This window comes from Acinonyx jubatus, chromosome C1 (assembly GCF_027475565.1).
Source record: "Acinonyx jubatus isolate Ajub_Pintada_27869175 chromosome C1, VMU_Ajub_asm_v1.0, whole genome shotgun sequence".
NCBI classification, from domain to species: domain Eukaryota; kingdom Metazoa; phylum Chordata; class Mammalia; order Carnivora; family Felidae; genus Acinonyx; species Acinonyx jubatus.
Window position 1 is genome coordinate 29,766,129 of NC_069381.1, and position 573,483 is coordinate 30,339,611.

The 573,483-nt window shown below is 44.8% G+C and overlaps 9 protein-coding genes, 1 long non-coding RNA gene and 2 other non-coding genes across 67 annotated transcripts; 5 read left to right on the plus strand and 7 right to left on the minus strand.

Moving 5' to 3' along the window:
* The first annotated feature begins 6,094 nt into the window (after positions 1–6,094).
* On the plus strand, positions 6,095–17,037 carry AKIRIN1 (akirin 1). Its single transcript, XM_027059601.2, has 5 exons — positions 6,095–6,446; positions 10,989–11,129; positions 13,440–13,574; positions 14,782–14,853; positions 15,512–17,037. Exons 1-5 carry the CDS (start codon positions 6,227–6,229, stop codon positions 15,520–15,522), a joined length of 579 nt encoding a protein of 192 aa, XP_026915402.1. The 5' UTR covers positions 6,095–6,226; the 3' UTR covers positions 15,523–17,037.
* A 2,332-nt stretch (positions 17,038–19,369) lies between these two features.
* Positions 19,370–27,766, minus strand: LOC106973276 (uncharacterized). The gene is made up of 4 exons (XR_001429968.3): positions 27,647–27,766; positions 24,193–24,255; positions 23,652–23,825; positions 19,370–19,838 (listed from the first exon to the last, which is right to left on the minus strand). It is a non-coding gene; the product is annotated as an uncharacterized LOC106973276 (long non-coding RNA).
* Positions 27,767–27,833: 67 nt separating this feature from the next.
* On the plus strand, positions 27,834–33,533 carry NDUFS5 (NADH:ubiquinone oxidoreductase subunit S5). The gene is made up of 3 exons (XM_015070335.3): positions 27,834–27,976; positions 29,482–29,699; positions 33,310–33,533. The coding sequence occupies exons 2-3, from the start codon at positions 29,484–29,486 to the stop codon at positions 33,412–33,414; spliced, it is 321 nt and encodes a 106-aa protein (XP_014925821.1). The 5' UTR covers positions 27,834–27,976; positions 29,482–29,483; the 3' UTR covers positions 33,415–33,533.
* Positions 33,534–68,121: 34,588 nt separating this feature from the next.
* MACF1 (microtubule actin crosslinking factor 1) lies at positions 68,122–396,604 on the plus strand. Of its 30 annotated transcripts, XM_027059599.2 has the most exons (102): positions 68,122–68,217; positions 68,955–69,201; positions 193,646–193,707; positions 206,100–206,189; positions 208,776–208,871; positions 210,881–210,958; positions 214,527–214,619; positions 237,414–237,580; positions 238,374–238,486; positions 238,587–238,693; positions 239,108–239,227; positions 239,381–239,476; positions 240,127–240,254; positions 240,343–240,436; positions 240,601–240,755; positions 241,540–241,816; positions 242,781–242,909; positions 244,162–244,239; positions 244,858–245,019; positions 247,119–247,223; positions 248,381–248,476; positions 250,190–250,315; positions 252,835–252,987; positions 254,288–254,442; positions 255,826–255,952; positions 256,490–256,673; positions 257,095–257,264; positions 261,249–261,427; positions 262,076–262,214; positions 262,738–262,931; positions 263,995–264,157; positions 265,039–265,122; positions 267,712–267,819; positions 268,013–268,111; positions 269,950–270,102; positions 270,408–270,496; positions 272,586–272,721; positions 276,459–281,906; positions 282,755–282,904; positions 284,433–284,648; positions 284,736–284,885; positions 286,851–287,084; positions 289,313–289,462; positions 290,503–290,736; positions 292,311–292,514; positions 294,642–295,160; positions 295,959–296,135; positions 296,401–296,524; positions 297,336–297,544; positions 297,923–298,240; positions 300,844–301,010; positions 302,306–302,462; positions 304,676–304,793; positions 307,906–307,968; positions 308,617–308,858; positions 309,680–309,809; positions 310,506–310,705; positions 314,852–315,347; positions 316,029–317,500; positions 344,510–344,671; positions 344,867–345,037; positions 345,671–345,837; positions 349,780–349,939; positions 350,300–350,626; positions 351,594–351,678; positions 352,189–352,430; positions 353,135–353,341; positions 354,873–354,992; positions 355,426–355,533; positions 356,427–356,645; positions 357,614–357,817; positions 359,541–359,772; positions 360,393–360,619; positions 361,972–362,094; positions 362,187–362,288; positions 362,904–363,005; positions 363,098–363,271; positions 363,363–363,518; positions 363,663–363,860; positions 364,458–364,586; positions 365,265–365,438; positions 367,772–367,927; positions 368,032–368,238; positions 368,362–368,481; positions 369,134–369,303; positions 370,363–370,522; positions 371,330–371,524; positions 371,861–371,989; positions 373,117–373,260; positions 373,741–373,929; positions 374,653–374,773; positions 375,465–375,628; positions 377,020–377,182; positions 378,442–378,596; positions 379,470–379,544; positions 380,675–380,692; positions 383,684–383,801; positions 384,592–384,660; positions 390,851–391,062; positions 391,587–391,697; positions 394,162–394,291; positions 395,137–396,604. In XM_027059599.2, exons 2-102 carry the CDS (start codon positions 68,982–68,984, stop codon positions 395,391–395,393), a joined length of 22,755 nt encoding a protein of 7,584 aa, XP_026915400.2. In that variant the 5' UTR covers positions 68,122–68,217; positions 68,955–68,981; the 3' UTR covers positions 395,394–396,604. The 30 variants fall into 30 exon arrangements, with proteins under 30 accessions (XP_026915400.2, XP_053067832.1, XP_026915391.2 ...); XM_053211857.1 differs by lacking the exon at positions 208,776–208,871; XM_053211918.1 differs by lacking the exon at positions 384,592–384,660 and having other exon boundaries at positions 68,123–68,217.
* LOC113599634 (U6 spliceosomal RNA) lies at positions 133,910–134,013 on the minus strand. Its single transcript, XR_003420553.1, has one exon. It is a non-coding gene; the product is annotated as a U6 spliceosomal RNA (small nuclear RNA).
* Positions 396,605–400,838: 4,234 nt separating the features above from the next.
* On the plus strand, positions 400,839–432,266 carry BMP8A (bone morphogenetic protein 8a). 2 transcript variants are annotated; one of them, XM_053212044.1, is made up of 7 exons: positions 400,839–401,172; positions 413,080–413,269; positions 413,693–413,841; positions 420,167–420,361; positions 421,123–421,202; positions 421,767–421,877; positions 428,954–432,266. In XM_053212044.1, the coding sequence occupies exons 1-7, from the start codon at positions 400,839–400,841 to the stop codon at positions 429,101–429,103; spliced, it is 1,209 nt and encodes a 402-aa protein (XP_053068019.1). In that variant the 3' UTR covers positions 429,104–432,266. The 2 variants fall into 2 exon arrangements, with proteins under 2 accessions (XP_053068019.1, XP_053068016.1); XM_053212041.1 differs by lacking the exon at positions 428,954–432,266 and having other exon boundaries at positions 421,767–425,492.
* On the plus strand, positions 415,964–418,667 carry LOC128313424 (succinyl-CoA:3-ketoacid coenzyme A transferase 2, mitochondrial-like). The gene is given in 4 exon segments (XM_053212040.1): positions 415,964–416,930; positions 416,933–417,050; positions 417,052–417,512; positions 417,515–418,667. Coding segments are annotated over 4 exon segments (1,551 nt in total). The 5' UTR covers positions 415,964–416,326; the 3' UTR covers positions 417,883–418,667.
* PABPC4 (poly(A) binding protein cytoplasmic 4) lies at positions 419,356–468,857 on the minus strand. 24 transcript variants are annotated; one of them, XM_053211980.1, is made up of 22 exons: positions 468,124–468,843; positions 465,163–465,356; positions 464,285–464,400; positions 462,900–463,039; positions 462,456–462,550; positions 461,651–461,788; positions 460,960–461,055; positions 458,719–458,991; positions 458,298–458,385; positions 458,034–458,153; positions 457,444–457,530; positions 457,222–457,349; positions 455,753–455,846; positions 455,506–455,636; positions 455,183–455,285; positions 451,135–454,181; positions 445,364–445,468; positions 442,843–442,966; positions 433,948–434,485; positions 431,807–431,977; positions 428,928–429,055; positions 419,356–419,885 (listed from the first exon to the last, which is right to left on the minus strand). In XM_053211980.1, exons 1-15 carry the CDS (start codon positions 468,314–468,316, stop codon positions 455,196–455,198), a joined length of 1,983 nt encoding a protein of 660 aa, XP_053067955.1. In that variant the 5' UTR covers positions 468,317–468,843; the 3' UTR covers positions 419,356–419,885; positions 428,928–429,055; positions 431,807–431,977; positions 433,948–434,485; positions 442,843–442,966; positions 445,364–445,468; positions 451,135–454,181; positions 455,183–455,195. The 24 variants fall into 24 exon arrangements, with proteins under 24 accessions (XP_053067955.1, XP_053067945.1, XP_053067926.1 ...); XM_053211970.1 differs by lacking the exon at positions 419,356–419,885 and having other exon boundaries at positions 426,567–429,055; positions 451,135–451,291; positions 451,996–454,181; XM_053211951.1 differs by lacking the exon at positions 419,356–419,885 and having other exon boundaries at positions 426,567–429,055; positions 451,135–451,291; positions 451,395–454,181.
* On the minus strand, positions 460,565–460,699 carry LOC113599691 (small nucleolar RNA SNORA55). The gene has a single exon (XR_003420604.1). It is a non-coding gene; the product is annotated as a small nucleolar RNA SNORA55 (small nucleolar RNA).
* Positions 468,858–500,198: 31,341 nt separating the features above from the next.
* On the minus strand, positions 500,199–515,813 carry HEYL (hes related family bHLH transcription factor with YRPW motif like). Its single transcript, XM_027059566.2, has 5 exons — positions 515,658–515,813; positions 508,664–508,730; positions 507,566–507,649; positions 506,290–506,371; positions 500,199–503,207 (listed from the first exon to the last, which is right to left on the minus strand). Exons 1-5 carry the CDS (start codon positions 515,735–515,737, stop codon positions 502,534–502,536), a joined length of 987 nt encoding a protein of 328 aa, XP_026915367.1. The 5' UTR covers positions 515,738–515,813; the 3' UTR covers positions 500,199–502,533.
* An 11,952-nt stretch (positions 515,814–527,765) lies between these two features.
* Positions 527,766–547,821, minus strand: NT5C1A (5'-nucleotidase, cytosolic IA). Of its 3 annotated transcripts, none has more exons than XR_003420258.2 (7): positions 547,609–547,821; positions 540,735–540,902; positions 540,145–540,274; positions 538,828–538,950; positions 536,739–536,923; positions 534,440–535,222; positions 527,766–530,543 (listed from the first exon to the last, which is right to left on the minus strand). XR_003420258.2 is itself a non-coding variant. In XM_015087461.3 (6 exons), the coding sequence occupies exons 1-6, from the start codon at positions 547,732–547,734 to the stop codon at positions 534,857–534,859; spliced, it is 1,098 nt and encodes a 365-aa protein (XP_014942947.2). In that variant the 5' UTR covers positions 547,735–547,821; the 3' UTR covers positions 532,843–534,856. The 3 variants fall into 3 exon arrangements, 1 of the variants encoding a protein (XP_014942947.2); XR_008294136.1 differs by having other exon boundaries at positions 533,203–535,222; XM_015087461.3 differs by lacking the exon at positions 527,766–530,543 and having other exon boundaries at positions 532,843–535,222.
* A 5,052-nt stretch (positions 547,822–552,873) lies between these two features.
* On the minus strand, positions 552,874–565,324 carry HPCAL4 (hippocalcin like 4). The gene is made up of 4 exons (XM_015087465.3): positions 564,848–565,324; positions 558,743–558,912; positions 558,262–558,477; positions 552,874–556,953 (listed from the first exon to the last, which is right to left on the minus strand). Exons 1-4 carry the CDS (start codon positions 565,005–565,007, stop codon positions 556,756–556,758), a joined length of 744 nt encoding a protein of 247 aa, XP_014942951.3. The 5' UTR covers positions 565,008–565,324; the 3' UTR covers positions 552,874–556,755.
* Between the last annotated feature and the right edge of the window lie 8,159 nt (positions 565,325–573,483).

A 573,483-nucleotide genomic window follows, 5' to 3' on the forward strand; every position in this document is an offset into this window, starting at 1 on the left:
TTTGAGTTCTCCCATAATTTTCCATTTTATTTGTGATTTTCTTTCCCTATGCTTATATTACCCATATATTTTTCTAATATATAAAAATACCGACTATTTGCCTTACAGAGATACTTTCTTGCCCCTTCGTTTCCTTCCCTTCTCCCCAAAAGATAAGATCTTTTAGAATACTTTTATTTCCCCATTCTCCACTCACATGAAAACTTTAGATGGATTTTACCACTTCTTTCCTGACTCCCACTCCAATTCCTAGGTCTTGCTCAGATAATTTGGTATTTTTTTTTCAGGCTATTATTAGAATTTCCTGGGGTGCCTGGCTGACCCAGTTGGTAGAGCATGTGACTCAATCTCAGGGTTGTGAGTTCGAGTCTCATAGTGGGTGTAGAGATTACTTAACAATTAAAAAAAAAAGAGTGATAGGCATTGAGGAGGGCACTTGTAGGGATGAGCACTGGGTGTTGTATGTAACCGATGAACCACAGGAATCTACCCCAAAATCCAAGAGCACACTTTACACACTGTATGTTTGCCAATTTAACAATAAATTATATTTTATAATTTTTAATAAAAAAAGCAGTTCACTCTGCAGTATGTTTCTTCAATCTTAATAATGTTTTTAGCCTTTATATTACACAGTTCCTGATAGTTTATTAATAGCCAGTGGATATATATTATATATTTCCAGGTAGTCTATTAGTATCCAATGGATCACCAATGGATACTGTTAGACGAGGGAGTTCATGGCACACAAAACATGGCTAAGAGGAGCTCAGTCAGCAAAGCATGTGACTCTTGATCACAGGGGTTGTAAGTTTGAGCCCCACAATGGGCATAGAAATTACTTAAAAATAAAATCTTGGGGTGCCTGTGTAGCTCAATCAGTTAAGCATGTGACTTGGGCTCAGGTCATGATCTCATGGTGAGTGTGAGCCCCTGAGTCAGGTTCTCTGCTGTCATTGCAGAGCCTGATTCCAATCCTCTGTCTCCCTCTCTCTGCCCCTCCCCCTCACTCATGTATGTGTGTGTGTGTGTGTGTGTGTGTGTGCGCTCTCTCTCAAAAAATAAATAAACATTAAAAAATAAATAAATAGGGTGCCTGGGTGGCTCAGTCAGTTGACTGCCTGGCTCTTGATTTCAGCCAGGTCATGATCTCACGGTTGGTAGGTTCAAGCCCCGTATGAGTCTCTGCCCTTACAATGCAGAGCCTACTTGGAATTCTCTCTCTCTCTCTTTGCTCCTCCCCTTCTTTGTCTCTCTCAAAATAAATAAACTTTATTTTAAAAAGTAAATAAATTTTTTCCATGTATTTATTTATTTATTTTGAGAGACAGTGTGTGTGTGCAAGCACATGTGCAATGAGGGAGGGAGAGGGGCAGAGAGAGAAAGCAAGAGAGAGAATCCCAAGTTGAGCATGGAGCCTGATCTCATGATATCATGACTGTGAGATCATGACTTGAGCTGAAATCAAGACCCAGTCACTCAACCAACTGAGACATCCAGGCACCCCTAAAAATAAAATCTTTTTTAAAAATGGCCAAGAAAAAAAAATGGCCAAGAATTCCTACCCTAGAGAATCCCAGCTGCCCTTGTAACTTCAATTATCATTTTGACACTAATGACTCTAATTTTTCTCTGGCCCAGACTTCTGAATCCCAGACCCACAGATTTATACACACACTCTCCACTTGAGAATCACACGTGATGCTTTAAAGGAAACTCTAACTCAACATATCCCAAACTACACATTTCTTCCCCTATACTTACCTGATAAAAACTGTCTCAGAAAACGGCACTGGGAAAACTAGAAGCTTAGTAGTCATACCTGAGTCCTCATCTCGGTCACCTCTGTGCCTAATCCTCACCAAGATCTGTTCATTTTACCGTTATTTTTATTATTTTTATTTTTCTAAGTTTATTTATTTATTTTGAAAGAGAGAGCACAAGCAGGGGAGGAAGAGAGAGAGGGAGAGAGAGAGAGAATCCCAAGCATGCCCCACTCTGTCAGCACAGAGCCTGAGGCAGGGCTAGATTCCAGACTGTGAGATCCTGACTTGAGCTGAAATCAAGAGTCGGTCACTTAACTGACTGAGCCACCCAGGTACCCTTATTTTTAATATTTTTTTAAAGTTCATTTGTTTTTCTTAGGGATCTCTGCACCCAACATAGGATTTGAACTCATGACCCTAAGATCAAGAGTTGCATACTCTTCTGACCTAGCCAGCGAGGCATCCTTATTTTATTTTTCTTAAGTAGGCTCTGTGCCTGATATGGGGCTTGAACTCAGGACCCTGAGATCAAGAGTCTCCTGCTCTACCTACTGAACCAGCCAGGTGCCCTTGTTCATTTTATCTTCTGAACTTTGCTCAAATCAGTCCACTTCTCTCCATAGTTTGGAGATCATTGGTGACTTTACCTGTTTTAGTGGAATGGGAGGGGCAGAAATCAGACTGATGTGGGTTGGTGCTTGGTGGGTAGGAAACATGTAAAAGAAGACAGCAAATATAGACAACTCTTGAAAACTTTAGGCAAAGAATTCTGGAAGATTTTGGAAGATGGTATCCTTCTTTCCTTTCACTCCCATCCCCAACTTTAGTCCAGCCATGCTCCTGGGTCAGACAATTACTGGCACCAGTAAACAGAGCCCAAAACCTATTACTGAGCGTTCACAGGGTGAATTAGCAAAGAAATACCCGCAGGTGGGGATATGAAAGAATTTGCCGGGACGTAAAAGATTCCTTGTAATATTATAAATTTTTTTTTAACATTTATTTATTTTTGAGACAGAGAGAGACAGAGCATGAACGGCGGAGGGGCAGAGAGAGAGGGAGACACAGATCGGAAGCAGGCTCCAGGCTCTGAGCCATCAGCCCAGAGCCCGACGCGGGGCTCGAACTCGCGGACCGCGAGATCGTGACCTGAGCCGAAGTCGGATGCTCAACCGACTGAGCCACCCAGGCGCCCCTCCTTGTAATATTATAAAACTAATACTGCAAGGCATGAAAATGGACAGATAAAATAACCGTTTTACTGATTTCCATCCACCCCTGCTCTCCTTCAACCGGTTCTCAATACAGCTGCTAGGAATCTTTTCAAATGTAAATCTGATCATACTTAAACTCTTTTGTTCCCACCACAACCCCTGAAGTGGCTTCTCACTGCTCTTAAGATAAAGGTTAAAACATCTCTGGGCCGCCAATGGGGCATTAAATGATCAGGCTCCTGTCTTCCTCATCAGTTTTTTATTCCCTGACTCTCTGCATTCATGCTCTGTACCACAGCCACTTGAGTCTTCTTTTGGTTCTTCAAATACATCATGGTCTTTTTTATAACAAGATATTGGATATGCTGTTCCTTCAGCTTTGGATGTTCCCAACCTGTCTTTGCTTAGTTGATTAGCTCAAATATCCCTTCTTCAGGGAAGTCTTCATTAGTCTCCAAGATTGGTTAAGATGTCCGATGTACTCTCTCATGATATTCTCTCCTTTTCCTTCATAATCCTTGTCACACTTTGTGATTATATATTTGTTGTTGTGATGATTTGAGTAATGTCTGCCATCTCCAACAGGCTGGAAGCCCTAGGAACCGTGTCTCTTTTCATATCATAGAAGCCTCCACCATGATAGCATAGTGCTGGTAATTAGTAATGTGTGTGTATGTGTGTGTATGTGTATGACTGGTCAAGTGACTGGATATGCAAAGCAATGTAGACCTGGACTGTGGTGACCTCATGAGACAGCACACTGGGTGGCCGTCAGAGTACCCCATCTGCTTCCCTCAAGGATATCTCTCTGTTTGGGCCACTGTCAACTGCAACTTATAATAGATATACCACCTACTTGTTTGGTTTCTGAATCATCTGAATCCACCCTCATTCAGCAATGTGGACTATCAACTTTCAGGGACAGACAGAACAACCCTGAAATAATTACCATTTATTCATTCGACCAATATTTATTCTGTGCCTACCCCTACTGTATTTAAACACTGTGCTGGGGTGGGGAAACACAGATGAATGAGGCCTGCTTATTATTCTCAAGGAATTTATAGTTTTGATGCACAAATATGTAAACAAATTATAACTTCCTGTTTTAAAACACTAATCTTACAAGGCACGCTCAAAGCTTTAAAGGATCACAGAGAAGAGACTGATTATCAAAGCATTCAGCAAAACCCTAGCTAGAAAAAGTGCTGTTAATGATGACTCAGGGGACACACTTTTTAAACATTCTAAGCTCTAACTTTGGACCAGTTTAGACCACAGAAAACAATTTACTAGGACACATTAGACAAGCCCCTTAAAAAATAACCATCACTAGGTTGCTTTTATGTCCTTGGCTTTTATTTGGCATAACAAGAAATGTCTGTTTGAATCTTGCTTTTGCATTTATTGTTCAAATTTTGATTACTTTATTATATCATTCACTGGTTCCCAATAAGGTCGAATGAGCAACTACCTTCAGAATTAGAATTTTTAGGGGTGTCTGGGTGGCTGTTGTTTGAACGTCTAGCTCTGGATCTCAGCTCAGATCTTGATCTCAGGGTGGTGAGCTTGAGCCCCGCAAGGGGCTTCACACTGGAGGTGAAGTTGACTTTAAAAAAAAAAAAAAAGAATATTTAGCTATGGCAAAAAAATCTATGGTCTGTCTTCTCTGATGCACTAATTCCTTTTAGATGCCATGTACTATGTTTTCATTTTTGCCCTGGCAGGCAGAAAGCTCAGAACTAAGTTTCACATTCAGTCACAGACATGTTTAACTTCAGGCTGATTGCGATCTCTTTTTAGTTTGGCCCTAATGTTTTATTTCTAGTTTTCTAGCCTATGGTAAACCTTCCTTATGTCTTTAGAAAAAGAGATGGGATAAAATATAACATCTGTTATGCTCAGTCATCTTAGAATTATTTCTGCTATTTGTGAAAGATAAATTAAACAAAAAAACACTTAGCCTATGTTTGGATCTTGAGAAAAGCAACAGAATAAGGACAAAGAATGGGACTGAGGTAGCATGCCCATATTTTCCAACTCAAATCTTGGGGCACATTGATCTGGCATCTGGCTGGCCTGTTAGAAAAGAGTATCTGAAACTTGGGACCGTTTTCTGGAAAACCCCAGGCTATGTTGAAGCAGACAGATCCCAGGAGGTATGGCCATTATTTAATGTATATGAATATTTATAGGAAGGTTTTAACCTTTTTTGGATCAGAGCTTCTTTGGTGAACAGTTGAAAGCATTTGACCTGCTTCCCAGTAATACATAAGCATATTCAGTTTCTGAAAGCGAAACCCTCTTGTTGTCTATGTGCCTTTCCAGAATTTATCAAAAGCACTTTACAGCTGCCACTGCTGTAAAGAATTCTCATGGCCCTGAGGAAGCACTGAGCTACCAGGTCAGATGCGGAGAGACTGGCAAATGAGTAACCAGCTTAAATTCTTAATACTCTGACACCATTCTAGGATGATTTAAGCCAATGGGTTTTGTTTGTTTTTAACTATTTTGAGTAGCAGACCCCTTTGATGAGCTGAAGATACGGGTCACGTATTCCAAAACACACACACACAATTTTGTACACAATCTCATGGGATTGGTGGACTTCCTAACGTCCATCCTCAGGTCTCAAGTCATGCTTAAATGAAGACTTCCTGGACTCGGGAACGCCCTTGAAGACCTTTCAGAAGGCCCCTCTCTTCCATTATGGGGACCAGAGCGGCCTAGATAGGTTTAAGTAGAAGGACGTTTACTGGACTCGGAGACACCCGACCCCCGCGCCCTCTCACCGGCCACTCCGAGCTCTCCCCTCCCCCACGCCACTGCCGCGCAGGTGCGAAGAGCTAAGGGGCCACCCCGGCGCGACGGCTCGAGGAACTGTGGGGGGACGCCGGGTGGGGGTGGGGGATGATGGGACCCCGCGAGGGGCGGAGGCGGGGGCGGGGGCCTTCCCGAGGTTGCTTGGCGACCCGGCTCTCCGCCCAGACTGTTCCATTTCCTCAGCGGGAGGCGCCGGGGGCCGGAACGTGGCTGACGGGCCTCCCAGAGCGGACCTCTTCCGGCTTTTCCCCCTCTGCCGGGCGGTGGCCAGGGCCCGTGACGTCACAGGAGGCGGGGCCAGCGCCGCTGCCGGGTGCTGAAGGCGCCATTGGAGCCGGCTTGGCTTGCGAGCTCCGCTGAGGAGCCGGAGGTTGGCCTGCAGTTGCCTCCGCGTCCGCTCCTGGTCCCTGGCCCCTCGGCGGCATGGCGTGCGGGGCGACGTTGAAGCGGCCCATGGAGTTCGAGGCGGCGCTGCTGAGCCCTGGTTCCCCGAAGCGGAGGCGCTGCGCCCCTCTGCCCGGCCCCACTCCGGGCCTCAGGCCCCCGGACGCCGAGCCGCCGCCGCTGCTCCAGACGCAGACCCCACCGCCGACTTTGCAGCAGCCCGCCCCGCCCGGGAGCGAGCGGCGCCTTCCAACACCGGGTAACCTGCGCTGCGGGCTTGGCAGGAAGCCAGGCCCAGGCATTTTTGGGGGGGGGGGGCCGGCTCTGGGCGCTGGGCTCATTCACCCACAGACCCCCTCTTTGCCCTCGGAAACGGGAACTGGGGTGCGCTGGGCCTTGTCGCTTCCGGGGATGGGAGACATCCGGGAGGGGTGGTGGGGCCACAGTGTCCGTTTTCGGTTTTCCTGGGGCTGGAGAGACTAAAGGGGTGGGCAGAGGAAGATGGGGATATCCCTGGCCGCTCTGGGCCCTTCCCGTGCGCGAAGCCCCTCCTGCCTTCGCTGCCCGGGCCTGCACAGAGCCGCCCAGCAGATCCAGTGGGCCATGGAAAATGGGATTCTCCTCACGAAGCCGGCCTTGAGGGTGGGGGTTGGGGGCGGGTTCCTGGGAAGGGGCCTGAGTGCGTGCTGTTCACTGTACTGTAGCTTGGAGGGAGACCTGATTTCCTGAAGTCTTTAGGGACCGGAGGCTGTCGCAGAAGTCATGGAATCCGATTTGAACCTATTTCTAAGGGACTGGCCGTGTTTTTTCTAATTGTATGGCTATTGCCTTGTACCATATATGGCTTGAAATCGGCAGGTCGTTAACTAGAATTTGTTTGAGAATCCTTAAACATACAGAGATTCCAGAAGCAGAAATTCAACTATCCGTAACAGAGGCTCTCTTTCAGTCAGGATTCCACATTGGCCAGGGAAAGGGAAGAGCTAGTGTGACTGTAAAGTTAGGACAACCCCTCTCCTCCCCTGCCCCCCCCCCCCCATTGTGCAGGAATAGAGGGGAAAGTGCATCAGAATTAATATGTAGCAGTTTTAAAGGGCTCCCGGAGATGGGGGAGGGTCCTCAGAACTGGACTTGAGCAAAGTTATTTCTTTGTGTGTGTTTTTCTATTCCTCAAGCATGAGCAAAACCTTAGGACCGCCTTAATATCATTCTTTCCTTACCCCTTTTCAGTTACCGATGCCTTTGGGCTTTATTTCCTTTTTCCTCTGCATCTCCATAATGCAGATTTCAGGCCCTCATCCTCTCACAAGATTCCTGCAGTTGCCAGGCAAGCTCTCCTAGACACTGCATCTCTCTCACGTTCACCTTTCTTTATCCCGGCATTCAAAGGATTTATCAGCTATGTCTTACCTAGACTTCAACACATTTTTTTTTTTCCAAACTATGCTTTTGCTCTGTTTTAAGTCTTCCATCCATTACCTGACTATCCTTGCCCCACAAGGAACTCTGTTACACTTTAAATTCCCTGATCACTTACTATTTGGAAAGCCCTATGTACTGAAGGAGATAATGTTTGCAAAAGTTTTTTTGTGAAGAGTCCTTCAAAATCAGGGGACAAAAATGCCCACTTGAAGTGATATTTTTTGTTCTGCTGTTCCTACAGACACCAAGAATAGTCTGGATTTCTCTTCTGCAAAATAGAATTAATTTTTGGATCTCTCTTCTGCAAAATAGAATTAATACTTGCCCTGTCCTCATGGATTTTATGCAAATATCTTATTTCTTCTAATACTACCCTTTAGACTAATTCTCCTGTAGTTCACATTACAGCAACTGTTTAGTAAATGATTATGGAATGCCTTTGGAAGCTTCAGTGTTGCAGAGTGCAGTAATGGGAGTCCATTTTTATCTTAAATTTTAGTTTTTGCATAGATCATGCAAACTACCTTCTTGGCAATTTATATTAAAATATCTTAAAATATTTATTTGCAAAGATTGATCAGTTAAATTCCTTAATGCTCATTGGAGTATGGTTCTGTCATGAAAGAAAGTATGAATGATTGATTATATGATGCTTTGCTTAAGTGAAGGATGCCTTCTGCACTGAAAAGGAAGAATGGGGGGAGGAAATTTTAAGTATTTATTTATTTTGAGAGAGAGAGAGAGAGAGAGAGAGAGAGAGAGACAGCAAGTGAGGGAGGGGCAGAGAGAGAGAGGGAGAGAGAATCCCAAGCAGGCTCCTCACTGTCAGCATGAAGCCTGATGTGGGGCTTGAACTCAAGAACTGTGAGATCATGACCTGAGCCAAAACCAAGAGTTGGACCCTTAACTGACTGAGCCACCCAGGCACTCCTGCTTCACTTTAAAGAAAAGATAAGTGTCATAGCACTTTTTGTGGAAAAGGCACATAAAATTCTTTTATTGCTTAAATGAGCTAGGTGGATACCAGACATAGGAGGGTGTTGCTAACCTGTAAACATGGAGTGAGTCTAGGTGCAGAGCAATTAATTGATCAAGACTTGAGAGTTAGAGAGTAAATATCCAGATTGAGGTAGCATTTTAGCTGGGTCTTTTTTTTTTAATGTTTATTCATTTTTGAGAGAGAGACCGAGCATGAGCGGGGGAGGAACAGAGAGAGGGACACAGAATCCGAAGCAGGCAGGCTCCAGGCTCTGAGCTCTCAGCACAGAGCCCAATGGGGACTTGAACCTGCAAGCCTTAAGATCATGACCTGAGCTGAGGTTGGATGCTCAACCGACTGAGCCACCCAGGCGCCCCTCAGCTGGGTCTTGAATAATGTTGGGAAAAGAAAGATACCCACATTTCAAACAAAGGGAAACTGAGCAAAGGCCAGAAAACGTACAAATTAAGGATAATGTAATGCAACTGGGTTATAGTGGGAGATGGAACTGGAAACATAACTTGGGGCCAAGTCTGGGAAGGCATGGAATTCCATGATAAGAGTTTGGATTTTGGTCTGTAGCAGCTAGGAATCACTGTAGAATTTTGAGGATGGGCTTAGTCTGATATAACCTGGAAGCATAACCTCAAATAATAATAGGAGGCAAGAATTAAAGTTAACTATCCACTGTTTTGTTTTGTTTTTTTTTAATGTTTATGTATTTTGAGAGAGAGAGAGAGAGAGAGAGAGAGAGAGAGAGAATCCCAAGCAGGCCCTGTGCTGTCAACACAGCCCGCTGCAGGCTCGATCTCATGAACTGTGACATCATGACCTGAGCCAAAATCAGCAGTCTGATGCTTAACTGACTAAGCCACCCAGATGTCCCTAAAGTTAACCATCTGCTGTTAAAAAGAAGTTTGCATTTTCTTTTTTTTTTAAGTGGCCTTCTTGGAGAGAAAATCACATCTACTTCCTTATTTTTCTTCTCTGCATGCCATGTTTCAATTCTTGGATATGCTAGTCCTTTAACCAGCCTAAAAGTTGTATCTTTCCATTTCTTCACTTCGCCATACAGGAGGCACTTAGAGGTTTATCAAAGACCTTCTGTTCTCATGAGCATTGTCCTCATACTTGTCCTTTCTTGTTTCAAGTCTTCACAGTTCCTTACATCCTTGTATTGAATCTGGCAAGTATATGCTGGAGAATAATACGTTCTAAAGATGAAGTGAAATCTTAATAAATTCAGGGGACTTAAAATATGAACTTCATAGCATTTTTAAAGGAAAGTTTTGCTAATCCTACATTGTGTGTTTAGGCTGAGGGTTAGTGAATTTAGCCGCATGTAGAGCTACTTTAAGTTTGTGTCAATTCCTGGGCTGTATGTACTGTCACTTGTTATTAGAAGATTATTAAAATCTTTGATTTTGATTTTCAAAACTTTATCAGGTAGGCATTTAACATTTATATTGAAGAACTAGGCTAAAGATCCTGAATGACTTTTCCAAGGTCATAGTCACATAGCTAGGAAGAAGCAAAATGGCATTATTAACACTTAATCTCATTTAAAAAATAAAATTATAGCAGAGTATACATTAGAATAACATGAGTAGGGTGGCGATATGATTTTCTGGGTTTTGTGTTTGATAAAGAGGCTTTATTATCTGGAAAGTGGATACATATTCTACCACAAAAACGAAAAACTTGAAAACCACCTCCTTCCAGACTCTTTGTTGTCTCTAGGAATGTACTTGAAAGTGAATTTGTGTGTCCTGGATTCCCTTCAATAGCATTAGCAAATTTGGTTCAGGACTGCTTTGACTCAGAACAGTAATCTGAATCCTATCAAATATTGCCTCCTAGGATCAGAAAGTTCTTTTCTAAGCCCTGATCATCAATTCCAAGCAGTACATCTCAGGTCTTCCCATGGTCTGTGTCTGGGATTTCTGGTGTCCTCTCACCCAAAGATCTTGAGTCCCAATTGGGGCAAGAGTTTCATTTTTAGAAGGCCTGTGTAAGAGAATCCCCCTAATATGCTAGTTTGTAAAATTGTGCAGCTTAATGGAGATGAAAAGTAGCTCCTTGTTAGGTGAAGGATGAGTTTTTTTTTATTTTGCTGTAAGTTGTACTCGTTAATCCTAAAGCAAACAGCAGATCTGGTCTTCACTGTCACAGGAAGACAAGCAAAGGGAACTATCTGGGAGCCTTATGCTAAAATAGCTGCTCTTCTGTGTATTGTTAAAATAGCAGTAAGAGGGCATACTGTGGGAGTTCTAGGAGGAGTACTTTATTCAGTATCGACATTTTTCTTGCTAATATTAATAACATGGGGGAAGAGACAAGAAGTTTGAAGAAATGGCACAATAAAGTGAATGCTCAAAAAGTGTGTTTCTTTTTTCTTAGAACAAATTTTTCAGAACATAAAACAAGAATATAGTCGTTATCAGAGGTGGAGACAATTAGAAGTTGTTCTTAATCAGAGTGAAGCTTGTACTTCGGAAAGTCAGCCTCATTCTACAGCACTCACAGCACCTAGTTCTCCAGGTAAGCGAGTATTAATGTGGACAGACCATTTAAGAGTTTGTAAATGGGAAAAAAAAACGGTAAATGCTACTTCAAATGATGGTTTCCTAATCCAGAATTGATTTCATCTAAAGCAATAAAATTGGTACAGTGTATGCACTATATTACTACTTATAAATAGTTTTGAAACCATAGAGTCATGAAATTGGAAAAAAACCTTAGGTTGATTTGATTTGGCTTCTTTCATCCACCCAGTGCAGAAGTACCCTCTGTAACTGCAGTGTCTAATATCATAGTCATTACATTAGCCACATGTGGCTGTTTTAGATTTTAGTTAATTAAAATTTAATAAAATTTTATCATGTAGTTTCTTGGATGCAGTAGCCACATTTCAAGTGCCGAGTAGCCACGTGTAGTTCTAGTATTAGCACAACTATGGGACATTTCCATCACTGCACAAGTTTGTGTGACAGCACTGCCCTATAACATTGACAGGTGGTCAGAGAGGATGTGCTCAAAAATAGAATCTCAGGGTTGGAGAATCTTCATGGTCACATAGTTCAACCATCAGTCTTGCCTGCCATATCCCTGCAAATAGTTAACAGGCTAGTGTTCAAACATCTCCATTGGTGGTAAACTCTGTCCTATTAACAGTAAAGGAGTTTTTCCTCACAAAGTATTCTACTTTTTAATAGTTCTGAGAGTTAAAGATTACCTTTATTAAAAATCGTCTCCTTACAGAACACAAATTGTGTTGACCAGGACCTAGGGAGAGAGAGGAATAAGAGGGGAAAAGCTTAATAGGTAAGGGGTGTTTCTTTCGTGTGGTGGAAATAGTTTGAAACTAGATAAATGTCCCAAAATTGTTACTAAATGACACTGAATTGTTCACTTTAAAATGGTACATTTTATGTGAATTTCACCTCAAATAATTTTTGTCTTATAACCCAAAGGTTCTCAGAACACCCTTTTAAATTGCTCTTGTACATTCATGAGTGGCAGAATTTTCTTTTTCTTTTTTTTAATGTGTAATTATTTTTGAGAGAGACAGAGAGGGTGCAAGCCGGGGAGGGGCAGAGAGAGAGGGAGACACAGAATCTGAAGTAGGCTCAGGCTCTGAGCTGTCAGCACAGAACCTGACGTGGGGCTCAAACCCACAAACCCCAAGATCATGACTTGAACCAAAGTTGGACGTTCAATGGACTGAGCTACCCAGGTGCCCCATGAGTGGTAGACCTTTCAGTGGTAATAGTTAGCAGGTCTGTCTTTAATTTTCTTTTGAGATTTTAGTAATAGAATTTTGAAGTAATAGAATATGTTATGGGTGCAGAAAAACAATACAGTGATGCCTGGGTAGAACTTTTGGTCAGGTTTCATTTGTAGAGAAGAAATTTTGGTTTTGGTTTAAGTAAAAACGACTTGTTTCAGAGTGTTAAATGGCTCATAGATTAAGTGGGCTGAAGAAACTGATTCTAGGCAAAACTCATAACTGGGCTACCAAAGGAGCTGCTGTTTTTCCCAGGATCAGGAACCCAATTTCCATGTTTTCTAGCATTCCAGTGGATGTTTTGGTTTCTAACTCCATCTTAAGAACATTTCACTCTTCTCTTCCTAGATTCAAAAGGGATCAAGGATGAGATATATAGTGCTTAACTGTCTCCTTCATTCATACGTCAGTGATTTTGCTAACATTTTTTCATAGTGGGCAAGTCACTTGGTCTCCTAAGCATCAGACTCCTAGCCATTTCTTTTCAGAGTCACCTGTAGAACTTAAAAGGTAGCCAGGCCCTAACCCAGAATTAAATCAGAACGTGTATCTTTTTGTAAATTCTATAGGTAATTATGATGCACTGCCTCACTTAAACAGAGGTCTAGATAATCTCCAAGGGTTTGGGTAGCTCTGTGAATCTGCTTTCTCTAATCCAGAGTAGAGGCTTTATATCAACTTTTCGTTCTTGTTCTTTACCAAGTGAGCATTGAATATGGGCTTACATTGTTCCTCCTGCTTCTCAATTTACCTTTGGCCTTACTTTGTAAAACTAATGGCAGAAGTTCAGAGAATTTTATGAAAATATTCCATGTAGAGTTGTGAAAAATAACGTTTTTCTAAACAGTTTTTGTACCTTAGGACTGTTTGCATAAAGTTATTCATTCTGAGCCTTAGAACTAGAGTGTACTGTTGAGACTGGATTTGTCTTGGGGCACCCAGCTGGTCAGTCGGTAGAGCATGCAACTTTTATTCTCGGGGTTGAGTTTGAGCTTCACATTGGGTGTAGAGATTACTTAAAATCTTACAAAAAAGAAACAAAACTAGGTTTGTCTTTTGGCCAGGTACCTCCTGGATGAAGAAGGACCAGCCCACTTTTACCCTCCGACAAGTTGGAATAATATGTGAGCGTCTCTTAAAAGACTACGAAGATAAAATTCGGGAGGAGTATGAGCAAATCCTCAATACCAAACTAGCAGGTAGGCTGAGGTAGCGGCTATGCCATTGTTAATAGGGTTCAGTAAATAAGGTTTAGTTAAATGGTAACTTAGAAAAAGAGCTGGACCTCATGTTAGAAGGTTTAATGAGTTGTGAATATTGTTACTCTCTGGTGATTCTAAACATTTCATTTATACTTTTATGGAAAGGCTTTTCATTTATATTTCTGAAATGAGATAAACTAAGCTTTTCTTTTGAAAATTTTCCATGTAAATAAAGGTGTTAAGTAGATTATTTGGGTTAACCTCCTTACAGGTGGTTGGGAGGAGTGGAGTATAGTCCGTATATTCAGACTTCTGGTGGGAGTCACTTGGTGGATGTGGGAAGTCAGACATCCTGTGATTCCGAGGTACATTAGAGTGAAGTTTGGAAAGCACAGCTCAGGTTAGAACAAAGGAGTTGATAGTGATGTCAACAAGTAGAGCCTTTTGTGAAAGGAAGATCTGAATCAGGAATACAAAGTAATACCCATGTAGTGAAAGGGGACAATGTTGTGATCAGAGAGGTTTTAGGCAACAACTTCTTCCTGTAACAGTATTATTTCCTAATCTGGTGACCTATATCCTACATGGTTCCTCAGAATGTTAGAAACTCTGCCTTATATTGAGAACTGTTAAACCAACTGTTGGTTTAACAACAAAGTTAAATGGGTTTCTTTATAGTTGAACTTCTTTGATCCTTTAATATACTAATAATGTATATTAGAAGCAGCTCCAATATATCATTTCCCTTCTGCCCTCACCCCCAAATCGTTCAGTTGACTCTGAGTCACTTCTCTGTTCATGGAGTTCCCCTTTATTTTTTTTAATTAAATTAATTAATTTTTAAAAGTTTATTTTATATTTTTGAGAGAGCACATGCATAAGCAGCAGAGGAGCAGAGAGAATCCCAAGCAGTCTCCATGCGGTCAGTGTGGAGCCTGACATGGGACTCTATCTCACAAACTGAGATCATGACCTGAGTTGAAATCAAGAGTCAGACTATTATAGATGATTAGTGACCAAATGTAGGAGCCAGAGATTTGGCTCTGGGATCTAAGAGGAAGTAACACACCTCAGTGGCTGTTACAAAGGAGAGTCTGAGAGTAGATAACTTAAACTGGGAAGCTAGCTGTGATCCTGACATTTGATTCTTGAAAAACCAGGGGAGAATTTATTGTTACAGTATATACTGTCTTTCCCCTTACAGAACAATATGAATCTTTTGTGAAATTCACACATGATCAGATTATGCGACGATATGGGACAAGGCCAACAAGCTGTAAGTATTGTCAAGTTTTTCTTTGAATTTTCCAAGACTTCCAGGAGCAAGATCTTGATACTGAATACCTTGTCTCCTGAGAGCAAAACCCCTGTGAAGCTAAATATTAACTAACATTAAAACAGAAAATGTCTAGCACTGTGTAAAGCCCTTTAAATCCTCATGGAGTTTATTTAATATACAGTAAGGGAGGAACTGTCATTAGCCCCATTTTATAGGTAAGGATAACACTTAAAGAGGTTAAATAATTTGTTCAAGCTCATAAAGCTAGTAGTTCAGCCAGGATTGAAACCTAGGTAGTCTCACTGCAATGCCAATCTGTGTGTTACCTGGCTTTTCCTGCAGAAAGATAGTTTGAATTGTTAATTTATGGAAGTTAGTTCCTTAAGGTAGCTTATCAAGTGTGTGGTCAGAATTTCTTAATTCTAGACATCTTGGAACTACTGGTTACTCAAAGCATAAAGTAATAAATAGCTGTATATCTAAACTGAAGCTGAGTCAGGTTTCTTAAATTCTGGAAAACTTAGGACCTTTTAAGTGTTGACTTGTGTCTTCGTGCCGTTTATCACATTTCCCATTGGTTAATATTTTAAAAAGCATGACACTATGTTTTTAGTTTTCTTAAATAAACTCTTTTGTTTTTATTCCTAATTTATAGATGTGTCCTGAAGCTTTCTTGCATATCTGGGTACCAGGTTTGACCTCAAGAGATGGCTGCTGTACACTTTTTGCAACTGGTTTGGTATCACATTTCAGCTCCAACTTTGCATCCTGAGAACACTTAAACGTTTCTGCAGGTCCATTTTATACAACTTGAAAGACCTTAAAACTTTCTGGTTGCCACAAGCATATCTTTCTTTTCTGCTCATCCAATAAACAGCTGTGCCCTACTGTGATAGATTTTCCAAACAAAAATACCTGGAGCAGCAGTTTAGCAAAATATGCCCTCACTGGCACTCAGCAAATGGAGATTCCCCAAGCACAGTTCTGTAAGAAGTGTGTGTGTGAGTGTGTGTGTGAGTGTGTGTGTGTGTGTGTGTGTATTTTAAGTTATTATTTGTATTGTGCAAATTTTTTTGATCTTGGGGATTCTGGCTGTGAATTTGATGCACGACAATTATGGTTAAAAACATTTGCTTGGTCTACAGAAGATCATTAATGTTTTGTGACCATATAAGTTGTAATGGTGGATTGTTTTATGTGTAGGTATTATTGTTAAATACAGGGACTGTTTCCAGGCACAGAATATGAATCATAAGTTAGGATGGACATTAGATGTGATTATGATGACATAGCAAAGGTCTGTGGTCCTAGGTCTACAAATGCGTGGTGAGGAATTAGGACAAACTGGAGACGGGCCGTTTGACATGTGGACTCTGCCCAGCCGTGTTGAAAAATATTGACTCCAAGCCTTAAAATACCCACATGGAGTCTGTGCTCACCTCATTCACACAGACAGCTCCCTGGACACTGAACCTCTAAAAAGAAAAAGTCTCCCCTGGAGCAGGAGCATCAGGGTTTTCTTGGGAGCACGACACAGGTGAGCACGGGGCTGGGCCAGCCCCTGGTGGCACTGCTACTTGGGAGGAGCCGCTTTGCCTTTGAATCGGTTATTACAAACAGAATTAGGATCCTTTGGTCAGGTTCCCCCAAATTCTTTTTAGGAGGTGACCACGTTCAACTGCTTGAGCTTTGTTTTGGCAACCCCCTGCCCAAAGTTGCTTACAGACTGTTCTTCACCTTGTTCCGAGACCGAGGAACAGAAAGTAGCCTCTGTTTTGAGGAGGTGGAAGTTAAGTATACATTTATTTTTTACTGTGACTTGTTCAGGACCACATTTTACAAAATGCCTTGTTTCCTTTATCATTGTTTCTGGAAAGGAGAGTTCTATTAAAATTGTTTTAGTTTGAATATAGAATAGTTTTATTAATTAGGGCTTATTTTGAAAAATTCTGAGTTTAATTCAAATGTACGCCAGTACCTTCCAAAGTAAGGTAATATTCAGAGACAGTCGTTCTGATCAGATGGCTTAGAGAAATTCTGGAATATTCATATTCGAAGATTCCTTATTAATGAATGTCTTTGACTTAAATCTAACCAAAAACTGCAACATTATTCTTTGTACATTTTCATTATATAGTGTTAACAAGCTTAGTTGCAAACAAATAAAATACTTAAGCTATTTGTTTACCTTGCCTTCTTAATACTGTGATAATGTTTATTAATTCAAGTAATTTATGGGAGGCTGCTATAACCATTTCCCCAGTAAAACATTACATTTAAGATTTATAGACTTTTTAAAAAGCCCATTAGTGATCTTTTAATAATTAAAGCACTATTTTACTTCATATTTGAAGGGTAGTTTGTTTCATCTCTTCTTTTTCCAGGGTAGTTACTTGTTCCTGGAAGAGGAACATAGCAGTGGCTGTCATGGGAGTGGCCTTACAGTGGGATAGTCACACCAAAACAAGGGTAGGGCAGCCTTGGGAGCCATGAAAAGTCCTGAAAGGAGGACAGGAATAGGGAATACTGCTGCACTGAAGTATTGTTACAGAATCAGTGTAATCAGTGACATGCTTGCTCGCTCACTGTTGCAAGTGTCAGCCCCGTTCCCACTAAATACTTCTGGCTGGGAGGTAGGGTAAGTTTCTATAAGGAAACTGATAGACACTCTCACTGCACCCAGTGTTGTTAGGCTGTTACAGTATGGTTGCCCTTTGGGGCCATAGGGTAAGACCACCATGGCTGGGTTTTAGAATCTCCTCAAAAGGGACTAGACATGTTTGTTTAGTGTTTTATCCAGAGAAGAGACAGTTCCTAGGACAGAAAATGAGGACCTATAATGTAGGCCTTAGAGTAGCAAAAGGAGTTTTTCTCCAGAGCTTGATTTCTAGAGCTTATTAAACATGGGCGTTGCCAGGTAGGGAAGCGTCTTTGTCCCATGGAGGTAGGTCAATGTCCAGGGAAGAAGTTGATCTACCGAGATCTATAACAATCGGCCAAGACCTGTGGTCTCAGAACAGCCATATCTACTGAGCTAGTTAAAATTTTTGGTTTTAATTCCATTTGTTACCTTCTTTTGGTAAAATCTTAAGCTGAAGGGGAATGAAAGGAGTAAGTGTTCATGCTTAGGTCAGAGGAGTACAGGGGAGATGAAGGTTCTTGAGATGGAGATGACTGTTAAGAGCTCCCCAAGGAGAACAACATCAGGGAGTATAAGAATTTGGGCCAGCCTCTCAAACGTGGTGAATCTTCTCTGCCCGCCAGGGAGGATTGGTTGGCTTGTGTAGTAGTTAAAGAATGGCCTTTGGATGTGTGTAGCCCTAGAGTTTTAGTTTGTTATGTCAGCCTTGCCAAGCTACTGAACTTTGTGAGCCATAGTTTTCTTGTCTGCAAAATGAGGGTTAATTGTATGTACATCGTTGGGTTTTGTTTTCAAATGCGAGATTAAATTAAATAGCCCATGTGAAGAAAGTAGCCACAGCCTGGGACACAAAATATGCATTTGAAACTGTTAATAGCAGGTTTCTTTACAGTGGTCTTCATCAGATCTGAAGGCCAAACCTTCCTTTCTGCAGCAGCAATTCTCAACTTCCCAGTATGAATAAATAGCCCTTTGTTAACCTCAAAATATCACATTCTCTAATTAGAATTTGTACTTTTAAGTGTTTGACTAAGAAAACAATAAAAGATGAATGACAAATGAATTCAGTAATGCCTTGCGGTGAATCTGTATTTTGTTATTCACTATAGCAGGGGTCAGCAAACTAAGGCCTGTTTTTGTGAATAAAGTTTTACTGAAATACTGCCACACCTATTTGTTTGCATCTGTGGCTGCTTTTCACAGTTTGCAACTCCAGAAACAGTATGGGCCACAGAGTTGAAAATACTTTCTCTGGCTCTTCACAAAAAAGTTTGTGGGCCCTTGCAACTATAGCACTGATACACATTTGAAAAGCTCACAAACAAGGCAAACTTGGTGCATCATGGATTGGTGGACCAGTACCTTAATTTGTTACCTCTAGGGGAGTTACACCTCAGGTTGTGGCATGATTTTTAAAAAAAAAAAGTCTCTGCTTACAAATGATTGCTAAAGTGAATATCTTAACAGAAAAAGCTAATGAAGTTTTCAAAGCAAGGATTCTCAAAGATGGGGACAGGGAACATGCTATTGGGTGTGGATGCTTAGGATGACTTTTATTTTTAGCATAGTTAATTTTGAAATTGAGATACAAATGTGGGTGTAGGAATTTTATGTTTATCAGAAGATAGCATAGGTTTAAAAATTGTTAAGTGTTGTTCTTAAGGAACAGTGACTTGATTGCTGCCCTAGTGATTATTTCCTTGAAAATGGCTTCAGAGAATGCTATAGTCTACAGGTACAGTTAAACTGGACCTTGAATAATGTTGACACCTTCAGGAAGAAAGCACGTTTACTTAGGGAAAAATCTCCAGCTACTCACCCCAAATGATACTTTCAAATAATTAGCACTTCATTGTAGGGAGGATTGGAAAATTACCTAAATTTGTCTAAAATTTAAGTACCTGAAGTCTTAATGGTCTCTTGTTTTTACTGATTGTTGCTCATAGTGTCTTGTCTCTACATGTGCCAGGTTATCTATGAGCTGAATACTATATTTGAACAATTAATTATAGGAATAAACAGGATAAGGATGAGGCATCTACCTCTAGAAGGATTTCTGGTTGCCTTTACCTGGGAATATTACCAAACCTTAATTCATACTGAAAGCTGGAGGTTCCCTAGATCATCCAGATGGCACACAACCAGGTCTCAAGTCAGTGTGAAGACCGATTTACTTTTGTTTCATCTGTATCTTAAAAGTGTAATACTTTGAAATCCCAGTCTGTGATGGGGGTTCCCACCTTTAGCTGGTCTTAGGTTTTGATTTTTGTCCCCTTCAGTCCATGAGGCTTCTGCAAGTACAATGCAGGTATCCAGGGGCGTCTTCCAGATTGTCAGATGCCTTAATAGAAAGCACAGTTTTGAGTTGTAAGCTTTCTGGGTTTTCAGGTTTTGGCTCAGTAATTCTTTATTACCTAGTTAGCCTTTTTTATGCTTTTAAGAAAATAATTTTTATATTTCAATTGCTTTTTAGTTGGTCTTAGCAACAGGCTAATCCAAACTTCCTGATGCTCAATTTCTGGAAGTGCAAGTTCCTGTGTTTTTTGTCTCCTCAGAGCTTTGGTGAAGGTGCTTAATGTAGCTTGGTACCCAACATGCCTTCATGTTAATGGAAGATAAGTAGGGAAAGACATGTTTATACTGGCTTTGAGTGTTTTTCCAATCCTTCGGCAAGCATTACTGTTGTCTTCTAAGTTCTTTATTTGTGAAGGGCAGATATTTGAGTTTTTAAAGACCGACAGGTTTTGTAAGTAGCCCTAGTCGGTCTTATATCCACAATACCTGGTATGGAATTAATATACATAAATGACTTAGGCATTCGGATCTTGACCTCCCAGAGTCAGAGTCTAGCAAGGAATGTAAGACAAGGTAAAAGTTGCTAAGTGTTGTGTGAATGGTACAGATGGTGGACTAAGGAAAGGAAGAGATGGTTCTAAGTAATAGGGATCAGAGAAGTTTTCATTTGGGGAGGTAGAGCTGGAGCAAGTTTTCAAAGGATGAATAAAGCTCAGGCAAAAATAGGAATTGGGGGCTTGAAATGAGCAAAGGCTGGGTGGTGGGAACTCATGGTGGTATGCAGTGAGGACATTCTTGTTTAGTCGAAGTAGAAAACTTGTGGATCCCAGGAAGAGAGCTTGAAGCTAGGTAGTAGGGGCTAGATAATGAAGGGTTTTGACTAGTAGGCATTTAGCCGTTAATCTGTGGGAATCTGGAGAGTTTGGAGGAAACTAATTCAGGAGTAAATATAAGACAGAAGGGCAAATACCAAACTAGAGAACAGGTTGACCAGTTAAAGAGTCTTTTTTTGGTCTAGAGATAACAAAGGCCTATACATTGATTGGGAAGGATGATTAAACATGGCTCTGGTTTTGCCTGGCTAAGAAGAGCATGGTCCTGGGGTGCCTGGGTGGCTTGGTTGGTTAAGCATTTTATTTCGGCTCAGGTCGTGATCAATCTCATGATTCATGAGTTTGAGCCCCACATTGAGGTCTGCACTGACAGTGCAGAGCCTGCTTGGGATTCTCTCTCTGCCCCTCTCATGCTTGCATGCCTGTTCTCTCCCTCTCCCTCCCACTCACTCTCTCTCTCTCTCTCTCTCTCTCTCTCTCTCTCTCTCTGTCAAAATGAATATATAAACTTAAAAAGAAGAGCATGATCCTTATGAAGGATCTGTCTAGTCTCATTTTCCCTCTTCACAGAGACAGACTTTGAAAAGATCCTTTTTCTTTTGGTTTGGCTTGTCTTTGCCCCTCGCTTAGCTAATCCAGCCCAGTTCCATAACTGCTGCTGTGGGTGTTTTTTTATTTGCATAGATTCTCTTAAATCTATCTCGTAAAAGCACTTTACATGGATTATTGAGAAATTTTCCTGAAAATGTCCCCTGCACCAACTCAGTCGTCATTTTTAATGGTGCTCCCATTCCATTGCCTGGAATTAAAGCCCTTCTTACTTGACAATTACCCACTCAAGTGGCAGTTGTCTTTCTGCCCCCTTCTTCAAGGCAGAGTTACCTGTTCATTTGATAAATGTCAATCGAGCACCTACTATTTGGCAAGTACTGTTCTGGGCACCAGGAATATACCACTGAGCTGGACTTGTGCTTATATTCTTATGAGGTAAAACAGGCAAACTAGTAAAACAAGTTAATCCAAGATTTAAAAGTGTTTAGGGGTGCCTGGGTGGCTCAGTTGGTTAAGTGGTCAACTCTTGATTTCAGCTCAGGTCATGATCTCAGTTTGTGGGTTTGAGCCCCGCATTGGGCTCTGTGCTCACAGCACATAGCCTGCTTCGGATTCTCTGTCTTCCTGGCTCTACCCCTTCCCACCCCTCTCTCTCAAAAATAAATAAATGTTTAAAAAAATAATAAAATAATAAAGTGTTCAAAGAAATAAAACGGTAATGTGAGTAACTAGGTGCCTAAGTTGGATTGTAAGGAAGTTCTAAGGAGGTGTACTCTTACATAGTACTTCATTTCAGCACTTCATTTTATGCCTTTATAAAGCTGTATAATGCATTTATGTGTCTACATGACTCTTTCACTATATTGAGCAGTTATCAGCACCTTGAGCTCCTCTCTCTGTTCGTGGCTTTTTTCTTTAAGATTTATTTTTTATTTTTAAGTTATCTCCACACCCAGCGTGGGTGTTGGATTCACAACCCTGAGAGTAAGAGCCAGCCAGGTGCTTTATTCTTGGCTCTTAAATGATGAGTGACTAAATGATGTGGCTACTCCTTCCCTTTTCCAGTCAATCAGTACACTACCTGAAACTCTTGACTCTCAGATCAAGTAACTTTAAGCCTTTGGTAGGTTCTGTCTCTGCAGCCAGGATTACGAGAGATGTAGTCCTTACCCTAGAAAAGCTCACAGTCTATGGGAAGAAATGTGACAAAACTTGCTTTCTTAAGTGTCTGTGCATCTGGACAGAGAGATCAGGGTGTTTCCTGGGGAAGACTACTCAGCTGCCCTGGCAGGTTCCCTCCAGGTAGTTTACCCTGATCTGTACTCAGGAAGGTTGACTCACTAATAAATCTGTATTGGTCTATAAAACCAGACTCCAGTGTGTTCATTTATTTTTAAGTCTGCTCTGTGTCCTATGTGGGGCTTGAAGTTATGACCCTCAGAACAAGAGTCTCCTGTTCTACCGAATGAGCCAGCAACGCACCCCTCCAGTGTGTTAACTTATGATGATAAATACGTCAGGTACAGTAGACTACTGCCATTGGCCTTAACAGTGTGGTTTCTTCATGCAATCATACCGCTTGGGAAACCTAAAGTCAAGGGGCAGCTTTACGTGTCCGAATGAGGGGAGTTAATTCTACTGATGGAATGTTTGCCAATATTAAGTTACACCTATCACCATGAACCTGGCACAGCCATCCCACTTAAAGTTATGCTTCATTAGTTCCTGGTCCTGTTGCATATTCAATTTGGTATCTTCTCCACCCTCAGTCCACACATTCATTTTTAGTTCTAAATGATGCCTCTGGTTTCCAGTATATTCCAAGCCATCCTACGCTTTATTTTTTGTAGTAATCGCTACACCCAAGGTTGGACTTGAACTCACAATGCCCAGATCGAGTCACATGCTCCACCCACTAAGCCAGCAAGCCTCTGTGTATTGGCGCTTTTGTATCTATCACATAGTTGGGGGCTTCAGGGTGAGAGTGGGGGAAAGTTTCCCAACCGTCTTCCCCAACTGTAGCAGTAGTATCAGATACAGGCCTGAAGTTCCCAATGTAGTTCCCAATGTTCGAAGAGTAGTGTTAAAGCTTTTCTCGGATTATGACTAAGGGGTGATACCGGGGGCTTAGATTAGGTCATCAGGCCATTCTCATGCGATGAAATTGGGAGCAAGGCTCTACTAGGTCAGAACAAATAGCCGTGATCGCCCCGGCGAACGCCTAGTCGTATTTCACTGGGTCTCTGCGCCTCGGCTTCCGGAACACCAAATGGAAGAACTGGACTGCTCAGGCTTCTGCACATAAAGTTCTTTGACGTCGTCCTAAAATCACATTTCCCCGAAACAGAATCCGCAGAGCAAGTTAAAGGGAAGGAAAACCGAGCACCTAACAGAAGCGACCACGGACCCCTACAGAGAAAACTACGTCACTTACAACGTAAAGCGAAAGAATCCTGGCGGGCGCGCGTACTCACCATAGCAACGGCGCGGGCTCAGTTCTGGCGTGGGATTTCTGGGAGTTGTAGTTTTTCAATGTATGCCGTGTATACAGGAAGACCTGTCACAGGCACCCTTGCGCGTGCGGTGCTGTTACAGAGACATATGCGTGGTCCAGTGCAGGGGGCCGGCGTATAAACAGTCAACAGTATCTGCAATGGAAGTCTACAGGGCTAGCGGGACTTCAAGAAAGTCCTAGTAAATGCCTGAGGAATTCGGGAAGCTTTCACTAGAAAACGCTGGAGGGGCGCATGGGTGGCCGGCTTCAGCTCAAGTCATGATCTCATGGTTCCTAAGTTCGAGACCCACACATCGGGCTCTGTGCTGACATTTCAGAGCCTGGAGCCTGCTTCAGATTCTGTGTCTCCCTCCCTCTCTCTCTCTCTCTCTCTCTCTGCCCCTCTCCCGCCTGCACTCTCCCACTCTCTCTCTCTCTTAAAAAAAAAAAGAAAAAAAATACACTTAAAAAAGAAAAAAAGAAAATGTTCGCTAAATGGTCTGGGCAGATTAGGCATTCACCTGGGAGGCAGTGGGTAGGTGGCAGCGAGCTGGTGGAATTGTTCCAGGCAGAAGAAACTGCTCCTACAAGGTTTGGAAGAAAGAGCAATTGTAGATGGCTGAGAATACAAGGAGGTTGAAAAGCAATTGTATCTGAGGATTTAGAAATGGGAAGAAATCATCGAGGGATCTGGAATGCCAAACCCAGTAATTTGAACATTTTCTTGAATACAATTACACCTCACACACAACCCAAGCAGTATGAATGTCCCCGTACTTCGCGTTCTCCCTTGTTTTGTCCATCTTTATCACTTGCTACATCATTCTGTGTCTTAGTCCCAAGAACTCAATAAGGCCCACAGTATATGATATGAGCTCAGGAAGTATCTTTGAATGATTGGTTTTGAGTTTTAGAAAAGCAACTGGCAGCAATAAGGAGAGTGGGTAAGAAGGGAGAAAGGCTGGATGTAAAAAACCATCAGAGTTCCAAGTAAATTTTTTTCCCCCACCTTCAAATTTCCCTCTATCCATGGGTTGAAATCTGGCACATCAAGCCATTTCCAATGTGGGTCTCGTTTGGCCCCAGCACTTAAAAAAATTAGTTGCCCTGCAGTTTAAAAGTGGTCGGTTTCAGTGCGCCTGGGTGGCTCAGTCGGTTAAGCGTCTAACTCTTGATTTCCACTTAGGTCGTGAATTCACAATTTGTGGGATTGAGCCCCGAGACAGGCTTTGCGCTGGCAGTGGGGAGCCTGCTTGCAATTCTCTCTCCCTCTCTCTTTGCCCCTCCCCTGCTAGCACATGAGCACTTTCTCTCTCTCTCAGAATAAATAAACATTTAAAAATAAATAAAAGTGGTAGGTTTCCAGGGCACCTGGGTGGCTCAGTTAGTTAAATGTCCAAAGCTTGATTTCGGCTCAGGTCATGACCTCACAGTTCATGAGTTTGAGCCCGGCAGTGGGCTCCATGCTGACAGTACAGAGCCTGCTTTGGATTCTCTCTCTCCCTCTCTGTCTTCCCATCCCCACTCTCTTTCTCTCTCTCAAAATACATAAACTTAACAAAGCGGTAGCTTTCACATTTAAACAATAAAAGATTTCTGGCTTCTCTTGAAAAAGTTGAAGATTTGACAATTTGGAGCCCTGATATTTTCAACAGCTATAGGACGGAGCAGAGTAGCTGCAGCTGCCTTCAGACAGGACAGACCCTCTCCAGTTCGTCACATTCCACACCACTATTTCCATCAGTCAAACTGAAGCCAAATACCAGCTGCCATTTTCTATGGTGCTTCTGTTTTTATTTCCTTATAGTGCACTTTTGTTTGGCCTTGGAGGTATCTGAGTGACGCATCTTTGTACTAATCCTGCCTGGTATCCGAGGAGTGATACAATGAAATTAGTATTTTAGAAACATTCAGTGCAAAACAGATTGAAGTGAGGAGCTGCAAGGCAGAGAGGAAGAAATAAATTGGCAACCTGTTGAAGGAGTATTTGAATTAACGGCCAGTAATTAATGAAAGATTGGATGAAAGTTGAGGCAAAGGCAAAATACAACTTCAGAGTTTCCTGTCTGAATGACCAGGAAGATGCCACCAATATAAACAAGAAAGTGGAAGAAGTGGAAAGTGGGGTGGCTATCAGTAGCATCTTGCTATCTCCACTATTTTCTGGGCAAGGGCCACGAATGATTAATTCCATAATCTTCCAGTATTCTGCTGGACATGCGTTGGGTGCTCAGGAGATTCCAGTTGAATTGAAACTCTGATCTCAGTTGGGGGGGATATATGTATCTGATGGGCTAGGGGGAGCAGAGGGAGAATTGGAATGCTTGAAAGAAACCAATTAAGTTGTGAGACGTTAGGAATTTTCTTTAGAGTGGGTACTCCTGGGCCTTGGAGGCAGTTCACCTGTTTTGGGGAAAAACTTATGCCAAAATCCTGAAGCAGAGCAAGAATTTGGTATGTAGAAATGGAGACAGGGTGGGAATAGTGTCATTCCAGGGGAAAGGGGGGAAAAATCAGAGACTGGGTGGCAGAACTTTTCCAAGAATACAATGGAACAGCAAGCTCTTGGGTGGGGGATTAAGCAGAGGATTTTGGACAATGAGGCTGGGAAGGGTGGAAGGTTTGACTTCTTTAAATGTTTTTGAAAGCACATCACTTAAAATGAGAATAAATATTCAGCCCAAACCTCAAACACTTATTTTTTAAGTTACTTATATGTACAACTGCAGTAATGTTATGTACTTTATAAAGATTAACATAAAAAATAGAAATTAAAGGGGCATCTGGCTGTCTTAGTTGATGGAGCATTGGGACTCTTGATCTCAGAGTCATGACTCCCACTTCAGGCATGGAGTTTATGTAATAAGTATATTAAAAAATAGAAATTAAAATGATTAGATTAAAAAAGTATTTGAGTATTTTCTTCCCTCCCACCTGGTGTATCATATCACACACACCACTTCCAAGGCCCTGCTGTAATCAGAGAGCCACTGGATGTTCTGAAACACAGGAGGGGCACGGTCTCTTTCACTTTCTTGAATCTGCAAACTTTATTTATTTTTAATTTTTTAAAAAAATTTTTAACGTTTATTCATTTTTGAGAGACAGAGGGAGACAGAGCATGAGCGGGGAAGGGGCAAAGAAAGGGAGACACAGAATCTGAAGCAGGCTCCAGGCTCTGAGCTATCAGCACAGAGCCCAACACCGGGCTGGAACTCACGAACTGAGAGATCATGACCTGAGCTGAAGTCGGACGCTCTACTGACTGAGCCACCAGGCACCCCGAATCTGCAAACTTTAGAAACTGAGATATTAAGGAACTGTGATTTTAAATAAAAACTAAAAACAAAATAATAAAGAACTGTGATTACCTTGGAGAACTTTCCATGTGCCTGGAACCGCCTCATTGTTTTACACTTAACTCATTTAATCCCCAAAGGAACCCTAGGCTGTAGGTACTTTTATCTTTTAAGATGATATTTTTATTTATTTTTTAAGGGCTGACCTTTAATGTTTATTTGTTTATTTGAGACAGAGAGAGACAAAGTGTAAGTGGGGAGCGGCAGAAAGAGAGAGAGAGAGAGAGAGAGAGAGATTGGGAGAGAGAGAGAGAGAGAGAGAGAGAGAGAGAGAGAGAGAGAGAGAGAGAGAGAGAATCCGAAGCAGGCTTCAGGCTCTGAGCTGTCAGGACAGACGCAGGACTGGAACTCGTTAACTGTAAGATCATGACCTGAGACGCTGTCTTTTGCTTTACCGACTGAGAACCAGGCTCCCCAAGGTATTTTTATCTTAAGATAAGAAAACTGAGGCACTGCAAGGTTAAGGCACTTTCTTAGAGTCGCACCGAAATGGTGAAGCTAGAATTTGAATCCACCCAGCGTTAATCCACAGCGCAAGGCCTTAACTACTACCGGCGGGGATGGGGGTGGGGAAGGCATGCTTTTTCTCTACTGTGGCCTTGGTCAAGTCCCTCACCAATCCGAGCTGTCGTGAGGGTGTTAGTCACAGGGCTGAGCAGGCAGCAGGAACACACTAACCGCTAGGCAGTGTCTAAAGCGGTCATCTAGAGAGGGTCACTTTATGCCTGGTCCGTATCATCAGAGGCTGAGGCCCATGACCGCGCAGGCGCAGACCCAGGGGCTTGGTTTCTATGGTTTCCGGGCGCAACTGCAGAGAGCAGGTCGGGCCTCGCAGTCGCGCTGCAAGAGTCGCACTGCGGGCGTCCTTTGCGGCAGGCCTCTGCGTCGCTCTCAGATCATCCCGTAGCGGCGGTCAGCGAGGAGACAAGGGCATCGCAGCGGGGCGGTAGGTGCTGCGTTTGTCCGCGGGTAGTTTAGGCAAAGAGATTTATTCCGAGATTTCTTAAACGAATTTCCTCTTGCTTTCCTGGGTGTGTGTTGTCCCAGGCCCGAACTCTGAACGTGTTTTCTGCGTTCCCAGGCCCCTACACCCACAGGCAGGCTCACCGAAGTCTGTAGACCGCGTTTCTCTCGGATTTCTGCCGGACTAATGCTTTGGCCTTCTGTCTCTTAACCCCAAGTCCACCCACCTTACCCTGGTTTTCAAGGCCCTGAGTGATAACGGCCGCGCCACCCTCCAGCGCCTTTTCGTTCTTCGTCCCGACATGCGCTCTGAGCTCCGCGCTTCAGCCACTCCTGGGTGCTCGGTGTCCCCCAGGGCATACCCAACACCTCCGGCTGTAACTCGTGCTGTGCCTTACTGGAATACTCTGTCCACTGACCTTCACTTGGCAAAACTCAACCCATCTTAAAGGCATTTTCCAGTCTCCTAGGCAGAGTTGGTGCTTCCTCCTTCCAGCTCTTACCCTCTTGTTCTTTGGGTTCCCAGTTCCTTCCGTGTCTCCAATCTAGTGCTTACGTTGCAGCTGCTGCTTTACCCCCATTCCACTATCTGGAACGGTACTGGATAGAATGAAAGAATGGATAGAAAACATAAAATCGAAATTCACCTGTAAATCTTTATTGGCATTTTTTGTGCTTCCTTCCAATCTTTTGCAGTTTTTCTTTGATACCGTAGACCCTTTATCATTTAACATTAAAATATATGTTCTGTGTATATTATCTGTTTTTCCTGTTGTCTGTCATATTCTAATAAGCGGGTACTTACTAGATTTAATTATCCATTTCCCTGTTGCACACTTAAGGTGTTTGAATTTCATTTTTTTTTCAACAGTTACTGAGCCCCTGCTTGATCCCTGCCCTCACAGCACTCATTTTGCAATATGGGAGACATTCAAGTTAATAATCCATTACAGGGGCATGAAAAGTAAAGTACTCTTACGGAAAGTTGAGATGCTGTGTGAACACAGATGAGGGACACCAGATTCAGGATGACGTCACAGAATTGTCATCTCAGTTGCTACAGATAGAAAAATGTAAAAAAAAAAAAAATGTTTTTGTGCTTGGGCTTTTTTGTTCTTTTTCAGCTAATTTCTTCAGACCTGTCTTAAAGAATTGGGATTCTTGAGTCAAAACATAAACACTCTTTTTGATTAAAATGACCTTATCAAAATAAAATGACCTTATCAATACAGAGTTGATTTTTATGCATTGCTTTTTAGTTCTAGTGGTTTTTTTCCCCTGAGTTTTATGAAAACAAAAATATTGCTTATCTACTAAAAACTGGAAGAACCTGTCAAATGAAAAAAATTAATGAGATTATGTTGGGAGAATAGTGTAACATAGCTTTCTAAAGGGATATTTGTCATAATTAACTATCTCATTTTTCTTAGAAATTTCTCATTTGATTGCACTTTTATGGCATTCTTTCTTTTTTATCTTCCATTTCAGCCATGCCTTTCTTTGATGTGCAGAAAAGGCTGGGCCTTAACTTAGATCAGTGGATGACAATCCAAAGTGCTGAGCAGCCTCACAAGATTCCAGGTCGATGCCATGCTTTTGAAAAAGAATGGATAGAATGTGCGCATGGAATCGGTGGTATCCGTGCAGAGAAAGAGTGCAAGATAGAATATGATGATTTCGTAGAATGTCTGCTTCGGCAGAAAACGGTGAGGAGTGGTGGAGACGGGATGTGAATTATTTCTTTGTTTCTTGGGGCTACCTTTAAGTGTGTTTAATTGGTCGTTGGCAATGGCTTGACCAATGTGAATTGGCAAAACTTTTGTGGTGAAAACACTTTCTCTATGTAGGTACCATGTCAAGGAAGTTAATTGCCTTCCGATCTGAGGAGGGTGTCTCTTGTTCCTCAGTGTTCTTCCTCGTCTTCTGACATATTTTCCTTAGCATTGTACCCTCCTGTAGCCACCAGGGTAGAAATCGCACGTGTGTACGTATTCCCATTTTTGCAGTAGGTTATAAAGCAAAGTTATCAACCAGCCTTGGTTGTTTGTCCGTGAACATCTCTGGATGAAAATGTTTCAAATGCATTGAACCCTCATTGGAGAAGAAGGTAAAACCCTACAGGTCTGTTACACTGAATGTGATATAAGAATCTCTGGATTAATTTCTACTCTGGGCAAGATGGACGTGTTAATGAGATTGCTTTAGGTGAGTCTGACCAAAGAGGCAGGGGGAAAGGATGTTGACAGCATGATGTCTACCTCCTCAAGAGTTGCATGAGCTCCATCACATATAGGCCTCTATTCTCCCTTAGAGAAGAAATCTTTGGGTATGGCCTGTTATTTTGCCTATTTCTGTGCTCCAGATAAAACAAATAGAGACGTTTTTATGACTCCCAACTCCTTGGAGTTCAGGAAGGCGGTTTAGATTTTTAGTTAAAGTCTGTATCAAAAAAATTTTAATTTCCTATCTTCTAACATTTGCTATTCCAAACTTGGAAGGAATTAGAGGGTATCAGGTATTTTGTATTGCTCACTGTGGGGATATCGATGATTAAATGAGTAATATTGTAATATTACTGAGGGACAGTGAGTGGGTCGTGGTTAGCCACCTACCAGCTGTTTAGTTCACAATATGTCTTAACTTCTCTTCTTGTGGGCCCCAGTTATTCATTGCTCAGATTAAGACTACTCTACATGTAAGTTTACACCAAAAGAAGGCAGTGTGGTGAGGTGGAAGAAAATTGGATTGAGAGTTAGGAGAACTGGGTTGTTTTTGTTTTTGTTTTTTAAATTTCTTTTTTCTTTTTTTAATGTTTATCTATTTTGAGAGAGAGAGAGGGGGAGAGCGAGAATCCCAACCAGCAAGGAGATAACAGCATGGAGCTTGCTGTGGGGCTCGATCTCACAAACTGTGAGATCATGACCTGAGCCAAAATCAGTTCAGATGCTTAACCAACTGAGCCACCCAGGAGCCCTTGAGAGCTGGGTTTTGATACTGGTTCTGCCATCACTAGTTTTGTGACTTTGGGCAAGTCACTTCCCTTTTTGGTCTTGGTTTCCTTTTCTGGAGATATTAAAGAGTTGCTCTCAGGTCACTTACTCATCCTGTGAATTTGTAAATAGATCCATTACTATTTTAGATGTCACCCTAAATGACTAGATGCTTAGCCCTAAGTGAAGATGCTAATGAATCAGGGAATTAGAATCAAGCACTGTTCTAAGTTCTTAGCGGATTTATTTCACACAATAATCCTGTGAGATACATTACTATAATTTTTCCACTATACAATTAAAAACTTGGGGCAAGACCAAAAAATCAAGGCCATTGCCTAAGGTCATATAGCTGGTAAGTGGTGGAACTGGGATTTGAACCTGGCAATGCTGGCTCCAGAGCCTGTGCTTGCATCCACAACACTAAGTTGTTATACTCAGAGAAAGGTTGGACATTAGTTGTTGTAATAGCTCAATCATGACTAGTCCTCTGTTGAGAGGTTCTTTAATACAGAAGTGTTAAGAATACAGTCTTTTGGGGCGCCTGGGTGGCTCAGTCAGTTAAACGTCTTGACTTCAGCTCAGGTCATGATCTCACAGTTCGTGGGTTCGAGCACCACGTCGGGCTCTGTGCTGACAGCTCAGAGCCTGGAGCCTGTTTCAGATTCTGTGTCTCCCTCTCCCTCTGCCCCTCCCCTGTTCACGCTCTGTCTCTGTCTCAAGAATAAATAAACATTAAAAAAAAAAAAAAGAATACAGTCTTTTAACTATACCGGAATTAAAAAACGAATGCAATCTTTTTAAAATGCTAATTTTTTTGTTTTTAAATTTATTTCTGTTTCTTTATTTGTTATTACTTTTTCATTTACATCCAAGTTAGTTAGCATACAGTGCAATATGATTTCACAAGTAGAATCCAGTGATTCATCCCCTACATGTAACACCCAGTGCTCATCCCAACAAATATCCTCCTTAATGCCCCTTCCCCATTTAGCCCATCCCCCCCCACCCACAGCCCTTCCAGCAACTTTCAGTTTGTTCTCTGTATTTAAGAGTCTCATGTTTTGTCCCCCCAAAATGCTAATGTTTATGTCAGTATTTAGGACACCTAGAGTTATTTCTGCTGAAGTTAAAGCCTGACTGATTCTTTAAGGTTAATGGAGTCTTTAACTGAATATACTAATTTTTCATACCTTTGTGAAAACTTACCAAAAAATTATTTATTGAAGCACTATTGTAGGTGCTAGGAATATACGATAAGCAAAACAGCAAAAAGTTCCTGCTCTAAAGGAGCTTATATGGGGTGTCAGAAAATTAACAAACAAGTTAAAAAAACAAAACAAAACAATAGTGTCAGGTGTTGATCAGTACAGTGGGGAAGATAAAGGTAGAAAGAAAGAAAACACTGTGGGACCTAAGTGGATGCTCTTTTAAAGAGGGTGGGCACAGAAGACCTCAATGATACGAGACCTTTGAGACTTCAAGAAAGTGAGCCATGTGGATGTGAGGGAAGAATATTCCGATTAGAGGAAAGAGCAAGTGCAAAGGTCCCTGAGCTGGAGCAGCGAGAGTGAGGGAAAGCATTAAGACATAAGGTCAGAGGTAGGCCTAGTAAGGCATTATAAGGAAAGATTCAGCTGTTTTCTCAGTAAGATGAGAAGCCATTGGGTTTTGAGCAGGGGAGTAATGCAGTCAGGATCAGTGAGTGTATTTTCTGTGTCAAAGAATCCATGTGAATTACAGCCTTTATACAGTCTTGAATAGCATGGCTTTCTTTGGTTAGGAAGCAACCAGTGTCCTACCTGAAAGGAAGAGGCAGAACTCAGGGCTTGGTAGTGACTATTAGGGGAGAACATATCAGATCTTTATTTCGGTGTGGTAACGAGAAACCTCGTATCGGCTATTTCTGCTTCATTCACACCCAGTGAACAGTCACCAGCAGCAGTACCAATTTCACATAGGTCAGGAGTGTATCAGCTGTGAGCTGATCTCATCTTTCAATATTTTAAGGATTTAAGTATGCACAAATATGCCTCTTAAATTTGTGATCTGTGTTTTATTATTGTTTTTGTAAATACCTGTATTCCTGTATACAACAGGAACATTTTAATTATTTTTAAAGGAGATATTACTATTCACACCAGAAATTTGGTTAAAGCTTGGGAAGTGATTTCAAGTTATTTCTTTAAAGAAGGGTTTCATCTCCAAGGCTAAGATGAAAAGCTTCCATGTTTTAAAAATGAAACCAATTTTCAGTCTCTTTCTCTAGCCCTCAACTTTATGGCTCGTATTTCCCCCTAGTTTAAATACTTCTTTCCTTTGACAGATGAAACGTCTGAGTGACATCAGGAGGCAGCGGGATAAACTGATAAAGGAAGGGAAGTACACACCCCCGCCTCACCACTTGGGCAAGGAGGACCCTAGGCCCTGAGCAGAGCTGCTGCTGATGGCTGCAGGCTGATTTTCATGTTTTTTCTTCTCCGCCGGAAAGTCCATTTGCTGAAAACTTCTTTGTGAAAGTGTCTAAAAATAAAGGATTGCTCTATCCTATTTATTCTATTTTCTCTTGGATCATACTTGTCTATAATGAAATTGCAACCTATTTTTTAAGTTAGGAAAAATGCCTCTAGCTATGCCTTAAAAATTAGCATCTAGGTAGTAATAAGCAGCATTTAATGATGCTTACTACATATAAGCTACTTTAAATATGTTAACTGGTTTAAGAAGTTGCAGTATTCTTTACTGCTTTTGTTCTGGTTTATCTTCCACACAACACAGACTGGGGCTGGGAGGGGGAGGCAGTAGAGAGAGTGGTTGTGTTTACTCTCAGGCCTGTGAAATCTAACTTAAAGGCTAAGAAAATGAGAACTTCAGATAATTTTGAAGAAGCAATACCATTGTTTCAATTTACTATCTTACATCACTGGTATATTAGTACTTAAACATTTTTTTTAATGTCTATTTATTTTTGAGAGAGAGAGCATGAGTGGGGGAGGAGCAGAGAGAGAGGGAGACACAGAATCCAAAGCAGGCTCCAGGCTCCCAGCTGTCAGCACAGGGCCCAGTGCAGGGCTGGAATTCACGAACTGTGAGATCATGACCTGAGCCGAAGTCAGATGCTTAACCTACTGAGCCACCCCGGCACCCCTGGTATATTAGTACTTCTAATTGACATGTTTAGAAATGGCTTTTAAGAGAAAAATTCTGGGGTGTCTGGGTGGCTCAGTTGATTAAGCATTCAACTTCAGCTTAGGTCATGATCTCACCATTTGTGAGTTTGAGCTCCACATCGGGCTCTCTTGTCAGCACAGAGCCTGCTTCGGATCTGCTGTCCCTCTCTCTCTGCACCTCCCCAACTCACACCGTTTCTCTCTGTCTCAATAAACGTTTAAAATAAATAAACATTTAAAAAAACAAAAATCAGGTGCACCTGGGTGGCTCAGTTGGCTGAGCGTCTGATTCTTGATTTTGGCTCGGTCACAATCTCATGATTTGTGAGATTGAGCCCTGTGTTAGGCTCTGTGCTGACAACACAGAGTCTGCTTGGGATTCTCTCTTTGCCTCTCTCCTGCTCTTCCCCTGCTTGGGCTCGTGCATGCTTTTTCTCTCTCCCTCTAAATAAATAAACATTTTTAAAAGAAAAATCCAGATGTAGAAGGGAGGTATGAACCGAAAAAATTAATGTAGATGTCCTTTAGAATTTTTTCTAACTTTTTGTTAGAATTTTCTAACAAAATTTTCCAACTTTCTGTGTGTGTGTGGTAAAATACCATCTTAACCACTTTTAAGTACACAGTTCATTGATGTTGGTTTCACGTTGTACAAGCCATGACCACCATCCGTCCTGCAAAACTGAAGCTCTATGTCCATTAAACAGTAATTCCCTACTCCTTCCCCCAAGCCCTTGGCAACCACTGTTCTACTTTCCGTCTCTATGGTTGGGTTATTCTGCTTCATATAAGTGGAATCATATAGTATTCGTCTTTTTATGATTGGTTTATTTCACTTAGCATACCATTCTCAAGGTTCACCCATGTAGCATATTGAAGAATTTCTTTCTTTTTAAGGCTGAATAATATTCCACTGTGTCTGTACCACCTTTTGCTTATCTGTCAGTGGGCACATCAGTTGCTTCCATCTTTTAGCTTTTGTGAATAATACTGTTATGAATATGGGTGTACAGATGTCTCTTTAAGACCCTGTTTTCATTTTTTTTAAAATATATTCCCAGAGGGGCGCCTGGGTGGCTCAGTCAGTTAAGTGTCCGACTTCGGCTCAGGTCATGATCTCACGGTCTGTGAGTTCGAGCCTCGCGTCAGGCTCTGTGCTGACAGCTCAGAGCCTGGAGCCTGTTTCAGATTCTGTGTCTCCCTCTCTCTCTGCCCCTCCTCTGTTCACACTCTGTCTCTCTCTGTCTCAAAAATAAATGTTAAAAAAAAAATAATTAAAATAAAATATATTCCCAGAAGTGGAATTGCCAGATTATAAGGTAATCCTGTTTCTAATAGTTTGAGGCTGCCATACAATTTTGCATAGCAGCTGCACCATTTTTACATTCCCACGAACAGTGCACAATGGTTCCAGTCTCTTCGTATCCTTTTTTGTTGTTAGTAGCTATCTAATAGATATGAGGTAGTATCTCACTGTAGTTTTGATTTGCATTTCTGTGTGATTAGTGATGTTGCATCTTTTCACATGCTTATTGGCCATTTTTGCATCTTTGGATAAATGTCTATTCAAGTCCTTTGCCCATTTTTTGAGTTATCTTTTGCTGAGTTTTAGGAGTTCTCTGTATATTTGGGATACTGATTCCTTACTGGATACATGATTTCCAGATATCATTTTGTAGGTTGCCTTTTTATTCTGCTGATTTGCACCAAATTTTAAATTTTTCATGATGTCTAATTTATTTTTTGTTTGTTGCCTTTGATGTCCTATCCAGGTAATCATTTTAGATCCACTGTTGTGAAGCTTTCCCCCTATGTTTTCTTGTATTTTCTTTTAAAAATTGTATTTTATTTTTTAAAGATTTTACTTTTTATTTTTTAATCTCTACACCCCCAATGTGGGGCTCAGACTCACAACTCTGAGATCAAGAGTTGCACTCTCCACCGACTGAGCTGGCCCATAAAGATTTTACTTTATTTTATTTTTAAGTTTATTTATTTCTGAGAGAGAGAGAAACAGAGAGCGCACAAGCAGGGGAGGGGGAGAGAAAGGGAAAGAGAGAGAATCCCAAGCAGGCCCATGTTGTCAGCACAGAGTCCAATGCAGGGCTTGATCCCATGACCCTGGGATCATGATCTGAGCTGAAATCAAGAGTCAGACGCTCCACCAACAGAGCCACCCAGGTCCCCCAAAGATTTTTGAGTAAACACTACACTCAACGTGGGGCTTGAACTTAAAATCCTGAGATCAAGAGTCACATGCTCTACAACTGAGCCATCCAGGTATTCCCCCCCACCCACCATATTTTCTTTTAAATTTTATAGTTTTTAAGTCTTAACCTTTAGGTCATGGATCCTTTTTGAGTTAATTTTTGTAGATGGTGTTACGTAAGGGTCCAATTTCATTGTTTGCATGTGGATATCCAGATTTTCCAGCATCATTTGTTGGAGACTCTTCCTTAGTGAATGGTCTTGACACCCTTGTCAGAAGTCATTTGGTTGTATGTGCAAGGGTTTATTTCTGGATTCTGTTCAATTCTGCCCGTATGTCTGCCTTTATATGCCACTACCACACTGTTTTGATTGCTGCAGCTTTGTAGTAAGTTTTAAAACCAGGAAGTGGGAGTCTTGTAGCTTTTATTCTTGTTTTTCAGGATTGTTTTGGCTATTCAGGACCCCTTGAGATTCTGTATGAATTTTAGGATGAGTTTTTCTATTTCTGCAGAAAAACTGGGGTTTTTATCATGATTGCATTAAATCTATAGCTTGCTTTGGGTAATATTTTCAACAATAAATCTTTCAATCCATGAACATAGGATGTCTTTTTGTATTTATGTCTTTAATTTCTCTCAGCAGTGTTTTATAATTTTCACTGTACAAGTCTTTCACCTCCTTGGCTAAGTTAATTCCTAAGTTTGGTGGTTTTGTTTTTTGTTTTTTAACAAATGCAGCTGTCAAGTTTTCAATTTTTAAAAAAAGTTTGTTTGTTTGTAATTTCTATACCCAATGTGGGGCTTGAACTTACAACCTAGAGATAGAGCTGCATGGTCTACCAACTGAGCCAGCTGGGTGCCCAAAGGATGTTTTTTTTGTTTGTTTGTTTGTTTGTTTGTTTTAATATTACTTTAAGTGGAATTGGTTTGTTAATCTCCTTTTTGTATAGTTCATTATTAATCTTATAGCATTTTGAGTTAAAAAATATCAGTTGTAGGGCTTGAATATAAGGTTCTCCTCAAAAGAGAAAGTAGATTGCATTCTAGTCCCAAAATTGGGAAAAAAGGATTTGGCATTTGAGCAAGGTCCTGCTTATTCTTTGTGTTACAGGGCAGATCTTTATCCAAGCAGCATTTTCTTAAACTAATCACCAGTCAGTCACAATGGAGAAACAAGCTGGAGTCCTTCCAGCAAGATCCCATGCCGTGTTCTGTGTCAGGTTGTTTTTCTGTGCTCCGTGCACACAAGCTTTTCTGAGTTTTTAAAGTCCAAAATGGGATTCAGTGCATACATGTTTTTGGAAAGTCAGGCAAATTGGAAGTGCCAGAGAGGAAAGCAGAATATTAAGGCTTAAAGTAAGTACCTCCCTTTCATTTAAAGATCTCTTATTCTGAGCTCTTGGTTGTTGTATGAAAGGAAACCAAATTCCAGTAGATTGTGTTTGCCTAAAGGTAAAAAATGAGTTGTAGAGAACACTGCATTGTGTTTGCTGGAAAGCATTGCCTTGATATCTTTATAGAATATCAGAAGCCTTCATTTAGGTGATATGATACCCATAAATAGCCCTGGCACAAAGCAACCTTGCCTTTTGCCTTTATATTTGGTCAATTTTGTCCCTATATTGCTTTTTTGAGAAAAAAAAAATGAACTGTTAAAAGGAAGGAATCAGCTGCAAGACACCCCTCCTGTAAGCAGTTTGAATAAGAACAAATAGGACTGTATCTTTTTGGCCAACTAGGTTGGTGCAGAACTGGGTTTGGGAGGCAGGAGGGACAAAGCTGTGAGGTTCTTTGTAACTGATGATTAAACACTCAGAGAGCAAGTTACTTGCTCCTTCAAAACAGCATTATTTGTTGTGCTTGCCTCTTCCTTCCCTACACTCTGCTAGGCAAGACTCCTTAACTCCTTTGGCCTGTGCTCTTTAACCCTGACTGCTTCAACACAACACACAAGGGAAACCACTGAGTGCTTTGGCAACTCATTTAATGTAATGTAATGTAATGTAATGTAATGTAATGTAATTTTTTTGAATAGGTAATTGATGTGGTTTAAAATTCAAAAGATAGAAAAGATATGTAATGAAAAATCTCTCCCAGTCATATAGTAGTAATCCTACCAGAGGCAACCAGTATTTTGAGTATCCTAGAAATACTCTGTGCCTATACATACATAACACACATTTTCTTTGCCCTTTTTTAAACAAAAATGGTAGCTAATTATGTACATGATTTCTGCATTTTGCTTTCTTCCCTTACTGTATTTTCAAGAATGTTCCAAATCATGAACATGACCCAGTTGGAGCCAATGATTGAGACTTGCTTGGAATATTAGAAGAGAGGAATGATGTTTCCTCTGATTTAATGTGGAGGAGGTTTAAGTTTATAGGTGCGGTAGACATGTTTTATTCATTTGATTAAGCAACTGTGCTACTAAGAGGAGAAATATAAAGGTATATTTTCAATAGATGAAGAGGAACAGCCAACTTGAGAGAGAAAAACTGCTGTCTGGTAACATGAGCTTCTTCCTCAAGTCCTTTATAAAACTAGCCCTGTCCTGGGCGCCTGGGGGGACTCTGTTAAGCGTCCGACTTTGGCTCAGGTCATGATCCCACGATTTGTGAGCCTGAGCTCCACATCGGGCTCACTGCTGTCAGCACAGGACCTGTTTTGTAGTCTCTGTCCCCCTCTCTCCCTGCCCCCCCCCCCCACCCCGACTCTCACGTGCTCTCTCACTCAAAAATAAACATTAAACCCCGAAAACCTAGCCCTGTCCCTGGACTTGAAAGTTGTATGAGTAAATTTCTTTTTCCTTAAGCCAATGCCAGTTGGATTTTTGTCACTTGTAACAAAGAAAGCCCACTGAATAGCAAATACATCAAAGTTGCCTCATTTTACATCTTAGGAAACAGGCTTAGAAGAGTGAAGTAACTTCATTGGTATCAAACATCTAAGTATTAGAAGCAGGATTTGAATCTAAATCTAGACTTTCACTTTTTTTTTTTTTAAACATTTATTTATTATTGAGAGACAGACACAGAGCATGAGCAGAGGAGGGGCCAAGAGATGGAGAGACACAGAATCTGAAGCAGGCTCCAGGCTCTGAGCTGTCGGCACAGAGCCTGATGCAGGGCTTGAACTCACAAACCATGAGATCATGACCTGAGCCGAAGTCGGATGCTTGACCAACTGAGCCACCTGGGCACCCCTAGACTTTCATTTCTGACTGTATAGATGACTTTGAGAGACTGTTGCTAATGTGATAAGAAAAACCTGGACAAAAGAATTCATAGTTTTCCATGGGACTGATAGAAAATGGCATATGTAAGGAAGCATTGAATTGAACTCCAGAAAAAATATATAGGTAACAAATCTGATCAGCTTCCAGTCTGGGGGGGTGGGCTCCTGGTGTGGGTATGGGTAGGCCTGCCATAGAGAGGGAGACATTGCAGGGTTGAGGGGAAATCAAGTGGGTCTAAGATGACTGTTTGGAATGGGAAGACATTTTGGAATCTGGAAGAACTTCAAACGCAACAAATTGCCTGGTTCAACAATTCTGCCTGCCCCCATATTTTGCTGAGGAGACAGCGTTGAGAAGAGGCTGATAAGCATAAATAATGTAGCTGTGCACATTCTTGGGGTGATTACATTCTGGGACCCTGTCAGTTGACTCCAAAGGTGAACCAAGAATGTCTAGAAGTGCATCCAAATCAAATTCTTCCCAGCTCAAATTCTGACAAGATCGGATAGACAACACCTAGGAAGGTTGGGAGGTGGGTGAATCACAGGTGAAATCAATTTAATTAAAGCCATAACACACCCCCAACCCTACTCTAAGACGAATCTGAATGATAACCCCTCTAATGGTTAGAGGAAAGGGTTTCTTAAAAAATTGTTTTAGTTTATTTGTTTTGAGAGAGGCGTGCATGCGCACAAGTGGGGGAGGGGCAGAGAGAAGAGGAGACAGAATTCCAAGCTGGCTCAGCTCACAGCCCAGTTGGGGGGCTTGAGCCCACGAATGGAGAGATCATGATGTGAGCCAAGATCAAGTGTACTTGCTTAACCGACTGCACCACCCAGGCTCTCGGAGAAAAGGGTTTCTAAAAAACAAGTATTATACTTTATTCTTATGCTTTATTTCTTTTTTTATGGTTTCTTATTATACTTTATTCTTCTGTTCTTTTATATACAGTATCTGATATATAGTAAAGAAGTGAGAAAATGTGACCCATACTCAAGGAGAAAAAGTCACCAGAACTATTATAAATAAATATAAACATGAAAATGACAGAACTGAAAAATAGAATGTCTGAAATAAATGCATTGAATGGACTTAACAGGTTGGATGCTGTAAAAAAATCAGTGGATGTGAAAACAGATCAGTAAAAACTAAGGCAGAGAGAGAAAAAAGATTAGAGAAAAAAGGAGTATCAGTTACCCATGGAATAATATAAAGCAGTCTTCATATAATTGGAGTTTCAAAAAGACAGGAGAGAATATCACAATATGAAAACAATCTGAAAATGCAATTTAAGAGAATAATTCCATTTACAATAGCATTGAAAAGAATAACACTTAGAAATAAGTTTAACAAAAGAAGTGTAAAATTTATACTCTTAAAACTTCAAAACATTGGTCTGGGGTGCCTGGGTGGCTCAGTCAGTTGAGCATCCAACTCGATTTCTGCTCAGATCATGATCTCATGGTTTGTGAGATTAACCATTAACCCCTTTTAACCCCTCATTGGTCTCTGTGTTAACAGTGCAGAGTCTGCTTGGGATTCTTTCTCCTCTCTCTGTCCCTCCCTTACTCATGCTAGCTCGCTCTCTTTCTCTCTGTCTCAAAATAAACTTGAAAAAAAAACCCCACAAAACTTCAAAAGATTGGTATAAGAAATTAAAGAAAATCTATAAAATGGAAAGACATCATGTTCACGGTATCAGAAGATACCGTTTTGAGGATTGCAATACTTTCCAGATTCATCTACACGTTCAACATAATCCCTGTCAGAATTCCAGCTAGCTTCTTTGTAGAAATTGACAAGCTGATTCTTTTTTATTTTTATTTTTATTTTTATTTATTTTTGGAAGACAGATGCAAGCAGGGGAGGGGCAGGGAGAGAGGGAGACACAGAATCTGAAGCAGGCTCCAGGCTCCGAACTGTCAGCACAGAGACCAACGCGGGGCTCGAACTCTTGGAGCATGAGATCATGACCTGAGTAGAAGTCGATGCTTAACCGCCTGAGCCACCCAGGTGCCCCAAAATCAGCACTCCTGAGAGAATAATAACAGAAGCCAGAGTCTATACTACTTTTATCACTCACAATTTTCAACATATGGTAGACATGTATACATACTGTAAACAAGAAATGTGAACCATAGTAAAGGGAAAAAGTAGTCAACAGAAACAGACCTCAAGATGATTCAGAAGTTCAGTTAACAGACAAGGACCTAACAGCATCCATTAAAAATATATTCATGAACTTAAAAAGATCAGCATAATGCATGAAAAGATAGGAAATCTTAGAAGAGAAATGAAAACATGAAAAACAAAGCAAATGAAATTTTAGAATTGAAAACTACCGTATCTAAAATTAAAAATTCACTAGATGGGCTTAACAAATTGGAGACAGCAAAAGAAAGGTTCAGTGGCATTGAAGATAGATCAAAGAAAAATAGCAAAAAAGCCAATAAAAGGAATCTTAAAAGCAGATCACATGAAAGAAGTCAGGCACAAGAAAGTATATATACTGTATGATTCCATTCATAGGAATTTCAAGAACAGGTAAAATAATACCTGGCAATAGAAAATAAAACAGTAATTGCCTAAGAGGGGCAGTTGGATGGGGATCGAACGGGGGAGGACATGAGAGCTTTCACGGGTAGTGGAAATGTTCAATATCTTGATCACAGTGGTGATTACCTGGATGTACACGATTGTCAGAACTCATGAAACCATACACTTAAGAGCTGTGTATTTCACGTATGTGCAGGATTAACCTAAAAGAAGGCAAGAAAAAAGGAACAGGAACAAAAGAACCGGGTGAAATAAACAGGAAACAAATAGCAGAGTGGGGATGCTTAAACCTAACCAGATTAATATATGAGTAAATGTAAAAGGTAGCTTTTCTACTTAATGTCTCTGAAAACTACAAAATGATGAGAAAAATCAGACAACTGCGGTAGGCTGCTTCTAAGACTCCCAGTGGTCCCCATCCCCTGATACTCCTGTCCTATGTAATCCCCTTGTCGTGGTGTGTCAGGCTGCCTTAAGTGACTTGCTTCTAACATACAGAATACGGCAAAAGTGACAGGATGTCACTTCTGAGATTAGGATGCAAAAGACTTACTTCCATCTTGCTGCCTCACTCATTCTCCTCACTTGCTCACTCTGAAGAAGCAAGGTGCCTTGGACTGTGAGCCCTACCCCCACCACCCAGCAGCAGCAAGGTAACCCTCATCTGTGCAGAGGAGGATTTGGGAGATGAGGAAACTGATGAAAGAGGTTCTTTCTTTCTTTATTTTAATTTTTTTGAGAGAGAGACAGAGCATGAGCTGGGGAGGGGCAGAGAGAGAGGGAGACACAGAATCTGAAGAAGGCTCCAGGCTCTGGGCTGTTAGCATAGAGACCAACACGGGGCTCAAACTCATGGACCACGAAATCATGACCTGAGCTAAAGTCGGAGGCTTAACTGACTGAGCCACCCAGGTGCCACTGAAAGAGGTTCTTTAAAACCTGTACGTGAAATCCTAGGCAGACCCCAGAAAGGCCCACAGGATAAAATTAGTAGAATTCATATGGCAGATATTTAGGCACTGAATTACAGTGAGGAATACCATGCAGGTTTTCAGATTGGTCTCTGGTCACACATAAACGAAGCAGACCAGAATATAACTGCAAGCACTCTGAAAACTAAATTGTCTTTGGAATGACAGCCCTCAAAATGAAGCCAGGACCTGGGCACTAAGCTAAATAGTGTGACTGCCAGCTAAAATAGATTGAAGTAGAATCAAGAGTCTCATAACATAATATGCAAAATGTCCAGGTTTCAATAGAAAATCACTCATCATGCCAAGAACTAGGAACTTGAATGAGAAAGCATAATCAACAGATGCCAACACAAAGATAATTCAGATGTTGGAATTATCTAAATAAAGATTTTAAAGCAGTCATCATAAAAATACTTTAGTGAGCAATTACAAACTCTTGAAACAAACATCTCAGCAAGTAGAAAAATATATGAAAGAACCAATCTGAAATTATTGAGCTGAAAAATAGAGTAACCAAAATCAAAAACTCACCGGATTGGCTCAGTATCCAAATGAAAATGACAGAAAAAAGAATCCATGAACTTGAATATAGACCAACAGTGTAGTTCTAGAAGAAAATGTAAGAGAACATATATGTGATCTTAGGTTGGTAAAGATTCTTACAAAGAACACAGAAGTCACTAACCATTAAGAAGAAGTGATAAATTGGATTTCATTACATTAAAACTTCTCATCAAAAGACAGTACTAAAAAATGAATAGGCAGGAGTGCCTGGGTGGCTCAGTTGGTTGTGTCCAACTGTTGATTTCAGCTCAGATCATGATCCCAAGGTCGTGGGATTGAGCCCCGCATCAGGCTTTGCACGGAGTGTGGAGTCTGCTTAAGATTCTGTCTCTTCCTCTGCCCCTCTCCCCGACTCATGGTCTCTCTCTACAAAAAGAAAAAAAAAAGAAAAAGAAGAATAAGGAGGAGGAGGAGAGGAAGAAGAAGAGGAAGAAGGGAGGGGCAGTGAGAGAGGGAGACAGAGAATCTGAAGCAGGCTCAGCACATCAATGTAAAGTCTGGCATGTGGCTTGAACCCACAAACCATGAGATTATGACCTGAGCTGAAGTCAGGCACTTACCAACTTAGCCACCCAGGTGCCCCAACCCAGTCTTTTTTTTAATGGTAAAAGACTTGAATATATATTTTCACAAAGGAAGATACACAAATGGCCAATAAGCACATAAAAGATGCTCAAAAAAAAAAAAAAAAAAAAAAGTGCTAGGGGCACCTGGCCGGGTCAGTCAGTAGAGTGTGCAATTCTTGATCTCAAGGTTGTGAGTTTGAGCCCTATGTTGGGTGTAGAGATTACTTGAGAATGAAATCTTTTTTAAAAAAGTGCTCAATAGTATTAGTAATCAGGAAAATGCAGATTTGAATGATAATGAGGTACCACTTCATACCCACTAGGATGGCCAAAAATTTTTTAAAACTAAGAATACCAAATGTTGGTGAGAATGTGGAGCATCTGGAACTCTCTTACATTACTGATGGGAGTATAAAATGGTATTGCTTAGAAAATTATTTTCCAATTTCTTTTTTTTTTAATTTTTTAATGTTTATTTATCTTAGAGAGAGAGAGAGAGAGAGAGAGAGAGAGAGAGAGAATGAGTGGGGGAGGGGCAGAGAGAGAGGGAGACATGGAATCTGAAGCAGGCTCCAGGCTCTGAGCTGTCAGCACAGAGCCCGACGTGGGGCTCCAACCTATGAGCCTCAAGATCATGACCTGAGCTGAAGTTGGATGCTTAACCGACTGAGCCACCCAAGCAACCCGTTCCACATTTTGATGATGGTGGTGGTTATGTAGTGTTTACATTTGTCAAAACTCCTAGAACTATATACTTTAAAACGCGTGCATTTCATTTGTAAATTTAACTAACCCTGTTTTGAAAAAAATCTGGTTTATTTAACTCCAGAGCTCAAACTCTTGAAAGATACTGAAACCACACCCATCTATCTGTATCCTCTGGTTAGAGCATTATGACTTATCAATGGAAATAAAAAGTAAATTCCTTGGAGGGGCTTACCATTTAACCATAATTCAATGCACAATAAGATAAAATACAACTGGAGGGAAATTTTTAAAGAGTGAGGAGGAGCTGGTTTCTGAATTACCCTCTACTGAGTTTTATCACCTAAGGAGGTCACTTAAGTCTATTTGAATCACCATTTCCTGAAATGAAGGCTTTGGATTAGCTCATTTCTAAGTTTTCTTGCAGCACTCGAGTTCATTGATCGATGAACTTCCAGCTCAGCTAGTGCAGGTTGCATCAGGGCCTTGAAAGGTGGGGCAGGATTTCCACCAGCAAACTTGTGAGCATGGATGGCCATTCAGGGCAGAGGATCACATGGGTGGTTGGAAAACATAGCTCTGCTCACGGAATTGCTCGAGCCAGTGTCCCATCTTCAGAGTGAAGGTTAGGGATTGTTGGGGAGTGCTGGGGAGAAAACCTAAAAAGGGAGGTGAGGCCAGACTGGGGCAGTGACTGCCAGACTAGGAATCTTACCAAGAGCACCGGATTGCAGAAGCGTCTAGGAAGAGGGGGCAGCAGGAGGAAAGCAATGGAGTCCTTCCCTACATGCATGTCCCTTTTCTTGATGTTTACATGCAATAAAAAAGGTCCCAGATTTGAAAGATGTTGCAGTCTTACTCAACGTCACTGCTGTATTCACCTAAATGTTAACTCTCGGTCATGTGAAAGAGAACACAAGAATCAAGGTTTCAAAAGGAATTTAGAATAGCATTTCCTCCGTGTGTGCTGTGGAACAGTACTTTTATGAGATCTCAGTATGTATTTTGGGGGGAGTTGTTAAAAGGTCAAATACAATTCAGTAAAGCCGAGTAAGTCAAGTTGTCATTTTTAACTGTAGAACTTAGAACTTTTACTGTGCTAATAGAGTTTGTGAATCTCCAAGAAAAGGGTAGAATTGGGGCACTTGGGTGGCTCAGTCGGTTAGGCATCCGACTTCGGCTCAGGTCATGATCTCACAGTTTGTGGGTTCGAGCCCTGCATTGGGCTCTGTGCTGGCAGCTCGGAGCCTGGAGCCTGCTTCGGATTCTGTGTCTCCCTCTCTCTCTGCTCTTCCCCCACTCATGCTGTCTCTCTCTGTCTCTCAAAAATAAAAGAAAAACATTTAAAAAAAAAGGGGGGTAGACTATACAGTGTTACCCAACTGTATTTGGTGCAAGAACCTAATTTTGAAGAAGCGTCCCATGGGCCTGGTGTTCTACATTACCCAATTTGGAAAATGAAGGATTAGAAACTTCTTATTCACAGGGATGGAGGAAAAACAGATACTCTGTTGGGCCTTGTGGAAGAGTCAAAGGTGATAGATCATGGTCCCTACCCTCATGGAGCTCACAGTTCAGTGAGAGACAAGTATGGACACAAATAATTAGTTCATAGTAGAAAGTACTCAGTTTCATGAGGGATGTTCAAGTCCTGTGTGAGCCCAGGAAAGGGAGACAGCCTTGTTGGTATGAGAATGGATATTAGGGGCCAGGGGAGCAGAGATGGGCTGGAGGCTTTGTGGCTCTCATGTTGACCCCTAAAGGACTGATAGGGTTTGGACATGGAGATTTGCCAGAAGTTCTGGGCAGAGGGTACTTGAGCAAAAGCCTGGAGGCGTTTGAGAGCAACTGTGCTCAGAATCACTGGTTCAAGCAATGGTTTTCAAGCAGAAGGAGAAAAGGGATTATTAGCAGCCCCCTCAGTTCCTCTTCAACCAGAGGTCCTCATTGTGAAATGGTTTTGTGTACCATTCTGGTACAATCAGAGAATGCTCAATACCATGGGGCTCAGGTGCAACTGGGTGGCTCAGTCAGTTAAGCATCTGACTCTTGATTTTGGCTTAGGTCATAATCTCACAGTTCATGAGTTTGAGCCCTGTGTCAGGCTCTGTCTCCCCTTCGTTCTGTCTCCCCTTCTCTCTGTCCCTCTCCTGCTCACTCTCTATCTCTCTCTCTCTCTCAAAATAAATAAACATTAAAAAAAAAAAACCCAACAACAACAAAACCATGGGGCCAAGGGGGAGCAAAGAGAGAGACCTGACTGAAAAGGATGAGATGAGCCATGAACATCGGGACAAGAGTTTACTGACAGCACTGGGGAACCCCTATAGGTTTAGGAACAAAGGAGTAATGTGATCAAAGCTTTGGAAAATCGATCAGGTGGTCTCTGAGAGGGATGGGTGGAGACTGCAAGAAAGGCTAGATCTGTGTTTTTAGGAGGCATGTGTTGGTTCACCATCTCTGGCTTCGAGGAAGCAAGGAGAGTAGTGGAGACTAATGCAGGGGCACAGACTTGGCCTAGGGTAGTGGTGGCAGTGGAGCAGAGGAGGGGATGGAAGGGAGGCACGGTTGGAGGTAAAGTCCCTGGACTGCCAAGAGGGCGGCCCTGAGGTCCCTGCCTGGAGTCAGTCAAAATGGCGTCCTCTCTCTTGCCCCACTACCCAGTCTAGGCACCTGGAGGACTCACTCGATTCCAGTAACCATTCAGAGTGAGAGTGGCACCTGTCATTGGCAGACCACAGAGATATGAGCATAAATGGCCCAGGCCAGGATTACTTAGTACTGATTTGCATATAATTTAGAGGCACTTACCTGCCTGCCAGTCCTGGCTGGAGACCAAAGCAACCCTGGACCACCTGGACTTCTTCTTCTTCTCCTCTTCCTCATACCGATTACTACCACATTATATATGGCCAGCCCTCTTGAAGGGTCTCTTTGAGTTGAGTTTTCTCCTAGTTTGACATCAGTGCTTTTGTTTCCTTATGGCACAGAGGGCCAGGCACAGGGCCCTGGCCAAGGAGAATGATGAGGTCCCTGGCCAAAACACCCTCAAGATGCATTGAGCTGGGGCCCTTGTTGACAACCCGAATTGTTTTGTGTTTGATTTCCCAGAGACAGCACATAAGGGCAGCAGGGTTCCTCAGGCAGCTCCTGCCCTCTTGTCACTTGTTGGGCTTTGCTTTATCCAAACAGAGCAAAGAGGTTGCTCAGCATTTCTCAGCTCTGGCCAGAAGCAATGGTGGCTGTTGCTGTACACAGAACCAGAGGTGAGGCGCTGGGGACGGGGAGGGGTGAGGATTCAGGCAACAGGAAGGAGATCGGTGGCTTCCTCTTGGTATTTCCCTCTTAGGAAGAAGCCAGAGTGCAGTGGATCAAAGAGACTAGGCCACTCATGAGGCCTCATGTCTCTGAAAGGAGTCAGTGAACCCAACAGTTTGAAAATATCTGCCTTGAGGGGCCAGCCCCTGGCTGGCTCAGTTGGTAGAACGTGTGATCTTGATCTCGAGGTTGTGAGTTCAAACTCCACATTGGGCAGAGAGCTTACTCAAAAAATTAACTAATTAAGAAAGAAAGAAAGAAAGATAGATAGATAGATAGATAGATAGATAGATAGATAGATAGATAGATAAAAGAAAATATCTGCCTTGAGTGTGGTTCTGCAGCCCCACCGGTGCTGGTAAGTTTGGGCACTGAAATGGCATACCTGACCAGGCTAACGGAATCACTTGTTTGAATCCGTGAGGAGAGATGGGCCATTTTTAGGCCTTTCCTTGGGCCCTCACAAAAACTCCCACATTGCCTGGATCGTCTGTCTGGTGGGAGCTTCCAACACAACATTCTTTGCTGTTTTAGATCACAAAGCTGCCTCCCCTCGGGGCTTCGCTTTGCAGTCACCAAGAATCCAAGGCTTTTGCTGACTTAGGTGTTTCTGTGGGCCAACCGGCTCTGTCTGTAGTGCTTCCACAAGAATGGGCTGGGAGCTTAGCTCAGGGTCACTTCATGCTTAGGGGTTCTCAAAAGGAGGAATGAGCTAGCTGTTTCCTGAGAGAATTTATCTTTTTATTTATTTTATTGTTTTATCTTTTACTGTAACTGCTGAGAACAATCTGTGCTGAAGCAGAGTTTTGTGCTGGGAGAGAGAGAGAACATTTTCTCAATGATGTAGCAGAATCCTTTAAGGATCCTGCCAGTGGCTCCTTTTCTGGCGTGACATCCAGGCTTTGTTGTGGCCAACACTTCCTGAAGATCAAACACAAGTTGTTTTTTTCTTTTTTAAATGTTTATTTAGTTTTGAGCGAGAGAGCGGGGGAGGGGCAGAGAGAGAGAGGGGGACAGAGGATCCAAAACAGGCTCTGCGATGACAGCAGAGTGTACCGTGTGGGGCTCGAAGTCACAAACCGTGAGATCGAGACCTGAACCAAAGTCAGACGTTTAACCTACTGAGCCACCGGGGTACCCCCCCAACACAAGTTCTTATACAGAGGTGGCAAGTTCAGACTCCTACAGTAACGTAAGAACTAGCGATACAAGCCTTTTGTACGTCTAAGTCTATATTCATTCACTGGGCAAGGGCAGGGCTTATGGTAAACTCATCATCACCCATTCACAGCGGCACAGCCAATTGTTTATTTTTTATGTTTATTTATTTTTGAGAGAGAGAGACACAGAGCACAAGCTAGGAGAGACAGAGAGAGAGGGAGACACAGAATCCGAAGCAGGCTCCAGGCTCCAGGCTCCAAGCTGTCAGCACAGAGCCCGTCACGGGGCTTGAACTCACGAACTGCGACATCGTGACCTGAGCCAAAGTCAGAGGCTTAACCGACTGAGCCACCCAGACGCCCCAATGGCACAGCCAATTGTTACCAAGCAAAAGTGCAGGCCAGGATGACTTTTCTTCCAATGGTTCATGGGAAACCAGAAGTCTACATTTTTATGAGACGTGTGATTTTTAAAGGTTGGCCTTAATTTTTTTTTAAAGGATGTAGAGCAACTTCCACTTCCGGAAGTATGGACCAGACATATTTTTCCCTGTTCCTCCTGCTAAGTATAGCTGAAAAACCCTGGATTAAGTTAAGGGTCTTGAGATAAAATCAGCCTGGATTATCTAAATGGGCCCTAAATCCAACGACAGGTGTCCTTGTAAGAGATAGAAGACTCAGTTATACTGGAGAAGGGCCATCTTAAGATAGAGACGGAGACTGGGGTGATTCAGCCACAAGCCAAGGAATGGGGGAAGCCAAAAGAAGCTGGAAGAGGCAAGGGAGGAGCCTCCTTTCAAGTCTTTGGAGGGAGCGCGGCCCTGGTGACACCTGGATTGAGGACTCCCGGCCTCTAGATACGAGAGAATAAATTTCTGTTGTTGTAAGCCACCAAGTTTGTGCCAATTTGTGATGGCAGCTCTGGGAAACACATACAGCTTGGAATACTACGCATCACTGACAAGGACCAAACTTGATACAGCAACAACTTAGATGGATCTCAAGGGCTGACGGAAAAAAGCCATCTCAAAAGGTCACACACTGTATAATTCCATTTATATAACATTCCCAAAAAGACAGAATTGTAGAGGTGGAAAAGAGGTTACTAGTTAGTTGCCAGAGGATAGGGATGGCGGGAACGTGATTATAATGGGGCAGCGCTAGGGAGATCCCCGTGATGATGGAACAGATCTGTATCTTGACTGCAGGGTTGGTTATATGAGTCTAAAAGTGATAAAATGACACAGAGCTATTTATTCACATTAACTATTTATTCACATTGTACAAGTGTACATTTCCTGCTCTTGATATGTACTATACTATAATTATGGAAGACGTAACCGCTGAGGGAAGACGATTAAAGGGTACATGGGATTCTGTACTATCTTTGCAACTTTCTGTGACTCTATAATTATTTCAAGACAAAAGATTTTTTAAAAGTTAAATAGCAGGACGCCTGGGTTGTTCAGTCAGTTAAGTGTCCGACTTTGGTTCAGGTCATGATCCTGTGGTTTGTGGATTCGAGCCCTGCATTGGGCTCGTGCCTGTCAGTGCAGAGCCTACTTCGGATCCTCTGCCCTGCCCCTGTGCTCGTGCACACATACTCTCTCTCTCTCAAATAAATACATAACTAAATAAACATTTTAAAAAGTTAAATAGCATGTGGGGACTTTTGGGGGTGATCAGCATGTTCTATAGGCTTTGTGGTTACATAAGTGAATACAGTTCTTAAAACTTAACTAACCATTCTTTTAAAATGGGTGCGCGTTATTGCATGTAAACTCTACCTCAGTAAAGTATTTTAAGTTAAACAACAACAACGCCAAAAGAATATGGAGTAAACAAAATATACCAGCTTTCAGCCTGAGTTTTTCTAGGCCAAACACTGGAATATTTTATCTTTTTGCCACCCAGTGCCTTCCGAATCAACATATATTACCGAGTACTTGAATGCTAGGTTCCATTGCCTCCCCAGCTTCTGACAGGAAATAGAGATAGGGAAATGTCTACCAAATGAAGGTGTGTAGAAGACCGTTGGAGAGGAGATAGAGACTCTGGCCTCCAGCCTGATGGAATAATTTAGATCGTCTCTTGCTTACATATCTGGAGCCATTGTCTCTCCTAATAGTCCAAGGAGCAGGCACAGAGAGCTGACCAAGCCTAAGTTATAGTCTCTCCACCTGGACAGTAATGCTTCGGCCCAAGAGAAGAAAAGTCTGGACCAGGGCCGATTACTCATTGTATCATGTAGATTGCTATTTCTCTTTCTATACCCTGTTTCTCTGTGAGACTGTGAGTTTGGAAGGCAGAGACCTTTCTGTGTTATTCTAACCCTCTCATTGCTTACATTGAATTCAGCAGCCACTCAAGAATCCTTCACCATGATGAACTGTAATACCATTTGTTCAGGGAAATACCCAGCTGTTCATGATATGAAGGGGAACAGACTCGAGAGTGGACCTCTTTTATGTGCCGAAGACAGCAGGTAAAATACATGGAAGCCTTTCCTATCCCAGACCAACCTTCTTAGCTTCAGATCAGTTTATCATTGGAAGCATCCAAAGACCACTTCTAGGAATGAGACCTAAAGAAATAATAGCACGTGTATGTAAAAATGCACGTAGAAAAACATTTGTTGCAGCATTGCTGGGATTTAACAAATTGAAAATCATCAAAATGTCTAAGGAAATTGTTAAGTGGATTATCACATACCCCAAAGGTCATATGAAGTAGCCATAAAGAAATAAGAAGCAGACCTTGTAGAAGTTCTACGTTAACAAAAAATGCAAGGCATCTAAAATCAAATAAAAAAAATGTAACTGGCAAAAGATAAGAAAGAAAATGCAGGTTTCATAATTCAGGTATGTTACACACATATATGTATGTATACACATACATGTTTTTTTAGGTGAAATTATATAAATATGTATGAATTTAAGGAAAAGTCTGGAAGATACATAGTAACCAACACTATTTACTTTTGGGATCTAGGATTAGAGGCAAATTTTTACTTCTTTAGAGAATTTTTTTAAATTTATTTTTATTTTTTATTTTAGAGAGAGAGTGCATGTGAGCAGGGGGAGGGGCAGAGGGAGAGAGAGAATCCCAAGCAGGCTGCACGCTCAGCACAGAGCCTGATGCCGGGCTCCATCTCACGACCCTGGGATCATGACCTGAGCCCAAATCAAGAGTCGGATGCTCAACCCACTGAGCCACCCAGGCACCCCAAGAGTTTTTTTTAAGTAGGAGGAGTTTTTTTAAAGTAAGCTCTATGCCCAACATGAGGCTTGAACTCATGACCCCAAGATCAAGAGTCACATGCTCTACTGACTGAGCCAGCCAAGCACCTGAGTAGGAGGATTCTTTTTAAAAAAACTTCTTAAATCCATGAAAAGATGCTCACACTCATAAGAAGAGTGCTGTGAACTAAAACTGGACTGGCATTTCATTTTTCACCTGTCAGACTATCAAGGATAAAACATTTTGGTGATATTGTTTTGGCCAGAATATTGTAAGCACATCTTCTCACACGCTTCAGAAGGGAGTTTTCAGTTACAACCTTAATGGTGGGCAATTTGACAGTTATCTATGAAAATTATAAGTGCATATACCTTTTGACTCAGGGATTTCACTTCTTGAAATTTATATTTCAGATATGATGTATCTGTGAGAATCAACATTTGTACACAGTTATTCCTGGCAGCATTTTTGTAATAGCAAAAGATTCTAAATCACCTGAAAGTCCCTCATTAGGATACTAGTGAAATTATGATACATCCATATAATGAAATTATACACAGTAATTTATAAAGAATAAAGCAGCTGTTTGTTTTTCTCTGAATTGCTTACTGTGGCAAAGAAATGCAGTGTCTTGATTGGTTTAGGCTTAGTTTACAAGATCTCTTCAAGTGGTTTAGGAAAGAAGCCCCGATGGGGCGCCTGGGTGGCTCAGTCAGTTAAGCGGCCAACTTCGGCTCAGGTCATGATCTCGCAGTCCGTGAGTTCGAGCCCCGCATTGGGCTCTGTGCTGACAGCCCGGAGCCTGGAGCCTGTTTTGGATTCTGTGTCTCCCTCTCTCTCTCTGACCCTCCCCCCTTCATGCTCTGTCTCTCTCTGTCTCAAAAATAAATAAACGTTAAAAAAATTAAAAAAAAAAAAAAAGAAAGAAAGAAAGAAGCCCTGAACTTGAATCCTGGACTTTTGTCTTTCTCCTGTAATCAAGCTGTACCTTAGCCAGTTCTGGGCATTTGTTCCCTGCTTTGTATTCTTGCCTGATTTCATCTCTGGTTGGGTTTTGACCAGCCCTCTCAGAGGCTAGAGTTCATTCAGGCATCCATTTGTTCAATAAATATTTATTGCATCCTATTTTATGTCAGATGCTATTCTGGGGACAGGGGTATAGCAGTGATCAAAGAGACACAAGTCCTTGCTGGCACAGAACTTACCTTCTCTAGCTGTCCCCACAGCTGAGCCCCACATTCTGCTGCTTATGCCCATAGCCCACTGCCCAAATGAGAAAAGACCTCCAGGACAGCAGCTCTTTCTGACACCTAAAAGACAGTGTGGCATCATAGAACGAGGCCAGTTTGTAGAGTGTACAGACTGGGGGCAAATCGTCCCTCTGGCGCTTACTGGCCGTAAGACTTGCCCAAGACGTTTATCCATTCTGAGCCCTAATTTCCTCACCTGTACAATGAGATTCTGACAGCACATACCTTTGTGAAGCAAATAGAACCGTGCTTAAACAGGGAAGGTTCCGCATATGGTAGATGTTTGAGTTTTGGATGTCAGAACCAGGAGACTCGCTGGGGCGCCTGGCTGACTCAGTTGGAAGAGCCTGCGACTCTTGATCTCGGGGTTGTGAGTTCGAGCCCCACGTTGGGTGTAGAGATTACTTAAATAGATAAATATTAAAAAAAAAAAAAAAGGAGACTCATGCAAAGGTCTTGCTTGGAGGGTAGAACTGGGATCATAGAATGGAAGGATAAAGAAGAAGGCTCTAAGCAGCAGTCCCTAACCAGGGCACAGGAGCTCAGAGTGAAAGTGGCAGATGGTCAGCAGCAGCCCTGCCAGGATCATCTCTGGTCTGGGGGGGCGCTGAGAGTGACTAGCAGAGAGTGGGCTTCGGGACCGAGGCAGCACGCAGGTCCCAGGAATCCAGATGGCAAAGGGTCAAGGGCTGTGGAAGGCGGGAACAGAGGCAGCTGAGCCTGGTGCCACCAAGTCCCCAGGCCTACCTACATCACCACCTAGCTTTCCTCCACTCCACAGCCAGTGCCTGCCATGTCTTCAGGAGCCCCACACCATCTGGAACCCATTCTTCCCAGCCTCTCCCTCTCTACTCCTGCTTTCAGATCAGTTTGCAATCATGTCCAAATCTTTCTCTGCTCAAAAACAAACAAGCGAACAGACTCCACATCCTTCCAGTTCCCACCCTATCATTTCTCCTTCCCTTCACTGCCAAACCTCTCCATCTCCTTCTCAACTCCCTCCAGCCAGGCTTCTACCCGCAAAAGTCTGCTGAGCCTGTTTACATCCAATCACCAATAACAAGAAAAGACGTGCTATGCATCCCGGTGCGAGCACTCTTTGTCTCTGGGCCTCTGGTCTGCAAATGTGAAATTGGGAGAGAGATAGCTGGCTTCCCCCTGCAGCATTAGAGGGATCCAGGGCCCCCGCACTGCCTCTCCTATAATTAGAAACAGTATAATGATAAGGAACATGTGCACTGCATTTCATGTCACAAAGGACTTGCCATGTTCCCTGCTCAGAGCGCCTCAGTGCTTTCCTGATCACACTTAGAACAATTCCAGACTGCTTAATCCAAGGCTAACCCCCCCGCCCCCCCCCCACCACCCCCCCCCACCGCCCTGCCCCAGCTCCTGCCCCAGCTCCTGCCCCAGCTCCTGCCCTTCTCTCCAACCAGCCTCATCCCGTGTTCCGCCCACTCACCCCTCGCTCCTTCCCATGCCTGCTGGCTCTGCTCAAACACAGCGAAACTTATTCTTGCCTCAGCACTCTCGCACTTACTGTTTCCTTTGCTTGAAACGTTCTGCCTCTGCATTGCCCAATTTGGAAACTACCAGCCACATGTGGCTACTCCAAATTGAGATGTGCTGTGAGTGTAAAATGCACATGGGAGTTTTGAGGACCTAGTTCACCAAAAAGATGTTGAAATACTGGGGCACCTGAGTGGCTCAGTTGGTTAAGCGTCTGGCTCAGGTCATGATCTCACGATTTGTGAGTTCAAGCCCCAGGTCAGGCTTTGCACTGACAGAGTGGAGCCTGCTTGGGATTCTCTCTCTCTCTCTCTCTCTCTGAGCCTCCCCTGCTCACACTCTCTCTCAAAATAATAAATAAACTTAAAAGATATTGAACTATCTAATCAATTTTTTATGCTAATTACATTTTGAAATGATAATATTTTGGATATGTTAGATGTACAGGGTTGTTGTGAGGACTGACTATGTCACTGTTTGTAATATATTATTCAAATTAATTTCACCTGTTTCTCTCTACTTAAATAGACTTTATTTCATTTTATTTTTAAATGTTTATTTATTTTTGAGAGAGAGAGAGACAGAGTTCGAGCAGAGAGGGGCAGAGAGAGAGGAAGACACAGAATCTGAAGCAGGCTCCAGGCTCCGAGCTGTCAGCACAGAGCCCGATGCGGGGCTCGAACTCACAAACCACGGGATCATGACCTGAGCTGAAGTCGGACGTTTAACCAATTGAGCCACTCAGGCACCCCAGTAGACTTTATTTTTTAGGGAAAATTTTGGGTCACAGACAAACTGAAAGGCAAGTACAGAGAGTTTTCATATACCTCCTGCCCCATAAACACACAACCTCCCCAGCCACCATCACTTTGCACCACAGTGGTATCTCTGTTGCCATCAATAGACTTCCAAAAGTACATCATTATCATCTGAAGTCCACAGTTTATATTAAGGTTCACTTTTAGCATTGTACATTCGATGGGTTTTGACAAATGCATAATGACATTTATTCACCATTCAAAACACTGCCCTAAAAATGCTCTGTGCTCTGCCTATCCATCCCTCCCTCCCCCATACCCTCTGGCAACCAGTGATCTTTGCCTTTTTTACTTTTCTTTCTTTTTAATTTTTTAAATGTTTATTTCTTTTTGAGAGAGAGAGAGAGACAGAGTGTGAGCAGGAGAGGGGCAGACAGAGGGAGACACAGAATCCGAAGCAGGCTCCGGGCTCTCAGGTGTCAGCACAGAGCCTGATGTTGGGCTCAAACTCACGAACCGTGAGATCATGACCTGAGCTGAAACCAAGAGTTGGATGCTTAACCAACTGAACCACCCATGCGCCCCACCTTTTTTACTTTTCTTAATGTGGCTTCTGGAAAATTTAACATTACACCTTTGACTTGTATCCCATTTTGGTTGGAGAGTACCACTCTGGATGTTCAAAGGCCTGCCTCCCTTCCTCCCTCCAGGTCTCTGCTCCAAGATCACCTCCTCAAGTGAGGCTTTTCCTGACCACCCTGCCCTATCTAAAATAGCAGCTCCCATGTTCCTATGCTCTTTTCTACCTTATTCTTCTTCCTGGCGCTTATTAATAACTGTAGCACACTGAAATCTGGTTCTTTGTGTAATGTCTGTCTCCCCTACTAGCATTTAAGTTTTGTGGGCACAGATACCTCCTCTGTCTTATCACTGTGTCCCCAGCTCTAATAACAGTTGGCTCCCAATAACTACTTACTTACTTAATTAATTAAAGTATTGCTAAAGCCAAAAGTGTCTTGAGCCAACTAACTGAAATGACAATGATGACAATAAAAAGAAGAGTGAAAGCCTAAGTGTCTCCTGGCGACTCTCTTGAGAGTAAGGAATCTTTTTTTTTTTTCCCCAAGATGAAGGGGGTTTTGTTTTGTTTTTGTTTTTTATTTTTTTTAATGTTTTATTTATTTTTGAGAGGGAGAGAGAGACAGCATGAGCGGGGGAGGGGCAGAGAGAGAGGGAGACACAGAATCCGAAGCAGGCTCCAGGCTCTGAGCTGTCAACACAGAGCCTGACGCGAGCTTGAACCCGCGAGCCACGAAATCATGACCTGAGGTGAAGTACGATGCTTAACCAACTAAGTCACCCAGGCACCCCTATTTTTTTTTAACATTTATTCATTTTTGAGAGCACGAGAAAGGGAGGGGCAGAGAGAGAGGGAGACACAGAATCCGAAGCAGGCTCCAGGCTCTGAGCTGTCAGCACAGGGCCCGACGTGGGGCTCGAACTCACTAACCGCGAGATCATGACCTGAGCCGAAGTTGGTGGCTTAACCGACTGAGCCACCAGGTGCCCCACTCCTATTTTTTTTTAAGTTTATTTATTTATTTTGAGAGAGAGAGAGAGAGAGAGAGAGAGAAAATGAGCAAGTGGGGGAGGGGAAGAGAGAGATAGAATCCCAAGTAGGCTCTGCACTGTTAGCACAGAGCCCATCATAGGGCTCAAACCCACAAGCCCATGAGATCATGACCTGAACTGAAATCAAGAGTCAGATGCTTAACTGACTGAGCCACCGAGGCACCCCTGGTTTTATTTTCTTAGATAGAGAGAGAGAGAGAGAGAGAGAGAGAGGGAGAAAATCTTAAGTAGGCTCCAGGCTCAGTGCAGAGCCCAACTCAGGGCTTGATCTCACAACCCTGAGATCATGACCTGAGCTGAAATCAAGAGATGGACGCTCAAACAACTGAGCCACCCAGGTGCCCCAGGAGTAAGGAATCTTCTTCACCAATCTTCTTCGTGTCTCTCTGGCCTGAAGTGGCCACAGGGCCATGCCAAAACCAGGCCCTGTGGCCAGAGGAAAAGCGTATCACCGACTGCCTTAGGCACCATCATTTTCATCCCTTTCCGTGCTCAACTTTTCAGCCACTTCCTTCTGACTGAAAGCATCTGCCCTCATTGTCCCATGGCAGTTTTCTCCTACCCCTTAGGGTCCAGTGTTGATACAGCTCAGGGCTCTGTCTTCCTCTCTCCTCACCCGTCACACTTGCCGTAGGTGAGCTCAATGTGGATGCTCAACTTTCTGCCTTTATCCTTATGCAGACAACTCCCCCTCCCCCAGTCTAGTTCTGGCCTTGACCTTTTTTTCCTGAGCTCCAGACCTGGATATCTCCACTGGGCAGCCCGAGGGTACTTCAAAGCTAGCATGTCTAAAAATGAACACAATATCTTTCTCCCCAGACCTGTTCCTCCTTCTGTACAACCTTAGAAAATGACACTATTAATCTGCCGGAGTCAGAAATCTGAAAGTTATGCTTGGCACCTCTTTTCCATCACCCTCCACATCTAGTTCATCCTTAAGTCCTATTAATGCCTCTTTTTAAAAAGTAAACTCTACCACAAGGTGGGGCTCAAACTCACATTCTCCACTGACTGAGCAAGCCAGGGGCTCCTATTGATGCCTTCTAAAGGTTTTTGATTCTTGGGACGCCTGGGTGGCTCAGTTGGTTGTTTGAGCATCCAAATTTGGCTCAGGTCATAATCTCACTGTTCGTGGGTTCGGGCCCCGCGTCGGGCTCTGTGCTGACAGCTCAGAGCCTAGAGCCTGCTTCGGATTCTGTGTCTCCCTCTCCCTCTCTACTTCTCCTTCACTCATGCTCTGTCTCTCAAAAATAAATAAATGTTAAAAATTTTTAAAAATAAAAATAAAGGTTTTTGATTCTATATAATTCTCCCCATCTTCAGTAATATCATTCTTGTCCAGTCTTGTCAGGACAAGTTTAAACTGGCAAGTTTTAATTGGCATCTGTCAGTGGCTTTCTCACACTCAATTTAGCCTCCTCATAGTCTATTCTCACAGCACCCAGAGTGATTTTTTTCCCATAATGCCTCTTGGATTAAGCCCCTTCCCTGTTTGAAACATTGGTATGACTATCAACAAAAAGACCAGAGATAACAGGGGTGCCTGGATGGCTTGGTCGGTTAAGCGTCCAACACGTGATTTCAGCTCAGGTCATGATCTCACTGTGTTCTGAGTTTGAGCCCTGCATCGGGCTCTGTGCCAAAAGCTCAGAGCCTGCTTGGGATTCTCCCTCTCCCTCTCCCTCTCCCTCTCCCTCTGCACCTCCCCCGCCCACACTGTCTCTGTCTCTCTCAAAAATAAATAAACATAAAAAATTTATTAAAAATAAAAGACCAGAGATAACAAATGTTGTGCTTCAGATTCTGTGTGTCTCTCTCTGCTCCTCCCCTGCTGGCACTCTGTCTGTCTGTCTCTCTCAAAAATAAATAAACATTAAAAAAAATTTTTTTTTAAAGTGGGGGGCGGGCGGTGCCTGCGTGGCTCAGTTGGTTAAGTGTCCGACTTCGGCTCAGGTCATGATCTCATGGTTCATGAATTTGAGCCCCGCATCAGGCTCTGTGTTGACAGTTTGGAGCCTGGAGCCTGCTTCAGATTCTGTGTCTCCCTCTCTCTCTGACCCTCCCCTGCTCTCACTCTGTCTCTCAAAAATAAGTAAATGTTAAAAAAAAAATGTTGGTGTGGAGCTGGAGTAAAGGGAACCCTTGTGCACTGTTGGTGATGATATAAATTGGTGGAGCCACTGTGGAAAAAATATATAGGTTTCTCAAAAAATTAAAAATAGAACTACCGTATGATCCAGCAATTCCACTTCTGGGTATATAGCCAACAGAAATGGAAACAGGATCCTGAAAAGATGTCTGTGCCCCCATGTTCACTGCACTTTATTCACAACAACCGAGATATAGAAACAACCTAAGTGCCCATCAACAGATGAGTGGTTAAAGAAGATGTGCTGTATATGTATAACAGAATATTACTCAGCCATGAGAAAGAAGGAAATCCTGCCATTTGGACAACATGGATGCACCTTGAAGGCATTATGTTAAGTGAAATAAGCCAGACAGAGAAAGACCAAGACTTACACTTACATGTGGCATTAAAAAAACAAACAAACAAACAAACAATTATAGAAACAGAGAGTAGAAAAGTGGTTGCCAGGGGGGTGGGGGAAATAAGGATGGGTTGGTAAAAGGTACAAACTTTCAGCTACAAAATGAATAAGGTCTGAAAATCTAATGTAAAATATGGTGACTATAGTTGATAAACTGTTTCGTATAATTGAAATTTGCTAAGAGAATAGAACCTAAATGTTCTCACTCCCCCAAATATTGTGTGTGTGCGTGTACGTGTGTGAGGTGATGGATGTGTTAATTCACTAGATGTAGGGAATGCTTTCACAGTGAATGTATACCAAATCATCATGATGTACACTTTAAATATCTCACAATGTCATTTGCCAGTTTTACCTCAATAAAGCTGAAAAAACAACAAATAAAAAGCAAAACAACCAACCAACCCTCGGTGGCTTCACATGGAACTTGGGAGAGAATCTAAAACCCAACATTCTCTGTAATTTCTCCCGACTGCTTTTTCAAGCCTCATTCTGGACAGCCGGCCCCCTATGCCAATCCATGCCAATGATTCTGAGCTTCTTTCAATTTCTTGAGCATTAGACACTCTCTCTCAATTTCAGGTCGTTGTACATACTGATCTCTCTGCTGGTAAGTCTCTTCCTCTGCTGTTCTCACTGCATTCATTCATTCATTCATTCACTCATCCAAGCTTTCATCCATTCAACAAATGTCTACCGCAAGCATACCGTGTGCCAGACCCTGTAGGGATACGGCCGCGAACTGCACAGTGTCCTCATCCTGGTGGGGGAGACGGCACACAGGCAAACAAAGAAGCCAGATAATGACAAATGAGAAATGTCACACAGAAAATAAAAACATTTAAAGGAGGTGGTTACTCTATATCATATTTACACTCTCTCCTATTGCTCACAGTGATAAGATAAACTTCCTTATTCAGATTAAAAAAAAATAAAGGAGGTGGTTACTTTACTTTTTAATTTTTAAAACGCTTTTTCAAAAACTTTCTGTATGACATTTTAACATGTTTCGTTTAGTTATTCTCGAGAGAGAGAGGGAGAGAGACAGAATACCAGTGGGGGAAGGGGCAGAGAGAGAGAGGGAGGCACAGAATCCGAAGCAGGCTCCAGGCTCTGAGCTGTCAGCACAGAGCCCGATGCAGGGCACAAACCCACGAGGGGTGAGATCATAACCTGAGCCAGGGTCAGATGCTCAACTGACTGAGCCACCCAGGTGCCCCATGAAGGTGATTACTTTAGATGGGTGGCCACAAAAGGCTTTTTTTAGAGGGTGAATTTTTTTTTAACTTTATTTATTTATTTATTTATTTATTTATTTAGGTAATCTCTACACCCAGTGTGGGGCTCGAACTCATGACCCCAGGATCAAGAGTCCCATGCTCTTCTGACTGAGTCAGTCAGGCACCCCTAGAGGGTGAATTTTAAGCTGAGTCCTGGATAATGAAAAGGGCACCAATTATGCAACATTTTAGAGAAGAGAATTCCAGGCGGCCAAGACAGCGTTGCAAGGCCCTAAGATGGGAATGAGACTAGCTTGTTAGAAGTACAGAAAGAGGATCTGATGTGTTGGAATCCAGTGAACAAGGGGTCTTGAGGCTAGGTCTAAGCAAAGACCGGATCATTATGGACCATTATAAGGAGTTTATATTTTATTCTAAGTGCAAGTTGGAACTGTGTGGGAGGTGACAACCTGATCTATGTTTAAAAAGGCTCACTCTTGGCTGCTTCATGGACCGGAGTGAGTGGGAACAAGAGTAGAAACAGAGAGACCATTCAGAAGGCTAGTGCAGTTGTCCAGTGCAGTGACGGACTAAGGTGACAATAGAAGGACGGAAGTGGATGAATGCAGGATACATTATGGAGGCAGTTTGTCAGCCCTTGCTAATGTAGAAGAGAATGAAAGAAAGAAAAATCAAGAGTAACTACTCGATCTTTGACTTGAGTAAGTGCGTAGGTAGTGGAGCCATTTTTCTGAGATGGCAGAGATGGGGTTTTGTGGGTGGTAGGGGCAGATATCAAGGACTGACTCTAGGTGGGACATGTTGAGTTTGAGATGCCTATCAGATATCCTGGTGGGGATGGGGATGTCAAGGAGGCAGTTGGATGTGAGTCTGGAGCTGGGATGAGGTACAGATGGGATACAAATCTGGACGTCATCAGTGTATGGATGTGAGGAATCACTCAGTGAAAGGTGGGAGGAAAATGTTCTAGGCAGAGCTTAGAAATCTTCAAAGTCCCTCCTTGTATGGGGATCCTGTGCTATTTCCTCCAGATAGCATTACTTCGCAGGGCTCCAGCCTCTACTTATGCTCATGTTTTACTTCCACCTTCCATCGGATGTCTGCCTGATTCGAAAGGGCCCAAAGGAATAGGTTGGGATAGAGGATAATAGTGGAAAGAAAAGCCAGTATGGAAGAGTAAAGCTTTTTCCATGTAGACAGATGACCAGAGGAATTTCCACTTAAGCAAATACCTAGAAAGACAAGGATGAAAATCCTGGTAAAATTACCTGACCTCAAGCTTCTGGGACATGTTCCCGTTCTGTGTGCCCTCCCAGGGTGCCCTGTGCCTCCCCCATCTCCGCACCATCGGCTGAAGTATAATTGCCCTCGTCTATCTCCCCACCTAGAGTGTGAGCAGCTTGAGAATGGGGGTCCATGCCTGTGTGCTTTGGTTTGGAACCAGCAGCACAGCACAAAGCTGGGTGCTTGGTGCTGAGTGCATGCTTAATTAGTGTTTGCTGAATGGATGGATTTGAGAGTGAGTGTCATTTTCCTGATGTGGCTGGAAACCTGGGGGCCCAAGCCACAGTCGGGGGGCCTAGTTCAGGGCTCCAAATAGTCCTTGGTAAGAAGTTGTTTTGATGCCCCTTCACGGAGAGAACCCTGCTCAGGTGTTTGGGGTGTGAGTTTCCTTAGTTTCAAGGCCAGTAACTTCTGGAGGGAATTAGCAGAGGCCTTCAATTGGTGAAATGGGGGGACATTGGAGGGGAACACTTCTCAGGCCCAGAGAACATTGTAAAAGGGCATAATTTTTAAGTGCCTGCTCCCTCTACTATCCTGCATACCCTCAAGGACAAAGACCTGGTCACAGTCACTTGTGTTCCCGACAGAGCACAGATCTGTCCCCGGCACATAGTATTCCTCAATAAAAGATTGCTGAAATGAATTGAAGCCCAGTAGCCCAAGGTTACTGGACAGCTGCCAGCTGCAAAAACCTTGGCAGATCTTACCAGCGGCTCAATCCCAGGGCAGCACTCCTGGAGCTAGAGCCTGGGGGAGATATCACCGAATGTCCTAGGTCCTAAGACCGGAAGCCTCTGGAAGCTCCACCTTCTCACAGCCCACAGCATGAATAATTCAGGACCGGACTGGTGGTCAGATTTGGGAAGGACAATGAGGTTGAGAAGAGGCAAACCTTTCGATGCTCTCAAGTCAGAGAGGCTGGGACCGCAGGCTTCCTAGGTGATTAGACAGCCCTGCCTCATGAACTCTCCCCTGCTGGTCCTGTCTATAGAGCCCTGGGCCACCAGTCCCAGCCTCCGCGGACACTCAGTATCATACCCAGCCTCCCTGCACCCTTGCCACGCTTTCAGTTTGCCCTCCCCTTGGCACCCATGTTCCTCTCTCACTGAGAAGACTATTTGTGTTTCTGCTTCTGCTTCACGGTTTCTCACCCATCCCCACAGGAACTTTAGAAACGGGCTGCAGAATTCTCCTGGGCTGAGGCCTCTGCAGGCTTCTGTGGAGAGATGTCCCACACAGGGGCCTGCACTACTGGCCCAGCTACACTTTAGGTTACACTTGTGGACCCCTGACCTTTCTCTGGAAGTCTAAAAGTACCTGTGATCCAAGGTAAAGAATGCTTGGCTGAATCAAAGACTGGTTCTTTGTCTTAGCTTCAGACAGTAGAGAGCAAAGGCTACAGCATGAGGTTTAGAGAGAGGCCTGGGCTCTAACCCGAGCCCCAACACTAGTTTGCTTTGTGGGCATCAGCAAGTCCTTTAATCTCTCAAAGTCTCTGTTTCCTTATTTGTAAAATGAGAATAATAAAATTACCTACTGCACGGGGTTCTGGGGAGGATTTAACAGGACAATATACATAAAATTCCCTGGGGGCATTGCCTAGTGAAATTTAGCAGAAATTTAGTAATGGTAGTTCCTTTCCTTTATTTAACATGGCAGAATGCATGCAGACAGAAATTTAGAAGGTTTCAGTGGGTGGAAATCCCCCCTTCCCCTCCCTACTGTTCCTTTCTGGGATCAGAGCTTCATTACCTTTTGCTGGGACTATTGCAATAGTCTTCTAGCATAACCATCCACACCCATCTTGTGCCTGTCCCTGGGTTACTTTCAGTCTTCTGCTTTCCACCTCCCTTGGCTGCTCATAACCATAGAATTTAGACCAAATTTCTTAGCTGGAATTTCAAGGGCCTCTGTAAGTTGGTCCCACCCACATCTTCCTAATCTTTACAGTGAAAAAGAACCCAGAACATGAATTCTAGTCCTGGATTGGCTACTTTCTTTCTAGATGACTGAGTAAATTATCTAGTCTCAGTTTCTACATCCAGAAATTGAAGATCATAGTGCTGCCTCAAGGGATGCGCTGTGATTTATATCCTCTATCTTTACTGCTAAGCCCAGTGGAGTCAATGGGCAGGGACCAGATGCAGCTTGCTCATCACTGTATTCTTAGCACTGAGCCTAGGGCCTGACACATGGTAGACGTTCAGTATCTATATCTATATCTGTTGAAAGAATGAACAGGATTGTGAGGATTAGATATGGCATGACCCAGGAAAAGCACCTTGCGTGGTCCCCCAGGAGGCACACCCAAATAGTAGCTGTTGCTATGCAGGTTACTAGTGGAGTGACTTTAGGCAAATACCCTCCCTTCTCTGAACATGTTCACTTATCTGTACTATGAAAGCACTGAAGGCATTCCTGGCTCTTATTTTCTGAAATACTAGGCGGAGCATGCAGAAGCAGCTCAATAAACGTTTTCTCAGTGGGTGAAGCCTCTTCTAAGGCTCTAAATGGTGCTGTCTAAACAAGAGTCTGTCTGAGTTGCCTCCTGGGGCCTGGTTCCCCTCTGCCCTTTACCCCGTGGGGAAGATGGGGCCTCCTTCTGGTCCCTCCTACATTCGGAGCCAGAAGCCCAGCGGGGATGTGGACTGGCTGGGCGCTCTCCGGAAGCGGGAGCAGAAGCCCCAGGAGCAGGGAAAGAATGTAGGTTTAGGGGAAGCGGGCAAAGTGGGACAGGCCGGGGAATGGGCCATTCAAGAACCGGGTTCGGCTGAGAGGCAGCCAGGCAGCCAGGGAGGGACAGCGACTCGGGGACCGGCGGTGAGGAGCTTCAAAGGGGCGGGAGCGTGAACCAGGCCAGGGTCAGCGAGCGGCCGCGGGGATGGGGCGGAGAGGGCGCGGGAGCACTGGGCGGGGAATGTGGGGGTGTGAGTTGGCCCGGGGACCCGGCGGCCGCACGGGAGGAGTTGCGGGGGGGGGGGGGGGAGGAACACAGAGAGAGGCCCGGGGACCGCAAGAGGACTCGGGGGGCAGTGCGGAGGGGGCGCCGGGCTGCGGCCGGGCAGGGGCGCGCGGGGAGCACGGCAGCGGCAGCGGGTGGGGTGCAGGGCGGGGGGAGCGCGCATCGGGGGGCGGGGGGCGGTGTCGGCGCCGGGGGTGGGGGAGCGGGTTGGGCGGCTGCGCCGGCTCCGCTTCAGCCGCTGCCGCTAGGGCGCGGGGGGCGGGGGGCTCGGCGCCGCGAGCTCGGCCATTGTGGGAGCCGCTCCCCTCGGCTCCGCGGCGCTCCCCTCCGTTGCGCTCCAGCCCCGGACGCGCCCCGCCGCCGCCGCCGCCGCCTTTGCTGCCGCCGCCGGCCGGTCTCCCCTGCTCGGACTCCCAGGGTAAGGCGCTGGGCGCGGGGCTGGCTACAGGCTCCCTGCCTGTCCGCGGGGTGCGCGGCGGCGGCGGCGGGGCGCGGTGCTGGATGCGCCGGGCGGCCGCGCCCGAGTTCGGGCGGCCGGCGGCAGCGGGAAGGCGGGTTGACAGGCGTGGGCATCGCGGCCGCCGGGGCCTCGCACCTGCAGCCCCAGCGGTCGGGGCGGGGGAGCGCCGAGCGCGCGGAGCGGGGGTCTCTCCGCGTCGGGCGCTGCCCCGGCCAGAGGGAGGCGTGTTCTCCGGGAAGATGGGACGCCGAACCCTCCCCTGCGGACGAGAGAGCTGCGGGAGCGGCCAGGGCCGGGCGGGGAGGACGCTTCCCAGCCTCAGGTCTCCACCACTGGCCCCGGCGCCCGCTCGGCCTTCGGTCGCGCGTCCGCATGGCGCGGCCCCGCTCTTTGTCAGCCGCGCGCGGCGGGCACGCGGACCCACCCGCGGCGCCCCGGGCTCCCGGGCGCGCCCCTCCCCCACCGCGGGGAAGGGGTGGAGGTAGGGTGGGGAGAGGGGCGGGGGGGGGGGGCCGCAGCGGGCGAGCGCCAGGCAGGTGAGGTTCCCGTCGCGCACCTGGCCTACGGCCTTCCGAGTGGTTTGGGGGCGTGGGCGCGCGCTCCTGTGAATCGAGGGTTGATGGAGTGACTCAGGTGACCGAGGGGGGAGGCGAGAGCCCCGAAGTCAAACAGGTGTTTGGGAGGGTCGGCAGACTGACCGGGGTGGAGGCGACGAGGGAAGGTCTCCCCGGGAGGGGTCTGGGACCAGCCTGCCTTTGTAGTAAATGGGCGTCTTGGGGAGGAATGGGCGGTTCTGGGATGAAGCAGGTGGCCTGAGAGGAGGGGCGTTTTCTTGGCCCCTGCCGACGCTAGGGAAGGAAGCGCGGCCTGAATTTCCCCCGAGGCGGGGGCAGTAGCTTCAGCCCCCGACCTGGCTGTAAGAGGTAGGAGGCGGGCACCAGAAGTAATTGCGGGGAGGGGGTAGGTGCTGGATAAAAGGCAAAGCTGTGCCAGGACCTGGGTCCTTTCCTTTCTGCCTTCTGTGGCTGGATTCCTTCTTGATGTTCCATGGGAAGAGGGCCCAAATGCTGCTGGCACAGGAGGTGCCCTGGCAGGGCTGTTCCGTCCGCCCGAGGTTGCTTAGAGGCCTTCAGCCCCGTTTAATGTTTCTTTTGTTATCTCTTCACATTCTGTGCTTATGGTGGGGAACCCCGGGAGCCTGTCTCTGCCCCTTGCTGCCTCCATGCTGAGGTTCCCAGAATCCGGGAGGAGCTGTGCCCAGAGACCCATGGTGTCTGGCCATTTAGGCCACCTCACGGTCTCCAGACAGCCCTCATAAAGGAAAGGTGACAGTCTCCTGCCCTCCCTGGACCCTAGAGCCAAAGAGAGAGCTGGTTATCGGGCTGCATTTGGTCCTGCAGGGAGGTGATAGCTGAAGGCATGCACCATCCAGGCTCTGATGAGGCTGTTGGGGGTAGTGGTCCATGGGTAGCAGATGGTTCTGGGAAGTGAGCTTGGCCTTGCTGAGGGTCGGCTGCCCAGTCTGGCTGGTGGAGCCCAGCTGGCCCCAGGGTGGTTATGTTTCCGTTCAGATCTCTCCACTAGCTAAACTGACCAGAAAAACTGACTTTCTGTGTCACCTCCCCCACCCCCATGCTGTGCCTCTTATTTCCACAACAGCCCTTGGAAAAAGCAAACAAACATTTTATCTAATGCCTCTTATGTGCCATGTGTGGTGCCAGCCAGTTTTATATTTGCATTTCACTATGTTCTTAAGACATCCTCTCAGGTGAAATAATTACCCCATTTTGCAGATGAGGCAGCCGAGTCCCAGAGAGGTGAAGTGACTTGCCCCAGACCACACCAGTTGTAAAGTGGCCAAGCCAGAGTTTATCCCCAGGTCTGTCTTACTTCAAGTTCCGTACTTTTTCTATTAGATGTGCCAGAGATAGAATGGGAGAAATTCCTGCCTATTCTAGCTCATGCTTTGTTTCATGCCTGCTAGTGAGAGCGTGCCTTCGCTTTTTTAAAATACTTCCCATCTGCTGCCCCATTTTTATCCTTATAACATTCCTGTGAGGTAGGTCGAACAGGAATACAGTAATAGATACCGTTCATTAAGTGTTTATTGGACACCATGCACTGTTCAGTGCTTTACCTCCTTTGTGCCTTGCAAACAACCCTATGAGGTTTAGGTGCTATCGTCACCCCCATTTTATAGATTAGGATGCTGAGGCTCAAAGAGGTTAAATGGCTTCCCCAGGGTAGAACTTAAATCCATGTCTCTGGATCTATGGGTCTTATAAGCTCCAAATGTACCGAGTAACAATAATAGAGGTTACTAGGAATGGGAGCTAACTTTTACGGAGTATTTTCAGATCTGTGAACATCTTCAGGTATATTATGTCAGGGGATTTCTCTAAAGTCTTGTGAATTAGTTTTGCCATGGTTTAGCATCATCCCATTTTCCAGATGAAGCAACTGAGGTTCAGGGGGTAAAGAGGTCAGGTCAGGGGCAGAACTGGGACTAGACCCTCTGCTTCCCAAGTGTCAGTGTACCTTATGTGACCCGTTCCCGTTCCGTCTGTTCACTTGCGCTCCTCTCTCCTACAGATCATCTCTCCCTGGGCTCCCAGGCCCAACCCCCCTGCTGCAGCCCCTGCCTGGGCAATGTCTTCCTCAGATGAAGAAACGCTCAGTGAGCGGTCCTGCCGGAGTGAGCGGTCTTGCCGGAGTGAGCGGTCTTACAGGAGTGAGAGGTCAGGGAGCCTGTCTCCATGTCCCCCAGGGGACACCTTACCCTGGAACCTGCCACTGCATGAGCAGAAAAAGCGGAAGAGCCAGGACTCGGTGCTGGACCCTGCGGAGCGGGCCGTGGTCAGAGTTGCTGGTAAGAGAGGCCCGAGTGAGTGGGTGGCAGGATGCAAGGCAAGAGTGGGCCGCTGGCTGGGGGCGAGTGGTGGAGGGGTCCTCCTCAGGGTACTCTGACAAGCCAGCTGGAGTCCGCTTCGGCATTCCTGTTGTTGGAAAGATGATGGCATAACCTTAAAGAAAAACTTGACAGGGTAGAATCTGCCACTGCTCCTCCCTGCGTGCTAACAGGAGACCTGTTTCCATTTTTGCATCTTCTCTGCCTCTGTCCCCGTGCAGTTGCCTTCATAGCTAGCTTACGTACCATTCTGGATCTGGACTTGTTTCACTTACTCTTCTATCCAAACGATTTTCCATATTACACTTTAGGCTTTACAGTTACCATTTTTAAAGGCTGCGTAACATTTCATGATTTAAAAAATCCTACTCACTTTCTACTTTTTCACCATAACAGACAATGCTGCAGAGAACATCTTTATGAATAATAACACTTGACTTCTGTTGAGTTATTTCCTTGGGCTGAGTCTTTGGAGAGGGCAGTTTCACTCACAATGCTTTCTGAAAATGTGGTACCCACTTAGCCTTCCTGCTGGGCAAGGGCTGGGGCCACCTGCCATAGGAGATGTCCGCTTCTCCTTTGCCAAGTAGCCGAGCATGCAGGGCAGTGGTTACGAGGACAGGCTTCGAAGTCAGAGGGATAAGGTGCCGGACGGGTGGCCCTGCTACCGGCCAGCTGTGTGGCTCTAGGCAAGTCTCTTGTCCTGTCTGAGCCTCCCTTTCCTCGGCTTAAGAATGCTTCCCGTACAGAGCTGCCTTGAGGATGAGATGAGATGATGTATGTAAAGCTCTTAGCATGGGTTTCTGGCTCAGGAAAGGGGAGGGTTGCAGAGTGCTCCCTCTGCTGCTTCCTGCGAGGGCATCCAGTGCTGCCCCCGTGGGTTGTGCTCCACGTTTCCACAGGCAGCGGGGCCAGAGTGCAGATGGAAAGCTAGACAAAGCAGTGCTGGCAGCTAGTTCAGTGACATCACCCAGCTTCATTCCATCACCTAGGCCTGTCCTGCTCCCTCTTTTGTATCTCTAAAGTAGTGCCCCCTGCCCGCCCCTGCTGTGTCACCTTGCACCTGGACCTTCCAACCTCCAAGTCACAGTTCTCCTCCTCCAGTCCCGCTCCTCCTCCATGTGACTAACAAGAGTATTTTGTTCTAACATGAGAACCTGATCCTGTTACTCAGCTGCTTATAAGCCTTCTTTGGTTCTTCATTGCCTGTGGAATAGAGGCCCCTCAAAGTCAGGACCCTCTTGAGCTTCACCTTTTGCCATCTCTGCTTCTAAGCACTTGCCACATTGAGCTGCACCTTGACCCCGAGAGGTGTGCATCTTGCAGGATCAGACCTCCATGCTTTAGCTTTCTTCTCTGCAAGGCACTGGGAACCACCTCCCCCTCTTATAAGTGCCGCCTCCTCTGTCCCCAATACCCCCCAGAGGTATCCAGAGCTCCCTCCTCCGCTCTGGTATTCATACTTTTCCCTCCCCTGTGTTCCCTTGTACAGTATGGCAATTATCCCCTTTCGGGGGAACCCGCCACTCCCTCAGGACCGTTAGCAATGCTGGACCGTGTCTTGCTCATGTTTTTGCCCCCAGCTGCTTGCATGGGGCCTTGTTCCTGTTTGGAGATCAACCAGCATTGAATGATTGAATGCAAGGAGCATTTCGAGGAGAATATGTGACAGATTGTGATCCAGGAACAGGCAGTGGGATGTAATGGAAAGCTAGACAGGGAGAGGGTTATGTGGGCTCAAATAATGAGGGAAGGGTTTTAGCAGAGGGTGGACTTGCAAGGAGGAGACCTGGCTGGAGAGTTTGCACTCCTTCTGTGGGCAACAGAAAACCCTTGGAGAAAGGTCTTTGGTCCTTCTCAAGACCTTTGGGCCTGTGGCATCAGCCAGTCCACAGAGTTTCACAGCTGTCTCTAGGATGCAGGAGGGGCTTTACTTGTCTCCAGCCTTGAGAGGCCCCAGCTGAGGGTCCTCGGGATCCACAAAGCTCTCTCCTTCTCCTGAAGGCAGCCTCCTTCTCCTTCCTTATGCCCTCTAGCCCCATCCTCCACCACACATACATACTTATAGGCCCTTTTGTGATGATTTCCCTTTCCGGTCTGCTCCTTGCTCCGAGGGGCCTCACCGGATGGTTTGTCTGCTGTTTAACATCCCAAGTCTGGAATAAAAGTAGAGTGGACTTGAGGGGGCTTAAGGCCCAGGCAGAGTCCCTGAGGATGCTGCTGGGTCAGATGAGCAGAGGGGTGGCGGGCGCTGTGCTGTGTCTCCGGCATCCATGCTGATCTTCTATTCAACCTGATCCTGCCAAATGACTGTCTTGAGGAGGGGGCTGGGCCGGTGAGGCTGAAAATGTGGAGACTGTCATGGTTAAAAATAACTCGTGCGCTGCAGTTGGGCGTGTTTCGCTAGCAGCAGAGAAGAGGCGGGACAGCTGCTTCAGGGCCCGGCTGAAATCTTGCTGTGATTTCGGAACATGGTGGGGACTCTACCAGGGTAATTTAGAAGGCAGCCTGACTTCTGCGGGGATTGCTTCCTGTGAGGTGCAGGAAGGGCATGTCTGGGAGACCTGGGTGCTCTGAGGCTCTCTGAAGTTAGAACTTTCATCCTGGGAGGAAATGAAGTCAGTCTTGCCCTGGAAGCCAGCTGTGGCCTGTGCAATTTTCTCCTCCCCACGGGGTCTGGGTGTGAAGCCAAGTGGGTGTGTCTGCATCAGTCTCACCACATGCAGAGACCTCCCCCTTCCCGTTGCCCATTCTGTGTCCTGTGCTTGGGAGGCCTGATGGGGGAACCTCTGCTGATCACACATGGCACACTGGAGAGGCATGTCAGAGCTGAGACACCTGCTGACCTCAGTCTAAAGTCAAAACAGGTTCTAAGGGCTCCACGAGTACTGTAACCCAATTTTTCCCATCCTCGTCTTTTCCCTTCAGCGTGTCTCTCTCTTCTTTGCCAGCCCTATTCCCAACTCCTTAACCCTAGCCACATTGCAACAGAACAATAGTCCATTAACAAGAAAGCCTTGTTTCTGTTGATCAGTGTTTTGGTTTACATAGAGATTTCACAATAACTGTGTGTTAGGTAGGACACGTGTTAGGATCTGAGGCCCAGAGGATTTACATGCCTTGCCTGTAGTCACACACCAGTAACTACAGATCCTCCAACTCCAGGTGCATTGCTATTTCCATTTCCTTAGGCAATGTGGGGCAACCAGGCCAGGCTGAATCTTCTGCAGGTGACAATCTAAAAACCTGAGTTGGTCTCAGATTCACCCGAGAGTCCTTCTGGTCACTTCTGGGAGAGGTCTCAAGATCCTGGCCTGTAGAAAAAGGCAGAGACAGAGATCTTGGAAACTTTGCCTCTTTGAAGCCCCCTGGCTCTCTATTGTCAGTGAACAGGAATAGTGATACCCTTACTTATTGGTGGGGGGCAACAAGGAATGGGGGTGCTGTGGAAGGCACACCAGCAAAGGAGCACAACACCACAGGAGGGGAAAGAAGGCTGTATCTCTTGGGGCTCTGGGGAGCCTGGGGGAGGTGGTGGGGGGTGGGGGAAAGCCGGGTACAGGACAGTGTCACAAGCTGTACACTGTACAACTCTAGGGGGCGCCATTCATACTTTCTGTCATTGTGGATTTGTAGATTTATTATGACAAGTTTCCTGCAGATGGCAGTAAAATGTCTGAAAGAAGGGCTCCTGTTTGGGCTAGGGGCTAGGCTGGGTCCAGGAGGAATTCACCATCCACTATCCTTCTAATATCACATCTTCAGGACCCTCCTTGTTCTTGGTAGCGATATCCAAAGATGGCTGAAGATGTGGTCCCCTCTTCATGGAGCTCACTCTAGTTGAGAGGAGGGCAGGGGGAAAAGAAATTACATTCTTGTGTGCATTGTGAAAGAGGGGAGCGCAGGGACTCAGGGCTAAGGATTGGCCTCCCAGTTAACCAGTAGAAAGCATCCGTAGGATTTGTTCTTGGGGGCCTCTCAGCAGGTGCTGGTGAAATCACATCCCCAACTTCTGCTGCAGTGTGGCCTCCTCCAGGAAGCCTTCCCTGATCCCTGCAGCAAGACAGCAATTGTATTTCTGCCCAGCCCTGGTTTCAGTTGGCCTTGTATTAAAGTTCATTGTTTCTGGGTACGTTTCCCCCACCAGATCTGAGCTCAATGTGTCAGGAGTCCCATCATACCCTTCCTGGTGTTGCCCCAGGATCTCATTCTGAGAGTAAGGGCTTTAGAATCTAGAGGCCCCAGTGAGGGCTGCGCTTGCATGCCGGTGTTTGCCCTGCTTTCAGAGCCTAAGCTCAGCTGCTGGAGTCCCTCAAGGGCTTACTTCTGGGGAGACAGCCTTTGAAAGCACATGCGTGGTCAGAGGAAGGAGCCTGCTTCTCTGTGCCCATGCGTCTCTCCTCCAGGATGGAAGCTCTGCGAAGGGGCCTCTCTGCTTGTTCATTCATTCGTTCATTCAATAAAAAAAAAAAAAAATGGATTGGGGTCCCTGGGTGGCTCAGTCAGTTGAGGGTCCAACTTCAGCTCAAGTCATGATCTCACAGTTCATGGGTTTGAGCCCCACATCCAGCTCACTGCTGTCAGCACAGAGCCCACTTTGGATCCTCTCTCTCCCTCTCTCTCTGCCCCTCCCTTGCTCGCTCTCTCTCTCACAAATAAACATCAAAAAATAAATACAATAAATAAATAAGTTTTAAAAATGGATTTAATCCCGGCTGGGTGCCAGGCACCATGGAGACAAGTGGATCTGGAATCAGAAGACTTGAGCAAATGACTTCACTTCTTAGAGCCTCAGTTTTCTTATCTATAAAAGGGTGATGATGACATATGCTTTGAGTGATCATTGAATGAGAGTCGAACGTGTTAGACGAACACGGGTTAACATGCCTGTTACTGCACTTAGCGTGTCATTGTTGTAATTTCTCTGGGCCAACTAGGAGAGGCAGTGGAGTCTCCAGGAAGGCCTGTTTTCCCAGGTGAGCAAGGAAGGGGCTCCAGGCCTCTAAGTTCCGTCCCTTTCTTTTGTTCACACTAGGGCTTTGTCCGAGAGCAGACGGGAGTGTCTTTTCTCTGGCCAACCCATGTTGGGAAGAAGGGAACACAAGGGTGGGAAAGGGTGCCCTAAAAATGATTCCATTGAGAACCCTTATACCAGAGCCACCAACTGCGCTGGCCCCAGGCTTTTCAAACTTTGCCCCCCAGGAGGCTCCTCCCCCTTTCTAGCGTTTCTACTTCTTCCTGGCAGTATCCTCCGAGCCCCATCCCCTTCTGGAGCTTGGCTTCAGTAACGGGAGAGATGAGCCTGAGAGTCCCCTGAAAGTGGGGCAGAATGAATTGTAGCTACACACCACCAGCTCAGCACCAGCTCTCTGAAAGTAAATCTGGGTCACATTAGCTGCAGGGATGGAAAGTGACCACGTGGGCAGAATTCTGTGCAGGCAGCAGAAAAGACAGCCAACCCATCTTTCCTATGAGGCTCAGGGTCTTTGTGGGACCCCAGCTGGTGAGGGAAGGTGGTTGCCACATCGCAAGGTGTCGGCTTTGTGCCGTTGGTTTCCCAGCGTGCTTTTCTAGCGACTTCCCAGGTGACACGGAGACAGGTTTGGAATGGCAGTCTGACTCACGCCTTTCTGTTCAGGAGCAGCCAAGGACGGAGGGTAGGAATGTGGAGGAAGGACTGGTTAATTTGGGGGCTGCGGAAGGCTGTCATTTCTCTGTCCCACGGGGTTAGAGACGAGACGCCACCAGAGGAGCTGACTGTGCAGCGGAATCTAGGGCTGCACTGTCTTTTGTCCCAGCGGCCTTCCCCCTGGGAGGAGGACTCTGAGCCTATCTGAGTGTGAGTATTAATAACCCACCATCACCAAGTAGTGCGATCCTGAGCCTGGCCAGTTGCTGCGGCTGGGACCTGCCGTGATTTGGCCCCAGCCTGCCTGTTGCCACCTGTCAGGTAGAAGTGGGCCAGCTTCCTGGCTCTGCCTTGGCGCTCCTGCAGGAGCAGAACCAGCGCTCCTGGCTGGAATCTCTGCCCGAACTTACGATGCTGCTGCAGAGAAGGTCTGGAAGCCCCTGTAACTTGAAAACTCAGTGTGGGTGGAAGTTTCCTCCCTCAACTGTGTCCCACCCCTAGCCCAGAAGCTACCAGGCTTTTAGCCTTGTGGTCCAGGGAAAGGTTCTGTCTGGAGCCTGGGTGGGTGTGTCTCCCAGCATGCCTTTCCCTCCTCATTCTCTACTTACTCATTTCCTCCTGTGCTCACTCTTCCATTCATTCGCTCAAGGGCATGGCTTTGGGAGTCAGCTGGAGTCCCAGTTCCAATTCCATCACTTGCCAGTTGGGTGAGCCTGGGAAATTACTAACCTCACTGAGCCTCACCTTCTCACAGTTAAAATGGGGGAGCAGGAGTGCCACTACAGAGTCTCGCGGGATGGATTAAATGAGGTTGTGGGGAGTGAGGTGCTTGGCCTAATGCCTGCTATGTAATCAGCACTGGACACACAGTAACTGTTCTCACTGATATCATTCATTCACTTGTACACCAGTTCACTAATTCATGAATGCATCCATTCATTCCTTTGCTGATTCATCGATCATGCACTTATTCATTTACCAAATATTTCTAGAGCCACTTTGTGCTAGGCGCCGAATGGGTTTCGGAACCCCACTCCCTCCCGTGCAGGCAGCTAGGATGCAGCCTGAGCTGTGCGCGTTGCAAGCCCGGAGTTCCGAGAAGTTCTGAAAGGGAAGGCCTTTCTCCTGCTTCTGCCCCCACTGCTAGCTTAGCGCTGTGATAGCATTTGATCTGGGACTTGGAAAAGGAATAGGACTTTGCCAGGACAACCTGAAGAGAAAGGGCATGCCCCTGTTGCTGGTTTCTATTCTTGCTCTCCTTTCTTTGGCCTCAGTAGAAAGAAATGAGAGGAAATGAAGAGAGAACCAGCCGGTAGGAGTTAGGAATTAAAGCATTCAGAGGGTGGTGTGGGGATTTGAACTCGACTCTGTCCAGGAGCTCCTGAGAGCTGATGCCAGCTGGGATCCCCTAGTAAGTAATAGTTGGAGAAGCTGCTATGTAGTGAGTCCTAGATGTGTGTCAGGCATTTCATGTTACCATTCAGTCCTCACAGAGCCCTGGGAACTAGTTGCTATTCTCCCTGTGTTACCAAAGAGAGAAGGTAAGGAACTTCAGCGCTGCTGAATGTGTATGGCGCCCCCTGGAACACAACACGTGCAATGTGGCCTTTGGAATTGTTCACTGCTTCCTTCAGGTTGGCCTAACTCCAACCACCTGCATTCTTCAGAACATTTCAAACACTTACTAAAGTTGTGAGAATAGTCAAATGAACCCCCATCACCCAGATTCAAGAATTAGCAATTCAGGGCCAGTCTTATTTCACTCACACACCCCATTTTGGCCTCCCCAGTTACAGAGATGGAAGTTCCAGTAATAATGTCCTCTTGCCACCTCACTTTTTTTTTATTAAAAAATTTTTTAAAAACATATTTATTTATTTTTGAGAGAGGGAGAGACAGAGCATGAGTGGGGGAGGGGCAGAGAGAGGAGACACAGAATCCGAAGTGGGCTCCAGGCTCCAAGCCATTAGCGCAGAGTCTGATATGGGGCTGGAACCCGTGAACCGCGAGATGATGACCTGAGCTGAAGTTGGACGCTCAACCAACTGAGCCACCCAGGCACCCCGCCACCTCACTTTTAAGCTATTATATTGCTCTTCCCCCAGCAGTAAGTATGTTGGTTTATCTGCTCAGTAGTCCAATCTGAGCTGGAACCAGTCCTACTCCACACATTTCCCAGAGGCATCGTGCGGGATTGTGACTTCCAAATGCCAAGGCCCTAGGGGGTGGTGTGTCCCTTCCAGTGTTGCTTACCTGATCCTCTGGTCCTTCCAGCTTGAGGTTTGTGCCCTGCTTCCAGAACATGAAGAACTAGGCTAAAGCATGCCTGTGTTCTCTGTTTGGAAATTTGATTTCTGAGGATGGTGTCTGTTTTGCCTAAAACACTTCAAACCTTTGGAGCCTGGATTTGAATCAAGACCCTCCCAGTGTAATTGAGAAAGTACCCTGAAAATGGATTTCAAGGATTCGGTCTTAAGAGACTGAACTTGGGATGCAATAGGATTGAAGTCTTTAAAATCATAGAGGGAAGGAATTTTGGTCTTATGAGAGGGGCACGTGCCCCAGGCCTGCCCCGACGCTGGTGAGCTGTCCCATGTGAGCAGCCACCACTCTCTAGGGCTTCTGTGGGATTTGTGCTCAATTTCCAGGCTGCCCGTCACAGCCCCTTTAGAGGTTTCTGTTCTGAGGTAGCATTGGATGGGGAGATGTTGTTTCCACTGGAGGGGTTAGCCACACTGCCTAATTTGGGGAACCTCCCAATTCCCCCAAAGAGTGCAGACTGCCTACAGCCCTGTTTGGTAGGAACCTCAGGATGAACAGGAAGGGAGGTGGGGTGTGGTTGATCGAGTGGGGCTCACATTAGGCTGTTCCTTTAAGAGAGAAAATAAAATGATTATATTCACAGAAAGCCTGGGAAATAGCAGAGGGGCCAGGAGCTTTTCTAGCTGCTATTGGTATATTCTGAATGCAAGGTTTGTGCTTAGTGTCTTATGTGCTTTATTTGACCTTATCCTTAAAAGAACTTTAGGAGGCAGATGGGCCATAGTAGATGGAATAGAAACCCAGAGAGTTCGGTAACTTGTTCAAGGTCTCCCAGCCAGTAAGGGGCCACGCCGGGAACGGCACTAGCTCTGCCTAGGGCAACCCACTGCCTCCCCCATTACAAGGAACAGTAGTTTAATAATAGCTAACATCTGCGCAGCACTTCAAGGTTCACAGAGTGCCTTAACTCCCATTATCTCCACTGTGCCTCAGGAAGCCCCGGGCGGGAGAGGCATTCCACGCCCCTTTGGGACAGCTGCCTATCAGGGGTCCAGCTTCTGCTCATTTCCCCCAGTAAGGATTGGAGATTCTTTGGCATTAGCTCTGACAAGCCAAGGGAGAAGGCCTAGGGAGAGGCTGAGGTGGAGAGACTTGGCCAGTTGCTATGGTAACCCAGATGGCTGAGTAACCATTTTGAGGGTTGCCATGGTGACGGGCCGCCTGTGGCAGGGATCTTGTCTTCCTGGGTGGCTGGCACCATCCAGACCTCTTAAATGAGTGATGTTACACTTTCTGAACAGAAGAGGGCAGCATGATGGTGGGCAAAGGCTTCCTACCACAGAGGGGACTGGGAAACTGGAGGCAAAGCTTAGTTAAGTGTTTCCAGGGGCTGGGTGGAAAGGGAGTTTGGGCTCCTGTTTGTAAGGCTGGTGGGATGGGTCTGGAGGCAGCTCTCCTGAGACTAGAACTGGATGATTTTCTTCCAAGATCTTGCCAAAGGATAGGGCTTAGGGCAGCCCCTTCAGTGTCTCGCTCCAGCTACTATTGGGGAATGTAAGAGGTACAGGAGACAGCTTACCCCTGCGAGGAAGAACAGAGCTCTTGCACATACTACTAGCAAAAAATTTATTTATAAAGCATCAATTAACACATGTAAATTAATGCAGCATGAGCCAAGCTGAAGAAGTGCTGGGAGTAAACCTTCTAGATGTTGGAGGAGGAACACTAGCAGAAGGAGAAATAATTTTCCACTTTCCTCTTTCTTCTCTGCACCCGAAACCATTGGCCACCGAGTGGACACTGAATTGGATTCTTAACTGTCTTGAATCACAGATCAAGCCCATACCCTCCACCCCCATATGTCCTCAGTTGAGGCATCCATGCCTTCAGCAAATACTTATTGAACATCTACTAGGTACAAAGCATTGTGTTGGGTCCTATGATGAGGGAAGATGAAATAGATGTTTCCGCCTCAACGAACTTCTTTCTGAACCAGGACGTTTAAAGGAGGCAGTGATGCATGCAGACACCCACAGTACATGTGGCTGGAGCCCCAGAAATGAGAGAAAGAAAATGTGGCTGGGGTTTTTGAGAACAGCCTCTTCTACCTGGGTTGATTAAAAGTAACTTCATGTCGTTTCGGGTGAGCTTTCAAGATGGGTAGGATTTCATTAGGTGAAATTGGGAAGTGGAGGACATTCCAGGCAAAGGCTCAGAGTTTGATTCTAGGGGAACATGCTGCACACGAGGGTATCATCGGAGATCAGCTGATAAAGGAAAGATGTCAAAATATGGAGGACTTTGAACGCCAGGCAAAAAGTAAGGGATACTGTGAGAGACAGGCATATTCTCTTCTTAAATACTCTAGCCTTCTAGCTCATCAGAAGCCACAGGCAGCTGAGTATTTTAGGGTCATCTGGTTCACTCATTCATCCATTTAATCAAAATTTTAAACAAATATTTAATGAGTGCCCTGCACGTGCCAGGTCATTTGCTAGATGCAGGTCCTGTGGTGAACACAACCGACAACAGTCCCAGTCCTCAGGGAGCTAATGGTTTAATAAGGATGAAAGACAAGGAACTGATAGCTTCAAGTGTGATGCATATTACCAAAGGGGAGAAGAGGGGGAGGGAGGATCTACTAATCCGGGGGATCAAGGCAGGCTTCTCTGCAGGAGTTTCAGCAGAGGTGTGAGTAGGAGTGAGCCAGACCAAAAGAGGAGAGCAGTGAAGGGTCACAGCCCAGGAGGAGAGCAGGTGGAAGGCCCTGGGGCAAGAGAGCACATCTTTGAGAAGCTGAAAGAAATTGATAGTGGCTGGACCTTAGGGAGAGGGGCACGTGATGAGGCTTAAGTGGCAGAGGACACGGAGGAAAATAGGGCTTTATTTGCCTGTATTACCCTTTCCCCCCACTAGATGGCCTTCTGAGTACATCTTGCTGCCTTTGGCTTCCTTATTGCAGCCTCCTTAGAAATGCAACAGCCGTCTGGCCATCAGGAGCAAAGGAAAATCATAGACCAAAAGGAGAAAGCCTCAGAGCTGTCCTGATTGTGTGGTCTGGCCATAAATTTAGACAATTGCTTGGAAAAAACCAGAAACCTCCCCTTCATAGGCTTCCTTCTTCGCAACCCCCCCCCCCCACCCTCCAGCAGCTGCTTTGTTCCTCTATCCTTATAAAATTTTCTCAGTATAAAACAGAAACATCAGCCAAACATGTGGACTTCCCCTTTTCCATTCATTAGAAGAATTCATTACTTCAAAATCTCCTGGGAGCATTTAAATGCAAATCTTGTCAAGAAAGCTACTTGAGTCTGAGAAGCCCTCAGACGCAACCCAAACCAGAACTTTCTTCCTTGATTACCATGTTTCTTAATAGGAATCTCAACCTCTTGCCCTCGCCCCCACCCCCACCCCCCCCCGCAAGTCCCCCAGGACTTCAACAAAGTCTGATTCCCAGAACAGACTCTCTTTCCCTTCTTGCCCTTGTCTTTCTGCACTTTTGGCAAGCCTCAGTCACAATTCTTGAGGAACCTGCTTACAAAGTGGCACACGTAGCAGTCCTAGGAGGGGATTGAGGGACTTTTCTGTTTACTGTAATGAAAATGAGGCAGATGTCTGGGGGTGAGGGTGGAGGTGTGTGTATGTGTATTTGTGTCTGGGCCTTCTTAGCCCTACTGGAATAAAATAGTATAGGAAATGCAGATGACTCAGCACTGATACAGTCAAGGTCCCCAGAGTTAGCATTTCTGTATTCTCTGCTCTTTATGAAAAATGTGCTTATGCCATCAGTCCCAACTCCTTCACCCTGCATTTTCCACTGAGCCTTAAAAAAAAAAAAACAACCAAAAAAAACCCTCAACCTTATTCTCCTTCTCTTCTAAATTGAGCTCATTAAGCAGCTGACACCAAAACGTGGACTAGCTTTTTTTAAGCACAAAGGATTAAACTGGAAGGAAATGAGCCTTTGTTCAACAATCCTCCCTGTCTGCCCTCTTTGGGCTCTTCCCTGTATAATTTCCAGTCCTAGAACTTGGACAGGCCAGCAGAACTTGATGGATGGAGAAAGATATGATTAATGACTTGCTCACCCGATTTCTGATCATGGTATGATGTGGAAACAACCAGTGTGCACCTAATGGTGAAAAGCATCATTTCTTCTTCTTAATGTGCTGAGCACTGGCCAAATACTTGGCACTACTCATAGCCTACAAAGAGGCAGGCCTCACCCCAGGGGGAAGAAGCTCCCTTTTAAAAATCTTGAGCATGGGAACTGAGATGGAAACCCAAGTCCTAGTTTTGCCTGTTCAATGTCCCATGAATTCTTTTTTTCTTTTAACCTGCTAATATGCTGCTTTGTGAGAACCGCCAGCTTAACTTTTTACCCACAACCACTGCCCCACCCCCCTGAAAAAAATCAAGTTAACAGACTTGATGAGGCTGGGGAGGATAATGGCTGGATGAGGGGAGATGGGGGCAGAAAGATCCCCTGCATTTACCTGAGTTCCTCATTCACAGCTATTGGCCCCCAGTGCAGTCTGTGAATACTGGGAGTGAAGGATACACAGATGAATGGACTGGCAGATGATACTGGGAACTCTCTTCTCAAAACGGTCCCCACTAAATCCCTACCTATATCTACTAGTTTCCTGTCATCACTTTTCTTTCTCCTGACAGATTACTGGGCTTCCCTTTTCTTCTTCCCTGACCAGTTAGGCTCCAGGATCCCTTTCTTTGTTCCATAACCATCCCCACATTTCTCCCTTTCGATCTGGAAGTCTCTCTGTTCTGATGGCTGTCACAGCGCAATAATCCTGTTGGGTCTTTTCCCTCTGTAGATCCACCCCACCGTGAGGTCAGAATCCCGTGTTCATTCCTCCCCCGTTGTCATTTCTCAGCTTCTGGCTCATCCTTGGCCTGGTTTACTTCATCGTGCTTGGCGTGCCCTCTCCGTTTCAAGTTCAGTCTCTTCTGTTTCTGGAAAACCCTTTGTTTCTGGGATTCCGTGTGGCCTCAGTGTTCCCTTCGGCCTCACGCTGCAGCCCCGTCCGGGTCCTGCCCCTGTCCTCATGCTGACCGTGTCTAGCCCCGGATCTATCTAGGTCTTTCGCTCTCTGCCTTCCCCTCAGTTCTCTAGGCCCGTCTCCAGCAGCTGCACAGGCCCAGCTCGGTCTCCTCCAGCCAGGGGGCTCCCTCCTTTGTCCCAGCGGCGGGTGTAGGTCAGCGCCGAACGGGGTGCCCGCCCGCCCTGTGGCGTCGGCCCGGGGTCTCGCGGCCGCGGCGGCCCTCCCGGCCCTTCATTCGGACGCGCGTGGGGCCTCCGGCCCCGTGGCCCCCGCTGCCCCCGGCCCCGCCGGCGGTGGTCCCCTGCCGCCCGCGACCCGCGTGGGCAGCCGGGGGGCCGGGCAGCGTCGGGCCGCTGAGGCGGCGGGAGAGGGGCGGGAACGGGCCGGGCCTGGCGCTCCTGACAGGAGGAGCCGCCGCCGCCGCGCCGGGGCGGGCTGAGGGAGGAGCGGAGCGAGGGGTGGGGAGGCGGAAACGCGAGCCGGGACCGGCGGAGCGCGAGCGGCCGGGTGCGGGCGGGCTGAAGAGCCGAGCGCGACTGCCAGGCCGGGCGAGGCGGGCGAAGAGCGGAGAGCGGACTGCCGGGGCGCCGCCGCCGCCGCCTCCCGCGAGTCGCACAAAGGGCCGAGGCTGGGGCCGCCGCCGCCGCCGCCTCAGCGCGCGGGCCTGGAACCGGCGCCCGCCGGGGCCCGCGGAGAGCGGCGCGGGCGGCCATGGCCGGCTACGTGCCGGGTCAGCAGCCGGCCAACCGCAGCCAGGAGAAGGAGTTCGTGCAGGCGTACGAGGATGTGCTGGAACGCTACAAAGGTGCGGCGGGCGGCGCGGCGGGGCCCCGGGGCTCGTCGGGGGTCGGGGACTCGCGTGGGGGGTGGCGGGTGGGCCGGGGCCCGGGCGGGGTCGCGCCCACCCCGGCGTCGGGGCCGGCCCCGGACCTGCTCATTCTCGGGCCGGCTTATTTGCGGAGTTGAGATAAGCCTGCGGGAGACGGCCCTTTTCCCAGCACGGGTTATATTAGCCGCCCTATTATCTGGAGGGAGGCGAGCCGGGGCGCTGCCTGCGGAGCCCCGGCGCGGTGGGGAGTTTCAGGGGAGGAGGAGGAGTCGGGCGCGAGGAGCCTCCCCGTCCGCTCCCCGTGCGGGGCTCCCGTCGCCGAGGCTCCGCCGGCCGCGAGCCCGCCCGGGGGCCCTCGCCCCCCTTTGTCTCCCTCAGTCTCCGCTCCGTCGCGTGGCGGCCGGGGTCGGTGAATGTGCACTTTTGGGGAGAGGCCTCCTCCCCGTCCAGCCCCGGGGGCTTCGAGCCGGTGGAGGCGGGGGTCTGCCGCGGCTCCCCCCCCCCCCCCTCCCCAACGGCTTGCGGTGGCCTCGGATTGCAGCCCGGAGGCGCTCTGGCTGAGCAGTCCCGCACACCAGTGCCTCCTGCAAGGTCTGGGTGTCCGCGAGAAAGTTTTGACAGACGGAGGGGCTGCGGACTGCGGCTCCCCAACTTGTCCCCGGCCGCCCGGGGGTGCCCTTCGCGCGCGAGGCAGGGGTGGGAGGCCTCGGGAGCTGAGGGCCCAACTCCGATCTTTAACATCCCAGGCCGGCGCTTTGTGTGGCAGCTGTGCTTTCACAGACTGGGAGATTTCCCCCAGAAACTCCAGAGGCAGCACTTTCTCCTGCTTTATTCAGCGGGGCCCTTGTGACCGGGCCTCTAGTTTCTTTTCTTCGGAAGGAGAGGGAACTTCAGCTCCTATGACTGAATCCAGCATACTTGTTTACGACACCTACCCAGTGAAGGGAAACTAATGCAGAAGCTGTAAAACGCTCCCTCTTTTTCTTCCCTTGTGGCATTAGAGTTCTGCTGGAGAATGCACCAGAAAAGAGAGGCAGAGAGAGACAGAAATGAAATGAAATGCTAAAAGGGACCTGCTGAGGAGGTCTGCTTGTTCCCTTCTGCATCAGCTCCTGTAAGCTGTCCAGGTTTCCCTGCCTGCAGCAAGTTTTCTGTCAGCCCCCTGTGGTCTTTCTTTTTAAGAAATGTGGTTCATTTCAGAGCACAAAGAGGTTAGATTGTGCTGCTGAACTTCATTGAAAAACTGCTGCTAAGTGAATGGTTCCATTAAATTTCCTTTGCAGGCTTTTGGGCAACCCGGCATTCTTTTTAGGTGGAGGATACTCTGGGCCTGTCTTGGGCTGTGACAGCTTTAAAAACTGGCAGGATTATAACTCGAATAAGTGAAGAAATCTCAGCACCTCACTGGATCGTGTTACTGGTGGCCTCCAGCTGAAAGGAAGTTGGATTCCTAGGAAATGAAACTAGGAAAGAAGGGGGAAGTAGGGCTGGTTCCAGGAGGGGCCTCTTGTGCTCAGTCCTTTTAACTGGCTCACTTAGTTTGCCTTTCCTCTGAAGGATTTTGGTCAGGTGTATAGGAATTTGATCCTTTGCAGGCACAGATCTCTTTCTTGAGGGGAAGAATGAGTCGAAAATGGTTGGCCATAATAAATTAACTCGAGCTGTTTGAGTTGTTGTGCAGGCTGCTCTAGGATAGGTGCAGAATTTCTCTTCCCCCCCACTGCACCATTCTCACTGGGAAGTCTGGGTGGATTAGCATCCGGGCCTTTGTTACTTCGCTGTATGGAATTCTTGCATTTTCCAGATTTAGAAATCCCCTTACTGCCTTGATAGAACTCTTTACCTAAGCTGGAAACAGTGACTAGGAGTATAGTTTGGGAGAACAAAGACAGGAATTAGTTTTGGAGAGACTTGGGGAAATAGATATTGATGATGTTGGGGTTCTAGACTCTTATTGGTTGGCCACTAGATTAGTCGGAGCTCTCTCTCTGCTGCTGTTAATTGTAGTCACTTCATTCTACAAATGAAACAGGATTTTGGTATTCAGAAGGAGAACTAAAGTTTTCAGCTGCATAAACTGTCCCTGGAAAGGGCAAAGGCTAGAAGGGAAGTGATGCATTTGTATTGTGAAGGGAATAGAGCAGTATGTATTGCAGCTGCATTAGGAATGGTTGTCAGGCATGGATTTTCCATAATTATGCCTGGCAACCATTTCCCTGTATGTTGGTAGTGAGCATGATTTTGGCAGGATTAGATGATTCAGCATGGACATAAACACTCTCTCTCATTTCCTAAGTATCCCAAAGGCTCTTTCAGAGCCTGACTGTCCAGCAAACAGGAGATATGAGATAATAACTCTCAATCCTGACATTTCAGAGTGGGTAGCAACCCACAAAGTCAGGGTATCGTTCTTCATTCTTTCAATCCTTCAACAATTAATAAAATATCTGTTACAAGTAACCCAGTGTTAGGCACTGGAGGTGTCAGAATAATGAATAAGATCTGGTTCCTGCCCTTGGTTATTCACATCTAGCAAAGGAAAAGACATATGCAAACAACCAATTATGATTCTATAAGTAGTAGAACAGAGATATGTATAATGCACTGTGGAAGCAAGAGGAGGGATGAATATTTCCACTTGGGTTCATTGGGAGATTTGACAAAGGAGGTGACACTTGAGTGGGCCTTTAGGGATAAATGGGATTTAGTTAGATGGGGGAGGATGGGGAGGGGAGAAGGCAGGAATAAATATCACATGCAAAGGCTTGAAGGTACAAAGAGAATGGAGGGGTTTGAGGAATGGAATGTGACTAGTTGGGTATGACTCGAATTTTGGAAGCAGATGATACTGTAAAGGACTCAGAGTCAACTTATAAAGATTCTTTTATGGCTTTATTTCATGGGCAGCGGGGGAGTCAGTCATCGAAAGTTTTAAAAAAAGCGACAAGTATGCCAATTTTATTAATTCATAGTGGAGGACATACCAATCCAGTGATTGGAACACTTACATTGCAGTCTGAAGCACCCTTTTCCTTATACCATAGTGCTTATGAAGCTAATCAGATGGTTGCTTGGTACACATGGAAACAAAGGAAAGAGACATGTATTGTTTTGAGGAATATTTCATCCAGATGATTTGGGCCAGTCACAAAGTTTTCCTCTCAGTAGATTGAGGTTGTTGTGAGCACCAAAGGAAACTAAGAATAGTCAGAGAGGGAGGAGAACCAGGATCTGACTCTTCCTGGGATAGGGACAAACTCTACGGAAGTAGCCAGCCACATATGGGCATAGTTTTAGGTTTTAGAGAAGAGGTTTAGAAACAAATACAATCAGGTTTCTGGTGGTTGGTTAAGCAGGAAGGTAATATGTAAGTTGGTTTGCGCAGAATTACACTTTTGTGTTTTCACAAAGCCTTAAAGAGTCTTTACATGCCAGGCGCGGCAAAGAATAAAAGAGAATATTCACATTTCAACTTTGGTGACGTGGACTCTCTGGTACTTAAAAACGTCAGAGTTCTCACTAGGTGCCATGGGTTTTAAGAAGCTAGTTAGGACTGATTTTTGTTTACTTGTATCCCAAAAAAGAACTTACAGAACTCACTGTACAGAGAGGAGTGAAGGGTCTGTGTGTTATTTAACGTTCAAAACTAGCAAGGCAGCACAATATAGTAGAAAGAGATAAGGCTTTGAATTTCTTTAGCCTTGTGCTCCAGTCTGGTCCTGTATGACCTTGGAAAAGTTACTTAACCTGTAATCTGTGGGTTTCTCACCGTGAAAATGGGAATGATAATACTAACTCCTTGGGATTCATGAGAATATAAATGAGCTATTGGCATGTATGAGGCCATTCATATTTAGAAAAACTTCCATGGAGATAATACTTTACTTTTTACAACCTAGTTTCATATTTCTTATCTTATTTGATCTTTATAATATTTTGTAAGGAAGGTATTATACACATGGATAAATTTAGGCATAGAGACTTAAATTACTGTCCAAGAGCCAGGATCCAAGACTTCTAGATGAAGGTTTCATATTGTATCGCAGAAGGAAGTTTTAAAATCAGAGCAGTGACTTGGGTTAAGTGAGATCATTGTGAAGATACTTTACTTATTTAAAGTTTACTTATTTATTTTGAGAGAGAGAGAGAGAGAGCGCGCGCATGTGCGCGAAAGTGCAGGGGAAGGACAGAGAGAGAGGAGAGAGAATCCCAAGTAGGCTCCGTGAGATCATGACCTGAGATGAGACCAGGTACCTTTGTGAAAATACTTTATTAATATCATTGTTGTTAGTTTTTAGCCTCTGAGGGGTAGCCCTTAAATGGCATGTATTTCCAGATCTCTCAACTGTGGAGAATTTCTTTTCCTTTTATTATGGGAGAGGTTTCATGGTATGTAAATTACTTTGACATTGAGAAAAAAAAATTTTTTAAGTAATTTCTATGCCCAATGTGGGGCTCGAACTCAGGACCCCGAGATCAAGAGTGGTGTGTTCCATGGACTGAGTCAGCCAGGCACTCCCACTTTGAAATTTTTATATAAAAACAATGTAATGCAAAGTGATAAAGTTTTGTTAACACATTGGTTGGAAAATATATTCTGAGGCTTTAGTATTGTTTAACTAAATGACTCTGAAGCAACCTCTTGGTTAAATGTAAACTCAGGTTTTAAGTTCCTTTTTAGAACATAGCCCTTGAATTGGAGTGGATAGCTTCTAGACAGAACAATAGAATAATTGCTACTTCTGGACATGGACACTGTTAAGTCAGAAAGTGAGTCAAGTCTGTCTGCTGGGAAATCACAAACTTTGGCCACATTCATGCTGTTGAAATCATAAAACGTGTGCATGTGCTAACAGTGCTTACAGGAGCTACTGCCTTCGTCTTGGGTTGGGCTTGCTTGGCAAGTGACATAATACACGCCAGGGAAATGCATCTGCTGAGGCCTTATTATTCTGGTATTTTTCAGTGCCAATTTCAGGTTTTAGAGATGATGGTAGAAAGAAAGCTGTTCAGAGTGTACATTCCAAGATCAAAGTTCACAAGTAAATAATTATGGGTTGCAAAATGAATTTGTAGCATTTTTTTCAGTGGTCTTGAAAACACCCAGGCTCTCCTTTTACTAAATAAGGTTGGCCCTTTCAGCCTCTGGTAATTATAAGTTGAGCCATGTTGTGATGAGGTTGTGTGGTGTGCTAAAGCTTCTGCTTTTGTTCTTCATGATTTTGATTGGAGTGTGAGCCTCAGTTGTCTTGCTTCTACCCCGGGGTGTTTGCTCATCTCTGGCCTGGAGGAGCCCTTTCAGGTCTGTTAGCTTGGTGTGTAACATCTGAGAATGGTTATTTCAACTTTCATTTGGTTACTTTTAATAAAATACTGTTTTTAATTCCAGAACTTCTCAATTCCTGGAATAAATTACAATGAATCTCTGATTCTTTGTCTCCAGCTTTCAGGGCTTTCCATAATTTGACTTACTCTGCATACCTAATTGTATTGACTATTGTCCAGCACAGCTCTCTGCTCCTTGTGGGTAGGTCTCAGTATTCATTCCCCCTAGATTCTCATATCTGTCCCTGTGCCGTTCTGTCCTCTCTTCCTGGAAGGCCCATTACCTTTATCTTTGATTATTCAAATCTTACCTGTTTTGTTTTGTTTTTAAATTAAAGCTAAGCATGGGACCTGTGTGCTCCATGCAGCTTTTTCCCCTCACTTTTTCAGAAATTCATCTCTCCTTCCTTGATCTTACAATGTCTACCTTACAGTCTCTTAACCTCTATTCTGTTTTGTATTATTTTTGCATTGCCTCATGTCTGTTAGAATCGTTTCCCAATGAAATTTTATGCTCTTTCAGCGTAGGGACTTTTTATAACTTCTTTTGTAAGTGGTTGATTGGCAGGGAGTTTCTCTCAAGAGAGAAGGGGCAATCATATGAGTACTTTCAAGTCATATTTTAAAATAATTTTCTTTTCAAATTATAAAAGTAATATGTATATTTAATGTAGAACATTGTAAAAAATACAGGAAAGTATACAGTTATAAATAATACACCTTCCTTATTTGTGTGTGTGTGTGTGTGTGTGTGTGTGTGTGTGTGTGTGTGTGTGTAGGGGGAGAATGGAGAGGGAGGCTGACCAACAGATAGATGTGCTCTGGCCAGAGGGAATGCAGTGCTCAAGGACAGGCCATCTGGGATCTGATACCCTCAGCTTGCTGTGGCTCCATAAATTTGTGTGGCAGTGTAAGTCTATTCTTATGGGGCACAAGCATTTATTTTTCTTTCTCTGTTCAAAATTTGCTTTCTTCTGCATAACCATGTGTCAGTCATCAAGGAGGTGCCAGTGATCAGGGATGATTTGCCTATGACGAGTTAATTAATTGGTCAGTCAGTATCTTTCTTTTGGGCAAGGACCTTGCCAGCTGTACTACTTACTGGATTCCCTCTTACCACAGCAAATTTCTATTGTGAATTTTGTTCAGAAAGGTAAACACAATTCCTTTGTGTTGATGAAAAGAATGAACTTGCTTAAAGGGTCTTTTGGAGCTCAGATGGTTTCAACCCTCAGTTGCATTTTGGATTGAAACATAAAGGAAGGGATTTTTTTTTTTTTTTTTTTTGGCTGTACTTTTTAGTTTGTGAACAATAGTAAATAAGCTCACATTGTACCTACTCGTACCTATAAGCAGATACTGTGTTGGGGAAAGTGGTAGTGGGGAGATGAGGGGCCACTGAGAAACATTAAAAGAATGATATGAGTGTGCCTGGGTGGCTCAGTCAGTTGAGCACCCAACTCTTAGTTTTGGTTCAGGTCATGATCCCAGGGTAATGAGATCGAGCTCCGTGTTGGGCTCTCCGCTGAGTGTGGAGCCTGCTTAGGATTCTTTCTCCCTCTCCCTTTCTTCCCCCGCTTGTGAGCATGCGAGTAGAACACTGTCAAATAAAAATCAATGAATGAATGAATGAATGTATGAATGATATGGAGATTAGGGGTAGAGGGAGAGAAGGTCCTGAATGTTAAGATGAGGAACCATTATGAAATGGATAGGATTAACGTAGCAGTTGTGTAAATGATGGATGAGAGTGGAACTTTATTCTCGAGGAGGTCACTCTTGTAACTGTGTCATGAGGTTAGATTAAGGGATGTTAAAGAGGAGAGGTGTATATTTGAGAGACATTTTGGGCAGGTACAGGGACTTAAGTTTAGATCCTAACATTGATAACTCTTTTTCTAGAAGATTTTGCCTGGAGAAAAAAAATTAACTACCCCTTATGCCAGGGTTATTCCAAAATAAAGGCCTCTTTTATCTTGTATAAAAATCTTTTGAAGATTTTACTCCATTTTGAACTTGTTAGATAGGGCTGTGCATTTGAACCTGTGACTCACAGTTGTGTTGCTGAGTCTTCTTATTTAAATTCACAATGCTGAGTGCCCCAGAATGCCACTTCTACCCATTCTCTGGACAACCTTCATTGTATGCTTCCAGGAATACCGGCCAAGAATTGCACAAGAAATCCTCTTAAATCTCTTCTAAAATCTTCAGTTATATCTTGAACTGCTAATCTCCTAGGGTGTCAGGGGGCTTGTTTGGAGGATCCATTCATTCATTTAATTAATAAACATTTATGGAATATCTACTCCGAACCAGGTAGTAGGCGAAGTGTTGAAGAAACAAAAATATTGTCCTTGCATCTCTGTGGTCTTACAGTCAAATGGGGAAAACCTTTTGGTAAACTGACAGTTACAGTCCATTTCAGGGAGTGCTATCAGGTAGATGCTGGTGTGAGGGAAGTGGAGGGATGTAGCCACTCTGGCCAGGGTGGGAGAGGGCCAGCCAGGGAAAGCATCCAAGAGGAAATGCCTGAGCTGTCACCTAAAAGATTCTGGACTTGGGGCCAGAAGTTCCGGTAAAGGGCATTCTGGGCAGCACGAACAAAAGTGAGTGGATGAAAGAGCTTGAGGAGAGGCAATATGGGGTATTAGTAAGGTCTGGGTGTAGGATGTGAGGGAAGGAGAAATGGGAGGAGGTGGGAAAGGTGGGAGGGCTTGAAGTGTTGAGGGGCTTTGTCATACTGTATACAGTTTGGGCTTTATCCTGCGGGCTTTTGGGAGCCATTGAAGGATTTGGGGGCAAGGAAGACTATGATTGGATTTACATTTTAGAAATATTTCCCCTCTGGCAGCAGTGTGAAGGAGGACTGCAAAGGGGCAGGGCTAGTTACAGACCAGTTAGGAGGCTGTCATAATAATTTAGGCAGGAAGTGATTAGAGTTTAAGGTTGTGGAAGTAGTAATGTACCCAAGCAGACAAGTCAAGAAATGGGATTAAGGGGTAAAATCCATGGGTTTTGATGACTAACTGAATGTGGTATATGAGGGGAAAGGGAAGCACCTAGGATGACTTGGCAGGTTTCTGTGTTGAGGTTCTGTATGGGTGGGTGGGATCATCAACTAAAAAAGGGAGTATAAGAGGAAAAAGCTTATTTGCGGTGACTTGGCGACAGTGTTGGTGCAGGGGAAGATATGGAGTTAGTTTCTGTGTGTTGATGTCGAGGTGGTCTTTGGGATGCTGGGCAGAGGTGTCCTGCAGGTAAGGGGTGTAGCGCTCACGCATAGATGTGTGATGAGTCAGTCATCAGCAATAGATGAGTCAGTCATCAGCTTATGGAATCCCAGGAATGGACAAGGAGATTGCTGGGAGAGTGTGTACTGTGAGAAGAGGTTTGAGGCAAAAACTCTGGGAAACTGCAAGGGGGGGAGGGGTGGTTTGGGAGCAGAAGAGGAGGATCCCCTGAAGGAAACTGGCCTCCAAAAGAGAGTGCCCAGAGATGCAGGAGGAAGAGAAATGAATTCCAGAAACAGTCTGTGTTGCACAGTGTCAGATTATGAAGAAGTCAAGCAAGATAAGGACTTTTGGCTCTAGAATATAAAGGTCACCTTTACTGGAGCATTTCCAGTGGGGTTGTGGAAAGTGCAATCCCGAAAGCAAGCAGTGGGTTGGGAAGCAAATGAGGAGTGCAGACATGGAGTCCATGAGCCTTGAAACCTGGACATTGAAGAAACAGGAGGAAGGCATTCTAATTTTTTTTTTTTTTTTAGTTTATTTGTCTTTGACAGAGAGAGAGAGCATGAGCAAGGGAGGGACAGAAAGAGAGGGAGACACAGAATCGGAAACAGGCTCTGAGCTGTCAGCACAGAGCCAGACACGGGGCTCGAACTCTCGGACAGTGAGATCATGACTGAGCCAAAGTCGGACGCTCAACTGACTGAGCCACCTGGGCACCCCCATGGAGGAGGGCATTCTAAAGAGGGGGATGTCGGGGGTGGGCAGAGGAGGGAGTTTTGTTTGTTTATCGTGACACAGGAGAGATGCAAACATGTTTAAGTGCTGTTTGGAAAAAATCAGTAGAGAAAGAGTTTGGTAAAATTCGAAGAACAGAGAATAATCCATGGGAGGGTGGGTTCAAGAGTAAAAAGAGGAATCTGTCTGCTGAAAAAGATTATAGAGGGAAGAAGGCAAGAATACAGGTGGTTAGCTACAGGTGTAGGAACTGGAGGGAATTTTCTCTGATGGAGAAAATTTCTCTTATTCTCTCTTTGAAGTAAGGGATGGAGTGATCTGCTCAGAGGAGGGGCTGTGTGTTTGTGTGTGCATGTGTGTTTGTGTTTGTGTATGTGTGTGTACACACTTGCATGTGCACGTTCCTTCCCTCTAGCTGCAGGTGCTCTCAGTAACCTGAGTGTAGATGCCGAGAAGGCAGGCAGGAGGATTGGTCCAGGATCAGTTTTCCAGCATAGGAGTGATGGAAGAACAAGTGGTCCTTGTAGAATAAGGGGTCCTTCCAAAAAATGTAACTGCTTGATTATTCATTGTTTGTATTGCTGTCTGGCTGGCTTGTGTTTTGTTCCCCTAGCAAAATGATAAGCTTTTTCAGGGCAGGAATCAAATATGTAACTTTTGCATTCCTTTCTATCATTTAGTAAAGTATAGGCCAGAAATTGATTCATATATATATATATATACATGTATAAAATATGTATGTGTATGTGTGTGTGTGTGTGTGTGTATACACACACACACACACACGAGTTGACTTAATCTCACTTTAGTGGTCAGGGGCATTTTGATTCTTAACACAGAGGCTTCTCTTACCTTTGGTCTTTAATCCTCATCTTACTATCTGGTATGGAGAGAGCGGGGTTCATTGGTTAGAGAGGGAATTCCATGCTTAGCTGCGACATAAATCTCACAGGCTAGCTTCACTTATTCTCCCAGGGTAGTTGAGTTTAGAAACGTTTGTGCTTTCCATGAAGGCTGCAGGATTAGTATTCCCTAGTCTATTTAGACCAGGCTTGTGAAGACCAGGGTTCTTTGTAAGGCTAGACAGAGTGCCTATTGTCTCCACAACATGCAACCTCCTCCTTGTTTATTTTGGCAGGCAGGCAGCGAACGTGATGGATTTGTTCTCATGACTCAGAGTCCTCCCTGCCTTACCTTAACAGGTTCCTTATAATCACTACCTTTCAGATGGTGATAGTGTCCTTCAGCATTTATCTGACCTTTATGTCTAAAAAGAGTATTGGTTACCCTTTCCTTTGTCCTCGACTTGCTTGGTTTCTTCACCTTTAGTCTAGAGTGGAGGATATTTCCTAATGTATTAGGTCCAGCTCAGAATTGGCATTATGTGCATCCTTGGGCTGTTAATTGGCCTACTCCCCACAGTGTGCTTGTTTTCTGCTCCTTGTTTTGTAAATTTGGACTCTGTTTCAGATGAATTTGACATGAGTCACTCCAGGGAGTGGAAGGTGTGTCTCCACTAATTCGGAGAATCTTTGATCTTGTTTCAGTCCCTGGTTTGGCTTATCAGGTACAGTTTCTCTCTATGTCCCGCTAGAGGTGTGTATATCTGCTTGTGTCCCTTGCCTCTGGTTTCACTAGTGCAGTGAATGGTCCACTTCGGGGGATGCATGCCACTTTGCATGTATGGATTCTTTCTACTGTCCTTGTCATTGCTGGCAGCAGAAGTGCCTCTAAGAGCCTCTTTGAATGTAGCAGAGTATCTAACACTGAATAGAGTTCATAAACCCTCTGTCTGCCCTGTAGGACTTTACAGTACAGTAAACATTACAAATGACAAAAGACAATAAGGAATGTGTAAGCAGTTGAATAAATAATGGAAGGTCATTCCTCATTTAGCTACCATTTTCACAGTAGAACATATCCCAGAAAGAGACCTAGTCCTAAGGGAAGGGAGACCAACAGAGACAAAATCATCTTCTGTTCCAACTTGGATGGCAGGCGAGCTGCCCTCCATGGCTCCTTGATGCCGGGAAGTTTCTCAGTAATGTCCTGTCTTGTCTCATGCAGGACCTTATTGCTGTGTTACCTTTCTTTGTGGCTGGGATGGGATCCTGACAGGGTCTCACTCTCCAGTGACCTGTAGCTGAAGTGGTAGGCAGGGAGAATATGCAGAAGACTTGTGTTCTCTGGTGCATTTATCTTTGTAACATTAGGAAGACCTACTGCAAACGCTCCAGCCCTCGCAAACACCACAAATGAGCCATAAGCCCTGGGGTCAGGGTTGGGTTCGAAAGAAGCTGGTTTGGGCTGGTCTGGGACACCTCAGAGGTGTAAGTATGTAGGACCCATCCCAGCCTCTGTTGGTTAGTTTCCCAAATGGAAAACAGGGACCAGAGTAGTTTAGGTGCTTTGAGGTCCTCACATCTTTCAAAGGACTTGTTCATTGTTTGTATTATTGTTACTGTTAACAAGTATGAAAACAGTATTCATGTAATACTGCCTTTTTAAGGAAGAATGGGGAACTGTCAGGGGCTGGAATTTCCCTCTACTGTCACTGTGAGAGAGAGGGAACATTAGATTCTCATCTCTTAGTCCTCTTCTTTCTGATCATCCTGTGGGTGGCTCCTGGAAAGGGGTGAGGCAGCTGAGGCCCTGGCAAGAATATGTTGTTGAGAAGGGATAAGAGGCAGTATCTAACATAGCTGTAGCACAGGTGGTATGTTAGCAAGAGAAGATAGATGTGGGGGCAGGATTCAGGGGGCTGGTAAAGGCAGGAAATATTTGCTGTCATCATTAGTTGCTTCCCTTTGCCTTTGCCTACATATGTTGTCTCACAGCAGAGCCAGAACCCCTGTGTTCTTTTGCTGTTCCTCCTTCTCCTTTTCTTGATTATATCTCATTTTCTGACTTATAAAGATGTGTAATACCCTTAATAGACTTGTAGTGATGTGGAAAGTTAAATAAAAAAGTTCCAGAGATTGAAAAGCTAAGTGGTGATTTGATTACAGTCTTTAAGTGTAACAAGTGTTTTTCTTACAATTCATCATAAACCAAAACTGCCTGGGAGCATTTGTTACTGTGTGTTTTGTTACTTAACTTTTTGTGTGTCTTTGTCTGAACTTCCCAACCTCATTGTGATCTTGTTGAAGGTGTAGGTTATAACGAATGAGATGCGTATGATGCACTTCATGAATTGAACCACTTTGCAAATGGTGGTGGTGGTTATATTTTCTTTGTATTTCTGGCAACTTCAGGCACCCTCATGATGGGTTTTTGCATGTGGTTGTCCCACAGACAGCTGACACTTGCTGTATCCAAAATGGGTGCCATCATCTCCATTCCTTCTTCCAGACCTGCTTCTCCTCCCGTGTTCCCCATCTCCATGACTGCTTTCCCCATCCATCCGATTGTTAAAGCCAGAAACCGGGGCTTCGTGTGTTCCTCTCCCTCATGCTGCCCAGGCAGCGAGTCTTTTATCAAGTCCTGTTGGTTCCATCTCCATCTCTCTTCGTCTGTCACCTCCTCCAGCCTCATCACTAGTACACGAGCCCAGGGCCTTACTACTGTTGTGATTCCTTTTGACAACTTAACCCTTTTGTCCCCGTTGGTCTTTCTTTCACACTCCTACCTGGAAAAAAAATCTTCAGAAGTACTAAACTAATCATGTCTCATGGTATAAGAGAAGATAGGTGTGGGGGCTGTATTAAGGGAGATGATAAAGACAAAATATTTATTGCTATCATGAACTGCTTCCCTTTGCCTACATATTTTGTCTAAGAGCAGACTTGGAACTCCTCCATTTATTTGTCTTCTTCCTTCCCCTTTTCTTGCGTACGTCTCATATTCTGGTTTATAAAGAGAGATGCTGCTTGTAACCCCGCGGTGTTCCCATTGCCTGTACAGTAAAGAGCAAACATGCAACAAAAAGTTTAATCCCTGCCTGCTTCTTGCATTTTTCACCTTGTCAGGAAGAAGCTATGTCCAGTTGCCTTACCATGCCAGGCTGGAGAATGTCTCTTTGTGCCAATGTTGTTTCCCCTGCCTGGAATTTTTCTTTTACCTGTTAACCTCACCTGCCAGCAAATTCCAGTTTACCCTTAAACACAATTCAGACATTGTTACTTTTGGGAAGCCTTTCCTTACCCTTTCTTCCCACATGGTTAATCTCTTTCCTCCCTGCTACAGTCTTCTGATATGCATATCACAGTGGATTGTGGTTTGGTTGGTTTTATGATTATCTCCTCTACACACTTTAAGTTTTGTTCCCGAGCCTTAGCACAGTGCCTAGCACATATAGGTGCTGGAGAAGTATTTGGTGAGCGAAGATTGTGCACCCAGATTTGTTACAAATGTTCACCGCATGAAATCAGTCTACATAATACATAAGAGGATATGGCATTAAATACTAGTAGAAGACATTTCAGCGATTCCTGTTATTGGGGTAATAGCATTAGTTTGTTAGAATGGTGTGCCATTTTTGCTCTTGAAGAATTTCAAGAAATAATGCAGTCTCATAGATGGTTTAATTCTTCATTTGCTAAAGATAGGAAACTGACCCAGATGTTCTTCGGAGGATCCTTTTAGATCCCTGGCTCTTGAATCTGAATGTATGGCTAGCTTTCATCTAGGAGTCAGTATGAGATGTTTCTGTGCTAAGTGCTTTGTGTATACTAAATATATAATCTATCCTTTTCAAGGGCCAAAGGCCAGTGTGTTACGGCAGATGGAGAATTCCACTGTGCAGACTATAATGTAGTTTTCTCATATGATCTTCTAAGTCCTATCTCATGAACTTTTAGAACTATATATGCCCTTAACCCCCCTTTCCCTTTTGGAATGTTATAGTTCTACTTCACCTTACTCCCGGAACTCCATATTCTACTTTGTTTATTGTCTCTCTACTAGAATGCAGCGTCATTGAGAGCAGAGATTTTTGTTGTTGTTGTTTGTTTATTAACTCTGGTATTCCTAGCACTAAGAAGAGCATCCGACATATAGTAGATACTCAATAAATAATTGTTGAGTGAATGAACTACAAATGATCGGTTCAGCTCACTCTTCTTATTCCTTGTAAGCGAATGAAGTGAGGCATGGAAAGGGGCAATAACTGGCTCAAGGTCACATAACTAGTTAGTGCGAAAGCCAGATCTCCTCACCAGGTGAATGGTGTTTTTTCCATGAAATCATACTTAATTGTAGTTGCATGTGATACTGATGTGCAGTATGGTCATAACTGTAACTGTGAGCAGAGTACGGGAGAGCAAACTAATATGGACTGAGCCCTTACTAAATGCCAGGTGCCTTATCTCATGTAATCATCACAAATAGCATCCTATGGCAGTCCAGTGACATGGGTAGATTTCACAGATGAGGAAACTGAGGCTTAAGGAACCTTAAATAACTTCCCTGAGGATCACACAGCTCATAAGTGGCTGAATTGGGTTTTGAACTCAGGCCTGATAAACCCCACTTGGCAATAGGCCTTTTTAACCTTAAGGGGCTGTATAATATTTTGAATTTGTGGTCTGAATTGCTTTAAGATTTGCAAGTCAGACTACTTTTGAACCGGTCTGATTTGAATGGCTCAAGTAGAATTGCAGAAATTGTTTACCTTAAGACAACCCCATCTAACAGTGGGGTTGTGGGAATAGGGAGGAGTCTGTAGGGCTCTTGAGTACAAAAAAGATAACAAAACAACCCAATTCTGTGCTGTGGGTAGTGCTATATACCCCCACTCAGTTATATCACATATAGTTCAAGTTCAGACTTCCTTTTTAACCCAGGTATCCAGGACCACTATAGGAAGATGATTTTGTCACAATCTTGTGCAGTACAGCTGCTTCTGAGTGTGTTCGGTAGTGCTCTTATGCCCCCAGAGCACAAAGACAATGCCTAAAATGTAGGACAGGTAGAGCAGGAGAGGAGTGAACCCAGTTGAAACTAGCTGTCTGTGGTAAGTAGGCAGACCATAATTACCTGTGTTGCTCAGAGACCTGAGCTGATAATGGGGATGGGGAGAGGTCACACCCATTCTTTGGAGAAATGATGGGAGTAAATAACTCTTAGTTTCCAATTTATCCCAGAATCATTTGCTCACCATTCAGAGTCACGGTGGTGATGTGGACTTTTGAGTTGGCACCTTGTCACCCCAATCATCCAAGCATAAGGTTAACTTTTTTTTTTTTTTTTTCATTAGAGAGGTCCCCTTGGAAACCAGCCATTCATTTTCATCTCCCTGTTAGCTTCCTCTCAGGTAGCTTTGTGTAGCCTGCCTTAGAAAGGAGAGTAGGGACAGAACCAGGAGGCGAGAGGAAATTGATAGCAAGGTGGTAGAGAAACAAAGGATTAGTAGATTCCTCTGTCCTTTGGGAGTTTGGCCCTTTCAGGAGCTGATTGCTGAGATGGGAGTAGAGACCTGGGAGGAGGAGAGGTGGTAACGGGAAACAGAATAGTGTGGCACTCCATGGTCCTGGGAGGACCAGCAGCATCTGCAGCATCTGGGGGCTTGTTAAAAATGCACAACGTTAGGCTCCGCCCCAGATGGCTGAGTCAGTTTTCATTTTTGCAAGATTCCCAGATGATTCTGTGCACATGAAAGTTTGAGAAGCGCCAAGTTGGTGATTAAGTGGTTCAGTGCAAGGGACTTTGGAGTCAGACAGACCTCGGATTGGAACCTGGTTTGACTATTTACTAGCTGTGTGACCTTGTGTAAATTATTTAACCTCTCTGTGCTTTGGTTTCTCATCTGCAGAATAGGGGAACTCTCTAACTTGTAGGGCTGTTGGGGAGAGCAAATGAAATACTAGTGCATTTTTCAATTGATGATAGCTTAGATTTAATGAAATTTAGTAATGTCTGTAACATACCAGATACTGAGCCTGGCACAAAGTAAATAATAAGTGTTATTACTAATAAGTTAGTCAAATTTATAGGAATAAAGAGCCTTTCTCTCTCTCTTTTCTCTCAGTACATTTGTCTGCAATTTTATAAAAGTGTAGTCAGCATGTATATATTCTTTGGTGTTTTGCTTAGCATTATTTAATAATAGCAATTGCAACAGTGGTAGTTAACACATATAGTGCTTAATGTGCCAGGCACTATTTTAAATACTTTATATATAAATTCATTCAGTCCTTAGAGTAACCATGTAAGAGATGTATTATTATCTCTATTTTCAGATGAAGAAATAGAACAGAGAGGTTGACTTGCCCAAGGTCACACAGCCAGTAAATTGCAGAGCTAAGATTTGAATTGAGGTGGTCTGATTCTAGCATCCATGCTCTCTATTTTCATGTCCTGCCATTGTTCTCAAATTTATGTGGTGTAATGGAAATCAGAAGACTTGGGCTGGACACCTGACTGCCACTAGCTTATTTGTACCTTGGTCACGTCATTTTACTTCTCTCAGCCACTTTCTGTACTGTAAAAATGGGAGAGTTAGACATGATTTATAAGGTCTCTTCATTGATTCATTCAACACATAGTGATTAAAATAGAAATTTTGGTAGAAAATCGTATCTAGGGAATTGGTTCAAAAGTACTTGTTCAAGCAGGTTGGTGTAGTTAAGAACAAGGGATTTGAATCTAGGCTCCGACACTTCCTGGCTTTATGGTGCTTGGCAACTTAACCTTTCAAACACTGATTTCTTCGTTAGTAATGGGGAGAATAGTTCATACCTTGCAGGGATGTTGTTAAGTTTGAATAAGATGATGTGGGTTGGCACCTAGCATATGTGAGGCATATGGTGGATCATCAACATACGTGAATTCTCTTTCCTTCTTTCTGTTCATCCAGGGATGGTTAGGAAAGCAGACATACCAGATTCAGAGTTAGAATCTGTCTTGGTCCTAATGTGTTTTTTCCATAATGGTATTCTCACTGTTAGGAGATGAGAAATAGTAGAGAAAGAGGTGTACATATAGCCAGGTCTTGTCATTTAAAAATAACCCACCTTTTGATTTTAAATTAAAATTCATTTAAAAATATATAGTCTAGGGGCACTGGGTGGCTCAGTCGGTTGAGCATCCGACTTCGGCTCAGGTCATGATCTCACGGTTCGTGAGTTCGAGCCCTGCATCTGGCTCTGTGTTGACAGCTCGTAGCCTGGAGCCTGCTTTGGATTCTGTGTCTCCCTCTCTCTCTGCCCCTCCCTCGCTTGTACTTGGTCTCTCTCTATCTCTCTCAAAAATAAACATTAAAAATTTTTTTGAAATAAAAAATAAAAATAGGTAGTTTATAATAGGATAATCAAAAAAAAAACATGACATATAATTTTCCTGGGGTTGCCATAACAAAGTACCAAAACCAGGGGGCTTAAACAGTAGAAATGTAATGTCTTACAGTTCTGGAGGCCAGAAGCCTGAAATCAGGGTGTTAGGAGGATTCATTCCTTCTGAGGGCAGTGAGGAAGAGTCTGTTCCAGGCCTCTCTCCTAGCTTCTGGTAGCCTCAGAAGCTCTTTAGCTTGTAGCTGGTGATCTCTGTCTCTCGGCTTTCACATCATTTCTGTGTCTCTGTGTCCAAATTTTCCCTTTTTATACGAATCCAGCCTGATATTGGGTTAGAGTCTATCCTGATGACCTCACCTTAGCTGGATCAATTTTAAAGGCCTTGTTCCCAGATGAAGTCACATTCACAGGTCCTAGGGGTTAGGACTTTAACATCTTTTGGGGGACACAATTCAACCTATAAAAACAGAAGTTCAGTTACTTTCTTACCTGAAGAGAGGAGTATACATGAAATTAGCTTTTGCTGGTCTCTTAAGACTTATTACCAGGATTTTCTCAGTAGGGACACAGGAAGAGTTCAGGTTTAATCCTGGTCTTGCTAATTCTGCTCTTTGGTTTTGGCTACATATAGGAAAGAGCTGAGATGGACCTGGTTTTGTAGCTTCCATGGGTGATGTTTCACTTTTATGGGCCGAATGGATATTACTGTTATTAGTAGTAATAATAATAAAGTCCCATTAGTTGAGTTTTTACTGTGTGCCAGGGACTATGTTAAGCACTTTATATACATTATACCATTTAATTTGCAGAATGGCCCCATGAAGTTGATATTATCATCACTTCTTTTACAGAGGGGAAAATTGGGGCTCAGCTGGTGAAATAACTTGCCCAAGGTCACAACTAGGAAATGGTAGAGCAGGCATTTAAATCTAGCTCTGTGAGACTGCAGAGCTCCAGCTCTTAACCATGATCTTAAACTTTGCCTTCACTTCCTTGAATACAACTGTCTGGCCCCAGTCTCTTTTTCTCTAAAAACTCCTGGTTCTGGAAGCATGCTGACTGAAGGGGTCAGGGAGGTGACCTTTACTTGCATTCTTGTGAGCTCTTATTATTTGTGAGTGGGAAAGGGAGTGTGACTTCAGCTGACACTTTTTACCTAGTGGTTTAAGACTTGTCAAGGGGCTCTAGTCAGGTGTGGGACATTACGAGTTCCTTTAAAATAAAAATACTGTCCTAGAACCAAAGAGGAAAAAACATAGTTCGATTATGTTTGTCTAATTCTATTGTTACTACACACATGCTCATTGTAATAAATTTAAGCAGTACAAAAAAAGAGTAAAAGTTCTCTTTTCTAGTATTTCTATTTCTCTACTTTGTCCAACTGGTCAGGGTAACCAGTGTTGAAGGTTTAGTCTGTATTCTTCCAGCTTTTCCCTTGCTAGTCTTATTTTGGAACTGCCCCCTTCCCTCCTTTACTCCTTCCTATTGGTCACGTCTCCTCTTGTCCCATAGCCTTACCTCTTATTTATTTTTGTTGCCATATATCCAGCTTACTTTTGGGTGCCCATTGGTACTTAGGATTTATGCGTTTGCCAGAGCCACCCTCTTTCCTGAAGAGTCTTTCCCCATCTCTCCTAGTGAAATCCTACTTATTTGTGGAGCTCGGTTCAAGTCCTCCTTTTCCCTTTAATCCTTTGTAGACCATACTAACCTGTGATCACTCATTTTGCTTCTGAACTCATAGAGTTAACTTAGAAACTTAGACTACTCATTTGCCCTTTGACCATGTAATCTATCGTCACTGGTATTTTATTATTTGCATTTTAACTTCCCACATATTTGCCCAATTAGATGTGCTCCTGGGGCTCACAGATTATGATTTATTCTTCTCTCTATTCCTTATTTTGCCTAGCACAGTGCCCTAATGTTAGCAAGTATTCACTAAATGTTGATGTGGTGAGATCTTAATATTTAACATCCATTTAAAGATCAGGTGCTCAGAGCTGGAAGGCTGAGGAACACTTAACTGATGACATCATCTTGCCTGCCTGTCAGGATGGGGTGTGTGCCACTGAGAGGAGTATCGGCAGATGAAATACTTGTGCAACAGGTTCTATTTCCTCCTCTGGTGAATGGGATTAACACTTCACATTGGGGAAAAGAGATAGTAAGTGTAGGAGGAGGGCTGACAAGGGAATGGAAGGGAGGATGCTACATTGTTAGATATAGGGATATGGCTTTATTAAAAATATAAATAAAAGGATGGTGTAATGCAGAGAGAAGCTTCTTGGAACCAGTAGGCTGATTAGACAAACAAGCTTCTCTGGTGCAAACCAGTTATTAATTGCCATTTATTTTCTTTGCAATAAAACTGTACCACCCAGCAACTTTCTCATTAGGGTGAGCCTGGAATAAGGGCTTAGTTTAGGATTTTGAAATCTAAGAGAGATGCAGGATAGTTACCAGGTTAAAGGATGGGAATATTCCTTTCTCTTGTTTGTCTTATCAGCCCTATACCTTATGGGTTGCCAAGATCCCTCTGCATTTGCTAGTAGGGGTTGCTACTGGAGTGATGTAAAACCTCTTATTTCCACACCTGCTACTTCCTTTAGCCTTATCTTGCTTTACTGATGCCCTTCTACCACATACACTAGATTTGTCATCTTTCCCATCTGTGAGGCCAAGGTGTGCAGTGGACCACCCTTCATTAGCTGTCCAGATCTTGATTGTAATCTGCCTTTCTATGCTCCACTCCTCTGCCTTCCCCAAATAGTAGGAAAGTGGAGAAAAGGAAATGGAATGTGATTGTGTTAAGTCCTCTGTGGCCTAGAGGGCAGAATGTTTTGATTGCTTGATTTAGGGGTCTTGGGGTCTCCTAATATGAAGATCTACTCTTTTGTTGATGGAAGGGCATCACTCCATTCTTCATTCTTTTGCTCTGAGTCATATGGACCCAAAGAAAGATTTGTACTGGGGAGTTGGTACTTGTCCCTGAAAGGGAAAAGACCACTCTTTGACTTGATTTTTTTTTTCTGTTATAGGATATCTCATTATCCTAAGATCAGAATTAATGGTGTTTTGAACAGAGTATGAATATATGAATATATCATTATAATACATTTATAATGATTGGGCTTTGGGTTTTTTTTAAATTTTTTTTTTAACATTTATTTATTTTTGAGACAGAGAGAGACAGAGAATGAACAGGGGAGGGGCAGAGAGAGAGGGAGACACAGAATCTGAAACAGGCTCCAGGCTCTGAGCTGTCAGCACAGAGCCCGACGCGGGGCTTGAACTCACCGACTGTGAGATCATGACCTGAGCTGAAGTTGGACGCTTAACCAACCAAGCCACCCAGGCGCCCCTGGGCTTTGGGTTTTAAAAACACTCTTTTTAGGGGTGCTTGGGTGGCTCAGTCGGTTAAATGTCCATCTCTTGATTTTGGCTCAGGTCAAGATCTCAGCATTCGTGAGTATGGAGCCTGCTTGGGATTCTCTCTCTTCCTCTTGCTCTGCCTCTCCCTCACTCTCGCGCCATCTCTCTCTCTCTCAAAATAAATAAACTTAAAAAAAAAAAAAAGAAAACATTAAAAATCCCCCACCCTTTTTTAAGTACATTGTTTTAGGTTAGGTGCCTCCCTGCTCTCTTTGGGATTATTTAGCTGCGGACTAATCTGGAGGGAGTAACAGTGCCAAATGACTTTTTGTAGATCATTAAACATTGTGATGTTACTGAGACTATCTTGGTCGGGAGAGTTTTGGTCCACAGGAATAAGGTGATGTCTACTTCTTTCTCTCCTTTCAGATAAATCCTTCTACGTGTCCCACTCTCTGGCTCTGGGAGGGATGATGGGGTGGTGGGGGGGGATTTAGTACATTCATCACATTGTTCAGGTCCTTTCCTGGGTGCGGTCCTGCAGAGCTTCCTCCAAGGGCTGACTCAAGAGTTCTCTTCCATTGTGGTGGTGTTCTTGTTTTTACACGTTGTACCAATTTACAGCCTTGGCATTTTGGGCAGCATCATTTGGAGGTGTTAAGTTGAGAATGAAGAAAGTAGAAATATTTTCAGAAGTTTCTTGAGAGAAAGGTTCCTTTCACTGGCACTAAATCTCTGTAGATGCTATGGCTCAAGGGCTAAAGAATTGTAAGCATATGCTCTTCTTTTTTGTTGTCCCCAGTTCCTCTGAATAACAGTTACTTGTTTGTCTTTCTGTCCTCCATGAAACTGAGCATCTTGAGAGCTGGGATGGAGTCTTACTCATCTTTATGTCCCTGATGTTTAACAGTGCCCAACTCAAAGCGCTTATAAATGTATGTTGAGTTGAATGAATAGTCGAAGGAAGCTTTAAAGGCATTGACTGCAGACAGATGCATGCCTAGCATGTTGAGTCTGGAGACATTAGTATAGAGTGGAGATGGATAAAGAGAAGAATTTTTGTGGATAGGACACAGGGAATTTTCATTCTTAGGCAAGAATTTCTGGAGAAATACTTGTCTTGTAGTTTTCCTTCATGTGGGAAATCATTTAGAAGTTATGAATGTTAGTAACATCTGACTAGCTAATGACCTTGGGCAAGACTTCTTCTAGTCACTGTGACCTTTGTAAGTAGGGACTAAAGACACCTACCTGCCTGTGCCTCCCAAATGGAGGGATTCAGCAAAGGGAGGGGCTCAGGATTAGATTGGGAGTGGGGAAAGAAAGCTTTGAGCCCCTGCTAGCCAGGCACTGTAGAAATATAAAGCTGTTATTATGATGATCACTGTTGGCGAACAAGAAAGTCTCAACCTCTTGTGTGCTGTGTAACCCACACCCAGCCAACAACCTCAGATTGGGTGGCTGTAGACTTGAATATTGGGATCACTCACGGCTGTTGCCAAATGCACCTTGTGGTTTCTCTGAGTCCTGTGCAAACATTGCTTTTTGGCTCTTTTCCTTCTGTCCAACAGCAAAGAATAGGAAGTTTGTGGAGATGTGCTTTTTGGTTGGCATTTGAGCATGGGATGCCTTTATTTTTCCCTTTTAACTACTAAATATCCTAACTAGTAAAGAGCTATAACAAGATGGGCCAGGTTTGGACATTCTTACCTAGGGAGTGACTGAAGCCTGAGGGGAACTAGGCTTTGCACAACCCTGTGCCTTGAGAAGGGAGCAGTTGTTTCCCTGAGAAAGGCTTGGATCCTGATCAGCTGATTTCCTGTCTCTACTGGGATGTGATTCCTCCCCTTTCCTTCTGGAAGAAGTGGATATTTTCTCATTTCCTGTTTGATAGCATATTTTCTGAGTACCAGGAGACACTTGCTGACTATAAATCAGTTGGGATGTGGGCTGGGAGGGCGGCTGCTTTTGTTTTCAGCAGAGTGGCTTTTGTTTGAGGAATTCAAAGCCTATACATGAAGCCAAGCATCCTCGTCCCCCTGGCAGAGACATAGGACCTAAAGGGTTTGTTTTGAATCCCTTTCCTACCTGACCTGTGGTGATAGAGTCCCATCTCCCACTTGGATAAGAAGACCTTGGTCCCTCATGGGGACCTAGCTGTGGATCCCACTCTCACCACATCCTCTGCTCAGCCCTTTCGGTGCCTGAATCTGCTGGGGAGGCACTGTTGTCTCTGGTGGAAGTGACCCCACCCTTGGAATGGAACCTGGCAGGATGCCCCTTTGAGCCCTGACAGACACAGCCTGGACGGGAATCTGGCTCTCCAGATTTCCTGTCATCCGTCCTTAGGAGCAGACCCTGTAGCTTCCTCTCTGCTGGGTGGGAGCTGGTGGTTCCGGAGCAGTGCCACCTGTGGACCCACACAGCAGCTTCTGTGTTCCTAACCAAGAGCTGCCTGCCCAATCCTGACTGGCCTGTTCCCGATCCATCTGGAGTGAGAGCAGAGGACTAGAAGAGAGGACTGGGGAGGAAGGGATCACGATCCACTTTGCTTGTAGCAGAGCTCTGCTTAGTGTTTGGGGAGCTGGAGTTTAATTTCGCAGCATACTAATTCTTAGATTTTTTTCCTTTTTGGACCTTGGAGAAGTCCTTAAAAATTCTTACAAAATAAGACATTGCTTGGTAGGTTATGAGAAAAGTCACTTTTAGGTTCTGTGGTAACACAACTTTTTCTAGTCTGCCAGGGTTTTACATGGCTGGGTAATTGGTACGTTTAAAGTTCTTGGAGATCATCAGAGAAAGAACAGTCTTATAAATAGAATCAGTGAGCCTGTGCCTAACTTTTAACAGTAAATTTGTCCTTTTGTTGCTGACTGTGTGCCCTTTCTCCTTGCTCAAGGGATTTTCTGGTTTGGGGCTGTTTTACAGTATCAGATAAATTTCCCCTGTAGGGCAGAAAGCAGTATCTTGCAGTGGAAAGGATATAGGCATTGGAATCATGGTTCTGCTACTTACTACCTCTGTGACTTTGGACAGTCACTTAGCCTCTCTGAGCTGTGCGTGCTTTTTCTACTTCCTCAGTAGCAAATGTTGGTGATAGTAACTATCTTGCAGGATTTTTGTAAAGGTTAAATGAATGCATGTAAAGCTTGTTGCTTGGTACATAGTGGGTATGTAATTGGAGTCTTTATTAGAAAGAGTCATAATAGCAATATGATTTTAAAAATTGTGGTAAAATATACATAACAAAATTTACCACTTTAATCATTTTTTCCCCTACTTTAACAATTTTTAAGTGTACAATTCAGTGCCATTAAGTACATTTACACTGTTGTGCAGCCATTACTACCATCCATCTCCAGAACTTTATCTTCCAAACTTAAATTCCATACCCATTAAACAATAACTCCTCATTCCCACCCAGTGCCCCCAGCCCCTGGCCACCACAATTCTACTTTCTGTCTCTATGAATTTGACTACTCTAGGTACTTCCTTTTTTTTTTAATTAAAAAAAATTTTTTTAATGTTTATTTATTCTTGAGAGAGAGAGAGACAGAGCCTGAGCGGGGGAGGGGCAGAGAGAGAGGGAGACACAGAATCCGAAGCAGGCTCCAGGCTCTGAGCTGTCAGCACAGAGCCCAGTGTGGGGCTTGAACTCACAGACTGTGAGATCATGACCTGAGCTGAAGTCGGATGCTTAACCGACTGAGCCACCCAGGCGCCCCTTGGTGCTTCCTATAAATGGAATCATTTAATATTTATTCCTCTTGAAACTGACTTCTTTGTATAATGCCTTCAAGGTTCATCTGTATTGTAGTATGTGTCAGAATTTTATTCCTTTTTAAGGCTGAATAATCTTTTGTATGTGTATACCACATTTTGTTCATTCATTCATTCATTCATTGACGGACATTTGGGTTGCTAACAATGTGATTATTATTTTTCATATTAATATTGTTGGATTGATTCCCTACAGTTAGAGATCCCTAAGCTGAGATGAAGAGGATGAAGTGAAGAGAGATATCACTGTTTTTGTGTTAATTTCATTTCTCTGGGTTTTGGTTCTGGGACCTATTTTTGGTAGGAGTCTGGTGGATGATGGTACCCATTTTGATAGTAGCCTGACATATGATGGATCCATTGGAGCCCACACAGAGGGTCCAGGCATGGCAGAGCTCTAGGGGGAAAATTGCTTCCTAATCTAATTTTTCCAAGGATAGACTGCTTTGTAGTGCCTGTGGCTTACCAGCTTTGCCTACCTTCCTCTCTCCTCTGCTCTTACTATGAATGGGATTCTTGCTGTTACAACATATCTAGGTTCTCTTTTTTTTTTTAATAAGATTTTATTTTTAAGTAATCTTTACACCCAATGTGGGGCTTGAACTTACAACCCCAAGATCAAGAGTCCCATGCTCTATGGACAGATCCAGCCAGGCACCCCTAGACTCTTAGTTTGTTTTATTTAAAAATTTTTTTAATGTTTATTTTTGAGAGACAGAGACAGAGCATATTTAATTCTATGTTAAGTTAATAAATATTACATTTAGTCTTATTCAGTTATGATTGCCTAAGTATGTATGACTAAAGAATTATGTTTATGCTTTGTGAAGGCCACTACAGGAGAGGATCTAAAAATGAAAATAAAAAAATAATCTATTTTAGAGAAACATAGCTTAAATACAAAGGACAGTAGGGGGCACTTGTATGACAGTGGAGTAAAGATATGCACAAGAGTGTTCAGTTTGATTTTTGAACTTTAACGTGTTGGGAAGTTAATATTTTTTTCCTTATGTTTTCTTTATGAAAACTGGCAGTTGGATTTGAAATATAAAAATATTTGGCATAATCAACAAGTTTATTTACTCTGTCAACTAAAAATGGACTTTCTTTAAATTTTTAAAATTTATTTTCTTACTTTCAGTTACTCTTTGACAAGATACTAGGTTAAACATTATTTCATTTAATGATTTCAACATATAAAGCTTTAAAAATTTGTCTGAAACAATCTATTGGAAGCCTCAATTTCTGTATCGGCAAATTCTTACTACTATAGATTATGTGATACCTGTCACTCAAGGATCTTGATCAAATAATTTGTTGTACAAAATCAATGAGTGAAAACAAAACCAAAACAAAATGAATGTACTTTATATTGTGTGTCAGTAGAGGTACCAACAAACACTTGAGAAATGGCTAAAGGGTTGAACCCTTTGCTCTTCATTTTGTAGCTGGTGTTAGATGAACATAGCTTTCTCTTATTTGAATAATGATGTCGAAAGGTCCTAAAGGCCAAAACAATTAGTTGTGAGCAGTCCTTCTCCTGAATTCCCTATGAGCAGCTTTGATGGGGAATAACAGTATCATTTTCAGACTGGCCCGTGCACAAACTACATAATTAGAGGTATTCCATTTTCCACACATACGATATAGCTGGCTCTTAATCAACCCTTGAAAATGGAGCAAAGAGCGTGCTGAATACTTCAGACTCACAGATAAATCCTAAAACTAATTTTAACCAACTGTTCTATCATTACTCCTACTTGAGTTACCAAAAATGTTTGTAGGGGAGAAAATGAACAGATTTTTTCCCTTTTGTTTATCCTTTACCTACCTTTTAAATGTTATCACCCATTACTCTTTACTCTTTATTCCAGCAGAATGAACTAGTACCCTGTGTCTTCCTGCTTCTGTGCTTTGCTCAGGCTGTTTCCTCTGCCTGGATTTTCTTTCCATTTCTACATCTGATTTGTCCCTCCACATCCATCTCAAATATCACTTTTTTTGGTGCAGCATTTCCTAATCCCTTCAGCTGGAAATCATATCATCTTTCTGAATTTATATAATATTATTGAAAGAAATTCACTTAAAAGTAATAGTAATAATAGCTGACAGCTTACATTCATATAGCCTTTTACAAAATGCTTTTCACATATATTAGCTCTTTTGAGCTTCCCGTATAGTTTGTCCCTTCTGCTTTACGTAAAAGCTGAGGAAACTGAGGCTCAAGGAGGTTAAATGACTTGCCTGAGGTCACATGCAGCTGGAACTAAATATAAATCTTATGACCTCAAACCCCATGTTCTTTCTACCAAACAATGCTATCTTATGATTCTTATGTCTTGCTACTGTATGCTGTAGTTACTTGTGAAAATATCTTATCTGGTGCACTATTTTGTGCTGTCCTTGTTCTCTGTGACCTTTATATCTCATAGCACAGAGTATTGTGCCCAGTAAGGCATCAGTAAACATTTGAAAGGCTGGTGAGGAGTCAGGGAGATGTTGGTGAATGCATTTACATAGCACAGTGCCCAGCACATAGATGCCTAATACATATTTGTTGGGTTTAATTGTAAAATGGATCAAAGACCATGTTAATAAGGGCCTATATGGCATTCACTTTATAAATGCTTTGCCTGATATTAACTCATTTAATCCTTTCAACAACTAAATGAGGTAGGTACTGTTTTTATTTCCATTTTATACTTGATGAAACTGAGGAACAGGAAGGCTAAGTGACTTGCCCAAGGCCACACAGGTGGTAGGGAACGGAGTTGGGGTTCATAGTGACAGGCGGTTGGCACTGGAATCCGCATGCACTCCTAACCATTATGCCATAATCAGTTGTTCTGAATATTTTTACACTATTAAGTTCCTCCTGGACTCCTGTCTGTCTTGGGTGTGGCTCAAATAAAGAAAAACAGAAGCAGCGAAGCTTGTGAATGTACTGCAGAGAAGTGGTTCACATCAGAATCACCTGGAGGGCTTGTTAAAACAGAGACTGCTGCGCCCCACCCCCCAGTTTCTGATTCAGTAAGTCTGGGGTAGGGCTTGAGAGTTTGTCATTTCTAACACGTTCCCAGGAGATGCTGCTGCTGGTCTGGGACCACTTGTGTAGAGTATAACAGTTAAGAGCATCGACTGGAGCTAAGCTGCCAGGATTTGAATCTCAGCTCTGCCATTTACCGTGAGCCTGGGCAAGTTTGTAAGCCTGTCTGTGCTTCAGTCCTCATCCGTAAGGTGGCTATGTTGATAGTACCTACATCATAGGATTCTTATGGAGATTGAATGAAATAATACATGTAAAGTGTTTAGAATGGTTATTGGCTTACAGTAAACATGCATTGTTAACTATAATAATGGTGATAAGACATGATTTTATAGTCTAGTAACAAAGACTAGACTTACATTGAATAAATAATAAAAATAGTGTGAGATCAGGTTATTAGTTCACGTGGTTCCGACTCTAAAGTACCTTAGAGGTGAAGTGTGCATATGTTGTGGCGCAGGAGAAGCAGTGGGGGATCAGAAGGAGGAGAGGTACGTGGGACTTGAAGATAATAGAAAGTTGTATAGTCAGAATTTTGAAAAATTGGCATTATCAATGGTTTGGGTTTTACAGCCAGAGAATTGGAGGGATTGACAGGGTGAGAGAGAGAGAGAGAGAGAGAGAGGTAGAGAAAGAGAGAGATGTCTGCACTTTGTTTGCCAAGGAGATAACCAACTCCTTTTCTCATTCGTCTGTCTTAGAGTTGGTAGCTGGTCTGACGGTGAAGTTCCTGGCAGTTTGCTCTTTGTGGGGAACAGTGACCAAGGAAGTGGTTTGCTATTGGCTTCTGAGACTGGGCTCTGCAGCCTTGATCCTCCACAGCTGATTCACATACTTTTGATTCTTGCTGAGAAAGGCAGTTGTTGGGTTTGGAAGTTTTCAGATTCCAGAGCCAGCTGGACAGCTGACCCTTGGGTAGCTATTTCCCAGACTGCCAGCCCTCTGTCGCCTCATTTCCCTGGGCCCCTTCTTTTTGACTTTGAAGCAATATCCTATATTTAGTAAACTAGCCAGTTAGAGGTTGGAGGAGGTTGGAGGGGGATGTCTCTCTCCCACTTTAGAATTCTGGGTGGATGGAGTATTTGGACCCAGGAACAAGCCGTGTCCTGTTAAAAAACTTTAACCCCTTCTTCATCATCAGCCATGTTCATAGGTCAACTTACAGAGCTAAGAATGTACCTCTAGCTCATGGGCAAGGAGCAGTGTTTATTTTTGGGTGTCCTGAAGAAAATATTTGGGAAAGGAGTGGGGAGACGTTCAGACAGCTCCATTTATGGTTGAGCAATGCTTGGTATTCTACAGAAGAGACCATATGGACAGTGAGGAAGAGTTTAGCATTCTGATTGTTCACCTCTTGCCCCCTCCATTCAGGGATGGTTAGGGACACCTCATTAGCCATCAGAGTGGGACAAGTATTTCTTGGACTCACATGAACCTCACGCCCCCCCATCCTGGGCATCTTCTGCTCTCCCAGTCTGCTGAATCACACTACCTAGGAATGGCAGTAGCCAGGTTGCCTCCTGGAGCACCTGGAGCACTCTTGGCATTAATACATTGTTGACTGGTCTTAGTCTCCTAGACACGGCTTGGGCCTCTCCAGGCCTGCTGGAATGATAGGCTGGGTCTTAACCCCCCCTCCAGCTTGTTCCACAAGGCACTGACCTACTTTTCAGAGACAATTAAGTGTTTGTGAGCAAAAGAAGGCGGTGACCCAAGTGAAGGTGAACCAGAGCTGCATTAAACAAACATTTGGAGTCATTTTTTTTGTCTCACACAGCAGGGTCCATCTCGAGTTCAAATGGAATGGCTGACCAGGCTGATGTGGAGGCCAAATTCCAGATGCTTATCCGGATAGACATCCTTGAAATCTCAATCCTTCCGTCAGTGTACTTTAATATAAGAAATTACCTTTTGTGATCATTGAACCCTTTGTTTTTGGGTGAGAGGAGAAGGTTTGGAAGGAAGCTGGGGCTCTTAGAGCGAATTACCGTTATAAGCCCACAGCCCGTTTTGGTGGCAATGTCGTGGCTCACACACTGAGAGGATTTTGTCTTTCTTTTTGTAGAGGCTGGGATAATAGGCTGTGTGGGCACCTAGATCTTTAGGGAATGAGCAAGTAGCTTGTTTAGGCTTTCCTGTCCTTGGAAGACAAGCATTAGATTCAGGCTTTACAGTGAAAGGATGTGAACTCACTTTCCTACCTCAGTCTTAGATGTCACCTATCTTTTAGCAAACCCCATTCCTGCCTCCCTGTTGAATGTGATTATGTTTGATTTGTTATGCTTACTGTTGTCCTTTAGCAGTGGGGGAAGGGTCCGAGGCCCTGAGAAGGGCCCATGACTCCTGTCCTACATCAGCTGACTCCAGGACCCTGAGGGAATTGCTAAACTAGCAATTGGGCAGTTTCTTAAACTTTTACTTTCAACAACTCCACACACATGACAACTGCTATAATCTCCCAGTCAATAAGCAGAAGTTACTGATAATGCACCCAGATATCCAGGTCAATCTCAAAGTTCAGGAAGGAAGAAGGGTGGGAGGACTCAATCCTGCCATTCTCTCATTGGAACTCCTGACAGCCTTTGAAGTGAAAGCCCTGTCTGGAGAACTAGGTTACATATCAGAGCACGGCTCAGAAGTCAGCATGGCATCAATTTGGATTGTGTAAATGGCTGTTTCTAGGGGAAGAGTATCTGAGATGATGTGAAATTGCACCCCCCCCCCCCCCCGAAAATCCCAGAGTCTGGTCACAAGCTTCATTCTTCTGCTTCTATTCCTTTATGCCTACGGAACCTGGTCTCTCTGCCTGTTTTCCAGTCTTTCAGCCTCTGAATGGTGCCTTTGCCTTCCCCACCTGTAGCCTATATGACAACACCTGTCCTGGCATCTCCAAGTCTCTTTTTGCCACACTTTACTTTCCTTTCCTCGAAGCTGGACCCAGGTTCGTTTTCTCTACCCAGCTACCGAGTTCTGCTGCATAGCATTGTGCTGACGGATTTCTTTACAGATTTATGAGCTCCAGCCACAGCTTGACTCTGAACACTGCCCTGAAGTCTTTCTCTTCTCTCCTGGTTGACTCCCGCTCCCTTTCCCTAACAGCATCCATTCCAAACTTTCTCCTCTCCTCAGACTTGCTGCTCCCCACCCTACCTTGTAACTCTCAACAAGTCAAGTAGTCTTGCACTTCCCGTGGCTCTGCCTCTCAGTGCACCTGTCATTTTCCAGTCCTCATTGCATTCTCCCTGTGTCATAGGCAGGCTTCTGGGCATGTACATGGCTTGTATTCTTGTCTTTCCCCACCTAGTGACTCCTTGTAAATATGTTCAGGTTTCCTCCATTCTAGGACAGAAATTCTTTTAAAATTCTTTTAAACTGGTCTCTTCTTTCTGCCTTTTTTTTTTAAACCACTAGTCATCTTGACCCCCGTAGCTGGGCTTGACCACCATCCCAACTGAAGTCTCCATCACTCATGGTGATCTACTTGCAGAGTTCCAGAGTCTCCTTCACTTCTCATGCCCTTTGACCTTGTCATAACATTTGATCCCCTATGGCCCTCTTTCTTCCGTGTCCCTCTGTGCACTCTCCCTGGATGAGTTTAGTGACTCTGGTGATTTCATTTATCAACATTGTCTGTATGATGATGACTCTCAGTATCTCTAAGGGCTTTTCTCCGGGGTCCAGAGTTGTATTTACAAATAACTACTGCCCTTTTCTACTTCAGATTTTGCAGATATTCTAATTGACATATGCAAAACCAAGGTCATCATCATCCCTCTTCTTTCCCCTGCCCAACCACACCTGCCTCTCTTCTTGTGTACCCTGTCTCCGACACCAGTATCACTCTGCACCTGTTTGCCCGAGCTAAGAAATTTGGGTTTGTTTTTTGTCTTCTTCATTCTCCATGTCTGATTAGACGCTACATTCTGTTTGTTCTAGTTCAGAAACATCTCAACATCCATCCTTTCCCATCCATCCATCCTGGTTGGATCCACTGCCCTATTTTAGATCCTTATCATCTTTGGCATATTGCCAGTGACTTTTGTAGGGTCCAAAGTCATTGCATACTTACAAAAAATTTTTTTAGATACATTTTGCAGAACTACTCTCCATGAAAGTTGTAACGTGTGGTTGAGTCTTACACTTTATCTCTTGTTAAGAACTCCAGTGCTCATTGCTTTCTGTTCCTTCACAGGGTGAAGTTCAGACTTCTTAGAATGGATATGATTCTCAGTTTCATCCCTTGTTTATACAGTTTCCTGTGCCTTGGATGTTCTTTCTGCTCCATCTGCCTCACAAACTCTTGTTCATACTGTAATCTTTCATTCCAGCTCAAAAGTAACTAACTTTTTGTGGTGTTTCAGCTTCTTTCCCCCTACCTCAACCAGGAAAAATTGAACTTATCTTCTCATCTGAGTTCTCATGGTACTTTTTACATCCCTTTGTAATAGTACTTATTTTATATTATCTGTTTAATCGTCTGGCTCCTTTACACCATGAGTTTAATGAGGGTAGACTTATGCCTTCTTCATCCTTGTTTCTTTGGTGCCATATACTTGATGGAATTTGGGTTGTATACAAAGTTTCTGCTGTCTCCACGTTTGCAAAGTCTAAAAGAGCTATGCTATATTGGATATTAGTTGTGATAGAATCTCCTCTCCTCTTTTTATTTCATAAAGTATCTGTGTTTACTGTATGAAAATTATGAAGTAATGAAAACTAGAAAATTAAAGTTGCCTAGGGGTGCCTGGCTGGCTCAGTTGATAGAGCATGAGAGTCTTGATCTTAGGGTTGTAAGTTCCAGCCCCACGTTGGGTATAGAGATTACTTAGAAATAGGGGCACCTGCGTGGCTCACTTGGTTAAACATCTGACTCTTGGTTCTGGCGCAGGCCGTGATTTCACAGTTCCTGAGATCGAGACCTGCGTCAGGCTCTGCGCTGACAATGCAGAGCCTCATTGGGATTCTCTCTCTCTCTCTTTCTCTCTGTCCCTAGCCCCACTCACGTATTCTCTCTCTCTCTCTCAAAATAAATAAACATTAAAAAAAAGATTACTTTAAAATCTTAAAAATTAAAGTCACCTGAAATCTCATCACTTGGATAACCACTGTAAATGTTTTGCCATATTTTCTTTCAGATGTTTTTTTATAAATATATATATGTAACTATATATATATATAAATATATTTAAGAATATATATATAATATATAAAAAATATATATATAAAATATATATATATATGTAACTAGTTTTCTTTACTCTGTGGTGAATATCAGTGTCAAAAAATATGTATCTATATAATAATTTGTATTGTTAATATTCCATTGCATGGGTGTACTGCCCTTGAGCCGATACCCTATTGTTGGACTTTTAGGTACTTCTGCATTTGATGTTTTAAACAATGAGATGAATATACTTGTATATATATTTTTTCTTTGCACACTTAGCCACATTTCTTTTGTATAAATTCCTAAAAGTGAAATTGCAGAATCAAAATTCATTGCATGCTTTACAACATTTTAGATATATTTTTGCTGAACTACTCTCTGCCAAAGTTGTACCATGTAGTTGAGTTTTTATACTTCATTGAGATTTTTTTTCCTGTGGTAGGTTTTGCGTTGCTGTTGGAGATTTTATGTATTGGAATGATTTAATTAAGGCGGTGTTTTATGAAGACTGATGTGCCACGTGCAACATGGATTGGAATGAGAAGGAGAGAAATCTGTTTTTTGGAGACCATTTTAGCAATTCAGGTGTGAGGTAATGAAGATTAGACAGGAGAGGACAGCTGTTGGATAAAGGAGAAGATGATGAAAGGCGGTGGGAAGAACTGACAGGACTGGATGGTGGGTTGAGTAAAGTGTGCCATTACTCAAAGTGGGAAATTAAAAGGAGGTATCAATTTGGGGAGGGAAGCTGTGGGTCCACTTTTAATAACCTGAGTTCTAGTTTCTGTGGCATGCTCAGGTGGAAATGCCCCGTAGGCGGTTGGCACTGTCCCGCAGCAGTCAGAAGAGAGGCAGGGCTCAGTCATCTCAGCCTGTTTAAAGTCCTACACAATAAATAGCCTTTCCAGCATCCTCTCCAGGTGCCTCCTCAGATCTAAGCCAGACAAGACTGTCTTCTTGGAGAGCCTTCACTTGCTGTGTCTGCCGTGTGGCACTCACCCATTGGTCACAGCCCACCTCAGAGCCTTCCAGGAAACCTTCTTTGATCACCCCCACTGGGTATTAGTTCCTAATTTATTAAATGCTAGTGGTCATTTTTTTTCTGTATCTTTCATATTGTACTTTAGTATCTCGTTTGTACATACGCATTATTTTCTTCTACAATATTGGAAGCTTCTCGAGGTTGACAACTAACTTGAGTTGAGTATCATAAACTCCATTTAATCTCCCACATTGCCAGCACATCAGGGTCCAAAAATATTTGGTGATTTGTGGAGTAAATGGAACCAGCTTTAATGTAATATTATTAATAAGTTGGATTGTTATCATTCTACACCTAACACCTAGTAAAGTGCTAACACTATTTATGGACATTCTTCTACTTATTTTTCTTAAATATGCAGATATATTATGGGAGGTGAAGTGGAAAACAAAAGATGTTAAGTGTTTCCCCTTTCAGAGCCATGTTCTTTGTTTCCTCCAAGATTCTTAAGTGCAGTATATATCCCCTGCCCTTTAGTTTTCAACCCCCTCCACTGTCCTGAAATTGCTGTTGCCAAGGTCATTAATCACTTCCTAATTGCCAAATCCAATGGGAATTTTTCAGCCTTAATCTTACATGACCTTTTTTGTGTACTTGAGACTATGAAATGCTCTGTTCTCCTTCCTGTGGCATCTGGGTGGCTCAGTTGGTTAAGTGTCCCACTTTGGCTCTGGTCATGATCTCGTTTGTGGGTTTGAGCCTGGCATCAGGCTCTGTGCCAACAGTGCAGAGCCTGCTTGGGATTCTCTCTCTCTCTGCCCCTCCCTGATTCATGCTTTCTCTCTCTCTCAAAATAAATAAATAAACTTCAAAAGAAAAGTTTTTCCTTCCCTAACTTTTTGTGACTTTATCCTCTCCTGATTTTCTTCCTTCGTTTACAAGTTTATTTTCCTTTAAATAAAGATGCTTTCTAGGATTTTGTCTTTGGCCCTCCACATAGTTTTCTTGAGTGATCTTATACTCATATTTTCTTTTTTTTTAATTTTTAAAAAAATGTTTATTTCTGAGAGAGAGAGAGAGAGCGAGCATGAGCAGGGGAGGGGCAGAGAGAGATGGAGACACAGAATCCAAAGCAGGCTCTAGGCTCTGAGCTTTCAGCACAGAGCCCGACGTGGGGCTTGAATTCAACGAGCTGTGAGATCATGACCTGAGCCAAAGACGGGCGCTTAACCCACTGAGCCACCCAGGTGCCCCTTATGCTCCTTTTTCAACTGCTGGGTCAGCTCTCTCTCCTGATCTGCATGCACGTATCTCTGAGTGTTGGAGGACTTCTTTTACATATCTTATAGGTGCCTTTTACTCAGCATGTTCCACAATGAATTGTTCATCCTCACCCCGGCAAATCTGCTTTTTTCTCTCCCATTCCCAGTCACACAGGTGAGATATTTGGGAATCATTTGAGAATCTTCCCTCACTTGGTGTGTCCACCCAACACTACTCTAGCTCAAACAAAACAGTAATCACATGCTGTATAATTCTACTTGAGACCTCACACTCCTTCCTTTCTTCCCACTCCCAGGACTGTTTTCTTTGTTATGAGTCTGTTATTTCTCACTGTGTAACTGTGATAGTGTCCTAACTGGTTTCTTTCCCTTCTGTCTTGCTTCCCTCATTTTCACAGCTGCTAGAGTATGCTTTATGAGCTTAAAATCTAATGATTAAAAAAAAATAGTCACTCGGCTTCCTATTGCCTTTAGGATGAAATGTGTTTTGTTTTTAGCATGGCATGCAAAGCTTTCATGTCCTGCCATTATTCTTCCAGGGGAAAGAGTACCCTACACTCTAGCTATGTCAAACTATTTTAAGTTCCTTAAATGCATTGTGCTCTCTCATGTTTCTGCTTTGCTTTTTCTGTCTACAGCACTCCTGTCCCCATCAATCCGGTTCTGTCTGGCCCCAAAGTTCCAGTTGCAGCAGCATCTCTTTTGGGAAGCCTTCCCTAGGCTTCCATGTGCTTCTTTGCGTCCATGTACCTTTACCAGCATCAGCCGCACTGTATTGCATCTTGGTGCACTTGCTTGTCTCACTCACTAGATCATAAGATGCTTGAGCGGCGGCCCTGAACTCTTCAACTTCACCCTCAGGGGTGTACCGATTTGGCCAGGGCAGGCTTGTTGGCTGTATGAATGATGGAGTGAGTAGGTATGTGGTCAGTGGCGGTGCCGGGATCAGGATTTAGAATCTCGAATTCTTGGCTTTCATTTATTTTTTGACTAGGTAATATGTTCACATAATTGACTGTTCAGAAGGTCCAAAAAGATGAAAGTACAGTGAAAAATCTTTCACTCCAGCCATCCTTTCCCCTTCCCTGAAGACAATATTGTCAGCTTTTTGTGCCTTCCAGAGATGATGTGTGCACTTATTTATTTAAGAAAGTAATTCAGCAAATATTTGTTGAGCCCCTATTACATGCCAGGTACCATGCTAGGCTCTGGGGATAAACAGTGAAGAAAGTAGATAAAAATCCCTGACTTTCTGCAATCTAAATTCTATATATTTTTCTTCCCTCCTTTTTAAACAAACATAAATGAGAGGCTAACGTACACCCTGTTTGACTTTTCTTTGTTTTACTTATTAGATCTTGAAAATTAATCCATTTCAGCACATAAAGACCTTCTCTTTTTCCCTCTTGCTTATTATTCCATTATATGGATGGAATTGCTGAGCCTGCCTCAGATTCTGTCTCTGTCCCTCCCCTGCTCATGCTCTGTCTGTCTCTCTTTCAAATATAAAATAAAACATTCATTTGGCCAGTTACCTACTGATGGACACTCTTTTGTTATAAAATTCTGTAATGAAAAAGCTGTTGTACACTTATCATTTTGCAAATGTATATCTATAGGAAAAATTCTTAGGTGTGGAATTGCTGGGCCAAATAGTATACATACTTATAAATTTGATGGATGGTTTGATCCATGACTTTAATTTTTATTATGAATATTTCAAGCATGTAGATGAGTATAGATAACACTATAGCAGATGTTTATGTACCCACTACTCATTAGTTGTTGGCACCCCTATTGAGGTTTTACCTATTAAGTACTTTTAGCACCTCCTTAACATTGTGATGTTTTCCCACTGGATATTATCCTATTTAAAAACATTTTTTTAAATGTTTATTTATTTTGGGGCTCCTCGGTGGCACAGTCGGTTGAGCTTCCGACTTCGGCTCAGGTCATAATCTCACTGCTCGTGGTTTTGCCCCCTGTGTCGGGCTCTGTGCTGACAGCTCAGAGCCTGGAGTCTGCCTCAGATTCTGTCTCCATCCCTCTGCCCCTCCCCTGCTCTTGCTCTGTCTCTCTTTCAAATATAAAATAAAACATTAAAAGATTTTTAAAAAAATGTTTATTTTTGAGAGAGACAGTGCAAGCGGGGGAGGGGCAGAGAGAATGGCAGATGTAGAATCCAATGCAGGCTCCAGGCTCGGAGCTGTCAGCACAGAGCCTGACAGTGGGTCTCAAACCCAGGAACCAGGAGATCATGACCTGCGCTGAAGTTGGCTGCTTAACTGACTGAGCCACCCAGGCGCCCCACACTGAATATTAGACTCAAGGTAATAAGTTTCTTAAGAACTCTTACCCTGCCATCCTGGAGTCAGCACTGTACAGTCTGTCTTGGGCTTTTTTTTTTTTTTTTTAATAACCTCATTTTTAGGAAAAGGCAGCTTCAAAGGAAAATTCCATTATGCTATTTTTAGTGTCTACAATCTGAGTTTTCAATAATGTTTATTTTCCCTCCTTCCTCTACTCAAAAGCAACATAGGAATGCTCTGGGAAGTTGGTGGCCTGTCGTCTTGGAGACTTGTTTTATTTGCTGGTGGAAGTGCTCAGGTGAATTGAGCCAGCAAGCACTTTTTCCCCACAGGTTTGTCAGAATAACTAAATACGGTGTTCCTCAGCAGGCGCCTATCTTTGTGTCCTCTGGATCCTGATGGATTTGATGAGAGAAGCTGTTCCTGGAGGAAGGGGATACTGTTGGTCTCTATTACACCTGAATGCCTGTGGCTGTGTCAGGAGACTTTTGTTGAAATAAAAGTCCTTCTCTCCTATCTCTCTGCTGGAGATCCATAACCTTGTTCCAGTAGTAGGTGACTCTTACCTCTGACCTTTTTCTTAGGTCCCCCCAGTGAGGCTTTTAGGTTACTTTATGATGTTATAAATGTAGAAGGGAATTTTGGTCTCAGGTAGAGCTAGAATCCAAGGTCATGGAAGACACAGATTTACCTTAAGAGCAGGTATTTTTGCCTTCCCTCCCAATTGGTCAGTGCCTTTCACCTTGTCTGGTCTTGTAATATTACATAACCACTGTAGGGAGAAGAGGACTCATAGGATTCACCCATTTTTCCGTGAACCACACGGCCAAAAAGAAAAGGATCAAGGAGAGAGAACTGATTTGAGGGTGTGTGGCCTAAAGCACAAGGCCTTTTTAAGCTCATTGTCAGACCCCAAATCATAAGTCTGGTCCACACAAAGTACCTCCCCAAGCCTGGGGTAAGCACAGAGTGGGCAGAGTTTCTTGGACCTTTGCTGTCAGACCCACACTTAGTTCCCTTTAAAGCCTCCCTTGGTCTTGCCATTTCAGTTCTCTCCTTCTAAGCATGAGGTCTGACTTCTTTTGTCTTCTGTTCCTCAGCCCTGCAGAGGCGGCCCTGGCCCTGGGGACAACTCTTTCTTCAGATGGTAAACTCATTTTCTCTCTAGCAGTCCAGAGGGACGAGGTGTAATTCAGTCCCTTTCTCCTTCAGACACTGCTGCCAGGGGGAGACAATGAAGAAAGTGATCTTTGTTGCTCCCTGAATAGGACCATGAACCTGGCACCTGCTTTTGTTACTGACTTCTTAAGTCACTGGAGACATTTTTGCTGTCTTCCTGGGCCAGCAGCTGCTTTGGAGTAACAGGAGCAACTGGCCTCAAAGAAAATGGATAGATATGTTTATATGAAGAGAGTTACCTTTCATGTTCCTAAACCTCTTGTCTTTAGGGCTGGTCTAGAGAATGAGCAGTTGGAAGTCAGCTGTGCCTTCAGTTGGACCACCTATGACCCTCATCTTCTGTGAATCTGAGCAGACAGATTGATTCCTTTTTTGTCCTGCTCTCCATCTCATTAGACTTTTGAGTTTTGCGTTCCCGGCACCTATAGTGCCTGCTGCGTGGTGAGTACACAACAAATGTACACAGAATGAATGGCTGGGTGAATTCCTTAAACTGGCTGCTTAGGTTTTGCTTCCCTGACCCTGACATGAGGGGGCCTTGTGGAAGAAGGACCTCTGTTTTTAGAAGAAAGATTGCTTCAAAGGGATTTTGAAAGTTATTGATTTGTAGAGGAGTTTTGGGGGACTGTGTGAACTCCAAGATAGGACTTTCTCTCTCTTCATCGGCCTAGAACTTTCTCCTCAGTTGTAAGGAGACTGCTGGAAGACTTGTCCTGCTGGTTCAGGATTTGTATCCTGGACCTGACTCAGGCCTTCACTCCACCCACCTAAGTTCTGGTGTCCCTGAGCCCACTCAAGGGCAGGGCAGGTGTTCCTTTTTAACTGCCATCCTGTCACTATAGAGCCAGAAGCTCTAAGGACCACATCTCCTGCTCTGTCCTCTGCACTTCTCGATCTGCCTTCATTCAGTCAAGTTCCACTTAGTTCTGAGGTGTCTGTGCCTTTGTAAGGGCTGTTGGAGACAGCAGGGCTGTTTTTCTCCCTGTCAGCAGCTGGCCAGAGAGGCCCTATTTGACTGCCAGATCCTGAGCCTTTTACCTTGTCCATCTTGGTCTGGAACCTAGGGCAGAATTTCTCTTGCCACCTGAGGTAACACCTCACTATTCGCCGTGTGGGACCTATGAGGATAAAAGATGAACAGCCACAAAGAGCATGTAGAGGTTTTGGACTGTGGTGCTTTGAAATGCTTTGATTCTGAGGAACGGTCTCTGATCTGCAAGAAGAATACAACTGGAGTCCAGGCTGCCCCCCACCCCCCCCTTCCCCAAAGCCTCAGATTGGAACCATCACTCACTTTATAATTCCAAACATCCTTGTTTTTGTTTAATTTTTATCTGATAAAATGTTATTAAACAATTTCAATGGTGAAACATACAGAGGAAATGACAAACCAGCATGTGTTGTCTTTTAAATGCACTTAGTTCGAGTAGCTATTTTAAAAGTCAGTTTTTCCTGCTGTTAGATTCCTGTCGTCTGGACTGCTTTGCTCCTTCAGGTGGGAGGAGTCTCTGAGTGGGATTTTATAGTGGTGTTAAAGCAAGAGGACCCAGTTCTGCTCGGGCTAATTGATCATTCCTTTACATTCTTATATTCACCTGCACTACGTTAATTGCTTTCAGATCATGACACAGAACAGGTCTTAGAGATCAGTTCAGAGGTTCTTTACCTATGATTCATTGACCCCTCTCCACTTGTAAACAAAAGTTTGTATGTAGATGAATATGTGCCTTTTTCTAGGGAGAGTATCCTTAGTTTTCATCAGGTTCTCACTAGAGTTTGTGACCTAAACAGAAAAGAACAATTAGTGTTTTGTAGGAATTTGGGGCTCCTGCCTGCCATAGCTAGTTTGTGGCAAAGTTGGATCTTGAGATAGACTCTGGAATCTAGGTATTTTGACTCTATAACCCAAGTACTCTATTATCCATTCTCTTCCTGGAGAAGTAAGTGGAATAATGTTAGGAAACAGACACACATGATCTGAACTGTTGTTTAATGGTTGCCTTTCTCTGTCCACAGCCTTATTTCACAGATGAGGAATCCAAGGACCTGGTCTGTTGGACTAGGTGACCTTAAAGATACTGTGATTCTTACAGTAATGTACCATAGAATCTATATTTCTGTTAGGTTTTTTACTGTATCCCATTGTCTAACCTATGCCCTGTAAACATTAAGGTTCCTTTTAACTGTTGAATCTTGCCCATGAAATTGTTCTTTTGAGAAAAGGAACCATGTATTGTGTTGCCCTTGACTTCTCATAAATACTTAGATCTGCATACAGTGATTGGCTACCTTGTGACTATTGACTGACTGGTAGCATAAGAAGGCACAAAAGCCTAGGTTGGATATTTTTATTATTTAAAAATGTTCCCCTTTCTATTATCTTAGCAGCTGTTAATATTACTTAGCCTGATCTTTTTAAGTGGGAACACTCTCTTTTTTCTTTGTTTTCACAATGCTCCTTATACGGTTTCTTCACCTGCACCCAACCTGCATAATTGGGAGTTTTGTGCAACATTATATCTGACACACTTTGAGTTCTACCCCAAGGCACTGAATGGCAGCCTGCATGGCAGGTTGTTCAGAAAACCTTCAGGCCTGGGAGATGGGTGTCTTCTTTATGAGGGGTTGCTCCTCTGTGGTGTCTGACTCAGTTGATTGCCCATGGATTTCTAGAATGCCAAGGCTTTCATGGTAAGATGAGCCAGAGCACCAGAGTGTGACTTTTAGGCAGATTGCTTACCCTGTTTTCTCATATGTAAAATCAGATTTACAGTTATTTTCGTAAAGACATTTTCAAAGATGAACATAATGATGCAGACGAACCATTTTGAATTTCTTACAACGAGATACTATAGAAATTTCAGGTTTTCTCCCCCTTATTACATAATCTATGTAGCTTATCCGAAGAGCCTGTGATTACTTGGGGGGGGGGGTCATCTTTTTGAGGCTAATTGAGTAGAAGGAAATTTGCAGCAGCTACTGACATCATTAAAGCAAAACCAAAAACAAATTAGCTGAGTGGAATAGTGCCCTGGAGTGGGAAGCTGTGAGGGTGGTGTTTGAACTTCACTTGTCCCCTAGTTATCTATGGAGAAGGTCCTGCCCCCCGAATTGTGCATTTAGCACTTAGCAAGTGGGCTTTACAGTTTAGCACTTAGGGAGTGGGCCTCACAGTTTCTGCTTTTGTCTTCCTGCCTTAGACTGTGTTGATAAGCAGTGTCTTGCCTGTGTATGGCTGTGTTCCATTCTGTAAACATCACTGCTGTAAGGGGAGTGCAGAGTTGGTTGTTTATTTTGTAAAAACCTGCCCCATTGCCATGTGATATTTGCCCAAGAGCTCCTGTTGTAGTGACATGCTTGTGGTGAGTGTGGCCCTTTAAAGGTTTCGTTCTCAAATGTTAGATGAACCCCTAACCCGTGTCCTAGAGTTTTAACCAGGGGAACGGTAATCCCAGTGGATCCTGGGCTGGAGTCTAGAGAGAAGGTGGCAGATGAGGTGGCAGATGATAGGCAGGGGCCTGTTGTGGTCTCCTTCCTCTTTTGCACAAAGGAGGGGCTGTCCTCTCCTGGGGAGGTATTTCCGCTCACTGCAACAAATGAGGGAGCACAAAGCCCTGTAATGTAATGAGGCTTCTCTGGTGACGTCACTTATAAATGTGGTCAAAGTCCAGTTCTTGGGGGCTAGCAAGCACGGGGGCTTAGAGATCAGTCCGTTCAAACGCTCCCACTTCTCAGCTGTCACTGTGCCATGCTGCCTACTTCTAGCCACTGAACCAACACAGCTGAGCAGGGGCATGAACGCCTACAAGTACCAGAAGTTCCTGGAGGGACTCAACAACCTTAGAGGTACAATGAGGCTTCTGGCTCCCTGCCTTTCTCCTTGCTGAATTTGTGAATGCTTACTGTGTTGTGTGTTATGCGGGCGTCTTTCCTTTCCATCAGCTGCTCAGGAGTTTGGAAAACCCTCTTACTCTGAGCTGGCCATATTTTTGTGTGTGTTCCCACAATGACACAGAAAGGCTAGCATTGTAAGTGTGATGGTGGGTGACCAGGAGGGGATCGTTTCTGCTACTTCAGTAGCAGTCTGTTCTCTTGCTTGAATGTTGAATGGACAATGAAGAAATGTCTCCTGCTCTCTTTCTTTTGTTTCCTTTTTTTTTTTTTTTGGTTTGATAATTTACTTATTTATTTTATTTGTATTTTTTTTTTAGTTTCAAGTTTTTATTTAAATTCCAGTTAGTTAACTTATAGGGTAATACTGGTTTCAGGAGTAGAATTTAGTAATTCATCACATACATACAGCACCCTATGCTCATCACATGTGCCCTCCTTAATACCCGTCTCCCCACCAATCTCCCCTCCATCAACCCTCAGTTTATTCTCTATAGTTAAGATTCTGTTTTCTGGTTTGCCTCTCTTTTTTTTCCTCCTATGTTTATCTGTTTTGTTTCTTTTTTAAAAATTTTCATTTATTTATTTTTTAATTTGCATCCAAGTTAGTTAGCCTATAGTGCAATAATGATTTCAGGAGTAGATTCCAGTGATTCATCCCCTATGTATAACACCTAGTGCTCATCCCAACAGCGTCTTCTCCCCTGCTCTCTTGAGTTGAGCAGGGCTCAGGATACTCCCAGGGCAGTGTGGGTGGAGGGCTTTTGCCATCTGGCACTGCAGCCTCACCTAGGTGTAGTTGTTTCTTGGGCCAGGTTTTCCAGTCACCTGTGTGTATAGTGAGTCAGAGTCCCACCTGGAGAGAGCAGGAGTGGGGAGTGGTAGGGGGTGGGGGAGGAGGAATGCAGGTTGGAGGCCAGAGATGCCATGTAAAGGGTAAATCATTGACTTTAAAGGAGGTAACTTTTTTTTTAAGTTTATTTATTTATTTTGAGAGAGAGAGAGAGAGAGAGAGAAAGCATGAGTGGGGAAGGGGCAGAGAGACAGGGAGAAAGAGAGAATCCCAATCAGGCTCTGCAGTGTCAGTGCAGAACCTGATATGGGGCTCAAACCCACAAACCGGAAGATCATGCCCTGAGCCAAAGTCGAACGCTTAACCAACTGAGCCATCCAGGCACCCCTAAAGGAGGTAACTTTTTAATAAAATAATATTTAAAGAGAATAATGTCTGCTTTACATGATTGTCCAACTCTTTGCTGACCACAGATGAGAAAAATGCAGGCCTCTTTTTGGCTCCTAAGGAAGAAGATAGATGAAATCTTTTTACTTTCTCTTCTGTAATTCATAGATGATTTTGTTTCCATCTGCTTAGGAAGGTGCTCAAACCATCCCTCTTTCACCAGCAGTCTAGATTCTGGATCCAGAGCAACCATGGGGTGGGTGCAGAGAGAGTAGGAGAGGTAGAGAGAGGAACCAGGGATGAGGGAATGGCAGCAGACCTGGACTCCCATCCTGCCAGGGTCTGTAGATATTTTCCCTTCTTTCATTATGTGTTGAAGAACTGTTTCTAAGAGAACGTATATGAGAAGAGCTTTGCAGGCTATAAAGAGATATACAACTGTAAAGTACTATTCTACTAATTTCTACCTTTTCTTCCTTTTTGTCTCCCTACCACACCATGTAAACATTTTTTCCCCCAGGACTCCTGAGAGCTTGAGCCAATCCCTTTTGGTTTGGGGCTCTGCAAGCTCATCAGGCATCAGGCAGGTCTTAGCAAGAATGAACCGCGTTAACTGTTGTTTCTCTGTCAAAGGCAATTTTGAGAGGGCAGAGGGAGTGTGGCCTTCTTCATCCAGAATCATGGGGAAGAGGTGTGAGAGGGGGACAGAACCCGTGGAACTTCTCAGGGACTCTCCTTGGGGCTTGTTGGGGCCTGGGTGAAGGGAGGTGCAAGAATGTACCTTTGTGCCATAGCAGAGAAGAGGTTCTCTTGCCCTATTTCCTGTCTTAGAGGGATCCTTCTATATTCTTGGGCATGATACCCACCCAACAGCAAGAGTCCTTTCCCTCCTCTGTTTACAAAACTCATGGAAGGATTATCAACCTTCATTAACTTGCATGTTCCTTCAGTAGAAGAAAAGATTTAGAGTAGAAACTCCTTAGTGTAGTTTTATTCCCTATTATCCTTGGCTCCATTCTTCTCATAAAAGGCCAGAGCTTCCTGAAGATGGACAGATGGTGGATGGAAACTACAGGAGATTTACTTATCTATAGAATTGGAGAATAGAACTTTTCTTTTTTGGTTCCCCTTTGTGTCAAGGGTTTAGATGAGCAGTTAAAACACATAAGGATGGCTGTGGCCTAAGTGAATCAAGTTTAGCAGTGACCTAAGTAGATTCCTGAGTTTCTCAGGAGACCACACCACAAATAACCCTGTCCTCCTCTGCTGTATGTGCTTCGAGAGTAAAGTGCAGATATGACCGATCAGGGCACTTCTTGTTTTCCTCTCATGAAACATGCATGGAGGAAAGAGTCCTTTTTTACTCCCTAAATACGGCTTGCTTTGGTCCTGAGTGTCTTGTAACTCTCCTGACTTTCTCAGTGGGGCTGATGGAACAAGTAGGTCTTGATTTGATCCATTCAGGGATGGTGCACACTAGGAAGGGCTATTTCTGCTTTTGAAAGAGGTTATGTTAAAACCAGCTTGGCAATCATTTATTTTCTTGACCCACCTAAAAAGTCCCCCCCTCTCCCCCCCGCACCCCCCATCCTTTCTGGCAAGGAGTGAGTAAGGTTGCTAGGAATGAACAAGTAACAGACAAGATCCATCTATCCCAGGGAGTGTCCTGTGTGGAGCTGAAATCAGAGAAGAGAAAGGACCACACTTACAGTGGTGGCAGCTCACACTCCACTTTCCCACCCCAGATACTAGGGTTATTTTGGTTCTAGCTCTCCAAGATGAACTCAGAAGCATTTACTACTATGGGCATTAAACACGAGGATATACATATGTATATGTATATATACATATATACATATATATACATGTATATATGTACACACATATATGTGTACACACATATATGTATACACACATATATGTATATGTATACACACACACACAGAGTTTAGTGTCTGGAATGTGGCCAGAGTTCACCAAATGTTAGTTCTAGACCTTCTTTCCCCTGTCCCTCCCAGAGTCTTTGAGTCAGGGTAAGTCCTTGTGCTTGCTTTGGTTCAGAATGAGCTGGGTCAAGTTATACTCTTGTAGTGCATTGACATGATTGGTTCCAGGTCTCTTCCTTGATCTCACTGGAGGACAGTTATCAAGGTTGAGACTGGAAGACAGTAGCATTAGTGATAATAGTAATAACAGTAAGCACTCAGCAAATGTTAGTTATGGACTGGGCCCTGATCTAAGCATTTTACATGTATTAATCCATTTAGCTCCTAAAATACTCACATAACAGGTGGCTTACATTGGTAAACCCAAGGCTTGCTGGTCTGAGAACATCTGTCCTGCTAAGGCTTTCCTGGGAGTATAGCAGCCAAGATGACTGGTGCTGTCTGGGGACCAAGTGCCATAGGGGGTGGAATACCCACAACTGCCCAAGTGTATGTGTGACACTCATGGACACCTTATTCTCTGGGGGAGTACAGAGTATGGTGCTTTGAAGTGAGGACAATAGATCTTTTCTCTCCACACTAGCCTCCTTGAGCTGTGTCCTGTTTTCTCATCCTACATTCATGTGTATACACTGTGTAATAGTCTTTATAGAGTACAATGTATGAGATACAGCAGTTTGTCTTGTTTATTCACCCACAGAAAGCACCTGATTTAACCTTCCTTCTATCCCAGAACTTGAATCTTTCTCAGGTGAGAGAGGTATCTGGAAAGAGGGCATGTGGTTGTTTTGATTTGGTCTTTATACTCATTTCTGGAATGTTGTTATAGGTCTTAGACAATTATTTCTCCAACCCTGGGTGGCCAGGCAGATAGTTAGATACAAGGCATTGCCTTTGTCAAACTGTCCTGTGGGCTGAGTTTCACACACTGCGTCCCCTGATTATGGTGAATGACCACTTCCCTTTTTCATTTCACCTCTATCTTTGTGTATTCCAGAGGAACTGACAGAAAGAGGTCATAGGCTCCCCTTTTCATTGAGTTACCTACTTTGCCTTTCTTGAGATGATTCAGCTTACAGCCATTCTTCCATTTAGTGTTGAAGGGAACCCAGTGGGAGAATAGAGACATTGTAGAAGTCTTTTGAAGTTCTGGTCCCCAATTACTTGTGACTCCTTGGTGCTTTGACACCAGGATTGGGGCACAGTATATCCCATTGCTGTTGCTGCTTCTGGGCTTTAAGGTTTACTTCTCTGTTCTGCCCAAAACCATAGTTATTAAGTGATTTCTGCCCAGATGGATCTTTTCTGTGGGTATGACGGGTTTTACTATTGGCCCAAGTCCTGCTCTTTGGCAGAGTCCAGGCCTGTGCTGTGGACTGGCAATTGGGGATTAATAGGAAAGCAGATATGTGGTTAAGGTTGAATGATGAGAAGGTGGTTCTCTAGTCTTTGCTAAACAAAATTGGGATAGGTCTGTGAGATAATGACTGATTAAAAAATTTTTTTTTGTTAATGTTTATTTTTTATATTTGAAAGAGAGAGTGTAAGCAGGGGAGTGGCAGAGAAAGAGAGAGGGAGATCGAGGATCCAAAGCGGGCTCTGTGCTGACAGCAGACAGCCCAATGTGAGTTGCAGACTCATGAAGAGATCATGACCTGAGCTGAAATCAGACGCTTAACTGACTGAGCCACCCAGGCACCCTGATAATTACCTATTTAAAAAAAAAAAAAAAAACAACACAAGTGTATCTCTGGCTACTTAGGTAGCTTGGTTGAGTGTCCAACTCTGGATTTCAGCTCAGGTCATGATCCCCCAGGGTCATGGCATTGAGCACCATCTCAGGTTCTGCACTGAGTGTGGAGCCTGCTTAGGATTCTCTCTCTCTCTCTCTCTCTCTCTCTCTCATCCCCCTCCCCATTTGTGCATGCACGTGCTCTCTCTCTCTCTCTCTCTCAAATAAAACCAAAAGACACATAAAAAAAACCCAAAACAAATATACCTCAGTACTCACATACTTTCACCCTTCTTTTCACTCTGCATGTACTGTTTTGTTGCCTTTGCCTGGAATACCATTATCCTTCTCTCTTTATATCAAACATCTCTTCTTTCAGTGCCTAGCTCATTGTTACTTTCCCCCATAGTTCCTTTCCTTTCTTTGCTTTCTCTCTCGTCTCTTTCTTCTTCCTTTGCATTTTGAGATAGAGTTCTCTTTTCCTCATCAGTGTTGCCATAACACTTTAAACGTACTGATTTTAGAGCATGCTTATAGTTATTAACTATGGTTATTAAACATGTTATGTTATAGTTACAGTTATTAAACATTTGATTTTCCTCCTAGTCTTTACTTCTTTGGCAAGTTTCCTGTAACTTCTGTAAGCCTCAGTTTTCTCATTTGTAAAATAGGGATAATACAACTTACCTCCCAAAATGTTGTGAGGATTACATACAATAGTAAGTGTGACATCTGGCACAGAGTCGGAGCCCAGAAGATGTTTTTTATACTGTTGCTAAAAGTGGGAACTAGACTCCTTTCTTCTTGTATCTTCTTCCCCTGGCACATGTTAAGCATGAAAGGACATTTGAAGAATTGAACTAAACTCATGTATCCAAATGTCCTTCAGTAGTCACCGCAGAGGGTTAAAAAAAAAAACCCACAATACTCTGACATTGGTGCCTGTGCTGTGTACATTCACAAAACCCTTTTTGTGGTTTCTCTCTTCACCTCTAGATTATTACTCCCTTAAGAAACTACAGTTGTTTTATAGTCCTACTTAATTTTGGTCAAAAAACGATATTATCTAAGACTTAGGCTATTTTGAAACATTAAATCCAATCTCAAAGAATGAAAATATACTGCTCTTGAAGACATTGGAAAGATGGTATTACTAGTCTGGAGGCAGTTCCAAGTGAGGGGTTCCAAGTATGCTTTGGGCAGTGGCAACGTTGAGCAAGTGAACAAGGTGACTACTGACAAGGCACACACTCAGTTTGGTTTCTTAGCTGTGAGGTGTTTGTCAAGCCCTTTTTCTCATTCTCTTACTTTGGACATCCAGTGAGTAGGCCAGACTGGAAGACTGTTGTTATTACCATGTCTGGGCATGCAGGAGAAGTCCTCATACCCTGACATGTACCTTTCAGAGATTGACCTTTTTTGGGGGGAATTTTCTTCCCCTCTTCAATGTGGCTAATAAAGAATCTCAGGAAAAAAAAAAAAACACTTTTTTTCTTCTGCCATTAAATAGATACACTATTTTGGTCTTGTAGAAAGCATAGAAAAATAAAAACCAAAAATCACAAAAATCCTACAACCTGCAGATTATTGTGTTCATAACTTGTTGTGTTTCCATTCAATCTTTTTCTTTTCTTTTTAAGGTTTTCTTTTTAAGTTATCTCTATACCCAGTGTGGGGCTCAGACTCACAATCCTGAGATCAAGAGTCACCTGCTCTATGCACTGAGCCAGCCAGGTGTCTCCCATTTAATATTTTCCTATCCGTATATACATAACGTTTTGTTTTTATATGTTTGTCATTATTGTAATGTAGTTCTTTTTCTTGCTCTTTATTATTTTGTAAGCATTTTTATGCCTTTACCTGTTTGTTTAAATCATTTCTTAACAGCTTGTGGAATTTCCTCAAATGAAAGGACCGTTTATTTAACATTTCCCACTTGTGGGGCATGTGTGTTTCCAATTTTTTACAGCTGTACTATGATAATCCACATCTTTGTAAATAAAATCTTCTGTGCATTTCTGATGATACTTTTAGGATAGGTCTCTAGAAGTAGAATTACTGGTCCTAAAACATATATTCAAAGCTTTGGATGTTGGTTTTTAATTTTATTGCACTTCTAAAAGCTATTCAAGTTACGTGTAACACTTTGAATACCCCTCTGATAGCTCTTGGCCCCTTGTGCTCTAGGGATAGCACTGTCTTCAGGCTCGGTGGCCAACTGGTTCTGATATTTTACTGTGCAGTTAATTTCATCATGGGACAGGTGCCAAGTGTCTCTTTCACTTAGCAGCTCCCACATGTCATCATCTCATCACTGCACTGTTTTATTCTGAAACTTTTCTCCTAGCAACTCTGGACATTTAAATGGCTTCACTGATCCTCCCAACCCTAGTACCTTTTCCTCTTGCACTGAGAGATCCAACAGTGTTAATCGGGAAATGCAATACCAAGAATGACCTAATCATTGCTCTACAGAAATCCTGCATTGGAACCCCAGATTGGTCCAAGGTTGAGATTCTCTTTTTCTTTTCTTGCTGTTACTGAGCTAGAAAATCAGGCCAGGTTAACTTGATAGAATTAATTGGTTGACAAACTGCTATGTCATCACCCTTGCTTGTGGTAGGTGACTGCCTCTGAGAGAAATGGAGCTGGTGCCGTGTTTTAAATCAACATATTACAGTCAAGTGCAAATTGGCTTCTGTTACTTGGGACTGACAGGCTTAGGGTAGAATTATAGACTTGATGAGAGTTCAATCTTGTTTCTGACTTGGAGTTGACATCCTGGAGCAGACAATGTGGGCTTTCTAACTGATGATAGACTGGGGTGTTTGGAAATTAGCTTGAGGACTGAGAGAAGGAAGGTACACGTGTGTGCAGTGCGGTCAATAAAAATGTCTGTCTCTACAGCAGCCAGGATAGTGGAAAATGGCTTGAGTCACCAACAGACAGGATTGCATCCTCCACAGTGAGAACTGTCTACCCCTCCCATTCCCAGAGCCCTTAAGCGAACCTATCACAATGGGGTGATTCTCTCCAGTGCAAGGAATCTGGGAATCTGCATATTTCTGGGGTGAGGCCTGTCAACATCTTTTACAGTACTACGCACCTACTTAGACTTTCAGTAAATCCTGTAGTTTTTGGATGCATGATGGTTTTGTACACTATTAAAGTTTATGCCCTCCTTAAGTGTGTGTGTGTGTGTGTGTGTGTGTGTGTGTGTGTGTGTGTGTATTTAGCTCTTTTTAAAAAAATCTTACTTTTTAAAGTACTTTTTACACCCAGTGTGGAGCTTGAACTCACAACCCTGAGATCAAGTGTTGCATGCTCCACCTAATGAGCCAGCCAGGTGCTCCTTTATTTAGCTTTTTAAAATAATTTTTATTTTTTCTTTTTATCTGAGTTGACACGCAATGTTACATTAGTTTCAGGTGTACAACTTAGTGATTTGACAAATTTATACATTGTGCTGTGTTCACCACGAGTATAGCTACCATCAAAAATATGGAATGCTTCATGAATTTGTGTGTCATCCTCAGACAGGGGCCAAGCTAATCTCTGTATTGTTCAAATTTTAGTATATGTGCTGTCAAAGCAAGCACCTTAATTGTGTATTTTTTAGGCTTACTGCATGTTACTGGGCTAGAAAGGGTTATCAGTACAAGTTCACATTGGGGTTGGCTTCTATTGCTGCTGGTTTGAAATGCGTGGGGAATATGAGATTCCATGGCATAATGATCCGTACTCTAGATTTTCAAATGTGTGGGGTAGTTCTGTGTTTTTTGTTATGACAGGAGATGACTGTTACACTATGTCTCGCTCTCAAAGAGTGAGCCTGTATGTTAGCAAAGTATAAATTATCATTTTTCCCTCATCCTTGGTTTTGTGTTTTTTGAAGTAGTTATTAGTATTGTCCCCACCATTCTGCCACAGTTTCTTTTGGCAATTTTCCTGGAGAAACGCCAGGCTATATAGCTCTAATCGTATGTATTATTCATTACAGCAACTGTAGGCATGGACCCTCTGGATGAATATCAGTTGCTAAACAGTATCTTTTGCTCATTATGGAGTGGCAGGAACCTTATAGACTTCCTGGTTTGATACATCTTGAAATCCTTTGATTTGGAAGATGAGTTTTTATAATTTGTTATCAACTAACTGGTTTATTCCCTGATAATGTTCATGCTTTCTGTCTCTCTCTCTCTCTGGAAGTGCCCGTATCTTTCCCCTTCCTTCTTTTTCTTCTTCTTCTTTTTTTTAAAATTTTAAACATTTTTATTCATTCATTCATTCATTCATCTATTTTTTAGAGAGAGAGAGAGTGAGCAAGAGAGAGTGGGGGAGAGGGGCAGAGGGAGAGAGAGAGAGGATCTTAAGCAGCCTTCACGCTCAGCATGGAACCTGACTCAGGACTTGATCCCACAATCTGGGATCATAACCTGAGCCAAAATCAAGAGTCAGGTGCTCAGTGGATTAAGCCACCCAGGCACCGCTCTTTTTTTTTTTTTAAAGATTTTACACATCGGGCTCTGTGTTGATAGCTTGGAACCTGGAGTCTGCTTCAGATTCTGTGTCTCCCTCTCTCTCTGCCCCTGCCCTGCTCACACTCTGTCTCTCAAAAATAAATAAAATTAAAAAAAAAAAATATCACATGCTCCATCAACTGAGCCAGCCAGGCGCCTCCTCCGACACTTCCTTCCTTTCGTTGAGAACCTTTTGCCTATTCAAGACATTGAGGATACAAAGATTAATGACAATCCCTGTCATTGAGGGATTGTCAGTCTCTTGCATGGTCCAGTGGGATATCTATCCCCTCTGTCTATTTATCTGGTGCTATTTATAGAGATATGAACAAAGTACTGTGAGAGCAGAGGTGGAGTGATTACTAGGGGCAGCCTGGTGGGTGATGGGAAGACCTGACAGCAGAATTGGTATTTGAGCCGAATCTTGAAGTTGGGTAAGAGTTTGCCAGTTAGGGGAGAAAAGGTATTCTGGAAAGACAACAGGTGTGCAAAGGAATAAACTCATGGAAGTCTGTTTCCTCTGGGGAAGAATGAGAAGTGTTGTGAAGTAGGAAGCTGGGGAGAATAGGCAGTTGTTTAGGGTGAGAGATGAAGCTGGAATGGAGAGTTGAGTCTGTGTTATAAAGGGCTAAGCAATAATGTAGGCAGTAGACAGCACTAGATATTTTCAAGGCAGAGAAATGATATAAACAATCAGGGGCTTTTTGATAGGAGAGAAGTAGAACTCTGGCAGCAGTATGAGGTCATATAGAGAGGTAGGGCTGCACCTGAAGTGGAGCTGTATGTATCTGATTTTAGTTTGTCCAGGACAAGAGAAGAAGAGAGCAGGCACATGAAATCCTTCTAAAAGGGAGTTTGGTTTTAGAAACAAACGGATTGTATATTGAACTACAGTTGGAGTGGAGACACTTTCCCCGCAGCTCAAGTTGAACATGACCCTGTGTTGTGCAATGGTTTGTGTTTGGGTCGGTATTTCCTGGGACTCGTCAGGTGATGCACTTCGGCATGAGGCCCGTGGTGTAGCCGGGAGAATAGCAGCTCCAAGTGTGTGTCAGTGATAAGAGGGGAGAAGCCCATTTAGCTCTGCGTTGGGCTTCTGTTTCTTTGAAATTCTCTGGGCTGCAGAACCTGGCCCAGGACTCCCATCTTTTCATGACCCTTTACAGATAGCTTGGAGTGTGGACTTCATTATGTGTTGGAGTGTTGGCATTTGATACTGTCCGTGACCTCTCTGCCTATTCAAAATGTTCTTCTCTGTTAGCTTCAGTGAGGGCATTTCTTGGTTTTCCTTTACCTTATTGCTGCTTATGTGCCTTTGCCGAGTCTTTTCTTTTTTCTGACTCTACCTCTGGCAGTTACCTAAGGGGTGAGGCAGTGTGGTGAAGTGGGAAGACCAGGGCCTTGGATCCAGGCTGGTTTGGGTTAAAATCCAAGTTTCTACATTTATTAGCTGAGTGACTTGGGTCAGGCTACTTACTTTCTCTGAGCTTCCATGTTCTCATCTGTAAAACGGGGATAAGAGTGTCTCCCACATAAAATTACGAGGATTACATGGAATGGCACAGGTAAAATTCCTAACACAGCGGGACATGTAAATACACCATACAGACGTAGCTGGCATTATGATACTGCTCCTGACCTTTTCTGTCGTTGTTGTTCCTCTAGCCAGTTCTTCTGGCGTCAGCTTTTCTTTGGAATTGCAAACTCCCACATCTGTCTTCTACTACTTAAAATTTCTCAGTGTTTTTAGGTGTTATTATTTTTATTATGGTAAAAAAACATGTCATACCAAATCTACCCTCTTAACAAATTTTTACAAGTACAGCACAGCATTGTTAACTGTGTGCACATTTGTTGTGCAGCAGATCTCTAGAACTTTTTCATCTTGCGTGACTGAAACGCTGTGCTGGTTGAACAGCAACTCCTTGTCCCGCCCCACACCTCCATTGGCAACCACCAGTTTACTTTCTGCTTCCATGAGTTTAATTGCTTTTATAAGTGGAATCATGCAGTATTTGCCATTCTGTGTCTGGCTGATTTCATTTAGCCTGATGTCCTCAAGTTTTATCTATATTGTAGCATGACAGGATTTCCTTATTTTTTAAGGCCGAATAATATTCCATTGTATGTATAAAAATCTCAATTTATTGGTCTGTTTTTCAGCTGCCTGCAGGACATCTGTACTTGGATATCACTTTGAACTCAGTATTTTCACAACCAAGCCTAGACTTGGCTTTCCTCCTTGTTTCCCCAGTTTTGACAGTTGTGCTCACATTTTTCCACTGTCTTAGATCAGAAACCCTGGAGACATCTCTGGCTCCACTCTCTTCATCAACTCCCATTTTCAGTCTGTCATCAGGTCCTTTTGTTTCTTCAGAATTTCTCTTAAGTTTGTCCCTTTCTTCCCATTCCCTTTGCCATGAGTCTGGTCCAGTCACTCATCGCCTCACGCCTCAACTACTGCAACTGCATCATATTTTGTTTTTGGTGCTTTCTGTTACCAAAAGTAGGACAGACCTTTTATTTTTAAATTATTTTTTTAAGCTTACTTACTTTATCTCTACATGCAGTGTGGGGCTCAAACCCACGACCCCGAGATCAAGAGTCGCTTGCCCCTCCAACTGAGCCAGCTAGATGCCCCATGACAGACTTTTGTATTCTGTCCCCATCCGACTCTTCCAGGCTTATCGCACGGAATTTCCAGAACACACTTTCAGCTGAAGACAGATCCATCTCCTTTAAAAAAAAATTTTTTTTAATGTTTATTTAGTTTTGAGAGACAGAGAAATAGAACCTGAGTCGGGGAGGAGCAGAGAGAGAGGGAGACACGGAATCTGAACTGTCTGAGCTGTCAGCATAGACTCTGAGCTGTCAGCACAGAGCCCGACGTGGGGCTCGAACCCACGAACTGTGAGATCATGACCTGAGCTGAAGTTGGATGCTTAACCAACTGAGCCACCCAGGCGCCCCAATCCATCTCCTTATTGTACCTTGAAGTGCCTCATTCATTCTCTACTGCGGCCATTTCTTAGGCAGTTTTTACCTAGAATGCCCTTTATACTTCACTGAAATCTATCCATTCCTTCCAGCCTCACCTCAGGCCTTGCTTCTCCATGAAGACTTCTCAGATTATCACTGTTCATGCTGATGTATCACTTTCCTGCATGGTAGTTTTGTCTTCCCATTGAAATTGTAAGCTTTTTGAAAGGAGTGTTTAATAGATGTCCCATTTCTGTAACTCTCATGGTACTTAGCCCATACCTAGCCAGATTTTAGTGCTCAGTACTGAACGCTGATAAGGTGTGGTGACCAAAGTGAGTTATTCTTTCATTTGACAGATATGTATGAGCACTCACTGTGTGTGCTGTGCTAGGCCCTGGGGTCTAGTGATAGACCGCACAGTGAGGAGACTACTTATCCTGTGCACAAGCACACAAAATATTGGTTGGTTGAGTGAATTTGAGGAAACCAGGTCAGACTCTAAGTGAGGACAAGTGACGAGAAGAGGGAGACTTTAGAAAATAGTCATAAATGAAACAATAATTTATTGAATGTCCTCTGATGTTGATTTATTCTGGGTATTAGGGATATACCAGAGAACAGGGCCAAGTCTCCTCCATTGTAGAGCTTGTATTCTAACATTTAAAGGTACTTTTAGGGGCGCCTAGGTGACTCCGTCCGTTAAGGATCTGACTTCGGCTCAGGTCATGATCTTGTGGTTCGTGAGTTCAAGCCCTGCATCGGGCTTTCTGCTGTCAGCACAGAGCCCACTTTGGATCCTCTGTCCTGGCTCTCTGTTCCTCCCCTGCTCATGATTGTTCTCGCTCTCTCTTTCAAAAATAAAGGAACATTAAAAAAATTGTTTAAAAAAATAAAGGCATTTTTAAAAGGAACACTTAATATTGAGTGAAGCCCACGTGTAGGAGGTGAGCAGTGAAGGAGTTAATATGCTTGTAGGGCTCTAGGCTTTGTTGAAACAGATGGTTTCTCTGCCCTAGGGAGTGTTTTTAAGGGGGATTAGAGGACAGGGCTGAGTAGGGCCTGAGATCTCTCTCCTTCACTCCCTAGCACACACACACCTGCTGTTCCAGGGCCTGGTGAGCCATGTAACTTGTCTCCCCCCTTGGTGGGCACTTATTTGTAGCTTGTAAGTATGGCTTCAGGGCTGGTTGCATGCTTCTGACCTTTCTTACTTTCCTTTCCTTTTATTTATTGTCCAACATCAGTGAAGTTCCATTTTAATTTAACAGATGTTGGGACTTGTCTGAGTTCCTCTGGTTCATGTCTACTTTTACATAATTGTAATCCTGACCTATATATGTGTTTTTTTTCCAATCCAGTTTTTTTTTTTGGTGGCAAAATACACATAACGTAAAATTTACCATTGTAATCGTTTCAAAATGTACAGTTTATTGAGATTACATACATCTGTAATGTTGTGCAACCATCACGACTAGTCTAGCTTCAGAACATTTTCACGATTCCAAATGGAAACCCTGTACCTATTAAGCAGTCACTCCCCCATCCCTTCCCCTCCCTCAGCCCCTGGTGACCACTAATCTGCTTTCTGACTTGTCTATTCTAGATCTTTCCTATAAATGGAATCCTATAACATGTGGCCTTTTGTGTCTGGCTTTTTTCACTTAACATATACATGTATGTTTGCATGCCTGTTTCATGTAACATTGTAAGGATTTTTTTTATTTTTTTTTATTTTTAGTGTTTCTCTGTAGTCATTATAAGTTCAGTTATAATGTTGGTAATGGCTTCACTTAGCCATTCTCTTAGTTGTTGAATGCTTGGGTTGTTTCCAGGTTGTTGCTATATAAAAACTGCTGCAAGGGACATCTCCCTGACTATGCTGTGTTGTCTTTCAGAGGACTCTGTATATTGCACACCAGCTGCAGAAACACCATTGTCCTTGATTAGGATAGTGTGGCCTGTTATCCAACTCTGTGGGAGAACAGTCAAGTAATGAATTTTATATAGAAGGGAGCATTATACTTTGCAACAGAAGAGCTTGATCACCGGGGAATGGCAGGGAAAAGAAAGCTTTTTTTCCCCCTACTGTCTAGAATTCTCTGACACTGCCTCCACCCCCTTGGGTGTAGGAAGGAACTGATTATAGCAGTTGAAGATGAAATGTTTTATTTATTCATTCAGCAAAAATGTGTGTGCCTACTGTAGGCCAGACATTTGAAACTTGCTGGTGGCTTGAGCCTGGCTGAGCAGTGCCTTTTACTCCACCTGCCTTTGATACTGCATGGGAGCAAGATGAGGGCCTGCTTCCTGGGTAATCAAGAGAATTCAGAGTCCTAAACCACATGGGACCTTATTACCTCATGGTTTAACACCTCAAGGTTTTGTACCATTATAGATAACAATCACAGCTTAATTTGGGCTATTCACTCCAGGGGATTTCAAAGCTGGGCTGAGACTCCTCATACCTGGCTACTCTTGTTTCCCACTGTGACAGAGACCTGGCTGCTAGGAGATATGCCTCTGGGCCTGTGTCCTCATAGTGGTTTTATTCATAATATCCTGGGTAAGGTAGCAAGGGGAGGGGGCTGTTGCCTGGGTATAAAGGCTTTAGGCACTTTAGTATCATAATGCTACTATGCTCATGCAGTGGATGGGGGTGGGAGTGTCAGAGATTCAGAGTTTAGCCCAGATCTATCTGGGGTCAGTGCTGCCGGGGCCTTCCTGACTTCGGGCAGACTGTTTCCCCTCCTTTTTTCCCTCTTACTGACCTATTTTTAAAAATAGTCTTAATTTCCCTTTCTCTGCTGGGAAAATATTGACTACTTAAGGCCATTCAGGGCCACACTATGCCTCTAAAACCCAGTGCTAAGTGGAGAAAGCACTTGAAACAATTGCCAGATCTTAGCAGTTTACTTAGGAAAGTGGGGTGATTTGGGGTGAGAAGCACAGAGGCTAGTGAGAGCACCCAGAGTTAGGCCTCATCTCTGCCCTCATCTGCTACCACTTGTTGCTTTTCTTCCACTGTCAGAACTTGATCTGTTATGTGTCTGTATCTTCAGATGTATTTTTCTGCCTAGTGTGCTTGAAAAACTGTCAAACATTCCCCCTCTCAGGAAGGGCATAGAGGAGAGAGGGCCTAGACCATCAGGCGTAGTAGGGACTCTGTTCTCTCTCTTTCTCCCTAGACCCTGGACCAAGTCGGCCTGGAGTTACTGAGGGGTGGTGTGTTTATGTTTCTGTGGGCTGGTTTTACTGACTGAGACACAAAAGCCCAAAGCACAAGCCATTCCCACAAGCCTAACATTTTCATATTTCTTTCTCTGCCAAAGAATCTTTGGTTAGGGTTAAGAATAACTAGTCTGTCTGTGGAAATACCAAGGCCTTTTGTTTGCCAAAAGAAAAGGGCTTTTGATTAAGGCCTTCTTCACATTTTTTTATTTTCCTTAAGCTGCTGTGGGAAGACTTGAGAGCCTGTGAAGGTACCGTGTTTGAGGGGTTTGGGGGGAGGAAAGATAGCTAAAGAGAACAGGAGAGACTTAATCAGAGACTTTTGCAGAAGTGGAAAGAAGGAAACAAAGGAAATGATAATATTTCTCCAATTTTTGGTGATTGCTTTTGCTAGCCTTTCCTTCTTCCTGTTTTTTATGAAATACATCCAAAATGAGAGTTCCCCAAGGATCTACACTGCTGATGACCTTGGATCCCACGTTGTCACTTAGTGTGTCAACTTAGCCTTCCCCTTTTGGCCAGAGTTTTTCAACTATAACATGAGGATTGTGATAGTGCCATTTTCATACAGTGGTAATGAGAAGTGAGTGAGGTAACTATGTAAAAAGTACTTAGAACAGTGCCTGGTATATAGTAAGTGCTCAGGAAATATTGACTGTTCTGTAAATATTACTACTACTGTCTACTACAGATGCTGAGTGTAGCTAGCTTTGTTTTTCTGATTTCAAATGTTGCTGTGTAAGGCTATCAGTCAGACCTTTGTCTTTTTAGAATAAAAGGAGGTAGAGGTTCTCATCAGGCATGATCTTTTTGTCAGTCAGAGGCAAAGGGAAAGACTTATTCTCTATGTAGACACTTCTTAGAGGTTCAGTGTCTCCATAGTTGAATGTCAACAAGGATTCCATTTCATTAAGAGGAGCTTATATTATTACTCTCTGGCAAAACTGCTCTTATTTGTGGGATGGGCGTGGGTCATGACTCCAAGAGGTCATCTACTTTCTTGGTCTTTGATTGAGGGTAGTGAGGTTTCTCGTGCTCCAGGAGAACCTTGAACTGAGTTGTAGAGGAGGTGCCCCTGGTCTTCCAAATACACAGTAGTGAGAGAAGCAGGAAAAGGAAATCTCAGTAGGGAAAGGGGGAGTCCTCAGGGCTGGTCTGGCCCCAGTGACTCTAGTACCAGGCTGGGGGAGTGTCATTAATGGCACGTCCGAGCAAGTGCCCAGCCACTCCATTTCCCTGGCCATCCATGAGAGACCTGCTGTGCTACCCATCTTAAGTCTCTGGGCTGTTTTGTAAGCTTGCCACTTCCTTTCCCGAGTTGCTGGTGTGTGGCTAGAGGGTGACACAGATATTTAAGTTGGTGGTCTCTTTCTTGGCCTTTTCTGTATTGTCTTGAGCTTTTAGGAAGGATTTCCATGTCTGCCCTGTCTTCCCCACAAGGTGAAGTCTCATCTTACCTCTTGCAGGAGATTAGATCCTAATGGCAGCATATAAAGTGAAAATCCCAAAGAATCAAAATTGTCTTTGAAAAATACCTTAAATGACCCATAAATCAAAGTATATAAACATGGTTTTGTGTATATGCCAGGACAGAGTTAGAACACTGCATGGAGTAGTTGGCTTGTAGTTAGGGGGCATTTTATGGTAAGAAAATAAGTCTTCTCAAACACTAGAATCATATTCAGTATTCAAGGTGCTGGCAGTGTGAGACCACATGGGAACTGAGACTCACTGATGTCTCAGATTCACATCCTCTCTCTCATATTCACCTTGGTGCATAACCTGACCTTGGCATAAAACCTCACCGAGTGGAGCCGTGAGCAAACCTATGTGTGTGTGTTTAAATTACTTCTCTCTAAACGCAAGTGCGTTGTGATTCTCCTGTATCCCTTTTTGCTGTTTTTCTTATTTCTTCTGTTTTTTAAATCTTTGTTTTCTTCTCCTAAACCTGATTTCTAGCTCTCAGCAGTTCTTTTCTCATCCAGAATGCTGATTTGTGTGTTTGCCTTTTGCATTTATTTGTTTTCAGTGTTGAGGATTCTTTCAAGGAGTCTGGGAGAGAGTGCGAGTGGCTGGGTGTGGGGAGACCTCAAAGAGTCTTCTTTTAAATTCTGTAGTCACATTTTCGGCTTTCTCCACTAACTTAAGATTTTTATCCTTTTCATATAAGGCCTTTTCTTTCTTTCATTTTCTTCCCTTTTAAGGCCATTTTTCTATAGAAAATTCCTGCTTAGGGTAGGCCAGTTAGAAATGAATTCTCATTATACCCACTAGACTAGACATCACTGGTTTAGCTCTAGAGGTTTAGTTGGTTCGTGGATCAACCCCAAATTTACAAAGGTAGATGAGGAAGAGCCCACCCAGAGAGGTCAAAGGACACTTTCCTCAAGTCACCCAGCTGGTTATTGACAAGCCGAAACTATGACCTGGTTTCTCTGAATCCCAGTGCTTGCCTTTGAAGCCTTGGAGAGGAATGGTCCTTTGAAAGACCCCAGCCTTTGGGGAATTGTGACTTCTTTTGATTAACTTTATTTCAGTTCCTTTCCTTAACAAAAATGCCAAACAATACAAATGTCAAGAGGGTTAGGAATTCTATTTCAAAGATGTATTTGAGAATTATTTGAGAAAGTCTAGAAACTTGGAGGTATGTTAGGATTTCCAAGACCAGGAATCACTGTTATTGGCCTGGGGATTTGAGAGAAGGGAAATTGGTGACCATAGTTATAGGAGGACCAGGGTTTGTTTAGGGCATCACCTGGAACCCAAAAGGGTAGTTAAGGTCAACAAACACTTGTTAAATTCCATTCTTTGAAAGGCACAGAACTAGGTGTTGAAAATACAGTCATAGGCATGGCTTTCAAAGGGCTCACACAGTCCTCTGGTCAACTTGAGAAAAGAAGGTAGTGTGTGTATTTGGAGAGCTACCTTAGCAAAGCCGTAATTTCTCTTGTCCTGATTTGGTCATAGAACTGGAGGAGATGGAGTTTCTGTTCATTGGGACCTTGGAAAGCTGAATGCTAGTTTGGTCTCAAATAGGGTAAGGTGGAGTTTTCCTAGTGTCTCAAGAGTCAGTGGTATTTACTCAGTGAAAGAGGCAGTTGGGGAAACATGGAGTTCTTTATACCCTTTCCTCCTTTTCTTTCTAATGTTCTTCCTTCTGGGAGCTCCTGGTAAATAGTAAAGCTAGGTAGTTTCTCATACTTAAGTTTTTTTTTTTTTTTTTAACTATTTCTTTTGAGCAGTGGGGACTATCAGAAATAAATAACTGATAAGAAAAATGATTGTGAAAGATTGCCCTTCCTGCATGTAAATCAAACAGTATTCAGGCTTGAGGGAAGTCTATGCTGTCAGTATTTTCAGACATAGAGACAGAAGGAACTTCTGTCTAGGAGGGCCATATAGTTTTCCTGGTCTTTGTAACCCCACTCCATCCTACTTGTCAGGTTCCTTCAGCTTTTGTTGGTTCAAAACATCACATTTAACAAAGGTCAAAGCTGCAGCCCTTGCTTTCTCAATCCTAAGAAAATGGATTATTTTCAGCCATATGTTTCTTCTGTACCCCAGAAAAAAACCTAAAACAAAACAAAACAAAAAATGAACAACTGAAACCCTCCAATAAAACAAAAACTTCAGCAACCATGATTGGCTTGTAGAGCCTTAGGTGTTGGGCCACCTCATAGGATTTCTTATGCAGGACTTTTCCAGATTGATGACTAATATACAAAGAACTGCCTCAGGCCCTGCTGTCATCATTTTGCTGTGCAAGGAGGACATCATAGAAGGGTCCAGGAACCACCCCCCATGTCATTCATAACATTTTTATTGCTGTCTGAGAAGGGGATGGTGGTGGTCATGGTAGGAGCATTTGTGTGTGTAGAGCAAGGTAGGACTCCAAGCCCCATGCCTAGTTTCTAATTGGTATTGGTAATATGCCCTTTCAGAGAGTCAGCTCTATGAGGTAACTTTGTGGAAACATCTCAGTTCTGTTCTATGCACTGTTTGTTTTGCGATCTACCAGCAACTGTAGTGAATGGGAGAGCCTTTGCCTTCTGAAGTGCCCTTAGGCTGTTCCCAGTGACCCTCCAGTCTTAAGAATCAGTTGGGTGAGAATAATGCTGAAATCCTGTAGCTGTTCGGCTCAAAAGAAAAGCTGCACTGCCATGGTGATAAAGCTCCCAATTGAATAAGGAAAACGGCAATTTCCAAGAATCTGGGTGGTAGTTATTTTAGTCAAGTTGAGAAATGGGATCACTGAGAAGGATTTCCGCAGTATCTAGGCTGTCAGGGAAACAGTTATTCCCCACTGCCTCCTATTTACAAATTCCAGGAGAGGAGCTTGAGGCCTCAAGGTTGTGTCCCTGTCTTCACTATGACAGTCCACAGAGGCCTTCCACCATACTGCTTTACAATTCACTGTAGTTTTTCCTTTTACAAATACTTTATATCCCATATATATATATATGGAGTGGGATTACAAAGACCATATATATATACATATATATTTGTATATATATCTTAGTACCTCATAGATGCTGCACGTGCATTAACAGTCTTCCTGAAACCTGAAAATACAAGAAATATAAAAATACACACTTTATGAACCTTGGCTTCTGGGAAGCCAACTTGGGATTTCCCTTGTCTATTTGTCCTATCAGACTCCTTGAGAGGGATGGTAAGAACATTTCTCTCTTTTTCCCTCTCTGCGGTTCACCCAAATGGGACAAATTGTTGGATTCAATAACATTATTTTCCAAATGATTCTTAAGGCATGAGGGTCACTGAGATTTATTTTTAAATTCATAATCTTGGGTTGAGGGAAAGCAGTTGTCCTTACTGAATTCCCTTGTGGAGACTTTCAGCTGCCCAGACACCCCCACATCTTTACTAGGCACATTCCAGCAGTCTTAAAGCCCTGGCCCTCAGGAGTGAAATTCTGGTCTGGCGTCTCACTCCTGGAATCCTATCATGAGCCATGGCCATGCGTGGATTAGGTGTCAGATTGAAAAGCTGAAGGAACAGGTGGCATGTGAGCTTAATATAAAACTTCCGGCTTGGTAAAGTGGTTTTGGAGACTTATGCTTATTCAAAGTTTCCTTCTGCTTTCTTGTTTGCTTTAGCCATCTTTTGATGGTCTGCTTAGCTCCCTCCAGAGTTTTCTAGGAGCATCCTGGAAGCCTTCAGAATACAAGGAGTTAAACTGCAGTGAACTTGGAGAATGATTAAACCGTGATTAAGTGATATTTTAACTTCTGTTTACAGAGGAGAAATGGAAATCATCAGGGAAAAAAAGTTTGTAGTTTTGACTGAAGTCATCTTATCTTTCTTGGCCAGGGCTGCCTGCCGTTTTTAGTTTCATTTTTAGCTGCAAGGTGAACTCCCCCTACACTTCTGTTCTGATGTCCATCTTGGTCTTTGGTCATATTTCTCTCTCTGTCTCTGCCCACAACTCCCTTTCTTCCCACCTTGACCTCTGCCTCTTTCCCTCCCTCCTTCATGTTATTGGTCTAGGAAAGCCAGTTCCACTCAGAACAGAGGTGGAATGGGACTCGGCTGCTCTACTATGTCTTCTGTTCCTTGAAAGCCTTGAGATGAAGCATCGATAGGAGATTTGGGATATTTGGAAAGCCACTGGACGAGTGGAAAAATCACTAGATAAAGAATTGAAGATGCCGGGGTTGAATCCCAGCATTGCTGCTTATTAGCTGTATGATCTTGGATAAGTTACTTCATCTCTGTAAGTCTCAGTTTCCTCTTCTGTAAAATGGGGAGATAATTCCTGTTTGTAAAAGTAGGATTTAGAGAGGATTAGAGTTATGCATATAAAGATTATTCTCTAATCCTAAGAAAATGGGTTATTTTCACCCAAGAGGTATTTAATTATGTTTGAAAGTGGGAGCTTTGTAGTGTAATCGAAGAGGTCAGAGTTGATGGTAGCTAGTGGACTGCCTTTGGTTAGCTTTTTGCCTACTTAACTACATAATGTTAATTGTATAGTTTATATATTATAACATAAAGTTATACTACTCTTTGCCTTTATTCTAGTCTAGTAAATACAGTGGCAACCCAAAGGAGGGCTAGATAGGCCTTTAGTGTATCCCTTCCCCCAACCCCCTCCCTTCCTCCCTTACCCCAGCCACTCTAAATGAACACATTTAAGTGCAAATTGTTTGCTATATAAATATAGCACCAAGAGTTGCTATGATTGTGTCCCCTCTTCTGACCCAATTGTTATATATGAGTCCATTTTATTGAAAATGTCTGGTTCCCTACTCTGGTACTGATGCAAAGATTTATTTCTCTCAGAAATTATTTGTGGCCAATTTATATAAAAGAAGATGTAAAATAATCTCTGAACATTTTATTTTGTCTCATTTGAGGCATTTCTCTACCTCATTGAGGTAGAGAAGTGGGTCATAGTTATTCCATCTTTTGTCGTTTACTAAAGTGGAATGAGCCAAGGCCAGTGGGGCCTGGCAGATCAGAGGACCTTTGCCGTTCCTCTCAGACCTAGTTAAGCTCGGCTAAGTCTCTAGGTTTTAGAGTACTCAGCTGTTTTGGAAACTAGTTAAAAAGCATAATGTATTGCAATATGAAAGACACTTTGTGGCTTTCTAATTAGTATCTTTTAGCATTTTATTTCTTTTCAGGGGGGTCCTTAAAATCAAGTATCTCCAGTGTGCTAAGTATTTGATAGAACATAAGGAAATTTAAGTATCAGAAAACAGTGGCTCAGATTGCTTCTTACCTTATATGTTCATGAACTGGAAGAGTTAATATTGTTAAGATGGTAGTACTCCCCAAACTGATGTACAGATTCAAAGCTGCTGGCTTTTTTTTTTTTTTTTTTTTGCAGAAATTGACAAATTGACCCTAAAATTCACGTGGAAATGCAAGGGATCTGTAATAGCCAAAATAATCTTGAAAAAGAAGAAAATTGGAAAACTCACATTCCCAATTTGAAAACTTATTATAGTAATCAAGACAGTGTGGTATTGGCATAAGAATAGGCATATAGATCGATGGAATAGAATTGAGAATCCAAAAATAACCCTCTACATTTATAATCAATTGATTTTTGACAAAGGTGTTGAGACAGTTCAATGGAAGTAATTGTCTTTTCAGCAAATTATACTGGGACAAGTTCATATCCATATGCAAAAGAATGAAGTTGGACCCCTACCTGACACTATATGCAAAAGCTCAAAATGGCCCACAGATCTATGTGTAAGAGCTAAAACTATAAGAACATTTAGAAGAAAATTTAGGAAAAAAAATCTTTGTGACCTTAGATTAAGACATCATTTCTTGAGTATGACACCCAAAGCACAAGCAACAAAAGAAAAGAAAAAAATAGATAAATTGGACTTGATCAAAATTAAAGACTTTAGTGCTTCAAAGGACACTATTTTTTTAAGTTTATTTATTTATTTTGAGAGAGAGAGAGGGGGAGAGAGAGAGAGCGTGCGTGTGTGTGCGCTCAAGTGGGGGAGGGGTAGAGAGAGAAGGAGAGAGAGAAAATCCCAAGCAAGATCCATGCTCAGTGTGGAGTCCAACATGCGGCTCAGTCTCACGACATGAGATCATGACTGGAGCAGAAATCAAGAGTTGGACACTTAACTGACTGAGCCCAGCTACTGACTGAGCCCACTGAGTTCCAGTGTACTGTCCCCAGTACACTACTTAAAAAGTGAAGAGACACACCACAGAATGGGAGAAAATATTTACAAATCATATATTTAATAAGGGATTTATATTTAAATATATAAAATGAACCAATAGAATCTAACAGTTAAAAACCACACAACTCAAAGATGGGCAAAAGATTTGAATAGACATTTCTCCAAAGAAGATACAGAAATGACCAAAAAATACATGGAAAGATGCTCAACATTTTTTCATTAAGGAAATGCAAATCAAAACCATAATGAGAATGCCACTTCATAACAACTAGAATGGCTACTATAATAAAAAAGTGAAGATGTGGAGAAATTGGAACCCTTATACGTTGCTGGTGGGAATGTAAAATGGTTCAGCTGCTTCAGAAAATAACTTAGTGGTTCCTCAAAAAGTTGCATGACCTAGCAATTCCACTAAGTATATATCCAAGAGAAATGAGTATGTATATCCACATAAAACTTGTACAACATATGCTCATAGCAGCATTATTCATAATAGCTCAAAAGAGGAGACAACCCAAATATCCATCAACTGATCAACAGATAAACAAAAAGTGTCATATGTATACAATAGTATAATATTCAGCAACAAAAAGGAATCAAGTATTAATCGATGCTAATATGGATCAAACTTAAAAACATGCTAAGTGAAAGAAGACCATTACAAAAGACCACATATTGTACGATTCTATTATACGGAATAGGCAAGTCCATGGAGACAATAAGTAGGTTAGTGGCTACTGGGGCTGGGAGAGGGTGGAATGGGACATGACTGCTAATGGATATAGGGTTTCTTTAAGGGGTAATGAAATGTTCTAAAATTACATGGTGGTGATGGTTGCACGACTCTGTGAATATGTCAAGATCCATCGAATTATTTGCTGTGAAAGGGTAAACTGAAGGGCGCCTGGGGGGCTCAGTTGGTTAGGTGTCCAACTTCAGCTCAGGTCATGGTCTCATGGTTTGTGAGTTCGAGCCCTGCATCAGGCTCTGTGCTGACAACTCAGAGCCTGGAGCCTGCTTCGGATTCTGTGTCTCCCTCTGTCTCTACCCTTCCCCTGCTCACACTCTGTCTCTGTCTCTGTCTCTCTCTCTCAAAAATGAACATTAAAAAAATCTTTTTAAAAAGGGTGAATTGTATGGTATGTGAATTAAACTCAATAAAGCTGTTATTTAAAAAATTTAGGGTGATTTGTATGTATGAATAGTATTTTGTCAATTTGTGCTTGTCTCCTTATTCCTGCCATTGTGAATCTTGAAGTTAGAGCATCACTGTGTTGAGCACTGGGTAGGTTACTGTTGCCCCAAAGCCTCAAGATGAGAAATTTAGGTTTGCTATCACTTTATGTGGAATAGTTGATGGCACATTGTATAAGGAACAAAAGCTTTTAAGGCGAATGCCCTGAGGTTGAAGGCTTTCCAGGTTTTAAGTGTGACTCTCGGTGTCCTACGTTCATTCTTATTTATCTTCTCAACTCTGTGTTCCACTGGCATAGATAACTTATGTTTTGGGTCACAGGCCTCCTTCCAGCTCCACCAAGAACCTCAGTTCTTTCATTTCTTACATTTTTTTCTCCAGGCTGTTGATCTTGCTCTGAGACACTCTTTCCTGGGAGGTGTAGAGACAGCAGCTGGAGGAGCCGCTGGGTGGCGCCCTGTCCTCAGAGGACTGACAAAAATAATGACTTGCCTGGAAGAGGCCTGGGCTTGTGTTGGCAGGAAGAGATGATTCATTTTTCATCAAAGGAATTTCAAAGAAGATATAATGACAGGATGATGTCAGAGGAGCAGGTGGAGACAGGAACCTCGATTGAGGCTGGAGGGAGGTGTTGAATTGTATGGTTGCCTGGGCAGTCAGAATGATTGACTAGCATAGATCACAAGAAACATCACCTGTTTTTTAGTTCCTTTCTCATGAGCCCTGGTGTGGGCAGTGCTGTTCATGAGCCTTTAGAGCATGTGGTCAAGTCTCTGCCTGTCTTGGGTGTACCGTGTTTGTAACTGGGTGAGACATCTCATGACATCCTGTGCCAGTCGTGGATTTCTTTCACTCGCAGTGTAGTGTGGTCTTGCACTCTGTGTGTTAGCTCTATGGTTAGCAGTGTCTGTGTCTCGGAATTGAAACTCACATGCTCGTGGAGGCTGGAAGTGTGGCATTTCCCCTGATATTTTAGATACAGGAACTTGCCTAGATATCAGAAGGTCAAATCTCAGAGACTTGACTTTATTGCCAAAAGTACTCTGGTTCCCTCCAGTGTTGTTTTTTGTTTTTGTTTTTTTTTCAGTTTCCTCCAGTGTTTTGGCAAGACCTGGATCTTTGCTCTAACCTCAAATTTCTTTTTTTTTTTTTCCTCTCTTTGAATTGGAGGCCCTCTGTGGTGTGTAGGGATAAAGCTGATAAGTGGGGGAAACTTACAGTCAGGAGAAAGGATAGTAATTTTTGGTATCTCTTCATATTGCAACTCACTAAAGTTGGTTAGGTATTCAGGCTTCCATTTATTTTATTTTATTTTATTAATTATTTTTTAGTAATTAATTAACTCATGACCCTGAGATCAAGAGTCAAATGCCCCTCTCCCACAACTGAGCCAACCAGTCACCCCCAGGCTTCCATTTACGTTAAGCTTATAAAAGAGTGTTCCTAGTCACTACTATTATGCCTTAACACTTACCAGAGTCTGCATGATTATGAGATTGGAGGCTAAGCCAGCAGTTTTCAAAAAGATAAGAGAGGGTATTTATCGCTTGTATTCTGTGTCAGGATTCAGGTCTCCCGAGGAATATCTGGGGAGAGATGGCTTAGTAATATCAGTTGCTGTCTTTGTGCTTTATGAATCATTTATCTGAAAGTGGCTTGGAGTACTTTACGGTAGCATTGGACAGAAGATATTGCCTCTCTTTAAGATACACCATAAACAAGAAGAAAAAGTTAAAAAACAAGGCAAAACAAACCCCCCAGAATTGGATGGCATGGAGGAAAACATTATTTGGTGCTGTCTTGAATTGTTGCATCCTTCTGGCTGATCATCTGGCTGTACTCCTAGGTACACTGTGGAACTATAGCTGATCTTTGGAGGAAGGGTAGGAAGGATATGAATCAGGAGGGACTGAATCAGAGGTTTCTTAGAGAAGAGTGCTGGACTTCCCTGGGCCCTAGGTGGCAACATTCCTCCTCTGTGCTAGTTGTACTTCTCCCTGTATCTCTCCATGAAATAACAAATCATTAGAAGAGACTTTTAGCCTGACATGCCAGAAGACCGAGGGGAAAATGCTCCCAAGCATGGGTTTTATTTGGGAGCCCCCTGAGGGTAATCTATGATGAGGCTGTTTCAGAAGTCACCACCTGACTCACTGAGTCAGATGAGTCTGAGTGGAAGCAGCAGTCTTGACCGGAACATGTTCTTTATACCTGCCTATAATGTGTACAGATCTTCCCTTTCTTTGGTTATGGGTGAAATGCCTTTAATCATAAGGTCAAGCAGTGATAAGGGAGAAATGTTCCGACACAACAATTAACCAGAATGTTAAGGGAATCTATTGTGGGGATTGGGATTCCAAATATCTTTTTGATTTTTCCTTTTTCTTCTTCTTCTTTTTTTTTTTAGTGGGAGGACTCTTTTAAGGGCTCATTGTTACCTATAGGATAAAATCCAAACTCATCTTGTAATTTAAGACCTATCATAATCCAGCCCGACTTTCTATAAACTTATTTTTATCAAAATTATATTCTTATTTTAAAAGATCAAATATTACTATGAGACTTACAACAAAAATTACCTGGGGTGCTTGGGTGACTCAGTCAGTTGAACGTCTGACTCTTGGTTTCAGCTCGGGTCATGATCCCAGGGTTGTGGAATTGGGCCCTGCATCAGACTCTGTGCGGAGTGTGGAGCTTGCTTGGGATTCTCTCTCTCTTCCTCTACCCTTCTCCCCTACTCTCTATCTTAAAAAAGAAAAAAAAAGAAAAAAAGAAAAATCTGTTTTGTCCCTCCCCATTTCTGAGACTGCTTCCAAGTCATGTAGAGGTTTTTTTTTTTAGTATTTTCCACTACATTTCCTTTTTTTTTTTTTTAAGTTTATTTATTTATTTTGAGAGAGAGAGAGCATGAGCAACAGAGGGGCAGAGAAAGGGAGAGAATCCCAAGCAGGCCCCATGCTATCAGCTTGGAGCCCTATACAGGGCTTTATCTCATGGAACTGTGAGATCATGACCTCAGCTGATATCAAGGGTCGGTGCTTAACTGATTGAGCCACCTAAACACCCCTCTTTTCTTTTCTTTTCTTTTTTTAATTTTGTTTGTTTATTTATTTTGAGAGAGAGGGAGCATGAGTGGAGGAGGGAAAGAGAGAGAGAGATACAGTACCGGAAGCAGGCTCTAGGCTCTGAGCTATCAGCACAGAGCCTGACATGAGGCTTGAACCCACGAACCACGAGATCATGACCTGAGCCGAAGTCCTATGCTTAACCCCTGAGCCACCGAGGCCCACCCCCTCTTTCTTTTTCTTTAAAGTAGCTTCCAGCCCAACAGGGTGCTTGAACTCACAACCCCGAGATCAAGAGTCACATGTTCTACTAATTGAGCCAGCCAGGCACACCTCTACTACATTTCTTTCTCTCTCTCTTTTTTTAAGTTTATTTATTTATTTTGAGAGAGAGAAGGCATGTGTCAGGGAGGGGCAGAGAGAAAGGGAGAAAGAGAATCCCAGGCAGGCTCTGCACTGTTAGCACGGAGCCCAATGTGGGGCTTGAACCCACAAACCATGAGATCATGACCTGAGCCAAAATGGAGAGTTGGATGCTTAACTGACTGAGCCACCCAGGTGCCCCCTACTACATTTTGTAAATATACCCTTGTTTTACTGCTTCTTGATTTTTCATTTTTTGACATTATCTGTTGATAATCAGCTATAGAAAATTAGGATTTAGTTCTTTCATCCCTGCCCTCTTCCCTCTTCTCCCTTTTCTCATTGTCACACATTATTTCCATTGTGTGGTATTCAGTGTTTAGATTATTATGGTCATATAAATATTTGCTTAAAGGTGAGCCACACAGTATTTTATAATTACATTTCCTTTCTTGACTGACTTTTTCCCCCCTGGAATTAATTGCCTTATTTTATCACTTGTTTTCTGTGGCCCTAACTCCATGCTCTCCCATGGGGACTGTAAGACAGCTCTCAGTATGTTGGAACATATCAAATAATATACATATGTATATATTTTTAATAATCTTTGGAGAAATTCCCCAGGAGCTTTCTTTTCTCCAGTTCTGTTCTCCAACTCAAGCCTTGAGTAAAGTTGTCATTCTGGGACTTTTCCTTCACCATCATACTGGGAAATTCATTTACCTCTCTTCTGTGTTCAATCCCATGTTTCCTGTATCTCATGCTGCCATTTTTCTTGGTTACTCCATTCCTTCATTGGAATATACCTTAGAGTAGTTTCCTAAGAAAAGATACATGAGAAGTAAATATTTTTGAGACTTTGCTTATCTGAAAATGTCTTTAGTCTACTTTTCATTTGATTAAGAGTTTGAGTATAGCCTTCTAGTTTGCAAATGGTGTTCCATCAGAGTTTTGAAGACGATCCTCCCTCTGCCTTCCTGTGCTGCTACTGAGAAGTCCAATGCCATTCTGCTTTCCGAATTTTGTTTGTGACTTATTTTTTTTTTCAACAGCTCTTAGGATTTCATTTTTGTCTCTGGTGTTCTGAAATATTGTGATGATGTGCATTGGAGAGGATCTTTTTTAATTTGCTGAGTTGAGTTCTCCCTAGGTCTTTTTCATTTGAAAACACATCTTTCATTTATTAGTTATTTGATAATTTCCACCCTTCCATTTTCTCTTTCTGATACTTTCGTTAGCTGGATATTGAGCTAATTTGATGGCTTCTCTGAATATTTCCTTCCCTGTATTTTCTCTATCTTTGTCTTTTTGTTTTAGTTTATGGTAAAGATCCTCAGCAATATCTTCCAACTCTTCTTTACAATGGTTTATTTCTGCTATCGTATTTTTTATTTCTGAGCATTTAAAAGATTTTCTGAGTGTTCCTTTTTATACTACTTGTTCTTGTTTTATGGCAATATTACTTGTTAGTGCATTCTGAGGATATTAATTACAGTGCCCTCAACCCCCTCAATGTTTTCCTCTGCTTCTAATATTGTCTCTGTTTGTTGCCTTTTTTTTTAAAGTTTATTTATTTGTGAGAGAGAGTGAGAGAGAGCGAATGCACGCACACAGGGAAGGGGCAGAGAGAGAGAGGGAGAGAGAGAGAGAGAGAGAGAGAGAATCCCAAGCAGGTTGTGTACTGTTAGCACAGAGCCTGATGTGAGGCTTGAACCCACGAACCATGAGATCTTTGTGAGATCATTACTTGAGCCGAAGTCCGACGCTTAACCAACTGAGCTGCCCAGGTGCCCCTGTCTCTGTTTCAGGCTCCTTTTGTTTGTTCATTTTGGTCTCTGTCTTTCACCTTAGAGGTGCTCTTAAAATGTCTGATGTTTCTTGGTGATCTTCATATATAAGACTTAGCTCTTAAAAAGCTGAATGGAAGCCTAACAAGCTGACTTGTTGACTGGTGTGTTCTTAATGAATTATCAGGTAGGGGAGGTCTTTTTCTCCAGAGAGGAATTGGCCAGTCTTCTGTCTGAGGCCTTTTAAGCCTGGCAGCCAGAGCTCTGGGGTTGCCAGTCTGGACAGTGGGGCAGAGGGGAGAGTCTTGTTTGTTCATTATGTCAGATTTCACTGAATACCCGTTATTAGTGAAGCACACTTCTGACCTCATGTGGGCCTCACGACTTTGAACGTGTCTTGTATTCAGCCTCATCATGCAGCTTTCTACCCCTTGCCCTCAAGCCTACAGTGACCCCTGATGCATCCAGTTCCCCAGACTTTCTGGAGCCCTGCAGCAGTTTCCCTGGTTTCTTCTTGTTCCCCATTCTTCACAGGCACTTAGCAGAAAGATTAAGCTGAAATTTAAATTAGTGAACGTTGATCTATCCACGCTGTGGTTTTTGAAACTTCTGTTGATATTTTTTATTCTTTTCTGTGGGTTTGTCCTGTTTTTATCCCTTGACTGTCATTTTCCTGAGGCTTCAGAAAGAATGGAGATAAATGTGCTTGTTAAGTCTGCCGCATAGAACCTAAAGTTGGCAGAAGTGAATCTTCCAAACTTCTTGCTCGTTCACTCTCAAATGCACAAACTCTGTGCTCTAGTTTTATTTCTTCTTTCTTGTTTTCATTTTCTTGCTCAGGTTATCTTTCCTCCTGGAATGTGTGCTCTTTTCGATTTTAGAATGTTGACATCCTACATGTTCTCCTAAACCCAGTTTATGTGCCTCATACAGGGAAGCCTCCCCCCACCCCCAATTTCTCCAACTGGAAACGACCATTCCATTGACTGTATTCCTAAATTTCTTGTTCGCTGAATTCTCGTGGTCTTGCCACCCTCATGACACAGCATACTGCCTTATGCTATAATTATTTATACACACTCCACTTCCCTGGTTAGATAGTAAGGTCTAAAAGGGTATTATAAGACCGCTTTGTAATTTGTTGTTGTTGTTATGGGTAACAACACAAATCCCAGGCAACTAGATATTTCACAGAACCACAGAAGTTTAGGGCTAGCAAAGAATGTAGAGATCTAGAATGTCACCTCATTTTATGAATGAATAAACAGATCCAGTGTGATTAAATGATCCTTTAGTCATATGATAAACTAGTCAGGACTGGAGATATCACCTCCTTTTCTAGTTCTCAAACTGCTAAATGTAGTGATAAAATCTGGTATGTGTTTAATTAAATATTCTCATTAATACAGGGTTAGCCAAAGGACACTTTTTGTTTCACTCTTTTTGAAAATGTTTATACATATCTTTTTGATCTTAGTAATTAGGTAATTTTGTCATAGGTAATATCATAGGTAATTTTTCCTCTCCTTCCTTCCCTCCCTCCCTCTCTCTCTCTTTCTCTCTCTCTCTCTCTCTTTTCTTTTCTTTTTGATAAGTTAGGATCTTCAATATTATAAGTTTAGCTAAAAACTGAGCTGGGTAATAGTTTCATTCCAAGGCATCAAGGACCCATGGATTATAGGTAAAAGAAAAATGTAGGCAGCTATACTGAAAGTGCCCTGATTTCAAGGAAATTTAAAAAAAATTAGTGATACTATGTATCAGGAGTGATTCTTTTTCACCTTTCACCTAACAGTAGAGTAGACCCAATTTAGTTGAGTCCTAGTTAATTGAAGTTTTGCTGTTTGATAATTCATCAAAGATTATTGCTCAAAGTAAATTGTGTCAAAAATGATTTAGCTCTTGATGGTCATTTTCAGAATGTTTGAGATAAGCTTTGGAGATTTAGATGCTCCAGGAATGTCCTTTGGGAGAAAGTTGAACTACAACTATTGTTCATTTAGGATTTGTTGAATATCAGATATGCCAGTCACTAATCAAAAACCCAGATGTCATTCTTTTCCTCATTTCCTCATCACCTACTTTGGGAACTTGAGGATAGACGATGGGCAGTTCTTTAGGCTGCTCCCTTTCTTTGAGATTTGGTTTTCATTGGGGTTTTGCCTTACAAATGAGGCTGAGTGATGGTAGATGGTTTGATACTGAGTCTGGCTTGCAGTCTCCACTGAGCAAGCTGTTGCTGGACAAGCAGTCTATGGTAGATGAGCCATAACCAATCTGTAGGCTGGGTTGGGCTCTGCCTAATGCTCAATACTTTTGGTTTTATCCAAAGTAGAATCTGTTGCCCTGAGATTTTAGAGAGTAGGGATTTATTGTACTCATTGGTATTTCTGCCTTCAGCTGTTTCTGCATTGCCACCTGGCTGCCATTAGAGGGAATTCACTATAGCTCTGAGTCCCTGCAAAGGACTGAGAGGAACTATCCCTGTTTCCAGGATGGAGCATGTGTTTGTTCTCTTCCCTTAAAACTGTTACCCAGATTTCCTTTTATGACTTGTTAAGTCAGAGGCAGCTGCTAGGATGCATCGGGGAAGCATTACTCACTGGGCACACATAGTGGCCCTGACTGCTGGTGAGGAGCCTGGGCTGAGCTGAGAGTGAGTCAGCTTTGCAAATGGAAAAATGCAGGGTAGTGGGGGGTAGGGATTATGTGCCAGTGACTGCTTCTTCTGTGTCTGTTCTTTTCTCTGTAAGAACTTACCAGAAAGCTGTGAATACTGGGGATCCAGTTGGGGCAGCCAATACACCAACCAACTTTGAGGTGATAATGTGTTCATGAAAGGAGAGAGCTGACTACACCTAGCATCCCTGCCTTTTATATTATGTGTGTGTGGGTTTTGAGGCAAGCTTGAGCTTGTGTTATGAAAGTTCTATGTGTGCGAATTTCACTAGAGTAAAAGCAGTCACAGAATCTTTGTCTTCGTTATAAAACTCAGTCTTCTGTATCTGTCTTTGTCCAGTAGGGGTCACTGGGGGTTTAAGCTCTAAATGAGAGAAACTCACTAATCTTATGGTAGACCAATCATATTCCTCGTCTTTATTGTGAATCTTTGTATATTGAGCACTTTTTTAAATAAACATTAGAACAGAAATAAAAAATGTGAACTTGTATTAAGAAATTTGTAAATCTACTGAATATATGAAGAACAGATTATTCCAAATGCTAGGTGAGACAAGAAGCCAAAGCTGAGATGGAATTGGTTTTATAAATAAGATTGGAAGAGACTTTTTTTAAAAAAGTGAAAGGAGACAAGGAAAGAAAACTGTTTATTAAGCATCTGATGTATACTTACCTACTACAACTCCTAGAAATAGTTTTTTTATTTTTTTATTTTTAATGTTTACTTACTTTTGAGAGAGAGGGAGAGACAGAGTGGGAGTGGGGGAAGGGCAGAGAGAGAGGGAAGAATCGGAAGCAGGCTCCAGGCTCTGAGCTGACAGCACAGAGCCCCACATGGGGGGCTTGAACCCATGGACTGAGATCATGACCTGAGCTGAAGTTGGACGCTTAACCAACTGAGCCACCCAGGCGCCCCCGAGAAATAGGTATTTTTATACACATTGTACATTTTAGGAAATATTCAGAAATATTAAGTGGGTCCCCTAGGGTCCCATAATTAGTGTTTTGTGATACTACTAGAGGAGATCCTGTTAGGCACGTTTATTTGAGTTTGGTCCTTGGACCCTAGTGAGGGTTCATGAGAGCAGGTTTTATTAGAAGATAAGCAGGGCCTGGTGGTAGAAAGACCAAATGATTCTCATGTTGTGGATTAGGATTCAGAGCAGGCTCCAGGGGTCCATAGGTGTAAAGAAGCTGACAAATCTGTCTTTGTGTTCAGGTGACAAGTTTTTTCTCTTTGTCATTTAGGCTACTGCCAGGATCTAGAAAACCATCTCACAGAGATCTAAAATTAGCCGTTTGTGTGCATAGCTTGGTTTCCATGGATAAATAGTTTAAGTTGGTCTCTCTTACCTACCTCTTATCTTGGCCCGGACTCTTCTTCTGAGCCTTGAGTATAGCTACCTACTAGCATTCTCAAGGCTGACTGGTTACCTTATTGTTGAGTTCCTGACCCTTTGTCAGCTGCATACCTGTTCTGCCCTCTTGTGTTCCAAGGTGTCTCAGAGAAACTAAAATGGATCACATGTTTCTTAGCCAGACCACACTGCAAGATGTTTGCCATTGAAACTGTTTTTATTTGGAAAAGCATTTAAAAAATGTGTTTAGGCTGGATAGGAGTCAGGTGCTACTTTCCATCATGAATTCACTTGTAATGAGAGATGTTTCTGGACAAAAATAACAATCCTTAGCGAAAGTCGAGAGCAGTCTCCATAGACAGGGCTTCTTTTCCTTGAATCTTCTCCATTTATTGAAGATACTGGCTACCAGAATTTCCAGGAAAAAAATCTAATTGCTCTAGATTTCATTATTACTTTGTTGGGGGTAAATGGTCTGAATCCCAAAGAGAGAGAGATTATTTAAAATAATAATATGGATATTAAGATGGACTACATATTCTTGTCCTTTCTCGTTTTGAAGCAGTGCCATTGAAATCTAATTTGATTTATTTATTGAGTTGGTGGCTTAGAGCTGCTTAAATACCACATGTTTTACCTTGACTTATCTCCTCACATTGCCCGTGGAAGGTGGCTCGTTACCCTGCTGGGGCATAAATGCTCTAATAGAGTAACAATAATAACAATGGCTAACATGAATGAGTTCATGTTTAATGTTTTTTTTTAAACAGTTAATAGTGAATGCTTATTGTGTGCCAGATAGTCCATGTGTTTTCTCACTTAATCCCCATTGTAACACCACAAAGAGGTGATTTTATTATCCCTATTTTACAAATGAAGAAACTGAAGATTAAAGAGATTAATTAATTGGTTCATAGACACACAGCCAGAAACTGTAAAGTCAGCATTTGAATCTGGGTTTGGTTAACAGACTGTTTAGAGCCCTGTGCAGAGAGAGAGGCATTTTGGTTTTAAGAATGAGTATCCAGGGTGCCTGGGTGACTCAGTTGGTTAAGTGTCTGACTGGCTTAGGTCATTGTCTCATGGTTCGTGAGTTCTAGCCCTGCATCAGGCTGTCTGCTGTCAGCGCGAGCCCACTTCCGATCCTCTGTCCCCCCCCCCCCCCGCCCGCCACTCACCAGATCTCTCTCTCTCAAAAAAAAAATAAACAAATAAACATTAAAAAAAAAAGGGGGTGCCTCTGTGACTCAGTTGGTTAAATGTCCAGCTTTGGCTCAGGTCATGATCTCATGGTTTATGAGTTCAAGCCCCACATTGGGCTCTCTGCTTTCTGCACAGAGCCCACTTTGGATCCTCTGTCCCCTTCCTCTGCCCCTCACCTGCTTGTGCGTGCTCGCTCTCTCTCTCTCTCTCTCTCAAAAATAAATTTAAAAACATAAAAAAAAAAAAAGAATGAGTTTCCTAGGGACACCTGGCTGGCTCAGTTAGTAGTAGAGCATGTGGACTCTTGATCTTGGAGTTGTAAGCTCCAGCCCCATGTTGGATGTAGAGATTACTTAAAAGTAAAATCTTTTTTTTTTTTTAAGTTTAGTTATTTATTTTGAGAGAGAGAGATAGCGTGAGTGGCAGAGGGGCAGAGAGAGAGGGAGAGAGAGAATCCCAAACAGGCTCTGTGCTCAGCATGGAGCCCGACATAGGACTCGATCTCAAGATAGTGAGATCAAGATCTGAGCTGATACCAACAGTTGAGCCACCCAAGTACCCCCAAAATAAATTCTTTAAAAATAGTGGTCCACTGTCTTTATGTCCTCCATTAAAAATAAAGAATGAGTTTTCTAGGTGCTACCCCAGAACATCACCCATTTTACTTTTCACCTTTACTCTTTACCTTTACTTTCATTTTTCTTTCTTTTTTTCAAGGGTAAGGGCCTAACTAAATTGCTGAGTTGGACAAGAAGGCCACCCAGAGTTTGGGTGTTGGGGCAGAATCCATGTCTGGAGAGATTTCTAGAAGTGGAATTTTTGAATCAGTAAAGTGACTTCGTGCCAGCTTTAAGAAAAAGGAAAACCTGTATTTGTGTTCTTGGAGTCACTTTTTTCCTTAAACCCCCAGGTAGATTTGGAATTCTGTTAAAAGTGGTTCAGTTCCTCTGTTAGTGTATATATCTGCTGGGTCTGTCTGTCTAAAGAAGTATATTGAGTTTTTCCTGCCATAAGATGAATAGTTTTCCAGGCATTTGCTCTCTGGTGTATGTTTTTGCAGTCAAAATAGATTCATTCCCAAGAAATGCTTATATTTTGTGAATCTCCATGGTTTACTGGACCCTGTTTAACTCATTCCAGTATGTTTTGCCTTTATACTCCTGGCTCTCACAGTGCTCTTTGGACCCATTACACAAATAGTTGTTAAGAGATTTCATATACAGAAGCAGAATTCATCTAGCTTTGAAAACTTTAGTGAGAGAGCAAAAATAAGCACAAAACTATATTATAAAATAGAAAGTGCTAAATGTCATGAGAGAGAAACAAAATATAATATAATCTCAAGAGAAGGAGATGTTTACTTCTGACTGGGATGGAGGGAGTCACCAGGGAAAAATCTGTGGCAATATTGGCTTTAAGCTGGTCCATATGAATGGGATTTTGATTAGTGGAGATGAGAAGGAAATACATTCCAGGTTAAATGAGGAAAACACTGTAAAGCCAGAGAGAGTTTTTTGAATTTAATTTGCTGACAGTGGGAAATTGAAAGTTTTAGAATGAAATTACAAATGAACATTTATTGAGCATTTAAGATATACTGGTCATTATGCATGCTTCTGTGATATTAATCTCACAGTGAATATGGACAGGATTGGCAGACTGGGATTAGGCAAATTAGGCAAATTATCAGTTTACTAAAGTTTTATACAGTCTGAACAGTATTCAGAGATCTTTGTGGTCAGATGTGGCTTGTATGCTGCTCCTCCAAATAATGATAATAGTAGCCAATAATTATTGAGCACATACTGTGTGCCAGCCATGATCTAAGCACCTTAAATGCATTAACTCGCTCTATGAGACAGGTACTGTTAGTGTCATCATTTTACAGATGGGGAAATTGAGGCTGTATGCGGTGAATTAAATAATTTGCCCAAAGGTGCTAATGTGACATATATTGTAAAGTCTGGATTTGAATGTAGGCAGTCTGGCTTCAGACTGAGCTTGTAATTACCACGCTACTATAATGGCATCTAGGGTACTGAGCAAAAAATTTGGGAAAATTTCCTACCATTATTGTATTCACTGATACTTGGGTATGTAGAATATTCTTTGTAGGCATTCTGGGCCTTTGCATATTTATTGTTTTCATAATCCTACATTGCTAAACATTAGAGACAGGAGTCACAATGTCTCCTAATTAGCTACTGTGAAGCACACGTCCTCTGCCTATCCGTAGTTAGATGCCTACTGGACTCATGGCAGGCGACAGATGACCAGAGCTCGGGGCCAGGCTTTGATGTCTGGATCCTGTTGTTCCCAGAAGCTCAAGGTTTCCATTGACAACAGCCACATACTAATCTCTACCACAGTTTTAATCTCAGGTATATCTGTTGTTTTTAAAAAAAGTATCCTCTTTGTAAGCATTATTTTTCCAGATTTCAGTCTTTTATTTTTTTTTTATTTTTATAAAGTTTATTTATTAACTTTTGAGAGAGCGAGAGAGAGAGAGAGAGCATGTACACATGAGCAGGAGCAGGAGAGGGGTAGAGAAAGGAGAGAGGGAATCCCAAGCCGACTCCGTGCTATCAGCACAGAGCCTGATGTGGAACTCAAACCCACAAACTGTGAGATCATGACCTAAGCTGAAATCAAGAGTCAGATGCTTAACTGACTGAGTTACCCAGTAATCCCCAGATTTCAGTCTATTAAATGGATCTTGAGGCGCCTGGGTGGTTCAGTAGGTTGAGTGTCCAACTCTTGGTTTCAACTCAGGTCATGATCTCACAGTTTGTGGGTTCAAGCCCTGCATTGGGTTCTGCGCTGACAGTGAGGGGCCTGCTTGAGATTCTCTCTCTCCCCTCTTTTTCTGGCCTACCCCACTCACGTGCTCTCTTTCAAAATAAATAAATTATAAATGAATGAATGAATGAATGAATGAATGACTAAATGGGTCCTAAGTTATTAGTCTGTATCTGCTCAAGTTCAGAGGCTGTGGATGTCAGTTATTTTGAGACCACGTATAACTCCATGGCAGCTTGAATAACAGTCACAGCGCCCCTTCTCACAGACCTGCTGTCACCTCAGTCGCAGACATGAAAGTGATTCTGGGGTGTTGTCTTGTTTTGAGATTTCTTGTGGGTAATGGCTGTGGGTGACCACCTTAAATTCTTGGGAGTGAAATAGTCTTAAAGGGAGGCAGGTCTCAAATCTTAATGAAGGTTAGAGTCTTGCTTTTACAGGGCTTCTTTGGTGGTTTGGGGCCCTGCCCATTGGCTGTAGGGAAGGGATATCCTGGGGGGTGCTAAATATGACTTTAAAAGGCCCATTCTTTGTATAATAAATGATCTCTAAAAAAAACCCCAGTCACTCCCTCCTGCCAGCTTCTAACCACTTCCTATAAATGACAGCACACAGATCCATCTTAGTTTTGCTAAGTGAAAAATTTATTTTATTTTCACAGAGGCAGTTCCCCTTCTCTTCTTTACTCCTTCAGACAAATGTGCATATATAGAAAGCCTGGAAACAAAACTTATTACCTGTCATATGTAGAAAAATGGTTGTATCCAAGGTATAGCATGCCATCTTATGAAGAGTAAATTACCTTGGATACCTTCCATTGTCTTCTCTAATAATAATAGTAAGTTCAGAATATATCTTGATACTTGAATGCTGTGGATTTTTTTTCTTCAAATTTCCTAGGTGTTTTTGAATGGCACAAGCATATGATCTATGATTTTCTAATTTAAGATAGTTTTGCAGTGAGGCAGAGAAATGGTTTTAACTTCGGGAAATAAAAATATGGTGAAGATATTTATAAGATTGCCAAAAGACAGTTGTATGAGGTGATACAGGCAGCACTAACAGTGTGATGTTCTGTGTTGAAGTTGAGATGCTTTCCTTAGAGCCAGGTCAGGCTATGTACAGTATGTGTAAAGAGGAAGTATTCCAGACATATAAATATCTAAATTGTTTAACTTCAAGTTAGTTAGTTTGCCAGAACATTTTAGTAAAAGGAGACAGTGTGATAAAATACACTGGTTTGAAATCAGACAGATAAAAGTTCAGATGTCAGTTCACTCTCTTACTTTGTAACTTTGGGCAAAATAATTTGAATTTTCTGAGCTTCAAGTTCTTTTTTATTTTTATCAAAAAATTTATTTAAAAAATTTGAGTACATGTGACATACAATGTTAGGAACCCCCTAACATTTATAAAATTATTTATAAATTTAATTTATAAAATTTGTAAATATACAAAATTTATAAGATTTATTAAATTATTTATAAGATGTCCTCATTTGTGGTATTAACAATATATAATAATAAAATATTAACTAATACTGATAATATTATCAAGATTAAATGAAGTAACAGATGTGAAGATACTCTCTAGTAGCCACTTAATAAATGTTAGTATATTGCAGTATTAGTATAGTATATTATAATAAATGCCCTTTCATCTTCTTTGGCCATCACAGCTCCAGGGCTTGTCTATAGTAAGGGGTACATCATCATCATCTTTGTGTCCACTGTGTCTAGCATGATGCTCCGTGTTTTTATATTGAATGAATGCAGACACCTGGGTGGCTCAGTCGGTTGAGCAGCCGACTCTTGATTTTGGCTCAGGTCATGATCCCAGGGTCGTGGGATTGAGCCCCACATTGGACTCCATGCCGAGCATGGAACCTGCTTGAGATTCTCACTCCTTCCCTCTGCCCATCTCCTCCACTTGCGCACGTGCTCTCTCTAAAATAATAAAATAAAGTAAAACAAATTGAGTGAACGGATGGATGGATGAAATGCTCTGTTTCACATGAGAGCCCTGCTCCAGAAGAGGCTCTGGCGTAGTTTCCACTGGATTGCGCTATTGGTTTTCCTTCCGTAGCCTTTATTCCTTTCAGCAAACACTAGTACATTTCATATGCCAAGAAAAATTCTCAAAAAAAAAAAAAAAAGAAAAAGAAAAATTCTCTTGATCCTAGGTCCCTCTCTCTGCTCTTCTTTACAGTAACATTCCTTGAGTTGTTTTTACTTTGTTGTCACTAATTCTTCTCCCATTCTTTTTTTATATTTAACTTAAAAAATCAGTCTTAATTGAGGTATAATTGACACATTATGTTAGTTGTAGGTGTACAACATAATACTTTGATATTTGTGAGGTGCCTGGGTGGCTCAGTCAGTTAAGTGTCTGACTTTCAGCTCAGGTCATGGTCTCACGGTTTGTGGGTTTGAGCCCCGCATCGGGCTCTGTGCTGCCAGCTCAGAGCCTGGAGCCTGCCTCAGATTCTGTGTCTCCCTCTCTCTCTCTGCCCCTCCCCTGCTTGCGCTCTGTCTCTCTCTCAAAAATAAATAAACATTAAAAAAATTTTTTTTGAATAATTTGATATTTGCATATATTGCAAAATGATCACCACAGTAAGTCTGGTTAACATCTGTCACCCTTGGGAATGCAAGCTGGTGCAGCCACTCTGGAAAACAGTATGGGGGTTCCTCAAAAAACTAAAAATAGAACTACCACACGAGCCAGCAATTGCACGACTAGGCATTTATCCATGGGATACAGGTGTGCTGTTTCGAAGGGACACATGCACCCCCATGTTTATAGCAGCACTAACAACAATAGCCAAAGTATGGAAAGAGCCCAAATGTCCATCGATGGATGAATGGATAAAGAAAATGCGGTGTGTGTATATGGTGTGTGTGTATACACACCACACACACACACACACACACACACACACACACACACATACATACAATGGAGTATTACTTGGCAATCGAAAAGAATGAAATCTTGCCGTTTGCAACTACACGGATGGAACTGGAGGGTATTAGGCTAAGTGAAATTAGTCAGAAAAAGACAAAAATCATATGACTTATATGAGGACATTAAGAGAAAAAACAGATGAACATAAGGGAAGGGAAACAAAAATAATATAAAAACAGGGAGGGGGACAAAACAGAAGAGACTCATAAATATAGAGAACAAACTGAGGGTTACTGGAGGGGTTGTGGGAGGGGGGCATGGGCTAAATGGGTAAGGGGCATTAAGGAATCTACTCCTGAAATCATTGTTGCACTATATGCTAACTAATTTGGATGTAAATTTTAAAAAATAAAAAATGAAATTAAAAATAAAAAAGGATATTGACAAACCAGTACAAAAAAAAAAAATCTGTCACCTTATAGAGTTACCAAAAGATTTTTTTTTCTTGTGATGAGTACTTAAAAAAAAATTTTTTTTAAAGCTTATTTATGTATTTTGAGAGAGAGAAAGAGCAGGGGAGGGGCACAAAGAGAGGGAGAGAGAGAGAATCCCAAGCAGCCTCCACACTGTCAATGCAGAGCCTGATGGGGGTCTCAAACTCACAAACTGTGAGATCATGACCTGAGCTGAAACCAAGAGACAGGTACATGACCAATTGAGCCACCTAGGAGCCCCTCTTGTGATGAGCACTTTTAAGATCTACTCTCTTAGCAACTTTCACATAGGCAATCCATTTTTAGATTTTTAACTATAGTCACCATGCTCTTCATCATATCCCTAAAAATCCCATTCTTTCCTGAATCATTCCAGTCAAGCCATTTCTGGCATCAAAACTGCCCTTGTTAAAGTCATCAGCAACCTCCACATTGCTAAATTCAGTGGTCCATTCTCAGTCCTCATCATGACACATTAATAGCTTTGACATGGTTAATTACTGCTTTTTTTTTTTAAGATTTTATTTTTATGTAATTTCTACACCCTACATGGGGCTCGAACCCAGAACATCAAGATCACATGCTCCACCGACTGAGCCAGCCAGGTGCCCCTAATTACTACTTCTTGAAACATTTCTCCTGGCTTCTGGGGCAGCATGCTCTTTGGTTCTCCTAACCCCCTGGCCTCTCTTATATGGTTCTTACTCTTCCCCATCTGATGTAGTGTTTCCAGCACTTAGTCCATTAAGTTGGTCTCTTCTCTGTTCACTCCCCAAGTGATCTCACTCCATTTCCAGGCTTCAAAACTCATTCTGGGTCTTTCCCAAAATCCTAGATTCATATAGTCAACTGCATATTCAAAATTCCACTGGTATGTCTACTGGGCATTTTAAATCTAATGTGTCCAAATGGGAATTCCTGCCTACCCGCATCCCCCCCCCCAAACCAAACAACTGCAATCACCAACAAACCCCAAACCCTCTGCTTCTCTGACAGTCTTTCCCAACTCAGGAAGTAGCAGTTCCGTTCTTTCAATTTCTAAGGCCAGAACTCCTGGAGCCATGACTCTATTCTTTCTGTCCTCCCTCTACATCCATTCTATCAACAAATCCTGATGACTCTTTCTTTGTAACTTATCCAGAATGTGACCACATCTCACCAGCTCTAACACCACACTCTGGTCCCAGCTGTTGTTTCTCAGCTACCAGTTTTCACTTGGATTATTGTAATGGTGTTTTAACTAGTTTCCTTGCTCCTGTTCTTGCTTTCCAGTATCTGTTCTCAATAGAATAGCAAGAAGGATTCTTTTAAAACCCTAAGTTAAGTCATGTCACTGTTTCACACAAAACTTTCCAAAAGTTTCCTACTTCACTTAGAAGAAAAGCCAAAGTCTTTACAAATGGCCTACACAGCCATAGGCGACCTGATAATCTCTCTTGCTTCATCTCCTGACGCTCTCCCCTTCTCTCTTTGAGCTCCAACCATTATAGTTTTCTCCATGTTCCCTGAACACACCAAACCTACTTTTGCCTCAGGGACTTTGCACTTGCTTTAAAAAAATTTTTTGGCTCCTCTTTTCTCTGGATAGCCATATGACTTGTTTGCTCATATTCTTTTTTAAATTTATTTAAGTTTATTTATTTTGAGAGAGAGACAGAGGATGAGCAGAGAAGGGGCAGAGGGAGAGAGGGAGAGAGAGAATCCCAAGCAGGCTCCTCACTGACCAGAGCCAAAATCAAGAGTTGGAGGTTTAACTGACTCAGCCACCCAGGAGCTCCTGCTCATAGTCTTTAGGTCTCTGCTTAATGCTCTTATTAGAGAAGCCCTCGCTGAACATAAAACTGTAAACTTGATTCTGTTGGCACTCCCTCTCCTCTTCATCTCTTTTAGTATTTGTGTGACAAACATCTCCGTTGTATTTGTGTGACAAACTACTTGATTGTTTGTTTTTACTTTTTGTCTTCCCCAACCTGATTGCTGTCCCTATAGTTTTGCTGTTCTAGAATGTCATATGGGTGGAACTCTACGGTATGTAGCTTTTTGCGTTTAGTTTCTTTCATGTAGTATAATGCTTCTGAGATTCATCTGTGCTGTTGAATTTTGTTCCTTTTTCATTGCCGTGTTGCACTCCATTATATGGATTTGTTTATTAGTCCACCAGTTGATGGACTTTGGGCTGGTTCCAGATTTTCATTACTTTGAATAAAGCTGCTATTAATGTTCACATACAGGTCTCTGTGTGAACACATGTTTTTACTTTTCCTGGGTAAATCCTAGGCATGATGTTGCTTGGTCATTTGGTATGTGTATGTTCAACTTTATAAGAAACTGCTCAACCAGAGCTGTTGTGCCCATGTACACCCCCACCAGCAGTGTGTGAGAATTCTAGTTGCTTCACATCCTTGCCAAGACTTGATATGATCAGTCTTTTTAATTTGAGTCATTCTAGTAGATATGTAGTGGTAAAGTGTTTTCAGTTGCTGCTGTAGCCTCTGTATCAAGTTTTCATTTGTAAGCAGGCCTTAGCTTTGTGGAAGGCATTGTTTCCTGCTGTCATTGAGTATCCTCGTATCCCCTCAGGCAGCTAGTGGAAATCAGGTGGGTTTTCCAACTCTGAAAGCACACTGGTTTTTTGTTCTCCTTGTTCATCTTCATCAGGCCTTGATGTCAGATCTAGCTCATAGAGCTTGTTCTGTATGTGATCCTCTCTGTCATGATGTTCAGGTCCCTCGCCTCCCCCTCCCAGGCCATGGGTGTGGAAGGGTTGCCCTCTGACTGGCCAGGGTACTCATGGACACTTACAATACATCCTTGTGTACTTGGCCCCCTCCCCGCAAGTGGTTCCCTAGTAATTCTGTGACTTTGTTCTTTTGGCTTCATCCTGAAGTCTGGTGTTCCAGCCTGGCCGGGAATGGAAAGTTAAGAGTGTGACGTCCTCTGACACCCTCCCTTCTTGTAGAGGGGTCTGAGGTTTGTTTGTTTAAGCTGAACAGAGGATGCCAAAGATAGAATTTGAGTCAGCTCAGCACTGGCTTAGGCTCTCCTTTTCACTCTCCTGGTTCCTCCTTCGCTTTCCCCTCCCCCTCTAGCCAGTTGTTTCCTGGGCTTTGTCTGAGATACACTGTACGGTTTTAGCCCCATCTCGTAGTACTGCCTGCTGAAAAACAGTCAGAGGCGACATGGAGGAGAAGCCGCCAGGAAGTTTCTGACAACAATGAGCTGCGGGCCTCTGCCTCTGCGCTGATAGTACGGGACAGCAGTAACCTCAGGAGAAAGGCATTCGGAGGCCTGCGCTGAGCTGTGGGCTTGTGGCTAACTCTGGAAAGGAGGAAGGTCGAGCGTGGAAATGCCTCTTTTAGATTCGTCCTATTTGCCATCAACCATCTTTATTCTGACTCATGTTCTGGGAATTGCCGGTGTTCTGTACTGGAAGAGATGTGCCAGGGGCAGAGCAGGTAACTTTTGTACTGAAGTATTCTTTAAATCAATCTACTGTGGGGCTTTTGAGGGTGGGGTAAATGACGGAGGGCTTTCCAGTGGCTTTCCTTAAAGGGCCAGTACGTCTTCTCAGCCCGGATGCTATCAGACCTAGGACCTAGTATGTGTAGATGTACTGAGGAAACAGGGCTGCCCTGGACCTGGACTCTTCCCTGTTCTGTGAGGCTGTCTGCTAGAGGGTGCTGGTTTGATGAAGTGATGTCTGGGCTCCAAGCTGAGGGAAATGGCAATGGTGCTGACTTGGGTCCTTAGAGAATCAAGCTCTTCCTTTCCTTCCTTTCTTAATCTCGAAGTGGCTTTTAGATCTTTGTTTTTAACCAAAACCATACAGTAATTCTATCACCCTCCTCTGGGTCCTCTAGGTCTGATCTGAGAAAACTTGTGGAATTAGAGAAGTTTCTGGATTTGGTGTGTTTTTGGATGAAAAAAGGCAGTGGAGGAAAGGCCAGTGAGAGGAAGGGGTGAATGGTGTCCATGCCTAGGTGCTGCCTCTGTTCTCTTTGATATGATTAAAACTGTTCCTTTCCCCTCAGGCAGCTGTATAGTTTACTTGTTTATCTAAGCCATCCTGTTCAATGCAAAGTAGCTAACTGTTCTTTTCCCCAGGGAGTCAGATCCTGATACTTAAAAAAAAAAAAAAAAAAAAAAAAGCAGACCCCTCTTTCTTCTAGTACTTGCTATTAGTTAAATTATATTCCTTTGGCTTCTAAAAGCCCAGTGCTGGAACAGCTTCACGTTTGCTATTTCTAAGTCTCCATGGTTGAGGATTAATAAAAGTCTAACTTTCCCTGGAGTCTACCCTTGGATTTCAGTGCTTTTACTACTGTCATTGTGATCCACCTGCTACCTTCAAGCCAATGTATTGAGAACTTGTTCCTTGGTATCTTACAAGTTAAGGTAGAGATTTAATGACTTATTACTTCGCTTGCTATTAAAAGTTCATGAATGCTTGACAGAATTAGAATTAGATTCAGTCATTCCCCAGTGTCCTTTCCAGTAAGTCCCAGAAATGCTTTTGACTAAATATTCAGATCCCAGCATGTGTCTATATCAGCAAAAACAGACATTCAGAAATATGTTTGCTTGTGTGGTGGTGTGTTTAAAGAGGTAGCCCAACGTAGCTTTCCTGGAATATAAGCCTGTATTGGAGTTTAGAAAGAAAGGAAAAGGCAGGCATGAATTATTTGGCCCTATGTACTATTTCAGATGCAGTGAGAAAGTAATTATCATCCAGGCTGAGGCTGCTACTTCCCTTTCCCCATGCACTATGGTAATGACATTTCTAAACCACTCATTGATATTTTTAAAGTTTACCTTCAGTATAAGATTTTCTCTGATACTTACTAGGCAGACCCCTGTCTTTTAAGTGCTTTCTTTTTTATGTTTTAGTAATGTGAATTTCATAAATAGCCATAAAATGCATTGAAATAAAAAAGAAAAATACATTGTAAAAGCTTTTTATTTCTATGAGACAACTTTGGTTCTAGTACCTCATAGTTAATTGGGAATGTGCTGTGTTCAGTTTATCTGTAAAATTGGAGCAGGGGTTTTCCAATTGGTGACTATGGATACCAAAACTTATGCAGAAATGCTTAAGAGATTCTGTACCCATTTTATTTTAATTTCAATTTTGAGATGTATTTTATCTATTTAAAATATATTTAAATAGATACATTTATCTCGGGGCGCCTGGGTGGCACAGTCAGCTAAGCGTCTGACTTTGACTCAGGTCATGACCTGGCGGTCCGTGAGTTTGAGCTCCACATTGGGCTCTGTGCTGACGGCTCAGAGCCTGGAGCCTGCTTCCCATTCCATGTCTCCCTTTCTCTCTGCCCCTCCCCCGCTCATATTTTCTCTCTCTCTCTCTCTCTCTCTCTCTCTCTCTCTCTCTCACAAATAAACATTTAAAAAAAGTAACATATATGCTGTAATGTACTACCTTCCAAATGGACATCACCAGAATAAAGTTTCCCCACCATCTATCTCTGTATATATATTTAACTGCTTATAAATTTACAGTTTATTCAAAAAGTGAAGTTAGTATCTAGTATCTTTTCATCTGGTCTTTAAAAAAAAATTTTTTTTTTTAATTGGAAGCGTTTCACTATTGCAGAACATACTGCAGAATATATGTCCTGTGCCTGATAAATTCTGGGCAAGACTCAGTTGTATGGGCTCAGGTGCTCAGTCCATAGTGAGTGGGAAACACATTGGTAAGTGATGACACTGTAATATTGGCAGAGCATGTACTAAAAGTTTTTGTGCTTCTTGCCCTACATTTCTAGTCATATTTACATTTTGTAAAGAATGTACACAGTTTTAGATATTGAAGGTATTTGGCTTTGAAACAAATATTTCTGCTGTTCTTCAGGCTCTTGTATCAATTTATTTGAGTAATATCATGAGAGTACCAGGCACACTGTGAAACTGTTACTGTTTGTTGCTGTTTGTATGAACCAGTTAAAAAAGGCTTCACTGTATTTCATGACATAGACATAGACTGGATGCTGAGACTATTATAACTGTAATTAACTGATCTCTAATTTTAATCAAAATTACTCGACTGGTTATTTCATTTAGCTTTAAAATAAGTAACATACATTTGAAGCCATAACACTGATTTATACTATTAAACACTGCTTTTATTTATTTTTTATTTTATTAAAAAAAATTTTTTTTAACGTTTATTCATTTTTGAGAGACAGAGCATGAGCGGGGAAGGGGCAGAGAGAGGGAGACATAGAATCCGAAGCAGGCTCCAGGCTCAGCTGTCAGTACAGAGCCTAACGTGGGGCTTGAACTCACAAACTGCGAGATCCTGACCTGAGCAGAAGTTGAATGCTCAACCGACTGAGCCAGCCAGGTGCCCCTATTTTTATTTTTTTTTAATACTGCTTTTATATATTCTATATGTTGAGTTGCATATAAGATTTGTTTGAAAACGTGTTCTGTGAGAGTTAAAAACCACTAGGTGGTTTCTTTCTTTCTTTCTTTCTTTCTTTCTTTCTTTCTTTCTTTCTTTCTTTCTTTCTTTCTTTTTCTTTCAGAGAGAAAGAGAGTGCACATGTACAGAGAGAAGCAGAGAGAGAGGGAGACAGAGGATTTGAAGTGGCTCTGCCATGATAGTAGAGAGCCCCTTGCAGGGCTTGAAGTCAGACTCACAAACTGTGAGATTATGACCTGAGGCAAAGTCTGACACTTAACTGACTGTGCCACCCAGGTGCCCCTAAAAACCACTAGGTAATTTGAGGGTTCCTTCTAGTTCCTTGGTTCTAAGACACTGTGTTCTGGTAAACCCTCACTGTGTTTGTATAGATTTCTGATTTCTCCCACTCTTTTTTTTTTTTTCAATTTTTTTAAGCTTTTATTTATTTTTGAGAGAGAGAGAGAGAGAGAGAGAGAGAGAGAATGCTGGAGAGGAACAGAGTGAGAGGGAGACACAGAATCTGAAGCAGGCTCCCAGCTCTGATCTGTCAGCACAGAGCCCGACACGGGGCTCGAAACCACAAACCAGAGATCATGACCTGAGCCGAACGAAGTCAGATGCTTAACCGACTGAGCCACCCAGGTGCCCCTGATTTCTTCCGCTCTTAAAGTTGATAACAAGTTCTGTTTTTCTTGTAGAGTTGGAAAGGATCTTACATATTAACCAGTCCAACCTCTTAATCCTACCTTTATTAGAAGTCATTCTTCCTTTGCTTAAAGGTCTTTGATGGTACAACATACAGCCTATGGACTATTCATTGTGTTGGTAACTGGGGAGTTCCTTTTTAATTTGGAAGTTGCCTCTTTTTTTTTTTTTTTCCTTTGTAAAGCTTATTTACTTTATGAGAGACCATGAGCGGGGGAAGGGCACAGAGAGAGGCAGAGAGACCATCCCAAGCAGACTCCACACTGTTAGCACAGAGCTTGATGCAGGGCTCGAACTCATGAACCCATGAGATCATGACCTGAGCCACAATCAAGAGTCGGATGCTTAACAGACTAAGCTATCCAGATGCCCCAGAAGTTGCCTCTTTGTAACTTAGGCCCATTAGTCCAAATTTTGCCTAGCAAAGATCAAGTCTACTTCCTCTTCTAGGTGTCAGACTTACTTAGGTTGGAAGGCTATCTTTGCCAGCCCAGACACTTTCCTCTTATTTACTATATATGATTCCCTAACTCATTATTCTAGTATTCCCTTTGGACAGTTAACTCAATTGTTTTTGCTTTGAAAATTTGGAGGCCATGTGTGCATGTGGAGAGGTGAGGGGAGTAGAACAGAAACATGGGGAAGGAATCACTGATCACTGTTCCTTCACTTTTCTTAGTTTTTTTCCTAGATGTTTATGAGTCCCTTGGTGAGCTCTGGTTATATAAGCACATGGCTTTTACAACCACATCCCTAAGTCACCATCTCTTCAGCGGATGTAAACAAGGCACAGGAAGACATAGTTTATATTGAAGTCATATAATATCTGTAAAACAGCACTTTGCATTCAATTAGTATGTAGATTTTTAAGTAGTTTTCGATACACCCTGTCCACACTTAACATTCACATATATCATCTTGTTACTCCAAAAACTTCCTGTTAAAATAACCTATTTCCCCCAGACTCCTCCCCACTCCTATAGCCAGAGTTACCTTTCTGAAATACAGAGCTTTGCGTGTCACTCTCCTGCTTAAAATCCATCAGTGCCTCTCCTCTGCTTTTAGAATAAAGTTCAAACTTTTCAGCATGACATAAAAGTGTTGTGGGGCACCTGGCTGGCTCAGTCAGTAGAGCATGCGACTCTTGATCTCGGGGTCATGAGTTTGAGTCCCACGTCGAGAGTAGAGATTACTTTTTTTTTTTTTTAAGTGTTTTTATAATTTGCTCCCTGCCTATTTCACTAGTTCCATTTCCTGTCTTGGTCTTATAAGCAACTAGTACTCCAGAATCTTTTAAAAACTTGCAGATCTCTACCACAAATGCCCATACCATCTTTTCAGCTGGACTACTTGATACTTGTCCTTCAAGGTAAGTAGTTACTGCCTCTGGAAAGTCTTTCTCCACTGAAGTAAGACTTCCTTTTCAGTGCTCCAATAGCATTGTGTTAGTGCTTCTTATTCAAACCTGTATCATCTTGCTCTTGTCTGTCTCTCCCCACTAATTAGAGGCTGTTAGACTGTAAGATCTTTAAGAACAGGGACTCTTACTCACCTCAGTTTCTCAAGTGTCTGAGACAAAATAGCTGTCAGCAAATGTTCCTTGAACAAATAAAATGAAAAAATTATGATAGCATTAGATATAAGCTGTAGCATGAACTTGTCCTATTCACTTATGTATTTATAGGGCTTGCATTAGCTTGCCATGTAATCTAAGATAGGTGCTCCATATAAAATAATTGAATGATAGAGAGTTGCCCTGTGTTGTAGTTTATTAATAACTCATATTGTTATAGCATAAATGGGAAGAAAGCTTTATGGTTCCTTGAGAAGAACATTTGCCAAAGGACAAATGTGTCCCTCTCTAGGGTCTTGTTTTCTTTATCTGTAAAGTAAAAGGGTTGGACAATCCAGTCTCTTAAGGTTCTTTCCATTTTCAGTATCCCACTGGGATACTAGCTATAATTCCTGGATCTGGACCATGTGAAGTACAACCTAAGATTGTGTCACCTTGTTGTTTTTTTTTTTTTTTTTAAAGGAGCTCCATTACACGGTTGAGTCTATTAAGCTTAAGTTCAGTTATAAAATGGTCAGAGACTGTCCATGGATTGCTGTTAATCTCCCTGCTACACACCACTGTCCCTTTAGTTTTCTTGAACTTCAGCACATGACTTACAGGTTTTCTAGTTACATTTTGTCCTGTGAGACTTGGCGTCAGTGTTGAGGTTGTTTTGAATGTTGATTCCTCCATTTATGACATTAGCTGTGCATCCTCCATTTATATTATCTGAAAATGTGTTAGGCATATAACAGGCACTCAGTAAATAAGTAAATGGTCATATATCAAATATCTTTACTCAGATGACAAAACCATTAGCTGTTTTAATCAAGGTGGAGCCTTTATCTTTTTCTTTCCTTAGCTATTTTTTCCAAATCTGTCCAGTGTAGAAAGACCACTGAACTTGGAGTCAGGAAATCTGAGTTCTAAGTCCTGGCTCTTCTGCTGCCTACTGGGAGATGTTAGGTCACTTATTTCCTCTGGACTTCAAATTTCCATTCTGAGTGAGAAGAATAAAGGCTAAAGTCTCTAATTTTCTGTGATTCTGGCAGTGTGATCATCTGGCCTGGACTTGCATATAGCATGGAACTGTGGTTGCGAGTCTGGGTCAGACTGCTTGTGCTATCATTCAAGCTCTGCCACTACTGGCAGATTGACATCAATCTACCTGGGCCTGTGTTTCCTCCTCTGTAAAGTCAGGTTAATAATACTGCATGGTGGTTTCGAGTTAGTTTTTAGAATACACTCTGCACATGGTACGGACTTTACAATTGTTTTTTCTTTGTTTGTTTAAATTTATTTATTTATTAGTAATCTCTGAACCCAAAGTGGGGCTGGAACTCATGAGCCTGAGATCAAGAGTCGCATGTTCTTCTGACTGAGCCAGACTGACACTCCAAGGACTATATAATTGTTTACTATCATCATGATACTTGTTTCACAAAAGATATCATTGAGGACATAGTAATTTCCTGTAGGCTGCAGGGACAAAATACAAATATTTGTCTTTACAGTGGGAATGAAGACATGTGAAAGAAGCCAATGTGGGAGTATATGAAAAGTTAGTGGCATATTATGAATCATTGTTTTACACATCAGGAGGAAAGCCTTTTGTGTCTGCTTTAATATTCTTAACAGTGGATGATTTTGGCATTTAAAGAAATGTATATTGCTTTGATTTTCTGTGATACTGTAAGAATGCCAGTAGTTGTAAATTCTCTAATATCTTTTAGCCATGTATGGAAATAGTGGCTTGAATCTCTTCCATTCAACATTTTATTTATTTTTAATTTTTATTTTTTCCCCACCCAGCATTTTACGCATGTGTAGGTAGCAATCAGACTCACTTTTCCTGACTTTAACATCTCTGAACACACAGTGACCGATGACATGACTAAAAGTTGGGCAAAAAAGAAGGGGAATGGCTGGGGTAATCACTGCTCAGGCTGGTCTCCTCTGAATAATTAAGAGCTGACTGTCTTTTTTTTTTTTTTTTTTTTTATGTTTATTTATTTATTTTGAGAGAGACCGAGAGTGCATGCACGGTGGGGAGAGAGAGGGAGAGAGAACCACGAATAGGCTCTCTACTGTCCGTGTGGAGCCCAATGCAGGGCTCGATCTCACGAACTGTGAGATCATGACCTGAGCTGAAATCAAGAATTGGGTGCTTAACTGACCAAGGCACCCCAAGAGCTGACTGTCTTAACCAAAGTCTTCCTGCTGTCAGCAGTAGCTTCCCTTTTGAGATTCAGGACCTCCTAGGATCCTGGGAGGGAAGGCAGGTCTCCTGGTAGCTAGACTGACCTTGTCCCCAGGACTCTCTCAGTCCACAGTGCCTTCAGGGGAAATGGGTCTGCTTGGATGCAGGGGGAATGAGGAGAAGGTAGGTTTTGGTTCATCTTTTTCAGAACTTACCCAGTGATGATTATTTTGACTTTTAGAGACTGTGAAATTACTTAGTATTTCTAGAAGTTGCCCCACATATTCATTTAGGATATGCCCTAAATCTCCAGTTGGCTATAGTCAAATATTTTTATTTCTTTATCTTCCCAGGAATATTCCACGTTCTTAAATATACAGCTCCCACATGGCAGTGTAGTTGTTCTGGATGAAGTCCTTCCCACATACAGCAGGGTATAAGAGGGGGGCATAGCTTTGGAGCTGGACAAAGCTGTGTAATCTTGGTCAAGTTAGTTAGCCTTTTAAAAATATTTTCATTTCTAGGGGTGCCTAGGTGGCTTAGTCGGTTAAACGTCAGGTCATGATTTCCCTGTTCATGGGTTTGAGCCTCAAGTCAGGCTCTTTGCTGACAGCTCAGAGCCTGGAGCTTGCTTCCAATTCTGTGTCTCTCTATCCCTCTGCCCCTCCCCCGCTCACATTCTCTCTCTCTCTCTCTCTCTCTCTCTCTCTCTCTCTCAAAATAAACAAACATTAAAAGATTTTTAAAAAAGAAAAATATTTTCATTTCTGAGATGGAATTGATAATACCATCTTAGAGAATTGTTGGGATTAGATGAAATTATATTTAAAGTTCTTAGCACATCACCTGTGAACTAACAGTTACAGTAGATGCTCAGTTAATTTTAGCTTAGGTTATTGAGTGCCTTCAAAATGTGTGTAAGACCAGGATAGGAGGCAGAAGAATCAAGACTCAGGAAATTTAAGTCAGATAAAGGAAAAGGTTACTAAATACAAATCAGGAAGCATTTATTCCTTTTTCCTCTCTCTTCCCTATTCCTTGTGCCTTTCCCTTCCTAGTTCAAGGTAAATTCTGGGAGGACCCTTCCTGTCCCAAGATTGACTAAGGAGAGTTTAATAAGAGGAACAAACTGAGTAGAATTGTCGCAGGTTATCGGGGTGACTAGGAGCTTAGTCAAGGAGGGATAAGGTCAGCTGTGAGTCTCGTTATTAGTAAGTAGTAACAGGATTATTAGCACTTTGTAGGTGGGAGGGATGCCCAGTAGGGAGTGAAGAAAGCTGTCAGGGCACTGAGGCAGGTCATAGGGCTTGTGTAAACAGCGTGGCCTGCTGGGCAAGCTCAGTCTATTAGTTTTTACTTTCAGTCTTTGGGGCTAATCTCTGCAGACTTGCTTTCCTGGGCGTTGCCCCTCCCCCCCTTGCCTAGAAACAGGATTGGAAGTAGCATTAGCCTGAAGAAGTCATTCTATTTAGGGAGCTGGAGCAGAGGGCCAGTGATTAGGCCCTTATCTGCAGCGGGGCCTTTCTGCGTGGTGTGGGGCCAGGATCCTAGTGGCCGTCCTTGCCATCGGCGGAGGCTCGGCTTCTCTAACCCCTGGTTGGGTCAGAATTGTGAAGAAGCAATAGATGGGCCGGGCCATCCTAATGAAAAAGCCCTTCATTGTATTTCTTCAACATTCCAGTGTCTGGTACAATTAGCCAAGACTCAGAAAACAAGTTGGACAAACAAGCAAGCAGTCTTCCTCTGATGGATAAAGGGATCTCTGGCACCGCGGAGTTAAGTGTGCTGACTTGCAAAGACAGAGTGGGAGGGTCTGGGAAGAGGAAGGGGACTTTGGGATGACATTCCTGGCTGGATGAGAGGAAAGAATGGAGCAACAGGCAAACAGTGTTTTTGAAGTTGATGAAATCTGCCGGGCTAATCTACCTGAGAGGCTGGCTGCAGCTGGGCTACTCTGTAAAGTAGGTGGAATCATTGATGAGAGACTGTGACTCTTCCCTTTGGGCAGCTGTAAGTGTGGGGAAATGAAGCTCCCTTTAGAATCTGGGAATCTGTTGGCAGCAGACAGTGAAGGGATTCGCCGCGTTGTAGTCTCTCCCATTTTGGGACCTTCTCAGTTGGTTAACGCTTCATAGGTACTTCTGCCTGAGGAGAGGCCAGCCCTAGGAGCAGTTTGTTGGGCAATGGATGCACTGTTCCTGACTTGGCAGTAAGCCATTCTACCTTACCAGCTGTCCTGCAACTCTCTAAGATTCGCCAGGTCACAAGCTTCTGCTCTGCAAATGGAGAGTAACTCAAAGACCAGCCTCTTTCTATGTGCTCAGTCTTAGTGACTTGGCTGGACTTTTTCATATGAAGCTCCCACCTCTGTATGCTGCTGTTGGTCTGAAAACTCTGAGCTGGTGCCACTTTTGAATAGGATGCTGTTTGCCTGAAGACCTGAACCCAGTTTTTGGAATTGCCCTAAGGAGGAGCTTCCTCTCTGACCTCAAGGGGAGGAGGAGGTCATTAGGAAGTGGTGGGTGGAGCCACGTCTCTGTACTTCTGCTGTCTCTCCCTGCTCATCGAATAGCCCTTTGGCTATCTGTCTCTATTCACCCTGAAGTCTTTTTTGAGGAGCTGCAGAGGGTGCACAAGCCACTGTCTGGAGGTTCTTTGGAACACCCTCCTTTTGGGTGGGGTCAGCAGACACGAGAGTGCCATGTGGCCTAGTTACCAAGATGAGCACGAGTTCAACGCCCACCTGGTTTGCCGCATGTGCTGTATGGGTACGTGAAGTTTGTTCTTTGTCTGGGCCTGTGGATCCCAAAGAGCCCTTGCTCTCATTGACTCACAGGAATATATGGGCTTTGAAATCTTGCAGGTGTTACAAACTTCGGGCTTGTTAAAATGTGCAGGGGAATAGACTGTGGTGCCCTACTTCCTGGGGAACTTCTTAAGCTTGTAGTCACTGGCAGTTAAGAGCCTGAGCTTTGGGTGTGGGACTTTTTTATAGAGACTGAATTCATGCTCATGCTTCTTTTCGCCTGTATCAGGAAACCACTTTTAAGTTATGTTACATAGTTCTGAAAGTCCAGGGTGTATTTTTAGCAGAAGTTGGTTACCGAGTCCACCTCTGAGCAGACTGGATGGTGGGGGGCGGGGGTGGGGGCGGGGTGGGGAGGAGTCATGGCCTGGATTTCCTCTTTGGGGCTGATTGCTAATTCTCCATACACTTAGTCTCTTCTGCCAGTGGCGAGGAGCTAGGAAGACTTGAAGATGGTCTGTGGACAGGACCTAAAGAAGAGTTGGAGGCTAGGAGGAGTGTTGTGTAGGCTGCACTTAGATCTCCCTTGATAAAAGACTAGAGTTCATTTAAATAATATTCTGTGACCTTGAGCAAATGGCCTAGCCTTTTTGGCCACAGGTTTCTTTTGGCTTCCAAACTACAGGGTGCTGGAATGAGATATCAATTTATCACTTCTCAGTAAAATGAAAAAGATAAGGGGAAGGTAGTGTGCTTTTCATGAGCGAAACTCATTTAAAGAACTGTCCTTTACTTTGAAATTGCCCTTCCTACTTTTCTGATGTTAAAATGTCCTTTATTTTATGAATGAATGTTCTTAGGTGGTAGTTTGGTTTTAGGTAATGCCTACTTAAGAAAAGGTTAACAACTTTATGTTAGGTTTTCTGATTTATTTTGGAACATTTATTGGTTGGTGAAATCCAAGTTTGGGAACTCCTGGATTGATCATCGACTTTGATAATCAAACTTTTGATTTTATACTGTCGAGTCTCTAAAGCAGAACAAAATTGTGACCCAAATAGGTTTTCACTAAAATGGAAATCACTGGCTGTTTTATCAAAGGGAGATGACAGAAGAAATCTCAGAAGGGGTGTAGCATAGCTAGGGTTCCGATTCTGTCTCCTGACTGGGAGGCCAGTATTGCTAGATATTTAAGTGCTTTCTGAGAAACAGAGGTGGTATTATAATAATGTTTGGGGCACATGGAGGGGCCGTTTTAGTCTGTTGTTTCCATGTAGTCTAGCCTTTTATCTTTCTGGTATCATTGAGATTTCCTCCCTGAGATCTAAAGGAAAGAGGCTCTGTATCTGAAAGTGCTTAGAGATAAAAGGGCCCCTTTTCTGTAATCAACAGAGAAGTATAAGGAAATCTAGAATCTTTATTGAAAGTTTCGAAGCAAAAACGTTATTCTCTCTCATCCTACCTCTTTTAATCCCATGGCTGATAGTTAAAAGAGGGATTTTGGCATCACCTGTTTACTTGGGGCTCTTGCTCTACCACCAAATAGCTATATGAGGTGGGAGAATTGCTTAACCTTTCTATGCCTTGGTTTCTTCATTTGTTAAAAGAGGATTTAAATAGACCCTAACTCAGAGTCATTATGAGGAATACATGATATTCCAGCATTTAGCCCAGTGTAAGCTCTGCAGGTGGTTTTGATATGGCAGGTTCCCAAACTAAGATCTGGGAAGCATTGATTTATCTAGTCCAAACTCCTCACATTATAGATGAAACTCAGGTTCAACGAGGGAAGATGAGTATTCAGTAAGTTAAGAATCATAGGCTAGAAGCCAGCAAATCCAAGTTATAGGCCTGATTCTGCCACTGTGTCACTTTCTCCAAGTTCTTAAGTCTCACAGGACTGGGATTTCTTCATCTTTAAGATATTTTGAGGATTCTTAAACCTCTAATCTCTTTCTATCTGTGAAGTATTTAGTTTTTCTGAATGTGATAATCTAGTGAATTTTCAAGAAACTATCGAGCTTTTCTCCCTCTTCCCTTCTGCTTGTATGCCTCTCCCTCTATCTCTATGGCTCATTTCTCTTGCCACATGCTTATTCCCAGATTATTTCTGTATCTAACTTCTGTCTTGTATTCTCTGATTGCCAATAGAGCAAAGAATTATTATTCATAAAGTTCCTGTTTGCCTGAGAAATAACATAAAACTTTAATTTTATTTTGAAGTTTCTAGAATTATCACTTCCTTAAACTCCCAAATCTCAATCTTCATTGAGACATAAGCCTGTACCAACCCTTGGTGATAGATTTCTGTCATGAATCCTATTACAGCTTTGGTTTGCACCTCCCTTCTTCCCGTTATTACACAGGACTATATTGTGTTGTCTCCTAATTATTTCATGATGGCAGTAGGTGTGGTGGTTAAAAGTCGGTGATAGATGTGAATTTGAATCTCCATTCTGCTACTTGCTAACTGTGTGACTTCTGGCAAATTATTAATAAGCCTCTTTGAGCCTCACTTTGAACTATAAAAATGAGGATAAATAATGTGTACTTGATAGAGTTGTGAGGAGTAAATCAAATACTAAATGAGACAGGCTTTGCACAGTGCCTGACACAGAGTACACACAATATCTAGGTCAGTCTTATCTCCCAAAGTTGACTTATATATGTCTGAGGATAGGAATCATTTATAATGCTGGTGCCGTTATACATTTTTGGTAAGCACAGTTTAATTGCTTGATCTCCAACTCATCTTTTCTCCTTTCCTTCCCTCCCCTCCCCTCCCCTCTCTTTTCCTCTCCTTTCTTCTCCTTCTCTCCCCTCCCTCCCTCTCTCCTTTTCTCTCTCCCTTCCTTTCTTATCGAAGCATAGTTGACAGACAATGTTATGTTAGTTTGAGGTATATGATTCAATAAGTTTATACCTTATGCTGTGCTCACCACAGTCTATCTACCCTCTGTCACCATACATTACTATTACATTATTGACTATATTCCCTATGCTGTACCTTTTACCCCTGTGCCTTATTCATCCCATAGCTGGAAGCCTGTATCTCCCATTCCCCTTTACACATTTTGCCCACCCCCACACCCCACTCCCCTTTGGTGACCATCAGTTTGTCCTCTGTATTTGTGGATCTGTTTCTTCAGCCCATTTTCTTTGAGCTTACATTAAGTGGTTCAGAGTCTCCTGGATCCAGATGTGGCAAGAAGAATTTAGGAAAGCTGTAACTGTAGATGGGACATCTGAATGGAAATCCATGCTCCCTGCTGAAAAGCAGCCTTTTTTTCTTTCTTTTTTTTTTTTTTTAGAGAGAGAGAGCACAGAAGGGCAGAGGGAGAGGGAGGGAGGGAGAGAAGAGAGAGAGAGAGAGAGAGAGAGAGAGAGAGAGAGAGAGAGAGAGAGAGAGAAAATACCAAGCAGGCTTCATGGCCAGCACTGAGTGTGGAGCCTAATGTGGGGTTGGGGAGGGGGCCTCTTTTGGACAACCACGAGACCATGACCTAAGCTGAAAGCAAGAGTCCGATGTTTAACCCACTGGGCCACCCAGGAGCACCCCTCCACCCCCCGCCTTTTTTGAAAAGTAGCCTTTTAATTATCATTTGGGAATACTTCTGTAGTCTGACTTTGAAAATCACGTCTTAAAGTGTCCTTGTAGATAATAACCTTGGTGCATAGTGGGCTTTCAGTGTATATTTGTTAAATGAATGAGTATTCTTGAGTATCCATTGTTGTCTTAATTGTTTAAAGAAATTTAAAACATGGTTCTTGACTCCAAAGAGCTAAAGTTCAGATAAATTGGATTTACATATAGAGGTATCTAACAATAGGTGTTATATGCTTGGTGCCAAGTAAATTGAATAAACATAGGCACCTTGAGGCATCTAGAGGTGGCTGGCATAGCCAAAAAGGTATAAAGGAAGAAGTGGGATTTCAGTTGGGTCTTGTAAGGAGGCTCTAACTTAGATGATCCAAAAAGAGTGGAGGGCGGGGGCAGATATTCCAGTAGGGGCAGATGGTGAACAAAGACAAGAATGTGCAAAGTGTGTTTGGAAACAATGATATCAGAATGGTTGTAGTGAGGTCTTGTAGGGGAGAGCCTAAAGGAAAAGGTGGAAGAATAGATTGTAAATTTCTTCAGGTCAGAGGCTACGTCTTTGTCTCCTCCAACCACCTAACATATAGTGAATAAAAACTAGACTCAAATATCAAAGGGTTGTAGCAGACTATGGAGTAAAGGGCCTGGACTTAGTCTTCTGGGAGCCACTAAAAGATTTTGAGTAGAGGGATAATATGGGCAAAGTGGTGATTTAGGAAGATTTGTTGAGAGAGGCTGTCTGCTGTACTTGCCACAGCCTCACCGGCAAACAGTTAGCTTCAAATCTGTATCCTCAATTTTGACTGCTCTTCTGAACTCTAGACCTAGGGTTCCAACTGTCAGCAAGAAGGTCCTGCTAACACTTCATTATTTTTCTTCTCCTTTACCCAACCTGTGCACAGCCAATCTGTGCCTCCTTCTGTTTTCCTAATCTCAAGACACTACTCCTCCCAGTTGCTAGAAACATTATTTGACCAACATTTTTTGACTAGAAACATTGGAATTGTTTTGAACCCTCCCTTTCCTTACCGTATCTAGTCACTATTTAAGGGCTATTGTTTCTGCCTCTATTTTATCTTGCAGATCTTGACTGCCCTCCTTTAATCCCTGCTGCCTCTGCCCTAATTCATGCTCTTAGATTTCTTTCTTGGTTTGTCATGGTAGACATCTAGCTTGTTCTTGTACCTCTTAGTTGTCTGTCTGCTGCAGTCTGGCCTTCAGTTCAGTGCCAGATTAATCCTTCCAAAACACCCTCTTGTTCAGAAAATCTCAGTGTTACTATTTTATTTACTGAATTAAGTACATACTCCTTCAGTTTTCTGGAGTGATTTAACCTCAGATGACCTTGCTAGCTTCCTTTCTCATTATGTTGCTAATTGTAGGCTATGCATAGCTATACTATTCCCTGAAACATATCCTCTGTACTTACACATGTCCCAATGGCTGCTCCTGCTTTTTCTTCCGTTCTGCATTCTTTTTTTTTTTTTTTTTTTTTTTAACGTTTATTTATTTTTGAGACAGAGAGACAGAGCATGAACGGGGGAGGGGCAGAGAGAGAGGGAGACACAGAATCTGAAACAGGCTCCAGGCTCTGAGCTGTCAGCACAGAGCCTGACACAGGGCTCAAACTCACAGACCATGAGATCATGACCTGAGCCGATGTCGGACGCTTAACCGACCGAGCCACCCAGGTGCCCCACCCCCCGTTTGGCATTCTTTAACTCCTTTTTGGGCTGCCCAAATCCTAATTGTTATCCAAGGTTTAGTTCAAGCATCATGCCTTCCATGACTCTTCTCCTGCCCCTCTATCAGAATTAGCCAACTCTGTGATTATCAGCATCATGTTGTGTAGCTTGTATATGGTATGTTATTTGCTTGATAATATTGTTAATTATTTACATATTGGTCTTTGCACTAGATTGTAAACTTCGTGAGGTCAAGGCACAGGCCTTTTCTGACTATCTACTTCCCTTCTCTGTCAGCTCAGGTATTTCAGTTTGACATTTCCAGGTAGTTGGTGCTTCTTGGGCTTCTTGAACCATTTGTGATTTTTCTGTGGCCCCTGGGGAAACAAGCAAAAGCTATTCTCTTATTTGCTTTTTTAATGATTTATAATGCACTGGGACTATGTTATGGGCTACGTTGGATTAGAACACAGAGCTTTGCACTGCAAATGCAGGCTTTAATTCCAATTTTAGGCCTATTGTCAAATTGTTTCTGGCAGAGTAGGACAGATAGATGTGTAAACAGTGATATCTTGTACCAAGCACAAGAGGAAGATCACCTCAACTAGTGTGTATAAGGGATAGGAAAAGCTCCTGGAGGAAGTGATGGTTGAGTTGAATACAGAACAATAAGTAATCAGAGAAAAGGGAACTATATTCCAAGCAGAGGGAACAGTAAATACAGGGGAAGATTACATTTGGCAAGAATGTTCAGGAAGGCTGAAGAATTTTTATGAAACAGGAGAGAGGAATGAGTGGCAGGCAGGCAGCACATCATAATGGGTCTTAGATGCTGAGACAAAAAGTTTAAATAATATCCTGAATGGAGGCATCAGGCTTTGGAATCCAGTGGAGCTGAGTTCAGATTTGACTTCATTATCTACCTTGTGATCTCTGAAAAATTACTTACCCTCTCTAGGCTTTATTTTTCCAGTAAAATAATATTTGATTTTCAGGGTTGTTGAGCATTAGAAGCAATGTATGTAAGGTGTGTAGCACATAAGCAGGTGTTCAATAAATGTTAACTGTTAATATTATTATGAGGATACAGAGTCATGGAAGGATTTTAAGTCAGACAGTAAGATTAGTTTTGCCAGAAAGATGGCTGGCAACATTGAGAAGGATAGTGTCTTAATTTGGGCTGCCATAATAAAACCACACACATGGTAGCTTACACAACACACCTTGATTTCTCACAGTTCTGGAGGCTGGAAGTCCAAGATCAAGGCAACTGCAAATGTGTTGTCTGGTGAGAGCCCTCTTGCTGGTTCATAGACTGCTGTCTTCCCACTGTACCCTCACATGGCGGAGAGAGGACTGTCTGGGGTCCTTTCATAAAGAACCACCTTTTTATAAGGCTCCACCCTCTTGACCTAATCATGTTCCGAAGGCCTCACCTCCTGATACTATCACAGTGGGGGGTTAGGATTTCAACATATAAGTTTAGGGGAGGAGATACAAACATTCAGTCCTCAACACATGGATTATAGTAGGGAAACCTGTTAGAAACAGAGGGAAAAGAAAAGTTCAGTTTTAGACAAATTGAATTTGAGATGAGCATGAAATTAATGTTTAGGAGGCAATTAGGCATATGGGAGTGGTATTTAGGATGAAAGCGTGAGCTTAAGATATGGATTTGAAAATTATCAGTTATGATTGAAAACATAGGAGTAGATGAAGTCATTCTGGGAGAATGGAGAGAACAGCTCTTCGTAACTTTTTTTAAAAGCTGTGTTTTTGGGAGGCACCTGGGTGGCTCAGTTGGTTAATAAGCATCTGACTTCAGCTCAGGTCATGATCTCGCGGTTTGTGAGTTTGAGCCCCCGTCATGCTCTTTGCTGACAGCTCAGAGCCTGGACCCTCCTTCGGATTCTCCCTCTCTCTCTCTGCCCCTTCCTCACTTTCGTGCTCACTCTCTCTCTTTCTCTCTCTCTCTCTCTCTCTCAAAAATAAACATTAAAAAAATAAAAACAAATAAAAGCTATGTTTTTCCCCTTCCACCATGCACATAACACCCACCTGTATCTTAAGAATACAGAATGAAGGAAAGAGGGCGAAGGATGAGTAAACATATAAGGAGTGAGCAGAAGAGAAGGAATAACCCAAAGAGGAAGAGGATCACTAGGGTAGAATGGAGTCTGAGATTCATGAGGGAGAGTGGGTTTAAAAGCTGAAGGAATGATCAGCAGTGTCGTTTGAATTGACAGGAAGGTGATTGTGGAGAAAGCAGTTTCAGTGAATTTGTGGGGCTGGAGGCCACACAAGTCACATGGGGGACTAGGAGGTGAGGAAGTGGAGACAGCATTGTCATCATACTTGTTCAGGAAGCCAAGGGGAAAGGAAAGAGAGAAGTTAAAGATATACAAGCTAGGGGATAATTGTTGGATTAAGGTTCCTGAGGGAAGAGAAGAGGTGGGATCCAGATTTTAGGTGGAAGGACTTGCCTAAGTTATAGGAAGGACATCTCTGCCAGTGAAACAAAAAGAAAGAAAATTAGGGTATATTGGTAGCTCAGTGGACTGTAATGCTCTTAATAAAAGTTGGAAACAAGTATTAAATCCTTCTAATTAAGTAATCCCTGCATGGTTAATTGGTACCTCAATATGTACAATCTTAGAATTTCCCAGTGGGCAGTTGGGTTCTTTGTTGTCAGTTCATAGCCTTTGGTGGGGCCAAGTTTATAAGAAGCATCAAAAATATCGCCTTTTCTTTGATTGACTTGGGTACCTTTGAAAATTGTACCTTTGCTGGGCCTGGAATTAAATTAGGGATTTGTGTGTAAGAGGCCAAACCTAAAACTTATTTTAAAAGTTTCAAAGTCTGAGCTGTTTGGAGCATTTTGAAGGTATAATAGTTAAAGTTGCTCTTTGGCTTCCCTGATGAATTTCCTTGCTAAAAATATTAATGATCTTAAACCTCAGGTATTGCAGTATCCTTGTCTTAATGCTTAAATCGGAAAGAACTTGCATATAATTGATGGCTCTGCAACACAGGATCCTAAAAAAGAATCCTCCAGCTTTGGGGCACTGTTGTTCCATAAAACCCTTTTCTGAGGAGCTTCTGGCTCAGCTCTAAAGCAGGCTATCTGGTCTTAAAAAGGGCTTGTAATCACGTTGCCCTTAGTAATTTTGTTCAGAGTAAGTACTCAGACCTCTCACTCCTGAACTGAAAGTCAGTTTTTTAGCTATTAGAAACATGACTGATATGAGAACATTAGGTCTACCTAGCGCATTATTGTCCTGTAAGGACTTGGTAGGTGAATAGAATAGCTTATGGATATAGTAAGATGGAATGAACAGTCTCCATCATGCCCGTTGCATCTTTAGGTCTAAAATAAAGGAGGCAGTGGACTAAAGAGAAATCCTATGAATTCCGCCTCTTTAAAATGTTGATTAGTTTAGGGGCACCTGGGTGGCTCAGTCGGCTGGGTGTCCGACTCTTGATCTTGGCTCGGGTCTTGCTCTTAGGGTGGTGAGTTCAAGCCCCATGTTGGGCTCCGCACTGGGCGTGAAATCCATTTAAAAAAAAATAAAGTTGATCAGTTTAAAAGGACATTTGTTAACTTTTCCAACTATGTACTAACCTGTCACAGCAAACGCATACAGCTTTTATGATAAAAGAAATTCTGAAAAGAAAAATAAGAAGGAAAACTTGTGTCTCCAGGGTGAGAATTTTGTAAAATTAGAAACAGGCCACTCTTGGTTAAGAAGGTATTAAGTGTAGTGAAGCAGAATGGGTTTGGTAGTGGTGAAAATGTAGGGGGTGGGGCAGAACTTTCAGTTGGCTTTTTGTTTTCTCATCATGGCTGCATGTTTCAGCACACAGGTGACACTTACTGTGCTGTTGGCTTTTTTACCTGTTGGACTGTTTTCTTGTAGGTAACTTGGCTGTGATTTCATTCTGTGTGTTTTGTTAGCCAGTCTTCTAATCATATATTGGCCACTCAAGAAAGTTTTTGTTTTAGGTCACATCCTGCAGAGCTTTAGCTGTTAACAGCTTTGGGAGATACAAAAAGTAAAGCATGGTCTCCTTCCTTAAGGAGTTAATGATCTCATGGGTGATGTGAGAGTAAGCATATTAAAAGCCAGGACTCTATATATAAGTGCTGACCGAGTGATTAGCATAGTAAGAACCATAAAAATGTGTAGGACAAAGAGACTGTTGAGCCTGGAGTTGTCAAGAAAGGCTGCCAGAGTAGTTTTCTCAAGTATACATCTGATCATGTCATCTCCTATTTAAAATCTTTCAAAGCTTCCTCTTACCTATCTCTACCAATTTCTTAGTGGTAAAGTTTGAACTCCTTTGCTTGCAAGAACGGTCATGATTTGACCCATGCCATCCTATCTAGTTTTAAATCTCTCCACTACCTAATATACATCCTGTCTTTCAACCATCCTTGATTCTGTGCTCTTCTCTGAACATAAGCTCCCAGTTGTCTCTGTGAATTTGCTACGTGAAACTTCGTGTAGTAGCTTTGTCCCTTCCTTTTAATTCCTGGCTAACTTCTACTCATCTTTTAAGGTTTAGGTAGAGTCATTCATCTGGAAACTTTCACTAACTGCTCATGTTTCCCTCTCCTGTTCAGGTAGCTTAACCATTTCTCTTGTGTTCTTGAGCACTCTGTGCTTAGCTCTGTTATAGCATGTATCAAACTGTACTGAAGTTATTTCTCTTTTCTGCTAGACTTTTTCTTTCTTTTCTCTTCTCTCTTCTCTTCTCTTCTCTTCTCTTCTCTTCTCTTCTCTTCTCTTCTCTTCTCTTCTCTTCTCTTCTCTTCTTTGTAGGTTCCATGCCCATTGTGGGGCTTGAACTCAGGACCCTGAGATTAGGAGTTGCCTTCACCAACTGAGGCAGTCAGGCGCCCTGTCATCTCTTTTAAAGAATAGGGACTGTGACTTCGGTATCTATTGTCAGAGTCAAACACAGGCTCTTCTAGGGAGCTAGGTCCTTAATAAAGATATATTCAAAGAAGAAATGAGTAAATGAATAAACTAAATTTTAAGGGATAAATAGCATTTGGAGAGGTAGAGAGGGAGAGATTAGCATGTCATGAAGAGAAAATAGTATGAGCAAAGTGTCAGTGATTTAGATGAGACTACAGTTGTAAGTGGATTCTTTTGTGTTTGTTTTTGTTTCAAGTTTTTATTTAAATTCTAGTTAGTTAACATATAGTGTAATATTGGTTTCAGGAGTAGAATTTAGTGATTCATCACTTACATATAACACCCAGTGCTCATCCCAACAAGTGCCCTCCTTAATACCCATCACCTATTTAGCTCACCCCCCACCCACTTCTCTCCAGCAACCCTCAGTTTGTTCTCTATAGTTGAGAGTCTCATGGTTTGCCTCTCTTTCTGTCTCTCTCCCTTTTTTCCTCTTCCCCTATGTTCATCTGTTTTGTTTCTTAAATTCCACATATGATTGAAATCGTATGGTATTTGTCTTTCTCTGACTGACTTATTTCATTTAGCATAATATACTCTAGCTCCACCCACATCATTGCAAATGGCAAAATTTCATTCTTTTTGATGGCTCAGTAATATTCCATCGTGTGTGTGTGTGTGTGTGTGTGTGTGTGTGTGTGTGTGTGTGTGTATGCCACATCTCTATGCATTCATAATTCAATGGACACTCAGGCTCTTTCCATAATTTGGCTATCGTTGATAATGCTGCCATAAACATTGGGGTGATGTGCCCCTTCGAATCAGTATTTTTGTATCCTTTGTGTAAATCCCTGGTAGTGCAATTGCTGGGTTGTAGGATAGTTCTGTTTTTAACTTTTTGAGTTATAAGTGGATTCTGATTCAGTCTGCAGATGACACAGGTTTGGAAAGGATAATGAAGATGTTAGATAACTGAATCAGCATCTAAAAAGATCAAAATACATTGGAATTACAGTGGTCAAATCTAATAAAGATCTTGGCTTTGAATACTTACAGGGCTCTATTAAGTGAAAGCCTACACTTAAAAAAAAAATTCTAGGGGCGCCTGGGTGGCTCAGTCGGTTAGGCGTCCAACTTCAGCTCAGGTCACGATCTCGCGGTCTGTGAGTTCGAGCCCCACGTCGGGCTCTGGGCTGATGGCTCAGAGTCTGGAGCCTGCTTCCGATTCTGTGTCTCCCTCTCTCTCTGCCCCTCCCCCATTCATGCTCTGTCTCTCTCTGTCTCAAAAAAAATTAAAAAAAAAAAAAGTTAAAAAAAATTCTAACAGTTCCAAATGAGAGCCAATAGGTAGAGTTTATAGTGAAGCAAATGATGACATTTTATTGAACTATTAAATCAATATGTATTGCCTTAGGAGGTAGTAAATTCTCTATTAAATCTTAAATATCAGGAATATTATAGAAGTATGCAGGATCTGGGCATACCTTTCAACCCCGAATAGATGATTCTTTGTTGTTGAAGGGAATCATGTTTCAGCAGGGAATGACACTAGATAACTAATTCTAACTCCTAAGTTCTGTGGTATATAGTAGGAAGAGATCAGTGTTCTTGCAAGGCAGGAAAGGATTCAAAGCTGAAAAGAAGGATGTGAAGTTCAGACCAGAGATAGGGATGAGGTAGCCTTACCAAATGGCTATAAACTTAGAAATGTGAGCAGGTAGTACATTCACCTAGAAGTAGAGAGAGAGTGTTGGCATTATTTGGAATGGTGCCTATGTGACCCTTACTAGGTAGTCAGTTAGAAAGGAAGAACCAGGCAGCGGGGAGGGAAAACCTCACTGATGTTTGTGTGTATTGCTGGTGAACCAGAGTTCTATAATTCTGCCACTTTCTCCTCTGGAATGCTGACTGACTTGGAGCAAAAAATGGAAGAGTTGAGCAATGTGGTAATTCAGGTTTGCAGATTGTCACGGTGAATGTAGTGGTAGAAGGTTAGGCAGATGACAGTTCCTGGGGTATGAATGATGGCAGCTTTGAATTGCTTAACTGTGTTGTCTAGCATAGACTGGAATAATCTTAGATGCTCTTAAAGGGAATGGAGTGATGAAGGTTAGGAATGATTAGAGGTACAGAAGGTTGATAAAGATGACTGTTAAGTAGGTATGTTTGGAGCAGAAATGAGGCCCAGGAATGGCAGCGTGATGGCTGGATATGCACAGGAGATCAAGTAATTTGAGGATGCCACAGGGTGCCTGTGAAGATAATCAGTGTGAACTAAGTTGTTGTGGAGGTTAAAGTAGATTTACCATGTGGAGGGGGACAGGTGGCAGGGAGTGGTCCATGACAGCAAGGATGATTTGAATAAGGTAGTATGGGGATGGCATAGGCTTCAAATAGAAGAAAAAGAGCAAGGCTGATGGATCAGTGGGGTGGAAGCACCCTGGGGAATTGGTGGGTGTGGTAGAAAGGGAGTCCTCTGCAGGACCAGGCCTCTGGAACAGTGATTGCCAAGTATTGGCAGTCATGTATTTGTTAAAGAGGTGCACAAAATGGAGAATGAAGGAGAATTTGCCTACAAAGAAGTGGCTCTGTAAGACTTAGGAGAAGGAAGGGGTGGGGGAGATGTGCAGTGTGGGTAAACTGAGCAGCTTTCTGACTTTGCCTGATTGGTAAAGGCTGGTGAGGAAAGTAGGACAGGAGAGGGTGGGGGCAGAGCATTGGTCAGGCAGATCAGTTTGCAGAGAGGGAGATGTAACCACTGCTAATACAAGGGTCCCAAATGCCAAGGCCACTCCACCTCTTCTGCAGGTGGTGTTCACAGCTTTGGCTTTATGGAGGTTGTTTTGGGGGAAGCAGAGAATCACTCACTCCCCAGAGGATTATGATGTTAAAGAGACTTTGCCACAATATGGTTTCTCAGGCATATGCGACTCTGTCTCGTCTGTAAAGCAGCAACATGGTCGGGACAGGGGAGGAAGTCCAGAGAGGCCAAATCTTCCCAACAACAAGACACTTCTCATGGGTCTATGGAAACTATCTTCACAGTCCACGGAGAAGCTGGGGTGTGGATGAAGCCGGGGTATGGGAACTTGTCCGGGCAGCACTAAGCCAGTGCCTTCTCTGTGTTTCCTTTTCAGATGAACGGGACCGTGTTCAGAAGAAGACATTCACCAAATGGGTCAATAAGCACCTGATGAAGGTAGGACTCCTTCACAGATGTTGCACTGGCACCTCTGGCTGCTCTTCAGCTGGATTTATCAGTCTTGTCTCTTGGATAGTTCAGATTGCTTGTCATGTGCTCAATGTAGATACACATGTGACTTTTTAAAAATAACTAACATAGTCATAACAGTGTGGAAACTTGTACTGATCGGTTTCTTGGAGACGGCAGTAATAAATGCCATTACCTCAGAAGGTTGAGGGTTGAGGTTGCCCGGGGGGTGATTCCTAGATTCAAAGAACACTTTGTTCCTAGCTTTATAAATTATCTTCTAAGCTCCCTTCTTTATTTTTTTTCTAGATTTGACCACTGTGTAAGGATGGGGAAGAGGGGCTTTTATTCTCTAAGTGTACAAATCGTAAATGTTTAGTTTAAGCAATTTTTACATGTGTATATACATTATAACCACCATGCAGTTTAAGATGCAGAGTACTTCCAGAATTGCTGGTGGGGGGGTTGGTGGGGAGGGACAGATTTTATCATTATTTTTAAATAGAGGAGAAACCTAGGCAGAGGCCTGTTATAATTTTTTTTTTTTAACGTTTATTTTTGAGACAGAGAGAGACAGAGCATGAACGGGGGAGGGGCAGAGAGAGAGGGAGACACAGAATTGGAAGCAGGCTCCAGGCTCTGAGCCATCAGCCCAGAGCCCGACACGGGGCTCGAACTCATGGACCGCGACATTGTGACCTGAGCTGAAGTTGGATGATTAACCGACTGAGCCACCCAGGCACCCCAAGCAGAGGCCTGTTAAAAGCCCACCTCAGGGAGTGCCTGGATGGCTCACTTGGTTGAGTGTCTGACTTCAGCTCAGGTCATGATCTCATAGTTTGTGAGTTCGAGCCCCACATCGGGCTTGCTGCTGTCACTGTAGAGCCCGCTTCAGATCCTCTGTCACCGCTTCTCTCTGTCCCTCCCCTGCTCACACTCTCGCTCTCAAAATAAATAAAAACATTAAAAAAAACACACACACACACCTCAGGCTAAGCAGTGTGACTAATATGGCAGTCAATATTTGAAAACAAAAGTTTTGAATATTGTGTAATAATTACTCAAATAATTCAGAAAATTTTGAGTTATATTGATTACTGCTCGGGAAAGGTCACCAGTGACCTCTTAATTGCTGTATCCAGTAGCCTGGTTTTGTCTTTCTTTTATTTGATTTCTCTACAGCATCTGATACTGTTGACTAATTTATTATTTCTTAAAACCCTCTTTTATGTTGGTTTCTCCTACACTGCTTTTTCCTGAATTACCTCTTTCCTCTATGAATGCCTTTTTCATGTTTCTCTGGCCTTTCTTTCTGACTTCTCCATGTTGCTGGTCCCTAGGGTTCTAACCTTACCCATTTTCTAGTTTTGTTCTCTGTACTCGTCTTTGGCAGTCTCTTGTGTTAGTCACAGGGATCACTGGTGGCGCGGAATGCAAGAAAGCACAGGAAGAAAAAGAATACAAGGTGATCTCATAGAATCTGGTGTCTGGAGGCAGCTAGGCTTTACGAAAAACTAAACATTATCAGGCAGCTACTCTCTTTTTATGAGGCCTTGTGTTCTTTCACTTTTATTTCTTTCTGTATGCCTCCTGTGTCTCTGCATTTCTCCCATTGCTTGTGTGTAAGCTGTGGTGGTTGTCTCTCAAATGGTGATATAAACCCTTGTGGCTGCAGGATTCTGAAGACAATAGAAAATCTGATCGGCTGGGGTTTCTTTTTCCTCCATGGGTCAGGTGTCCATCTATAGCTCAGTAATCTGTAGCTAGGGAGATGGTTACATAAATTAAACATACCTCCTTAGGGCCACTTGTTTAATGGGAATTGCAGTTGAGGGCAGTTTTCAAACTATAAAGTATGGATAAGGACATAATGAGGGGCACCTGGGTGGCTCAGTCTGTTAAGCGTCTGACTCTTGATTTCAGCTCAAGTCATGATCTCTTGGTTCTCTCTGAGATTAAGCCCCATGTGTGGCTCTATGTTAATAGTGCAGAGCCTGCTCAGCATTCTTTCTCTGCCACTTATGTGTGCACACGCACTCTCTCTCTCTCAAAAAAAGGACATAATAATAGAGCCATTTCCTGTATTCTTTCCTAAGCCAAAGACCGAGTACTAGACACGTTCATCTGGATGTCACTCAGACATATCTTATATTCAACACATCCCAAATTGCTAAATATTTTCACTCACGTACCTAGCTGTCCAAATTAGGAACCTAGAATCGTGCTATTTTCAGCCTGCCAATCATCCCCTTGTCACCAGCTCCAGTCACTCACTTCCAACTCAGAAAATGCTTGCATCTGACTTTTCCTCTCTATCTCCATGACTTCTGTTCTAGTCTAGGGCCTCTTCAGCGTGCCTTGACCACTGTAATAGTTCCCAATATTGTTTTCTGTAGTAACAATGTTAAGGAAAATAGTTTACTGAGTGCTTCCTGTAAAGTGGACATTCTGTACTAAGTCCCTTACATGCATTATCTCATTTAATCCTCACTGACGATTGCTGTAGACTCTATAATTTTCCCATTTTATCAATGAGGAAAATGAGGTTTAGGGAGGTTAACTTGTTCAAGGTCACACCACTAGAAAGAGACAGAACTGAAATTTTAGAATTCAGGCAGCCTAAAGTCTAGAACTTGTGCTGTTAACATCAGTAATGGCCCCGGCTTCTGCCTACGTTTCCAGCCTCAGAGTGTTGAATTTCCCTCCTACCTCAGGCTCTTGCTGAACCATGTGCCATGCTATCTTATGACTCTGTATCTTTGCTCATGCTGCTTTCTCTGCGTGGAGCCTTCTCCAGCTCTGTTTTACTTGCATAATACCAATTTAACACCTCCTCAATAAATATTTTCCGGAATCTCCCATATGGAATTGACTACCATTTTCTTTGTGCCCTCACTGTATTCCTTACATACTTCTGTTACAGTATTTATATACATTCCATATTTTCTGTTTGATTGTAACTTGAAGGCAGATCTTATGTCTTATTTTGTTAGTGTCAGAAGAAAGAAGAAAGGAAGAGACACATGGAGAGAAAATTGCTATTCCCCTCTAATTCCTTCAGTGTGTACCATTTGCCCTCAGTTTGGTGACACAGAACTCTATCATGATGCAGAACCCTTCCCAAGCTGGTTCCAAGCTGCCCAGCTTCATTTGCAGGCATTCTCACCTGTGTGGCCTGTGCTTGGTCACATGACACAACTCAGTGCTCCCTAAACACTGTGTGCTTTCACACCTCTTTGCTTATTCATTTCTCTCTCCTGGGAATGCACATCCCAGTGTCCTCTGCCTGGCCATCACCCACTTATCCTTTAAGGCCCAGCTCCAATATCACCTTCCTGAGAATCTGACCTCCAGTCCTTAGGCTAAATTAATTGCCACTCTCTGTTCCACACCACTTTGAAGTGATGCCTCGTGTGCTCACTCATTGGTCTCCTCCGTCGGTGCACTCACTGAGGGCTAGGGTTTGTATTGTACTACTTTGTCTACTATGTACTGCACCACAGATGTGAGAAGTACCCAGTATTTGTTGCCCTGAGTAAATAATATTCTAATAGTGCTTTATAGCTTATAAAGCACATTCTTATCTGGCTTGATTCTTATAATAACTGAAGGAAGTAAAGGTTTTTTGTTTTTTTTTTTTTAATTTTTTTTTCAACGTTTTTTATTTATTTTTGGGACAGAGAGAGACAGAGCATGAATGGGGGAGGGGCAGAGAGAGAGGGAGACACAGAATCCAAAACAGGCTCCAGGCTCCGAGCCATCAGCCCAGAGCCTGACGCGGGGCTCGAACTCACGGACCGCGAGATCGTGACCTGGCTGAAGTCGGACGCTTAACCGACTGCGCCACCCAGGCGCCCCGGAAGTAAAGGTTTTTAATCCTCTCGATGCTCACAACTAAGGAAAGTGAGAGTCAGAATGATAAAGTGACTTTCCCAAGATCATACAGATCATACAGCTTGGGATCATACATCCCAAGATCATGGAAGGATGGAGCTAGGGATCACTCACAAGTCTCATGATGAAAATTACTTGTTCTTTCTACTAAATATGCCCCCAATTTATTTTTTCATGCCTCATCTCTAACAATCAGAAGAACTGAATTTATCCTGACTCGGGCTTGTCCCTTAAACTTTGTACTTTGAATACAAATGCACTGGCTCGCTGCTGTTGCTGGTTGGACCTCTGCCTCAGTGCTGTGTGATGACAGGAGGCCCAAGGAGGGAGAAACCAGATGAATACAGTGGAGCATTGTTAGAAATTGGAAGCTGGCCAGAACTTTACTTCAGTCCCCGGCTATTTTTCATCTCTTCTCAGACACCCAGCCAAGGGCATTTCTCATCTAGGGATATTTCAGAGGGAGTCACTGCTAATCAGAATCACTGCTCCATGCTGGCATCCTTTGAACTTTGGTCTGAGAATTACAGATCGAGATTTGCTTTTTGTAGTTCAGGCATCCCTTGCTGTGCTCCCCAAGTACACCCAGATTAACGTGGCCATTGGCAAGTAGATGGATATAAGATCAAAGCAACCAAGCCTCCTAAGTTCTGGATTTAGTTGACCTAGGATCCCTTGGATCCCCAGCTATCTCTGTGGGAAACAGTTTGTTGTGGAATAAGCAAATTAATTCTTCTTTCTTAGTTGAGAACACTGTTGGTCCAATCTTAAAAGAGATTTGCTAAGGCTGTTAGCATCTTAATATATAAGTAACCTAATTTAGAATGCAAGCCTACAAACCCAAGAGTTCTGAGCATATACTAGAACCATCAAAAGGAAAAATCTAGAGTTTTGTTATTTAAAAAAAATTTTTTTTCAAGTAGACTCCTCACCCAACGTAGGGCTCGAACTCATGACCTCGAGATGAAGAGTTGCATGCTCTACTGGCCAAGCCAGCCAGGCACCCCCAAATATCCAAAGTTTTAAAAGAGCGCGGGTCTTTCACAGGTAAAAAGTCTGGGACAATTATAATCTGTTTTTTAGCATTAGCTTTTAGGCTTTTCCTCAAGGATAAATTTGGCCATGGAATCAATATGGAATTCCCCTTACAGTTTAGAAATCTGAGTTCAGGGGCACCTGGGTGGCTCGGTTGGTTAAGCATCCAACTTCAGCTCAGGTCACAAGCTCCCGGTTCGTGTGTTCGAGCCCCACATCAGGCTCTGTGCTGAGAGCTCAGAGCCCAGAGCCTACTTCAAATTCTGTCTCCCTTGCTCTCTGCCCCTCCCCTACTTGTGCTGTGTCTCTCACTGTCTCTCAAAATGGGGTAAATGTTAAAAAAAAAAAAAAAAAAGAAATCTATGAATTCAGGGGCGCCTGGGTGGCTCAGTCGGTTGAGCATCTGACTTTGGTTCAGGTCATGATCTCACGGTTCATGGGTTCAAGCTCCGTGTTGGGCTCTGTGCTGACAGCTTGCTCAGAGCCTGGAGCCTGCTTTGGATTCTGTGTCTCGCTCTCTCTGGCCCTCCCCCGCTCACTCTGTGTCTCACTGTCTCTCTCAAAAATAAAATAAAAACATTAAAAAAAAAGTTACTAGGTTCACTTTTACATACCCTGTACCTTTTATAAGTGTAGATGAGAATAAATAACATATTCTTCTCTTTAAAACTTTCTTCTCTGACCTGTTTATCATTCTTCAACATAGTTTGGGTCAAGGAAATTGAGCTGCTTGTGTTTCTTTTAAGTCTTAGAGGAAAGGTTTTTTTGATCAGGGTTTCTGCAGGTGTCAAAGAATACCACATGACAATCCTTGGTTCTCTTTGGGAAAGGAAGAGGTCCTCTTAATATGTCCTTTCTACCCTTCAAGCATCATGGAAGCCTTGTGAAGGGAAAGAACACTGAACTTGGAGTTGGGAGACAGTGATGGACACTTCCCATATCAGTGATCTTATACAAGGTACCTAACTTGACCAGGCAACACTTTTCTCATCTGCCAGCTGGGAGTGTTAAAATCCCTTTGGGCCAGATTCTGATTCCAAGTACCCAAGTGCAGTTTGTTCCCTTTGCTAAAGCTACTCAGAAATTTGGGGAAGCTGTTTCTTTTTCTGTAACTTCAAATTAATCTTTTTTTTTTTTTTAATGGGCTCTACACCCAACACGGGGCTTGAAATCATGACCCTGAACCAAGATCATGCATCTCATGCTCTACTGACTGACCCATAACACCCATAACTTCAAGTTAATCTGTAAAGAACTGGGAGAGCAGAGCTTTCCTTAGCTTATTGATGCACAGGAATTGAGGAGGACTGGCCTCGGTGGACTTGATCCCTCAAAACATAGTCATTCCTTAATTTTTAAAAAATAGCTATTTTGAGATTTAATTCACGTAGCCTACAATTTACCCATGTTTAAAGTATACAATTCAGTGACTTTTGGCATATTCAGAGTTGTGCAACAATCACCACAATCCATTCTAGAACCCTTTCATCATCCCCAAAAGAAACCCTGTACTCTTCACTCATCACCCCAGTCCCTCTGTACCATCCCCAGCCCCAGACAGCCACTAATCTACTTTCTGACTCTTTAGATTTGCCTATTCTAGATATCTTTTATAAATGGAATCATACAATATGTGGTCCTTTGCTTTTTGTAACTGGCTTCTTTCACTTAGCATAATGTTTTCAGAGTTCATCCACATTATAGCATGTATCAGTATTTAATTGCCAGATAATACTCCACTGTATGGATGTGCAACATTTTGTTTACCAATTTATCAATTGATAGACATTTGGATTATTTCCACTGGCTGTTATGAACAATGAATGCTGTGAACATGCATTCATTTTTTTTTTTTCCTGGACAGATATTTTCAGTTCTCTTGGATATTCACCTGGGAGTAGAATCACTGGGTCATATGGTAACTTGTGTTTAGCTTTTTGAGGAACTGTCAGACTGTTTACCAAAGTGACTGTACCATTTTATATTCCCACCAGCAATGTGTGAGGGTCCGTTTCTCTATATCCTCATCAACAGTTATAGTCCATCTTTTTTATTATAATCATCCTCTTGGGTGTGGACTGGTATCTTACTGTAGTTTTGATTTACATTTTCCTTATGGCTAATGATTTTGAGCATCTTTTCATCAGTTTGTTAGCCATTTGTATATATTCTTTGGAGACATTCGCTAATGTTGACAGTGATTTTCACAGGGAATGCAAACAGGCAAAAACCTGAGTAGCTGAAGTTATTCACTCATCTTTTTGTTGACAGAATAGCATGAGTATTAGTTGGAGAAAAAGATACATATTGATGATTCCTGATCAGTCTTGGCTTTGACTGCCTCTGAAACATCTGATGCTTGGTCCACTGGACTTTTCCTTTTCCTTTTCCTTTTCCAGTCTTATTGAGACAGAGTTGACATACATCACTGTATGAGTGTAATGTGTATAGCACAATGGTTTGAGTTACCTATATTATGAAATGATTAGCAGTAAGTTTAGTTAGCATCCACAATGTCATATGAATACAATAAAAAGAGAAAGCAAAAAAAGAAAAAAAAATTTTTCCTTGTAATGACAATTCTTAGGATTTATTTTTAACAACTTTCATATATATCATACAGCATTGTTAGCTTTTTTTTTTTTTTTTTTGGCTATTGGACTTTTTCTTTTATCTTTTTTTTTAAAGTTTATTTATTTTGAGAGGAAGAGGGAGAGAGTGGGGGATGGGCAGAGAGAGAATCCCAAGCGGGCCCCACACTTAGTGCAGAGCCTGATTTGGGGCTCAGTCTCTTTTTTTTTTTTTTAACGTTTATTTATTTTTGAGACAGAGAGAGACAGAGCATGAATGGGGAAGGGGCAGAGAGAGAGGGAGACACAGAATCGGAAGCCGGCTCCAGGCTCTGAGCGGTCAGCACAGAGCCCGACGCGGAGCTCGAACTCACGGACTGAGAGATCGTGACCTGAGCCGAAGTCGGCCGCTCAACCACCTGAGCCACCCAGAAGCCCCTGGGGCTCAGTCTCTTAACTGTGAGATCATGACCTGAGCTGAAATCAAGAAAGAGTTGGTCGTGGGGCGCCTGGGTGGCGCAGTCGGTTAAGTGTCCGACTTCAGCCAGGTCACGATCTCGCGGTCCAAGAGTTCGAGCCCCGCGTCAGGCTCTGGGCTGATGGCTCAGAGCCTGGAGCCTGTTTCCGATTCTGTGTCTCCCTCTCTCTCTCTGCCCCTCCCCCGTTCATGCTCTGTCTCTCTCTGTCCCAAAAATAAATAAACGTTCAAAAAAAAGAAAATTTTAAAATAAAAAATAAAAAAAAAAAGAAAGAGTTGGTCGCTTAACCACCTGAGCCACCAGGTGCCCTGCTATTGGACTTTTTCTTAAGAGATTTATGGAAAACTTTAGAGGCAACTTGATATGTGCAGAAGAGATAAAGACTTTGGAATGGGGCAGAATTGGAGACCTGGATTTTATTGGCCTGATCGTTTACTAGTTGTGTGATCTTGGGATGTGAATTGAACCCTCCAAATCCCATCTCTGTATCTGAAAATTTTCTAACATAGAAGCACTGGTGTTAGCTAGTACTTTATCCATCTGTAGGCAGAGCTGTGCCCAATATGCTTCAGAAACACTATTGTTCTCTGTTATTGAAAATTCTCAGGAAAAAAATGCTCCCCTCCCTTCCCCCATTATCTCTGTCTATATCTATCTTTTATAGTTTTTCATAGTTAGTCATTATAACCAAAGACTGAGAGACAAAATAAACTCATTTCACCTAAGTTTTTTGTAAGGTGGTTGAATTTTGCTATTTGCAGGTGTAAAACATAACTGGCATTTTTAGAAGGAGATATTGAGGCCTTGATGTGAAATTAACTTTGTATTTCAAAATACCACCTTTTTCTTTTTAGTACTCGTGGTATTTAGTGTCCTTTTGATAATATGATCTCACTTGGTCCTCATTCCTATTATTATTCATTTAAATAATTATTCAGTGCCCATTCTTGATTTTAATACCTTATGCTCAGGTCTTACCTATCAAAAATAAGTCCCTCATTGTCATTTCTCTTTTTAACCCTTAACATCAAGTACTTCATATTTTCCCACTTTATTTATTTATTCATTTTGAACTTTTAATTCTTTTTATTTTTTTTATTTGAATTTTTAAATTTTTTTTTTAACGTTTATTTATTTTTGAGACAGAGAGAGACAGAGCATGAAGGGGGGAGGGGCAGAGAGAGAAGGAGACACAGAATCGGAAGCAGGCTCCAGGCTCTGAGCCATCAGCCCAGAGCCCGACGCGGGGCTCGAACTCACGGACCGCAAGATCGTGACCTGAGCTGAAGTCGGACGCTTAAACGACTGCGCCACCCAGGCGCCCCTATTTTTTTTTATTTGAGAGGGAGAGAGAGAGGAAGCGAGTGGGGGAGAGGAGCAGAGGGAGAGAGAGAGAGAGACAGAGAGAGAGAGAGAGAGAGAGAGAGAGAGAGAGAGAGAGAGGGAATTCCAAGGAGGCTCCATGCTTAGTGCAAAGCCCAATACGGAGCTCCATCCCATGACCTTGAGATCATGACCTGAGTCACCCAGGCACCCCTCACTTTTTTATTTATTTTTTTTAACCCACCATTCATTTATGATCTGATTTCTATTCTACCACTCTCTAGAAAACGATTCTCACAAAAAACACTGTTATTTGTAAGAAAACTAAAAAACACTTTCTTGGTCCTTATCCTTGTCCTGGAGCATTTGATACTAGCAATAATCCACCCCTTCCTCGATCACCCTTTCTTGTTTTTTTGCCTACTTCTTTCACTGCCTTTTTCCACCCTGTCCTTTGTTGATTACTTTTCCATCTCCTGCCTTCTAATTTTGGCTATTCCCGCAGGCTCAGTCCTTAGCACTCTGTCTTCTTTCTTGCCCCTAACCCAGAAAGGCCAACATTTCCCATGTCTTTAGCTAGCACCTCTCTGCATATGACTTCTAAACTTAAGTTCTCAGCTGACCCAAATTGAATTCTGGTATTTTCAGCTGCTTCCAGAACATTACCGTTTGTAGCTCCTTTTCTACTCTTTTAAATTCAACATATTTAAGGGGCTCCTGGGTGGCTCCCAGTCAGTTAAGTGTCCAACTCTTGATTTCAGCACAGGTCACTGTCTCACAGTTTGTGAGATCGAGCCCCACGTCAGGCTCTGTGGTGGCAGCTTGGAGCCTGATTGGGATTGTCTTTCTCTGTCTCTTTCTGCTCCTCCCCACACCCTCCCCCTCAAATAAATAAATAAACTTTAAATAAAATAAATTCAGTATATTTAAAATTGAACTTACCAAATCCATTCTTTCCAACCCTCATGACCTGCTTATGCAACCATGGTGCACCATGGTTGCGCAAGCTTGAAACCTTGGACCCACTTGATGGAGAAGTCTTGAAATTTTGGAGCCACTGGTGTGCTGGAGCTAGCTTACATGGGCTCATGAGAACTGAATACTAATTCTGTGAGTTGGTTGCTAAGCACAGCCATTATGAAATATTAAATTATATAAGCTTACAATGAAATAAGTTATATTTAAAATAATGGTAATAAATACTCAAAACACATCATCTCATAATTATTTTACTACATGTTAATATTTTCTATGCTCTTGAAGTTAATTACGTATGCTGTATCTCTGATGGAAAAGTATATAATGGTGTGCTCTTGTACATTTCTTCCTGACATCTCTTTTAGTGATAGTATATTAGTGGCTGGAAATTGGTCATGGTGGGAGTATTTACATGATGGAAATCAACAAATGCTACAAGTCTGAGCTAGATGTGTTATTTTGTTTAGACTTAAAGTGGTGGAGAAAATGTTAATATTGCAGATTAAACCAAAAAGTGTGTTATACCTGTATTCACATTGTGAATAACACAAAAATTAAAGAAATGTTCCTTTGAAGTTTGAAAGCTATTACCCAATTCATCATGAACCATTTTCTCCAACTGGGTAATCTACCCATCACCTTCCTACTCCTTTACTCACACAGGTACAAACACGCATCTTGCATGTTTTCACCTCTGTACCTTGTCTTCTGTGGTTTTCCATCTTCTGTCTTTCTATCAAAACATTTTCTAATCCTTCCATTTCTTTCTCTTCCAGGAAGTCTCCCCAGATATTTCCAGCCTTTATCTTTTTTTTTTTTTTTTTATTAAGTAATCTCTGCACTCAACTTGGGGCTTGAACTCATAACCCTCAGATCAAGAGTCACATCCTCTACCAACTGAACCATCCAGGCACTCCATAGCCTTTATCTTTTCGGACTCCCATTCTGTTTGGAATGCTAGAATATTACAATTGGAAGTGACTATAGTACAGTTTTCCACTCAGATGTGGAAATCCAGTATCCCAGTCTCTGCTTGAAGAATTCAGTGACTAGAAACCCACGACTTCTGAAAGTAGCCCTTTTTATTGTTGTCTAGACAATTATTTGTATTGAAAATTAATCTTCCTTATGCTTGCCACTACTAGTCTTCTGATTCTGTGTTGTGTCACCCCATGGAGTTGTCACTGGACTTGTAACAAACCAGAAAACCTATTTCTGCTTCCTGCAGCTATGTGACTTTAACTTCTCAAGGTCTCAGCTTCCTCAGGCCCTTCGTGGATACAAGAATAAACTTCATAGGGCTGTTGTTTGGTTTAAATAAATATAAAATAAGATTATGGCTGATTATAAAGCATAGTAGTTAATGGCAAAGACTAAATTCAGAAAGACCAACCTGAGGCCAGTTTTCCCACTTGTGATCTTGGGCAAGTTATTTAACACTCTGTGCCTCATTTCCTCACGTGTAAAATAGGAATAACACCTGCCTTATCAATGTGAGAGAGAGATGAGATAATGTGTACAGCATTCAGCATGGTGTTTGACATGGACCACATATTTTTCCAAAGTGAGATCTTTTTTCCCATAGTTTCAGTTCTAAAATTGGAATTATTTTTTTCACAAGGAAAATAACCCTCAAATTCACTATTAGAAATATTTGGTAAGAGAGGAGTTAAAATATAGGTACATCCTGTCAAACACCGGGTACCTAGCATTTTTGTTTCCTTTGCACTCTAGAAGGCTTTTCTGATTCTGACTGGACTCCTCCATCTGCATTGGTCATTGAATCACATTTTGGTCCATAATAATTCCTGAGAGGTTTCAGGATGGTGACTCTCCATCTCCTTGTCCAGTCTTTCTTGAACATTGTTTAGAGTTGGCTAGAGTATGTAGTGGATCTGGCTTCTATTTTAAAAACACACATACATTTCTGGTAAGTGTTACATTTCATATGTATTGTACTCCAAAACTGAAAATTCCTGAATTTTATTATTTTTTCATATTTCAAATTCTTTAATCTGTGTTTACCTAGAATCAAAAACTCTTGTGTAGATAATAAGAGATTTTAAGACCAAATAAAAATCTGTTTCATTCTCATGCACAGGTCCGCAAGCACATCAATGATCTTTATGAAGATCTGCGGGATGGCCACAACCTAATCTCTCTGCTGGAGGTCCTCTCAGGCATCAAACTGGTGAGCTTCTCTCTTCTTCTCATGAGTGACCTCGCAAACATGGCCCTGTTAATGACATACCAGTCCATCGTGTTGAATGCCAGGACAGTGGCCGCCACTGCCTGCTCTCTGTTACTTGGGAGAAAGAAGTAGAAGACATTATTGGTGGACTTTGCTTCTAAGTCATACTTACAGTTTTAAAATGATGTAGTTTCATCTTAATGTGAATTGATGTGTCATATTCTCATTTCTTGATGGAATCAGGTATCGGTTTTATTCCTTTCATATGCATTTTTTTTCTCCTTATTTGTTCTTTATCTACTTGTTGGTACACTATTTCAGGAACAATAGATTCACATTTAAAGATTTTTTTTAGTGGGATGCCTGGGTGGCTCAGTCAGTTAAGTGTCCAACTCTTGATTTCAGCTCAGGTCATGATCTCGAAGTTCCTGAGTTTGAGCCCCGCATTGGGCTTTGCGCTGACAGTGTGGAACCTGCTTGGAATTCTCTCTCTGCCCCTCCCCTGCTCTTAGGCGTGCACTCTCTCTCTCTCTCTCTCTCTCTCTCTCTCTCTCTCTAAATAAATAAATAAATAAATAAATAAATAAATAAATAAACAAACTTAAAAAAAATAAAGATTCTTTTTAGTAAGGTATATTTTTCTTTCTAGAGTTTTCTTTCTAGTCTATATAGGTGCTCCTATTTTCCCATCTGTTGTGAATTGTTTTATTTTCTGTATTCAGCTAAGGATATGAAGTTTATATTAAAAGCCCTGGTATTTAAGGGTGCCTGGGTGACTCAGTCGATTAAGTGTCCAACTCTTGATTTTTGACTCATGTCATGATCTCATGGTTCATGAGTTCAAACCCCGAGTTGGGCTCTGTGTTGACAGCAGGGAACCAGCATGGGATTCTCTCTCTGTCTCTCTCTGTCTCTGTCTCTCTCTCTCTCTCTCTCTCCCTCCCTCCCCCCTCCCCTCCCCCTCTCCCTCTCCCTCTCCCTCTCCTTCTCTCTGCCCCTCCCCTGCCCACACGTGCTCTCCCTCTCTCTTTCTCTCTCAAAGTAAATTAATAAACTTAAAAAAAAATCCTAGGTATATAGAGTTATTGTTTCCAGTTCACCTCACTTTCTTCCTTCTTTGATTCACTGAATCTCAGAGGTTTGGAGAAGTACTGAAGTTGCTATCTGAACACAGTCCTGGATGCAGTACATTTGAATTCCTTGGATAATTAAATATGCCTGCCTACTCCCAAATGTGTTAAGTAAGCATTGCTTGTGGGAAACACCTATGTATCTAAAGACAAATCTGCCTGAGCTTCTTGGCTTATCAAAATAACCCCACTTGTGGGTTCTTTGTTTTGAGGGGGGTGGGGTGGACAGAGAGAGGGAGAGAGGGAATCCCAAGCAGGTTCCATGCTGTCAGCACAGAGCCTGACATGGGGCTCTGTCTCATGAACCATGAGATCATGACCTAAGCCGAAATCAAGAGTCAGACGCTTGATTGACTGAGACACCCAGGTGTCCCAACATAGTTTTCATTTAGAAAAGTCCAGGGGTAAATACTGGAAACATCTCTGGGGGAAAACATGAACTGTAGTAACTCAAGCATTCATTGCCTTTGGTGAATTCTTAGTCACATTTGCTGTTTTTGAAGAAGGGAATTTAGCACATTAGATTTTGCTCCTTAAGTATTATTCACCTTCTTCAAGGATTGGGGCTTGGCTTCCCATGGGTCCTTTGTTTTGGTTTCGCATCTTTTTTGTCTTACGGTAGAATTACTTTTATGATTTTTCCCCCTGAGAGAGCCTGAGTGGAGCAGGGGCAGAGGGAGCGAGGGAGAGAGAACCCTAAGGAGGCTCTGCTTCCACTGTGGGGGTACTCAATGTGGGGCTCGATCTCATGACTGTGAGATCATGACCTGAGCCAAAATCAAGAGTCAGATGCTTAAACTGACCGAGCCACCCAGGTGCCCCTACTTTTATAATTTTTAATGGACTTACATTGACAGATGCTTTTATTAGCACAGCCACTACTGGCAAATTCCACTTCTTATCTGGCCCTCATTTATAAATCTCATAAGTAATCGTAATGTCACTTTCACATTGCTGGACTTTAACTCACAAAGTTACATTTTGGGCAATTTGGCTGGGATATTTGATGAACTTGTAGGGATTTTATATTGAAAGTGATTCTTTTTTGGTGACGTTGCTTATAAAACTGTCTGAAAACACTCCAATCTAATTTCTTTGCCTAACCTTTGAAAACATGCAAGTTGTTTATGGAGATATTCATAGCATATCATCTTTTCACTGAGAACTATCCAGATACCTCTTTCATGATTATTCTTAGAATCTCCTTCTCCTTTAGTTGATTCACAAAAAGAGAGAATGGGCAGCCATGGAGAATTGAAGATGTGTTTCAGACTAAGTGTTCAATATAACTATGTGATCTGGTCTTGATACGGTTTTGCATGTTTTGGGTTGTGGGAGGGTATTTTCATATTTATTTTCACTTTTAAAAAAAAATGTTGCATTCATTTCCTTCTCATTTTTGTGTTGTGAATTTCCTGTCCCTATGTCATGTTTTTGCCTTGGTTGGTGGCCAAAGGAGCCAGCAGGGCTGAAGACCCTCCGTCTCGTGAGCATGCCCTCCTGGCGCCATACAAACAGCGAAGAGCAGGAGGAGGAAGATGAGGATGATGTAGTAGGTCCTCCTGGGATGCCAGGATCCCAGCCAGCACCGCAGGGCCATCAGAGAGTCTGAGGTTCTCGAGGTCTCCAAGTACCTCAGTTACCAATCGCCTTCTTCCCTCTGCACCTGGGAATTTTCGGTCCCAAAGAAAGTGGTTAAAACTAATTGTGCCTCTTGCCACTGTTAGATGATCCTGGAGTGGGGGTTGTTTTGCTTATCTGAGAGTGGTTGGCACAAAAAGAATAATGGTGTTTGGAGGTGTCAAGTGCCTTTGTGACCTAGAGACCAGTAGCTTTCTTGGTGGCCTTGCTGTGTTGTCTGAGTCTGGATTGCAGAACTGTGGAAAGTTTAGTTGAAGGCATGACAGTTAATTGCTCACGGCTCCACACTTGAGACTAACTCTCTCTCTCCACCCTCTGTAGCCTCCAGGTTCTCACCACACACCATGTCATTTGTTTTCAAAACAGCCTGTAGTTTGCAAAGCACTCACTGCATGGAGATACGCTGCTTTGGTCAATAATATCTCTAGAGGACAGAGATTTTAACTTGCATGTTCTTAGGGTATTTATTTTTGGTGGGAAGTACCAAGGAATAAAGATAAGAGTGTGTGAGAAGGGCATTTCCTGTTTGTGGGCCCTAAATTATAGCCCGTAATCTTTCTCCAGAAACAGGGATTAAGCAATATCCCTGTTTCCTGTCCTCTTAAAGTCATTTTTCACCTCTTTAGAATCTCCCTTCCCATTGCCTTAGACTCTTCACTTTGATAGGCTCTGTCATCCTCAAAGCCATGTTCACAAGTAGTTTAGCTGAAATGACTGAAAGAGGTTCTTGCTAGAGGATTTTCCTAAACCTTTGACTTAAGAAGTTATCCTGTGGCCCAGAGGCGCCTCAACATCTCTGTAGATTATCCTCATTTGGGAGTGTTGTTTAGAAGTGTTGGGGGCATCTCCCCTTATCTTTACACGCATTTGGTTACTTTTTGTGTTTCAACCTGGGATGAAGTTTCCTCTGTACAAGCACCTGGCCGCATAGCTACCTTATTCATCAGCCTTTAATTAGTACCACTTTGACATTTACAAATGAGTTGGGTATATATAATCTAGTAAGAGTGATGTTTCAGTCCCAATTTTAGTAAAATAAAAGCAACATTGGAAAATGAGCAGGAGAAAAGGTTCCAGAGACAGATAGCCACCCCTTGCATGCTGTCACTGGATACACTGATTTTAGCCACATTTGGATGGATAGTAGCTGAGCTATGGACAGGGTACCAGGGGCACGGGATGGAGATGAGCTTCTCTCCAGTGGCTTGTATGACATCTGGGACTGAGAGACTAGCAGAAAATACCTTTCTTTGGAGTATCATTGTTGAGTGGCCCTACTCATCAAGGTTTTCATTGTTGTTGGTATTTCTTATTGAGGTCCAAGGTGACTTTTTTAAATGGACACCCATCTGCCTGGAAAATAGGTTTCTTCCTGATTTTTGTCTCTCGTTTTTGAGTTTTTCACTTGTTTATTGAGCATGTATAACTCTTCATTCCCTGGTTTAAAATTGGCTACCTCTAGCTTCTTTTGCCAGGTTTTTAATAAGGTTGGCTCTAATTACTGTGTAGTATGCAATTAGGACTTTCCGCCCTTTCCTTAAAATAGCATTTAACTGTGATTTTAGGAGCCACAGAGCCAGAGACTTTGTTCCCATTAACTGCACATCCAGAATCAGGTTCTGCCGTATATGGCCACAGAAGACCCTGTACAGGAGCTGCGGCACTGATTCGACACTAGTAGTCTACCCACACTGTGTGTTCTCAGGAGGCACAGTGGGAAACCAGCATCATGGAGGCCTCAGCATGGTGAAACACACACAGGCCTTGCCACTAAGGGGTGCTTTATGTAATGCTCCCCTGGCTGGCTTCAACCACGAGGAATTCTGTGTGGTCTTTCAGTCCCTGAAATGAAAAAGGATGGGGCTCTGCATGGGTAAACTGATGTAGCTAAAATTACCATCTCTTTTTGTTTGTTTGCAGCCCCGGGAGAAGGGCAGGATGCGTTTTCATAGGCTCCAGAATGTGCAGATTGCCCTGGACTTCCTAAAGCAGCGGCAGGTAAGACACTTCCATGCTTTCCCTATTCTGCCATGGAGTGTTGACATTTGACCCTTACTTAGGAATGTTTTCAGTGTCCCTAGTGAGCCCTTGGTAATTGCTCCATCTGGCCCAGTCTGAGTCTTGTTTGCTGGTGAACGATTTCATTATGGCTGGACAAATCATTTGGTGGTCCTTGCATAGAATCTAAGGCCTTCCTGAATGGGAGAGTGTCAACAGAGAAGAGCAAGATGCTAAAGATGGAAACTTATGGACTCACCTAAGGTGGGGGTCAAAAGGAAGATGGAAAATAAATTGTCAAAGAAGATGGAAAAAAGTACCTGATCCAGGAAGAGGAGAAACCAGAATGCTACATGATCCTGAAGAGTAGATGAGGGGCTGGTCAGGATTGGCCATTGTGTTGGTGCCACATGAGGTCTGAGGCCGACAAGCATTGGTGACTTGAGAACAGTCTGAATAGAGCAGAAGAGCTCTTGGCGTTAGCGGGTTAGAGCAGTTTAGTGGGCCTGGATATAAGAAGGGAAAAAAGTTTTCCATGTGTTTTTACACATAGGAGGAGAAGCCAGTGAAGAGAGGCAGACAGGGATGAGAGTGAGGAGGAGTGCCGACAGTGACAAAATATCAGCCCTGGGAGATGCCACAGAGAGGTTCTAGCCCAGCGTCTTCATTTCCTAGATAAGGAAAGTGAGATCTGGCGGGGTGAAATGACCTGCCCCAGAGCGCACAAGCTAGAGCAGAGCTGGGACTTCCACCCAGGCCTCCTGCCATGGAGTTCAGTGTTCCTGCCACTGTCCGTGCTGTTTCTACACACTGCCCCTCCCCCTGCCCCACCCCTGCTTTCTAACGGATGGAAACAAATTCAGGGATTGAGGGTGAGATCCTGAGCACAGCTGGTGTGGTTATCTTTGAAAAAGAAAAGGAAAATGCCGCTTTCTTTGAGATACAGGGAAAAGGAAGGAGGAGGGATGAAGATGCAGGGGTGGGGTGGCGGGAAGGAAGATGGAAGAGGGGGTCAGAGAGTTTGTCTGCTTGGAGCCAGTTGAGTGGAAGAGATCGGTCTAGCTGTGGGTGCCAGGCAATCACTCAGGCCAAGCTGGACGTTGAATGGTATGCATATTTTTAGAGTTAGTTCATTTTCATCACTCTTATCAGTATTTCTCATTAACTTGGGAAATTCTTTCTCTGTGCTCCCAGAGCAGTTTACTTTCAATATAACATCTACTACTTTATTATTTCTCTGTTTGCTCTCATGTACTGCAGGCCCCGTGAGGACCGGAAACGGGATCTTCCTCCACAGTTTTCTCTTCATCACCTGGCATAATGAATGGTCCTTAATCGACACTTAATAAATATTTGTTGAAATAAATTGACAAATGAAAAGTGGTGGGAGAATTAGAGGCAGTGTTTAGGGTACTGGAGAAAGCAGCATTAGAAATGTCTGTGTGTAGAGCTGGAAGGACCCTGGGGGTTCTTAATAGGCAAGGGAGAATGAGAAGAATCGATTAGCTACAAGTCTAAATAAGGACCAACGGTAGATATGGTTACTATGATCAGACTAAAGTATGTGCAGATAAGAACAGCGGACTCAGAGAAGGGCAGGGAGAACTCTAGAACAGCTCTTGGTAATGGGGAGGTCTAAGTTGTAGTTGTGTAGCTGTCCGAAGTAGAGGAAAAGCGTAAGTCCTCAGAATGGAGAACGTACATGAATTGTGCAGATGGGGTGATATTTGGGTCATTGAGATGAGTGCTAATAAGATCACCACTTTTAGGATTTAGGTGCTAAAGTCATCAAGGGTTAGTAGAGATTGGAAGGTTGTTTGCAAAGTAGACTTCAGAATGGAAGGGGCAAGCTGATGGGAGTGGGGCTGAGGAATGTGGACATGGCTAATACCACATCCTCCCAACTGTGGGTCAGTGATTGGTGATTAGAAAACTGTGTTCTCGATCTAGAAGAGTAGCCTCTCCTACCTGCAGTATACAGAAGAGGAATGGAGATACAGGTGTCTTAGTTGGTTCAGGCTGCTGTAACAAAAATACTATCATGTAGGTGGCTTATAAACAACAGAACTATATTTTTCACAGTTCTGGAGACTGGGAAGTTCAAGAGTAAGGTACCAGCAGATTCAGTGTCTGCGAGGTCCTGTTTTCTGGTTCTTAGACCACAGTCTTCTGGCTGTGTCCTCGCATGGTGGAGGGGCAGGGGAGCTCTCTGGGTTCTCTTTTATAAGGGTGCCATTCCCATTCATGTGGGTTTCACCCTTGTGACTTAATCACCTCCCCAGGGACCACCTCCAAATACCATCACAATGAGTGTTAGAATTTAACATATGAATTTTGGAGGGACACAAGGATTTCACCTGTGGTACCAGGTCACTGTTGGTGTAGGGGGAGAAGTGAGGTCACCAGAGTTCTTTAGAGACACATAGGTTTCAGTTCAACTGAAGAGATAAAGAGAGGCCAGCTCAAGGGCAGTTTGTCACAATTGAATGGGAACTCCATGAGGGTCTGACAGAAAAGGCTCGCAGGGGCTGGGCTGCTTTTCCTGGTGCTCTCACAGTTTCAACACTGAAAGTCCCACATCCCGGGAAATCTCTCAGTTTCCAGCATGTGGGACACTTGGTCACCCTAGCAGCGGATAGGGCCTGTGTCTCTATGCACATTGTGTTATTAGAATGAGATTTTACAGGTAAAAACAGATGCTAGTGGAGGCATGGGCAGGTGTGGATATCTTCAGCAGAGGAGGGAAAATGGAGGTGAGAACAGGCCAAAGAGTAAGGGAGAGGGGCTTGCTATTCCCTCCCATGGGAAAAAAGAAAGAAAAAAAATCAGCGCTGTGATGACTTAATAAAAAAGCAACTCACAATACCATGTGCTTATAAGGTTGCCTTGCTGATAGGAATGCAAAATGGTACAATCATGGGGGAAGAGAGTTTGGCAGTTTTGTCTAAAGCTAAACATATACCATATGACCCAGCAGTCCCACGACTGGGAATTTACCCTGTAGAAATGAAAGCATATGCTCATGAATCTAGGAGCTTTATTCATCACTGTCCCAAACTGGAAACAACCCGAATGTTCTTCAGTGGATGAATGGGTAAACACAGCATAGTCTGTTGATACGATGGAATACTACTAAGCAGTAAAAAGGAGCAAACTAGTGATACAAGTAACAACAAGGATGGAGATCTCCAGGGCACTATGCTGAGTGAAAAAAAAACCCAAAAACCCAGTATCAAAAACTTAAATACTGTCTGATTCTATTCATACGACATTTTAGAACAAGTAAGATGGGGAACGGATCAGTGGTTGGCAGGAATTAGAGGTGAAGTCAGGGTGTGACCACAGAGGAGCAGCATGAAATCACCTTGTCAGGGTGACAGAAGTGTTCTATTATTCTGACTGCGGTGGTAATTATGCATCAATACAGACGTTCAGACTCATAGAGCTGTACTTGCGTACATACACCACACACAATCAGTTTAGTTGGATATAAGGATGAAAATCTGCAAAAATGAAATCAAAACCAAAAGTCCCAGAGCTCTGAGATCAGCCTCTGTTTGTTTTCCAGGTGAAACTAGTGAATATTCGCAACGATGACATCACGGATGGCAACCCCAAGCTGACCCTGGGCCTGATCTGGACCATTATTTTGCACTTCCAGGTAGGGCCTGTGAAGTTTGGGGTCATTGTTGCTTGGCTTGGATGTTGCCTAGAAGGAACTAGAAGATGTGCAACCTTCCATGGTTAGCGCCAAGCCTTTCTTCTCTGTGTGTGGCCGTGAACAAGGGTGAGAGTAGAAGTAGCCTGGGGACAGAGCTATTGCGGCCTAAACCCAGAACTTCCTGATCATTGCATGCTGAAATAGGATTTTTCACTGGTTTGTGTGTTGGCCGGTTGTTAGAAGTCTGCTCAGTTGGGTCAAAACTGACTCTATGGGGACTCACAGTTATGGACCGTTTGATGCTTTTAGAAGGGTGGGGTGAAGGGTTGTAATCCTGCTTTGGTGTAGACTTTTCCTCATCTCTAATGATCTTAAAACAAGCCTGGTTAATTATAGCACTGCCTTAGTCACTTTGGGGTTCTGTAATGAAATACAGGTGACCTTAGAGATATTGCAGATTTGGATCCACCACAATAAAGCAAGTCAGATGAACTTTTTGGTTTCCCCGTGCATATAAAAAGTTATGTTTATACTGTAGTCTGTAAGTGTGCAATAGCATTGTATTTTTAAAAAGTGTACAGACCTTAATTAAAAAATAGCTTATTGTTGGGGCGCCTGGGTGGCTCAGTCGGTTAAGCGTCCGACTTTGGCTCAGGTCATGATCTCGCGGTCCGTGAGTTCGAGCCCCGCGTTGGGCTCTGTGCTGACTGCTCAGAGCCTAGAGCCTGTTTCAGATTCTGTGTCTCCCTCTCTCTCTGACCCTCCCCCATTCATGCTCTGTCTCAAAAATAAATAAACGTTAAAAAAAATTTTTTTTAAATAGCTTATTGCTAGAAAATGCTATCATCTGAGTTTTCAGTGAGCCATAATCACTGATCACCATAACAGATACAATAATAATGAAACTTTTGAAATATTGGGAGAATTACCAAAGTGTGACACAGACACAGGTGAGCAAATGCTGTTGGAAAAATGACACAGATAGACTTACTGATGCAGGGTTGCCACAAACTTTCAATTTGTAGAAAATGCAGTTTCTGTGAAGTGCAGTAAAGTGAAGCACAATGAAACAAGGTGTGCCTGTACCATAGATTAGGTGGCTTACACAACAAACACCTTGTTCTCATGGTTCTGGAGGCTGGAAGTCTGAGATCAGAGTGTCAGCATGGTCAGGTTCTTGGTGGGGGCCCTATTCCTGGCTATCTCCTCACATGATCTTTCCTTGGTGCATGGGTACAGAGAAAGAGATCTCATGTCTCTTCATCCTTTTGTAAGGGCATTCATGGGATGAATTCATCCCATGAATGCCCCCAGCGTGGGGGCTCTGCTTTCATTACCTCATCTGAAACTAATTACCTCTCAAAGGCCCCCACCTCCAAATATATCACGTTGCAGGTAAGGGCTTCAACACGAATTTTGAGGGGGCACTAACATTCAGTCCACAGCAAGCACCTTAGCAGCTGGGTTTGTATATGGGCTGGTAAGCACAAGCTTGTTGCTTCCATCATACTCAAGAGCAGTGACATCTTGGTAGTGTTCACATGGTCACACAGCCTTGTTGCTGCTCCATTCCTAAGAAGGCAAATCCTTTTCAAGTCTGGATTGCTGTTGGAAAAATACAGCCTTATTTTTATAAAAAGACCATCTTGAATCATTTTAGCCCAGCCAAACAAAGCTGTTTCTCAGACAGCTCCCCCATACACAGTCCCTGTATATGAAGCTGATAGATTAGAGGGAGCATTTTTTGAGCAGGTAAGAAAAGAAGGCTAATATAAATAACTCAAGGAATGGACTCCAGGGACCCAAGTGACTGTGATGTCCTAGTTGGGGCATTAGTGCCACCTGCTGGTTAGAAGCAGAACAGCAGATGTCCCAGCATTCCTCATTACCTGAGAAAATTGAGTTTGGGGCTTATTTCTTGTGGCTCTGGTTTGGAGCCAGTGCTGGCAATCTGGAAAGTGTGGAAGTAACATGTATTTTTGTGCCATCACAGGGTGTCTTTAAGCATGCTTTGGATATAGGGATAACCAGGAACATGAACTTGGCAGGTGTGCCTTAGCAGGGTGGGTGTAAGAACTTTGCTGAGCTTTCATGGAGCAGTAGAGGTATCCCCTTAGAGCCCTTAAGAACAGAGGAGTGTTGTTGTTGTTGTTGTTGCTGTTTTTAGAGAAACTGTTTTGGCCGTTTGTATTTTTGCCACAAACTTGTCCCCACCGTGAGTCCCAGTGTCGGTCTCATAGATGTGAGATAAGAGGACTCTGTCTACACTATGTCTCTATTTATCTTGACTGTAATTCAATCTCTTTTTAAAAGGGAGACTCATAGGCCAAGGAATAAAAACTGAATTGGTTAATCAAAACTTTGCTGGGACAGAAGAGATGGAGATAACGGAACCATTGTTTTCCTGAACAGCTCCATCAGGAAAATGTGTACTTTCTCTTTCTTTAAAAATTAAAAAAAAAAATTTTTTTTATGAGAGAGAGAGAGACAGAGCATGAGCAGAGGAAGGGCATAGAGGGGGAGACAACAGAATCTGAAGCAGGCTCCAGGCTCTGAGCTGTCAACACAGAGCCCGATGTAGGGCTTGAACTCAGGAGAACCGTGAGATCATGACCTAGGCCAAAGTTGGATGCTTAGCCCAACTGAGCCACTCAGACGCCCCTTTCTTTAAAAATTTCTTATGAAAACCTTCAAATTTGATAAAAGTAGAGAAAACCGTGTGAAGAACTACCATATACCTATCACCTATCCCGACAGTTCTTAACTCATGGCCAGTATTATTTCATCTATATCCTAATCCACTCCTCAAACCCCAGTAGGTTATCTTGAAAGAAATCCCAAACTTCATGTAATTTCTTCTGTACGTAGTTCAGCATATATCTCTGAAAGATAAAGATTTCTTAATTAAAAAAATTTTTTTAATGTTTATTCATTTGAGAGAGAGAGAGAGAGAGAGAGAGAGAGAGAGAGAGAATGAGTGAATTAATGAATGAATGAGCGAGGGAGGAGCAGAGAGAGAGGAAGACACAGAATCCAAAGCAGCTCCAGGCTCCAAACTGTCAGCATAGAGCCTGTCACAAGGCTTAAACCCACGAACATGCAAGATCATGACCTGAGCCAAAGTTGGACACTTAACTGACTAGGTCCCCCAAGTGCCCCTAAAGACTCTTAATTTAAGCAAACTAGTATAACACTGTAAAACTCAATAATTTCTTAAAATCATCAAGTATCTGATTAGTGTTCAGATTTCTCCAGTTACTTCATTAAAAAAAAAAAGTTGATTTCTATGAATCAGAATCCCAACAAAGTCTACATATTGCATTAAATTTTCCCTCCCCCCAACAATCCATTGAGGAAATCTGGTCTTTTGTCCTTTAAGGTTTATAAAGATGTTGATAGCATCTCTGTGACATCTTCCATCCCTCTGTTGTATTGCTTATCAACTGGTGGTTTAGATCTAGACCTGAGGCTCAATCACGTTCAGATACCTTTAGGGAGGATGTGGAGGGCAAGGATGGTGATGTTGAGTAGTATACGTCTGCTGCTGAACATGTGGGTTCAGCTATTATCAGCCTGATCATCCAGTCCCTATTACATCTTCACCTAATAGTTTTAGCAATCACTCATCATTGTTGCTAGTTCCACTGTTTCATTAGAAGTTACAGGGGTGCCTACAGGGGCTGAGTTGGGTAAGTAGCTGACTCTTGATCTCAGCTCAGGTCTTGATCTTAGAGTCGTGAGTTCAAGCCCCTCACTGGGCTCCACGCTGGAGCCTACTTTTTAAAAGTTGCAAAATGGTGCTGCTCAAATTCCTTCATTCCTTTTTGATTATTTAGCTGGATTACTTCTATAAAGAAGAACTTCACCTCAGCAATTACCCTAAGAGATATCTCCTCTAGGAAAGGGCAGATACAAAGATCTCCCTCTGTTTACCAGTTTTCAGCATAATTAATTGGTTCCCTAAGATTCTCCAAAGATAAGAAAATGAAAGTTTTTTCATTTTTTTTCTTAGTATCACTTATGACTCCTGGGTTTTTAAATGTGTTCCAATAAAATACAGCTATCATTCTTCCTAATACTCCACTCCATCTTTGGCCAATGAGAGCTTCCTAAAGTGGACTCTGAGTCTTTTGGCATCATCTCCATAGTCCTTTTTGATAATCTCCTTTATTTCTTGTGATGAGATGTTCCAGACTCTGTGTATTTCCTGCCCAAGGCCTGAAATTAGAAATTTCTTCAAGAAACTCTCATTCTTTATTGACCACAATCTGAATGCTACTGGGTTGGTCAGTTTTTCTGTGGACAGAGCTAGCTAATAAGTATATTTTCCTTATTTTAAAAAACCATGAATTTATACTGCTATCTCTCATTCAAACTTAAAATTACAGAGTTATTTTAAAAAGTTTATTTATTTTTAGTAATCTCTATACTCAGTGTGGGGCTTGAACTTATGACCCTGAGATCAAGAATCACATGCTCTTCTGACTGAGCCATCCAGGCACCCCCAAATTATAGTTTTATTTTAACTTCTTTGACTTTATATCTTTTTTACTCATGCTGAAAATCTTGATCCTAACAACAGTAACATATTACTTACTCCCTTTTCCATATACGTACATACACGTAGATGTGTGTACAATCACATAGACATATTACATGTATTTGAACCAAAACAGCAATCTTAGTGTTATTATTAACAATATGATTACTGAGAAGTTTGTAATTTTTCAAAAGTTTATTTATTTATTTTGAGAGACAGAGAAAGTGTGAGTGGGGCAGGAGCAGAGATGGAGGGAGGGAGAGAGAAAATCCCGAGCAGGCTCAGCCCTGTCAGCGCAGAGCCCCATGTGGGGCTTGATCATGACCTGAGCTGAAATCAAGAGTCGGATGGTTAGCCAACTGAGCCACCCAGGCACACTAAGAAGTTTGTGATTTCTTTATAGTTTTCATTGTCCTTTGTGTATATCTCCTAAGAATGTACACATAATTATATTTTAAAATCATTTGAAAAAAATTTCTGTGTTGTGAAGCTATTAATTCAGTACACAATTAGGTTCATTGGTTTTTATTTGCCTCCAAATTTTTAGGGATTGCTTTTCCCCTTTCCATTTTATTTTATGTTATATAGACCATCTATGTTGTTCCAAAGGGAAAATTTTGAAGTGCATGTGAGGTGTACTCAGAGAAGTCTAGCCTCCAGACCTGCCCTTTCTGTTGTTTCTTCTCCTTTCATATAGTTTGCTGACTGTTTTAAAACACCTTTTTGGTTGCCATTCTATTGTTTGTTTATTTTAGGAAAATACTCAAAAATGACTTTATTGAGGTTTACATACCATAAAATTGACTCATAGTCATCATACAATTCAATGATTGTTATGAGTTCTACAACCCTCACCATAATCCAGCGTTAGAACATTTCCATCATACCTGGAAGACCCTTCTGTCCATTTACATTCCCCCCCTTTTTCCTCCTCAGCCTTAGGCAGCCACCAATCTATTTTCAGTCTCTATAGATTTGCCTATTTGGGGCAATTCTCATAAATGGGGTCATAGAATATGTGCTCTTTTGCGTCTGGCCTCTTTCACTTAGCATTAAAATTTTGAGGTTCGTCTATATTGAGGCATGTATCAGTATTTCATGCCTTTTTACTGCTGAGTACTGTTCTATTATATGTATGCACCACATATTTTATCTGTTCAGCAGTTGATGGACATTTGGGTCGTTTCCACTTTTTGGCTGTTATAAGTTATGTTGATATGAGTATTTGAGTACCAGTCTTTGTGTGAATGTATGTTTTTATTTCCCTTGGATATATACCTTGAAGTGGAATTGCTGGGTTGTATGGTAAGTTGATGTAAAACTTTTTAAGAAACTGCCAAACTATCTTCCAAAGTGGCTATACCATTTTACATTCCATCAGGAAGGTGTGAGGACTCTTACTTCTTCATATCCTCGTCAAGATTTGTTATTGTTTTTCTTTTGATTATAACCATCACAGTGGGTATGAAATTGTATCTTTTTGTGGTTTTAGTTTATAGGAAAGTGTATTTTTTTAATGTTTTATTTATTTTTGAGAGAGAGAGAGGAGAGGATGAGTGGGGGAGGGGCGGAGAGAGAGGGAGACCCAGAATCCCAAGCAGGCTCCAGGCTCTGAGGTTTCAGCACAGAGTCTGACACGGGGCTTGAACCCACAAGCTGTGAGACCATGAGCTGAGCCGAAGTCGGATGCTTAAACCTACTGAGCCCCCCAGGTGCCCCCAGGAAAATGTATTCTTTAACTGAATTCCACAAACATTTACTGAGGTCCAGCTATGAACAAAGTCTTAGGTAGAGTCTGTGGGAGATACAAAGTGAACTAGACACAGACTTAACCCAGGTTCAACTGAATAATTCAGAGAAACACCATAAAATAGCTTGATAGAGGTTTAAAGAATCAGGGAGGTATGAGCCAGGGAGATGGAACACGTATATACTCAATAATTATCAGCAGTTACTGGTAGCAACTTGTTACAATTATTAACAGACCTTATAATTACCATGGCTTTTGACTTAGCCCACTGTTCCCTGCCCTGTTACATATTTTACCAGAAAATAAAATACTTTTGGTTTCGTCTGTCTTCTGCATGCATATTGGCTACCTGCTATTCCCTGTTTGCTATTTCAGCATAGCTGAGTAACTACTTTGTTTTGTCGTGGGAAGCTCTGCTGCCAGAGTATTTTCTCAGATGCAAGTAACTACTAATTCCTTTTCTTTGCTATTCTTGATGGCTTGGTGTTTGTCTGTATTAGCTAAGTGTTTGGGAGTGTGGGGAAGTTCCCCTTCTTGTAAAGCTTCTGGTTGGCTGATAAAGGGTTATATAGAGGCTCCATCATCCTTGTCTCAGAGAGAATATGACGTGTCTCTCGCTAGTTATGTATTATTGCGGTTTTCTAGTCTTTTATTATTGAGTGTCTATTAGCTGTTCTCACCAAGGACACCTGCTACATAAAGCCAAATAGAAATGTAGAGTAGAGCTATCAAATGTTAGGGGATCAGTAAAATAGTCATTATAATCTCTGTTGTTGGTGCTAATGAAACATTTCCCATACAACCAACTTTCTTGTTCCTTCTGACCTCCCCAAGTAAATACTGTCCTGAAGTTGATGTAGATGGTTCCCGTATATGCTTTTGTGTCTTTATGACAGATGAGGTATTCATAACGGTATGTGGTGGTGTTTATATGTTTTTATAGTTGATATAGATTCTGTCTTCTATATATCCTTTTTTTCCCTTGTTTATTTATTTTTAAGAGAGAGAAAGAGAGAGTGCGCATGTGTGCAAGTGGGTTATGGGCAGAGAGAGAAGGGAGAGAGGATCTGAAGCGGGCTCTGTGCCGAAGGCATTCATTGCTACAGTGAACATGTGTGTACATGTGTCCTTAGGTTTATAGGAAAGTGGGTTTTTTGGATAGGTACCTGGACCGGAATTATTAGGTCATACATACACTTTTCCTTTGTTTTGCCAAATTACTGTCAGAGCAGTATGTGATGCATAGTGTTGTGTTGGATAACACTACTGTTTTAACATTTATTTGCTGTCTGGATCTCTGCAGTAGGGTGCCATTTTAACAGTGGATTTTGTCTCTTGTCCTCTTCTTTTCCTGGCTTAGAACAGGTACTCAATAAATATTTGTTAAGCGAATGGATATTTTATTAATTTGATCTTCTCAAAGCTGGGAGGTAGGTAGACCAGATAAATAGACTGTGATGGCTATTTTCCAGTGCTGGCTGTTCAGATGAGCAACTGAAACAGAATCCAACTGACATTTTTGGATTATACTTTCAGATCCTAATAATAGGATTTCCTGTCCCTTGGTTTTGCCCAGACCTGTATTAATGTTAGGATTTATAATTTATCTAAAAGATGAGTTCTGAAAGTCAGAATCTGACAAAATTAGCTTTCTGACTCTCAAATGTTTATTAAATACAAGGGTACGTCTAGCACTCTGAAATAAAAAAAAAATTCAGGGGAGTTAGGGTAAAAAGTGGTTTTAGCTGGTAGATGTGAGCTTTACACTTTTGTGCACTTTATGGCACTTAGTGGTTGGCCTATAGATGAGGCACCATTCATGTTTGTGGAGTGAATGAATGAATGAGCTCGTTCACTCTGGCTGTCTCCATGTAAGAACTGTGGGCAGTGAACAGTTAACTAGAAAAAGCCAAAGCAGAAGACCTGAAGAATGTCTGTGCCCTAGTCTCTTCCTAGTCGCCCTTAGTCAGCTGCTTTGCCAGAAGGCGGCACCCTATGTTGAGAGCTCACGTGAGGTGAGAAAAAAGGTACAGGGTGAAGTCTTAGTGATCAGAGTTGACTTACTTAGTGAAATAGTGGAAGCAGAGCCCCTGTTAAGAAAAACAAACACCCGAACTTTGGGTCTTAGAACATATCTACTTTCTTAAGAGCCTAGTCAAGAAAAAAAGAGTATATTAGGACCCCAGTGGTGGTGATGGTAGAGTGTCTCCTATCTTGTTGCTTAAGTAACAAATGGGAAGAAAAGGGATTTACTGAAGACCAGGAACTGAGCCAAGCACTTTATAAGGCATTACCTCATCGGCCTTCTCTCACCCACTTCCACAGGTGGTAGTATCCACATTTTACGGGTAAGGAAACTGAACCACCTAGCAAGTTAGTTACTTAGCTACTAAGTTACTAGAGCTGGGAATTTGAACCTAGGCCTCCTTTACTGAAAGCTCTGCTCCTTCCCTAGGCCAGTTTTCCTCTGGGGCAGAAGGAAATGAAGGCCCGATCTGTCCAACATGGGCAAGACGTTTAAAAAAGAAACGACTCCCATAAATAAATATGCCAAGTTCTGTCAGGCCCCCCCCCGTCAGCAGCAGTCAGATAAAGCAGCTGTCTCTCTTGCCCCTGAGTTGATCAGTTGCAGGAATTTGGTTTGCTTGTATTTCATGAAAAATATTCAAGCTTCGGCCCTGGGTGTGTACCTGAGAAGTTCCATAGTTCGTTCTGTTTGGTGGAGGAGTGAAGGCTGGTGCTTACTTAGAGAATTATACTATGATGTGAGAGTTTTTTGCTGATTATATGGTCTCCTGTAGTCTGAGTTTCTCTCCCATCCTGGTCTCCTGGTCTCGTTTCTTGCTGTGGATTATGATCACCATAAGATGGTGCTGCAGCTTTGCGCTCAGCTGTAGGAAAAGGCTTGGGGAGAAACACCTATTGCAGTGGAGGCAGATGGGTCTCAGTAAGCAGTTATGTAGGGGCTGCTGCCTTCGGGTTTCTTACTGCTTTCCTTCCGTGCAGGGCATTTTTCAGGAGAGGTGGGTAGCATTTACATAGAACCAGGCAGGCTATTTTCCTCTGCTGTGTGGTCTGGATCCTTTCGGTATAGAATAAACAGCAGGGAAGTACAACCTCTTTCCACTCCATCCAGAGCCCCTTAGGCTGTGGTGTTATCTCATCTGTGAAACACTATACTAAAAATTGGGGTGGGCGAATCCCACTGACATAACAGGGTGATTTTTTTAGTCCAACTTTTTAGACCTTTAATTCAGACTTCCTGCCCTGCTGCAACTTGAGTAAAAACCATCTGGGACTCATTTCAGCAACTTCCTCTCTTACTCCCAGTGTTATCTGTTTGGGTCCTTGGCCCATGTGAGTCTAGTGGACAATTCAGAACAGTGGGTATCTTCCTGTTTTATTTAATTGAGGACAGACCCATCCCTGCCACAGTTAGAACATAGCATAACATGGAGTTGAAATTAACAATCTTAAATAGGAGTTCATGGACTGGCTTTGCCACTTATTAGCTGTGTAGCCTGGAGCAAATTAATCAACTTTCTTAAACCTCCGTTTCTTTACCTGTAAAGTAGTAGTTTTGACTCCATATGGTTACTGTCAGAATTAAATGAGGTAATCCATAGTTTAGCACAGTGCTTGGCACGTAGCAAATGCTGAAAAAAATGTTAGCTGGCGGCATCAGTGATTACTGGTGAACATTTGTGTAACTATTGTTCAGCAGAGGTGGAGCTTCTCTCTTGTATTTGGAAGCCGTATCCTTTTTACAGAGCCTCCTTACACAATACTCAAAAACGATTTCCCAGTGTCTCCTCTGTGTCATTGGCTAACAGAATTAACAGATCTCTCTCTCTCTCTCTCTCTCTCTCTCTCTCTCTCTCTCTCTCTCTCTCTCTCTCCTGTCTCTCTTTTTGGGAAGGCGAGGAGAGAAATAAATGCTGTAGGAGGCTAGATCTTTAAGCCTGTGTTTCTTAACTGTGAGGAGTAGGTTCGGGTCTCTCTTCAGGTTATAATTTGTTTAAGATAATTTTATTATTTCTGATCTGAAAAATTTAAGCATCTGTCTTCATTGCTTGATATTTTCTTCTGGGTATCTGGCAGAACAATTGAAATCTCTTTCCTTTCAGAGTCTGGGGGGGCAGTGATAATGGCAGCGTCCCCAGCCCTGGTTCTTCTTGGCCCTTCCCTGCCAAGGTAGCGGCACGCTGGTTTGCTTTCCCCTCTTCCTCCTCCTCCTCCCTTCACGTTACCTTCTTCCATGGCCTCCCTTCTTTCCCCTCCCTTTTCCCTTTACTCTTACATCCCACCCCCTCCTCCTCACCCTCCCTAGTCCCCCCCCCCCCCCCCCCCGCCTGGTTTCTAGCTCCTTTTTGCTTTCTGTTTGTGTTTCTGAGGGCAGTGCTCCAATTACCTCATATTTGGAGAGAGGAAGCTGCAGCCAATCCGGTTTCTGTCTGCTTTTAGGTCAAGTGATTTCTGAACTGCAGTGAGATGCTTTGAATTTGTCTTGTTGCAGCTCTGAGCCTGTAAGATGGCTGTCTGAATCGGCAGCGGCTGGGAGAGACAGAGAGGCGGGGAGGGAGGGAGAAAGAATTGGAGGGATTGCCAGCATAGTGCATGTTTTTAAATGTGCATCTAATCCGATGAAGCCAAGGTTGGGATTTCTCTGGGATCCCAGGACCGGCTTAGCTGCGTTTTTGATGAGATTAGGAGAGGAAGGCGATGGGAAATTCACTGGGCTGTGTTAAGGAGCCGAAAGATTCAAGAGCTATTCCGGAGAAGGCTCCCATATCTCCTAAGAAAAGAGTTCGGTTCAAAAGGAAGTGGAGGGGGAAGAAAACCCCTACTCCAGAGGTATCTCATGAGGAGGAACCCTTGGAAGGAACCACAGTAATTGAAGAGACAGAAACCCTACCGAAGTTAACAGTGAGTCTCCAAAAGGAGGAAGGAGCAGGAGGGACAGAGCACCCCCCCTCGGACATTTTACTGCCTCGGGACTCAGCCCCCAGCTCAGGGATGGGTGCTCAGGGGATGATCGTGCAGGTGAAGGAGAGATTCCAAGGGGAGATCCAGACTGCTCACCTTTTGTTGGAGAATGAGTCATCAGTTGCCGGAGGGGTCTGGGATTCCCTGCAAGAGGGGAGGACTGTCATCGCTCACCTGCTTGATAACCCGGCGGAAAGGAACTGTGAGAAGTCAGTGAGCCAACTGGTGGAATTTCCGAGGACGGCGTCCTGCAACAGCAGGGCTGTGCTGCTGCCTTTGCAAGGGGAGACTGCAGTGGGGAAAGGAGGTGCTCAGCTTGGACTTCGGAGCGGCACCTTCCCCCCGCCAGACCACCCCACCGATGCAGGGTCTCCAGACCAACTTTCAGGGGTCCAGGGTGTGGGGGCAGGAACCGCGGGTATTTGCAGTGGCCCTCAGACAGGTGCCTGGATTGCAGAGCCTTCTGTCCCTTCATCACTGCCGGACCAGTCGAGAGGTCACAGATGCACAGAACCTGCCCATGTGGGTCGAGTGCCCCCCCAGGGTCCCAGACTGCCTACTTCTCAGAGTGATTTATCCATCAGCGGCAGGACTGTGAGCGTTTTGCCCTCCTCCTCTGGCTACGGCAGTGACGGGCCACACTTATGCGGGATCCAACCTAGAGACACAGAGCCTGAAAAGAGCTCCACATCCTTCTCTGAAGAGGATGGCACCCTTTCTTTGGAGGCAAGTCACACCCCACCATGGGGTCTTGAGGAGGTAGGTGGGCTACATTCACATTTGGATTCCTGGCCCTCAAACTTACCAAAGTGGAGTGTGCTAAGAAGTGAGGATCCTGGTGCTTCTTCGCGGACTTACCCCCATGTCACGTACCAAGAGTTAGTGACTGGGTTTGGCAAGCGGAGTCTATTTCAGATCTGCCCCTTGATGCTTGAAACCAAGTCTCGTTGTCTCTGGGGAATCCCTGATTCCGGGTAACCACACAGCATAATTGCTCGAGCTATCTGGCGGGGTTATCTTTCAAAGTGCAGTGCTAGGTAGTACTTAACTTTCTCAGGCAGGTCTGTTTATGAGCATCCCTGCTACAGGAAGTTGTAGTGTGGTGGCTGAAGGGAGGCCTAGCTGAATCTCCTAAATGAATGCAGAAGGCATAGGGAATGTGGCAGGGGTTCGGGCCAAGGCAGCTGACCCCAGTGTGATTGCTCTTCCCTGGAGAGTGATGTTCTTACGAGGGCTGATGTAATCCCACTCCTATGGGGACACTGCTAATGACAACACCCATTCGGTATTTGTATAGGTGGAGAGGGCTGGTCCTCCATGGGTTCCTAATTGCAGCATTAGAGGAAAGGGGCACAGAATTATCTGGAGCTTAACTCAGAGAGGAGGGGTTAGAATAGTTTGAAGGTTCAAGGCTAGAAAAAGTTTGTGTTCTGGGTGGACTTGTTTATGGCTTGAACAAGTTTTTGTTGTTATATTGAAGGCATAGGTGTCCGTGGTGATGGTGGTGGGCACTGTGAATGCTTCTAGGGTCACGGAGTAAGTAGGAATTCAAGAGATTTGGACACAGTGAGGGAAAGGGGACTAGCAAGACAGTGGGCGGCACAGGATCTTGTATGTAAGTCTGTGATTGTGTAGGTGACTGAAGTTATTAATTCACCAATGAGTAAAGAACTTTTGTTGGCATATCAGCTTCCTGTGGTAGAAGAAATAAAAACTTTAGGATCCCAGTGCAGCAAAAGGTAGAAGAAGAAATAGGGCATTTTCCTTGCCCAGGGATGTGGCCTCCGTTCCGTACTGGTGCCCTGCATATCAAACCCAACAGCATGAGGCTGAATAGAGACACAATGTCTTGTGCTTGATCTGTGCTTAAAATGTCCTCTTTGGGGATGAATTTCCTCCATCGATAGGCTCATGTCAATCCCCTTTGTTATTATGGAGTTTGAGGACTCCCAACAGCTGGAAGGAAATGTGGCCATTGAAAATATTTTTTATGGGGTACCTGGGTGGTTCAGTCGATTAAATCTCCGACTTTGGCTCAGGTCATGATCTTGTGGTTCGTGAGTTTGAGCCCTGCTTCAGGCTCTGCTGACAGCTTGGGTTCTATATCTCCCTCTCTCTCTCTGCCCCTCCCCCACTTGTGCTCTGTCTCTCTGTCTGTCTCTCTCAAAAATAAATAAAACATTAAAAAAAAAAGATGCTTATTATATGGTTGGGCAAGAGTCTAAGGAGACCTTAGGCTTTTCCGTATAAAAGTGTGTGTGGGTGTGGGTTGTGTGTGTGTGTGTGTGTGTGTGAGAGAGAGAGAGAGAATGAGGGAGAGAATGAGAAAGAGAGAAAGAGACAGAGAAGGTGGGAAGGAAAGCAGTGGAGGCTGCTGAGGTGGAGTGTATGAGTATTTGAGCTCTTTGTATGGAGTGGATATAGAGCAGTTTTGCTATAAACTGCTCTTTTTATACCATTAGTATTAAAGCTGAGGTTTGGAGGCATCATAATGTTTTAGGAAACATGCTTGTAATTGTGAGATTTTCAGAAAGTTTCGAGTGTAAAATTTTAAAGAACTCCTAATGAAAATCTATTCCTGATGATGGTCCATAGGCGATCAAGGCACTTCTATTATGGGATCTCCACAGAACAGCTCTGTGCAGAGTCTTAAAGAAAAGATTGGTGGCAGAAACCTTTTCTGTAGTTGGACAGTATTGACAGCAGTGTGATTCTTTTGCTGTTTTCAATATGTGAATCAAATTGGTATGTCATATTTTCTGGGCATCCCATCCCTTCAACCCTTCCAGAGCAGGCACAGCCAGACCACTGAGTTATAGCCCAGGCTGAAAAGTTCAGTGACTGAGCATCAGCTCAGATGGCCGACACATTTCTGAGGCTCCTTGCCCATCGTGTGAAGCAGGGACCACAGACTGACCATCCCATATCACAGATAAGAAGTACCTTCTCAAGATAAGTGTGAAATCCCTTCAGAATGAAAGTCCTGTAGGCCAGGAGGCCTGAATCCCTCACTGATCTCTACAGGAACTTCTTCAGGGAGCTGCTCCCTTATCAGCGTGCTGTTCACAGGCCTCGAGGACAGCAGCTACCAGGGAGACAGAAGCAGCGTGTTCTGACACTGCAGGCTTCCTGTAAACTGTGGGTTGAGACCCCAAGTGGGAGCATCTAACAGGAATGTGCATTCCCTCTGCTGAGGGTGATTGCCCTGGGAGGACACAGGGGTCAGAGGAGCAGCTGCTGCTGGTCACACTCCAGCTCCTTCCTAAAGAGGAGACAGCTGGCAGTTCCATAGACTTGATTTTTTTGTTTGCTTTTTGGTGCTTCTTTTGTTTCTAATATGTTAGAGTAGTAACCCTCTTCAGGAAACAGTTCAAGTTCTGGAGTGCTGCCTGTCCTTGGCATAACTTAGGCTTTATCGTCTCTCCTGTTGATTGCCCAAGGTGTATTGACAGACATGGGGCCAGGGTTGGGTTTGCTGTGGCTGGACACAAACTTCGCAGTGGGTTTTATTTCTTTTAGGGATAGAGAGAAATGGGAACTGACTCTGATTCTTGCCAAGTGTGGGGTTTATTTTGTTGTTTTTTGAAATTTTATTTATTTATGAGAGAGAGGGAGAGAGAGAATCCCATGAGATAGAGAGAGTGAGAGAGGAAGGGAGAGAGAATGTGGAGCTTGAGCTCACGAACCATGAGATCGTGACCTGAACTGAAGTCAGATGCTTAACCGACTGAGCCACTCAGGTGCCCCGAGTGTGGGGTTTAGATAATAGAAGACAAATGGTCTACTTTACTGTTCACCTGTTATAGTTGATACTTCCCTTGTCAGGAAATAGTTAACACAGAAATGGGATGATAGGGACCAGCTAACAAAAATGGTTTTCAGTTTTCAGAATGATAAGTGGACTGGGATTTGGAGCTGGGTCGCAGTGTCAGGCACAAGCCTTCTCTCAGGAGGACTCCCTACTGCCAGCTGCCATCAGTATCCAGAATACCTGGCTTACTGGAACAAGGAAAATTACTGACAATCCCTTCCTTCTCCCTGTCTTGGCTCCCATGCCAGTCTCCTGTCCACACTGTTAGTGGGTTCTGTTGAATGAAGAACATGGCTGTATACCAGTGTCCTTGCCATGAGCCCTTAGAGTCCATACAGATTTGAGTGATAGTAAGGTAACACTGTGGGCTAGAAATGATGAGGAAATTGGTTGGTATATTATTTTCTGGGCTCAGCCTTTTCAGTTTACAAGTATCCCTTTCCCATGTCTCCTCTTTAATTATAGGGAATTGTTTTACTAATATTGGCGAGGAGAAAGCAAAATTAACCAGATGATCCTATTAGACAAATGTAGCAGTTAAAATCACAGTTAAGAAAGAAGCTTTGGTTGGGGCGCCTGGGTGGCTCAGTTGGTTAAGCCTCTGACTTTGGCTCAGGTCATGATCTCACGGTTTGTGAGTTTGAGCCCCCTGTCGGGCTCTGTGCTGACAGCTCAGAGCCTGGAGCCTGCTTCGGATTCTGTGTCTCTCTCTCTCTCTGCCCCTCCCCTGCTCACGCTCTGTCTCTCTCTGTCTCAAAAATAAACAAAACACTAAAAAAATTTTTTTTTTCTTTTTAAGAAAGGAGCTTTGGTTAAGAAAGGACTTTTTTCTTTTTCAAAAATTTATTACTACGGGCGCCCAGGTGACTCAGTCGGTTGAGCATCTGACTCTTAATTTTGCCTCAGGTCATGACCTCATGGTGGTGAGATGGAGCCCTGAGTTGGGTTCTGTGCTGGGCGTGGAGCCTGCTTGGGATTCTCCCTTTGTCTCTCTCTCTCTATCCCCTCCCCAAATAATTGTTATAAAGAATCATCATGAGGGGCGCCTGGGTGGCTCAGTCGGTTTAGCGTTGACTTCAGCTCAGGTCATGAACTCATGGTTCATGAGTTCAAGCCCCACATCTGGCTCTGTGCTGACAACTGAGAGCCTGGTACCTGCTTTAGGTTCTGTGTCTCCCTCTCTCTACCCCTCCCCTGCTCATGCTCTTTCTCCCTCTCTCTCAAAAATAAATACATATTTAAAAAAAATTAAAAAAAAAGAATCATGAATTTTTAGGTGTAACAGTGGTGGTATGGTTATGTTAAAAAGAGTCCTTATGATTTAGGGACACCTGGCTGCCTCAGTCATTAGAGCATGTGACTTCTGATCTCAGGGTTGTAAGTTCAAGCCCCACGTTGGGTGTAGAGATTACTTAAAAATGATAATAATAAAAAAAGAGTCCTCATGCTTTAGAGCTACTCACTGAAGTATTTATGGAAGAAATGCCATGTGTGTGGGTTTGCTTCATAATATCAAGGGAGCATGAAGTGGGTTGAGTGTAGATGAAATAAGATTAGCTGTGAGTTGAAATGGTGGAAAGTGGGTGATGGGTACATAGGAGTTCACTAGATTGTTCAGTTTCTTTGTGCATGTATTTGAAACTTTCCATTTCAAATGGTAAGTTAAGAAAAATAATGGTAATAGTTGCATAATGCATATTCTGAAAAAGGATTAATATTCAGAATCTATGAAATGTAGTATAAGTAAGGTGGTTAGGAGTGTGGAGCCAGATCGTCTGAATTTGAATTCCAGCTCTACTACCTACTAGCAGTGAACCTTGGGGCAAGTTACTTAACTTCTCTGCGATATAATTTCCTTATTTGTAAGTTGAGGATAACAGTAGTATATACTTTGTAGTGTCGTTGTGAGAATTTTATGAATTAATACAGTGAAGCACAATAAATGCTAGTTATTAGTAGTAGTATTTAAAGAATCCCTACAAATAAACAAAAAGGTAAACACCCTAGTAGAAAAATAGGGGAAAACCCAGGAATAAACAATTCACTAAAAAGGAAACCCAGATGCCTCATACACGTCTCTGTCACTAGTAGTAACCAACGATATACATATCAAAACAAGATAGTATTTTATACCCATCAGAAAATAAAAAGTCTGAAAATACCAAGTATAGATGAAGATGTAGAGTGATGGAAAAAAATCTCTTCGTGCATGAAAGTATAAAGTGGAACTACTGTTTGGAGAGCAGTTTACCAGTATTTAGTAGAATTGAAGGATGTGCATATTTTATGACCTAGGGTTTAGACCCTGAATTTGAATGCTGAAAGGTGCACCCCATGACTGTTGCCTAACTCAGGTGCTGGTAATAAACACAGCTGCAATTAGATCCCTGTAACCAGCCAGGCATCTGTAGTGAACAACCACACTATGCCCTCACCTGCTTCTTGGATGGAAGTTTTCAGTCCGATGCTGTCTCTGTAGTGGAATGAGGTCTGCTAGGAACTTCAGGACATGAGAATCAAGTATCTGTTTGCTCCCTACATCCAGTCCTGTTCTCTGAGACGTATATAGACTTACAAAGTCCAAACTCCTCAGTCTGATATTCTAACCCTCCATAATCTATCTGACTTTCTCTCATGTCAATTTTCCATTTGAACGTACCTTTTTTTTTTAAGTTTATTTATTTAGTTTGAGAGAGAGAGCACACACGTGAGAGCATATGAGTAGGGTAGGGCCATCGAGAGAGAGGAAGAGAGAGAATCCCAAGCAGGCTCCACACTGTCAGCACAGAGCCAGATGTGGGGCTTGAACCCACGAACCGTGAGATCATGATCTGAGCTAAAACCAAGAGTCAGATGCTTAATCAACTGAACCACCTAGGTCCCCCAAATCTACCTATCTTACCAGGTCAACCCCTTAACCATCTTTTCCAGTTTCATCTTATTTCAGCTTCCAGTCTTTGTTGGCATCTACCTTCTACCTAGAATTCTTTTCTTCTCCCTGTCCCTTCGATAACATCCTTCAAGGATGAGTTTAAATCACACTTCTTTAAGTATGATTTTTAATCCCTCTAACCCAGATGAATTTTCATTCTGCTGAGCCCCTGTATTGGATATTACTATTTACTATGTTACAGTTGCTTCTTTGGGGCCTTCAGCATAACTTTTTCATGTGACCCTCCCGTCCCCCACATATGGCTACATAGATGGTAAGATTTTTGTTTCCCTCCAGAAATTAGCCTTCAGAAAAGAGGGATTCTCTTTGTCAAGTTTTTCTTGTTATTGGGCCCCCACTGAAAATACAACTCATGAAATAGGATGAATGAATTTGTGTCACCATCTGCTAGTTTAGTCGATAATCAACTTTTATAGGGACCAACTGAAATAATTGGTTAACCAAAAAAGACCAAAAACTTAAGAAGGCTTTCATTACAGACTATTGTTTTACAGACTATAAACCTCCTAATTTGAAGTGTTGGATGTAATTGTGTATAAGTCTTAATCACATTAAAAACTTTTAAAAAATCACTCACATCACTTATAAAAAACACAGCAAGTGTTCACATTATGGAAACCATAAATACCAATAGAATAAATAAATGAAAAAAAAAAACCTAATCCAATGTTATGCAACTAGATTCTTGTGGCTGGGGATAGAATTTCCAGTGACAACATGGATTCAAAAAAGTGCTGTTGTGTCTCAGAAATTTTAATAAGAAATGTAGGTGAAGTTTTCTAGAATATTCACTCAAAAAATAGCTTTAGTTGTTTTTTTTTAATAAATACTTACTGAATTATTAGGAACACCTTAAGTTTCTAGATACACTTCAGAGAAGGAATTAATTGAGCCTCGGAAAGCATGGGTTGAAAGAGACTTCAGGTAGACACGCATAGTCTCTGGGATGGTGTTGAGACTGTCCTCTCTCTCTACATGGCTCATTTTTAAAAACCCAGATGAGGGGGAGAGCTCTCTGACACTGAAGCCGGGTTTCTGTATTTGGAAGATTAAGGTAGAAGCTTCTGCATAGCCCCAAGGACAGCACTGTGTACATCACATATGAACGTTACATGAAGAGATGGACAGAAGCCCAATGTAATTACTGAGATGGTTGTGATGAGAATCCTATTTTTCTCATCCAGCGCAGTCTAGGAAGGGCCCTAGTCCAAACAGGGTATTTTTCCTTTCCCTGAGGGATCCAGACATTTCCCTGTTTCATTATAGCTGTGTGGGAAATCTGAAGTAAAGCTGTTCAATGAACTATTTTCAGTGCAATATACAAAAATACTGTGATAGGATGCCACCAGAGAGATTGACTGATTGTACTGGGCATAAAATACCCATTAACTAACTGGGATTTTAAAAAAATAAATAGCCCAAATACTCAGATTTCATCTTGTGTATTCAAATTGTATCCCTTTTCACTTCCACCTGTCCTGTTCCCGGCAGTGTTTTACCTTACTGTGTCTGAAGCGGCTGCAGTGGAAGTGCTGGGATCTGTCAGTGGTGAGTGGTATCTGGCCACTGAAATCAGCACATCCAACTTTTGGTAAGGAGAACTGGAATAGAATTGGTATCAGGGAGGAGCTGTTGTCACTGCAGTCACAGGATGATAGCTTGGGTACCATGATCCATTGTTGGGCCCTCAGCTTTGCAACTCTGCTTTTTTTTTTTTTTTTTTTTTTTTTTTTTTTTGGTACACTTGTTGTTGACTGAGTTCTAGGGGATTGATTCACAGTGATCATACTGGCTAGAGATTAATTGATGTAAATTAATTAATTTACAGTATGAATTATAACTGCCAAGTGGTACAGTATTTGAATCGACCACTCTGTGCATTTTGTCGCTTTAGGATGTCTGTATCGTGAGCAAATAATAATGGAAGGTTGTCAGCTGAACATGGAGTCAGAGCAAAGAGGCGGTGGGTAGAGAGGACAGATTTGCAGGCTGATCTTACTAGCTGGCATCATCAAAGTTTGGCAGCCTGATTTCTCCTGTAGAAATACACCTGTCAAGGGGACAGGAATCCTGGATCTGCTGGTTAGGCCACCATTTCACCATCACTGTCTTGGAGGCAGCACTTATGGCTTTCCCTTATCCAAACTCCTTGAAGGCAACCCATGCTCTTTTGTTCCCATAGCCTTTCTTAGGCATCTTAGTAATATTTAGGGGTCTTCAGCTTTCTTGTATACTCAATAAAGTATGAAAGTTCTTGGCCCTGTTTTTTTTCCCCTGAATTTTAGAGTATCTTCACCTGATTTAATCTTATCTGCTATGAGTTGAGTTTGTAAATTTAGTATTCAGAGACTTGAAAGTGCCTTATTGTTGATTGTTCCCATGTACTGACGACCAGGGAGGCTACGCCATTCACAGTGCTGCACCTGCTGGAGACAGCTAAGAGACAGGTGTTCTGTTGACATGCTTGTGCCTTCCCTGCCCAAAGCACCTGGCCCCCAAGTTGTTCTGGGCATGGTGTGTTATTATGATGGAAAGGAAATGCACATTCTCTAGGCATATTACCTACATCGCTTTATTTAATCCTTATAATGACTGTATGATAAAGTTATTGTTTCATCTTAAATATAGGGAAGATGGGGTGCAAGAAGCTTTGGTCATTTATTTATGTGAAGTCATGTTCCTGGTAAATACCTCCTTTCCAGTGCTTGTCTCTCTGACTCAAAGGCTTTTTCTTTTTCTTATTGATAAATATTGTTTTGTAGCTTTCATTATAAATGTAAAGTATGTTCAGTATTTAAAGCCTGAATAAAAGAAAAGTAAAAAGAGAATAAAATTATCCGTAGTCTCACTCCAGGAGAGACAACCATTGTTGATACGAGCTCAAACTTGTTTGGTTATACTACAGACTGTTTTGAATTCGCTAATGAGTAAGTTTGCTGTCTAAAAAGTAGCCTGTCTTGGGATTCTATGTAGACCTTACCCTAAAATACATTTGTTTATTTTTATTGTTTTATTTTTATTTATTTTTTTTTAATTTTTTTTTTCAACGTTTATTTATTTTTGGGACAGAGAGAGAGACAGAGCATGAACGGGGGAGGGGCAGAGAGAGAGGGAGACACAGAATCGGAAACAGGCTCCAGGCTCCGAGCCATCAGCCCAGAGCCCAACGCGGGGCTCGAACTCACGGACCGCGAGATCGTGACCTGGCTGAAGTCGGACGCTCAACTGACTGCGCCACCCAGGCACCCCTATTGTTTTATTTTTAAACTAAATAATCATTAATTAAATGTGTTAAATGTCCAGCATATAACTAACACAACACTAGGTGCAGTGGGTGATATACGGAAGCAACGTGATCGCTGAGTTTCAGAGTTGGAAGTTTTTCTTTCACAACATCCCCGCTTCTTCTTGAACATGCCCTGTGTCGAGGAGCTCTCTCTCTCTTGGGGCTGCTCTTGAATTTTAGATAGTTCTGATTGTCAGCTGTGGTACTGGCTCCCCAGGAAACCTATATAGTCTTGGGGAGATAAGATCAAATGTATGAAATAATAGCCAGTAATTCAAGATAGTATTTAGTGTTATGTGGGAGTAAGAATTGGAGGAAGACCATCATCCATACAAGGAAGAGCAAACAGAACTCTGTTGAGCATAGCCCTATGTCTGGGCTGGGTGCTGTAGTATATAATCTCGGTTATCAAGCAATCCTGAGAAAAGGTAGTAGGTATTATTTATTCCCACTTTACAGATGTTATGACTGAGGTCCAGCTTACAGTTTTTGAAGTTGAGATTCAAACCCAGGTCTGCATGGAACCAAAGGCATGTACTTTCTTCTCTCCCAAACTGTCCTCTAAGTAGTTCCTGTGCTGGATTTTGGGGGTTTTGTAAACTAACATGTTTTCTTCTTATAAAAATGTACATGATGTACAAAATTTGGGAAAGAGAAATATCACCTATAATGCTACCATTTACGAGATACTTGTGATGATTCGTTTGGTGTCTTTCTCTCCTGTATTTACCCTTGTTTACCCTCATGTACATATATGCATTTATCACATACCTTGTGTGCATGTATATGTATGCATATATATGTATGTACATATGACTATATATTTAGGTATTCTGTATATCTTTTAACAAAACCGCTATTAAATTGTTTTGTTTGCGTTCTTTTTCTTTTCATAACATACGGTGATCATTTTCTTTTGTTATTAAGATTTGCCAAAGCATACCTTTCTATAGTGCTACAAACAATTCCACCCTGTGTATGTGCTATTAATTTGTAACCAATCAATCCCTTATTAGAGCTTAAGCTCTATAGCTTTTTGCTGTAACATTTATCATATGTTGGTAAGCATTCTTGTATAAATTTTTTTGGTGTGTGTGTCTCTGATGGTTTCCTATCAAGTATATGTGTATTTTAAGACTTTTGATTCAAAACTTCATCTGGAGGAGTTAGGGCATGTGTATTCTCACTGGTACAATATGTGAGAATGTCCAGTGTTAGGTATTCTCTCCAGTACTAACTAATATCATTACAAAAAACTTTCCCTATTTGATAGGTGAAAAATGACCTCTCGTGGTTTTAATTTGTATCTCTGACTACCAAACAGAGTGAATATCTGTTAGAGTTGTCATTCAAAGTTGTACCAGCCTTCGATCTCCCTCTTCTTCTAAGAGCCATATGCATGAAGAAGAGAAGGCTAGAAGGCTTCTTCTTATTTATGCTAAAGTACCCGTGCCATATCTTTTGGCAGATCTCTGACATCTACATTAGTGGAGAATCAGGGGACATGTCAGCCAAGGAGAAGCTTCTCCTGTGGACCCAGAAGGTGACAGCTGGTTACACAGGGATCAAATGTACCAACTTTTCCTCCTGCTGGAGTGATGGGAAGATGTTCAATGCACTTATTCACCGATACAGGTAAATGCAGTGGGATTTCACTGTGCCTGGAGGAGCTTCTTCTCATCTTGCTTGCAATAAGTTATAATGCCCCTTTTTCCCTGAACCAAGGATCAACACTCTGACTCATTTTCTCACTTCAAAAAGGAGTATGTATTGAATTCCTGCTACTCTAGGCACTGGGTACAAACACCAGGGAACAGAACCACAACAGCTCTTGCTTTCATGGAGTTTATTTATTAGGCAGTGAACAAAGAAATGCATTCTGTTATATGGTGGTAAGTGCAGTAGAGGGGTAGAGAGTGATGGGGTTTGTTGTACTTGGGACGGGTGGCTGGAGATGGCCTCTCTGATTAGGGTGCTGGAGCAGAGCTGTAAAGGAGCGAGCCACACAGTCCTCCTAGGGTCAGAGGGCTTCACTTGGAGGAAACAGCAAGTGCAGAGGGTCTGAAGTGGGTGCTTACTTGGAGTGGATGAGGAATAGCAGCTGGCTGGAGTGAGATGAGTGAGGAAGATAGGAATTTTGATGACAAAAATTAAAATTATTGCACTCTTAATGATCATAAACACATCCCAGCTTTCACCCTATACTGGCTTTCCCATAAAATCCAACCAACCTGCTGTTATGGGTTTAGGATGAGGGAGCACTGGGTTCCTGGCATGTAATTAAAAATGGGATTAGTATCTTTCTAAACGTCTTGCTTTCTCTCTAATGTAATTAGTGTGTTCCAGCTCTGGGTACTTCTAAGAGGTTTGCTTTGTGTGAACTTGTGTGATGTATAGGCCTTTCACGTGTCTTGGTGGACTTTTACAGACCTGATCTGGTAGATATGGAAAGGGTACAAATCCAAAGTAACCGTGAGAATTTGGAGCAAGCTTTCGAAGTAGCAGAAAGACTGGGGGTCACCCGCTTACTGGACGCAGAAGGTGAGAGTGGACCGGTGTTGAGTTTGTTTGGCTTATATTCATTGTCCTTCTGCTGGCAGCTCCCTCTGTTCTAAGAAATTTCTTTCCCTTTTTCTCTCAGATGTGGATGTGCCATCTCCAGATGAAAAGTCTGTGATCACTTACGTGTCTTCAATTTATGATGCCTTCCCTAAAGTCCCTGAGGGTGGAGAAGGGATCAGTGCTACGGTAAAAGAAAACTTCCCTAAAATACCTTCTGGCTTTGATATGTTTGGGCGGAATGCATTGATTAGACTTTGTTTCTCAAGCACTCACTGTATGCGGAGCACTTTTGTACAGAGCAAACTGAATCCACATCATCTTTATACGTGGTCATTGTCTTTGGTCCCTGGGAATGAGTCCAGATATTGCTAATTTTGTAGCATCCAGCATAGACTATTCTAGTGTCAGGAAATTGAATCCCATCTTGAGAGCCCTTGAGGAGCTCTGAAACTGGGACTCCACGCATTAGGCTGAGCAGCTGTGTAGGCAGTGAGAGGAAAGGGATTTTATGTGGTTTGGGGTGGCCTGAGCTACTGTCTCCTGTGCTTGTCTTGTGTACCGCTAATCAGAAGGTGTGTGATATCTACCTTTTGGCAATAGGAAGTAGACTCCAGGTGGCAAGAATACCAAAGCCGAGTGGACTCCCTCATTCCCTGGATCAAACAGCATACAATACTGATGTCAGATAAATCTTTTCCCCAGAACCCTGTTGAACTAAAGGTAAAGTCACAGACCTAAATTGTCTTTTATAAAGTTCAATGCTGGGATTAAGCCTCAGAGCTCGCTGCTGCTGGCTCCTGGGGTGAGGTGGTATACAAAGTGAGTCAGGTTGCTTGCATGCATCCATTCATTCACCAAATATTAATTTTGTAGGCACTTTATAACCAATATATACACTTCAAAGAAACAGAAATTCTGGCCAAGGAGAGAGAAAAAGGAAGAATTGAGGAATTATATAAATTATTAGAGGTAAGGAAACTTACCCTTTGCTGATTCTTGGAGTTTGCTGGTTTGCCTGATTGTTATTTTTTTGTTAGATTGCCGGCATGCTCTTCCCAACCTGCATTAATAGCAATATTCTCAGGGTGACAAATCAACATCACTTTTAGTCTGGTGTTGAAAATTTATGGTAAATGGGTACCATCATCCATCTGTATTTTTGAAAGAGGCTTTTGAAAAATGACATTTATTCAGAAACACTGAGTTTTATGAATGAGTTTTCCTGTTTTTCAGAGGGAAGCGAATCCCCTCCCTAAGATGGAAAGGAGAGAGACTTCCATCCATATTTTCACTCCTAGAGAATTTGAAGCTGTAGGTTTGAGTGTTTGGCCTTTCCAGAATGGGAGTTAGTAAGAGGACAGGTGGATTTATGGAAAACGTAGAAGGAATGAAAAAATTTAGAGCAGCTAGTAGTCCCTGTATTTTGGAGATGGTTTCTTTGCTCTTACCTCGAGGTGAGGTACTGCTAAGTACTCCGTTCTTTTCTCTTATTAGACAACAGGAGAAACTGCTGATGGCTGGGTAAATATGCAAGAAGCCATGTGTCAAGAACACGTAAAAGTGGGCCTGAGGGCACGGCTGTGTTTTCGGACTAAAAGAGTGTCTCTGGGATTTTTCAGGTGTGGATTGAGTTTGGCCGGATTAAACTGCCTCAAGGTTACCACCCAAATGATGTGGAGGAAGAATGGGGAAAGCTCATCATCGAGATGCTGGAGCGAGAGAAGTCGCTTCGCCCAGCTGTGGAGAGGTGGGCTCAGGGCCTGACGGCAACCTGATGTTACCCACCCGGGCCGCTTTGAGCCCAGCACGTGACTACGGTTTTTATCTTATTATAGGCTGGAATTGCTGCTACAGATTGCGAACAAAATCCAGAATGGTGCTTTGAACTGTGAAGAGAAGCTGACACTAGCTAAGAATACACTGCAGGCTGTGAGTGTCTGTGTTGTCTCTCCCCTTCTCACCCTGTGCGCTGATGGTCCAGATTCACGATTGAGAAATCCAGCTGTGTCACTTCCTCACACACGCGGCTCCCTCAGTCCTCGTGGGTGGGGCACTGGCATTCTCCCCCTCCTATTACTCCTTTTCTGTCTTAGGACGCTGCTCACCTGGAATCGGGACAACCGGTACAGTGCGAGTCAGATGTCATCATGTACATTCAGGAATGTGAGGGTCTCATCAGGCAGCTGCAGGTGGACCTCCAGATCCTACGGGATGAGAATTACTACCAGCTGGAAGAGCTGGCTTTTAGGTGAGGAGCACGGGGCTCAGACAGAGGGCTTGCTTATCGCTGAGGCTCACAGATCAAGAGTCTGGCACTGAATCTTGTAACTTGGGTCTTGGAGGTCCGTGTCTTGGTGGGGATACTACAGGTATGTGGAGCAGGAAAATTCTCATGGTGGAGGACACTTGCCCCTTATTGCAGGCCCTGCCCACTTAGTACCTGTAGGATTCCCTAATCACTGTGGCCTCTTATAACACCCACACATATTTCAGGGTGACCTACTGGGATGCAGTACCACATCTGGGTTAGAACTGCTGCCGATTGAACGCATCATTTTGTAGAGAAAACTAAGACCCATTGAGGGGATGGGCATCACCTAGGTCACGCAGTTTGTACAGGACCAAGACTAAGACTCATGTCTTTTGGTCCCTAATCCATGTTTATTCTGTTGTACCATCCAGGAGTTACATAAACAGATACTGGTTTGCCTCCCTCCAATTAACACTGTAATTTGGCATTTGCCTCAACAACTCTGAACGACGAAGATGTTAAAACCACCTTGTGTTCCTATAACACTTCTTTTTTCAAAACACTTTTCCTGATATAATCTCATTTTTATTTTTACCTCATCCTTGTCAAACGGATAGGGAATATTTTATCTTTAAAAAGTGCGTTTCAGGGGCGCCTGGCTGGCATGCAACTCTTGATGTCAGGGTTGTGAGTTCAAGCCCCACATTGGTTGTGGAACCCACTTAAAAAAATGTGTATTATAGATTTAAGTGTTTTCCTTTTTTCTCTTACTCCATTTCAGGGTTATGCGTCTGCAAGACGAGCTGGTCACCCTGCGTCTAGAGTGCACAAACTTGTATAGGAAGGGCCATTTCACTTCACTTGAATTGGCTCCACCCTCTACTTTAACCACTACTCATCTGAAGGCAGAACCCTTGACCAAGGGAACCCATTCTTCCTCTACCTCCTGGTTCCGAAAACCCATGACTCGGGCTGAACTTGTGTCTATCTCATCCTCTGAGGATGAAGGCAATCTTCGATTTGTGTATGAACTACTGTCTTGGGTAGAAGAAATGCAGGTGGGTGTATGTCCCAAATGCTTATGCAATGTGTTAAGGTTTACTGGACCCAGCAGCTTGTCTAGGAGTGCCAGGATGCTCTGTGCCCCTTGGGTAAACTCTAAATTATTAATGCTGCCTGGAACCCAAGCCCCCTTCTCAAATGTTAAATGGGTAGGGTCAGCTCAAATCCTCAAAAGTCCCACACCGGATAGCATAGGCTTTTCTGATTGGAAGCCCTTTGGGAATCATTCTCTTCAGTTAACTGTACTCTAAGTGGAGCTCATGGGAGAAATTACAGTCTATAAATCTCAGTTACCTTTTCTGAAACTCCCTCATCAGCAGAGGAGCTTATCCCTCACTCTTTGTTGTTGGTCTTCCCTCTGGAGTTTAAGCAGTGCTGTGCCTCACAGTTCTGAGGGGCTGTGCATGCATGTATTCCAGAATAGTGGTTCAAGTTCGATACTGTCCTTTTTATCCTTCTAATGCGTTTGTTTTACATGAAATTCTTCCCATACCCTGATGGCCGATTCCCCATGTAGCAACAAATAAAAACATCCAAAGACAAGCTATTTAAATATTACCTGCCACTGGTCAATAGTTGATGCCATGAATGAAGTTTAATATTTTCAGATATTTCTTTCTTATATCCACTCTGATTGTGAAATGCAGAGCTTCATAATGGAAAATGCCTAAACTATAAAGTTAACCTTCAGCCTTTGAAAACACCTTTCTGGTTGGTGAATTCAGGAATGTATCCTGTAATGCGGCAACAAAAGGCTGCCCCTGCTGCAGGAGTTGGAATTTAGTCTCCAGCTCTTTGGGGTGATAATGGCATGTTTTCCTATAAGAGGCCGTGATGGAGATGGCTTCGGTGTCCTCTTGCCCAGTCTCCTACCCTCAGCCCCCTTGCCCAAACATCAGTTCTGAAAATTTTCTTTTTTTACTGATTCAACCAATGAAATACATATCTTTTCTTTTCCAGATGAAACTGGAGCGAGCAGAGTGGGGCAATGACCTGCCTAGTGTGGAGTTACAGCTGGAGACACAACAGCACATCCACACCAGTGTGGAAGAACTGGGCTCAAGTGTCAAAGAGGCCAGGCTGTATGAGGTGTGTGCATTCAGAATCCATCACGGAGCGGGGTGCGGTGGGGTGGGATGGGTAATGGGGTAGCGTGCACAGTGCAGCTGTCTCTAGGGAGATGGAGGCTCTGGAAAAGAATGAGAACCATGAGCAGCACTTTCCACCAAATTCCCTTTCCGCATCAAGTGTCTCTTTTGCTCTTTGAAATGCCCTTATGAGCAAGGTATTTTTATTAACCCGTTTTTACTAAAAGGAGTAGCAGTTCTGAAAGCTAAGGTCAGAATCAGTGCATGGTGGGTGCAGTTTCCAAACAGTCCTGCTCCAGAACCTCATCTTGTTTCCACTTCACCTCCTGCCTGTAGGGTGTGCTGGAATAGAAAAACTACTCACTCAGTCTCTCCCTCACTCATTCTGTCTTCCCATTTGTAATTTCAACTTTCCCCTGCAGAAAAGCAGCCGAGTAGTTTGGGAATCATCAGGCATAAGTTTTGCTAGAAACCTCCCAGAGTTACTGGAAGCACAAAGTCTCTCAGCTGTGTTCACTCCACTAAACCGTCCCTCACTCATGGCTGCCCCAGGCTTTATTTTTTATTTTTATTTTTTAAGTTTTTATTTAAATTCCAGTTAGCTAACAGAGTAATATTAGTTTCTGGTATACAGTACAGTGATTCAACACTTCCAAACATCACCTGGTACTCATCATAAGTGCACTCCTTTTTTTTTTTTTGGAATAAAAATATTTTTTTAATTTCTTCTTTCTTTTTCTTTTTTTTTAATTTTTTTTTTTTAAGTTTATGTATTTATTTTGAGTTGGGGTGGGGAAGGGACAGAGAGAAGAGGGAGAGAGGGAGAATCCCAAGCAGGCCTTGCAGTTGTCAGTGCAGAGCCCGATGTGGGGCTCAAGCCCACAGACCATGAGATCATGACCTGAGCCAAAGTTGGACGCTTAGCTGCCCCCACAACAAGACTCCTTAATCCCAATCACCTATTTAACCCGTCCCCCTACCTACCTCCCCTCTGGTAACGATCAATTTGTTCTCTAGCATTAAGAGTCTATTTCTTGGTTTGGCCCATAATTTTTTTTTTTTTTAATTTAAATTCAAGTTAGTTAAAATACAGTGTTTCTCCAGGCTTTAAAACCTGACCCAGAGATCTGTTATCTCAACTTCTGTTTCTGGGGTAATCAGTCCCTAACTATGTGCAGACATAGTTGAAAACATACTGTACATATAGTTTACTTACTCTTTCTCTAATACATCTTTATTTCATTTTTTATCAGGGAAAAATGTCCCAGAATTTCCATACCAGTTATGTTGAAACTCTTGGAAAGCTGGAGACACAGTATTGTAAACTGAAGGTGAGTTTTGACTCTTTTGTTCTCTTCATGGACTGTCTAGTTCCTTCCAAACAACTGTCTTCCCTAATTCAGAAAGTCTGCGGTTTGGCCCTGTTTTGGTTTTCTGCTTATTAGGTTATATCATTTACTGTGCAATTGTTCATATGTATTACAACATTTTCTCAATTTTCTTAGTGGATCAGAAATCACTGCCCCAGAAAGTTTAAATTAAGTAGAACCTGTCCCAGTTTCCGTGTCTTACCAAAGCAGTGCCTGTATATGCTTTGAGACACCAGAACAAAAAGTTTGAGGTTGGCAGGAAGGAGACTCTTCTTCTATCTGTTCTTCATTCCCATCTTTCAAGATTGTCCAGAGTAGGACAGGCCTAGGATCATTCTTTATTCAGGGAACCCCACAGAAGCCTGGTGAGTTGTAACTTCTTGCTAGGATTGACCAGGGCTCTGGGAGTCCTGTGCTAAACTTGTACTAAATTTAAATTTGAGTCCATGAGGAGCACCCAGAGATGAAAAATCAAGGCTAAATTTATTTCCTGCATTATTCTTTGCTTTGATGTCACATGTGCTATCTTCTACAGATGAAAGCCTGGCAGTCTAACCGTGTAATCCCTGCTTTGTCTAGGAAACTTCCAGCTTCCGGATGAGGCACCTTCAGAGCCTGCATAAATTTGTCTCCAGAGCTACAGCTGAGTTGATCTGGTTGAATGAGAAGGAGGAGGAGGAACTCGCATATGATTGGAGTGACAACAATCCCAATATCTCAGCCAAAAGAAATTACTTCTCTGTGAGTCTAGCACAACAGACCTGTCATATTTATGTAATAGCAGAAGGAGACAGAGAGAGGCTAATCTTTTGAGAACTTGGATTTCTGGATTTGCATTCTTCTGGGTAGAAATAGGAACCCCCTGCTTAATGCATCTGTGCATGTGAGAAGTGTACATGGAGAGAGGGGAAACCAAGTCCTAGAATGAATTTACTTAGAGTGCGTTTAGAAAGGCAGTGTCTTGGACATTGAGAGTATTGGACTGCAAGTCGAGTTGTTTCAGAATAGCTTTGTGTTTAGGATGGTAGGCTTTGGAGTGAGAGACCTGAGTTCCAATTCTTACTCCTCCACTAACTGGCTCTGTGACCTTGGGCCAGTCATTTAATCTCTCTGGACCTCTGTGAAATGGGATTATAGTATCACTTCAAAGACTTGTATAAAAGATTGACTAAGCTAATATGGGCAAAGCATTTAGTATAGGGCTTACTGTTGTTTAACTGAAGCATACTCTTGGCTTTTCATATATTCTGAATTCTGTTAAATTCATTTAATAATTTTTTGGTCAAATATCTTCATTTGTAAGACGGGAAGGGAAATTGAATATTGGACAACGACAACATTCGTTTGTTCTTTTTCAGTCAATACAATGGGGTTGTTTTCTTTCTAGGTGTATTTCCACATCTCAGCATTTTTAAAGCTATTATAAACTCTATGCAAATAGGAAGCTTTTTTTTTTTAATTTTTTTTTCAACGTTTATTTATTTTTGGGACAGAGAGAGACAGAGCATGAACAGGGGAGGGGCAGAGAGAGAGGGAGACACAGAATCGGAAACAGGCTCCAGGCTCTGAGCCATCAGCCCAGAGCCTGACGCGGGGCTCGAACTCCCGGACCGCGAGATCGTGACCTGGCTGAAGTTGGATGCTTAACCAACTGCGCCACCCAGGCGCCCCAAATAGGAAGCTTTTTTAAAAAAAATTTTTAATGTTTATTTTTGAGAGAGGGAGACAGGTAGAGTGTGAGTGGGGGAGGAGCAGAGAGAGAGGGAGACACAGAATCGGAAGCAGGCTCCAGGCTCTGAGCTATCAGCACAGAGCCCGATGCGGGGCTCGAACTCACAAACGGTGAGATCATGATGCACAGAGCCCGATGCGGGGCTCGAACTCACAAACGGTGAGATCATGATCTGAGCTGAAGTCGGATGCTTAACCGACTGAGCCACCCAGGTGCCCCAGGAAGCTTTTTTATTCACACTTACTTTAGATACTTTTAAATTCCATTAGATTTAAAGAAATATAAACTTCTGAGGGCCCCTGAGTGGCTCAGTCGGTTAAGCATCCGACTTTGGCTCAGGTCATGATCTCACCATTCGTGAGTTCGAGCCCCACATCGGGCTCTGTGCTGACAGCTCAGAGTCTGGAGCCTGCTTCGGATTCTGTGTCTCCTCTCTCTGTCCCTCCCATGCTTGTGCTCTGTCTCTCAATAAGAAATAACCGTTAAAAAAATTTTTTTTAATAAAAACTTCTGACTAGAGAATAGCATATGATTCTTCTAAAGTAAAGAAGAAAGAGTAAATGCTCTAATGCAGTAAACTGTCTGAGAATGGAAATCAGGCTATGATAAAGATAAAAAGAAAGTGCTTAGAAAGAAGGGATCAAATGTGACAGCAAGGATCAGCACCCAGCTTTATAGAAAAGCTAGCATCTAAATTGGGTCCTGTAGTGTTAACAGAATATAAAACCAGAGGAGGGCACTGTAGGCTGAGGGAATAGTCTGAGCAAAGCCAGTGAGTCACTGATTGGGATCTCAGGGTGTGTCAGGTATGGGACGTGAACCAGCCACTCCTGCCAAGTTATCTCCTTCCTCTGTCTCCATTGCTCACCTGTGTTCCCCTGCTTTTTCAGGTCTGACCCAGGCCCCATATCCTTTGTAAATCATTGTCCAGTAATTCTAGCATTTTTGCTCTTCGAAATCCTCTGGCATGTGCTATTTATTCCTCTCATTTTGGCACTAACCCTGTGTTGGAGGCTCCTTTAAAGTGAGGGCAGGGAACACAACTTTTTCTTTATTGCTCCTCTCCCCTTAATCGCACTTACTGCATCTAGTTGAATTCAACTTTCAGGAGTTGACAATGCAGCTGGAGGAGAAACAGGATGTGTTTCGGTCTCTACAAGATACAGCAGAGCTGCTGTCACTTGAGAACCACCCAGCCAAGCAGACTGTGGAGGTAAGTGACTTGAGAATGTGTGAGGGTGAAGTGCTTAGGGTGGTCATAGTGGAAGCATCCAAATCAGAGACTTCGTTCTGCTAAAACACCTGAACGAAGTGTCAGTGATCATTTGTCTTGGATCTTCTCTCTTTATTCCAGCTCCTGAAAGACTACAAACAAAGGAGAATAGGAGGAGAAACTAGAAGAGAGATTGACTCCTATTGAACCATATATTTTATTTTATTTTTTTTTTATTTTTTTAATTTTTTTAATGTTTATTTATTTTTGAGGCAGAGAGAGACAGAGGATGAACGGGGGAGGGTCAGAGAGAGAGAGGGAGACACAGAATCCGAAACAGGCTCCAGGCTCCGAGCTGTCAGCACAGAGCCCGATGTGGGGCTTGAACTCACAAACCGCGAGATCAGACCTGAGCCGAAGTCGGATGCTTAACCGACTGAGCCACCCAGGCGCCCCTGAACCATATATTTTAAATAGGCATGCGGGCAGATCCTGTCTCTTGTTGGTGTGGCACCTTTGCCCAGAGAAGAGAGAGAGAGAGTGGAGGAATCTGGGAGGGATTTATTCACGCGCAGGTTTTGCTGATCACTTACAGGTGACCCTTGAACAACATGGGTTTGAACTGCGTAGCCCTCTTATATGCGGATTTGTTTTCTAAATACTGTAGGATACTGTAAATGTATTTTCTTTTCCTTATGATTTTTTTAGTAACATTTTCTATGCTGTAGCTTACTTCATTGTAAGCATATAGTATATATACAGTATATGTACATGTAACATACAAAATATGTGTTTGTTGACTGTTCACGTTATCAGTAAGGCCTCCAGTCAACAGTAAGCTATTAGCACTTAAGTTTCTGGGGAGTCAAAAGTCATGTGTGGATTTCCAACTGCACAGGGGTTTGGTGCCCCCATCCCCTCCATTGTTCAAGGGTCAGCTATAGCTGCAATTGAGTGTGGAAGAGGCCTTTTCTATGTAACCTATGTTGGATGAAAGACAAGCCTGTTTCTCATGGGAAGCACTCCGCAGATGCCTGTCAAGCATCTCCATGTATCTTCTGTTGGCCTGTCATTAGCAGAGTTGGACTTGGAAGAGAGCATTGCACATGTATGTTGCTAAACCCCTGCCCTTCTGTGCATGTGCTTGGCTCTTGCAGGCTTACAGCGCTGCCGTCCAGTCCCAGTTGCAGTGGATGAAGCAGCTATGCTTGTGTGTTGAGCAGCATGTAAAAGAGAATACTGCTTATTTTCAGGTATGTGAACTTTGTGTTTGTGTGCGTGTGTGTGTGTGTGCACACGTGTGCACGCATGAGCATCAGAGAAGATGAGGAGAATACCCTTTTCCATTCAGGCAAGCAATTGTATGTACCTGTGTGTCCACACAAGCCTGCACATGGAAAAGGTAGGGTGAAAAACACATCTATATCAGTTAAACCACACTTTACTGTGTAAACCATCACTCCCAAAGCACAGCTGCTTAAAACTGTAATCCTTTAGTTAGTTCTTGACTATGTGGTTTGGTGATTTGGGCTAGGCTCAGTTGAGATGAGAAAAGATGATATTCTTATTTTATGTATTTATTTATTTATTTTTAAATTTACATCCAAGTTAGTTAGCATGTAGTGCAACAATGATTTCAGGAGTAGATTCCTTAATGCCCCTTCCCCATTTAGCCCATCCCGCCTCCCACAACCCATCCAGCAACCCTCTGTTTGTTCTCTATATTTAAGAGCCTCTTCTTTTTTGTCCCCCTCCCTGTTTTTGTATTATTTTTGCTTCCCTTCCCTTATGTTCATCTGTTTTGTCTCTTAAAGACCTCATATGAGTGAAGTCATATGGTATTTGTTTTTCTCTAATTTTGCTTAGCATAATACCCTCTAGTTCCATCCATGTAGTTGCAAATGGCAAGATTTCATTCTTTGTGATTGCCGAGTAACACTCTTGTGTGTGTGTGTGTGTGTGTGTGTATACATACATACACCACATCCTCTTTATCCATTCATCCATTGATGGACATTTGGGCTCTTTCCATACTTTGGCTATTGTTGGTAGTGATGCTATAAACATTGGGGTGCATGTGCTCCTTCGAAACAGCATACCTGTAACCCTTGGATAAATACCTAGTAGTGCAATTGCTGGGTTGTAGGGTAGTTCTATTTTTAATTTTTTGAGAAGAAAAGATGATTTTCTCATCTTGCTTAGCCTGTGGATGGCTGCAGGCAACTGGCAGGCAGGCTAGGGGCTGGTTGGTTGCAAATGGCATCACTTCCACGTCTGATAGTTGGTGGGGGTGATGGGGTACAAGGCCATGACATCTGTTAGGCTAGCCTAGGCTACTTCATGTTTGTCCCACAAACGACCAGAGAGAGTGAGCCCCAGTACACAAGCCCTTTTTTCTGCTGTCACATTTATTATATCATTGGCCAAAGCAAGTCATGTACCTGGGCCGGCTTCAAGGGAAGAAGTAGACCCTCCCTCTTGATGGGTGAAGCTGTAAAATCCCAGGACCATTTTTCTTTCTTCAGTCTATCACAAGGTCAAGAACATACTCCTTATTTTCAGATGAGGATGGGAGGAGGAAATAAGCTGTTGCCTCTGTTTGGGTTTGCCCTAAATTAAATAATCTTGCTAATCGTTTTGTAATCTTATCAGTGAATTGGAACGTTTGATCACTCAACCTCTAGGCTTTTCATGACACGCTTACCTCACAGCCAAGTGTCCTCACTAGCAGTGTTTCTGAGAAGGCGAAGCTGACTGACTTTTCTCTAGGGTTAAATAGGCTTTGTGGTTGTCATCACTAATATTTTCCCAGATGTGGTGTTTTAAGCCCTCAGTTTCCACTCGTGCGGATTTTGTAATGAAGTGTCATCAATCCAGGAGAGTAGTTACAGTGAGATTGCTTTTTCTTGGTTAACATCTGTGTGTCATGATGTGTTGAGCCCGAGATCCCGTTCCTATCCTCACAGTTCTTCAGTGATGCACGGGACCTGGAGTCATTCTTGAGGAACCTCCAAGACTCCATCAAAAGAAAATATTCCTGTGACCACAATACCAGCTTATCTCGTCTCGAGGACCTGCTCCAGGACTCCATGGTGGGTGTTGCCTCAGAGGGATGATTACTCCTGAGAAACAGAGTAAACCATATCAGCTGCTGCTGTTTATATCCTTGAAAGCTGTAGGGTAATGGGTCAGTGTTATAAAATGTGGCTCACATTCAAATAAACTTTAATCCCAGTTTGTTCTTATTCTTTTTTTTCTTTTCTGTCCTTAAAGAAGTTGCTGATAAGATTCCTTTGGGTATGCTATTGAAGTAAAGGCCTAGTCCTCTTCCCCTGAGCCACTTAGTGCCCACTATGCTTGTCTTTGCATTGTTCCTATTTTAATTCAAAAGTTGGGACCAAAGATGAGGTGTAAAGCATGAAAAATAGTGTTGAAGGGGATTAGGTGACTGACATCAAATTCTTTTTTCACTCTCTCATGCAAAGAGAATTAAAACAAAACCAAACCAATGAACTAGACCTGAGCCAAATTTTCCTCTGTGGTGATTTTGTTTTGCCAAAATGAGGTATTAGAATATTGATTTTAATTAAGGATGACGTTAAAATCTTATGTAGATATAATGCAATATTTGTCCAATTTATGTAGCAGTATTAACTTTGAGAAAATGTTTTTGCATCTGGTATTTACTCCAAATCAGTTTTATATTCATTTTCTCCAATGAATTATTCTTTCAGAAATGCTGATAATAAAATCAGAGCAGGAGTGTTTACGTGTATTGAATGCATACTACACAGAGTTGGCAGGACAAGGCCCCAGCTACGTCCCAAATTAAGATAGAAGAGTGTGTAATAGGGAAATTATTTTTTCTATATGAGAAGCCAGAGGATTCCCACATTTCGGTAGAAAATTATAAATAAGAGAACCAGAGAACCCAAAACATTTTTGTAGGTGAAAGTTGGGTATTTGTGAACATTAGTTGATTATTTATTGATTTATTTTTACACTTTCAGGTATTATTAACCTATGAATGGGTTCACATTCAGTGTTTTACCCGGGCCAATAATCTGTTAATTTAATGAACTTGGAATGAGGATAAAAGCCTGACTTTTTAGATGTTGTCTTTAGAATGTCTCTCTTGGAGGTACTTCAAGTTTGAAGGAGGAATATAATAATCCTTGGCTATTATCTCCTCCCTTCCACAGAGTACCTTCCTGTCTTAGGGTAACTTCTCTGCAATTGTTGTCATATCTTCTCTTCTCGAGGGTCGCTGCTCTGTTCCCTCCTCTCCAGGTCAGGGGCATCGGGTTGGCGGCGTCATCTGGGCATGAAGTCACCTGGGTCTGCTCCTCAGCTTTTCCTCAGCTTGTCCGTCAGGTTCGGGAGCATCTGTCATGGCTTCTGGTTCTTTTCAGAACTTTTACCACGCTGAGCACTTGGTCTCTGGAGCTTGAGATGTTTGGCTGTGGGTTAGACAGAAATTGACATCTTTATTGCAAGGAAACGGAAATGGGTAGACCAGCTGTCAAGTACGGAACAGTGTGGCTGTCTCCCTGATATATTCCATTCCTCTTTCTTAACTAATAAGTTAAAGTTGTATTTCTTCCAATCATGCTCCCGGGGACAGGCACAGGTAGTTTATTTAAGCATTTCTTTTTCTTTACTTGCATATTCTTAATTCTTTAATGGCATTTCTTAACATTATTAACTCTTTACTCTCATCACATCTACTTCCATCCTAAGAAAGTCCTCTTCTAAGGACTTTATATACCTCAAAATGGGCTTGACACATCCTGGTAATACATGAAAGTTATCTTTTACTCTCTAACACAATTGGTAGTACATTGCTACCAATTTTGTGGACAGGAAGTTCATTAGTTTTTAAGATAATTGGGTTTGCAGAGACTTGAGGGTTTCAATTTTGCATGATACTTCTTTCAAACCATTCAAATTTACATGAGCATGGCACAGCAAGACCCTAAAAGGTAAACCCTGAATCATTTGTCTCCACCAACAGCATTGCTTTATAAACTGTTGGTGGAAGAGCTAAGATCTTTCTCTAGAAAGTTTGACTCAATTTAAGAAAGTGAAATATTAGTAGTAGAGCTTGGGAGGTATGATTATTTAAAAATTCTTTAAAGAGCACAATTCTAGCTTCTCCTAAGCAGAAGGCAAGAACTGGCTTCTGCCAGTAAGAAAGCGAATAATAATAATAGCGACAGCAATGTTGTTATTATTGTTTTTAAATTTCCATGCTTTCTGAACCTTATTTGGGGAAATCCCTTGTTAGCTGTGTGTAGCTGTATTTGGCAGCTGGCAGTTCTTTTTTTTGTTTGTTTTTGTGTTTTCATTACTTTTGCATGTGGCTTCATGATTCATTGAAAAGGGCACAGGGAGAAAGCTGAACAATTTGAGTATAAAAGCACTTGGTAGAAGACAAATATCCTCTCCTTTTTTCTTTATCTTTGTGTTTCTAAGATGGCTCCACCAAGGATCCCTACTTAACTGAGAAATGACATTCTCTGAGGGAGTGGAGCACTCAGTTTTCTTTGTTGGCTCAGTCACCCTGAGTAGCAGCATTAATGTCTTTTTTGTGTTTCTTCTCACTTTGTAGGACGAAAAGGAGCAGCTTATACAGTCCAAGAGTTCCGTAGCCAGTCTTGTTGGGAGATCAAAAACCATTGTTCAGCTAAAGCCACGCAGTCCTGACCACGTGCTAAAGAGTACCATTTCTCTGAAGGCCATCTGTGACTATCGGCAGATAGAGGTGAGGAGGTGGAAAGGGTACCTCTGGCTCCAGAAGGAAGGGAGGGAGAAGCAAAACCTTCAGTTTAGGGGTGTGATAGAGAAAGGTCTAATGTTACAGATTTTTGATTTTTTCATAGAACTTAAACATTCTTTTAAAAAAGGAAAAAAAAAAAAAAGCCCAAACTCTATAATCTTGACCTGCTCCCTGCCTCTGTGATTGGTATCATCATCCACCCGATTTCCTAAGTGATGTCAGAAATGATACTTTGTAGCCCCTGAGCCATATCTTTGGCTTTTCCTCTCTTACACCCCACAACTAGCAGCCACACCAAATCAATACCAACTTGCAAATAAATATCCCTTAGATTAGATGTACTTCTTTCTGTCCCTGCAGCTACTACCCTGATTTAGACCATAATTTCTTTCACTTGAATAATGGCATTAGCCTCCCCAATCAATGCATTCTCTATTCTTCTACCAGAATGATCTTAAAAAAAAAAAAAAAAGAAGAACAATTCCCTAGTTCTATTTAGATGGCCTAAATTCCTTAATGTGGCTTCAAGGTCCTGAATAATCCTTCTTTACCTTTCTAGGCAAGACTGGGTCATGTCCCTTCCATGCATTCCCTGGTAAATTGCATTTGACATACAGTATTATAACTCTTACCCCCACCAGAATATGAGGAATATCAGCCATGTTTGTTAGTTTACCATCTTACCATTCTTACATCCAGTGGCCCAGCAAAATTCCAGGCACATAATAGGCTCAGTAAATATTTGTAATGCGTAAGAATGAACTTCTCTGACACTTTTCTGTGTCTCAGTATTTCTGTCTATAAAATAGGGATGAGGATGTTGGTTCCTTGTCTCCCAAGAGAAAGAATTGATGATTCCAAAATGCTTAAGCCTTTTCAAGGGATTTGAGTGGGATGACAAGGGAGGAAGAGGGAAGTATCACAAAAGCAAAGTTGTGATTATTCATGTCCCTTTAACCTTTGCCCTAATGGCTGTAGATGCAGAGAGATTGTTTCTGGAGGTCTTAAGACAGTCTCCTTAGAACTTGCATATACTAGGTTACTTGACCTGTAACAAATATTTAACAAACACTTGCTTCCTTGATTTCTTTGATGTCTCAACCTTTCCCGTGTTGTATATTTATATAAGGTTATCTTTTCATCAAAATCAGGAACCCTCACTAAGGGATGTCAGATCTCCAAAATGATTTTTTTCTTAAGGATTTCATAGCTTTGGGATCAGGCACCACATCATACAGGTTGTCAGTTTATCCACTAGCAATAACTTACAAGTTTGTCTCTTCAGATCACCATTTGCAAGAATGATGAGTGTGTGTTGGAAGATAATTCGCAGAGGACCAAGTGGAAAGTGATCAGCCCCACAGGGAATGAGGCGATGGTGCCATCGGTCTGTTTCCTTATCCCCTCACCCAATAAGGATGCCATTGAGATGGCCAGCAGGTAACTTGGTTCAGGGGCCACTCTGGACTGCCACATGTGCTGCTTGGCTTGAGTGAATTGATGGAGGGATGAATCTGCATTTGCAATCTTAAACAGAGCAGCCAAGTTTTAAAGTTTCTTTTGGGAAAGACTTACTATTAAGATAGCAAGTCTTGTGCTTGCAGCTACATGGTAGGTTTTCAGTAAATGCTTATGTTCAATTTGGTGATCATTCTTGATCATAAACAGTTAACTCTCAGAAGATTGATTTTTGTAGTGACAGTTAATTTTCTTCTTTATATTTTATTAAAGTAACATACATACATATTTTTTTAAGTTTATTCATTTATTTTGAGAAAGAGACAGAGAGAACCAGGGAGGGGCAGAGAGGGAGGGAGAGAGAATCCCAAGCAGGCTCCATGCCATCAGCACAGAGCCTGATGGTGGGGCTCAGACTCACAAACTGTGAGATCATGACCTGAGCCCAAACCAAGAGTCAGACGTTCAAGTAACTGAGCCACCCAGGCGCCCCTACATACATAGTTTTAAAAGCTGAATTACACCATGAAGCTTGTAATAAAAACCAGCTATTCCCTCCCCCACCCCAGAATTCTAATTTCCTAAGCCTGCTATTTTCAATCCTTTATTTTGATGTCACTGAAATTTTAATTAATGGGTTTTTTGGAGAGGGAGCAGATAAACTAAATGGGTTTAAAGTCTCCTATTTAAGTGAAGTCCTGCTTCTAATTTTCTATCTTATTCTTATATGTCACATTTCTTAATTTGAAATTCAAGGTAATGTGTGTGTTGAATATGTCTGTGTATGTGAGAGTTTAGAGTCTGTAAGTCTTCCAGAAGTTGAGATTGAATCAGGCACAGGATGCTTTAGAAAGAAACTTCTCCGGTCCTTCACACTGCAGTTCTTTTTTTGTTTTTTGTTTTTAATATGCCAGATAACTTTTTAAGTTGTTCTTAACTTTTGAACATTTTAGCAGTTTTGTGAATATATAGACCACAGTAATGTATTTTTAAGCATTGATATGGATTGTCGTTTTTCAACAATTCCAAATGGGGTTATTTTATCTCTACTTTTCTATATTACTTACCTTCACGGGTGTACCCTCTCTCTGACTTCTTGTGATCATTATATATACAGGTAACATTTATAAGACTGCTAAACATGCTGACATCATATTCATAATACCATTGTAAGTCCAAATTGTTTGACTATGTCAATTAATTTGGTTCTAAAGATTGCTGTGTTGTTATATTTGATTATTTGCCTTTCTCTGCTCAGCATATAAATCCAGTTCTGCTAAGGCAATCACATTTTCGCCCTGAAAGGTCTCTAATGTGGAGCTCAGGTTTTAGAATAGCCACAGCCAGCTTCTCTATTGTTTCTAGGGTCGAACAGTCTTACCAGAAAGTGATGGCCCTTTGGCATCAGCTACATGTTAACACCAAAAGCCTTATTTCCTGGAACTATCTGCGGAAGGACCTTGACCTTGTAAAGACCTGGAACCTGGAAAAGGTAATTGTGAAAAGCCTTCCCTCAGGCTCACATCCTATTGGCAAGCTTTTTTCAGAAGGAACTTTTTTTCATTACTGTAAGACTCCTGCCCACCCAAAGGGAGTAAAGTGGAGTCAGGGATGTTTCACAATTAGGGGGTCCTAGGAACAAAAAACAGCAGCCTGAATGGTTAAGGAAATTCCTGATGAAAACAAACAAGATCTCCTGTTTTCTTGGCCAACTAAAGGCTTCTTCTCACTCTGCAGCTCTTGTATAAATGTATGTTGTACAGGAATAATGGTGAACTAACCATTAGTCAGGGTTGTGTACAATAGGGCACAGTGGGTGCTTCTGGGGTGCTAGTAATATCATTTCTTGATCTGAATGCCAATGACATGGACAAGTTCTTTTTGTGAAAAAACAAATGTTTGCAGTTACGGTATATGCAGCTGATTTGTCTATATATTAAACATCAATAAAAAGGAAAAAGGGAGAAGGTATTATGTTCCCATTCTGTTGAAATTTCTTTTATTTCCTTCTCTCTGTGTCTCTCTTTAGCTTCGAGCCTCAGCACCAGGGGAGTGCCACCAGGTTATGAAGAACCTCCAGGCCCACTATGAAGACTTTCTGCAGGATAGCTGTGACTCTCTGCTCTTCTCAGTGGCTGATCGTTTGCGCTTGGAAGAGGAGGTGGAGGCTTGTAAAACCCACTTCCAGCACCTGATGAAGTCCATAGAGAATGGTGTGTGCCTTGGCAAGAGGGAGAGGAATGGTGGAATGAGAGCCCTGAAGGGTGCTGCTGGACCCTTCATACAGACTAGAAAGTACCACCTTTTTACCATTTGAGCTGCTAAAAACTTGAGATAGGGAAAAACTTATAGAGATGAATTCTGAAAATTAGATCATGGAAGAAGAGGCCTTATTTGTCATTGCTTATCAGCCTGTCACATTTTCTTGTGGAGATAACATGTTTAGATCCTTAACGATGAGTGTATAATGCAGGGAATTTAGGATCAGGCAGAAGCTTCCCCCCATGTAAGGCCTTACTTTCATTTGTGGAATATCAGGCCTGTTGCCCTCTGTCTGAGGGTGAATCTATTATTCTCAGGTTTGTTGATTTCTGTTGTGGTGGTTAATGGTATTCTGTACTTGTGCATTCACAGAGGACAAAGAAGAAACTGTGGCCAAGACGTACATTTCAGAGCTGAAGAATATCCGACTACGCCTGGAGGAGTGTGAACAGCGGCTGATCAAACGAATTCAGTCTCCAGCCAGTTCTAGGACTGACAAAGATGCCCGGCAGGATAGTGCATTAAGGATCGCGGAGCAAGAGGTAAGCATCGAGCAAGGTGGGTGCTGCCTGCAGTGCACATGCTTTCAGAGTGAATGGGTGTCAAGACAATATGGAGCCTAAGACATAAAACAATAGACTCATGGCATTCCTTCTCAAGAGTCCTTCCCTGCAGCCTATAAATGCCTTTACCTGTGGCAAAGAATGATTTCAACTCCCAGTGTGTCGCTGAATGTTGATTAGTTTTTTACACACTTGGGAAGGCAAACTGACTGGCAAATTCTTCTAAGCACTGCATTTGGGCTACATATTTTAAGACTGCGTAGTAGAGATGTTACTGTCTGCTCAAAGTTTTGGAAAACTTTGGAAGTTAAGTGATGTAGTACTTAACTATAATGAGTTTCCTGAAAAAGTAAAATGCCATCAAAATGTAGGGCAGTGTTTCTGAAGTAAAAGCAGCAAATATTAATTGTTTTGCTATGTGCTCATAGGTATGTAAAGACAGTAAGCCAAAGTCCTTGCTTTGGGCTTATAGCATAGTTTAAAGAAGAATAAAAGGTTGAAGTCACAATTAGAAACTTGAGTATAAGAGATGTCATAAGATAGTACCTAGGATATTTACAGATTTCTAAGCAAACATTGCTATAGGAAGTTTGAGTATTATTAGACCATTTCTACTTGGGATGGTATGAGAGCTCTTTAAAGAGTATAGGGGGTGCCTGGGTGGCTCAGTCGGTTAAGCATCAGACTTCAGCTCTGGTCATGATCGCACCATTCGTGGGTTCGAGCGCTGCATCGGACTCTGTGCCAACAGCTCAGAGCCTGGAGCCTGCTTCAGATTCTGTGTCTCCCTCTCTCTCTGCCCCTACCCTGCTTGTGCTCTGTCTCTGTCTCAAAACTAAATAAGCATTTAAAAATTTAAAAAAAAAAAAAAAAAAAAAAGAATATTAGATTTGACCTGGGAGCCTGAAGGAATGGAAAGGACTGGCTAAATTAGGAGTGATTTTTCTTACCCTTCTCAATTATTCCAAAGTGTAAAGAAGAGGATGAGTGGGCAGTGTAATTTTCAGTGGCCAAGAAGGATCTAATATGCCTGAATGAAGCATATCATATAAACCTGTAATTTTCATATTGAAACTTACTAGTTTTCTGTAGTCACCTGAAATCTGTTTGTCCCAGCAAAATAGAACATTCTAAGAAATGTTAATATTCAGCTCTTCTAAAGGATCTTCCTTTTTTTTTCATTAACTTTTTATTTTGAAGTAGTTTCATTATACAGAAATTTTCTTTTCTCATATAGCCTTCACCTGGATTCCCCAAATGTTGACATTTTTCTGTATTTGCTTTGTCATTTTTTTTTTACATATGTATACATCATAATAATCTTTTTTGGAGTGCCTGGATGACTCAGTCAGTTGAGCATCTGACTTCAGCTCAGGTCATGATCTCGCAGTTCGTGAATTCAAGCTCCGTGTCGGGTTCTGTGCTGACAGGTCAAATCCTGGAGCCTGCTTCACATGCTGTGTCTCCCTCTCTATCTGCTGCTTCCCCATTTGCGCTGTCTGTCTGTCTCTCTCAAAAATAAATAAACATTAAAAAATTTTTTTAAAATAATCTTTTTCTTCTTTTTAGAGTGAGTTCTGTACATGATACATTTTTACCGCTAAATACTTTAGTGTGCATTTTCAAAAATCAAGGGGAGTCCCTTATGTAACCAAAGGACAATGATTAAAATCAGGAAATGAACATTGATATAATGCTGTTATCTAAGACTTTATTAAAATTTTATCAGTTGACTTAATAATGCCTTTTTTGGGTATTCTCCACCCCCTCCAAATTTTTAGTATAGGACTCAATCCAGTACCTATCACACATTGTGTTTAGTTGCTGTGTCTCTTTAAATTTCCTTAAACTGAAATAATTTCTCAACTTTTTATCATCTTTCATGACCCTAACATTTTTTTAAATGTTTATTTTCGAGTGTGCCTGCATGCACGTGCAGGTGGGGGAGGGGCAGAGAGAGAGGGACACAGAGTATCCAAAGTGGACTCTGCACTGACAGCAAAGATCCCCATGAGGGGCTTAAGTTCATGGAATGTGAGATCATGACCTCATCCAATGTCAGATGCTTGGCCAACTGAGCAAACCCAGGCGCCCCAACCCCACCCCTAACGTTTTGAAGAGTGCAGGTCATTTATTTTGTAGGCTATTCTTTTCTTTGTGTTTATCTGAGGTTTCTTCATGATTAGATATAGGTTACACATTTTTGGCAGGAATACCACAGAAATGATTGTGTGTCCTCAGCACATGATATCAGGAAGCATGTGATGTTGATTTGTCCCATTACTGGTGATAACTTGTATTGCTTGTTGCTCTTTTCCCCTTTGTAATTACTACGCATGTTGTGGGGGGATACTTGGAGACCATGTAAATATCTTGTTTTACATCACACTTTCACCAACTAGTTTTTTAGCAACTAGTGTTGATTCTTGACTGAATTAATTATTAGTATGACTATTGCCAAAAGGTGATTATCTAATTCTGTTGTTCCTTTTACATTTTAAAATTTCTATTCTATGCCCTCCTCTCTTCCTTTTTTAAAAGTTATTTATTGGGGTGCCTGGGTGGCTCAGTCAGTTGGGCATACAACTTCGGCTCAGGTCATGATCTTGCGTTTGTGAGTTTGAGCCCCACGTTGGGCTCTGTGCTGACAGTTCAGAGCCTGGAGCCTGCTTTGGATTCTGTGTCTCCCTCTCTCTCTGCCCCTCCCTCACTTATGGTCTCTCTCTCTCTCTCTCAAAAATAAATAAACATTAAAAAAAATTTTTAAATAAAGTTATTTATTTATTTGAGAGAGAGAGCAAGTGGGAGAGGGGCAGAAAGAGAGGGAGAGAGAGAATCCCAAGCAGGCTCCCTGCTGTCAGTGTAGAGCCTGATGCGAGGCTCAGTCTCAAAAACTATGGGATCATGACCTGAGCCAAAACCAAGGATTGGACGCTTAACTGACTAAGCATCCCACGTGTCCCCTTTCTTCATTCTTTATGTCAGTATGGACTTATGGATTCTTATGTTAATGGTTTGTAAGTTGTTACTATCTTTATTTTGATGTCAGAATTTCTCAAGGGGCTATTGAGAGCCCCTTCAAGCTGGTATCTATGTCATTTTAACATGTCCCACCATTCTTTGAGTGCTTTCTTATTTCTTAACAAAATGAGATATTTCAGGTTCATCTTGCCTTTGCCAGCCCTAAGCCTGGAATCAGCCATTTCTCCAAGGAGTCCTGCTTCCTTTAGGTAGAGAATGCTATTTAGAAACCAAGATCTACATATAAGCATGCTCATTATTATTGGGGTGTCATTGTTTCTAGGCCTGCTCAGCAGATAGAGCTAGAAAAACACATACTTACAAACGCATAATGCACACACACATACAGGCACACCCCAATGTTACACACATGCATACTTATATGTATACACATATATGTGTATAGATGTGTGTATCATTATATTCACATAAATGTATCACAAAGGTAGACCAATATATTTATCTATCAATTTTTCTCTCTCACACACAGACATAACTGTGAATTCATATGTATCTGTCTCCATTTGGTTCCAAACCAACACCACAGGTCTCATTCTAACTTTTCTCGTTTCCATATTTGTAACTTCCTTCCCTAAGACTGAGAAACCTACTTTATGTTATTGCTCAGTTCTAGCATGTAGAGATGAGTAGGTTTAGAATTGCTGAGTCAATGCTACTAGAAAAATTCCACAAACCTACTAACTGGAGTTCAGTGTTTATTTATGGTTCCTTTTGTCTTTAGCCTGCACATTTGTCTATAGTCCAAATACTGTGTTCAGGAAATACTTGTGTGTGTTCTTCCCATTCTCCCCCTTCAGTGCTGTTTCACAGTTTTTTCAACTAGTCTCCCACATATGGGCATTTAGCTTGTTTGCAGTATTTTGCTATTACTTCTTTGTTCAATTCTGTCTCCATCTTTGTTGTGTGTCCTATTCCTGACAGCGTACCCAAGAGGACTTACAGCAACTGAGGTCAGACTTGGATACTGTTTCCACGAAATGCAACAGCTTTCTCCATCAGTCTCCATCTGGTTCGAGTGTCCCAACTCTGCGCTCAGAACTCAATCTGCTGGTGGAGAAAATGGACCATGTGTATGGTCTCTCCACAGTCTATCTGAATAAGTGAGTAGGCTGCAGGTTTGGATCCAGAGGGCAATGGTTTCATTGGAATGAGAAGGGGAAGTGCCTGGAGTGTTTCACAAACAATCCAGAGAGGTTGCAGATCTTGAAGAGCATGTACCCATGAAGAGAGACCTTGGCTTTCGCTCCAAGTAACTGGAGTGGGTTCCTTGGGGTGCAGCAAACAAATGTCAGTGATACAGAAAGAGAGATGGATTTGCATTGTTAGGAGTATTTCTCTTTGATTAGATAGCTCTGAAAAAAAGAAGGGACACTACACAATGAAAATTTAAAATTTTCAGTTAAGCTAAATACAGTCTTTGAAGATTTTCCCTCTATCCATCCATGACTTTGAGGAGTCACAGATCTTAGACTCTTCATAGTGTTGAGTGGGTTTCTGGCCTTATGTCATTTCTCCCATGAGTCCACCACATGTGTGTGTGTCCCAGTGTCACCTAGAACTTTATTTTGAATTGGCTGAAATTGGCAGCACATATATCATGCTTTCTTATTTTTATAAAACCCTGTCATCATCTAGTAATGGTAAAACTGATTTTAGCAGTACATCTTGTGAACCTCTCTATAGTGCTCCAAGTCTGTGGCCAAGCTCTTAAAATGTGTGTGTTAACGAAGGTGACCTTCCCCTCACAGGCTAAAGACAATCGATGTTATAGTGCGTAGCATCCAGGATGCTGAACTCTTGGTCAAAGGTTATGAAATCAAGCTGAGTCAAGAAGAAGCAGTACCAGCAGATCTCTCTGCTCTGGAGTCTCATCGGTCTACGTTACGGGTTGGTTGCTCTGAGTTTCGTAGGAGCTTGACTTAACATATCCATTGCTTTGGGTTAGCAGAGAAATGCAATTTTGGACAGCATGACAGTGATTTAAATTTGCATTTAAACTGGGCAGGATAGCATATTTAATATATTTTAATGTGGATCCAAAGAAGTTGGGACTGAGAAAAACATCTAGCTGGAAAGGGAAATAAATGACTGCCTTTCTGTTTTATTTTCTGTGATTTCCGTAAAATCACAGCTAAATCAGATACAATCAGTAGTTACACTTCTAAATTAGATAGCCAAGTTTCAAACACTAATTCTTTGCACATCTCTGTAATGTACTGCCTGCCCTTGGCCTCCCTGTGTGCATGAGGACTGTGGAGGTATTTCTAGCGCAAACATTATAGAGTTTGGCTTGTGAATCCCAGATACAACGCAGAGCCAGTTATAGGCTATGTTCTTGTTTGCTACCTTAGTCTGAGTCCTTTTTGGCATAGAATATATTTAACCTGTTGCTGTACTTGTCCTTTTATAGCACTGGCTTAGTGACGTGAAGGACAAGAATTCAGTGTTTACAGTCCTGGATGAGGAAATTGCCAAGGCCAAGGCAGTGGCAGAACAACTGAGTCGTCTGACTCCAGATCGAAGCCTGGATTTGGAGCGCTGTCAGGAGAAAGGCTCCCAGCTGCGGGAACGTTGGCACCGGGTCATTGTCCAGCTCGAGACCCGGTGAGTGGTGGCCTCACCCTTTTCTCCTATTAGGATTCAGGGACTAGGTTTTAAACAGAAAGCTGTACATTCTTATTTAAAGGCAGGATGTGATAGAGAAGGGTACAGATTAAATGAATTCTGGACAAGATGAATGACAGAAAATTGGGACCATCAACCCCAAAGCAGACCTGAGGCTGCATTTGGTGAAGCAGTGATGGTCCTGTTAGCGATGCTTCTCCTGTACCAGTTTTTATCTAGTTAAGCCATGACGACAGTGATGTTTTGGGATATAAACTGGAAGGGTGATAATCTTTTCTCAAGGCTAGATCTTGAGTTCTGGTTCTTGTTTTATTAGTTTTGAATCCAACTATGAGCCATTTTTCATAGTGGAGCTTTGCAGAATTTCTTGCTTCCACTTTCATTTGCTAATTCAGTGGTTTTTATTTCTTTTACTTGAAGTCCTGCTTCTGATGTCTGATTTGAATAGGAAAGACAAAATTACCTTACTGAGGCTAGGCTGGATAGGCAAATACAGAGAGGGAGGAGTTATAGTAATTCAAAAGTTTGGATTGATACTCTGTAATTGAATTACTATCCCAAGTCTGGTTGGACTCACAAAAGTGATATAAGAAACTGTTCCTGAAATTAACTGAAAGTTAGTATTTTCACCCATCTTTCCCCAAGAATTTACAGCGATTCCTAAATCATAACTGTGGTACTCCAACGGGTACTCTGTCATCAGGAGACAGAAGTGTACAGCCAGCACTATCTTATTGGCAATCCTGGTGATCCTTGGCAGCCTAGGTAAAAAAAATTGACAAGGATCATCATGGGATGCCAGGCTCCAAAGCAGTGTCCAGGGCTAGCATGCAAAACTGGTTTCTACTTACTTTCACCCCACAGGGCACTGTTTACGTTCATAGGTCTCCGTTGGCATTGTACTACTGTTTCCCCAAAATAGACGAATCCTCTGTGATCAAGCCCAACTGGAAGAATGGGATAAGGAGGGAATTGCCCCATTTACTTTATTGTGTTTGTACCAAGGTGTCTAATGGCAGTTTCTTTCCCTATGCTCCTCCAGCCAATCTGAGCTAGAAAGTATTCAGGAAGTTCTGGGAGATTACAGAGCCTGCCATGGAACTCTCATCAAATGGATTGAGGAAACCACTGCCCAGCAGGAAATGATGAAGCCAGGCCAGGCAGAGGATAGCAGAGTGCTGTCGGAGCAGCTTAGCCAGCAGACGGTGGGTATAGCAGTAGCATGGTGAAAGTTGTGTGCGGGGGCGGGGGGTGGGGAGGAGTTAGTTCATCATGGAAGGAGGTGAAAAGCTAGCAATTAAGCTTCCCCCAAATAGCAAGGTATTCTGAGACTCCTCTTCTGAAAATAGTTCAAGCAAGATGGTCTCAAGATGATACTGGTTTTGCACTTAGGCCAGACAGACTTGTAAGGTCCCTTTGAAACCTGAGTTTCAGAGACTATATATTGAAACCATAGGTGGACAGATTAAAATTATCTTGCCTCATTTATTTCTTGATACTGCATTTGATTTTATTAGGATTAGAACATGGGGCATGGAAAACCAGGAAAGATGTAACTGGACAAAAATTATTCAAAGTGGTTTTTACTTGTTAGTGTTTTGTTGTTTATCTTGTTTAACATCACAGTTTAGAGTATGAAGTCTGGTGTTAAATTGCTTGGATTCCAGTCCTGGCTCACTCACTCACTATAAGACCTTGACCAAATTACTTAACTTCTCAGCATTCTACTTCCTCATCAATAAAATGGACATAGTCCATTATTTGTTTAACCTATTTCACTCATAAAGTTATTGTTGTTAAGGTTAAATGAAGGGATACATGTAAAATTTGCAGAGCAGGGTTTTTGAAGTGTGGAGTCCAGACTAGAAGCATCAGCATTACTGAGAGCATGTTAGAAATGCAAGTTCTCAGACTTACCCAGACCTACCAAATCAGAAACTCTGGAGGTGGCCTGGCAAGACAGTGATTGCCTCACAGGTGATTCTGATGTCGCTAAGATTTGAAATCTGCCTTAGAACATAATAAATGATCAGCTGTTTTGATGACAATACGGACAATGGTAATGTTGTGATACTTTGGTTTCCAGGATCTGTTTGCAGAAATTGAGAAGAATCAGACAAAGCTGGACCAGTGTCAAAAATTTTCCCAGCAATACTCCACTATTGTAAAGGTAACTCTACCATATCCCCAAAGGCATATAAATGATCTCTAGCAGAGAAAGATCTCCCTTGTCATTGTCGGGTTTGCTTTTGGACAAGTAAGCGCTTCTGTGGGGGGGGGCTGGCCCAATCCTCCAGTTAATGCACATGTGTACTTTTCATGGCCCTACATTTGAGGATGCTCAGAGTAGTACCAGACATCAGCTCTGATTCAAGGAATCACACTTTAGATGATCCACAGGTTTTTTTAAACTTGCCATGTCAGAAACAGAATGTTTTGGATTTCCTCTCCCATGTACTTCTCAGGTCTCGCCTATTTCAGGAGTGTCCCATTTTCCCACTTGCTGAAGCAAAAAACCCAAGAGTTACCCTTAAATCTTCTCTTTACCTTAAACTTTATGTTCTGTCTGTGAACAGCTTGGCTTCATCTTCCAATATGTCCTTGATCTATCTCTTGTTACCCACCCACCTGTCCCCATTTCCCTGTTTCACATCTGAGTGAGGAATCTTCCTTAGACTCTTCTAATCCTCTGAGCTGATCTCTTGCTCAGCCTGCCCCATAGGCTATTTTCCCACGTAGTAGCTACACCCACCTTTTTAGAGCATACTGCATGTCACCGAATCTCAGACATTGTCAGTTATAAGCCACACCATTATCTTATACACTACCAAAAAAGAAGAAATTCTGCTAATTTTGCAAATACCATTGATTGTAAGACACATTCTAATTTTAGAGATACTAAAATGTGGGGGAGATGTGCACCTTACAATAGCTCAAGTATGGTAAATTGGATCACGTCAGTTACCTGCTTAAAACTGTCTAGTGACTTCATATCATACTCATAATAAAAATTTAAAGCCGTGTATAGTTTATGAGGCCATGCATGATCTGGTCCCCCTTCCCTATTTCTCTGATAACGTCTCTAAATAAAAATGACCTGAGATTATTATATATTTATTTGTTTATTGTGTTCCTTCCCACTAGAATGTAAGTTCCAAGGGAGCAAGGTTTTTTCTAACGTGTTCTCCACTATGCATATAGCACTCAGAACAATGATAGGTAATAGTAGTTGCTCAACAAATATTCTATGAATGAACCCATTTCTTTAGTTAATAACTAAAGACTTGGTATCACAAAGAATTGAGTTTAAATCCTAGCTTCACCATTTTCTAGGCTTAAAACTTTATGCAAGTACTTAGCCTCTCTGGGTGCCTGTTGCTAAATCTACAAAATGGAATCAGTACTTCACTGAATGGTTATAAAGATTACCTGGGATAGTGTATACATAGGACATTGCCTCAAACTTAAGATACATTCAGTAAATGGTAGCACCTGCTTTTATTATTGTTACCATTTTATTACTACTAATATTGTACTATTATAGTAGTAGTAATAGTAATAATTTTTTTTTTTTACTGCTGCTCTAGACTGCTTAAGGAACTCATTCCGTGTTTTTTTCCTGCCTAGAGTTTTCTAAGTAGACAACAAAAAGCAGGGCATTCCAGTCCAAGGGAACTGCATAGTCAAAGGCACAGAGGAATGGAAATATAATGATTATAGGAGGAAATAGCAAATAATTCTGACATAGCTAGATGGTGTGTGGTACATAAGAAGCAGTGACTGTGGAAAATGAGAAGGGAAAGTTGAGGCCAGCCTATGAAAGGCCTTGTTCAGTTCTCTTGGCTTTACTTTCTCTTCTTGTTCCTCAAAATGGGGTGTTAGAATCAGGAGCATCAGTATCATTGGGGAGCTTGTCAGAAATGCAGAATCTTTAACCTGCCAGATCAGGATCTCAGTTTCAACAAGATCCCCAAGGTGATTTATGTGCATGTTGCTATTTGAGAAGCTCTGCTCTAGATCATTAAAAGCTTTCAAACAGAGGAATGAAGTGATCATCATTGTGTTTTAGAAAAGCTATTCTGGTGGCAGGATAGAAAAGAAATTGAGAAGAGAGTAAAGGCAGGAGAGTAATAAGAGGCTCCCTGGCACCCATCCGTATGTGATAGGAAGGGGTCCTGGATGAGGACAGCACTCTCAGGATGGCAGAGGCGATATCAGCATAGCACAGCAACATGAGAAGAGCATCGGTTTAGGATCTCTCTGTTACTCACCCACTGAGTAGTCAGGGAGACGCACTTCCTGTCTCTAGGCCTCAGGTTCCCAATGTATGAGAGGATGAGGATGGTCAGCAAACTATGACCCACAGGCTAAATTGAGCCTGCACACTATCTTTCCGTGGCCCATGAGAAATAGCAAGAAAAACCCCAAAAACCAAAGAAGAAGAATACTTCATGACACATGAAAATTCTATGAACTTCAGCTTTCAAGTGTCCATCCATGATGGTTTATGATAACACCATCACACCCTTTCATTTACTGATTGTCTCCAGTTGTCCTCCCTTACAGTGGCAGAGTTGAGCAGCTAGGACAGAGCGTATGGCCTAATAGTTTCCACCTGGCCCTTTAAGCAAAAAAGTTTGCTAATCACTGGTTTAAATGATCACCAAAGTGCCTTCCAGCAATGAAATACTATGATTCTGTTCCATGAGTTATGTTGCATGAGTATGTGTAAATGTGGTGAAATGTCTTCCTCTCCCAGGACTATGAATTGCAACTGATGACATACAAGGCATTTGTGGAATCACAGCAGAAATCCCCTGGCAAGCGCCGTCGCATGCTTTCCTCCTCAGATGCCATCACGCAAGAGGTGAAAGGGTGGGGAAAGGACATGCCACTGTCTTCCCTTAAGGAAAGATTTGTTTGTTGGGGCCCTGACAGTTTGATTTAGGGTTCACCTTTCTGTTGAGCATGTGATTTCATGAAAACTTCCTCTCATTTTCAACTATTTAAATATACTTTTCCGGAAGATAATTTATCTAAATTGTTTTTCTGAACCATAGTTCATGGACTTGAGGACTCGCTACACAGCTCTGGTGACCTTAACAACTCAGCATGTAAAATACATCAGTGATGCGCTCCGGCGACTAGAGGAGGAAGAGGTGAGGATGGTTGGGTCCTAAATCATTTTGAAAATAGAATTAAAAATCCTGTGTTTCCTCTTGCAAAATTTAAAGTGCACACACAGCCAATTTTCATTATTCACGTAGTCATGTTTTGTGAAGTTACTATGCACACCACATTAGGGAATACTGCACTCTTACACTTAGGGGAAATACAGGGTTAGGTTCCTGTGAGCCTCTGGTCACACATTTTTGTCAGTGAATAATACATAACCTTGTTTTATGTGTGTTTTTGTTTTAAAATACCTTATTTAATATATTTTGTTGATTCAGGCCAAGAGCACTATACCTCACACCTAATGAAGTTTATTTAACATACATTTTCTCTGTAAGGCATTCACAGCCTTCTTTTGCCTAGGAACATGAGATAGCACTTCAGCACTGTGCTTGCGTCCATTTTATTTTATTTTATTTTATTTTTAAAATAAATCAATTATTTTTTTAAGTTTATTTATTTTGAGAGAGCGTGAGCATGAGTGGGGGAGGGTCAGAGAGCGAGGGAGAGACAGAATCCCAAGCAGGCTCCGTGCCATCAGTGCAGAGCCTGATGCGGGGCTTAATCTCACAAACTGCAAGATCATGACCTGAGCCGAAATCAAGAGTGGGACGCTTAACCGACTGAGTCACCTAGGTGCCCTGCTTGGGTCCATTTTAAATGGTGAAATCACCAAAAAAAATTGTGAAAAAACATGATACTAAATAGACTGTGAAAACAATACTTGTTTATAGTATAAGAGCTGGAACGAGAAGGTACAGTGTCACCCTCAGCTGGGAACATTGGGCATATCTGGAAAAGACTACAAAATTGCTATAAGTATTGACTTTGGAGTTACAAATAAATTCTAGTGAGTAGAACAAATTCACAAATACGGAATTTGAATAATGAGGATTGACTGTATAATGTCCCAACTCTCCCTCTTCCAAGTGTCTTCATTGTAGATATATTGTAAATATGAAGAAAGGAGATATGAACAAAGATCCTTAATAAAGCATAATTTGTCAATGGGAAATAGTTGGAAACATACAAATTCCATACATTGGGATGCTATGAAACTGTTAAAATTATGAAAGAGATTTATTATATATTGTGTTCTTAAAGTAAGCTAGAGAAAAGAAAATGTTAAGAATATCATGATAAAGAGAAAATACATTTATGTAAGAACTGTATTTATGAAATAAAATGCGTGTATAAGTGGACCCACCCAGTTCAAACCTGTGTTGTTCAAGGGCCAGGTGGACACCAAAATTCTGGGGAATGAGATTAAAGGGATATATGTTATGCACTTCAGATTATGTGAATTTGTTGTAATGAGTATATAATCTTATACAAATCTACGTCTTTGCAAAATAAGTTTCTGTATGTTGCTCACTTTTATAAAAGAAACGCTTTGGAAATACTAACTCATACCAATTTTTGCCTATGCGAATTAGCAAAAAACTTCCTTTATGTCATAACTATCTCACTTAATCTCTGTAGACTTCATTCTCTTTACCTGTAAATCTAAGAATCATGAAAAAAAGATGCTATATTTAAAGGATATTTAAATATCAGTAAATAATTATTGAATATGTTATGTTAAAAAAATTGTTCTTTTTTAGAAAGGTGCTAACCTAGATATGTTGAATTTGGCTACTAGTATCACACAGTTAAGCACCTATGAACAATGTTCTAGGCTGGGTAAATTATATTTATCTTGGGGTTATTTTAGCTTCGTACTGATTTAGGTAACTTTTGTGTCTCTATTTTAGGAAATCAGAAGTCAGGCCAGTTTAATAAGACATTGACCAAGATACTGATTTTCTAATTCCTGTTCTAGAAAGTTGTAGAAGAGGAAAAGCAGGAGCATGTGGAGAAGGTTAAAGAACTTTTGGGCTGGGTGTCTACCCTAGCAAGGAACACACAAAGCAAAGCTACCTCATCCCAGACCAAAGAATCGACGGACATTGAAAAAGCTATTTTAGAACAGCAGGTGAGTAGAAGAGCCATCTGTCTCTTAATAATATGTAAGAATGCGTTAGATGGAATAAAACAAATCACATATGGGCCATCCCAGGAATGATATTCTCAATAAATGTTAACTGCCTAACTTAAAGAAATTTAAGAAGTCATCCTATTTGTACTTTACCTTCTTAATCAACTTTATATAGCTTATTGGTAATAAAAATCTGACCTAAGCTAGGTTTTTCCCTAGGATTTTTAAAAAGTTATTTCAAATAATTTTGATTCTTTGATCTATTGGGTTCTGAGGCTATACTCTTTGTTTCTACCACCTAGGTTCTGGCAGAGGAACTGACAACCAAGAGGGAACAAGTCTCTGAGGCCATTAAAACGTCACAGATCTTCTTGGCCAAGCATGGTCATAAGTGAGTATTAAATGAGAAATTTTGGCACATGTAGGGGACTGAATCTACTTGGCTAAAACTTAAGGTCACAGGGAGACTGGAGAATTTAGGGCTGCAAGAGCCAGATTATGAAGAGCCTCATTGTTCATGCTGAAGAGTTTGCATTTTACCTTGTTGACTATGGGGAGGAGTCTCTTCTATATGATTGGATTTTGTTGATGAAGATTTCTAGAACAGTTTTACAGAGAATACATTCACAAAGTGGAGGCCCGAGACCAGTAAAGAGGCTGTTGTGATAATATGGGCGAGAAATGTTGAGGGTGGAGAAGGGCAAGAATTCAAAAGTTATTAAGGATGATGAACTTACAGGGTTTGGTGACGAATGAAGATTGTCAGATATAACTTCTAGGTTTCTGGCTTAGGTCTCTGAATGTATGGTGATGTCACTAACCAAGATAGGGAATACACGAGAAGGTGTGGATTGAGGGAGAAGGCAGCTTTATTCTTAGACATTATGAACCTGAAGAGCCCACAGGACATAAGAGTGGAAATACTTAGAATGTATTAGAAGGTACCTCATATGTTAATTTATGCCTTACATAGTTCCACTAAAGTTGTCCAATGGGGAGGTGTGTATGTAAATTTAGAATTAATGAGAGAAGTCTAAAGTGATGCAGATCTGAGTCATCAGCATAGTAGAAACCATGAATGGATTAGTTTACAAGGGTTCAAGGGCGTCTTGGTACTTTTCAGCCTGTAAAGGAAGCCTTATAGAAATAGAGGGAATATTATGAGTAATACTTTAGAACCTATGAGAGAATAGTGTTCCAAAAAGGAGAAAGTGGTCAGAGGTCAAGAAAGACTGAGACTGAGATGTTTCTCTTGAATTTGGCAAGTTGGAAGTTTTTGATGACTGATGAAAAGTTGAGGCATGATGTCAGATTCAGTATGACGGGGAGTACATGAGGTGAGGAAGTTAGTGATAGCAAAATTAGACTACTCTTTCAAGAAGCTTAGCCATAGGAAATGGCGGTAAATAATACAGTAAATAATTAGAGTAGAATATACAATCAAGAAAGACCTCTTCTTGAAAGATCAGAGGAACTTAGCTATGTTTATGGACTGAGTCTCAAGGACCAAAAGGGAGAAAGAGATTGAATAATAACAGGAGAGGGGTCCCAGAGTTATAGGAGAGGACACAATTTATCAGTGGGTAGAAAGTACAACCCTAGACCAGAGTCAAGACAGCTTTTCCTATGAGGTTTGAGGAAAAGGAGATTAGGAAAGGTGTGGATAGAGGTAAATATGTAAGGAGTGAAGCCAGAAGGTGAGTGAATTCATGCCCAGTGGTCTGCAATTCCTTTTGAAATAGACTGAAAGGTTGTTTGCTGTGAGGATAGCTCCCTCACAGGGCAAAGGAATTGGGATTGACTGGGGCCTCCAAGAAGGTTGTCAGGAAGCTCTCAGGTCCACTAGAGGCTGGAAACCAGTAGGATCTCCTCCATAGGGTCTCCTCCCTCCCCCCACCCCAAGACACACACACACACACACACACACACACACACACACACACACACACACACAGAGGATATACTTAGCCTGCAGGCAGGAGCAGAGAAGTCCAGTGATTCTATTGATCTGGGGCAGGAGTTTAATCAGATTAGCAAGGACAGAGTGCAAGGCTAATAATGGGGAGCTAATAGAGACTATGGACTGTGGGGTCTGGACTACAAAAAGAAGATACTGAAGATCGTAGGGAGGAATGATAGATTAAGAAAAAAGTGGGAGAGTTAAGGAGAGCTTAGGAAATCTCAATAAGTTGATGGGTAGTTGCAAAATTCACCAAATCCAAGATTGCGATTACCTCTAGGGAGAAAGGTAAAAGAACAGGGTTGGTGACAAATGTACATGGGACTTTGAATATATCCGTAATGTCTTATTTCCATGAAAAAGATCTAAAGTATATCTGGTATGATACTAAAACTTGGCAAAGGTGGATAGTTGGGTAATAGGTAAATGAGAGGTTATTTTCTCTTTTGTCTGTTTAAAATATTTTATTTTTAGAAGAGAACGTTTTTCCCTAAAAGAGCTTCAATGTTTCATCTTCTAGGCTCTCAGAAAAAGAGAAGGAACAAATATCTGAACAATTAAATGCCCTAAATAAGGCTTACCATGACCTTTGTGATGGTTCAGCAAACCAGCTTCAGCAACTTCAGAGCCAGTTGGCCCAACAGACAGAACAAAAGGTACATTTAGTTTCTCTCTCCAAATAGGAAAGGTACCTTTTGAATGGTATGAAAGCAGCTTTGCTGATTGAGAATCATGTTCACTAGCTTTCCATGACCAATGTGACTTAATTTTTAACCTCACCATAGCAGCCATTTGTCTTGTGTTTCTCTACTGGGGTTCCATGATGTATTGGTCAGTCAAGAACACTAGAAGGCACTTATGGCCAACACTGTAGACCTGATTTACAGTTTCTGTTTCTGCCATTTTATGGCAGACCGCAATTGAAGAGAATATAAATCCTATATTATATCTGATCACAGGGCAGCAAGATTACTCCTTCATGGCGTTGTCATTCAAAAGTTGACAGCCAGAAGTTCTGAATATTGGGAAGAAAAGGCCATGTACTTCTTCCTCCATATTTTTTTTCATAGCTACTAAATAAGTGAGAAATGTTCATTTTCCAAGCAAACTGGGGGATTGGTTGTACTGACTGAGACGCTGGTTCCCCTCACCCATGGTCATTCCATAGTGTGACATCTTTACCAGTTCCCACTCATGTTCCCTTCCCAGACCATAGGAAAATTGTCAAGTTCCTGCTGGTTGTCCTGAGTTCTTCCTGGATTTTTGTGTGTATATGTAAACTTACCATATTATATACATGTGTCTCTGGGATATATATGTGTTTGCCTGCTTATTTCCTATGTTGTGAAGCAATGGCCAAATTATGTGGGGCAGGTCAAAATTTAAGCTCATGTGGTTGTCAGATTTGGTCTTGATGATGCTCAAAATGATATTCAGACAAAACATGCTTTGACTCTGGTCCTTGGGTATGAAATTGGTGCATCAGGAGCTAGAGTTATAAAGATCACAAGACAGAACCAGCTATGATTTGTTTGAGAGTAGTTTTCCAGAAAGAATATGCTGGTTTAGCATCCTTATGTAAGGTAGCCCACTTCTAATGGCTTATTGCTTCACCATATAAGGGAGTATGTGAAAAGTTTTAACAATTGCTTGCTGAGAACACCCAGTTCTCATTTTGAAAGGTTAAAAAAGGGGGGGAAAAGAAAGAAAGACAAGCTGCTGAGCACCACTACATTGAGCATGATGTGTCCCCTGTTACTGTTTGTGTGTTTCATGTGAAGTATTGTTCTGATTAACTGACATCCTTGCTTACAAGTTTCACTAACCCTTTGGAGTTTAAGCACAAATGCACAAAAGGGAAAAAGAGGACGACCTGTTTGGGGTTCTTTTTTACAAAAAAACAAACAGTCGCATGCTGGACGCTAACCCCAAGCTTACACTGTGTGTGCGATGCGGCTGAGCTGCTCCGTAAGGCTCTCTCTCTATCTGCCCAAGGCGTGCTGCGACTCTGGTAAGTAGAAGCCTTTTACGTTTCCTTTCCTCCTCTCCGTCTGTCTTTCTCTGCTTGTTTAGGTCAGAATGCCCATGTTTGGTGGGACTGAACTGGATTTCTCTGGATTATTGCCCGGCTCGGTGCTTCTTGCCTGTCCTTCAATCCTGAGAGTATTGGAAGGAACAGCCTGTAGTCTTTTCTCTTTGTCTAGCAATTGGCTAGAATCCAGGTTTTTCTTCAATATCAGTATTTGAGGAATCTCACAGAAGAAATTAGAAGTTCTCAAAAGAATTTTTTCCTTTGTCATCTTGTCTGCTTCTGAACAGTCTTTACATGGATTTTATAAAAGGAATTTTTCATGTATCTCAAAGAGTCCTATGCTAGTGCGATTTTTCCCTTCAGTCTCTATAGAACAAATACCTGGTAAATGCATATAATGTACATTTGCGTCATACAAGTGGAACTACTTTCTAGGTTCAGAGCACAGAAGGAGGATGGGGAACAACACATAATATTTTAAGTAGTGGTGAGAATTCTATGTGTTAGTCCATTATTTGAATAAATACAGTGAGATTAGGGATGTGAACCAAATGTATTCCCTCATTTGCTCTCCATTCTTTGTCTCTTATACTGTGCAACTAATTGAATTTGAAATTCTCAGTGCATGCCTTTAAAATCTGGGGGCAAGTAGTTTAAAGATTTTAAGGATTTCCTTACTGTTTACCAATTTATTCATTAATTCAACAAATGTTTCTTGAACTGCCGGTACTGTTCTTAGACACTGAATGGGCAGGGTACCTGCTCTTACAGAGTTTACTCTCCCTGAGACAGAATGGAATGCATTATTTAGGAGGCAGGGAAGTGATTGGCAGTTGCTTCAACAACATCCTCCATGGATAAATCCTCCATGGATTAGTTCAAGAGTTAAACAAGGATCAGAAAGTAATACTGACTGAAGGGGGCAGACAAAATCATCTATAGGAAACAAAGATAATGAACATAAACAAGAAGAGGTAGAAAGTTGAAAGTAATAAAAGTAAGTGACAAAACACTTGAATGATTTAATCTTTTTTATTTTTTTAAGTTTAATTATTTTGAAACAGAGCAAGCATGAGCAGGGGCGGGGCAGAGAGAGTATCCCAAGCAGTCACCACGTTGGAGCATGGAGCCTGACACAGGGTTTGATCTCATGAACCATGAGATCATGACCTGAGCTGAAATCAAGACTTGGACGCTTAACTGACTGAACCACCCAGGCGCCCGTTAAACGATTTAATTTCTGAATACCATCATTCTGTGATAAAAGGCTTTCAAACAGGAAGGAGCCATTTTTAGGCTTTTTGGGAAGGGTAATTTTGGCAATGTGTAGATTTTCCTGCTTTACTGGACGTAGGACCTAACTCCTGAGTGTGATGCAGTCTACTGTGCCTTTCCTTCATGCTCTTCTGGGTCTGATAGAGGAGGCAATTTAATAGCATGAGACTTAGAGTCAGGCCTTGATTTGACTCTGAATCTCACTTGTTTTGTGACCTTGGACAAGTTACTTAATAACCTCGCTGGCCTCATTTTCTCATCTGGAAACTAAAGATTAAAATAACTGTTTTCATAGGATTGTTGTGAGAAGTAAATATCAGTGCTCAATAAATATATTAAGTGCCCAACAAATTGTAGGTGTATCATGGAGGCTGTACTACCCATTTTAGCCTGGACCAGAAGAAAAGTTCCTAGTGGTTAGAGGCAAAGGTCCCCAGTCTGTTCCTTCCTTGACTTGCTACTTCTGATTCCCAGAACTAATTTAACCAAGAGCCATTGCCTTGGGAAATACTTACAGTGGCCACTGCATGAGACTGCCCCAGCTGTGGAACAGCTGCTTGAGTGGTACACGTTGGGCTGTTTACAGAGCTGCACACATGTCATGTGGCCATTGGGCTGCTTGACTCTTCTAATCCTGTGGATTGGTCCTGCCGAACTCATTGGCAGAGACATCCTACTTCAGGATCTTCTGCACAGGTTACAACACTGAGAAGCTGTTTTATAGGGTTGACTTTTCACTTTTGAGGAACTGGTAGATTTCTGGAAGAACCTTTGTGGTGATTTAGTCTTAGAGCTGACCTTTCACCTTCACCGCTTGCTACTTTGTAGAGCTTGTCACTCAGATATGCTTAATGCCAGCATCTGTCAAGTAATCTGTGAACTTCCAGCCACGTTCAACATTCTGCAGTTTAGAAAAACTCTTTTTTAGTATTAACGGTGCCAGGCTTCAGTGTTTCCTACACATTGGGGCTCATTCCAGGCTGGGTTTTTCTTGTGGTCAGAATTTGATAGACTATAGTTCTTTGAAGGAATGCTTTCACCAGGCATGCTTCTCTGATTCAGTTTTCTTTTTCGTTTTCCTTTTAGGGCTGCAGAGCTGTTGCTGGGGTGATTGACCTAGGCACAGTGGAGATATTTCCCATCTTCAAAGCCATGCAAAAGGGCCTCATTGACCAAGACACAGGCCTTGTGCTCCTGGAATCCCAGGTTATCATGTCTGGCCTCATTGCCCCTGAGACCAGTGAAAAGCTCTCTCTGGAAGAGGGTCTAGCCAGAAACCTCATTAATCCCCAGGTGTACCAGCAGCTGTGGGAGCTACAGGATGCCCTGTCCTTAATAAGCAGGCTTACTGAGAGCAAAGGCCTTCCTTCCGTGGTGGAAGCAATTGAAAAGAAAATAATCAGTGAGAGAATTGGACTAAAAGTGTTGGAAGCTCACCTGGCAACTGGAGGTTTCAGTTTCCCTCCTAACGAGGGCTGCGTCAACCTAGAGGAGGCTTTTCACCAAGGCCTTATTTCTGCAAGGCTTCACTCAGTGTTAGAGTCTTACTTGAAATCATCCAAGAATTTGATAGACCCCAACACAGCTGAGAAAATCAGTTTGCTAGATCTGACGCAGAGATGTATTGTCCACCAGGAATCAGGGTTGAAACTGCTCCCCGTCAAACAACTGGCAGGGGGAATGGTGAGCCTAAAATCAGGCCGCAAGGTTAGTGTTTTTCGTGCAGTTCAGGAAGGCCTAATAGATAGGCAGGTCACTGTCCGGCTGCTGGAAGCTCAGCTTTTTGCTGGTGGCATAGTAGATCCAAGAACAGGACACAGACTTACTGTAGAAGAGGCTGTAAGACATAATTTGATTGACCAAGATATGGCCTGTGCTATTCTCATAAGGCAGCTTCAGACAGGAGGCATCATAGACACCATCACTGGGCATAGGCTGACAATAGATGAAGCAGTGAGCAATGATCTAGTAGCTGCTAAGATTGCTCTTGTGATTCTGGAGTCCCTTTGGTCATTCATGGGGTTGCTGTGGCCTGAATCTGGAGAGATCCTCCCAATCACAGATGCCCTGGAACAAGGTATTGTGTCTACTGAACTAGCTCACAAAATCCTTAGTGGCCGACAACATATTAAAGCTCTGTTTCTGCCAGCAAGCACAGAGGTTTGGTCCTGGAGAAAAGCAGTAGAAGATGGTATGTTGGACAAAGATCTTGTCAATAACTTAAAATCCATTTGCATACCTGATGTGATGCCCCACATGCAATTAGCAGATTATTCAGAACGAAGCAAATTGAACATTAATCCTGGAGCAGTAGGTCTACCACACAGCAGGTGCCAAACTGAGGGCGTAGTAAGCCATGGTGAGAGGCTATTGTTTCAGCTGATGACTCACAGCTATATTAATGTGCAGGATGGACAGAGGCTGCTCCTGGTAGATGATGAGCTGTTAGAGACACTGACAGCAAGAGGAGAATATCAAGCAAGTCCTCCAGAAGTGTTTGAAATTGGGCATCAGAGACTAGAAAGTCCCAAGGGATTACAAGAATTGGTGAATGTCAAAACCACAGAAACGTTCTGTGATGGACTGAGTGTGAAGCCACGTGAGCTCCAGATTTCTTCTCAGAACAAAGACTATCCCACTCAGGCAGATTGCAATGAAGCAAAAGGCAAAAGGACCACAATGGAAACTGAAGGTTCCTCAGTAGAGAATTCTGAAAGGGAGCTGTTTGTGGGGGAACAAAAAGTGAGAAATCCAAATGTTGATTCTTTGATGGTCCTAGATAAAGTCCAATCAGAGTTAAAAGGACAATTGCTAGGTACCAAAAAGGAAGAACTAACAGGAATGTCTACCAGAGAAAAGGTTAGCAGGGGATTTCTCCTTACGGTACCCACTGAGGAAGCTGAAGCTGTGACCTTGGCAGTAGGCAAAGAGCCTTTCTCTGTCGAGACACCTAAGGAAGAATGGCAGAATTCCAGAAAGGCTTCCTTTCTGTGTCAGACAGAACAAGCAAATACACTTGAAACTGAAATTCCAGGTGAAACTGGGAGGCTACTCCTAAAACCCCAAAGCGAAAAACCACAATTTCAGATAAAGAAAACTCTAGACTTAGAATCAGAGCTAAAGTCTGAAGATGACATGAACATTCATACTCTAGATAAACAGAAAACCTTAAATAAAACATTTTTGGGTAGGGATGACCATAAACATAATCCAGAAGGACACAACATTGCAGGTGGTAGTACGATGACATTAGAAAAAACAGATGCAGAAGATCATGGTCATGAAACCTCCCTGCCATGCAGTCATCCTTCAGAATTGCTCCCGGAAGCTACCTTAAATACGTTATCTGCACAATTACTAGATGGTGGTATCATTCACGGACAAACAGGTCAGAAGCTCTTATTAAATGAAGCAATAGCCCAAGGTATTGTGCCCAGCCACACTGCCGTCAAACTAATGGGAAAGCTGAATATGTTTCGCGGCTTCTTTGACTCTCAGACCTGCGAGTCTTTGACTACTGAAGAAGTCATCGATGAAGGTCTGATGGATGAGAAACTATTACATAATGTCCTCAGGGCGGACAAAGCTATAAGTGGAGTCTTAGACCCCCGTAGCCACACACTCTGCTCTGTGAGGGAAGCAGTTGCAATGGGACTTCTTGACACACAAATAGCCTTGAGAATTTTAGAGGGGCAGGTGGTGACTGGTGGCATTGTTGACCTGAAACGAAGCAAAAAAGTTTCAGTAACTTTGGCCTCAAATCTTGGCTTGGTGGACAGTGCTGATGAGACAGAGCTTATAAATCTGGAGAAAGCTTCCAAAGGCAGAGATGCTGAGAAAACAGTCAGGGAGAGATTTATTAGCTTACAAATGGAAACAACAGGAATTCTAGACCCTGAGAGCAAAGCTCCTTTAACAGTCATGCAGTCCATTGACAGAGGACTTCTGGAGAGAGAGGAGGCTGTTCAGTTGCTGACCAAGCAGGTGGCGGATGGAGGTATCATTCACCATACATCTGGGATGAGACTTTCTGTTGATAATGCCTTTGAACATGGCATCATTGATGAAGATTTAGCCAAGAAACTCAGAAAAGTTGAGAACTTAAGCCTCCATCGCTTTTTTCATCCTGAAACCAAGGAAACTATTTCCCTTTCTGAAGCCATAAAATTAGAACTTGTTAACCCAGACTTGAAAAGAGAAATCCAAGAAATTCAGGCTTTGCCTGGAAGCTTTGTAGATCACATTTCTGGCCAGAGATTGACCTTGGCAGAAGCTGAAAAAGAAGGACTGTTAACTAATGAAGCAATATTGTCTTCAGGAATGATGCATGGGATTGTAGATCCTGAGAATTACAGAATTGTTCCCTATTCAGAATTAGTAAAGAAATGTAAGATTGATATTGAATCTGGACAGAGATATCTAGAAGTAATTCCCTTCTCAGACATTAAAGATGGAGCAAGCAACAAAGTGCTTACATTGTCTCAAGCAACTCAGCTTGGAAAAGTGGACTTTGTATCTACACTGAAGGTTTTGGAAGCTCAAGCAAATACTGGGGGGATCATAGATACTGCCACAGGAAAAAGACTGACATTGGCATCAGCCTTAGAACAGAAATTAGTGGATGAAAACATGGTTAAAATTATTGCATCTCATCAGGTATTAAATGGAGGAATTGTTGACATATTTAATGATCAGAGAGTGACTTTAAAGGAAGCTGTTGAGAAAAGATTGATCAGTCCTGAACTGGCAGCTATGATCCAGGTAGATCCTTTAGAGTCCTGCAATCACGGGGCTCAGATTGAAAAGCAAGATGGGATTGAAGTATGTGAAATAGAGAAGGAATTTCTAAGAAAGGAAATGTTAGTTGTATGTAATCAGACTGCTGGAATGAGTTGTGGTAAAGGAGCAAGTGAGAAATTATTTCAGATTGCAAGTCAGACTGTACAAGGAAAGGTTCAAACAAGAGTTTCTGATGGGGGGCAGGCCAAAAAGAGCATGGAGATTTCATTACAGGAAATGGAGTGCAAGGATCAAGATAAAAAGAGAGTTTCTCCAGATGCTGAAGAATCTGTTGGTATCATAAGTCCTGGTGATCATAAAGGTACATTGTTGGGCCAAGGTTCAGTGACACTCTCTCGCTCAGAAGCTCATGATTTTAAATTCAGAGAGGTGGCTAGTAATGACGTGGAAAAAAACACAAATGAAGAGCAGGAAACAGTAGGAGCCCAAATAGAAATTACTTCCCATATGAAATGGTCTACGTCAGGTCCAGATTCTAAAGAGATAAGGGAAAACCAAGAAAGAATTATTTCAGAAGTACAGGAATCAGATTATGAAACTTCAGGCAGATTGCTGAGTGAGCAGGTTATGCAGAAATCAATGAATACCAGAGAGAAAAGTAAGAGGAAGGAGAGGGAGATGAATCTAGAAGAAAGTGTTGAAACACACAAACCAGTTCTTTCCAAAGAAAAGTTGAATCAAGAAACCATTGTTACAGCTGACCAGGGATCCACCGTAGAGAATCCACCTGTGGAAATAGCCATTAGTGAAAAAGAAGCTGGTAGAGAGCTGGAATTTTCTATTATTTGTAAAGATGAAAACTCTTCCCCAATGATACCCAAAGGAATTTCTGTAAATCAGGATGCTTTAACATTCTTCAAACCCAATCAAGTCAGTGAAGGAGAAGTAAAAAATTTAAACCTCTGCCTAACTTTAAAAGCAGAAGAAAATTTTTCTCAAATTACTTGTGGGGCCCAGAGTGAACCATTCTCTTCTATGACCCCAGGACCTAAAGGATTACACTATCAGGAATTAGTTGGAAAGACCCAAGTTGCAGGCAGATCCCAAATTTCTGAAACAAACAAGCCTCTCCAGGGAACCATCAGACCAGAGACCAATGATTACCAAGATTCCTGTGTTACTTTTAAAACCAAAGAAACCAAAGATCTGATTCGCTCATCTAATGGATATAAAGAAAGATCATACCAAGAAGTACCTTCTGACTCAACAAGAACTCTTAAACTGGAAGAAAGTACAGTTTCTAGAGTAGACCCAAAAGAAGTCAGCTATCTGGAAGTCTCAGACAAAAAGGACTTTTATCATCAAGACAGCAAAAGTGATAATGAAATCTGTGGAATTCTTGCATCTAAAATAGTAACAACTCAGGAAATAACTGGAGAGAAATTTCTAGAAATGTCCAGCCCTACAGTTACAGATGTAGAGGCAGCATCTTTTGAGGGCATAGTGACTCAGGGCAATCCCAGAGTCTTAGTGTCCCTTCTTCCAGAGAAACTCTTCAAAGATGTGTCTCAAAAAGAGAGGACAGGGCAACAAGATGCCGCCATTAGTCCCATTATTGCAGAGACCAGTGAAGAAAATCCAGTGCCGCTCATATACCCTACAATGAAGATGGATGAAAGGACCCCACAAGAAGAGCTCCGAGAAAGCCCTGGCGGTGAACAGACTGCTTTCACGACTACACCTGGGGGAAAGGGACATGAAGGTGTAAACCCAGAGCCCTTCCGAGCAACTAAAGTAAGTTTGCCAATGGTGTGTTTGTATATACGTATTTTATTTTATTTTATTTTATTTTTATTTTATTTTATTTTATTTTATTTTTAAAAAAGTTTATTTCTTTGTTTTGAGAGAGAGAGCAAGTGAGCAGGGGAGGGGCAGAGAGAGGGAGAGACAGAGAATCCCAAGCAGGCTCCGTGCCATCAGCCCAGAGCCCGATGCAGGGCTTGAATCCACGAACCGTGAGATAATGTCCAGAGCTGAAACCAAGAGTTGGATGCTTAAGCAGTTGAACTGCCCAGGCACCCCTGTGTGTGTGTGTGTGTGTGTGTGTGGTGTGGTGTGTGTGTGTGTGTGTGTGTGTGTGTGTGTGTGTGTATTTTAGATATAACCAGTTTAATGCTAAAACTCTTGACTGGATGTTGAGTTTACATATGTATAATTGTGTGCATCCATACAGCTTCAGGGACTAGATGATTCTCTAAGGTATAACTTAATTTATCATCATCTGTTTGTTATACAGCTGTTCGAAAATAGGCAGCATGTCTTTCCGAAAATCGTAAGGGTTTTAATTTAGAAACCAACATTGGAACTAATATGAAATATTGGAGCAATACTATCTGAAGTCAGAATAGCTTTTGGAAGTTTCACTAAAACGATGCTATGTTGATAACTATGAGTCTCTCCTCCCCAAAGAAATTAATAAAATCACTCTTTTGTCTGACAGTTGAAGACAACATGTTTTATTTCATCCCACCCTATGTGTAGTAAAAATTCTATTTTGTCTATTGGTAAGACCCAAACTACTTTTAAAAGCATATTTAAAGGAGGATGTCAGATCTGAGTGAGTTTTCTTTTTGGTTCCACAGAATGTATTCAACCGGCAACTCTGCCTAGAACATGATGAGAAGCTGCTATCTTATCTGTCTCTATTACGAGACATTGAAATGAGGACCAAACAGATTCAACCTCTGGACCTAAACCTGGCAGAGCTACAGGATCTGCTGTGTCAGGCCAAGGTGGGTTCCCAGAGACTTCCCCCAGGCCCACCAGCTTGGGAAAATAGAGACTCTTCAGGAGGAAAAACATGTTCAAAAATACTAACCATTTAAAGGACAAAAAAAAAAAAGAGATTGAAAAAGTAGAACTGGAGATCTCTGGAGAACACCAGGAAACACTGGTCTCCCAGAAACCAAAGCAGAAGAGACTCGAGGGAGGAGTTATGGAAGGAGGAAATACAGGAGGGGGACTAAGTACAGTGAGGACTGAAAGGGAGATTTAGTGCCAGAGAGTCATTGATGACCTTGATAAGAACAGTGTTAGTAAGATCGCAGGATATAAACAAGGTTGCCATGAGAACAAATGGGAGGTTGGAAGGTGGGAGCAATTAATGTAAATCGTTCTTTCCAGAAGTTTGGTAGTGCAGGTGAAGAGAGAGGTAGGGCACTAGCTGGAGGGGGTACGCTGAAAGAGGAATGTTTTGAGTGGATTTGGGGGCCAAGAGAAAGAACCAATAGAAAAGGAGAACTCGTTAGGGGAGAGAAGTAATAACTGATGGCATGGGATTCCTGAGGACATAGACAGTTTTGAGATGGGGAAACCTGGAGGTTAAGACTTGCCATAGGATTGGAGTCACAACAAGGACAGACTGTAGAAGCTGAGCAGTTCTCTCAATATCCAGAGTATGGTCTTGCATTGGGTGGCTGGAGAGCAGGTGAGGACAGTGCCCAGAACCACCAAGCTTTTCCACAGCTTATTTCTGGCTTTTTTGCTGAGGATCAGAATATTGTAGACTGGGAAGGCTGGGTTGGGATATTTTATATTTTTTGGTTCTGCCCCCTTGGAATTTGGAATGGAAGAGTCCTTCTTTCATTTGTCATATATATATATATATATATATATATATATATATATATATATATATTTTTTTTTTTTTTTTTTTTTTTAATGTTTATTTTTGAGAGAGAAACAGAGCAGGAGCAGGGGAAAGGACAGGGAGAGAGAGGGAAACAGAATCTGAAGCAGGCTTCAGGCTCTGAGCTGTCAGCACAGAGCCTGACGCGGGCTCAAACTCACAAACTGAGATCATGACCTGAGCTGAAGTCGGTGCTTAACTGACTGAGCCACCCGGGTGCCACTCATTAGACTTATTTTGTGTCACGTTATATAAGGCTAATGACACTCTTGAAGAGGCATCATCTTGTAGCAGAAGGTGTACTACACTGAGTCAGGAAACCTGAATCCAAGTCCTGAGTCCATTGCTTATCAGCTGGGTGATCTTGGACTAAAATAAAATAAAGTAAAATACAAAAATAACATTTTCAAGTGCTGAGGCATCTCTTCTCTAAATATGGGATAATAATATCTGCTCTGCCTACCTCAGGAATTAGTGATTGTGGGAATCAAACAAATGAATGTACATAAAACCTTTTTCTAAGCTGTAAAGCATGTGCAGGCATAAGTGACAGAAAACTATGTCCACAGTTGATTCCTAAATAGTAAGAGTTCTAGCCTTAATTTCGGAGGTAACTCACTTTATCCCCTCAGGTATTAGACAGTGAGCTAAAGGATCTGTCCACCTTGGTTCATCAGCAACTAGAGCGTGTAAATCAGATTATCATCAGCCAGCCTCAAGAAGTTCCTGCTCAACTGTTGAAGGCTCTAGAGAAGGATGCCAAGAATCTCCAAAAGTCCCTCAGCTCTGTGAGTGACACCTGGAGTTCCAGACTATTCCACCTCCAGAGTGCTATGGAAGTCCAGAAGGTAGCTTCTTGTTTTTATTCACAAAGGCTCACAACGTCTGGGGTGGCTCAAAGATTTTTATAGTCTAATTTGACATTTATTTCTTAGACTAAAGTGTTAAGTCAGCGTGAACAGCTAGACGGCAGACTTCAAGATCTGAGAGACTGGGTTGGCGATACCAATCTTATTCTGAACAGCAAAGAATATAACGATGACACCAATGCAGACAGCCTGAATCACTGTCTCCAGCGGTATGAGGTAGACTGTCCACCCATTCTCAAGCATGTTTTAGTTGTCCTTTGAATTGCGTCAATTTTATTTTCCTGCCAGGCAAACGAGTATCTATCTATCTTCGAAAGACTGGTTTTCCATTTTAGAAATAAAGTCTGCTGTGTTTAGTCTTTTAGGTTCTCATACCCTTGGAACCTCAGTCATTATGGTTATTTCTCCTTTCAGCTATTCTGTGAGGGAGAGTCTACAGAATGGTCTGTGATTATCAACTTCATCTTGTCTTGATAACTGAGCATCTAGTACCCATCCCTTGTTTCTAATTTTACACACACTAATTTCAGGAGAATTGTTGATCCATGGTTGAGAGCATGGCTTGGCAAACAAAGGGCCAGATAATAAATATTTTAGGCCTTGCTGGTCTTATACAAACGGTCCTTTTCTGTAGCAGCCATTCACTTTTGCTGTTGAAACACGAAAGCAGCTGTAGACAGTACGTAAATGAATGGTCATGGATGTGTTACAATAAACTTTATTTACAAAAACAGATGGCAGACATATTTAGCCTGGGGGCTGTTGATTGCCAACCCCTGATCTAGACTGATGCTTTTCTTCTTGTTAAGCTTTAAATTAACTGATTCTTTTTATAGGTCAGTGAGAGAAAGGTAAAGACTGAGATATACAAGAACTGAGGTGTTTTGGTTTTTTTTCCTCCCAACATTGTTCTTTGTTTTGGTTATACTCAAGATAATATCAGATATTACTCACAGTGGTTTACCCTCCCTCTACTATGGATAGCACACTCCTTAAATTATTTCTAAAGTCAGAGCAGAACTAAAGATATCCCCTCCTTTTGTTCCTTTTCCCCAGTCCTAAGAGTTTATCCATGGTCAGGCTTCTTGTTTCCAACCCCATCCCTTTTTGTCTTGCAAGAATTGACCTGCCATCTTTGTTTATACCCTTTTATCCAAATATATCATTAGGGGAGTGAGTTGCAGACTTGCTCTGTTCACTAACAGGAGTATTAAAAAAAAAAAAGTGAAAAAAAAAATCCTGTGACATAGTATATGGTATAAAAACACAGAGCGTCTCATGCACTGGCTTCCTCCCCTAGTTATAACTTAAATGCATGCCTTTATGGGAAGACAAACATGGTCTAAGTCTTGTTTTCCTAATGACAGTTTCCCAAATCCATTTGTCACAGGTGAAGAAAGATCCTTAGCTTAATGATAAATAACCCAGAAGTCCTTTCCACCTGCTCTGCAGGACTGCTGACTACACTCAGTTTCAAAGTGATAGCGATGTAGATATCTTCATTGTCTTCATTGCAGTATTACACGGCTGATGATCACTAACTGTTTGTGGAAATTTTGCATGCTTTTAATTGCCTGAAAACAGATAAATGCTAGTGTTTAGGCAGGTTTTAGTGCTTTAAGGAAGCAATGGAACTGTTATATAAGAAGGTCTCGCTGTAGTTTTTTACACTTTTTAAAATGTATAAGCAACATCATTTACTGTCAAAATCATGGTTTAGTGAACCACAGACAAATTGAGTACTTTCTCACTTCTGGTCTCCCGGTAACTCACTGCTGGACAAATACAAATAGATGTTTGAATCTAAGAAAATACAATTAGATCTATCTCAGACCGGAAATTCATGATATATTCTCCAAACATTAAAAAAAAAATGTTGTCTGTAGATACCCGGGATGAACAGTAAGTAGTATAATTATATTGACATGAATAATTAAAAGCTTACTGCATTTGGAAATCAAAGTCCAGTAAAGGAAACCTAATTGTAAGATATGAGGAGTTTGGAGAGAGCAGAAGTGAGAGAGATTTCCTATGCTGGTTTAGCCCTAGAAATTATCAGTATTGATTATTAAATTAACCTCTCTTTAATGTTGACTCTGATTAAAACCAACAGATTCTACTTTGATAGAGAATTAGAAGTTTTATTTTTATTTATTTTATTTGTTTCATTTCCTTTCTTAGGATTTGAAGCAGCCCATGGCTGACAGGAAATCTCAGCTGGATGCTCTTGCTTTTGATATTCAGTTCTTTATCTCGGAGCATGCCCAGGACTTATCCCCTCAGCAGAACCGACAGATGCTGAGGCTTCTGAATGAACTGCAGAGGTCCTTCCAAGACCTTGCGGAGCAGGCCACAGCTCAGATGGATGCCTTGCAGGGCCGTTTTCAACAAATGGAGCAGGCAGTCCAGGTCAAGGTCAGACTGAACCAGCGGCTGGGCTCACTTTGTCTTTTGGGGTATCCTCTGTCTTTGAGATTTCTGGCCAGACTCCATCCGTCATAATTCTAGGAGCCTGCGTTTGCCGATTTTGAAATTTCACATCCTCCAGGCCAGTTTGGTTCTGGTCTAGGAGGCAGCTATTCTGGCTGTTTTCCTTGCCATGTTTTTGGTTTTATGTGTGTGTGAGAGAATACATGTGTTTACCTGTGTATGCATGTGCAAGTATTTTCTTTTTAGTGAGACTCTACCCTCACTGTGCCTCATTGTTTCTGACTTTCAAATGGAAGTTCAATCTCCAGCCCTAGTTTCTCCTCTTTTCTCCCCCAGGAGTCTTTTGAGGGCCATTAGGAACATTTAGGTACTCTGAGCTCTTGAGAAGAATGGTTTTGAAATGAGTTTTATTCTGGGGCTTTTCAAATGATTGACAGTAATATTCCTTGACCACCTTCAAACAGCTGACAAAGAAATTTTTATCAGAATCATATTAACTTTTTAGCACTTTAAAAATAATTATTATTTTCTAGCACCTTTCTTCACACTGTAATGCCTAGTGCTCATTCAATTATGGAAAACAGTGTGTAGAATCAAGGATGTTACATTTTGAAAACAAACCATCCTACCACACATAACCCTCTTGCAGAACTCAACACAATTGCATTAATGGTGACATCATAACCTAAAAATACCAAAAATGATGCTTATGCCATTTTTGCTGTTTGAAAAGTTGGAATTCAGCAAGATGCTATTAGAATGTCATTATCACCAGCAATCTGTCTCAGGGTCGCCTTTATTAAGTATCGTGCAAAGTCGAATTGAGCTTTTGAGTTAGGCCTAGAGGAAATTAGGTTGGTCAGTTCCGTATGTCCCCCATTACTGCTTACCTGCTCCAACTGCATTGAAATTGAAATAAAATACTAATGAAACCCTTTAGGTTACTTTCCAAATCTGAAGATTTGCCACATCCTCACTTGGGAACTTATATAGCATGGTGTAGTTTGTGGATAATTAACGCAATAGTATTGGTCTGAGCCACTTTAAGATATAGCCCGGATCCAGGGTAGACCGCAGAGCTGCAGCAGGTGGTAGAACTGCATGTGAACATTCTCTCTGAGCACATAATTGATTCCACAATGTTTATTAACCTTGTTATTGTCAGAAATGCTCTGCTTCTCTCTATATTTGCCCTGAATGCATGTGTATGTCCGTGTGTTAACTTGTTTGCTTTGCTTTTTTCAGATTCAGTCTGCACCCATCCTAACCCATGAAGATCCCGTTTTACAGCTGAAGAGCTCTTAGGAGTTCTCTTCCAGAGCCCTTCTATTTGTCCTAAAGAGGGGGAGAGAGGGCCAATTTGGGCACCTGTTTGTAAGTGCAGGTGGCTAAAACACCATCAGAAGGTAGAAACTGGTGGAAAATGGTTCCAGAAGGATGGTCAGGAGAACACATCATGCTCAATGGCTCAATTAGGTGCTTCAGTGTCATGCAGCCAAGATGAGTTCTGGAGAAAGGATCAGGCACAGAAACATATTCCCTCCCTCCCCCGGGGCCTGGCTTTTCTCTTTGATATCAGTGTAGATACCTAAAGGACTGAGAAAGTTGCTATTCTTGGGCAGTTTCCTTCTCAAAATAGCCAAGCCCCTCATGCCTGGCATGTAATCATTCCATTTAATGGGTGTCTACATCTGTGAGACATTTAATTTATAAAGTCAGCTCAATTATTAAGAAGCTCAGTTAGCTTATGAATTATCCAGTTCCTTGATTTTTTTTCTTCCTAATCCAGTCCTTTTAATTTTCCATATTTTAACTTTGTATGTAGCATATCTTCCAGTTCTGGTGGAGGAATTGATTAAAACCACTAATTTACTATTATCACCATGATATGAATATGAATTTGAAGCATCTGGGCTCTCTGTTCTCCATTTCCAGGGATAATCCAGATAACAGCAGTCTGGCAAAGGAACTCCCAACCAAAACCTGGGAGCATTCTCACCTGAAATTATCCAAACTATTGACCTGGATCAACAGACTGTCCAAATGAGGGGAGCTTTCAGAATATGACTTCTGTGCTTTTTCCTGTTCTAGTCTCTCACCAACTTTTCCATCCTTAAGATATAACATTCCTGTTCCATATTTCAGGGAGTTATCTTCTATTTGTAAAAATGAGAATTATTAATTATCTCTCGGCCCCTTTGCATTTTAATTAGACCCTGCAGAAACAACAAAATACCTGTTACCAGAAACTGGACGATCTTTGCAACTGGCTAGGACAGGCAGAAAGCACATTGGCAGGCCACCAAGGTAGAGCCACCCAGCAGGATCTCTCCGCTTTGCAGAAGAACCAGAGTGACTTAAAGGTCAGTATGAGTTAATTCATTCTTCTCATTCCTTCAACAGATATTTATAAAGGCCTGCTATGTACCAGGCAACATAATGGTAAACCTCCCTGTTCTCTTGAAACTTATAGTCTCATGGGAGAGGCAGACATTACACAGATCATCATAAAAACGAGCATGTAGTTATTAACTATGGTATGGATAAAGGAAAAGTTACACAAGAATATATAACAGCCAGACCCAATCTTGTCTAGGATGTCAGAAAAGATTAGTTTGAAAAAGTGTCACCTTAAACTGAGAAGCAAAGGGTATATAGGAGTTAACGCACAGAGGCATGGAAGGAGGAGGAGACTATGCCAAGTACAATGTATTCAAGAACTGAAAGGAAACTAGTTTGGTTGGACTGCAATGAGCAAAAGGAAGATTAGTGAATGATGGGAGGCAGGATCCACATCCTGCTGGGCCTCGAAGGCCACATTAAGGATAAGGAGTGATGGGGCACCTGGCTGGCTCAGTTGGTACAGCATGTGACTCTTGATTTTGCGGTAGTGAGTTCAAGCCCACGTTGGCTAATAGAGATTACTTTAAAAAAAGAAGAAGGAGAAGAAGTGATAACCAAGGAAGTATAAGGGAGAAACCAAGCCTTGACTCAGCTGGAATCCTACTGTCAACTCCTCTTTATAGAAGAATGATCTCTTTGAAGATAACTCATTACAAAATAAACATCATGTTTGTGGGGAGTCTCCTCTTTTGTCTTCATCAAATGTTTGCTTAGAAATTTAAATTTTGCTTAGAAAATTAAATATTAGAAATATTTAATATTTAATTTAAATATTTAATTTAATATTTAATATTTCTAATAAATATTAGAACATTTCTTAAGTAAAAAAATCTTAGAAATCATTTGCATTGGCTTAGACCTAAACCTTAAAGCAGATTATAGTGAGGGACACACATCTAATGCAGGTCTGTGTCATGCTAGCCATTCCATCTTCGCACTGTTAGCAATCTTAGAAGAAGTAACACTGAAGTCTCTACCATCCCTGTGTTCGTGTGTTAAGGATTTACAGGACGATATTCAGAATCGGGCCACCTCATTTGCCAGTGTTGTCAAAGACATCGAAGGGTTCCTGGAAGAGAACCAGGCCAAGCTGAGCCCCCACGAGTTGACAGCTCTTCGGGAGAAGCTTCATCAGGCTAAGGAACAGTATGAGGCTCTCCAGGAACGGACACGGGTGGCCCAGAAGGAGCTGGAAGAAGTGGTGACTTCAGCCGTACAGCAGGAGACTGAAAAGGTAACCAGACTGCTTTGATACTTGGTATTTTTCAAAAATGAAAATTTTGGTACCTGGCAAATAAGTAAAAGGTATATAATGAAGGGAAACTCATTGCCTTACAGAGAACAGAATTATGAAAAGGGGTTACTTTGGAGTTGGTCTGTCATATATGTATGTATGTGTGTGTGTATTTACAGTTTATTTATTTGTTTTGAGAGAGAGAGAGCTTGGGAAAGCAGAGAGAGAGAGAATCCCAAGCAGGCTCCTCACTGAGAGCATGGAGGCCAATGTGGGGCTCGAATTCATGAACTGTGAGATCCTGACCCAGGCACCCCAGTCAAGATTTATTTGTATAAGAATCATCCTGAAGGGCTTTAAGTCAAGTATAGTTGGTGGGAAGTTCATATCACCTACCCCACCCCCCCCCCACCCCCCAGAGAAACAGATTTTTTTTTTGCTATCTGTGTACTCAGTCCTCCAATTGAAAAATGTTGGTGGGGCGCCTGGGTGGCGCAGTCGGTTAAGTGTCCGACTTCAGCCAGGTCACGATCTCGCGGTCTGTGAGTTCGAGCCCCGCGTCGGGCTCTGGGCTGATGGCTCAGAGCCTGGAGCCTGTTTCCGATTCTGTGTCTCCCTCTCTCTCTGCCCCTCGCCCGTTCATGCTCTGTCTCTCTCTGTCCCAAAAAAAAAAAATTAAAAAAAAAAAAACGTTGAGAAAAATGTTTGAAAGAACTTAGTGAAGAAGGGTAGTACACTGAGGAAGAAAGAGCAAATGGCATATTTCAAACATGAATCTATACTGATGATCCAACAGCACTAGGGGGAAGTAGGTGGGGGGGTCTTAGTGTGCCACAAGCTATCCCCAGGCTGCCCCTATAGATTCAGTGCAAACTGTGGCACTGGTACAAGTCTAGGAGTAGGTAAAGTCTCAAACCGTTTTCTGCACCCCCCTCAGCACCGGCAGATTGAATTAAATCCTTTGCCTGGCCGCGGACTCTGACACTAATGGGGGAGGTGGAGAATGTGGAAAGGAGAAATAAGTTACCTGAAGGGGAATTCTGAAATACATGTTTAATAAATTAAAATACTTGAACAGTCAGATAATGGAATTTGAGAGGCAAATTTTAGAACTCAGTGCTCTGTGTGGCAGAAAAAAGGATGGGAGTAGTCTGCATTTCCCTTAGGGAAGGGCAGCAAGTAATGAGTGTGACTGTGCTGTTTCTGACCCTACCAAGCCAGGCTATCATTTCCACACACCTAGAAAGGATTCTGTGAAGCCTTGCTGGGAAGCCAGGATCAAATCCTCTATTAAAGCCCTTTTAAATCCTGAAATTTGCCACCCACCCCTGCCCCCTACTCACTTTTTTTTTTTGAGCAGTGAGATACAGACAAAATCTAGAGATTGTTGTAAGTAATTGTTTTTCAACAGATTTAGAAGATGCTCATTCTTTTTTGTGGATGCCACGAATGTTTATAAGTAGTCTTAGAGCTTCTCTTCTTCTTTAGCATAAAAGTCTCACCTTTTACTTAATTTGTTCTTGTATAGCCGAGTATCTAAGGTCTTCTTACTAAACCTCTTCTATGGCTTTCAGAGTAAAGCAGCAAAGGAACTGGCCGAGAACAGGAGTAAGATTGATGCTCTCTTGGATTGGGTGACTGGGGTGGGATCGACTGGCAGACAGATGGAGCAGCTGTCAGGAGCTGGCCTGGGGAAAGGAGCCATGGACACCACTGATGGCCACAGGGCAGTGAACCAAGCCCTGGAGGAGCTGGACAAGCAGTGCGAGAAGATGAAGGTGAGGATGTTAGCTTGTCCTCACGATGCCAGGGGCTCTCTGCCACCCCAGGCAAGTCACCATAACCTTCTTGCCCGTAAATTCAGTGCGCACTTCTAAGTTCATGCCCTCTTCAATACTTCAGCAGCTTTGACACCGTTGAAATACTGTGTGCCTTGGTTTCCAAAGCAAGACTCTGCCCCAGTAATCCCTTTTCCTTTCCTCTGGCCAACTTGTGAAATACTGATGTGCTTCCGGGTTGTTGCCTAAGCCTATTCTCATCTTTCAGAATATGCTTCCCTTGGGTAATTTCATCCACTCATGACACTTCACTTACTATTTATACTAGTGAATTCCAGTATGTATTTGTCTCCAGCCTTAATGCCTGTGCTGAGCTTCAAACCAGTACATAAATCCATCTGCCTATTTGTAACTTGGAACCACAAACAGCTGAACCTCAAAAACAGAGCTCCTGTTTCCTATAACACCCCTCCCCCAGTCAGATGTGTTCTCCTTCCTCTACTTCCACGTAATTGTCTGAACTAAACATCATCCTGGGCTCCTTTCTCTCTCCTTTCCCATCCTTGCTCTAAAATGCTATATCCCTGATCGAGCCTTTTAGTGGTTGCCTGTTGCCCTCAAGAAACCATTCCTGACTATTTATCTCTATTCCTTTATTCATTATTCAGCAAATATTGAGCACCTGCTATATGTCCAGCACTGGAGTTAAACCAGTGAACCAACCAGATGAACCATCTCCTAGAATATTAACTGGCATGTGCAGGCATGACTGGAAAACAGTATGTTTAGGGAACTCAGAAAACACATAGATTACCTATTTTAGTAGTGATATCTTCATAGCAAAGAAAATTTGGCTTAGCTAGAAATCTTCTATTGAATGGCCTTTGTGAGTCATTGCTGTGTTTTGTATTAGTAAGATTTTTGCCTCTTGCATGCTATTCTATGGTTGGAGATCCATTGTAGGGTGTCCCCCAAAGCTGTGGCAGTCTTTTAACAGCACAGAGCAGAAATGGGTCTGCTGTCACAAGGAATGTCCTGATACTTGTTGCTGGCAGTAGTCAGCCTGACCAAGGGGCATCTCCATCCCAGGAAAGAGACTGCCTTACTCATGGGTGGATGAGATGGGGACATCTGGGGGGGTGTACAGACAAGCTATGGTACTGCCCCTTACTATTTACTTGAGAAGGAAATATTTGTCACCCCAGCTTCCCTGAGGTGATGTTGGAAGCTGACACTGTCAGGTTGCTGATACAGGTTGAAACTGGACAATATTCCAGAAAAAATTAGGCTGTTGTCCTGATCCTAGGTAGTTGCATAAACTATAGGTAGGCAGGAACACTGGCTGAACTCCCACTGTTGTCTAATAGACTCAGGAAGAACATTTTAAACAACAAAACAAACACAGCTCCCTAAAATAACTTAAATCCCATGAAAATAGAAAAAGGTCCACGTGTAACCATGTAGCTATAGCACATACAAATAAGAAATACAAATTACTTATGCTATCCAGAAATACATTTTACTCTCACTAAAATTTAAATTGTTTATTTAATGAATTAATTTTCCAAGAGCTTTTCTAGTTGGGACCGGCTTCATGGATATGTAAGTGACATATTTCACAGCTAAGTATTTGCAGTTTTTATACTGTCATATGTCTGGCTTATCCAACTTACTTTCCCCTTCCACTAATGTGAGTAGTTATTAGCTGGCCATTTGTACCTTCTCTTAGGCTTAGGATGGTTTAGTAAAGACAGCCAGATTCTAGTCTCAGTTTGTCCCTTAACTGTCTGGGTGACCTTAGTCAAGACATATAACATCTTTCTGGTATCCCTTATCCTAATATGTTTAATATAGATATTATATTGTCTGCCTACATTGCAGGTTGTGTCCCAAATCAGTTGAGATAATACATGTGAAATCTCTTTGAAAAATGTAAGATCTTGTATGTGTCAGTTCAGCTGGGATTAGTATATGGCATAATCCTTAGAGAGTGAGAGATATTGGTGATTTTTTGAGCAGCTGGAAAAGTGGCCTATTGAGATCTTTCTCTACTTCCAGCTGTAGATACAACCAAATTTTTGTGGTGTACCTGCTGATTGTCCTTTGCTTGGGGGGATTTTTTGCCAGGCCCATCACCAAGAATTGCTGTCTCAGCAGCAAAATTTCATCCTGGCCACCCAGTCTGCTCAGGCCTTCTTGGATCAGCATGGCCACAACCTCACCCCCGAAGAACGCCAGGTGCTAGAGGACAAGCTCGGAGAGCTAAAGGGCCAATATGCCTCTTCCCTGGCCCGGTCGGAGGCGGAGCTGAAGCAGGTGCAGACACTGCGGGACGAGCTGCAGAAGTTTCTGCAGGACCATGAAGAGTTTGAGAACTGGCTGGAACGGTCTGAGAGAGAGCTGGAGAACATGCATCAAGGAGGCAGCTGTCCCGAAGCCCTTCCCTCCCTGCTGAAGCGGCAGGGCAGCTTCTCGGAGGATGTCATTTCCCACAAAGGAGACTTGCGATTTGTGACCATCTCCGGACAGAAAGTTTTAGACACAGAAAACAGCTTTGAGGAAGGCAGAGAGGCATCAGCAACTGGAATGTTAGTGAAGGGAAAACTGAAGGATGCAACAGAAAGATACACTGCTCTGCATTCAAAGGTACCAAGAAGTTCCTGATGGCCTCTGGGGGAACAATCACAGCAGCCCTCACATAACTATGCGTGGTTTCTGGGGCTTAGAATAAGAACCTCAGGACACAGTGAGTGAACTGATTTGTGTATTGACCACAGGCAGAATGTGTTTATGAGCTCTGCAAAAATGCAGAATGTGGAGGCCCCTGGGCTAATGCCTGGTCCCAGCAGTATCAGGGGTATCATGTCTCGCTCTGGTAGGGAAGGTGGATGGAGGTGCTCGCTTCCTGTATCCTGATCAGCAGATGTGGGCTCGCAGGAGACATAGTACAAGGAAAACTTGAACCACATACACAGTCTTTATTCCTAGACAGAGCATCTAGGTAAATCCTTACCTTCTTCCCTAACAGAGAATTCCCGTTAGCTCCCAAGATGTATAATCCAGTCAGTTCTTCTAACTTGTATTGTGCATTTTGCCAACATCTCTGACCTCACCAAAAGGAACACTTTTTGTACCTCCTAGTCCCTGCCTTAGCCTGCAACCTGGTGTGCATTTCTTTGGTGGCTTATCATATAACTCACTAAATCTTCACAGGTCTATAATATAGTTGGGGTGAATAGTATGGATCAAACAGCAGAGGCCCCACTTGTAGAAGATGGTTGCTACTTATCTGTCCATGGAGTCCCCAGAACTACCCTCAATTGTAGTTCTAGTGAGATCCCTTTAACAAAGCCAGGCTTTTCTTTGGACTGTGCCGACCTACAAAGCTGCTGCCTCTAGCCTGCCCTTGCATAAATCTGCTTTCCCTTTTTTTCTCCCGCACAGTGTACACGATTGGGCTCTCACCTGAACATGCTCCTAGGCCGGTATCAGCAGTTCCAGAGCACTGCTGACAGCCTGCAGGCCTGGATGCAGGCTTGTGAAGCCAACGTGGAGAAGCTCCTCTCAGATACTGTTGCCTCTGACCCTGGGATCCTACAACAGCAGCTTGCAACAGCAAAGGTAGGCGGGGACACAGGCTGTCTAGCACATGGGATGGAGCACCTACCACAAGATAAAGCAAATACTCTCATAGGTTAAAGGCAGTGGTTGGGATGCCTCGGACAAGATCTGGTTCCTAAAACAGTTAATTCTAACATCTGTGGGTATGGATAAACAGCATTATTCTTCATAGCTCCAGCAGCATCATGCTAAGGAGCTCTTGGTTCCTAGAACCAGCTTTGATTACTCAGAGGTTTTACTTTTGGCTTTTTTCATGGACAAGCAGCAGTTGCAGGAAGAATTAGCTGAGCACCAAGTACCTGTAGAAAAGCTCCAAAAAGTAGCCCATGACCTCATGGAAATTGAAGGAGAGCCAGCTCCAGACCGCAAGCATGTGCAAGAAACTACAGGTATGAAGCAGCAATAACAAGAGTGCTCCCTTAATTCTTAGTATGTACCACTGTTCTGTAATACATCACACTATATCGTGCAAGTATCTGTGGTGCCCGCAAGGGGCTGAGGATACAACCGGCAATAGCTCACCCTCGAATGAGCTTTGTCCCTGCACCATTGACCGCCTTTGCAATCTGGTTTCAGCTCCTCTTCCCAGGCATTCTGCCTTCTAGCCATGCCCTGCTTCTTTCCTTTCCCAAGTAAACTTGTCATTTCTTCATTACTTGACCCCTGAAGTTTTCCCTATGGTTTAACTGCTAACATGTATTGAGTGCTTAGCATGCGTGATGAAATCTTGCTCAAACTTCTAGCTGTACCTGAGAGGTTTCTTCCTTTGTAAAGTCCTGACTACCACCTCCAACCCCCAAAAGAAATAAAAGATAAGAAATAATTATTCTTCCTTCAGGCTTCTCTAGTACATTACTCTTACCATCAATATAGCACTTAAGATTTTATTTTTATGGTTAATTGTGATGTGCCTTTTGCTGCCTATGCTTGCTTTTATGGTTCTAAGTTTGCAGAAGGCAAGGACTCATCTTAATTGTCTTCAGTCCTCAGCATCCAGCACAATTTCTGGCATTTAGCAGGTGCTCAGTAAACAGTGCGTTGTGAATTTGGCTCAAATATAAATTCACTTGAAGCTTATTCTTTCTTTTTGTTGTAATGTCTGTTATTATTGTAATTAACATGTGCAATTTAAATACATTCTTTTTAAAAGCACAACACAAAAATCGTGTCCATACTCTTCTTATGGCCCTCATTTTCCAGATTCCATACTCAGCCATTTTCAGAGCCTCTCCAGTAACCTGGCTGAGCGCTCTGCTCTGCTGCAGAAGGCAATTGCCCAATCTCAGAGTGTCCAGGAAAGCCTGGAGAGCTTGTTGCAGTCCATCAGGGAAGTCGAGCAAAACCTGGAAGAGGAGCAGGTGACATCACTGTCATCAGGAGTCATCCAGGAAGCCCTGGCCACTAACATGGTGAGACCAATGCCCCAAGAGTTAGCATAGAGGATGTATTTGCTGTGTTCCAGAATTTCATCACTTTGAAAAAGTATCAGAAGAATTCATTCCCATGAATCTTCTAATAAGACTTAGCGATGATGATTAATCCACATAAAGATATTTCTACCCAATTTCCAAACCATTGTTAAGCTCGAGGAAAAGCAGTGCTACAGAGTCACTGGTGGAATAGGCTGGAGAACTAAGGGGATGGGTTGTATGGTATCACAGAGGCTCAGTTGCAATCCAACCTTCCTTGAGGAAGGGAGCATGTAATTATGAGAAGTTTACTGGTTTGTGGCTCAGATATCCTAGGATAAGTGAGCCAGGAGCTGACAGACACATTTTTGGTGACAGAAATTGAAGCAAGACATTGCTCGGCAAAAGAGTAGCTTGGAGGCCACCCGTGAGATGGTGACCCGGTTCATGGAGACGGCAGACAGCACCACGGCTGCGGTGCTGCAGGGCAAACTGGCGGAGGTGAGCCAGCGCTTCGAACAACTCTGTCTACAGCAGCAAGAAAAGGAGAGCTCCCTAAAGAAGCTTCTGCCCCAGGCAGAGATGTTTGAACATCTCTCTGATAAGCTGCAGCAGTTCATGGAAAACAAAAGCCGGATGCTAGCCTCTGGAAATCAGCCAGATCAAGATATTACACATTTCTTCCAGCAGATCCAGGTGAGAATATATCTGCCAAATTGGCAGAACAAAGAGAAAAGAAGGGCAAGGAGGGGACCAGCACTCACTGAGCACATAATACATCAGTCAGTGTACTAGAAACTTGACCTGCGTTATCTTAAAGAATTATCACAACCGCCCTGTAAACTAGATACTGTTTGTCCATTTTTTAAAAACAAAGCTGAGATTTATTTTTCACTCATTCTGCATGTTTAACCCAGATCAGTAGGGCTACTTAGTCCGTCACGGTCATTTTCAGGGATTCAAGTTCACGGGAACTTCATCCTGCCATATGTCTTCATGACTACCGCTGCAACAGGGAGCAATCAATCAAATCCATTCACATTTCATTAGTTAAGGCAGGTTCTATACCTGGCTTTCAAGGGGGTGGAGAAATGTATTCCTACCATATATGTAGTTGGTGCAGAGTTGGAAATATTTGGTGAGGAGTATCACCTGTCACAGATACAGATACATATGCTGCTGGATTGCTAGGTCATAGCATATGTCTATGCTTAATTTGACCAAGTAGTGGCCACCTTGGCTCCACAGTGGCTGTACGTTGCCACCTGTAGCACTTCAGCATTCCAGTATCCCCACATTGCTGCCTTGGGTTTATCCAGCTTTTTCCATGTTAAAGTAGGGTCTCTGGGTTTTGTTTCGTTTCCTGTCCTTTTTGGATTTTGTTTTGAATAATTGCAAACTTACAGAAAAGTAGAAGGAATGCACAATAAACACCAGCATACTTTTTACCTACATCCTCCTCCCTCCAACAAGATTTCACCATTTTGCATTCCCACCAGCAGTGCATGCAGTATATGTTGTCAGCATTGGAATTTGTGTTAATCTCATTGAGAAAATATGAAGTTTCGATGTGGTTTTAATTTTTATTTCTTCTCTGATGAAGTTAAGTATATTTTTATACATTTAAGGGCTTTTATTTGTAAACTATTGGTTCATGGCCTTTACTGTTTTCTGTCAGGAGTTTGATTTTTGTTTTTTGGGTTTTTTTCTTCTTTCAACTTATAAAAGTTCTGTATTAAGGAGATTAATTCTTTTTATGTGATCTGTTGAAAATCTTTTTTCACAGTTTGTCCTTTGTCTTTTGCTTATATAGTGTTTTTGGCCATGTAAGGGGTTTTTTAATTTTTACACAGTAAACTTTATCACTTTTTACTGAACATGTATTTTTGGTCATAATTTGAAAGCCTTTTGCCACACACAGGTGAAGGAATTCACCCATGAATTCACTTCTAGAACTTGTATGGTTTCTTTCATTCTTTTATATTTGAATCTTTTCACATTTTAAGTTTATTCTAAGATCTAGTTGTTCCCAATACCATTTCTCTGAAAAGTCCATCTTTTCCTCAGTGATTTGAGAACTCATCTTTATCATATATAGTTTATCCGTATAGGCTCAAGTCTATTTCTGGATTTTCTGTTCTTCTTTGCTGGTCTGTCTGTTCACAAACCATAGCGTACTGTTTTTTATTCTCAGGCTTTATGGTATGTTTTAGTATCTAGTAGGGCTAGTCTCTCCTTTCTTGCTTTCCTTCAGCATTTTTCATATCTATATTTGTATGTTTATTTTTCCATGTGAACTTTAGAATCAACTTTATTAGTCATAGGGGGAAAAGTTAGTAGTTTTATTTGGGTCATGTTAAATTTATTCATGCATGCATATATACACACATATACATACACACATATCTTTATGGATATCTTTCCATTTATTGAGGTATGCTTTTGTGTCTATCAGAAATATTTTAAGGTTATATTCATAAAGCTTGCTATTTTATTGGATTACATCATTGTTTGATTAATTGTATTGATTCTCTTGGGTTTTTTTTTTTTAATTTGTTTTTTAATGTTCTTATTTATTTTTGAGACAGAGACAGAGCATGAGCAGGGGAGGGGCAGAGAGAGAGAGGGAGACACAGAATCCAAAGCAGGCTCCAGGCTCTGAGCTGTCAGCACAGAGCCCGATGTGGGGCTCGAACTCACACACTGTGAGATCATGACCTGAGCTGAAGTCGGATGCCCAACCGAGCCACCCAGGTGCCCCGTTTCTCTTGGGGTTTTATAAATACACTTCATATAATCTGCAAATATAGTTTTACCTCTTCTTTTCAAATTTTTATGCCACAGGTTGTTTTCTCTTACCTTGATCACGTTGGCTAATATCTTCACTACAGACTTAAATAATAGTTGAGAGAGTATGTTTGTCGTGTTTTACAGAAGAGAGAAGCTATGGAAGCTCAGAGAAGTTTAATAGCTTAAGATCACAAGCCATGATTGATTTTCAGAAGTCTTTTTGACTCCAAAAACCTCCATTCTTTTCACTTTGCCATGCTGCCTCCCAAATCTTTGAACATTTATTTAAAGGAGACAAGACTCCTTTTAAATTCCTAGCCATTCTCAGGTGGATTGGAGAAATCCTCCATATTTATTGCTGTAGTTGGTCCAGAGAGCCTCTTTTTTTGTTCTTTTTCTACAGATTAGAGGGAACTTGCCCCAGATTTAATATAGCTTTTATTTTTTTTTAGAGTATACTTATTTATAATGATGAGAGGATTTACTACATTTCCTTATTTGCTTAACAGGAACTGAATTTGGAAATGGAAGATCAACAGGAGAACCTTGAGACTCTCGAGCACCTGGTCACTGAACTGAGCTCCTGTGGCTTTGCCCTGGACCTCTCCCAACACCAGGACAGGGTACAGAACCTCAAAAAGGACTTTACAGAGTTACAGAAGACAGTTAAAGAAAGGTGAGTTTTCATATATGTTGGTCAATTCGGGGAGCTAATTTTTTCTTGCTGTTCAATGAAATGCTTTTCTTTTCCTCCTTCAGTAGAAAATATGGCATCGGGCACTCTGCTACTGAGTCCTAGGAGTTGGAAAGTGCCTCTTTCAGGCAAAGCTATTCAATCTACTTGGTCCTTAGTGGTTTTCTTTTACTAAATAATGAATTCCTTCTCAGTGATGGGGCTCAGTTCCCCTCTGTACAATCAAAGGCCCAGGTCACCTAGACCCAAAAGAACAAATTTGGGACAGTAAGTAGGATTGTGGCAGGATTTGAAGTAAAGACAAAAATTAGAAGAAACTTTCCAGATGTAATTAAGGGTTATATTGGTCCTCTCTCTCTCTGTCTCTCTCTGTCTCTCTGTGCTTGTTTTGACCACATTTAAGTTGCTGTTTTAGAGGAGTGTCTGGATTCTTCTTTTAAGGCAAACATGGGAATATATGACAAGGGTAGCTGATTTCAGATTACCTGCTGACTGTTGAAAAGCCATGATTCCATTAGAAAACCTCATGTGGGTTTAGGAGCTTGATAAGACTTCTCTTGGTTTAGCCATATATATAACCTTGATTAGGCAAGTGACTGCCTTGGGAAAGTGACCAGAGAAAAGCAGTTGCTCAAAACAGTACTGTAAGCAACAGGTTATTTAGTGGAGAGGAGGGGGATAAAGGCCAGGAAGGCTGGTTTTTCCTATGCTCAGGGCCGTTTAGCTGTATGAAGAACCAGGATCTCTGGCTTAAAGTCTGCCAGATGTGGCCACTTCCAGAACTTAATTTCGAAATTGAATTATCCTTTCTCCTTGGTTTATTTTATTCATTTGTGTGCGCAAGCTGACTTCTCTGAGCCTCAGTTTCGGCATCTTCCTTGCTAAGGGGATTAGCATTTGAATTAGGCTTTGAAAGAGTCAACTACCTAAAAAGTGGCAGAGCTGGCCTTGACATCCAAAGCCTACATTCTTTCCATTGTATCATAGCACCTAAATAGCACGCTCCTTTCAGTTTCTCTGGCTTTCACTTTAGCCTGGGGTAAGATTGAGGACTCCTCTCCCCAGAAATGTCCAAACAAGGGCAACAGATTCCTTAGTTTGATGCTCTCTTACATTGTATGTGGTGGTTTAGCCAAAGCTGCTGTGGAAAAGATTATGGGAAGGAAAGGCCCTGTAAGGAAAAGCTGCCTTGAGTCCCAGAATGAGTATAGTTTTAGTTCAAGTTGACTTCTTTACAAAGCTTAGTCTGGCAAGTAACAAAATGTCTTCATTGACAGAGAGGAAGATGCATCATCTTGTCAGGAGCAATTGGATGAATTTCGGAAGCTGGTTAGGACCTTCCAGAAATGGCTGAAGGAAACAGAAGGGAATATTCCACCTACAGAGACTTTCATGAGTACTAAGGAGCTGGAAAAGCAGATTGAACACCTGAAGGTAGGTGAACAAAAGGAGCTCCAGGAACCAGACTAGACAGCGGTTTGGAAGCTTGTGTGGACTGATCTCCCCCTGTGGTAGGGAAGTGGTGTGACAAGTCCAAGTTATCCATCTGCATCATCAGAATAGAAATCTCCCCATTTTCTTCATGTGATTCCCACCTACCCCTACCTCAGCACTGAGCACCAAAAGATCTCCAATTTAAAAACCAAAACCAGGGTGCCTGGGTGGCCCAGTGGGATGAGCATCCCAATTCTTGATTTCGGCTCAGGTCATGATCCCAGGATCATGGAATCGAGCCCTGGGTCAAGCTCTGTGCTAAGCATGGAGCCTGCTTAAGATTCTCTCTCTCTGCCCCTCTCCCTAGCACACATGCTCTCAACTCTCTCTCTCTAAATACATACATGCATGTATGTACGTCCACACCAAAACCACAAAAGTAACCTATGGAGAATAACATCTATAAAGTTTCAACTGTTTCTCGGAGGCCTCTCATGTTTGAGAATTGTTATATGTGAGCCAGTGACTAGATATATGGTCAGCAAGTTGAGGAAAGAAGAACTAGCTCCACAACTAAACAAAGGAAAGTTAGAATCAGATGGTTGGAAGGTACCTTCCAGAGTAGGATTAACCTTTCTCCAATCCCCTGCAGAATCCCTTCTTTGATTTAGTCATTCGGCCTCTGCTTGCACCTCTAATACATCTCTTCTTTTTGTTGACACCAAGCCAGTCTGCCTCCAGCTAGTTCTCATGCATTCTCTTCCTTTTCTTAGTAAAGCAAGATTTGTCTTAGGCCAGATGACAGGGAAGAGTTTAGTTGCTTTCACAGAGAGAGCCAGGAACATTTGCTATAGGGAATCCCCCAGGGCAGAGCTTCCTGATTTCTTGGTCCACAGTGCCCTTAGTGTTTCAAGAAATTTTTCACAGTACCTCAAGGCCAAAAAAAGAAACAGGAAAGGAAAAAAACCTAAAAAACCTCAACTTCCTACGTGGTTAGATCAAAATCATGTAATAGTAGTTGTTCACATGGTACCCAACAGATGTCACTGTGTTGCCCTCAAACATTTAAAATATCTTGTGAGTCAATGCATCGTCTGGGAACTGAGGCTCTTTGGAATCAAGAGTGATTAATAAAAGAATTGACAGCTGTGAATTGATAAGGCTCAGTTAGGCAGCATGAGCTTGCTAGATGTTCATGGCTCTGTCTTCCTCTGCTGCTCAGCAGCTTAAGGCCAAAAGCAAACTAAGTAGGGGCACCTGGGTGGCTCTGTTGGCTAAGCGTCAGACTTCAGTTCATGAGTTTGAGCCCTGCTTTGGGCTCTCTGCTGTCAGCATAGAGCCCAATTTGGATCCTCTGTCTTCCTCTCTCTCTGCCCTTCCCCTACTGTCTCTCTCAAAAATAAGTATAAACATTAAAAAAAAATTTTTTTAAGGTAAACTAAGTAGACTGTCAGGGAACTTCAGTTGTGGAGGAAAGGATTCAAAGCTGGGATGGTGTCCCTGCTTTGGAAGAAGTAAAATTCTGCTTCTGTGGCAGGCAATCCACCTCCAGAGACAACATGACCTAGTTAGAGTAGATGCCATTGTTTCCTAATTGTTTTCCCTGTTAGAGCTCTGACTGCAACCCCAATATAAAGTTCCCTTGAAAATGCAAAGTGTAGCCTATGATTCTAGGTATTGCTGTACATCCCCATATGGAGCTCCTCATTTTACCCTCCAATTGCCATTTCCTTTTTATTCTTTACATGCATCCTGTTCCCTTTTTATACCTTTTGTCTTAAGTCAAAGCTTTCCTCCTTCTACTCAGAATTAAGTGTGTCTCCTCTTGTGCTCTCAGACTTTACTGTCTATATTTCTGTAATAGCATTTATTCTATTATGGTGCAATTGATTATCTGAGCTCTTGGTTATAGGAACTGTGTCATAATCGTATTTTGTATCCCCAGTGTTAGGCATGATGCCTGGCCTACAGTAAATGTTCAATAAATATTGGATGGATGGATGGATGGATGGATGGATGGATGGATGGATGGAAAGATCCTGAATATTCCAGGATATCATTCTCCCATATAATGACTGGCTAAACCGATCTTGAAGTGGCTGAATACATGAGGATGGTCACTCAATGTTATCAAAACTTTAAGGAATATATTTAGAAGAACAGGTGTCCCAAAGTCCCCAGATGTTACATTTAGCTGTCTGTTCTTTTACCAGGATCTTCTAGATGACTGGGCAAGTAAGGGAAGTTTGGTGGAGGAAATCAATTGCAAAGGCACTTCTTTAGAAAATCTCATCATGGAGATCACAGCACCCGATTCCCAGGCCAAGACAGGTGAGTGCAGGTTCTTAAAAATGTAGTGAATAAACATCATTCTTTGCTTTGGCCTTTGGTTATGACCCCTTATTTAATAAAACTCAGAATCAAGGTTGAGTATGAGAACAAAGGGGAGTGTTCCACAAAGCAGTCTTCCCCTTCAACCTGATCTGTTTTCCATTTGCTATCTATCATTGCTCCATTTTGCAGATTTCCTTCTTATGGTAGGAAAAACTAAAGGGACTAGTTAGCCTAAATAAACAGAGAAGGGTTAAAATAAGATTTCCATTTTGACGAATTTTCTCTCTTTTAAACATGTGAATGGACGGTTGTGCATTATCTTTACATTGGAGTCAGTCCTGGAGGGTATTAGCTTGATCTCTTGAGAGAGACACAGCATTTAGGGGTCAGTGTTGGCATACCAAGGACTGCCACACTTCTTGGAAGTGGACACAAAGATTATGCCCAGATGTATGAATAATCTCTGGCTGCAAATTAAGTCTTTCAAACAAAATCTGTATGAGCTCACAATCACTTTCCGGTTGTTAATTGGGATCTCATAGGTTTTATTACCAAACTGTGTTAGTGCACCTCTATAGTCACTGACATAGTAAGAGAAAAGTTTATTTTTACCTCTTGAGAATGGCTACTTTTCTTTTGGAGTGTAAAGATCTCTTGGAACTACCCAGAAATGACACCATTTCAGGGAATTCGTGCTTCTTATATTCCAACACATAAAACCTCTAAGTCAGCAGCTTATTAGTGTGTGACTATATCAGGAATCAGCAAGCTTTTTCTTAAAGAACCATATAGTAAATACTTCAGGCTTGTGAGGCGTATGGTCTCTGTCACGCTACACTTCTCTGCCATTGTAGCACAAAATTAGTCATAGACAATATATAAATAAGTGGGTGTGGCTGTGTTCAAATAAAACTTTATTTACAGAAATAGGCAGAGGGCCAGATTTGGCCAGTATAGTTTTTTCACTTCTGGACTAGACCAGTGGTTGTTCAAATTTTTTATAGCCCTAGAGTCTGTTTAAGAATAATCTCAAATCGAACTCTACTATATAAAACAATACAAATGGTATTTTATTGGCATAAATTTCCCTTATAAGTGAATTTATATCATTTATCTATTATGCAATCCATCGGTGAGGATACTGAGACTATCTTAGGGAATATAAAAATTTGGAAAAGGATTTCTGGATGACAGCTTTGTTATCTGATTTATTTCTCAATTTTGTTTGCCTGTATCATATCCAGAAAATGCAAGTCACACAGATAAGTAGTTGTAAATGATAACAAATGTTTTAAAAAGTTCACTTTACAGTCTCAGAACACTCATCAATTAAGCTGAACTAGAAGCTTGAAAGTGATGTAATAAATTCTTGTTTCAAAGCTAAATCACCAAGAATTTTAATGAGGACTCACATTCTTTTCTTAAACCTAGAAAGTACCTAAAACTGGCATTGAGGACAAAAATTTGCCTGTAACCTGACATCACCATGATCTGAAGTGTTAAGAATTCTGTTAACAGGATTCCACCCTAATGAAAGCCTGATCCGAATAGATGCACCACAGCCTTCTTTATCATTTTCTTTAATGTAGCACTCATGTGCCATAAATGTTTTTCTTTGTATGAGGGAACATGTGTAGGTTTGACTATTGTAATGTCCTGGCAAAGAGCTACAGCTTTTCCAATCAGTGACGCTCAAAAAAGAAGTATAAATGTATGCAGAGAGGTACAGGAGCTACTTTATTCTCTGCCGAGAACAGCATAAATTGGTTAAGATGTGCTATTCAACATAATTGAACATGTGCGTTTTGTTGCCATTTCTAAGTGGTTAGAAATATATTCTGAATATTACACTTAAAACCAAACATTTACAGAGTCCCTAAAGCACCTCCTTGGGTGCTTTGAAAATCACTAGCCTGAGTGTTTTCACAGTTCTCTTCTATCTCTGAGAAGTCCTGAATATTCCAGTTCCTGACATTTGTGTAGCTCTTTTTGTTTTATAAAGTGCTTTCATATACACTGCCTCATTACCTCTCTCTAGTAACTCCATGAGAGCTAACAGGATAGCTAGTATTACCTTCATATCCTGGAGAAGATACTGAGGTCTATCCATAGACTAAGGCTCACATACCAAGTTGGTGACAGTCTTGGCTTTAATTACTAGCCCAGTTTCTTTTTTGGCCATCACCATACTGCAATGGAATATGATCTTTCTGTTTGATCCATTTTTTTTTTCAGTGAAAATACAATCATGTTAACATTTAAAAGTTTTATAATTAACTATTTTTAATGTAACCTTATATATAACTTTTTCTAGTGAAATCAGTGCATGAGTTTTATTCTGACCTTTTAATGTAACACTGTATCATGAATATTCTTCACATTTCTGTATAATCTTTATAATCACAAGATCTGTTATTTAATTTGGGACACTCCTGAAGTACCAGGAATCAACTTGGGGAGAACATAGGTGAAATTGTGGTAATTAGAAACAGAACCAAAGGCAGAATTTATGGGAATGCTTATGAGCTAGATTTATTGGCACTTAGAATTTCCACTTTCTGGTAGGGAAGGGGAGCAGAAAGTCATGAAAGAAAAGACAGAATCTTCCTTTTGAAGCAACATGAGAAGGCTTCATTTTAATATCTTTATTAATAGAATGCTGCTTTTTATGTCCTCAATTACACTTACTGTTCATTTTTGTTATGTTGGAGGACATTGATGTTAAAGTTGAGCCTTTTGGCTTTATTATAAATCCTCATTGCAGAGTATGGCAGACAGCACAGCTATTCTAAAGACTTCATCATTTTACCAGCACTTGCTTCGCAAAGTTATAGCAGGGTCCAGAGGAGATTGAGGAAGGGAATTCGGATTTCCTTTAGAAGGGATTAGAAGCCTTCTATCTTCTGCCTACTGCTCAGAAGCCGAAACATCAGAGTTGTTGCCTGGCAGCTAAAATGATTTGTCTCTTTCCATGAGTATGTTGTCTTGTGCTGTGTTAACCTCCTGGTACCTGAGCTCAAAGTGAGTGCCAGAGAACAAATTCAGTGCCTGTATGTATTCCTAATACAAGTTTGTCTTGCCCTGTTTGTCTCCCTGTCCTTCTGCTCAGGTTCCATACTGCCCTCTGTAGGAAGCTCTGTAGGCAGTGTAAACGGATACCACACCTGCAAAGGTGAGAATGCCTCTTTGTTGGATGTGTTAGGACAGAGTTCGCGTTGGCATCTGTGTATGTTTCCGTATGTGTGAAAGAACTGCTGCCAGGATGGGTATGAGGGTTAAAAAAAAATCTGGGGAGAAGCCACTGTGATCCTTCTTTGCTGGATTGCTAAAGGCTAAACAGGTTGGCAGCCAATGAAATAAAGTACTAGGAAATAAATTGCACCACTAGATAAGAGCAAGAAGGAAAAGACCTGGAAGAAAAACATATGCGAATCTTTGAGTCCTAAAGAAGCCACACTAAAGGTGGTCTAGTCTAGCATTCAACCTTCTGGCCCCATGACTTCTCTGTAGTTTGGAGAAGAGGGAGCAGAAGAATGCCCCAGATCCTTTACTGCCTTCACTTCTGCAGTTCCCAAGTGTATTTAGCATTTCATTTCTATATCTGAGTACCTAATGTCAAAATCTGAAAGCAGATTAATGAAACATTTTTTTGCTTTGTATATGTAAGCAAGAAATTTTATGTAATTTAGCAGGAACAGAATCTCTAGTTCACTAGAAGGAGTAGGAGAGACGCTTGATCCTGATGAGTAATTTAGCATGAGGAATTCAGGAGGATGCTTGGAGAGCTATCCCAATCTGATTTCTGTTTCTATGATGCTAGATCTGACGGAGATCCAGTGTGACATGTCAGATGTAAACTTAAAATATGAGAAACTGGGTGGAGTGCTTCGGGAACACCAAGAAAGCCTTCAAGCTGTCCTCAGCAGAATGCAGGAAGTTCAGAAGGAGGCAGGCTCAGTGCTGCAGTGGCTGGAATCAAAAGAGGAAGTCCTGAAAGCCATGGATGCCTCTTCATCTCCAACCAAGCCGGAAACAGTGAGAGCCCAAGCTGAATCTAACAAGGTATTATGTTTACATTAGCTGTATCCCAAACACTAAGAGGAAGGGGCTGTTGTACCGATGGTCCTGCCTGAGCCTGGGACCTGAAAGTGAGACATGCCCACCCACCCAGGCCATGAGGAGCCCTTTCAGATGATTAATATGCCTAAACTCTACTAGAGAACTTTCTTACCTATGAAGTTAGAAATTACTATAAATAAGATTCAGAAACAAAATCAGACCTGTTTACAGAAAGAGAATATCCCTCCTCAGAAGCATCAGCTCACTGAGAATAGGATCTGGTTTTCCATATAATGCTGTAAGCCAAACCATTCTCATCAAAGCCCCTTTCCAACTCCCGGGGGGATTTAAATATATATAGCTGTAATTACAGTTCATTCTTAAGGTAGACATGTAGAACTAGGAAAAATACCAGAAGAAATAAGACCATATGGAAAATCCTATAAAAAATTTTTTTTTGCCAAAATGTTTTATATTCTAATTGGGCATATCGTGCCATCTCCTCCAACTACATAAATGTTCTTGACGTCTTTGTTGTCATCATCATCATCATATCTGACGGTTTTTGTGTATGGGGATTAATAATACCCTTTTACTGAGTTCTACCAATGTGTTGTACATAAAAATCCTGCCACTTAGATTTTCATCTTAAAGTAAAAATTGAAGCAGAAATGTTAGGTATCTTGAAATCACAAAACAAGTCACTGATGGCATCAGAAGTAGAGCCAATAATTGCAACCCAGTCTTCCAGTCCTTTCCTGCACACACACAGATTTCTTTCCTATCCAGAAATCTCATGGCATCCCTGCTGTTCTCTCTTCTAGGCCTTCCTAGCTGAATTGGAACAGAATTCTCCAAAAATCCAAAAAGTAAAGGAAGCCCTGGCTGGGTTGCTGATGACATATCCTAACTCACAAGAAGCAGAAAACTGGAAGGAAATGCAAGAGGAACTCAGTAAGTTATCACAGGGGGATTGAAGATTCACTAAATTGCTTATCTTCAAAGCAGATATAGAATTTCAGCACATCCTATAAAGCAGGACTTATTTTTAGTTAATTTTCAGAAGCAAGCAAGAGGCCCAAATGGGGTTAGAGATTGAGTCTGATTAAGGAAAGGATCTAGAGATTCCACTCAAAGTGTCAGATATTTGGCTTTCTTGGGCAAGTCAATCTGACAATCTTGTGATAAAGAGAGCATTGGTGATAAAAATGAAAAAATGGGAAATAATCTACTCACGGGAAGGATTAGGTGAATTATGCCACATTCATAGTATTAAACTGTAAACGATGGTAGTAATTATTTATTGACATAGAAAAAACATGGGCATAAAAGATGTTTATTATATAGTAAGAGTTAAAAAACAGGCTATAAAATAATCTATGTGTTGTGTAATATATATGTGCATTTGTGTCTGTGTGTGTATATGTAGTTCTGTGCAGTTTTATCCCATGTGTAGTTTCATATAGCCACCACCACAATCAAGTACAGAACTACGTTACTTTAGTTAAAATTAAATGAAGGTTATTTTTAACTTAAAAAACTTTAATGCTGCAGGGGTCATTTCCTGTAGTTGGTTAGGAACATAACTTAGGGATCAGGCCAGTGGCTGGTGAGCGTAAAGGAACACATTCTCTCATTTCCTCTCTACAGATTCCCGATGGGAAAGGGCCACTGAAGTGACCGTGGCCCGGCAAAGGCAGCTGGAGGAATCTGCAAATCATCTGGCCAGCTTCCAGGCTGCAGAATCCCAGCTCCGGCCCTGGCTGATGGAGAAGGAACTGATGATGGGGGTGCTGGGCCCCCTGTCTATTGACCCCAACATGCTGACTGCACAAAAGCAGCAGGTCCAGGTGAGCCACAAAGCTTACTGCTTTAAGCAAAGAAATGGGAGTCATGCGAATCTGGATTTGAATGCTGTTGTCAGCAAGTAGATTTCAAATGACCCTGGACTAGTCATTTAACCTTCCAGTGTCTCAGTTTCCTCGGTTTAAATGAGATGTTTGGGTTTTTTTTGTTTTTTTTTTATAGGCATATAAATATATATTTAATATTTAATAATCAAAGGTCACAAAGATTTACTAGCATAGTTTATTCTAAGGTGTTTTTTTTTTTATGAAATTTATTGTCAAATTGGTTTCCATACAACACCCAGTGCTCATCCCAAAAAGTGCCCTCTTCAATACCCATCACCCACCTTCTCCTCCCTCCCACCCCCCATCAACCCTCAGTTTCTTCTCAGTTTTTAAGAGTCTCTTATGCTTTGGCTCTCTCCCACTCTAACCTCTTTTTTTTTCTTCCCCTCCCCCATGGGTTTCTGTTAAGTTTCTCAGGATCCACATAAGAGTGAAAACATATGGTATCTGTCTTTCTCTGTATGGCTTATTTCACTTAGCATAACACTCTCCAGTTCCATCCTCGTTGCTATAAAGGGCCATATTTCATTCTTTCTCATTGCCACGTAGTACTCCATTTTGTATGTATATAAACCACAATTTCTTTATCCATTCATCAGTTGATGGACATTTAGGCTCTTTCCATAATTTGGCTATTGTTGAGAGTGCCGCTATAAACTAAATGAGATGTTTGTAAGGGCTTTATCTCATTGCCTGACAGAGGCGCCTGGGTAGCTCAGTTGGTTAAGTGTCCAACTTCAGCTCAGGTCATGATCTCGTGGTTCATGAGTTTGTGCCCCGAGTCTGGCTCTGTGCTGACAGCTCAGAGCCTGGATCCTGCTTCAGATTCTGTGTCTCCCTCTCTCTGTGCCCCACCCCCATTTGTGCTGGGTCTGTCTCTCTCTCTCTCAAAAATGAATAAACGTTTAAAAATTTTTTTTAATGATGAACAGTCAATAACTGTATTATTAATATCATTAACAGAGGCAGTAAGATGAGTGGATGTGACTACATTGTAGAATCGTATTTTACATTTTTTTTTAGGTGGACACAAAATGAGCAGCAGGCAAAAGTTTATTAGCGTATAAGATTAGAAAGTAAGAATAGTAGGAAAGCTCTCTTGAATGCCCACCGAACCGTATTTTACTTTTAATCCCCAGTGACAATGACCATATTACTTAATGCAATGTCTTATATCTGCTGGTTTCATTTAAAGATTTTTCTGTTACTCAAACCTCAAGAAAAAAAATTATTTAAGTACCTACCATCATAGAAATTTAGGTTGGCCAAGGGGCACCTGGGTGGCTCAGTTGGTTTAGCGTCTGACTCTCGATTTTGGCTTGGGTCATGATCTCAGGGTTTTTTGGTTCAAGCCCTGCATTGGCTTCTGTGTTGACAATGAGGAGCCTGCTTGGGATTCTGTCTCTCCCTCTCTGTCTGCCCCTCCTCCACTCTCTCTCTCTCTCTTGCTCTCTCTCTCTCTCACACACATACACACTCTCTCTCTCTCTCTCTCTCTGTCTCTCTCTCTCTCTCTCTCTCTCTCCCTCAAAATAAATAAACATTTAAAAAATTGTTTAATAGAAATTTAGATTGACCAAATATGTCATTTCCAATGAAATCATGCTGAGAACATTTCTTCTTCTTCTTCTTCTTCTTCTTCTTCTTCTTCTTCTTCTTCCTCTTCCTCTTCCTCTTCCTCTTCCTCTTCCTCTTCCTCTTCCTCTTCTTCTCTCCTTCTTCTTCTCCTTCTTCCCCTTCTCCTCCTTCTCCTCCTTCTCCTTCTTCTCCTCCTTCTCCTTCTTCTCCTTCTCCTTCTTCTTCCTGTTCTTTTCCTTCTTCTCCTCCTTCTCCCCTTCTCCTTTTTTTTTGTAAGCACCCAAAAACCTTTTCTTGTTCTACATCCTCTTTCAAATTTGTTCCATTTCTTCTTGCCATCCACCAAGTTCCCTAAATTAAGACCTAAAAGTAGTATTTGAAGGAACCTTTTCTTTTAGCCCCCTATTCCAGTGGTTTTCAGACTATTTGCTATCAACTGTTTACACTCTTAAAAATTATTAAAGACCCCAAAGAGCTTGTGTTTAAATATTGGTATCTATTAATATTTACTGTGTTAAAACACTGAGGAAGCTAAAAATATGTATTTGTTGGGATGCCTGGGTGGCTCAGTCCATTAAGCATCCGATTTTGGCTCAGGTCATGATCTCACAGTTTGTGGGTTCGAGCCCTGCACTGTCAGTGGGGAGCCTGCTTGGTATTCTCTCTCTCTCCTTCTCTCTTTGCCCCTCTCCCCGTGTGCTCGCTCTCTCGCTCTCAAAAATAAATGAATAAACTTAAAAAATAAAATCTTTAAAATATAAATGTATTTATTAATTTTTTTTAATGTTGGTAAAACCATAACATTAAGTAACATATATATTTTTATGAAAAAATAACATTATCCAAACATAATAACTTTAGTAAGAGAGATATTGTTTTATGGCTTTATAAATCTCTTTGATGTCTGGCTTAATAGAACATTCTCATAGATTTTCATATCTGCTTCTGCATTTAATTTATTGCAATACCAGATGCCATATAGCCTATGGAAAACTCCATTGAGCATTCATGAAAGAAAAGTTATAAAAGGCAAATAATATCTTACTATTTTTATGAAAATAGTTTTGACCTCGTGGACCCTCTGAAAGGTCCTAGAGACTTCTGAGGACCCCTGGAGCATACTTTGAGAATTACTGTTCTAATCTTTTTCCATTCTAAATGCTACTACCTTAGGTAGGTTAGATCTCAGGTCTAGACCATTGCAACAGCCTACTAATGGGCTTCTTTGTCTAGTGCATCCTCCACACAGTTACCAAATTATCTCCTTAACTCACACATCTAAATATGTGAAAATGCTTTGCTGGCTCATGGCTGCCTATTGAACAACGTCCAAATACCCGCTCAGTGTCGTATATAAGACTTTCCACTATCTGATCCCAGTTTGTCTTGCCAGCCTCATTTCTCACTCTTCCCCCACATATCTAGGTTTTGTGCTGCACCAGGTAACTTCCTTTCCTTGAACATACCATATTCCTACAGCTCTGTGCCTTTGCTAATCCTAGGCCCTCCCCTTGAAATGCCCCTCACCAGTCTGACTCTCTGCTCACTGGGAAAATTCCTTATTTTGTCCTTTGCAAAGCCTTCCTGACTTCCCTCTTCTGCTTTTGTCATCTTCTATCGAATTAATCATCCTTACTTCTTGCTTTCACAGTGCCTTGTTCACATCAGTGTTTATCGTTTTTGCTTTTTTTTTTTTTTTTACATTCTGTTATAGTTCATTGTTTACACATCTGTTATTCCTTAAAGTCCTGTCTTATTTACTTTTGTACAGTGTGAGTGATGAATACTTTCCATAAATTATCTTATTTAATCCTTAAAACAGCCAAGATGAGTACTTCCTATCCTCATCTTATAGATAAGTAAGCTGAAATTTGGAGAACTTCAAAAACTTGCCTAAGGTTATATATACATCTAGTAAGTAAGAGAGTAAGAATTTGAACCCAAGCAGTACAACTCCAGAGCCCATAATCCTAACTCCTTGCTGAATGAAATAAGGGATAGAAAAGAGTAAAAAGACATGCTCCTTGCTTTAAAGAAGCTCATTATCTAATCATGCTATGTTGTAATGTACAGATTGTTTATGCTGTTGGAATTCCAAGAAAGAAACTAGGAAAAACAGAGGTATTGAGAGTTGAAATGGCAAGCCCAGCCAGAGGTATAGCTAGCTGGCTCTGGGACCCCAGGTTTTATCTGGCAAAGCTGATGAGTGCCAATCCAGAAAACAAGGCCAACCTTAGTAACTGATGTTGAAACAGAGTATGACAAATAAGGAAAAGAAATAGAATAGGCACAATCAATGACCCTTGCAAAACAAGTTTTTATTAAGCAGTTGTTGTTGTTATAAATGATACTACATTTTCCTAGCAGCCTGATCCTTGGAGTTTTCTGGTTTATTTTCCAAAGGAGTTGGCACTACTTGGCACAATCTAAAATCAGTTTTTGTTTTGACACTCTTTTTAGATCTGTCTTTTCTCTCTAAACATCTTGATGTCATTTCTATTACAGTTTATGCTGAAGGAATTTGAAACACGCAGGCAACAGCATGAGCAGCTGAACGAGGCGGCTCAGGGCATTCTAACAGGCCCTGGAGATGTCTCTCCATCCACCAGCCAAGTACAGAAAGAACTCCAGAGCATCAATCAAAAGTGGATTGAACTGACTGACAAACTCAATTCCCGTTCCAGCCAAATTGACCAAGCTATTATCAAAAGCACCCAGTACCAAGAACTACTCCAGAACTTATCAGAGAAGGTAAAGGCAGTTGGACAGCGACTAAGTAGCCAGTCGGCCATCAGCACCCAGCCTGAGGCCGTGAAGCAGCAACTGGAGGAGACCAGTGAAATTCGATCTGATGTGGAGCAGTTAGACCATGAGATTAAGGAGGCACAGACACTTTGTGATGAGCTCTCAGTACTCATTGGGGAGCAGTACCTCAAGGATGAGCTGAAGAAGCGTTTGGAGACAGTTGCCCTGCCTCTCCAAGGTTTAGAAGACCTTGCAGGTAAGTTAGGGTACAGAACACACTGCTGACATTAGTGGCAAGCCCAAAGATTGACTTTGTAATAGTCCCAAGAATCTAGGGTGACCTGTAAACAGCTTTTGGACTCACACTAGTGTTACCCTATCCCTTTGTCCAGTTCCAGTGAGAAGTGCTATGGTCATCACACATTGGCTGAGCACTAGCAATATGGGAGACTTTATATAGCATAATCCTAGACATAAGAGCACTAATATCAATTTTGTCAGCAGGTAGAGATTCGTGCTCATGGATGTCCTTATAGGTGAAGCCACACACATACTTTAACTAATACTTATTTATACCATGCACATGCATACACACACATATACCATATTACAGAATTAGAATATGTTCTGGACTGCTTATGATGGCCTTGTACCAGAAGAATTTTGTACTCAGTGTGTTGCCTTTCTGTAGAAACATTTATGGCTTTTTATCAGCTTAGAAACAGAAGTTTACTTCTATTACTCAGGTGACCTTACAAGGTTGGCGTGAGGATTAAATCAGATCTAGTGTGTGAAGGAGACTAGCTCTGTGCTGCTTTTGTGGCAGACCCTCAGTTAACATGTTTCCTTCCCCTAAGAATAGACCGTATACTCTCAGCAAACATCTTAAATGCCATGTCCTGATCTGATTGGTTTAAACTTGATTTTCTCATTTCAGCTGACCGCATGAACAGACTCCAGGCAGCTCTTGCCAGCACCCAGCAGTTCCAGCAAATGTTTGATGAGCTGAGAACCTGGTTGGATGACAAACAAAGCCAGCAAGCAAAAAATTGCCCAATTTCTGCAAAATTGGAGCGGCTACAGTCTCAGCTACAGGAGAACGAAGAGTTTCAGAAGAGCCTTAACCAACACAGTGGCTCCTATGAGGTGATTGTGGCTGAGGGAGAATCTCTGCTTCTTTCTGTACCTCCTGGAGAAGAGAAAAAGACTTTACAAAACCAGTTGGTTGAGCTCAAAAGCCACTGGGAAGAGCTTAGTAAAAAAACTGCAGACAGACAATCCAGGCTCAAGGACTGCATGCAGAAAGCTCAGAAATATCAGTGGCATGTGGAGGACCTTGTGCCATGGATAGAAGATTGTAAGGCCAAGATGTCTGACTTGCAGGTCACTCTGGACCCAGTGCAGCTAGAGTCCAATCTTCTGAGATCAAAGGCTATGCTGAGTGAGGTGGAAAAGCGCCGCTCCCTGCTAGAAATACTGAACAGTGCTGCTGACATTCTGATCAATTCTTCAGAAACAGATGAAGATGACATCCGGGATGAGAAGGCTGGGATCAACCAGAACATGGATTCCATTACAGAGGAACTACAGGCCAAAACAGGGTCTCTTGAAGAAATGACTCAGAGGCTCAAGGAGTTCCAGGAAAGCTTTAAGAATATTGAAAAGAAGGTTGAAGGGGCCAAACACCAACTTGAGATCTTTGATGCTCTAGGCTCTCAAGCCTGTAGCAACAAGAACCTGGAGAAGCTAAGAGCTCAACAGGAAGTGCTGCAGACCCTGGAGCCCCAGGTAGACTATCTGAGGAACTTCACCCAGGGCCTGGTAGAAGATGCCCCAGATGGATCTGATGCTTCCCAACTTCTTCATCAAGCCGAGGTCACCCAGCAAGAGTTCTTGGAAGTCAAGCAAAGAGTGAACAGCGGTTGCATGACAATGGAAAACAAGCTGGAGGGGATTGGTCAGTTTCACTGCCGAGTCCGAGAGATGTTTTCTCAGCTGGCAGACCTGGATGATGAGCTAGATGGCATGGGTGCCATTGGCAGAGACACTGATAGCCTCCAGTCCCAGATTGAGGATGTACGGCTATTCCTCAACAAAATCCAAGCTCTCAGGTTAGACATAGAGGCCTCTGAAGCAGAGTGTCGACAAATGCTGGAGGAAGAGGGGACTCTGGACTTGTTAGGTCTCAAGAGGGAGCTCGAAGCCCTGAACAAGCAATGTGGCAAACTGACAGAGAGGAGCAGAGCTCGCCAGGAGCAGCTGGAGCTGACGCTGGGCCGCGTGGAGGACTTTTACAGGAAGCTGAAAGCCCTCAATGACATGACCACGGCAGCAGAGGAAGGGGAGGCCCTCCAGTGGGTCGTGGGGACTGAAGTGGACCTCATCAACCAGCAGTTAGCAGATTTTAAGGTAAGCCATGCCCTTGTTTTTTGATCTTTTGCCTTCAGTAATGTGTATTTCTTTTCCTGTAACTCGGAAACCCATTGGATATACATCTTAACTTCTGTTCCTGGGGTCGCTATTCTCGCTTCCATCACCATCAAAGCACACTGTCTGGAGACTTAACAGTCTTTTGGATTCTGGGCAATTGGTTTGAACGTTTTTCTGTTGTAATTTATTTCAGTGTTTATAACCAACTGAGGGTATAGAAAGAAATGTCCAAATGTTACTGCTTACTCGAGGATCTCCTCTTGTGATTTGTAACAGCAGCAAATGTTTCCCTAGGTCCATGTTTTCCACTTGAGGTGTGCGAAGTCATAAGATAAACATGGGGTCATCTTCATAAAGTGTTGATTTTCTTTTTCCTCCAATTTCAGGAGAAAGATGCATTATGAAGTAAAGTACAAAATTCTTATGAGTTATTAAGATAAAACATAACACTTCAAAGAAACTTCCCACTTAGAGCAGGCGGGTAAGACGACACCCCAGGCCCCCAGGAATATAAGTTCTTTGCCTATAGGAGAGTTTGAAAAGCACTGCCCTGACTGCAAACATGTTTTCACTCTTTGCCTGAGTCAGAATTTCCAGTCCTGAGATTTTGTGAGTCGAAATTAAAGCAACAGGGAAGAGGAAGATGGGAGGAATTGACTCTCAAAAATGCGATTTTGCTAGGTCAGGGACTTGGAGCTCTCAGGACTGTGTGTAGGGTCATGGCTCTCAGGATGGGAGCCTTTCATCCTGAGTTTCCCCTGTTGTAAATGCCAAAAAGTGCCTTACTCCACTGCTGGAGACCCCTCTGCTGCTTTTCCTTCTTGGTGCACAGAGTGGATATGAAAAGGCTACTTCCAGCACTTTGTTTCCATCACTGGTGTTAATTATTCCCACCTACACAGTCATACTCCTGCAGTCAGAGTTCATTTGTTCTCCAAAGCCCCTGCCTGTCAGGATTTTTTCAAGTACAAATACGTTTGGAGAGGTGGGATTGACACCGGTCAGAGCCCCGCAGTCCTGAGAAAAGTTACAAGATTCGAGCGCAGAAGGGTGGCTGTTTTAGAAGGGTCCCCAGCTTAAGGGATGTTCAACTCTGAAGTGGGACATTGGCTGAAGATCTCCTTACAGTGTTTGGAGACAGTGTAGTTTGGAGCAACAAGTCATTGTTTGGGGGATTCTTGAGGACCCAAATGAGAGGATAGGAAGGGAAAATTCAAACCCATGAGCACATACGTTTTCCTCTTAGAAACTCCCGCACCTCCATTCCAGGGGCAGGTGGCCTTTCTTCATCACGTGTGTTTTTCTTGCCTTTGCTGTTGTAAGCGCCCTGAAAGCAGAGACTGTCTTCTACAGGCTCCGGGTTACTTAGAATTAACTATCTGACCAACTAAATGAATTTCTTAGAAACCTGAAGGTCATCCCTTTGGTTCAAATAGTTGTATCAAACTAGATTCTGGTTTACATGGGAATTATTTTAAATTTTATTTGCCTAATCTTCTAAACACTACGTTGTGTAGAAGTTTTTCTTTATGAGTGCAGGTTAACATTATTAAAAAGATGATATTGTTCTTTGTGACGGTGATATCCTCAAGGGTATTAGAGACATTGGGGGCTGCTTTGTATTAAATGTTCCTAAATTATTGTGCAGTTTGTGTTGGGTATTGAAGTTCTTGTTTAGTGCCTCTTAGTGCATATGTGTGTAGCTTCCATTTCCCCCCACTTACCCTGATAGCAGGGCTGTCTTCTCACTGCAGCTACTTCACTGTTGTCATTGGGTTTGCCTTTTGCTGTCTATCCCTTGCTTCTAATCATCAGTGAGCTAGAAAATGAAGTAAACAAGCCTGTTAAAATTGCATTAAAATACAAGCTAGGATATAAAAAAGAGTCCACAGGCAGGCGTATATAGTGTTTGGATTTGAGGACAACTTTTCACTGTCCTTTTCAGTTAATCCTTAGTTGCTAGAAACTTCCTGAATTTTGATGTAGCTGGCAGATTTTAAGAAATTACTGGATGCTACCATATTTTATTTGTATCCTAGTATGTAGCTTAGAAATGCTCAGAGTTCAGTATCTGCTTAGCTGTTTATTATTGCATCCTGTTTCACTGATTTCTAAGAATAACCCTCCCACCACCAATACTCTGGATGCGAAGGCTGGTCATGGGCAGAGTGTGTGTCTCTGCAGGGGACCAGTGTTGAAATGCAAGACTGGAAGAAGAGAGAGAAAGAGGGTGGCAAAGTTGTGCCCCTGTGTGTATCCTCCTCAAGTTGGGGGCACAAATCAGAAGCCTGGCTCCACATGTCCGCCTTATAAAGTCAAAGGCTTTGGGAAGAGTTTTTGCCTCCTCCCAGCAAAGGCGTTTGGTCAGGAGGGGAGGAGCACGCTCCTGGCTCAGCTCACACTGAGCTCATGGGAAGTGAAAACAATGGGAGGGAAAAGCTCTGTGTGTCAGCTCCACGGTCCCCTGAGGCTGAGTAAAGGGAAGGTCTTTTTGGACCCATTCTGAGGACTGAGTCATTTTCGTGGTTTGAGTGTTGAGTTCTGGGTTAATGTGCTGTATACCCAGCAATGAATTAATCTTCCCTCATACCGGCAGCAGGCCTGATTTATAAAGTGTGACTCTGCTTTCAGATTCAAAGTGTTTTTAATAAGGAAAAACCAGAGATGAAGATGAACATAAAAAACAGCATTAGCTTTAAGTTTTCAGCTTTTTTTTAATTTTTAAATTTTTAAATTTTTTTTATTTTTAATGGAATCACACTCTCAGTACAGAGTCTGCCAAAGAGAAGAGGATATGAGTCTCTGAGACACAAGTGTAGCATCTGCTGGGACTAATTCCACTGTGGATGGGTGGCATAGACCGATGAGTCAGGTCTGGGGACAGCCCCGGCTTACTTGGGACTGTGCAGTAGTGCTGAGAAATGCGTGGAGAGGCAGCTTGTGGGAAAAGTTATTTCCTCCTTAACGTGAAAAACTGAAAGTCATTATTCCTAGAAGAGGCTTTTAACTCAATTGCTTCTGAATAAATGAGAGAATATGGTCCACCAGGGTGGATCTGTCCGATGGGAAGAGAGTTCTCTTCCACTTTAAACAAGCAAAGACCTCAAACCTTCCTGCATTTGGCTTTATTGGGTTCTGGCATTCCAGAGATCTCAAATGAGAATATTGAGTATGTTTTCAGAAAACTGGGAGGAAAAGACTTTGGCTAATCTCTTCAGGAAATTCTGTTTTCCTGAACAAGAGAGTCAGTGATTCTTGAGGAAAAGGAATTGTATGTGCATAACAGGACACTAACAAGAAAGGAGGGACCTTTATTTCACTAAAATTTAAGCCAAAGATCTGGTAACTCTGATGATAACAAGAAGCTTTCCTCATTTTGAAATTCCCTGTGCTAGTTTTATAGTCAAGAATTGAGATCATTATGAGTTCAAGCCAACCCCGTCGTTGTACACACACCCGCCGAGAACCACAGTGGCATCTCCGTCAGGAAGTAGGTGGTGGCTTGGGCATTAAGAGCAGTATCTGGATGCCCTTCATGCACTCCGAGTTTCATATGTATTTATATTTACTGTGTACTCAGGTCAGGCTTCATACTCGGCCCTCTACCACTCACTCAGTGGTAAGAAAGAACAAGTGGGAAAAATGGAAACCTTTTTAGGGTCCATAGGTTTCTCACAAAAGTTCACTTCACTTAATGGTGTGTTGGAAGCACCCAAGCCTGTTGGTCTTCTCCTTCCTTGTCTTCACGGCTGGGCTGGTGGGAAATAGATAAGGCAGCAGGCTTCCTCAGGACTGTTTTCAGTTCTATTTCAGGTTGAGCAGAGCCCAGGGTCAGGAGTTACACATACTTACAGCCTTTGTCTGGAGACCTCAGTATCCCACCAGAACACCAGAACAAGAAAGCCTTGTAAACTTCATTTGATTTTTTTTTTCCTCATAGAAAGCGAGTTTAAGCTTCGCTCTGAGCACACATGAGAACTCTAAGACAGGCATGGCCTGACATGGAGCTGAAGGGCTGCCAGTTTGCACAAAGACACTTCTTCCTTTCAAACGATTACAAAGACAGTATCAGCCCATCTACAGTTTTGCCAGTTAGATTCACTAGAGAATGAAGCATATGAGGTCAGCATTATCTACCTGCCCTTGGAGAGAAAGGAAATCACACTTGGTGTGTGACCTGTCTATCACCTAGAGGTTTCAGTATCTCCAGCTTTGCAGCAGCAAGGTAAGCTGAGTAGGCACCCCCACTCCTGCCTTGTGCTGACCCTTGGCCTGTCTTGGTTTTGTCTTTCTTCCTTAAACAGGGCTACTCCAAGAGGAACTACTAGGGTCCAAGGAAGTAAAGAGAATGCCCCAGAACAGGGTTTCTCAGCCTCTGCACTCTTGACATATGGGACTGGATAATTCGTTGTGGTGGGGGGGCTGTCCTGCACACTGCAGGATGTTTAGCAGCATCCCCGATCTCTACCCGCTAGATGCCAGCAGCAACCCTTCCCATAGACAACCAAAAATGTCTATCCAGACATTGCCAAATGTCCCCTGGAAGGCAAAAATCTCCCTCTGTTGAGCACCGCTGCCTTAGAAGAAAATTACCACCTACACTTGGGAAACTTGGAATTCAGCTGGAAGCAGCGCTGGCTGATTAAGTTAAATATTTATGTTGCAGACAGCCTTCTAATAATCTGATTAAGACTGTGTGGTAGCAGCAATTGCCTCTAAGTCAGCCTTCCTTTAAGCTGGGCCCCGGATTCCTGATTTTTGCTGGGACTAATCTGTGTCTGGTTTAAAATTTCCTAGGCACTTTCCCTGGCATCAGCAGTTTATTTTTCGTGGAGTTGTTGATGCAGGTGTTTGGTTGATGATGCATTTCTAAAGAGAAGAGGAACTTCCTGTGTGGAAATACTTCAGGAAGCTTCCTCGTTCAGTGCCTTTAGGGGGAGACTGCAGTCTGTCAGTTGTTCTCAGCTCAGGAGCTCACAGTTTGGCTGCTGATGTTAATAACCCTTGGGAGATCACCTCACAGACCTACCAAACCCCAAGAATTCCAGTGCTCCCTAATAATCCTCTCCACCCCCACTTAGCAACTGGGTGGGGAGAAGGTAAAGGCGTGTTTAAGGACTTTAGCTTTGCTTCATATTGAACTTTTCCCAGCCCCATTTTAAAGCAGCCCCATTAGTATTTTAAGTATCAGCATCACAAAGCAAAATCCCAGGATTGCAGTCATTACATCATCTTAAAGGAGACTCACACCTCTGCAAAGGCAGTAAAATCAAATGAAAGATCATCAAGAAAGAATCCATTGATGGATTTCACAAAAATTTGTGTGGAAATTTTGATAGCAAGGGAAGACTTTAAAGCAATGTAAGAAAGGACTGAGCGGTTTGATTTGAGTTTACTGAAATTCTTCACATATCATGTCAGCATGTAGCATTTGCAACTAAAGTTCACCATATGATTTTGTACACAAAGGAGGAAAAATATGTTTCCAGGAAAACTAGAATTTACCCCACACAGGACTTGTATTCATTGTTAAGTATTTGATTAGTGAACACAGGTTGAGATAAGCACAGACTTGCAGAACAGGACTATTTCTCGTTGTGTCTAGAAATGAATGGTAAACGGTCTTGGCCTTGGCCTGGTCCTCAGCCTTAGTGTCAGAAAAATCCTGGGCACTTTGAAGCTAGCTGGCTGGCACACGAGACACAGCATAAGCAGGGAGCCTCTAGGAAGTGTGATGAGTTGCTCTGAAGGACACTTTATTGTTAGAATTGTTTGGTTCACCAGGGATGAAATAAGTCCCACAGGGAGTCCTGTCAGATCACTGCACCAAAGAGCTGTCTCCTGCCAAACAGATTCTTCCCAAGTCTCAGCTGTCCTGTTGGGAAAACCTAGCTATGGGAAGAATGTGCTCCCTCCCCACCTTCCTTAATACTTTGCCACTACCACTACCAAGTGCTTTTCGAATACCAGCCTCTGGTATTGGCGGTGGGAGATTAATGGGATACACTTATTCCTTAGGCCTTCACAAGCTGTTTTCCGGCTACTAGCACTGTGATTTGACGTGTGGACCTTTCAGAATTTTGGCCACTCAGGGATAAGAATGAGTGCAATGTGGTAATGGTCCATGGATCCCTTGGTGGGAGGTAGGAGGAAGGGACTCCATATTCCTTTCAGTCCATCATCCTTACTGAGCACTTGCTCTGTGCCAGCCCTTGTGGTGGGACAATATGTTATGGGAAACAGGCACCAGGGATTGCAGTGGCAGTGACGTGTGGTGCTGAGTACACCTAAAAGACACCTAAGTTGAAGTGAGCTCTAACCTCAACCCCCTATCAATCAGACATTTGCAATCCCAGTTGCAGTTAAGAACACTGAGACTGTGAGTTTGTTATAGTGTCTTGTTCAAGCCACACAGCATGTTAGAGCTGGGATTGGAAAGGTTTGTTTGGCACCAAAGGTCATGCTTGACCAATAGTTCTCAAATGGGGGCAGTTTTGCCCCTTAGGGGACATTTGGCCATGTCCAGAGACAGTTTTGACTGTCACAATGGGAGAGGCTTCTGCTAGCATCTAATGGGTGCTAAACATTCTATAATGCAGAGGATAGCCCCTTACAACACAGAATTATTCAGCCCCTTTCTAAAAAGTTGGAGGTTTGATTTTTTTCCCCCTCTTCAGATGCCATGACAGGTAAGAGTTAACTGACAACTCCACTGCCTGGCAAAGCTTCATGGTTTTTCTCCCCCCCCTTTTTTTTTTTCCAAAAGTTAGTTAAGAAATAGTGTTAGTTCTGGGAATGACTATACAGATCTGTTGGAGAAAGTCAGGATCCTGGTGAACTAATTTGAGTCAGTGGCTAAAGAATTCTCTTAATGCTTGACCAGTCCCAGCCCCACCCTGCCGCAAGGCTCCTGCTGTGGAAATCAATCAGCTGTGTATCTCAAGCTGCTTCCTGTAGGGTGTGTTATGGAATGGCATCAGCCCCTGCACCAGCTGGGTGTCCTGATCTCAGTGTGATTTTATCAGACTCTGTCTCTTTTGAGCCTTGCTGTTTGGAACAAAGGATCCTCTGTTAGGAATGCAGAGAGCTCCTCTGATTGGACTGCTAGCGTGTACGTACATGGTTCCCACGGAAAAAACAGACATAAATTATGCTGTAGCCTTCTAGAACTTAGGCTTCCAAGTTGCTTTTCCCTTAGCTTCTGTCTGTATTTACCCTTCTTTCTGTATGTACTTATCCTTCACCCAGTTCAATGTAGGAGCCATCTGATCTGATGGATTAAATGATGGCATCCTTCAGAACTGGTCTGTATCCCTCTAGTCTTTTCCTTTTCCAACCTTGGAAACCACATATTTGATCCCCACTGTTTTTTCCAGTCTTAATTCCTATATAGACCACCCATCCACTTATCTCAAACACTCTTTATACATTATGCATATTTCTACCCATACCTGAAGGCTTGGTTCTAGTCCCGTGTCTCCACAAAGCCTCCTTCCCAAGTTCACTACTTCTGTTCTCCTAAACCACTTAATATGTGCAACTCATTTGGCCTTTATCCTATACTGCCTAACTTTGGTGTTTTCTCATTATAGGCATTTGTCCCATCTTTGAATAAATTCATTTTTGTGTCTCTCGAAGTAGTTAACATGTTGGTGTGCACATAGTTGGAGATTAGTGAATTCTGACTGATTGGATGAGTGCTCTTTATTTCTCATAAGCCATGTGAGCTCTGGGATTCAAAATGCTGTCAACTTTGCCAGACTTGAGGCAAATCCTTGTGAATCCCAAAAAATTCTAATCCCAGCCTGGATTCTTCACCTCTCCTTCTTGCCTCTGGGCTCCCTTCCTTCTCTACTAGTTAGCATATGTTAAATAGCGGGATTTTATTTCAGACAAAGAAATTTGCTACCAAGCACACTTGAAGAAAGCCAGATTCTGAAATATTGGCTTGCAGTTACCCATCACTTTATAGTCATTGTCATTTACCCAATTAGTTCACAGGGAGAGTCTTCATACTTCATGCAATTTAGTGTAGTGAAGAAAATTGAATCTGAGTTTTAGTCAGAAATATCCAGCTTTGAGTTCTGGCTCTGTCATTTACTAGCTGAGTGACCTTGGGGAAAATTACTTAACCTCTCTGTATAGTTAACTTTATAAAATGTGAGCAGTGGATGGGGCGCCTGGGTGGCGCAGTCGGTTAAGCGTCCGACTTCAGCCAGGTCACGATCTCGCGGTCCGTGAGTTCGAGCCTCGCGTCGGGCTCTGGGCTGATGGCTCAGAGCCTGGAGCCTGTTTCCGATTCTGTGTCTCCCTCTCTCTCTGCCCCTCCACCGTTCATGCTCTGTCTCTCTCTGTCCCAAAAATAAATAAACGTTGAAAAAAAAATTTTTTTTTAAATAAAAAAAAAAATGTGAGCAGTGGTAAATCATACCGTTAGAGTTTTTATGAGAGTTCAATGAAGTGATGTAGATGAAGGTACCAGGCATATATTAAGTGATCAATAAATGATAATCTTTTATTTTAAAAAAATTTATCTAGGTAGACAAATTAGAATATTATGAAATCTTTTTAATAAAAAGTTATGCCTTTTGTTCCTAGGGATAATTATTCTCCAGAAGATTTGCTGTAAGGCCCAGTACCAGATTGGATTAGCTTTTTCTCTTCTGGGAAAAATGAAAATTATGAGGATAAAGTACAATTAGCTCAATGGCAGCAGTGAAACAAGTGGATGGACAAACAGCTTTCCCAAACAGTATTTGTGGGGAACAAGAGTAGAGCTGGTTTCTAACCTTAGAGTAGCAGTATATAGGCAGTATAGGTCATGACTCCTAACACAGCTGTAAATATACTTTATGTACACATACGTACGCATATATGTTTGCTTACTTATTCATTAACCTGTTAATTTATTCATTCATATCAAAATCCCACAGCCAGCATGTTTTTTCTGAGACCATTTTGACCTTGGCTTATGTGCTCTACAAATCAGTGTTATTTTCATATCATTAACTAGAATTAACCAGAAGCCATTACCAGCCCAGTGACTTCCTCAGTAGCTCAGAGTTGCCCATCAGATCAGCTTTAATGATATCAGGGTCCTTGGCCTAATTAGCTTTTAACATAGACCATGTTATCTTCCCTTGTTGCCATACAATGGCAGCTACCAAGTCAGCATCTTTGGAAGCTACGCCTCTTAATATTAATCAATCTTTAATTAAAACATTGAGGTGTGAGGAGAAAAGGTATCAGCTTAATTTCAGAGGAAAGCAGCTTAAAAAACAGAGATATAATTAATCTCTCTGCCAAGTGTATACACCAGATCCAGATAGTTTTACAGAAAAGCTTTAATTCTTCATAGTTTCCGCAGACATGTTTTTAATATTCAGTTATATGTATATATGAGTTAAGGGAAGAAGAAGAAGCTAAGAATTAAAAGAAATTGAACTTCTATGAGGCCTCCTCCAGCTTGAATTCATTGCATCTATCTAAGTGACCCATTTAATATCTCTGTCATCTTGCAGTTCATTCCCAAAAGAAAAGCTCTGATTTGGGTCCAATTCTTTACATGCAAACCTAATGTGGTTGTTTGTTGATTGATGGTAAGAATTGCTTTAGTAACAAAATGAAAGAGACAGTTTTCATAAATCTCTTCCCTCTGCATTATTTATCCTACCTCTTTTTCTAATATTGGAGAAAGGACCCCTATAGCAAGATTTCTTGACAATTCACCCCCAAGGACCTGTTTCATAGAAATAACCAAGCAATTTTGTGAAGTTGTTCATATGTGAAAGTTGTGAAGTCATGCAAACCTGGAACAGGAAAGGCTGCTCTCGGTCCCAAATGAAAGCCTACATGGTCACTTTCTCAGGAAAGCCTTTCCTAAACCTGCAGGCCACATCGGGCCCCCTTGACTGGTGCTGTCATAGTACTGCTCACTTTTCTTTCAGAGTGCTTCTTACAAGTGAATTAAAATGAATGTCGCCCAACCCCCCCCCCCCCCCCCCACTGGAATGTAGGCTCCTGACCACATCTTCCTCATCACTCTCTCCTTTAGTGCCTGGCATAATTTAGAGCACATAGTAGATGCCTGTAAATACTGAACAAGTAAAGAAGAATCAAGGATACATCTTATGAAATTACTTGCCTTAAGAGGGCAGATGAGAAACCCAAGGGACAAAGAAGTACTGCCTAAAAAGACAGCATCAGAATAGCACAGTGCCATGGAAGCCAAAAGAACAGTCTCAAGAAGAAGGGAGGATGAATACTTTCTCATCACTGCTTATCCTTAATCCCCTAATGTGATCCAGCCCCCATCACAGCACTGAAACTGTTCGCTTAGAAGTAATCGCTGATGTCCTAGTTGCCAAGTCTAACTCATCCTCCTCCTCTGTTATGCGGCATTTAACATCATAGCTTCTTTTCTTTCCTGACATTGTACTCTCTCCATTCTCTTCTCTAGCTGCCATTCTGCTTTCTTTTTTAGTTTGTCCTTGTACTTCCCAAATATGTGGTTCTTAAAATTCTGTCATCTACCCTCTTCCCTTTTTCTACACTGTTAACCCCTAGATGTGCACCCCCTCACTCATCTGTGGGAGAAAGCTTCCAGATCTGTATCTCTATCCCCAAACCTCAATTTTTTGTGTGAAGGGCCTTTCTGGATACCTCCACATAGGTTGCCTTTGAGTACTTCACATTCAATGTACCCTAAATTGAATGTTAACTTCTTCAAATAGTTTCTTCCTCTCTGCTTTGTTTTATAGGACTATTATGCCCTCAGTAATTTAAGAGTAGTGCTACGGCATTATCTTATGTTTATTTTCCCCTTAACCTCTACCTTCTATATGGTCAGTTGTGAAGTTCAAATATTCTGCCTCTGTGATTTCTTTCACAGCTCCCTTCCTCATTTTCACAAGTTCAGACCTTTGTTACCTCTAGACTAAACTATAAAGCCCTCCTGATGGCTCTACCTTCAATCTCCTGTATCTACAGTTTATTCTGCACATAGACCAATGCAGTATCATCAGCTACAAGCTCAAATCTTAAGTGCCCAGGTATTCAATACTATGCTACTTTGGACAAGTAAGTTTACCACCTCAAGTTTCATTTATAAAAAATTAAGAATTTGTATTTTTAAAATGAGATAATATTAAGTTATTAAATGGCATTTTAATGAGCACCCAGTCCAAAATTCTTAGGAAACTTTCCACACACCACTCGGTAACTTTCATGATCCCCTGATAAGTTTACATAAGTAAATCTCAATGTCATAAATGTTTTCTGAATAAAGCATAAATCCATGCTTGGCATTCAGGAGCCTTGCTGAACTGGCCTTGAGCTACTTACCACTCTTACCTCTCATTTTTCCCTTTCATACACCCTGTACTTAAGCCATGCTTACCGTGAGTTTGCTTCTTTTGGGGTCCCTGCCTCTAGGCTTTCACTTAGAAATCTTGTCTTCACAATCTCTGCACATTCACATCCTAGTGAGTAAATGTGATTCTCTCCATAAAGCTTTACCTGATTCCCCCTGCCTTCCTTTCCTCCACACTTCTGTCTGGTCTTTTCTAACTTGCAGAGCCCCATGCTTTTGTCATTACTACCTCGATGAGTGGCTAAAAGAGAGATTGATACACTGTCTTTTGGGAAGTCTGCAAGCAGGAAAGAGCTTACCAGGGTCATGAGAGTTCCTGCAGAGTGTGTGGAAAGTTTTCTCATGGGTTTGGCAATACATGCGAGCTCACAGAGCCTCAAAATCCTTAGTATCCCATTTAAAACAAGCTTCACATCATGCTTTATTGCTTAATGAGCCACTCTGTAGCCATCTTTGTATTATAAAAACACCTTAGAATGGTAGTTACTGATGCCCAACAGGTACAGACTAATACTGTGGAGTTTCCACTTGCCACTAAATAAATGCTTGTAAAGTCTAGTGAGCCTAAGATGAAAGGCATTTTGTAGATTTAAAATGTGCAAGATGTAACCAGCCTTCTGTATCCTCCTCTAATCAGAACTAATCCTCTGAGAGAGAGAGGCATATGAAAAGGCACTGAAGAATCTGAGGAAGTATGGATCTGGGTCTCCAGATTGTCCTAGGAGGCTGGTAGTTTAAGAGTGGAGCAAAGGTGGGCTACCAGGGTGGTTCAGTCCGTTGAGCGACTGACTCCTTCCTGATTTTGGCTCAGGTCATGATCCCAGGATTGAGCCCCACATCGGGCTCCGTGTTGAGCATGAAGTCTGCTTAGGATTCTCTCTGTCTACCTCTCTGCCCCTCTCCCCAGCTCGCCCTCTTTCCTCTCTCTCCCTCTCTCTCTCTCTCTCTCTCAAAAAAAGAAAAAAAAGACTAGAGCAAAGGCAAAATGCAAGGTTCAAAACTTGGAAAGAGAGCAGTGTTAGGGTGTGAGGAGACTCCACCCAGCTGTCTTTAATTAGGAAGACAGCAGGAAGGGCCAGGATTGTTCTTTCTTCTAAGTTCACTGAAAGAAAACCTGATACCAAATTTCGTTCTTAGGAATTTCAAAATAAGTAGAGAATTCTTTGAACTCTGTAATCAACTAACTGGAAACTAATTTGAAATTTGGCTTCAGCACATATATTTGTGGTTACAGGAGTAGGGGAAGCATCCAAAGACGTTCTCTGGAGCTCTCTGTTCTTGTCTTTTAAAAAGTTTACACACAGCAAGTGAAATGAACAGATGCTTTTTTTGTTGGAGCTATCAGGGTAACAAGAGGCTGAAAGCTATATCAGGTATTTATTTCAGTCACTGAGATGGCTATTGGCAGAGTTCCACATACCAAAACTAAAGAGAAACTCATGAACAGATAAAAAAAAATAAGACATGGAAGAAAGAGCCCTGTGCTTCCTTGTCTTGATTTCTTCCTAAACACATGCTGATGATAAAAAAAGGAGCAAAGCACTCAGATAGCACTCTCTGGCGTCTTTTTTTTTTTTTTTTTTTTTTTTTTTTTTTGTAGTTGGGGAGATAATTGGACAATTTTATGTAATCCTTTCTATAAGAGTGTGTTTGAACTTTGGGGAAATTTATAATAATCTCTAACACTTTAGTCAGAGGGTATAACTTAAGCCAATAAATACCTTAAATTTGAACTTCATAGTTGTTAAAATGCTCTGCTTATTTATATTATAACATGGAGCATTTGATGAGAATAATGAGAATAAGGTAGATAGATAGGTGTGGGGGGGGGGGAGGGGATTTAGTAAAGACTGAATTGGTTGGCACCTGACTTGGTGAGGAAACAGGAAAGGAATTTCTGGCCATGAAGTTTGTGATTCCACATCAAGATCATTCTTTATAATGGAATAACCACCCACCCTAGTTGAGAGCCAGAATTCCTCAGATTCTTCCAACCAGAGGGGCCCTGGCACACTAAACAGTCTGTTACGATATCTGAACACTTAAGTGAGTGTATTTGGCCAGGGAGACTTGCTAGTGAAACTGATCTTGCCTTCCCTGGGTTTTTCCAGTTGTACTGAATAATTAACAGAAAAATTAAGACCCAGATTCCCTGAAATGTTAAGTACCAGATCTGTAAGCTGATCAAACCTTAGAATCACAGTGTGTCATAATTAGAAAGGACCTTAAAATTCATCCTGAACAAACTGATAGAGGATTTGTAAATCTGTTTCCCTAAATCCTTGCCAAGTGATTGCTTGAATTTCTGCTCAAATACCTCCAGGGTCAGGAAAGTCCTCACTTTAGCAGACACTCTATTCTTTGAATAGCTGTGAGAAAGCTTTCTGTTGGTTCAAAACCTGCCCTTGGATCTTAGTGTGCCAATTTAAGGAGACATCCAAAACAAGCCTCCTTCCTCCCACATCCCAGCCCTCAGATATTTCACACTGATCATATTGCCTGGAACCTTCTCTAGGCCATCCATTCTTGGTTCTTTCTACTGTTTGTAGAAAGAGGACAAGGTTTCTAGTGTCTTGTAGTATAGGACCAGGAAGACTCAGGATTCTAGGGCAGCTTCTTTAAAACTTTTAAAACTAAAGAAAAGGTTAGGCTATCAAGACACAATCTAGTCTACAGTTTACAGATAGGGAGATAGTCTTTTGGATTTGAGAGGGCAGAATTGATCAGCAGCCTCTTTTAAAGTGAGAAATGAAGTGTAACACATTTTGCCAGTGAACGGTCTATTTTAGTTGCTTAATTTTTTTTTTTTTTTTAAGTAGCCTCACTCCCAACGTAAGGCTTGAACTCACGACCCTGAGATCAAGAGCCGCATGACTACTCTACCGACTGAGCCAGGCAGGCGCCCCTTTAGTTGCTTAATTCTGATCACAGGCTTCAGCCCACACCTCATTTTTGCCAAGGACCTCTCTGGCTCCGAGTTAAGCCTAAGGCTCAGCTCAGGGTTTCACTGCCAGATCTCCACATGCCAACTATTGGCTTCACTCATTGTTTGTGTAAAGGATAGAAATAACTTTTCCATAAGTTTTACCATCTATATTGACCACATGGTTCAGCAGAGATTCAGAAATTTTAATAGACTTTGTTGTTTTTCCTTCATAAAATAAGAAAATGACCATCACAAAGGGAGCAGAGTATTGTACTCCTTGAGAAATGCAGCTGTCTCTGTTGGACAGTTTCCTGGGTTGCCCTTTGTACTTAACTGGTTTAACAGTCACCAGGTGATCAGATGGCTTTTGTAAAAGCCAAAAAGCTGTGGACAGGATTGTGGGCCACCTTTCTCTCGTATTTTCCGTTTTGAGACTTGAAATACAGACGCATGCCTTTGAGCTGGCCCCAGGGAGGCTCAGGTTTCCTTGGATGTGCGCCGCAATAAAGGAGCCCAGGTGTTAGGGCGTGGGTCTCTGCTGCCGGCATCTCCACCGCCCCACCTCTGCCCTCCTTCCTCAGTCTTTGCCACCTCTCATGTCTGCGGGCAGATAAATTCTGGTGGGAGGATGGACCAAGACCTGATGTACAGGAGAAGGAAAGAGAAGGTGCCTAGAGTTCAGCCAATAACTTGGCCTCTGGGCCTAAGAGAATACGTTCGGACACCCAGAAAGTGCCGGGTTTAAGGTGTTGTTGGGCCCTGCAGGGGCGCGCTAAAGGTGACATTGGAGGGACTAGGACAGTCTTTGGTGATAGAGCTGGAGCCGAGAGCGATGCGTGCCGCCCGCCGCAGCCGGCACGACCCCGCGGGCAGATGGGGCCCCGAGTGGCCCCTGCCAGAACCCGCTGGCTGGGGGAGGCGGGGCGTCCCTTCTAGGTTCGCTCGCCCTTGGGCTGGGCTCGGAGCCCGGCGGGTCCGGACGCGGCGGGGGTGGCAGGGGGGGTCGGGCCAGCGGGTGGAGGGCGGGGCTTTCCTTTGTCAGGGGATTTGCGCTGCGCCGCCGAGCCTCGCGCGGGTGCCGCCCCCCTCCTCTCGCCCTCTCAGGGGGGCGGGGCTCTCCCTCGGGCCCTGGGGCGCGGTGGGCGTGGGCTTGGTGAGCCGAGCGGCTGGCGCCGGGGCTCCCAGGCCCTGAACCGCGCGGAAGCCCCGCCCCCGCCGCCGCACCCTCCTCCTCCGCTCGGGTCGCTCCTTTTCCCTGCCCCCGCCGCGGCTCCGCCTCCGCCCTCCTCCCCTTGGCTCTCCGCGTCGCGCTCCCGGGCTTCCAGGGGGGCTGCCCGGGCGGGGCGGCGCGGCGCGGCGGCGCGGGGAAGGGGGAGGAGAGCCGCTCGCCAGCCCAGCACTTGCAGCGAGCGGCGGGTGAGCGGGCCGCGCGGCGAGGGGGAGGAGGGCTCGCCCCCGCCCGGCCCGAGCGGAGCCTTTTGTTCCCAGCCAGAAGTTTTGCATGCCGGGACCGTGACAGCTGCGGGCGGGGAGAACGGCGGGGCCGCGGGGCCGGCGGTGGCGGAGAATAGAGGCGGCTGCTTGACATGCAGCCCACGGCGCGGCGGCTGCGGGCCGGGGACTGGCGGCGGCGGGGGAGGCGGCGCCCACAGCACGCGGGACTCAGCTGCCGGAGGGACAAACTAACTTCCTGAGCGCGGGACTGGAGGCCGGCGCGGCCCGGAGCCACCTGCCAGCCTGCGGTGAGGCAACCCTGGCCCTCAGGGCGCGCGGCATGGCGCGGGGGAGCGGGCCGCGCTGAGAGAGCCCTTCGACTGGCCCTCGGCCGCCGCTGCAGCCTGCCGGCCTTTCAAAGGCCCGGCGCCGGGCTCCACTCGCCTTGTTTTGCGGCCACAGCGCAGGGCTGTTCTGGGAGCCACAACAATGCCATGATGTTTTGGAGACAGGAAGCCCCAAGCTGGCCCCGAATGAAGGACTTCCTGTGTTTAAAGTTGCAGGAATATCCGCCGACCAGCCCAGTTCAAATGCAAACACCCGAACTAGGGAGGACGAATGGCTAATTCAGACCAGCTGGACTCTCCAGGACTGGAACTGAGGATAAAATGAAAGGAATTCTTAGGAGCTTGGGCCATACTTGAAGACTGGGAAGGCTGTGCCATTGTTACTAAGGGACACAGTCGGTATAAAGCTTCTAACTCTGGGTGAGAAGTGAGTGGAACTAGGTATTGAATAAGACTGGGCAATATCAAATGATTTTTTTTTTTTTTTTTTTTTTTTTACTGACTGAATTAGAGCGGTGCTCTTAAAAACACACACAAGAGAAGCCATACAAGGAATTATTTTATATTTGTTGATTAAATTATACTGCTTATCTGTCTGCAACTATGAGGCTGTTAGCCTGTGAGGGAAAAACTGTTCCTCTTAGAAGCTCCCAGAATGGTTTCAGAGTTGGACTTGTAGGCTTTTTTGGAGGGCAGATCCAGTTGGTGGTCCTGGGTTGTGAACTGGTAAAAGGATTTTTAACTTCTGCAGAATGCATTTTTGGGTAACCTGTGAAAAACTTTTAAAAGATTGATGTTTCATCTTGATTGAAAAAGTATGGGTAAGCCACTCAGCAGGCCAGACTGTTTAAGGCAGAACCCCACCTGCCTGGGGAAAGGAGAGGAAGAGGATGGCTATATAGAGGATTGTTATGTTCCACAGAGATCTATATATGATACAATGAGAATAAATGAACAAATTGACCAGGGGTCAAAGCTTAATCAGACTTCAAAAAGCACCATGGAAAAGATGGAAGGAAGTACTATATCCAGTAATGGTACCTTAGGAGCAGCATCTAATGTTTTTGAATCGAGAGCACCAGAAGGCAAAAAGCTGGATGAGAGAATAATATTTGATGCACTAAAGTTAACCAGTGATGTGCAGAAGTCAGCACCTGTTCCACCCAGAAGGCGACCAAATGCAGAACGCAAAGATAATGTTAACAGGAGATCATGGAAGTCTTTTATGCCACCCAATTTCCCAGAATTTGCAGAAAGGATGGAAGCTTCTCTCAGTGAGGTTTCAGAAGCCGGTGCTTCAAATCCTTCCTTGCAAGAGAAGAAGGAATCCAGTTCCGCATTGACAGAAAGTTCTGGTCATTTGGACAACAGGGAACCTCAGTCAGAGTCAGTGACTCTGGAACATGTGTCCAAATCCATAGATATTCCAGAAGTGCAGGATTTGAAAAACTTAAGTGGAGAGTGCCAAGACTTCAGATTGCAGCCGCCCAGTGAGCACTCTCCCCGTGAATTCCAGCCTCTAGAACCAGAAGCTGCAGCAGCAAGTGGTAACACAGATGTAATGCAGGAACACAGATTCTCAAGTGCAACCTGGCCCAGAGCCATGAAAAGTTTAGCTAAGGGAGGCTTCATTGAGAAGCAGCACCCCCTTGGGGACACAGCTTGCACTGTGGAAATGCCACCTCTTTCCCCTTGCCTGAGTGAGGAGCTGTTGGATCCAGAATTGCATTTTCTCATAACTCCCAGCCTGAGAGAGAAAACAGAGTCTGAGCTAAAGTTTGAGGAGGATGAGCGATGGATAATGATGGAAGCTGAGGAGGAGTGGGAGGAAGAGAAACTGTCAGAGAGAGGAAAGACTTTTCTAATGGCAGATGAGAAAAAGAACAGCCTGGCAGATATTTTTGAAGAAAAAGAACAAGCAAACACTGTAGCGGTGGCAGAGGATGGAGCGGATTGTTCAGCTGCTGTCATAAGGACTTTTGACCACCTAGCTCTCAGTCAGGTTTGCTCTGATGGCCTACAGCCGGCTAAGAAACATTTGGCTTCTGTTCTCAAGGATACACCTCTTGATTACAGTTGTGTTTTCACAGGTGAGAGTGCTGTAGGTGAGCTGACAAATAGAACTGCTCAGGGGCTGGAGGGTCTTGTTTCTGATTTAGAATATACTGTTGGTCCTATTGATTCAGAGCAGCTCTCTGACACAGATTCAGTGCAGATGTTTCTTGAACTTGAAAAAGAGTGTTTATGTGAAGAAGGAGTAACTCCTCTAGTTGAACTGGAGAAGCAAGCCTCTTCTGAAGGGCTGGCCCCATCCCAGGATGCAGAAAATTCACTTGTAATTAGTCATTTTCCAGGGACTGACTTAGAAGAGGAACACATAGGCCTTTTAAATGTAAGGGTGAAAGACTCTGATACTGGGTTGGATTGTGAATATTTTAATGCCCTGGATTCTTCTCAGGTGCCTAATGCTGTGGAACTTACTGCCCACTCTGATACCGTGGGAGACACTTCCACTGTTAGTGAGGAGGAGCATGACAAAGTGCCTTCTAGCCCCAAGACTGCAGGGGAATATAAGTTCAGAAACCCAGGAGATCTGGGGTCTCTGGGAAAGCTGGACCCAGGAGGATTGCCCAACTCTGATCATAGGGCTTCTCATCCAGAAGACTTACTAGGCTTTGTAGCTGAGCTGGCCAAAGAAAATGGCAATCTGTCCCAGGTAGACTGCGGTCACACTGAGGGGAATTTTGAGGAGTGTGTTGAGAGGGTCCCCCTCAGTTGTGCTTTTAGCTATGAACTAACAGATGTTACCTCAGTATCTGAAGTAGAGGTGTTATTGCATGATTCAGATTTACGAACAGATGAGATTCATTTGGAAAGTGAAAAAGGAGCTATTAATCAAGAAAGTAACAATCTGGCTTCCTTGGGAACCGTGGACCCTTATGAATTGTCCAAGGAGAAAGTTTGGGATGAGGATGGTGAGGTGCAAGAGCTGGGTAATGAAGCCAAGCTTTCGGAGGACCAAGCCCCAGCACATTTTCACAGAACCTTCACAGGGCAGATCTTCCAAGCTCTCCAGAGGAAGTGCACAGAGTCAGATGGTCTGAATCTGCCCCTGCTGGTTGAAGGACCAAGACCTAGCAGAGATGGCTTGGAAACTGTGAATGAGACAAAGCCCAAGCTGACTGTGGCATCATCAGAGGGAGGGGAGACAGAAATGAGAGATTCAGATTCACTGCTAAATCTCTTTCTAGAGGAGCAAATTACCAAGGTTAGTAGTACTGAACCAGTTTTGGAGGGATGGACACCCATCCCACAGAAGCCTGTCACCGCTGCCTCAGTGCCCACTGCAGAAGATGGTGCCCTAGATGCTGCAGCGCTCCTCCCAGAGGCAGACATCTCAGCTGCTGCAGCGCCTGCCCCACAGGTGGACACACCAGGTGATTCAGTGGTCACCACAGAGGCACATGTCCCAGTTGTTTCAGTGGCCACCACAGAGGAGGACATCCTGGCTGCTCCCCCAGCCGTTGCAGTGGCTACCACGAGAGATGATATTCCAGAGGGATCTGTCACCCCAGCTTCTGCAGTGCCTGCTCCAGAGAAGCCTATTAACCCAGCTGATCGAGTGTCCACCTCGGAGGAGCCTGCCACCCCTGCTGTTAGAGTGACCACCCCAGAGGCGCCCGCAGCCCCAGCTGCTGCAGTACCCACCCCGGAGGAGCCTGCAGCCCCAGCTAATAGAGTGCCCACCCTGGAGGAGCCTGCAGCCCCAGCTGCTGCAGTGCCCACCCCAGAGGAGCCTGCCACTCCAGCTGCTGCAGTGCCCACCCCGGAGGAGCCTGCAGCCCCAGATGATAGAGTGCCCACCCCGGAGGAGCCTGCAGGCCCAGCTGCTGCAGTACCCACCCCAGAGGAGCCTGCCACTCCAGCTGCTGCAGTGCCCACCCCGGAGGAGCCTGCAGCCCCAGATGATAGAGTGCCCACCCCGGAGGAGCCTGCAGGCCCAGCTGCTGCAGTACCCACCCTGGAGGAGCCTGCAGCCCCAACTGATAGAGTGCCCACCCCAGAGGAGCCTGCAGCCCCAGATGATAGAGTGCCCACCCCAGAGGAGCCTACAGCCCCAGCTGATAGAGTGCCCACCCCAGAGGAGCCTGCAGCCCCAGCTGATAGAGTGCCCACCCCAGAGGAGCCTGCAGCCCCAGCTGATAGAGTGCCCACCCCAGAGGAGCCTGCAGCCCCAGCTGATAGAGTGCCCACCCCAGAGGAGCCTGCAGCCCCAGCTGATAGAGTGCCCACCCCAGAGGAGCCTGCAGCCCCAGCTACTGCACTGCCTGCTATGGAGGAAATGTTCCTTGCTGGTGCACCCCTCCTGGGAGATACTGCCCACACTGATTCTGTGCCTATCTCAGAAGAAGGAACTCCTGTTCTAGAAGAGGCTTCCCCTGCTAGAATGTGGATTAAGGGGGACCTTGAGTCCTCAGGATTTGAAATAAAAGAGGTGACTGGCACAGTGCTGCATGGGAAAGTGCCTTTGGCTGCAACTGATGAATTAAATTCAAATGAGGTAATTGTTGCTCATTTTGTTGGGAAAGGATCTGGGGAGTAAAGTGAGATGTGCAAGTTCCCTTGGTAGTGATTAGAAAGGGCACAGATAATCCTTTCTTTGGTTCTTTTTGGGGCACTGGACTATTCTGGTCTTTCTGTTGCATTTATGCACAAAATATGTCTTACTTTCATTTGGTGAAAAACTTTACAATTTGTATTTATAAACTGAGCCCAATAGTTGTTGGTTTGCATTTTGGAAAAGATTATTAGCTGGAACAGATGATTCTGCTTTTGAAGATTACAGTGACCATGTTCTGTCCTAAATCAAGAGGCTGCTCTTTAATAAGTGATGTGAGCAGTGAGGGAGGAGTGGGGGTGAGGGCTTTGGAGAGACACCTGAGATAGTTAGCCACTTGGCAAATTAGTTAGATGTCCTGAGTCTCTAGTTTGCGCATTTGTTAAGGCAGAACCCTGTGAGGATAACCTGATAACCCGTGGAAATCACTGTTGATATCTTCCCCCTTTCTCTCCCACATAGCTGTGTTGGTTAGTTGAAAGAATTCACCAAAACGGTTTGGGTGAAGGTGGTATCTAGATGTGTGAATAACAGCTTTTTAATACAAATGTGTGTTTCTTAAAGCCAGAATAAGGCATAATAAGGTTTATGAAAAATAGAGGTATCTTACCTATCTTGTCAAACTTTGTGTCCTGAAGCAAGTCACGCTTTTTCCTGGACCTCTTGTTTCCTGATCCATGAAGTGGGCTGAATGTCCTCCTGCATTCTGAGCTCCATGGTTCTGCAATTCTTAATGTCAGAGAACGGAAATGTGTTAGAAACCACCCGGAACAGTGTTCACATCCTTGAGCAGTCCTAGTCAAAGACTTTTAAGATTGGCAGCTTTCTACAGTTCACTGCCCTGGTGTCATTTGGGCAATGGTAAGGAATGAAGGAATTGGAAGTTTCATCTAATCTAATATAGCCAGGGATTACTGAGTACAGAGACAGAGGTGGTTTTGATTTTATGCCATCCCTAGGGCCCCAAACCGTGCCTGCCTTGTAATAGGCATTCACTGTGACAGACTGAATGAATGAGTGAATATCCATCTGAATATCTGTGGATGCTACAAGAAAGATGGGTTCTCACATCCACCCCATTGCAGAGCCTTTCAGGGCAGCTTTGTCGGCTAGAGCACCAGTTAAATCTGCAGCTACCAGCGATGAAAAGTCATTTTGATTGCGGGCCACAAGTGGCCAACTTTGCTACAGATCCCCTGCTTAGCTGAGTGGTGGTGGTGTCCACCTTGGGCTTCACCACCTATTTTGTAAGGTAGCATCCCATCAAGCTTTCAGATTGTTGGACTGATTCCCTTTTCTGAGTTTTACTAAATTCGAAATTGACACTGGGATCCCAATAACTTGTCCAAAGTCACAGGCATTCTTGATTAAACAGAATATTTTTTGTATAAAGCCTACAGCAATAATCAATGAAATACAGGTGTTAAATTTGTAAAGCGCTGATCAAATCTGCCTAAAGGAAAAAAAATCAGAGAAACCCTTAATATCAGTCTCAGATTCTCATCTACAAAATGAGTAAATGGGGCTAGGTAATTTCTGAGGATTTCCTCCAGCTCCAGGGGGGTAATCATTTATGAAATACTGCCTGATACAAACAACAGGAGGACAGTGGTAGCCCAGCTGTACAGTTGTCCATCTTTGAAGTATGGTTACTTTATGGAAGCAAGCAAATGCCTACATTTGTGTACAAAAGAAATCTAAACCATCACCCCAGCTGGGACATTAACCAATAAGAATGTGGAGAGGCTATTTTGAAAACTTTTATTGAAACAAAACAAATATTATAGTGGTAACATGAGCATACAGATTTTTCTGACCAGTGAAATATTATTGAGAGAAAAAGTTTTTCCAAGATGAGAGATGTATGGATTTCATTTCTTCCCAAATGGTTCCTAGAGGCAACTGAACCTGTCATTTTAATACGTAAACACTTAGAACTCAGTAAGTGATCATACCTGAAATGTAGTTTAAACGCTGTGTGTGTGTATGTGTATATACAAATATACACATGTATACATGGTTAAAATAGATATAAACTTTCTAATAGCATTAATGAGAGTTCGGTGGAAGAAGCAAAATGCTAGAACTTATTTACTATCCCTATAGTGGAATTCAGACCCACTGAGAGCAGTCTGTGGTTATTTAAACCCTTTTCTCTTTTGCAGACTTCCTTAGTTTTATTTCCAGAGACTGGTTCAATGGAAGAAAAAATCTTTGGTATAAAACTAGGGGTTCTATAACATTCAAAATTGCCAAGAAAGTCTTTTACAGCAAAAGTTGGGAAGCCTCACAATCTTAGTTCAGTGTTTGAATGCTCAGCTAATCAGCAGAACCTTCCTAAATTTGTTTGCTTTCCCTAATACCATTTCTATACAAGGATTCATTCATTCACTGGATAAATATTTATTGTGTACCTACTCTGTGCCAGGTATTGGGGCTCCTGCAGTGAATAGAATTGGCATAGTCCCTCCCCTTGTGGAACTTCTGCTACAGTAATGGAGGCAAATATTGAGCAAAAAGACACAAATACAGGGTTGTCTGTCTGGTTCAGTCAGAAGAGCATGTGACTCTTGATCTCGGGATGGTGGGTTTGAGCCCCATACTGAGTGTAGAGATTACCGGGGGGGGGGGGGGGTAACCTTTAAAAAAAGAGACACAAATATGTAGTTAGAAATCACAGCAAATGTTTTGAATGAAAAATAAAGGCTGTAATACATAATAGGGATGTTTCATTTTGATTGTGTCAGGGAAAGGATTTTAAAACTGAAACCTGAAGGATACCTAGAAATTATTTAGGCAGAGAGTCAGAGGGAAAAATATGCCAGGTAAAGGAAATGGAAGCTGGGAAGACTTTGGGATGTTAGGACTCTAAGAAGGCCAAGTGGCTAGCCCACAGTAAGCAAGGGTTCTGGAAGAGGGCCTTGAAGTAAATCTGGGGAGGTAGGAAGAGGCCAGATGATGCAGGGACTAAGAAGTTTTCAAAAGGATCTATACTTTAAAAGCCATGAGAAGCTGTTGAGAGATTTTAAGTAGGGGAGCGAAAGGATTTCATTTACATTTTTAAAACATTACTCGCAGCTTGAAGATAGAGCAAACCAGTCTGCACAGACAGTAAACATTCTCAACGTTGGGGTTTATAAATCTCAGATTTATTTTGTCTTATATTTTATTAGTTTGTCTTACGATTGGCATGAAATATAGAAAACACTGAATGGTTTTCAAAAACAAATCACTCTGGTTGCTGTATGTGGAGTGCATTATAGGAGATCAAGGACAGTAGAAAGGCCTGCTAGGTTACTGCAGTTGGCCAGATGGCTTGAACTGGAGAGATGTCACTGGATTTGAAGATGGTTGGATACAATATATATTTGTGTGTGTGTGTGTGTGTGTGTGTGTGTGTGTGTGTGTGTGTATGTATATATGTGTGTGTGTATATGTATATACACACATGTATGTATGTATATATATACACATATATGTATACATACGTGTGTGTGTGTTGGATGTAGAATCAACAAGACCTGATAATGGCTTTTATGTTGAGAAGGAGGGAGAAGGAAAGGGGTGTTTATCAGGGTTGGCTTCTCAATTCTAGTTTGTACAACTGAGCAGATGGGGGCAGTAGTAAATTGTTGACGTAGATAAAAACAGTTTTTAGGGGAGAGGAAAGGGAGAAGTTTTGAGGTACCGTGATTTCATTCATATGCCAGTATTAAAGTACTTGGATGGGCACACACACACACATTTTAGCCATAAGCATCATGGTTAATATTTAAAGATGTGGGAATGGATGGAATTGCCAAGAAGAGAGCCCAGAACTGACATCCTTCCCTGATCCCCACACCCATAGACTAACATCTCTCTAGAAGAAAAGGAGGAAGAGAATAAAGGAAATTAAAAAAAAAAAAAAAAAAAGATCAGGCAGGATAAAAACTAGGAGAATGTGGTATTACCAAAGATAAAACTGTTGTAAGAAGTTCTTCGGGAAATTTTCTGTTTTATGTCCCAGTTGCGTCTTACACTCTTGCAGTAATTTTTGCTAGTGTTCTGCTCTGGGAAATATCTGCCAGCTCTGATTGGTTAATAACATGGCACAGCCCCATTGAAATACTGAGGAGTAGGAATTTTAATGCATCTAAAAGCACTGATTTTGCAGAACAGCTTTATTTGGGAGTTGAGAGAAGGGAGCAACTGTTTTTAAATTTACTTTAACATTCTGTTAATTTGTGTTCAAAATAAATACTTAGTATTTATTTAGAGGTACTCTCATAGATTTTTTAAAACTCTGGAAAAAGATGAAACACCCGTTCCCTCTCAAATTAATCCATAGAGTGGAGGTTGAGAAATGGAGGAAGGAATCCCTGATGTTTCTATATGAAATGTTCATTGACAAAGTAAATGGAATTCCTTAAAAAAGAATTAACTCTATTATATGAAAGAGGTTACTAGCTATTTAAATATATTTTACTTTTCTATGTCATTTATATGGCTTGTCCAATAGAGCTTCTTGCCAAGATGGAGATACTCTCTATCTGTGTTGCCCAGTACAGTAGGCACTTAGCCACACATGGCTGTTGACCACATGAAATGTGGCTAGTGTGGCTGAGGAACTGAATTTTTAAATAGCATTATGTAGCTGCTGGCTACCATACTGGAAAGCACAGAGGAAAGCACAGAAAGAATTTAAATGCCACAGTATGAGACAAGACTTGCTTACTGGATAAAAGGGGGCTCTTCAGTGTGGGCTTGACATCTTCCCTCCTTACCTTTTGTTTTCTGCTTTCTTTGCCTTTCCAACCCCCACACCCTATCACCAACCACCATTTTGTTGAACCCAAGCAACTTAAAACATGGGAGTTGTTTTTTCCCCCCTCTGCTTTGATTTTTCTGCAGTGAAAAAACATCTTTAGTAGAAAATGGAATCCTAGCGCTTGCCTTTTCTGGGAACCCTGTTGTTGGGGAAACAGTCATTTTTAGCTGAACCGCCTTGTAGTGTTGCCTAACAAAATATGGTGTAATCAAATTATAGTATAAAATGAAGCCCACTGGTAATTACCTTTGTAACCTTCCTTTTTTAGTGTTCCCTGGGGCTTTTCCTCCCTGGTGACTCGCTTATCCAGCCATCATAACCCATTCTTTCAAGAATAAGTTTCCTGCTTCAAGTGTGAACTATAGTCTCATATAAGTCAAAATTAATCTTACCCAAACTTATATCTTTCTTTTACATTTTTGTCCTCTTCCATTTTCTGTCATTCTTTCGCTTTAATTGACTCACCTATCTCACTGAAACTGAAGGAACATTTTATAGAAGAAAAAAAATAGAAATAAATCCACATTGGATCTATGGGGAATGTGTGGAATGTGGCTGATTTTATCCTCTGATAATTGAGAAGAATCTGATCTTAGGGACAATTATTTATTTCATTCTTTTCTTTAATACCATTACAGTGTCAAAGTATTATCTTCTCTTTGTTTCCTTTTAGAACTTTCTAAGTCATAATGGATCTTATTAACTGCAGGGGAGAGAAACATGCATTGTTTGTTACACTTATTCACATTGTTTTAAAATTCCATTGTTTAATGGTGAACATGAGTAGACAGTATTATAATTTTAAAAATACTTTCTGTATATCTGCATCTCAGAGTATGAAGTTGGTAAGGACATTTCCCAATATTACTGGCCCGTTTCCCTTTGTAATCTCGGGAATACTGTCTCAAGATTATTAGCAGTGTGTGGTCTGTGGCCCTGAAACAGAGTGGAATTAAGTGACCACAGGGGGATTAAACTATGAGGTTGGTGTTTTTCACAACATTAATATGTTTTAATTAATTGAATTATGAGTCCTAGTCAGAGAAGAATGTTGCATATATCAATGGTCAGTTAAAGGTATTCCCCAAGGTATTTTTAATCTTAAATACTAGTCATTTGGTATTACTCTTCTCTTTTAGGATTGATAGCACACTTTTATGATATCTTGAGGCTGATTTTTCTCTATCCTCTGTAGCTTTTTGCATTAAAAATTAAGCAAGCAGAAACCAACCAACCATGAGTCATTGGGTTAAAGACCTCTAAGTAGTGCCATAACTCTCTGTAATTGTCCATAGGAGGATGTACTGAAATATGAAACCGCATGTTTCCTTGATAGTTCCCTATACAAATGGCTTGTTTTCTCTTTTTATTCCTGCTCCTCCTCTGTTAAATCATAAATCTTCCAAGAATGACCAGTCACTGTGTGGTATAGAGGGTCTGGTTGCTACCTTTAGATTAAAACTTTGGCTTGTAATTATCTAGATGTTTCAGAAAGAACAGGTGGATCCTCTTCAGATGAAGCTACAGCAGGTGAATGGACTCGGCCAGGGGTTGATTCAGAGTGCCGGAAAAAACTGTGATGTGCAGGGTTTGGAACATGACATGGAAGAGATCAACGCTCGATGGAACACACTGAACAAAAAGGCGAGTGGCGAGGGGCTAACTCTAGTGCATTGGGAATGGAGGGCTTAGAAAGGCACATCTCAATTGTAGGTTTCCCTGCAACCTGAATGCAAATACGGATTCAGCAGTTGGAAAATATAATTAGGAAAGGGGGGTCAGTAGTCATTTAAAAAGCTCTCTCCTCTCTCACAACGAGCCCCTGCATCTGTGATACAGGTTGCACAAAGAATTGCACAACTGCAGGAGGCTTTGTTGCATTGTGGGAAGTTTCAAGATGCCTTGGAGCCATTGCTCAGCTGGTTGGCAGACACTGAGGAGCTCATAGCCAATCAGAAACCTCCATCTGCCGAGTATAAAGTGGTGAAAGCACAGATCCAAGAACAGAAGGTAAGTGAGAATGTTGGGACAGTGAACTGTAACAGCCGTAGGGAGTGGCAGACAACACATTGGCTTCTCATTTAGGAGTATATTCAGGAGTTTTAGTAGGAATCCATGAAAAGAAAGGTGAAAGTTGATTTGCATCATCTTACTTCAGTCTACCAATTTACTGTGGCACACATTGGACCGAACAGTAGTTCGGTGTATTTATTCGTGTATTCTACTCCATTGTTTCATGCACAGCTTTTTCTTACAAGGTATTTGGAGTTTTCAGGGTCAGCAATATTCTGAATAATGTTGTGTGTCATGTATAAGGTGCTGTCTGTATTTTTGGCTTGGTTTAATTTCCCTTTTAGTGCATTTTTCTCCTGATTCAAACTAAGTTCCCTATTAGTCGCATAATGACTGTCACCCCTCTATTTAAAAATGTAAGAGTGTGAAGTTTATGCTGGTGCTAGGAGCTATGCTGCATCTCACGTTTTTGCCTCTGGATGAAAAAAAAGCTACCATTATTCAACTCAGTTTAGGATTTGGTGGGGTGGGGGTTTGGGGATCTTTCGCTTGTATTTTCTTCCTTATTTCAGATTTCAAAGTGACATTGTGTTATCACTTTTCACTCTCCTTCAACACTGTGTGCACTAGTTGCTACAGCGGCTCCTTGATGATCGAAAGGCCACAGTAGATATGCTTCAAGCAGAAGGAGGCAGAATAGCCCAGTCTGCTGAGCTGTCTGATAGAGAGAAAATCACTACACAGTTGGAGGGTCTTGAAAGTAGATGGACTGGACTACTCAACAAGGCAGCAGCCAGGTAAGGGCAAAGGGGTTTTGAGGAATGGGTCAGACAAGGGTTTTTTTTGTCCAGTTTTTAACTTGAAGTGCTCTGTAAGGTCCTGGATGAGTCATAGAGAGCTCTGGAAGGTGTGTAATGGCTTTTATCTTGAAGAGGGAGGAATACGTTCTTGGAGATGATCCTCATAATCACAGTAGCTCTCAGGAAATGAGCCTCAGCTACTCCATGAATTTCTCAGAACTGGAAGATTCATTGCTCCGTGTTGCTGTTCTGCTGTGATACAATCATGGTTCCAAACCGACAGACACAGACGCCTACAATCCAGCCAAGTTATTTTCTGAGTTTTCGAAACAGATTTTTCCCCTTCATATTTATAAATAATACTTTTGATACTTGGAATTGAAATTTACCATATTTCTTTTCTGATAGCTTATCCCAATATTAGATGTTTTTGCATCCAGGACCTAGTCTGTGATTCTGTTCAATATATGGACATGATGCATGAATAGGGGCGCCTAGTTGGCTCAGTAGGGAGAGCACACAACTCTTGATCTTGAAGTCGTGGGTTCGAGCCTCACGTTCGTGTGGAGCCTACTTTAAAAACATAAAAATAAGGGTGCCTGGGTGGCTCAGTCAGTTAAGCGTCCGACTTCGGCTCAGGTCATGATCTCACGGTTTGTGAGTTCGAGCCCCACGTCGGGTTCTGTGCTGACAGCTCAGAGCCTGGAGCCTGCTTTGGATTCTATGTCTCCTTTTCTCTCTGCCCCTCCCCCACTGTGCTCTGTCTCTGTCTCTCAAAACTGAATAAATGTAAAAAATTTTAAAAATTTTTTAATAAAAAATAAAAACATAAAAATAAAATATTAAAAAGAGAGACAGGTGCATGACCAGTCTTCAATAAGTGGCCAAAAATAGGCAGTATACCTTTCTCCTCTGAGGAAGTGCTTTCTCTCTCCATAGCTATACCCCAGCATCACTTCAGCTTAGTATGTCACATGAAGGTCTTTTAGTTTATGCTGTCCCCAGTTTTAAAAAGAAATGCTCACCAATTAGAAATCTGTATGAGAGTAGTGTAGGTGATGAGTTATGGTTGTAGCCTTTCAGTTCTCTAGGTAGCCAGCAGAAGTTGTCATAATTCCCTCTTCTACACTGGCCCATGGTGTGCTGATTTCTTATCAGAGTTGCAAAGTATTGTCCCCCATATTTGTGGGAGAAACAAAAATGAAAGAATTCAGTTTATTTTTTTTAAATTACACTTATTTTTATTTACAGATAGCACTGCTTTTATTTCTTTGTCCATTTTCATTAATAGTACCATTAGCCTTCCAGTTACCTGGGCGTAATCATTAATAGTATCATTAGCCTTCCAGTTACCTGGGTTTAAAACCTTAACCCCATTTTTTACCCTTTCTCCCCCACTCCTTTGTGTCCCACATCTATCAGGATGCTAAATTCTGTCCGTTTTACTTCTCTAGTGTCTTTTCTATTCATCCATTTCTCTAATTCCTACTCACCTGCCTCAGGTCGTGACTTGGGCTCCTCAATGTGAGGTAGTTTCCTAATGAACTAATCACTCATCACTCTATGGCCACTTACCCTCAGGCTTCCCCTTTGCCTTGCTCAGAAATTTAATGACTCCCTGTTACCTATAAAACAAAATCTAAACTCTTTAACCCAATATTTGAAGCCTTCATTTATTTGGCCCTAATCTACATTTGTTTCCACGTTCCTCCTCCTCGTATTATTGGTAAAGTATACTATATACTTAGGTATCTTCTGTCAGTTCCTAATTCTGTGTCTTTACTGATAGTGTTGTGTCTTCCGTGACACAAGAGAGAGAAAGCATGCTGTTTATCTTCTTCTATGAAACTTTTATTCCCCAAGGATGGAATACCTTCATTTTCCTCTTCACTGCTGTAATTCTTTGTTTGTACCTTGTATTGTCATTATTTTATGTACTTATTTCATAGGCCCCATAAGCTCATTAAAGTGCTGATTTGTTTCTAATGTATCTTTTTATGACTCTTTCCTTCTGCCCACCTCCATCCTCCTAACCTAACACAGTTTCTGGGTCAATATTTTAAAGAGAAATACCAAGAGAAGCTTCATTTGTTCCAGATATCCTAAAGACTTTTATTTAGATTCTTTAATATTGGATTTTTTTATACCGCTGAATTATTTTTACTCTTTGGTACCCTAAATCCTATTACATTGTTTTTCAAACTCTCAGATTCCAAAAAACCAGAGATGAGTCAGAAAAACCTAGAAATCAGGGACAAGTTTTTTTTTAAGTTTATTTATTTTGAGAGAGCACAGAGCCCAACACGGGGCTTGAACTCAGGATCATGAGATCGTGACCTGAGCCAATATCAAGAATCAGATGCTCAACCAAATGAGCCATCCAGGGGCCCCCAGTTTTTTTTTAATGATATACTAGTTTAATAATAATCTTTAAGATTATGTGTTTTAGTTGTATTAATTGAAGATGTATTTTGAAGGCTGGCATAAACAAACTATTCTGTACTTTATACTGACATTTAAAAGTAGCATTAAGAGGGATGCCTGGATGGCTCAGTCGGAAGAGCATGTGACTCTTGTTCTTGGGGTTGTGAGTTCGAGCCCCACTTTGAGCCTAGAGTTTACTTTGTTTTAAAAAAAAAAGCTTCATATTCTTCAACGTTAAAAAATAATAAAACTTAAAAAAATTAAAATAGTATCTAGAAATATGTTTTTCTTTATATTTAAACATAATTGAATTTCCAGATCATTAAAATGGTAATTCTTTACGTTTAAATCATTTGTTTTCTTTTTTCTTTTTTTTTTTTTTTTTTTAGAGCGTGCACACAAGTTAGGGAGGGGCAGAGGGAGAGGGACAGAGATCCTAAGCAGGTTCCACATTCAGCACAGAGCCTGATGCAGGGCACTATCCCACAACACCAAGATCATGACCTGAGCTGAAGTCAAGAATTGGATGCTCAACCAACTGAGCTACCCAGGCACCTCTAAATCATTTTTTATTAAAATAAATTTGTCCAGGGTACACAGCATAGAACCTGGCACAAAGTGGATGTTCAGTAAAGGTTTGTTGAACTAAAGTGCATCATATACCCAGACCTTTTTAAATGATGTTGCATTTAGTCTGTTCTTAATCATCCAAAGATATCATTATGGCCTTTTATTATTAACCTGTGTGCTAATCCAGTTCTTTGGTGGTTTTTCTTTCTCTTCTCTATCAGGCTTCCTCTCCCCTTTGTAATTAGCTGCCTTTAATCTGCAGCTTAGTATGTTGAAATCTAAGCTTAGTATGGATGTTATATTAATCAGGACTTAAAATTCTAAGTGAGCTGTGAAGTTTACAGTTCTTTTGACTGCCATGTGTGTTGGCAAATTCAGCTACTCTGAGGTCATTTTCTTTGCCTTAAATCTGGATTCAGAGTTATGTTCTGGTGCTTGAAATCACTGGAGCTGGGGAAATGGGGAAGAAGTTCTAGCTCATAGTCTGCATTTGTTCCTCATATGCTCTCTTAACTCACAGTGAAGGTAGCAGTGACAGGGAGAAAGAGATGAAAACTGATAATTTTTTTGATGCCTTTAAACTTTATTTTGGTCTTATGTTCAGATGATGCATGTGCTCTGTCCCTTAGGAGAAAGAGCATTAGAAGGCCTGATTACAGTCCTCTTTGCACTGTTAACTACTCACTGGGTGAATTGGACAAATCTTTAAGCCTTCAGGGTTAGCTTTCTGTTTTGTCATAGTGAGATAATTATTCTGCCTACTTTACAAGGTTATGAGGCAATGCTTATGAAAAACTTTAAAACCACAAAGTGCTACGTATATGTGTCGTGTTTACTATTGATACTTAAAATGTACCTGAAGATTGGTCTTTTATTGAATATAGTACTATTATCAGTCTTAATGTGATTTTTTGTCTGAGCGGCTTGTTCTGTATATTTGTGTAGGCAAAAACAGCTGGAAGATATCCTGGTTCTGGCCAAACAATTCCATGAGACAGCTGAGCCTATTTCTGACTTCTTGTCCGTCACGGAGAAAAAGCTTGCTAACTCAGAGCCTGTTGGCACTCAGTCTGCCAAAATCCAGCAGCAGATCATCCGGCACAAGGTAGGGAGGAGTTGTCATAAATTAGAACACAGCACTGCAGTCAGAAATCTCAGAAGTTAACTGCCTATAGCAGTCTAGAAGATATGTTTTGGGGGGGGGGGATATTTTAAAGTTTAATTTGAACTATGGTCAAATTATTCATTGACATAGTCACATCCTTGAAGTAAAAATAACAATTGACTAATAGGCTGCCATCAGAAAAAAAACAGCTTTTGTTCTCACTTTTTATATTATTTTTGCCCTTTGGTAGGTGAACTTTTTCTATTATTTAATTTATTATATCATTTGTTATTCATTGTTTCATGTTTACTTTTCATTTATTTTGTTTCTGTTATTCATTTTTTCCATCTGGATTTCCAGGCTCTGGAGGAAGAAATAGAAAGCCATGCAACAGATGTGCACCAGGCAGTCAAAATTGGGCAGTCTCTCTCCTCCCTGACATGCTCTGCAGAACAGGGTGTGCTGTCAGAGAAGCTAGACTCCTTGCAGGCCCGATACAGTGAGATTCAAGATTGGGGCTGTCGGAAAGCAGCCCTGCTTGAACAGGCACTGTGTAACGCTAGACTGTTCGGGGAGGATGAGGTGGAGGTGCTCAACTGGCTGGCTGAGGTTGAGGACAAGCTCAGTTCAGTGTTCGTAAAGGATTACAGACAGGATGTCCTGCAGAAACAGCATGCTGACCACCTGGTATTCATGTTTTCCATTTTTATTGGTCATGTTACTAAGTTATGTTGTAATTCTGATTCATGTTTCTCTTCATTTCTTTCTCTTTTAATTCCAAACATTTCGACTTCATTTTATACATAAGCACATAGTTATAGACTTGTTGCTAAGGACTAATCTATTTTTTGATGAGTCCATGGAAATACTCGTACTTAACAAACTGAGTCAATAATTCTAGAAGATGATCCAGAGTACAGTCAGGGACCATCTCAGTTCCAACTCATGTTTTACATCATTAGGTAATGTATCACTCAGTTTCCATCTGAGAAGTTTTATGAAAGAGAGTGTAATGTGACAAAGCCAGAATACCTAAATATCGCCCTAGGTTTGACCATGTAGCTGTAACTTCTAAAATATTTCTAGAATTTATGTGCCCAAATCCCAAGGATTATTTGTCATCTTAATGGAAAGAACAATTTTCTCTTTTCATCTCATTTTTATGAAATTTCTTTAAGGGTAGTAAAAATAGGCAAAGCAGTTGTTTTGTTGTTTTAAATAATCTAAGATTCTTCTGATTCATTGACTTCAAATATTAAGAATTTTTAACCATGATCCTGATTTAACTCAGCCTGTTCTTGCTGACTTTCTTCTCTTGAACTTTCTGAGTCTTGGTTTTGGACACAGTAGACATTTTTGCTGAATTCTACATCTGCCTTTCTTGGGCTCAGGTTTGGTACCAGTAGATTGGTAAAACTGATTTAATCCTAATCTCTTCTTATCCGGTGCAAGGGATTAGCTTGCCCATAAGTATCAGATTTAATTGTTTTTGAGTAATAAATAGGGTAACCAAAGAGATAAGGAATAACATAACTGAGATATAAACTAAACTGGTATTTGTCTCTTTACTTTAAACTTGGTTTCCTAAAGGTCTCACCTTTCTTTCCCTTTGTTGTGCTGTAGTTTTAAGATTCATGCTATTCTTTCCTTTCAGGCTCTAAATGAAGAAATCATTAATAGAAAGAAGAATGTAGATCAAGCTATTAAAAATGGTCAGGCTCTTCTAAAACAAACCACAGGTACTTTGAAAAGTGCATCTCTCAGCACCTCTGCAGTCACTCAAGCACATGTCCAGGGAAATAAACATCCTGCACTAGCCACTACTCTTTGTACGTAGAAGAAGTTCAGTATTTATTTACTGGTTGTATTACCATGTGCTCCTGGAGGCTGGCAGCCTGGGGTCCTGTTTCCTGCTAAATCTTTTGAAAACTAAAAGATATTATCTCACATTTGGTTATAGATGATGACTCCCCCTGCTCTCCAGTATGTCCAAGGCCAGCATTCACCAAGAGGTGCTGGGACCATTTAGAAACACTTACAGTTGAATTCAGATCTTAATAATCTCAGAAGTGGCTTCTTTTATCAGTTGGAAGGTTTATCTCCCATTTCCCATAGTGTGGGATTCTAGGTGAAATTGCTTCCATAGGGAGAGAGCATCTATAAAATTTAAGCTCATTTCGAAGAAAGGGGGATAAAGGAGACTCCCTCATATCCTCTTAAATATAAATAATTATGCACTGTCCCCACAGGTGAAGAGGTATTGCTTATCCAGGAGAAACTGGACGGAATAAAGACTCGCTATGCAGACATCACGGTCACCAGCTCCAAGGCCCTCCGAACTTTAGAGCAAGCCCGGCAGCTGGCCACCAAGTTCCAGTCTACTTATGAGGAACTGACTGGGTGGCTCAGGGAAGTGGAGGAGGAGCTGGCAGCCAGTGGAGGACAGTCTCCCACAGGGGAGCAGATACCCCAGTTTCAGCAAAGACAGAAGGTGAACTGAGTTTCACGCTGTAAAGGGAAAGAATTTTTTTTTTACCTCTTCCAGTCCCTAAGTTCAAAGGTTTAAGTGTCATCACCAACTGTCTCAACCTTAAATCTAAACCAAAAAGTTCTGCCTGCCTCCTTTCTTGTTTGCTCTTGTTTGCATGGACAGTAAGATTTGACATAAAGGCAGACTTATATAAGAGCACTTGTTATGGTCTGAAGGGGAAAAAAAAAAAAAAGACTGAATCCCAGATCCCTGGGAAGTTTTCTTCACGTGTAACATTTTAAAATTGACTTCTGTAACTCATTCTCTAGAGAGTGCTTCAGGATTCTGTTTGATTCTCCTACAGGATCTAGTGCAGTTCTGGATGTGCAGAAATACTATGTAGGTACTTATTGACTTAAAAATGCCCTTGGCTAAAGTACTTTATCATTTCTATTGAAGTAAGGAGAAAAAAGAAAGAGGCAGTATTTGTTCTACCCAGAGATAGTGTGGCCCAAGAAGTGTTGCAGACAGTTCTAAGCAGCAGCTAAGCCTGAAGTCAGGCTGTGGAATGGTTGAAAAATCTAAGACAAGAAAAAAAATAAGTGGAGGAAGGAGGTCAGAGCCCTGCTGGGATGTGTGGTAGAGATAGCACTTTCTACCCAGCACAGCTGCTAATGTGCTTAATTTAGCAAGGAATGGCCTGAAAACTTTTTTTCCCTCCTTAGGAATTAAAGAAGGAGGTCATGGAGCACAGGCTGGTGTTGGACACAGTGAATGAAGTGAGCCGTGCTCTCTTAGAGCTGGTGCCCTGGAGAGCCAGAGAAGGGCTGGATAAACTTGTGTCTGATGCCAACGAACAGTACAAGCTGGTCAGTGACACTGTGGGACAAAGGGTGGATGAAATTGATGCTGCTATTCAGAGATCACAGCAGGTAATGTTTATTAACACCTCTACAGTAATGTTTTAGGCAGCAGGGATGTATGTGTGAAGCATAAAATTATGACCCACATAAATACAGCGTCAGAAATAAGGATAATAAGAGTAAGCTAAATCTGATCCAGCAAGTTATTTCAGTGATTGGAAGTGATTGGATAAAGATATGTGAAGATGGGTGTCAGTTGGACCCAAAATATGTTTGTATTTATTATTTATTTTTGAGGGTGGGGGAGGGGCGGAGAGAGAGAAAGAAAGAATCCCAAGCAGGCTCCATGCTGTTCGTGCAGAGCCCAACATGAAGCTTGAACCCACTTGAACCTGCTTGAACTCTGAAATCATGACCTGGCCGAAATTGAGTTGGGACACTTACTTGACTGAGCCACCCAGGCGCCCCGACCCATAATATTTGACCCTTTTTGAGCAGACGGGAATTTGTGATAGAGTCTGTTTGAGCCCTCTTCTTAGCTACTGACCGGTTAAGAGGCAGATTCTGATAGTAGATAATATCTAGGACCAGAAGGTCCAAATGCATCCCATCTTAGTTTGACATAATCAACTGTTTTAGTATTAGCTGGAAGAGGGGAAGGAACCAAGAACTATAATTACTATCAAATATGCTAACCAAAATAGAGGTATCCAAAATAGAACCTTCTCAGTAAACACAGGTGTCCTATTTCCCTCTATCTTTTTTCCTTCCTGCTTTCTGGAAAAAGTTATTTGCTTTCCTTTGTAGCTGGATACGTACCTAATGTGTCATGGTGCAGAGTAAATATAACATGACTTCTTGGGTTCATAGTAATAAGCAAATACTTTGTGAACCACACAGAAGTTTGCTGTGACTCTCAAGTGCATCCCCAACATGTCTTTATTGGTATCCCTACCCTTGACCAGATACTTGGGTATGAGATTTATCATGCTTGGGAAAAGCCTACTTTCCTCTTTAAATATTGGTGTTTGTTGGCACAGTTGAAGAGAAATAATTGGGGGACCTCATTAAACAGTCACATAGAACAAGTTCTTAGTTTTCTTTGTTTCCACAGAACCCTTTAAAGGTTTGGTGTTCTTATGCTTCTTCAACTATAAGAGTACTTCCAAGTTAGCTTGACTCAGCTGTCTGTTGCCATGTTTAACCATGCGTTTAAACATACGGCTAAAACTACTGTTCAGTGTATGGGTAGGAAACAGGATTGGCAGATGGGAGAGAGCACAGCCTCATAAAAGCATTGTGATTAGAAGTATAGTCTTAGGAGTGTCAATTTCCATTGTTGTTTCTAGCTGTAGGATCACTAATTGAATTCTATGACTTCTTTATAAAGAAGTTGAAATAGGATCAACTCCTATTTGTTGAAGTATAATCAGTTACAAATTATCTGCATCTTGATTTATGATTTTATGCAATTTTCCCCAGTTTTGGCTTTCCTTTGTAGAAATAAACCATATTAGTAAAAGTCCAGGCCTTTCTGTGTTGAGGAAATGGTAATTCTAAGGAACATAATTTGTTCATTTTTCTTTAATATGCCTATTAGTATGAGCAAGCTGCTGATGCAGAACTAGCTTGGGTTGCTGAAACAAAACGAAAACTGATGGCCCTGGGTCCAATTCGCCTAGAACAGGACCAGACCACAGCTCAGCTGCAGGTACAGAAGGTAAGTGTAACACTGACATATCTGCTGTGCCCTGAGCTAGAAGAATCTTCACTGGTTTAGAGTAACTACGAGAGTTTCTGACTGCCACAGGTTGAATAACGCAGTTTCATGATGGTGGCTAGAGATTTAAAATAATTGGTAAGATGAGGAAGAGATTCTTTTGCTTTGTGAAGAGGGAGCAATAGGCCCATTAATCCAGGAAAGAATAGTTAGCAGTTTTCTGGATGATTTTTAGGATAGATGATACTTTTGTAAGCTACTAAAAGATAAGCATGGAAGATGTATGGATAGCAGAGTGTCAAACTTTATAGAATAGTTTTGATGTGGCTTCATCAGAGTGAGGAGTTTTTCATAAATTGTGTCTAATAACATTTCAGTAACACAGGCTTGGGGTTCTCTTACTTCGTGACCTAACTGTAGTTCACTTTCAAAGGCTTTCTCTATTGACATCATTCGACACAAAGATTCAATGGATGAACTCTTCAGTCATCGTGGTGAAATCTTTGGCACATGTGGGGAGGAACAAAAAGCTATATTACAGGTGAATTGCATTTATTTATTTACCATGTTTATCTTGTCTTGATGGTGGTGAATCAGTACAATTGTGAAATGACTTTTTTCCCCCTCTGTCACTGGTAATGGTATTAAAGTGCAATTTGATGTTCTGGGGGGAGCCATGTCCCTAACCCTATGTGCACAAATGTCCAAACAGTCCTACCAGAAGATGTGAAATACATTGCAGGTTTGTTTTCTTTATAACAGAGGAATTGCTATGTATCTTCAGTCCATAAGGGTCTTTGAGTTACCTCTCTAAGTATCTATGATAGATTTTTCAGACCCATATGCAGATATTCTTTCTTCAGGCCCTTGTAAATGATCATACCCATTTCTAAAAGGATTGGCCAAGAGACTTGTAGATCAGTTTTGCTTGTTCTTGTAAAAGTTATGGTTAACCACTGTTTCCTCTGAAATGTTCATAAATTGAACTACTCATTTTAAACATATGAAGCCTAAGTGTCTGGTTTGTGAAGACATTTTTATCAGAGGAGAAAAGACAAGTCAAAGTTAGTGGGCAGAGGGTCCATTTCAGCCCCTGAGATGTTCTGTCTTGAACTGACCTGCCATAATAATGCTATGTCTGAGGTTGTATGTCATCTCTAAGAGGTTATGCTGTGTCGTGCTTGCTCTGTTTGTCTTTGAAACTACTCTCATGTGTTAAAAAGTCTAGAAACAATACATATATATGATAAGAAAAAATAGAAAATTCAGTTAAGTATAAAGAAAATAAAATCAGTTGTAATTTTGCTCAATTAATCCATTTCTGGACATAAAAAACTGAAGAAATTCTTTAATTTTTTATGGATATATACCTACATTTTTTCCTTAAAAGAAGGGTTCGTGATAGTAATAAGTTTTATATTTTGTTGTTCATAGGAAAAGACAGAGTCTCTAATACAGCAATATGAAGCCATTAGTCTGCTCAATTCAGAGCGTTACACCCGTCTAGAACGGGCACAGGTCTTGGTGAACCAGTTTTGGGAAACTTACGAGGAGCTCAGCCCCTGGATTGAGGAGACCCGGGCACTGATAGCACAGTTACCTCCTCCAGCCATTGATCATGAGCAGCTCAGGCATCAGCAAGAGGAAATGAGGGTAAGGAGCAATCCAGGTTTTATGCAATGGCAGAACTCAAAATTGGCTCTACGCTTTATTTTAAAACAACATGTTTTTTAGTGCCTACCAAGTGGAAGTTCTGTGTTATGAAGTTAAGTCTTAATTGGTTAGAATTTTTGCGCGCGCGCGCACACACACACACAATACATACCTGAATTACTTCCTTTGTCCTTAATATGAATCCATTAAAGAAAAAGAGCATGGAGATGTCAGAAACCTGGGTACTGCAGAAATAAAGAACTAAGTAAACATCAAGGGTATTTTTAAATCTTTCCAGATATGGTGGGGCGTCATGAGACTTGGGATATGGTTGGGTGGCTTTTTCCATTTGGGTAAGCCCTAGCTGGAGTGAAACAATGTCAGAAAGCATTGGCTGCATGGACTTTAGGGAAAAGGGAAATTTGTAGACACTTCAACTAATGCTTTTACCATTAAAGATAGTTTTTAATGTCTCTCTTATTTGTGGCTAATGGCTTGCGCTTATTCTTTTCTCTGTATTCCTATACATGGATGGATATAAACTGGAAGGAGCCAGCAGTAGAGTCAAGGAGTGGTTGGATTACTAGAAAAGTTGCCATTTGTGCCTTGTCCTGCTTAATGTCTCTCAGTTTGAGGAGGGGGACAGATACTTATTTAACCATGCAAATTATAGTGCATGGAAGTATTTATATGTACAGAAGAGGGGGATTAAGCTTGTATCAACAGGGAGGGGGAGGAGGAGTGAGAGATGATGTGTCTGGGAAGGCTTCCTGGTGTTGGGCCATCTGAACTGGCTTTTGAAAATTAAGAGAATTAGGTAGTGTTAGAACCTAAGACTTAGATCATTTTTTTTTCTTTTCCATAAATGGTGCGATGCTGGGACTTGCTGGTTTTTAGCAATTCCATTTTTTCCTCTAAAAGTTGATACGAGCTTGGTACAAAAATAATCATTTTATTTTCTTACATAGCAACTCAGGGAATCCATTGCTGAACACAAACCCCATATTGATAAGCTGCTAAAGATAGGCCCACAACTAAAGGAGTTAAACCCTGAAGAGGGCGAAATGGTGGAGGAAAAATACCAGAAAGCAGAAAACCTATATGCCCAAATAAAAGAGGAGGTGCGCCAGCGGGCACTGGCTCTGGACGAGGCTGTTTCCCAGTCGGCTCAGGTATGTGTGTGTCTTTAAGTCCTGTTCCCTTCAACTACCCTTTAGTCTAAGCACGAGATCTCTGTATCAGGTGTGCCTCTGTGGTCTGGAATGTCTAGACCAACGTGCAGATGATATGTCATCAGTAGATCAGGAACCTGTGCTTATTACATTTTCATTCCAAGGAACGTTGGTATACCAACACTATGGCTGGTTGCAGGGGGGAGGGAGGTGTCTCATCTTGGCTGGTATATACTGTCTGTTGACAGTTTTCTTGAAAACTTTTCTATTGTGATGAGTCTTTAGCAGGGATGATTTTGGATAAATTCACCTTGAAGCAACAAATGTGTCAAGAAAAGTGAGATTCCTATCAGCCTCTTACTTTCGAGATTTGGAAGACAGCACATTAGTTTTCTTACTCAAGAGGCCACCAGCTAGCTCCTGGTGCAGAGAAAGATGCTTGAGTAGGGAGAAGTAAGAGCCAAAGAGAAACATAAACCACCAGCAGTGGAGTTTAAAGCATGTAACTACATACTTTTCAACTAATATATTGGTGTTAGTGGTATTTTTGTCATGTCTGGGTATTTTATTCCTATGTTTAGTGTCAATATTCTTGGTTAATATTTGTACTTACTCAAGTTTTTCCCCCCACCTTCCGTCCCATCTCTCACTCACATTGTGGAATGTGTTACTTTGTGTTGTTGCTGCCTGCTCCTGTCCTCCCCACATCGTCACATTTCATTGTTGTGTTGACCGCGCCCACCATTACAGATTGCAGAGGTAAGGTACCCACCCCTACTGGGATTAGGGGGTTCTTATGAAGCTGAGAATTGAGAAGATTTACCTTTAAGGAAATTGCCCTTTACTGTCGTGGAAGAAGTTTTATTAGTCTGGTTTATTATGCCAGTCTCACTTGGGGCAAAACCTAAAAGTGAGGGAGCAGCGGGGAGTGATTTTGTCAAGGAAATCCCACTGTATCTCCCATGTAAGACACTAGAGTTAAGCTTCATTGCATTGAATCCAGAGTTGGTTTTAGAGAACTTCTTAAGGGGGCAAGAATATCTGCATTGCACCCTTTTCCCCCTTCTCTGCTTCAGATTATAAATGAAAATTTTATAATTACAATCATGTTATTCACAGTACCTGAAAAGCGGGAAGGTAAATTGTTCTTTTAGAATAAGGATAGATTTGGCCTTCTTTAATTACCTTTCATCATGCCGACCTTTTCCTTTCTCACTATTACATATAGTGGGTTATTAAATTGCATGCCAGGATACTTTTAATCTCTAAGTCATGTGGCATATTGAGTTCCCCATCCATTTACACAGTTGGTAGAGGGCCTCTAACTTGTTGGTCTAATCTGTTGCATGCAGCTGTCATCTGAAATGTTGACACACTGACTCTCACCAGTTTCATGGTCTTGTCCCTTCCTTGTCACACTAGTTGGGATCAGGGAAGTACTGTGACAGCACTAATGACTTGAGTCGATTTCTGGCATATTACTTGATATCTTTTTTTGTTTTGAAAATAAACGTTTACTTTCTTTTTTTGATGGGCCAGCACTGGTGTGCTATGCCCAAAGCAGTCTCTTAGGCAGACCTAACACTTGACAGCCATTGGGCTAAGCCGAATGCAAGTTACCAGAAAGAGTAGTAGATTCATAACCTGTTATTCCCTAACATTTCCCGCAGAAGTGTGATGAAGTAGTATTGCTGTGATGGCTAACGTTGCAACATCTGTTTAGTTCCATGATAAAATCGAGCCTATGTTGGAGACTCTGGAGAATCTCTCCTCTCGCCTGCGTATGCCACCGCTGATCCCTGCCGAAGTGGACAAGATCAGAGAGTGTGTCAGTGACAACAAGAGCGCCACCGTGGAGCTGGAAAAGCTTCAGCCTTCCTTTGAGGCCCTGAAGCGCCGTGGAGAAGAGCTCATTGCACGATCTCAGGGAGCCGACAAGGACTTGGCTGCAAAAGGTGCTTCATGAATCTAATTATTGTTAAAGAAAATCAGTAAAGTAAATTCTAGGCTGTGCTTACTCCAGCATCCCACCAGATACACTTCACTGAATGTAAAGGCAGTCCCCAAGTAATTGGAAAGTCATTTAGAATTCAGAACACATCTCCCCATTGAAACAAGATTACAATTGGTAGCTGGATTCCTAGGCCAGGAAACAGATGTTCTTTTAACCCCTAATATGAATTGCAGTGTCCAATGTAGGCGGAGCATAACTATCTTATAGAACACTTTCCATAGGAAACAGTGAGTTTGACACAGAACACTGGAAATAGAGTTCTCATCTCAGCCCCTTTAGAAGTTAGGTCTTTTGCACTTGAGCAGTACCTTTGTATTAGATGATAACACATTTCCATGCCATCTCTGTGATCTCTTTATGTGGGAGACCACCATAAGCAGAAAATACAAATGTTGAAATAATAATAAAACAAAGGTAAAAAACTATCCTTCAGGTTATAAATTTGTAGAGCTTTTTAAAGGATAATTTCAGGGGAAAATGTGAGAACTGGGTGAAATTTCTGATGAAGTGGATTCAAGTACTCAGAGAAGTCCCATTCATATCTGTTGTTTATTCCCTCAGAAATCCAGGACAAATTGGATCAGATGGTATTCTTCTGGGAGGACATCAAAGCTCGAGCTGAAGAACGAGAAATTAAGTTCCTTGATGTCCTTGAACTAGCAGAGAAGTTCTGGTATGACATGGCGGCTCTCTTGACCACTATCAGAGACACCCAGGACATTGTCCATGACTTGGAAAGCCCAGGCATTGACCCATCTATAATCAAACAACAGGTTGAAGCTGCTGAGGTAAGACAGAAACAAAACCTTGTCTTTTATGTGTTTGTCCTCTAGAAAATCACTTTATCCAAGTATATTGTGTTAACTGCTTACCCAGGCCTACTCCTTAAGAGGTTGTTGTTATTGTTGTTTGTTTAATAGGACTTTTTTCCACTTGAAAAAAATATGTGCTCGTTATAATAAAGATTTCTCTCTTCTTTATACATACAAGTTTCACCGCCTGGATACACTCCTACAACCTCTGTAATTTTGATATAGGGTAGTTCCATCACTCAAAAGTAATCCTTTTATCAATTTTAAACTTAATTCAAATTAGTAGAATGTGCTTTCTGATTTTAGTTCTTTCCATAGTGTACGTTATTTCTCAGGTAAATTTCTTTTTTCAAGTAAATTTCTTTAATGTAGAAAAATACCAGATAGAAAAGAAAATAAATTCTGGATTCATCATCCAGAGATAACAATTATTACTTTGACCTACCCTTTTCTAGTCTTTTTGGAGAGCCTAGTTTTTATGAAATGCATTTTTCATCTCATTTTGTCTCTTTAAGTAAAGTCCTGCCTATCTTGATATTTTGTCTTTTATTTCCGCCATTCTTCCCCCTCCTTGCCCCTGTCATTGCCAGTGCATGAACCAGTTTTTAGGATCTGTCACAGAACGGACTTTCTCCACAATTATACAGCTTAGCATTTCTATTATGTTAGTCTCTCAGCTCTGAAGTTGGTGACTTGTACTATATTATTTTAGCCTTGTTGATATACTTCCCCATGATAGACTTCTGGCTGTAGATCATAATCTCCTTGGTGGGGGCGCCTGGCTGCGTCAGTCAGTTGAGCATCTGACTTCAGCTCAGGTCATGATCTCAAGGTTTTTGAGTTCAGGCACCATGTCGGGTGAGCTCAAGCCCCTCTCTGGGCTCTGCACTCTCTCTCCCTCTTTATGCACTTTGTGGCATTCTCTCTCTCTCCTCCCTCCACTCAAGCATGTTCTCTCTCTCAAAAAAAAAAAAAAAGAAAATCTCTGGCAGCTGGAAGGATAAACGTTCCATAAATTATTAAAGCTCATTAGACCTTTCCCAGACTATTTTTTATGTATTGTTTTATATATATATATATATATATATATATATATATATATATATTCCATATATACATATTGTGTGTGAGAGAAAAAGAGAAATAAATTGAGTCTGAAATTTCACTGTTTATATAAGTGAAATATTAAGGACATTGAAAGGCTTCTGTGAAATTGACAGTTCTGTTCAACATCTGCTGTTGATGGGGGTATAAATTACATTTGCAAAGTTTGGGAAGTTCTGTTCTGCTTTCTGTTTTGGCTTATGATCTGTTCATTTACATGTAAGACTATTAAGGAAGAGACAGATGGTCTGCATGAGGAGTTGGAATTTATTCGAATCCTTGGAGCAGATTTGATTTTTGCCTGTGGAGAAACTGAAAAGCCCGAAGTAAAGAAGAGCATTGATGAGGTATATGGAAAACTGGATAAGGAATTCAGATGAAACATTAGTGGACTCACACAGAAGAGGGTTATTAATTAAAGAATCTGTTTTCCCCCCAGCTGAATAATGCATGGGAGAACTTAAACAAAACCTGGAAGGAGAGGCTAGAAAAGCTTGAGGATGCCATGCAAGCTGCTGTGCAGTATCAGGACACTCTTCAGGTGAGAGGCCACACAGTGACCACCATAGAAATAAGTTCCATGTTCTTTGTCATATTTTGGATCAAGCATCTGAGTGGATCACCTTTACAGGGCTGGAGCATTTTCCAAACTAAGACAGTGCTGTTTTGATATTTCCAGCTGAAGCTTTCCACTCCTAGTGAGAAAAATACCTCCAAATTTCTACGATTCTTGCCATGCTCTTCATCATCATATTTATCCTCAGGGTGGCTGTACAGTGAAGCAGGCCTTATTGTGCAAGTCATTGCTTGCCAAAAGGTTCCAAAACCAAGTTACCTTGAAGCACAGCTTGGCACAGTAGTTTCACCACATCCTGAGCTTGCTAGGTGGCCATGACAAATACTCAACTGCTATTCACATTTAGTTTTTCCAGAGTTTAATTTATTTTGGCCATTATCCTGATAACACTGGTTCTGTTCTTAAATCCCCATATCACTGGAATAAAGATCATTATCCCTTACCTCTGACCCCCACCTGAAAACACAGACATCACAAGGTACTTTAATTTTTGTCCACTTATGTCAGCAGAGGTAATGCTAATTCTCTCCCAACTCCTTGTGTTCTTTTGGTTTTTGACTGTTTGTATTTCTGTCTTAGGCTATGTTTGACTGGCTAGATAACACTGTGATTAAGCTCTGCACCATGCCCCCTGTTGGCACAGACCTCAACACTGTTAAAGATCAGTTAAATGAAATGAAGGTTTGTAAATAGGAATGGCTTTTGAAGAAGAGTTGCTTATTTTTTGTTTCTAAAGATTTGGTTTGAAGTTAACATTAGTATGTCTTTGATAGGAGTTCAAAGTGGAAGTTTACCAGCAGCAAATTGAGATGGAGAAGCTCAATCACCAGGGTGAGCTGATGTTAAAGAAAGCTACTGATGAGACGGATAGAGACATTATCCGAGAACCACTGACAGAACTCAAACACCTCTGGGAGAACCTGGGTGAAAAAATTGCCCACAGACAGGTGAGGCAGATGGTAGAGTGCATCAGTGGACAACTAGTTCCTTTTTTCTAATTTCCTGACCAACATTCCCTTTATGTCTTTTTCTGAATAGCACAAACTAGAAGGTGCTCTCCTGGCCCTTGGCCAGTTCCAGCATGCCTTAGAGGAACTGATGAGTTGGCTGACTCACACTGAGGAGTTGTTGGATGCTCAGAGACCAGTAAGCGGAGACCCAAAAGTCATTGAAGTTGAGCTCGCAAAGCACCATGTAAGTGCCCTCAGTTTTCATCTCTAAGCCTGTTGCCTTGAGACCCAATATTGTCACCAGAAGCCTCTGGATATTGTGTGTACCGTTGGGAACCAGGCTTGATGATATCTGTGGAGCTAAGTTACATTGTTCAACGTCTTTTAGGTTCTAAAAAATGATGTTCTGGCCCATCAAGCCACAGTAGAAACAGTCAACAAAGCTGGCAATGAGCTTCTTGAATCTAGTGCTGGAGATGACGCCAGCAGCCTAAGGAGCCGTTTGGAAACTATGAACCAGTGCTGGGAGTCAGTGTTACAAAAAACAGAGGAGAGAGAACAGCAGCTTCAGTTGACATTGCAGCAGGTGCGTGTATTGTCCAAGTTAGGGAGGTGGAGCTGTGCACATAACATCGGAAGAAAGCCTGTCTGAGTCAGTGAAAGGAAAACAATTTGGAGAATGTCTCACCAACCTTCCTTTCCCCACCCCAGCCCCTGCTCCATGTCTTAAGAAGATGGTTAATTCTGTGCTGGAACTTGTCTGGAAAGAATAGCTTTTGATTGAGTGATTCTTTTCAGATTTGTTTGTAGCCTTGTCTCTTTATTTACTATTCAAAGTTAGTTAGTAAATCTTTGCCATAACAAACCTTGCTCACAGATTTAGTTATTTCTTAAATCAAGTGAGGATTCCCCCCATGTCCATGTTCAATAGTACTTCAGTCTGTTGATTGATTCATCAGGTTATATCAGACATCTATCATATATTACAGTGAAGTCCAAAGGATTCTGCTAGATTCCAAAAATAAATAAGTATATTGGCCCCGTGCTAATCCAGCAACAGAACAACCCTGTGAGCAACCCAGAATTCCTCCCTCAGGATAGGTTCTTCATGTGGTCATTTAGGAAGTCTACTTTTGAAGCTGAGAATTGACTGCTGACCTTACTGATGTGTCTTTTCTCAAAGGCCCAGGGTTTCCACAGTGAAATTGAAGATTTTCTCTTGGAACTGACTAGAATGGAGACCCAACTCTCTGCATCTAAGCCCACAGGAGGACTTCCTGAAACTGCAAGGGAACAGCTTGATACACATATGGTAATGGAAGCTTCTTGAAGTTGAACATAATCCCCTACTCAGAACTTTCTGAATTCACAGACCTGTATGTATCTAGGAGTCTACAAAGCAGCACATTTTTACTGACAATATAGTATGACCTTAAGGATTACTGCTTTTTACGTGGGCTTTTAAGAGCCCCTACCACAGGCAGCAGTGGTGACAGGGAAGCTTGACTGGAAATACATTGGTGAGCTGTTAAATTTTGAGTTGGTCAGTCAGTTGGCATAAGAATATTGACTTGAAGGTGAGAGCATTAAGACAAATATGTTAACATGGATGTGTCTAAGAAAAGAGTGTTGAAGGGACTTATAGAAATTGATAGATACTGTGACAATATTTTAAGAAAGGGGCTGAGACAAAAAGCCAACATAATTTCTAGGCAAATGTTTCAAGTAAAGGAGAAATAAATTATTGGGGTCTACTTTTGTGATCTCTGATCCTTAAGGAAATCTTCTTGATAACAAAATTACTTCAATTTTAGCGAAGAATGGTAGGAGTCATTGCTCAGGAATTGAACTGAATCCAAAAGAAAGGGTTTTGATCAAGATGAGACCTTCCTGGACTTTTCCAACTGTGCTTATAAATCTGTGTGTGGGTGGCTTTCAGAGAATTGGCATTACCAATCCCTTTCTTGACTTTTTTTTCTTTTTTTGGTAGGAACTCTATTCCCAGCTCAAAGCCAAGGAAGAGACTTATAATCAACTGCTTGACAAGGGCAGGCTCATGCTTCTAAGCCGCGATGATTCTGGGTCTGGCTCAAAGACAGAACAGAGTGTAGCTCTCTTGGAACAGAAGTGGCATGTGGTCAGCAGTAAGATGGAAGAAAGAAAGGTATCACCACAAAATACAGTGTGTGATTATTGGGCTTGAGTAGTTTGCTTGACCATCGCATGTAATTACCATCTAGTTTCTGTGAAGATTTTTTGGAGACCATTATATAGTACCAGAAGTTGCAGAACTGGTTATCGTTTTTGATTTAATCATTTTTGTACTAATCAAGCTATCTTTCCTGATGTTAAATTTCTATTTTGCATCCATATCAAGTTGCATTGATGGTACTGGTTTCTGCCAATATCTGCTTTTGTCGTTCATTCCTTTTTTTGCCTTTACCAGTTGAGACATATGAGGCTGTTAACTGCTGAGTGATGGACTTATAACTCATAGTAATCACTGATCTGTGTTCCTACTGAAAAACAAGGTCATGTTGGAGTCACTGGCTTGGGATTGGGAGGGTGGGAACAGAACATTCAGGGAGTTGGGCTAATATTCTCCACAGGAATTTGGCAGTGTGCAAATAATTTTACTAAAAAAATCAGAAGAGGAGTAAATTTTGTGACCTTTTCCCACTCTTCTTCAGAAATCAAATTCTCTTCAAAAGAAAAGTGATCAGGGATCAAGGCCTCACAACATTGTTTTTTATGAGTACCAAATTTCGGAGTATTACTCAGCACAGAGTTTCTGTACTGGGCAGATCTAATGTAAAATATGTGTTCAAATCTGTTGGCCATATCCATTCAACAGTTATTAAGCATGTATGTGCCAGGCACTGTGCTAGCTATATAGTGGAAGCAAAGGCATGAACCCTATCATTGTGAAATTTAATGGACAGAAGTATTCACACATATAAATGGATACTTTGAGAGTACCATTAATTTCCTAGAATTTTTTTAGTGTGAGATCTGGTAATTCTGTTATATGAAGAATGACCAGAGACACTGAGTGTGGGGCTGTGTTCTAATTCTTTGACAGACTATCATCTAATTTCTGCAGAATGCAGAACTAAGACTAATTAAAGAAACTGAGGCAGATTCTGGCTCCTAATCAAGAAATTTCTATGTTTTCCCATCAATGGAGCAAGTTGCCTCAAGATATACTTACCCATCATTGGTGAAACTGGTCAAACAAGGGCTTGGTGTCAGGGATAGTTATTTCTGATTTTGCAAGAACTTTACATTTTAGTATCACTAATATTCTGTAGTAAGTGTGTATGGTGCTATATTAAGGAATAAATAGATAAAATGATGTGGAAAGATTTCCTGTTATCTAGGAACTTGCAATATTATTAATTTCTAAGCATTTCTGTAATAAATTTGAGGTAGATTTTATTTTTCTCTTGGTTTGTTTACATTAGGTCTGTACGTTTTTGTAACATTGATAATAGTGTTTTTCTGTGTTACAAGAGTGACTTGAAAATACAAAGAAAAATAAAAACCTATACAGTATATATAACTCAGTTAACAATAACATTTGTAGTGTACATCTTGGGTTTCTATGGATATCTTAGATATATTCATCTTTAGCAACCTGTCATTATTACATGCCTGCCTGCTAAATGGACCAGGGACAGAGGCCATCACCTACGTGTTGTGGGTAGAGCTTCTCTGGAGCTCGTAGACTCTGGAATTGGGGTGCATTTTTGAGCAGTGGACATGCCCTGAATGAGCCATTGTTTTTGCCATTCTGATTTAGAGCAGTGTCTAAAAATTTGTATCTAGTGTCACATTTTTGCTTAGAATATTATGGCTCTTTTTTTCCCCCTCACCTTTTCTGCTTGTAGCTTAAAAATGAGCTTCAGGGACACCTGGCTGGCTCAATTGGTAGAACACGACTCTTGATCTCAGGGTCATAAGTTGGGCCTAGAGCTTCCTTAAAAAAATAAAAATAAAAAAAGAATGAGCTTCAGCCTCACATTTTCAGATGCCATATTTTCTGAAAACATTTAAATAGAGCAATGCAGTGACCATCATCTTTACAGTAAAGTGCTTTTCATTCAGTTGTTTTTATACTGGAAAAAGTACATCAAAGGGAAGTGAGGCTTTGCCCAGAACAAGTTGCAGACCCTGCAGCTGTCACCGCTGAAGGATCTGTTCCCTTACACTTACTGAATAGCTCTATCCCTGTTCTTTAATGTCCCAGGAAGTGGGGAATGGCAGAGAAAGCAACTTTGCTGCAAATTGTGCTGTTTCCTTTTTATACATACTTGTTTTGGTTTCAGACACTAACGTTAAATTGCCCCCTTGTTTGTAAACAGGGCACGTTTGGAGGTTAAGTGAGGCTTCCTCTTTAGAGATCATTTTTTTTAGTGTACAATTCACGCCTTTGTCCTGGAAACTACAATTCCTGAATTTGGCACTTTCTCTTTTTGTGTTTTAATTAAAATTCAGTCAAAGCTGGAAGAGGCCCTCAACCTGGCAACAGAATTCCAGAATTCCCTGCAAGAGTTCATCAATTGGCTCACTCTAGCAGAGCAAAATCTCAACATCGCCTCTCCTCCCAGCCTGATTCTAAATACTGTCCTCTCCCAGATAGAGGAGCACAAGGTAACTGTGACATTACAATGTCGCCTGCCTTTTGAGGGGACTAGCTGAGAAAGAAGCTCCTCTATCTTATCTTCAGTTTAAAAAGAGCTATATTTTCCCCTCAGGTGTTTGCTAATGAGGTCAATGCTCATCGAGACCAGATAATTGAACTGGATCAAACCGGGAATCAGTTAAAGTTCCTTAGCCAAAAACAGGATGTTGTTCTGATCAAGAATTTGCTGGTCAGCGTCCAGTCTCGATGGGAGAAGGTTGTCCAGCGGTCTATTGAAAGAGGGCGATCACTGGATGATGCCAGGAAGAGGGCTAAACAAGTAAGTTAGGAAAGAAAGCTACCAATTTCTTGAACAATCTTGGGCTGCATGTGTAGAGCCTCTGGTATGATTTACATGAAAGTGTAGCTTGCATATTCATTCTTACTTTTTATATAATTGCAGTTCCATGAAGCTTGGAAAAAACTGATTGATTGGCTAGAAGATGCAGAGAGTCACCTGGACTCAGAGCTGGAGATATCCAATGACCCGGACAAAATTAAACTCCAGCTTTCTAAGCATAAGGTAAAGCGGTTCATGGCTCTTAGGTCCTGACCTTGGTATTCACTGAAGTTTGCAAAAAATGGAAATCAGAGCTAGTAAAAAAAGAAAAAAAAAAAATTGGTTAATGTTGAAAAATCAAGATGATGAAGCTAGCTGTCTTGTATCTACATAGGGTCTAACCATAAAAATCAGTCATTTAAATAACTGTTCAAACAAAGTGATTGTGGGAGTAACCAGTTAAAACAACAAGCTTTTAGAAATTTTTGTGCACTGCTACATGTAGTATAAACAAAAATGTATAAATTTCTTTTTCTTTCTTTTTTTTTTTTTTAAAGTTTATTTATTCTGAGAGAGAGATAGAGACCGGGGTACAGGCAGAGAGAGAGAGGGAGACAGAATCCCAAGCAGGCTCCATGGTGTCAGCACAGAGCCCAATGTAGGTCTCAATCTCATTAATCGTGCAATCATGACCTGAACTGAAATCAAGAATCAGATGCTTAACCGAGTAGGCCACCCAGGCGCACCCAAAATTTTTAAATTTCTCGAGGATAAGCTGTTGTTAACTCAAGAAGTAGTGACATCCATTACCAACCTGAACACTGAAAAATTTTCTTTGTTCCAAATCAAGACATCATCTTTTAGCGTGGATTCTTTCTGTTCTCTTTGGAAACAGGAATTTCAGAAAACCCTTGGTGGCAAACAGCCTGTGTATGATACCACAATTCGAACTGGCAGAGCCCTGAAAGAAAAGACTTTGCTTCCTGATGACACTCAGAAACTTGACAATTTACTGGGAGAAGTCAGAGACAAATGGGATACTGTTTGTGGCAAGTCTGTGGAGAGGTGAGTACGAATATTTGCTTTGTGGGTCTGTATGTCATCCTGAAACTAACAAAGACTGTTAATTGGATTCCACAAAATGGCAATAAAGCTAATGCATCAGTAACAGGTTTTGTAGCATCTCAATATCTCTGGTTCATTCATTGCAAGTTGTGAAGTTGAATAAAATGTATTAAAATTCTCATTTTAAACTTGAACCTTACCGTATTAGCAAGAAGGCCATAAACTCAAGCCAATAGCAACAGAAGATTAGTAACTACACTTCTCTGTCAGTGACTAAGTTGTGACACTGATGGCTGTGTCAGTGAGTTCTCTCACTGTCAGGCACTGAGCAAAGCCTCTGCACGTAGCACCTCGTGTAACCATTGTAATACCTGCCCTTGACAGGGCAATCACTAATGAGCATGTGCCAAAAAGGGGCTACTAATCACTTAATCCACCTGACAACCACTGAGGCGGGCTCTGTTATTCCCATTTTACACATGAGGAAACTATCATAAAGAGGGTTTTTAACTCCCCCAAAGTCACTCAGCTACTAAGCAGCAGAGCTGGGATTTGAAGCTTTTGAGTTTGGTTCCATAAGTTGTACTCCTGTCCCTGGGTGCCCACTATGCTATGCTAAGTATTAGGATATCTTTATATTGTGCTCCACAATTTTTTGGATGAGGTGACTGAGGTTCACAGAGGTGAAGAGAAAGCCCAGGGTCACACAACTCCTGACTCAGACTGTGGCTGAAACTGTCCTCCTCCACCTGAGTGGTGTAAGGTGATTAGCACAGAACTTGGGGCATTAGGGTGTATCCATATATATAACCATTGGACTCCTAAGATGCCAGAAGGGTATCTGCACTTGTTTCCTGTACTAAATCCATTCTAGAGAGCAGTTTGGTTCAAAATGTCTAGGCATAGCTCTTTGTCACTGTTTATCTGTTTCGAACCAGCCCAGCATGGAGGGCCCTGTCTCTGTAGAGTGCAAGCAGTGTTCCCTTCAGCAGTCAGAACTGTGAGCCAGTCAAAGAAAAGGGATCCCCCAAAACAGTGAGGTTTGTGTGCTTCTCTCAGGCAGCACAAGTTGGAGGAGGCCCTGCTGTTTTCGGGTCAGTTCATGGATGCTCTGCAGGCCTTGGTCGACTGGCTGTACAAGGTGGAGCCGCAGCTGGCCGAGGACCAGCCCGTGCACGGGGACCTCGACCTGGTCATGAACCTCATGGACGCCCATAAGGTGAGGGGCGGGAGCTGTGCCGCGTGGAGGCAGAGCCCTGGGTTCCTCCACCTAAGCAGGCCTCCTGCTCCGACTCACCATCCAGGGGAGAAAGGAAGTCTGGAAGAGCTTGTGTCTCTGCTTGTCAGAGAGACCACTCCTCGCTCCGTGTGTATCACTGGGATTCTGCATCAGTCACAAAGGATTCGCCAACATTGCTTTGATTTGGATTTGGTGATGTGTACAATTTGTCTTGGGGTTTCCCCCTTCTTGTTTGTACCTCTCAGTTGAGTCACACAATGAATTTAAATTCAGGAGCCCCTCAAGATACCCATTTCCACTGACTCCTACAATGAAAATGAGTTCTTTTCTGAGCTATCCTTGACCCTCGCTAGCCCAGCACCTTGCACAGTGGTATTTAGTGTAACCTACACCTGTCATGTTGACCTCCATTATATCCTCTTGTTTTAGCACAAAGCATTCAGCTTTACTCGAATTTACAACGAACTCTTATTATGTGCATGGCAGAATGTGTTCTTACTTAACTCCCACGATTCTGGAAATCTTGCTGTAACGTTACTACTGTTTTACAAGTTAGGAAACTGGGACTCCAGGTAAACAGATTACCCAGAGCCACACCACTCATCTTGAGAGCCACCTCTTCTGATGGTTCTTTCTTACACGTTGTCCTGCCTCCCTCTGCATAAAAGACACACGACTAACACCTACCGAGGACAACTGGACTGAACGATTCCTTTTCTCTGTGGTTTGATGTCATGGGTTCAGAACATTTCTCAGCAAACTAATTCTTCTGTTTTTCTTTTCTAGGTTTTCCAGAAGGAACTGGGAAAGCGAACAGGAACCGTTCAGGTACTGAAGCGGTCAGGCCGAGAGTTGATTGAGAATAGCCGTGATGACACCACATGGGTGAAAGGGCAGCTCCAGGAATTGAGCACTCGCTGGGACACTGTGTGTAAGCTCTCCGTCTCCAAACAAAGCCGACTGGAGCAGGCCTTAAAACAGGTTAGAGACTTTTTTGGCGACAACCCAAGGGAGAGGATCCTAGCAGATTTATTCTCATTTCTTTATCAGGATTAGTTCCACCCAGTCTCGAATGTAAAGCCAAACATTGATCTTCTGAATGTTCTACAAGATTTTAATGTTCACTCATAGTAGAGAAAAAAATTAATTTGGTTTTTAAAGATTTACAAATGAAAGATGACCTTTGTGGGGCCTTGATAGGGTCATCAGTGCCTGTGACACACAAAGGCGTCAGGCCGGACCCTTTCTCTGACATTACCCCAATGTCCGGGACCTTGGCTGCAGAGAGGCTCAATCTGCTGTGCTTCGTTATTTCAGGCGGAAGAGTTTCGGGACACAGTCCACATGCTGTTGGAGTGGCTTTCTGAAGCAGAGCAAACGCTTCGTTTTCGGGGAGCACTTCCTGATGACACGGAGGCCTTGCAGTCTCTCATTGACACCCATAAGGTAATCCAGCCCCAGGGTGCAGTGACCCATGCTACCCACCAGGGTGAGGGCTGCCTCCTGCTTTTGTTTGGGAATTTCCAACCTCACGTGCAAAGGACTGGAACCAGAATGGGTCCAGATTATTGGTTTGGCAGGAATGAAAGGGAAAGGACTAGTGGGTTTTTTGATACCTTAAACATCATTCATTTGTTTTTACAAAAGTAATGTGTATTGGTTGTAAACAAGTGAAAACAGCGTGGTATCATATAAAGAAAAATGTGGGCTGTACCACCCCCTAGAATCCTCACCTGCACACAGCTTCATTTGCCTTTACTCACATTACCAGTGTCAGACACTGGACCTCTTACCAAGCTCTATATAGAATATATATATCCAGAATATAATGCAGTCTTGAGGGCCACGGTCTGTCCTAATAAAGTGGGAAATTAATCAGGAGATTTTGATCTGGGCTTTATATGTGGTATTCTGTTGCAGATTTTTTTTTTCAGTATTTTTTAAATATCCATAGTGTTTTATAGTTGTCATTTGTCTAAGACTGTATTGTTTATATGCATGGAAATGAATAAAAACAGGATTTTTTTTTTTTTTTTTTTTTTTTGAAGAAAAACTAAGAATAGGAAGAGGGTCATGCCTGGTGTGGGATAGGAGGTACCTTTCTGGGTCCCTATACCTTGTCATCTGTAGCAGAGAAAGTCATTGTTTTAATTTATTTGTTGATGCTTATTTATTTATTTTGAGAGAGTGAAAGCATGCTAGCGAGCATGAGTGGGAGAGCGGCAGAGAGAGAATCCGAAGCAGGCTCCACACTGTCAGTGCAGAGCCCAACACAGGACTTGATCTCACAAATTGCGAGATCATGACCTGAGCCAAAATAGAGTCGGATGCTTAACCGACTAAGTCACCCAGGAGCCCTGAGAAAGTCATTCTTGTGTAAACCCTTCACCTTTTCACGTCTTTCAGAACTGGGAACAAAGTGCCAGAGACACCCAAATGCAGGCTTGAGGTCTGTGTTAACACATAGAGGAGGGAAAAATGCATTGAAATCTTTTCTCCCCTCACAGTGTAAACTAACAGTGCTGCTAGAGTAGATTTCTCAAGTTTTTGTTTTCAAATCTTTTTTGTTCAAGGAGTTCATGAAGAAAGTGGAAGAAAAGCGAGTGGATGTTAACGCAGCAGTAGCAATGGGAGAAGCCATCCTGGCTGTGTGCCATCCTGATTGCATCACTACCATCAAGCACTGGATCACTATCATCCGAGCTCGCTTTGAGGAGGTGGGTTCCTGGTTGCAGAGGGGACAGCACGTGCCCCGTGAAGCGGGTTTCTGGTGAGAAAATGCTACTGAGCTTTCCCCGCCCACCCCCAGATAAGGACTCTTTTCACCCACCGTGAATATGTCAGTAAGAATTAAGTTAGCGTTTTAGTCATGACTGTTTTCTTGGTAATGAGCAGCAGTCTGAGAGAATCGCGCTGGTGTAGTGATGGTTTCAGTGATGAATTCCAGTGGACATGGTTTGGTATTTTTCCTTCCTTCACGAGAAGTCCTGTGTTTAATAGGATATTCATACTAGATTTGCTTCCAGGAGTGCTGATTGCTCATTCCAGCTCTGTCACTAGAGTAAGAGTGAGGCCTCTGGAGTATTCGAGTGTTCTTTCCCCTTAAAGTCATTGTTAGGATCAGATGGAAGAAAAAACTTTGGAAACAAAGGATGTGCTTGACTGAGAGAGGCGATGGATTTTCTTTCTCTCCCTAGGTCCTGACGTGGGCTAAGCAGCACCAGCAGCGTCTTGAAACAGCCCTGTCAGAACTGGTGGCTAATGCCGAGCTCTTGGAAGAACTTCTGGCGTGGATCCAGTGGGCCGAGACCACCCTCATTCAGCGGGACCAGGAGCCTATCCCTCAGAACATCGACCGAGTTAAAGCCCTCATTGCCGAACATCAGGTATTGTCACCATGTCATGTGGCCGCGGTGTTTCCTGTGTTGCTCATGGAGCCCATTTCCTTTGCCCTGTGTATTTGTTTTTAAATGGCTGCTTATCATATTCATACAGATTTAGCAGCTTAAAACAACACACACTTACTCTCTTGCAGTTTCCATGGGGCAGGAGTCTGGGCCTGAGTTAGCTGGGTCTCCTTAGGATCTTACCAGGCCAAAATCTAGATGTCAGCCCCAGCTGCAAGTTCTCACCCAGGCTCATTCAGTTGTTGGCAGAATCTGATTCCTTGTGGTTATAGGACCAGGTCTCCATGTTCTTGCTGGCTGTCAGCCAAGAGTCACCATTAGCTCCCAGAGGCTGCCCTCAGGTCTCAGCCACCTGGCACGCTCACACCATGGCAGCCTATGTCTTCACAGCCACCAGCAGGAGAGGGTCTCCTAGGTCCTTCTTTGGTATCCTGTGTGGCATTCATTGCTCTGACTTCCTGGTTTTCCTCACTCAGCTGTGAGCTCCTTGGAGTCAGATGCCATGTCTTATCTCTTCAGGTTTCCCATACCTGATGAAGTAAGTGCCTTGCTCAGTTGTTTCTTGAAAGGAGTGAGACGGTGTACAAAGGCATCTGTGAATTGGTCTGTCCATCATGAGCTTGGGCTTTGTGAGTGAAGTTGCCTGATTCTGTCTCAGTCCAAGAAAACTCTTTAACTCTTTTCCCTGTTTGTGTCTGACAGATGTTTATGGAGGAAATGACTCGCAAACAGCCTGATGTGGACCGGGTCACCAAGACGTACAAAAGGAAGAATATAGAGCCTGCTCACGCGCCTTTCATCGAGAAATCCCGCAGCGGCAGCAGTATGTTTCTAGCCTCCTGTGTTAGGGTGTTTCCTTCCTGCTATTTGAAGATGACCACTTTCCAAGTCCCTATCAAAAAACTTCTTTTTGGGGCGCCTGGCTGGCTCAATCAGTAGAACATGTGACTCTTGATCTCAGGGTTGTGAGTTCAAGCCCCACATTGGTTGTGGAGCCTACTTTAAAATCAAAACAAAAAACTTCCCCATTTTTTCAAAAACTGTATTGGATTTGAACTAAAATTTTTGAAACTCACTTTTTGTATACCAACATGCAGTAACTATGTTCCATTTTCTTGGACTGGCATAATTTTGAAGTGGTTGAACAGATTCTACTGCAGTGGCCTTTCCAGTGTTTTGGTCATCAGTGCTAGCTGTTTACGTTTGTCTTGTGTTAATTTAATTAAGATAAATCTGCTCCTCTAGAGCCACTGCTTTTTTTGGTTGAGTTGACATTTCCTCAGTTCGCTGAGGACAGAATTGATTTGAAGATATGAAATAAGTACTTGTTGGCTGGGAGGGAAGATCAATAGTTTTGAAATGAGCAGTCCTAATACATGAATATTGCCCATATTTTTTTTCGCATTTACTGACCGGATACCATTTTAAGGGTCTCCTAAGTTAATACATGGCACTTTCTCTCTGTGAACTGACAAAAGCAGCTTTTCTAATCTCGTAGTTATTTTTCCTTTTAGGGAAGTCCTTGAGTCAGTCCACCCCTCCTCCCATGCCAATCCTTTCACAGTCTGAAGCAAAAAACCCACGAATCAACCAGCTGTCTGCCCGCTGGCAGCAGGTGTGGCTGCTAGCACTGGAGCGGCAGCGGAAGCTGAACGATGCCTTGGATAGACTGGAAGAGGTAAGGCCCTGCCAAGCATCCTTTCCTGGAGGGAGGTGACTTAACCTTCTGAGGCCCTCTTACTATGTGTACCTTGACCTACTTCTCTAGAAGGAGAGGACAGACCAGGGTGAGCCAGTACTGTGTCCTTCAGGCCCCCTAGGAGAAAGCTCATGGGTGAGGAGACCACTCACAACAGAGTAGGTCATACATAGCACCTAGCTGTGGAAGGCAAGCAAGCAAGCAACCAGCCAGTCCATGAGGCTCTGGTCTGTGATGCGACCCTCCTCAACACCTGGCTGTGGTCAAGAATCAGAAGCAGAACTTGGCTGAGTTACTTCCAGGTGTGCAGATTATCACACTAACAACCATTATTGGGCCCTTTATGTAAAGGTGTAAGTTACACAATTAGGAAACAAGGGTAACTTTTATGACCTTGTGATTTCTCTGAATATTCACTAATGATGAAGAGCAAATCTATTTTGAAGTATCATTAACACCAACCTAAAAAAATCTAGTACTACACTTCCTAATTTCTAAAACAAACCTCTAATATCTTCTATATTTTTTTTATTTGTGCCTGTCAAAGCAGCTATGCCCGGAAGTGAGTGTTCTGTGTTTTTTGTTGTTATTTCTGTAGGTCAGTTGAGTTTTAAGCATATTTGGTTTTTGGCTTTTTCTTTTTTCCCTATTCCTTCCAACTTTGGAGTTTGAATGACCAGGGGGAGAACGGCTGCCCTGTCTCAGTCATTCTGAGTCTGTCTCACCAACGTAGTCCGAGCAGCTAAACCTCGCCTTGCCCACTGCTCAGGCCTGCTGTCCTCTGCCAAAGCCAAATATTTCACATGAAGGTCAGACGGGCAGTTTGCCCCCTCTGGCACCATTCCAAAGAAACATGCTTGCTGCACGCACGGGTTGGATTCTTAATGCTTCCAGCCAGAACTCAAATTTTCTCATCTCAGAAAATGATGGGAAACGTGAACCTTCCGACCTGGGCCTCAGTGTGACCACAGTTCTTTTCAAAATCACATAAGTGAGGAGTGCTAAGGACTTCTCTTCTGGGATAGAATCCATTCCCTTACATCTGAGAAGGTGATCCTTCGAAAAGTGCAAAGGGAAGGAAAGCAAGGCTGGTTCCACCCATTCTTGTTCCGCGTGCTCCATATTTTCCATGGTGGTTGTTCAGTTACCGTTCCTCTCACTGCTCCGCTATACCACAGCTCATGTAAACAATCACAGCTTTAAGTGAAGGACCCAGATTGTGCCTTCACAAAGAGCACGCGGATGTCATTGTTGATGCCCCTCCGGAAGGCCTGCATGGCTTTACTGAATGTCTGAAAGTTTTGGTATGCTCCGGGCAGATTTGAGAGCCAAAAGAATAAATCGTGTTGACACCTATGATTTCTCTCTAGTTGAAGGAATTTGCCAACTTTGACTTCGATGTCTGGAGGAAAAAGTATATGCGTTGGATGAATCACAAAAAATCTCGGGTGATGGATTTCTTCCGGCGAATTGACAAGGACCAGGACGGGAAGATAACACGTCAGGAGTTTATTGATGGCATTCTAGCGTCCAGTGAGTTCACTCATACTTCCAAACATGGGTCACATCTGCATTCCTTGCACTTGGTAGAAGCAAGCGATATTCTGGCTAACGAGTCTTTCTGAAGTTAAAGCAATAGGGTTAGGGAGGAAGTAATGTACCTGCTTATTATTAAAATTGGCCTATCATTTTGATGGAAAGAAGAATTTCATTTTGCTGGGAATAAAAAAAAAAAAGGTCTTGTTGACACAGAGTGGCAAGTAAAACCTGTTTGAGGTGTAGATTAAAGAGCCAACTTTTGTGAACGATGAGGTTCTAAGTAAAGTGTTTGAAATTCAAAATTTTTCATAATACCCGTTTCTGACATCTGTATGCAGCTTACAAAATACATGATGTCAATTATTTTTAGCAAGAGAAATAATTGAGGCATAAAGTAGCTAGGTGACTTGCCAGGGCCACAGAGCACATCTCACAGCTGTGCAACTTTACATGGGTGGCCAAGGAAGGCCTATCTGCAGAGGTGATATTTAAGGGAAGAGAGGCAAAGGGAACAGCAGGTTCCAAGCGCTGAGGTGGGCACGAACTTGGCATGTTCTAGGAATAGAAAGATTAATGTGGTTGGGCTGTCATGATCTAGGGGAGTGGTAAGAGATGAAGTTGGAAAGGTCAAGAGCAGCCAACTCGTGCAGGGCCTGGTAGGCCCTGGGTGCAGAGAGCAGATCTGACCTCTGATCCTAGAGGCAGCAGGACAGTGGGAAACCACCAGAGGTTTTCACCTGAGGGACCATCTGATTCACATTTTAATAAATCACCCTGGCTACTGTAAATATTCACACTTCTTTGGGAAGCAGTTTTTCAAGAGCCTAAGGTAGTTGTCTAAACAGAAAAAAAACTTCATCCTAGTTCACATTGTCACTATTCTGAAATAATCGAAGTATCCAGCAGTAGTGGAGCAGATAAGTAAATTCTCATGGTGGATGGTAGGCCTGTGCGTAGTTGTAATATCACATCTTTCAATATACCTGAAATATTGCTTTTTTTTCTTTCTTTTCTTTTTTTCTTTTGAGTGGGGGAGGAGGGAGTCTATAATCAAAACACCAAAAACTTAACAGTAAGTAGTCTCTGGGTACTGTATCTTTATAACATTATATCTTCTAAGTGGGCATATATTATTTTTGAGCAAAAAGCAAGACATAAATGTTTTTTTCTTTCAAGAAGTATTTATATGCCCTCCAGCAAGCCAAGTAAGCACTGTTCGTTAAAATGTTCCAAATGTGATTGCTTTTCTCCAGAGTTTCCTACCACCAAGTTAGAGATGACTGCTGTCGCTGACATTTTTGACCGAGATGGAGATGGCTACATCGATTACTATGAATTCGTGGCTGCTCTGCATCCCAACAAGGATGCTTACCGCCCAACAACCGACGCGGATAAAATTGAAGATGAGGTATGGGAAATAACTGTATTTTGAGCACATGTTTGACCATAGTGGTTGGGTGCAATGACCGTATCAGCCCTGTGACTTAACTGTCACAAGATCATTATTTGGAGTCCTGTTTGGCAAATTCCCATTTGGAGGATGATTCCCCAGAGTATCTCTGGCTATTGAGCTCTCTCTTTCAGTCTAGATGACTTTTTACTCAAGTGAGTCACATTTGTGGTTCCTCCCATGTTCACAGACTTACCACACCCATTCCAGTTCACAGACACCATGTTGCCTAGAACAAGTCCTCTCTCAGTCAGTCCTGGGCATTCTATGTCAGTATCCAGGAGCATGTGGTCTTCAAATAAAGCATTTAAGGAGTAAAATGTGAAGTAATGTTTAACACGGTGTATACCAACCAACCTTTCTGCCTAGTTAAAAATTTTCTCCATGTTGAAAATCTCATCCATCACATTGAAAATAGCAAATTCATTAGTAACACATGGAGATCTCAGGATTTATTGATCCTAGAAAAGGAGAGGTTAGCGGGGCAGGTCTTGGGTATGGCCTGGAACACCCCAGGACTGACCTCTGGGGACTCTGAGGCTCCTAGGTTTAAATTTAAAACAGTTCATGGTTTGCTGTACTTGGTTTGATTTTGATGCATGCATATTAGCACATTTTTCTGAAGGAACTTGGAAACAAATGTATGACCAACAAATGTGTGACATGTATTAATTTGGAATAAAGGATAAATGCATGTATCAAAAATCTAAAATATCTAAAAGAGACATAACAAATAGCTTTCTGTTTACATGTAAAAATCTTTGTTTCTCTGAAGAGGAAGTCTTGTTTTACCTCTCACACTTTTCTTTTTTTGTTGTTCACAACCAATAGGTCACAAGACAAGTGGCTCAGTGCAAATGTGCAAAAAGGTTTCAGGTGGAGCAGATTGGAGAGAATAAATATCGGGTAAGGAAGAGAAAACTAGTCCTTTGTGGTAGTTGTTCCTCCTATATGGTCCTTCCAGGTGAAAGTAACCTGGCACACAGCTGACCAGATGGTCCCACCTTCCCTCTACCAACGCTTGGAGGACCAGAGCCAGTAGGACTTAAGATGTGGTCACTCTCTGTAGGTTCTAGAGGTCAGGTGTCCTGCTGGGCTAAGCTTAGTGCCCTACATAGTCCCATCTGAAAAATACCGTCATATTTAGCTAACAGAGGCTTGTACTTGAGTTCCAGTATAGGAGACATATCGAAGTTCTCTCTTTTGCTGACCAAAGTCTTTAGGGAAATGGAGACACTTGTTCCATAAGATAAGGCAACAATTACCTGAAGACTGACGGATTACCCCAAAGTGCTGAGCATTGTGAGCCTGAGTGGCTCCCGAGCTCAGAGGGGGCTGGAGGAACTCTGTCAAGGTCCCAAAGGATGCTCTGTCTGTTCTGAGCTGATGCACTAAGGGGACGCCAGCCTCAGTAGTCTTCCCTGGAAGGCTGTGCTGAGTGTGGACATAATTGACCATGAATGATGCTGTGTTCTAGCTTCTTTTGGGACCTGGCTTGGGGCATAGGAGGGATCTGAAACAGCACTTCTAAATATATTCAGCAGCTTATCTGGATTCTCTGAAGTCCTAAGGAAAATCTAGGATTGGTAAAGAGGGTTCAGATTGTACAGCTTTTTGTACTGAGTTAGAAACAGGGAATCTAGGTTCCATCAGTACGTTAAAGTGTCTTCCAAGTACACCAAAACCACCCTGGGCTGCTCTTTAGCTGGCGAGTGTTAGGTGATTGTGCCTTGGATCCAGTCCAGGGCATCTAGTTAATAAAACTTTAAGCAATCTTGTGCTTGCTTATTGCTTTTTATTTTCTTGTTGTTTTTTTAATGCCTTTGAGAGACATGAATTAACAAGAGCAATAGAGTGGAAAAGTTAGGTCTTAATTAATTTGTAAAACCACGCCCCTGTGGCAGGAGCTCTCGAAGAATATGCTTGAAGACCGGTAACGTGATTGCATGATTTTTGTTCCTTAGTGTTAATTTGACAAAATGTTCTGTTTTTTTTTTTTCTTCCATTTCCTCCATCCTTTACTCTTTTGTCTATAGTTCTTCCTCGGCAATCAGGTACAGTGTGCCTTGCAACATTCTCCTCGGTGGAAATGGTCTGTGTAGCTCATGCTGCCTGTTCTTTGCTGTGGGGAGAGGACATAATCTGAAGCATGCCTGGGTCACATCTGGTTGTCTTACCAAGTGGAGAAACTGCTAACAGGGCTGATATTGTAAAGCTGTCTTAGCAGCAGGATAGAAGTACGTTATTTTTTAAAGGAGATGAAATTTTCCATTTAAAATTAGATTGGCTAAAAATGGTATTATGCTGGACTGAGTTTGAAGTAATGTGATTCAGGGGAATTTGAAGCTGTGGTATCAATCCAACGTGTTTCTAAAAGCAACCTGATCTTATACTTCTGTTTTGGAAATCAGAATACCAAACAGCACAGTTCTGATTTATACCAGTCTTTTGACAGTTAACACAAATTTTATAATGTACAATAAATCAAAAAAGTCTTGGGGTACTTAAGTACTGCATCTATTTAAAGACCTTATTAATATTTACTTGTATTTACATGTTTTATAACTATAAGGTGCCTGAGAACTATAGTGTAGCAGTCATGATTGGCCATAGCCTCAAGTGGGCTGATTATGTCCAGCCAGCCAAAATCTCAGGGATCAAATTAGACTTGCAAGAAAAGATTAAATGCTTTTGACTCCGCTTGGTAATTCTAACCATACAGATCTTTTGAGGGCTCTGGAGTCCTGTGCCTTCAAATGGAAGGAAGTTGCATGGGTAAAGTCTGTCTTGTGATATGAAATCAGAACCACTAAGAGCTTATTTGAGGCCTTCAGTCAATATTAGGTTCTAGGTATTGCAACAGTCATTCACTCCAGTAACATTCTGGGCCAGTGGGAAGAACAGAGGATAGAAAGAAACTGGGTTTAAAATGTCATTGCATGAAAGTGCCAAGTCATACCTAAAAGTTGTACCTGTTTGCTAATAACCTGCACACACAGCCGGCGAGTCCTTGAAGTGGCAGTGACCTCCTCCTCTACTGCTCCACTGACAGTAAGGGTCAGATGAGTTAGCTCCAATATTGGAAACAGAGTCCTGGAGTTCATTTTGTGCATGAGGCACCTGAGACCCAAAGGATCCCATGCTGATAGTCACACAGCTAGTGTCAGAGCCACTGCAAGAACCCAGGTCACTGTAAGGGATTTTCCAGTGAAGAGAAGGAAACAAGTTACTGTCACCCCAAGGCATTTCTGGGGACTCTGCCTCACTGCCCAGCTTTGCCAGGTTTGCACAGCTCCCCATTTTTAGAGCTGCTATGGCCCCTTCTACTACTCCGGCCTCAACTCCCCCCAGCCACTTTTGCTGCTGGCTTGGATCAAACCCCCTTTTCCTTACAGCTCAGCAGAAACAAGTTAGAATCTTTCAGAGAGTACTTCAGAAAAAAAAATTAGGACTAAAGAGGAATGAGTCAAGTGAAGTAATTCTAAGCACTGACAGATAAAGTACAGGGCACAGTAATAGAAGGATAAGGTACTTCTTGGAGTCCCTTCCTGACTCACTGTGGAGGATGTAGTGAGTTCCTTACTTCCTCCCTCTCCTCACCAAGCCAGAGAGAACCCCGACTAGTGACTCTGGCGTCACTGCTCTTGGTTGTGGTGGGATTCTCCATTCCTCTTGCGGTGCCTCCCCGTTTCTTCTGCTGGGCCAGCTGATGAGGGAGGCACCCTCAGAGGCCCAAGAGGCAGCTTCCTTCCCAGGACAGGACGTTTATTCCCTCACATCTCTGGGCACCCATTTCAGTGCTTTTTATATTACACCATGCTGTTGCTGTGGTCACTCTGTATAAAATCTTAACAACTGTAGATGAGAGATATAGTCATTCGAAAATGGAGTCATTTTCAAAGTAAAGGATTGGGGCGGGGGGTAATACTTTTCAGTCACCTTGCTGCCTATATAAACAGTGCACTTGAGCCAGTGCAGAGTAATACAGAGAATTACTGCAAATATATTAATTTTCAGGGAGGTTGGTTATGTGCCTTTCTCAAACATCCTTTCTGGCATTTTCAATTTTTATGCCTTGTTTCAAAGTTGTGGTTCTTCTTTATAAATTTAAAAATGTAAATTAACTAATTAGTCCCTTCACTCCCCCGCCCCCCCCCCAACCCCAGCATTCTCCTTGAATTAAATGATTTTAGGAATGCTATTTATCCAACCAAATGTTTGATTTTTGTTTTGGGATCTCCGCATGATTCTCTTTTGTTGCCTCTTATTTTAGGAAGAGGGTAATTTATGCAGTAGGAAACTCCATATGTTAACGGGGCTAAGAAATAGGGATGTTAGGTGAGGAAAAAGGAAAAAATAAATATCAGAAAGTCATACTTGTCTTAATCTCTGAAATTGATTGTTGAATACTATATAATCATGGTAGATTAAAATTTTATTTTCTTCAACTAAATTTTTTAGTAAAATTCTATAATCATTTGTTTAGCTGAAGAAACTTTCTGCTTGGTGACCTCACAGAGAATATAGAGGGCTTATTTCTGAAAACCTTGTGTGGAAAATCAGTTTTCCTTCTAAGCTCGTAATAATGATGGCTTTGCAAGGGTTTCCTTAAGGCTTGAAATAGTATTTGCTGTTCTTCATTTACCTTTTGAGTGCACTGTATTCAGAAGTTGACATATACTTTATGTCTACCATTTATGAAAGCAAACTAACATAACAAAGAATTTTACTACTGGGTTTTAATTTGGGCAGAATGTTTAAAAGAACTGAGGTGAACTAACATTTGTCCATCCTCTGCCCTGCCCCACAGTAGAGGCATGACTACCAAAAGCTAACTTGATCCCAATAGAAAGACACTGGTCTTTACCTTGATATCTCAGCTGTTCCATATTTTAAATTCTTTTGTGAAAAATGCCAAATAGTTAAAATTCTCCTGCAGATTGTCAAACTGTCATGTGTCATGTCTGAATACAGTCTGCTCTGGGAAGAAGGCCTCGGCCTGCTCTAGGACACACTCACTCATCACTGTCCCCTTGGTCCTGCAGTTTGGAGACTCTCAGCAGCTGCGGCTGGTCCGCATCCTGCGCAGCACAGTGATGGTCCGAGTTGGTGGAGGATGGATGGCCCTGGATGAATTTTTAGTGAAAAATGATCCCTGCCGAGGTAAGGAACCTTCCTGAGCATAAATTACACATTAGGTACTCCCTCACCGCTGATCTTTATCTTTCATGCTTACACAAAGTGTTGGTAGTGGGTCTGTTTGGGTTTTACTTTGTTAAGCTACCTAGATGTCACTCCACCAGCATAGACTGGAACTTGAGGGTGCCTGAGTAGACCAAGAAGAGAAAGCAGGAGAGGTGGATGCTGTCAGGGGAGACAGGTCTTGAGATACAGTAACAAGAATTAGGAATTTATTGGCATCTTCCAGTGTTTTGGTTTGAGGTGTTAAATTAACACTAGCCTGGAAAGGAGCCTAATGAAGCCTCTGAAGTTCCTGGTTAGTGCTCCTGATTCCTATGCCGGAAACTCGGGGAGGGTGTTGGGCTCCTCCCATGCAGGGAAGGACTGCATCTCCCATGGCTAGGAGAGGGGATAATGAACACCTAGCCCTCAGCACAGATGCTTCTAAGACAGGTGATCACTGAAGCAAGACCCTGGGGTGCTGAACTTGAAAGGGTGGGCATGCCAGCCCAAAGGCAAAAGAAGATGGGAAATTTCATGCAAACGATGGCAGCTGCAGCTACAGGCATGTGAGGGCTGCAACAGAGGAGAGGGGATCAGGTTCCGGTGGCTAAACCCTCTTCAACTGCGGCCTTCCCTTTTCCTGCTGGCCAAGCTGCATGTGGGTATACAGGAGGCTCCTCCACTGTCTGCCAGTTTGTCTTTCTTGACCAGTTTCTGCGTTTCCTGCTCTGTCTCTGTTTCTTTGTGTTTGTTTATTTTTTTATTCTAGTTCACCATCCTGGGAGTAAAATAAAGCGCTCTGATTCCAGCTCTTCGATTTCCAGTCAGTCTCCCATAGGTTGGCTTTTAAGCTTTGTCCCCCTAACCCACACCCCAGCCCACTGAGAATGGCTTTGCTTCTTAAACTGTGGTGCCTCTTGGCTCTGTGGCATCTGCTGCCTTTACGAATGCTTTGAAATAGCCAAGCCCTAGCTTTTCTAACTGTTATAAGTTGATGGAGCTTAGAACCCTTCTGTTGAAACAGTACCCATGGAATTTGTTCAGAGTTTCTGTACGTTTAACAAATACTTACATAGCTTTTTAGATGCCACACGCTGTTATAAGCAGTTTACAGATGATAACACATTTACACGGCTATGAGGTGCAGACCAATATTGTCTCCATTTTACAGAATAGGAAACTAAAGCACAGAAAAGTTAAATAACTTACCTGAGGACAGACAAGTAATAAATGGCAGAACAGGATTCAGTTCCAAGACAGTCTGGCTCTAAAGTGTGTGCTCCTGATCAAGGTGCCATGTGTCTCAGAGGCTGGCATACCCACCACCTCCCCTTTGTGTGTGTGGATTGCTGGTTCGGCCTGTGTAATTAAATTGGTGAGGCATATTTATAAACCTGGTAGAAATGTTTACAGTACAGTTACATAACTTCTTTGGAAGTGATTTATAGTCCTATTTTGAAGTGTTTAGAGCTAAAGGGTGCAGTTCTCACATGAATTCAGATATGCCCATAAGTAGCTTCTTTTATTTTAACTCATTCTGCAATTACTCCAGTAAACAAAAATAATTTTCATTAATTAAAAAAAAGTTAATTTTAAAAGCACCTATTCTGATAAAAACTTAAAAGTGTTTAATCAGTTTTAGAAGTTACTATGTTGCAAACTAATTTCCCTGATATAAAAGTCCTCTTTCATGGTTTTACATCAGGAGCAGGAGCGATGTATATATAGGATTTTAACCATAACTCAGTAAGACAACATTATTTTTTTTCTAAACCTATTAGTAAGATTTGGGGTTTTTTTTTTTGTTTGGTTCATGTTTTTTTTGGGGGGGGGGGGTCTTGTGTGATTGGACTAAACAAATAAACAGAAGAGATACTGCATGTGACATTTTGGAATCTGGTTGCCTGTTTGCTGCCTGCTTTACTTGCTCTGTTCACAATAACTTTATGCTGATGGCCAAGGGGAACACTGCTTGCTTTGTCCTTACATTAATAGTTAAAAACTGGAACCCCAAGAAAGTTTGGGAGGGCCGTCTAGTACCTGTATTCTGTGGAAAATAGTAGCCTTTTCAGCATCCCTTGGAGAAAACAAGGTAAGGCTTTCCTCTATGCCTCTCCAGGAATGACCTCCTAGCACTCAGTAATCGTCTCGATTGGGCTGATTGCAGAGTACAGAACTGCCCAGCAGTCTTAGTTATCATAACTCTACCAGTGACAGGATGAGTATTTCTAATCAAAAAATTGCACTAGGAGGTGAACACTTATGGGCTGTGGTGGATGTAAGAAGTGACTGGGGAGGGCGTGAATATCACAGAGGAGAGTTCTTGAAGCTATCTAGGATTCTGTGAAGATTCATGTGGCTTCGAGAAGCACCACTTAGGGTAGATTTTATATTCATTTGTGTTGCATTTCCTTGGCTGTCTAGACCATAGAGAATGTTAGACTGAGGATAGAACAAAATTTATGACAGTATAATACTAACACACACAGTCATTTGTTACCTCCTGCTACATAGCTGCTTAAAAAGGTGAGTGAGAGAGGCACCTGGGTGGCTCAGTCGGTTGAGCATGACTATGGTTTGTGCTCATGATCTCATAGTTCGTGGATTCGAGCCCTGTGTCAGGCTCCAGGCTGACAGTGCAGAGTCTGCTTGAGATTCTCTCTCTCCCTGCTCCTACCCCACTCACTCTTCTGTCTCTCAAAATAAATTTAAAACAAAAAGTAAGAGAGGAGCACCTGGGTGGCTCAGTCAATTAAGCATCAACTCTTGATTTCAGCTCAGGTCATGATCTCCTGGTCATGAGTTTGAGCCCCACCTAGGGCTCTGTGCTGACAGCGCAGAGCCTGCTTGGGATTCTCTCTCTGTCTCTCTCTGCCTCTCTCTCTGAAAATAAACTTAAAAAAATAAAGTGAGAGAGCTCTCAAACCGCACATTGCTTTAGCCAAACATACAGTGAAAATATTCAACTAGGTAGGTTCCCAACATTGCCAAAATTGGAGGTTTCAGTTTCTGAATTCATCCATGGCAAAGGAGATCGTGATGTTTTGGATAGAGATGAAAACAGTGCCCTGCCTAAGAACAGATCTACTTTTAGGGTACTATATATGTTTTTGAGCACTAGACAAATTAGTTCCTCCAAATAAGTGGAGATCTAGAACACTTCATTCATGAAGATTTAAAAGACAATTTGGCTTAGAACTGATTGTTTTCCTTTTCTTTTTATTGTAAAATATACATAACATAAATTTACCATCTTAACTATTTTCGAAGCGTTCAGCAGCATTAAGTACATTCACACTGTTGTGCTACCATCACACATCCACAGACCTCTTTTTATCTTGTAAAACTGAACTTCCATATCCATTAAACAGGAGCTAAGAACTCAATTGTGACTGGCCAGCCTGTTGTAGCCAACATCATGTGGCCAGCCTAAGTCCCTTAGAAAATGGTGGCCCCTTTGGTGTTGAAAAACTAGAATGGTTGCCTTCGGGCCCTGGTCTCCAATATGTGATCTTCAAAAAATTACAGTTAAGTGTTTTTGGAAAACACTGGCTTAAAGCTAAGGCAGGTTTCTTTACTGTAGGTCTCCCTAGAGCTCACAAAATGCTAATCTCATTAAGGCTCTTCCAAAGGGGGAAGGTGTTTATTAAGCTCTTTTTGTAGGAACCCTCTCAGAAAACCTTAGTTTGGGAAATTCTGCTGTAAACAATGGAAGACCATGGAAGGATTTTGGGCCATTTAGAGTTATCAGGTTTTTATTTAGAAATTCAGTTCTAGGGGATGAGATGAGAAATGAGACCAGTTGGAAGCCTGTTATATCCCGTGCATGGTGGAGGAGACAGCCCATGATCCACATAAGTGTAAGGAGGTTTGGGGGTGTGGGAATGCACTGGGGATTTGATGAGCTTTAGAGGATAGAATCAGGAGGCCAAACTGCCGTCAGGAAGGAGAGACCTACACTACCCCCCTGGTTTCTGGCTCTGATCATGTCTAATCAGTCACTGGGTATAAGATTCTGTGATCCAGCAAAGGGTCTGCTCACGGGACACGTTTGGAGTCAGGCACGACTGTATGATGGCAATGAGGTGTCAGGTCGGTGAGCTCATCGCCACCGGGTTAAAAAACTAAGAGGGAGAACAGGACTACAGACAGAAGCAGGGGACATCAGTGTTTGATAATGGGCAGGAAGGAGGAAAAGCAGGAGAGAGAGTGTCCTGGGAGCCAAGGGAAGAGAGTATTTCAAGACAAGAGCAGTTATCCCCCCACATGGAAATTACAACAGCAGAGAGGCGTTTTTACTTGTCAGATTATTAAATTTGTATCTGTACATGTATATGTGTGCACATGTGAATAACAGCATTAGCCAGAAGGAAGTAATTTCAGTATACTCCTGCATTATTTTGGAGAGTGTATGTTGGTATAAAATTTGGGAGATCAATTGAGAAGTATCAAAAATCTTGTGTGCATCCTTTCTCCCCAGAAAATGCACTTAACAGAAATTTATCCTAAGGAAATCATCGATATGCACAAAAACCTTTTACGAGTAGTTTGTCACGACATTGTATATGATGTTTAAGAAATCGTAAGCAAATTAAAAATATAACTAGTAGGGTTGGTTAAATAAATTGATGTCCATATGGTGAAATAAGGCCATGCAGCAAGACCTGTCAAGCACGGAGGAATGCTCCTGATGTTTTTGTATTAAATTATATATGTACACATACACAGTTGGGCACAGGAATAAAGACACACCATCATTGTAAGTGATGTCCCTTAGGTTGTAAGATGAAGGAATTTTTATTCTCGTTGTACTTTTCTGTATATTTCAACCTTTGTACAGTTTAAAGCTATCAGTAATAACTTGGCAGAGTGATTTAGGTGCTGTGGTGGGACGGGAGCCTGAGTGAGGTAAGGGACGAGTGGAGAACCACTAGTGTAGATGAGGACGTGAGGAGCGTGGGGCGGGGAGAGAGCTCGGGTGGAGACGTGGCTTCTAGTCCCAGCCCTACCACAGCTCTCCCTGACCTCAGCCTTGTGAGTGCTTCAGTTCCTTTGTCTGTGACAGGGATGCTAACAGGTCCCTGGTGACAGTCAAGTGCCCTACTGCATGTGATCACATTCTGTAAATTGTGCAGTGCACGAGCAACATGATATCATATCATTACATTTTAAATGTAATGCTGTGGCGCTCACCTGAGGTCCTGCTTCAGAGTCTTCCTCTTGTATCACTCTGTTGTTTTTGTCTGGGGGAGCCAGTGCACAAGTAAACTGTTAAATGTTTACTAGGTTTAAATTACACGACTGAAGTTCTGTACAGCCCAGGGACATAAGCATTTCTTTTGGGGTGAGTCCTCAGCTGAGTAATGATTTTTATTCATCACTATTATCTTAGTGCCTTTGTTGTGTGTCCACTGTTACGCTGGGCACTTCAGCAAACACAAAATAAAGAAATGTAAGTCCTGAACCCACAGTTATTAGTGATGAGAACTCTTACTGAAGTTCCCATGTTAGTGCTGAAGGAAATTCTCTTGGAGAATCTTTAGTGTAGACACAGGGGAAAACACTGAAGTCCAGAAAATGCATGAGTAGAGAACCCAGGGACAAGGAATGAGCCTTGAGGGGCACATGCTGTTGGGGCCTGAGGAGGAAGGAAACAGCGTTCATAGGCCATCGAGACAATGGGATCAGCCGGAGGAAACTGAGGCCCAGGGCAGGAAGACCTGGTTGGTAGCTGAGCCTAGATTGTAACTCAGGTTTTGATACCCACATTGGCCCTTTTAACCTGACGCTTTGATATGTTATGTCAACATAATATATTGAGAAGAATTTGATCTAGGAATTTGGTAATACACTGCTTGGACACCCATGAAACCTGATTTAAAATCTCATTGTACCAAAATTCCTCAGTTCCCTTGAAGACCTGCAGGTTTGGGCAGAAGAGGGGGGTGGGCACAGGTACCTCAAATCTGCTAAACCCATGGTTCCTGGCCAGAGTGAAAAATCTTACTAGAAAAGAATGACAAACATTTTGTTTATAACAGTTCTTTTCCCAAGTTTCACCAGAGGTCCTGTTGTTCAGATCTATCTAGCGTATTCTAAAAAGTGAACAGTTTAGGATAGATGAAGGAGGGAGGAAGTTATTACAGGATAAACCCTTTTGGTGAGAAATAATCTAAGGACATATTCCAGAGGAATTATTTCTTTTAAATTAGCAGTGTCTTTCACATTTAACATTTACGTTGGTCATCCTTGGAATCCTCTGACCGAATCCAGATTTTAAGTTCTGGTTATACAGCTCCAGAAAACCATGGGACAGCACCTGTTGGCCTTCAGAGCAGTTTCCAGATCGCCTCCCACCTGACATTCCTGCCACTCACCATTGTCCCTTAAGCTTCTTGTCGCTTTCAGTTTTTGATCTCACATTTCTCACTGGCAAGTTTTGCGCATGGTCTCAATCTTTCTCTCTCTCCTCCCACATGTTTACTTCTTAATGATTTTATCCCAGTCTTTTTACCATCCTGAGTTCCTGGACCGCTTCCCTGAGGATTGTTAGCAACTGAATTCAAATAAGAGTCTGGACAATGTTGATTGCAATGATCTGTTTTTCTCCACTATCCTGCAAAAATCTGAGCCAAAAGTACACATGTACTATGAGAGAGAAAAGAGGGGTTTTGATCTAATGTCAGAGGTTTGTGCACTGCTGCATCTGCTTTCTTTGACCCGTTACGGTGTGCTTACCCCAGGGGACAGTGACATGGCAAGATCATTACCACAGAATGAGATGCTATCTCTTATATAAAATTCTTTATCATGGCAAACCAATGAGGCTTATTACTTCATTGCTATGGGTAAGAATCATGACAGACTGACAAATCATGAATTTATTTTAAAAGAATCCACAGATAGTACTAAATCTATAACTTACATAGCTGTTATCATGGGGTCAAGCAGCTGTATGACCATCAAAGACACATTTTTTTTTTTTTAAGATTAACTGACATTGTATGTGTGTGTTTGTTCCTTTTTAGCACGAGGTAGAACTAACATCGAACTTAGAGAGAAATTCATCCTGCCTGAGGGGGCATCCCAGGGAATGACCCCTTTCCGATCACGGGGGCGAAGGTCCAAACCATCTTCGCGGGCTGCCTCCCCCACCCGCTCCAGCTCCAGTGCTAGTCAGAGTAACCACAGCTGTACATCCATGCCGTCTTCTCCAGCCACCCCAGCCAGTGGTACCAAGGTATGTACTGACACTGACCTCTCTTATGGCCTTTGTCCCTGTTCCCATATTTACAGAAGTTTGGTGTTAAGTGTAGCCTCTGAACGCCTCCAGCCAGGAGAGGAACATGAAGATATACTGACCAAGCTCTACCTAGACCAGCCTCTCCAGGCCCCAGTAGAGAACAGGACCTTTAAGATTTTACTTTGAAGGACATTATTAAAATATGAACTCAGATCGTTAAGTCAGAAACACTTCTTTCCACATAATCTCCCATCCAGAATTACTAATTTTGGAAATCCAGGCACTCTCTGTGCAGCTGAAGCCAGCGAATAAATTTGGTTGTTTTGATGGGTTACTTACGAAGTATGCTGTTGCCTTTCTGCCTGGTCCCTTTTATCCTGTTAAACTGATGCACGTTTTGTTTTGTTTTCTGTTTCTTTAAAATTCAGTGTCTTCTATTTATTTTTTGTGTTCCCAATTTGCTTCTTTTCTGTTCCATTTTCAATTGTTCCCATCCTTCCCTTTGGATTTCCGTTTCGCAGACTCCACTTCAGTTCCCTCGCTGTTATGACAAACCCTGGTTGGTAAACAGTAAAGCTGGCACCCCTGTCAGGGACAGCCATTATCCTGACCTCCAGCTGCCCAGCCCCGAGGTAGAGTATGGTTTTGCTGACTAAGGACACGGTCACGACGAGGCCCTCGCTAATGCCAAGAACTGGATCGGCTCCTCTTCCTGACACAAGTCCATGCTCTTTTCCATCTGTGTGGTGCTTGCTCTCACAGCCGATTCATCTAGTCAAGTGCTTTTCAGGGGTTTCTAACTCGGATTCACCAAAATTGGAGATAAACAAGAGATGCCTAAAACTGGATTAACAACTTGCTGCCAGTGTTTAGAATGATGTTTTTCCAGGGTGATGAACAATTGTCATTCCTGGTGATTTGTTGATGGATATTATTCATAAAACTAGGGCCTCTTGGAGTCTCCAAACCTCAGATACACAGACGAGTTATGAACACTTGAAATTCAACTACGGTGCATGTTCAGCAGTGTTCTATCTATCTTTGCTAGAACAGAAGAGCGGCTGGCGTCCCCTGCCCTGAGCCATGTCCTCAGGGTGGTTGATACTGCCAAAGTGGTGTGAGGGGCGGGTGCTGCCTTCTTCAGCCAAACACTGCATCAGCGAACACTGCTCCAAGGCTCAGATTTTAACTTCTGAATTTAAGTCACGCGGATGTGTGACTAGTGGCCTAGTCACTTGGGTGTCTGAAGCCTTGATTTGAATACACATGCTGGCAGTTAAGCATGTTTGAGTGCAGTCATTAAAATGCCCAAAGCATTTGTGGAAGAGCAGTGTTTCAGAAACAAAACATGGGCTAGTGGCTTGTCTGATAGCGGGAAAATTTGCATTCTAGCTCCTGCTGGGAAATACTGGTTCCTTGTGCCTCAAAAGATAGCATTGCCTTCAGTCATGCAAAGCTTCAGCCCCAGAAGGCAAAGGCGGGAGATGTAAGAAGCCAGTGCCTGTGAATGGGCTGCTGCTTTGGGATTCATCCGCTCTGAGCTAAAGCTCCAGTTCAGAAATCTGTCTGGTTTAGAACATGATGTGGGGACCTCCTGCCACCAAAACCCCAGGACTCTACCTGCTTATCTTGCTTTCCTTCTTCCTTAATGGCTCCAGTTTCATGAAAGTCTCAAAAGTTCTAAAATTTTAAATGTATTTATAAAGTACAAAATCCTCACAGGATTCTAATAGATCAGCCTTTTTGTTTCATCTTAAGGTTTTACCTTTTGCTCATTTCGAGGTTTCATCTTTCCTTACCTGTGGGTATTTTCTACAGGCCGCTTCCCTACGTGGACTCCAGCCCAGGGCCTCCAGGGCTGCGGTCTCGCCAGCGGCATGCTCACGAGCAGTAGCTTCTGAAACTGGTGCTCCTCCTCCTGTGTGGGCCAGGAGCGTTTGCGCTTGACCGTTAATCACTTTCTGTCGCTTTTGCTTTTTTTCCCTAAATTAAATATGAGAAACACAGTGAAAACAGGTTGCTTTACTCTTCCATTTGTATGAACATCTTAAAGGTCCTGGAAAACAGTTTACACAATTTATTTCAAAGAAAAATTAGAATAATGTTATGGTATGAGTGATATTTAAAACAGACTTAAAAATTCTTAATGAGGACTTCCAAATTAAGTCTACTACTGTCTTAAAACACTCAAATGGGAAATGTTTCTCCTGCTGGTAGCAGTAGTAATAACGTGTATCTGTCCAGCTCTTTTTCCATTAGGAAGTGCTTCTACACATGATTTATTCATTCGGCAAGTTTTTATTGAGCCCCTCTTCTGTGCCAGACACTGTTTTAGGTGCTGAGGATGTGACAGTGAACAAAGTCCCTGCTTTCATGGAGCTTACACTTTAATACAGGCGAGACAAACCACAAACAAGGATATCTATCGTATGTCAGGTGGTGATGAGTGATATGCCAGAAAATAAAGCAGGGGAAGAAAATAGAAAGTTAGAGTGTCACTCTAGTAGTGAGGCAAGACCTCTCTGATGGGTCATTCAGCCAATCCGCCCAAAAGAAACAAGGGAGTGAGCCACACAGAAACAGGGTGGGAGGAACAGTGAGGAGACCATGGTGGCTCAGTGGATTGAAAAAGAAAGAGTGTGCTTATCTGCAGTTTTTCCAGTGAGGGAAATGGACTGAAAGATCTTGGTTTGACTGAAGTTCCTGCACCCATCCAGTGAGAGAGGTTGGAGTGATATTGGCATCTCCATATGAAATATTTAGAGCTAGAACGCATATTTGAAATTTCTAGCCCCAACACTTCGACACTCAGAATTATTTGGATTTTTTTTGGCCATTTCTGGTGGAAATTTGTCAGGAACTTTCTAGTAGAAATATAGAAGACATTATGAAATTTTGAATTGGAACATAAGACCTTTTCTGGGGTGGAATCCTCAAACTATATGACCTAGGACACTTTCAAAAATCTTTGTTTTCCTGGACTTTTAATTTGCTTTTCAATCAGTTAGGTGTAAGGAGGCTTAAATAGACCTTTTCAGATTGAATTTCAAAAATTTCACCTAGTAAATAGAACTTGTTAAAAAAATTTTTTTTAAGGTTATTCCATCAGCAGGGAGCAAGCTGAAACGACCAACCCCAGCCCTTCACTCTAGCCGCACATCCCTCGCTGGTGATACCAGCAATAGTTCTTCCCCAGCCTCCACAGGTGCCAGAACGAATCGGGCAGGTAAGTGCCTGCCCCCATCCATGTGCACTGCGGTGAAAGGGGAAGGGGAGTGGCCAGGCTTAGAACTGGGGGACAGCAGCCTCTGGGTGGTGCTTCACTGCTCCCCAAGGAAAGCAGATAATGAGAGCAGCACACAGATGTGATGTCCAAAGAGAGACCTGCAGATTTTCTGCTGCTCTTTCCTTTCCCTCCTGCCACTGTAGCTGCCTGCAGCCATGCCTTCTGAGAGCAGATGTGTCCACAGCTAAAGCCAGGCCCCTGTTCTTGACCAGAAATGACTGTATTTGAGAGAATCTAAAAGGCAGAAGGGACCTCCTGAAGTGGGCTTTTCCTCAGAAGGCCACCCAGTGTTGGGGCTGGCAGTTGGCTAGTAATTTTTCCAACATTCTGCATTTATTATAGCCACTGGCAAGCAGAGAACATCAGGGAAAGATCACATCTGTTCACCTGTTGATATTCCCCATGCGAGTCCAGGAATTGGCCTCATTTCTGGCTTTCTGTTTGCCTGCCCGACCCCCCACCCCTGCTAGCAGGCTCTCCTCTATGCCCAGGTGACTGAGCAGCCCCACTCGGCACTACTCTGGGGGCACAGGAGGTCACTGTGCTGAGAGAAGCTGCTGTCTAATCCTCAGGAGGCAAGCTTCTCAAGCAGAATCACAAAGCCCGAAAAGGTTTCAGTGGCTGCTGTGTAGATGAAAAGATGGGGTCCAGAAAGGCTCTGATCTGCCCAACATCACACAGCATATCTGGTGGTATTTACATCAGAGCCCTAGCCTCTGGTCGCTTGTCCTCACCACCTCCCATGTTGTCTCTATTAAGTCTGCTGCTTTATTCTCAAATTCCAGACCCTAAAAAATCAGCCAGTCGCCCTGGGAGTCGGGCCGGGAGTCGGGCCGGGAGTCGGGCCAGTAGCCGGCGAGGAAGCGATGCCTCTGACTTTGACCTTTTAGAGACGCAGTCTGCTTGTTCAGATACTTCGGAGAGCAGCGCTGCAGGAGGCCAGGGCAGCTCCAGAAGAGGGCTAAACAAGCCTTCCAAAATCCCGACCATGTCTAAGAAGACCACCACTGCCTCCCCCAGGACTCCGGGTCCCAAGCGATAACACTGTACAAGCACCCCCAAGCCTCTATCCACTTTGAAGCCTGCTCCGTACATTGGGTGTATATTTATTCTGAACAGGAGAAGTTATATTGTTAAAAGTGTAAAAGAATAATTGTGTTATGAAGCTGCCTTATTTTTTTTCTTTTTGTAAGTTACTATTTTCATGTGAATATTTATGTAGATAAAATTCGCCTCCTGGTAACCCTGTAATGGATGGGGCCCAGAAATGAAATATTTGAGAAAAACAAGTGAAAAGGTCAAGATGAGAATGTGTATTAAAAAAAAAAAAAAAAATGCCTCTAAATAGGGTTTCTGCGCGGTGCAGGGTTGTAAACCTGCTTTATCTTTTAGGATTATTCCTAAATGCATCTTCTTTATAAACTTGACTTGCTGTCTCAGCAAGATAAATTATATTAAAAAAATAATAAGAATCCTGCAGTGTTTAAGGAACTCTTTTTTTGTAAATCACAGACACCTCAATTAGCAAGAACTGAGGGGAGGGCACTTCTAATTGCTTTTTCCAATGTTTTTAATGCTGTGTGATTTTAGCTGAGGAGAGGGAACCTCCTCTAGGTAATGTTTGCACATGATCAGCAGAAGGAGTTCATCGCAATACTCTGAATCCTGTTTCAGTACTGGGTGTTTAAAGGACAATAGCTGCTAGAATTCAGGGGTAAATGTGACTGTTCCGAAGATGTCAGAACATTGGGGCTTTTAAGAGTCCTGGTTTGTAACTTTCTATTCAACCCAGCCACCAATAACTCCTGTGCTCACCAGGACCCAGGCCCTTGGCAAGGGGACACTCCTTGGTGGCACTGTGAATTACAGATTTGTTTATCTGCATTTTTCCTATTTATTTAAATGGTCGATCAACTTCCCACAAACTGAGGAATGAATTCCCCGAGCTTATTCTGAAAATGTGGACATAAGACAAACATTTGCTCGTCCTTTAAAGGAGTTCACCAGCACACTTGTTATCAAGTCCCGTTTGCTTCCGTCTTTTTTTGTGCGTAATAAAGTCAACTGACCAAGTGACCATGAAGAGGGGCTGTCTGGGGCTCCCGTTTTTTAGCTGCTGTTCCTCTTCAGCTCCGACCATGTTGCTGTGTAATTATCTCAATTGGTTTTAATTGAGGCAGAAACTGAAGCTCTACCAATGAACTGTTTAAAAACAAGACACACTTTTGTATTAAAATTGCTTGCAGTAACAAATTTGTATTTCCTGATTTTCTTCTCAACTATTATATATAACATGTTACTCTGGGTATGATTGTGTTTTAGATACTTAAACGCATTATTCAGATCAAAACATCTTGGTGGATAAATTAAGGAGCTCATTAACAGATTTTTTTTTCCTGTTTATTTCATCCTTGTTAATTTTAAAGCAACAAAGAAATAATCAGACTATTGTTAACGTAAATCTGTAGCGTATCTGCTTCACTTAGGTGATTACACAAATAGCAATATGTAAGAAAACTTCTGTAGTAGAAATCAAGAGATCCTGGGTTTGAGAGGATGGGGCTGATTTCCCACAGTATGCTGAGATATCTGGTTAAATGACAGAATTTCAGAAGTGGATGCCAAATTGGTCACCAAATCTAGCTCCTTTCTTTTGCAGATGGAGACACCGGGGTGGGAAAGAGGGTTATTTGCCTGAGATCACAGAATTAATAAATGGCAAAAAATGGACCTTGAATCAAATCCTTGATTCCCTACTCAAGTCTGGCATTCCTATTTCCTCCAGCCCCTATTTGGCTTTATAATAATTAGAACAGCCAAATATTAATTCTAACAGAAGGAATTAGGCTAAGAAGTAAAGAAGACTTAAGAGGTAAGTAAGGGGTTCAAACTCAGGCTACCAGTGTTTCTGACCATTAGGCCATACTCCTCATGTGATCAGGAATTTGGTGAGATGCATAGGTGTTTGCCAAAGCTGTTTGAGGCCAGATGTCTGGATTAAAAACAATCCATCTTAATGGATTCTGAAGGAAGTGCTTACTCTGTTCCCCCTGGAATTAAGTAACTTCAAGCTGCCAGAACTGTGTAGGATAGTGTTTTCACCCAAATTTACTTCCCCTCTAGGCCTCCTGGCAGTGGAAGCATATTTAAAACACTTGACCTCCATCCTTTTCAGATTCTGGACTGTGATCATTTGCTATTGTTTTTACCAAGTAATTCCGATTTCTCTCAGCCTGTGCAACAAAGGTCACCTAGTAGTGGAATCTATACAAAGTGCATTTCCATTTAACAAACACCCATATGCAAGGCCATGTAGAGAATGTAAGGGTGCCAGAAAAAATTACAGTTCTGGGATACAGGTGATAAACACGTGATACAAATTTGGTGTCTGCTGGGTAGCGCTACACAAGTCCCTGGGGTTTTCAATGATGCAGTAACAGCTGACCATTATTGACTGTGATAGGCCTGTGCTAAGTGCTCCGTGTACAAGCCAGCTACTGTGACCCCCATTGACAGATGAGAAACAGCCTGAGAGGTTCAGTAACGTGCCCAAGGTCACAGCGTTACCAGGCGGCTGGGAAAGCCCTTGTTTGACACTATCTCTCAAGAAATCCCCCCCCCCCCCCCGCCCCGCTCAGTTCCCTTCCAGGGCCGGAGTTCCAGGGTTCCACTCACATCCCCACCCCCACTTCCCAGCTCCTTGTCCTCTGCCCATCCAGGCACTTTACCGGGCCCTCGGTGGGAGCACAGCCTTCCTTCTGCCTCCCGTTAAGACTGTATATCCATCAGACTGTCGCCCCTGTTGTGGGGGGCCCTTGGAGGCAGGGAACCGTCGGCTTCATCTCTGGCTCAGGCCAGAGCACAGAGCAGCCCACAGCGGTTGCCGCTGAACTGAATTTCAGGGAGACGCCATTTGGAATGACTGAAACCTGATGTTTAGGTTTATGGGAATTTGAAGCCTGTTGTTTAAAGAACACAGCTATCTCTGCTCACCCTTAGTTGAGATCAGTGATTTCTGTTATAAGAATCCGCCCAGCCCTGGACTGCTTACAGTCTAGCTGGAAGCCCAGTGTTGCACAATACACTGCCTGAGGACTCCAGGCTAGATCTGAGGCCCCAGAGGATGTGGTGTGAACTCAAAGGGGAGTGCAGAGGGCTGGCCAGAGAAGGACAGGGAGGAGGACAGGAGATTCAGAGACCCTGAACTAGCCTGACACAGGGATACCCCCTTGACCCTGCCCCTGCCCCAGTATGCACTCACCAAGCCCTGGGGATGCAGCCTGCTAAACAGCTTCTCCTCTGCCCTCTACCCCGTCACCAGAAAGGATCATGGTCATTGCCCACCCCATTACTGTACTTGCCTCCATCTGTGGGCCCTGACTCTAATCTTCATCCCTGCAATCCATGTTCCCCTCTGCAGCGGACTCTGCCTTGGGCACTTTCAGTGGTGAAGCTGCCGCATCCTTATGGGGCTTATAAGCAGTGCGGAAATTTACCCATTGGAAAAAAGGCAGACTAGGCATGGGCTTAAAGCACCAACAAATGATTGGTTCGATTTAGAATGTGAGAGAAAAGTCTTGATTTTTTTTAAAGTTTGAAGTGATGATGGGAATTTTTAAAGTTCGGTGGACTTAGTTTCTTTTGAAGTTTCGTATTGAGTCCACACTGGGGCCACCATAACCATCTGTTGTCCGGAGCCCTCATCTAGTCTCCCTGCAAGGTCATTTGGGTCCGTATCTTGCCAGCCACTCAAGCCTCACCCTCACCCTGGCCATTTATTTCCCAGGCTTTCCAGGCTCCACTGAACAGCTCACCTGCAGGGGAAGTGCCTTAACTTCCGTGTGCCTCAGTTTCCTCATCTGTTAAAAGAGGGGGTTGAAACGGCATCTACTCTATATGTGCAAGCATTCAAGAAGTGACACAGACTTTGCCTGGCACATGGTAAGTGCTAAGTGTTACCTGCATTATGCTCCCTGGAGTCCTGTGGCCTCGACACCAGCTGTTTCCTCTGCCTGGAAACTGCTCTCCAGCTCTCCCTCTGCCCTTTCCTGTCATCCCAGGCCGATTCCTTCCAGCCTTCCGAGCTCAGTCTAGGTGTCACTTCCTCCCAGCTCACCGCCTTAGCCATAAATGAATCAATGTAGTGAGAGGGTGCCCAGGAGAAGCCGAGTGTGCAGAAAGGCGCTGAGTCAATAACGAGTTTCCGTGTAGAGTCTTCTTTCTCTTGCAAGCCTCTGAAAGCCGCGACAATTAAGACGCGTAAAGGGCGGCTCCCGGGCGCTCTGGAAGGGCCCCAGAGCTCCCTGGCCCAGTTGGAGGCGGATGCGCGGCTCCCTCCTGCGGGAGGCGGGATCAGCACTGGGAGATCCCCAAAGCGCACAGCGAGGGCTGGCGGTGACAGTGCGGTCGCCGGAACATGCGGGGATGGGGGGTCTCGCCTGGGGCGCTAGCCAGGAGCACGCGGGAACCAGGTGGGTGGCACGCACGCTGGGAGCAGAGACTGAGCAGGTGTCGCGAAAGAAGCCTCCAATAGCGCGTGCAAAGGGACAGCGGGCAAGGAGCCGGGTGGCCAGCGAGGAACTGAGGTGGCGGCTGATGGCAAAGGAACGCGTCTCACTCTCCGGGCACGACTGGCACCTCGGGGCCTCTCTACCTCTAGACCCTACTGAGGCTTTTCTTCGTGTCGCGTGGAGCGACATTCCGCGCACTAAGGCGGGACTGCGGGGTCACTCCAATGGTGGGACGCAGGCCCCGGATCCCGCCCGGTCGAGAGTGCTGGAGGACACGCCCTGCGGGAGCGCAGGGCCCTCATTTCTCCCGACTGCCCCGCTACCCTCGTGTCCCCAGGCCGAGGCCCCCCGCCCGCCCGACGGTGCCGGCTGGGAGGGGAGCCCAGCACGACCCCGACGACCCGGCAGCTGGACAGGGGACCCCTCGCCGGACCCGCCCACCACCGAACAGCGGACGGCATCTCGGCGTCACCACCACCTGCTGCACCACCCGCGCCCCACCACCCCTTCCCCCTGGCTTCAGTCCGGCGGCCTTGGCCCCGCCCCGAGCCCCCATTGGTCGGGAGCGGAGGGGGCGGGGCCCGACGGCGGCACGCGGGACCCACGGGCGGCGGAGGCGGGCGCGCGGCGCAGACAGCAGCTCCAGCTGGAGAGGCGCCGTCGGATCTGCGTCGTCCCGAGCGTAGACCGGAGCTCCCCGCCGCCCCTGCGGCTGAGCGGGCCTCGGCAGCAGCCGACTGACGGCTCGGCCGCCACAGACAGATTGGCCGCCAGCCCCCAGCTCCCGGAGGAGCCCCTGCCGCGTCCACGCCGCCCGAGCCCAGCAGGTGCTGGGAAACCGCAGGCGAGCGCGCCCCGTGCGCCCGACCCCGAGCCCCGCCCGCCGTTCTCCGTCCGCCGTCGGGGCGGCCGCGGCCCCGGTCCCCGCCCGGCCGCGGAGCGGATGCGCGCCCGCTGAGCGCCCGCCCGGCCCAGCCATGGCTGCGCGCCCCGGGCCGCTGTGGCTCGTGGGCCTGGCGCTGTGCGCGCTGAGCGGCGGCGGCCCCGGCCCGCGCGCCCCGGCCGGCTGTCCGGCCCGCCGCCTGGGCCCGCGCGAGCGCCGCGACATGCAGCGCGAGATCCTGGCGGTGCTCGGGCTGCCCGGGCGGCCCCGGCCCCGCGCGCCGTCCGCCGCCGCCCGGCTGCCTGCGTCGGCGCCGCTCTTCATGCTGGACCTGTACCACGCCATGGCCCGCGACGACGACGAGGACGGCGGCCCCCCAGAGCGGCGCCCGGGCCGCGCCGACCTGGTCATGAGCTTCGTCAACATGGGTGAGTGAGGCCGTCGGGGTGGGCGTCCGGGGCCCCGGTGACCATACGACCAGACCACCGGGTGGACGCGCGGGTGCGGACGGGTCCAGGGGACCGCCTTGGCCGGTGCGCGCCCCTTTGATCGCGGCCACGCCCCCACAGAGGGCTGGGAATGCGGAGCTCAGGGCGGCCGAGTCCAAGGGCTGTGGGCCCCGCTCACTCCGACAGACAGACGGGGATGTGAGTCCCATCGATGTGCGCGTTCGTCCCGCCCCTGGAAACACCCAAGGGTAGGAATCATCTCATGTCGGGTGGACCTGGCAGTGCCAGGAAGACAGTGTGGTCCTGGGGAGACGGATGAGTAAACAGGCCGGGATGCTGCCACAGTGATAAGGGCAGTACTGGAGAAAGGGACAAAGTTCAGCGTGGAAAGCCCCGGTGACATCATCAGAGTGCCCAGAGCTGAGATGAGAGCCCAAGATGTCATGAGTCCACAGCAGCCCGTTCCCTGGCCAGAGCCCTGGCTCCTGTAGGTGAGGGTGTGGCTGTCAGGGCAGCGGGTGGGGAAGGAGTGGACTCTGAGCTCAGTGGGGCCGTTGGCGGTCTTGTCACCCTGAGCGCAGCACCTGGGACGAGGCTTGGCATGCTGTGAAGGTCCAGGCTGTGGAAGGACATGGTGGGCAGCTCGGACGCCCCTCCTTCTCCCACACAAAGCCCAGCCCTTCCTCTCTGCAGAAACTCTGTACAAGTCGTGGAGCCATTTATGGTTAGTTTTCAAAGATGTCTTTCCTATTATTAAATGCTCTTTAATCTGCAGTCCTGACTATCTGTCCCCTGTCCGCTTTGCTTCCTGTCTGTGGGGTCAGGGCTGGAGCAGACACCAGACTGGATCTGGGGGCACAGGGACTACAGCTCAGGCTTAGATGGGAGAAGACCTTTGCCAAGGCCAACAGCCTCCCTTCACCCACAGCGTCACTCTTGACCTTCCCGACAGCCCTGTTACCAGACATGATCTTCATCCCCATCTCCCCGATGAGGACTTTGAGGCTCAGAGAGACAATGTTATGCCCAGGATAGCACAGCCTCTCTGTGGCCCAGTCAGGACAGGAGGTAGCCCTACATCCACCTCCTCAAGGAGCTGATATTTCTTTCTCCTGTCAGGAGGGCAGGCTTTCAGGGTGTAGAGAGCTTCCAGAGGGGTTTAGGCAGAGAAACCCAGGGGCTGGAGCAGCGGCAGGTTTTGTGGGGTCTTTAGCCATTTGCTTCCTGCACTGGGGCAGGCCGAGGGGACAGCCAAGGAGGCCTCTGTCCCCCCCCAGCCCCGAGCTGGTGGGTGCCTGAGGTGAGGGAACAGCAGGAAGCGGCTGTTAACCTCTGCTGAGAGCCGGTGCCAGGCACAGGACTTGGGCCAGTGAATGCCACCTTCCTGGTTAGAGGGCAGGGTGGGGGACGCGGGATAACAGAGACCATGTGCAAAACTGAGGCCTGTCCTCAGAACAAGCTGACCTGGGGCTCAGAACCAAGAGGGGCTGTAGATACAGTTATCCTGAGAATGTCCCCAAGGGAGCCATCCGTTAGTGAGTCACTGCCCGGCCAATGTCCTGCTTCCCCAGCATCCCACGGTCAAGGCGCACACAGCCTTGGTGGGAGCTGCTGTTGTGAATCAAGCATCACCCTTAGTTCAGACACATCTGATTCCTCTTGTGCCTCTGCTGTGTGGTCTTAGGCACGTCCCTTGTCCTCTTGGAGCCACAGATCCCTCCTTGTAAAGTGGGGCTCCTAGAGATCAACGCATTGTCAGGGTTGTTGTGTGTTCAGTTGATAGATGGGAGGAACAGAAAATCATGCCTCTGGTCGGTGAGCCTGGGCCTGGTTGCTCCTGACTCCGGTCCCTCCCAGCTGCTGGCCAGCCTTGGTTGGATGTGTGGGAATGTCCCACACTTCTTTTTTTAACCTTTATTTATTTGTTTTGAGAGGGATGGGGAGGAGAAGAGGGAGGGGCAGAGAGAGAGGGAGACAGAATCTCAAGCAGGTTCTGAGCTGTCAGCACAGAGCCTGATGCGGGGCTCGAACTCACGAACCATGAGATCGTGACCTGAACCAAAATCAAGAGTTGATGCTTAACTGACTGAGCCACCCCAAGCCCTTTTCATGGGCTCAGAGAGGTTTAATGGCCAGTCCAGGGCCACACAGCGCATCCATGACATCATCCAGGGGCTGTGGATTCCAGGTGCCAGCTTCTTCCCACGCCATCTCTGTGTGTTTCACGAAGATCGAAGGCCTCTGACGCTGTGGGATTAACAAGCAGATCTTTGTTCAGTGGAAGCCCGGTCTGTGGGCGGGCCCAGCCAGCTGTCAGAGGGCCTCCTTTATTCTGATGTGCTAATTGCACTAGTACAACTCCTTCAATTTGAGTAGTTTTAACTGGTAATTACCTGGGCTGTGGGGGCGGGGGGATTAGACACCTACCAGGATTCTTTCCTTGTTTGGAGGCCCAGGCCCCAGGCCCCTGAACCACCACCAAGACTAATAGCAGAGTCTCTATGGTGTCAGCACCCACGCCCAGGCTCCCACACCTGTTGCCTCCAGCTCTACCTCCTGTTGGCCTCATCCGGGTCCTGAGAAGCCAGACCTGCTGCCTGCTGGGCCCCTGACCGTCCATGGCAGCCTGTGGAACCCAGAGACCTCTAGCCTCCCACAGGCCTCTGGCCCGTGGGTCAGGCCTCTGTGCCCAGGCAGGTGCTGTAGGAAGCCCATGTCATGGCTGACAGTGTCTCTGTAGGGAAGCCAGGACTACGGTCAGAGCTGGGGCCCCTGCCTGGCCTGTCAGTGAGTCTCCACCTGTATGCTCTTGGCTGCCCTTGGTCAGGACACGGTAATGGGGGCCGATACCTGTCCTGGGTGTCCCCTGTGCTCACGGAGAGGAGAGGCCTGAGCTGTGAGGCAACACCCAGGTTCTTCTACCGCCTGGGCTCGCGACTGAGTCCTTCCTGTCCCAGGTCACCTCCCTTCCCTCTCTGGGCCTCTTTTCTCATCCAGTCCACAGCGATGGTGTCAGAAAACACGGGGCCTCCCGGCCCTGACCCCGTGGCTCCGTGTTGAAGGCACCTCCTCATGGCACCACCCCGTCCCCTGGGCTGGAGCGTGGGTCTGACTGGCTGCTCCCTGGGCGCCTCAGGCTGGCCCAGCCCGCGGGGAGGGAGGAATGAGGCCAGAAAGACCAACTCAGCACGTTGGTCCTGGTCCTTCTCCACCTCGAGCCGCTGGGCCAGCAGGTGCCGTGTTCCAGGTTGAGAAACTGAGGCACAAACAGCCCTAAAGGCAGAGGTCTAGCCAGAAATGCATCAAGCCATCTTCACTTTTGTGGAGACCCTTCTCTGACCAGACTAATTTATTCCCGTGCCTCAGGCAGCCGAGGACAGGGGGTGTTGACCTGAGGCGCTGGATTTGGGAGAGGCAGGGCTGAGTGGGAATGAGGGACCTGGCCCACGTCCTGCTCAGCCCTGTGACCTTGAAGGTACTTCTTTTGGTTCTTTACTAGGGAACTCTCTCATTTCTCACGAATTCACTCAACAGATAGTCATGTGGTACCTGCTCTGTGCCAGACATAGTTCTTTCTAGTTCCTGGGATAGGACAGTGAGCGAAACAAAGTCCCTCCCCTTGCGGAGCTGGCCTCCTAGTGGGGAGCAAGGAATAAATACTTAAGCCACAAAGATGGTTGTCTAGACCACTGGTCTAGACAGTGACCCCCCCCCCAGGGGGGCTCTGGAGCCCAGGAGCGGATGGACAGTGGGAGGTCAGACAGGACCTGGGTGGGGGGCTCTAACCTGTGCATCTTGATGCCACCACCGAGTCTCAGTGTGATCTGGGCTCTCCGGGCCACCTCTCAGAGCCTCAGTTTCGTCTTCTGTAAAATGGAGACACTCGTGTAAAATAGCCCACCCTGCAGGCTGTTCGGGGAGTGTGTAAGATGGCCCCTGGTGAGGACCCTGTGCTCAGAACCTCTGAGTCTGTCTCTTCATCTGCATCACACTTAAGGTCACATCTTTGTTTTGAAAAGAGGAGAGTGAGGCTCAGAGAAGTTAGGTGGTTTTCCCAAGGCCACCCAGCAGGTCAGCTTCCTGTCTCCTCTGCTCTTCTCCTACATAGACACTGCCTCTCCGCCCAGACCTGGGCCTGGCCCACCATTAGGTGTAGTAAGTGTTGCCGAATTCGACTGTCTTTGAATGTATGTTATAAACTGAGAATCCTGTTTTTAAAGTGGTTTTATTGTTTGGGGATTACAAAATAAGATATGCTCATGATACCCTTCATACCACATTGAAACTTGTAACATGGGTGCCCCTGGGCATCCTTTTCCCACTAGCCCAGTGCCTCCAGGCAGTCACTTTTTGATTTCTATCACAATGCATTCATGTCACCTCTCTTTGGTCCCCTTATACCCGAAGCCCTACTATATATACTTTTATGTCTAGTCTTTCACTTAATATAATTTTTTTGAGATTCATCCCTGTTATCTTCCTATCTTTAGTTCTTTAAGTTTTGTTTTGTTTTTTTTTTTAAAGTAATCTCTACATCCAGGGTGGGGCTCGAACTCATGATCCCAAGATCAAATCAAGAGTTAGATCCTCTGCTAGTGAGCCAGCTGGGCACCCCTGTAGCGCTTGTTTATAATTGAATTGTATTGCATTCTGCAAGTATACCACATTTGTCCATTTTTATTAGTGGATATTGAGTTGTTTCTAGTTTGGGGTTATGAATAAAGGTGCCCAGAACGTGCTCACGTGGATGTATTGAGCCTATATTTTAATCCTGGCTGTCCCACCTGGGAGCTGTGAGATGCTAGACAGGTTCCTGTTAAAGTCTCTGAACCTCCTTTCTTCACCTTTAAGAGCAGGTGAATGAGGCCTATTCCCAGCACTGTGAGGGGAGGCTAGCAGCCGCTGGCAACAGCAGGAACTTAACTAACAGAGAACTCTGTTACATTTCACCTGTGCCTTTGCTCCTTTCATACCCTGTGCATAGAATATCCCTGCCTCCACCTCTTAAAGGGGCAGGCAGGAGTTTCCCACCTCCACTCCTCTTCAAGAGACAGGCTCCTTCTCTGATGAAAGTCCCACCCCCACATCGTGTGTATTTCTCTTAGGATTTGAGTCACTTTCTGCCAGTCTCATTCAGGGCCATGTCTCACCTCTATTTTACTCCCTGGGAAACCATGAACGACCGGAGAACAGGGACAGATCTGAGTCTTTGGGGCACCCCCACCCCATGCACCCCATCCCCTGCATGGCAGGCACTCAGGGCAGACTGGCAAGGTTGAGGGAGGACGATCACAGCTGGAGGCAGGGAGCTGAGGGCAGGGGCGGGAGCCTGGGCCTGGTCGGTGCAGCAGAGCAGGGCCGCCCTCACTGTCTTTGTGGAGGCTGACAGCAGGTACGGCATCTCCCTGGGCGCTTCCTGGGACCTCCAGTGCCCCCAGGGCCCTGCCTGGAAGAAGGTGGCTTCAGCAGGCATTCTCAGGGGGGCCCCCATTGACAGGAGAACCTCATTGACAGGTGACCCCCCCCCCATCGCAGTATCACCACCTGGAGGGAAGCTAGGGCCACTCATTTTACCTCAGCTGCAGGTCTGAAAGTCCACACGAAGGGCCCTCACCTGACGTGCGACCCCTGGCAAGTCTTTGCCCTTCTGGGCCTCAGTTTCCCCATGTCTGCAGGGTTGCCCTGGAGGCCTTTCCAGCTCTGACCAAAGAATGTGCCCACCCCTGCCCACTGATGGGGGCTCCTCCAGGGGTGAGGCCCAGGGCAGGGAGGTACACCCAATCCATCTCCTTACGGAAATCCATTCCCTACGGGAGAGAGGGATGTGTCACTGTGACCGCATCTTTCCGGAAAAGTCCCACAGTTCAGTTCTTCCCCTGGGTTTGCACTGGGGAATCGTATCCTTGCTCAATCTCCTCGGATCTATTTTTCGCCTTGACAGACTTGATGTGGGGGAGTGTGCGGGTGTTCCCTTTTAATTTGGGGTCTGAAGCCGTCGGAGGCCTGGACCAGCAATCATGAGTGCAGAACCATTTATGGAAACAGCTCTTGAAAAAAGCCGGTAATGAAAACTGACTAAAAATACCTTAGAAATGGAGCCTTGGCCTCCTCTGGGAAGCACCGAGATTTCTGGGTGGGAGGAAGAAGCCCTTCAGATGCAGACTTGGTAGGTGGTCCATTCTGCAGCCCCTTGGTGGGCCTGCACCGGCCATGGAGACCTGGGTCTTGTTTTAGGTCTGAAGGGGCGGGGGGCCCTGACCTTTGTCACGAGCAGGACCAGCCAGACAGGACCCACACACCTGCCTCTGGGACCCTGGGGAGCCTGCCCTCCCCCTTAGCAGCCTGGCCATGCAAAGGGGGGCCAGTCCCAAGGCAAAGTGACAACGTGAGTGACTTCTGATGGAGGCACACCATGACACGGAGGCCACTCCAGACCGGCAGCATGGCCAACCCAAGGGGCAGCAGCTGCTGGATGCTGAGCCGCTGTCCCGGGGATCTTGGGAAGAACCAGCAGACACATCCCCTCTCTGGGCCCCCAGAACACAAGGAGCTCAGTGGAAGTTCACTGAGAGCTTCCCGTTTCCACCCCACATTGTGCAGTCCTGCCCTCAATTGTGCACCATCCAAAAGGGCACATGGAGCAGAGATGGGGACCCCTGGGACTGGGGAAAGGGAGAGGCTGGCAGGCTGATCTGTGTGGGGTCGGAGCAGGATGAGGGGGCCTTGACAGCTGGACTGAGAGGAGAGTGGCCTTTGGACCAGGTGGGATGGGAGCAACTCAGGAGAGAGCGCTTTGGGGAGGGTGTCCAGGGAGGGTGTTTGCAGCCAGAAGGCCGAGGAGGCCATGAGGTTGGGCCAGGTCAGCTCAAGGGGTCCTGGAACCAGAGCCTGGGCTCCTCCCAGGGGCCCTGTGGGGCTGGGGAAGGGTTTGAGGGCAGAAAGGTCAGATTTCTTTTTTTAATAGCTACTCTGAGCTGAAGGAAAAAGATGTTTTTTGGAGTCTTACTATTTGGTCAGAAACAAGACAGATTTAGATCATCCGGATACCTCTAAATTTTGTCTAAGTCACAAAAATACCCAAAGTTTTTGTTGGTGTTGGGCTGGTGGACTCAGGGTGAGGCATCTGGAGATCTAGTCCATGAGTGGTGAGTGCAGAGCCTCAGACTTAGAATGTATTTGGCGACCGTGGTGGTCAAGGACATCTCCTGCACACAGTGGGTCTTTCCCACAAATGTGGAGAGCAGGGGTCATTTTATCAGAGGCTGTAGGAGAAGACCACAGATCCAGGAGTCCTGTGATTGTTTATTTTCCTGGAGCCACAGTAATGGAGTTAAGAAAGTAAAGTCTTTGCTTTCCCACGTAGAGCTTTGCAGAAAATAAGGTACCTGTGGAAACAGGGCTGGCCTTGTCCATCCCCAGTGGTGGGCCCATGCCTGCCAAACCTCGATGGAGCTGGCTGTCAAGAGCCTCTCTTGGCTGCTGGCTTCCAATCCACCTCACAGGGCCGTGGACTATCATAGCATCAAGAACTGGTGAGTTTTATCAAATTCTTCCCAGGTCACAAAGCCTCTTTGAATCCCTGGACAACACCTTAATCAACGAATCCATTAGTATCACTGGTAATAATACATATTGACACCATGTAGTCCATTTTGATGTGCACAGAAATGGATATCACTTCTGTAGTATTCTTCTCCAAAATCCATAACTTCAGTCTAACGGGAAAGCATCAGGGGCACATGGGTGACTCAGTTGGTTAAGCATCCAACTTCAGCTCAGGCCATGACCTCACAGTTCGTGAATTCAAGCCCTGCATTGGGCTCTCTGCTGCCAGCACAGAGCCTGCTTTGGATCCTGTGTCCCCCTTTCTCTGCAGCTCCCCTGCTCTTGCGTGCTCTGTCTATATCTCTCTCAACAATAAAGATTTTTTTTAAAAGGAAAGAAAATGTCAGATAAACCAAAAGAGCTAGCCAGCACTCTTTAAAAGTGTCAATGTCATGAAAGAAAAGCAGAGTCTTAGCAGTTGTTACAAATCAGAGGAGACCCAGGAGACCTAACAATTGAGTGCGATGTGGGACCCTGGGTTGAAGTCAGGTACACTTAAACGATGAATAGTGGAAAACCTGGCAAAAGTCTAGAAAAGACTATAGTTAATAGCACTGCGCAATATCAGTTTTGTGGTTTTGGTAATTATGCTACGGTCTGATTACGTACAATGTTATCATTAGCGGAAGCCGAGTAAAGCGTGTAGGGAAAGTCTCTGTACTATTCCTGCCAAGACTTTTCTCTAAATCTAAATCATCTAAAATTATTTCAAAATAAAGTTAAAGGCATCAAGTGACTCACACGCCCCTCCCTGCGTTTTCCCCAGTCCCATCCTGGTCTTGACGTCCATCACAGCTGGTCACATACAGTCGTCTTGTTTGCTGCCCGCCTTCCCTGCAGTCCTATGAGCACCATAACCTCCGTGGGGGCGGGTCACCCTGTCTCACTGCCTGCAGCCTCCCCATTGCCGTGTACAGCGCCTGCATCCAATAAGCCCTGTTTCCAAATGTGTCGAGTAAATGAATACATTTTCCTGGATGTCACCAGGAAAAATGAATGGAAAAAGTGAGCGTTTTTAGAAAGCCTCCTGTGCATGTGTAGTCAGGAGTCCTCTCCCACAGGCCCAAAAGTGAAATTATGGGAACGTTAGGAATCCCTGGCCCAGATGTTGCAGATCGGAGAAATAGTTTACTTCCCAGAAAGCTTGCTGCAGGCATCAGTGATCCCCCTCAAGGCCACCACAGAGAGATGATTCCTGGCAGGACATATCTCATGTGGCTGGGGTCCAGCACCCCCTGCCCCTCAGCCTGTCCAAATCTGCCAGGGGACCGGGAAATGAACTTTCCAACCCTGCAAGCAGTAGCAAAAAAAAAAAAAAAATTACTGGGAAAACCCAAGAAATCACGTTGTACAGACTTGGCCTTTCCCATAAATTCCCTCTGCAGACTATCGACGAGAGCAGGGGTGTGGGAGGCAGCAACAGGCCACTTCCAACTTGATTTTTGTGCCATTCTTTCAACATCAGATGGCGGAGGTCCACCCTGATATAGTGGAAGGAGCCCAGATGGGAGTCAAGACCCTTGGGTTCCCTCTCTCTGTGTGTATAAAAGTGGAAGGACAGTGTGTGCAGTGACCTCTGTCCTTGGAGCTTTGGTGTTCTGGACTATACAGCACATTCATAAAGGGTCAGTTTCTGCTTTTTGCCCGAGCCAGAGTAGCCTCAGTGGTGATTCTGAGGGGCTGCCTGTCTATGCCTGGGCATCTTTGGGAGATTCCAGATTCCCCAAGGGGAAGTGAAAGCTGGGCAGGAAGGTGCACTATGAAGGAAATGCTCCTGAATAATACGTCAGAGGCACTGCCTGGACCATAATAACCAAGTACCTGCTGCAGTAGCAAACACGGCCTTTTGCAGGTACATTTGACCCTGGATCAAATGACCATTTTGCAGATGTGGATACTGAGGCCAGAGGATCAAGTACCTTGACAGGTCAGGCAGGTGAAAAGGAGGCACCTTAATGCCATCCAAATGCGTTTCAGTTGAATTGACATATTTTTATGTTGTATAATCTTTTATTTAGAAGAAGAAAATTGTATGTCCTCCTCTTCTCCCCCATGGCTCAATTTCACAAACCCACAATGGAAGCTGGGAACTGGGGTCAATGCAGGTACATGAGGCTCTCTCAACCCAGCGCACCTGGCCCCCCAGGTCAGCACGGGAGGGAGGCCGCAGGGTGAGGAGCTGGCGGGCTCACGGGTTGTGCCCCGAGTCCCCAGATCCAGCATGAAATCAGCGTCGGGACTGCACACGGAGATTCCCAGGGGCCCCAGGACCCGCCCGTCAGCCGCCACTGGGCCTTGGGAGCAGATACATTTATGATGCTCTGAGAGGACACAGGTGAAGGGTGTGACTGAGCCACCCTCCTTCGCTCTCCGTGCCGCACCCTGTGACAGCCAGCAGCCTAGACTTACGTCATCCTGCACGACCGGGATTACACGGCCACATAACAGGGGTGGTCTGTGCAGTCCTCGAGTGGATGGAAATTGTCACTAAAGCTGTGCATGTGTGTGAGTGTGTCTGTAGGGGGGAGGGGACATGTGTGTCCATATTCTTGGCGTGCATCGCTCGGTGAGGGTCCAGAACCCTGCCCTCTGCGCTCTCTGCCTGTGTGGGAGGACCCGCATCCGCTCTGGGTCATGCTGCCTCCGCAACAGCCTGGGCCACGGGTGGGCATTTGCCGCGTGTCCAGCACGCTGTCAGAGGATGGACGTTCTGTTTCTTCTCCTCCTCGGCTGGGGATGAGAAGCCCGTCTCCTCCTGTCCAAACGTGCATCCACGGGCCCCACCCAGCCCAGCTATTTGTCCATCACCAGATCAGGTCCTCACCGTGAGGACGGGAAGTGCTCCCCACATCCGCCTCCGCCACCAGCCCGGTGACTTGTGGTCACTGAGCCCAGTAGCCGGAGAGAGAGAGTTTTTAAAAGACTCACAGACATGTAATTAAAATCTCAGTGTTGGGTTTTGAGGACGGCGCTGGGCGGCTCCCACCCCTGCTTTCCGGAAACACAGATTTGTGGTGTTTGAAAGTGACAAGAGGCTAAAGTAAGACGGTACTAAATATACTGTCCTGGGCACTTCCGGGCAGCTGGGGAGATGTGGGATTGACTCGCCACCCACAGCCTCCTGCGCAGACAGTCCAGCCTCGCCACCAGGCCGCCCTGGCTCCCCCTCCAGCCTGCACTTCACTTGCCCCTCCACACATACCTTCCTCCCCACCCCAAACCACACTGCGCCCCTGCTGCCCAGAGCCCTGAACCCCAGCGGCCAGAGGCACAGCCCACGCTCCTGGGCCAGAATTCCAGCCCTCCGCAGTCAGGCCACAGCCACTCAGGGCCCGTCCCCCACACTGCTGCTCTGTGGACGCCCCAGCACCCCACACCGGTGCCTCTGGGGTCCCCTCTGCCTAGGATGCCTTCCCTGCCACCTTCTCCACCCGACAAGACTCTGTCCCATCCTTCAAGGCCAGTTCAGATGTCCCCTCCTCCGGGAAGCCTGCTCAGATCCCACCACACCATGGGACTGTCCAGCTTCCCCAGGCCCTGACCAGGTCTCTCCAGGAGCTGTCACTCCTACCTTGCTACTCCTTGTTCCTTTCTGAGTCTCCCTCCAGCACTCCTCCTTCCTTCCCCTTGTCCCCAAACGGGGCCTGCCATCATTTCCATTTCACCCTTTGCTGTATTTTATGGCTGTTGTTTCCCCTGCTGGCACAATCTGTTCCTCAGCCCTAGGCCTTTGGTCAGGCTGGCCCCTTTCTTGTGCAGTGTCCTCCTCTCTCGACGTATACGCTCTCACCCCTCAAGGCCCAGCCCGTGTCAGCTGCAAAGGCTCCCCCTCCCCACGCTTCCATGCATGTACATCGGCAGATTCTGGGCAGCCCCTGGCTCAGAAATGCAGTCAGTTATGTCTCTGCACCCTTACGTGGCCCTTTTCTGCCTTGGCTCTGATGTCCGTCTTCCCAGAGGAGGGACCTGACCTCTACTTCACCCTTGGGTCCCAGCGCCAGCAGGGAAAGGGGATGGCAGGCTGGGTTTGGGGCTCAGGGGCCAGAAGTGAAGGCTGCTCTCGTTGAGCTGGTGTATGCTGGGTCCTCTGCAGACGCCTCACCATGTAGCCCCACTGAGCCTTCTCAGCACCCAGCGGGCGGAGCCTGGGAGCAAGCCCCTTTGCAGAGGAGGAGGCCGTCACCACCCAGGCTGCCTCGGCCCCCAGCTCCCACCCAACTCCACCCACCCCCAGCCCGAGCCCAGAACACGAGTGACCGCTGGTCCCGCTCTGTCTTGCAGTGGAGCGTGACCGTACCCTGGGCCACCAGGAGCTCCACTGGAAGGAGTTCCGCTTTGACCTGACCCAGATCCCAGAGGGGGAGATGGTCACAGCCGCTGAGTTCCGGATTTACAAGATGGCCAGCACCTACCTGCTCAACGGGACCCTGCACGTCAGCATGTTCGAGGTGGTCAGAGAGCAGTCCAACAGGTGCCCGCCCCACGCCCCGCCTCCCGGTCGAGCCTCTGTCGGTGTATCAGGCCCAGCCCCGGAGGGGACATGTCCCAGAGGCCAGAAGGGGAGCTCCCTGTAGAGCACACCCCCAGAGACAGAAAGATACTTGACCCCAGGCCTCGTGTCACTGTGGGAAGTGACCCAGAACCAGTCCTGCTGCAAGTCCATGCCCCGCTGTCCTGGGGCAGGACCTTGGGCAGGTCACTGAGCTCCTGGGCCTCAGTTTCCACATCACTGCGTGGGCGCAGTAACACCTTTGTGGGGTAGATGCAGTGAGATGAGGAGAGTGAGGCATCCGGCCCGAGCCAGGCAGGCGCCCACTCGTGGTCCACAGGAGGGCCCTAGAAACACAGAGGCAGCTGTGCCAGCCCTCGGTTAATTGTTCTTTCGTGTCCACAGGGAGTCTGACTTGTTCTTTTTGGATCTTCAGACGCTCCAAGCTGGGGACGAGGGCTGGCTGGTGTTGGACGTGACAGCAGCCAGTGACCGCTGGTTGTTGAGCCGGAACAAGGACCTGGGGCTCCGCCTCTATGTGGAAACGGACGATGGTGAGGCCCAGGGTTGGGCGGCAGACCTTCTCCCTGGGGGCTCCTCTGGCGCTGCTGGCAGCCGAGAGGGCTGCAGCCCCCTCCCTGGGCCCTGGAGGCCTGGCCTTTCTCAGCCCTGTGCCTGGGGTGACAATCCCTGCCCCACCGTGGGGGTCAGCAGGGTGCAGGGGCCAGGTTCCCGCAGCAGGGGCCCCCTACCCCAGTGCTCTCCCTCCTCTCCTTGTGCGGAACCCACGCTTGAGCTGCTAAGAGAGAGTCTGTGTTTTCCCTCTCCAGGAGCAACCGTGTAGGCTGGGAGGTCCCCTACTGGGCAGGGCAGGAGGGGAAGCGGTTACACCCTCAGACTTGATCAGAGAGGCCTGGGCTTGAATCTCAGCCCTGCAGTGCTCTCACTCGATGACCTTGCAGGATACTTACCTGCTAAACCTCCGTTTCCTCATCTGTAGAATGAGGATCACACCTTCATTCGTTCCATAGGTATCTGGGGAAGAGCTTCTGTTATGGCAGGAGGTGGGATGGAGAGGCCGAAGGTGGGCACAAGATTGGCATATCTGAGCTGCAGGAAGGGGCGGCCGTGGCTGGAGCAGGGGGGGGCCAGGGCAGATGGGAGAGGAGACTGAGAGCTGGCACGGCGCATTCTTTTTTTTTAAGATTATATTATTTTTTAACGTTTATTTATTTTTGAGAGAGAGAGTGTGAGCCAGGGAGGGGCACAGGGGGACAGAGGATCCAAAGCAGGCTCTGCACTGATGACAGAGAGCTCATGTGGGGCTCAGACTCATGAACTGAGAGATCATGACCTGAGCCAGAGTCGGATGCTTAACCAACTGAACCAGCCAGGGCCCCCAAGATTTTATTTGTAAGTAATGTCTGCACCCAACGTGGGGCTCGAACTCACAACCCTGAGGTTAAGCGTCGCATGCTTTACCAACTGAGCCCGCCAGGCGCTCCGGGCCCTCTGTGGGTAAACCAGGGCCTGGTGTTGGAGCGTGGGGGGTAGCTCACTATATTTCATAGCAGTGGAGGTTGGCAGGATCTGAAAAGAGCCCCCTGAAAACACCCCCCCCTGCCCCCCCCAAGGAGGACATCACTCCACCCCTCAGTGTGACAACGCTTAGCGACCTGCTTCCCAAAGTACAGTTGGGACGGGGTGGGGGAAGTAAGTTCACAGAGGAGAAAGCTGAGCGTGCTGCCTCGGCAGGTGATCAGGGTTCACGTGAATGTCACGTACCTCCCGTGTCCCCTTGACATGAAGGGATGGGAAGGGCCCTTCATCTCGTGGTCTTCCCCCCAAAACCCACACTCCGTCTAACCGTGAGAAAAACCCAGACAAAGGGAAATGGAAGGACGTACGGCAGAGTGCCCGTCAGGTCCTTCTCCAAACCATCATAATTACAAAGCAAGTCTGAGCTCGTGTGAGAGCCCAGAGGCGCCTGAGCAGTTGTAGCAGCTGACGACCATGTGGGATCCGGGCAGGGACCCTGGAAGAGAGAGAGGACATGGGGAAGACCGGCGAGATCCGAACATATCGTGTTAATTTATCATATTGGTTCATCAGTTGTGACAAATCCACGGCCCTAACGTAAATGTTAACATTTCCCAGGGGAAACCGGCTCTGGGTATCCGGGGACTCTGGGCTGTCGGTGCGATTTTTCTGTAAATCTCAACTAGGATAAAATAAAACCTTTCTCCGTATGTATCCAGAACGGCCCGCCCCTGACGTGAGCAAGGAGGGTGGTGTGTGGGGGACAAGAGCGCCGTCACAGAGGCTCAGGAGCCACCCAGCGTGCAGGTGGAGTGGGGAGGAACTTGTTGGTAGCGGCAGAAATGGAGAAAAGTGGGCAGCGGAGGAATCACGGAAAATGTGGAGTGAGCCAGGGGCCCATTTTTAATAGATTTGTGTCTGAGTGAAAGAAGAGGAGGGGGCAGGTCTGAGGCAGCAACCCCAGAGCACTTTCTTTGGCGGTGAGGTCATTGGGAGCCCTGGTAGACGTCCAGATGGCCGGTCACCCAGGACAGGTGAGCTCGGGGGCGGGCGGCGCAGGTGTGGGAAGCGCGGCCATCTGGGTGGCCTGAGGGCCAGGGGACTGGAGCAGGTCACCTGGGAAGGGGGTGGTGACAGAGAAGGAAGGGGACCACCCAGAGTTGGGGGTGTCCGACAGGGAGAGGTGTGCCCAGAAGGGGCCCCGCGAAGGACCTCCCTTGCCCCCGGGGCTTTGGGCTGGACACGGGCGGCCTTCCCGCCAATCCCGAGGACTCAGGGTCGCGTCTTCCCCTCAGGAACGCCACTGCCTCCGCAGCGGGGGACGCAGGGTCCGGAATCCCCTTGGGGGAGGGGCCCCTCGTTGTGGTCAGGGGCGCCGGGGCCACCCGGTGTGAGCGTCACCGCCCCACGCACCCTCCCTGCTCTGTGAGGAGGTGGTGGCGGCTGGCGTTGGCCTGTCCCCTGCCGGTCTCAGTCCGGGGCCCGGAGCCGGAGCGCACAATGACCGTCCCCCAGAGGCTCGCGCGGGCGCTCGGCCACCGCGTCCCCGCCAGCCGCTGGGGGCCCACGCTGGCCGAGGCCGAGGGCGGTGTGTGCGGCCTGGCCACCAGCGCTCGCGCCCGCGCCAAATTCTACGCAGATCCTGTGGAGGCCGTCAAAGACATCGCGGACAGGGCCAAGATCATGGTCAGTGGCTTCGGGCTCTGCGGGATTCCAAAGAACCTGATTCAGGCGCTGCTCCGCACGCGCGTCAAAGAGTTGATCATGGTCAGCAGCAACATGGGCGTGGACGGCTTTGGGCCGGGCCTGTTACTGGAGGCCAAGCAGATCGCCCGCCTCATCTGCTCCTACGTGGGGGAGAACACGCTGTGCGAGCGCCGGTACCTGGCAGGCGAGCTGGAGCTGGAGCTGACGCCCCAGGGCACCCTGGCCGATCGCATCCGCGCCGGGGGCGCCGGGGTGCCCGCCTTCTACACGCCAATGGCCTACAGGACCCTGGTTCAGGAGGGAGGCGCCCCCATCAGGTCCGCGCCCGACGGCCACATCGCCATCATGAGCCAGCCCCCAGAGGTGAGGGAGTTCCACGGGCACCACTATCTTCTGGATAGGCCATCACCGCCGATTTTGCTTTGGTGAAGGGGTGGAAGGCCGACCGCGCCGGGAACGTCATCTTCAGAAAAAGCGCCAGGAATTTCAACGTGCCCATGTGCAAAGCTGCGGAAACCTCTGGTGGAGGTGGAAGAAATCGTGGATGTGGGGACCTTTGCCCCCGAAGACATCCACGTTCCTAACATTTATGTCAACCGCGTGATTCAGGGAGAAAAACACGAGAAAAGAATTGAGCATCTAGCCCTCAGGAAGGAGCATGATGAAAAAGCCGAGTCTGCAGATGACCCCGGCGCCCGAATTGTCAAGCGGGCAGCTCTTGAATTTGAGGATGACATGTATGCCAATCTGGGCATAGGAATCCCGCTCCTGGCCAGCAACTGCATCAGCCCGGACATGACTGTTCATCTTCACAGTGAACATGGCATCCTGGGCTTGGGGCCGTTCCCACCCAAAGATGAGGTGGATGCAGATCTCGTCAACGCGAGCAAGCAGACGGTGAGCATTTTCCCCAGGGGCTGTTTCTTCTCCAGCGATGACTCATTCGCCATGATTCCAGGCGGGCACCTCGACCTCACCATGCTGGAGCCATGCAGGTCTCCAAATATGGTGACCTGGCTAACTGGATGATACCCGGGAAGAAGGTGAAAGGCATGGGGCGGGGGGGCATGGACTTGGTGTCCAGTCCCAAGACCAGAGTGGTGGTCACCATGGCGCACTGCACCAAGGCCAACGAACCCAAAATCTTGGAGAAGCATACCATGCCGCTGACTGGGAAGCGCTGTGTGGACCGGATCATCACTGACAAGGCCGTGTTCGACGTGCACAAGAAGAAAGGCCTGACGCTGATCGAGCTCTGGGACGGGCTGACCGTGGACGACGTCACAGAGCACGGGCAGCCCTTCGCCGTGTCACCGAACCTCAGACCCATGCAGCAGGTGGCTGCCTGACCCAGGGAAGGAAGCCCTGGTCAGAGGGTGTGTTTCATTTTCGCCACTGCCTCTCACCCAGAGAGGGTGTCATCACGCCTGTCCGTTCGTCTGACCGGTTCTCCTGGCGTCTCAGACTCAGCTACCGCCAGACAGACTATTCTCTCAAGAGGAACATGGCTTTAATTAAAAACAAAAGGAGATCTTTGGTGTTCCTCTTGCATGTTCTGTGAGTCCTGAGTTAGGTCTGGTTCCGTCGTCGGGCACTCGGACGCCCTCCTCACTGTGATGTTTACGTTAAATTCCTGCAGCTCGGATCATCCCACAGGAAGGCTTTCACCGAGGAGCCTTCTCTCCGGAACGAGCCACGATATGTGGGGGGAAGTGATGAGGGAGGAGTAACCACCCCCGTATCCCCAAGGCTCCTTCCAGTGTCAGCCCCTGCAGCTGACCCCCCTCCCGTCCCAGCAGGATCGTTCCTGAGCGGTGCCTCTAACGTGTCCGGTGCATTTGTTTGTGGGAGGTGATGTCATAGATCAAAGTTTAGTCTCTGGACTGATTAGTGCAACCAACTTGGCCCGGGGCCCCAGGTCTAGAGCCCAGCTGTTTAAGGGCTGACCTTTGCCAGCTGAGCAGGACTGGGATGGTTTCACAGTGAATCAGGACACCCGCTAATGGAACAGACACATAGCATCGTGTATGTGTATGTCTGTATCCTGTATGAGAAGTACACGTGTGTTCCATATGTACGTACGTACATGTGCCTGTGTGTGTGTGTGTATGTGTGTCAGGGTGGCAACACTGAGGTGATGTACAGGAAGTAGAGCAGCTGGCACTGTGTTCTAAGGAGCATAAAAGTCAGTAATCACCTCCTGTCGTTTAGTTTAAGAAAATACCATGGGAGGGGCTCTTAGGTGGCTGAGTTGGTTGAGCATTCGACTCCTCCGGTCATGATCTCACAGTTTCCAGTTTGTCCAGCACAGAGCCCACTGCAGAGCCTCTGTTCCCCTCTCTCTCCGCCCCTCCCCCACTCACGTTTCCTCTCTCTCTCTCTCTCTCTCTGAAAAATAGAAACATTCAAACAAAGAAAAAGGAAAATTCCACAGGAAATGAGAATGAAGAGATCTACCCCTTTCTCGTCTTTTAATGAAAGCCGGGAAATAACCTAAATGTCTAAAGTTAAGCTAATCTCTAAATATTATGGTACATTTTCTCAAAGGAATTTTATGCATTTGAAACGTTCATAGTGGAGACATTTTAACAGCAGTGAACATGTTTATGTGAAAAAGTTGGAAAACATACAGACTTCTTTGTTAAGATGACCATTGTGTAAAAGTTCAGGTGACATGAAAATATTCCAGAAAGATGAAAATGATGTGTTGGGGTGGGCAGAGGTTTCTGAGTGATATTTCTTCCCCAGAGGTTACCTTACAGTTGCCCTTGTGTTACTTTGACAGTTAAGAAATCAAGAGGTCATTAGGAAATACAAAGAGGTACAGGAAGTTGGTTTCATTGGTGGAGTCGACATTTCCAGGGATCGTGAGTGTGTTTCTCAGGGCATCCTCATCTCTAAGCAGCTGTGGGGTCAAATCCCATTTTTAGGGGTGTCCCTCTTCCAAGCCGGAGGTCCCCATCATGTCCAGCCCACAGCCTTTTCTCTCTTTTTTAACCCACAAACCCGGGAGTAAGACCTTCAGTGGGTAAGAACTTGGGATCTGACTGAACCGCGGCTCCAGGACTTTGGCCAGATGTCTCTGCCCCACTGAACCCGGGGTCTTGTTTGTGGATGTCAGGGCACAGTTAGTGCCCTGCTCTTGGCAGTGCTGGGCAGAGCAAGCCCTGGCTACGTGCTGGTGGCTGCTCCAATCTGCTGGGTCATAAATCCATCCACACCCCCAGAACGTATGGGGTGGAAGGGAGAACTCGGGCCTCGGAGCACTCAGATGGACATGGGAACTGTGGTTCTGCGAGCCCCCGGCAGAGTGGCTCTGACGTTTCTCAGCAAAGCATGAGGTCCAGGGGGACTGTGGAGACACAAGGTCACGTGTGTGAACTAACTCAAAACCTATAAAGTGCTTCACAGATGGCATTGTTCACCGTTATCGCGAGTAATGACCCTGTGTTCGCGAGGCCCCCCTCCCTCCGTCTCCCTCGCACCTGGGACTCCTGTTTCCAGAGGAGCAAACTGAGGCCCTCTGCCTCCGTGCTCCTGGGCCCAAGCAGGCCCTGGCAGGAGGGTCCCCGCTGTCCCACGTGCACAGCCCCTGCCTGCGAGTGATCACCCTCTCTCCTCTCTCCGTCTCAGGGCACAGCGTGGATCCTGGCCTGGCCGGCCTGCTGGGGCGACGGGCGCCGGGCTCCAAACAGCCTTTCCTGGTCACTTTTTTCAGGGCGAGCCCTGGTCCCGTCCGAGCCCCTCGGGCAGCGAGGCCCCTGAAGAGGAGGCCACCCAAGAAAACCAACGAGCTGCCACACCCGAACAAACTCCCGGGGATCTTTGGTGAGGTCCAGGAGGGGCCTGGGGCGGGGCCCGGGAGCCACCTGGAGGGGACAGAACCCTCTGGGTCCTCAGTAGGTTCAGGCCGGGGTCACCCTCCAGCACTGTTCTGTGGACCAGCCTCTGCCCTCTCCGTCCCTGACACCCAGAAGTGCTTTCTCTGCCCTCCCCTGGCTCCCAGGGCTTTTTCCAGAAGTCTCCATCAGAATCAGGTGCCCCATCCTCCGGGCAGCACAGCCCCTGGGGACCCTGCAGGATGCACAACTGTTTATGCGGAGGTCTCCCCCGCAGACTGAGCCCCTCAGGATCAGGAGTGGGCCTGCCCTGCCCTCCTGCCCTCCTCTCCTCCACGGGGAGTCCGCCCTTTGGCCTCCGTGAGCCACTCGATCCTGTGGAATGGAATGGGGGCGGCAGGAGAGGTGGGATGAGGTCACTACAGAAGAGGAGCCACTGATGGCCTAGGGTCCCCTGGGCTGTTTACTGAAGCATCGGGAGGGCCCACAGGTTGGAACTCAGGGGAGGCTGGGGTGAGTGCAGGGTTCCTCTGTAGCTATCGGACCCACCTGGAGCCATCGAAGTTTCTCGAGCTGGGTCGTGACACCAGCAGAGCTGCAGGATGGGCTTAATGAGATCAAATGCGTCTGTTTCACTGCATTCATTTATTCACCAAGTGTGCCCCGTGGGGTGTCCCCCGCCCTGGGAGCTCCCTGTGGAAGCTGCCCAGAGCAGGAACCCCAGAACAGACCTGGCTTCTGTCCCTGCAGATGACGTTCACGGCACCGACGGCCGGCAGGTTTGCCGGCGGCACGAGCTCTACGTCAGCTTCCAGGACCTCGGCTGGCTGGTAATTTCTGACTCCCCTCCTTCTTACATGACGGTCCCCACCCGGAGATGATAGGTGTATCTCCAGGGGCAGCTAGAATTATGGGTGACTTTAATTTTCTCATGCATTAGGTTCTTCAGTGTTTTCTGAAGGGAATATGTCTTTCTTTTATAGTGAGAAGGTGCTTTTTGGTGAAAACCATGGAAATGGGGATAGTCTGAATCCTCAGCCAGAACATGTCAGGGCTGCAACAGGGAAACCGAGGCTGGGAGGGCAGTGCGTGTGCACGTCTGCTGGGACAGCAGCTCTAGAAGATGCAGGCAGTGGGGCGGGTGGGGAGGATGATGCCCAGTGCACGTGAAGGGGACAGAGCTGTGCCCAGCCCTGCCTGCCGAGGGCCTCCCGGTGGACGACAGGCCTCTTGGGGGAGCCTGCCTGCAGGGACCCTAGGCTTGGCTGATGGGGCTGGGGCTGCAGGTGGGTAAGGGGCAGCCCTGAGTCGTCTTGTGCCGTGTGCTGGATTCAGGGGCTCAGTGTGGGGGGGCATCTGGATGGCACTCACTTTCTCCTCTTTCCCCCCCCCAGGATTGGGTCATTGCTCCCCAAGGCTACTCGGCCTATTACTGTGAGGGGGAGTGCTCCTTCCCGCTGGACTCGTGCATGAACGCCACCAACCATGCCATCCTGCAGTCCCTGGTCAGTACCGCGTCCATCCTGTCCCCACCCACGGGGAGAGGGCTCGTGCAGCCAGGTGGATGGAAGCGCCTGCTCGGGTCTCAGGGAGCTCTCCCCACCCTTCACTGTGGGCACACGCAGTTAACTTCCCATGTCTGTACAGGAACTGGTCCCTATGTGGCCACGTTCACATGTAGACCCCTAGGCATCTGAATCCACACACACCCGACTTACCCTGACTGTGCACACCCAGATCTGTGCCCTGCACACGCACGTGTAAGGCATCATGTACATATGTGGGCACCCAGATTTACAAGACATGCTTGCTTCTGGTCAGACACCATACACATCACCATGTCCCCCGGCATCCTCGGCCTCGGCCTCCTGTCGCACAGACCCCTGTGGGGTGAGTGACAGGCATGTGCATTCAGCCACCTGCTGCAAGGTGTATGTGGAGAGCATTACAGGTGTGGCCTGGGTGAGGGGCTGGGCTTTGCCCCCACCCCCCCTTTTGCTCACCTTCTGGTTGTCTTCTTCCTGATCCTTAGTTCTTTGTGTTTCCCAAAGTAGGTATGCTACCAGTGCTGAGTCTGGGGTAACTTCACATGCTGAAAAACAGTTTCCATGAAGAGCACTGTTGCTGTTGCTTATAGCTAAGTGTTTTACTACAGCTTTGTAGAATTTAAAATCTGGGATTGTGATACTCCCAGCTTTGTTTTTCTTTTTCACAGTTGCTTTGGCTATGAGGGGTATTTGTGGTTCTATTCAAATTTTAGGATTGTTCTAGTTGAAAAATGCTGTTGGCATTTTGATAGGGATTGCATTAAATCTGTAGATTGCTTTGGGTAGTGTGGACATTCTACCTATATTGGTTCTCCCAATCAGTAAGTATTGAGTATCTTTCCATGTTTGTTATCTTCGATTCCTTTCATCATTGTTTCATAGTTTTTGGAGTACAGGTCTTTCACTTCGTTGGTTAAGTTTATTCCTAGGTGTCTTATTCTTTTTGGTACAATTGTAAATGTGGTTGCTTTCTTAACTTCTCTTTCCACTGCTTCATTATTAGTGCATAGAAATGCAACAGATTTCTGTACAGTGATTTTGTATTCTGTGACATTACTGATTGTATCAATTCTAGCAGTTTTTGGTGGAGTCCTTAGGGTTTTCTATATATAGTGCCACATCATCTCCAAATAGTGAAAGTTTTTCTTCCTTACCAATTTGGATGCCTTTTAATCCTTTTTCTTGTCTGATTGCTATAGCTAGGACTTCCTGTACTGTGGAATAAAAGTGGTGACTGTGGGCATCCTTGTCTTGTTCCTGACCTAGGGGAAAAGCTCTGTTTTTCAGCATTATGATGTTACCTGTGGGCTTTTCATATATGGCTTTTATTATGTTGAGGTATGTTTCCTCTAAACCTACTTTGTTGAGGGTTTTCTCATGAATAGATGTTGTATTTTGTCAAATGCTTTTCCTCCATCTATTGAAATGATCATATGGTTTTAATCCTCCTATTGATGTAGTATATTGATTTACAAATATTGACCTACTGTTGTATCTTGGGAATAAATCCACTTGATCATAGTGAATGATTTTTTAAATATATTATTGGATGCGGTATGCTGTTTTTACATCCATATTCATCAAGAATATTGGCCTATAGTACTCTTGTTGTAGCGGGTTTTTTGTTTTTGTTTTTTTAATCTGGTTTTGGAGTTGGGGTAATGCTGGCCTCATAGCATGAATTTGGAAATTTTCCTTCCACTCTTAATTTTTGGAATAGTTTGGGAAGAATAGGTATAACTCCTTTTTGAGTTTTTGGTAGAATCCATCTGTGAAGCCATCTGGTCAAGGACTTTTATTGGGAGTTTTTTGGTTACTGATTCAATCTCCTTGCTGGTAACTGGTCTGTCCACATTTTCTATTTTTTCCTGCTTCAGTTTTGGTAGGTTATATGTTTCTAGGACTGTATCCATTTCTTCTAGGTTATGCAATTTGTTGGCATATACTTTTCATAATGATCTTTCATAATCTTTTGTATTTCTGTGGTATTGGTTGTATCTCTTCTTTCATTACTGATGTTTTAAAATGTAAGCCCTTTTTTCCCTGAGTCTGACTAAATGTTTATCAATTTTATTGATCTTTCAAAGAACAAACTCCTGATTTCATTGTTCTGTTGTTGTTGTTGTTGTTTTAGTAATGTCTACACCCAACATGGTGTTCAAACTCACAACCCCAAGATCAAAAGTTGCATGCTCTACCAACTGAACCAGCCTGGTTTTTGTCTTGAGTTTCTATTTTATTTCTGCACTAACCTTTAATTCCTTCCTTCTGCTGGTTTTGCTTGTTCTTTTTCTAGCTCCTTTAAGTATATGATTAAGTTATTTGAGGTTCTTTTTTGCTTTTCGAGTAAACTTCTCTGCATTGCTAAAACTTCCCTCTTAGGACAGCTTTTGCTGCATCCCAAAGATTTGGGACTATTGTGTTTCTGCTTTCATTTGTTTCTATGTATTTTTCCTCTTCGATTTCTTGGTTAACCCATTCATTGTTTAGTAGTGTGTTATTTAACCTCCATGTATTTGTGCTCTTTCCAGATTTTTTCTTGTGGGTTTCTAGTTTCAGTGTTGTGTTGAGAAAAGATGCATGATATGATTTTAATCTTTTTATTTGTTCAGACTTGTTTTGTGGCCTATCTGACCTATTCTGGAAAATGTTCTGTGTGTACTTCTAAAGAATGTGTATTCTGCTGTCTTAGAATGGAATGTTCTGAATACATCTGTCAAAACCATCTGGTCAAATGTGTCATTCAAAGCCAGTTTTCTTGTTGATTTTGTTTGGATGATCTATCCATTGATGTAAGTAGGGTGTTAAAGTCCCCTCTTATTATTGTATTACTATAAACTACTTCATGTTTGTTATTAACTGCTTTATGTATTTGGGTGTTCCCATGTTGGATGCATAAATATTTACAATTGTTATATCTTCTTGTTGGATGGTTCCATTTATGATTACATAGTGTCAAATTTGGCTGTTATAGTCTGTTTTTAAAGTCCATTTTGTCCCATATAAGCATCCTGACTTTATGCTCATGTTCCATTTTACATTTAGTCTGCATGTCTTCAGATCTGAAATGATTCTCTTATGTAGGCAGATATAGGTGGTCCTTCCAACTGCTGCTTTTTTTAGTATCAGTTCCATTACCCTGGCTTTTGATTGTTTAGTCCAATTACATTCAAAGCAATTATTGACAAGTATGTATGTATTGCCATTTTGTTACTTCCCTTATGGTTGTTTTTGTAGATATTCTCTGTTCCTTTCTTCCCTTGCTCTTCTCTCATGATTAGTTGGCTTTCTTTAGTGATGTATTGGGACATCTTTAATTCTTGTATATCCATTATTGGTTTTTTATTTATGACTGTTAGGTTTGTATATAACATTTGCTGCATCTAGCAGTCTATATGAAGTTGATGGTCACTTAAGTTTGAGCCCATTATTTATTCCTCCTCTGCCCCCACTATGATTTAGGTATATGGTATCATGCTTTAAATCCTTTTATTTTGTGACTCCCTTGACTGATTTTTATAAATACTTATTTTTTACTGCTTTTGTGGTTCCTACTTTTCTTTTCTTTTTTTTTTAAATAATTAAATGTTTATTTTTGAGAGAGAGGGAGAGACCGAGCATGAGCAGGGGAGGAGCAGAGAGAGAGAGGGAGACACAGAATCCGATGCAGGCTCCAGGCTCCGAGCTGTCAGCACAGAGCCTGATGCAGACTGTAAGATCATGACCTGAGCCGAAGTCGGACACTTAACTGACTCTGCCATACAGGCGCCCTTTAGTGTTTATTTTTGAGAGAGAGAGTGCAAGAGCGAGAGCAAGCGCATGAGCGGGGGAGGGGCAGAAAGAGAGGGAGACACAGAATCCAAAGCAGGCTCCAGGCTCTAAGCTGTCAGCACAGAGCCAGACGTGGGGCTCAAACCCACAACTGTGAGATCATGACCTGAGCCAAAGCTGGATGCTTAACCGACTGAGCCACCCAGGCGCCCCTGCTGCTACTTTTCTAATCTTACTTATGGTCTTTTCTTTCTACTCAGACTCCCCTTTAAACTTCTTTTAGGGCTGGTTTAGTGGTCATGAATTCCTTTAACTTTCATTTCCAGGGAAGCTTTCTCTCTATTCGGATTGATAGCCTTGCTGGATAGAGTACTGTGGCTGCAAACTTTTCCTTTCAGCACTTTGAATATATCATGCTACTCTGCAGTTTCTGCTGAAAAATCAGCTGAAAGCCTTGTGGGGTTTCTCTTGTATAGAACTTTTTTTTTTTTTTCCTCTTGCTACTTTTGAAATTCTCTATCATTGCTTTTTGTCACTTTAATTTCTTAGTGTGGACCTCCTTGGGTTGATTTTGTTCGGGAACCTCTGTACCTCCTGGATCTGGATTTCTGTTTCCTTATTTCTCAAATAAATTTTCTGACCCCTTCTTTTTTCTCATTCTGGGATCCCTATAATGCAAATGTTATATGTTTGATGATGTTGCTGAGTTCCCTAAGTGTATTCTCATTTTGCATAACTTTTCTCATCTGGCGAACTTATTTTCCACTACTCTGTCCTCCAGGTCACTGATTCATTTTCTGATTCCTCTGGCCTGCTGTTTATTCCATCCTAGTGTGTTCTAAATTTCACTTACTGTATTTTTTTTTTTTTTAAGAGAGAGAGAGTGCGAGTGGGGTAGGGGCAGAGAGAGAGGGACACAGAATCCAAAGTAAGCTCCAGGTTGTCAGCAGATGCCAACACAGGATTCAAACTCACAAACTGTGAGTTCAGGACCTGAGCCAAAGTCAGAAGCTTAACTGAGCCACCCAGGCACCCCTCATTTATTGTATGCTTCGTCTCTGTTTGGTTCCTTTTTATCTCTTTAAGGGTCTCACTGATGTCCTCCACTCTCTTTTTTTAAGTAGGCTCCACGCCCAATGTGGGGCTTGAACTCACAACCCTGAAATCAAGAGTCACATGCTCTACCAAATGAGCCAGGTAGGCACCCCTGATGTCATCCACTTTTCTCAAGTACAGTATCTTTATCATTCCTTCAAATTCTTTATCAGGCATATTACTTATCTCTGTCTTCCTTGGGTCTTTTGCCATGATTTTGTCCTGTTCTTTCATCTGGAATATATTTATCGGTCTCCTTATTTTGTCTCTCTGTTCCTGCTACGTCTCCAGCTCTTGAAAGTAGTGGCCTTCTGAAGGCATCCCGTAGTGCCCAGCAGCACAGTGCACCCCCCCGTTCGCCGGAAGCTGGTGCTTCAGGGGTGTCTTCTGTGTGTGCCACATACACCCTGCTGCTGTGACGTGTTTTCCTTCAGTCCAGTCATCTGCAATAGTTCTCTGATGTTATGGGCAGTGTTTGGTCCCTGTGGTGTTAGTGGGCTGGTCTGGGGCCACTCTGGGCTTGAGTTGAGTCATACCAGGCATTCGCAAGATGCTGTAGCACCAAACACAGGGCTCTTTTCCTGTGTTGTCCCTTGAGAAGATTTTGTTGGTGGGCAGGGCCTGTTTATCAGACTGTCTGCCCCCAGTCCACTGCTGGGGTGCAGCCTGACTCGTATGTGTAGTTGTCCTTCCCTCTCTCTGGGGAAGGAGTCTCTGAAGAGGTGCTGACCCCTGTCGGGGCTGCTCGCGCACTGCCACGCTTGTGGTCCCACATGGATGGGCTCCAGCCATGGGTGTGTTGGAGGGGGTGGATTTACGACGTGCAGTGTCTACAAGGTTTGCAGGTAGACCTCTGTGAGAGGGGACCAGCTGCCGTGGGGACCAAGGCCCAGCCTGACTGGAGGGGTGGAGCTGCCAAGGCTTGGGGTGCAGGGAGGTGGTGTCAGCAGGATTTGCACGACCGTCCTCTGCAGGAAGGGACCCAGGGTACTGGAGCTGAGGGGGGCATGGCTGGGGGAGGGCAGGGTGGCAAGTCAGGCAGGAGTGTCAGTGCTGTGCTGTTTCCCACAGGTGGCGGGTTTATGCTGGGGGACAGGAGGGAAACAGCGCAGGCCTGCTCCCTTGTTCCTGGAGTCCCCCAGTGATCTCTGTCCCTGGGGCCTCTCTATGAGAGGAGTAAACAGCTTCCCCTCCCACACGCCCAGGGGGTTTTTCCAACTGCTGCTTCAGTGCTGTAGCTCTGCCTGCATCTTCTCTGGCAGGGACTCGGTTTCCTCCTGCTCTCCCAGAGCCAGACAGCTTCGTCCAGGTCCCGCTCGGCAGCGTCCGAGAGGGTGGGGGGCCCTGGGCTGCACGACACAGGAATGGAGCAGGTGTCCTCTTCTCTCCTGCCTCCCCACAGCCTTGGGCCTCCTTCGGGCCTGGAAGTGGGGGGCCCTGACCCGGAATTCCGTGTAAACTGCGGCTCGTCCTGCCAGGGCTTGGGAGAAATATTTTTAGGAAGCTGAAAATGGGCCGTTCCTCAGGCAGGCTCTCTCTTGGCAGTAAGGCTGTTCAGAGGGCAGCAGGTCAGCACACCCCATCCAAGTTCCGCCACGCCTGAGAGCCATGTGACTCTGGGCACCACGCGGGGCCTCCGTGCCCTCCGTCTTGGTCGGCCCAGAACAGTAGTTGCCTTAGAAGTTGTTATCGGGTGGCAAGTGCCTTGAGGAGTAACAGCACTGAACACGAGGATGGACCTAGGATTCTAGGTCTCTCCTGTTCTGTGATCGTTCACTGGCTCACAGCTGGGAGGGGAGACAGATGGCAAACAGCTAATGGGGACAAGATATGATCAGGGATGTTACAGGAGCACATGGGAGGAGCGGAGGGGACCCCAGAGGGGTGGTGCGGCAGAGGGACTGGGCACTGGGCACGCCATGTGCTGGAGACCAGTGAGCGGGTCGTGGCCTCTGAGGGGAGTGAATGTGGAGGGAGGGAGTCAGCTGGTGCGGGGAAGGGGTGAAGGGGGGCGGGGTGGGGAACATCTACAGGTTAGTGCCAGCACGGGCTGCAGAGGATGGAGCCGGGGAGGGTGAGCAGCTGGAGACTCCGGGGTCGGTGGGACCTGGGAGTTGTGGGAGAAGGCCGCGGTACTCACACCTGACTGCCGTCCCTCCCCTGGCCAGGTGCACCTGATGAAGCCGGACGCGGTCCCCAAGGCGTGCTGCGCCCCCACCAAGCTGAGCGCCACCTCCGTGCTCTACTATGACAGCAGCAACAATGTCATCCTGCGCAAGCACCGCAACATGGTGGTCAGGGCCTGTGGCTGCCACTGAGGCCCGGCCCCGCCGCTGCAGAGCCTCCCGCCTGGATCAGGCCCCTCTCCAGACGCAGGAAACCCTCAAATGCCATCACAGCTCAGGTGGGGTGGCAGAAAGGACCCCTACTTGCATCCCTGCCAGGGTCTCCCCAGGTCCCTCTGCCCCCTCCCCCCGATGTCTGTAGACTGGCTGGCCTGATGTGCACAGCAGCCTCCGAGGCACGCTGACTGCACTGTCTTCAGCTCAGACATCCTGTCTTAGGACCTGTCCTTGGCCATCCCCAACCCAGACTGTAGCTGACCTGGGCCTGTCTGAGGAGCATCTGGAGTGTGAGCTTAGCTGGCTGGGCTTTGAGTGGGGAGAAGGGGGTCTGTCCCTCTTTATAAGCACCACACTGGGAATTTCCAGGGCACAGAGATGCAGTTGTGCTCAGTAGTGCATTACTGGGCTCCTAACTTGGCCCACTGGCAGCACATTGGAAGAAGAACGAGCTGGATGAGCCTCATGCTAAGACTGAGGGTGACAGGGATGTTTTATGGCATATGTCTTCCCCTCCTTGGGAAAGTGGTATGATGCCCCCACCCCAACCCAGAAGCAAATAACCTTGGGGGCTTCCAGTTTCCTCTGCCTTTTTTCCATGTGAGGCTTAGCACTGACACAAAGCGAACTCAGTTTCCCCACACTAAGGAGCAACCCATTCTACCCACAGCATGGTGCTTGGGCCACCTCGGGCCAGGCACAGGGCAAGGAGGGAACTGTCTGTCTGCTAGAACCAAGTTAAGAACAGGCTGCTCAACAGTCTATACCACATTGTGTGCCCAGAAGCACTGTGCTGTTTCTTGAGGCCTGTGAACCAAAGGTCCCTGTCCCAAGGGAATGACAGGCAGTAATTAGGCTGACCTGGGTGAAGGTTCCCGAAAATCGTTATTCTCCTCAGAGCAGCTGCCATAGGCAGTTGGGAGTGTTTGTTTGATTTCTGATTTGCTAAGCCTGTAATTTACCTGCTGGAGCAGACTGCCCAGCAGTTCAGCTGCCCGAGCCCTGAAATACTGTGTCATTAAAAGCAGATCCTGGACCCGCCCAACCCACAGGCACAGCCCAGCCGAGGCAGAACCACCCCTGTGCCCAAGGATGCGCATCTCTGCCATCACTCTGCACCCTGAGGAGGGGCCCCAGGACAGCAGGCGGGACAGCAGTTGAGGAATCTGGGGCCCTGCTGCAGGACAGCAGCCCCTCCACAGGGACCTGGACGGGACTGTGGAGCAAGTACAGAGGAAGAGACCCTCCCCGTGTACACAGAGGGCAGGCCCAGACTGTCTGCAAAGTGGGGAGTTCCCTATTAGCCTGGGGCTTTGAGCTCTGGCTGGCAAGGGACTGAATCACAAAGTGGCTGGAATGTCGGGAGACCTGTACTTTGGTTCCAACTCAGCCACTGATGGGTTTGGTGTCAGGATAAGTTCCCTTCCTGATTCAAGCTTCAGTTCCTCATCTGTGCCACAAGGATATAAGCCTACTTCCTGCCTGAAACGCTGGCTGTCTCCTCTGTCACAGAGCAAAGACAGCCTGAGTGCCCAGCTGCTGTGTACATAGGACATGAAACCCGCCACTTCGGGGCCTTAGCAGCTCTCTCCTCCCAGTATCAATGGCAGTGGAGGTTTGAATACTTTTAACAAATGTCAGTATTTGGTCTCCTCAACACCTAGCACATAACCTGACATGTTTTGGGGATACCAAGAAAGCTTGTAGAATGAATGTTTTAAAGATGCAGACTGCCTTGTCCACTGGGTGTGCCGAATAGGAATGTAAGTATCATGATCTGAATCCCTTTCTGTGCAATAAAGCTGAAAGTACAGTGGTCGTGGACTTCCTGACAGACTTCTAGAACCTCCAGCCAGCCAACAAATTGAAACCAACCAGAAAAGGCCTTGGAGAAGGGGGAGAATTATGGATGCAAAGTCAATAAAGGGGCAGCCATCTTATTTATATGGTTGCCTGATACCCCAAGTTACGTTCAAGGCTGCACGTTAGAATACATAAGGGTGGTCAGCTCAGGCCCACTGACAGCAAAGTAAGTGCTGCCAGGAAGGGAGGCTGCAGAGGAACAGCCAAGTCTGGGGGCAGGGGGAACTGCTCTGTGCGCCTCACACCCAGTGCACCTCCACAATCAGAGCACGGTACTGGCCCGGACGACAGCTCACCAGGCAAAGCCCTGTTCTTTTGTGTCTCTATGTAAAGAAATGGGTAACATGCTTCAAGAAATGCCCTGCAATTTCACAGGAAAGGAGGCTGTGAATAGGATATGGTGGGTTTTAGAGCCAGTAGACCTGGCATAGAATCCTGGCTCTGCCTCTTGTTAATTTGACCAAATTATGTCACCTCTAAGTTAGAAGTTTTTCCTCTGGAGTATTAGTACTGCCCTTGCAAGGCCATCGTGGGGATTTGGTGTGTCCACAAAGCACTCAGCACCGTGCATGCACGGGTACTGAATGAATAGCATTTACTAGTGGTCTTACTTTAAATGAATTTATGTATCTGGGCCTCCCCTGTTAAAACCTTCCTGTTAAAACCCCCTCCTTCCAGAACATGTCCAGGAGGTGCTGCTGTGTCTACTTTAAAGCTGAGCTTTTCCTAAAAAATCTAAATTTGGTCATCTCTAGGGATGAGGTAGGGACTTACAAAATCCCCTGCCTGTGGGAGTCCTGGCGTGCAGGGACCTACCGTGACTTGGTGACCTGTGGAGCCGGGGCCTCTGCTGGGGACTGAGGACGGGGCTGTGTTTTGTCCCCATTTCCTCCCAAAGTCCAGAGTCCTACAGCTTCTGGGAAGCTGAAAGGGGAGCTTTCCTGGGGTTTCTCTTCTTACCATGAAGCCTTGAGCAAGTATTTGGACCTTTAAAAAGAAAAAAAAAAGTTTTTCCTCACTTGTGTGCTAGGGAAATTTTTGAAAATAAAAAACATAATCCCAGCATAATCCCCAAAATGCATAATCCCAGTACACAGAGATAAGCATTGTTAATAATTCCTTCCAGTCTTTTTCTTTGACACATACATGTTTGTCTTTATATAGAACATCTGGGTATTTCATGAAGTCAGGATCATACTCTATGTACTGCTTGGTGATCTGATTTACTCGATCTATGATATATTGAAAATTTGTTATTAAATCTTCTTTGAAAACAGATCTTGCTGTAGCACTCCCTCTGCCCCAGTTCTGCCACGATTCCCTCCCTGGAGGCAGGTCTGGGGCCCCCATGACCCTACCATTGGGAGCACTGGCCCCACATCAGGAAGGCAGGTGCTCTGGTCAGACAATACCTACGCGATCAGCAGGCTGATGGCATTGGGACCTGGCATCTCACCACTGAGGCTCAGGTCACCACCTACACAAGGGTTATGGGTGGACCCACATGATAAATTTTGGGGAAGCCCCTTACAGAGCACAGAGGGAGCAACTGCCACCTGTCAGGTCCCCATCCACTGGATTCCTGGCCAGTGTGCTAGTCCCACTTTCCTAGGGCAATCAGGGAAGCACAGGGAGGGACAGAACTCCCTCTCCCCAACAACCTCTCCCCTGGTTTCACAGAGTTGTGACCAGTCCTCCCTCCTGGGGCTTCAGGCCAGTTGGTTCCCCCTCCCCACATGTAATCCCTAGAGCCAGCCTTGTTGAGTATTTCAAGTACATCTCTTCTCTCCCAGACATCACACCAGCCCTGAGTGGCTGGCATTTTCCTGGCCTCGCTGCTGCCTGTCCTGATAGCCATGACTGATACCAGTTAGAGGGACGCCTAGGTTAGGGAGCGAGGGTCCCTGCTGGGAATACCGCAGGCCATGATTTCAGTGACAGGAGCGGGCGCCAGCCAACCAAAGGGGTACAAGCCAAACCCCACCTGAAGGCAGAAACCAAGGTTGGCCCAGGATGCTAGCTAGATAGAGAGGGCTAGCCTCCAACCCTCTGCAGAAGCTGCCCTGGGGTCACAGGCCAGCAGGCTTCTCTCCTTCCCTCCAGGCTCAGCCTGACTTCAACCCAAAATGAGAACCAGCCCTGCCCAATGGTTTCTGAGTGTCGAACCTTGATCTAGAGCCACTGGCAGGCGGCAGAGGAGCAGGTGGCAGCCTTGGACATTGTTTCTGATGACCAGCCTCAGCACATGGGACATGCTGGGAGGTGGCCCGGCTGGCCAAACACTGGTATAGGGTGAGAGGCCACACATGCTACAGACTGTGGCACCAGACTTTGATTTCCACTGGGGCTGGGGTGTGGGGAGGATGCAAGTACCATTTCGGCTGATTTCTCGTGTTTCCCCAGCACCACGCACAGCACCTGGTAAAAGGACTCTGGGCATTCTGCGGTACTACAATTCGGACTATTGGTTCAATGACTGAGTAATAAGTGAATGGGTCACCAAGACTGATTTCAGGTGCCCCTTAGACTCACGACTAGGTATGAGGGCAGGAATAGAGCATGGCTTACCTAACTCACTGGCTTCGTAGCAGAGGAGAGGACAGAGGCACTTTGGCACCAGCTCTGACCTCTGCTGCCCTACAGCAGTCTGCAAAGGGTATAGTCTTAGGGACCCAGCCCGGGTGGGAGGGAAACAGCAGGGGAGGTGCTCTGCTTTGTCACAGGAAGATGGGCCAGTCACAGCTCTCTGAAAATACCTGGGACCTGGCTGGCAGGCGGCCATACAAGAACTAGGATTTATTTTCCTAGAAGAAATGTCCAGGAGCCACATGGGCAGGACGAGGAGAAGCTGTGGCAGTAAAGGCCCAGAAAAGGCCACATACAGCCTGTCCACAATGAGGAAGGTGGCCCTGTGCTGGCCATGCCTGGGAAAGAGCCAGAGGGAGTCCAGGCCATACCTGCAGAAGAGTCGCTGTGAGCTGAGTCCAAGAAGGGCCACAAACCCCTGCTTGCCGCAAAGGGGACAGACATCCTCAGGTGCTGGCTCCCAGGCTGACAGCTCCCTCCTGGATATGCAGGGGCAGTGCCGAGACTTTGCGGACTCACACGTACTCCCCACAGTTGGCAATGATCACCTTCTGCTTTGGCTTCCTATCCTTGCTGCCCTGGGTCTTTGTGGGGACAGAAGAGGGGGAGAACCAAGGGAAGGTGAAGAGTAAAGACTGGATTAGGGATACCCTCCCCATCTACCCACCCCTGCCTGAGCAGAAGCAGCCCTCCCTGGGATCTGCCACGGCCCCTCTCTCCAGCTCTCCCACAGGGCTACGCACCCAGGGCCCAAGTGGGCACCCATCTCAATCTGCTGCAAGACATCCAGGCCTTCTGTGACCTCCCCAAACACTATGTGCTTGCCATCTACCCAGTCAGTCTTGTCACATGTCAGGACGAATCGGGAGCTGTTGGTGTTTGGGCCAGAGCTGACCATGGAGAGCAGGGCTGGGGGAGAGAAGGAGCACGTCAGGCCCTACCCTTGGCTCCCTGCTGTCAGACGTACATCTGTGCAGACTGTTGACAGCCCTTCAACCAGGCAGGCTCAGACTCTAGGATAATACCATGTGGATGCCTTGTTTGCCACTCAGTTGATAGTGAAATGGTGAGCAAAGTTGCTTAAATCATTTTATACTGGTTTATCCTTTCTTTCACTCATTCAATAAATACTTGTATTGTCTACTTTGTAACTTAGCTCCTGTTGAGCCCTGGGGACATTGGTCCCAGCCCTGGTGCAGCTCATAGTCTAGTGGAAAAGAGTCACTCAAAAGATAACTGTGGATGTATCTCAGGAATGCAAGGCTGGTTTAACATCCAAAAAGCAATATAACACATTAACAGAATAACGCACAAAACCCACATTATTATCGCAATAGACACAGAAAAAGCATCTTACAAAACCCACAACTTCTCATGATAAAAACACTCAACAAACTAGGAATAGAAGGGAACTTCCTCAGTCTGATAAAGAGCACCTACAAAAAAATCACACAGTGAAAGACTAGATGTTTTCCCCCTAAGATCAGGAATAAGACCAAAACATCTGCCCTTACCACTTCTATTCAATATTGTACTAGATGTTCCAGCAACTGCAATCTACAAAACAACGAAATGAAATATGCAGATGACATGATCTTGTATAAAGAAAATCCTACAGAATCCACTAAAAAACTATTAGGACTAGTTCAGCAAAGTTGCAGAATACAAGATCAACATACAAAAATCAAGTTATTTTATACTCTAGCAATGAACAATCTGAAAATGAAATTAAAATAATTCCATTTATAGTAACATCAAAAAGAATAAACTTCAGAATAAATACAAAAGAAATATAACCTTATACCCTGATAACTATAAAATGTTACAGAAAGAAATTAAAGAAGATTTAAACAAATGGAAATATATCCCATGTTCATGGACTGGAAAACTTAATACTGCTAAGATGGCAATACACAAATTGTTCTACAGATTCAGTGCAATCTCTGTCAAAATCCAACCGGCTTTTTTGCAAAAATTGAGAACTATTCCCCAAATTCATACAGAAATGTTAGAGACCCAGAATAGCCAAAACAATCTGGAAAAAGAAGAGCAAAGTTGGAGGACTCACACTTGTCAAATTTGAAATGTACTATGGAGCTACAGAATACATGACAATGTAGAACTGGCATAGGACACATATATAGATCAATGAAACAGAACAGAAAGTCCAGAAACAAAATCCTTACATTTATGGTCAACTGATTTTCAAGAGGGATGCCAAGACAATTAAAAGAACAGCCTTTTTTTTTTTCTTTTATTGAGAGAGGACACAAGTGAGCGAGGGCAGGGAGAGAGAGAGAATCCCACAAGAGCAGAGATGGGGGGGGGGGGAGAGAGGGAGAGACAGAGAGAGAGAGAGAGAGAGAGAGAGAGCAGGGCTCACCCAAAGCGGAGCTCATGCTCACCTGAAGCAGAACTCAAACTCACGAACCATGAGATCATGACCTGAGCCAAAGTAAGATGCTTAACCAACTGACCCATCCAGGCACCCAAGAACAGCTTTTTCAACAAATGAGGCTAGGACAACTGGACATCCACAGGCGAAAGAATGAAATTAGATCCTTTTTCTCACACTATACACAAAAATGAACTAAAAATGGATCAAACACCCAAATGTAAGAGCTAATCTTTAACACTCTTACAAGAAAATACAGGAGTAAATCTTCACAACCGTAGTTTAGGCAAAACCTTCTGAGTTATGATGCAAAAAATATACTGATGGAAGAGAAGAGAGATAAATTGAACTTCAACAGAATTAAAACTTTTTGTGCTTCGAAGCAAAACAAAGAAAAGTGAAAAGACAACCCACAGAATGACAAAAAATACTTGCAAACCATGTATCTGATAAGAGAACTACAGCTAGAATATTTAAAGAACTCTTGTATTTCAATAAAAAAGAGATAAATAACCCAATTTAACAATGGGTAATGGATCTGAATGGACATTTTCCCATGAAGATTAAAATATGGACAATAGACACATGAAAAGATGCTCAACATCTTCCTTCCATCAGTCAGAAGGCAAATCAAAACCACAATGAGACAGCATTTCACATCACTAGGATAACATAAAGAGAACATAAAAGAAATAATAACCAGTGATTGTGAGGATACGGAGAAACTGGAACCCTCATAGGCTGCTGATGGGAATGTAAAATGGTGCAGCCACTTTAGAAAACAGTCTGGCAGTTCCTCAAAATATGAAAAAATAGTTATCCTTGCCCCAGCAATTCCAATTGTAGGTACCTACCCAAGGGAAACGAAAACATAGGTCCACACAAAAACTTATACATGAATGTTCCCAACAGCATTATTCATAATAACCAAAATGTATAAACACAAATGTTCATCAACTTATGAATGGATAAACAAATTGTGGTATATGCACACACTGAATATTAATTGACAATAAAAAAAATTAAGTACAGATACATGTTATATCGTAGATGAACTTTTTCGAAAACATGCTAAGTGGAAGCCAGTCACAAAAGGCCACATACTGCGGAATTCTATTTATATGATAGTCCAGAATAGGCAAACACTAATCGAAAGTCGATTAGTGTTTGCCTAGGCCTGGGGGACAAGGAGAAGGAGAATGCTAAAGGGTGTGGGGTTTCCTTTGGGAGGAAAATGTTCTAAAATTATTTGTGGTAATAGCTGCATAACTGAGTACAGTAAAAACCACTGAAATGTATACTTTAAATGGGTGAACTGAATGTATGTGGATTGCATCCCAATAAAACTGTTTGTTTGTTTGTTTGTTTGTTTTTTAAAGAAAATCATGCTATGGAACAGCAAAGCCTCGTGGCACAGACATCTGTTCAGCGAATGGAAGCACAAGACACAATCACCTAAAAGTATATGTGTCTGTGTGTGTGTCTCTCTCTCACATGCACACGCACACACACATGTAACAGTACCATGGAAGGCTTTCTGAAGGAGGTGACATCTGAGTTTAAAAGAGCCAGGTTCGGCAGAGGCTGAGGGAGGGTACCTATAAGCTCATCTGTCTCAGTGAGAAAGCCTCCTTTTCATGGCTAGGGCTCTAGACTGCATGCTCCCTTTGCATGGGGACCATGTCCCATTCCACTCTCAATGATGGAGTTGATCAAGGTGCCTGACACATAACAAAACTGCCCTGTGAACATCAGTTTTAAATATTCAAATATTTACACAATTCTAGAATACAGTGGTGACCAATAAAGACTGGGTCCTGCCCTCATGAGGCTAATATTCTAGAAAGGGAGACAGAAAATAAGTGAAAGAATAAGTAACTTCATAATATAATCTCAGGTATTAAATATATGAAGAAAAATGAAGCTGACGAAAAAGAAGAGATGACAGGAATGCCCATTCTAGACAGAGAGCAAGGCAGGTCTCTAAGACAAGGTACATGGCACCTGAAGGAAGTGAGGGGTGAACGCTGTAGATGCTAGAGGAAGAACATTCTAGGACAGGAAGTAGAATGACCAAGACCCTGAGGGGGAGTAAGCTGTGACTGAGGAACAGCAAGACTGCCTTGAGGACAGAGGGAGGAGCAGCACATTCTGGGAGCTTGGGAAGGTGCCAGGCCTCATGCCAGTGGGTCCTAAGTGATGGGGCCCCATGGGAGGACTCTCAGCCAGAAAGTAACAGGACTGGGTTTATGTTTGAAAAGGATGGCTCTGACTACCTCACATATTGGACCAGGAGGGGAAGATGCAGGAGTGGAAACAGGGAGACAAGTGTGAGGACTTGGTGCTGGTGAAGGAAGGGTGAAGCAAGGGCAGACGAGAAAGTGACTTGAAACACGTGGATCTGACCTATGTCAGATGGAGGAGAAGGGTCGAGGAGGGGTCCTAAGCTGAGCAAGCAGTTAGGGAGATGGTGGTGGCATTGCTGGAGACAGGGATGAGGAGAGGAAGGGTCTGGGAGAAAAGAACATGAGAGTCTGTGAGGTCTGAGACATCCAGGGGACGTCCAGGGGAAGGCGACAGGGAGAGAACAGCATGGAGGCTGACATGTGGACAGGATTCATTTACAGATATGACTGGAAACCCTGGAAAACCTGGGACAGGAAGGGATTGGCCAGAGCACTGGTTATAAATAGGGTAAGACTGCCCCCTCGAGGCTACTTGGAAACTCCAAGCTATGTTGCTCGTTGTCAGGAATAATGGGGGTGCTACTGGCATTAGTGGGAAGGGAACAGGGAATCCAGATGTCCTGCCATGTCACATGTCAGGAAGAATTATTCTTAATCCTCTCAGACTTTCAAATGCCCTGAGAAACATTCATGTATTGGATGAAAATCTGTTTATAATGATTTGAGCTGAGAACCTAACTCCATTTTACATATAAATCCAAAGACTTATCTTTTGCACTGAATTTTTCCAGAAATAGACCTACTACATAAACCAAGGGAACGTAATTTTTGGTTTCGTTCAGAATTTTACCAGGGGATTTTCACCATGTCAGGAAATCATGTTACTGTGACCCTGCCAACAAAATACACCTATATCAGTCCACACTGCTAACTATTGCTCTAGGCAGAAGTGTATGTGTAAATATTTCACATATTTAGTTGTGTCCAAGCATTTAAATACTGAAATACATACTATTTTATTGTAAATTACTTTCATTTTCTTTCATATTATAATTATTACATAACACTATTTAAAAAAAATTTTTTTTAATGTTTATTTTTAGGGGCATCTGGGTGGCTCAGTCAGTTGAATGTCCAACTTTGGCTCAGGTCATGATCTGGCAGTTCATGAGTTTGAGCCCTACATGAGGCTTGCCGCTATCAGCGCAGAGCCCACTTTGGATCCTCTGCCCACCTCTCTGCCCCTCCCCTGCTTGCACTCTCCCAAAAATAAATATTAAAAAAATATATATTTATTTTTACTTAAGAGAGAAAGTGAGAACCAGCAGGGGAGGGGCAAAGAGAGATAGAGAAAATCCCAAGCAGGCTCCATCCTGCCAGAACCCAACTTGGGGCTCGATCTCATGAACTTCGAGATCATGACCTGAGCCAAATTCAAGAGTCAGACACTCAAACGATGGAGCCACCCAGGAGCCCCACATAACACTTTTTTTTTTTTCTTTTTACAAACTATGTGTTGGAAGAATATATTAGCTGTGACTTTCATTCCCACCCAGTAAAGAATCAGTTCTAAGAGGTGGGCACGAGGCTAATATGTTAAGAACCATTAAGTGAAGAGTGAGGGTAGAGAAGACAAAAAAGTGTTGAGCTCTGGGTCCCTGCAACCGTTCGGAGGTCAGGAGGGAGGAGACAGGAGAGACTTGAGACGCAGCAGCCAATAAGGATCTGAGTGGTGTGAGAGGTGGACTGCGGTGGAGGCTTTGGGAAGCCACTTGGATCCCCTTCAAGACCAAGACTCTCACTTTCTCACCTCCCAGGAGTGTGAGATGCTAGCAGCTCCAGGAGAAGTTCCACCCCAGTAAATGCCTTTGGTTGAAGAGAGCTGCTCACCCCTTCTGGGAACCAGCCAGAATTCATGACTGTCCATGTGAGGGTTCAGAGGCCTGGTTCCCAGGCCTCAATTCAGAACAACTCAGAAGGGCTATCCAAGCTCCAATGCACCCCCGGGACCAGCTGAGGCCTCTATGTGACTGATGGCATCTCAGTTACACTCTGCCTACTCTGCTCCCCTCATTCCCTTGCAAGAGTTGTCCCTGAGATGACTCTCTGCCTCCTGCATGCAATTCTCCATGAGTCTGTTTCCTAAAATTTCTGACCCAAAACAGCCAAAAACTGAAAAAAAAAAAAAAAATCAAGTAGTGATAATGTGAATATGTTTTTCAGAGCTGTAGCAATAAAAGCCAAAACAATCACCTGAAAAAAATGAATGTTACCTTTGGCGGGGCAGGAAAATTATGGTGAGGGGGAACAGAAGAACATCACGTTACAACAAACTTCAATGATTTTCTTTAAACTATGTGCAAATTATGACTTTGATAAACATTTTTTGAAAACACTTTTGAGGGGCGCCTGGGTGGCTCAGTCGGTTGAGCGTCCGACTTTGGCTCAGGTCATGATCTCACGGTCTGTGAGTTCGAGCCCCACATCGGGCTCTGTGCTGACAGCTCAGGGCCTGGAGCCTGCTTCAGATTCTGTGTCTCCCTCTCTCTCTGACCCTCCCCCGTTCATGCTCTGTCTCTCTCTGTCTCAAAAATAAATAAACATTAAAAAAAATAATAAAAAAAAAGAAATAGTTTTTAAAAAAAAACACTTTTGATAAACATATTTTAAAAATATGAATATTTAAGAAAATAGGAAGAGGTGCTTGGGGGGGGGGCTCAGTCAGTTAAGTGTCTGACTTCGGCCTAGGTCACAATCTCGCTGTTCCCGGGTTCCAGCCCTATGTCGTACTCTGTGCTGACAGCTCAGCCTGAAGCCTGTTTCAGATTCTGTGTGTGTCTCTCTCTCTCTCTCTCTGCCTTTCTCCAACTCGCACTCTCCCTCTCTCAAAAATAAACATTAAAAAAAAAAAAAGAAAGAAAGAAAGAAAATAAGAAGCACACAACTGTGAATGTGAATAGTAGTTACCTCAAAGAGATGGGCTGGAGGTAGTGAGGAGAAAAAACTTTAGCTTTTAATTTATAACCCTAAAAATAGTTGTAACTTCCAGGGGAGAAAGCTGGCAGCCATCTCCTTAAGCAAGCAACCAAAGTTGACATCACAAATATTGGAACTGACATCATGCACTTCCTTACACGATACACTGGTAAGGAAACAGCATTCTTCTGTGGTGTTCCTGCCAAAACACATCACACCTACACCTAATCATGAGGAAGTACTAGGCAAAGATTGAGAAATAATCTTAAAAACGGGCCTGTCCTCTTCAAAGTCATCAAGATCAAGAAAGACAATGAAAGGGGCACCTGGGTGGCTCAGTTAAGCGCCCAACCCTTGGTTTTGGCTCAGGTCATAATCTCACAGTTTTTGAGTTCGAGCCCCTTATCGGGCTCTGCACTCCTAGTGTGGATTCTGCTTGGGATTCTATCTCCGTCTCTCTCTGCCCCTCTCCTGCTCACACTCACGCTCTCTTTCTCAAAATAAATAAAACTTAAAAAAAAAAAAGACAAAAAACTGAAACACTGTTCCAAATAGAAGGAAACTAAAGAGACTTCTTTAGTGTGTGGTGTGTGAATCCTTGCCAGGGAAGAACAATTGCTAAAACTACTATAAAGGACAATACCGGGGTAACTGATGAAATCTGAATATGGGTTGAAAATTAGTAAACAGTGTTGTACTGATGTTAAACTTCCTGATTTTGATGGTCATACTGTGATCATGTAAGGGAACATTTTTTTTAATTTAATTTAATTTAATTTAATTTAATTTAATTTAATTTAATTTATTTTAAATATGAAATTTATTGTCAAATTGGTTTCCATACAACACCCAGTGCTCCTCCCAAGAGGTGCCCTCCTCAATGCCCACCACCCACCCTCCTTTCCCTCCCACTCCCCATCAACCCTCAGTTTATAAGAGTCTCCTATGGTTTGGCTCTCTCCCTCTCTAACTTTTTTTTTTCCTTCCCCTCCCCCATAGTCTTCTGTTAAGTTTCTCAGGATCCACATAAGAGTGAAAGGGAACATTCTTATTCTTAGAAAATATATAGTTGGGGTACCTGGGCGGCTCAAGTTGGTTGGGCACTGACTTTGGTTCAGGTTCAAGCCCCATGTTGGGCTCTGTGCTGACAGCTCGGAGCCTGGAGCCTGCTTTGTATTCTGTCTCTTCCTCTCTCTCTGCCCCTCCCCCACTTGTGCTTTGTGTCTCCCTCTCTCAAAAATAAATAAAAAAAAAATTTTTTTTAAGAAAATATATACTCAACTATTTAGGAGTCAAGAGGTATGATGTCTTCAACTTCCTCTCAACTGGGACAGTAGGGGGAAGATACATCTATGTATATCAATTCAATGTAAAGTGTAGAGGGCAAAAAGTAAATTAATGAGTGGACAAAGGATATATGCATTCCTTGTACTATTCTTACAGAACTCTTATTCCATATACCCATAAGTCTACCAATACATTAAAACTACAAAAAAAAAAAATACAATTTATAATTTTCAACTGCCTACTCTTTCTAATAGTCCTAAGCCTTTACAGAACTTCGAACATGTCTGCTCAGTCTCGTTAGTTACTAAATGTTGGGATCCCAACAGAAGGACTCAGATTAAAAGTGTTAAAGGCTCAGGATTCCAGGAAGCCCCCTCTCCGGCCTGCTCAGCCACCGGCATCCTGCCCAGAGTCCCGCTCACCTGCTGTCATGGGGACAATGTCTGAACGCAGAAGCATCTGGATGCAGCCAGCTGGCTTGTTCCCAATCTTGATGTCCATGTACACCTGAGGATTTGATGAGGCCTTTTTCGCAGCGGGATCTCCCTGGGTGCAGGATAAATCATTAGGCTGGACAGAACTCGACCCCCCAAGTAGGAGAGCAAGTATTCTGAATACACACCAAGAACCCAACAGCCGCAAGCAGGCTGCAGCAAGATGCTGGCAGGGAAGGCCCTGGGCCGTGAAAGGGAAGGCCACGGCCGCAGCCCCCGGCCGGACACCCAGTGACAGGACACTTCAGCACCAGCAAACCTGAGCCCCACCTTGCAAGCTCATTCCCTCATCACACTTACCCTCAGACATGCCAGCTCGCTTCACCCTGCCCTGCGGTGAAGGGCCCATAGCACATAGCTATGGCCCATAGCACATAGCTCTTGGCACATTCAAACACCAGTTCAAGCCCACCCAACACACTCCTGTTACAGCGACCCACACCCTTCTCCTCCATGCCTACCCCTACAGATTCACAGTCTGGCTTCAATGGAAGCAGAAAGGGCTGCTCTCTGGCTTGGGCCTGACTGCTCAGAAGACTGAGGTTAATAAAAGACCTTCCATTTTACTTCTAAGAAGTCTGCGATTTGCTCATGATTAATGAGGAGGTTGGGCCTTGCTTTGTGCTCCAGGTGGACCAGGATGACTAGCTGATAAACACAACATTCAGTACAAACCCTACCATTTGTTTCATAGGGAAAGCTCTATTGTCTCTGACCTATTTGTGGTGTGAACTAATAGGTCAAGATATAGGTATTGAGCTATGAGGCCCAGTACTGGAGTTGTTAAATAACTGGCTATCCAGTGGGGGAGGGCTGGCCACAAACACGAGACACACACAGATCCCAGAGCTACACAGCCTCGGTTCTAATCTAGGCTCCGTCACTTATGAGCTATGTAATGTTGGATAAGTTATTTGATCTCCTTGTGCCTAGTTTTGTCACCAAGAGTTGGAGATAATATTAGCACTTACCTCAAAGGATTATCATTAGTACTAAATATTTGTAAAACAGAACAGTTGCTGGTATAGAGGAAGCAACATTTGAACATTTGTTAAGTAAAAATGTCAAAATAATGCTGTAAATGCAGGATAGAGGGTGCTACAGAATCCCAGAGGCAACAAAAGCCCGGAAGGGACACTGATCTCACTCAACTAGAGGATTCAAAAAAGGTTCCTAGAGAAGGCAGCAACCGACTTCAGCTATGAAAGATGAATGGGAGATGGCGAGACAAAGTAAGTTGGAAAGGGAATTTAGGCAAAGGAACTGCTTAGGTAAAAACACAGACACTTATAGGTACCTACAAACTCTGTCCTAGAATGTAAAATGTACATACAATGTGGAGAGGTGAGCAGGGTCTGAACACGGAGAGCCCTTCTATCCCCCTAAAGGAGCCCAGACTACTCCTCCTATAGATGAGGAGTCCCTAGACTGCTTGAGAGGAGCCACATGGTCAGCTCTATGCCTTAGAAAGCTCCCTCTGGCTGCTCAGGACAGGAGGAATCGGGCCCAGGGTGGGAGACCAGCTAGGAAGCTACCATCATTATTCGTAGCAGAGATGACAGAGGCTACAGCAAGCCAATGCAGCAGAAGTAAACAGGAGAGAAGAGATTCAGGCAGGTGTAAAAGAGAATGATAGCAGGATATGGCAGTGCATCAGGTGTGGATTGTGATGAGGAGTCAGAGATGACAGCGAGGTCCCTGGTTTGGGTGACTGTGGAAGATGGCAAAATTTGCTAAGATTGGGTACTTGGGACAACCAGAGAGGAAGGAAAGAGGAAATCCACTTGGGACATGCTTTGTTGATTTATGGTAACTGGGAGACATGCAGGCAGAAACCCGTGAAACTCAGGAGCAAGGTCAAGGTGAGGACTAGAGACCAGGAAATGAGCAGAACACTGAGTGCTGCAATAAGCTCAGACATGGGACACAGTGGCTGAAACTACAAGGACAACGGGCAGAGAGGAGTGGGGGGCTAAGGGAGGAACTTGGAGAAACACCGCTGCTCAGAGGGCGGACAGAGGAGAGGGAGCCTCCAAGTTATCCCCAGAAGTGATGGTCAGGATGGTGCATCGAGAAGCAGGAGAAAGTGCCGAGGCAGGCAGCAACGGGCTAAGGACGGAGCGATTGAGGCCTCTCTGGAATCAGGCCAGGAATAGGAAGAAAGCAAGCCTGGGGCCAAAGTCTCAGCGAGGGAGCAGGAAAGGTCAGGAGGATGGCGGATACTGGTGAGGGGGAGTCCTCACTGTCCTTTCTCATCTCAGAAGCCCACCTAGTTCAAGCAACCACAAATCGGTATCCAAGCATGCATACCATACTTCTCACCTAGAACCCCTCACAGACAAGAAAGCCACGCTTCTCCATTCCATTCACCTGCCGCCACCTACATCAGGAGCGCCCTGGGTGGAAAGCGCCAGCCCCTCCTGTGGAAGCACACACCTTCAAACCTCACCTCCTGGGTTTCCACTTTGGAAGGCTCCGTCCGACCCTCCTTCCTCTTTATTCTCTTCAAGAGTCTGCCCAGAAAACTTCTTCAACCAGTCATCACCTGACCACACTGAAAGGAAAAGAAGTGAACAGATGTTAAGAAATTCAGGCTATTGGCCAGCTGTTCACTAGCTGTGCCCAGTTCTTCACTTTGTCAGCAGAATGGACACACCATGTGGCTCTCACAGGCAGAAGTTACCTCTCGGACAAGGGAAGCTGTCACTGGGAAATGTCAGGCCTTCAAGTCCAGCTCTCAGCAGAGGCAGATAAGAGTAACAAGGGAGGACTAAGCCGAGCCAAAAGGAAGTTCCAACCACTGTCAAGGCCGAAAGGGCACAGTGTATGTCTACATCCCGGAGCAAGACTTTCACAGAGACCATGCCTCTAGCTTTGCAGAGAATCTCAAAGTCTATTTCCATGGAGGAGCTGCATTCTCCCCTCCCCTGTACACCACTCTACCCGTGTATATACTCCCACCACAGCAGGAAGTAAAACAGGGATAAAAAGGCAACAGAGGCCAAAGTTGAGGATGTGATTGGGAATCTGTGATTGCCCCGCTTGCCTGGTCTGAATGAGCCTTCCTTAACGCTCACTAGTTTGGCTAAACGGACACAAATTGTCCACCCAAAGAGTTCAGGTTCATTCTAAAATGACTGCAATACAACTCAGCTGCTTAAACCTTGTAAGGTTAATAAAAGACCTTCCATTTTACTTCTAAGAAGTCTGAGATTTGCTCATGATTAATTCTATGCTGGGAGCCCACACCCCGCAATGGCAAGCTAAACACAAAACCAACCATAAAGTGTCCCTGAGCCACTACACATTTCTTTTCTTTCAACACCAACAGGAAGATCTGTGCTGGCATGATCTTTGAATCTGAGCTCAGAACTCTGAAATTATAAGGGTAAATGCAGTTACCATGTATTGAGTCCATTTTTAAAAAGTCAAGATCAGCACTAAATGGGAAAGAAATAGTATTGCTGGCTGGTGGGGGACATGTTTGATGAAAAAGTAACAGAAAACATGGATGTACAGGAATATTATCCAAGAACAACTGACACTTGGGTAGTTTATTTTTTAAGTTTATTTACTTATTTTTAAGAGAGAGAGAGGGAGGGAGGGAGGGGCAGAGAGAGAATCCCAAGCAGGCTCCCCACTGTCAGCATGGAGCCCGATGCGGGGCTCCAACCCACAAACCATGAGATCATGACCAGAGCTGAAATCAAGAGTCGTACACTTAACTGACTGAGCCACCCAGGCACCCCAAGATTTTTAAAAAAGGTTTGTTTTGGGCCTTTTCATGAAAACTAAAAAAATATGAAATAGGATTCCTTAATTAGTAACATTTAAGTTATAATTATAGCTATGCTTTGTTCCTAGAAACAAAGATGAATCAAGTACTAATTTTACTTATAGCAATTAAGAAAAAGACTGAATGATAGCATGAAATACCCTTATTTCATATTTAATCATAAAGACTGATTATAAGACAAGAAAGGTTTATCATAAAGATAAAAAAAGGGGAGGGTAGAAACATATAAGAGTTTTGTTGTAGGCAAAATAACACCCCCCCCCCAATGGTGTCCACATCTTATTCTCCAGAACCCGTGAATATGTAATATTATATGGCAAGAAGGAAGGAAGGCTATCGCTCGTTGGTCTGCTGACCTTTAAATAAGGATATTATACTGGATTATTCAGGTGCTCCCAGTGTAATCACAGAGATCCTCTAAATGTGACAAGGAAGCCAGGGGAGTTAGTTTCAGAGTGACTTAGGGTGAGAAAGACTCACCTGGCCACTGCTGGCTTGAAGACAGAAGGGACCAGAAGCCGAGGAATGAGGTCAATCTCTACAAGCTGGAAAGAAACAGACTCTCCCGTAGAGCCTCCACAAGGAATGTAGTCCTGCTCATGCAGTGAGCCACATTTTGGACTTAAGACTTCCAGAACTCTAAGATAATAAATTTGTGTTGTTGTTAAGCCACTAAATTTTGGTAATTTGTTACGGCAGCAGTAGGAATTTAAACCACTTTTCTTTGAAGCACTCAGCCTAACAAACCTTACAGGTTTTCTCTGGTTTAACTTGACTTAGAGCCACTTTTGAGCCATGACTCAAAAGTTTACACTTTGTTGACTACAGCCAACCACAGCAGTTTTCCATGAAACCCTGTCTTTTATGCCAGATTCACAAGTTTACCTTGCAATCCTTTTACACTCTATTTGCAGTATATTGCCCTGGACTAGAGGCTGGCAAACTTTCTGTAAACGGCTAGACAGTAAACATTTGTTTGTAATTTTTGTAATGTTTATTTCTTTTTGAGAGACAGAGAAAACGAGTGGGAAAGAGACAAAGAGAGGGGGACAGAGATCCACCGTGGGCTCTGCACTGATAGCAGAGACCCCTATGTGGGGCTTGAACCCACGAACCACGAGATCATGACCTGAGCTGAAGTCAGACTCTTAACTGAGTCACCCATGTACCCCTAGACAGTAAATATTTCTTTGTGGGTCAAACAGAGTCTCTACTGCATATGTTTTTCCCTTTTTTTCCAAAACCCATTAAACATATAAAAAACTATTTAGCTCATGGGCCATACAAAAGCAGGCTACAGGACGGATGTGGCCTGCAGTCTGAATTTGCTGACCCCTGATGTAGATACAAAAGTGTCAGGGAGAGGGGCGCTGCAGAGGCTCAGTCAGTTGAGTGTCTGACTCTTGATTTTGGCTCAGATTATGATCTCATGGTGCATGGGATTGAGCTCCATGTTGGGGTCTGTGCTGACAGCATGAAGCCTGCTTGGAATTCTCTCTCTCCTTCTTCCTGCCCCTCTCATGCTTGCTCACTCACACTCTCTCTCTCTCTCTCTCTCTCTCTCTCAAAATAAATAAATAAACATTTAAAAAAAAAACCCACAAGTGACACCTGGGTGGCTCAGTCAGTTAAATGTACGACTTCAGCTCATGTCATGATCTTACAGTTCATGGGTTTGAGCCTCGCATCGGGCTATGTGCTGACAGCTCAGAACCTGGAGCCTGCTTCAGATTCTGTGTCTCCCCCACCTCTCTCTCTGCTCCTCCCCCACTCATGCTCTGTTTCTTTCTGCTCCCAAAAGTAAACATTAAAAAAAATTTTTTAATAAAAAAACAAAAAAACACCAAAGTGTCAGGGAGAGACTCACCAACAAAGATGGTTGGCATTTATGCAAACATTTAAATAGGAAGGATTTCTGAATAAGAATTCATTTCATAAGTAGCCAGTTCACAGTAAATACTTTCAAATAATGACAACTTTTGCTTCCTAGATAACTTGAGACTGTGGAAACTGGAAACACAATATGCACCTGAGGGTCCCATGTACTCTAAAGTAGCATCAAAAAATAGCTTCAGTAAAAAGCAAAGAGTCTCAGCCATATCATGTTGTCGATGGCCGCTGTAGCATCCTGCTAAGAGAATCTAAGAGTTCATGTGTGTAGTCCAACTCTTCCTGTGGTTAGCACTCAAAAACTCAGTAGCACACACATGGAAAAAAAACCCACACTTTCCCTCCTTCCCTCCCTAGATTATATGCATTTAACAAAGTATATGTACTAACTGCTTATTAGAGCTGGTGATGTAAGGATGTGTGCTCAGGCACAGAAACCTGAAAACACACAGGAGACAGGAACCAGCAATGCAGGCTCTAGAAGGCAGAGACAGATCTCTGCAGGATCTGTCTTCCACATTCTGACTACATGAGGGGAGCTATGAGCCTGGCTTGGTGAGCCTTCCTTCAACCAGAACTTCTTGTCCCTTGGCAACTGTCACCACCAAACCAGGGTTTTGGGGGTTGAATCATATGCCCCAAAACTTCAGGTCTGCCCAAATTTCAGAATGTGACCCTATTTACAAATAGGGTCTTTGCAAACATAATTAGTCAAGATGAGGCCATACTGCATTAAGGTGGTCCTAAATCCAATCAACGACTGGTATTCTTGTAAGTAGAGGAGACACAGACACATGTGGGGAACAAGGCCATGTGAAGACAGGGGCAAAGACTGGACTGATGCAGTTATAAGCTACAGAATGCCAAGGACTGCCAGGAGCCACCAGAAGCTAGGGAGGGAAGGATTCTTCCCTAGAGCTTTCAGAGGGAGCATGGTCCTGCCAATACCTTGATGTAGATCTGCTAGCCTCCAGAGCAGGTACAGCTGTGAGAATAAATTTCTCTTGTGTGAAGCCAAGTTTGTGGTAGTTTGTTATGGCAGCCCCAGGAATCTACTACATCCACCCAAATGGAAAGTGGCACCTTTTGTAGCCAATGACAATAGGCAACACCAAATACTAAACAAGGAAAATTTCTTACCTCTGCCAATTCAAACTCAACAAGAGCAAATCTTTGGTGCTTTTCACAACAGCAGATCGTTAGTATGTGAGCAATAGAAGGAAACATGCCATGTCCAGACGCCATTTAAAAAAATGAAAATCTAGGGGCACCTGGGTGGCTGAGTTGGTTAAGCATCCAACTTCAGCTCAGGTCATGACCTTGCGGTTCACGAGTTTGAGCCCTGCGCCGTGCTGATGGCTCAGGGCCTGGAGCCTGCTTCAGATTCTGTGTGTCTCTTTCTCTGCCCCTCCCCTGCTCTCACTCGCTCTCAAAAAAAATAAACATTAAAAAAAAATTTTTTTAATGAAAATGTAATTTTTAGGGTTTCCTTAGTTTAGTCAACAGGGCTTCCAGAAATATTAAGGTTATTTTGTTCATTTTAAATAAACATAGCTGAATAGTGAACTAAATTTTTAAACTTTGTAGTATCCAATTCTACCACAACAGAATTTAAGGCTTAAGTTACTTTCCAAGCATTTTAATAACTTGTTTATAAGACATACAGAAAGTACACAAAGTTGTTTACCAATTATTCATTCCAACTGAACACCAACGGAGGACAGAGCGCTGACCTCACTACGGCGTTAAGTGATTATTAGTGAAGGAGCCTCATGCTTGTCCTCAGGAAAACATGTTAGCTGGCAGAAAGCAAGGGCAACAAGAGTTACTAATTTATAGAATTCAGGGATAGACGAGCCCCCAATGGCCAGTCTTACTGTTTTATTTAAGAAATGAAGAACTCAGAGAGTTATCAACCCAGAATTAGTGGCACAGCTGGTTCTAAAACTCCTATCTTAGAAAATTACAACCAAGGATCAAATAGAAATATGCACCATAACTACGACACCAATTTAAGGGAAACTCCCCCAGATGAGCAGAGTCCAAGGCCCTGCCACTGTTGCAGCTGAACTTTCCTGCTGCCTGCTGCTATTTAAAATCACAACGGCCAATAAGGGAAGTCTGGGCAGCAGGTGTGGTGGGGTATAGCTACCCAACATGGGGGTGTGAAACATTACTCAGACCTTTCAAGATTTTTCTAAAACTAGCTTCCTACTGAATCTTACTATACAGTTTATATATTAAATGATCAAATATCAAAGCCCCCAAATGGTTCCAATGTGGAGAAAGCCTTTCTTCAAATCCAACAAACTGTCAATCCAAATTTCAGCCCATAGCCACACCAGCATCCTGGCCTTGTTGTCCTTGGAACATTCCTTTTCCATCACCAAGATCATAGTCACGTTGACCTAGAGAGACATCCTCCTGAACTTCATTACATATCAACCGTAAACAATGCACATGACTTAAAATTCTTCTCAAATTCTTTTTCCGACATTAGGAATCTGAACAAGAGAGACATTGAAAGAACTCACCTGTTTCATAATCCAGGGAAAACTAATTATCCATGATGTCTCCAAACAGAAATAAAAGTAACACGAAGAACTTTGTTGTCTACCTCCTCTGCCAGCCCACCAGCAAAGAGGAAGTGCCTTCTGAACCAGTGCCCTCCATACTCTTGGTACAGATGCTCTGTTAGCAAGACAGCCACAGGGAGAAGAAGGAGTCCCCAGTCTTTTAGGTATACAAAATGACCGGTGAGGTACACTCTTCCCCTATCCCCCTTCAGACTTACATCTAGCCCTTGGTTACTGTGATAGGTTCACTGCCTCCAGTTTCACAATCTCTTCAATAGTTACTAGAATGATTCCAAGAAAGTGCAAATCGGATCACATCACTATCCAGCTTAGCTTAATAGTCTCCAAAAGCTCACCAACGCCCACAGGACGGAGCCCAAATTCCTTGACACGGCATATAATAAGACCTTCATAAGGTCTGAGCCTTGCCGACCTATCTAGCCTTCCTCCCTGAACGCAAGTCCCAGATGTTGGACTACTTCCTCTCCGGGCTCTTTTCTTGCTGCCCTCCATTCAGGCCACAGCTTTACTCATGATCTTTCAAACCCAGCTTTGGCCTCTGCGCTTCAGAAAGTTTGCCCTCACCTCTCCTGATGGAGTGAGTGTTCATTCCCCAAAGCCCTCAGCTCGACCCTCATCAACATTGTCTATTTTATGGTCACATCATGAGGCTTGCCAGCCCGCGCAGTAAGGCTGTTCCCAAAACTCCCCAACTATTCGGTGAATTCCTTCCTCTAAGGGGTCAGGGCTGCGGAGTTTATGGAATGAATGGGCTTGAGAGTTTGGAATGCGGTCTGAGGTCACAATAACAGATCTTACCAACTCTCCGAGACCAAGATCATAGAGGGAAAGGGCTCTGGGCAGCGCCAGGACCAGCAGAGCCGTCAAGTCGCGGGCGCTGCTCACAGGCTGAGGGGGCAGAGCCACAAGAGAAACCCACGCTAGCTCGGCAACGAACAACACGGTCTTGTCGGCAGCCATCTTGCTCCCTGGCTCTTCCGCCGGAAGCCGAAACCAGGCCCCGCCCCCGGACCCGACCTCTCGCTCGCTGGCGCAGCCGCTGTGCTCCTGGCCAGTGGCCTGCGGCGGATGTTTGGAGGGCACTCAGAATAGAGATCACAAATACATAGCGGCATTAACTGGGGAAGTCAAGAAATAGAAGAATCTACTTTAGATCCGGCCTTTGTTTCTAATTATTTTAATGCCAGTGTAACATAAGTGTTATATTCGTCTCAAATGTAAAATATAGTGATTCAATAATTCCAAATATTGCTGTGTGCTCAAGATAAATGTAACCTTGATCCCCTTCACCCGTTTCACTCATCCTTCCACCCATCTCCCCTCTGGTAACCAGATTGTTCTCTATAGTTAGTCTGTTTTTGGTTTACTTCTTTATTGGTCTTTGTTGTTTCTTAAATTCCGTATGTGAGTGAAATCCTAGGATATTTGTCTTTCTCTGGCTTATTTTGCTTAGCATTATACTCTAGTTCCATCCATGTTGTTGCAGACAGCAAGATTTCCTTCTCTTATGGCTGAATAATATTGCATTGTATATATACACGACATCTTCAGTCGTACATTTGTCGATGGACACTTGGGCTTCCATATTTGGCTATTTTAATAATGTTGCAATAAACATAAAGGTACGTGTATCCCTTTGAATTAGTATTTTCCTACTCTTGGGTAAACACCCAGTAGTGTGATTACTGGATCATAGGGCAGTTCTATTTTTACTTTTGAGGAACCTCCTTACTGTCTTCCATAGTGGCTGGGTTACCACTCACAGTGCATTAAGGGTTCCTACTTCACATCCTTGCCAACACTTCTTGTGTTTTTAAGTAGGCTCTATGCCCAACGTGGGGCTCAAACTCATGATCCTAAGTTAAAGAGTTGCATGCTTTACTGACTGAGCCACCCAGGTGCCCCAAGTTGTAGTTCTTTATATATTTTGAATCCTAAGCCTTTTTTAGATGTCATTTACAAACATCTTCTCCCATTCAGATTGTCCTAGTTTTCTTATTTCCTTTGCTGTGCAGATCAGGCCTTAGTTAATTTAAAGTGAAACCAGACCTTCAAGAAAATGGGGAGCCTGCTAAGAAGAATATTCCAAGCAAAATGATACCTTGGGTAAGGCCCTGAGAAAAGACAGCCTGCCAGGTTTCAAGGAAAAGGAGAAAGTGTTCCTGGAGGACAGTAAGGGCAAGTAGACTGGTTGACCTTGGCCAGGTGAGAATTGAGGACTAAAGGAACCACAACACACTTAGGACTCCAGCACTTGCTTGCTGTTGCCACTCAGACCTAGCCACCAAGCCTTTTCCCAGTGCCAGAGGAAATCTTAGCCGCATAATCAACCGAATGTAGGAAAGGGGACCCACAAACCCCAGCTAACACATCCAAGGAGGGAGGGGCCGGGTTTTGCTGATCTCCCCATACAGCTTTCATTCATGTGCCAACCCCAACCTGTACCCAATTCTCCCGTGCCAGACTTCTGTTCCCTGTAAGTTAAATGGAGGTCCATTATAAAACTCCTCCCACAACAATGCAACGGGACAGTTCTGTATACCTGGCTAACTCAAAATAGTCTGTTTATAACCATCAGGAAAGGATGATAGGCTATACATACTAAAAGTTACTTCCAGTGATAACTGAATTTAACAGGGTAAAACTGGTCAGAGTGAAACAGGACAGGCAGTTTTACGGAGATTTTTTTTCTTTATTGAGAAACTTAAGACTTGGGTACATCAAATAAAACCAATTTCTGGGGGAAAAAAATCAAAACCCACAATAGAAAAAAAAAGTTAACACTGTCTGGGCCATAGCAGAACCCAGAGAATATATTCTTTTAATTGAAAAACTCTAGGTAGGTGCTTCATAATTGACCTTTTGATACAAAATGACCTATTAAATTTCCAATTTGTGGTTCTTGGTGTTGAGGTCCATAGGACACGCTAGAAATCTTCAAACCTTGAGCTGAATTCCAGGAGGGGTTATTTGGCTTTTGAATCCTGAAAAGAAAAGCACCAACACAAATAAATACATAATCAGAAAAAGCGCAGAGATTCACTGAAATCTCTGGCTTTATAGAAGGTATTGTAGAAAGCGGTGCTTACTGACATGTGGGATGGACGATTGTGTTGGGACTGTCCTGTGCATTGCAGGATGTTTTAGCAGCATCCCTAGCCTCTACCCACTAGATGTGAGTAACACATCTCCAGGTATGACAACCAAAATAGGTCTCCGTTGGCAAATGTCCTCTCAAAGAGGCACCCCTGACTCAGAGTCACCCACTTTGAGGCTATGTACTTACTATACAGCCCCACCCCGCACCCTTCCTGGCCATCCTGTACCCAAAGTGATGGTTCACTTGCTTAAATCCCCAATGAAAAGTGTTCAGGCCTTTACCATATGCCCTTTTCCCTTGCCTCTGCCTATTTGGTTCTCTCCTTCCTCCACCAGGAGAGGCACCCACCAGTCCCTGTCAGAGGTCCTAGTTAAGCTTCACTCACTCTGCAGATGGGGGCCATGGCCTCCAGGTCCAGGAATTGACTAAAACCACACCCTGTAACTGTAGTCAGGTGTGTCCGCCTCTCCCACCTTACACAGGGCCTGTGTCCGTTGTGTTCTCAGAGCTAAGCAGTGGCTTCACACGCAAGCTCACCTCACCAACCTTAAGCCAAACCAGGGAGATGTTCACAGAAATGAGGCTGTGGGATCAGATTATGACAACACCTTGTATATCCATCTAAACAAAAAAAATCATTCTTGAAAAAGATCTAACCAGGTGCTCCTTATGGAGAAAACTGCCCTGTTTGCTCCTTATAATTTACAACCTGTTCTCTCTTTTCTCCAAATTAACTCCTTCAGATTATAGAAAATCCTCGGGTGACAGCCTGCCCAAGTTATCAGGTTAAATAGCAGAAACATGGCTCTATATGCTGCCCCTAATCTTTTAGGAAGATCTTCACAAGTCAAAACCATTGCAAAAAACAAAAACAGCCAAACATACGGTTTTTCCTTGTCTAAGAGGTAGCAGCAGCAACAGCGCCCACCTTCTGGGCAGCTTCTTTCTTGGCATGATGAGCCTGTAGAACCGCCACAGCTTCATCCACCTGTGAGGAATCTCCAGGTGGTCAGTGACATCTGAGGAGAGGCCCTCCACCCCTCCCTGGTGCCCAGATCCAGTAGTAGGGTCTCCTGGTGCTGCCTGCTCTTCCCAATACCCACCCCACAAGCAGCCTTCCGTCTCTCTGCTGAACCAGGATGCCAAGGCCACCCCTCGTCCTCCCAGGCGGAACAAGTGAAAGCCGAAGGGTCTAGAAACCAGCTCACCTTGGAGCGGAGAGACTCAGGGGACTCCAGCATGTGCAGCAGCTCAGAGTTGTCAATCTCCAGCAGCATTCCTGTGATTTTTCCAGCCAGGTTTGAATGCATGGTTTGGATGAGTGGGAACAAACGTTCTCCTGGGGGAAGAATATTTAATTAAAAACCAGGTTGAATCCCAGTAAAGAATGGACACGGGTATCCAGGTTAGTACCAGGTTCTGGCTCCCTCTTCTGCCAACACATGGGTCACTCACCCAACATCTGCTTCTGTTCCTGGGGGGGTGCTGCAGCCAACATGGAGGCGGTCAAGGGCTCCTGCCCCTGCACATGGACCGCAGGCTGGGGTGCCTGGGAATCAGGAGAGGCAGAAGGTTAGCATCAAGGAAAGGACATTTGATGGTCATGAACCTGACCATTTGCTCTCAAAGCCTACTATGTGAAAGAGAGAGAGGTGGATGTCCTTGCTGCCAAGGAACTAATCGCGGTCTTGGGGAGGAAGGGGTTACATGAGCAACAGAGGGGTACACAGCATAAACAAAAACCAACTACAATGAAAACAGCATGCAGGGCACCTGACGGTTAAGTGTCTGACTTAAGCTCAGGTCACAATCTCACAGTTTATGGGTTTGAGCCCCGTGTCAGGCTCTTTGCTGACAGTTCAGAGCCTGGAGCTTGTTTTGGATTCTGTGTCTCCCTCTCTCTCTGTCCCTCCCCTGCTTGTGCTCTCTCTCCCAAAAGTAAACAAAACAAAACAAAAAAAAGGAAACAGCATGCTATTAGAAAAGACATGAGCCTTGTAGGTTTATTTTCTTACTCAACAATTATCAAGTGATTCCATTTATAATTATATCCCACATCACTTTATTATACCAAATGTTTTTAAAGTTTACTTATTTCTTTGGGGGGGGGGGGGGAAGGAAGGGAGGGCACATGTGAGTGATCAGGAAAGGGGCAGACAGAGGGGATCCAAAGCAGGCTCTGTGCTGACAGCAGAGAGCCTGATGTGGAGCTTAAACCCACGAACCGTGAGATTGTGACGTGAGCCAAAGTCGGGACACTTAACCGACTGAGCCACCCAGGCACCCCATATCAAATGTTTTTATTCTATCAAATGCTTAAGGACTACCAACATACACTGTCAACGCCAGTCACAACTCTAAAAGTAGGGCCCTGTAGGCAAAAGCTACATAAGCAAAGTTCTGAGGCATCTCCAATTTAGAGAGCATGAAGTAGGAGCAGGCAACTCAGGGGTCACAAGGCTAAGTGTTAAGTGTGGCTCCTCTAAGCAAATTACTACTGAGTTCTGGGTCTAATCCCCCAACCCCAACTTAACATCTCTGAAACTGAATGTCTCATCTGTAAAATGAAGTTCTTTACTGCCTTAATGTACCAATCTTACAGAGAGGCTAAGCATCAACTCAGCCAGTGGAAATGAGAAGCTCAAAGAGCTAAGCGAGCACACATGTTGTAAAAAGGAAGGCAGAAGCACCAGCTGTTTCTGAGGCTGGGGCATTTCTAAGTAAATTATTATGGGGGGGAAGGCTTTCCAGCCCCTTTCCCTCACAGTAAAGAAAGCCCCTAAAAGGCAGCGTCATCATAGAAAACACAACACCCTGACACAGAGCAGGCATTAATGGCTGTTGAAGGAATCAAAGCAAAGATATCTTTTCAATCAAATGCAAACAGGGCAGATCCTTTCAGCATTCCGTTTGGTAGACCTCACCTGCAGAGGCTGGATGGCAGGGTGAGGGCTGCGGACACTGGAAGCGTATTTATAAGGTGCAACAGCCCGAGGAGCAGCAGCAGCAACAGCAGCACGAGGTGCTAAGGTCTGCACAGCTGTGGGAACACCTTAGGAAAAGAATAAGTAAAATTAAAGCCAATCAGTCTGGGCAAAGACCCGTCAAATCCCATCTTTCCCCATTCTGTGTGCATCCAATACCACCTCCAGACTGGCAGCTGTCAGTCAGCCCTTGCTGGGCGGCACCAGCCCCACCAAAGTCCATAGCCAAGCGGTCCGGGCACTCAGACCCTACAACAGACCAGCAAATGCACATCAGTGTCGGCAGCAGAGGTCCAACTGGCCACGTCCCACGGAAGGAGCAATTCCAAAGCATGTTCACACAACACATCACACGTGGAGCCACTACTGCTACTTTCGAGGAACAGCCAACAGATAACATACAACTCTTCCCGCCTCTTGGAATACAGGACACATTCTGTAAACAACAGTTTCCTTCAATCTCCCAACCCCACCCAAAAGAATAGGCTGCCTCTGTAGTCATCCAGCTAACAAGCATCTATAATTAACCTTTTTCACATGAGTCACCAATGAGCAAAAAAATCTTAAGTCACCGACATAGCCCTAGAACTCCCATGGTTTCTCTGCTCTTTAAGTACCAACCAGAGCACACAGCTAAGATTACAGAACCAGAACTCGAACATGAGCCCAACGAAGTGACCAACTCTGGGCAGAAGCTAGTCAACCTGACTCCCTCCTCCCCAGGCCACGCTTCTCAAGGCCAGTTTGCTCACCGACTCTCTGAGCAGTAGTAGGGAGGCCACGAGAGGCCGGAGCATTACCAGTTGGAGCCAGATGGCGAAGAGCTGGACGAGGCCCAGACTGGCGTATAGCACTTGGCATTCCTTGGAAGCCTGGTGAAGACAAAAACTTGTGCATCACTAATCAAGCATATGGACCACAACCTAGGCTGTGCCTCAGAGGGGGCAAGGAGGAGAGGCGGGGAGACCAGAATAGGTTTATCCTGGGTGACCAAGTCACCGTTCCCCACCACCTACCTTGAGGTCTCCCACCTTGCTGCCAGCGTGGATTAGGCCTCATCTGTGCTAACTGGTTAGGTGTGTAATACGGAGGTCTTCCCTGAGCCTGCAAGAAAGAGCATCCGAGCCCTTTTATTTGAAGGGCCTGAATCCACATGAAAGATCTCATCCTACTGCCAGGCCCAAGGCTAATTAAGCAGAAACTCTCTACTCAAAGGCGGGGGGGCGCGGCAGCCGCAAGGCCAGTTAATGGGGATTCTTTTAACTGGGGGGCAGGGAAGGAAGAGGGAGGGAGAAGAGAAATATCTTCATTTTCATGGATCCTAACTCCAACAGTCTGAACTCCAATATCCAAAACCCCTCTCCCCCACCACCACAGGCTGCCGGAGCAGTTGTCAGGGGGCAGGTTCCAAATATCCATGAACACAAGCAGACCCACCTGTGGAACTGCTGGCACAAAGTAGCCACCAGCTGCAGGCTGGAACTGATTTAAGATGGCATTGGCAGGAAGTGCTCTCATTCCAGCCACCCGCTGCATATACTGGTTGGTCAGGTGAGCCTTTCTCTCTTCCTTTCTCTGGGCCAGGGCGACGTACAGCGGCTTGGAGCCCACGATGCGTCCATTCATCTCAGTGACCGCTTTGGTCGCCTCTTCAGGAGATGAGAAGCAGACAAAGCCAAACCCTTTGCTTCTCCCATCCTCCAACATTACCTACAAAGGGACCAGCTACTTAAGGAAAAAGTGTTCTATGTTGGGGGACAGCTATTAAGAGTCAAAAACCCTGGGTCCTGCCGCAAGAGTCCCCAAGTGTAGGATAAGGGTTCTCAGCCTTGTGCCAGGATGTCCCACAGGCCAATTAAGTCACAACCTCTAAGGACAGGACCTAGGCATTTTCACTTTGTTACATCTCCGGGTGATCCTAAAGTTTCCAAACACTATGACATAGCTAATGGTTAAACCAGGAACTCAAAAGATGTTTCCTGATACCTGAAGCATAGCTACCTTTGGCTACCCACTAGAAATCTGGGCAGTGTCAAGCTATTTACTTGCAGAACTCATCTGCTCAAGACCTTGGTGCACAAAACCTTAATCATTGCTTATCAAGGTTAGGATATGGTTTTGAATTACCACATGCGGGCAGGAATTACAAAACCAATGACCACCACCATTAATCCAACAGCAGAAAGATGGCCAGCTGGGAGAGACAGCTGGGATTCTCGTCCCAACTCTAATCTCTAAGCTGCATGACCTTAACATTTACTTGCCCTCTGTGAGCCTCAATGTCCATGATGACCTCTAAGGCAAACTACCACAAAACCACATGTCTACTGGTTCTCTTCCCACATACAGCTAGTCATTCATGGATAGCTCTTTATCCTCACCTGAGAAGGTGACTTATTGCTTTCCCTGGTCTACATCCTCAGAAATAATCGTAGCAACAGGACGAGGCATGCTTGGCACCATTTTGTGTCTTAGCTCGCTGCCTGGACAGCCTCCTGAGGTGGAGGACATGAGAGTAAGGATGCATATCAACCCAACATCTTTCTACCAATGAGATGGGCCAACACGGTGTATGAAAACATGACACCCTGATCTTGAAAACAGGGGCTGTGAAACTTGAAAGACCTGGTTCTTTTGTTCTTTTCCTGCCAACTTAAGCACTGTGCTGATAAGCAAGGAGAGACCATCATTCTTCACACTGATGGAAGGCCAGTGAAGGAAGTGATAAGAGGGAAGGGCCAAGGAAACAAGGAACCCGACAGGGTGGCCTCTGGTCAACTCTGCTACAACTGATAATGTTCCTTTGACAACGCTCCCAGGTTGTGCACGACTTAAACTAAGGGCCAAGACAGGGTCACACCAAAGTCTTTTTACCAGACCACTTGGCCTCTTTCTCATCCCTGAAAAGACTCTGACACCTGCTGCACCTCTGCTGAGCAGGAACAGCATGTGCCTCAAGGCTACAACCCAAAACTTTCACACGCCATCCACTCCCATCACACCCCCGCTATGGACCAAGGACGTGCGGCACACCATCCTCTAACGAGTGTACTCTTGCCCAAGGACTCCCAATTCCTTATCTCCACAAGGGGGTTCATACTCACTCACCCTGCTGTATCAGTTGATAGGACTATCAAACACCACCAAGCAGACGACACACATGGCAAAATGTGGAAGAGTCATCTTTCCACTCCTCTTTGTGTGCCTTTAGCTTTTATAAGGCCAGGACAGAAGTTCCTAACCCCAGCTCCCAAGTCCTCAAACACCTTCATTCAAGGACAAAGTGTGTGGCAGAGTTGTAGAGACAGGCCCCAAGACAAATGGAAAACAACCCATCTGGATTTCCTCTGCTCATACTGTTGCACCATCTGTCCCCACACCAGCACAAAGCAGCAAAGAATGGGAAAGATTCAGGTGCTTGAGGGGCGTTGGCAGGAGGGACTGCTCAGATTCACCTCCATACCTCAGTGCCTGGGAGAGATGGTGCCATTTAACCTAATGAAATTCCATTCTCCAGAGCACATACTCAGATGCGTAATATTGGAGGCCAGGAGGAATTATGCTAGATGAATGTGATAGCTATTTTCAGCAACGAACACAATTTAGATTCCACTCCTTCAATGAAATAAAAAAAATTACAATTTCTACTTTCAATCTCCAAACCACAGTATAAAATACCTTAGCGCTGGTGATTGATCCAAAAGGAGAAAACTCTTTTCTTAACTTCTCATCATCAATGGTGTCATCCAAGTTCTTAATGTAGAGATTCACTCCCTGAAGCAGAGGGGCCACAGTTAATGCACATCTGTACCCTATAGATGCCCTGAGACACTGGTTCTCAAAATGTGGTCCCCAGACCAGCAGCAACCACCTCCTTGGACGCTTCTTAGAAAAGCAAATTCTCAGACCAGGACCCCAGAAATTCTGGGGCTCAGAAAGCCATGCTTTCACAAGCCCTAAAGGGGACTCTGATGCAGGCTCAGGGTTGAGACTTCTGCCGCAGTTTCTGAAGGGACCCTCAATAAGGGTTTGGAATGCTCTGACCATTCATTGTCCCCAGCAAGGCTCTTGCCACCATTCCAACAAAAGGCAATCATTTAAGTAAAAAGAACCCACATGACTAAGAACAATAGACTGAGGCTTCCGGGAGTGAGTCCCTAAATAATACATCAATCTCTTTTGCCCTTGTTCTAGAATCACTGCTGTATCTGGTAAGTATATCCTTCCAAACCTGGGGATCTTGGGAGAAAGGAGAGGAAGAGGCAGTTTCCCAGTTCCCAAAGAGAAAGGCTGATAAACAGAAAGGCGCTCTTGTCGGGACTGCACAGTAAACCCTCAGTGGGGAGGCTGTGCTGAGACCACCTCTCACCTGATACCGACTAATTCTCTCTTGCTTCAGCTGTTCAAATTTCCGCTTTAACTCGGCCTGCCGTTCCACTTTCTTCTGTGCGCGGCCTACAAAAATGACTTTCCCACTGATTTCTTTTCCATTCATCTCTTCCACGGCCTAAAGAGGAAACACAGGTCTTAAAACTAAGACGTAGAGGCTGGGCCCTTGCCCTGGAGGCCTCAAAGTCCCACCAAACATTCGGAGAGAAGGAAATCTTTCCTACAGGGTTAAAAACTAGTTTAATTCCATTTCTGAAGCCAGCTAAGCAAATCCAAACTTCCTCATGAGTAAAAGGGGGTTACTACTTAAATGGATTATTGGTCCATATGTTACAGGAAAAAAAATGGTAGTTTTATAAATACAAGCATGGCAGACATGAGCCAAGGCTTATAATCTGGCTGTAGCTAAGTCTCTCAGGTTCTCTTGTGGGCAGTGAGTGATGTATGTCAAGGGCCAGCACCATGCTTTATCTACAAAAATAGCTGCTGCCCTGTTATCAAGTCAGCAACTCCTGAGGGAAGACGGAGTCCCCTCACTATGAATGGAAGCAAACATCCATCCTACTCTTTCAACCTACAGGGCCGAACAGCTGAGGTGACAGGCTACATGCCCGGTGCTTTGGGAACAGGTAAATGATGTATTACCATGAGAAGTCCCTCAGGCCAGTAACTGCATCACTACGGTACCCGGGCAATTCCAGTTCTACTCTATTTACCAGCCAGGCCTGACCACACTCAGGGGCCACTTCCTGAAAATTTCTCCCCGACCCTTGTGGTACTCTCACCTTATTGGCATCCTCGTGTTTTTCGTAACTCACAAAGCCAAAGCCTTTGGATTTCCCACTGGGATCTCTCATCACCTTGACACTTAGGGTCTTACCTATTACCAAAGGACAGAACTATTAGTAACACCATCTCTACTGCAGCTCAAGGAGAGAAGGCTTCTCTAAGTGTCCAAATGAAGCCAATTCTTGCTGAACCCAGATGGGGTCCAGAAAGAGGCACGGTGCCTGGTCTTCTAGTTCTGACCAAGCTACTGGAAAGGCCCTGGGGCTGGGACAAGGTAGGATAAAGCCAAGAGTCTATTCCTATCTACTCTGTGACCCTGTCACACAAGGTAGTTTACTTCTGGGCCTAGGTGCCCTTGTCTCTTAAACAACTAAGAGCCACACGTTTTAGGTCTGGTGAACTGTGGAAGGGGGCACATGGGGCAAAGAAGCCCAACTTACCAAACTGACTAAACAGCTCTTTCAGGCTCTCATCATCCACCTCTTCCCCAAAGTTTTTGATATAAACATTGGTGAACTCCTTGGCTTTGGCTCCAAGCTCGGCTTCCCGCTCTTTTCGAGACTTGAATCTGCCCACAAACCTAAAAAGAAATCATAGGAAACAGTGACTACCCAGAAGAACAAATCAGGTTTCCAGGGGCCCAAAGGAATACAGGTTAAAGACTGACAGGAGAGGTTAAAACACACAAGTCCCCATCCAACCACCAAGAGAGCAAGCTCAGAGATGCCCCAACTCCCCAGCAGAAAGAGAGAGGCAGGACTGTCCTGCAAGGATCAGTCCCAGGACTCCTGGCTCAGACCAGGGCTACTCCTACCACATCACACTGCCTTCATGAAGAAACCTGGTGACCATTATTAAAACGTTCATTTCTGTGCATCTATGTAAATGCATAGAAAAGGTCTGGAAGGATACAAACCAAACTGTTAACAGTGGTTAATCCTAGGGGTGAGATTGCTAGAGTGAACTATGAGGTAGCCTTTGCTTTTGCACTTCGCACATTCTGGTGTTTGCACTTAATGGGAAAATGTATCCACACACTGAATATCTTTAGATCTCTTTCCAGTGATACCTTTGGAAGACTTGACCATTGGCCACATACACATTATCAATGCAATCCATCCCCTAGTCTGTTCAACACAAAGGACAGAAATGATTTTTGCTTGTTATAGCCAAGACTTATTGTCCCTTCTCTCTCCCTGAATGGCTTAAGACTCTCTTGTCCCCATTCTGCAATAACCATACCAAAGCGAGAAGGTCTACTATTAACAGCGTCTTCTGCAATCAGAGATTTTTTCATTATAACCAAATTAAGCATTACTGTGGAGCCAGCCTTGTATGAGAAGGCCACTGAGTCATAAGTTAGCCAAGTGGAGATCTGGGGACAATTTGGCATCAACTCCTAGCAAATGACCCCACGGACAGACCTGAATCACAGGAAGGCCAAGGTCACATGGCTAGTACACAGCTCCTGGTCAGTCCAGGGCCCTCTCCACTCTGCCGCTGGCCAAGACCCCTGCTCAGAAAGGGCTCAGAGCTGCCTTCTAGCAAGCCCCAGTTGCCGATGCTCATAAAACCCACGGACGAATGATGCTTTTGAGGGAGAGGCGGCAGGCAGGCCATGGCTTGGGCAGGAAGCCCACCTTGGCGAGTCAAAAGGGCTGCCACGGCTCGGGCAGGGAGACTCACCAGCCCTGGAGTGGAGAGGTAGGAGCAGGCCACACTTGGGCCGAGAGAACCAGTAGCCGCCTTGTGTGTGCCAGTTAATACCGAGGTGGGGCCACGGCTGGCTCATGCGATGGCTGTTGCTCCGGACTGGGACACTCACACTTTGCGGTCATTGAGGAGCATGCCGTTCATCTTCTCGATGGCCTTGTCAGCAGCCTCTTGGGTCTCGAAGTGGACAAAGGCATAACCCTTAGAGCCGTTCTCATCACACACCACCTGTCAAAGACAAGGGGGGGCCACTTTAGCACCACTGGCATCTCCAGGTATTTGACAACCACATGACCTTCTCCTCAGAGTCTCCTGTGTCCAAGAGGCCGCTAGCCCATCCATAGTCAAAAGATAGGAGACTCCAGCAGATAAGGTTTTTCCTAATAGTGAGCACACTACAAGGGACCTAGTGATGTTCCATTTACAAATGGCAGCCACTATTAGGCTGCTTCCAGTCCAAATGTTTTATTTCATTAAAAAAACATTGAGATCTGGGTGCAAAACCACCGTGCCGCAGAAAAAGTGATCAATGGCCAAGCCCACAATACAATTTCAGTCTAGTAGGGAGTCAGATACCACCACCACACCAGTTGTACTAAATTCTCCACAAAAACAGGTGCAAAGGGAAGGAAGGAAGAGGATGAATTTATACTTCTGAGATGACTAAGTATAGCTGCCTGGAGACCAGAGGCACTGCTCTACTTCTCCCCCCAGAAAAGATAAACTCTTCAATGCCCTCCAAAGGTAGAAAACAGAAAGGATATTTCAGGCAGAGGGAAGAATAAACAGAGAAACAAAAGCACCTGCTGGTTATACTGGATTGTGACACAAGATTATCTACAGGGAACTTTTAGCCTTTGGAGCCATTTCCAGCCAATTACCATCGCCCAATATCCCATCGCCCAATTCCAAGGCTGCTCCCCATTTGGTATTTATCTTGTTTTCATGAGTCAATGATTATTCTACTGAAATCATTTAATCAATGCTTACCTTGCAAGACAGAATGTTTCCAAAAGCAGAAAAAGTATCATAAAGTGCCTTGTTATCTATAGATTTGTCCAGATTCTTGATGAAGACATTTCCCACACCAGATTTTCTCAAAGAGGGATCCCTCTGAGACCACATGATACGGATTGGCTTTCCCTTAATCACATCAAAGTTCATGGTATCCAAGGCCCGCTCAGCTGCAAGAGAGAAACATATTTCGGTCAAGGATATAAAGCATCACTCTGTGCAGACAACTGCCACCATCCCAGGAACAGAGGACTCCAAGACTTTTCAAGGTAATCACTGTGATAAAAGGCAACTCTATTAAAATTAAAAGGCATCAGATCCCTCCAGCCTGCGTTGCCAGTGAGGGTAGACATTCTGGCCAGTTGCTCCCACTTCCTGGCACAAGTCTCCAGCCCTCTGGACCTGCACCCTTGTTGTGTAAAAGGGGTAGGCGAGAGCATCTAAATGGCCTTCTGGCACCAATATCAAGTCACAATTCCATACATTTGACCGAGCTCTATCAGTTATAAAGATCTGCTGCTGACCACCCATGGTGACACAGGTGGAACAGTTGTGATATCATCTATTTCATAAAATGAGCAAACTTATGTCCAGGATGGCTAAACCGTGCAGCTAACTAGTGAGTAAGAAACTAATACTAGATTTTCTGATTATTTTTCAGTTAGATATTGCATCAAATTACCAACGAGTGTCATTTAGTCTACAATCTGTCTGTCTAGGAAACAAGTGACAGAACAAAACCTAGGAACAACTGACTGGGGAGATAGCGCTATCCGTTTCTTGTATCTTCAGCCCACTTTCTTGTATTTTCAATTTCTGAGAACAGAAAGATTCGAAAGGCCTCAAAATGATAAATACTAATGGTCACACATGGAAATATTTTTATTATCAGGATGATAAAGATGAAACCGCATCTTTCTGCCTAAGCACACAGTGCAGTAGACTCTGCACCTAGTGGTTTCAGGGCCTTGTGAAGTCTTAATCTGAGTTCTGTGGAATTCCGGACTTCAAGTGCCCTGGTGCTCAGCCAAGTTTTCCATCCACTGCTTTGGGATGCTTCTTTGGCTTCCCAACAAACCCATGTGTGTACCAAAAAGGACCAGAAGCTAAAACGTACCATCACCTGTCAGCAGGAACGCTTCTCTTATTGGCGACAAGTTCCCAGAGCTGGTGGCCACTTTTCCTGACTTACGCGATGAAACCCCCAGAATCTCCTCCATGAACAGACTGCAGGGGGGTAGTTCTCCTGTCTCAAGGAACCACCTCACTTATAACAGGGACAAAATTCCCTAACCCTGCCTCTCCACAAGCTCAGCTGTCCAGTCAGCCAAGGGAGTATCTCCTTTTCACCCCTTTCCAACCACCCTTCCCACCTTCTCAGGTGGCCTCATTGACTCTGGGAAGGAAAGAGGTCAGAGAAAGGGGAGACTGGGCAGCTCCAACTGCCCAGAAAAGTCCAGGCACAGAAGCAGTCACTTGTGATGGCTCTCTGCAATCCACAGCCCAGGACCCCAAACTGTGTCTGACTGATTAGCAGCAAAGAAGCCATTTCAACACAGCTCCTCAGTGTCTTTCCAGACAGTGCTGCAGAAGGCAAGTCGGCTTAGCCTAACAAATCTGGCTGCACTTATTTATAGCAGGGAGAGGTCCTGCAGAGGCATGTGTTGGCAGACACACTGACCAATGGCTTCTGCTACTATCTCTAAGTGACAGGACTTTTGTTCAGAAAGTGTCAAAAAGGCAGGCAACTGCCAATGTATCCACCACTCCCCCTAAAAAGGCCACACTTGGCCACCTTTGTGCCCTCCCTCTGGCCAGACACAACTCAGAGCACACAGAATTGATGGTATCAGTGCCTCTTGTCTCTCAACAAGTCCAACTCTCTGGTCTCAGCTGCAGCTCGGGCAAGTGACATTCTCTGTGTTTCATGGACAGTGAACAAAGTGTGGACAAAAATAGGGACCCAGAGATCCTTTGCCACAGAATGGCTTGTTTCCCCCAGTAATGGTGTCTACAGTTGTTCCCTTTTAATCTGAAGTCACGTGCAGCCCCTGATTAGGTTTCCTCTGGCCTCCCTCCGGCCACGCCTGCAGCATACCTCTTCACTGTTCCAAGCAAGGGCCCAGTCTGGGCTGGCGGGGCACTGCACTGGCAGTCCCAGCTGAGCCTCCCACCTCCTGCAGTCCCTTTGCCCTCTCTGGAGTCCCATTTTCTTCAAATGGGATGAAGGAAAAGGGTTTAGACAAGGGTAAGGCACTGTTCACAGGTGGGGCGATAATCCCCACCAGCCCAGTTTCCACAGTGTTTCCCCAGACTACCTGGCTACCCTTTCTCCACACTTCAGGGCTTTGTCCAGAGAGTAAAGGACCCTTCCACCCCAGGAGCAAAGCCGGAGACCCGGGAGCTGGTCTGGCACATGCAGCGCTGGTGGCGCCAATACAAGTCCCTGCTCAAGTAAAACCAACAGAATTGTTCTCACTGCTTCCTACCTTCCCTGAAAGACCCCTTATCAGCACAAAATCAGACAGACTCAGTCCAGGGTCAAAGTAGGGGAGATGGCAGCAGCTTTAGAACCTAAAATTCTGGCAGGAATTGTGTTTCAGATGTTCTGCCTTTTCGGCAGGCCTGTGAGGGGCAGGAGCCCATACTCACTGACCAGACAAGGTTCCCATTAAAGCAGGACCATGCACACAATGGAATGACAGTGACTTCCTCCAAATCCCGTTTTACAGTCTCCTTGGGTTCCAACCCCACTGCCACCACTGATTAGCCCAAGGTCACCCAGTTAGCAAGCAGTGGAAGCGAGATTGAAACTCCGGTCACCTGATGCCAGGATCCTCATTCTCAACCCCTGCATCCTGTGCTCCCCACCTCCATGGGGTAGACTCCTAGGGTCCCCTAGGATCTCATGAATTTGTGGATATAGCGTCTACTCACCGTCAGCCGGCTGCTGGAAGTTGACGTAGGCATAACCCAGGGAGCGGCGGGTGATCATATCGCGGCAGACCCGGATGGACAGCACAGGCCCCGCAGGACTGAACTTTTCGTACAGCATGGCCTCGGTGACGTCCGAGTGCAGGTCACCCACGTAGAGGGAGGCCATGGGGTAGCTGCTGGCCGCAGCGTTCATCTCCCCAGCCCCCACCACCCCGAGCCCCGCCAGGAGAACTTCTTATAGGGACCACACAGGACAAAAGGGGCTCTTCTCGGAGCCGTGGCCCGCGCCGCGGCTCACAGGTGGCAGACTGAAGCTAAGAGACGCCGGAGTAGCTCAGAGACACGGAGGACCGGAAGGAGTTCAGGGACAGCTCGTTTGAGACTGCAAAACCGCAGACAAAAGGCTCTCAAAAACAATATGGCCCTCCCTGGGAGTTTGTAATTTGCAGCTGTCCTAGTCTGAAGCTCCAAATTTCAAAAAAGAAAAAAAAATAACGTATTAAAACGGGGACTCCCCTCCAAATTATAAAAATTCTTCAAGAGGCGACCAAATGGTGCCCACGGCGGCCTCCAGGACACGCGTTTCTCTATAAATATAGGCCTCGGGCTCCCGGCGGTTTAAGATTACAGCAGCCAGGGGAAGAGGGAAACCAAATCTTGGTCGGTGCCGACTCGGCAAGCCCCGGGGGCCGGGCGCGCAGCCGCCTCCCACGCCGGGCCGGCGAAGGGCAGCGCGGACACGTGGTGCGCCCGGGGCCGGCGCGCTGGGGGCGAGGGCGGCGGGCGCGGGGCTGCCACGCGGCGCGGGGGCGGCCGGAGCGGAGGCGCGTGGACGCGGGCGGGCGGCTCACCACCGGACCGACGGACGCCAAGGTGCGGCGGCGGCGGGCGCCGGCAGGCCGGAAGCGTGCAGAAGTGACTTCCCCGCGGGTTCTCCGAGGACGATGCGCTTTTTCTTTCTCTCTCTCTCTCCCTTCTTTTTTTTTTTTTTTTTTAGATTTTAAAGCGTTTTCGGTTTTTTTTACTCTTTTCCTGTTTTTCCTTCAGGCTGCTGGGCCTGAAAGCGGCAGAGGCTGCGGCGACCCGGGGCGGAGAGAGGCGGCCGGGGGAGCCACCGCTCCATTTATACCCGCCCGCCCCGGGCGCTGCTGGTCGAAGGGCGCCTCGCGACCTGGGCGCAGTCGTGCCCGCCCACTCGGCCCGGGGGCCCGAGGCGGGGCGGCCACGCGAGAGCGACCCGGCGCGGCCGCGCGGCGCCACAGCGACCCCTGGCGCGCGGAGGACCGTTCCGCTGGGGTCTCCGCCGGACCCAAGGGCGGCTTTCCTGACGGCGCGACTGTATACACCACCTGCCCCTCCGGGAATAGATAGAGCGCCTTCAACCCACCCACACACGTAACGTCTAGGATCCGTGTGTTGCTTATTGTAAAATAAAGCTGACATGAAATAAGTATAATTATATAATAAGTGGTTTATTATGTAAATGTTTGGGTGCAAATACAGAAGACATTCTGATGTTTTCAGTATACTAGGACCTAGAGGGAGAGGTACCGAGAACCCGACAGCCACATCTGCAGTAATACCCATGGGTGATGGGATTAAGTGTTGGGAAAGCTTCCAAGGAACAAAATGCAATCATCCCTCTATTTACATGGTGGTGGCATTCCTGGAAATTTAGTTGACATTTAAGGGCGCAAAAATATTTCTGCTTGGGCGGGGGCAGAGAGGGGAATAGATTTGAAATGGGTAAAGGGAATTTAGAGGTACAAACCTCCAGTTAAGAAATAAATCACGAGAATGAAATGTACAGCGTAGGAAATACCGTCAATAATATTGTAATAACTTTGTACAGTGACAGAGGGTAACTACATGTACAGTGGTGAGCATTTCATACCATATATAATTGTTGAATCACTGTGCTGTGCACCTGAAACTAATATGTCCACTACCCTTCAGCAAAAATGTTAAAAATAAAAAATACTTTGTTTCCACATAAAAAGGAATCCAGTGTAGACTTCAACAGTTATAAAAAGTTTTTTCATCCACGTGAGAATCTAGTAGGTCATTTGAAAGTCATGTGGTATATGGGACGAGTCTACATTATGTGGGACTGTCCCATGTGTTGCAGGATATACAACATCCCTTCCGCCAAAAATGCCAGGAACCACCCTTCTCATCGCTATGACAAACGAATCCAGAAATTAACAAAGGGCCCACAGACACTCCCATTGAAAATCAATGATTTAAGTAAAGCAATGAAGAAATACACATATTTGTATATACATTCATCCAAAGCAGTGGTTAATTGGGGCTATTCTTTGCCAACATCAGATATAGGTGCATATACCATGGTAGACAAGGCAGAGGAAGTCCCTCTCTCATGGAGAGTTAGTCCAGATGGTGTATTATATCAAGAAACATTTATGGAATACTCCTCTAGATAGATCCCCTCCTCAGGGAAGCCACTACCCTGCGGTCTGAAGTAGCCTGCCAACACTGTTAATCATTCTCACACTATCTTGTTTTGTTTTATTTTCAAGACTCTTATTAACTACCTAAAATTACATTGTTCAAATATGTGTTTACCTGCCTGATACCTGTCTTTTCCTCACTGTATATAAATTTCATGGAAGCAGGGACCTAGAACAGTGCCTAATAATGGCACACTCTAAATGCTCAATAAATATTTGTTAAAGAAAGGAATGACTAGTAGGCACTCATGAGAAAAGCCCACACAATCCCTGTCCTCATGCAGCTGACTGTCCAGCGGCGGGGGGAGGGGGGGCTTGCTACTTGTAGGACCTCGAGCAAGCAAGTTTACCTCTGATTCTCAGATTTCCAATCTGTAAGTAAACTAATAACGATATCACTTAGTAGGGTTATTGTGAGAATAAGCTAATACACATATATACACACGAGTCTTTTGTGTAAATGTTATTTTTATCAAGCTACACTTGTGCCGAGAAGAGAGGGGAGTTACCCTCATGAAGACAAGGAGAAAAGCACATGCAAAAGCCCTGAGAAGGAGTGGGTCGGAGCTGAGCCTGCAGGACTGTGGTGCAGTGGGAGGTGGAAAAGACTGCCTGCAGACCGCCTACTCTGGGAGACTTGAAACACTTTGGACTTTATCTGAGATCAAAGAGCAGAACTGAAGAATTTTAACCGGGAAGCGCCTTGGCTCAAATTAAATTTTTAAAAATACCTCTCTGGCCACAGAAAGGAAAAGGAGTAGCGGGTGGGGACAGGGAGACCTGGAAGTTATGGCCACTAAGATAGATAGTGGCTGTGGAGATAGAGAAAGTGGCTTGAATTTTTTAAAAATTTAGTATAATTTGTGATTAATTGGATATAGAAGGTGAAAGTATAGGTGTCACAGATGGTTCCCAAGGTTCTGGGAAGTCAAGAAAATTTCGATTCCCCATATCTAAACACAAGAGCATCACTTAATTGGTCTTAGAGGGGAGATATATGCAAAGTCACCAAAAAAAGCCACCTGGACTCCCGGCCTGCAAAATCCAAAGAGGACTTTTTCCAGATTAAAAGAAACCTGGGAAGAGGCTGGACAAATTAGCAGGCCAGTCAACCTGCTGAATGAGAGAAGATATTTTCAAATGATATATCCAATAAAGAATTAATATCCAAAATATGTTAAGAACTTAGATAACCCAACACCAAAAAAACCCCCAAACAATCCCATTAAAGATGGGCAGAAGACCTACATAGATATTTTTCCAAGAAAAAAAAAAATAATACAGATGGCCAACAGACACATGAGAAGATGTTCAACATACTCATCGTCATGGAAATGCAAATCAAAACTGCAATGAGATATCACAGTATAACCATCAGAATGGCTAGAATCAAAAAGACAAGAAATACCAAGTGTTGGCGAAGATGTGGAGAAAAAGGAACCCTGATTCACTGTTGGTGAGAATGTAAATTAGTGCAGCCACTGTAGAAAACAGTAGGGAGTTGCCTCAAAAAAATTAAAAATGGAAAAACCAAATGATCCAGTAATTCCACTATTGGGTATTTACCCAACGAAAAGGAAAACACTAATTCAATAAGACGCATGCACCCCTATGTTTATCATAACATTATTTACCATAACCAAGTTACACAAGCAACCCAGGTGGCCCTTGATAGATGAATGGATAGAGAAGATGTGGCATATATGTGCATAATAGAATATTACTTAGCCATAAAAAAGAATGAGATCTTGCTATTTGGGACAACACGGATGGATCTAGAGGGTGCCATGCTCTGTGAGGTAGGTCAGACAGAGAAAGACAAATATCACATGATTTCACTTATATGTGGAATCTAAAAAACAAAACAAGCGAACAAGAAGCAGAAACACACCCGTAAGTACAGAGAATAAACCGATGGTCACCAGATGGTAGGGAAGGGAGGGGGCTGGGCAAAATGGGTGAAAGGGAGTGGGAGGTACAGTCTTCCAGCTATGGAATGAATAAGGCACAGAGATGAAAGGACAGCATAGGGAATAGAGTCAATTGTGTTATGGGGACAGATGGTAGCTACGTTTGTGGTGAGCATAGCACAATGTATAGATTTGTTGAATCAGTATGTTGCACACCTGAATCTAACGTATCATGTGTGTCAACTATACTTCAAATCAAAACCAAAACCAACCAAACAAACAAAAACTTACCAGGCCAGTGATCTTAGAAAGAGGGCTGAGCACATCAGTCAAATCTGCCTTTGCTGGGGCAGGAAAGGGTGCAGTTTTGTTTTGTTTTGTTTTGTTTTGTTTTGTTTTGTTTTTTCCACTGGGGCGGACGCTACTTTTAGGTCTGTACTTGATGGTATGACATATCAAGCAAGAGAAAGAATATGTCCAGGGTTGGGAAGAGGAAGAGGATACAACTTCAAAGTAAGGAGATGCACACAGGGGTAGCTCTCTGCAGCTGAGGGGTTTGCAGTATAGCAGAGATGTAAAAGCTTTATCTTCCTGATTCATTCGTCATTCAACGAACTTTATAAGGCATTCCTAAGAGCCAGGTTCTCTCTGCTCTGGGTGTGCTAGGGACAGAACTATGAGCTAAACATTCACAAACCAACCTGTCCTTATTGGGGAGAGAGATAAGAAACAAATAAGTGTATGTATGAGTGTGTGTGTGTGTGTGTGTGTGTGTGTGTGCATGCGCATGTAAAATTTGTGAAAACTGCTTTGAATCTAGAAACTTTTTGAAGGTAAGAACAGGGGAAACCCAGCCCCATCCTCCTAGCAGAAGGCCAACTCTTCCTACAAAAGCTCTCTTCCTCATAAGCAACAAAGGTTCTGCCCCTCAGGAAGGAAGACCCTTCCTTGTGTACAGACAGGATCTTTGAGATCTTAGAGGTTTGTTCCAGGCACCAAGACAAGTTGTGAACTTCAGACATTGGTTGTCACATCTCAGGGCCTCCATATCTGTTTGATGATCTCAGTAAGCCCTTTAATGAAGATGGGCCTAGAATTTGACCACTGGAGAAAAGATGTTTTTCCTTTCCTGTCCTCCCCACATCGAGGAGAGCTGGGAATCTGCATGACCCCTTGCTGGCCTTTACAGTTAGTCAGAAAATGCCAAGAATAAACAACCATTTACTGAGCACTGACTATGTGGAAGACATCATTTTCAAACCTCAAACTAGGACTAAACGTGCATGGCATGGCCAAAGACCAGGGTATTAAAAGCTGGAACTGGCCTGAAAAATAAAACAAAAGACAAAAAGAAAAACATCATCTGTGGAAGTCAAGGGTATAAATGAGGAGATTCATAACTGCTGTCTTCCTGTTCAGGGCCCCAGGCTGGATGCCGGCTACAAAGATGGACAAGACTTTGTCCTTTCCCTGGAACTGGTCACAATCCTGTGGGAACAAACTGACTTCCAGATCAATTATTACACTCAGTGCCTGTGGAGTTAGGTGCCACAGACAGGAGCCCTAGGCACTAAGGGAGTGGTTATCTGTATAAGATTGAGGATCAAGGAAGGAGGAGGTGGTGATGAATCTGGGTTTAAAGGAAGATAATGTCTTAGAGGTAGAAATAAAATGGAGGCAGGGAAAGAGCATTCCACAAACAGAAGTCCAGAGGTGGACAGGCCATTTATTAGCTTGGATAAGTCACTTCACATTCCTGGGCCTCAGTTTCCTCATTGACAGAATAGAAAAGACATAATATATGTAAACTTACACACATTGCCAGCCATAAGATAAGCACTTGACAGATAGTGGATTATACAATACTGTGTTATGACAGCATAACATTTTCAAGGTTGCTGTGAGTGGCCACTGAGGCTAGAACTTGTGTGTGTGTGTGTGTGTGTGTGTGTGTGTGTGTGTGTATAGTGGGGAAGGAAACTGCAAAGTAGAGTTTGAGATTTTGCAGAGGTCCTTGAACGCCATTCTAGATTGTGGCATTCCCCAGAAGTAATTGACCCAATATTATTATTTGGAAATAATGACATTAACAGCAAACACTGCACAGTGCTTCCTACATGCCAGGCACTATTCCAAACTCTGTAGAGCAACTGGCCAAGATCACAAAGCTGGCAAGAGTGGGTCGAGACTTGAGTTTCTTCTTGCTCTAAATCTCATGCTGGCAAAAATAATACTAGTAATAATGATGACTAACATTTATTGAGGCTTACACATATCATTTCATTCAATCCTCACAACAGTCATGGAAAGTCGGTACCATTGTCAACTTGGCAGATGTGGGAATTGAGGGTGGTGAGGAAGTTGTGTGACATTCGTGACCTGACCACTGGTAGCTGGTAGAAAACTGGGAGCCAGGTCACTCTTAACTCCTTCAAAAGAACCTACTGTGGGGGGTGTTCTTGATTGACAGCCGTTGCCCCTTTGGCTTCACCATCACACTCACGCAGGGGCCACAGCCAATGATGGGCATGGTGGAGGAATGCACAGACTGTTCCTGTCTGGCATTAGACTCTTCTAATGGATATCCTTGCTCATGGACTCTCTGCCTGGCCAAGATTTCCTCAAACCTTCACTGCAGTCTGAAGCTCTTCCTTCCCACTGACCTAGCAGGTGTCAGACTTATGTCATGGTCTATAGGCTCTCCATGACTGTTTCTGCTCCCATCCCCTTTATCCTTCACAGGCTTTTTCCCAATAAATCTCTCATACACCTAATCCCATCTTGGTGTCTGCTTCTTGGAGGACCCAAACTAACACATCGACCATATGCTCAATAATCCTGCCTCTTGCAGATGGCCCTTGAGGTTGACAATGCAGTTCATACCCACAAATTCATTTTATGTCGACAGAAAGTGTATTTGATAAATCAGGGTCTGAACACCTGGGAACAGGAACCTGTCATGAAAGTCTGATGGCCATAAGCATGGAGAGGGGCACCCAGGAGGGACAGGGATGTCCCAGGATGTTCCAGGGTAGCTCTGCAGGCTGGCAGCTTGGCTTCCTGACCCATGATCTGGTTCTGACACAGAAACAGACCCAGAGAAAAGAGGAGGCTTCAGCAGGCTCCACTCAGAGATGGACCAAATCATCCCTCAAAAATAGCCATCCATCTTTCTCTAATTCATACTCACCATGCTGACTCTTCACTTGAAATTTGATGTCTGGAAAGAATTCATTCACCGAGAAGAGGCGACCTTGGTGGCCCATAGAGTTAAAGCCACATGGATGCCTTATATGAGAAAGAGCCCCAGGGCACCTGAGTGGCTCAGTCAGTTAAGCATCTGGCTCTTGGTTTCAGCTCAGGTCATGATCTCACAGTTCGTGAGTTCGAGCCTTGCATCAGGCTCTGTGCTGGTGGCATGGAGCCTGCTTGGGATTCTCTCTCTGCCCCTCCTTTGCTCTCCCTCTCTCTCAAAATAAATAAATAAACTTTTAAAAAAATTTTAAAAGAAAGAGTCTCAAATTCCCTGACCTTTAGTGAAAGTCCTCTACATCCCTCCATATCACCTGGGAGCTTCTTAGAAACACAGTATCTCAGGTCCCACCCCTCACCTGCTGAATTAGGATCTGCATTTCATCAAGATTCCCAATAAAATTGGGAAACCCCGGGGCACCTGGGTGGCTCAGTCGGTTGAACGTCCAACATCGGCTCAGGTCACGATCTCACAGTTTGTGAGTTCGAGCCCCGCATCAGGTTCTGTGCTGACAGCTCAGAGCCTGGAGTCTGCTTCGGATCTGTGTCTCCCTCTCTCTCTCTCTCTGCCCCTCTCCTGCTCACGCTCTGTCTCTGTCTCTCAAAAGTAAATAAATGTGAAAAAAAAATAAAAAAAAATTGGGAAACCCCATTCTATTGTGCCCCATCCACTCTGCCCTTCCCTGGTACTAGGTGATTTTGACATCCATACGATGCAATATTATTCAGCAATAAAAAGTACTAGTACATGCTGCAGCATGAATGAGCCTTGAAAATATCATGATAAGTGAAAGGAGCCAGTCACAAAAGATAGCACATTGTAGGATTCCATTTACATGAAATGCCCAGAAGAGGCAAATTGGTAGAGATGGGAAGTAGACTGGTCGTTCCCAGGACAGGGGGTGGGGAGAGGCTGAGGGGAAATGGGGAGTGACTAATAATGGGCAGGGGTTTCGTTTTGACAAGATCAAAATGTACTAAAGTTGGTTTTGATGATGGTTGTACAACTCTGTGAATATATTAAAAACAATTGAATTACATGGTTTCAATAAGTAAATTGTATGGTTTGTGAATTACATCTCAATGAAGCTAGCATATATGTAAAAGAGTATCTGCCTCATAGAATCATTGTGAGGACTCAATAAAACCATGTGTGTAAAGCAAGATTAGCTACCATGGAGCAGACACAGACCCTGCCCTTGAGTAGCTCAAGGCTGTCATTTGAAAAAAATGACAAAGGCATAAGAAACAAAACCTCCAAAAACGAATGAAAAATTATTTCTGAATGGGGTACAGATAACATGTCAGGCAAATCATAAGAGAGAAGTAACTTGGCCTATCCATCCATCCATCCATCCATCTATCCACCCATCATCTGTCCATCCAATAATTACCTGACACCTATTATATGCTGGATACAGGGAACCAAGATGAATTGCATGGGAGACAGGCATGCAAACAAATACATCCCATCACAACATGATAAATGCCTTGGAGAGGACACAGTGGAAGTCCAAGGTGGGGGGGGGGTGGGTAATTAAGTGCCAAGGCCAGAAAAGTTCTCTCCAACAGGGAACATCTGGGTCCTTCTTTTTTTCCTGACATAATTTACTTTCTCTTTCAAACTAAAAAGCAATTCTTGCTCGTTGAAACAAGCCAAACTCTAAGTAAGAGAATAAAGATTGTTAACCTTAAAAATAAAACTGTCAGTTATTTTACCAGCAAAAAAGTGAGGTTTATTCAGAAATAGCAGAAAATTGCTATTTGGAACACTTGGAAAACAGCACATTCAGGAGAGGCTTTCTCTGAACTCTCCTTATCTGCCTAAAGACAAATCCTCCAAGAGGACTCAGTGGTAATCAGTCCTCTCCTGGGGAGTTTTGTCACCCAGAGAGGATTGACTCTTATCACAGAAGAGGAGACTAGAAGTAATGCCACACCCAGACAAACTTTGTCACAAACTATTCTCTCTCTCATCTATTCTTCTAAGGGACGCTTCATCTTTTCTAAAATGCATGTGCTCTCCTCTAAGAGGCCTACATCTCCCCTCCCCTTTGCCTATCAAAATGGCGTTTAAGCCTGAATATTAAGCCATCTCAGAGACTTACTTGTTTTTCCCTGGGTATCTCCTCCAAATGCCTGAGGTTTACCTGTTAACACACTTGTACTCTTCCCTTGTTAACCTGCCTTCTATCACAGGGGTCTCAGCCAAGAAATCAGAAGAGTAGGGGGAAAATCATTTTGCCTCCCTCACAAATGCAATGGAGGGTGAGGGAGAAAGAAACACTCCCAGGTTTCTAGTGTAGGGTACTGGATAGATGGCAACAGTTCTGTGAAAGATGGGGACCCAAGGATGGAGGGAGGATGCCCAGGGAAGAGCCGGGCATACAAGTCTGGGTGGCCTTCAGAAGAGAGGTGACGGGCCAATATTTGTCACCTGGACCAATGCAATAGCTTCTTAGTTGGCCTCCTGCTCAGCTCTTGTTGACTTCCAATCTGCTTTTCACACAGCAACAGGAATCCACTAGAAAATCCTTTCCTCTGCGTAAAACCCTTCAAGGTTTCTCACTGCCATTCAAATAACCTCTAGACTCTTTACTATGGCTTATGAGGCCCACGAGCTTAAGAGCTCACAGATGCCTTTCTCTCCAATCTCATCTCACTTTATGCCTTGCCACCCCTGCTCCAGCCACATTGCCCTTCCTTCGGTTCCTTGAACTCTTCTCATTTCAGGGCCTTTGCACTTGCTCTCCGCTCCACTCCCCCAGGTTCTGACTGCCTGGCTCATTCTCATTCTTTAGGCACCCCTTTAAATATCACTTCCCACCAAAGGTCTTTGATGAACATCCTGTCCAGGCAGCGTCGCCACCACTTAACTCTGCCAGCTTCCTTCACAGCTATAGCACTGTCTGTCCGTTCTAGGAGGTCTATCTCACCAGACCATAAACTGCAGCCAGTCAAGGGACCATTCTATCCTGTTCACCATTGTATTCCCATTGCCTAGCACAGTATCTGCCTTAGAGTAGGTGCTCCATACATTTTGGTTGAATGAACAAATGACCATATGTTTGTGAGCCATCGGCATGAGCATGACAGAAGGAGCCAGTGGAGGGGAGAAGAGAGAACACCGAAGCCTCATGGAAGGCCCACATGGAAGGGACAGTGAAGGAGACCGACAGTGTCTCCGAGAGAGAGAGAGAGAGAGAGAGAGAGAGAGCCTGTGCGTGAGCTGGGGAGGGGCAGAGAGAGAGAGGGGGAGAGAGAGAATCCCAAGCAGGGATTCTCTGAACTCATGAACCATGAGATCATCACCTGAGCAGGAATCAAGAGTCGGACCTTTAACGAACTAAGCCACCCAGGCACCCACACCCCCACCCCCGGCTTTTTAACTTGTTTTTTTTTTTACATGGTAGTTTTTAAAGATGAGGGTGACTAGAGGTGTTTACTGCCGAAGGAGATAAGCCCACAGAAGAGACAGAAGATCTCAGAGGGAGTGAAGAATCGTGAGACAAGGTCCCCAAGGAAAGGAGGGGTGGGACCTGAAGCTCCAGTGGAGGACTTAGGCTGGGGCAGAAGAATGTGATTCCCTCAACTGTCCCTCCCCAGGAGGAGAAGAGTGTCTCCAGGCTCATCTGGAAGCACTCCACCCTGGCTTCCTACGTACACTCCAGCCACACTGGCCTTTTGGCCCTGTAGGACCTTTGCATTAGCTGGGACCTCTCCTAGGACTCACTTTCCCTGCACTTTTCTCATTCTCCAGGTCTCAGCTGCATTATCTCCTCCTTAGAGAGGCCACCTTCTGCAGTGGCTGCCTCTGTGATTCTCCTTTATGGCACTCTGCTTGTTATCTTCCCAGAATGCATGAAAATCTAGAATGTACTTCTGTATCTAGAGGACGTGTCTGTGAGGGCAAGAGCCTGGCAGGTCTTAGTCATGCTTAAGTCTTCAATTCCTAGCTCGAAGTTGCCCAAACCAGTAGAACCCAGGCATGGTGCCGTTTTTGGTTTTTTTTTTTTTTCTTCTCAACCTCTCCCCCAACCACATCCAGCCAATCATCAAGTCCTAGATCCTGATCCCAGACTGACCCAGCTGTGCCTTCTACGCCAACTGGTCTTAGCCGGGGTCTCCTCTCCACTCCCCTCTGCTCTGTGAGTTAGCAGTCAGGGTTAATTTTGCTAAAGTGGGAAGCCAGACCTGCCACTCCCCTACTTCGTCCCTTCAGAATCTCAGCATTGCTTTCAGAACCAAATGTCTTGACAAAGGCTTTCCAAACTGTCTGGCCCTGCTCTTCCCGCCCTCCTTACCCAAAGCCCACCCTCCCAGCCTCCGCCTTCCAGTATAGCGTCAGGCTTTTTACAACCTTCAAGTCTGAAATCGCCTGCTCTCGAAAGCCTGCCTTCCCTTCCTCCGTGGACGCGCGGAAGTGCTGGAAGTGCCTCCTTCCCACCGCAAGGGGGCGCTGGCGGGGGCAGTCTAGTTCACCGTGGTATCTCTGGGGTTTAGCCAGTGGCGGCACCTGCTAGAGCCCTCCTCCTACCCACCCCTCCCCGCTCCCTCATCCAAAAGCTGATGGAACTGGAAGAGCAGGGGGCAGTTTTGCAAGAGTCTTTTTTTTTTAATTTTTTTTTTTAACGTTTTATTCATTTTTGAGACAGAGAGAGACAGAGCATGAACGGGGGAGGGTCAGAGAGAGAGGGAGACACAGAATCTGAAACAGGCTCCAGGCTCTGAGCTGTCAGCACAGAGCCCGACGCGGGGCTCGAACTCACGGACCGTGAGATCATGACCTGAGCCAAAGTCGGACGCTCAACCGACTGAGCCACCCAGGCGCCCCTGCAAGAGTCTTAAAAGCGGAGACGTTCTGTTGTTTCACAGAATGTCGGGGTAACGGTTTGGAACGGCAATAGAGAAGGCCACTTCTGGTGGGGGGGTGGGAGAATGGGTAGATAACAGGTCCTCAGGGAAGCAATGTCAGGGGAGTCAAGTCTTGCAGAAGGTACAAAGTTTGGGGGCAAGGCAGGCCCTGGAGGGTGGGTCCAGTGGCTAAGGGTGCAGATTTTGGGTCCTATAGGTTTACAAGCCATCAACCTACAGGTGACAGAAACCACCTGAACCGCGGGCTGACTGGGGTGTCGTGGGAGCCCTTGTTGTTGGATTGGAGACCACAGGGCCTGACTGGATGTGACCCAGAAGGCCAAACTGCGGTCAGCCCGAACCCGCTTGTGAAGCTGGGCTCTCATGGGTGCGCTGAAAAAGCTGTCCAAATTCCCAGCAGTGCTGGTGCTGATACAGAGGTGGGAGGATCACAGAAGAATCCGCTTATCTGGGAAGGCCTTGAATCAGCACAGGAACATTTAAAAAAAGGAGATTTGGCTTCGGGTGGAGGGTAGGGCTTGTGTGGGGTGTGGGTGGGAAAGCCAAGATCCCCCTCCCTGCAGATCCCCGAAGCTCCTCCCTGAATACCAGCAACAACCCCCTCAGCCGTCTCCCTCCGGCACCCTGACATCTACTCTATACGCAGCAGCCAGAATCGTTTTTCAAAAATGTAAATGAGACCGTGTCACTGGCCTCAACAGGCTGAAATCCTGTTACAGGCTTCCCATGGCTCTTAAGATAGGAACTGATAATAGTATTTTCCAAACTGCGGTGGTAAAGGGAATGATTGTAGATGGGACATGGGGGAATTTAAAAATTTTTTTTTAAATTTCAGCGTGTATTAGAAAAAATGTACGTGGTAGGTCAATCCTTTGGTTTCATGAATATTCTTGCTCAGGGTAAGGATACAAAGGGAGCCAGTTTGAAGACAATTTTAAAGGGAATAATAGTACAAATGGAATCCCGTGAACAAGGTACCGGAACAGTAGAGGCCCCTCTGCGGTCTCATCTGGGCCTCCCTGGCTCTTGCTATATGGCCTGCAAGTCCTTGAAGGTGTCACTCACCAGTCTGCCAGAAATGTTCCGGATGTTCTCCCCCAGCTCGCCCCCCAACACTTGTCCTTGGGAACTCTGCAGCAGCGTCACTCTCTGGCAGGGGTTTTCTTGTGGTCAGGGGCCTATCTCACAGGCCCCGCTATTTGCTCTTCGCAGCACTTCCTGCAGCTTGTGAGGATCTATTTTGCGTCTGGGATTCAACCCACAGCCCCGGCTAGAATGCAAGCTTCTTGAAGCTGGGCTGTGTCTTGCTCACCATTGTACTCCCAGCACCTCGCACAGCACCAGCCACATATGAAGCACTCATTTGAATGAATGAGTGAATGCATGAGCAAATGAACAAGCCCAGGGACTTGACCTAGAGGCTCCTGATTGTTCACACCACCCACATTGTGGCTGCCCCCATGGAATTAGAAGCCTTGGCCCTGGCCTTTGAACAAGGGGCCCCACATTTTCATTTTGCACGAGGTCTCACAAATTATGTGGCTGGCCCTGAACAGAGGGCTCAGGAAAATGGAAAGTGAGGACAATGGGGGTGGCATGGGGGAGGTGGATGACTCCTTCCAGAAGCATGGCTGAGAAGGAAGATCAATGGGGTTGCAGCCTCTCTTTCTTGACCTGGCCCTGGCTCTGCCATCATGGATCATGGACACCAGATCTAGGCCCTCTTAGTGAGGGGCCCCAGGACAGAGGTGCAGGTGGGGTCAAGGGGTTCTGCCCCAACTTTCCAAGTGTCTCTTCCAAGAGTTTCCAGCTGCTCCTCCCTGGCCTTGGGCTTGGCCTCTTGCTCCTGGCATCTCCCCACCCTTCAGGGTCTGTTCTTCCCAGCCTCCTTAGACCTCTAATGCCAGAACTTTGCTACAGGAATATATATATATACACACACACACGGACTCACATACACACACAATGTGTGTGCATATTTATATATATGGATTTAATTTTAAAATTCTTGAAATTTTTTAAAGCCTGGAGAATAATGTTACAAACATCCATGTGCTCATCACCCAAAATAATCAACTGTTAACATGTTTGCTCCAGATATATTTTTTATATAAAATAAAGAGAACACTACAGATAAAGCCCCTTTGTACACCTCCTGGTTCAATTCCTCTCCTTCCCTTAATTCCCAGGAGCTGTTGTTATTATTAGTCCAATGTGTGTCCTTCTAATCTATTTCCACAAACAAAACAGAGTGTGTGTTCATAGCAGCACTAACTGTAACAGCCAAAATGTGGAAACAACCCAAATGCCCATCCACTGATGAATGGCTCAATGAAATGTGGTATATCCACATAATGGAATATTATTAAGCAATAAAAAGAAATGCAGGGCCACTACATGCTAACTTGGATCAGTCTTGAAAACATAACAAAAGAAACCAGACACGAAAGGCTACATATTGTATGATTCCAAATCTACAGGGTAGGCAAATCCATTGAGACAGAAAAGAGATTTGTAGTTGCCAAAGTGGTTGCTAGATGGGGGGGAAGGAGGAGTAAGTAACAAGTGACTGCTTAGTAGGCATGAGACCCCTTCTTGAATGATAAAAGTGTTCTGGAATTAGATGGTGGTGATGGCTGCACAACTCTGTAAATATAATAAACACCACTTGAAATGGGGGCATCTGGAAGGCTCAGTCAGAAGACCATATGCCTCTTGATCTCGGGGTCGTGAGGCATCCCCACAGTGGATTTAGAGATTAGTTAAAAATAAATAGGGGCACCTGGGTGGCTCAGTCGGTTAAGAATCTGACTCTTGGTTTCAGCTCAAGTCACGATCTCATGGTTTTGTGAGTTCCAGCCCCACATTGGGCTCCAAGGTGAAAGTGCGGAGCCTGCTTGGGATTCTTGGTCTCCCTCTCTCTCTCTGCCCCTCCCCCACTTGCGTTGTCTCTGTGTCTCTCAAAATAATAAAAAAAAAACTTAAAAAATTAAAAAAAAATAAACCTATCTTTAAAAAACCCCACTGAAGGGAGGGGGGGTGGGCTAAATGGGTAAGGGGTCTTAAGGAAGACATTTGCTGGGCTGAGCACTGGGTGTTAAATGTAGGGGATGAATCACTGGAATCTACTCCTGAAATCATTGTTTCACTATATGCCAACTAATTTGGATGTAAATTTTAAAAAAATAAAATTAAAAAAATCCCACTGAAATGTACCTTTCAAAATGGTTAAAATGGTGAACTTTGTCATGTGAATTTTATCTCAATAATAAAAAGCCAGAACAGGATTTTAAAATATTTTCCTAGGAGTGCCTGGGTGGCTCAGTTAGTTGAGCATCTCACTCCATCCCCGATATCATCGGCTCAGGTTGTGATCCCAGGGTGATGGGATCAATCCCTGAGTTGGGCTCAGTGCTGAGTATGGAGCCTGCTTAAGATTCTCTCCCTCTCCCCCTCCCAACTCTCCCTCTCTAAAATAAAGATAAAATTCAATAAATAAATTAAAAAAAATATTTTCCTGAGTTCTTTCATTCTGTGGATTATTTCTGCACCTTGTTGACCCATCCAACTTTATATGGATACATGTAGGCCTGGTTCTTTTTCTTTTTTTTTTTTTTTTTTTTTTTTTTTGCTAGTTGCCTTTTATTGGAGCACATGCCATATTTTCTTTTCCTCCTGGTGGACATTACAGTTGATGCAATTTTTCTCTACTAGCTGTGCTATGAACGGACTTGACAATGTCTCCTGGGACGCATTTGGGAGAATTTCTCTAGGGTATACAACTGCTGGATGGCAGGGAATACAAATTTTCAAAATATTGTCAAATTGCTCCCTAAGTGGTGGTGTCAATTACGCTCTCATCCACAGCATGTGAATTTCTATGAGTCCTTGCCACCAAAGCCTGTTATTATCAGACTTTGATTTTACCTATCTGATGGCTGTGCAGTTTCAATTTACAATGGTATTTCCTTTTTTTCTAGCTATCTTCTCTTTCATTGTTTCCCCTTTTTCCTTTTCTTTCCTTCTATCCTTGTTTTTCCTTCCTTCCTTCTTTTCCTTTTTTTTGGTATTTTCTAGGCTCTTCTTGGACCTTTACACTTCCATGTGGATTTGGAATCAGTTTGACTAGTTCCATGAAAAACCCTATTGGGATTTTTCTTTTCTTTTCTTTTCTTTTTTTGGAATAGTTCTGAAATCATAAATGTATTTGCAGCTTACCTGGATCATTACTGTATTGAGTATTCCCATCTATGAACAAATTATATAGTTCCATTTATTTAGGTCTTCTTTTACTTTTTAAAATAGACTTTATTGGGGCACCTGGGTGGCTCGGTCAGTCAAGCATCCAACTTCAGCTCAGGTTATGATCTCATGGGTCGTGGGTTCAAGCCCTGCATTGGGCTCTAGCACTGACAGTGCAGAGCCTGCTTGGGATTCTCTCTCTCTCCCTCTGTCTCTGCCCCTCCCCAGCTTGTGCTTTCTCAAAATAAGGAAATAAAAAAAATAAAATAGAATAAAATAAAATGAACTTTTTTTCTAGAGCAGTGTTAGGTTCACAGCAAAATTGAGCAGAATGTACAAAATTGTCATAGAACCTTTGCTTCCCCCACACACCACTGTCAACATCTCCCACATCTGCACATCCCACATTGGAGTAGTACATTTGCTGCATCGAGTAGTACCTATGTTGACACATCATTGTCATCTAAAGTCCGTGATTCACATTAGGGTCCACTCTTGGTGTTGAATACCTTATGGATTTTAACAAATGTACAATGACATATACCCATTATAGTATCACATAGAATAGTTCCACGGCTGTAAAAATCCTCTGTGTTCTGCCTAGCCTTATCCTCTCCTCCCCCACAACCCCTGGCAACCATTGATCTTCTCACCATCTCCATAGTTTTGCCTTTTCCAGAATGTCACATAGTTGGCATCACACAGTATGTAGCCTTTTCAGATTAGCTTCTTTCACTTAGTAATATGCATTTAAGTTTCCTCTATGTCTTTTCACGGCTTGGTAGCTTATTTCTTTTTAGAGCTGAATAATATTCCATTGTCTGGTTCTACCACAATTTTCCATTCATCTACTGAAGGATATCTTGGTTTGTTTCCAAGTTTTGGCAATTATAAATAAAGCCGCTATAAATATCTGTGCGCAGGTTTTGGCATGGACATAAAATTTCAACTTATTCGAGTAAATACCAAGCAGCCTGATTGCTAAATTGTACGGGAAGAATAGGTTTAGATTTGTATTCCTTTACAAAGAAACAGTTGCATGATTTTCTGAGAAAACATCTAGCAAGTTTTTGTTATATATATTCCTGGATGTCTCATAATTTGTGTTGCCACTGGAAATGACATCCTTTTGATTATATTTTCTTGTTTCCTGTTGCTAATCCAATAAGCATTCACAAGAATGCTACTGATTTATGTAGGATCCTCCAGTATTCAGCAATCCTACTAAATATTCTTATTAGTTTAATACTTTGCATGTAGATTCCTTTATATTCTAGATATAAAATAAATCATATGCATCTAAGGATGGTGTTACTCTTCTATTTCTTAAACTTCATTTCTTTCTATTATTTTATTACATTAGCTAGAAACTCCAGTAAAATTGTGAGTAGAAAGCATTCTTATCTTGTTTTTTTTTTATTTTTATTTTTATGGAAATACTCGAGTTCCGGACTTAAGTATTATGCCTAGATATTTGGCAAATATCCCTATCAGGGTGATGTATTACCCTACACATCTTAATTTCCTAAGATTAGGAAAGAAATATGTTTAATTTTATCAAATGATTTTTGCGCATTTATTAAAGTGATCATATGCTTGTATTCTTCTAATGTATTAAGGCTCAGAATATAGGAATTGTTTTCCTAGTGTTAAACAACCCTTGCATTTTTGGCTAAAGTCTATTCTATATTTCTATAAAATAAGGATTCTGTTTTATGTTTTATTATTTAGGGGATTTGCATCTATAATCATAACTAAATTTGTTCTATAATGTTCTCATCTCAGATTGCCCTTGCCTGGGCTTGATGTCAAGGTTATACTAGCATTAGAAAAATGAGTTAAGTGGTTTTCCTTTTTTGCCATCCTCTAAAGGGGTGTGTATAAAACAGGGTGTATGGTTCAGGGTTCTCCAGAGAAACAGAACCAATAGAATGTATGTTTGTATTTAAACACACACACACACACACACACACACACACACACACACACAGAGGGAGGGAGAAAGAGAGAGAAACTTATGATAAGGAACTGGCTCACACTTATGGAGGCTGAGAAGTCCCAAGATCTTTGTCAACAAGCTGGAGACCCAGGTGAGCTGATGTGACCCAGTGACCCAGGTCCACTCTGAGTCTGAAGGCCTGAAGGCTGGGAACCAGAGGAACTGATGGTGTTGGTATCAGTCCCAAAGCTAGCAGGCTTGAGCCACAGAAAAATCTGACGCTTCCAATTGAGTCAGAGGGCCAGAAAAGACCAGTGTCCCAGCCCACATAGCAGGCAGGACAAGATCCCTTTTACTCAGTCTTTTTTTTTTTTTTTTCCTATTCAGCTCTTCAACTGATTGGATGAGGCCCACCAACAATGTAGAGGGCAATTTGCTTATTTGGTCAACCAATTGCAATGCTAATATCATCCAAAAATACTCTTAGTACCCTTCTTTGTACACCTTCTTTGTACACCTTCTTTGTACACCTTCTTTAAAGTACACCTTCTTTGAAGATGTGGACAACTCAACTGTAAAACCTACTGAGCCTGTTAAGTTTTTTATGTGTGTTTGTTTAGTAGGTAGGGAGGTTGGGTAATTTATTTTTCATGAGGATGATTTCTTTGGAAACATTCTGCCTAAGGGACCACCATGGGCTAGTCTTTAATGTTTCCCTTTGAGGAAGCCTGATCTTCACTTATACCTTGAAGACTAATAGGATCTAGGAGACAAAAGAAACCAAGAATCACGGGCTGTTTTATTTTGCAGAAACTACTGGCTTTGGGGCGGCACGTACGAAGTCATTATTTTTAACTGACCACTAGGGGGCAGTAATAGATCAAGAATGGGTACATCTATTAAATCAGCTAACATTTGGTAGATTTTTCCTTTTCTGTTCATTAGGACGCTGAGACTTAGGGAAACCAACAAACTTGTCTGAGTCACGTATTCCAATATGTAGAAAGTCTGGAATTTTAACTTAGGTCTGACTCCAAAATTTATTGTTTCTGGTATGGGTACAGTAAATAGTTACTCTAATTTCGTTCATATTTTCATTCATTTGAGAGCAAGACAGAGTGGCTTCAGATTCAGTCTTTGGAGCCAGAGTATTTGGATTAAAATTCTGGCTCCATCACAGACTAGCTAGCACCGTAAGAGCATTGTGCCTCAGTTTCCTCATCTGTCCATGGGGATATCAGGATTTACTTCATAAAACTTGCAAAAATGAAATGAGTCATGAAAAGTGTTTAAAATAGTGTCTGGCACGTAGTATTGATTTGAGCTACTGTTATTATTAACTCGACTAATATTTAGTAAAAGACTACTGTGTTCAATATCACTGCTGTAGGTACTGAGGATACAGCAACAACCCTTCCCACCCACCTTCCACCCCACACACGCACAGGCATCCCTGCCTCTTGCAGCTTACATTCTAGGGAGGGAGATCCACAATTTAAAAAAAAAAAAAAAAACGTTTATATTCTTTCAGTATGAGTAATGAAGATGGCCAAAAATAGAGCATGGAAGGGAGGGTAAGAAGTGCCAGGGCTAGAGGGGGGCTGGGAATTGAACATGGGAGAATTGAACACCTGTCAGAGGAGGTGTCACTAAATGACATCCAGCAAAAACCATAGAAAAGGAGGGAGGAACTTCTGGATATCCAGGAGTCGTGGTGGATATCCTGGAGCAGAACATTCGGGCAGAGAGAAGAGTGAGGGTGAAGGTCCTGAGACAGGAAGGTGCCCGCCTTCAAAGAATGGCAGAGTCGCCGTGATGTTAATTTTATGTGTCAACTTGGCTAGGCCGTGGTGCCCAGTTCTTTGGTCAAACACCTTCTCGCTGTTGCTGTGAAGGTACTTTCTGGATGTGATCGCTATTTCAGTCAGCGGACTTTGAGTAAAGCAGGTTACCCTCTGTGATGTGGGTGGGCCTCATGCAATCAGTAGAGGCCTTAAGAACAAAGACTGAGGTCCTCCTGAGGGAGAAGGCCGTTCTGCCCCCACACTGTAACACAGAAATTCTGCGCGAGTCTCCAGCCTTCGGACTCCAGACTGCATCAACTCTTGCCTGAATTTCCATCCTGTTGGCCTGCCCTGTAGATTTCAGACTTCCTGCCCCCATGCGATCGGAGCCAATTCCTTAAAACGAATCTCTCTCCAAATACATAATGTGCATCCTATTGGTTCTGTTTCTCTGAAATAATCAGACTAATGCAGGCCAGGGTAGCACAAGAGGGCCGTGACAGGGAGAGTTCTGTGCAATGGGTCTAGGGTGAGGCATGGGGTGGGGAGCTGACGATGTGGGGCCGTGTGGCCGTGGGGAGGGCTGTGGGCTTTCGTGGGTGAGGAAGTCAGCAGAGGGTGCTGAGCAAAAGACTTGCATGTTCAAAACTGCTGGGGTTGCTGTGAGGAGAACGGGCTGTGGGGCAAAGGCACAGGGGGCCTGTGATGAGGCCACTGCAGGGATGCGGAGGAAAGACAGGACATGCTGATGGCTTGAATTGGATGACACAAGCGCTGGTGGTGAGAAGTGGACAGATTCTGGATGTTTGTTTTTTTTTTTAAGTTTAGTTATTTGAGAGAGACAGAGACAGCGTGAGTAGGGGAGGGGCACGGGGTGGGTAGAGACAGAGAATCCCAAGTAGGCTCCGGGCTGCCAGCCCAGAGCTTGATGTGGGGCTCGAACTCACAGACCACGAGATCATGACCCGAGCGGAAACCAAGAGTTGGACACCTAACCGGCTGAGCCACCCAGGCGCCCCTGGATGTATTTTGAAGGCAGAGCTGAGCTGACAGGATTTGCTGGGTGTGGACTGTAAGGGAATTAGGTGTCAAGGACAACCTCAACCTCGGGGCTTTCAGACAGAGCAGCTAGAGGGGCAGAGCTGTCCTTTCCTGAGACCCTGAGGATTTGGGGAGGAGTGTGTCAGGGAGGGGGCTAAGACTCAGAAGTTTGGTTTTAAGACATGTTAGTTTTGGATGCCTCTTAGAGGTTTGGCCATTGGGTGTCCACATCTGGACTTCGGGGGCTTGGGCTCAGACGCACATTTGAGCCCAAGGCTCAGGCTTGGAGCCGCCTGGCCCGCGACCACACAGGGAGGCCGGCAGCGCTCCGCCTGGGACTCAGGCCTGTGTGCTGCCCTCAGCACCTCACCGTGGGCTATGTCCTGGAGCCTGCTGTAGCTCCCCACACCAGTCCCACCCGGGGCAGGCGGGTAATACCCACACCTCTTCCAGGCTGTTCTCTGCACCGCGTCCTCACACTGCAGATCACCGTTTCCACAGAAAACAGGAACGAGCCCGGAAAACCCCAAACCCGGTTACCCATTAACCCAGCCCTGAGCGAGGGCCAAGTGGACGGGCCTCATTTTCTCACCAGAGCTGGTTACAGTTAGTCCAGGGGAGGCACATGGGTTTTAGCTCTTGCGCCAACTTCAGTTAATTCCGCCTGGCTCTGGGTAGTGCTGTCTTAACAACAGGGAAGGGACGTAGCAATTGACTAGCAATGTCTGTCAAGGGAACAGGATCCGGAAGTGGCTGTTCAGGTGTCAGGTATTTGTCATTCCTGGTCCACCTGCAGAGGCTTGTGGGTCTTTACTTAAAGGGACCCATTGCAGCACCATACAGCTTCCTGAGACTCTCAGGGTTGAGTCAGATGCTTTCAGTCCTGCCTGAATCAGACAGAAGAGCCCCCAAAGCCAACACCTGTCACCGTTTCACACATCCCACCAGCTACATAATGAGGGCCTCTCAGCAGTCCTTTGGATCAGAGATTCAGCCATACAAGCAGGATGCGAGACCCTGGTGAGGACATGGCTGGCAACCACAGCCCACAGCTGTCTTCCTTAGTGGTCAGGCGACTTCCATGAACTGGAAAATCTGTGGATTTTTTTTTCATCTTCTTCTTTTTTAGTTGAAGCACATCTTTCAACCTCAAGAAGGTGTAGAATTAATTAACTTCTGCTGTCTGAATGAAACTTTCTTCCTTAGAGGGCACCTGATGTGGGTATACAAGTTAACCCTAGGCAGATTTAGAATTAAATATATAGCATACTAAACCAAGAATTAAAACTTTAGGGGGCACCTGGGTGGCTCAGTCAGTTAAGCATCCGACTTCAGCTCAGGTCATGATCTCACAGTCCGTGAGTTCAAGCCCCGCGTCGGGCTCTGTGCTGACAGCTCAGAGCCTGGAGCCTGCTTCCGATTCTGTGTCTCCCTCTGTCTCTGCCCCTCCCCTGCTCATGCTCTGTCTCTCTCTGTCTCAAAAATAAATAAAAAACATTAAAAAAATTTTTTTAAACTTTAGCATACTATTTCTGTTTAAAGAAGAAATCTACATACGTTAAGTTTTTTATATAAATAGATTAAAAAATTTTTTTAATGTTTATTTTTTTATTTTTATTAAAAAAAATTTTTTTTAAGTTTTATTTATTTTTGAGACAGGGAGAGACAGAGCATGAACAGGGGACGGTCAGAGAGAGGGAGACACAGAATCGGAAACAGGCTCCAGGCTCTGAGCTGTCAGTACAGAGCCCGACGTGGGGCTCAAACTCAAGGACCGCGCGATCATGACCTGAGCCGAAGTTGGCCACTTAACCGACTGAGCCACACAGGCGCCCCTAATGTTTATTTTTAAGAGAAAGAGAGACAGAGTGAGAGCAGGGGAGGGGTAGAGAGAGGGGGAGACACAGAATCCGAAGCAGGCTCCAGGCTCTGAGCTGTCAGCACAGAGCCCAATGCGGGGCTTGAACCTACAAACCGTGAGATCATGACCTGAGCCGAAGTCAGACACTTAACTGACTGAGCCACCCAGGCACTCTTATATAAATAGATTTTTAAGAGAAATTAAGTTTCACCATACTTATAGGTTGGATTTATTAGATTTACAAAAACGATCTAAATCCTCAGGAAACTTTTGTTTTTATCAGATAAGTGAGATGCGGAAGATCCAGTCATCTATAAATGCACTTTAAAATATTTGAAGACACAAGTTTGTTAAAGGTCCATTTGAAGCATTTGATAAAATCTGCTAGATCTTTTTTTAAATTAATTTTGTTTTTAGGTAGGCTTCACACTCAGCACAGAGCCCAACATGGGGCTTGAACTCATAACCCTGAGATCAAGACCTGAGCTGAGATCAAGAGTCAGACACTTAACCAACTGAGCCACCCAGGTGCTCCAGATCTGTTAGACCTTCAAACAAGATTTCTTTTTTTTTTTTAAGTTTATTTATTTATTTTGAAAGGGGGAGGGGCAGAGAGAGAGGGAGAGAGAATCCCAAGCAGGCTCCACGCTGTCAATGTGGAGCCCAACTCAGGGCTTGAACTCACAAACAAACATACAAACAAAATCAAGAGTCAGATGCTTAACCAACTGAGCCACCCAGGCACCCCTTGAAACAAGATTTCCAAGCTGAGCTTTAAAGGTTAAGAAAGAACTAGTGTTTTGATTCAGTAATTTTACTGATAGAAATGAATTGTGGACTCTACAAATAAACTTTCTTTAATAAACCACCTTCATGAAACCACCCAAATGACCATCTACAGAGGAATGGATCAACAAACTGTGGTATGTCCATACAGTGGAATACTAGTCAGCAGTAACAAAGGGAGGGACAACTGATTCACAGAATTTGATTGATGGATCTCTAAACCATATGCACAGTGAAGAAAGAAGCCAGGCTCCGACAGAAAGCAGATCAGTGTTTGCCAGGGGCTGGCATAGCACAAGGAGAATGACTGCCAATGGGAGCAAGGGAACTTTCAGGGTGACAGAAATGTTCTATACCACAATTTTGATGACCTGAGTGTATACACTGTCAAGACTCATCACATTGTACAGTTAAAATTGGTGAACTTTATTGTATGTAAATTGTACCTCAATACTGTTGCCTTAGAAAATAATACTATTCTCAAAAAAGAAAGAAAGAAAGAAAGAATATTATTCTCAAGGTCACTAAAACCTCCATATTCAACATGAGGAATGAAGCAAGATCACCTTCTGAGAATTTAATGGGAAGGGGAACGGGTTGTGAGGAGAGAGGCCAAGGAATAATGTGGTTATTGTAGAAAGCTGGAGAACCAGCTGGTGGAGAGGCAGAGTAGGCCCTCATTTGAAATTTCTGATTATGAATGAATCAGACCAATGACTTTTCCAGTTGATTGAATGACTCTTTTACAGCAGGTATAGAACAAGCAGGAAGTTAGTTGTAACCAAGATCCAGGTTTTGCCTGGTATATTATCTATTGCCACATTACCATTAGCACACAATTTCTGTAGGTCAGGAGGCCTGGCATGGCCTAGATGGGTCCTCTGCTCAGGGTCTTACAAGGTTGCGATCATGGTGTTGGCTAGGCTCATCTGGAGGCTTGACTGGGGAAAACTCCACTCTCAAACTCATTCAGGTGGTTGGCAGAATTCACTTCCTTGTGCTGAATGATGGGGCCCTGGCTTTTTGCTAGCTGTCTGTTGGAGACTGCTCCTGTGGCCCCAGAGGCCACTCACTGTGCCTTGCCATGTGGGCTTCTCCAACATGGCTACTGTTGGAGCCATGGCTGACTTTATCAAACCTGCAGAGAGAGTCCCTCTATCCATATGGCTAAGACAGTCTTATATAAGATAAGGCAATCATTGGCGGGGGTGCAGCCCATCACCTTTGCCGTATGATATAGCTTAAACATGGGGATGACATCCCTCACATTGGCCATATTCTATTGATTAGAACCAAGCCACAGATTCTGCCAGTATCTGTGGAGGGGATTATACAACGGTATGGACACCAGGAGGTGGGGGTCATGGGGTCCATTATAAAGTCTGTTCCCACACCTGGTGACTGCAGTGGAGGGAGAGGTGGGACAAGGACTGAGGTTATTTGAAGGGGTGGTTACAGATATGAGGGTCCATGAGCCCTTAGCAAGATAAGGAAGGAAGTGGAACCAGGAGGTGACCAATGGCTGGAAGGGGATGGTGGGGTCAATGATTTGAAGAACTCCTTGAGGTTGGAGGGGTTTGGTTTTTTTTTTTTTTAAGTTTATTTATTTATTTTGAGAAAGAAAGAGAGAGCCCACAAGCAGGGGAGGGGCAGAGAGAGGGAGACAGAGGATCCAAAGCAGGCTCCTCATTGTCAGCAGAGCCTGATGAGGGGGCTCGAACCCATGAACCATGAGATCATGACTTGAACCAAAATCAAGAGTCAGATGCTTAGTACACTAAGCCACCCAGGTGCCCCAAGGTTGGAGAGTTTTTGCCATGGGAAGGCTGAGAGGGGGAGCTTGAAGGAGAGCACTTGGAGGCTGGAGAACTGAGTATTTGAAAAACAGGATTCTCTAGAGGAGCCATTTTTGATGATGGTGGGTTCTGTGGGTGTGGGCAGTTGAGGTCACTGGAATCAAAGGGGTCTCCATGGCCTCCCTGCTCCTACCCCTGTCCCCTTGCTGTCTATCCTTCACATGGTGATTCCTAATACATACACCAGATCATGAGTCTCCTGGACACTTAACCCTCCTATGCCTTCCTGACTCAGAGTAAAATCTAACACCCTCTCGTGACTTGTCCCCCACCCCTCTCAGACTTTATCTCCTGCTCTCCCCTTGCTGTCTAACCCTAGCTACACTGGCCTCTGGGACTAGTCCTTGACCCTCCCTGCCTAAAACACCCTCTTCTCTGATAGTTTCATGGCTCCCTCCCCCTCCCTTCCCCTCTCCCCCCCTCCTACCTTCCTCCCCTAGTGTCAGTTCAGACTGCTACCTCTGGCCTTCCCTGTCCATCCTATGTAAAACAGCACCTTTCCCTATCACTCTCTGTTCCCTTATCCACATCATCCTTCTTCCACATCAAGCATTCCACCTATATATGTATTTGCCTAGGTGTTTATCATCTCTGCCTCTGTGAATCTGGGGATCTGTTTTATTTATTGCTGTATCCCAGCACCTAAATGAGTACCTGGTACATAGTCAGTACTCCCTACGTGTTGTTAAGAAAGCAGAGCTGGTTTCTATGTCCCGAGGGGTGGCTGAGTTGATACTGATGGGTCTGAGGCCAAAGCTTTGAGGTGTAGGCCAGGAGCTGTTGTGGAGGCTTGGGTACCTCCTCCTCTGATATGTGGAAGGGGTAGAAGATAGAGCACTTAGTAGGCTGTTGAACTTGGCAGTTAAGAGCTCTGCCACCTAACAGCTGTGTTATCTTGAACAAGTTAGTCTCTCTGAGCTTGTTTCCTCACCTATAAAATGGAGATAATAATAGAAATAAAACCCAGACTGTGGAGTTGTGTAGACAGACTCAGAGCCCACATGTAAAGCACTTGGTACTGGGCAAGTGCTCAGTAATGTTTGGATAATGTTATGTGACTTGTGCACCTGCTTATGATCCAGGACTTTCTGCTACTGTCCAAACAAGCTTTGCCATTTACTATTTTTCTGATGTGGGGGAAAATTATTTTACCTCTTAATGTGACTGGGTTTTTCATCTGCATTACGGAGATAATAATTCCAGTCCTGGCTCCCTTGACCAGATTGTTGAGAGGTGTGAGTGGGATAATACCCTTGGAGGCACTTGAAATGTAATACGCTATACGATATAGGGCATTATTACTTTTCCTTCTTGTTGACTGGTTCCTTTTATGGTTGCTGGAGTTGTTCATTATTTTACAGAGGCTCTAACAGAACATCTGGGTGCCTGGGCTGGGGTGTTACACACTGGACTTCTTTGAACAGAGCAGGGAAATCCAGATCTTGCCCAAAAGCCTGAGTCAACCCTGACTTTAAAATGGCCCTGGGGCTCAGGGCAGGATAGGTTGGCCAGCTAGCTTTCTAAGATTCATGGGCTGAATGATACTCTTGCTTCTTTTTACTCTGACATGAAGTTAAAAAAAAAAGTCCTGAGAGCTGGGGTCTTTGGAGACCCAATGCCTGGCCTCTTTTCACCTGTCACTGTGTAATGATTAATGAGGGCCCTCTCAGCAGCCCTATTCATGAGAAACTCAATTTCCACAAACAGAACCCACAGGCTTATGTGGCCAGCCTTTCACCAAAGCTCCAGGTAGGCTGTGTCCCAGGCAGTCAGGAGAGAAGCAAGCAGGACAGGCAGTCTGGGTCAGGGAAGGTATGAACATCAATAGTGCCTCCTCCCCAGTGGCTGGGGAGCTGGGATGGTGACACTGTGACACACAAGCCCTCCAGGTGACACTGATCATTGGTTGCCTGGAACCCACTGGCAATCAGCCCTCCTAGTCTTACATTATGTTTTCTGGGGGAGTTCTCCAGAAAGTTGGGCCCAGTGCAGACACAATTCCATTTGAGGGTATCCAACCTACCCCTGCGGGATCAGAGAATTGTAGGTGGAGTCCCTATACCTGGTTCCTTAAACTCAAAGTAAATTGACCCCTGGACCATGTGTATGTGTGTGTGTGCACACACAGTAGTCAGTAGCTTACAGTGGCCCTGATTCTCCCATTCGTGTCGAACTCCCATGCTGGAAGGTAAGGACAAGCTGATAGAGACTATCTGCCAACATCCATTCACATCTATTTCAGAGAACAGGGCTAAAATGCATTTCCCAGCCTCCTTTGCAGTTTGATGTGGCCAACCACCAAAGTTCTCACCAAGTGGATGGACATATATACACATGCTACTCTCGGGACTTGGCTTTAAGACTGGTCATGCCTCTACCAGACTTTCATTCCTCTCCTGCTGGCTTAAATCCCTGGAGACCTAGCGTCAACCATGTAGGCACAATGCCCTAGGGGATGGCAGGGAATCAAGATGGAAGGAATCTGGGTTCTAGAATGCCTGCATCGGGCAGAGCTTCTTGCTGACTTGGAAAATCCATCAGGCAGTGACACAAAAAATACATATACTTCTAGGGCACCTGGGTGGCCCAGTTGGTTGAGTGTCTGATTTTGGCTGAGGTCATGATCTTGAGGTTTGTGAGATCGAGCATTGTGTCAGGCTCTGCGCTGATGGTGTAGCTCTTGCTTGGGATTCTCTCTCTCCCTCTCTGCCCCTCCCTACCTTGCACATGCTCACTCTCTCTCCCTCAAAAAAAATATATAAACATTTTTTTAAAAAGAAAGAAAGTTCTATCTTCTTTCATCCACTGTGTTATAGCTGGGCCTCTTTGTTACAGCAGCCAAGGCTTACTCTCACTAGCACAGGGGAGAAAAGCATGATGGGCTGAAGGCTTCTCAGGCTAACATAATAGTCCAGCCCACCAATCCTTAAGGCCTGCCACTGGATGTCTTATGCTTTGTATTACAGGACACAGCTTGGGAAGGAAGCAGTGCACTCTATTGGGTAAGACTGAATCAGATAGACCTTCATTTCCACTTTGGCTAGAACATTGACTAGTGTTGTAAATTTTGGGTGCTTTCACTAACAAATTGAATCTCAACTTCCTCTTCTGTAAAATGGGGATAATAATAGTACTTTACTCCCAGGGCTATAGGAGGATTATATGAAATCATGTAAATCAAGGGCTCAAAACTGTTTACCGTTATTAATGCAATCAGCTGGTATCCAGGCCTGATTCTTCCTACCCTCCTTCCCCAGAAAGGAGGGAAGGAAGCTAATATCTTGAGTTTTCCACAAAGTCAAAAAATACTCAGTGACTCTTAAATGAATTATAAATTTCCAAAGCATCCAACACAAAATGTTTCTTATGGATCTACTATGGGCCAGGGACTAGGAGGCACCTGGAGGGCAGAGATGCCCTTGTGGAAATTAATTTCCACTTTGCTTCTCAGAAAGTATCAGTCCTTTCCAGGCTCACAAGCTGGAGTTCAGTTCACCTACTGAATAGAAATTTACGTTGACTAGTAAAGAAATCCCAACTCTTCTTCCCACCTCCTTATTGGATGTCTGGGCCCTGCCACACCCAGGTTAAATCATCATCTTGGGGCAGTGGCATCTGTGTGGCTGAGTCAGTTGAGTGTCTGACTCTTGATTTCAGCTCAGGACATGATTTCAGGGTGGTGGGATCAAGCTCCACATCAGGCTCTGTGCTGGGTGTGGAGCCTCCTTGGGATTCTCTCTCTCTCCCTCTGTCCCTCTCCCCCACTCTCTCTTTCCCTGTCTCTCTCTAAAATAAAATAAAATAAAATAAAATAAAATAAAATAAAAAGCATCTAGGTGTTACCAATGAATAGGTAGATTTGAACCTGGAAACTCCTTCTCCCAGTCACTACCCCAAGCAGGACTTTCTTTCCTTCCTTCATTTTTTCTTTCTTTCTTTCTTTCTTTCTTTCTTTCTTTCTTTCTTTCTTTCTTTCTTTTTTCTTTCTTTTCTTTCTTTCTTTCTTTCTTTCTTTCTTTCTTTCTTTCTTTCTTTCTTTCTTTCTTCCTCTCTCTCTCTTTTTAAGTTTATTTCTTTATTTTGAGAGAGTGAGTGAGCATGTGAGCAGGGGAGGGACAGAGAGAAAGAGATTCCCAAGCAGGCTCTGGGCTGTCAGCACAGAGCCTGACCATGAGGTCATGATTGGAGCCAAAATCAAGAGTCAGACACTTAACTGACTGAGCCACCCAGCATCCCCCCCCACCCCCAAGCAGCACTTTCTTAAAAGGTCTGACCTTGGCATTTGCCTTGGTATTCACCTGGCAGAACCTTCCATGGCTTGTATTGCCTATAAGCTAAAGCCCAAACTCTGCATGGCACCCAAGGTTTTCCCCAATTTGGATCCAGCCTCTTTCCATTAATGACACTAATGACTAAGATTGAATGTTTCATATGGCACAAGCTCTGGGCTGAGGGCTTTATGCGTGTTGCCCCATTTGATTTCCACTAACTTTAGGAGATGGTGACTTGGCTTAGTTGTCTCATTTATAAAATGGGAACATTCCAAGAAAAGCATCCCCACAGTGTCCGGGGTGTAGGTACAACAGTTAATAGCCATTACTGCATCATCCCTATTTGATTGATGAGGAAGCTGGGTTTAGGGGTGTTAAGTAACTTACCCAAAACCACAACCCTGAAAAGTGACAGAGGTGGAGCCTGAACCCAGGAAGTCAGGCTTCAGTGCCCAGGCTAGCCTGCCTTCCCTTCGTTGCTGAAGGCCTGCACTCAACTTAGAACCAACTTGCAGGGCACCTGGTGACGTCTCCAGGCCTTTGCACATAGGTTCCCTGTGCTGGTAGAATGCCTCCTCTGGTAGCTGTCCCCTCCCCCGTGGCCACCCTAGGCAGAGGCAGACAGCCCCTCTGTGTCCCCTCAGCCTTCTCAACAGGCCTCACTCCACTCTCACCTCACCAAACTGTCATTAGAAGAAGGGCACACACCCTCAGGGTGACAGTGTCCCCATCACCTCTGGCTCCACCATGCCTGGTCTGGCACAGAGCAGACCTCTGCAAATGCTTGTTAGAATTACCGCAAGCCAAATCCATCAGGGCAAGAGTGGAGACCGATACCTGCTGGCAGAGACGCCTGCCTGCTCTCAGCTGTCAGTGTGCGCTCCAGAGCGAGTGCACTTTTCTTTGGCCAGAGCCTCCTCCCCATTTGCCAGAACTTCCAGTACCTTGGCCCCGTCTCTCACTTTGCTCTCCAGCCTCCCCACAAAGTCAGCCAGCTGGGAGTTCATCCCTACAGGGGCCCGTACCATCCAGCAGCTTGAGTCTGGAAGATTCCTCACCTCCCCAGTTCATTTATTCAACAAATATTTATTGAACACCAAATTAGAGCCAGGTACTGTGCGTGGCACCAGATACAGGGTAGAGAGCAAAGCACACATGGTCTCTGGCCTCACGGAGCTTACATGCTGCCGGGGGAGACGGTCAACCAAGAAGTAAACACACATGATGTGTAATGGCAAGTGCCCCATGAAGGGGAAGAATAAGGGACTTTGAGATAGATGAACTAACTATTCAAGCAGTCAAGGAAGCCTTCTCTGAGGAGGTGGGTTAAAGCCAAGGCTTGAGGGTGTAAAGAGCTCAGCCATGACAAAGATAGGGGAAGAGCATTCTAGGCAAGGAAACAGCATATGCAAAGTCCTGGAAGTGGAAATAGGTTGAAATGTTGAGAAAAGGAAGGAAAGCCAGAGTGGCAGGAACACAGCGAACAAGATCAGAACTGGCTGGAAATCAGGTTGGGACCAGAAGAGGAAGAGCTTGGATTTTATCTTTGGAATAATAGTGTAATCGAGTAAGGGTTTTATACCAGAGTTGGTATGATATGATTTGCATGTTTAAAGCTCTTTCTGGTTGCCTTGAGAACAGAGTGACAAAGCAAGAGAGAAGCAAGGTGACCTTGTGGAGGGCAGTGATTTGGGGGCAGGTGAAGTGGCCACACCAGGGTGATAGCTGTAGGTTCAGAGAGAAGAGTATTGACTCCAGAGATATTAAGAAGTAGAATCTTTCTGAGGTTTTTAGAAGAACTAAAACAACTTTATTGGATGCCTGCAACAGCCCCAGCAATGGGGTAGGAGTTGGGGACACCAGAAAGGGTTGGGGATAGAAACAAAAGATGCAAGTCCTCAACCCCGGAAACAAATACATAGTCACCAATCCCACCCACCATCTCTTGGGGGAGAATGAACCCAAGGTCAACTCAGATGCTGGAAGTTCTGGGCCATTTCCATCTCATTCGATGGTGTCAACGGACTCTCCTGGAGTTGGGGACTGGAAACATGGAAATGGGCTTTCCATATTCTCGGGCTATCAAGTTGCCAAACTGCAGGATTGTGGCACTGACATGGTGTCAGGGGAGCAGTGAGCCACCAGCTGGGATAGCCAGGGAGACGAGGAAGGGAAGAAGGGAGTCTCGGAGCAGAAGCAGCCCCTCCCGTCCTCTGTGAGAAAGGACAAGTCGGGCTCTGCCTTCTGTCCCCCTCTCCCCGCTCCTGGGAGCCTGCTGACCACCCTGCCCTCCCTGTCGTCTCCCTCAGGAGCACTCTAGGCCGGTGACCCCCTCCTTAAAACGACACCCTCTCTCCCCACTGCTACACACCTCAGATGTATCCAGGAGGACAGAGATCTGATGGACCTAACCCTGAGGACTGAAAGAACACTTCAGCTCTTCATGCCTTCTTGAGGAATTTGCCTTTTTTAAAAGAGATTTCTGGGTCATTTAAATGATCTCTGCCCTCTGCTCTACTTATCTGAAAGGGCTCTCTCCCCCAGGGTTTTAGCAAACCCTATTTCTGAGCCCAAGGACCTCCTCAATTTAGTCTCTGGGGAGGGTAGTTCCATCAAAGGGTGGGGGTGAAAGAATCTTGCCAGGGGTGACATTTGAAGGAAGTATTTAATAACCAGTGCAAATAAGCACCAAGGAATTGCCAGCTGGAGGACCCCATAGTCTTGGGTCTACCAGGCATTAACCAGCATGGGGTCCTGGGGGAAAAGCCACCCAAAGCTACCTGGGGCAGGGGGCCACTTAGAGGCACTCGGGGGATGTGAATACTTGCCAACAAGCACAGAAGTGGTTCTACATTTTTTACAACTGGTCTGGCAGTACTGGTCCAGCTGAATGTCAGTCCTGGGTCTGCCCCAATCTTGTCCAGTCTCTGCTGTTCCACCAGGAATGGTCACCAGGCCATTTGTTCCCTCTCTTAGGCCCAGGCGGAGCTGGGTAATGAAATGGCCTCTGAGCAGAGCCAGCTGCGTGGAATCCTGGGTGAACAGGATCTCAGGCCCTTGACCCACCGTGTGACCTTGAAGGGCCGAGCCGCCTCTGACTGTCCCTCCTCTCACCCCTCCTTGCAGTTATTTTTGTCCAGCCTGACGGCCCTTGGCTATCCCCACAGTCTGGGCTCTGTGAGCCGGATACAAACCAGGCAGCACAAACGTCTGGTGTGGAATCCCAAGAGGGTTCCTCTCTGGGCGCCATCACATGGGAACATGACCTTCCACACTGTGCACCCAACGGGGACCACACATCTGGAGGATGGTGATGGCACGAGAGGCCGGGAGCTGGGTTCTCTTTGCTCAATCCTGGCTCTTGTCTGGGAACGCTGTCCCAGGCCTGCTGGTGAGAACGCCCTGTTTTGGAGTCTTACTGCTGCCCAGAAATCTCCCAGCTCTGTGCAGGGAAGTGTGGGTCAGCTGGAGGGTAGGTGTCTGCAGTGGGGAAGATGGCCCGAGCAGGCCCTGCTGGGCCCCTAATCCCCAGGCCTTGGCCGTGGTGCACAGGGCAGCTGTCCTGTGGTTCACTGCAGTGGGGTGGGCAGGGGCAGACAGGGGTTCTCCAGAGACAACTTTGTGGCCCCTGCTCAGTAACTGTCTCCGGAAGCGAGGCAGACACTACGTTCTGGCCCTGGGGGCCTGGGAAGGCTGCACCAGTCAGTCACTGCTCTGGCCGGGGGGTCTGATCTCTCTAGGCAAGCAATCTGCCCGAGGCCACTGTGCCTTTAGGTGAAAGCTTTGTTCCCAGACCTTAGATTCATGCCTGCTGCCCCCTGTGTGCCCGGGGGGCAGGTAAGAGTCTGGGCAAAGCTAGTGGGGGCCCTCCCACGACTTATCTGTCCAGGTAAGAAATGAGACAAGGCCTCTGAGATCACAACAGCTCCAAGAGAGCTGGGTGGGCAAGCTGGGACAGGCAGTGAGGAGGGGAGATGGGCCAGAGGAGGAAGGGGCGCCTCTGATAGGTGAGGAAGATGCCTTCATACATAGATGAGCCAGGCCAGGAAGCAGGGCAGACGATAGCACTGTTTTTAAAGCTCCTGGAAAAAGAACCCTCCTCACTCCCGGGGAGAAGCCGCCTCAGAAAGCCCCGATTTCAGTGATTTCAGAGACCCAGGAGTGGCAGAGCACAGCTCCTGCTGGCCTCCCAGCAGCCCCTGGGGAAGAAGGCCTGGGGGCAGGAACACCCACATAAGCAGGGGACCCCAGGATGCCAGGGAGCACGGGGGAAGAAGATCGCACGAGGGGTGCCATGTGGCTGCTCCTGGCAGCCCTGATGTTGGGGGCCACGGGGAGGGGGGCAGCGGGCCTCTCCAGGGGGCAGGCCCTCCGGGTAGAAGATGCCCCTCGACTGGGCAGCACATGCCTCCGGGCTGGCAGGACAGTACCAGCGGCTCTGCGCACGGGAGTGGTTCGGAGGGCGGGGATGGGGTAGACCAGAGAGGAGGCGCTGGGGAGGATGGGACCGGGCACTCTTCCCAGGACGGTGAGCTGGCTGCTGGGGGCTGACAGCCCTGGACAGCTATGGAAGAAGGACCAGGGCCAGGCAGGGAAGGCCAGGGGGCCAGCGGGCGTGGGAGAAGGCTCCATCTCAGCTGCGTAGCTGTTGAGGTGTGAGAGAAGACGAATCCGGACAGGGTCTGCACGGCTGCTCGGCCCTTCCAGCACCCCCAGGTACCTGATGACCTCGGTGAGGCACTCCCGAAAACCGATGCTCCGGAAATCAACTGCCAGGGCTCGGGCATCAAAGAATCCTGCAAAGTGAGGCGTGATGAGGGCATGCCAGGTGGGGGACAAGTGCTGATCCTGGGGTCAGGTCTGTGTGACCCTGGGCGTGTCACCTCACCTCTCTGAGCCCTGGTCTCCACACCTGTAAAGTGGGAATAATCACCCCTTCCTGGGGTATCTGGGGTGTGTTGTGAGGACTAAGTGAGTTCACTGAACTATGAAGCAGGATAAAATGTAGAGTATTGTTTTCATCGGAATTCATGATTAAGGCAGAGAAGAAACTTTGCGACCAAGGTACTGTCGTTTAAGTGGACGCTTTGCCAGGTGTGACAGGCCTGTGCACGTAGAGGTGTAGAACACCCCTGCCTGCTGGTGAAGGCGGATGTTGGGAGGTGGCGGCAGCAGCGGTCAGAGCTTGGGGACTCCTCAGAGAAGGCAGCATAATGTCACAGTGAAGCCTGAGGTCTTTGGACCTCAACTTCTCCACTTGACTAGCTGCCTGACTGTGGACAAGCCTCTTAATCTTTCTAAGCCTCAATTTCCTTGGCCGCAAAATGGGCATATAGTGATACTTGCTGTGAAGGTGAAATTAAATGCAACGGTGCACAGAAACAGTCAACGAATTCATCATTTACACCTGACCCTTGAACGACATGGGGTTACGGGCACTGATCCTCCCCCAGTGCAGTCGAAAACCTGAGCAAACTTTTGACTCCCCAGAAACTACCTAGAGTGAGAACCGCCAGAGATAACTTTTTACCGTGATAGCAATTTACTGGAGAGACGAACTGCTCACGCGGAGATGATTAGTGTCACATGGAGTCTTAAGCAGATACTCGCAACACTTGAGCTCACCGCAAGAGCAACAGGAGGTAGCTAGGAAATTATCACAGTAGCACGGTATGTATAAACTACAGCGACTTTTATGCAATTAAGATTATAATGCATCTTCACATTTATATTTCTCTCCACTGCAAATGGCACCATGTGCAGTCTGTAAGTATTTGTATGAGGAAGTTTTGATAAGTTGTAACGTCAATAATAGATGCGTGTCTATTTTACGGTAGCGAATGATAAAACAGACCAGCATCTACATTTATTTCACGCATTCATGACATACCTAACTTTTTCTTATGTTTTCCCAATATTTCTAGGCTATGTGGTGCATCTGCAATTGTTTTTCATACTGTTGCAAATCTCTAAAAAATTTTCTAACACATTTACTGCGAACACTCTGCATAGAAGAGGACCTGTGCTACTCAAACCTGTGTTGTTCAAGGGTCAAGGGCATATTACTGGCTTGGCCCCTGTGGGCATTTGAGTCTGTCCCCTAGCCTGAAGGGCTGTCAGGAAAGCAGGACCCCGCTCTGGTCCTCAGCTGCTGCCATCAGGCTGGGACCCTCTCTTTGGCTGGTTTCAGTGAGGTCTGACCAGGTGGACTGCCCACAGAGGTATTTCATTCTCACTGCCTTTATACCTGCCCCGCTATCAACCACCTTCTGTGCAAAGACAGAATAGCCTCTGTGAGCACTGGCCTCATGACTATGGCAGCAAATATCCGGTCCCTGGTTCATGGCTGAGGCCCCCACAGAGGGACAGCTCTACGGGAGACGATGTTTGGAGTCAGGCCTCCTTGGGGGCAAGACCTTATTGTATACTTAACTATGCGACTTTGAGCAAAACCCTTCAGTTTCTGTGTTTGCTGTTCTTTTTCAACTAACATTTTCTGAGTTCTTATTGAGTACTTAATTTGCATTATCTGATTTAATACTTAGAAAAACCCTGTCATTACTCCCATTTCAGAGATGAGAAAACTGAGGAATAGAGAAGCTAAATCATTTGTCCAACGTAATAGAGCTGGCAAGTCATAGAGCCAACCTCACAATTCATGGGATTCGAATCAACTCAGTTCAGGATTCTAACCCAAAAGCAGTGCTCTAAGCCACATCTCTGTCTTCCCATTAGCCCTTAGCCAGAAAATGGTGATGGCGACAACCCCCAGCCTCGAGATTCTTATAGGAATTGAATGAGATAACGATGGTGAAAGCATTTTGAAACTACAAAATGCTGCCCCAAATATTAGTCACTGTTTTTCTTTTAATTGGGTAACCATAAATGTAGTTTGAAGTGTCTCCCCCACTGGTTGACCGAAATCAGAAGTTTTCACTGTTGCCCATGCATTCCTTTGGCAGAAGTTCTCAAAGCGACCACCTGCATCAGGGTCATCAGGCATGCTTGCTAAACTTGCAAATTCCTAACCTCCAGGCCAGACCTCCTGGCTCAGAATCTCCGGGGTGTGCCCCAGGGCTGCCTGCCCCTAGATGATCCTGCGCAGTTCACTGAAGCTTGAGAAGCACCAGGCTGGGTCAATTAAAATGCAACTGTCCCCTCCAAAGGTAGCAAGTTAAGGTTTTAGGACTTAGGTTCTTGTGTCAAGGTCTGTGGAGCTTTCCAGCTTTCTCGGTTGTGAAATCACCAAAAAATACAGTGAGGCTTAGTCTTTTGAAAGCCACAGTTCCATGACTTCACTGTAATGCACCAGCTCAAAGTAACGGAATGAGTTACAATTCTTTGCTACCACAATCCCACGACCGACCGATCTTGAACTGTGAGCATGACATACAATCCCAGCACTGCTGAGGACACACTATTACCCCAGCACTAGCCCAGAAGGCACCCCAGTGAACATCTGTGGCTAAAAATCTCAGGCAGGCCCCACCCAGGGGTTCAACTGGGATCCCAGTGAGAATGAGTTCATTCAGGCTAATGCTTAAGGAGGGTGGGGGCTAAGGGTGGGGAAGCCAGAGGGGGGCTAAGGGTGGTGAAGCCAGTCTGTGTAGGAGAGCTCCTCCAAGGGCTAAGGCTGGAAGGAGTGGAGTTGAGAACAAGGTTGGGACACATGGGGACACTGACAGTGGAGAGGGCGATACTGAAAGGAGAGAGACAGGCTTTGTGGCTGCTCCACCTGGACCTGCTTTAGCCCCACCATAGACTGTGAGCTCCATGAGGGCAGGGACCCCATCTGCTTTGCTCACCAGTGGATCCCCAGGGCCTCGCCCCCACATATTTGTTGCTTGAATGACTCATGGGAGAGAAAAGCATCAGTACCTGTCCCACCAGTGGCGTGGAGCATTTTCAAGTGATCCACTGTCATCTGCAGGACCTCGGCCTTCTCCAGCTTGGAGGAGCCCTGTGTGCGCAGAGGACAGAAGTGTGAAGGCTTCCAGCTGACCTCTCTCTCACTTCCCGGAGGCGTCAGCAACCTCACCAGCTCAAGGTCGTCCTCCCACTCCACCACTGCCAGCCTTTAGGCTTCTGCTTTGGCCAAGGCGCCCAGCCGAATAGATTCTCTTCAGGTCTCATTTTCATCCGCCCGCCCGCTGCACTGTTGAGCGTCCCTCCTGCAACGTCCCCCCTTCCCTTGACTTCCACAACACCCTGTGTTCTTGCTTCTTCTTCCACCTGGCTCTTGCTCACTAGACACACTCTCCCTGGGAGGTCTCGTATGTGACCTCCATGACAGTGCACCGTCACTGGAATGCCACTCCTGAGTGCCCATCTGCCTTCTAGACCAGCTTTCCTGGGAATCAACTCCACACCCACCACGCCCGAGATCTAGCTCATCATCTTAGCCCCACAGCGCTTGCTCCTCCTCTATTCTCTCTTGAGCAATGATTCCTAAGCGTCCAGCATCACCTGATCTCCCAAGTGAAGCCTGAGTGTCAGACTCTCCACGTAAGTTCTTGAGGGCAGGTACCAGGTCTAGGTCTAGCTGGGCCTGTGAAAGTTTGAGTGAACGAACGTCTGTGGAATGACTGACTTCTTCTCAGGAAGAAAGGCACATGACCCATGACCATGCCTTGGAGCACAGGGTAGAGAATCTTCCAGGCAGTCTGATTGGTTTAACTGTCTGGCTTCCACTGTAGTCTTCCTCTTCCACAGGTGCAACGGCAGGGGGCTCGCTCCCCGGGTAGCCTGTTCCACTTTCAAATGGCTCTGGGACTGTCAGTAGCACAGAGGGGCTAGGGGGCTTTAGAACCAAACACAGTTCGGTGTTCCCATTCCGTTCTGCTATTTACTTAGCTGTGTGATCTAGTGAGAGTTACTTTACCTCTCTGTGCTTCAATTTCCTTACCCGTGCCATGGGCATAATAATCCCTACCCTTTGGGATCATGGGGTGATGGACACAGAGCCACAACATCTGAGACGCCACAGTAAATACAAATTTCCATTCCCCTTATCCCTGGCCAGTGACAGATATCAGTACACAAAACCCCAGCACCTCAGGCAGCTGCCACCAATCAGTAAGACATGCCATGAAAAATGGACCTTATCTGCCACCTGCATGGTACTTCCTCTAGCACAATGGGGAATGTCACACACCTGTTTCTCAAAGGCAGTGGGGACCAAGCGTCGCAGTTCAGAAAGGCTGCTGTTGATGCGGTCCCGGCGCCGTTTCTCTATAATCTAAAAAACAACGACAGGAATTTACTTGCAGCCACTTCACCAGTTTCCAACGTGCTTGGATGACCACTGACTCATAGTTAAAATATTGTGAAGGAGAGAAGTCTAGTCTTACTTTATGGAGGAGGAAACTGAGGCTCGGAGAGGAGCAGTGACTTGCCTAAGGTCACATAAGAAGGAAGTGCAAAGCTGGGAGTAGAACTCAGATCTCTTGTCTTGGTCTGTTGGGGTGCTATTCAAAATGCTTAACCACTGTACATCAGGGTACCGACCAGTCAGAACAGGGACACCAGCCCCCGCGTGGGAGCAGTTCCTGGAGGTTCCTGCAGGTCGAGGTCACCTCCTCAGTTGCTGGGTCATGAAGAGGCTTTGCTTCCAGTCCGGAAGACCTTCCATTCACACTCATTCTCACCTCACCAGACTGGTAGCAGAATGCTGACAGTGGGGCAGACATTATGACCCCCATTTTACAGATAAAGATAAGGGCTGGAAGGAAGTGGTTTGCCTCAGTGAGTGGCAGGGCTGGTCTCTGCCACATTCCAGGTCTTGGGACTCCCAGGGCAGAAGCATAGCCGCATCCTGGGAGAGAAGGGGGTGCCGGGATAAGACGGCCAATAGCAAACCCGGGAGCTTCCTTCTCTATCCCCCTGCCCTACCCCTTGGCACGCAGTGAGGAAATGAAAATTCTGGGCTCAGAGAGTAGAGACAGAAGGCTGGAATAAATAATAAAGCCTAACTGTGTGTCAGGTGTGGTTCTGGGCGCATTATATTAACTCAGTCGTCAAAACAGCCCTTTGAGGTAGGCACTGTCATTTTTTCAGTGACACAGTTGAAGAAATGAGGCACCGAGAGGTTGAGTGGCTTGCCCAAGGCCACTCCGCTAGCCACTGGCAGAGCCAGAATTTGCACTCAGGCAGTCTAGATTGGTTGATATTTCCGACCAGGGTTCTCTGGGCTGGGCCCCTGGGGACCCAGGGCAAAAATTTGCCGGGCGACTCCGCGGAGACAGACACTCACCCCTCTGCGTTTCTTCCTAGCTTGCATCTGCGAAGGGCTCGGGGTGGACAGCGGCCTGGCCATCTGGCTGCAGACGAAGAAGAGAAAGGCTGATTTTTCAGAGCTCAGGGACCATCTCCCTGGCCTGGGCTGACCTTGGAGGAGGCGGGGATGTGGGCGGGCAGAGCCCCCTCCCAGACAGCCGTGGTCTCCCAGGCGGCTCAGGGCTCCCAGGCCGGGAAGTGGCGCAGGGCAGGCGTGGGTGGGGGCCCATTGCTCCCCCGGCCAAGTCCCCCCTGCGCTCGGTTTCCTGCACTAGGGTCGCGCGGCGGCTGGGGCCGCGAGGGGCTGGGGGGGGGGGGGTGGGTGCTGGGCTCTCGGCCCGACCCCCCTCGGCCTCGCCCCCTGCCCCTCGCCGCGGGCGTCGGGGAACCGCAGCCGGCCTCGGGGCTCCTGCAACCCGATCCCGGGCGGGGCGGGCGAGGGCGCGGGCGGCGGCGGCGGGGCAGGGCCGGCGGGTTGGGTTTCAGAGAGAGCCGCTGGGAAGAGCGTGGAAAGAGCAGATGCCGCCGCTTCCCACGGGCCGGGCGCGCCCGCCGGCCGCCCTCCGCCCCGCCGGCAGCTGCCGCCTCCTCCCACGCAGCGCGGCCCGGGGGAGGGGGAGGGGGCATCTGGGTCACAGGCCCCCTCGGACTCTTGGGATGCCGCGAAGGCCCCGGGCCCGCATCGCGTCGGCCTCGCTTCGCAGGTCTGGCACAGGATGGATGTTTGCTCGCACCCGGGAGTCCCCGTCACCCGGAAGAGGCTCAGCCCCGGGGGGTCTTTCCTGCCCAGACTGACCAAAATCTTCTGCAGCCCAACTGCTCGCCCCCCTAACGGTTTCCTGCTTAGAGGTTCTTCTGGAATGGAGGGGATTCGTAGAGTTACACTGAGGACCATTCATTTGGCCAACACCCTGGAGGCCCCATTCAAGTCCCGCGCTGGCCTAGATGCGCGGTCGGCCAGGTCCCAGCGCTCCAGACGCTCAGCTCCCGGAGTGGCCGGGGAGGCGGAGAGTGTGAGATGCCCTATCAACAAATAACTTTAGACGAGGTGACTCCCCTGCCATTTCAGAATGCAAAATGCCACCCACATGAACAGGCACCCATGAGCTTGCCTCGTCCTCCCTCTCCCCCTCTCCTGTCTCCCCTGGGCCCCCATCTCAGCGAAGGCACCCATCTCCCAGGTCTACAAGGCTACCTGGCTACCACTTTAAAAAAATTTTTTTTAACATTTTTATTTATTTTTGAGAGACAGAGGGCGAGCTGAGGAAGGGCAGAGAGAGAGGGATACCCAGAATCCAAAGCAGGCTCCAGGCTCTGAGCTTGTCAGCACAGAGCCTGACGTAGGGCTTGAACTGGGAGATCATGACCGGAGCTGAAGTCGGACGCTTAGCCGCTCAACTGACTGAGCCACTCAGGTGTCCCTTACCACTTTTGATTCTTCTTCTGTCCTCACCCGCTTATCCAAACGTGCCCATTCTGTGTCTAAGACACATCTCACCTCTATCCTCCTTATCTCCACCACTGCTCTGAGGATCAAACCTCTATCATCTCTCACCTGGATGGCTGCAAGACCCTACAAACAGGCACAGTGCTCATTTAAATGTACATCTGATCTTGTCACTCTCTTAAAACTCCTCAGGCTCTCAAAAATAAATAAACGTTAACATTAAAATATATATATATATATATATATATATATATATATATATATAATAAAAAGGGCACTTAAAAAAAAAATATATATATATATATAAAGGGGCACAGTCAGTTAAGTGTCCAACTTCAGCTCAGGTCATGATCTCACAGTTGATGGGTTCAAACCCCGCATTGGGCTCTGTGCTGACAGCTCAGAGCCTGGAGCCTCCTTTGGATTCTGTGTCTCCCTCTCTCTCTGCCCCTCCCCCACTTGTGCTTTGTGTCTTTCTCTCTCTCTCAAAAATAAATAAACATTAAAAAAAAAAAAACCCTCCTCAGGGCCTTCTCAATGCTTTTAGGATCAAGACCACTGTTTTTCAGGTGGCCCAGCTGGCTCCTGTCACCTCCTAGACTCAACTCTCTTTTGTTCTGTGTGCTCCAGCCTGCGGATGCCCTAACTTGTTCCTGTGGTTACACACACTGTTCCCTAGCCTAAAATTCTCTAGGGCATGCTGTCTCCCCACCTCCAAGCCCAAGCCCCTTTGCCTAGTACCTTCTCCCACTGTTCAAATCTCAACTCAGATTTTATCTTCCTGGGGGAGCCTTCTTGCCATCTTCCCTCCCACTAGATAGCCCCTGCTCTACCCTCTCCTAGCATCCTGCATTCACAGCATGTATTGCTCATTTGTTGTTTTTTGTTTATATGATTATTTGATTAATGTCTATCTCTCCACCAAGTGCATAAGCTCCCTGAGGTCACGAACCATGTCTGGCTCATTCACTATTGTAGCCCCAGTACCCAACAGTGCTTGGAACAGGGCAGAGCTCATGGTTGAGCTCCCTCCTCTTGCCCTTGTCCTTGGCATCACTGGGGAACAGAGAAGTGACAGCATAAAAGCTACCTGCTAGGCCTTTGTGGAATGGGCACCTGTGTGGCTCATGAGGAAGGTGCCAGCCCAAGTGACTACCCTCCTGGCATGAGAGGTTAGATCATCTTCGTCAGCTGCTCAAAGAAAGAAGGTTGCAGGAGAGTCCACATCAACATTGATCAAATCCCACTGCTGTGTCCCTGGCTTTGTCCAGCTACGTCTGGAAAAGGATATCTCCATCCAGACATCCGGATGAGAAGGGCCGGTAAGAGGCCTATGAAGCTCCTGGGAAGGATGGCCCAGCAAGCTGGGTCTAGGGCTCCGACAGCCAGATCCTGAGGTCTGGAGGGCACCGTGTTTACAAAGCTACACTCAGGACAAGCCCCAAGAGTCAAGGGATACTAAAACATGGCCTTTGTCCCCCCTAGGCTGGATAAGGAGTCTCCAGGGGTATTGGGTTAGCACTGCGCACGTCACTGCCCCTCAGCCTGATCCCTCCTCAGGGACCATCTGTCAGAGGCTGACGCACCCCTTTCAGGGCATGGTGGCTTTGCTATCTCTTTTTCCACTCACTCGGTCACTTGTTCTCTGCGGTATTATCCCTCTTCCCTGACTCCCATATCTCACAGCCAAACTTCACTTCACAGTTGTCTTGGCATTACTACATATCTTTCCCTCCTTCAAGCCTAACAAAAGCCCCATTTTACAGATGAGTATGCTGAGCCTTGGAGACCTAAGGCAGCTTGCCCAGCCTATGCAGCTGCTAAGGAGCAAAGCCAGCATAGGAATCCATGTCTTCTGGCCCCAAATTCAGCATTGTTTTCCCTCTTGATTCCTATTTCCTGTCTGTCTGAATAGCCCTCCAGTCCCCTTATCCTTAAAGCTCCCAAGAGCTCAACCAGAGCTCACTTCCAGGCTGTGATCTGGCCCTGACATTGGGGGGAGGTGTGAGAGTTTCTTGTCTGCGAGTCTGAAAATAAGGCAGATTTTCACAGACCCAGAGAAGATATGCTGACCATCAAGATCTGCTCCATGGGCCTCGAGTGGTCCCTAGCCTGATTTCTGGGGAGGTCTCTTGGGGGGCGGGCAGATTTCAAGGTGGTCTGGCTGCCAGTCCTGACTGCCCTCAACACCCATTCTCGGTTTCCCCCTCGGGAACTCTCCCCGTGGAACCCTTGCAGGTGACCCCACTCATTTTGCATCAGCCAAAGAAAGGCAGGATCACAATGTCCCCCAATGAAGGGATTTCAGGGAGTGCTGAGCCCCCTTGTAAAATAAGGAAACTCTGAGAGGGGAAGGGTCTGTTCCAGGCCACACAGCAAATTAGAGGAAATTCCAGAACTGGAGCCAAGTCTATTGGCTTTTAATCCAGTATTGTCACCCCCCCCCCATGTGTGTCACTCCCTCACGTGTGTCACACAGCCAGTACTCCTTGTTCTAGACAGTACTTCCACATTCACTTATCTCAGGTATTGCACAACAGCCTTGTGAATTAAGTAGTATTGGGGCTATTTCACATTAGGAAAAATAATCATTTGATAGATGGAGTGACAGAGACACAAAGAATTCAGAATCGTGCCTAGTAAGTCTTCAGACTTCTAGTCTTTTCATTAGACCATTCTGCCTCTTGAACATGGCATCTTCCAACTACATGGCAATCCCTTCGAGAGCAGCACTTGCCAGAAGCTACCTTGGGCCAAATCAGAGAGCTGTGCCCTTTAGATACATTATCTCATCAAAGGCTCACCCTGTGAGGTAGGTATTAGCATACCAGTGTTGTAAGGGAGAAAATGGAGGTTCAGAAATGCCCAAGTTAATGGTGGTGAGAATCAAACTCAGGTCTATCTAACTTCAAAGGCCACCATGTGCCCTAAATCATGTAGGAAAGACCCACAGACCTTGACCCAGTGCCTGCCATATGACAGGTGCTCACTGAATGTTCACAGAGAGGGTGAGGGGAGAGAGGCTATACTCTCATGTGTCAGGAGGCTGGGTTCAGATAGGAGTGATTTTCTTATATGGGGCAAGATGCCATCACTAGGCAGATGCCCACAGGGACAACAGAATACACCCTGCTCCTTATTCTCACATCTCTGAGTTGGGGGGGGGGGGGATTTGCGCCCTGCCTCTGACCCCAGGGAAGTTGGCTGCCCCAGTCCTGTGGCCCTTGCCACTGTTTATCTGACTTTCTTTGTACATGAAGCTCTTCTCTGAGAATTCCCTGAGGGCAGAGGCTTAGCAGGATACATCTGGGTCCCCCATGCCCAGCCCAGGGTCTGGGCCACAGCAGGCATCGTTCAACACTCCCTGAATTGAAGCATTGATGTCTGCTGGGGGGAGGGCCCTTTGGTGAGTGCTACAAAGAGGGGTCTATAAGTCAGCCTCTGCCAGATGTCCAACTGCTTTCTCTGCTCTGAGGGGGTCTGCTCCTCTAAGAATCTAGACAGTGTCTAAAAATGGGCTCTGGCTAAAAGCACAAAATGCTGTATAGGAAAAATCTACCCACTGATCCTTTATGCCATTGCCCAAATGCCACCACCTTCAAGAAGCCCTCCCTGATGCCTCTGGTTGTAAGTGACCCCTCCCTGCTTGGGTGCTCTCACAGCCCACAGTCTGTCTCTCCTTCTGTCTTCTATCCTATCCATGGTCTTTGTGTGACCTGGCAGGTCACTGGCCAGGCTGCAAATTCTTAGAAGACAGAGCTGGCTCTCTGGCATCGATTTCGTCCCTCTGATTCATGAAGACCCAATGACATTGAATTTGAGACCCCCCTTCCACCAGCAGCACATGGAGCTGGGCCCTTCCCTGCTGCTAGCAGGCCCGGACTCAGAGAATTGCTTCTCTAAATAGCAGTTTCTGCTAAACAATTTAAGAAAGCTAATAAGTTGCATAGGAAATTATATCATATACCCCAAAACCTAATTAATGTACAGGATGCAAGGGGGTTATCTATTGACTTACCTCCTGTTATAAACTATAAATACTTGGAAGCTGGTGGCCTTTTACAAGGATTTGTGATTGAGGTAGGATATCCTGGTCTCAGAAAACTGAAGTCATTGAAATTATGAAATGCCCTCAAAAACATCCCTAAGAAGGAGCTGAATCAATCTTTCTTTCTTTCTTTCTTTCTTTCTTTCTTTCTTTCTTTCTTTCTTTCTTTCTTTCTTCTGAGCATGCTGGAGTGCCAGTGGAGGGGGAGGGAGAGGGAGGGGGGAGAGGGGGAGAGGAGGAGAGGGAGAGGCAGAGAGTGAATCTCAAGCAGACTCTACGCCCAGTGTGGAGCCCAACTGGGGGCTCAATCTCAGGACGCTGAGATCATGACCTGAGCCGAAATCAAGAGTAGGACACTTAACTGACTGAGCCACCCAGGCACCCCCTGAGTCCTCCTTTCAGATCTATTCTAGAGAGTCAGGTTTGGATGAGCCAGGAGAGATCAGATAGCCCTCTCTCTTTCCCACTCCATGATTCCTCCTTTATTTTTTTGATGAGGAAACAGGCTCAGAAAGAAAAAATAATGGTCCAAGTTCACGTGGTGAGTTGGTGGCAGATTTGGGGCTGGGACCCAGGCCCACAGACTCCCACTCAGTCCCTGCCTCTCTTTCAGGGCTCTGGGTATCACATGTTGGGTGCCTGACATGAATTAAATACTTGCTATGTGCTAAGCCCTGTGCTAAGCTCATGACATACACTATCTTATTGATTTTCCCAATAAACCTGAGATAGGTTATATTGTTTATAACCATTTTACTGACGAGGAAACTGAAGCTTAGATTGTTCACAGAACTGGGAGAAGTAGCAGAACTGTACAAGTGCCATTTGTTCTACAAGTCTGAAGCAAGTCAGAATATTTAGAGCTGAAATACATTGGCAGCAGGGTGTGCAGTAGAAAGAGTGTTGGAATTGGAGTCTCCGCCCTCGCACTGACAAGTCAGCTATTATTTTCTTCAGTACCAAAGCCTTAATTCCAAAGTCCAATTTGCTCAAGGGAGGGGAGGTTTCCCTTCCCCCTGGAAGCGTTTTGTGTACTGCATGAAAAGTGCACCCAAGCTAGGGTAGAATTGAAAAAGTACGGCTATTCTGCCTACTCAGGCAGATTCTGGACCGGGGTGTGTGATACCAATAGTCTATGAAGGTTTCCTAAAATCCTCAGGGAAATCTCCTCCAAGAGCCTCAGCCTGGCACTTCCACGCAAGGAGGATCACCAACTGGGCACGGCATCCCGGAGCTGAACTCCACTTCCATCCCGACACCCTCAGCCCTGAATGGCCCAGAGCGCAGAAGATCCAGACACTCGTGCGTGTCACGGCCCACGCTGCACAAGTGTCCCCGCCTCCCACCCTCACCCCTACCCCACACACACCTGCGGGCAGTCGCCCACACCTGCATCTCCCGGGGCCATACGGAAGACGAGTCCTGGGCCCGCTGAACCCGTCCAGGCACTCCCAGTATCCCCATCCCGGCCCTCACCTCAGCTCGCCCTCGCGGCCCACGTCGATGGGTCCGTCGGACTCGCTGTCAGAGCCGCTCGGTTCCCTGGGCCGCTTCATGGCCAGCGCTGGCTCCAGGTCTCCGCGCGGCGGTGCGGGCTACCGGCCGGGAAGTCGGGCCCCGCCCCGGCCCCGCCCCGGCCCCGCCTCAGCCCCGCCCAACCCCGCCGCCCTTTCCCAGGGCCCTCTCCTGCGCCGCAGCCCCTGGCGCCCCCGCGCCCCCTCGCCCCCGCGGTGACGCGCAGGCCGAGCCGTGGGAAGGCCCCGGGCGGTCACCGCCCCCTCCGACGGCTGGGAGGTCCGGCTCCGTTCCGCAGTCCTGGCCGCCGCGCGCTGGGTGGCCTTGGGCAGGTGCCCTTGGAGCCCCCCGCCCTCCCCGGGAAGCCAGGGGTCCCCGTCCGTCCCTGGTCTGAGCGGGGCGCTGCGGGCGCTGCGGGTCTGCCCCAGTTTTTGCAAGCGTCGAGCCCACCGGCTCCTGCCTCCTGGCGTTCTGGAGGAGGCAGACACTTCGGGTTTGGTGAGGTTGGTGGGGGTGTCTGTGGCCTGATCTTCGACAAGAATCTCCCAGCAGCTTTTCCCATAGGGATACAAAGCAAGTGGAATGTGTGTGCTGGAGGGGGGAGGAAAGGCTCTAACATGAGAAGAGGCTGTCATCCCCGCCAAGAATGGCTGAGGTTGTGCCTGCGCCACCCGAGCAGAACAGCTCAGGCCAAGAGAACCAGACTGGATGGTGGGGGTGGTGGGTGTCCCTGGGAATCAGTTTCCAGTTCACCAGAGGCATTACTGGCCTGGGAGGCCAAGAGTGCCAGGAGAGGGCTCATTCTCCAAGCTGTGGCAGGGCCTCAAAAAGGGGGGTGGGGAGGTACTCTCCAGCCTCCCTTCCTGGGTCTCCTCAAGAGCAGGGAGGAGGAGATGGGAAGGTCTTGATGTGGTGGGTCAGACACCAGAGGTCTCTCCCCTTGACCTGCCCACAAGGACAAAGAGAAAGCCACCCCTTCACTTGGGAGAATAGGATTGTTCATCTGAGAATAACTGTGCTTTCACCCCCACAGCAAAACCTGCTTGGGGACACTTGGTTAGGGTAGTGTGAAATAACATTCCTGTGCCCCCTTCCACACACGTTCACAGACACAACCACGTGGCCAAGTACACAAACGCATACACACTCTGATACACGGGTAGCAGGAGCAGTTTGCACCTGCAGCCTGTGTTTCCTCTTCTTTAGGAGGCCCTGGTGGTCACCCCAGCCACACCTCTGGTCTCTTATTCCAGGTGCCCTCAAGCACTCACATGCCTTCTGTGGATATATACTAGTGGGGTGGAAATCTCAACCGACACAGAAGTTGCACAATCCATGCACCACTATGCATTCCCTGGAAAGGCAGAAATCAAAGATGCCACCAGATAGCTGCCCTGTGAAATGACTCAGACTGCAAGGCTTGGCAGTGGAGCAGATTTACAGGGGAAGGTCAAGGGCTCTGTTGAGGGCATGTTCATGGGAGATGCCCCAGGTCCTCAAAATGGGATGCACAGTTAAAGAGGGGGTCTGGAGCTCAGAAAAGAGGTCTAAGCTGGATACTTAAATCTGGAAGTCATAATGTAATAGGTGGCACATAAAAGCTACAGGAGTGGACGGATTACCCAGAGAGAAAGTGTGGGTGGAGACAGAGCGAAACAGTTAACAGGGAGCTACTCACAACACCTGAAACTGTTTTGTAAGTACTAACTCATTTCATTCTGGACAGCTCTATAAAGTGGTAATATTATTATCATCCCCACTTTACAAATGAGAAACACTGAGAGGACCGGAAGTAAATGGAAGGACTGGAATTCAACAAGAGAATTGGGTTCCAGAACCAAACCATTAGGCTTTATTCCCTTGTATAGCTCTTAAACATCAGGCTCTGTAATCTGGTACTGAGTCTAGAGTTACGCCATCAATATAATAGCCACGAGACACATGTGGCTACTAAGCACTTGCAACGTGGCTGGTCTAAATGACTATGTGTAGTAAGTGTGAAGTACACACCAGAATTGAAAGAGAGAGAGAAAAGAAAGGAAGGAAGGTAGAAGGGAAAGAAGGAAAGAAATCCCATTGGTCTCTTTAGAGAGGGAGGCAAACCATAAAAGACTCTTAAATGCAGAGAACAGGGGTGCCTGGGTGGCTCAGTCGGTTAAGCGTCCAACCGACTTCAGTTCAGGTCATGATCTCATGGTCTGGTCTGTGGGTTCAAGCCCCGGGTTGGGCTCTGTGCTGACAGCTCGGAGCTTGGAGCCTGCTTCGAATTCCGTGTTTCTCTCTCTTTCTGCCCCCTCCCCCACTCACGCTCTGTCTCTCTCTCTCTCTGTCTCTCTCTCTCTCAAAAATAAATTAAAACATTAAAAAAAATTAAATACAGAGAACAAACTGAGGGTTGATGGGAGTGGGTTAAGGAGGCATTAAGGAGGGTACTTTTTAGGATGAGCACCGGGTGTCATACTTAAGGGAGAATCACTTCAGGGTTCTACTCCTGAAGCCAAGACTACACTGTATGTGAACTAACTTGAGAATTAAAAAAAAAAAAAATCTCATTGATATCTTTAATATTGACTCACATGTTAAAACGATAATATATATATATATATATTGGATTAAATAAAATACTAAAATTAACTTTGCTTCTTTTCTTTTTCTTTTTTTTAAATTGGCTACTAGAAAAAATGTTGTATATGCAACTCTCATTATATTTCTATTGGGCAGTGCTAATCTAGTGCAGGGTTACTTGACCTTGGCACGATTGGCATTGGAAAACTATTGGGGGGGGAGTTTGTTCTGTGCATCACAGGATGTTTAGTAACATCTCTGGCCTCTACTCACTAAATGCCAGTAGTACCTACACCACTTAAAAATGTCCCTAGATAGTACAAAATGTCCCCTAGAGGAGAAACCACTGCTGGCTGAGACCACTGGTCTAAAGAAAGTCCAACATTTGGGCTTTGAGTGGAAGAGAAAGAGCTGCCAAAGGAGACTGGGAAGGAACAGCCAAGGAGGTGGAGGAGAGCCAAGGGGGGTGTTACAGCAGCCAAAAGAGTGTTTCAAGTACTTGGTCATGATCCTTTAAAATGTCAGTCAAGTCACGTCACTCCCTGCTGAGAACCATCCATAGGTTTGCCATTACATTCAGAATAAATGCCAACTGCTTACCATGGCCTCTACATAGGGTGACTATATAATTTAGCATCTAAACCTAGGGCACCCTTGAGAGTGAAAGGAGGCAATAGTAGTAACTATGCCGGGACAGCCCAAGGCATGCAGATGTGTATGGTCATCCTAAGCTCTGGTCCCTGCCCTTGCCTTGCTCACTCAGCTACTAGAACCTTCTTGATGCTCCACCAAGATTTCAGGTTTGTTGCTACCACATGGCTTTACGTTTGTTGTTCCCTCTACCTGGAACCCTCTTCCTCCAGATCTTCTTAGATTACCTCACTTTGTTCAGGACTTTACTCAAACATGACATCCTCACAGAGGATCCTCCTGACCTCCTATCTAAAATAGCCACCAATCCCCTAGTCATTCTGTGTCCCCTCCCTCACTTCATCTTACTTTGCAGCATCTATTAATGTCACTGCCATTATATTATGTATGTTGATATATTTGTTTAAGTGATCCCTACACCCAGTCTAGGGCTTGAACTCACAACCCCAAGATCAAGAGTCACATGCTATACTGACGGAGGCAGCCAGGTGCCCTGATATATTTGTTAATTGTCCGTGTCCCCAACCAGAAGATAAACTCATTGAGGGTAGAGATTTGTCCCTTTCGTTCACTGCTGACTCTCCAGCACCCAGCACAGTGTCTGGCATGTAGTAGATGTACAATAAATAAATACTGGATGGCAGAATAAACTCATTTGAGAAGCTTGTCTGTGATGGCAGAGTAAGCTAGGACAATAGCTGGAGGGTGATGTAGAATCCTGGGTTTGTTTGCTTCTGCTTTTGTTTTGTTTTAAGATGGGAAAGAGTAGAGTATGGATCCAGTAGCAAGGACTTTTATGAAAAGGCTTCCAGCTTGACAATGGAGTTCCCGGGGGTGGGGATCATTTTTGTTGTTCATGACTACGTCCCTTAATACCTAAGAAAGTGCCCAGCTCATAGTGGGCATTCTAAAATAGTTATAAAAGAAATAAATGAAGTAATGATGATGTTGATAACACAATTCTATTGCATTTACCGTATTCCAAGCATCGTACCAAGTATTTTGACATCTATGAACTCGTTTACACCTCACAACAGTCTTAGAGGTTACTGCGACTCTCTATTATAATCCCGCTTTTTTGAGACATAGGGAAGTTAAATAACTTCCCCGAGATCACACAGCCAGTAAGCGGTCGAGCTGGGATCTTACTGAGGCAGGCTGGCACCAGCTGGTAACCACTGCATCCTGCATCAGAGTGGGGGAAACCAAGCAGGAGACTCCTGCATCAGGCCAGGCAGTAGGGACTGGTTTCAAGGTGGAAGAAGAAGGAACAAATCCAAGTGATGCTGGATCGTTGTCTGGGTGACTGAGTGAGCAAAGGTGACAGGCACCAATGGGAACACAGGAGAAGGTGAGAAGTTCAGTGTGGCCATACTGTTTGTGAGACCCATGGTAGGAGAACCTGGAAAGAGGCCTGGCCTGGAGTAGACTGGAGACTGGTAGACTGGAAACCATGGGGGTACAGGAGATACCCAGGGCAGCTAGTGCAGAGCAAGAGGGAGGAGACCTGGGATAGAACCCTGGGGAGCAGCAGGGAACTCTGGGAACGCTGGGAAGTCTGGGAAGGGAAACTCTGGGAAGAAGGAGGAAAATCAGAAAAGAATGGAGTGCCAGGGGCCAAGGCCAGAGAAGACCAAGCACAAGCTCTGGGTCACCAGTCCAGGGACTCAAAGAGGAAGATGTGCAGTCACAAGGTCACAGAGGCCCTGGCATGAATGGGTGGGTCAAGGCAGTGGCCAGATCCGTGGATTGGGAAGTGTCTGTGGGATGCAAAAGCAGTCTTGAAGAAGAGGCAGGTCCATGAGAGAGCCCAGCAGGGCCTCAGGAGGAATTTGCTTGCTGATGGAGGGGAGTCAGGAATAGGCAGAAGGGTGAGCCCCGGGGAGCCTCAGTGCAAAGGGAGGGAGGCAGAGGTGGGACCTCTGCTCTCCCCACTTACCCTGTCCTCCCTACCCCAGAGCTGAGTAAGCCGGGAGATTTCCAGAGGCAGGTATCAGCTCTCATGATACTTCTCCAATGTCCAGCCCCCACCCTAGGTCACTCCCGTCTCCTCTTGGGGCTGGTATTCAGATTCCTGAATGGACATGACCAGAGCTCCAGAGAGTTAGGTTGCATGAGACCTCTGCTGGGTCTGGCACCGAGCCTCTGACTGTTGGGTGGTAGCGGTATCTGGGGGGTGGATGGCTGGCGCAGAGATGCTCAGGGCAGCGGTTGGGAGTTACTAGTTGTGCGGAAATTTCTTTTTCAGCTTTTTTATTTACTTTGAGGGGGGAGGGGCAGGGAGAGAGGGAGAGAGAGAATCTCAAGTTCGACGTGGGGCTCAAACTCCCAAACCGTGAGGTCATGACCGGAGCCGAAACCGAGGGTTGGACGCTTAACCAACTGAGCCACATAGGTGCCCAGCGGTGCAGTAATTTTCGTCAGTCTCTGGGACACAAGGGCAGGACGCAGGTCAGGTTTGCTCACGGTCAGCTCCCCTGTGCCTAGCAATGTCTGGCACTTAGTAGGTGTTTGGTAAGTATTGGCGGAGTGGGAGCGATGGGGAGGTCAGCTGGGGGACTCCTGAAGTCCTCTACCTTCTCTGTGGAGGAGGTGGTACCTGGCCTCTTGGGAAACAGTAGAGTCACAGTGGGCACAACCCGGAGCCAGGGTCTGGGGGGAGATGCCAAGGAGGGAGGGCTGGAGCACCTGGGTGCCACTCAGTCTTCCCTCACCCCTCCACTTGTGTCTGGGGACGCTGAGACCCACAGAGGGGCAGAAACATCTGGAGGGCCTCACGGTGAGGCAGCAGGTGAGCCTGGATATTAGAGGCCTTCCTGTGCCTTGGTTTTCTTATCTGTAAAATGGGATGATAACACAGCTGCTCACTCCTTAGGCTTGTTGTGAGGATAAAATGAGGTAAGATGCATAAAATACCTGGTGTTTAGGGTGAAAACTTGGAAATGTTAGCATTTGGGATAAGCCTTTGTCTCCATACATTTTCTCTCTGGGACCTTCATCTGCTTTCATGGCTTTACCTCCTTTAAGCCAAGTTTGGTTCCCAAATTTATATCTCTAATGCAGACATTGTTTTCAGAGCTTCGGACCCATGTATCCAACTGCCCGGAGTCTTTTTCCTTATACTCGTGTTGGTCCGCCAATGTGCCAAGATCTAGAGGGATGGTGTGCCGGGCCTGCCCAGGGCCTCCCCCAGGCTCTCTGTGCCAAGGACCACTTCCACAGGGCTCCCAGCCCAGATGTCAAGCATCCCTATCAGCACTTTCCTGCTTGCTGTTCCGTCCTGAGAACCATCTGAGCCTCTTTGCCTCACCCCCTCCCTGACCCCTGCTCGTCCCAGGCCCTTCCTGTCCTCCCCTTGCCCTCCTCCCCTGCCCCCCTGGGACCTATCAGTGCTCACTCCCCACCTCCACAGCTGCTGCCACAGCTGGTCGCTGACGGAATGTGCAGCTGCTGAGAGCCACATGTGCGGAACAGGCAGTGCGCAGCTACCCCTGGGGCCAAGCGGGGGTGGGGGTGGGACCATCTGTCTGTGTCTGTTCATCCATCTACACCACACACACACACACACACACACACACACACACAGAGTCCCGATCTCCTTCTCCAGGGAAGGTGGTGGACAGTATTGGTTTGGACCCCTTCTCTGTCCCTGGGCTGCAGAGTCCATGCCCCATCTATAGGGATCCAGTGGTCCCAGCTTGGGGGTCCCTGAGGGCAGACTGGCTGGGCTGGTTTAGCTGTCCTGGTGCCTGTATCCTCCCTGCCCCTGTGTGTAGGCAGCACTACCCCTGCCCCCCACCTCCCCCTCCCCGAGACTGCCAAGGACCAGAATGGCGGCCTGGGTGATCAGAGCCTCCCTTGCTTTTCCAGACCCTGGGGGGTGGCCCACAATGGAGGAAGCCAGAGGCCTCAGACACATTCCAGAGCCCCCTGGGCAGCGCCTGAGGCTCCAGAGGAGTCTCAGCCCTGGGGCAGCGCCAGCGGCATCTGTCCTGGTTCCCACACTCTGGCCTCTGGAATCTCTGCGAATTTCTCTTCCATGTGTGCATGATGTCAGCAGGACAAGGACGCTGGGAGTGGAGGGGAGGGGGGTGGACTGAGGACACTTTGCTCCCTGAAGTCAGATGGCTGTGAAGAGTGGAAACAGGGGAGAGTCCACCCAAAAAAGAAGGGGTGACTTGACCTCTTGCTCCCAAGCCTGACTGGGTCCCGACACTGCTCAGTACATTCCTCTCAGAGCCCCCTGCCATCTCTGGGGCCTCAGTTTCCTCATCTGTAAAACAGAAACGACTAGCAGCTACCTTCCTAAATGTAATATGAAGGCTATAAAATCTTGACCCTTGGGGGATGCCCTTCATGCTCTAGGCACAGCTCACCCTCTCATCGCTTCCCTGACCTCTACCCCACTCCTGCCATTTTTCATATGTTTTAGGACATATAATATAGGTTCATACCTCTGAGTCTGTATTCTGTCCATCTTGAAAGACTTTCTCTTTATCTGGAAAATTCCCACTCAGCCTTCAGAACCCAGCACTTGAGTCCGTCTCCAAGAAGCCTGTCCAGCCTCCCTTGGGCACTGCTACTGCCCCTTTGTACTTCTTTGGTGCCCTCTGTGGTAGCCTGATCTTCCTGTATTGCTGTTTACTTCCCCTGACTATGGCCTTCAGGAAGCTGTCCTTTCTGGGGCTGATGGCCACTCTCAGGAGCCCAGGCACAGCACCCACGACATGCGGGTGTCAGAACATAATCAAGACATGGCTGTATGCGTGGCCCTCACCCAGATGCTACCAGGTAGAGCTCCCCACATATCCCCACTCGTCTGGTCTTAACAGGAAGAGGGAGTAGCATGTCCTTACCAGCTGCCAAAGCATTTCTTAAACCCAGAAAACAGCCACAGTTTCCCTTCCCCTACCCAGGTCAGCCAAGTCAAAATCCTACCGTAGAGATGGGGAAAATTGAAGCCCAGAGAAGAGAAATTGGTAGTAAAGAGTATATTAGAATTCAGGGCTCCTACCCTAGTCTAAGGCTCTTAGGCCCTTTTCCCACCCCTAACTCCCTCCTGGAGGTTAGGGCTGGGAAGTGATAATGGGGTCAAGGCAGGGCCCCATTGGTTTGAATTGGATTCCACCATGCTCCCTGGTATTGACAAGGAAACCTCACTCTATTGCACCGTTAGTGATGATGGAGAATTTTAAGACCATCTGGCACAAGCCATCCTGGGGGTAGATGGGTGTGGGCCCTGGGGCCCAGAGAGGGTGTGTCAGTTCAGGTCTTCTAGGAGACATACCCTAAGGTGAATTAGAGGTGCAAGAGACTCATTAGGGAAACCACTTGTAAGGATAAAGGGTGGGAGCAGGGATGAGTAGGAAGATCCTTTTGAGCCTGACACCTGTGAAAGACAGGGAACAGGAAGGAGGACTGGGTAGGAAGAGCCTCACACTTCAGTACAGCTCTGACAAGGTCTTGGTCAGGCCTGGGGTAGAGATTCCCCATTAGGGGAGTCCCACAGCCAGCAGAAATAGCCTGACTCTAGTTTCTCCATTGTGCCCAGTCACTGACTGAGGGCAGTCCCGGGAGACCATGCTGTCTACTTCCTGAAAGTCACAGTGGATCTGAAGTTACAGCCGCTGGAGACTGTTCGCTAATGACAGCCCTTGCCGCCGCTTCTCTTGAAGGCACAAACGAGTGATGTACCCTCCTGGCAGCTGCAGAGGGTCCGTGCTTTGCAAGGTCACCCAGCCCAGCAAGCAGGTGACAAGTTCACACTCCTGGGATGTGGCTGCACTGTCCTAACATGGGGGTGAGCTTTAAACCACTTGGATCTTCGCAGGGCTTCCAGGGGATGCTTTGCCAGAGGAATGAAAGAATGACGATTCAGAGGAAGTCAGGTGAAAACATGGTGTTTCAAAGGGAATAGCACTGAATCTAGAGCAACAGCCTGGCATGAAATGTCCTTTCCGCGACTACTAGTGTGTGTCCTCAGACAAGTTCCTTCTCCTCTCTAACACTTGGCTTTCACCCTTTCAAGATGTGGAGGAGAATATCTCACTCATGCTTCCCCTGCCCAGATCCAAAACAGTCGGGCAAAAGGAACAAGTATTTTTATCTCTGTAAAGATGGCTCTTCTTCTTACACAGGTGCCCATTAAAGGCCACTCCTCAAACTTTCCCCTTGGAGTAACCCAAGTGGAAGAATATCATTTGTACGATCTCTGAGGTTCAAGGGGACATAGCTCAAACTAACAATAAAAGCTCAAAAATTTTTTTAAATGTTTATTTATTTTTGAGAGAGAGAAACAGCACGAGCAGGGGAGGGCAGAGAGAGAGGGAGAGAGAGAATCCCAAGCAGGCTCCACGCTGTCAGTACAGAGCCTGATGTGGGGCTCTGTCCCACAAACCGCGAGGTCGTGACCTGATCCAAAATCAAGAGTCAGACATTTAACCAACTGAGTCACCCAGGCACCCCCAAAGCTCAAATTTTCTGGTGTGTGTTTCATCTTAAAAATATACAGGAGAGAGTTAGTATAGAGTAGCACTTAAGATACGGACAACTTGAGTTTAAATCAAGCTCTGTGAATTACTGACTATGGACTCTGGGTGAGTTACTTTACCTCTCTGCATCTCAGTTTCCTCCTTTGTAAAACAAGATAATAGCTAGTACCTACTTCATAAGGCTATTGTGAAGATCAAATTAATTGATTTATATGAAGTGCATAGAAAATCTATTATATTTACTGTTATGATGTGAATTTGTCATTTATTCCTCGAGTTACTTGTTCATAAAAAAAAAAATTTTAATGACTTACTGGCAAATAAAACTGACCACCAATAAGGAAAAGGAAAGAAAGGCAAAGAAGTAGAACAGTTAGTTCTCAGGTCTCAGCCCTCAGGTCTTTCAGCTTTGCAGGTTGAAAAGTGAGGGCACAACAGAGGCGATAGAATTATGTGCCTGATTTCTCCATCCCATTGTTCCAAGGCACAGTCACACCTCTTCCATGTTGTAGGGATTTTGCTCCCAAATCCAGCCCAAGATCCTGTCAGAAAGTGGAGGATTCAGTTAGGGCACCAGAGAGTTCAGTCTGTTTGCTCAAGGCCTGGGCAGGTGGAGATGTTGGACCACCAGCTCTCCCACCACCCCTCTGCACCCTGCCCTTTCCCTCACCTTAGACGTGGCCCATCAGCGACAACCAGGATAAACAACTCTGGTACCGCTGGCCTTATGGACATTATAAAAACTTCACAATGAGACGGAGACATCTCAGAACACAAAATTTCCATGACGTTCCCAAGTAGGTGACCTCAGGACCCCTCAAGGAATCTGCTGGATGGGAGGTGTGAGGAAGGAAGTGGATGAGGAGTCACATTTCTCCTTACCCCTGGTCGGCTGGGAAGGTGGAGAATTTCAGGCTGGAGAATCAAGGAGGTACAGTTGGGCCTAGTCTTGCTTGGAGGCAGTGAAATGGCTAAGATAAACTTGGAGGTCCCCAGTTATACCAGGCTGATGGGTATAATGGTATGTGGGACTCAACCTCCAGGATGGCCCCCGATTATCTCCACTTCCTGGTGTTGACACCCTTGTGTAGTTCCCTCCCACACTGTATCAGGTTGGTCTGGGTGACCAATAGCACATGGTAGAAGTGATGATATGTCACTTCTGAGGCTGGGTCTTAAAAGACAGTCTTTTAAAGTAAGTTTGCCTTGCTCTCTCTTGGATTACTCTGGAAGAAGCCATAGCTATATCATGAGGACACCTGGGCAATCCCATGGCAAGGAACTAAGCCTACCTGCCTACAGCCATGTGAGTGATCCACCTTGGAAGCAGATCATCCAGCCCTTGACAAGTCTTCAGGTGACTTCAGTCCCAGCCAACAGCATGACCACAACCTCCTGAGACACTCTAAGCAAGAACCACCCAGCTAAGCTGATCCTAGATTCTGGCCCCAAAGAGACCGTGATATAATAATTGTTTGTTGCTCTAATCTGCTAAGTTAATTGGCATAATTTGTTACAAAGCAATAGATAACTAACGTGCCATAAGACTTCCATGCCTTTGGTTTCCTACCCAGATGGGTGATCCTTTGGTGATCTTTTTAGGAGGGATATTCAAAATATTTTACAACCAGTTCCGAAATGACATTGGCTGCAAACAGCTGGCCCAGTCCTAACAGACCTGAATTTGACTGTTCAATTATAGGCACATTTATTGACACCCACTTAGGGCTGGGGGACCCCAAAATGAAGCGGGAGATTCTCCTTTGGGATATGGAAGAAAGAACTATGGGCCTATCTAGGATGCAAGGGAGAAAGTGATCTATCCCTTATGATATCCTGGGTTTTGAGAGAGCCTAGTTGAGGAAGTTGTATTTGAGAGGAGTCTTGACAGGACCTCAGCAGAGGGGAAGTCGAGTGGCAGCAGAAATGAGGGTGTGGACAGAATGGTGGAGAGGTATTGGCCCCGTGTCAAGGGGGCTGTGGAGGGGGCTGAGGAGTAGGGGGAAAGAAATGTGAAGGCTGAGGCAAGAGTCTGAGTCATGCCCTTCCTCCTCCATCTCACACCCTCTCTTATCTCCTCTTCTTCCTCCCACCCCATTCCACCCTCCCTTGGTAGTTCCAGATGGGAACACTGAGTCCATTGAGCCAAGAGCACTATCAGGAAAAGCGTGCCTTCTGATGGGTTCAGGCTGCAGAATCTCCCCTCAGGGTGGTCTTCATGTGGGGGAAGGTCTACAGAGAGACACTGGTACCTGGATGGAACTGATCTCAGGCCTGCTCACTACATGAAATGTCACTGGCATTTCTTGAGAGGACCAGTTAGTAAATATAATTGTGACGAAGGGAAAGAAGACAATAGAAATTTATTTTAAAAGTCATCTATTTATTTGAATGGCTTTTATGAGGCAGAAGCTCATGTTGTAAGATTCAGGTATAGGACCAGCATGAGGAATGAGAGGGATCCACACTGACAAGCACACAGCACCCTGTATCACGTGACTGGGTAAATGCTGTGAGCCCGACAGAGCTGGGGCCCAGGGAGGGCTGGTGGCAGACCATAGAGGGGCTGAGCTGAAAATGTATGAGCTGTCTCACCCCCTCCTCAGACAAGGGAACTCACATAGATAACGAAGCGCATGCTCCAACCGTTTAAGGAGGCACTTAGGAGATTTACCATAAAAAACAACCCAAGGAGGTTAGGTTGTAAGGAAGACCAGGGCAGCCCATGTTTGCCAAAGATATAAATAGACCTATAAAGATATAAATAGGGCTTCAGTCAGGTAGATACAAGCACACTATGTATAAGGCTTCACTTTAAATCTTGTTCTATATTGAGGGGGGGGAAGGGGACTGAGATGCTTTTTAAGTAGAAACCAGAAGCTAAAGATACACATGCTAATAAAGTACTTGATATGCACACAGTTTAAAACACACAGGGATGAACTAGGTTATCTCTGAGGTCTCTTAAAGATCCTAAACTCTGGGAGCCTGAGTGAAATACCCTTACATGCTCAGTTAGTCGGTTCTGAAGAACCCAGTTCACTGGGCCTGGGCCAGAAGGTGCAGACAGGCGACTCCAGGGCTGGCTTGAGCCTACAGGATGTGTTTTGTTTGGCTTGTGCAGTGGTTTCCAAATTCAAAAGAGTTGCCAACATTTAAAAGTCCAGATTTTTAGCTTCTCTTGAAAAACGGGGTGGGGTATCTGGCCACACCAGCACATATTCCCATGTGGCAGAAACCGTGTCAGACAACAGCATATGCACGCTCCCTTTCACTAAAGACTCTGCCTCTCTTCTCTCATTTATGTTTCCTGCCTGGTCCGTGGAGGCCCTTGTGACCAGGCCCAGACACCCAGTCCGTGGTGACCTCATGATTTTCTACCTGGTGGAAGCTACAAGCTTAGCCTTGAGGCCTTTATCCTAATTCCATGGTGGACCCATCTTAACAGTGGGCCCACGGAGGCATTTTCACTCACAATCCAGGAGTATGGGAGGCAGTAACCCCAGTCTGTAGAACTTTCATTTGTCTTACAGGGACCTCTAATCCTAAAAAGGTGAATAACTGAAAAGTTGCCAGCCATATTTCACTTTCATCAATTCAATCCCAAAGGCTTTGGGGAGATACTTCCTGATCAAGGCCAAGAGTTAGTCGTTTCTGGGCCAGACTAGAACACCCAAGCAGAGAAAGGAATCCCAGCCTAGATCGGGCTGGGCCAGGGGAGCAGGGAAGAAGGTAGCTTTTCTGGCCATGACCATGAGATGACCAGGACAGCTGCGTGAGGTTGGCAGGTTTTGCAGGTGTTAAGAAAGCTCCACTCATGTCATAGTGTGAATGACACCATCTGGATTCGTGCAGTATACAATCTGCCCAACTGTACGTGTTAACCCTGGGACTATTAGGGGGAGAAAAGAAATAAGTGGAAATGGTGAGGCAAATGCAGTCCAAAGGGGTGTCCTAGCACAGATTCAACCACTTCTTTCCCAAGACTGCAGGGTGTAGGACTGGGAGGTAGAGGATTATAAGTCAAGATCTTGTTGGCCAGAGTCTGGAAGCTGGCAAGAAAGATAAGTGGCCCCCATGCTGCACATGTGCAAATGCCCATGAGATGATGGAAATGGCCAGAAGCAGTCCGAGGAAACAGGACTGGCCATAGTATGGGGGCCCAGGATCCTTAGTTAACAGAGATAACCATCCTGTCCACTGTCCACACACACACACACACACACACACACACACACACACAGTTGTCAGCAGATATATCTGACCCATTACACGCTCACATAAACAAACATACATGCAGTTTTTATCCTGTTGTACACACTCAGATGAATGTGTCCAAACACACAATCACAGTGGTTGCTGGTAAGAGCAATCAGCTTGTCACACAGGAAATTTTCAGTCCTTTCCTGCAGGAATCTAGCACAGCACCTACTAACCCAGGAGAGAAAAATCAACCCCTGAATAAAACCACCAACTCTGGCCTGTAGTGCCATCTTCTGGCGGGACGGGGTATTGTACTTTGCCTCAAAATGGTGAAACCCAGTGGTTTCCCAGGTACGGGATCCAGGGAAGCCACCAGCCCCAGGATGCCATCCCCCCTTCTCTTTGTGTTCTGCCCTAGTGGGGTGAGACCCCGGTGTCCTGAGTTGTACCACGGCATCAGAGAATGAACATTCAGGGCCTTGAATGCCCTCTGGAAAGCAATGCCCAACACCAACAGGGAAGTCAAAATAGGGTTTCATCTTTCATGCCAACTCTAACTCACTGGTAGGGGCCGCCTGGAAGGCTGGGTTGAGAAGGCTTCTGAGGCCAAGTCTGGGCATATGGGAGAAGAGTATCATGATGGAACAGTGATGTCTACAGGTGGGACCACTTCCACACTTGCCATTCTTGCAGTGGATTCTGCAACCGTGGTAAGTTCCTAAACCTGCAGGGTCCTAGATTTCTCGTGATGCACAATTCCACCGCGAGGGTATGTGTGTTTGTCGCTCACACCCACATAGCACAAGACAATTGCCGCTCTGACTTTTGCTGGAGTTTTATCTCTTGCCTGATCAGTAACATCTGCACCAGCTAAAGCCCTCACTGAAACTCTTCATGAAGAACTTGTTCTTGCTTCCACAGAAAGCTGGCAAATGACCTGTCAGATCAGAGTGCTGAAGTCAACATTGGGCACTTTGCTTTATCCAACACTAATATTTAGCGAAACCCATCTATCTACCAGCACTTGTCACTTCCCGAGAGGCCCCATGAGGGCAATGACAAACTTACAAAGCCATGTTGGTCAGGTGTTGGACAGCCATCTGGGCTCAGCCCTCGCCAGGGGTCCCGCTCCCTGCTCCTCACCCGTCCGTTTAGGAGGGCACGTTCAAGTCAAATTTGCGCATCAACAACACTTCAAATTACAACAGGCCATGGGTCACTTGAAAATAGTCAAAACTTGAAATCTAAAACCCTCAAATGCCAAGAGTCGGTTGTAGTCAACGTCAAGGCACTTAGCTGGGTGGGGCCTGAAATTTTCTGCAACCCTAATGATGCTCATTGATGGGCATGGAACCCCCACCCCCATGCTCCCCTTTCTGGCAGTAAAACCAGCATCTAACTCCACTGCTTAGGTGGATGTGAGCTGGTCTCTCCCAGTATGGGGCATACTGGAGATGTTTGCCTTAGCCCAGGGTCAGATAAATATTTTCAGCTCCTTGTTCTCTGTTGAAAGAAGTCAACTCTGCTGTTGTGTGCAAATGCAGCCATAGACATATGTAAACCAACGGGCATGGCTGTGTTCCAATAGAAGTTTCTTTACAAGAATAGGTGGTGAGCTAGGTGTGGCCCATAATTTGCCAAACCCTTCATTAGCCCAATACAAAGGTCTTCAAGCTGGGTTCCAGGGAAGGGCGGCGGCGGGCGGGGGGGGGGGGGGTGCGGTGGGGATGTCTGGAGGTGCTTCAGGAGTTCTACAAACGTTTGGCTCTAATTTAAATCCCTCTTAGCTATTTAGGAAACCGCAACAAACATGTACCCACTTTGTCATGAAGCTTCTCTGGCCACCTCTATGCTGTCTGGGCTGGATGGCAGAATGGCTAAAAGCCTGGGTCCCAATAAACAGACATGCGCTTGAGGACCAGTGCAGCCACTTGCTAGCTGCGTGACTTTGGGCAGGTTACTGTCTCTAAGTCGAGTGGATGATGGCCATTGTGCTGGTGCAGCCTCCTGGACGCCCCTCTGGCTGAACTGTGGGAAGATGGCGTTGTCACAGTGGAAGATGGCCAGGGCAGCTGAGGCCATGGAAGGTCACTCGGGCTCTGGCCAGTGCTATTTACTAACTGTTATGGAGGTATTTCAATACCTTTATCACCAGTTTGGTGTACTGGTGCACACCAGTTACACCAGTTGAATATCATTGTAATGCCAGATCCACCGTGGGTTTGAACTTCTTGCTGGTTTTGATTTCTTCTGGCATTTTCTGCCACCATCCCCACCATTCTGATTGGGCACTCAGGAAAAGGAGGGAGGAGTTCTGCATTGATCTTAACAGCCTCAGTGCATAGAACAGGGCTTGTTGTTCTGTTCAGTGGCAGTTTCCACTGGGTCTGGGACTTATGTTGGCAAGCACTTCCTGGGAAGTGTTCCACAGGACTTGTCAGGGAGCGGGACTGTTGGCTTACAGGGGTCCAGCATTTCAGGAGCTGTGGCCCCTCTGCCCCAGTGCTGCAGTCCAGTGGGGGCTTTGGTGCTCAGCTGTCTTTTTAATTTGCCTGGTGAGACAATCAAGGATGTTCCTTGCCCTGGAGCTTCTCCTCGCCACTGGAAACAATCAGAACGTGTGTCTGGCTGCTGCCTTGCCTGCCTCCAGGATTCTGGCCTTTGACTGTAGCCACTGAAGGCTGTTTTCCAGGCCTGAGATGCTCATTTAGGGTTTTAATAATAGAATTGGACCCCAGTGTCACTCACTGCCCAGGGCTATCCATGTCTATTACTGGTGGCTCCAGTGAAATCACGACTTTTACTACACCTTATCTTTCTGCTTCCAGCATCATATTTTTCTGCTTCCTGAGAGACTTAGAAGAATCAGGGCTGTTTATCACTAGGTTCTGGAAGCAGGACCTCTTGGTTCCCAGAAGCCCTGGGGTTTATCTTAATTAGGCGCCATCTGCTACCTAATATACATGTCTGCCCTGGTCATCCAGCCTGATACTATTCCATGAACCTCGGCTGTGCCCAGCTTTGCAGGCTGCTTATGGCTGTGGCTGGCTCTGTGAGCCCTAGAGGCTCATCCAAGGGGGTGATTCTGATGGGGGGAGGACAGAGGCCCTTTTGTGGTCTAGTCAAGATCAAAGATAACTCCCTCTCTCACTGTCTTTCCTGCAGGCTGTTCTTAGGTCTCACTATCTCTGGGCTTGGAGCAGAGGGAGGAGCTCAAAAACCAGACCCTCAATCCTGCCCCTCCTGTGATAAGGCAGTCATTGGCGGGGTCTGCCCCAAGCACTTAGCAAGGTCTAGACCTACCCCCCACCCCCCAGTTTCCCTGCAGCCCCCGACACAGAGTGAAAATCAGACCCAGCACTTCTCTTCTGGCCCCAACTGTTGCACATTTTAAGAACCACCTCTGTCTTCCCACTTTTTTCTCCATCCTGGATTATCTTTCTGCAACTACTACTCTGCCCTACACTGCCCAGAACCATTACCCATTCGGACTCTGAGCCGAGTCCTCAAAATGACAAAGGTCAGAAGGTCAGGCCCACGTGGCCCTTCATCCCCTTTTCCCACCCTCATAAGCCGTCCAACCCTCCTGCACACACCTCCAGGCTCCTGTCCTATGATGGTTCCTGTGGCTTGCTTCATGGAGTGCTTGCTCACGCTGGGATTCTTCTCGGAGCCAGGCAATCAGTCGCTCACACAGACAGCTGCTCACCCTTTCTGGGTCTTCCTGAGGGACAAGTTCTCAGTGTCCCCACCCTCCCTTCATAGCGAGAGCCAGGCTCGTCTGCAAAGGAGGAGGCTGACTCATCAACAAGTGAGAGTTCTCCGCGGGAAGTGGTGACAAAGGGGCTGCAGAGGCTCCTGCAAGGGTGGAGGATCCACTGGGGCGCTGCAGGGGGAGGTCACTTCATCCTGGAGTCCCTTGCACAGCATCCCAGTGACAGAGAACTCGGTACTTCCGCTCGCAGTCCCATAGCTGGAGAATCTTGCTAGTGCACACACTTCAGCTCCTTGCTCTCTAGCTGGTCACTGTCTCAGAGCCGACCTTCTCACGTCACCCGGGGTGGGCCTTCCCTCCCACGCAGGCAGGACTACCTCCCCCTTTAGCCCCTGAGCTTTCTTCCTCTGCATTTGGGTCCACAACAGTGAACCCCAAACCCCACCTCTTCCCCCACTGGCGTAGCTGCTTGGCAGCACAGCAAGATGCGGTCATTGAGGGAGGAGGGGGGGCTGAGTTGAGGGGTTTGGGAGGCAGGAACAAAAGGAAATTTGGCTGAAAGCAAAAGCAAAGGGAGCACCGGGCAGGCTGCCACCACCGCTCCTCCCTGGGAGAGCTTGCAGTGCCCCCTGCTGGTGGAGGGAGAGCTTGCGCGCAGGTTAAATTGGCTCCTCTCTCCTTCCGCAAACCCTGCCCTGGCAGCTGACCCCTGGTGCATGACTCAGAGTAGAGGATCACAGGGAGCAGATGGGTCATCTTGTCCAGTGGTTTCCAAACGTGTGGCAGTAGAGGTAGGGTTGCTGCAGACAATTGTGCATTTTGCCCATCTGACAAAGGCCCTTGGCCTGAGGAGCCAGTGGGGGCTGAAAAACAGGCTACATGCTGCCGAGCAAGGCAAGGACCCCAGTGTGGGTCTGGGCCAGCCCCCAGGAAGGGCCGTCTTTTTGAAATTCATTCTAGAGACAGTGCTCTTCTCTAGTTGAACAAATGTACCATACGGACTAGCAGCGGCCCTATCACAGGGCAATCTTATTAAACCAAGCTTCTTGAGCTGAAGGAGACTTTGAAAACCACCTACAAGATGGGGGAACTGAGGGCCATGAAAGGGAGGGACTTACCCGAAGTCAGACAGCTAATGCCAGGACGGAGCTTGGAAGCCAGATGCCTTCTCTCTCAAAGCCATGTTCCTTGCATCCCACTGAGCTGGTTTTCATCCCAGGCCCCTTCCCTTCTTACCTGGCTCCTCTGACCAGGCCCCACCCTGGCTCCTCTGACCTGCCGCCCTCGTTCCCTCAACTTTCTCTGCAACCCAGCTACTCTGCAGTCTTCCTCTCCTTGCCGGAATCATGGCACAGTGTTTGCCCGAAAGAGGGGCTGGTGAGAATTCTGGCTCGGTCCGCATAATTCCCCACCAGTCCCTCACTCGTGGAGATGGGAGCAGTTGTGTAGGACAGAGTAGTGAGGAACTAGAAGGGTCCACTGGACGACATGGTGAAGTATATGACAGGGGGCTGTGCCTGGAGCTGGCGGCTCAGCTACTGTGCAGACGGGGCCTGCTTCGCAGGTGCAGCCTGCTGGGGTGTCTGTGCCACGCCGTAAGGCACATGGGCGGCCACTGTGCCCATCTCCTGAGCCCCAGCCACATGGAACATCTGGTCGTCGAAGAAGATGTGTGGGCGGATCTTCTCAAGGAGGGGGCCCTTGGGCGCTCCCGCAAGGAACAGGGCTTCGTCTGTCTCCAGGCCCCAGCTGCGCAGGGTCTTGAGAGCCCGGGCCCCAGAACTGGCCGCGCTGCGTGCCGTCACCAAGTAGGTGCGGATTGGACACTCCAGCCGCAGGCCCTTGGAGTAGAACTTCTTCTGCAGCCTACCCAGTGCCTCTAGAAAGCCCTTCAAGGGGCCCTACAAGAAGGCAAGGGAACACTGTGAGCTCCCAAACATTTGCCCCCTCCCCCCTCCAGCTGGGCTCCTTCCTAAAGCACGAGTGTCTTGTTGTTTGGGACAGGAAAGCTTCTCGGGATCCCCAAATCTCCCACTTCTGCTATGCCTGCTAGGGCCACTGTGTGCATCAAGGGGACTGTAGGTACCTATACTGGTCTGGTCTCCACACTGCTGTGATTGGGGATGTCTGTGTCAGAATAACCATACCAGAGCAACTGTTACTCTGTATGTCCATCCATGTGCCCACCAGGTACATGGGTGTCTGTCCTGCAGCTGTGTAAGTGTGGCCTTCTGTGCTCATCAGCAGGGAGGATATTAAAAATACTTAGTAACTATGGCATGGGCACCCTCCAGTCAGAATGGACTCCAGCTGCAAATAACTGGGACAGACAGACCAATGGGTACCTGCTGAATATCGACCCTGCCCATTGGGCACAGGTGGCTCAGGGTGTCGTGTTCCAGCTCTCTAGGGTCAGGGAAAGGATTTACTCTCTACTGTGCCTAGAACAACAAAGCTTAATGAGGATGTGTGAATAAAGAACCAGATGCTGATGAAGAGGGAAATCGCAACAGCAGCTGGAGATGAGGGCCTGTGGGCTTCTAATCTTGGAGACCCCTCACTGGCTGGGTGAGCCAGTGAAACAGGGGTCACTGGCAAGCAGTGTTCTCCTGGGACTCTGCCTACCACTTAGTTGTAAAACTGTCCCCTGGATTCCCGGGGATTTCAGAGGAATCCCAAAAGAATGCAAGTTGGATGACTATCCGGGGGCCACAACTACAGAAAGCCTGCTGAGCTCTGGAGAAAGAGGTTCTGGGATTATTGAGTAACGAGATTTTTGTTAAAAGCGCAAATAGGAGCTCCCAGGGGGTCTGAGAATCCCAACACCTCTAACCCCAGGGGGTTTTCACAGGCTCCAGGCACAGTCTCGGGGAGACTCCAAGCCATGGGAGGGCCCCTGAGCCTCCCAGCCAAGGGATAGATGGCAGGAGGTGGGAGGGCCGGTGTGGCCCAAAGCAGGTAGGCTGCTGCAGACCCCACCCTCATCTGGATCTCCTGCCCCCTGAGGAGCCGTCCAGCTTTTCCTTTTCTCCAGTGAGGTAAATGGGAGCTTCCTGAGGACCTGGGAGACTACTCAGAGGGGTGAGGGAATTTCAGAGAAGGAACAAAGGCTCCAGAGAGAAGATGGCAGCTCTGGGGAGAGCCTTTGAAGAGAGGAGGGAAGCTTCGGAGAGGGCAGGGGAACTTAGAGAACGGGGGCTTCAAAAGGGGGGTGGGATTGCACTGAGGTAGATGGGGTTCATTGAGGGGAGCCAGGGGTCAGGTGAGAGGGATGAGGGCTGGAGGCCTGGTTGAGGGGACCCAGTTGGATTCTGGGCTGAGCTTGGGGTTTGGTTCTGGGCTCAAAGTTCCAGCCAAGGGCAAGTTCTGGGGACCCTCCTTGCCCCTCTCAGGGGTTCTGGGGAGTGTGTGGAGCACCTGAGCCAAAGGTTTGTTCTCGTGGGCCTTCTCATGCTCGAAGAACCTGTCCAGCCCATGGGCCTTGACGATGCGCTCCGACTCATCGGAGAAGAGCACAGCATCCCCATCAAAGGCCACGCGCAGCTGACTCTGGGATACAGCCACATCCCTGCTGGGGCTGAAGATGGTGGCGGCTGCAATCCCTGGGCAGAGAGAGGCAAGCGTTGTCTGCTTTCATCTAGGCAATGGGGGGGGAAGGGTGCCCTGACACCTGCTTCAGCTGCCTGGGGCCAGGAGACCACTATCTCAGGCTGTTCATGTCCCACTGGCCTCACCCAGGACTCAGAGCAAGGCTAATGAGGGCTCATTTTCAGAATATTTAAAAACTGGCCAATAAAAATGGACAGTGACTTTTGCTCTGAGTAGGACTTTGAGGGCGCTGGTCCAGGTCAGGGTTTCCTTTTAGTTGCTGCTGTGTGGGAAGGTCTGGGGTGGGGGCAGCAGGAAACAGGGGTCATTCAGAGAACGCAGGGAAGCAGCTGTTTATCAATCAGTAGGGAGAAATTTCAGTTCTTTAATATCTAGTAAGGTCATGCTGGTATGGACCAGCTGAATGTCAGTCCTGACCGGAAGGAAGGGCCCCCCAGGTCACTTTTGTCCTTCTAGGAGCTCCTTACAGGCACCTGATGTTGACTCGCTAGGGGCTGGGAAGGAGCCCCAACCTGGGCTTGGCCTCAGTTACCCTCTCCTGTTGATTCTGGCAAAGTCTCTCACCTTCTCTGGACCAAGGTAGAGTTAAGGGTGTCTGAGCTCTGTCTGGAGCTGAGATTCCAGGCTGAAGCCTATAGGCACCCCCAGTCCACTGCCACAGTGACCACCAGGTATGCCCCACTCAGGCCTCCTTAAAGCAACATGGGCGACCATCAAGGGCAGTCCCAATGCTATGTGACTGTGTACATAGAATCTCTGCAAGCCTGGGCTTCTCCAGGGGTCAGGGATGCCTGTGGGAGCCCTGGCCCCAGACCAGAGCAGCACTGGACAGCAGAGAGCCAGCGCTAAGAGGCTGGAGGCCTGGGGATCTGTTCTCTAGCTGCCATCTCTCCATAGGCTGCTTCAGCCCTGCTCTTGGGAATCTAGGCTCACAGAGGCTGGACCAGGGCAGAGCTCTGCGAGGAGAAAGCAGTGCCAGGCTCCCTTCAGCAGCCTGAGGATGCTCTAAGTAGGACCAGGTCCTGGGCATCAGGCCAGGCACCTTCTCAGCACCTGCAACACTGGAGCCAAGATGAACCAGGACCACCCGACTCTGGGCAGGGCCTCCCTCCTGACCATCCCCTGCTTGCTAGCCTGAGCTCAAATTACAGACATATAGAGACACACATGCAGGCCAGTGCCAAGGCCCCAACCAGAGGGTGTGACATCTGCCTAGGGAAATCACTTCCGGTTTCTGGTTAAAGAAAGACTCTTGGAGCCCAAAGCAACTCAAAAGAGTGAGGCATCAGTGGGAAAGAGGCCAGGCTTCTAGGCAGGAGACAGCATGAAAGAAGAGGAAAGTGGATATATTGTTGGTTGATAGAGAAACCCACCAGTAGTGTTCAGCCTGAGGAGCTGTCTCAGGCAGGAGGACAGTCCTTCCTCCCCTGTGGGCCCGTTTTCTTCCACGAGCAAGGGGGATATGCACCCTGTCAGGAGGGCCGAGACTGTGGATGCCACCCCAAACTGCCACCTGAGAGAGACACATGGACTCTGGGAAATTCTCTTCGTCAGTACCTGCAGCTGTGTCTCCTAACTCCACCTCGGCACGGCCAGGCCAGCTGCTGCAATGCCAGCCATTTCCCAGACCACAGTGCTCAGGATGTTCTAGATACTGACCTTCTTCCCCACTGGCCCTGCAAGGGGCGGAGGCTGCTCATGGTCACACAGAAATCAGAACTACTGACCCGGAGGGTTCTTAGAAGGGAGTACAGGTCATAGGAATTAAGGAAGGTACTTCCTTTCCGGTTACCATGGTAACCCTTAGCACCTGCTCAGAGCTTTAGGACCAGGCCCCGCACCCCCCGAAACCCCTCTGTCAGACTCCCCCATAGTCTCCCTTCCCAGTTTGACTCACCTTCATCAATGGCTTCCCGCACTTTTTCCGCATCAGCTGACAGGTAGAGGTTGGTGTGATAGGCCTTGAGGTAGCAGATGGGGCTATTCCCACCTGTCATGCAGAACCGCTCAATGAACAGGTCTGGGGAGGAGGTAGAGAATACCCAGGTGATGCCCGAGTCAACCCTCAGGGCCTCAGAGTGGTCCCTTGGTGTCCAGTGGGTGCCATATTGGTTCTGAGTGGTGGTGGGGCAGCAGAGGGATTCTCTGAATGATTTTACGTCACCATTCCTCTCTCTGAGCCCCTCCATCCTTCATTCATGTAACATGGATGGGCAACCAGGAGTGACTGCCTGGCTCAGGGTAGTATCTTCTTGCCAGGTAGTCACAGTACTACAAAAGTGGGTCCCCAGCCAAGCCTGGCCCTCCTGGCCATAGCTGATTGGATAGGGGCAGACACCTGACCCAAGCTGGGCCAATCAGATCCTCTCCAAGCCTGGGCTGATAGTGACTCCCTGCCCCTGTGTGCAGAGGCTGTAAAAGATTTGGTGGTTGGTTAAGAGGCTGTCTGAGCCCACTGAGTTATTCCATCACTACCCTAGCCCCCATGAGGGACAATCCACAATGGAAGGGCTAATGCCTGGTGCAGCAGGAGCCCTTGAAGGCCATGCTCCAGTACTGTAGATGGTGTCTCCTGTTTACTAGGTGCTTACGTCCTAGGGCACTTAAATATTTTGAATATCATCGCTCCCAGCGATTTGAAGTTAGGATTTTAAAAATGCCACCGAAGTTCTGTTGGTTGCTTAAAACAAGAACTTGTAAACTTATAAAGCTAGCCCTGGAGGATCTATTACTTCCAATCAAGAGTTTGGACTAAGACACAAAGTCCCTTCTCTCTGACAACTGCACCTACTTCACCTAGCAGCCTTGTGAGGCCTGTGAGCCCCACTGCAGACAGAGAAACTGAGGCACGGAGGCAGCAAGTGCCCTGCCCAATGCATAGGCAGGGTGGCCTGTGCAGTGGTGTACCGGAGCTGGCTTGTACCAGCTTGCGAGAGCCTAATGTTAAGCATTCAGGGATTTTTTTTTTTTTTTTTGAGCCAGTTAGATTGTTCAACTGTTGACAACTTGAAATCAGCCATGGTGGGAATATTTATGCCCTAAGATGGCAATCAGAGTTTTTGTTTGTTTGTTTGTTTTGTTTTCTTAAAGACGCAGCTTACCAGCATACGCCTGGGCTCAGGTTCCAGTTGGTATCACCTCCCTCCTGCAGAAGTGTGGCCCTATCCCCAAGCCTCTAGTAAGGGTGTCCCATGGCCAAGCCCCTGATGCTCACCGTAGTGGTTGATACTGTTGATGAGACGGACACCCACTTGAGCGTGGTTGTTGGTCACGAGGACAATGTCAAAGATGTCCTCACTATCGGGGTACAGCTCCCGCAGCCGCCTGTTCACAGCCTCCAGAGCCTGGATGGGAGAGAGGACCCTCTTGCTCAGAGCCCCGGGGAATGATATCTGGAGTTGGTAGCCAGGGCTGGGGAGGAGGGGGGTCAGCTGAAATCTAATGGTGGGAGAGTGGGAGAGGGGAGGTCAGGGACTGGCCAGGGGTGAGAACAGCGGACTTGGACTGTCTCATCCTAACCTCACATCATGCTGGTTGATGGCTGCACAGGGGCGCCTCACTAAAAGGGTGAGTGGAGGCTGAAATCCAGTCCATTTCCACTCACCAAGCTAGTTACCTGGAGCGGGGCTGCATTAGCGCAGAGGATGGGGAGGCTTCTTCCCACAATGGCTCTGTCCCCTTGCCAAGCCAAGTTCCCGTGGGCTGGCATCTGCCCGGGGGTGGTGGGGAGGGGGGTGGCTTTCCTTACTCAAACACCTAGGAGTGCTTTTTCTGATCCCCACAAAAGCACTACATGGCACCCACCTTCACGAAGGGGAAGGCCGGCCCGGGGCTGAAGGGCTCGTTCTCATGTTCCAGCTGGTAGCGCACATACTCCTCCACGCCCTGCTCCGTGTAGATGCGCTGCTCCTCGTCCATGCGGAACAAGGCTCGGGAGGACACAGCAATTGTGACGGCATTCTGAGGCTTGGGCTGTGCAGGTGCAGGAGGAGGGCTGTTACTCACACTCCCTGAGGCAGGTCACACATGCCAGCTTCCCTGGGTACTGGGGACAGGGAGAAGACCCAGGCCCCGTCTCTGCCCTAAGAAGCCTCTGCCTTGGGCAGGGGCAGACCTGGGTCAGGACCCCCTCCATGCGGGACCCAGCCAGGAACTGAGGGAGATGGTGGCTCCCCACCAAGGAGCATGATTTGGTGGGAGGGATATGCCCTCGGGCAGTCTGCAATCTAGTCAGCTATCTGGACACAACGGAAAAATGAATACAGTGTATGTAGCCAGAGTATTGATGCCCAAGATGGTCTCCTGATGGGTTCCATTACCAAATGAGAGCTATATGCCCCTTAGGAAGAAATGGTGCCCAGAAACGTAGCAGTTACATAAGAAAATTTATCTCCAGCCCGGATCTTTCTCCCGAGCTCCAGACTTCTACATCTAACTGCCCAGTTGACCAACAGACACTCAAACTCAACGTGCCCAAAGCTGAATTCCCACCACCCCTTGCACCTCCAAACCTGATCCCCCACCCACCTCCTCATCTCATTCTCAGCACCACCATGGACTCAACACTAAGGTCAGAGCTGAGATGTCAACCTCAGCTCCTCCCTGTTCCTCAATTCCCCATCCCCCACCAATCAATCAATCAATTAATCAATCACCAAAACCCGTCAACTGTATAGAATCCATCTGCTTCTTTGCGTCTTCCCTGCCAAAGTCGAGCCCATCACCATCTCCCACCCCAGGTCATCCATATTGTTGTCAGGGGATGTTTCTCAAGTTCACATCTGATGATGCCCCTCCCCCTTTCAGTGGTACCCACTCTTCTTAAGTTCTGTTCCATAGCCTTGAGTATGGAGTAGAAAGCCCTTTGAGACAGACCCCTATCTCTCTCCACTGTCACCTTCCTGTTATCCCACTTTGTTCAGTCTGACCTTTCTCATGTCCGAACATACCCTTCTGTCTGTCTCTGAGCCTTTGCATGTGATGTCCCCTCTGCCTGATCTGCTCTTTCCTTGACTCCATCTAGCTAACTTCTTTTTTAGTGTTTATTTATTTTTGAGAGAGAGAGAGAGAGAGAGAGAGAGAGAGAGAACATGAGAGGGGGAGGGGCAGAGAGAGGGAGACACAGAATCCAAAGCAGGCTCCAGGCTCCAAGCTGTCAGCACAGAGCCCGACACACAAACCAAGCAATCATGACCTCAGCCAAAGTCAAATGCTTAACCTACTGAACCACCCAGGCGCCCCTCCATGTGGCCAATTTCTACCCAGCCTGCAGATCTCAAACTGCATGTTGCCTGCAGGAAGTCACTCCTTGCTCCTAGTCCTGGGCTTGCTACCCCTCCCATAGATTTCCTTTTTTAATCAAATTTAGTGCAGCCTTCATTTAACGATTTCCATTTCTAGACAGATCTGGGGAGGAAGCAGGAACCATGCTTAAATTCTGAGGGAGCAAGAACCAGGACTATCTTGTTTATTTACTGTATCTAGAGTGCTTAAAACTGTGCCTAGCACACAGCAGGTGCTCGGTAAATTTGCAATGCTCAAGTAATCTGTTTCAACGAGAAACAGTATTTGCCACGACAAACTTAATGCGAACTGGACATTCTAGCGCAGTACCTCGATCTGCTCAGATTGCTTGACATATGGTAGGTGCTCAGAGAATACTTTTTTGGTTGATGCAAATTTTACAACCATTAACTGGTCCTTTGTGCCAGGACCCTGGGCTCTGCCTGGGAGTGGCCCTGGTAGTGACTTGGCTCCTACCCTCAGAGTCACGGGCTAGTAGGGAAGAAAAGCAGGTAAACAGAGACACAAAAGGGGGTTAGAATGAGTAATAGAACACAGGTGAAAGCAGAGTTTTGATGACAGGGGTTCACAGTAGGCTGCCACAGGAGAGGAGGTATTTGCATGGAGCCCGGAAGGAGGAGTCAGGTGAAGGGAGGCATAGGAGGTGAACATGTGCACAGTGCATTCACAAAGGTGAGCAGAGACCAGGGCAGGTGTGGGTGGAGATGAGCCCAGAAGAGGGGGCAGGTGCTAGAAGGCCTCTGTCGGGGCCTGGGAGGGCCTCAGAGCTCCCTCACCACCTGCAATGGAATGGGGAAAGGGGTGCCACCACAGACAGCAGCTGGACCCTTTATAATCCGCGGGGAGGATTAGAATGCGGGTGTTTGCCTGTGGGTGCACACGCACCCAGAGTCCCAGCACATCTGTGTGGCCTGAGCATTCCTGGAACTGTGATTCCCACTTTATAGATGAGGAAACACAGGTGCAAGGTGAGAGTAACACTCATAAATGGGCCTCAAATTCTGACCTGCTGCTGCCAGCACTGTGGGCCATGTGCTCAAACCCATTGCTTCCCTCTGGAGTCAAGCCTGGGTCCCAATCAGTTGACAACATTGAGCAATTACCATGTGACAGGCACCGTGCTGGAGACATGGCAGGAAACAATACAGGCATGATCCTCGCTCCCATGGAGCTTATGATCTACCCCCAAGGCAGAGATCTGTGCCATCCTTTAGAACAGCATTGTCCAGTAGAACTTTCTGTGATAATAGACACGTTCAGTGCTGTCTGTGTGGATACGTGTGGCTATGGAGCGACTTGAAATGTGACTAGTGAGACTGGGGAACTGGATTTTTAATTGCATTGAGTTTTAATCAATGTAAATCTCAGTGGCTATGAATGGCGAGTGGCTAATGGAGCTCTAAACCTCAAAGTAGTAACAGAAGACCAAAGAGTTCCCCAAGCTCATGTGGTAAACCTCAGTTTGCATTTGACTTTTACCCCAACCAAGATGGTGTCTGTGGCCAGCAGGGCCAGGGAAAGGCAGTGACAAGACAGGTGCCTCTTCTCTGGGACTCAACCCAAGTGGTTCTCCCAGTTGCCAAGCACCCCCTGATCATGGGTTGGGTACCTCCCAATCTCCTTGGCAACTGTGAGCTTTCAAGGAAAAAAGGTAAAGTTAAAAGACCAACAGGAAAGCGGTGATAGAGGCCTGGCCAGGGATGGTGAGGGTGGGATAGGGGGAGTGGGGAGACCACTCTTACAAACCCAGGAAACCTGCTGGGCTTCAGGACAGGGCCTGAGCTTGCTCCACCCCCTGGGCTTCCTGCCCCCAGGGACAGGCCCATCACCCCTTCAAGGACAGACAGCCAGCTGCCCTCTCAGCCCCTTCAGGCAGGTTCCCAAGTCAGCCGCTCCAAACCAGGCAGCCAGCCAAGGTCTCGCTCCTCACTTGCTGTCCCACAGTCCCTGCCAGACTACTGCATTCTGGGTCCCCTCTGGCTGAGCTATTCAGACCCCATCCCATCCCAGGAAAAACATCCCAGTTGCCTTTCTTCTCTTATAAATGGGGGAGTAGACTCAGAGAGGGGCAGAGTATTACTCTAGGTCACACAGCAAAGTCAAGGCAGAGGCAGATACGTAAGATCCCAAGTCTCTGGTGTCTAACTTGGCCTCTGTCCACACAGCAGCACCTCCCCCCATAAACTCCTCCTTGATTGCTCCCAGATGACCCCAACCCCTTCCATGTCAGCCACTTCCTTGGGACCCTTGGCCCACACAGACTTCCCCTTACAGATTTGAGAGAAATGATGAGGGAACACCATGCCCCAAGGTGGAGGTTCCTATGGGCAGGGCTCCCTTTCTCCTCAGAATGGAGGTCCCCAGGGCAGGACCCTTCTGCCAGCTCCATCTGCTTTGACACTGTACAAGTGGGATAGGTTCTTAGGGCCCAGAGGGCATGAACTGCTGTGAGAGATACAGAGAGAGTGGCCTCTCCAGGCTTTAGGCAGAGCTGAAGGGACAGGTGAAGGGCTGACCGGAGCTGGGGAGAAGCCAAGCACTTGGAGAGGCCCCTGGACCCGGTTGCAGAGGAAGGCCACCCCTTCACGTGTTGTCAGGCATACCTGGGAACAGTTCCTCCAGAATGCAGAAGGAAGTCCAGATTCCAGACCGGGAATTGGGTCAGAGCAAGCCTTCTCCCAGACCAGGGATTCAGCCCGAGAACACTGGGCTCCAGGGAGCCACAGTCCTGCCAGTTCTCTCTGCCTTTCACGGGTGGGCGCTGGGGGGCCGGTGAGGGGGGATAATGCAGGAAAGGCGGCCCCGCCCAGCCCGCCAGAGGAGCTCTCATTTAGACTGACAAGATTCTGCCTGTTGGGCCCAAGAGAGGAACGTAGCCAAAAGCTGTTATTTCTAAAAAGTCATGCTGGGAGAAGAGCTGATGGAAGAGAGAGTGACAAGCTAGGTCTGGCCTGAGGAGTTCTCTGACCCCATGAGGTGAGGGGCTCCTATGGGCTTTCAGGGCTTAAATATTTCACTCAAGCCCCCGGGAATGAGAATAAGCTCTAATGGGGCCCAGGAGGCCTAAAGCCCCCAAAATAGCCTTTGGGAGGGGAGGCTGCTACAGGAAGGCGCAGGGGGCTGGGAGGCCGCCAGGTCCCGGCCTCCCAGAGGACCATGAGGCATCAGGGGTCATGACTGACAACTGGACCTGAGCTCCCTGGTTCCACGGAGGAGATACATTGGTGAGCTCCACACACGACCCCAGTCCCAGTCTCCATCCCCTGGGCCATGCCATGACATTAGTCAAACTTCCTCCTCAGGCAGGGACCAGCCTCCTCACTGGTCTGCCTGCCGCCAGACTCACCCTCTCCCAGCCGTCTCCCACACAGCCCCAGAACAATCTTGCTAAAATGAAATGGGACCAAGTTAATCCCTTGCTGAAAAATCCTGCAATAGCACACTAATCGTTGTCATACTTTTTAAAAAGAAGATTAAACTTTTATTTCAATGAACTCCTGGGCAGAACCCCAATATGTAAATCAGATATTACTATAGCTTATGAGTATAAATTTATTTTACTAATTTACTATTTGATTCAAATGTATTACATGCACATGATATATTATAATGTCAACCAATGGAAATGGCACAGTTGTACAGGTGATAAATTTGAAACTGGGGGTTAGGCTGCCAATGCAGACTTACGCTTCATCATCTAGTTATTTGTTTCTGTGTTTGTTGGTTTTTGCACAGTATTGAGAAAGTCCTGAGTCACACCAATAAGCAGTTGCAAATGGTAAAAAAAAAAAAAAAAAAAAAAAAAAAATTTGTATTGTTTTAAACTACAAGTCTCAAGATACTCAGCAATAGTAATTGCCAGCAATTTCAAGATAATCTTCTATTAAGCAGTTCACAGGGAAAGCTTTATTCTGAGTTTTGCTAAAAAAGAAAAAAAAAAAAAGAACCTGTAGCATAAGTTAATATGCTGGTGGTATCCAAGGTGCTAAGACGTCCCCATAACACATTTGAGGGAACTGAGCTTTATTACACATTTTAATTGTTTAAAAGGAAGTTGGAAGGAAAATGAAAATAAATTTGATCTGCATATAAGCAGACCCCCAGAAACATGGGGCCCCAATGGAACCTAGTTTTAAAACCCCTAACCCACTGAATACCCAGGCTCCTTAATATGGCACTCAAGGCCCCATGTGGGTCTCTGGCATCGCTCTGATGTATCTCCCAAAGATCCTGCATTCTCCCACTCAAAGACATCCCCAAGCCTTTTGCCCGTCCTGTTTTCCTGTCTGCCTGGGAAATGCTGTCTACTCAGGCTTTAAGGTGAGCTCAGATACCACCTCTACAAAGCCTTCCTTCGTGGGCCGTCACTTGCTCCCCTATGCTCCCTCTCCCCCCATCCCAGGCACCTTGTAGGGTCTTTTATCTGAGCTCTCACTATGTCCAGGGTCTCCCTCAGTGCACTGTGAGCTCCTGAGGCAGGGACTCAACCCAGTTCATCTCTCAATCCCCACTGCTAAGCAGGGAGGGCCTAGAGGTGCTGCAGGAAATGACTGTTGACAGGGTGGGCCTCCTGGGGAAGGCCGGAGGGAAGCAGCAGGATGCTTTAAGGTCAGGCAGGTGCTGTTTAGAGGATGCCTCTGGGCCAACCTCCGTTCAGTCCCCTTCCCAAGCTGTGAGATCTGGGAAGCAGGGGTGAGCAACGCCAAGGCGAATCTGTCCTATGGGGAGAGGAGCTCTCTCCTCTGTGTGAGTATCAGAAGGCTGGGACCACCATGGGGGGCACGGGGATGTTGGTGACTACTGCGATGGGAGCAGAGCCCGGAGCTGTGCGGCAGAGTCCAGCGTCGGGAGCCCTGAACACAGAGCGAAGATCCCAGTGCAGCTTAGGACGCGGGCAGCGCAGCACCCTGAGCCCAGGGCGCAGGGCCTTGAGCCAGAGTCCGAACGCAGGCGCTCGGGTCCGGGGCCCGGTGCCCAGATCGCAGGGACCTGAGCGCACAGCGAGGAGCCGGGTTTCCAGTGTCAGGTTACCCGAGCCCGGGGCGCTTCGGTAGGCGCCGCAGACCCGTTTTGCCAACAAGTGCTGCTGTCCGCGCGCCCCTGGCCGCCCGCTGTCTGAGGAGCTGGGCCCTGATGACAGCATGGGGGAGGGGGTCCTGGCGTGGAACCCGAGCGCCGGTTAAAACAACAACATCAACACCGGCGCGGAGCTCCCAAAATAAACGTGAGCCAGCGCCAACTGCCCGGCGCATTCTGGTGCTGAGGAGCCGCCTCCCCTCCCGGAGGGCCGCCACGGGCCCCTCTCTAGGGGGCTTACGACCCTCCCCCGGTGACCCTTCCCCAGCCCTCCTCCGTACCCAGGCCCTGATGTTACCGATTTGGGTTTCTTCTTGGGCGCGAGGTTGTCGTAGAAAGTCTTGGTTTCCTCCCATAGCGGGGCCGCCGCGGTCTCTGCCCCTGGCCTGGGCTCGCGGGGCTCGCGGGGGTCCCCGAGTTCCATGATCCGGCTGCGACCCGGCCGGCGGGAGCAGGCGGCGGCGGGGACGCGGCGCTGGCGGGGCTGGGCTGCAGCAGGGAGGCGCGTCCCGGGCGTGAGAAGGGGGCGGGCCGCGGCGGGGAGTGTGCGCGCGCTAGCCCGAGGGGAGGCGGGGGGCCGGAGGGAGGGTGGCTAAATTCGCCCTCCTCGCTGCCCTCGCGTTGCTCTCTGCGGGATGTGTACTGGGTGGCAGCGGAGTCCAGGAAGGAATGGCGGCGGGGAGGGGGCACTAGGGAGGGTTTGGCCTCTGGGACTCCCAGGGGGAGGGGCCCTAAAGCTGGGCTTGCGGGCTGCTGCGGATTCCGGATTTCGGGGATCGTGTTCTTCACTGGTGCTCAAGGGCACCCAGAAAGGAGAGGCCTCACAACTTTTTTTCCCAGGATGGTGATCCCCAAAGAAGAAAATGAAAAGCTAGATTCCACCCTCCCCGCTCCCCGCCCCCCGTCCACCCTGCCAAAAGCTAACCCGCCTCTTTCCCCTCTGGTGCCAGGGCCCTGGGGATCCGATTGGCGTCCCCTTCTCCCAGACCCTAGTCTATTCTGAGGAGGGAGAGGGGGTGGTGGTGGATGGACAGCTCCGTCCAGGAGCAGGACTCTGCTCCTAGCCGGGCACACAATAGAGGGCCCAGCTGGGCAGCTATTCTCAACCAAGGCGAAAGGGTCTTTAAAGTCCCTGGTAAGACCAGGTCCCCTCAGCCTGGCGGGGGACTCAGGCACGGAAGACACCCGGGGACTCTGAACCCAGGTTCTTGCTGGCCCCTTGAGGGCCAGCAGAGGGCGCGGGTTCACAGGTTCCACCTGCAGAGCTTGGGGTGGTTGGTTAGTCACAGGCTATGGAGTGACTGAAAGGAGGAAGAGTAGAAAAGGAGTTTGGGAACCAAAGACGATTGGACCACCACCCTGGAGTTCCAGGGCACTGTCTTCCCTTGGTGCAGAGCCTAGGGTGCAGCCACTTGTGCCACCTATCCCAAGGCACAGGTCAGGAAGCAGACAAGGGGCATCTCTGTGTGAGCCTAGAAGTCAGCACAGGTGTGTGGGAGCAGGAGGAGAACATACTGGCTTAGCCTGGAGGGTGTCTGGCTGGAAGGGGGCACAAAATAAAAGGATATTCCCAGGTCCTGGGGGGAACCAACCAAACCTTGTGTGGGAGGAAGGGGAAAATAATCAAAGCTTTTAGGATTGGGGTAAGTACTTTAGACTTGCCCTTCTCCAGACTTGATAGATTGTTTCCATGGATGGCCCCAAACTCCAGTCTGACTGCCCTTTGGCAGTGTGGCTTTGACACAGAGACCTGGATGAGCCTTAGCAAGCTGCAGCTGTGTGCCACATAAAGCTAAATGGGGTTAGAAACTCTAAGCAGAATGAGCCGATCAGCAGATAAAGATGGGGAAAGTGGGGCGCCTGGGTGGTGCAGTCGGTTAAGCGTCCGACTTCAGCCAGGCCACGATCTCGCGGTCCGTGAGTTCGAGCCCCGCGTCAGGCTCTGGGCTGATGGCTCAGAGCCTGGAGCCTGTTTCCGATTCTGTGTCTCCCTCTCTCTCTGCCCCTCCCCTGTTCATGCTCTGTCTCTCTCTGTCCCAAAAATAAATAAACGTTGAAAAAAAATTAAAAAAAAAAAAAGATGGGGAAAGATGTGCAGAGGGCAGCAGGGACCCCATGAAAGAGAAACCATGCTACCCTGATAGGGAGCTGCCACCGGTCCAGATGGTTTCCCAAGCCCCAAATGAGGCCAGACGATACTGTCCATCTCTCAGTCTCCATGAGATGCTCCACACCCTGTCAACAAATGCCCCTCAAAAGTTGGCAGCTATTGATTTTGTCTGACTAGCAACCTTTCCCACCTTCTTCTTCTACAGTTGACACTTGTAAGACATGGGTACGAAGTACATGAGTTCACTTAAATGCAGATTTTTTTCAATAAATATAGAGAGAGTGCTGTGAATGTTTTCTTTATGATTTTTTAAAGCCATGTTTCTCTAGCTTACTCTACTGTAAGAATACCGTGTGTAACGCATATAACATATGAAATATGTGTTATTTGACTGTTTATGTTATTGAGGTTTCCAGCCAACAGTAGGCTATTAGTAGTTAAGTTTTGGAGGAGTCAAAATTTATACGTGTATTGTCGAATGCTTGTTGGTAGAGGATGGTCAGTGCCTTTAAGCCCCGCATTGTTCAAGGGTCAATTGTACTAATGGGCCCTACCTCCCTGCCTCCTCGGTCACAGGAGTAAGTATGTGAGCTAGACCTGACCAATTGGAAAACCCTATTTCCCTGGACACAGTGATTGAACAAAGAATGGGCATGCGACCACAGCTGCGCCACTCTCCTGCATTCTTATATAGGGTTGCTGGGAATTTGGCTTTTTCTTCTTTGGGATTATTAATTTGGGACAATGTGAGCTAGGAACCCATCTTTCCCCGTGGCAGGTTAAAGCACATGAGAGGAGCCCATCTGGAGTGGACAGTGAGGTCACAGAGACAGAAAGCAGAAGCAGAGAGGGAGAGAGGCTGCAACATGGAGCCTCTGGATCCATCAGTGCTGGAATTCCCAGTTACAGGAGCCAACAAGCCTCCCTTTACACCTGAGCTTGTTTGAATTGGCTTTTGTTCCCCCCAAACCAAAAGCCTCAACTAATCCAGTCCTCTTACTCATACTGACATGAGTAGGCCTCTAAGGATTCTGTCTGACTCCGGCTTCAGTTCCTTTAAGAACTTTCCCTAGATCCCTCTTTGGAAGGGTTGGAACTCAATCCTAGATCCTTCTTTCCACCCTTTTTGGCTTCTGGCCATGTCTCTGTCTTCTTTTTCACACCCTGACCACTGGCTTCATGCAGGGATTCCCTGGCTCTCTGCATTCCTGCACTTTGGCCAGCACTTCCCCTCAGGGTCCAGCTCTTCTGCAGATGAATAAACTGGGAACACACCCCTTTGCACGTAAATCCAGGATCCCTGCACTTGAACTGCTCTCCTGAGCAGCCTTAACCCAGCATGCCTGGTCCTGTTGGCTGGTCTTTAGCAAGACCTGGGGCAAGAAGCCACCTACTCCATGAAGCCCCCCTTCACCCTTCTCCTGACACCCCGACCCCCCCACACACAGAAAGCACAATAAACAGTAACCTTGACGTTAGAAGACCTGAGTTCACGTTGCAGCCTTACCATTCCCTGAACTTTCATTTCCTTGCCTTTAAAAAAAAAACAAAACAAAAGGAAACTTAAACATGTGCTTGGCTCAGCTGACCCGGAATCAAACAGAAAGCTGTTTGGTAACTATGATGGACTGTGTCCACATGAAGGGTCAACTGTTTGAGGCTTCGGAGGGCTTCACTGAGAGAGACATCATTGAGACAGGGAATGGGTGGCCCAGGCAGAGGCAATGGCTTGTGTCCAACCACAGAAACATGAGAGAGGCCTTAAGGAAAATGGAGGACAATACGGGATGACTCAAATGCAGGGGGAAGGAGGGGGGTGGGGGAAAAACAGGCTTCACAGGTCAGCAGGTGGCAGGCAGATCATGCCGGGCCTTGAGGGACTTTTAAGGAGCTTATCACACTGAGGAAAGAGGGGAGATTTTCAAGAATTGACATGGTCCAGACTTGCACTTTAGGGAAAACATTCTGGTTTCTTAGGGACAGCTGGATGGCACAGAGGGTAAGCCTGAAAGCAGGAGGTAGATCAACCTGGGTCAGAGGTGATGAAGGCCAGAGGGGGAAGTTCTTAAGAGATGGGAACCCAGGACTTGTGCACCCCAAGGTAGGCAGGGAATAAAACTCCCCATCCCCCCAGTGAGGCTTCAGCTGGGAATAGCAGCCCCAAGTTCTCAGGCTCCTGAGTCACCTTCTGGGTTCATGGCTGCCCTGAGGCCAGGTCAGCCTCCTTCCTCTGTCCTAATTGCTTCCTGCCAAGGAAGCTGGCCCCCTCCAAGCGTCCTTGAGAAAATCCTTGTTAATGCAAAAATCCTTGTTAATGCAATTGAGCGTTTCAGGACAAAGCAGGCACCTCCAGCTGCCACTGCCCCCAACTACCTGCAACAACAAACAGTGCCTCTCTGGCCATTACAGGGCAGGGGAAGGAGGACAAGAGGGAAAATTCTAAGAAAAACACGTCAACACTAACTGCATCCCAGGGAGGTCTCAGGGCCTGGGCTGAGCTCCTGTGGATGGTGGAGCAGGTTACACACTACACAACATCCTTGACCAGCAGGGCAGGTGAGACTGAAATCCAGGATTTGTTCCACTTGCCAAGCTGTGTGCCATGGCATGACAAGGCTGTATTTGTTCAGAAGAAGGGGTATACTTTTCTCATTAGGCCAAAGGTGCCATCCACTGGCCCAGCTGTATACTTAGGAGGCTGTTTACACTCAGAAGGGGTGGCTTTTCCTAATTTGCTCAAAAGGGCACCATATGGCCTAATTATAATCTTGGCTCTTGGCTTTTCTCTTCACTCCCCACTATCCACTCATTTGGGCTCTGTGCTGCTTTCCATTGGACAGAGGGAGAAACAAAGTCCATTGTTGGCTGCCATTAGCTCCCTTCTGGGGAAACTGCTCTGCTCACAGGCCCACATATCAGTACCTGGTCTGGCTATTGATGAATGGACCAAGGCCTCCCTCTGTAAGCCAAGCTGAGCGAATCAGACCCTTTTGCTTGAAAACTGGAACTAAGAGATGCAGAGTATTGTCAGCTATTGGTGAGTCTTGATACAGTGTTGGGGCTGCAGCCACTTTTGCAGGGAAACCAAAGAAATCTGAAGAGAAACCGAGGAAAAGAACACAGATACAAATATTGCCAAGAGGAAGAGAGCCTGTGAGGCCCAGAGAGGAGAAGGGAGAGACCTTGTGGCCAGTTTCAGTTCTTTTGAGGCCCAGGCATTCTTGATTTTTCATCTTCAGGGTCCCTTGTAATCTGCTCCTCCTTTCTTTGAACTAACTCCGGTGGGTCTCTGTTCCACATAACCAGAGTCGTTGCTAGAATAAGGACCTCAGCCCCAAGGGAGTCGTTGAGGCACCCCCAACGATGAGCTCCCCACCCCCCTCCCCGGGGCCTCTTCTCCCCTGTCCCTAACCCCAACCCTAACTTAGCTTAGGGAAGAATAAGAGACCTCAGCATGGTCACACCTTTTATTCACTGTCAGTGAAAAAACACACCATACAGCACAGGGTTGAATAGTGAGGACAGTCACTGCGGGCACAGTCGGGAGCAGCACATGTGGAGAGGACAGGGAGCCACACTAGAGAATGAGTTGGGATGCCCCCCTCTGCCACCCAGCTCCCCTATTTCCCCAGGTCTCCACATGCCCACAGCCTCCACAAAGCAGTAAGGGCCATACACCTTGGGAGGCCTGGTCCTGCCCCACCTTCTGGCAAAGGTAAAAGAAAACCTTGAAAATTTCAGAAAGAAAATTCCATGTTTTTCTGAGACTTTTCAATTGCAGAATTTGACTTTTTTTTCCCAAAAATGATAAATAAAATACATAAGAAATATATTCTTGCTTCCACAGTGATCTCTAAAGTCAGAACAAAACCTCACCCAGGGTGGATCTTCAGGAAAATGTGTTGATTTTGTAAATTTTTGTGTAAAAACATTTACAGTGTCAGCTTACTACCCTGTGTAGAAACACCACATTATTCTCTCATTCTTTCTCTTTCCTTTCTCTTCCCTCCCCTCCTTCTCTCTCTCTCTCTCTCTCTCTCTCTGCAGCATGATGAAATTCTACCTCTAGAAATTGTCAGGAAAAGATTCAGTGCCTTAGCTTATGGGCTTCCTTTTTCTTAACTTTTGATTTGAAGGTAAGTTATATAATCCTGATTATAGCTCAAAGGACTGGAGTGGCCATGTGAAGTAGACCTTGCTGATGATTTTTAGAGATAAGAAATAAGGGGCTCATCAATCAGCCCCAAAGGATGAACAAGGAGAGAATGCAGTTAGAAGGTAGATTCTGAAACCTTGTAAATCAGACTTGCTGCAAAAAGAGACAAAACTTCAAAAGGAGAGTTTGAATATACTCTATGTATTGTTTTCACTGTCTATATATTTTTGTGTCTCTACAAGTCATACTTCAATCTCCACTAACCTTGAGCTTTATGGCAAGTCCCTCATACTGGCACAGGGATTGGAGGCCTGCCTCTCTTCTCAGGGCAGGGTCAGTGCTCTACCACAGGAACTCCTGAGCATGCAGCCTGTAGGACATCCAGGAGCATGTGGGAGCAAGACGTGGCCTGCCTGGGCTCCTCCTATCAGCAAGATGGTGTTCCCAGTTCCCAGCCTGGTTTTATGTGTTCACATCACTGGGCTGTCTGACAATGTTTGGCCAGACTGGCAAATATCACCCACAGGATACGTTGAGAAGCTTGGAGTGATCAAACATGCTCTCACGGGTAGGACTTACCCACCAACTGGAGAAAGACAAAAACAGTTCTCGTAGGGAGGAATAGGATAGGAAAGACAGTGCAAAGAAAGTGCAGGGTGCTTCCAGGGATCTGAGTCAGGGACTTCCCAGGACAGCATTGACCTGTTAACAGAGCTGCCCAGAAGCAGACAACAAGATACTTAAAAATGTCAGGAGTTCAACCAAGCTCCTACTTATTTTTGGAAGACCACCACCTCAGAAACTTCTTAGCAGGAAGCATGTACAAGACCAAAACTAACTTAGCCTGCCCTACAGGCAACTTCATATGACTCAGATCCAGACAGGGGAGGAGGGAGAGACTCTGAGGGAAGAAACCCTCTTAGAGCCTTGGGTTCGAGCCTTAGCACTGTGACACTCCCTGACCGTGTGCTCTTGCACAAGGGATTCCCCCCCTTTCTGTGTCTCACTTGCCAAGTCTGGAGAAAGAGAATGAAAATCTCTATTTCCTAGGCTGGGGAATAGAAAGAGATGGAGTAGATGGCAAGCCTTTGAAAGTCACGAAGTTTTGAGATCATTAGGTTAGATTCAATATTTGGGGGATGGGAACCCCAGTTTGTAAAAAGCCTTCCACTGGAAGTCTCAGCTAAGCCAGGCTGTTGAATATCTATGCATCTTCAGTGCTGAGTGGTAGCACAAGATACACCTAACGACCAGCTCCTCAGAGCAATGGAACATTCCTTGAGGCATTATTGGATAAAAACTTGCTGGTTACTGCCTGAGGATGTGAATTCCCAGCCTTACCACATGGCTGGTCATAGGCAGAAGACAGAAAGAGTGTGGCAGCTAAGTGGCCTTGCTACCTCCAAGGGCAGCAAGAAGGAAGGTCCAATAGAGTTTGGGACCAAAGGTCAGCATCCTCAAGCAACCTGCAAAGAAGGGAGGACAGGTGAGCACTCAGAAGAGGCATGCTGCATCTCTTTCCTGGAGATACAATCCCATACTCCTGACTCGGCAATCACTCCCTGCTCCTACCCTGGGCTGACAGCACCTGTATACGAGATTGTTGTCACCAACAGCTTAAGAGGAAATCTGTCACTGCATATCAAAGCTAATTTCTGATCACAAGTACAGTAGAAAATAAAGTGAAAGGCCTGAAGGAGCAAGATTAATTTTCTGGCAGTCAAAGCATGCAGCTGTATAGCTCACGGATCCAAAATCAGAAAGCAGACATTGGAAAGCAAAGCCAGTGCACCTGGAAGATGATGAATTACCTGGCAGACTGAGGATCTGGGGTTAGAAAAAGCCTTTCAAATGGAGCACATCCCCAGCACTTTTTAGGCATTTTGGTCCATAAGTGTAGTCTGGCAACCTGAACAGTGGCCAGGTGCTCCTCTTCTTCTAGGTCCTTCTGTTTCTGTGGCAGTGAAAGAAAAAGCCCCTCTTTGAAACTAGACCAAATCCGGAAAGGAACTACCAACATGTGGAAGATACACTAGTCTCACTCTCAGCAAACCTGTCTTTTCTGTTTCTGAAGTCGGCATCCAACCAGAGCAAGCGCATAATAGAGAGTTGCTCACTGAATTGAAAATGGTCATTAAAAAGGAAGCAGCAGAAGCTGCTGACAGTGACACTTCAGGACTTGATCTGATAAGAAAAAGTGTTATTTGGTAAGTTTGCTGGTATTTTCCCTCTTTTTTCCCAGCTCTCCCTCCCCCCCCCCCGCAAAATTAGCATTTTCTATATTCATTTAATCATTTTACAAGAAACCAAGTAATATAAAGTATGTTTTAATATCCTAAACTAATAAAATGACTTTAGCTCTTTCAAAGCGTTCTAAAAAAAATAAGTATTACATAAATATCAGTGTTTCTTAAAACTTCCATTCACATGGTTCCTAGACTTCCAAACACTTTTCGTTTCATCTCTCTGCAGCTCTGGGTGGAGCTGAGCTGAAAGATTTCATAGTTCCTTTCGAACTAACTAGCCTTTCCATGCCCTCTGCGCAGCTGTGTGTGACGTTTCCATCTGAGACTCTGACCACTGCCTCACCCTCCGTTATGAGCTTCCAGAGGGCATGGAATGTGTTCTGTAAAATACCATAACCTTAGCACCTAGAGGTGCCTGGCATTGAACAGGTGCTCAATAAACGTTAGGTGAAGAAAGGATTGAATGAACGCTCCAAAGGCTGGGGCTGGAGGGGCCAGGTAGAGTCAAGGGGGCAGGGCAGAGACCACCTTTAAGGAATTTACATCCTCAGCAAAGGACAAGTCCACTTTGGCCCTTTAATTGGGATCTGTGGGACCACATCCTGTAAAGCATAATCCCAGGAAGAATAGACTTTCAAAGCAGACCCACAGCCCCCCGTCCTCAACCCTGTCTCTTGGGGCAAAAGCCAACTCTCTATGCCCATGTTCAGGGCCATGACTGGGGGGTGGGGCTAGACCACAGAATACTTGAGGATCTGTCTCTTTTCCAGGGTGAGGTGGTCCCTCAAGGATCTTGACTGAGGGAAGCAAGGGCTTGGGCAGAGGGGTGGGTGAGCCAGAGAGTGAGGCTAGAGTACCCCTCCCCCTGAGAGGTCATCGGGTTGGGAGGTGGCCACGCCCCTCCTGGCCAGGGGCCCTGCCCCTCACCACCCTCTACTTCTGCATGTCGCACTGAAGCAGTAGCACAATGGATGGGTCACTCTTGGCCGCCTCCTTGAACTCCTCCAGTGTAATCTGGTCGTCCTTATCCTGGTCCATCTTCTTGAAGATCTTGTCCACACGCTGCTGGGGCGTGAGCCCATCCTGGTTCATACGCATCATGATCACAGTGCCCACCATCTTGTAGATAGCCTGGCAGGGGTGGAGGGGAAAGAGGGGAACTGTGAACACCCACAGTGAACAGAGACAATGGCGGTGGGGGGGGGGGTGGGGGGGTGAATGAATAGGGGTGGGCAGAGAGAACACTGGGAGATGGCAAGGATACTGGAAGGTGATGTATGGTCACTAAGACTGAATGGTTATCTCATAACCAAAGATGTCTAAAACCCAAGTCTTCTCCTCCAACTTGCTCTCCCCTCAGCATTCCCTTTCTCATTAAAGAGCAAATTCATTCTTTTAGTTGTTCAGACCAAAAACCTTGACGTTCTTGACTCTCCCTCAAGTCCAATCCTTCAGCAAAACTCGTCAGCCCAGATTTTGCATTAGGTCCCATATCCAACCACTTGCACTGCTCCTGACTGGCCTGCAGTGGAAACCTCCTAACTGGTCTCCCTGCTTCTGCTGCCTTCCCATGCCCTTCGTCTATTCTCCACACGGAGAACAGAGAGCTCTAAATGGTTTCCCTCTTGCTCAGAATAAAGTTAAGTCTCTACCCCAGACTGTGAGACCGGGATCCTGGCTGCCTACCTGACCACTTCCACTCTCCCCTCTCTCACTTCTCTCGTACCACCCTGCTCTCCTGGCTACTCCTTGAACGCTGCAAACACAGTCTCACCTCAGAGTCTTTGCATTTACTGTTCCCTCTGCACAGAATACTCTCCCCCACCCCCAGATTAATCTACATGATTAACTCCCTCACCTTATTCAGGTTGCTTCTCACATTTCACCCTATATACACCTCCTCCATCGCGTTAGCTCCCCTTACTTTGTTTTTCTTATGTCCTAACATTTACTGCTTCACATGCACAGGGTTTTTTTCTTGTTGTTTCAAAATATTCTCACTGTAGAAGGAATGTCCCCTCCCCCCCCAAAAGCAGTAACTTTGAACAGTGCCTGGCACATGATAGCACTCAATACATACTTGTTGAAAAAATAATGAGTTAGAAACATAGGCTCTGAAGTCAGATTTCCTATATTTGAATCATGAACGACTATTTGTTATGTTTCCACATCTGTAAAATGGGGTTTCTGCCAGTACCTACTCCATAGGGTTATTGGGTAAAGCACTTAGCATAAGGCCAGTCCTTACACTGCACGCCCAACCAATGCTAGTTAGCCACTGGGTCCTGGGAGGCGGGATGCGGGGGCAGGTGGGGTGCAGCGGGGATGTTCCTGAGGCCCGACAGTAAGGTGACTGGAGATGGCTGGAGAGGACGTGCCCCGAAGCCAGGAGCGCGTCACCCCAGCACACCCTGGCCTCCCGGATCGGCCCCAGCGCACCTCGATGATCTCCAGCATCTCCAGGCGCGTGATGCGCCCGTCGCCGTCCAGGTCGTACATCTCAAAGGCCCAGTTCAGTTTCTGCTCAAAGCTGCCGCGGGAGGTGACGGAAAGGGCACAGATGAACTCCCGGAAATCGATGGTGCCGTCGCCGTTCTTGTCAAAGGTGCGGAATGCGTGCTGCGCAAACTTGGAGGCGTCGCCGTAGGGAAAGAACTGAGGCGCGGACGCGGGTAGTGGTGAAGCCGCAGTCTAGATGTCTCTGCCCTCCCGCGGCTGTCCGGCCCGCCCCCTGGGGTTGCCTAGCCCCGCCCCGGCCATCCGGCCCGCCCCCTGGGGTTGATTGGCCCCGCCCCTGGCCGTCAGCCCGCCTCCTAGGGTTGCCTAGCCCTGCCCCCGGCCATCCGGCCCGCCCCCTGGGGTTGATTGGCCCCGCCCCTGGCCATCAGCCCACCTCCTGGGATGGCCTGGCCCCGCCCACCTTGATGTAGAGCTGCTGGAATTCCTCCAGGTTGAGGATGCCACTGGGGCAGTCCTTCAGGAAGCCTTTGTACCACTGCTTCAGCTCCTGCTCGCTGAATTCGGTGTTCTGAACCAGGTCCTCCAGCACCTCTGGGGCCAGTTTGCTGTTGGTCTTCCCCATGGCAGGGCCTAGAGGACAGGGGCTCCCTCAGTTTGGTTCAGGGCAAGGCCGCCTCACCAGCGGTCCCCAGGTCCCCATAGGACAGGTTCTCTTTCTCCACAACAACCCCTCCCATAACAAGTCCCACATTCTCACAGCCAGGATTCCTCCTTCCACAGCAGGATGGGTCTCCTGCTCTCACCTCCACCCTCCACAGCCTCCCCCACTTCCTACAGCTAGGCTCTATCCTTCACACACTTTCCCACAGGACGCCCTGCCTCCCCCACCCCCTTCCCCTCATCATTCATTTCTCTCCCATAGCGGCCCCTCCTCCCTCCTGGCAGCAGGTTTTCCCTCCTGGCACCCAGGATCACCACCCCCAGGTCTCGGCTCCTGGCCTTCTGGCTGACTGGCGCTGATGCCACAGCCTGCATCCTCCCCTCTCCCGTTTACACCTGGCATAGCCCCCCACACCCCTAGAGTCTTAATCCCTTCTCCTTGCTATTTAGAGCTTTCCACGCTTGGCCCCTACCCGCCTCTGCAGGCTTTTTTCTGCTCAAGGACCTGAGGAAGGTTCCTCATATGTCCCGCCCCCGGCACCATCTCCCAAGTTCTTCCTCAAGGCTTTCTGGGCCACCCCAGCAGGAAGCTTGTCCCTCCCCTCCTCTGTACAAATAGAAGTCCTAGCTGATAGCATTGATGACCCTGACTAATCCTGTTTTTCATTAGTCACTCATTCCCTGAGCATTTATTGAGGCTGGCTGTGTTAGGTCCCATGCCAGTGATGGGGATAAAGTAGATACGGGCCAACCCTCAATAGCTCATAATTGGGCCAAAGAGGTAGCTGGCTGATTGTCAAGGGCCTTCAATCCATGCCAAGGAGTTTGGCCTTTACCCACAGGGATTTTAAAGCAAGGGCTGAGAAGATAGCATTCAGTCCATCAACACAGAATGCTTACAAATGGTAGGTCCTGAACTAGGTGCTGGGATGAGAAAGTAGGAATGTGTTTTAGAATTTTTCCTTTGGCTACAGCGTGCAAGATGACCTGGGTGGGGGAAGGTACAGAGAAGAGAGGGGCCTGCTGCATCGTTCAGGTGAGAGATGGTGACACTGAGCAGAGGCCGTGGAGTGACATGGATGGACCGAGCCATGTTAGGAGGAGGCGCTGGCAGGACTCGGGTGACTGAATGTGGGGATGAGAGCAACACAGAAGTTGAGGCAGAGGCTCAGATTTGGGGCTGAATGAGTGGAGGTGGTGTTGCTGAGAAGCGGGTTTGGGGAGGATGAAGAGTCATTACCCCACTGGAACAGGAGCCCCTCATGTAGCCTGTGACAGAGGAGTTTCTGCAGAGGGAGGTACAGGCCCTCCCCAGGATGTATCAGGAGTGAGGCCTTGCCAGGCCCTGAAGGCCAGGTAGACATTCTTGGCTGACCTCCATGGGAGGAATATCCCTCCAGGAACTGTTTCCAGGACCTGGCCCTGGAGGTGAGTTTGACCTGCCCGGAGTCTCTTTGGGTGGGCACCAGACTCCGACCCCAGGGTAGCCTGTCATGAAGATACTCTGGAAGAGGAAGTTGTCAGGCTAGCAGAAGAAATTCCTGTTCCATAGCCCACTGCATGCCAGTGTGGCTTCTAATCCTTACTGCTAGGGGTGCCCTGAACAACCAGATCTGAGATTGGTCTGTTCCATGTCCCCTCCCTTGCTATGTGGCTTCAAGTTAGTTACAAGATATCTCTGGGCTGCACATGCCTCCAGTGTGCCATGAGGAAGATCAAGCAGGAGTGGGGGTAGCGACATCCTCCCCTGCCTACCACCCCAGAGGATGAGGAATCCTCTATGCTCCCAGGAGAAGCCAAGGAGGGGGAGGCATGCCATCCTCCGGAACCCCGAACGTGGGGTCCAAAACAGCTGCACTGGGCACAAGGATGCCCCTGGAACACCTATGGGCAGAAGAAGGAGGCAACATCCCCTGCTGACCCCTCCCCAAGTCCAAAGCACACTGCAGGCTCAGGGTGTAGCCAAGCGAGCTAGAGAACCCAGAGGGAGAGGTGTCCAATAGGGGAGGTGGAGCCTTTCCCGCGTTCTTCTGGGGGATGTGCCTGAGCGTCTGTGTGAGGGGCTGGGTGTGGGCGGGAGCATGTCAGTGAATGAGACCGCAAATCTGTCAGAGCACACATGTCTGCGTGTGCGCGTCATGATGTCTGTGTGGCTCTGGCCTTCCGTCCCTTGACTCCTTCCTGCCTTGTGCTCCCTTCCCACAATTCTCTGTCTCTTGGGGTCACACCTGTTCCCAGCCCCAATTTGGTCCCAGGCCCACTGAGGATTATGCCTCTTCCTTCATTTCTCTTCATTTCCTCTATTGTTCTTGGATTGCCAGTCAAAGCTGGCAGTCCCTTTAAGATATCGCCTTATTTGGGGGCGCCTGGGTGGTGCAGTCAGTTAAGCATCAGACTCTTGATCTCGGCTCAGGTCATGATCTCACAGTTTGTGAGTTCAAGCCCCGCTTTGGGCTCTGTGCTGAGGGTGCAAAGCCTGCTTGGGATTCTGTCTCTCCTTCTCTCTGCCCCTCCTCTGCTTGTACTAGCGCTCTCTCTCTCTCTCTCTCTCTCTCTGTATCTCTCTCTCAAAATAAATAAATAAACCTGAAAAAAAAAAAGATATCCCCTTATTTTAGTGAAAACTGGAACCCAGAGAAAGGAGACAACTGGCTCAGAGTTACACAGCAGGTCAGTGGAAGGGTCCAGATGAACACCCAGGCTGAATCCATGCCACCTGCCTGGACTACTCTCTCCAATTTATGACTACTCTTGTCCAGTACAGATCTTCCCCACTCCTGCCTGCCTTCTGGGAAAACTTTAGCTCTGATCTCCCTCTTGGCCTCAGTGGGTCCATCTTACTGTGCTCCAGCCCACTGTATCTGACATCTAGGAAACATCCACCCCTCAGGGTGGCCCAACAGCTCCTCTGACTCCCCTCATCTACAACCAGACACCCTCAACCTGTGGCCATCTTCTCTCTCCATCGGCCCTTCCTTCCTTTCCTCCTCCATCCCAGAGTGGAAGTGCAATGTTAATTACCTTTACTTTCCCCTCTTCCTTTTCCCTAGGTCCAACTTGCAAACAAGCCCTGCTGTTCTTTCTTTTGATGCTCTCCTGGAAACTTCACCGTGTCCTCTCTCCCCCCCGCCCCCCATCGTCAAAGCCAGGGGCACAGCTAAAGGGGCTGAGATCCAGCTGGAGCACTGCATGCGAAGCCATGCCCATGGGCTCAAGCTGCCTCAGAGGAAGTGTGTTTCTTCTGATTTCTCCGTTCTGAGGCAGCTTCATCTCTGGTTTTGCCCATAAGTATACGATACAGGCTAGAGGTGGATATGCCCATGGGCTCCCTTGTACTCTAGAATCTTCTAGAATCTGGCATCAAGGTGCCCACCTGTCTAGCCTTACTTCCCACTGCTCCCCTCATAACTACATGCTTTTCAGTTAGTTTTCACACAGCCAGGACCTATTTCCCTATTGCATAGTGGCTTTCCCCTCCCCTAATATCCTTTCTTCCCCTCTGGGCTGACGCAGCTATCCTCAGCACTCAGGCCTGGCTGAAGCCTACTTCCCAGCCTGGACAGTGGACAGTCAGCAGCATGCACCCAGCCTTTGAGGGCTGTGGAACTGAGCCCCACAAGTGTGTGGACTCCAGAACTCTCTGACCCTCACCTTGTGCTCTAGAATTCCAGAATGGAACCTGATTTGGGAGAGATCTTCGTATAAGCCCTGGCCCAAGCCAAAAAATATTCTTAAGTTTTTTGCTCAATGGCAAAGAGTTTATCCCCCTCTGCCATATAACCAAGTCCACTTTGGGGCAGATCGGAGAGTGAGAAAAGCACTATTCCCATCATTCCGAGTTCTGCCCTCTGGTAGCTGCCTCACACCAGTCCCGCTCTGCCCTCTGTGGCTGTGCAGATCCGCCGGCAGAGACCCAAAGGCCATGTCTGGCACAGAGTAGTTCAATGAATGCCCCTTGGTGGATTACATAAGAGGGGCAGAAACCTCGTCTTCCTCCTTGGAATGGCGTCAGTCTCTTTTGTTTATCTGTGTTCTCCTGCCATGGCACCCACTTCAGAGACAGTGGAACCCAGACCCGGGGAAAGGAAGGGTTCACTGAAGGCCAACTACAGCCCACCAGTAGCAAGACAAAGGCCCTGGGGGCATGTTCTGTTGGGACTGTGGCCCCGCTGAACATCTGCAGGCTCCCCTGCCTACCTCTTGAGGGTTGCCCTCCAGCTGTGAAGGAGTGGCACTGCCCCGTACACAAAGCTGCTGCCCCTCTGTGCTCACAGGCTTCTTCCAGAGGGCAGAGCTCCAGGTTGTGGGCTTCAAATGGGGAAGTGGCAGTGAGGGTAGGAGGGATTGAGGGAGGCAATAATCCCACACCCTCACCCAGCTTCAAAGGAGCTGGTGCTGAGACGGTTGCCATGGTGACAACAGCTCCCTGGTCAGGAGATTTTTCTCCTTCCTCTCCTCCCTTTGCTCCTCTCCAAGCAGCTGCCATAGCGGCACGTCTTCTCCCTCTCCTCCTTAACGAGGGGCAGGGCATTACAAACAAAACGTGGGCCCTAGTGACCACCTCCACTTTGGAACTGTCCATGCCACGTGGGCTGGTGGTCTGGGAGGGGACTCCGGACAGCTGAGACCGGGCCTTGGCTTGGAGAGTGTGTGGGAGGGGGAGGCCTGGGTAAGAAGCAATGCCCCCTTGGTGAGGACTAACGCCCCCCCAGGCCTCCTCTCTGAAATGCCTAATGGCTAAGGGCAAGAGTGAAATGGTCCCATCTGCCCATAATTAGCCACAGAACCAGAACGTGTCAGGGTTGGAAGGCCGTTCAAGACCATCTCATCAAGTCCACCCTCTGTCCGGCCCCCTTCCCCATTTCAAGAAGGGTCAGAAAGGGAAGTAACTTGGTCAAAGGCAAACAGCAGGTGGGGCAAAGGGAAGATTTAACCCAGCTCTTCTGCCCTCCAGATTCAGGCCACCTTAGGGAAAGGAGTGACACAGTCCACATGGAGCTTTGGCAGATCCTTGTGGGGCAGCAGGAAGATAGGAGAGAGAGAGCGACTGAGTGCAAGAAGGCCAGAAAGGATTCAAATTAGAGATGTTTGAGAGGCAGGACTCAGCACCTGTGAAGGGTGAGGGGAAAGGAGAAGGCTGGGACCTTGACAGCAGTGACAGTCAGGTATGGGTAGCCTGCTGGGGGTGGTGCCCCTGGCTCATCCTCCAGCCAGGATGAAAGAGGCCAAACACGGGACCACTGCCTAGCCCTGGGACCATGGGAGGTGGCAGTGCTGTTGAGGAAGTGTGAGGAGAAGAACTGGGGGGGGGGGGGGGGATGGTGTTCTTCCCTCCCCCAGGTATGCTGTGAGCTCTATCACCTTGAGGGGTGGGAGATGGGGACAGTCTGAGGGGACAACGTGAGGTGGGAGTAGGCTCTCCATGGAGGTGGGGGTTGTCTTTGGGGACAGGGACCTTGTGATGTGAAGTGCAGAGCTAGCTGCTGGTGGGGCCGGGTGGCATGGGTAGGGGCTATCTGTGGAGGTGGGAGGTTGCCATGGTGCTGGTCAACTAACTACCCATAGGCAAAGGGGAAGGGTGATTACTGCCTCCTCGAGCACCAGCAACACCACACCCCCAGCGTGGGTGGGTGTGGGTGTGGGTGTGCGGTGTGTGTGTTGGGGGCCAGAGCAGTGGGTGTTCTTACCTGAGCTGGGAGTAAGAAGGCGGCTCTGCCTCCTTCCCTGAGACCCATGGGGCCTGGATTAGGGTGGGAGTCCCTGCCCGGGGGCAGCCCTCCAGATGCTGCCGCCTATGGAGGAACCAAGGGTCAAGGAGATGAATGAGGGGAACAGGAGAGGAGAATGGGAATGGAGAGTGGAGGGGGAGGGGACAAGGGCCTCTGCCCGGCCCCGCCCGCGTTACCTGAGGCCGCTCGCCGGGTCGCTGGATGGCTCTGAGCCTCGGCGGGCCGCGGGGACCGAGACTGGCTGGCGGGCTGGAGGCCAGGCTCTCCGAGGTCCGCACCGGAGCCGCCTCCCAGCTCTTGTATCACTATGTCTCTCGGAGGCGACACGATTTGCATAAGCCCCGCCTCATCCCGGGCAGATCGGGCGTTGATTGGCTCCGCTGGGGCGGAGTGGCAGGCGGGGTTTCAGGTGGGGACTGGATGGCCAGTGAGGCCCGGCTGCCGGAGCGCGCCCCGCCCGCCCGCGCTGACCTTCTCGTAGTCGCGAGGAAGGGGGAAGGGCTGTGCCCCCGACTGTACCCCGCCCTAGGGTTCAGACTCCGGGCCTCAGTCTGCGGCCAAAGGTGATGATTGAAGTGGATTCGCGCAAACAACCGCACGGTTGCTGTGGAAACGGGAGAGCCACAGCCGAGTCTCTAAGCCTTCCCTTCCAGGGCCCCAGCCGGGGGTGGGGATGGAAGAGGGGATGAGTCACAAGATGCGACCCCCTCCAAGTCCCACCCGAAATTGGAGGAGGGCGACGGGGAGCTGCAGAGAAGCTGACTGGTGGAGGGAAGAGCGAGGGTGGTCGCCCGCCCACGCCTTCGCTTCGCCCCCTCAACACACGCCCTGCGCTGCCGGCGGGGAACTGAGAGGAGGGTGGGCGGGCGCGGAGAACGCAGCGCGGATGGCGAAGCGCCCAACCTCTATCTGGACCCACGCTAGTCCTGGGCTCCCTACAGCCCCTAATTCCGATCCTCTCCAGACAGGCCTTCCTTATTGCTCACGGACCCCGAAGAGGCCTCTCGGGATCTCCCCCAGAAGGTCCCCCTGCCTACCCCATGCACCTTCCAGTCTCCACCCTCCCATCTTCCCGTCCCGCAGACGGAGCCGGTCCCCAGCCGCCGCCAGTCTCCCAGTCTCCGGCCTCAGATGTTGACACAAACCCGAGGTGGTTTACACTGAGTGAGTCTGGAAGGTTTCAGGGCCCCGGGAACACCTCTTCCCCGCACTTAGGGGTCTCCCCAAAGCCCGGACGGGCTGCCCTGGCTGCCCTGGCTGCCCTGGCAGCTGAGAGCTCCCCACCCAAGGGGGTGGGAAGGAACCTTTTTATTCCAAACTGGGAGGGGGCTGGCCGGGAGGGGAGCAGGTATCTCTCCCGCTGGGCCACGTGCGGAGGAGGGACTTCTAGGCATCTGTCAGAAGTGGGGCGGGGCGTCTGGGGATTGGCCGAATGGGAGCGGGGATGCTGAAGACCAGCGGGGGAGGGGGGGAAGAGGTGAGGCTTCTGCCGAAAGAGCAAAAGTTGAGGTGCGCCGGATACAGGGGATGAGGACAGGCCAGCCAAGAATGGAGGCGAGGCTTCAACGACTGGTCCCCAAAATTCCCGGGCCAAGCTCCCGGCGGAAGGAACCCATGGACATCTCTTTGTGGGAACCCGACCCATTCCTGTGGAACCCCCGTTTTGCTGCCCCTTTCTTACGGCTGCGGACTGTCTTCTCTCTGGGGCCCTAACAGGATGACAGCACTACCTGGGCCTCCAGTTAGCTGGCACATCCCTGGCCCCATGATTGATGATTCACAGGGACAGGTGTTTGAAAGTCCTGACACTATCACTTCCTGAGCACCTTCACCTGCCCTGGGGACACGGAGACAGGCAAGAACTCGTCCCTGCTCACAGATAACCATAATCCAAAGCATGAGGAAGTGGGAAGCAGCAGCATGGGTTGCTGGAAGTGGTATCTGAAACTCTAAAATGGGGCCCTACCTTTGCGAGTTATGCTACGTATTACCAAAGTCAAGACCATTCTCTCTCTGGGCTTCCCAGTCTACGGGAAGTTGTGGGAGCTGGTGCCAGAGGCCCAGGGGAGCAAGGGAAGAATTTCAAGTAGAAGAGTGAAGACAGACTGTTTGCAGCCCTGGACAGAATTGTGTGGGCATGACTCTGTTTCACTACACTTGTGAACTCCTTAACAACAACTAACATATACTGATGAGAGCTTACTTTGTGCTAGGCATTGGCACTATGTAAATATGATGTACATTTTATATCCTAACACTTTATATGTATTACCTAATTTGTTCCTCACAAGAACTCTATGAGGCAGGTACTATTATGACTCCACGTAACAGATGAGGAAATTGAGGCTCAGAGCCCTTAAGTGACTAGCCCAAGCTCACAAAGCTAGTAAAGCTGCAGGGCTGGGATTTGAACCCAAGCAAGCTGGCTCCAGAATACACTCTTAGACAGAAAAAATACTGCCTGTCTTTAAGATCTTTCAAGTCCTTAATGGCAGGGACCTTGGATTGGAATATTCTTTATCTGATCCTCCAAGGCATGAGAAAGGCAAACAAAGCCCAGCCTCCTGGGAGCAGCTTCTGGAACTCTGAAGTGGTCGAGACATAGGGTTCCAAGCTCTCCTGGACTGCAAGAGGGCCAGAATGTGGCTGCACCTGACTCCCCCATCCCCCACCCTGGAATCAGCATGGGATCCAGGAATCCCAGGTAAGCGGAGAAAGGAAGGCAAAGGTAGTCGGTGAAACAGGATATACTGGTCCTTCTCTGGCTGTTTAAACCAGGCAGGACCACTCATGCAGCCTCGCCCATGAATCATCCCGGGCCCTGTGACTGTTCCTGACCTGCCGGTCATAACCCATCTTCCCCTGCTTATAACACTTGAGATCCTGATCTTGATCCTGTCTCTGCCTTTAGGTTTGGTGTTTAAAACAATAATGGTGGCTGTTACCGAGTTGCTTCCCTATGTATTAAATTCCCTGCCAAGTCCTTTATCTGCATCATCTCACATAATCCCACGGATGACCCCTGCCATTAAAGATATCTAACAATCCATTCAAACATGAGCATTACCAATCAAAGTGGATGCTGACCTTAGTGCTAGACCAAAGACTTAGTAGGTCTTCGTTCTGCCAAGAGTTAACACTTTAGTTATTGGATCAAGGGGAATAGTCAGGAGAGAAGCTTAGGGATGGGTGGGGGGGGGGGCGGGTGGTGGCACCCAAGGCCTACGATTACCTATTTACCAATCAATTTGGAAGTATTTTGGTGTTTTAACAACCAGTTCAGCTGTACCAGGCATGGGGACTGAATTTCAGCCCTAGCATACTTTATTTCATGCAGTAGATGGAGGCTCAGAGAGCTTAGACAATTTGCCCATTGTAACACAGCTCATTAGTGACAGAGAGGACTCCAATCTAGGTCTGACTCCAGAACCCACACTCTTAGTACTGACTGACCTGTGTTCCTAGGAAGAGAGAGCTGGGGTTTCCACTTTCTGCAGCTAAAGGCTGAGCCAGGGGAATGTGGTTTAACTTCTGGGACTTTGTTGTGGCCTTACTATTCTCAGGCTTGGAGCCTTGGCAACACCTGTTCCATGTTGTTGAAAAGAGCAGGCCGTGCCCCTGCAGAGTGAGGAGGGCAGGCTGTATGGGACAGCGTGCATGTGTGGGAGACCCCAAGAGCAGACACAGAGGGAAACCTCAGTAGGGTTTTGATGAGGACAGAGGTCTGCAGGCAGCGGACACTTCAATTTGCTTCACCAGAGTGCTAGCATTCCTCACATCGGGTACCGACAACAACAAGGATGCCTTTATGATGGATAACACCTTCCTCACTCCCTGGGTTTCCTCAGACTTGGCTCCTGCAGTCTGGTGACAGCTAGAATTCCCCTGGGTCTTAGATATTTCAATCTTTTTTGTGGCTGGGAGAGAGTGAGATCACCAGCTTTGGGCTCCTTCCTCTCCCTTATTGGCTAAGCGGGACATTTTTTTTTTCTTTTCCAAAATAGAAATCTATTATCTTTTTTCTCTTCCTGTTAATACATGATGGCTAAACAAATGATACAGAGAGAGTGGAAATTCCTGCCCCCCCCCCATTCCTCCCTTGAGCATTTCCATGCAGGGGACCTTGCGTTTTTGTCTGCCCTTCATTCCCCTTCTTCTGGAGCAGCCCTATAGCATAGTGGGTTAGATGTGCAGACTCTGGAGCCAGGCTTTCCAGGTTTTCATCCCAGCTCTATCACTCACCAGCTGTGTGACCACAGTCAAATTACTTAGCCTCTCTGTGTGTCAGTTTCCTTATCTGTAAAAAAGGGATAATAATAACAGTACCTATGTCAAAGGGTTACTCAGTATTAAAATGAGTTAGTATATGCAAAGTGCTTAGAACAGATTTTGCTTTGGGGAATTACACAGCCCATATTGTGTACAGTCTTGGTGGAATTATCAATCCAGGTGCCCTGCCTTCCTGTGGACAGGGTTGGGCATGAGACCCCAGTAGGGTTAAATGGCTACCCCCACCCCCCACCCCGCCCAAGCGAATCTGAATCTTGAGTAAAGTGACTCAAGGACACTAGATGGTTACCGTTGGTTTATGCCAGGGCAGTGCTCTGATGACTGTCCACTCATTCCTGCTATCTGAATCCTCAGGAGTGACTCTAGCACACATCCACGTACAAGACCTACTTCAGCTTTTCCTTTGGTTCTATGAACCACCTACATCCCTCCCCAAAATTCCTTTTCTTTTCTTTTCTTTTCTTTTCTTTTCTCTTTCTTTCTTTCTTTCTTTCTTTCATTATTTAGAGGAGATTTCTACTTGCCTGCAGAAAACATATGAGCTTGGCATATTTCTCTCTGTTACGACTCTTGCTTGCAAGTGACACAGAACCAAATTCACAATGGATTAAGCAAAAAGAAACTGTAGTAAGAGAAAACCCAGGAGGAGATTGGACTTTGGGGATGGCTTGATTCAGGGGTTTATACAGTGTGATTAATATCCGACCCCTTTCCAGGGCTTGGCTTTGCTCTCCCATGTTGACTTCATTCTTGAGATCCACATAAAGGCAAGATATCTGCCAACATCTCTGGGCCAACACACTCTCAGGTTGGAGTGCCACAGAAAACAAGAGAGCTTCTCTTCCCCCAGTGCAGGTAGCCAGCATTCTGGGATGGTTTTCACTGGCCTGGTTTGGGATCCATGCTAAGCTCAGAACAGTCACTGAAAACAGGGGATACAGTGCCCTGATTGGCCAAGGCTGAGTCACTTGCTTACCCCTAGATAAGGTCAACTCCTCCCAAAGAGTGTGTACCCAGAGTAGGGAAAGATGGGTGTTCTTACCAAGGACAGCAGAAATTGCCAAATTATAAAAACACATCCAAGCTCTACTATCAGGGTACTGACAGGAAACAGATGGCGGCACTCAAAGAGATGACTGAAGATAGGTCAGTGAGGGAACTATTTGCACAGATATGGGCAGGGTTGAGAGAAATCAACAAGGTATTATCCAACACTGGGGCTAGCACCCTTGGAGAGCCATTACCACCTCCAGACCCCAAGGTGCAAGGAGAGGGAGCAGAGCTGTTGTTGTAGAAGGGAGTCTTCAAGGGAAGCTATGGTCTTTGGTAAGGAAACACAGCACTGCCAGCACATAGCCTGATAGGGAGAGACTGAGGGTGAGTAGAATAAGCACCTTGACCTCCTTCATTTTTTTTTTTTATGTTTATTTTTGAGAGAGAGAGAGGAGAGACAGAGTGCCAGCAGGAGAGGGACGGAGAGAGGGAGACACAGAATCCGAAGCAGGCTCCAGGCTCTGAGCTGTCAGCACAGAGCCAGACGCAGGGCTCGATCTCACAAGCTGTGAGATCATGACCTGAGCCGAAGTTGGTCGCCCAACTAACTGAGCCACCCAGGCGCCCCAACCTTGATCTCCTTCTATTCCCACATCCCAGAAGTCTCCTACTTATGTCTCCCGTTGGCCAAACCCAACTGGAAGCCAGAGGGCAAAAAAGCCCCACTGATGCAGTCCCCACAGCAGCCTCCTGGAGCGGCACACAGAGGGCAGAGAGTGGAGGCAAGCAGAAAACAAACCTAATAGGAATAGATGATGCCTATACCTATATCTCTCTGTATACACACATTATGTATTTGTATGTAAAGTATCTATATATCTATCCGAGTGCTTAGGCTTTCAAGTTAGACAGCTCTTGGACAAGTTACTTCACCCCTCTGCAGTTCAGTTTCCTAGTCTGTAAGTGGGAATAATAAAAAGAACTACTTGTTGTGTGAGGGTCCAATGAAGATAGAGTCTTTACTGAAGTGCCTGTCATTCACATAAACATATGAACCATGGCTGTGAAAGTGCTGTATTTGTTGGAGCAAAGGCTAAGCTGCTGTAACAAATACACCCCAACATACAATAACTCAAAGAGAAGTTTATTTCTTGTTTACATAGAGTCTAGGGTCGCCGTCAGGTGGATGGGTGGCTCTCCTTTTTGCAGGGATTTGGGACTGGGGCTCCATCTACCATGTGGTTCCACCATTCCCTGGGATCTCCAGCCAGTGGAAAGGGAAAGAGAGAGTGGAGGAAGCAGACGGTGAGGGTGCCCAGAGAGTTCTAATTGGAGGAGGCCACTACCCCCACCTAGGCTGGAGGGGCAGAAGGGAAAATGAAGTCAGCCAGAGCCCATGCTCACTGCACCTGCTGCTGCCATCACCAGAGCCAACACTGCTGCTGCCCTGAAGGAAGCCAGGAACTCACCCTCTTGGCTGATGCTACAGTCTGGAAGTCTGAAGTCACTAGCTGTTGCTGTTGGACACTGAAAGCACAGCAACCAACGTGTGGTTACTCGTGCAGGGAATGGCGGTTATGACCCACAGGAAGAAGCCTACTCCAACTCACTATGGGCAGTCACATGAGAACCTATTTTTTCCTTTCTCCCTCCACCCGAAAGCCCACACCAGAGAAGCAATCACAAGGAAGGGGGTGAGTGCCTAAGAGCTCCCTAACTGCCTCCAGCCGCTGGAGCCTTAAGTCTGCCCTTCACGGGGTGGGGCTGAGAAAGAGCTTTGAGTCAAATGTGAAACGGAAACTTTAATTGAAATTCAAGAACCAAAAGCGATTGAGATGATGGGCTCAGGATTGGGGTAGGGATGAGTGAGAGGGTGAGAGGAATCAACTCCCTTGGTCCGGTGCTGGTCTTCTTAGTGACCTCCTTCTCCTGTCTGCCATTGCCAATCCCTGGCACAGCTCCTTCCTTACCCTGGCTCTGGTTTGCTTAGCCACTGAGCCCAGGGAATGCCTGGTCCTTTGGCAACCTGCATACACACACCCCAGCAGTCCTGGCCAGCTCTTAAGACTTCCAAGGGCCTTTGGGAGTACAGGAGCAGATCAAGGCATTCACGGGCCAGCCTGGCCATTAGAGGAGGTAGACCTACCATAGAGGCCCCATAGCCTCAGTCTGTACTCGTGGAAGACATTTGGCTCAAGTTAGACCAGTGAGATGTTGTCTCCCGGGAATCTGGAATTTTGAATGGAGAGGCACAGAAACCTCAGTGTCTTTACAGCAGAAGCACATTGATGGAAGTGCTCTGGGAGAAAAGTCCTCTGGTTTCCTGCGGGGGGCGCTCTAGGTCTGCCCTTCTGTGAATCGCCTTGGTTGTTCAACCCTGTCTTAGAATCCATGCGCTACTCCATGACCTTTCTAATGTTCATCCCATGCTCTCCTCACTCACCCTCCCTCCCCCCCACCCACACACACCTTTTTAAGTTAGCCAGAGCTGGTTTCTATGGCTTTCAGCCAAATGGCTCAACTAATAAAAGGCCATTTAAGGTCAGAGACGGGAGGTGCAGTGAGAGGCAGATGCCAGCAGAGGGCACTGTGCGCTCACTTAGAGAGGCCCCAAAGGTTCTGGAAGCCTTTGAAGGGAAGATGGGTGGAGGAGCCAGGCAGTGGGGGGAAGGCTCTTCCTTGCAGTATTTTATCCTAGCAAGTGTAGGGAGGACACACAAGGAGACGATGATGAGATGGAAAGTCGGGATCTTTGCTGCAATTGTATCTATGTCATTCATCTCACTGTGTGACCTTAGACAAGTCATGTAACCTCTTTGGTTTCCCCATTTGTAAAACTGGGATAAGACTTGAACCTGCTTGATGAGGTTGTTGTGAGGATTAAATAGAACAATGCTTCTTCAGTGCTTAGAACACTGTCTGGCCTATACACTGTTAATACGTTTTAGCTATTATTGTTACTCTCATCTCACCAAGCACATAATCAAAGGGCCAGAGATAGAGCCAGAAAATGACAAGGGGCACACAAAAAAAGGCTACTGGACAGTAGTCACAGACTTCAGATGATTCCAGAGAACGGGAATGTTATCAGGAGGTCCTCGGTGCAGAGGAAGAGGAAGAGAAGGGATGGAAGGACAATTCTGAGGGCAAAGGTTGGTGGAATGATCTGAAAAAGGGAAATGGGGACATTTACCCCTTTGAGGTGAGAGGAAAGGAAATCAGGAGAAACACTGGAAAAACTGGGGACAGATGTGGAAGTCAAGAGGCTTCCTCCCCTTACACAGGCCTCTAGTCTTTGGGAAGCATGCCATGCGCTTAGTTGGGGTGGTGGGGGTGGCTGAGGAGGCTCAGCTTTCTCCACCCTCGCAAGCCTGGGCCTTTTTTGTCATGTGAGTCCTACTTTGTCTTCTTTTAGTTTTTACCATTCATCCATTGATCACATATTTATTGGATGCCTATTAAGTACTAAGCTCTGGAAATATAAGAGTCTCTATTAGTCTGGGTTCTCAACAGAACCAAAAGAAGATAA

Excerpts from the sequence above, each read along its gene's own strand:
- BMP8A (XM_053212041.1), top strand. The coding sequence starts at position 400,839 with ATGGCTGCGCGCCCCGGGCCGCTGTGGCTCGTGGGCCTGGCGCTGTGC. Across the intron at positions 413,270-413,692 it reads GTCAGAGAGCAGTCCAACAG|GGAGTCTGACTTGTTCTTTT; the intron begins GTGCCCGCCCCA and ends TCGTGTCCACAG. Across the intron at positions 413,842-420,166 it reads CTATGTGGAAACGGACGATG|GGCACAGCGTGGATCCTGGC; the intron begins GTGAGGCCCAGG and ends TCTCCGTCTCAG.
- HPCAL4 (XM_015087465.3), bottom strand. The coding sequence starts at position 565,007 with ATGCAAATCGTGTCGCCTCCGAGAGACATAGTGATACAAGAGCTGGGA. Across the intron at positions 558,913-564,847 it reads GACCCGGCGAGCGGCCTCAG|GCCCTGCCATGGGGAAGACC; the intron begins GTAACGCGGGCG and ends CCTGTCCTCTAG. Across the intron at positions 556,954-558,261 it reads AGATGCTGGAGATCATCGAG|GCTATCTACAAGATGGTGGG; the intron begins GTGCGCTGGGGC and ends CACCCCTGCCAG.
- NT5C1A (XM_015087461.3), bottom strand. The coding sequence starts at position 547,734 with ATGGAACTCGGGGACCCCCGCGAGCCCCGCGAGCCCAGGCCAGGGGCA. Across the intron at positions 540,903-547,608 it reads CCAAGAAGAAACCCAAATCG|CCCAAGCCTCAGAATGCCGT; the intron begins GTAACATCAGGG and ends GCACCTGCACAG. Across the intron at positions 536,924-538,827 it reads GCGGGAAGCCATTGATGAAG|GGATTGCAGCCGCCACCATC; the intron begins GTGAGTCAAACT and ends CTCTCTGCCCAG.
- HEYL (XM_027059566.2), bottom strand. The coding sequence starts at position 515,737 with ATGAAGCGGCCCAGGGAACCGAGCGGCTCTGACAGCGAGTCCGACGGA. Across the intron at positions 508,731-515,657 it reads GGCCGCGAGGGCGAGCTGAG|CCAGATGGCCAGGCCGCTGT; the intron begins GTGAGGGCCGGG and ends CTTCGTCTGCAG. Across the intron at positions 503,208-506,289 it reads CCACGCCACTGGTGGGACAG|GATTCTTTGATGCCCGAGCC; the intron begins GTACTGATGCTT and ends CTCACTTTGCAG.
- AKIRIN1 (XM_027059601.2), top strand. The coding sequence starts at position 6,227 with ATGGCGTGCGGGGCGACGTTGAAGCGGCCCATGGAGTTCGAGGCGGCG. Across the intron at positions 6,447-10,988 it reads GCGGCGCCTTCCAACACCGG|AACAAATTTTTCAGAACATA; the intron begins GTAACCTGCGCT and ends CTTTTTTCTTAG. Across the intron at positions 13,575-14,781 it reads CCTCAATACCAAACTAGCAG|AACAATATGAATCTTTTGTG; the intron begins GTAGGCTGAGGT and ends TTCCCCTTACAG.
- NDUFS5 (XM_015070335.3), top strand. The coding sequence starts at position 29,484 with ATGCCTTTCTTTGATGTGCAGAAAAGGCTGGGCCTTAACTTAGATCAG. Across the intron at positions 29,700-33,309 it reads GTCTGCTTCGGCAGAAAACG|ATGAAACGTCTGAGTGACAT; the intron begins GTGAGGAGTGGT and ends TTCCTTTGACAG.
- MACF1 (XM_053211819.1), top strand. The coding sequence starts at position 225,632 with ATGGGAAATTCACTGGGCTGTGTTAAGGAGCCGAAAGATTCAAGAGCT. Across the intron at positions 307,969-308,616 it reads CGGATACCACACCTGCAAAG|ATCTGACGGAGATCCAGTGT; the intron begins GTGAGAATGCCT and ends CTATGATGCTAG. Across the intron at positions 377,183-378,441 it reads TGATGGCATTCTAGCGTCCA|AGTTTCCTACCACCAAGTTA; the intron begins GTGAGTTCACTC and ends GCTTTTCTCCAG.
- PABPC4 (XM_053211980.1), bottom strand. The coding sequence starts at position 468,316 with ATGAACGCTGCGGCCAGCAGCTACCCCATGGCCTCCCTCTACGTGGGT. Across the intron at positions 463,040-464,284 it reads CTCCTCAATGACCGCAAAGT|GTTTGTGGGCAGATTCAAGT; the intron begins GTGAGTGTCCCA and ends ATTTCTTTTTAG. Across the intron at positions 458,992-460,959 it reads GATCAATCACCAGCGCTAAG|GTAATGTTGGAGGATGGGAG; the intron begins GTATTTTATACT and ends GTCCCTTTGTAG.